This window comes from Bos taurus, chromosome 4 (genome assembly GCF_002263795.3).
Source record: "Bos taurus isolate L1 Dominette 01449 registration number 42190680 breed Hereford chromosome 4, ARS-UCD2.0, whole genome shotgun sequence".
Classification (NCBI taxonomy): Eukaryota; Metazoa; Chordata; class Mammalia; order Artiodactyla; family Bovidae; genus Bos; species Bos taurus.
Window position 1 is genome coordinate 15606291 of NC_037331.1, and position 576716 is coordinate 16183006.

The 576716-nt window shown below is 39.1% G+C and overlaps 5 protein-coding genes, 1 long non-coding RNA gene, 1 other non-coding gene and 2 pseudogenes across 19 annotated transcripts in view; 5 read left to right on the forward strand and 4 right to left on the reverse strand.

Moving 5' to 3' along the window:
* COL28A1 (collagen type XXVIII alpha 1 chain) overlaps positions 1–752 on the reverse strand; it is a 181519-nt gene extending 180767 nt beyond the window's left edge. For both annotated transcript variants that reach the window (XM_024990989.2, XM_024990987.2), the window contains exon 1: positions 610–752. The gene's annotated coding sequence lies outside the window, so the exon portion shown is untranslated. The remainder of the gene's footprint in view (positions 1–609) is intronic.
* A 27921-nt stretch (positions 753–28673) lies between these two features.
* MIOS (meiosis regulator for oocyte development) lies at positions 28674–65773 on the forward strand. Of its 8 annotated transcripts, none has more exons than XM_005205180.5 (12): positions 28674–29369; positions 29861–29952; positions 35414–36755; positions 37073–37171; positions 43928–44182; positions 46307–46476; positions 48877–48942; positions 50718–50876; positions 55432–55584; positions 56992–57196; positions 64299–64428; positions 65539–65773. In XM_005205180.5, exons 3-12 carry the CDS (start codon positions 35462–35464, stop codon positions 65633–65635), a joined length of 2628 nt encoding a protein of 875 aa, XP_005205237.1. In that variant the 5' UTR covers positions 28674–29369; positions 29861–29952; positions 35414–35461; the 3' UTR covers positions 65636–65773. The 8 variants fall into 8 exon arrangements, with proteins under 8 accessions (XP_005205237.1, XP_024846392.1, XP_024846390.1 ...); XM_024990624.2 differs by having other exon boundaries at positions 28674–28984; positions 35411–36755; XM_024990622.2 differs by having other exon boundaries at positions 28674–28984.
* On the reverse strand, positions 63268–64064 carry LOC101904794 (pancreatic progenitor cell differentiation and proliferation factor-like; annotated as a pseudogene).
* An 18961-nt stretch (positions 65774–84734) lies between the features above and the next one.
* Positions 84735–84806, forward strand: TRNAC-GCA (transfer RNA cysteine (anticodon GCA)). The gene has a single exon. It is a non-coding gene; the product is annotated as a tRNA-Cys (tRNA).
* A 1391-nt stretch (positions 84807–86197) lies between these two features.
* RPA3 (replication protein A3) lies at positions 86198–89411 on the reverse strand. Of its 2 annotated transcripts, none has more exons than XM_005205185.4 (4): positions 89293–89411; positions 88089–88139; positions 87172–87280; positions 86198–86580 (listed from the first exon to the last, which is right to left on the reverse strand). In XM_005205185.4, the coding sequence occupies exons 1-4, from the start codon at positions 89389–89391 to the stop codon at positions 86498–86500; spliced, it is 342 nt and encodes a 113-aa protein (XP_005205242.1). In that variant the 5' UTR covers positions 89392–89411; the 3' UTR covers positions 86198–86497.
* UMAD1 (UBAP1-MVB12-associated (UMA) domain containing 1) lies at positions 89390–385269 on the forward strand. Its single transcript, XM_002686687.6, has 6 exons — positions 89390–89524; positions 89659–89790; positions 128619–128718; positions 270318–270391; positions 341507–341721; positions 385104–385269. Exons 1-6 carry the CDS (start codon positions 89390–89392, stop codon positions 385111–385113), a joined length of 666 nt encoding a protein of 221 aa, XP_002686733.3. The 3' UTR covers positions 385114–385269.
* LOC112446487 (uncharacterized) lies at positions 246657–246715 on the reverse strand (annotated as a pseudogene).
* Positions 385270–408910: 23641 nt separating the features above from the next.
* Positions 408911–444901, forward strand: LOC132345170 (uncharacterized). Its single transcript, XR_009494326.1, has 3 exons — positions 408911–412881; positions 441002–441151; positions 443608–444901. It is a non-coding gene; the product is annotated as an uncharacterized lncRNA (long non-coding RNA).
* Positions 444902–445161: 260 nt separating this feature from the next.
* Positions 445162–551926, forward strand: GLCCI1 (glucocorticoid induced 1). Of its 4 annotated transcripts, none has more exons than XM_024990990.2 (8): positions 445162–445687; positions 475115–475266; positions 498384–498470; positions 522681–522797; positions 528510–528662; positions 533058–533268; positions 547777–547897; positions 549066–551926. In XM_024990990.2, the coding sequence occupies exons 1-8, from the start codon at positions 445231–445233 to the stop codon at positions 549409–549411; spliced, it is 1644 nt and encodes a 547-aa protein (XP_024846758.1). In that variant the 5' UTR covers positions 445162–445230; the 3' UTR covers positions 549412–551926. The 4 variants fall into 4 exon arrangements, with proteins under 4 accessions (XP_024846758.1, XP_059741779.1, XP_024846759.1 ...); XM_059885796.1 differs by having other exon boundaries at positions 528510–528620; XM_024990991.2 differs by having other exon boundaries at positions 522684–522797.
* Positions 551927–576716: the final 24790 nt, after the last annotated feature.

The window sequence follows — 576716 nt, forward strand, 5'->3', positions numbered from 1 at the left end:
AATAAAGGAAATATAAACCTCTGTGCTTACTACAGTTTGCATTTCATAAATGCAGAAACAATTGTTACCTTTAATCAATGCCATAGTTTTGGCTTTTTTGTGTGGAATTTATCTGGGGTAAATATCAGGATCAATAAATCCAACAGAACTTATATTTTATGACTTTTTGGAAATAACATTATTTTTCAGCAAAGTTTACTAATTTTATTCACAATGTTTGCATCTCATTTGTTTTGCCATGAAGATAAAGTGATCGGATACTTTATCCAAATCGCTAAACTTACCATATTATAAAGAATTCTGCAGTGACTACTGAGTTATAAAAATGTGTCCAAATTAAGAAAAAGATGTCCCAAAAGATATTAACAGTATAACAATGCTACATAGTAGGCTATAAATTAAAAATAAATTTTAAAATAGCTTTAAAATTAACATTTCTACATTTTAACACTTATTATTTCCCTGATAATATAATTAAAGTAATAACCAAGGATAAAAAAATCTGATAAGTTTTCTTCACATAATAAATACGTAAACCGTTTAGTCTTCCACAGTTCCTAGATGTCTGAACTAGTTTCGAGTGATTAAAACAAAACAGTCATGTCTTACCTTATAAAGTTTATCAAACAGGAATTAAAGACTGGTTAAGCAAGTGCCAACAGCAAGGACCATTGCTGAGGATGGAGCTGACTATTTGATATTGTTCTGTTCTGTGGGAAATAAAAATTGTCTTTCCCTTTAGATCTTTTGTAATTCTCTACTCATGTTTTTTAGACTAAATTAAAGCAAGAGTGGCTAGGCATTTGGCCAGGGTGCAAGATCTGGGTGGGATCAGTGAGTAATTTAAAGGAACAGTGCCTTTCACAATAAGTCTGTGCTTTCCAGCCTGTTTTAAAAATAACTTGGGCAGATTTCCTACAGTTTAGACATTTATTGACAGCCTGCCTTTGTTTGTCAGGCCATGTCCTCTTTCTGGTCCTTTGCCCGGGAGTTGCTCGGTAAGATACTGTTGCTGAAGAGCTCTGTGAAGGAGGATAAATCATACCAGCTTGCGTGTGCATGCTAAGTCGCTTCAGTCGTGTCCGACTCATTGTGACCCCATGGACTGTAGCCCACTGGGCTCCTCTGTCCATGGGATTTCCAGGCAAGAACACTGAAGTGGGTTCCCACTTACTCCTCCAGGGGATCTTCCCAATCCAGGTGTTGAACCTGCATCTCCTGCATTGCAGGGGGATTTTAGTGACTCTAATTATAGAGTTAGGATTCCAACGGAAACAAGGTCTTGTTGATGTTTAGTCATTAAGTTGTTCCAAATCTTTGTGAGCCCATGGACTGTAGCCCACCAGGCTCCTCTGTCCATGGGATTTCCCAGGCAAGAATATTGGAGTGGGTTTCCATTTCTTTGTCCAGGGGATCTTCCCAACCCAGACTCAGATGCAAATCTGGTTTTTCAACAGAGGCAATGGGTTGATAATTATTGAAGATAGGTCATGAGCATATAAACGTTTGTGATTCTAGTCTTTCTACATTTGTGATTTTTGAAAAGTTTCATAATCAAATATAGACTATTGTATAGAATTTAGTCCTGGTTCTGTCTTTCACATGGGGACCTCAGTTTCCCACTTATGAAATGAAGGAGGGAATTTGATTATTTATCAAGATTCTGTCAAACTGTAACTTGACAAGGAAAGTTACAATGGTCAATATTCTGAGGTCTCTGTCTAGGAAAGGTGATCACGGTAGTCATTCCATTCTCTTTTTGTCCTATTTTCTACCTGTGGTTACAGCCCATATTATTAATACATCAATATTTGTCACTGCAAAGCATATTGCCAAGAAGCCACTCGACCCCTACACAATTTATAGCAGGTTTCTCTACAGACTACCTCAAGGATCAGGAAAAGCGAGATGATCAGAGAAAGCAATAGAAGTGTTCATGTTATAATTTAGAATCAGCTTTATTAGGAAGACATTTTAGCATTTATATCTCTGCATATAGTGACAGTAATAACTTCCATTCCATGAACTCTTTACCAGGTGCCAGGCACTGGGCTAAGGGCTTCACACACATTATGGGATTTAACCCTCCAAAAGCAAACCATCTGCTCATTGTAAGGACTGCAGGGGTTAGTGTTTTGCAGATAAAGGATGTTGAGAAAGAGAAGAGCTCACTAACTTGCCCATGGTCATACTAATGCTAGAGAATACCAGAATGGGATCTTAACTCCGATCGCTCTGATCCCTGAGGCTACGTCATTAAGCTTGACATCCATGTGAAATGTGAACATTTTCTTTGCCTCCTCACCACGTAGCAGGTTTTGAGGAACTAAGGAAGTTTTGTGGGACGTTGGTAATAGAAAAAAGGAAATAATAGATGTATCACAGAAGTAACAGTGGAATGACCTAGGAAGCAACCACATATGTATCTCAAATAGCCTGTAGATGTTAGCCGCATGTTTCACTTGTGTGAGATGAGAGTCATGAATCAAGGAAGTGGCAGTTCTTCAGAAGATCAGCTCTTTTTCCTAGGGTAGGTTAACAACTTGCAGAAAAATAATACCTCAAGGCTGCAAACAGGTGACCCCTGAGGTGAAAGATGGGACTAAAGACCTCCTGCTTTAGAACTGTTCTGGTTAAAATAAGTGAGGGGTCAGAACCCTGCCTACTCATTCATCAGGGTACTCATCTGTACCCCAAAGACAGATGTGCTTAGTCATGTCCAGCTCTTTGTGACCCCATGGACTATACCCCACCAGATTCCTTCATCTATGAGGTTCTCCAGGGAAGAATATTAGAGTGGGTAGTCATTCCCTTCTCTAGGGGATCTTCCCAACCCAGGGATCAAACCTGGATCTCCTACATTGCAGGCAAATTCTTTACCACCTGAGCCACCAGGAAAGCCCACCTCAAAGGCAGATAGGGTACCTCAAACCTAATGTTTTCTGCCTTTCACTCCCAAGTGTGGAAATCGCCACTAAGTTGACTGGATAGATGACTCAAAAAAAATCTTCTGTTCATTTATATAAAGCAATGCGATTTGTAGCCAGAGGAACAATGCACAAGGGTATGTTAATAAAACAATCTTAACCCTAAAGGAGGGTCTTGAATTGGTACACACAGACCAAGTAAAGGAGCAGAGATCACGGTGATGACTAGAACAAGGCAACCTGGAGTCCACGCCCTTCTGCAGTTGGTCTGCAGCAGCCTTATACAGAACGATAACACGCTATTTTTGCCATTACCGCTGCAGGTGGCCCAAGTAAACACCCCATAAATACTTGTTTAATGAATGATAATTAGAAGTATTTTTCAAGAGCTCATCAATCACTTGAGAATCATGATACAACAGATTGCTGCTGCCGCTGCTAAGTCACTTCAGTCGTGTCCGACTCTGTGCGACCCCATAGACGGCAGCCCACCAGGCTCCCCCGTCCCTGGGATTCTCCAGGCAAGAACACTGGAGTGGGTTGCCATTTCCTTCTCCAATGCAGGAAAGTGAAAAGTGAAAGTGAAAGTGAAGTCGTGTCCAACTCTTCACGACCCCATGGACTGCAGCCTACCAGGCTCCTCTGCCCATGGGATTCCAGGCAAGAGTACTGGAGTGGGGTGCCCTTGCCTTCTCCGGATACAACAGATTGCTCTCCTTCAAAACACTGCTAGACAGGAAATCCTTTTTTGAAATTTTTTAATTTGTTGAAATATTCAACCATATAGAACCTATGTTGGTTGTGTTTGTTTTGGTACCAATGCCAACATCTCCATTTCAACAGTGATAATGTTTTAGGGTCCAAGGATCATTTAGAAGGACAAAAACCTGAGATGACTTGTGAATATTGGAAGGTGTTATGTGCCTGGGGTTACAGAAACACCAAAAGGGCTAGTAACATATCAGAAGAGACTTGTCTCATAGTTGCATATCTGGACCAAGACCAAGGTATAATTTAGTGTTTCACAACCTTCTAATTTCACCTACCTCCCAGACTGCTCATTCACAATAGAAAAGAACATTTTCAGCTGATAAAGGAGAAACCAGTGTCCTTCTTACCCAGCTTGGAGAAGTTGGTCCTTAGCAGTCTATTTTCTTCAGTATAAAATGTTAATACAGTAGAATATCTAACACTTGTCCCAAAGCTCTGGAGGTTCTGTGATTTGTTATCTTTCTGGACTCCAACTCGATGGACATGAGTTTGAGTAAGCTCCTGGAGTTGCTGATGGACAGGGAAGCCCGGCATGCTGCAGTCCATGAGGTCACAAAGTGTCAGACACAACTGAGCGACTGAACTGAACTGAACTGGAGTCCAAAAGTATAACAGATACTCTCTCATGTCATTCATCATAAATTAGAAAGACACCCAAATGGTATTGGTCTATTTATTAACTAAGGGAAGGATTCAAAGCATTCAGTGACAAGGAAGTGAACATTATCCTTGGTAATGAAGTGTAGGAATTGTGCCATCTCTTACATCTGGAGCAGCATGGCTCCTTAACATCCATCTACATTTTTTTTCTTTTTTAAAAAATTTATTTTTTAATTGGAGGGAAATTGCTTTATGCTGCTGTGTTGGTTTCTGCCGTACAACAACTCGAATCAGCTGTAATTATATATATATCCCCTCCCTCTTGAGCCTTCCTCCCCTCCCCTCATCCCACCCCTCTAGGTCATCACAGAGTGCCAGGCTGGGCTCCCTGTGTTGTATAGCAACTTCCCACTAGCCATCTATTTTGCACATGATAGTGTATATATCAATGCTCTATTGATCCCACCCTATCCTTCCCCTGCTGTGTCCACAATTAAAAATACATATATTTGTTTTTAGTTGGCTGTGTCAGGTCTTAGTTGCCTAAGGGAACTTCTGTTGCAGCTCAGGGCTTCTTTCTAGTTGTTATGCGTGGGCCCCATTGCCCCGAGGCATGTGGGATCTTAGTTCCCCGACCAGGGATGGAACACATATCACTCTCACTGGAAGGTGACTCCTTAACACTGGACCACTAGGGAAGTCCCCATATTTTTTTTGTATTATTTACTCTCTGATCTATATCTATCTATCATCTTGCTTTATTATTTGTCACTTGATCCCCAGCTTGAGTCTCATATACAACAAGAGGGTCCTAGAATCCAGCAGCAGCATAAATCCTCATTGCACCAATCTTATGACTGTGAAAATCTTTCTCTAAAAATTTCCTTCAACATTCATATTTTCTCTTTCTGTACTATTCTTTACTAAGAGCAGATTTCTTATGACAAAACAATCAGGATGCTATCTGGAAATTTTTTACAATTTTCCTTTCTAAGAAATATCTGAAAGTGTACAGGTCTTCCTCTGTCATAGATTTGAATGTCCAAGTTTTAAAAAAATTATTCCCTTCAGTGAATAAAGAAGTCTTAACTTTTTCATGCAGAATCCACCCAAAAAGAGAAATATAGGCTCTACTTACTAAGCTTTGACCAAAGTCTGCTTTTTTAATGGGGAAAGTATTTTCTGTTTTTCACTTGGCTGGTTTTATTTTCAGGTGTTAGAAAGTGTGTTGTATCTTGGTAAATTCTTCCATTTTTCCACTAGATGGTAGTTAGACTTTTCTTGTATTGGGGACAGATAGTAGCATCAAATCTCAGAACCTGAGGGAAACTTTGAAACCACTTTCATTTGATTCTTCCATTTCACAGGTGATAAGGTAGAGGGCAGGTGTTGAGATGTATCCAAAGATCATCCCATGAGATGGTGAGGGAATAAAGTTTAGATCTTTGTACACTAGCCAGGCATCTTTCATTGTCCCTAAATACCCCAGCAGTTCTCTAGGCCTTTGTACGGAGCAGGAGAAAAAGAAGGCTGTTATTTGGCCAACAGTTTATGTTTCATAAATGTGGATATTTCCTTTAGTAAGAACTGGCTCAGGGCAAATTATCATGGACTAAATTCCAGCACATAACAAGTCTCATCTCTCACTGTAAATCTTCATGTCTGGGTCATCAAGGGTAATGAACACTATTTCTGAGGGCTCAGAGTTGAAGAACTTTCTCCTCCTGGTTTGGGCAGGGATGCCAGAGTAGCCTTGGATTGTAACAATGATTTGAGTAAACTGTGGTGCATATTATTGATACCTGATCAAAATAAAGCCAGTAATAGAGATAGATATCATCACTTGTATGAGTAATAAGTTATAGAAACTCAACACCCTTGTGAGTTTTCTAGTCAGTCCACTTTGGGATTTCATAAGAATATTCAACAAAGTTTTTAAAATAAATCAACTAAACTCCTGGAACTAGAGTATCTTGAGAACTTTAAGTAACTTATTTCTCATATTGTGTCAATCCATTACAACTCTGGTTCACACAACAATGTCCCCAGTTGAGGTAGCAGTCATCTTTTTTTTTTTCCCCCGAATTACACCTAAATTATATAGCTCCTTCTATACAATAGTTTGTTTCCTCCTCTGTCCTTTTAAATTTGTACAGGGTAAATTATTCAAAGTTTACAGTGAAAGGGACTTGAGTTTATATTTTACTATTTTGGGTATGAAAAACCTTTCAATATGCTCAGTCGCTCAGTCATGCCCGATGCTGTGTGACCGCATGGACCTAGGCCGTCAGGCCCCTCTGTCCATGGAATTTTCCAGGCAAGACTACTGGAGTGGGTTGCCATTCCCACTCATACTCCGTTCTACTTATACTTCATTCAATACTATACAACCGAAACAAATGTAAAGTACCTAATATAATCATTATTCATTGTTTATATCCAGAACTACAGATTCTGAAATACATATGTATAATTTTATTCAATGTAAGAACTTTTTATTAATTATATATATGAATATAAAATCGGAGAAGGCGATGGCACCCCACTCCAGTACTCTTGCCTAGAAAATCCCATGGACGGAGGAGCCTGATGGGCTGCAGTCCACGGGGTCGCTGAGGGTTGGACACGACTGAGCGACTTCACTTTCACTTTTCACTTTCATGCAGTGGAGAAGGAAATGGCAACCCACTCTGGTGGGCTGCCATCTATGGGGTCGCACAGAGTTGGACACAACTGAAGCGACTTAGTAGCAGCAGCATGAATATAAAATATTCCATTATGCTAATTAACCAAATTAAAAATGCTATATACTAACAGAAATGAGTGAGGACTGACCATGGGTCTTGAAGGACTATTGTTTGAAAAAAGATATTTGGGCACCACCTTGTGGGGCTTTGTAGAAAGACACTTTGAGAGAGTATCTACTATCATTAACAGATTAAAATTCCCAGCTTCCTGGGATGCTAAACAGGTAGAATGCAGGTAGCCGCCTACAGATTTTCTGTGTAGGGTAATAAGAAGATGAATCAAGGGAGTGACAAAATCACTTTATGTATAAATCAAGAAACTAGCATCTGGTGAAATCTGAAATGCATTCATTTAACAAATGTTAACCTAGTTCCTTCTATGTGTGAGGCATTGGGTAGAAAACAAAAAAGACCCAGTCACTTCAGCCTAATGGAAGTGATAGGTAAGTAAAAGGCAGTGGCATGTTTTACCAAAAATATTCTCAAGTAGTCAAATATCCAGCTCTAGCCAACAGTAGCGTGCTGGAGTGTTTGAGAGTAGAGGGCACTGGTGTCTGCAACTTTGAATGCATTTAAAAGAAAAGAGGATAGATAGAGGGATGGATGAATATTGTGATCAAGCAAAGGTGTCAGATACTATAGATCAGATGTGGATTGCGGAATCTAGGTGATGGGTAGTGGGCTTGTTATATAATTCTGTCAACTTCTGAGTATATTTGAAAACTTGTATAATAAAATATTAGATAAAAAGGCACTGACAGTACAGTGTGATAATATCCATAACAGAGACCTGCAAAGAGGGCACCTGGCTCAGATTGTGACGCGGAAGTCAGAAGTGCAGGGAGCAGAGGGTGAGTAGGCTCTGAATAGGTGTTAAGTGTTAGCATCACATTTTTGGAATGTGGGAGTATTCATCACCTCTTGTTTTGTTCCAGTCTAGTGGGGCTTTAGCCAAAACTAGAGATGACAAATCCTATTTTTAACATTCTGTTACATAAACAAATATGTTGTAGGAGCATGGCTAAATCCTTAAATTGAAATAGGGAAATGACAAAAGTTGTGCATGGTAGAAATATCTGAATTTTAAAACTTGTCCTTCAGTATTGTCTCCATAATAATATTTTTAAATTTTAAGTTGAAATGGAAGCATTCATTATGTTTGCTTAATTTTTCATCTTGTATTTGTTGTTTTGATTCAACAAATAATAGGGGGAATAGTGATGACTGTAATGTGTATCCTACGCTCAGGGAATTCACAATAGAATCACATGAGTATACTGTAATATAATCTGCAGTAGCAATATTATAATACATACTTATATATAAGCATGTGCACACACACACACACACACACACACACTCACTCACTCACGTGTGTGTATGTAAAGAGACTGAGGATGTGAGACAAGGCCCAGCTACAAGTGCCAAGGAGTTAGAACAGTAGACATTACTTCACTTGTGGGAGACTTTGAGAAGCTGAGGGATGTATTTTGAGGAATGGAGAGAGTTTAATTTTTCTACGTTTCAGGGAAGGATATTCCAGGGGAAACTGGGAAAAAAGCATGTTTAGGGAAATGGCTGTGTAAAAGTAAATGGGAACAATTCAGTAGGGCTGGAGCTAGAATGCATTAGAGGGTTAAGCTGAAAAGATATGTTGGGCCTGAATGGGGACAACCTCATGTTGATAACTCTTTTTAATATCCCAGAAGCTTTTGTATATGTTACATAGAAAGGAATATTCACCATTTATTAGGAGATCAAACCAGTAGATCCTAAAAGAAATCAGCATTGAATATTCATTGGAAGGACTGATGCTGAAGTTGAAGCTCCAATACTTTGGCCACCTGATGCAAAGAACCTACTTATTAGAAAAGACCCTGCTGCTGGGAAAGATTGAAGATAGGAGGAGAAGGGGGTGACAGAGGATGAGTTGATTGGATGGCATCATGGACCCAATGAACATAAGTTTGAGCAAACTCTGAGAAATGCTGAAGGTCAGGGAAGCCTGGTGTGCTACAGTTGTGAAGAGTCAGACACGACTGAGTGACTGAATAAAACAATTAATTTTAAAATAATATATATCTTATTTTTACAGATAATTCATAAAATATATTAACTTAATAAATTAGATTTCTCCAAATTCATAAACATTATTGTAAACTGAATCCCTTTTTTGCACATTTACATCAGCAGATTCTTTTAAATGATTTTTAAGAGAAGACAAAATATACTCAACATTGCAACAATTACAAAACTGATATAAAATTTACAAAAGGGCTAAAACTTAGGAAGTAAATTTGTTTCCTCATCCTTTCTGTCCTGATTCTAATTCTGATTCTCTTTATGCTTCTGATTTCTTTCCTCTTCCATTTCTTCCTGGGGTAACAATTGTACTCAACTAAGAAAGCCAGGCTTAGCTTTGCAAATATGCCACTGATAGTCCAAATTTTGAACATGAAAATTAAGTCCATTATCCATTTGAAGACTTTTATAGTCATACATTGTACCTTACATCAGAAACAGTTCAAATTATTGACTCAGGCCAATCAGATATGCTTTGATTTTTCAGTGACCTGGTCTTTTCCTCAGAATGACACTGGTCCTGAACTCATTATTTTCAGAGTTAGATATGTGTCTGACTTTCAGTTTTGGTTCTGGACATCTTTTTCTCATTTTACCAAGAGAAACCTACTTTTACAACTGCTTTGTACTTCATTGTATTTAGGTAATTCTAAAATTAATTTGATCCGTTGAAAATACAAATTCTCTTTTTCATCCGCCATGAAGACTTACAATATTGACATCTTAACTCCAGGCTGAGGAGTTTGGATCTTGGTCTGTAGGAAACATGAGTCAATGAAGGGTTCTAACAAGAAAGACACTTGAGATGTCCTTCAGAAAGATCAGAGGTTCAGAGTAAAAGGGTAGGAACAGGGGAGCCAGAAACCAGTTTGGAGACTATTGTTTGGGTGAGCAATAATTAAGACCTAAATAAACTAGGGCAGTAGCTATGGGAGCATAAAAATTAATAGAATTTGAACACCTTCTCTGTTCCAAAAGCACTAATGTGATTTACTCAAATCCTGCCCAATGAGCAGAAGAGATCAGGCAGAGAGATGGCCTGGGATTTGATTGTAATGTTGATGGCTGCCACATTAGCGCTTCAGTGCTCATCAGAAGGGGTGAGCCCAATTTCTTAGTCAATTGGGTGGCTTCTAAACAAATTACCATTGGGTGGCTTCTAAACAACAGAAATTTATTTCTCACAGTTTTGGAGGCTGAAAGTCTGAGATGAAGTGTCAGCACAGTCGGGTTCCAGTGAGGGTCCTCCTCCAGGTTTCAATGCCAACTTCTCATCGTGTCCTCACATGGCAGAAAAAGGGGGAGACAGTTCTCTGGGGCCCCTTTTATAAGGGCACTAATCCCACTCTTGAGGGCTCTACCCTCATGACCTAATTACCTCAGGAAGGCCCCACCTTGTAATATTATCACACTGGGGGTTAGAATTTCAATATATCAATTTGTTGTTGTTATTTAGCCACTAAGTCACGTCCAACTCTTTGCGACCCCATGAACTGTAGTTCCTCTGTCTATGGGATTTCCCAGGCAAGAATACTGGAGTGGATTGCCATTTCCTTCTTCAGGAACCTTCCCTACCGAGGGATTGAACCCACATCTGCATGCAGGCAGAGCCTTTCCCACTGAGCCACCAAGGAAGCCCCATGTCAATTTGGGAGGGAGTACAAAATTCAATCCATAAGACCAGGATACCCACCAATGAAACAGAGACCCTGTGAAGAGACAACTAGAAAAGCAGGAAATGTGAGGATTACCAGTGTTGCAGTTATCATCCTAAAACTACCCCAGTTGATAAAGTGCTCTGCATGCTGCTTGAACTTTATCATTTCTGACTTAATTCTGAGTATTGGATTATGAAGTACCCCTTTGTCATTACTGAATTTAGCATCCTAATCCCTCCAACAATGCTCTTTAAAATAATATTCATTGAGTTTTTTCTCATTAAAAATGTTTTACATTTTTTATTTCAGAAAACACAAAAATATAGTAAAGAGAAGACTGATCACCTTTAAACCTACCACCCAGGGAAATCTACTGTTAAAATGTTGGCACAGCTCCCTCTAGCCTTTAAAATATAAGGTTAGGGTCATTATGTTTATTCCATCTGGTATTGTTTTATTCCTATAACAGTAAACCATGAGTGTATCCTCTATCTTTGCATATTTTTTCCCCATAAAACAGAGGTTAGTAAACTAACCCAGTCTGGAAGATCCCCTGGAGAAAGAAATGGCAACCTATTCCAGTATTCTCATGTGGAGAATCGCGTGGACAGAGGAGCCTGGCGGGCTGTGGTCCATAGGGTCGTAAATGTCGGACACAACTGAAGCGACTGAGCACACACGAACGGGCCAGAGGTTAGAAGCACAGTGGTAGAGCCAGATGGTCTGGGTTCATATCCTAGCCCCACCACTTAAGAGATCTCAGGCAATTTACTGAACTTCTCTGTGCCTCAGTTTTCTCATCTGTAACTTGGGTTGATTTTCAGTCTCATCCTCATGAGACTGCCGTGAATTCTCTGATGCAGCACCCAGAAGTCCGCCTTCAGTAATGAATGACTTGCTCCTTCAGCTGCTGGGTGTGATGCCAGAATCCGGCCCACAGCTCTCAGACTTCCTTGAGGACTGCCTTGCCAAGAAAACTGCCTCATTCAAAGTCATGCTGAAAGGTCTGGATCCCTTCTCCCAACTGGAAACAAGTCTGCAGGGCCAATCCTATTCCAAAGTTTCCCACAGATTGGCTGAGGCCTTCATTGGTATTAAATCACAGCTCAGCTTCTCCCTCTGCCCAACCCTGCATTTTCTTCCTCTCTTTCACAAGTGTTTATCTCAAGAATACTCCCTAGTAAGCTCCTACATCCTAATCTCTATCTTGGAATATGGTTGCCACAGCACCCAACCTGAGACAGAGTGTTAAATGAGCCTGTGTTGTGAAGTTTCTGGTACGTGTGTGCTCAGTCGCTCAGTCATATCTGACTCTTTGCAACCCAATGGACTGTAGCCTGCCAGGCTCCTCTGTTCATGGGGCTTTCCAGGCAAGAATAGTTTAGTGGGTTGTCATTTCCTACTCCAGGGAATGTTCTCGACCCAGGGATTGGAACCTGCATCTCTTGTGTCTCCTGCATTGGCAAGTGGAATCTTTACCACTGCGCCACCTGGGAAGCCCTTCTGACACATAGTATAAGCTACATGATTGTTTGTTATCAAACACATAAATAATCTACTGGGGGACAATAAAATGGAAATAAAAGCTCAAGAAGAAAAAGTAGAATAATATAAAGTTTCCTACAATTAAAGAATAGTTTATTTACTAAATTTTTAAATGAATGATAGAAACTTTCATTAAGGTATTTAAATTTCACTGGATACATTTAAAGTTTGATATAACCATTTTATTTACAACATAAACTTTAAAAATGTATTAAAAATCATACCCTTGACAACTTTGTAAATGTATTATGACAATATTAGATGTAATCCAAAAAAATGGTAAGAGCATTATTTTACGAAATCGATTTAGAAGTGTGCTAGAATATTTCTTAAAAACCACTCTTTTAAGATGTCTCAGATCTTCACATCCTTGACCTTTGTAAAACGATTACCTAAGCCATATTCCATGTTCACAGGGCCTTAATTTTCACTTGGTGCCTAAAGAGTAAAAGCTTCTCCCAGGTATAGACTGATTTTGTGCATGCGGAAATAAGGAGAGTTGGGATTATCCAGTCATAGGCTCCACAGAATATTCCAATAGCTGCTGAATTGCTGCCTAGGGCAGCGGTAAATTAGAAGGAAATTAGCAATCTTCAACTGCTCTCCTTTATTGGTTTAAAACCACAACCAAGGGAGGCGCCAAGATGGAGGAGGAGTAGGATGGGGAGAACACTTTCTCCCCCACAAATTCATCACAAGAGCATTTAAACGTCGAGTAAATTCCACAAAACAACTTCTGAATGCCGGCAGAGGACATCAGGCACCCAGAAAAGCCACCCAAGTCTTCGAAAGGAGGTAGGAAAAAATATTAAAGACAAAAAAAGAGACAAAAGAGGGAGGGATGGAGTTCCGTCCCGGGAAGGGAGTCTTAAAAAGAGAGAAGTTTCCAAACACCAGGAAACCTTCTCACTGCCGAATCTGTGCCGAGCTTTGGAAGCACAGAGGGCAACATAACAGGGAGAAAAAATAAATAAACAATTAAAACTCGCAGATTGCGAGCCCTACAGTAACTCCCCCAGCGGAGAAACAGCGCAGACGCGTGCATCCGCCATTAGCAAGCGGGAGCTGGGCAGGGAGGCGCGGCGCGGGCTGCATCGCTTAGAATAAGAATCTGGCCTGAATACCCTGAGTGCTATCTGAGCGAAATAATTTGGGCTAGCAAACCAGACTGTGGGATATCTACCACGCGAAAAGCCAGCCCTAACCTAAGACACCGCCAGGCCCGTGCACGGAATGAAGGACTGAACAGAGATAGCCGGCTGCAGACCTTCCCCCTCCGGTGACAGGCAGCCAGAGCCGGAAGGGGGCAATCGCAGCCCCAGAGAGACATTATCTATAAAACTGTAAGCAGGCTTCTTTGCTAACTAAAACTTCTTGGGGGTCTGGACGGTCAACATCTGCCTGAGAAGGTGCGCCGGTTTTACACCCAGATAACCGAGTGGCGGGGAGGCGATAAGTCGCAGCATTGGCGCTCGCCAAACACCTCATCACCTGAGCTGCTCGGACCTGGGAAGAGCACAAAACTCAGGCCCAACTGAGTCTGCGCCTCTGAGGACTACCCGAGTGCCTGAACCTGAGCGGCTTGGACCTGGGAGGTGCATGCAACCCAGGGCCGGCCTCGGATTGTTCCCGGCGGAACAACCTAGAGCCCGAGCAGTGTGGGCAGGGAGGCTACACGCGCCGTGAGCCGGGACAGACCCAGTGTGACTGAGGCACTGCGAGCTCACGCCAGTGTTATTTGTTTGCAGCATCCCTCCCTCCCTCCCTCCCCACAGCGCGACTGAACAAGTAAGCCTAAAAAAAAAAAAAAAGTGTCCTCCACCGTCCCCTTTGTGTCAGGGCGGAAACCAGATACTGAAGAGACTAGCAAACAGAAGAAGATATAACAGAGGGAAACGCCTTGGAAGCTACAGGCAATAGATCAAAACCCTGTGGTTACTACGGACTACATAGGAAGGGGCCTATAGATCTTGAGAAATATAAGTCAGACCAAGGAACTAGCCAAAAATGAACTGAACCCACAATACCCACAACAAAACAAAGAAAGTCCTAGATATATTTTTATTATTTTTACGATCATTCTTTCTTTTTTTTTTTAATTAAAAAAAAATTTTTAAGTCCTCTATTGTTCCTTTAATTTTCACTTTTATAACCTATTACTTTGCAAAAAAAAAAGACCCTGTTTTTTTCTTTTTCAGCAAACTTCATATATATATATTTTATAATTTTTTGACCTTTTTTTTTTTTCTTCTTCTTTTCTTTAACATTGTATTTTTGAAATTCCAAACTCTACTCTAGATTTTTAATTTTAGCTTTTTGGTATATGTTATCAATTTTGTACCTATAGTTTTTTTTTTATAATTTCTGTGACTTTTTTTTTCTTCTTCTCTGTTTCTTTCTCTTCTTCTTTTATATAACATTGTATATCTGAAATTCCAAACTCTACTCTAGATTTTTAATTTATGCTTTTTGGTATTTGATATCAATTTTGTACCTGTATTTTCTTTATAATTTTTGTGACATTGTTTGTTTTTGTTTGTTTGTTTTCTCGCTTTATTTTTCTTCTTCTTTTTTTTTTTTTTAACATTGTATTTTTGAAATTCCAAACTCTACTCTAGATTTTTAATTTTTGCTTTTTGGTATTAGTTATCAATTTTGTACCTGTACTTTCTTTATAATTTTCGCGACCTTGTTTGTTTTTGTTTGTTCGTATTTTCTCTCTTTCTTTTCCTTCTTCTTTTCTTTAACATCGTATTTTTGAAATTCCAAACTCTACTCTAGATTTTTAATTTTTGCTTTTATGTATTTGTTACCAATTTTGTACCTTTAAGAACCCAATCTTCAGGACCCATTTTTCACTAGGGAGCGAGATTACTGGCTTGACTGCTCTCTCTCCCTTTGGACTCTCCTTTTTCTCCACCAGGTCGCCTGTGTCTCCTCCCTAACCCCTCTCGACTCTACCCAACTCTGTGAATTTCTGTGTGTTCCAGATGGTGGAGAGCACTTAGGGAACTGATTACTGGCTGGATCTGTCTCCCTCCTTTTCATTCCCCCCTTTTATCCTTCTGGCCACCTCTGTCACCTTCCTCCTTCTCTTCTCTGTATAACTCCGTGAACATCTCTGAGTGGTCCAGTTGTGGAGTGCGCATAAGGAAGTGACTACTGGCTAGCCCACTCTCTCCACTATTGATTTCACCTCATCTCATTTGGGTCACCTCTAACTCCCTCCTCCCTCTTCTCTTCTCCATGTAACGCTGTGAACCTCTCTGAGTGACCCTCACAGTAGAGAGACTTTTCATCTTTAATGTAGATGTTTTTTCAATGGTGCTGTATAGAAGGAGAAGTTTTGAAACTACTGTAAAAACAAGACTGATAACCAGAAGCAGGAGACTTAAGTCCAAACCCTGACTCCAGGGAACTCCTGACTCCAAGGAACATTAATTGACAGGAGCTCATCAAATGCCTCCATACCGACACTGAAACCAAGCACCACACAAGGGCCAATAAGTTCCAGGGCAAGACATACCAAGCAAATTCTCCAGCAACAAAGGAACACAGCCCTGAGCTTCAAGATACAGGCTGCCCAAAGTCACCCCAAAACTATAGACATCTCATAACTCATTACTGGACATTTCATTGCACTCCAGAGAGAAGAAATACAGCTCCACCCACCAGAACACCGACACAAGCTTCCCTAACCAGGAAACCTTGACAAGCCACCTGTACAAACCCACACACAGTGAGGAAACAATAAAGAGAACTCCACAAACTGCCAGAATACAGAAAGGACACCCCAAACTCAGCAATTTAAACAAGATGAAGAGACAGAGGAATACTCAGCAGATAAAGGAACAGGATAAATGCCCACCAAACAAAAGAGGAAGAGATAGGGAATCTACCTGATAAAGAATTCCGAATAATGATAGTGAAATTGATCCAAAATCTTGAAATTAAAATGGAATCACAGATAAATAGCCTGGAGACAAGGATTGAGAAGATGCAAGAAAGGTTTAACAAGGACTTAGAAGAAATAAAAAAGAGTCAATATATAATGAATAATGCAATAAATGAAATTAAAAACACTCTGGAGGCAACAAATAGTAGAATAACAGAGGCAGAAGATAGGATTAGTGAATTAGAAGATAGAATGGTAGAAATAAATGAATCAGAGAGGATAAAAGAAAAACGAATTAAAAGAAATGAGGACAATCTCAGAGACCTCCAGGACAATATTAAATGCTACAACATTTGAATCATAGGGGTTCCAGAAGAAGAAGACAAAAAGAAAGACCATGAGAAAATACTTGAGGAGATAATAGTTGAAAACTTCCCTAAAATGGGGAAGGAAATAATCACCCAAGTCCAAGAAATCCAGAGAGTCCCAAACAGGATAAACCCAAGGCGAAACACCCCAAGACACATATTAATCAAATTAACAAAGATCAAACACAAAGAACAAATATTAAAAGCAGCAAGGGAAAAACAACAAATAACACACAAGGGAATTCCCATAAGGATAACAGCTGATCTTTCAATAGAAACTCTTCAAGCCAGGAGGGAATGGCAAGACATACTTAAAGTGATGAAAGAAAATAACCTACAGCCCAGATTATTGTACCCAGCAAGGATCTCATTCAAGTATGAAGGAGAAAGCAAAAGCTTTTCAGACAAGCAAAAGCTGAGAGAATTCTGCATCACCAAACCAGCTCTCCAACAAATACTAAAGGATATTCTCTAGACAGGAAACACAAAAACGGTGTATAAACTCGAACCCAAAACAATAAAGTAAATGGCAACGGGATCATACTTATCAGTAATTACCTTAAACGTAAATGGGTTGAATGCCCCAACCAAAAGACAAAGACTGGCTGAATGGATACAAAAACAAAACCCCTACATATGTTGTCTACAAGATACCCACCTCAAAACAGGGGACACATACAGACTGAAAGTGAAGGGCTGGAAAAGGATTTTCCATGCAAATAGGGACCAAAAGAAAGCAGGAGTAGCAATACTCATATCAGATAAAATAGACTTTAAAACAAAGGCTGTGAAAAGAGACAAAGAAGGTCACTACATAATGATCAAAGGATCAATCCAAGAAGATATAACAATTATAAATATATATGCACCCAACACGGGAGCACCGCAGTATGTAAAACAAATGCTAACAAGTATGAAAGGAGAAATTAACAATAACACAATAATAGTGGGAGACATTAATACCCCACTCACACCTATGGATAGATCAACTAAACAGAAAATTAACAAGGAAACACAAACTTTAAACGATACAATAGACCAGTTAGACCTAATTGATATCTATAGGACATTTCATCCCAAAACAATGAATTTCACCTTTTTCTCAAGCGCACATGGAACCTTCTCCAGGATAGATCACATCCTGGGCCATAAAGCTAGCCTTGGCAAATTCAAAAAAATAGAAATCATTCCAAGCATCTTTTCTGACCACAATGCAGTAAGATTAGATCTCAATTACAGGAGAAAAACTATTAAAAATTCCAACATATGGAGGCTGAACAACACACTGCTGAATAACCAACAAATCACAGAAGAAATCAAAATTTGCATAGAAACGAATGAAAATGAAAACACAACAACCCAAAACCTGTGGGACACGGTAAAAGCAGTCCTAAGGGGAAAGTTCATAGCAATACAGGCACACCTCAAGAAACAAGAAAAAAGTCAAATAAATAACCTAACTCTACACCTAAAGCAACTAGAAAAGGAAGAAATGAAGAACCCCAGGGTTAGTAGAAGGAAAGAAATCTTAAAAATTAGAGCAGAAATAAATGCAAAAGAAACAAAAGAGACCATAGCAAAAATCAACAAAACCAAAAGCTGGTTCTTTGAAAGGATAAATAAAATTGACAAACCATTAGCCAGACTCATCAAGAAACAAAGGGAGAAAAATCAAATCAAAATTAGAAACGAAAACGGAGAGATCACAACAGAAAACAAAGAAATACAAAGGATCATAAGAGACTACTATCAACAATTATATGCCAATAAAATGGACAACGAGGAAGAAATGGACAAATTCTTAGAAAAGTACAACTTTCCAAAACTCGACCAGGAAGAAATAGAAAATCTTAACAGACCCATCACAAGCACGGAAATTGAAACTGTAATCAAAAAACTTCCAGCAAACAAAAGCCCCGGTCCAGACGGCTTCACAGCTGAATTCTACCAAAAATTTAGAGAAGAGCTAACACCTATCCTGCTCAAACTCTTCCAAAAAATTGCAGAGGAAGGTAAACTTCCAAACTCATTCTATGAGGCCACCATCACCCTAATACTAAAACCTGACAAAGATCCCACAAAAAAAAGAAAACTACAGGCCAATATCACTGATGAACATAGATGCAAAAATCCTTAACAAAATTCTAGCAATCAGAATCCAACAACACATTAAAAAGATCATACACCATGACCAAGTGGGCTTTATCCCAGGGATGCAAGGATTCTTCAATATCCACAAATCAATCAATGTAATACACCACATTAACAAATTGAAAAATAAAAACCATATGATTATCTCAATAGATGCAGAGAAAGCCTTTGACAAAATTCAACATCCATTTATGATAAAAACTCTCCAGAAAGCAGGAATAGAAGGAACATACCTCAACATAATAAAAGCTATATATGACAAACCCACAGCAAACATTATCCTCAATGGTGAAAAATTGAAAGCATTTCCTCTAAAGTCAGGAACAAGACAAGGGTGCCCACTTTCACCGTTACTATTCAACATAGTTTTGGAAGTTTTGGCCACAGCAATCAGAGCAGAAAAAGAAATAAAAGGAATCCAAATTGGAAAAGAAGAAGTAAAACTCTCACTATTTGCAGATGACATGATCCTCTACATAGAAAACCCTAAAGACTCCACCAGAAAATTACTAGAACTAATCAATGACTATAGTAAAGTTGCAGGATATAAAATCAACACACATAAATCCCTTGCATTCCTATACACTGATAATGAGAAAACAGAAAGAGAAATTAAGGAAACAATTCCATTCACCATTGCAACGGAAAGAATAAAATACTTAGGAATATATCTACCTAAAGAAACTAAGGACCTATATATAGAAAACTATAAAACACTGGTGAAAGAAATCAAAGAGGACACTAATAGATGGAGAAATATACCATGTTCATGGATTGGAAGAATCAATATAGTGAAAATGAGTATACAACCCAAAGCAATTTATAGATTCAATGCAATCCCTATCAAGCTACCAACAGTATTCTTCACAGAGCTAGAACAAATAATTTCACAATTTGTATGGAAAAACAAAAAACCTCGAATAGCCAAAGCAATCTTGAGAAAGAAGAATGGAACTGGAGGAATCAACCTACCTGACTTCAGGCTCTACTACAAAGCCACAGTTATCAAGACAGTATGGTACTGGCACAAAGACAGAAATATTGATCAATGGAACAAAACAGAAAGCCCAGAGATAAATCCACGCACATATGGACACCTTATCTTTGACAAAGGAGGCAAGAATATACAATGGATTAAAGACAATCTCTTTAACAAGTGGTGCTGGGAAATCTGGTCAACCACTTGTAAAAGAATGAAACTAGACCACTTTCTAACACCATACACAAAAATAAACTCAAAATGGATTAAAGATCTAAACGTAAGACCAGAAACTATAAAACTCCTAGAGGAGAACATAGGCAAAACACTCTCTGACATACATCACAGCAGGATCCTCTATGACCCACCTCCCAGAATATTGGAAATAAAAGCAAAAATAAACAAATGGGACCTAATTAAACTTAAAAGCTTCTGCACATCAAAGGAAACTATTAGCAAGGTGAAAAGGCAGCCTTCAGAATGGGAGAAAATAATAGCAAATGAAGCAACTGACAAACAACTAATCTCAAAAATATACAAGCAACTCCTACAGCTCAATTCCAGAAAAATAAACGACCCAATCAAAAAATGGGCCAAAGAACTAAATAGACATTTCTCCAAAGAAGACATACAGATGGCTAACAAACACATGAAAAGATGCTCAACATCACTCATTATCAGAGAAATGCAAATCAAAACCACTATGAGGTACCATTTCACACCAGTCAGAATGGCTGCGATCCAAAAGTCTACAAATAATAAATGCTGGAGAGGGTGTGGAGAAAAGGGAACCCTCTTACACTGTTGGTGGGAATACAAACTAGTACAGCCACTATGGAGAACAGTGTGGAGATTCCTTAAAAAACTGGAAATAGAACTGCCTTATGATCCAGCAATCCCACTGCTAGGCATACATCCTGAGGAAACCAGAAGGGAAAGAGACACGTGTACCCCAATGTTCATCGCAGCACTGTCTATAATAGCCAGGATATGGAAGCAACCTAGATGTCCATCAGCAGATGAATGGATAAGAAAGCAGTGGTACATATACACAATGGAGTATTACTCAGCCATTAAAAAGAATACATTTGAATCAGTTCTAATGAGGTGGATGAAACTGGAGCCTATTATACAGAGTGAAGTAAGCCGGAAGGAAAAACATCAATACAGCATACTAACTCATATATATGGAATTTAGAAAGATGGTAACAATAACCCGGTGTACGAGACAGTAAAAGAGACACTGATGTATAGAACAGTCTTATGGACTCTGTGGGAGAGGGAGAGGGTGGGAAGGTTTGGGAGAATGCCACTGAAACATGTAAAATATCATGTAAGAAACGAGTTGCCAGTCCAGGTTCGATGCACGATACTGGATGCTTGGGGCTAGTACACTGGGACGACCCAGAGGGATGGTATGGGGAGGGAGGAGGGAGGAGGGTTCAGGATGGGGAACACATGTATACCTGTGGCGGATTCATTTTGATATTTGGCAAAACTAATACAATTATGTAAAGTTTAAAAATAAAATAAAATTAAAAAAAAAAAAAAACCACAACCAAAAATTCTGTGCTGGATCACCACAACATAAATAAAAGAGCTTAAAAAGAAGAACATCCTGTTAGTGCTGCTGCTGCTGCTAAGTTGCTTCAGTCGTGTCCAACTCTTTGCGACCCCATAGATGACAGCCCACCAGGCTCCCCCATCCCTGGGATTCTCCAGGCAAGAACACTGGAGTGGGTTGCCATTTCCCTCTCCAATGCAGGAAAGTGAAAAGGGAAAGTGAAGTCGCTCAGTCGTGTCCGACTCTTCGCAATCCCATGGACTGCAGCCTACCAGGCTCCTCCATCCATGGGATTTTCCAGGAAGGAGTACTGGATTGGGGTGCCATTGCCTTGTCCGCCTGTTAGGGCTACAGAAGTTTAAATGAACAAAACAAACACTAAGACCAGCAACTCTGGCATCATAAAAATAAATATTTGATGAAGGCAGGTAGCGTAACAGACCAGTCTGTTAAATTCCCTGATACAGTTTCCTCTTGCAACAAATACAGTGCATTCTCGCACTCTGTAAATATATTTGAATACATATTATGTAGTCAGGCACTCTAGGAAATTCAAAGTTCTATACTAAAAGTTTACTTGAGTGCATGCTAAGACACTTTACTTGTGTCTGATTCTCTGTGACCCTATGGACTGTAGCCCACCAGGCTGCTCTGTCTATGGGATTCACCAGGCAAGAATACTGGAGTGGGTTGCCATGCCCGCCTCCAAAAAATGTTCCTGACCCAGGGATGGAACCAACATCCCTTATGTCTCCTGCATTGCAGGTGGGTTTTTTACTTCTAGCGCCATCTACCTACGAGAAAAATACCATTTGCTATTTTCCAGACAGCAGGCAGGGAGAAGAGGACATGGATAGCAGGTAGCTTCTAAGAGACATTCCTCAGTTTTCCTCACAAGAAACACAGTTTAGTGGAGGAGAATCAGTTTTAAGCATAATGAGAAAAGGGTCACATTCGTATAGGGACTTTAGGGAACAAAGAACTGGCAGCAATATGAGAAGAATGCACTTTCACAAAAGCTTGGATGGAAAAAAAGAGAGAAAAAGATATAAGCAGGAGGAGAACGTAGATCAGAGAAAGATACTACTTTAGGAGTTATTCAACAGATTTTACTGAGCGCATGCTCTGTGCTGTGCACTGTTTCAGGTTGTGGAGATTAAGCAGAGAATAAAGTATATAGAACCCCCGTGTGTTACTTAGGGAATAGGATAAGCCGCTGTAACAAACATTTCTGAGCAAACAGTAGTTTTTAATGGAAAATAGTTCATTTTCTCTTGTGTAATGGTCCAGAACTCTGTGGCTGATCCAAGGGAGGAGGGAACCTCAGTTCCGCGAACTGGCCTAGGACAGACTAACGGAGCAGTTTTGCCCTCCTTCATACATGGCTTCCCTTCCTAGTCCATGTTTCTTTTGGCCATTTTCCAGGGAGCAAGAAAGAAGACAAACTAGACAGTAAGAAGCTTCTCTTTTGAGGGACATGATCCAGTTCTACTCACATCTTACTGGTCAGTTTTTTTTTTTTTAACTTTTTATTTTATATTGGAGTACAGTTGATTAACAATGTTATGTTGATTTCAGGTATACAGCAAAGTGATTCAGTTATAGGTATGCATGTAATTGGGCTTCCCTTGTGGCTTAGCCAGTAAAGAATCTGCCTGCAATGTGGGTTTGATCCGTGGGTTGGGGGGAAAGGCTATCCACTCCAGTATTCTGGCCTGGAGAATTCCATGCACTGTATAGTCCATGGGATCACAAAGAGTAGGACACAACTGGGTGACTTTCACTCACATGCATATAATCTGATTTAGGTCATACCTGAATGGTCTAGTGGTTTTCCCTACTTTTTTAAGTCTGAATTTGGCAATAAGGAGTTCATGATCTGAGCCACAGTCAGCTCCCAGTCTTGTTTTTGTGACTATATAGAGCTTCTCCATTTTTGGCTGCAAAGAATGTAATCAATCTGATTTTAGTATTGACCATCTGGTGATGTCCATGTGTAGAGTCTTCTCTTGTATTGTTGGAAGAAGATGTTTGCTATGACCAGTGTGTTCTCTTGGGAAAACTCTATTAGCCTTTGCCCTGCTTCATTCTGTACTCCAAGGCCAAATTTGCCGGTTACTCCAGGTGTTTCTTGACTTCCTACTTTTGCATTCTAGTCCTCTATAATGAAAAGGACATCTGTTTGGGGTGTTAGTTCTAGAAGTTCTTGTAGGTCTTCATAGGAACTGTACAAAGAAGATCCTCATGACCCAGATAACCACAATGGTGTGATCACTCACCTAGAGCCAGACATCCTGGAATGCAAAGTCAAGTGGGCCTTAGGAAGCATCACTATGAACAAAGGTAGTGGAGATGATGGAATCCCAGTTGAGCTATTTCAAATCCTAAAAGATGATTCTGTAAAAGTGCTACACTCCATATGTCAGCAAATTTAGAAAACTCAGAAGTGGCTACAGGACTGGAAAAGGTCAGTTTTCATTCCAATCCCAAAGAAAGACAATACCAAAGAATGTTCAAACTACCACACAATTGCACTCATCTCACACGCTAGTAAAGTAATGCTCAAAATTCTCCAAGCCAGGCTTCAACAGTATGTGAGCTGTGAACTTCCAGATGTTCAAACAGGTTTTAGAAAAGGCAGAGGAACCAGAGATCAAATTGCCAACATCCGCTGGATCATCAAAAAAGTAAGAGAGTTCCAGAAAAACATCTACTTTTGCTTTATTGACTATGCCAAAGGCTTTGACTGTGTGGATCACAACAAACTGTGGAAAATTCTGAAAGAGATGGGAATACCAGACCACCTGACCTGCCTCTTGAGAAACCTGTATGCGGGTCAGAAAGTAACAGTTAGAACTGGACTTGGAACAACAGACTGGTTCCAAATAGGAAAAGGAGTACGTCTAGGCTGTATATCGTCACCTGCTTATTTAACTTATATGCAGAGTACATCATGAGAAATGCTGGGCTGGGAGAAGCGTGAGCTAGAATCAAGATTGCCAGGAGAAATATCAATAACCTCAGATATGCAGATGACACCACCCTTATGGCAGAAAGTGAAGAAGAACTAAAGAGCTTCCTGATGAAAGTGAAAGCAGAGAGTGAAAAAGTTGACTTAAAACTCAACATTCAGAAAACTAAGATCATGGCATCTGATCCCATCACTTCATGGCAAATAGATGGGGACAGTGAGAGACTTTATTTTTGGGGGTCTCCAAAATCACTGCAGGTGGTGACTGCAGCTATGAAATTAAAAGACGCTTACTCCTTGGAAGAAAAGTTATGACCAACCTAGACAGCATATTAAAAAGCAGAGACATTACTTTGCCAACAAAGGTTTGTCTAATCAAAGCTATGGTTTTTCCAGTAGTCATGTATGGATGTGAGAGTTGGACTATAAAGCAAGCTGAGCGCTGAAGAATTGATGCTTTTGAACTGTGGTGTTAGAGAAGACTCTTGCGAATCCCTTGGACCGCAAAGGAGATCCAACCAGTCCATCCTAAAGGATCAGTCCTGGGTGTTCATTGGAAGGACTGATGTTGAAGCTGAAACTCCCAATACTTTGGCTGCCTGATGTGAAGAACTGACTCATTTGAAAAGACCCTGATGCTGGGAAAGATTGAGGGTGGTAGGAGAAGGGGACAACAGAGGATGAGACGACTGGATGGCATCACCGACTCAATGGACACTACTTTGAGTAAGCTCTGGGAGTTGGTGATGGACAGGGAGGCCTGGTATGCTGCTGTTCATGGGATTGCAAAGAGTTGGACACAACTGAGTGAGTGAACTGAACTGATGCATGTAATCTGTTCTTTTTCAAATTCTTTGTTCATTTAGGTTGTTTCATAACATTGAGCAGTGTTCCTGATGCTATACAGTAGGTCATAGTTGGTGGTAGTGGTGGTTGTTCAGTTGATAAGACGTGTCTGACTCTTCTCTATTTTAAATATAGCAGTGTGTACATGTCAATCCTAACCTCCCTCCCTAACTCTCTCTCTCCCCCTTCTCTCCTGGTGACCCTAAGTTCATTCTCTAAGTCTGTGAGTCTTTTTTGATAAAGTCATGCCTAGCCAGTGGTGGTTTAACAGAAGAGAATGTAATGATGTGGAACGTATATTCCAGAAGAGGATGACAGCAACAGTCAAGTAAAGAGCCATTTTTACAGAATTGTTGTTATTGTTGTTTAGTCGCTAAGTCATGTCTGACTCTTTGAGACCCCATGGACTGCAACATGTGAGGCTCCTCTGTCCTCCACTATCTCCCAGAGTTTGCTCATATTCATGTCCATTGAGTTAGTGCTGGGATGGTGAGTTATGGGATGGTGGGCTTGAAAGCCTGAGTGGGCTGAATTCAGGGGAAACAGGAGGATGTGGGCTTTGAGAGTGAGTATGCCTCTTGAGAAACCTGTATGCAGGTCAGGAAGCAACAGTTAGAACTGGACATGGAACAACAGACTGGTTCCAAATAGGAAAAGGAGTACGTCAAGGCTGTATACCATCACCCTGCTTATTTAACTTATACTCAGAGTACATCATGAGAAACGCTGGGCTGGAGGAAGGACAAGCTGGAATCAAGATTGCCGGGAGAAATATCAATAACCTCAGATTTGCAGATGACACCACCCTTATGGGAGAAAGTGAAGAGGAACTCAAAAGCCTCTTGATGAAAGTGAAAGTGGAGAGTGAAAAAGTTGGCTTAAAGCTCAACGTTCAGAAAACAAAGATCATGGCATCTGGTTCCATTACTTCATGGCAAATAGATGGGGAAAAAGTGGAAACAGTGTCAGACTATTTTTGGGGGCTCCAAAATCACTGCAGATGGTGACTGCAGCCATGAAATTAAAAGACGCTTACTTCTTGGAAGGAAAGTTATGACCAACCTAGATAGCATATTGAAAAGCAGAAACATTACTTTGCCAACAAAGGTTTGTCTAGTTAAGGCTATGGTTTTTCCTGTGGTTATGTATGTATGTGAAAGTTGGACTGTGAAGAAAGCTGAACGCCAAAGAATTGATGCTTTTGAACTGTGGTGTTGGAGAAGACTCTTGAAGAGTCCCTTGGACTGCAAGGAGATCCAACCAGTCCATTCTGAAGGAGATCAGCCCTGGGATGTGTTTAGAAGGAATGATGCTAAAGCTGAAACTCCAGTACTTTGGCCACCTCATGTGAAGAGTTGACTCATTGGGAAAGACTGATGCTGGGAGGGATTGGGGGCAGGAGGAGAAGGGGACGACAGAGGATGAGAAGGCTGGATGGCATCACCGACTTGATGGACCTCAGTCTGAGTGAACTCTGGGAGTTGGTGATGGACAGGGAGGCCTGGCCTGCTACGATTCATGCGGTCACATAGAGTTGGACACGACTGAGCGACTAAACTGAACTGATGGTCCTCTCCTTGGAGGAGAAAAGTGGGAGTGACTCAACTGTACGCTGATGGTGAAGAAGCAGTAGAAATGAGGATGTTGAAGACACACGGGGAAGGAGAAAATTGATGTGTAAGGTCCCAGGAGTAACAGCATATAGGGCCCCTCCTTTTCCTGTATGTCAGCTGTAAGGAGGTAAAAATGGGAGTGAATGAAGGCTGTGGGAATTCCTAACAGTTTTAATTTCCTTTCTGAAGTAGGACACAAGGTCTCCTCCTGAGTGTGTGGGGAGATGTTCCCCTCAGCTTTGTGTGGTAGGAGTGAAGAAGGAGGGAACTTATATTGATCTGAGTTTGGGGATTTGGGGCCAGGACCAACACCATTGACAAGAATGGCAAGATAGTGTTTGAAGTGATGAATCCGGTGGTGTCGTGCCTCAGTGCTCAGCATTTTCTTTAGCCTCCACTTCTGCAATGGCAGGAGTTAAAGGGAGCCTCAGACCTCCACAGGCAATACTTGCCGCAGACTCTTCCTCTTACCCAGATTATCTGCCTTGAAGATTATCAGGACTTCACTCTCACTTTTCACTTTCCTGCATTGGAGGAGGAAATGGCAACCCACTAGGGTGTTCTTGCCTGGAGAATTCCAGGGACGGGGGAGCCTCGTGGGCTGACGTCTATGGGGTCACACAGAGTCGGGCGCGACTGAAGTGACTTAGCAGCAAGCTCAGTATGCTGTTTATATCAATCACCACAAGCCCCAAATGACATCCTTTTAACTACGAACAGACAAGCGAAGATGGCGGGACATCTGAAGAAAGCCTCTGTGTCAGCTTTGTAACACCTGTGGCAGCATCATTCATTCAACTATGGGAGCCAGAAACCTAGAACCGTCTCTCTCCCTCACTCCCATAATCATCCCAACCTCTATATATTCCCCAGGCCATACACTTCTCTCCATCACCACCCTCCCTACCACTGGTAGTATGGGTAACCATCATCTCTCATTTGGATACTTACCTTATCCCTTCCCCTTCTCTCCCGTAAAAGTTGACTATACCACTCTCCTCATTAAAAATGTTCAATGACTGTACCAATGCCTTTAGGGAAAACTCCAGCCGGACTCACTAAGCTGGTTTCCCAACGCTAATACATCATTTTAATCTGTCCCCACTTCCCAGTGTTTCCCCACTGCTATGTGCCCTCCTGACCCTGCACTTTCTCTTCCTCTGCTCTAGAAGGCTCTTCTCTTCCAACCCCTCTGCCCTGTTCCCTTTCCTAGCATCTCCTCGTCCTTCTTGTCTCAGCCCAGCAGTCCTCAAGGAAACATTGCTGACACACACCAACACACGTCTTTATTGTTCAGTCCAGTGTCCCCAGCATTACAGCAAGTACACAGTAGGCACTCGGGACGTCTTTGTGGAGTAAATGAGTGAATAAATTGTGAAGCAAGTACCCTGGATTTTCTGCTACATCGATGGCCCGCAAATAAATTAATGGAAATTTAGACTGATTAAATAAGCTAAGGAGAAGGAAACGGCAACCCACTCCAGGGCTCTTGCCTGGAAAATCCCATGGACGGAAGAGACTAGTAGGCTACGTTCCATGGGGTCGCGAAGAGTCGGACACGACTGACCGACTTCACGTTGACTTTTCACTTTCATGCATTGGAGAAGGAAATGGCAACCCACTCCAGTGTTCTTGCCTGGAGAATCCCAGGGACGGGGGAGCCTGGTGGGCTGCTGTCTATGGGGTCGCACAGAGTTGGACACGACTGAAGCGACTTAGCAGCAGCAGCAGCAAATAAGCTAAAACGTCTAAAGCCCTTGAAATCCGAAACAACTTGGCGAAGCGGTATGGATCCAAGTGTCCGGGATCCCGCCCGCGCGCTCAGTGCGCGAGGCCTGCGGAGGTGGACCGCAGCGCTCAGGCAGCAGGCGGGGCCTGCGGATCAACCGGAGCTCCGGAGCAGTGACCACGCCCCGGGGCGGGGCGACTCCCGCGATCGCCGGGGGCGGGGCTCGCAGTTGGGAACTCCCCTTCCGAGGCCGAGGTGCGTCCGTGAGTCCACGAGGCTGGGTGGTCGGGAAGTGGACTCAGGCCGGGTGGCCAGGTTACTGGCCGCGCCGCCGCGGCCGCCATCTTGCCCGTGTGTGGACTCCCCCGGCGGGAGGGGCGGTGACTAGGCCGGAAGCGGCAGTACGACGGGCGCATTGCCTCCCAGGTCGGTGAGTGCGGCCCAGGCCCCGCTCTCGGCTCCGGGAGGCTTTAGTCAAGGGCTCGAGGGCGCTGGGATGATCTCGAGTCGCTCGGGAAAGCCCAGTTGAAAAGCCCAGGCGAGTGCGGACTCGGGGCGGGGGTGCTCCTTCGAGCCGAGACGCGGGGAGTCGCGTTCCGCGCTGCAGGATAACCGCGGCGGGCCCGGCCTCGGAGCTGCAAGCGGCCCGGGGCGCGCGGGTTCCTCCTCCCGGAGCTGGGTCCGCGCTGCAGCCTCCGCGGCGCCGGGTTTATGCGGAACCGCGTCCTCCCCGTGGACGAGAGGCTCAACCAGTGTCTGGAGCTTGGGAGCCCCCAGCAGATTCCTGCCTTACCCGGCTCTGCCTACCAGCCGTGCTCTCCTTGTACTCTATTGAATACTTCAAGGGCCTGTCACCCGGGTGACGCTGTTCGCAGCCTGTACGGAGTCGTGAAAATTCCGTGAGAGGATAAAGCTTCTCACAGGTGCCACGAGCCTTTCTAAATCACTTCGAAAGTGACTGCCTTTGCATTCTTTTTTATAGCTATATTTTAAGGGAAATTTGGGGTTATACAGAACATCTCCTTGAAGATGGTGATAGAAATGTCTTGAAACTGCTGCTGTTATTACTTGTGCTGAGACAAGTAAAAAAGGGAGCAACAACAAGATGTAAAGGGTGGTTGGATACCTTGTACACTTAATATTATATAGGTCTTCACTATCCACTAGCCACACAGGGTTGAGATGTGCTTGAAGTGTAAAATACACTTTGGATTCCCGAATTTGGTACCAGAAGAAAAGTATATGTCTCATTCATAAATGTTACACAGATTGCATGGTGAAAGGATAATATTTTTGATATGTTGCGTTAAATATATTAAATTAGATTTGATTGATTTTATTTTTCAATGTGACTATTGGAAAAGTTTAAGTTAAATGGCTAACACTGTGCTTCTGTTGCACCATGCTATTACAGATGAGCATCTGGTGAGGAACACAGAATCATCAACATGGCTTTCCTTTGCTCAGAAACCATTACTGGGAAGTGAGTCCTTGTTATACTTGAAGGTGAGGATCTAAATGTAAGCTGTAATTATGGCAAGCTCCACCCCTCTGCCCCCAGTGTCTTGGTGTCTCTAGCATTTGAAAGCATTAATTTTCAGGGCTGTTTAAGGGAATCATACTGATATTGACATGTTTTCGATGCAAAGAACTCGTTTAATTTGATTGTCACTACTCTGTGAGATGGAGATAGGAGATGTTCTATCTCTGTTTTATAGTCTTGGCATTTTAAGGTACTTGTTAGGGTCAAGCTACTAAGGGGCTGGAGATGTTCTGCTCTTCACCATATTCCTGGTGGTCTTTGTTCAGGAGCCAGGATCTGTCTGTATTGTATGTTGGATTGAAAAAAAAAAACAATTGGCTCTTCAACAGCAGGGGCTTGAGCTGCATCAGTTCAGTTCAGTTCAGTTCAGTCGCTCAGTCGCATCCGACTCTCCACGACCCCATGAATCGCAGCATGCCAGGCCTCCCTGTCCATCACCAACTCCCAGAGTTCACTCAGACCCAAGTCCATTGAGTCAGTGATGCCATCCAGCCATCTCATCCTTTGTCGTCCCCTTATCCTCCTGCCCCCAATCCCTCCCAGCATCAGAGTCTTTTCCAGTGAGTCAACTCTTCGCATGAGGTGGCCAAAATACTGGAGTTTCAGCTTTAGCATCATTCTTTCCAAAGAAATCCCAGGGCTGATGTCCTTCAAAATGGACTGGTTGGATCTCCTTGCAGTCCAAGGGACTCTAAAGAGTCTTCTCCAAACATAGGTCCACTTATATGTGGGTTTCTTCCAATGGTAAATACCACAGTGCTACAGGGTCCACAGTTGGTTGAATTCGAGGTTGTGGAACCACAGATACAGAGAAAGGACATGTACAGAGGACCAGCTATAAGTTTTATGTGGACTGTGCTGGAGGGTTAGTGACCTAACCACCTAGTTGTTCAAGGGTCAACTATGTTTTTTAAGAGGGTATAGATGTACCTATGTATTCAGGGCCAGTTTCACAGTATGTGACCTATGCAGACATTGTCAGGGCCCATCTTTAGAAGGCCTGGCACTTGGTATGGTGCTCTTCTGTCATGGTCTTGAAATTCTTAACATGTTTGAATAAGCGAGGGGAGAGGGGGTGCCTGCACGTGTAGTTGATCCCTTCTCTGCTCAGTAATCTAGGATAGGAGTAGGGAGGTGTTAGGAAAGAATGAAAACATCTGGTCCTCTCTGTACACCTATGTGAATTAAGCAGGGTTTGCTAGACTCAACTCTCAAATTCTGTATGAATTTTGATTCTGTATGAATTATTATAGTCAGATTTGTGGATGGTAATATAAATATATACATCATATGAGAAGAATTACAGATGATTCTTAATTGTGAGTCATATAAATTAAATAGTTTTTTAAACTATAGTAACGCTTTCTGTTTGTTTTTTTTTTTAAGTTGGATTTTGCCATGTGGCACCACGTTTTCTTACCATAGATCATTTGTGTAAAAAGTACAGCTATAGGATGGAAGCCTATATGATAAATGTGCTTATTTTAGTATTTGTCTTTCAGCGAGAGGAAGATGGGCCAGATCTTAGGATACCTCCAGTTGAGAGGTTTCTTCTGTTTACAAGGGCATGAGTATGAATGAAGCCTTATTTGGCAGTATCTGTTCCTTCTTTGTGATTTCTTAGCTACTTCCTGTTACATAAGGTGCCTTTTCTTCTTCTTAAATTTTTAAATGGTCTGTAAGATTGGACATAACTTCACACAAGAATACAGGCTTTATTATACTAGTGTATTAGTTAGCTTGTGCATGTGTGCGTGTGCATACACGCTAAGTCCCTTCAGTTGTGTCTGACTCTGCAACCCTATGAACCGTAACGTGCCAGACTCCTCTGTCTGTGGGGATTCTCCAGGCAAGACTACTGGAGTGGGTTGTCATGCCCTCCTCCAGGGGATCTTCCCCACCCAGAGATCAAACCCGTGTCTCTTATGTCTCCTGGATTGGCAGTCAGATTCTTTTGTGCCACCCACAAAAAAACATGCCATAGATGGGTTGACTTAAACTATGTAAATTTATTTTCTTATACTTCTGGATGCTATAAGTCTCAAATTTGGGTGCCAGGATGGTCTGATTCTGGTGAAACCTATACTTCCAGACAGCTGCCTTCTCCCCATGTACTCATATGGGGAGAGAGCTTTGGTATCTCTTCATCTTCTTTTAAGGACACCAGTTCTGTCAGATCAGGGCTTCACCTTATCACTTTGTTTAGCCTTAAGCTTAATTTACCTCCTTAAAGACTCTTGTGGAGTTGGGGCTTCAACATAACAAATTTTGGGAGGACACAGTTCAGTCCATAGCAGCCAAGATGGATGCTGCTGCTCCTGAGTCGCTTCAGTCGTGTCCGACCCTGTGGGACCCCATAGACGGCAGCCCACCAGGCTCCCCCATCCCTGGGATTCTCCAGGCAAGAACACTGGAGTGGGTTGCCATTTCCTTCTCCAGTGCATGAAAGTGAAAAGTGAAAGTGAAGTCTCTCAGTCGTGTCTGACCCTCAGCGACCCCGTGGACCTCAGCCTTCCAGGCTCCTCTGTCCATGGGATTTTCCAGGCAGGAGTACTGGAGTGGGGTGCCATTGCCTTCTCCGCCAAGATGGATATCTGGTTGCTAAAATATCTGTCCCTCTTAACTGCTGTGTTCCCAGCATTTAGAACAGTGTCTGGAACATAGGAGAGGCCCAGTAAATATCTATAGAATAAATGAAAGCCAGTGTATTAGAGCAATCTTCTCAGGGCTGCTCACTGTGGGCCCTTACCCAACAGGTGAACCAATTATGACAGTGACCACTTAGTTTTTGGCTGGAGCCAGCGCCTACTAGAAAGGGCAGGGGTGCAAGCGTGGGGAGATTGGTACAACTTGGAGAAAGCAGTGTGAGAAGTGTCAGAGGTAGCATTTAACAAATGCATTTATTTAACAAGTACTTACTAAGTCTCTACTAAGGGCCTCATACTGTGCTGGATACTGGAGGTTCATATAGAGAGCAGAAGATACTTTCCATACTCTCAGGGAGTTTATAATCTAGTAGGAGAGGTAGAAAGTGAAGTCGCTCAGTCGTGTCTGACTCTTCGCGACCCCATGGACTATAGTCCACCACGCTTCTCTGTCCATGGGATTTTCTAGGCAGGAGTACTAGAACGGGTTGCCATTTCCTTCTCCAGAGGATCTTACCGACCCAGGGATCGAACCCAGGTCTCCCTCATTGTAAACAAGACACTTTACTGTCTGAGCCACCAGGGAAGTAACACTAGTAGGAGAGATGGAGAGGGTGATTTAAGAGGGAGGAATATGATTCGATGAGAGTATATATCTAAGTAACCTGCTTTTAGATTCGGGAGGGGATAGAGGGTGGTTGGTTTAAGGCTGAGCAGGTTTTAACTTGGCCAAGAAGGGAGGGGAGACCGCTCAAGGCAGAAGAAACAGTGTTTGCAAAGGTGTGGCAGTGGGGGTGGAGGGTCACGTCCTAGGAAGCTAGAGCTCAGTTAGCAGGGAGGCGAATGGGGTGCATTGAGGCTGGAGCAGTAGGTAGGCCAAAGCATTTAGGGTTTTATAGGTTATATTGAAGAGTTGGAAGTCTGTATGAAGAGCAGTTGGAAACCATGAAAGGGTTTTAAGCAGGAGTTGGATAACCTGGATAAGTTTGTGTTTTATTAAGATCACTTTGATATTGTATAATGATGAATTTCGTAAACGCCAGAGTAGGAAGATGAATAAAAGAATTGCTGAGACAGCACCACAGGCCAGACATGTTGTCTGTTATTTTTTTATGGAGTCAGTATGCAGAGCCCTGAGACTCGGCAGCCTGGGTGGAGGAAAGAAGACAGTGAATAATTCAGTTGAGTTAGAGTCGGGGGAGGCAAACCCGGAGTGGCAGGGAAATGAAGAAGTTGAGGGTGCTAGTAAGAATATAATTGAAGTGATCAATCTTGGGCTTCAGACCTATTAAGGAAGGAAATAAGGCAGTGTTGGAATTCTTAAAGGCTTTTTCCTTTAAGTTTTGTAAGTCTGTTGAAATTCTAGACTGGTAGTTGCTAACTGAAACTTTTGCAAGATCAAAAAGTTAAGTATGTTTGAGCTGAATTTATGTAGAATATCTTTATTAGGAGTCTGTGCCAGGCTCTGCATCTGGTACAGAACATAAATGAATGAACCCTGACTTCGTGCCTTAAGAACTGACAGCATGGCTGTACAGATACCAATCGCCATGAAGATTATGAATATCTTTGTTCATTTTTTAATCCGTACTTACCTCTAGCCAGACTCAGTGAAAAACAGAAGTTTACATTTTTGTAAGCAGCTTGTATTTTTAAACTAACCATTTTTAGCATAACTGTTTCTAGTGCTTATGTGCTGAAACTTCTACTAGAATAGTTAACCTTTTCAAAAATCCTGTTTCAATACCTATTCAAAGGTTATAGAACTGAAAATTGAAAAAGCCTCTATTGCTCATTCAGTTTCCCAATGTGCAGTGTATCCTACTGGTCATAAGCAGGATGATTTCAGGTAACCCAATTGCACTTTTAATAGTTATATATTTATTCAATGTATGTTAGAAAAATATATTTGACATGTCATACACATGATTCATGGACCTTATGATGAAAGCAAAATTGATTTTCAGATTTTAAGAATGAGTCAGTTTAAGGAAAAACATTAAAAAGGGCACAGGTGGTAGATGAATAACAGAAGTTTGGGAAACACTAGTCTTAAACCAATCCTTAAGCTGTATAGATGAGAAAACAAAAGGACCTCCAAACACAAAAGACCTTTTTTGAGCCTATACTGTACTAGCTGTATAGTATATGTCAGAGCTAGGACTAAAACTGAGTACAATCCTGCTTCTTCCCATTGAAATTTGAAGAGACTTGTGGCTTTTACTTCACATCTGCATTGTCCATTATGGTGGCCTCATGTGGATATTTATATTAAAATTAAATAAAATTTAAAATTTGCACTGCCATATTTTCTAGTGCTCAGTAGTCAGTGTGGCTAATAGTTACCATATTGGACAGTTCAGAGACAGAACATTTCTGTCATTGCAGAAGGTTCTTTTGGATAGTGCAACTTTATTACCTAGATACATGATTACTTACTTAGATACAGTAACCCTTTAATGTTTTATCCCCTTCAAAGGGATGATACTTACTAATTTACTCACCACCTGAAGTTATTTCAACCCTGATTGAAGGTACTAAATTGAAGGTACTGTTAATAGTGCAATTAAGATAATTGATCATGGGAAATAAAGCCAGAATGAAGTTCTCAGATTCGTACCAGCTCAACTTAACTGGAAGACGTCCTTCTTGTCCTCTTTTTATTAATAAATACTGTCTTGAATTCAATAGAAATTTCTAATAGAAAATTTCCTGACTTTCTAAATCCAGCTTAGAATTGTATTTCATTAACATTTTAAAACTTTTTATTTTTAAGCAGATTTTCAGTGAATGGACCTAACTGGACTCTCTGAGATCATCAATAAACATGAGCGGTAGCAAACCTGATATATTGTGGGCACCACACCAGGTTGATAGATTTGTTGTATGTGACTCCGAACTTAGTCTTTACCATGTGGAATCTACTGTGAATTCAGAACTCAAAGCTGGATCTCTACGTTTATCTGAAGACTCTGCAGCTACATTACTATCAATAAATTCAGAAACCCCCTATATGAAATGTGTCGCCTGGTATCTCAGCTATGATCCTGAATGTCTCCTAGCAGTTGGACAAGCAAATGGTCGAGTCGTACTGACAAGTCTTGGTCAAGATCATAACTCAAAGTTCAGAGATTTGATAGGAAAAGAATTTGTTCCAAAACACGCACGACAATGCAATACCCTTGCATGGAATCCAGTGGATAATAACTGGCTTGCTGCTGGTCTAGATAAACATAGAGCTGACTTTTCAGTGCTGATTTGGGATATCTGCAGCAAATATACCCCTGATATAGTTCCCATGGAGAAAGTAAGACTCTCAGTAGGTGAAACTGAAACGTCATTATTAGTAACAAAACCACTTTACGAATTAGGACAGAATGATGCTTGTCTCTCTCTTTGTTGGCTTCCACGAGACCAGAAACTTCTGCTTGCTGGTATGCATCGTAACCTGGCCATTTTTGATCTTCGGAATACAAGTCAGAAGATGTTTGTGAATACGAAAGCTGTTCAGGGCGTGACAGTAGACCCATATTTCCATGATCGTGTTGCTTCCTTCTATGAAGGTCAGGTGGCAATATGGGATCTTAGGAAATTTGAGAAGCCAGTTTTGACTTTGACCGAGCAACCAAAGCCCTTAACAAAAGTAGCCTGGTGTCCAACTAGAACTGGTCTGCTTGCCACTTTAACGAGGGATAGTAATATTATTAGATTATATGATATGCAGCACACACCCACTCCCATTGGTGATGAAACTGAACCCACAATCATTGAAAGAAGTGTGCAACCTTGTGACAATTACATTGCTTCCTTTGCTTGGCATCCGACGAGTCAAAATCGAATGATAGTTGTAACTCCTAACCGGACAATGTCTGACTTCACTGTTTTTGAAAGGATCTCTCTTGCCTGGAGCCCGATTACATCTTTGATGTGGGCTTGTGGTCGTCATTTGTATGAATGTGCAGAAGAAGAAAATGATAATTCTTTAGAAAAAGATATAGCAACGAAGATGCGCCTTCGGGCTTTATCAAGGTATGGGCTTGATACAGAGCAGGTGTGGAGAAACCATATTTTAGCTGGAAATGAGGATCCCCAGCTCAAGTCACTCTGGTACACTCTGCACTATATCCTTTGTGTGGTGAGGTCTGTGAGATGAATCAGATAGAAATGTTCTTGAAGTTTGCGGAAAGGTCAGTCTGTAAATATGCTGAATGTTTTGTGTGCAAATACAAGTCACAGAATACTAAAATCACAAAGTAAAATTGTTTAAAACTGTTGAACTTGAGATACTGCCTTGCAGATCGAGTAGGAGGAAGAAAAGTAGATCTCTGTAACAGAGTAGAACTGACGCCTTTTATAAATTGGCTCCAAATGAAAATAAGTTTAGTTTTGAAATACTTTATTATGCTTCATCACTAGTATTTCCTATGCATTTAAATACTTATGAAGCAGTATACGGAAGATATGGACCAGAAATCTCCAGGCAACAAAGGATCATTGGTTTATGCAGGAATTAAATCAATTGTAAAATCATCTTTGGGTAAGAAAGTTGTTTTTATTTTCTGCAATATGTGTTTAATTTTGTTCTCTCTATTTTTTCCCCATATTTAGTTACTTCAGGATACTGTAATATCTGGCCATATTTTTTGACTGCATTGTTTCTGACTGGGTATTTTAGGGAATTGAGTTAAATGCATAATTATTTATATATGTAAAATTCTTTTTGGAGGGAGTCTTGGTTCTTTGAAGGGATAGTTGACTTTTTAAAATCTAGTCATTAATTTATTCACAATTTTTTTTTTGAAGACTCACTTTGAAAGATATTACATTAGAGGATTTATAGGCTCTTCCTGGTGGTTAGTTCAGATTTTATCACAGCATTTGCTTTTTTAAAAAATAAATTAAAAAATTTCTAATTGAAAAAGACCCCTTTTATTTTGCTGCCTAAACCCTCCCACTTAGCTGTCTGATGGCAAGGCCTGTATAACTATGACATGAAGTATGGACTTACCTGAAGTGCCTTACTATTTCAGTCCTTGATGATTGAAAAATGTATGAATTAATGTAGGATTGAAATTAATAGACTATTTAACAGTTTAAAAAAAGGAAACATGACAAGAAAGCCAGGCTTACTGTTTGTTCCCTGACTTCTTTAAACAGTTGTTCCTATTGTCTTTATTGGAATTAAATTGTGAATTATAGTTGTTTTCTCAGCCTAGCATTTGATATCTAGCTTTAGATAGCTGTCAAATTTGGTCTCGTCAGGCTGCTAGAAAAGTAGTTCTTATGATTTAGTCAAAAAATAGGAATAGAAGTAATAAATCCAACTTGGTTTTTTATAGGACTTTCATGAATACTGCACAAAAATATACAAAATAAAATGCTATTTTTTAATGAGTAGTTTGAGCATTTCAACTAAATGCTTATATTATTTTATTTTTTTTAAAGGACTTTTAAATTACTTTGGTTCACATTACTGAAGATTGAGTAGACTGTTTATTTCATCTATTTCATTTTAGTGTTCTGTCAGTAGGTCCGACCCAAAAAAGTAACTTTTATTATAAACAATAAAGTGAAAGAGTTTAATTAGAGACTTCCAATTTTATTAATGTAAGTTAAAGGTCAGTAATACTGTGTTACCTTGATGAAAAGTATTTATAGCTATACAGTAGGTCAGACCACATTGCATTCTCAGTATTGTGAGGTTTATTGTTTTTTGCTGTATTTTGATATATTTCGGGGAAAAGCCAGCCAAGTACGTGTAAAGCACAGGGGAATAATGGAATTTCTTTATAAGTTTTTGGTGCAGTAGAAACAAACTGAGTATCATGAGTTAAGAGTAGTCTTTACCCAAACTGTTTGATTAAGACTACTGTTGGAAAGATTATCTCATTGCTGGACTTTTGGCTTTTTGCTTGGTTTGGATTGGTTTAGATATTTTTGTTTCTGCAACCCCAAAGTAAAAAGTAGAGAAATGACTGTCAAAGATGGCAGTCCTTAGGTTTCAATCTTTTCTTTTTTCCTAATTGTATCTCTAATAATTCAGCACATAGTAAGTCAACATGGTGAGCCATCTTGCCCACAGTAACCTAATGCACAAGTTTATAGAGTGCACAGCTAAATTTTAACTTTGGTGACAAATAACATAGTGAGTGCCTATTATGAATTAGATATCACGCTAGTTGCTTTCTCATTGTTACTTGACTTAATTCTTTCAGCTGTAATATAAGGTAAGTTTATTCATTTGGCCAATATTTATTACTTGCTCACTATATGCCAAGAATCTAGAAACTGGAGACATAACTATCAATAAGATAGCTAAATCTCTTTTGTCATGGAGACTGAATGAGATATGATTCCTGCTCTTGGGAAGATTACAGTCTATAGTTGACCCTTGAACAAGGAGGTTGGAGGGTGGTTAGGGTTTCTGATCCCTCTCCCCCAGTCAAAAATTTGCATACTTATATTTCTTTCTCAAAAACAAAGAAATTGTTAAATGACTCACTCAAGGACAGGAAGCCAGAACAGTTTAGATAGAATTAGGACTCAAAGCCTAGTTCTTTTGATTCCACATATTGTGATCTTTAATCAAACACTAACTTTTCCCCACATTTAGAGATCTGTAAAATGAAAATACAGGTACTATATTTATTGAAAACTCTTGTGTATAAGTGGACCCATGCAGTTCAAACTCATATTGTCCATATAGTTCAGAATATGGACAAGTAAAGTTAGTTACAATACAAGGAAGAACAGACAGTTGTGGATAGAAGAATTCATAATCTGGTTGTAGGGACTAGTGGTGGTTTCTTGCAGGAGGTAAAGGCAAAGACAGGGTTCAAACAGGGCGCAGCAGATTCTGTGAGCCCGGAGGAGAGGGGACGGAACATGTTGAGTGTTGCGGGGACAGCGCGGGAGAGGACGCAAAGAGAGAACGGAGGCAGTGGGGCAGCTCAGGCCTTGGGGGTTAGGGAAATTAACATCCCTGATAAAGGGATGATAAATTTTATATAAATATATTAATTATTTGTTATCATCCCTAACAAAGGGAACCCAAGAAAAGATTTTAGCAGTAACAAGATGAGATATGTGTTTTAGAGCTGTCAGTCTGTGTGTGGAATGGATTGGAGAGGATTAAGATAGATAGCAGGGACCTCAGAAGCCATAATAATCAGGCAAGATATGATGGAATTCTTACCGAAGTTAGTGGCAGAAGAGCTAGAGAAACATGGGTAGATGAGAGAGGGGGACAAATTTAATTGATTGGATGAAGAAGATGGAGAGGAAGGAAAAATGAAAGCATGCTAAGGCAACTGGGATAATGCTAATAGCAGTTAATTAGATAGGAATAGCACAGGAAGAATGTGTTTGAGAGCAAGAAAAGAGTTTATTGGGGGATAAATTTGAGATAGCTAGATAGTGATGTCCAACAGATAAATGTAGGTTGAAAAAAGGAGGTCATCCATTTTAATTAATTCTTCAAAGAAATTTGATTATATGAAGGAGGATAAGAAGATATACAGTGATAGCAGCAGGCGAATTTGGGATCATGGGGAGCTTTTGTGTTTTGTTTTTAGCATGGAATTGATTTAGGCATGTTCAAATGCTGATGAGAAGAAACTCATACAAAGCAATTGGAAGATGCAGAATAAAGAGCATGAAGAGCAAAATTCCTAGGAACGGGAACCAATGCATAGGTCAAAGATTGGCTTTAGACAGGAGAGTGCACACCTACTCCATAGCAGGCAGAGGGAAAGGTATGTACGTGCTCAGGTGCATCCTATTCTTTGTGACCCCTTGGCCTGTAACTCACCAGTCCTTTGCCCATGGAATTCTCCATGCCACTATATTGAAGTGGGTTGCCATTTCCTACTCCAGGGGGTCTCCCCAGCCCAAGGATGAAGCCCACGTCTCTTTCGTCTCCTGCATTGGCAGACGGGTTCTTTACCACTGTGCTACCTCGGGAGCCCAGGTGTTTATGCAGGTTGTTTAATGTTCAGTGATCAGAAGCTGATGTGTTTTCCACCCGATGGCTCCTATTTTCTCAACATAGTAGGCTTGCTTGTTGAGAAGAGCAGGGAGGTTGTGGAAATAGAGGAGAGGAGAGAGTTGTCTTGAGAAATGGGAAGACTGTGGGGCATTGTTGTTTTTCCAGAAGAAAGAATAAAGGACGGTGGAGCGAGGGAATTAAGGGTCCTGGCAAGAGGTTGATCCGTTGTTGGTCCTTGGGGTCTAAGCTGGAGAGGGAGGAAGATGACAGAGCACTGACAAGGAAATACGAGTGGTCCAAGGATGATTGTGAGGTTGGGATTGTGAGCTGGGAGGCTGGAGAGGGGGGGAGATGACAGAGCACTGACAAGTAAATACGAGTGGTCCAAGGATGATTGTGAGGTTGGGGTTGTGAGCTGGGAGGCTGGAGAGGGAGGAAGATGACAGAACACTGACAAGGAAATACGAGTGGTCAAGGGTGATTGTGAGGTTGGGGTTGTGAGCTGGGAGGCTGGAGAGGGGGGGAGATGACAGAACACTGACAAGGAAATACGAGTGGTCAAAGGATGATTGTGAGGTTGGGGTTGTGAGCTGGGAGGCTGTGAGGTTGTGGGTAGAGAGTGGCTCTTTTGGAGAAGGAATCGTGTGGAGTATGTCCATGATGAGAGTGGGTAAAATCTTGGAGGTGTGGACCACTGGAGATAAGGAAGCAAAGAAACAGAGGCGAGTTTACAGGATGGATCACGTGTAGAATTCTGTCAGGAGGAGAACGCGTGCTCTGAGGGAAGGCCTTGTACAACTTCTGGAGCAGGGTAATGGTGTTGTCAGTAGGTATAATTCCTTCCTTTTAAGATGGCAGAAAATTACATAATGTTGGTCAGCTTTCCATCCAACATGATGAAAATATTTTTCATACTTGAAAGGCAAACTGATCTAGAAAGCATACCTATTAAGAGGAATTCCTTGAAGGGGCAGAATATCTGGGATTTAGATTTTTGAGAACAAAATGCTCTTATAAACATTGGATTATTTTATTGCTCTTTTATTATATAAATGTAAAAATGCAAAATTTTATATCTACAAATAGTATTTGATTGCCTGATGTAGTATTTAAGACAAAAATTTTAACATTTTTAATGTTTAAGTGAACCTGGTTCACTTATTTCCCTCACAGCCATCATAAAATGATGATTTTATTATTTATATATGTTATGCTATGCTAAGTCACTTCAGTCGTGTCCGACTCTCCGCGACCCCATAGACGGCAGCCCACCAGGCTCCCCCATCCCTGGGATTCTCCAGGCAAAAACACTGGAGTAGGTTGCCATTTCCTTCTCCAATGCATGAAAGTGAAAAGTGAGTGAAGTCGCTCAGTCGTGCCTGACTCTTAGCGACCCCGTGGACTGCAGCCTACCAGGCTCCTCCGTCCATGGGATTTTCCAGGCAAGAGTACTGGAGTGGGGTGCCTTATATACGGGCAATCTCAAATTTGGGGAATACAATCTTGTCACTTTACCAGGTGATGCTAGTGGTAAAGAACCCATCTGCCGGTACAGGAGACATAAGAGATGCAGGTTCGATCCCTGGATTGGAAAGATCCCCTGGAGGGGAGGGCATGGCAGTCCTCTCCAGTATTCTTGCCTGGAGAATCCCCATGGACTAAGGAACCTGGCGGGCTACAGTCCATAGGGTAGCAAAGAGTCAGATACCACTGAAGCAACTTAATACACATGTGGTGTGTATAAATTGATTTTAATTAATCATAGATTTAAAAATTCATGCATATTAAAATCATGATATGACTATGTACTTAAAAGCCACAATATCACATTACTTACTTGATAACCTTAATTACTTATAGCATAGTTGTTAAGCAGTGGGAATGTCTCTCAGCAGCCAAAATAGTATGACAGAGTATCCATGCATTTACAGAATACTTTTCCACCTCCTAGCAGTGAATTCTTTGGATTCATACATGTTGGTCTCTATTCCATGACACTGTTTCTGGAAAATAAAAAACTCTTAAGAAGCGAGAGTATTATTAAACTGAGGGGAGTTGTCTGAAAAGTAAATTGGTTTTTGTTCACCTGTTTAAAGTTGTATTTTTTAATCAGTAGATGATATCATCAGCACTGAATCCAACACTTACACAGGAGATATGAAAGTAAATACCTTATAATACATCTGCAGCTTGTTTTACCTGAAATGCAGTGACTACATACTGTCCAAACAATTTAAATTTGTTGTTCTGAAAAAAGTCTTCTTTAATTTTTAACATGTTTTATTAACCTTATTGAATTATTCAGAGTTTTCTCAGAATTCTTAAAATTTCACTTCTGCAAACTATAAGAGACTTTGTCTTCACCAGCTTCCCTCGTGGTTGCAAGTACAGCAGCACACTTCTTTCTGATGGACAGATATTCTCTTAAAACCTTTTCTCAGAAGTCTCTAACTCCTTGATCTGAATTGGCAAATTTCCAGTAGGAGAAGGCGATGGCACCCCACTCCAGTACTCTTGCCTGGAAAATCCCATGGACGGAGGAGCCTGGTGGGCTGCAGTCCGTGGGGTCGAAAAGAGTCGGACACGACTGAGCGACTTCACTTTCACTTTCCACTTTCATGCATTGGAGAAGGAAATGGCAACCCACTCCATCGTTCTTGCCTGGAGAATCCCAGGGACGGGGGAGGCTGGTGGGCTGCCGTCCATGGGGTCGCACAGAGTCGGACACGACTGAAGCGACTTAGCAGTACTTTCAAAGTACTTTGATGTTTTTATCTCGCTTTTTCCTATGGATGTGTATATTCATGGAGCGACAGAAGGAGGGGGAGAGTCTGAGTGTTGGTTCTCGGCCACTGAGAATACCTTTCAAATAAAAGACAAGATGCCTGCCCTTTTGGAACTTACGTTCTAGTAGGAGAAATGCTAAGGCTGAAAAATAAATATGAGAGCGTATGTTAGTGTAAAGGAAGTGGAGGGACCACTGGTCAGTTAGATAATAACAAGTGGCACCCCGCTTTAGATGAGGTGACCAGGGAGGCTTCTCTGAAACAGTGACTCAGCGTGGCCCTCAGAGCGTTGACTCTTACTCCTGTAGCTCTCTCTGGTAGCTCAGGAAGCTATTGTACTTAGCAACGTGTAAAGTATGTTTTGTTTGTGGCATGCTTTATCTTTATGCTGTCTGTCATAATATTGTGGCTGAGAAGTTGAATGTTTAAAATCTAATGTTGAAATACTTCTGTGTAAAACTGACTTCTTTGCCAAATATGTTTAAAAGATAAACATTATAAAGGTGTTTCTTTTTTTTAGGAATGGTGGAAAGCAGCAGACATAATTGGAGTGGGCTGGATAAGCAAAGTGATATTCAGAATTTAAATGAAGAGAGAATCCTAGCTTTACAGCTTTGTGGGTGGATAAAGAAAGGGACGGATGTGGATGTGGGCCCATTTTTGAACTCCCTTGTACAAGAAGGCGAATGGGAGAGAGCAGCTGCTGTGGCATTGTTCAACCTGGATATTCGGCGCGCCATCCAGATCCTGAATGAAGGAGCATCTTCAGGAAAAGGTATAGGGTTATATACTAAGATACATGCCATTCACTGAATCTGTGAAAGAAAAAATGCTGATGATTTTTAAAACTCTAATCAATATTTTTGGTAAATTTTTTTGAAAGAGAAATTAGCACAGAACTGTATCTATAAAAGTAAATGTTAGCCCATCACTTTGATTACAAAGAAAATGTCTTAATTGTCTTTGTAATATTACAAAGAATACACAAATGTTATTTCAGTGTTTTTTCTTTAAAGATAATAAGTTGGCCAGAAAGTTCATAGATAGAAACAGCATAACCATACAATGTTCACATATATTTTGACCAACCCAGTAGTTCACATACATTTAAAGATATTTTTTCTTTGAGACTAGAACTACTTTAGTTTGCAAGCATTTTTATGGCAAACATTTAAGTGCATTTTAGTTTATACTTTACTCTTTGTTATGGTTTTTGGTTGACTTTTAGGAAACTGAATGACACTTTTAGTTAGACTAATATAGATTCTTATAAAAATCATACTTTGATCTGCAAAAGTGTTTCTGCTTGGGTCTGCTTATTTGAACATCATAGCCATTTAATATATTTTTTTAAAAGAAGAAACAAAAGTGTGATAAAATTTTCACTCTGACATTTTCTGAGAGAAAAGTCAGAGAAATGAATCTTAATCCAAGAATTCAGTTGTCTTTCTTATTGGGACTATTTCATTTCAATACACCAATTTTTAATACACCTTGCCAAATTGTGTATGAGTATTCAGAATATTTGGTGGTCCATTTAAAAACTATTACAGTTCTGTTTTACCATAGGAAAAACACTTGAAATTAGCTATAATATGTTAATTTTGCATATAGTCTAAAAGTTGAAAAAGCTAATGTTTTGCCCAGATTGGCCTCTTTTCCTTCACTTTTACTCTGACATAAATCTGCCCTGTTGGAGAGTGCAGTAGAAGATATGTGGTAATGGAAGAAAGAATTGATATTTAAACCCATTTCTAATTATAATTTTACTATGACCTGAGAGCATGATAATTTTTGTCATCTGTACCTGGAAAATTTGGTGTTAAACACCTATCTTAACAGTAGAGGAAAAGTATCTTCAGTGATTTGAATAACCTTGTTGAGGACTGGAGAAAAAATTTCACTGAATCAAATAGTCCTTTCCATTTGGAGATGGATTGTTCTAACCAGAATTCAAAGAGGATACTCCTTTGTTGTGCTGATGGTAGTACAGGAAGCAGGCACAAGATAACTTGGGGAAAATGTTTCTAGAAATGAGGAGCAGGCTATTAAGAACAAACAGTGGAAAATGTTGTTTTATTTGGAAAAGAAGTAAATGATTAGAATTAAGAAACATAATAAAGTTGCTATAATAAACATAGAAAACGCTTAAGAGTAAAAGTTAATAGTGAATTTAATTTTCTCTTTTGAAGCTAAACTTATGTTAGATGGCTAGGCAGCCATAGGACTGACTGCCAGCCTAGCCGCTCATCAGCAGCCCATATGAACTACTGAGAACAATGTTTAAATTGGTAACAAATACTTTGTTGCGAGTATGTCTAAATACAATTCTGTGGTCATTCTGGTAGTTAATTTTGCCAGAGAAAAATTAAAAGTATAATACTATAATAAGAATGCTGAAATACTGACTTTTAGTACTTTGCTGATAAAACACACACATAAGCATGGGTATTATATATGCAGAAATAGGAAAACAAGATGATTTTGCAAATTGTAGTGCTGAGATACAATAATACCTACTGTCAACACTTTGAAACATCTCTACGTAAATGACCTTGTTGATGAAGTTGGCAGTGTGTTGCTACTTTTTTGCATTTAGGTCCTTAAGCAGTAACATGCTGTATAGGAATCTGCCTGGAATGAGAATTCAAGAATTAAAAGATACGCTTGTCCTGCCCAAGGTTTGCAATATGGGTAGAAATTTTATAATAGTGGAAGATTTTCCTTGTGATTCTTGCCAGATTAACGAGCGTGTGTCAGAACCCTTATTCTAATGGGTTTATTTTCCCGAGGGCTAAAAGTCACCCTCTGATCTTTATTTGTTTTATGATTGAAGAACTCGAAGAAGGAACATTAAGCTTGTGATTACTTTGATCAGCTAGTTCTTTTTAATACACAGGTGATCTGAATCTTAATGTGGTAGCAATGGCTTTATCGGGTTATACGGATGAGAAGAACTCCCTTTGGAGGGAAATGTGCAGCACTTTACGATTACAGTTAAACAACCCATATCTGTGCATCATGTTTGCATTTCTGACAAGTGAAGCAGGATCTTACGACGGAGTATTGGTAAGCTAAGCTGATTTCTGTTTCGTGAGACTCTTCTTTTAAGATAGGAGTTTTTAATACAACTTTGTTAAAATTTGCAAATGTCACTTGCATAAAGTAACATTCTATTTTGATGCATTTATATTATTTAAAGCAAGGTATCTTAAAAATTTGGAGTTCGTTGATAGCAAACTGAACTTGATTTTTTTAGTGGTTTTAATAATAAAATTTAGAGACATAGAAGGATTAAGATTTTATACTTTAGCTGAGGAACTGAGCTCTGGCACTCTACAACTCCAGTTACATATATTTTATATTGAAATATAATCTTTTAAATGTGCATATACTGTTTTTTCTTTTTTTTTTTCTTTTTTTAGTTAAGTGAATCAGTGCACAATCACTGATGATCAGGATGTCCAAGTATCTTGTCTGAGTGTTTGTCCTTTGCAGACATGCAGACGTGTTCCAGTTTGGAAGATAAATGATCACACTACTTATAGTGGACTATTTTATTTTTATTTTTTCACTATTTGGTCTTTTCACTGCTATTTTTTCTTTCCTCTCTCTCCTGCTTTAACCCTTATGACCACATCACTAAATAGGTGCTTTATCACAAAGTGGGAGAAGAAAGAAAGGAGTGAGTGGTGTTCATCAGTTTTATTATTGGGTTTTAAGCTTCACCTTGTCACCACAGCTTTATTGGCGTTTGTTGGGCTTCTTTCTAGCACTGAGAAGAGCTGCCAAATGTGAAACGTATTTCTATTTTTTTTTTTTTTTTTGCCATTGTAGCACTTTTAAAAATACACATTGATAATTGATTTAAATGTCAAGTCATAAGAATTTCTAAAACCATGTATTTTATTGAGATATCTTAATGAATATGTTAATAAATGTTGTTGGTGTTCCTTTCGACAATTATTTAGTTTATGTGTTTTGTTTACTTTTAGCAAATTACTATTGAACTTTTTTAACTACTTCATATTAATATCCAAGAGCACGTTGGGGTTTTTTTGCCTTGTTTTTACTATTTACTACTCTTTTTGTTAAATAGAAGACTTTAAACGTTGCATCTTGAGAAAATAAAATACTTTTAGGAAGTAGTAGAAGATAATGAAGACTAGAAAAAGAAGTGGATTGTTTAGAGTTTAAATTGATAGAGAAATATATTGTCTAATTATTAAACTTCTGTGTTTCCAATTAAGTGATTTATTAAAAATACCCTCTTTTCTTACACCTAAATAAGGGATATCATATCTTGAGTAGAAAGTTTATATTTCCAAACTGTGTCAAGAGTGTACCTAATTAAACTTTATATGTAAGTAATAATTATCATTGTTCTTTTTTAAAAAAATTATAAGTTACAGTAATCTCGTGAATGGTTTTGAATTGGGAAATCAGAAGATATAGGCCTGAGTCCTTGCTCTCAGTTACCTAAGCTAGTCAGTTAACTTTTCGAGGTTTTAGTTTTTTCATCTGTAAAATGGGACACATAATATTTATAACTCTCTCCAGATCAAAAATAGTAACACATGCAACATAGTTCAAGAGTTAAATCTAGTTTATACCAAATATTTGTCTGTCTAGTTTGTCTCCTCTTTAGGGCAGAACCATATTTTATAATTGAGAAAATACAACCAAGGTATCAACTGAAATGAACCTATGTTTAAAGGAGGAAAACCGTACTTCATGGACTGACTTCAATAGAAACAGGATCTTTTATCCACCCTTAAACTGTATTTTTACTTATCACAGAACTAATTGTACCTTCTACATTTATGGTAAACACTTTTCAAAATAGTATTTTACAATATTGATAAGTATACAAAAACTTAAGAATGTATTGTAACGCCTCTTATTTTGCTACAAGCCACCTACCTATATGACAGTATTTTACTATAGCCACAAAAGTGTGTCTGTTTACTTAGAGTATGTTTTAAAACTTTGAGTTGAGAAACATGTATTGATATTTCTAAATCCTGTGTTAGTATATTTACTGATAAGTCACAGATTTCCTAAACTTGGTGATTAACTTAGAAGCCAAGGAAAGGTTTCCTCAGTTTCTCCTGAATAAATTTCAATGATGAAAGGATTATTGGCATCTTAAATTTGATAAACTGTACACCATTGTTTTTGTTTTATGTTAAAGTTATATAAGACTGAACTAGTTTCAGTTTTTTTTAAGTAAATTGGTCAGTTTAGGAGGTACATCTTTACTTTGTATGAATAACCTTAGCACTGAGTTTTCTGAGCATTACATTAAGAAAGGCATCTTAGGCAGTTCATGGCTCTGCCAGTATACACACAGTAACTTATTAATACATTTGAAAATCAAGTTGTATATTAGGTACAAAATATCTAGTCTGCAAAAATTTAAAACTCACAACACCTGAAAGTAACTCCTTGCTTCTTCTCTTTTTTCAGTATGAAAACAAGGTTGCTGTACGTGACAGAGTGGCATTTGCTTGTAAATTCCTTAGTGATAGTCAGGTAACAACTAATTTAATTTGATATTTAAATTGATTACCACTTACTGTCAGTGGATTAAAAACTAATCTTTATGTGTAAATATGTGTCTATGAGGTTTATATAAAAATTCTTCTAAAAAGTGAGGTAATTTCTTTTAGATTGAGACATAAACATGTATCATATCTAAATGTATTTATTTAAGAATGCTTACTTAATAAGAATCTACTGTTCAGCACAGGAAACTATACTTAATGTCTTGTAATATCTGTAAGGGAAAATAATCTGAAAAAGAATGTTGTCTATATGTATATATATTTTATGTACAGCAAAGTGATTCATATATGTAGATATACAACAGCAAAGTGATTCATGACTGAAACTAAAACCAGTATAAACCAACTATACTTCAATTAAAAAAAAGGAGTCTGAGTTAATAGTTTGTTTCTGCCGTGATGAGTCAAAGTAGTCAGTAGGTAAAGCTGTTAAACTTTTTAGTTTAACATCTCTTAGTAATGCTACATTAAAGAATTTCTTCATTTCTAATACAATAAACAGTAGTATGTGAGGGTTTGGCAACCCACTCCAGTATTCTTGCCTGAAAAACCCGTGGACAGAGCAGCCTGGCGGGCCAAAGTCCATGTGGTTGCAGAGTCAGACAGGACTTAGCAGCTAATACTTTCAAATGAATATACTATGTAGATAGTGAGAGAGAAATGTACATAACTAGCTAGTAATACAGTGTGCTAAGTACAATAGTGAGACAGTGCTAGGGGAACATAAAGCAGTCTTGGCTAGAGTTTGGGGCAGGGTGAAGTCATGGGGTTGCAAAGAGTTCGACACAACTAAGAGACTGAGCATGCATGCAGCACAAAGTCAGGGAAGACCTTATAAGAACTGTTTTTGTTTGTTTGTTTGTTTAGGATAAGATAAAGGACTCATGAGCTTTATTGGATCAAAATCCCAAAAGAGATTTTCAAGGTTTTTTTTTTTTGCTTTAATTTTATTGCAGTACAGTTGTTTTACAGTGTTCTGTTAACTTCTGCTGTGCAGCAAAGTGACTCAGTTATGCTTATATACATTCTTTTTCATATTCTTTCCCATTATAGTTTATCACAGGATATTGAATATAGTTTTCTGCGGTATACAATAGGACCTTCTTGTTTATCCATCCTACATATAAGAAATGTTTGTTGTTGATCATCTTGAAGTTCTCTTCCAGTTCGGATTCCATGACTGTTACATCCTTATAGCCATCAAGAATTTTGCATAATAATGACTATTGTTGCTCAGATGCTCAGTCATTTCCAACGCTTAGCAACCCCATGGACTGCAGCCCGCCAGGCTCCTCTGTCCATGGGGTTCTCCTGGCAAGAGTACTGGAGTGAGGTGCCATTTCCTCCTCCAGGGGATCTTCTTGACCCAGTGATCCAACCCGAGTCTTCTTTCTGTATTGGCAGGCAGATTCTTTACCACTGGTGCCACCTGGGAAGCTCAATAATAAGGACAGTTTTCTTTAAATTTAAAACAGTAAATTGTCTGTGGATCTTTTATAGAACAATTAACAGAACATAGTAAATACCTTTCCTTTTTAAAAAAATATTTTAAATGATCATGGATGCTGTATTGTAATTATAATAGATGCACACTTAGAGATCACATATCTAGGTTTTTACAAGGGCTTTTGTTTTAAAATGTTTTCCATTAAGAGTAAAATTGTTCCAAATGTAGAATTTATGAAGCAGAAAATACCAATAGTGAAGTGGATTGCTTTAGAAAAATCACTTTGAATTTTCCAGTTAAATAGGTACATCGAAAAGTTGACCAATGAAATGAAAGAGGCTGGAAATTTGGAGGGAATACTGCTTACAGGCCTCACTAAAGATGGAGTGGACTTAATGGAGAGTTATGTCGACAGAACTGGAGACGTCCAAACAGCAAGTTACTGCATGCTACAGGTTAGTGCGGTGTGGCGGCGGCAGTTTATTAAGGAGGAAAAAATGGCTTAGCTTTCTCTTTTCTTCCCTTACGGAGCGGATATGCTCATTTGCTTACTTAGGATCTTTAGGAGACATTTAACTTTAATCACTTGATCTACAAAAGACTTCTGCCTTATTTTATTGTCCCTAAGCCCTGGCGTGCTGCAATTCATGGGGTCGCAGAGAGTCAGACACTGAGCGACTGAGCTGAACTGAACTGAACTGAAGCCTCCTGCATTGGGTTAGCCAGTTTTCCTTACCCTTTGGGAAGTGTCGGTCTTAAGTTTATGCAGAGTTCAAATGAAGCAGAAAAACCTCTCTGATTTTTCTGATTGTTGACAGAACAACACTGTCTACAAAGAGATTGCCTTTCCCTGATCTGAATTGCAGTACCTCTTTCTTGAAGTACAGAAGGCAACTTACACTCAGCTCTCAGCTCTCATTATTCCCTTTTATTCTCTCATTTCCTCATTTACTAAATGAGCATGACTCGGAGTAACCATTCATCTGTTTTTCTCTCAGTTTTTACTGCCCACTGATTAAAAATGGATTCCTGGCGAAGATTCCCTATAACTTTGCTTTTGTTGGAAAACTGGTGACATTTTAGAGCATTTTCCTGAGATTTCCTTAGCTCTCCAGCAGATCTTACCCTTTCCTGGTGTTCTCTTTCCTGTTCTTGTCCTTTTATGCAGTATAGTAGCATGCTGCATACTGAGTAAACAAAGTAAAATGCCTCCTCCCCCGACCCTCCCTTCTTAGGAACAAAAGTAAATACTGGCCCACAAACCACAAAGTAAACTTACCATAAGGTGTCAGGCTACTGTCCTTCTATAGCATAAGGTGTCGTTGTTTTGTTACCAGAATGAGTTTACATCTATTAAATCATGGTATAGATATATGGCTTGAAATACAAGTGGTTGGTAATCTCTTAACAAGGTTTATAAAATATATTTAAAATGCAGTGTATAATTGGGTCTTGCTTTTAAAAAATCTAGTCTGATAATCAGCTGCCTTTTAATTGAGACGTTTCCTCCATTTATATTTATATGGTCAAGATTTAGTACCATCTTGCTGTTTGTTTTCTGTTTTGTTTTTGTGTTCCTTTCCTGCCTTCTTTTGGGCTAATTGAGTATTTTAGTATTTTACTTTATTTCACATGTTGACTTTTTAGTTATATTCCTTTTCATTTTCTTCTTCTTTTAAGTAGTTGCTCCAGGTCTAACAATATGCATCCTTAACTCATCAGTCAACAATTTAACTCCTCATAGTTTACAATTTGGAGAAGGCAATGGTGCCCCACTCCAGTACTCTTGCCTGGAAAATCCCATGGATAGAGGAGCCTGGTAGGCTGCAGTCCGTGGGGTCGCTAAGAGTCGGGTCACTAAGAGTCGGACACGACTGAGTGACTTCACTTTCACTTTTCACTTTCCTGCATTGGAGAAGGAAATGGCAACCCACTCCAGTGTTCTTGTCTGGAGAATCCCAGGGACGGGGGGGCCTGGTGGGCTGCCGTCTATGGGGTCGCACAGAGTCGGACACGACTGAAGCGACTTGGCAGCAGCAGCAGTTTACATTTCACACGTGGTACATCATGCTTCCTACTTCACCCTTTCTCCTCACACCTGACATTTTCTGCTTTTTGCTTCGTATTTCATGTTTCAAAAATGTTATCACAGTGTAATTCCATTTACAAATCTCCCTCCTTTTTCTATTGTCGTGTATTTTGTTTCTACATACATTATAAACTCCAACTTATAGTTTAGTATTTTTGCTCTTAATAGTTGGTTGTCTTTTATGTAAATTATATGAAGAATGAAAATACGGGCTTTTATATTTGTTTATTGGCCATGGTTTTTTTGCTGTCCTTACATTAGACTCAGATTTCATCTCTTGTCATTTCCCTTTGGCCTTTGTCTTTAGCATTTCTTATAGTTCAGAGTTGCTGGTGACAGATTCTCATAGCTTAATTTTAATTGAAAATATCTGTTTTATTCATTTTCTTTCAACACTTTAAAGATGTGGTTTCACAGTCTTCTGGCCTCCATTTTTTCTGATGAGAAATCAGGTATTATTGTCTTTGTTTCTCCTGGGCTGCTTTCAGAATTTTCTTTTTGATTCTTAGCAGTTTAAACCTTGAGCCTAGTTGTGGTTCTCTCATCCTGCCTGTGATTCACTCAGGCGTTTGGATCTGCAAGTCAGTGTTTTTCATCAGAGTTAGGAAGTTTTCAGGCATTATTTCTTTTAAGTATTTCTTTTTTTACCTCAGTCTTATTCTCTCCCCTTTCTTGGACTATTACTGCACATGTATTAAACCTTTTTTGATTTTGTCCAGTGGGCATCTGAAGCTGTGTTCATTTTCCTTTCATTTGTCCCGCTTCATCAAACTGGATAAATACTATTGATGTGTTAATCAGCTATTCTTTCACCTTCTATCTGATATTAGTTTTTCCAGGGAATACTTAATTTCAGTTATTGTACTTTTTAGTTCTAGAGTCTCAATTTTTTGTTGTTGTTGTTTACATTTTTCAGCTCAGTTCCCTGTCCGTTTATAATTAAAACCCTATTCTAAGTCTGAATACATGTCTAATAGTTGCATTGAGGTCTTTGCTTACTCTAACATAAGGGCTGTTTAAGGTTTAGTTCTATTAACTTTCTTTTTCCTTTACTTTGAACCATGATTTACCTGTTTCTAATATGTCTAGTGTTTTTTTATTGTTCAGTACTGGACATTGCTTGCAGTCCATTATAGAAATCTGGTTTCTTTCCTGCTGAAGTACATTGGTTAATGCTTTTGGAAGTTTGGTTACTTAGTGATCACTTTGGTCTTAAATTTTACTACTATGGGAAGCCCATAATATTTCCCAAGTCCTTCTGATTTGATCAGACCTAACCTCTGACCTGTTTTCTCTGCACACATTTTCAGAATTTGATTTTAACTTTTATTGAAATGGTTCTAGAGAAGACTTACTAAATATGAATTGACCAGATTCTTTCTTAGTTTATCCTTAGTCCCACAGAAGGGAAGAGTGGGATAGGAAAATTTCTGATTTTTCTGTGAGTCTTCTTTTTAAATCAGGGATTTAGTTCTGGTTGCTGCTGCTAAGTCGCTTCAGTCGTGTCTGACTCTGTGAGACCCCATATAACGGCAGCCCACCAGGCTCCCCCGTCCCTGGGATTCTCTAGGCAAGAATACTGGAGTGGCTTGCCATTTCCTTCTCCAATGCATGAAAGTGAAAAGTCAAAGTGAAGTTGCTCACTCATGTCCGACTCTCAGCAACCTCATGGACTGCAGCCCACCAGGCTCCTCCGACCATGGGATTTTCCAGGCAAGAGTACTGGAGTGGGGTGCCATTGCCTTCTCTGTTAGTTCTGGCTGGTTGGTCATAATTAGGAGTACAGTAGATGTTTACTTTTTTAAAAAGTGAAATTGTCAGCTATTTTTCTTGTGTTCTTTTAGCTAAATTTAACTCTGGTAATTGAAATTAATACTTAATTACTAGGTGAGAGATGTGCTTCTTCTGTCTTGATGAGTTGTCTAAAGGTAGATTGTCTTTATTAGCTGTTACAGGTTTCTTTTTTCCATAAGATGAATGCGAACTGCTCTCTGACATTTCATTTTCTCTGTGGCCCCAAAACTGGAAAACCTTGGCTTCAGATTAATGCCCATTGGATCATTGAGGATAGAGGCTTTTTCTGCTTTGTTCATGTGAAGATAAGGATGGTATCCTGAACAGAGCTAAAAGCAATATATGAAAACTCAAAGCAAGCGTAGGTGAAATGTGGAATGTCACAGCTGCCAGAGAAAATACAGCTTTCAGAAAAGTCTGGCAGGAAATTGAAGTTGTTAATGAGAAGGAATCTAAAGTAAATTTAAGGGAAAGAAAGTATTCCTTTTCACCATGGCTTAGGGGTCAAAGAACTAAGCATTTTTTGTTCAGTTTTGGGTTCTTTCTTGCCTTTTTTTTTTTTTTTTTTTTTACTTTTAAGGAAATAAATACATGTTTTAGTTGAAGGCCAGGCAGAGAATAAGCAGTTTTAATTTTCAGATAGATAGGTATACTAAAATGGCAGCTGAATTCACAGTGCAGTGCTAGATTGGAAGCACCAAGCTCAGTATTATTTTAAAGGTGATTGAGCAGTTTTGGTGTGTATTTGGAATGAGTAAATATATTTTGTCAACCTAGAAGTTTTAATTGTTGGGAGAAAAAAATATTTGCATCATTTTTTGATTTTACTGCATTCAACCAGGGAGGTGAATTGATTGCTCTTAGGTCTTTAAACTTAAGTAAGAGAGAATTACACTTCCCTGGCCAGGCATAATAGTACACAGTGCATATGTATGTCATTGGTAGAAGCCAGTTTAAATTAATGGAGCTTCCATCAACTGTTTTATCTGTATCCTCATTAGGAGCCGGCTTTTGGCAAAAAGGTGGCCTGTTCCTTCGCTTGTGACTCACACTCACATGTTGCCTAGAATCTTCAGGCTTAGCCAGGAAAATTTTAAAAACTGAAATAATTCATGTTTTCTTTTTAGGGTTCTCCTTTAGATGTTCTTAAAGATGAAAGAGTTCAGTACTGGATTGAGAATTATAGAAATTTGTTAGATGCCTGGAGGTTTTGGCACAAACGAGCTGAATTTGATATTCACAGGAGTAAGTTGGATCCCAGTTCTAAGCCTTTAGCACAGGTAAGTGTACTGTTTTGGAGAGAGTCAAATTGTAACATGTACCTAATAGCCCAGCCAAAAAAAAGAAGTGTTTACAGCATGTTATATAGGGTAAACTGAGGATTCAATTTAATAAATTGCTATTAATAAACTCGTTCTTTGCTCATGTTGACTTCCCACTGATGTCTTAGACTATACTTTGTCTTTAGTTTTCGTGTTTTTTTGGTCCTACACTTTCTCACAGTCCTCTCAGTGTCTTGCACTTTAATCTAACACAGAACAAACCACAGCAGACCTAGAGGATCTTAGGCAAACCTAACTCAGTCCTAAGAGTGTCTGAGTGAGGCTTTCTAGTCTATTCCAAGACCTTTCAAATTTTAACTACTGTATGTTCTTACACTTTGCACTTGGGTATTGTGGTTTTCTGCACTATTATATGTAATAAGGCAGGATTTGTTTAATGGTACATACATACATATCTATATGTCTAATTACACATAGAAATTTATTTTTTCAAGCAGTAGTTTAAAAAACATGAAATAAGCACTATTTAAAATAAACAAGAATTTACTGTATAGCACACTGTCTTGTTATAACCTAAAAGACTCTTGAAAAGACTCTAAAACTGAATTAACTTTGCTGTGCACTTAAAATTATACAGTATTGTAGAACAACTGTACTTTGACTTAAACAAAGCAGCATGAGATCAATTATTACATAAAGCACTTGACATGAGATCACTGTATCTGATTCCAAGCATTAAATCTCATTAACAGTCAGGTATATCCTCGATGTGAGCACTGGATGGTGCTATTTTCCTGTTTTAGAAAATTGACAAATTTCTGTTTGTATTAAAACAACCTGAATATTAGTAAAATAGTGTTACATGATATTTGTTACTACTCTGTATCATAAGTGTTTGAGAGTCTAGGAGTTTAATATAAAGGTAAAGTGAATAGTTTATATTGCTATTATTTCTAAGTTTTAGCTATTTACTGTTATAGGCTCCCTAACTCCTTTTTATCTTAGGAAATGAGTATTTTCTTTACAAGAAAATTTTGTTCAGAATATTGTATCTTTGAAATTTGTATCAAAAGTCATATTAGGATATTTTGTAATGTCCCCACGTGAACTCTTATTTAGTCTTTGTTATTCCTAAAATTTGGAATCTAATGCTTTTGAGTTTTTCTGTACCTGTCAGTGATGTTAGGAAGAATATAACTAAACAAAGTAACAAGAAGAAGTATTCAAATAAAGTAACTGCTAAGTAGAAGTCTTAGAACTAACCAGCTTAGCAGATAACTTACAGTATACAATACAATTTTGAAAATTATTGAAAAATAATTTGTTAGGATCAAACTTTAGTTATTTTAAATTCTATTCATGAAGTTTGCATTTTATTTATTTCTCCTTTCATTTGTTTTCTAGGTGTTTGTGAGTTGCAATTTTTGTGGAAAGTCTATCTCCTACAGCTGTTCCACTGTTCCCCATCAGGGCCGAGGTTTCAGTCAGTATGGTGTCAGTGGCTCACCAACGAAATCTAAAGTCACAAGTTGCCCTGGCTGTCGAAAACCCCTTCCTCGCTGTGCACTTTGCCTCATTAATATGGGAACACCTGTTTCTAGTTGTCCTGGTATGACATAATTCTATATAATAATTCAGTATACTTTTTTGAGCTGAAATTGTTTCTACGTAATTGATTTAATAATGTTGTAAATAAAAGACATACCACCTTGGTTTTATATTATTTCTAAGAGCAAGCCACTTTGCTGGCTTGGCAGTTTTTGTGTTCTATAATTTATAAAATCTATACATTAAAAGTATAATCTCTATCCACAGTATCTCTAATCTTACATGCTTACCAGTTTAAAGTTTGTAAGAAGAGCTTAAATATTAAATAATCACATACTGTTTTCTTACCACTTTTTCTAAGACGAGCTCCCTCAGATTTTATGTTTAAAAGTCCTGTGGCCTCATCTAGTAACAGACATCTTGTGCACATCAAGAACTTTTGATCATCTCAGACCACTTTGACATTTTCTCTTACTTCATCTTCAAAATCTGCCTGTGAAAATATATAGGGAAAGTATTAACCTAGCGGTCAGAGTCCTGTCCTTCTAAGTTTTGGTGTTGTTTCTGCTATGTCTGTCAGCTGTCTTGTAAATATATGTACTTTTTTAATGGTTAAAAATATTAGAATTATTGTATACTGCTTAACGTAAACATATAGAGAAAATTTTTGAGAACAGTAGATATATAATCGAATATAAATCGAATATAAATATACCTAGTGGCTGGAGATATTTCAGCTATTTATATAAGTTGAAAATCATACTAAAGCAAAAATTTTAATTAGAAACACTTGAATATCTGGCATAATGGTAAATGAATAAGGAATGAAGAACTGCATCTGATACCAGAATGCCTGTTTTAGTTCTGGCTCTGTGATGTTTAGTCTGTGAGATTGAAAGTCACTTTGACCCACTTACATACGGAGTGTTGGACTGGGAGATCCTCCTAGTTGTGAAATTTTATAATTCTCTTCTGTAGCTTATTCTTCTAAGTAGACTGTTTTATTGTTACCTTAACATCTGAAAGAGATTTGCTAGTATCATTAAGTTACTATTTTTCAAAATAGATCCTTTTTTTAAAACATGAATTTCTTTTATCTGTTTTACTTATTTTTAGCAGTGTTGCTGCTCATGGGCTTTCTCTGGATGCAGTAAGCAGGTGCTACTCCAGTTGCGGTGCCGGGCTTCTCACTGTGGTGAGAGCACAGGCCCCAGGACGTGTGGCTTAGCAGTTGTGGCGCATGGACTTAGTGGCCCTGTGGCACGTGGAATCTTAGCTCCTGGAGCCAGGGATTGAACTCATGTCCCTTGCGTTGGCAGGTCAATTCTTAACCACTGGGCCCCCTGCCCCCCCCCTTTTTTTTTTTAACAAATGTAGTATGTAATGTTTTAAATGCACATTAGTCTTGACTTGTTTTAATCAAGGACTTTCACTTTTTACACTGCATGTTGATCAATTTTTTTATGGCCTTGAAAGAAAGCATTAGTCCCTCAGTTGTGTTCAGCTCTTTATGATTGCATGGACTGTAGCCCACCAGGTTCCTCTGTCCATAGAATTCTCCAGGCAAGAGTACTGGAGTGAGCTGCCATCCTTCTCCATCTTCCCGACCCAGGGATTGCACCCAAGTCTCTCCCATTACAGACCATTTCTTTACCATCTGAGCCACCAGGGAAGGCATTGCTACTAATAAATAGATAATAACAATTTGAAATAAAAATCTACTACAATGAAAGAACAAGGAAGCAAAATATGGTGTCTAGTAAGTTCTATGTGAACTTAAATACTTAGAAATAATTGAACTTAATATGTCTTTTGGACCGTAAGTCTCAGCAAACTGTACTGGCTAGAGTGCTATTGCTTTTTGCTAGATACTAGCTTTTCAGATTTTTCTATTTTTGAAATAGGTAAGAAAAGATAAAAACAGTTTTCTAGAATTTGAAGAAAATTAAACCATAAAGCATTTTAAGCTCCGTTATAGAGGCTATTGGAAAAGGCAATGGCACCCCACTCCAGTACTCTTGCCTGGAAAATCCCATGGACAGAGGAGCCTGGTGGGCTGAAGTCCATGGGGTCGCCAAGAGTCGGACACGACTGAGCGAATTCACTTTCACTTTTCACTTTCATGCATTGGAGAAGGAAATGGCAACCCACTCCAGTGTTCTTACCTAGAGAATCCCAGGGACAGGGGAGCCTGGTGGGCTGCCGTCTATGGGGCCGCACAGAGTCGGACGCGACTGAAGTGACTTAGCAGCAGCAGCAGCAGCATAGAGGCTATTAATTTAATGAAAATTCAATACCCAGGTTTATCAAGTCTTAAAACTTTCTCATATTTGCTTCAGTTTTTTTTTAATTTGCTGTAGAAATAATTTCTTTATATAAATTTGAATATTTGTTTAATGCACTAAGTTAAGTTAAGGCTGATTGCTAGGATGACTCAAAGATCCTCGTAGAGCTTATGGTGTATAAATGTATAAATGAGCATGGATAGCTAACATAAAATAAATTATATGTTCTAGAAAATAAATACTAGTTCAGAATCTTTGGGGCTTCTCAGCTGGTGCCGGTGGTAAAGAATCCACCTGCCAGTGCAGGAGATGTAAGAGATGCAGATTCAAACCCTGAGTCAGGAAGATCCCCTGGGATAGGAAGTGGTAATCCACTCCAGTATTCTTGCCTGGAGAATTCCATGGACAGGAGGAACCTGGCAGGCTACAGTCCATGGGCTTGTAAAAAGCTGGACACGACTGAGCAACTGAGCATGCCTGTCCACAGGTCCTTTTATCTGTCATTCCCAAATCTCTGTAAGATTTGAAAAGCCAAAGTTTAGGTTTGTTTGGGGTGTTTTTTGTTTTTTGTTTTTTTTTTGAATTTTCAAAATCTCATTTGGCAAAAGAAAAAAATCTGTTCAGAATTGACATGAGGTTATTAAAGTTTTTATTTCTCTTTGTGAACATTCGTATATTTCGTCGCAGAAATACTGATGTGTTTAATTACAGGATGCTGCCTCAGGGTTTTCTGGGGGGTGTAATTTAATATTTGCTCATTATTTTTCTAACATCCCTAAATATTTCAAATTCTGAAATACACTTGGCTCTCTAAGGTGAATAAAGGGTATTTTTTATGTTTTCTAAAGAAAATATTAGGAATTTTGAAAGAAGATAACATTGGTTCTATCTGAAAAACTCTCCCCCTCCCCCCCAAAAAAATAAAGATGCCATTTAAGCTAGTCCTTTAAAGTTTGATAGAGTTAAATATGTGAAGATTTTGGAGAAGCCTGCCCAGGTTGTAGACAGAGTACAAAGTATGTACTGGAGTAAAGAGATTGGTAAAGATGGTAATTACTGCGAGTCTGTGGAGACCACTGAGTAGATGAGTGTGACAGGGTCTGGGAAACAGTGTAGGGAAGTCAGGGGAGCCTGGCTCTGATCTTTAAAGGCAGATTGGACTGAGTTAATTACGGAGTAGTAAGCGTTTTCTTAAGCAGAAGACTCTTGAATTCTGAAGTAAAATAGGACCTAATAGAAATCAAATACTGGCTCATGGCAGTGTAAAGATTCAGGTGTCCACACCTCCTTGTAGCTCTGTCTGCAGTTAGAGATGGCATCCGTCCATCATGCTTTGTGATGCAACTGCCCAGAGTTTCCATAAGTTTATTTAACTGAGGGTTGCAAAGTTTTACACGGAGTTGTGCTTTCAAAGTTGGACTTCTTTTGAAGTGTCTCATTGAATTTATAAGTATACATATTTAGTTATGCTTACAAATTATGAACTAATATTTAGCATTAAAAATTATAAACATTATCTATTTAACAGTGTTTTAGTGCCTGTTTTTTCTAAGTACTAGAAATGTTACAGTAAACAAAACAGACAAAAATCCCTGCCCTTGTAGAGCTTAACTTTTCGGTGTGATACATTTGTAAAAGTTAGATTATATATTAGTTTATTCTTCTTCTTACTATCATCATTATTGTTATTGTTATTCTAGTTAGTGCCTAAGTGAAACTCTGGTTTCCCCTTACCTATTCTGTGGCACTTACCTTCATGATTTAATATAAATCTTTTAAATTTAAAAGCTGTTTGAGGGACTTTCCTGGCAATTGAGTGGTTAAGACTCTGCTTCCACTGCAAGGGGTGCAGGCTCCATCCCTGGTGGGGACGTAAGATCGTGCATGCTGTTTGGCATGACCAAATATATACAATTTAAAAATAATTATTTTTAAAAATTGAAAAAATAAAATAAAAGCTGTTTGATCTTTAAAAGCCTTCTCGCAGGGCAGTGAGGTAGTGCTGTTATTTTAAGCTTTATCAGAAGCCAAGACTTAATCTGTCCTGGATTCAGTCTGTTTTCTCTATGGATTAGAAGTTACAAAAACAAAGAGGAAATCACCAGTGAGAACTATACACAAAAGTATAAAATGCTTTATCCTTAAAGGTCTATATTTTCTTTCTCCCCTCTTCTCCTTCCTTTCATTATTAATCGTTTTTGTTAAGCTTTTAGGAAGAATTTCAGTGTGTATATATCTTAAATCCTTGAACCACCATTATATCCTTTCATTTTCATACCATTACAAAAAGAAATAAGTATATTAAAAAATTGTTTGCAAGACTGTCCTAGCAGTAGTATGATCAGCAATGACCCAGGTGAACTTCTGAATATAGCATTATGTCTTAATAGGTACACAGTTGCTTATTTAAGCTTAATATTTTTACTTTTCTATCCTTTTCTCTATATATGGTCATAAAATATTTTGATTTGCTGTTTTAGAACGAAATGAAACATATTAAGGTGGCCAAAATTAAGGGAATGAGGATTTTTCAAGCATTGCAAGTTACATAAATGTGTGTGTGTGAATGTAAATGAATAACATTTTTCTTCCATTTCTTGTGGACTCTAGTACAGATGTATACAAATGTACTCATCACGTACTGTGATAAATCAGTCGTCAGTGAGTCTCCCACCCTGCTTAAGATAATACTGTCTGTACCAGTGCCTTGGGTCATTTCTGCCTGCCTCTTCACACCTCTGTGGGCTCCTCTTCAAAGGTCACTACTGTCCTAAATCATCTATTAATTTCGTCTCTTGCTTGTCTGTGTAGTTTTATCACACATTTACTTTTGTCTGTGTTTTAAACTCTATAAATGAATCAAATGGCATATATCCTTTGACTTGCCGTTTTTATTCGAGTTTGCTTGTTTTTTAGTTTCAGCTGTGCTGATGAATGTAGTTGTGATTTATTCATTTTTATTACTACTTACCATTTATGACTGTAACACAAATTCTTCCATTGGACATTTGTTTCTTTCCAGATTTTTACTATTATGAACATTCCTGCATATTTCTCCTTTCACTATGCACAGAAGTTTCTTTAGTTCATTTTCATGGAAGCCAAGGGATTCCCTCGTGACTCAGTGTAAGGAATCTGCCTGCAAATCAGGAGACGTGGGTTCAGTTCCTGGACTGGGAAGATCCCCTGGAGAAGGAAATGGCAACTCATCCCAGTATTCTTGCCTAGAGAATATATGGGTAGAGGAGCCTGGCAGACTACAGTCCATGGAGTCTTAAGAGTTGGACACGACACAGTGACTAAATCACCAGAGAGTTGCTGAGTCATATTGTTTGCTAATGTTTTATTTAGGATTTTATGTCTGTTCAGGAGGGAGATTGGCCTATAATCTTCTTTTTTATGTTACCTTTGTCTGGTTTTGTTAGCAAAGTTATACCTGCCTTATGAAAGGCATTGGGGAATTTCCACTCTTTTCCTATACTTTGGAAAGGTGTGTGTGCGTGCTAAGTCACTCCAGTTGTGTCTGACTCTGTGCGGCCCTGTGGACTGTACCCTGCCAGTTTCCTCTGTCCATGGGATTCTCCAGGCCCTGAAGTGGGTTACCATTTCGTCTTCCAGGGGTTCTTCCCAACCCAGGGATCAAACCCACGTCTCTCATGTCTCCTGCACTGGCAGGTGGGTTCTTTACCACTAGTGCCAATTGGGAAGCCCTGAAGTTTGTGTAGATGAAAATTACCTGTTCCTTCAGTGTTTGGTAGAACTCACCTGTAAACCAAACTTGGTGTGTTCTTTATGAGAAGATTTTTAAACTACTGATTATTTCTCTAAAATTGTTAATTCAGATTACTTCTTTTTTTTTTTTTTGCTCACTCCTGGAGTTTATTGTCCACTTGGGCAAGGCACAGGGTCATGGGGTGTGAGGAAGGAGCGTTTGTGTGGCTCGGATAGCAGAGAGTGGGATTCTCTCAACTTCCTTTTTGGTGTTTTGCTGTTTTGATATTAAAAAGTGAACTGCTTCCCTTGACTGTAGCCTGCTTGGTCTTGGGGAGAGGAAGGGAAGGGAGGGTACAGGGCAGGGGGAGGAAGAGGGCTCTGATGAGCCTAGCGCCTTGAAAGGAAGCCTGGCAGCTGGTGGTGGTCACTCAGGACGGGGGCCTGCAGTTGGTTTTGCCAGGCTGGCCGCTGGGCTGCTGCTTCCCCACAGCTTCCCGAGCCAGGTCACATGTGATCGTGCTGGTGGAGGCCTGGGCAGACTCCCGAGTGCTCTGGGGACTCCAGCACTGTGACCATGAACGGGAGAGTGGACTTCCCGAAGAAGAAGCTAGCCCACCAGTGTCCCGGGTCTGCTTTGGGGAGACCCGGGTGGTGGGGGATGACTTCCCCAGGGTACTCAGCACTTCCGCAGGAGCTGTTACTGGAAGTGGAGCCCAGGCGGCGCCGGTAGTAGTCGTGGGTGGCCACGAGCGAGCCGCTGGAGGGGATGGCTGCCATGCTCTTGCTTGCGGGCTAGTAGAAACCTCAGCGGCGACCCCTCCAGGGCCTCGGCGTGAGATCACGGACGGTGGGCACGGGGGCGCTAGGCCACAGACCCCATCTGCATAAGAAAAAGCGGGAGGCCACTCCACAAACTAGACGCGAGGGCCCGGATTACTTCTTAGTAGGTTTGATAATGTCTGTTTTTCCACTTATTATTGACTATTAAAAATACAAGAAATTCTGGTTATTATTTTTCAATCTAAACTACATTCTAACATTAAAACTGCTATTTCAATATGATGTGTGATTTGTATTTTGACATAAATTCAGATTTACCTTTTAAGAAATTTTGAATCAAGTATTATGCTATAGTTAATGAAGATCATTGTTTTTAACCCATAGGAGGATCCAAATCAGATGAAAAAGTAGACTTGAGCAAGGACAAAAAATTAGCTCAGTTTAACAACTGGTTTACATGGTGTCACAATTGCAGGCACGGTGGACATGCCGGACACATGCTTAGTTGGTTCAGGTAATCGGTACATTCCTTCTTTAGTAGGCTTGGGGTTACAGGAGGTAAAGCAGAGGGCCTTTTAAACACTTCAGGTTTATACAGCCAGAGGATGGATGGATTTGTTTTTTACTGTCACTTAAGTTAACACAGATGGCGCAGACATTTGTATCACTGGTTTGTATAATCTTAAACTATAAAATTAAATTTAAGAAACTTTAATAAATGTACGAATTAAATGTATGAAAAGCATTATTTAACTTTATTTGGGGAGAGGATATATTTACAGTTTTTTACAACTGACTGAATATCCCATCATATATAATGTCTAGTATGTATGTGAGTTAAATGATAGAATACTTGTCGAACTCCTGTAATAGTTATCTTTTATATAAGCTTGTTATGTAGAAAATAAACATTTCATACAAAGGAGACTCAAGATTATATTTAACGCTTACTTTGAGGGCTTCCCTTATAGCTCAGTTGGTAAAGAATCCGCCTGCAATGCAGGAGATCCAGGTTCAATTCGTGGGTCGGGAAGACCCCCTGGAGAAGGGATAGGCTGCCCACTCCAGTATTCTTGGGCTTCCCTTGTGGCTCAGCTGGTAAAGAATCCGACTGCAATGTGGGAGACCTGGGTTTAGATCCCTGGGTTAGGACGATCCCCAGAAGAAGGGAAAGGCTGCCCAGTCCAGTATTCTGGCCTGGAGAATTCCATGGACTGTATGGGGGTCCAAAGTCCGTGGGGGTCACAAAGAGTCGGACACACCTGAGCGACCTTCATTCTCACTTTGAGTGGTATCGGTGGCCCTGTCCACTTCGTTGCTATAACGTTTGCACCCAGTTTGTCACATGGGCTTAAATCTAAACTCTGAGCACAGACTGTTATGGTCATAACTGTAAATGGGATATATTTAGAAAGTAAAGCTGTTCATTTTTCAGTAACTTTTCCCCCATGTTCAGCTTGGTGCTTATTTCTAGTTTAATGCTTTTGGTCTTCAGGTTTTAATTCCTGTATCTTTCCAAATGCCATTTTGAAAAATTGCATTATAGATATGAATAGGCTATAAGATAAATGTGTGTACGTATGTGTAGTTTAGATTTTTAACTGTGACTTGACTTGTGTTTCAGGGATCACGCCGAGTGTCCCGTGTCTGCATGCACGTGTAAATGTATGCAGTTGGACACAACAGGGAATCTGGTTCCCGCAGAGACTGTCCAGCCATAAAATGCTGTCACCTAAAGAGGAACCTTCAAGTGCAGAGCTTCCTAATAGATGTCCTTCGTAGCTCAGAAACATACCTCAGAACAAGTCACTCATGACTTTCCTGTAATGGGAAAATAAATCATTCTATCAAATCAGCAATTTGATGTTTGAGTGATTTTGATGTACTTCACAGAGACAAATGCTGCTGAAATGAACATCAGGGTGTGAGCATGAATTCTGTTGAGTAGGTTGAAGATGTTCATTTTAGAAAGAACTTCCTCGGGTTTTGTTGAAATTATGAATGTTCTACAAGCAGTTTCTGGAATCACTAAGAACAGACCTTGAACCCATACCTGTTATGTTGAAATTGGATATCTTTCAGTAAAATCTTCACACTTTTGAAATAGAATAATATGAATAATTTAGTGGTTCAGACAGTAGTTTAAGCTCAACCATGCTTAGTTTCCTTTCAGATAATATTGTGGGTTTTTACTTTTAGAATTAGAAAGACCCCCCACACACACACCCTACACTGGAGAATTATTTCTCAATGTATGATTGATACATATTTTTTAAGGAGTCTTTTCTCTCATACACTTTCATTTTAAGATAAATCTTTTGGCACTGACATTTACTGTCTTCCTAAGAAAGGTCAAAACTGAGAAAGTATCGTATGACTTTTTCTCATATGAGGAGAAAAATATGCACCATTTTAAGGAAAAGTGTATAAAATTTTCCATTTCCACCTTTTGCTTTCCCAGTGTCCTGATACATCTTCTAAGGTTTCTTTCCCTGTTAATTTATCAACTTATGCTCATGATCTGGAAGCATTGTGCAGAATGCAGAGTTTGTACAAGGTTTTATGTGACCAACCATTCAGCATAATCTATATGTCCCTACTGTGAGAGCCCCTCTTGTAGAATATTCTGTTTTTTCAAAGGTAGATGGAGAAGTTGAGGAAAACAGAGTCACTTTGGAGACAATTTCATCTTTTTACATTTCTAAAAGTAAGTATATCTGGGCCAAAACAGGGACTTCATTTTAAAATTTTATTTTTTCCCTTTTCACAGCTAGATAGTTAAAAGAGAAATACAAAGATTTATAGCATCATCTGACATATGCGGAGGACTGAATTTCATAGTTGAAATTGTACTTTTAGAAAAACAAAAAGTAAGCCTGAAACTTAGATTTTGAAGAAGAAATATCTTTAAGAATTTTAGAAGCTTTTATGTTAGCAATTTTACCTGGTAAAACTAAGATCTATTAGATTAATTTGAGATAAGACCTCTAAGTCCTGAACAAAGGCAGATTCAATTTATTTTTTGTTTTGAGGTCTTTTTACAAAAGGTCCTTTTCTAGGAAAAAATTGCGTATCTACAGTAAACATCTCATCAAGATGATGATCTTTTGTTTAAATCAAAGAACTGGAAATTTGTGTGTGTGTGTGTGTGTGTGTGTGTATATATATTTGGTTTTTTTAAACAAAGATTGTTACTAAGGGGACTTTTTCTAATCTAAGCAAGTCTTCCTGATTTCACTTTATTAAAATATTACCTTTACCCTTAAAGTTGCTTCAGTTGAAGTGTTTCTTTCAGATTTACTCTGTAGTATGAAAAATTGGCTTTAATGTCAAACTGTCATATACGTTTTTATTTCTCCTTAGCTAAAGTAAGGTAAATTTTTTGAGTTGATGTTAGGATGGGGTTATATCTAAAATATGTGTAATTTTTGGAAATACAATATAAGACATAAAGTCTGTTATATAATATGCTTGTTTATAACCAAAGGGTGACATTTTTACAAATAATTGTTTTAACCTATGTGTCAATCTCCTAATATTTTCTGTGATCTCAAATATTCCTGTAAGATGTTTATTATGCTTATTTTGCATCTCATTGTATGTAGACCATGAAAACAGGTTAATTTTTCATTTTTATTAGTAGTTCACTAATATTTGGGTTTAGAAAATGCAAGATTTTACGTAAACATGTTAAATAGAGGTGTTTAATAAAGATGTTTTTATTATTAAAAAAATTGAACTCAATACATCTAATCTAGAAATTGTGTATGACCACTCTGCAAATAATACAGTAAGATAATATCTGTTATTTTGGTGGCAAATTTGATGCTTAATATTAGAAGTAACTTTTTGTCAACTCTGTTTTTCAGCTTTCCAGAATGATGATGATTCTTTAAAATGGTACATTTTAAAAGTATCTTTGCATTGTCAGTGCTACGCAGTAAGTATTAGAGTTAGGAACAGTGTAGTTCTGCGCTTAATTGCATGGCTGAATGTAATTTCAGTCACTTATTTGCAGATATTCCAAGTATGGGCTTTGAAATTTAAATTATAATCCTAGCCCGTGTCTTAGCTAAGTGACCTAACCTTTTTGAGCTTCAATTTCCTAATACATTCCTCCTTCATAGGGTAATTGGGAGTGTTAGGTTATGAAATAAACATGGAGTGTTATATCTTTGTCACAGAATGCTCTGTAAAAGTAGTGCTTAACAGTCATTGTTACCTAATCTTTATTGGTTACAGTGGCAACCCACTCCAGTACTCTTGCTTGGAGAATCCTATGGGCGGAGGAGCCTGGTAGGCTGCAGTCCATGGGGTTGTGAAGAGTTGGACACGACTGAGCGACTGAGCGATTTCAGTTTTCACTTTCGTGCATTGGAGAAGGAAATGGCAACCCACTCCAGTGTTCTTGCCTGGAGAATCCCAGGGACAGGGGAGCCTGGTGGGCTGCTATCTATGGGGTCGCACAGAGTCAGACACGACTGAAGCAATTTAGCAGCAGCAGCAGCAGCAGCAGCATGTGTCAGTACATTTTAATTAAATGTGGTATACTTTAAACAAAGAATCTACATTCCTCTCAGTAGTGAAAATTTCCCAAGGGCTTGTTTTTCCAATTCTGAATCAATACAAATCTTTCTTTTGAGATAGAACTTCACTACTTTTGTTTATCTTGTATTTTGAATATTACTTCTTCCCTATATGAAGAAGTCCTCTGAATAACCACCTAGGATTTTAGTGTGATAGAAGAGGGAACCCAGGGATGAAAATTAAGATTTGGGTCAATCTACACAGCTAACTGCTAACTCTTGAAAACTTGAGGTTGTTTTCATATCTATGTTCAACTCTTAAATCCTGGCCTTCATAGGAGAAAATATCCAGGATTTTCTCAGTATGATCCTTTCTTTCCTGCCATTCTTTTATACTTGATGTTCATTTAAGTTAACATTTTGGGGTAGTGGTGGTAATAAGGAAGTACACTGTGAAGTCTGTTTTCCCTTGGGATAGCTATAATTAAAACGTGGGCACTGAGCAGTTGTACATGTCTAACATCTGTTGAGATAGAGGCATCCGAGAGAAGGGGAAGGCTTGTTGGATGTTGGTTCAACATCCCTGTATGAGGGCCTGTGACCACAGGGCCGTGGCAGAGGTGGGGCTAACTCTCCTAGCCACTCCTTTTCCATTACATCATCTGCATATTTTGCCCTCTTCCCCCACAATTGTGTAGGTTACTTTGCTGATTATAAAAAAGCATTTTATGAAAATATTAATCTTTATAAAATACTGATTTTTTTCTAGAGTATATAGACATAAGGAAAGTTTCCCAAATATTTTTAAAAGCTAGCATAATCCAGGTATCAAATGAATATAAATTGCTAAAACAACTGATTTCACTTAGGAATATTTACGATAAATTCGTAAATAAAGTGAATATCTGCTTCCCTGGTAGCTCAGTCATAAAGAACCTGCTTACTAATGCAGGAGATGTGGGTTTGATCCCTGGGTTGGGAAGATCCCCTGGAGAAAGAAATGGCAACCCACTCCAGTATTCTTGCCTGGGAAATCTCCTGGACAGAGAAGCCTGGCGGCCTGCCGTCCATGGAGTCACTAAAGAGTTGGACAGAACTCAGTGACAAAGCTAACAACCACCAAGTGAATATCTAATCCCACAGTATATTACTGAGAATAGTAGTTACTATTGGTGCTTTTTATATGCCGGGTACCATGCACATGTCGTGTTTTAGGCCTCACGGTAGCCCTGTGAGGCAGATTCACTGTTACTGTCCCCATTCTACACATGAGGTGGTTAAGGGGTAGGGACGCTGGGTCACGTGTCCTGGGTTACACAGCTAATTATAGCAGAGCCAAGACTTAGACACCAGTAGTCTGACTTCCCAGTCTGCACTGCTCATGTTTTATGCTTCTCTGTCCTACTTTATGGGCTGTGTGTCAGAAGATAATCCACCACGACAAAGGAGGGTTTACTATATTTAGTATTTATACACCCAAAGAGAAAAACAAACAAACATGTCAGTGGCTTTTGGATACAAAAAGCAGTTGGTAAAATCTAAAAATTGGTTCCCGATCTGTACTTTCATTTTGTTTTTAATCATGAAAAGGAAATATTTCTCCTCCATTTTTCCCTGTCCAATTTTATTGTCTGTCTCAAATAGCCAATATCAACATAGTGAGGAAATCCTAAACTCCTTCCCATTATAGACTAGCATAAACCAAGTATTATGTGGTTCCCACAGGTTCTGCACGCAGCAGTGCAGAAGAGGAGAGTGGGTGAAGGCACAGCTTCTTTTCCAAGTCCTTAAGGTTTGGTGAGCAGAAATACCAGAAACTGAGAAGGCAAGCGAACTGGCAAGCTGCAACATGCATACGAATGAGACCCTTAATTCACAATGTTTTCAAGTCCATAAGGAAAAGACACAAGTGGTTAATATTTAATCAAGGATTTGTACAGTCAAAATGGCCAATAAATATTAAGATGGTAATAAAGTAATGATAATTAAAATGACAAAAGGATACTGTTCACTTGCCAGTATGGATTAGAATAATATGCGTTTCCATGTGTTTTCATACGGGAAAGGGACATTCTCAGATAACTTGTAAGAGTATATTATTAGTACAAGTTTTCCTAAGGACAATGAGTAATATATATCAAAAGTCTTAAAAAGCTTCATACCCTTTGACAGATGGATTTGGGAGTATTTTCTGGGAGATTAATTGGATAAGTGCACAAAAGTATATGTTTTTATGAATGATCACATTGTTTATAATAAATTGGAAATCTATGTGTTCAATAATAAGAGTAAAGAAATTGTCACATACATATAAGCTATTGTTTGTGAGGGATACTCACAAACTATTCAAATAGTTTGGGTGTTTTTATTGACAAAGTGACATATTTATAAGTGGAGGGAAAGGCAAGTTACAGGATAGTCTGTATGGAATATATTTGCATGGAACACTGTAGGAGAGTATTTACAAAATTCTAACACTGGTCATCTTTCAAGAGTAGGATTTTAAGTGGCGTTTTTCTTACCTGCATCTTCGAGTTTTTCTGCAATAAGGATGAATAAATAAATAAATATGTATATCACAACACCTTTTGTGTAATCAGTCGCTCAGTCGTGTCTGACTCTTTGCCATCTCATGAATGCAGCCCCCCAGGCTCCTCTGTCCATAGAATTTTCCAAGCAAGAATACTGGAGTGGGTTACCCTTTCCTGCACCAGGGCATCTTTGGGAAGATGGAGCCAGGGATCAAGCCTACATCTCTTGCATCTCCTGCCTTGGCAGGCCAGTTCTTTACCACTAGTGCCACCTGGGGAACCCCATCACACACACCTTACTGGCTTTTATAAAAATTACCCATGACCTGGTGTCTTGTTTTTACCATAATAAACAAATTATTATCTGAGGTGAAGACACTTGCTATAAGGTATTATGAAAAAATCAAAACATTTAATTGTTTAGAAAACATTTTTCTAGATTTCATATTCTACAGTAATATATAGGAATAATAAACAGATGCACTTCTTTCTCTTAATCGTCTCTTTCATCATATTTGGAAAAAGTGCATTTAGTTCTCCATTTAACACAGTGGAAAATGGGTCCATAAGGTAATTCTGACTTTCCTGAGGTAGTTTGGTTCAGTCGCTCAGGTCTGACTCTTTGCGACCCTATGCAATGCAGCACGCCAGGCCTCCCTGTCTGTCACCAACTCCCACAGTCCACCCAAACTCGTCCATTGAGTCAGTATTGAGTCAGTGATGCCATCCAACCATCTCATCCTCTGTCGTCCCCTTCTCCTGCCCTCAATCTTTCCCAGCATCAGGGTCTTTTCAAATGAGTCAGCTCTTCGCATCAGGTGGCCAAAGTATTGGAGTTTCAGCTTCAACATCAGTCCTTCCCATGAACACCCAGGACTGATTTCCTTCAGGATGGACTGGTTGGACCTCCTTGCTGTCCAAGGGGCTCTCAAGAATCTTCTCCAACACCATAGTTCTAAAGCATCAATTCTTCTGTGTTCATCTTTTTTTATAGTCCAACTCTCACATCCATACATGACCACAGGAAAAACCATTGCCTTGACTAGACAGACCTTTGTTGACAAAGTAATGTCTCTGCTTTTTAATATGCTGTCTAGGTTGGTCATAACTTTCCTTCCAAGGAGTAAGTGTCTTAATTTCATGGCTGCAGTCACCATCTGCAGTGATTTTGGAGCCCCCCAAAATAAAAGTTAGCCACTGTTGCCGCTGTTTCCCCATCTATTTGCCATGAAGTGATGGGACCAGATGCCATGATCTTCGTTTTCTGAATGTTGAGCTTTAAGCCAACTTTTTCACTCTCCTCTTTCACTTTCATCAGGAGGCTCTTTAGTTCTTCACTTTCTGCCATATGGGTGGTGTCATCTGCATATCTGAGGTTATTGATATTTCTCCTGGCAATCTTGATTCCAGCTTGTGCTTCATCCAGCCCAGCGTTTCTCATGATGTACTCTGCATATAAATAAGCAGGGTGATAGTATACAGCCTGGACATACTCCTTTCCCTATTTGGAACCCGTCTGTTGTTCCATGTCCAGTTCTAACTGTTGCTAAGGTAGTGCTATATCATTAATGACTTTATTTCAATCTTCTCTCTCCTAGATGTTCCTCATGATATTTCCTGACTCCTGTATTTTGGCTCTGGGCCTGTGGCTGTACATCTGTCTTTTGTATTTAGAAATCAGATAATTATTGTCCAATCCAGGCTAGAGTGCATTTTACTCAACTCATTTCCAGTAATTTAAGAAGATACTGATATTTAAGTGCTGAATTCTGGACATTCCTGCATGTCTATGCTTCCAGCAAACAACCAGGCACTAGCATGCTTACATGTGCTGGACACTCAAAGGTTATGATTTCAAAGGGTTGATGGCACCACCGTTGCCTTGGAGGAGCTGTCTAATGGATGAGGTAGACATGAGCATTGTTTTCAGCAGACTCAAATTCACTCAGATTAATATTTGTAATTGCTAGAAAGAGTATCATAATAGCATCTTGTCTCTCTCGGTAGGCCAAAATACATGTCAGTTTATTTAATTTTCTAATTTTGGACTTTCAAACTTATTTTCTAATTAGAAATAATTTGAGGAAGTAGAGGTCCATTACATTTTTCAAAAATGCAATTTTCTTGCTGATCTATTAATAGTATAGTATTTTTAAATGTTTTACTAAGAAGGTAATTTTAGGATTAAAGGATAATTTATGTAATGTCAAATAGCAGTAATAATAGTAATTCAGTGAATACAGTTCTTTCATCATTCAATTTGTGAAAAGCATGTTGCCATAACTTAATTTCATGACTGGAAATTGATATAGGAATCTAGTTAGGCTTTTAAAATATAAAGTCATAAAGACAAGAGTAGTCTAAAGAGCATTTGAAGGGAGTAATGTATCATAAATTTGAAAGAGGTATTTTCACAGAAAAGCATGCAAATTGTTAGTCTTACGTCTTTTTGCATGAGTAATATTACCTCTACTTATATTTATATATATATATATGTATGTACACACACACACACATACACACACATATACATACATGGGAGAGAGGGTAAGTGGGAGTATGTGGGGATGTGTTTGCAAGAAAGTCTGGAGCTTGAGATGGCAAATGTCAAAATTCATGTTTGTTCACATTTTATTACATTGCAGCCAGATACTTGGTTGATGACAGTTTAAGAAGTTGCCACTACCAAACGTGGTAGGTAAAACTAAGTATCCTTCTTAGTATTAAGTAATTTGATAGCTGATTATTTTATAGTAAAAATTTGTTGCAGAGTTCCTGTGCTACACATGTTAGTTATATCAAAGGAAAAGTACTTTCCTCATCAATTTTGGAATTTGTATTATTCATTAAGCACGTATACTTAATATTTGTACAATATGAGCGTGTAGCTTTATGGCACATAAATGTCCCCCAAGTATGATGAAGATGTTTAATTTGTGGAGCAAAATATTCAGCAACTTGATAAGTGTGGGGAAGTTAGTATGTTTTCTCATCTTAAATATTCTGATCTTACCTTCTTCAAAAATGGAATGCAAGGTCAGTTGTGACTCTTAGGACAAATGCACCGTTTTTAAAAGATAGATAAATTTCTGAAATACATGGAATTCTTTTTGAAAAAGTGTATATAATTCTCCCAGTGAATTTTAAGATGCTGCTGGCTTCCAGAAGAGAATTTCTTAAGTCTGGGAACATTATTTTCCACTGGAAGCATAACACATAAACTATAGATAAGCTGGGGCAGGTTCTGAAGGTCATTTCTTTTGGTAACATTGTTCACCTAATTTGGTGAACATACAGTGTTTTTAAGTCTATTTCATTGAATTCTGTTTACCTGTGTCTTCAGAAAATAGTTGCATGAATTATAGAATACATCTGTTCCTTCTAGAGATCTGAGGAGCTTAAAATGTGTTTTACCCTTACTGCTGATAAAACATATACTGTGCAGATAAATGAACCAAGAAGTTATTAATACCTTTTCTGCTTTGCCTCTTTTATTTCTCAGTTCTTTTAGAGTTCACTCCCAATATTCAGGATTCTACAGATTTCTAAATAACCTTTCCAGTATCTTACATTAAAGTTTGAGGAGTATATATTTTCTCAAACAGAGATGTCTGAGCAGAGTGAGAATGAATTCTCATAGAACAAAACTTGCCAAGCATATGTGATGGAACTGTAGGGAAAAAGAGCCTAACTCTAATTTTCAGTAAAGCTTAAAATAGCTACACTGTTATTATGTATGAGGCCTGACAATTGACATTTCTCATTTTGGCAGCATTCACCTACAGCCCCCTGTCAGGAAATGAATGTGTTCATCTCCAGGGTAAATGATTAATGAGCTGTCTATCATTTCCACTCCTTTGTACCAAGTGGTAGAGGCTTCCCTTGATCATATTGCAGCCATCAGCGTCATTACTGAAATGGACTGTGCCTTGAGAGGGTTATACTAGACTAATAGATTAGCATTTAAATAAAGAATTAACTTATGGCATTAAAAATTAAAAAAATTATCCCTTCAGAGTCACTCTGTCACACCTGATAAGGTTGTTCTGTTTTGTTTTTGCTGATCAGCCACCGTCGTAAAACCTTAGATTGAGCAAAGAAGGACGGAAAAAGGCATAGAGGTCAAGTTGTTCTTGTTTTGAGTACATTGCAGTAAGATTTCCACACTTTTCACTCTTTATTAATCATTGTCATGTTGTATGAAATACATTTATGAAATTATGCAACTTGCATGCAATGATGAACAGTAAACTTGGCAAAGTATTGTGTTTAGAGAAAAAGTGAAAGGGTAAAGACATGTTGAAAGGCCAGAATTAGTCCAGAAAAGAAAAAAGTTGGAGGATCGAGATTGACAAATGATACTCAGATACAGTGAAGTGAAACTTTTCTAATTTTTGAGCAAGCAGATGTGAGAATGAGGAGATAAGAGCATCGTAATTCAGGTGTCTTGATGATGTCTTCATTTCTAAAACAGATGGCAGAGCATGAGGGTCTGTAGAGGCCTAGAAAAAAAGTGACAGCTTATAGTTTTGGTAAAGCGATATACCCAAAGCAAACAGCTGAAACTCAGAACTTCTAGTTTGGCATCTCCATCCACTCCTGGAATAACTGCCTGAGAGCTCTCAGTATTACTGAATTTAAACTTCCCCCTCAGCTGCTTTTGTCTTACAGCATATGACTCTCTTCATTCCCCTATATTTTCCCACTGTTTCCTGTCTTTGCTCTCTTCTGATTTTCATGAGACCAACTGTTTAATCTACTTCTGGATTAAGACAACTTCTTGAAATTATATTGGTTACCCAATCAAAGTGCACGTCATTTTCTTTACAGCTGAAACGGGTTGTACAATGAAATGTAGCCATCCCTGGTTTTTCTCAGTCCGTCTGCTTTCAGCCTACACTGATTAAGATTCTAGTAGTTTGGCTGTGGGCGATGGTGTTGTGCGTTTTCATCTTTTTTCTGGTCTGTGTGTATTTTAAGAAGCTGGAAAAGGCAGCTTTGAGTACTGCTAAGTAGAGGACAGTTTTACCTAACAAGAGATTGATATAAATGAGACTTGTATTTTGGAAAGTGGGCAGAATATGGTTACAGTAAGAGGAAACAGTTTTGTGATATGAAAAAACATGGGAACATGAATTATGCAAGTGGACCAATAGCAAAACTTCCTTTATATGTTAAAATTCACCATTGACAAGTGACTCTCAGTTACCAGGAGATGAACAGATTAGGCTCAGGTGTGCTCCAGCTGGAGCTGGGTGCGTGACCACACCCTTCTTTACCCTGACACAAGTTGCTTATCAATTACCCTCTTTTTCTCAGCAACTTTTTCTGCTTTGTTTTGGAGGCATCAACTACCAACTGGTCATTCACTGGTTTGCCATTTTTAGCTCCAAAATTTGGTATGCTCTGACCAATTTTTATTCAAATGTGTGAGTTAAGACTAACAATTCATGATTTTAAATATTTCCTGAGTCATTTTTGTCTGTGTACTGAGTCCAGCTAAGTAGAAATTACCTATTTCCAGGTTGTAGTATTATATATAGTATATATAATTGTAGCATATTATTACAGTTATATGTACAATATACTAATGTAATACATTGTAAATAAATACTATTGTATAAATGTTATACAGTGTTTGTTATAAAATATTATTTTACAATGTGTATTTTAATATGTTTAATATATTCAATAAAACTCTTATTTGCATGCCTGCATGCTTATGAATGGAAATGAATAAATTTGTTTCCTAGGAACAAGTTTCCATAGCTCATAAACACTTAAGTATTTCTCATCAGTGCTCTAGAAGTTTTTCCCTAAACAAAGCAGTCTTTGTCTTTTTCATGACATAGTTTTTCTGTTTTAGCATACATCAGTTTTGAAGTCTGTAATCTGCATTATATATAGCCTGCAGGTTGTGAGTGAGGTAGCCACTTTCTCCTTTACTGGAAAGGGGAATGTTTTCCTGTGCCACCATGTAATTTGCTTTGCAACAATTATTGCTGTTTGTAACCAGATCTTCTGATCACAAGACACATGTAGCTGAATTTAGAATCTGAAGAGAACACAGAAGGCAGCATGACTGCTTCTAAATGTCATTGATTTAATGATTTTAACTCATAAAAAATTTTAAAGTTCAAATGCATGAATCCAAATTATTCATTTCTGAAATGTACTTTAAATAAATTCGGCAGTGTTCTGTTGTTGCAAATGGTTGTCTATGCATGAGTTTATTTTCCCAAGTCTCTGCAGTTTCCTAACGTTTCCAGTGAGACAGTTTATCAGACTACTTATCTCTAGATTCTGTTTTTAAAATTATAGAAGCCAAATGTCATGGATTCCAGACTTTGTAAGGAGTCCACACCTAGAAGCATGCCATGCTTTATAATCCTTTCTAGCCCTTCGATTAAGGAATCACAGAGGTAAATGTAACTGGTTCTTTTACCAATTATTGAAGATGAAGTTTACAAATGTTTCCTTGTCTACCCCTTTTTTGGTCTGTTTTTTTCTTTAAGCGCTGAAAGAATCAAACAGGGAAACATTATTTTTGTTTAAGCTATCTTAGGTATAGTTTTTGAGTTCAAATGTACCGGCAATTGTATTTTCCCTGTTTTTTTTTTTTTGCTTAAACTATGTTCTTACATTTGTACCTCAAATAGGTTTATGTTATAAAATAGAAGGAAGAAAGCAACACAGAGCGTATTTTATTCATCTTGAAATGATATTTTAACGTTTTATCTACAAAGGATAAAGTAGGATATTAATGCCATTTTTAGCAGGTTAATATTCCTGTGACAAATGATGGTAATCAATTGACTGTCCCGTTCTACCTCCACTGAAATTTACATTTAGGAAAGTCACATTGTATGAGTTCATGATGAGAAAGGGAAAGAATAGAAGGCTTTGCAGTTGTCTTAAATTCTTTTTTTGGAAACAAGTGGGGTAAAAATATATACATATCATATCTCATCTTGAGTCGTTTTCATGGCTTAATTATACCACTGAGAGTGAAGGAAATTGCCCAGTGGGTCAGTTCCACTAGGTCACTGAGTTCTAAAAGAAAGAGAAGTCAACAAGTTCCCCTGGTTTGGAGGCCTTGATTCTAATTCCTAGGTCCTCCCTTGATCCATAATATGTTCATATGGAAAACAGTTAATAATTTCTGAGGAGATTTCAAGATGAGGCAGCTCCTAGACCACTGTCTGCCTTTCGTAAATGGTCAAATACATGACTGACTAAGGCTTACCATCTCTGAGCCAAATTAAAAGAACAATTGGCTCACTAGGACCCTGATCACATAAAAGATGAATCTCTTTAAAGAAATGTATTTTCTCATCAGGTCTAATGTTTTCGTAACACTTAAGCTTCCTCAAAAGCTAAAGAAAAATATTAAAATATTTAAGTGAAACGTGATAGTATTTTTGATTTTCTATAGAGTTATGCTAAATTCATTTAATGCAGTTTGGCTTTAAATAATCATTGTATATTAAGTGAATTAATGAAAATAAATGTTAAGATCTAAATAATATTAATTTCCAAAATGAATATCTAAGGTAAAAATAATGTTAAATTATCTAGCTTTTTAACTAGCGTTTATTCAGTAGAAGAATTTCTCCTTACTGATTATCCCTCAAGATTCAGGGTGACAAGATACCAAGATCTTTCACTGAAACTATTTTTTAAAACCTATAATTATAAAATTTATAATTATAAATTTTATTGCCTCAATATAACATTTTCTGGTGAGAGAGTCTTCTTACCAGCCAAGATAATTGCCTTATTTTCCTGGGGAATATTTTAACGTTGTGTGAAAAGTGAATAGTCTTTTTAAAAGGGGACTACTTAAGTCAGAGTGTCATCAGTGGCATTTCCCAAAACTTTTTCCACTGCTTACTTATTTTCCTTCCAGCTTATGATACTTGGGCTTCCCTGGTGGCTCAGACAGTAAAGAATCTGCCCACAATATAGGAGACCTGGGTTCAATCCCTGGATTGGGAAGATTTCCTGGAGGAGGGCATGGCAACCCACTCCAGTATTCTTGCCTGGAGACTCCCCATAGACAGAGGAGCCTGGTGGGCTACAGTCCATGGAATCGCAGGGAGTTGGATACGACTGAGCGACTAAGCACAGCACAGCACTCAAGAGTTTGAGAACTGGCTCAAAGCCTTCTCAATTTTGCATCTTAAATTCTGTTTTATATAGAGTCCACAGGGATTGTTGTTCTTTACTCACCCACCTACAGAAACAATCTGGTTTAAAGAATAATTTTTCATATGTGAAAGCACTGCGTACGTGTGTGCTGTCGCCTCAGTCATGTCTGACTTTTTGCAACCTGACCCCGTGGGCTATAACCCACCAGGCTCCTCTGTCCATAGGAATCTCCAGGCAAGAACACTGGAGTAGGTTGTGATGCCCTCCTCCAGGAGATCTTCCAGGCTCAGGGATCGAACCCATGTCTCTTATGTCTCCTGCATTGGCAGGCGGGTGCTTCAGTCCAAATCTTAACCGTGAGGAAATACTAGAACATAAGACCTGCTTCTGACACTTGGTAATAAGTAAAGAAGAAACAATGGCACGCTAATAACAAATTTAATCCTTTCCCCCAAGATGAATGTATTACACCATAAATTGTTCATAGCCTACACCTCTGGTCTTAATTAGCCATCTCAAAACCCTATACTGTAGGTCAACTGAGGTCATAAATAACATAAGAGGATTAACTTAAACCAACATCACAATTAGAAAGTAACTCAAAACATATGCTTTATTAAATACTCTAGATTTAGCATCTTTTTATGAGTGAGAACCTGTGGTACTAGGATTCTTAATTTTCTTTCTTTCATGGAATTGATCAGAATCAAATTCCATGTGAATTAATTAAGAGAGGAAACCAAATTGGAGTTTCACTAAATAGAAAATACAGAATTTGATTGTTCTTAATCATAGTAGATTTCTTTAAAACCTTAGGCCAGTTAAATATTAAATAGTTCTGAGTTGAGACATCTTTGGAAATTATGCTAAACTGCCATGGATTGAAATTTCAGAAGGCAAGGACTTTGTATCTCTAGGAATTAGCCCAAGACTAAAATAATTGTTGAGTGACTTAAATGAATATTAAGTTAATACCTTAAAAGACAACTCAAAATTCTTTAAAGTCAGTAATACTAGTTTATCACTCAAAGTGCTTAACTCACCCAGTGAAGAGATGTTTTCAGAGTTGTTTTAATTTTGTCTTTGTCAGGTGAAAATAAAAAAATCATCTGAAAAACATCTGTAAGATTATGACTGACGACAACCTTTTTATAGCTCATTATTCCTCATGGTAGATTCTGGGTGATATTCCTTTTAGGGAAAAGTTTGGTTGTCATGATGAATTTAAGTTATCAAAATTCTGTGGCCTATTTCCTACTCTTCCTGGCTTCTCAGGAACACTTGGACCTAAGTTTAAAGTCTAATTTTATTTCCTGTTGAGTGTTCTTATAGTTGTTACCTCCTTTTATTGATATGTTTTCCCTTTTTATTTTTGTAGCCTCGTCCTTTTTAGAAATGTGTGATATATGTTAGTAATATCAGTCTTTTATTCTCAGTCCTCATCTTCAGTTCTTTGAGTTTTCAGCATCATTGACTTCTCTTTGAAACTCTTCCCTAGCAGTTCATGATATTCCTTAAGTGGATAAATACTTAGCAAGCGCTTACTAGGTGTCAGGCACTATTGGGGTCCTTCTCCTGATTCACACTGCTGTTCCATAAATGTACGTTCCCCCAGGTTTTGTCACGGATTCTGTGGTTTTCTTCCTCAGGATGCTGTCCCTGATTTAGGAACACATTCCCCTACTTGAAAGTGCTGGGGCCAGATGTGCTTCAGGATTCAGAGCTTTTTTATTTTAGAAAAGTCAGAGAGGGTATATTTACTATATGTTATGAAACATCCTTCCCAGAGCGGCAGTACTCTCTAATCAAACATGGTAATACTTGTGCAGTGAAGCTTAGGAATATTTCCAGGAAGTCAGATAAAGACCACGAAGTAGCCTCACTACAGTTCTTACCAGGTTTTATTGCCAAATGCATTTAGCCCCCAATTTGGGAAAAGTGGGTTTTGAACTGTCAAGAAATTTTGAAATTGCAGATAAGGCATTGGTAGATCTTCTTAAACTCTAAATATTAGGCAGGTTGCAACTCAAATCTCTGTCTGGTCCTACTTTTCCAAATATCTTGTGGACATCTTCACACAAGGGCCTGTTAAATACTTAAATTTGTATTGAAGTGAAAATATTGCCTCCTCACCTGTTGATCTCATCCTGGGTTCTTACCTTGTTTGACTCCTGGCATCATCACTCACTGAGTCCTGTGGAATCCATTATAATATATCCTCAACTCTTGGCCTGCTGTCCCTTGTCACTTCACTGAATTATGGTTCAGGCCTTCATTGCCTCCCTTCTCAGCTTTGTGGCTTCTCAAACCAGGGTGCATGGACTAATTTATTTATACACTAGATAGCGTCACCAACTCAATGGACATGAATTTGAGCAAAGTCCAGGTGATAGTGGAGGACAGAGGATCCTGGTGTCCTGTAGTCCATGTGGTCGCAGAGAGTCAGACATGACTTAGTGACTGCTGCTGCTGCTAAGTCACTTCACTCTCGTCCGACTCTGTGCAACCCCATAGACGTCGGCCCACCAGGCTCCATCGTCCCTGGGATTCTCCAGGCAAGAACACTGGAGTGGGTTGCCATTTCCTTCTCCAATGCATGAAAGTGAAAAAGTGAAAGTGAAGTCGCTCAGTCGTGTCAGACTCTTAGCGACCCCATGGACTGCAGCCTACCAGGCTCCTCCGTCCATGGGATTTTGCAGGCAAGAGTACTGGAGTGGGGTGTCATTGCCTTCTCTGGACTTAGTGACTGAATAACAACAAATGTTAGACATTGGGAAATACAGACAAGACAGGTTTTTAAACTACAAGTTCATCTGTAAGAGCCTGTTGGTGGGGAAGGCTAGTAGAATGTGTGTGTTTGTTGCTCAGTTGTATCTGATTCTGCAACTAGTAAAGGACTGACTTACTAAATTAAGAAACACTTGGCACATGGGTATTTTTCATCCATTAAAAAGGATGAGATAGCTCAATATCTCAATTTCCAAGACTTATTAAAGGAAAAATGCATGTTGTAGGGCAGGATATTGAGGTCCTATAGATAGTTTATGTAGAGGAAATTCTGGAAAGCAGCCCACCAATCCATAGTAGCAGCATCTTTGGGGAGACAGTGGGAAATTTACTTTCTGATTTTTATAGTGTTACAAATATAATAAAACTACATATTTATATATAATTTCTTAATCCAAAAAAGAAAAGGTTATGAGCAAGTTAAGTGTGATGAGAGGACTATAACATAATGTAACTAACTCTGCTTGCTCATGTTTGGGAAAGCTTAGAGAATGTTTTCCTTTGGGCATAGGAACAGACATCCCAATCAGAGCCAAGAGCGAACTCAACAACATCTGGATCTTAAAGGGTCTAGTGTGTTCTGGCAACAGCAGAGCAGTGCTGGGGGTTTGCTTCAGGGGAGAGCAGGATTTGAGTCTGAGGTGAGATGTGGGAAGGTCTGGACGACTAATTAGAGCTGTGGACTTGACTAGTAACTGGGGAGCCTCTGGAAGTTGTTGATTTTGTATTAAGTGCATTTTTTATTTTGGAGTAAGTTTAGATTTATAGAAAAGTTACAAAGAAAGAGTTCCTCCCCTCACCCCGGGAGTCTCCTTTTATGTTACCTTATAGTTTCCTGGTACATTCGTCAAAACTAAGAAACCAGTACTGGCCCATCACTTTTGCTCCAGGTTTTATTCAGATTTCACCCGTTTGCCCATCAACATGCGTCTGTTCCAGGAGTCAGTCTGTGATCCCACATCGCATTTAGTCATGTCTCCTTCGTGCTCTGTGACATTCCTTCCTCATTACTTTGACAGTTTTGAGGGGAACCGATCAGTCTGTAGAATGTCCTTCAATTTGAGTATGTTTGATATTCACTCATGGTCAGACTGGCATAACCCATTTTTGAAAAAATAGCACAAAGGTGAATTGCCTTTCTTACCCCATTATTCATGGGCACATGGTTATCCACATGTCATCACTGGTGATGTTAACCTTGTTCACTTCGTTAAAGTCATATTGGCCAGGTTTCTCCCCTGTTAAGCTTCCCAGGAAGTTTTCCCCTTTTCACACTTATCTGGTTTTTAAACTTTGTAGTATGTTGATTATAATTGATGTCTGCTGCTAGCTAAGTCACTTCAGTCATGTCCGACTCTGTGTGACCCCATAGATGGCAGCCCACCAGGCCCCCCCGTCCCTGGGATTCTCCAGGCAAGAACACTGGAGTGGCTTGCCATTTCCTTCTCCAATGCATGAAAGTGAAAAGTCAAAGTGAAGTCGCTCAGTCGTGTCCGACTCTTCGCAACCCCGTGGACTGCAGCCCACCAGGCTCCTCCGTCCATGGGATTTTCCTTTTTTTTTGTCCATGGGATTTTCCAGGCAAGAGTACTGGAGTGGGGTGCCATTGCCTTCTCCGATAATTGATGTCTAATGCAACTCAAAGCAGTAAGGCCAGTCATATATTTAGGGCTGTTGGGATAGCTCAAAGTGAGAAATGACAGCTATCTGAACTTACAGTGGCAGTGACAGTGAAAAGGAGGAGAGGCATTCAAGCTTTTCTGGCCAACAGAGTGGCTTATGGTAGCTTTGAAAGAAACAAGACAAGTCAAGATCAGTTCACACCCATTAGGATAACTCTGAACAAGAAGATATTAAGTGTTGAGGATGTGGAGAAATCGGAATCCTCAAACACTGATGCTGGGAATGTAAAATGGTATAGCCACTTTGGAATAGTCTGGCAGTTCCTAAGAAAGTTAAACATACTTACCATTTGATACAGCAATTCCTCTCGTAAGTATACAAAGAGAAATAAAAACACAGGTGTATACTGAAATTAATGTTCATAGTTCATGAATGAGGTTATTAATGTTCATACATGAATATTCATAGTTCATTACAGCTAAATGGTGGAAAACATCCAAATGTAGAGCAGCTGATGAATGGATGAAAAAAATATGGTATATCCATACAGTGGAGTATTTTTTGTCCATAAAAAGGGATGAAGCACAGATGAACCTTGAAAACATTATGGTAAATAAGTCAGTGACAAAAGGTCATATATGATTTCATTTATATGAAATATCCCAGACGGGTAAATCTACAGAGACAGAAAAGTCGACTGGTTCCTTCTTAAGGGCAAGGTGGTGGTGTAGAGATTGGGCCAGGACAGGTAAGTCATGATGAAAACGTTCTAAAATTGACTGTAGTCATGGATGTACCACTCTGTGTACTAAAAGCCACTGAACTGTACACTTGAAATGGTGAATCATATCTAAAAAATTATTACTAAATGTCAGGCAACACACGGCAGGGGAGCTGCATCTGTTCAAACGACACTCTTTCAAGCCAAAGTTCATAGGTAACACAGGGGCTAGAGAAATGGCACCATAAATCAGTATAAAGGATTCACTTGTCAGAAGTACCCTCGTCATTTAGTCCAGTTTACTAAACATAGTTGTTCAGGGGTTTCAAACAGGACACCTTTAACGTTTAGTGTTTTCCGAGGTTAACACAATTGCGGGCTGACCCCTTCTCTGGCATTGAAGACAACACTGTGTTATTGAGATTGGCTGATGTCCCTCCTACACCTGAATTTCAATTACAGTTGTCTTTATGTAGGGACTTCCCTGGTGGCTCAGATGGTAAAGCGTCTGCCTGCAATGCGGGAGACCCAGGTTCAATCCCTGGGTTGGGAAGATCTCCTGGAAATGGCAACCCACTACAGTACTCTTGCCTGGAAAATCCCATGGACAGAGGAGTCTGGTAGGCTATAGTCCATGGGGTCAGAGTATATGTGTGCTCAGTTGTGTCTGACTCTTTGCAACCCCATGGACTATAGCCTGCCAGGCTCCACTTGTCCATGGGATCTTCCTGGTAAGAATATTGGAGTGCAAATGCCATCTCCTGTTCCAAGGGACCTCAAAGGATCTTCCTGACCCAGGGATCAAACCTGCCTCTCCTGCACTGGCAGATTCTTTACCACTGGCGCTGCCTGGGAAGACCAAAATCGTCTTTCCTTACTGTGATAAAATGCTTTACCATGAGTAGCTCCGTTGCTTAAGTAATTTGTAGGATATCTGGGGATGAAATTGAAGATGTTACCAACTTCAATATTCTTGGCATGATCTACCACCTGAATGGATTTAGAATTTATTTCCTCACTGAAGAAAATGGGTCAAGCCATAAAACCTGTGGCTGCACAGGTCACCAATTACTGTTGTACACTTGCAACATGTCACCCGGGTTGGTGGTATAAGTACAAGAATACAGAAATTTCAAATTGATTTGGACTGTTGTTATTAATAAAATCCTGAGAAAGAGATGCTATGATGGTTACTTTTTATGTGTCAGTTACGACTGGGCTAAGGGATACCCAGATAGCTGGTAAAACATTATTTCTGAGTATATCTGTGAGGGTGCTTCTGGAACAGATTAGCATCTAAATCAGTAGATTGAGTAAAGATGGCCCTTACTGAAGTAGGTGGGCATCATTCAATCCGTTTATAGAGTTAAAATACAACAAAAAGGCAGAGGAAGGGCACATTTGCTCTCTCCTTAAGCTGGAATGTTCATCTTCAACTGCCCTCTGACACTGGAGCTCCCGGTTTTTGGGCCTTTAGACTCTTGCACTTACAGCAGCGTCCTCCCTGTTCTCAGGTCTTCAAATGTGGGCTGCGAGTGACACCATCCACTTCCCTTATTCTCAGGCTTTTGGACTCACACTGTGTACCACTGACTTTCTTGGTTCTCTAAATTGCAGATCGGGTGACTTCTCCACCTCCATAACCATGTAAACCAACTTGTGTAACAATTCATTTACATATACATATCCACATATATCCTATTGGTTCTGATTCTGTAGAAGGCCCTAATACAAGTATTCAAAAATTACAGATGTTGGATTCTGTTTGCTTTTAATATCATTGTTTTTTCACAGTGTCAAGGAAGTGATTAACATGGTAATCATGGTTCATGATGTAGCAGTACATTCTTAACCAGGGTTTCATTTGGGAAATGTTAAGTCCTGACCTGACAGGTATTAAATTCCAAGTTTGTGCTTGAACAGGTGACTGAAAGAAGAACGATATGACCAACAGCACAAAAGTTTTTATTAATAAAGCAGAAAATATAAGTTCAACCAAATGTTTTTTTTTTCTTGCATTTAATCTGACCATATGCCAGAGAAATTATTCTTTATGAGAACTTAGGTGAGAACTGTCAATAAGCCAGTTCTGTCAAAAATGGCACACTGGAATATCTAATAAAGTTAGGTAAATGAAATTAAGAAGAGAACAAATTAAATATTAAAAATCACAGGAATTGCTCCTTCAAATATCAGGGGCCTCCTTTGTCTTCAGTGTAGCTCACGGGCAATCATCAAAATAGTTCAACCATACTGCACGACTCCCAAAGGAAAAAACTGAGGGAACTCATGGGTAATCTTCACAGCCTCATTGTAAAGTCCAAGATCTGAAAGAAATAGGTTAGCAAACATTTAATCTACAGTGGAAAGTTGTAACATCAATTATCATTTAAAGAATTCTACCTGTTTCTTTTTTCTCTCCCTTTTAGAGGAGAGAACTTATTTTCACAATCCATTTGCTAAAACTGTGATATGGGTCATACTTATTTAAGTATGGTTCCAAAAAATAAAAGTCATGCAGTAGAACTTCCATGATTTCCAAAATTCATGGAGTGTAACTTCCATTTTGACTCCCATCGTACAGGCACCATTCTTGCCTGGTTGTGATTTAGGTGTTGTGCATTATTTGATGCCTTTATATATTAAAATCAAATAAAAAAACTATTAACAGTATTTTTGTTTTGTTTACTTTGTTTTAAAAAATTCTCTTTCCACAAATATTAATCTTCATTGTGTTTCTTATATACAAAAGCATTATTTAGAAGTAGGCCAAAATGTCCTAGCATTTTCCTTTGGGATCAAAAAGTGATACAGAAATTCAAAGTGTAGCAGGACTGAAACTCGAGACCAAGACATAGCAAGTTAAAAATAAAGTTGTTTTCCTCCTAATTACATGAATTACAGAATGTTTTATTTACCAAAAGGATGATTATCTTCTTTAAACTGGACATAAGATGCACACATAATGGTTGCCTTGGCCGTTACTCTTCCAACTACTTCCACGATTCCAGAGATTTCTTCATCAAGCTAATACAAAGAACAGAATACCAACTTGGTGTTATCACATTTTCAGCTGATAATTAACTTGGAAAATTGTTCTAGATTTTACTAATCTTTCATGTAACAAAATCATTTTAAGATTTATCAATGCAAAAATGGAATTGTAACTTGTTAAAAATGTTGGAGTACTTAATCACTGTCAGCATGTCACCAGTCCAGTAACCTTTAGTAGTGGCTTCAGGTCTAAAGCTACAGTTAAATGTTTAAGTTGAAGACAAAAATCATTTAAAGATACTGAGACTGTCCAGTATTTGCACAAGGAGTAATTTGTTTAAAAGGACTTATTGAAAGGAACTTTCTATTATCTATATTTGTACAGTGAGTTCTGTATGCATTAACCAAACAGTACACACATCTGTCTTCATAAAAGACGAAGAAAGTGTACCATAAACATAAACCGTAAAAGCAAGTGACAACCGAAAATAAATGTAAATAAAAATAGAAAATTGAATTTAAAAAATGTGAAACTACGGAGGAAGGGAAAAGTGATTTAAAAAATAATTTTTTTCTTAAGTGATTTTCTGGTCTTTCATAAGGAATGAGAGTTGTCAGCATTTATTTAAAAATAACAGAGCCCCAAAAATCATTGGTTAGAAAAGTAAAGGGAAATGTAAAAGCAGGACACAAATTTTCTTTGAGAGAAGTTTGATGAGCTGGTCCTTTATATGTCCACTCCAAGAATAAGAAACATCAGCAACAAACCAAATGAAGAATTAATTATAATATACATAGAATTAATACTTAAACATACAGGCTCCATCAACTCAATAGTTACATTTTTTCCTTCACCATCTGAAAGAATAAACATTTTCCCAGTGGGATGAATCTGAAAAAGAAACACATAATTTTTTTTAAAAGTCCATATAAACTGTTTAAAATCCCCTTAAAAAGACTAGAAGTTTGACAAAAGATGAGCAGATTGACCCACACTTAATTAGTGCACACAAAGCCATTTTTTTGAGCAGTTTAACTAGTTCACATTGTCTTGTGTTACTATACCTGATCAAACGATGCCTAAATTCGAATTTTAGATAAACCATTACCTTTTTAGTGCAAATGTGTCCTGTTAGTTTTATTTGCTAAATCTGGCAACCCAGATTTAGATCTAAGAACAAATTAGAAGTAAGAACAAATTAAGGAGGGTTCATATTATCTAAAAGTGAGATCTACTGGCATCCATGATTTAAACAGTATATATCCCACAGATGGTATGTTTTAAAAAATTAGACATGAGGAAGTAAAGAGAAACTGGTTATTAGAACATCTGGGTTCTACTCCCGCGAGACAGCTGCAAAGAATGCAGTCAGATCTGGTTTGAATGCCAGCTTTGCTACTTGCTGTGGCCTTAAGCACTTTTTAACCAGATGCCACTCCTACCCAATTTCCGTAACTGTGAAGTCCAAATATACCTATTGCAAGAAGATAATGTGACTGAAATAAACTAATAAGTAAACTTTCATATAAAAGTTTTTTCTCGGTTCCCTGATCTGAGCCTTTGGCCTTGTTTCTCACCAGTAGGATGAGGGGCTGCGCTCTTAACACTTGGGTAAGATAACAAACTGGCACTGGATCAGTAAAATACAATCAAGCAATGTTTCACAGAAAAGCGACTTCAACGATAAAACGAGGTTTGATAAAAGAGGAAACAGCAGAAAAGAAGGAAACAAGAAAACTGGATTAACTGTCAAGGCCGGCTAATAGAAAACAGATGGAGTTTTGTCTATAATTTCAAGTAAAAAACGAGGGCCGGACACTAGAACGGAGCGCGTTGGAAAGATTCGCGATTCCGTGCGCTAAGAGCTAAACATTGGGCTGCAGTGGTCAAAAAGTGTGCAAACAGTTGCGCTGCGAGAAATAAAGCAATTCGGGGCGCAGTGATGCTTTCTCTCTTCCACCCTCCGTTACCTACCCTGGGGCCGCCAGCCCGACGGCCACGGGGCCCCTCCACCCAAAAAGCCCAGGGCGGTGAGCGCGCGCACCTTCTCCAGCCTCCCTACGAAGCAGACCGGCTGGTCGATGAACTGAGCTAGCATGCTGGCGTTGATGCGCGCCTTGGGCGACTCCATCACGTCCACCATGATTGCAACGCAAGGCAGGCAGCCGGCGGGAAACAAGCCGACCACTGAGACTGTGCTCCCAGCTGACGTCTACGGGGCGGATTCCCCCGGATCCAATCGGCGGAGACCAGCATTCTCTCTCCGCCAATCAAACGTGCCGATATCTCCATAGCACTCGCGCAGTCCGGGACAGCGTGGAAGGCAAGGATGCGTCCGGAAGTGGGGACCGGCTGCTTAGTGACGCGCGGCGTCCCGGAAGTTACCCGGTCCTCTGCGAGGCGCGCGTAGGGGCAGGGCTTGGATGGGGCGGGGCTGAGGCTCCCTCCTTCTGAGACCTCGGTCCTTGCTGCGGCTGAACCCCGGAAGCAAGGTGGCGGGCTCCGGTGCCGGTACGACGGGGGACTGCGGCGCGAGCATAAGGTATCTCTTCTCGCGGGAGTCGCCGCATCCTCCCGGTTGCCATTTCTCCCCACGGACGTTTGCGGGAGAGGCGGGAATCGGTGCCTGTTTCGGAGCTGCGCCACTAGCTGTCTGTGTTTCCCCAGTTCTCCTGCAAGGGAACTCGGAGTTCATGCTGAAATCTAGGGAGCTGGTCTCATTTTGACCCTCTCTCTCCTAGAGCTAGGAAGTGGGGTCCCCAGTGATCTTCATCGCCTTCGGGAAGCTCCTGCAGCTCGGTGGCCGAGGGTCGTTGATTTTCTGCCCTAGCTGCGTCACTTTCCAACGTCAGTTTCACCACCTGTGAGAGGAGGGGCCGCGACCCTTTCTGGTCCCGACATTCTGGCCCCACTGGAGGTGCGGGTTTTCTCACGTCACCTCCGTGTCAGGAGCGAATTGAAGCGTTTGGGAGTGGGTGAGGGAACGGTCACTGGACTGAGAGAGGAGATGGATTCAAATGACTCTTAGATCCTTAGCAGGTGCGCTTCTTCCCGAGACACGATTTCCCTCTCCGCAGAATGAGGTTAGGTAACGTTCATTGCAAAGTCCCAGCTGATTTAAGTTTTGTCCATATAATTCACGGACTCTCTCTTCTGAATTCCCAGTAATTTTCCCTATTGCTTTTCACACCTCGGGATTCTGGAGGGGAGATCGCATGTGAAAGACAACCTGTTTGCAGGAGATTTGGAGCGGGGGGTGGATTCTTGAATCTGTTGTTGGCTTATATCGCTGTTGATTTTCGGGCCTTTATCCTACGGGATTTGGTACCTGCCTTGCTAGGGATATTCCAGAATGAGTGCTCATAAAAATACCTGCCAAGGATGCTCCAGAAGTTGGAGAAGTGTTTTTTGTTTTTTTTTTAATTGGGATGTTATTATTTTTTAGGAAACCGAATCCATGAATTAGCCTAAAACCATTAGGATCCCTATCTAGGGTCTCGGGTTTAGTCCCACAGTTGCCTTAAGCTAAGAAGATCCTGTTTGAGATGCCACTCAGCACTTTTAAGATGGAAATCTGATATCTTAATTAAAGGATAGTTCGCCTCTCTATTTAGCAACTTAGTATTTATGTACATATTCTTACCTTTTAATGTTGCTGTTACTAAGACAAGTTTAAAGGATTTCATTAGCAGAAATAGGGTGCATGTCAGTGGGTATATAAGAAAGTGGTTGCAAGTCAGTAGAGTCTGTGCAAAGCTTTCACATCTTTTGCACTTCAGTGATGTTTGGAAACCAAGTTGATTGCGTTATACAGGGAGGAGTACACATGAATGTCTTTAATAGCAATTTTTTTTTTTTTTTTAAAGAGCAGCCCCTAAAGTGCCAGATCTCAATAGCACTTTTATAGCAATGAAAAAAACCACTTTTACCTACCAAGAGCATTTTTTTTTTAAATATGGAGATGAGCAAGAAGATATTTTCAAATAGCTTCTTGGATATTTTTTTGTTCACTTAAAATTTATTGTGTAATGTCTCATGCACAGAGACGAGTATATCCAACTGATATGTATAGTTTCCAGAGAAATGAAATGAACCCAGTTGGACCTCTCATTTAGCTAAAGAAATGGAACTTTACCAGTTAGGGGTTGTCATTTCCTCAGTTGAAGTCCTTCTCTCACCCAGCTAGAAATAAACACTATCTTGAAATTTGTGTTAAGCACCCTTTTTTCTATGTAGTTTTATCATATATGTAGCTGTTTCTAAACAGTGTGGTACCAATTTATCCTCCTGTCAGGAGTGTAGGAGAATTCCAGTTGATCCACATCACCTCATAGGCCAGAGTAGATGTTGGGAAATCAGCCACATAGTCCCCATTCCAAATCCCAAGAAGTGGACGCACAAAGGGTCTATCTTCATGAACTCAGCTCCCTTTAAAGAGCCTTCCTGGAAGTCCTTCACAACTTGACTTTCTACTTACTAGGTTAGGGACTTTTCCTTCTATTCCTAGTTTGATAAAAGCTTTAATTGAGTGGTTATGAAATTTGATCAAATGAATTTTTTTGCATTGAGATGATTGAATATATTTTCAATGTTGAATAACATTCTCATTCCTGGAAGAAATACAACTTGGTTATGATACATTATCTTTTATTCTGTATTCTTGGGTTTGATTTGCTATTGTTTTGTTTAAAATGATTTTTGTATTCATGTTCATGAATGAGATTGGCGTGTAGTTTTTCTTTCTCGTGTAGTCTTTGCGAGATTTTGGTATTATTTAATATTAGCATTACAGTAGTCTCATGAAATGGAGAAGGCAATGGCAACCCACTTCAGTACTCTTGCCTGGAAAATCCCGTGGACGGAGGAGCCAGGTAGGCTGCAGTCCATGGGGTTGCTAAGAGTCAGGCACGACTGAGCGATTTCACTTTCACTTTTCACTTTCATGCATTGGAGAAGGAAATGGCTACCCGATCCAGTATTCTTGGCCTGGAGAATTCCAGGGACGGGGAGCCTGGTGGGCTGCCGTCTGTGGGGTTGCACAGAGTCGGACACAACTGAAGTGACTTAGCAGCAGCAGCAGCAGCAGTCTCATGAAATAAGTTGTGGAATGTTTTCTGTATTCTCTAGGGTTTTATGCAAAACTGGAGACACCTGTTTTTTGATGTTAGGCAGAACTCACCTGTAAAACATTCTAGGTTTGGTATAGTTATCTTCTATTGTTGCTTAGTTCTTATGTCTGACTCTTTTGTGATCCCATGGGCTATAGCCCACCAGGCTTCTCTGTCTATGGGGTTTTCTAGGCAAGAATCCTGGAGTGGGTTGCCATTTCCCCTCCAGGGAATCTTCTGACCCAGGGATCTAACCCACGTTATCTTAACGTGGATTCTTTATCATTGAGTCACCAGGGATACCCATAATTAACTGTACCTGCTGCCTTGGGCATAGCCCACAAATGTTCCTAAGTAGATTTCAATAAGTTCTAAGTATTTTCTAGTGTCTTACATACTCTCTGATTCAAGGGCTGTTTTTGTTTCCAAATATATAGATTTTGGGCTTCCTTGGTGGCTCAGTGGTAAAGAATCTGCTTCCAATGAGGGAGACTTCAATTCTATCCCTAGGTGGGGAAGGTTCCCTGAAGGAGGAAATGGCAGCCCACTCCAGTATGCGTGCCTGAAGAATCCCATGGACAGAGGAGCCTGGTGGGCTACAGGCCATAGGGTCTCAAAGAGTTCGACACAACTGAACAGCTGAACACACACATAAAAGTTTTACTTATTAAGGTCGTTTTGTTCTTAATTTATAGTGTAAATTGCATTATCCTCAAATGGTATGGTCTGATACTGTGAAAGTATGAGGCTTGCTTTAAGACTTATGAAGTATATGGACAGCTTTTTGCAAATGATTCATGTATTCTTGGGAAAAATTTGTGTTTTCCAGTTACTGGATCAAGCTTGTTAATTGCAGTGTTCAGCTGTTTCTACTTTTGTTTGATTAATGTCTCAATTATAGAGATAATTGCAGATGGTAGCATTGGCAATTTCTGCTTGAACTTCTGACAACTTGTGTTATATATTTTTGAAGATGTGCTTTTCAGTACACACAGATGAAGATTATGAAGGAAAATGGTGCAGTGAAGTAGTGACTATTTCCAATCATGCTTTTTGCCTTAAAGTTAATTTTGTTGCTAATACTGTTGATACACCGGCTTTCTTTTGGTTAAATTTTCTTTGTTGTCTATTTTTCTGTCCTATACTTCACCTAAGGGAGGCAAGACTTTTGAGCTTTAGCGTTCATTTCCTCATCTCTTTGGTGGCTTATTGGAGTGCTGACCTGGTAAGTCTTAGCTCAAAGAGGGAGCAGGTTGATAGCACATTACTGACAAGGGGATTTTGTAGAAACTAATGTCTGTGGCTGGCAATTTATGTAAGTAAATATTGAAACATCTCCAGTCAATAATATTCAGGTAACAAAAGACATATTAATGTCTCTGGTCAATAAGTTGATGCCAGCCTGTGAATTCCAGCAGTTCCTCCCTAACAGTGTGCTTCATTAACCAGTAGGCTTCCATTCGGACAGAATTTCCCAAATGTGTGGAGGTTGGATTCTTTTTATTTTTTTCAAATTGTAGTTGTATACTTGATTTGCAGTATTGTTAGTTTCAGATGTACAAAGTGACTCGGTTTTACATTCTTTTCAGACTCTTTTCCGTTGTAAGTTATTGCAAGATATTAAATACAGTTCCCTCTGTGCGTGTGTGTGCTTAGTCACTCAGTTGTGTCCGACTCTTTGCAACCCCATGGATAGTAGCCTGCCAGGCTCCTCTGTCCGTCGGGCTTCTCCAGGCAAGAATACTGGAGTGGGTTGCCATGCCCTCTTCCAGGGGATCTTCCCAACCCAGGGATCAAACCCAGGTCTCCTGCACTGCGGGCGAATTCTCTACTGTCTGAACCACCAGAGAAGCCCATAGTTCCCTGTGCTGTACAGTAAATCTCTGTTGCGTCTGTTAATCCCATATTTCTAATTTATCCGGACTCACTCCCTTCTCCCCTTTGTTAACCATAAGTTCATTTTCTATGCCTGTGAGTCTGTTTCTGTTTTGTATATATAATTTTGGATTATTTTTTAGATTGCACGTGAGTGATGTCAAATAGTATTTGTCTTTCTCTGTCTGACTTCGCTGAGTGTAATGTTCTTTAGGTCCATCTCTGTTGCTTCTAGTGGCAATGTTTCGTTCTTTTTTCGTGACCGAGTAATAGTCGACTGTGTGTACATGTGCATACGCACACCACCTCTTTGTAAGCCGGTCATCTGTTGATGGGCCCTAGGGTTGTTTCCATGCCTTTCCTATGGTAAATAGTGGTGCTGTGATCATTGCTGGGCATGTATCTTTTCAAATTAAAGTTTTCATCTTTTCTGGATATATGCTCAGGAGTGGGATCGCTGGGTCATATGGTAATTTTAATTTGGTTTTTAAGGACCCTCTGTACTGTTTTTCATAGTGGCTGCACCAGTTTACGTTCCAGCAACTGTGTTCTCCACACCCTCCCCAGCATTTTAGTTTTCTGTAGATTTTTTGATGACGGCCATTCTGACTGGTGTGAGGTGATACCTCCTTACGGTTTTGAATTGCATTTATCTAAACATTAGCTGTGTTGAGCATCTTTTCATGTGTCTTTTGGCCATCTGTATGTCTTCTTTAGAAAAATATATATTTAGGTCTTCTGTTCATTTATTGATTGAGATATTTGTCTTTTCAATATGAGTTTTATGACCTGTTTGTGTATTTTGGATATTGACTCCTTATTTGTCAAATTGTTTGTGAATATCTTCTCCCATTCCATATGTTGTATTTTTGTTTATGGTTTCCTTTGCTGTGCAAAAGTTCTTAAGTTTGATTAGGCCCCATTTGTTTATTTTTGCTTTTATTTCTTATGCCTTGGAAAACTGATCTAAGAAAATATTGGTACAATTTATATAAGAGAATGTTTCACCTATGTTCTGTTCTAGGAGTTTTATGGTATCATGTCTTATATTAAGGTCTTTAAACCATTTTGAGTTTATTTTTGTATATGGTGTGAGGGATTATTCTGATTTCATTGACTTGTATGTAACTTTCCCAACACCATTTGTTGAAGAGAATCTCTTTTCTTCATGGTATATTCTTGCCTCCTTTGTTGAAGATGAATTGATTGTAGATGTGGGTTTATTTCTGGGCGCTCTATTCTGTTCCAGTGATCTACATGTCTGTTTTTGTGCTGTTTTGATTACTGTAGCTTTGTAGTATAATGCAAAGTCTAGAAAGGTTATGTTGGAGAAGGCAATGGCAGCCCACTCCAGTACTCTTGCCTGGAAAATCCTATGGACGGAGGAGCCTGGTGGGCTGCAGACACGACTGAGCGTCTTCACTTTCATGCATTGGAGAAGGAAATGGCAACCTACTCCAGTGTTCTTGCCTGGAGAATCCCAGGGACGGGGGAGCCTGATGGGCTGCCGTCTATGGGGTCGCATACAGTTGGGCATGACTGAGCGACTTCACTTTGACTTTTCACTTTCATGCATTGGAGAAGGAAATGGCAACCCACTCCAGTGTTCTTGCCTGGAGAATCCCAGGGAAAGGGGGGCCTGGTGGCTGCTGTCTATGGGGTCGCACAGAGTCGGACACGACTGAAGCGACTTAGCAGCAGCAGAAAGGTTGTGTGGAAGCTGGATTCTTTTTTTCTGAGAACACTAGTGTTTGGTGGATCGCAGGTTCTTTGCCACTTTGTTTGTTTTGGTTTTTCCCATATACCTTGTTTGATAAATTTATGCTCTGTGACCTTGTGGTATTGTGTCAGTGTTGGCCTGATAACTTTCAACTTTTCCGTGCTCTCTTGTTTTACGTGTATCTTTTGTAAATAGTGCATATAGCTTGAGGTTTAGTTTTTATACCTTTTGTCCATTTGCATTGATTGTTGTCACTGATGTTTTTGGATTCACTTTGGCAGTCATTTTGCACTTCTTGTGTGTTCTGCTTTTTGTTGTTGTTTTCTCCTCTCTTCTTTAGATTTGACTTTTTAAATTTTTTCTGTAATTCTGTTTTATTCTTCTGTATTATATATTCTGTTATATATTCTTTAAAAAAAACTTTGTTTGTGATCACCCTTTAATGAGCACATTAAAGCCTAAAGTTACTTTTCTCTGTGTCAAGATGAGAACCTGTAACTCCACGGCCCTTTTTTCAATTGTATGCTGTTGTCTACAGTTTTAATTCTACTTTGATTAGGTGTTATTATATGGTTGCTTAATGGTAAAGAATCTGCCTGCAGTGCAAGAGATGCAGGTTCAGTCCCTGTGTTGAAAAGATCCCCTGGAGAAGGAAATGGCAACCCACTCCAGTATTCTTGCCTGGGAAATCCCATGGACAGAGGAGCCTGGTGGGCTACAGTCTATGGGGTCACAAAGAGTCAGACACGACTGAACAACTAAGCATGAACACATTATCTTATGCAGTTAATATTTGTTTGGAATTGTTCATATGTATCATTTTCTTTTTAGTTTTTAAGACAAAGAATCTGTCTTTACTTTTTATTTTTACATCTCACCTCTTTTTCTGTTGTTTCCCCCTGCCTTTTTCTGAGGTACCTTCTTTGTAAGTTTCTTCAATGGGAATCATTGGTAGTATGTACAACAGTTTGTGTTTCTCTGAATATGTTGATTTCATCTTTGTTTTCAAAAGGCAGGCTTATTATCTATATAGAATTCTAAGTGGACAATTAATTTCTCTTAAGGCTGCTGCTGCTGCTAAGTCGCTTCAGTCGTGTCCGACTCTCTGCGACCCCATAGACGGCAGCCCACCAGGCTCCTCCGCCCCTGGGATTCTCCAGGCAAGAACACTGGAGTGGGTTGCCATTTCCTTCTCCAGTGCATGAAAGTGAAAAGTGAAAGTGAAGTCACTCAGTCGTGTCTGACTCTTAGCGACCCCATGGACTGCAGCGCACCAGGCTCCTCCGTCCATGGGACTTGCCAGGCAAGAGTACTGGAGTGGGGTGCCATTGCCTTCTCCATCTCTTAAGGCTACTCTGGTACTATTTTACTCTTAATTTGCTTTTCATTTAAATTGTGATTTTGTTATAAGCTTTCATGTCTGTATCTGCTTGATCTTCAGTTTGTTTGTAATGTGTACGGAAAAGAGTTGTTTTAGTTTTGTGGTGAATATGTTGTGCTTTGTGAATCTGATAATCTTGTCTTGATCAGCACTGGGACATTTTCAACCATTATATTTTTGAATATTGTTTCTCTCCTATTCTCTAACTCCTTCTGGAATTCCAGTTAGAAGTAAGAAGTAAGGGTGTGCTTTTTACCTTTGATTTATGATTCAGTGGTTTTGATTCTTTGTGCTGAATTCTGGATAATTTTTTTAGATCTTCCAGTTTACTAATTCTTTATGCAGTTGTGACTCATCTGCTATAATTTCAATACTAGTTTTTTTCTGGAAGTTCTGTTTGGTTCTTTATACACATCTTAGTTGTTATTTGATGCTCTTTTGTCATAGTTTCAGGTCTCCCTTTATTTCTTCATATTTCACAGAGTGTAAGGTGAGTCTGTTTAGAGCCTGGTTTTGATACGCACAGTCTTTATGGGTCTGATTCTGTAGAGGTTTTTGATTCTGTTTGAGTCTTCCTTACTGTGGCTTGTATCTTTATTTGTACAGTATTTTTTTTATTATGAATTCATGTTTCTTGGAACTTTTTTGTTGACTTTTTTGAGGTTTAGTTTGAAGGTGTTGTCCTCCAGAGAGAGAGATTTGTGTTTCCTCCTTCCAAGGTTGTTGGCTCCCAGACTTTGTCCTTGTTCCCTGTGGTGGCAGTGGTGGTTTAGTCGCTAAGTCATGTCCAGCTTTTGCGACTCCATGCACTATAGCCCTCCAGGCTCCTCTGTCCACGGGATTCTCCCTGTGGGACCTGGATAACTAAAACCCAGGCTTTTAGCCACTAGCAATCAGTAATGCCTGCAACGAAAATGTTAACTATAGTCCTTGCATATAACCTTGTGGATTTATAGATTCTTGTGTTTTCTGGCTTCTATAGATTTTCTTTATTCTTTTTGGGGGTTAGCCATACATTAAAAATAGATATTTATATTTAAAACATTACCACAAGGGCCCTTTTAGAGAGCCACTGTGGGGATTCTGTTAGTTGTTAGGGATGACAAAGTGTCAGTGAAAGTGTAGCAGTGCGCCAAGGGGCGGCAAGAATTCAGGATGAAGGTCTGGGGTTGGTTTTTCTCCCTCGGTCTTGTCTTGTCGTTGCAGAGAATTGAAACGACAGACTACTCATTGCTCAAACAGGCATGGTTTATTAAGCAGGCAGCAGCAGTATTTTCTTGAGCTTTTTGTCTTGTAACAGAGACTTGGAAGGGCAGACTACCTACAGCTCAGTCAGAGCTCTCACATCTCTAGATGTGAGAGGGGCCAACTCCCATAGGAGTGAGTGTTCTCCACTCCTTTTGGCTTCCCTTTTTATATCTTTTGTCTTTGACCCTTTATAGTCCCTGGAGCCTGATTGGTTTTGCTGGTGCAAAGTAGGGCTTTTACCCCCACCAAGTAGGGTGAATGCTGAAGGCCAGTCAGGGAAGGGGCCGTGTTTGGGTGTTTTCTCCCCAGGGTTTCTCGCTCCAGTCTGAGGCTTCCCCTTTTTGTGGGCTTTTCCCTTTCTCTGACCCTTTTGGGGGCTTTTTCTAGTCACTGTTTTTCTTTAACCACCATTTTGGACTCCTCCTTCCTTACTCTTAACTACCTGACAAAGGTAAGTAGACACAAGAACTTGGAATGTCCTCCTTATATGCCATGCGGAGGAGTTGAGCTTAGTAGTGAGGCTGGTGGATCAAGGGAGTGAAGTTTGACGTTTTAGGTTGAGTATTCTGGGTTCATGATGATGAATGGCTTGAAATATAGTAATCAAGGTGCTTTTGGTACAAGTAATATGACCTCTTTAAATCAGCTTAAACTTTTTTTTTTGATTAATTGTGGTAAAATGTACGTAACAAAATGTTACATTTTAACCATTTTTTAATTGGATGGCTCAGTGGCATTCGGTATATTCACATCGTGTGCAGCCATTGCTGTCATCCAGCTCCTGAACTTTGTCGTCATCGCAGACTGAAATTCCGTGCCCATTTTACCGTTGACTACTCTAGGTACCTCCTGTAAGTAGAATGACACAGTACTTGTCCTTCCTGTCTGGCTTATTTCATTTGACGTCTTCAAGGTTCTTCTATATTGTAGCAGGTATCAGAGTTTCGTTCCTTTTCATGCTGAATTATAGTCCATTGTGTGTAGTGAATACTACATTTTGTTTACCCTTTCTTCTTTTGGGGTACATTTATCAAAAGGAAACTGATTAGAACTTTTTTGGGTTAGCTTGACTGGCCTAAAATTATTAGCCTCACAAAGGACTGGAACCATGAATAGGAAAGCTTTTAGAATCCAGGATGTCTTCTTTCTCTTTTTTAAAAAATTTAATCAATTTACTGACTTGTGGCTGTGCTAGGTCTTGTTGCTGCACACAGACTTTCTCTCGTTGCGACGAGCTGGTGCTGCTCTCTACTTGCGGTGTGCCGGCTGCTCACTGGGGTGGCATGGAGCAGTGGCTGCAGGGCGCACAGGCTTCAGTAGTGTGGCATGAGGGCTCAGTCTCCCTGTGCCATGTGGGATCCCCCTGGATCAGGGATTGAACCCACGTGGCCTGTATTGGCAGGTTGATTCTTAACCGCTGGACAACCAGAGAAGTCCAGGGCCAACTGATTATCTCTCAATTCCACATTGAGTCTTGCTTGCCCAACTGTGTGACATGAAGCTGGATTCTGCAAACCATTTTCCTTTGGAATATTAGGCATTCCCAGCAGAGGGCCCTGAAGGAACACTGCAAAGCTGTTGAGTCGGGAAGACCCCTCCCTCCCAGGCTCCAGCCCCCATTACGACCTTTGGCAGGAGCCCAGCTGCCGGTTCAGAGGTCAGGTTGTGACCCTGAGGCCTCGCCCTGCCCTCGGCCCAGCTCCAGCCTGCTCTCTGCTGAGTTCCTCCGCTGCTCCTGATACAGTTTCTGTCCCTCCAAGGAGGTCTGAATCCCCACAGTCTTCATCTTGTGGAGTGGTGTGCTTAACTACCTTACGGTCCACTCTTCTTCAGCCTAGAGATAGTGGCTAACTTTTTTTTGGGGCGGGGGGCTGGAGTTTGCACTGCTGTTTTTCTTTGAAATCTTATTCCTTATGAGTATTTACTTCCTGCTGCTGCTAAGTCACTTCAGTCGTGTTCGACTCTGTGCGACCCCACAGACGGCAGCCCACCAGGCTTCCCGTCCCTGGGATTCTCCAGGCAAGAACACTGGAGTGGGTTGCCATGTCCTTCTCCAGTGCATGAAAGTGAAAAGTGAAAGTGAAGTCGCTCAGTCATGTCCAACCCTCAGCGACCCCATGGACTGCAGCCTTCCAGGCTCCTCCATCCATGGGATTTTCCAGGCAAGAGTACTGACTGGAGTGGGGTGCCATTGCCTTCCAGTTAACAATTCATTGTATTAACATTTTCCCTGCTCAAACAACTGGTGTGATTTCTATTTCCTGACTGGACCCTGACTGATATACATATATGATCATTTTGCAAAAATTTATCAAGCTTTATACTTAAAGATTGTGCACTTCACATATCTTATTTTTGGTGTACAATTATCTGAATTGGTAAATACACTGATACATAAGAATAAATGTTCAATGTGAATTATTAAAAGGCCATGAACATATTACCTCTCAGTTGCTGTTATAGATTGTTTCTTGCTAATTTTAAACTAGAGACTATATTTAAAGAGTGCACATCTTGTAAACTTTTAAAATATTCAGCAGTGGTCCATGAATGCTGTTAATTTGTGGAATAAACAAAAATAAGCAACCCCCCTGCCCCTTTACAAATCTTACACGCTTGTGGAGGTAGTATCATAGAAAGGCTAAGTAGCATCTGTTATACACTTTGAAGACTCTAAACATCTCAAAGCAGGTTTATTTCCCGTCTACCCCAAGATGGCACTTGCCTCATACAGGTGCTCAGCAAACATCTAATGAGGTAGGACACTTCATTGACAGACAGTAACTTTGGCAGGCTGCTGTTCAGTGGCCAAGTCGTGGCTGACTGTTATGCTCCCGGGGTCTCCTGCCTTGCAGCTGAATTCTTTACCAGCTGAGCTGTGTGTGCTGGGAATGACTCAGGCTTGAACACTGAAGCAATACAGCACAGAGTGGAGGATACAGACCTGGATTAAATCTTGATACTTGATACCTAAGTGACTTTTGGAAAAATTATTCATCCGTTTCAGAGCTGCAGTTTCTGTAAACATGGGAGATAAAAACATGGACATAAACATGGGAGATAAAAAAGCTTCATGTGGTTATTTTAAGCATTAAGTAAGATTTGCATACGTAAAGCCCTGAGCACAGTGTCTTGTTACACTAAGTATTTAAATAACAGATTGTGACTTAAGTGTTAATAACGTGACCAAATTGTCCTAAAGTATTTGTTGGACATCTTAATGGTGATGAAAAGTAAGATAATGAAGGGGGATGAAAACCCCAGGGTGCTTCCCCAAAGGAGGGAAGTATGCAGGCTTGTCTGAGAGCTGAGATCATGAACCATCTGGGTGATGGTATGTTTTGCCCAGCTCCGCTCAGCAGCCTGGATGGAGGAGACTGTATCCTCCTAGAACAGTTTGAGGGTTGCCAAGATACTGTCTGTACTGTTCAAGAGCTTCAAGAGAATTTTCATCAGAGAGATACTCTTCCTCTTGATCCTTGGGTCTGTATTTTCCCTTCCTTCTGTTGATTTCATTGAAGTGGGTGAGTGCGGCTTCTTCCGTCTTCCTCACTGAACTTTCTATTGCAGGCAGCTTCTTGTTTCTGTGTCTAGTCCTGGAAGATATATGGTTGCCTGTGTTCCTTGGCTTGTTCTGTTCCCAGGGGCTAACAGGCACTCATTGTGTGGCTCTGCCAGGCTGAGATGGATATTTCCATGGCGCAGACTGTCCAGGTCTCTGAATGAGTTAGAGAATTAGGAGCAGTTTGCCTGGAGAATCTCCGTGGACAGAGGAGCCCGGCTGGCTACAGCCCAGAGGGTCCCAGAGAGTCATACATGACTGAAGTGACTTAGCATGCACACACGTAATTCTTCAGCCATGAAATAGTATCTGTTACTTTCCTGCGTTCTGCTCATGGAGCTTTTTCTCTCTGGGACCCTGTTTTACAGAGTCGTCCTTGGGCAGTTATGAACCATTGCCCTCCTTAATTTTCCCTCTTGCCTGCCCAGGCCAATAATTACTATCTTGGAATGAGGTAGATCTCCCAGGAGAGGGGGAAGGTTAAGAAAGGGAATCCAACTTTGCCAAACTTTGGAAGGAGTTCCCATGCAGTGACCTGTCTGGCAGCCTGTCTTTTTCTGGTAGGTAGAGCTCCTGTGTTTCAGAACTAAGTTCAGGCGATGGGGATGTGGTTCACTCTCCTCCTGCCATTTGCTTGTGTCTTCACTTACTCACTCATCCTTGGATAACATTTCGGAAGATGAAGCACAAGACAGGAAGTATGGTAATGAACTCTTGGGTCAGTTGAGCTTCTTGGTTGTGCAGTTGATGCACCTTTGACTCAGACTATGGCATATGGTGAGTAGACTTTGGCATATGTTTGATAGAGTTATTGCCAGATTTTGTCTTGTGTTTCTTTCTGTGCATTTTGATGAAACATTGAGGGGAGGTAAAACAGTCAGCTTTCTTATGTACTCAGGAGTGTGAGGCAAGCCTTCAGACAGATAGCAGTGTTTGACTAGACTGTTAGCAACCTGTCAGCCACTTGCTTGGCTGGTGCTGGTTTTAACAGGGCTCGGCAGCATGCTTTGTGCCCGCTGGTCCTGGGAGAGGTGGTAGGGAGGCAGCCCAGAGGCAGCATGTATATGGGTAGTTCCTTGAATTTGGAGAAAGTGCCTTGTTTGGTTTGATTTTCTAGGGCCCACCAGTGGGCTTCCCTGGTGGCTCAGACGGTAAGGAATTCGCCTGCAATGTAGGAGACCTGGGTTTGATCCCTGGGTTGGGAAGATCCCCTGGAGAAGGAAACGGCACCCCAGTCCAGTATTCTTGCTGCGATGATCTCATGGACAGAGGAGCCTGGCGGGCTGCAGTCCATGGGGTCGCAAAGAGTCGGACACGACTGAGCGACTGTGCTTTGACAGCAGTGTGCCTGGCCAGTATCTGGCCTTCAGCACTTGTTGGTGAACGAAAAGTGAGCAAATGAACAAACGACTGAATTTTAGAAGTTTGTTTTTGTTTAGGGAGGAAGTACTTTTGATAATGCAGTTAGATTGTATTGGAAGTCAAATAATGTAGATATAATGGGCAAGAATGCTCAAACTACCGCACAATTGCACTCATCTCACACGCTAGTAAAGTAATGCTCAAAATTCTCCAAGCCAGGCTTCAGCAATATGTGAACCGTGAACTTCCTGATGTTCAAGATGGTTTTAGAAAAGGCAGAGGAACCAGAGATCAAATTGCCAACATCCGCTGGATCATGGAAAAAGCAAGAGAGTTCCAGGAAAACATCTATTTCTGCTTTATGGACTATGCCAAAGCCTTTGACTGTGTGGATCACAATAAACTGTGGAAAATTCTTCAAGAGATGGGAATACCAGACCACCTGATCTGCTTCTTGAGAAATTTGTATGCAGGTCAGGAAGCAACAGTTAGAACTGGATATGGAACAACAGACTGGTTCCAAATAGGAAAAGGAGTTCGTCAAGGCTGTGTATTGTCACCCTGCTTATTTAACTTATATGCAGAGTACATCATGAGAAATGCTGAACTGGAAGAAACACAAGCTGGAATCAAGATTGCCAGGAGAAATATCAATAACCTCAGATATGCAGATGACACCACCCTCATGGCAGAAAGTGAAGAGGAATTCAAAAGCCTCTTGATGAAAGTGAAAGTGGAGAGTGAAAAAGTTGGCTTAAAGCTCAACATTCAGAAAACGAAGATCATGGCATCCGGTCCCATCACTTCATGGGAAATAGATGGGGAAACAGTGGAAACAGTGTCAGACTTTATTTTTCCGGGCTCCAAAATCACTACAGATGGTGACTGCAGCCATGAAATTAAAAGATGCTTACTCCTTGGAAGGAAAGTTATGACCAACCTAGATAGCATATTCAAAAGCAGAGACATTACTTTGCCAACAAAGGTTCGTCTAGTCAAGGCTACGGTTTTTCCAGTGGTCATGTATGGATGTGAGAGTTGGACTGTGAAGAAGGCTGAGCGCTGAAGAATTGATGCTTTTGAACTGTGGTGTTGGAGAAGACTCTTGAGAGTCCCTTGGACTGCAAGGAGATCCAACCAGTCCATTCTGAAGGAGATCAGCCCTGGGAGTTCTTTGAAAGGAATGATGCTAAAGCTGAAACTCCAGTACTTTGGCCACTTCATTCGGAGAGTTGACTCATTGGAAAAGACTCTGATGCTGGGAGGGATTGGGGGCAGGAGAAGAAGGGGATGACAGAGGATGAGATGGCTGGATGGCATCACTGACTCGATGGACGTGAGTCTGAGTGAACTCCGGGAGTTGGTGATGGACAGGGAGGCCTGGCATGCTGCGATTCATGGGGTCGCAAAGAGTCGGACACGACTGAGTGACTGATCTGATCTGATCTGATCTGAATGGGCAGTTGAATTTTTGGAAGTTGTATATAATGATTCCTGTTGTGTGGTAGATGTAAGCAAATAGAAACATAAAGACCCACACTGAATAATGTTTTATTTATTTCATTCATTCTCAGTTTCTCTACGCTATAGAGTTGTAAAGAGGGGTGACCTCACATTGGTCTACTTTATTCTCCCTTAGGACATTATTAAATAAATCACCTATTTAAATCAATCACCAAAATACTTGTTTCATGTGAAGAGATGCTTTTGTTAGAGTTGTTGTGGGGTCTTTTCCAGGTTGTGCTTTAATTTTAGAGTTGTACCATCAAATGCAGTGGTTAGCAATTCGTGTTTTCTTAATAGGTGTCAGTGTTATTTAATCTAAAATCAGAAATTTTTGTGTTAGTTATGTAGAATTATGCTTGTAACTTTTATAAAACATAAAAATACATTATTGTATAATTAACTTATAAGAATCAATATAACACTGAAGCTTCAATTACATTCTTGGTCAATGACTGAGACCAAAATGATACAAATTATGAGTGCAGTTTGTTATAAGGCTCTCAAAGGCAGCAACTTTATCTTCTAAATTTATGTGTCTCTTCACACTATTTAGCATCCTTCCTTAGGAAAAGAAAGATACGGTTTTTACATGTCATGCATTAAGAAGAGGAAAGTTTTGTTTGTTTTAATAGCACCTCTTGAAATTAAGGTATCTTATGGCTAGAATGCATCACATGCTAAGTGATCACACCCAATTGTCTGGTCTAAAATACTAACGGTGAAGAGATTGAGAAATTGTGGTCTAATGTAATCTAATGTAATGGGTGATTTCCTCCCCCCTAAATTAGTAGAATCAGTGATGGCTTTTTTTTTTAAAGTGCTATCCTGTTTTTCATTTTATCAGTAAGAGACAGTAGAGGGAAAAAGCAATCAGTCTTTATCATTGTCAGGTTGCTGACTTAAAAAAACGCACTATGTGATTTGCAAGTTAAGGTTTATTTGCGACAAAATGAGGACTAGAAGCCAGGAGATGGCATTTCAGATACTCTTGAGAAGCTGCTCCAAAGAGGCAGGGGAGGACCAGTGTATATGTGATCTTGGTGAAAGGGGAGTGTGTGCAATCAAGCATGTATTTTTGCAGGTTTCTGTAAGTCATGAGCGGGTAGTGGTCACCACGGAGGAATTTAGTGCTTTTCTAGATGTGAGGAGATGCAAGAATTGGGCTCGTAAAATCAGCTCCTAAGAATATTTAACTCTCAGAAGACTTGTTCTGCCAGTGTTTCCAGAGCACAGAGTGCCTCATTTCTGCTCTGTACCCTGAACGCCTTTCAGGGAATGTTAAAGGTCAGCAAGTGCAGCAGCACGTGATTTAACCCTTGTGGAGGTCGATGGCAAGTGCCCGTTTGTAGTTGACAAAGCTACCGTTCTTGATTCTGAAAATCAAGTATGAATTCTGAAAATCAAGTAAGAATAATGAATTGAAATGAAAACAAAACCCGTCACACCCCCACATCAACAGCAGCAGCAAAACTAGACAAAACGTCTCTAATTCTGATAGAGACTTCGGTGGGTGATGTTTACAGAGCAGTGTCGTGCTGTGCTTAGTCATTCAGTCGTATCTGACTCTTTGCGACCCCATGGACTGTAGCCCACCAGGCCCCTCTGTCCATGGGATTCTCCAGGCAAAAATACTGGAGTGGGGTTATCATGACCTCCTCCAGGGGATCTTCCCGACCCAGGAATCGAACCAGGGTCTCCTGCATTGCAGGCAGATTCCAGTGTTCATAGGAGCACTATTTATAGTAGTTAAGACATAGAAGCAACCTAAATGAATGGATAAAGAAAATGTGGTATATGTGTACAATGGAGTATTCAGCCATAAAAAAAAAAGTAAAATAATGCCATTTGCAGCATCATAGAAAGAAAGTGAAAGTAAAGTCGCTCAGTCGTGTCTGACTCTTTGCAGCCCCGTGGACTGTAGCCCACCAGGCTTCTCTGTCCATGGGATTTTCCAGGCAAGAATACTGGAGTGGGGTGCCATTTCCTTCTCCAGGGGATCTTCCTGACCCAGGGATCGAACCCGGGTCTCCCGCATTGTAGGCATACGCTTTACCGTCTGAGCCACCAGGGAAGTCTCTGCAGCATTATCAGATCAGATCAGTCGCTCAGTCGTGTCCGACTCCTTGTGACCCCATGAATCGCAGCACGCCAGGCCTCCCTGTCCATCACCAACTCCCGGAGTTCACTCAGACTCACGTCCATCGAGTCCGTGATGCCATCCAGCCATCTCATCCTCTGTCATCCCCTTCTTCTCCTGCCCCCAATCCCTCCCAGCATCAGAGTCTTTTCCAATGAGTCAACTCTTTGCATGAGGTGGCCAAAGTACTGGAGTTTCAGCTTTAGCATCATTCCTTCCAAAGAAATCCTAGGGCCGATCTCCTTCAGAATGGACTGGTTGGATCTCCTTGCAGTCCAAGGGACTCTCAAGAGTCTTCTCCAACACCACAGTTCAAAAGCATCAATTCTTCAGCGCTCAGCCTTCTTCACAGTCCAACTCTCACATCCATACATGACCACAGGAAAAACCATAGCCTTGACTAGACGAACCTTTGTTGGCAAAGTAATGTCTCTGCTTTTGAATATGCTGTCTAGGTTGGTCATAACTTTCCTTCCAAGGAGTAAGCGTCTTTTAATTTCATGGCTGCAGTCACCATCTGCAGTGATTTTGGAGCCCCCAAAAATAAAGTCTGACACTGTTTCCACTGTTTCCCCATCTATTTCCCATGAAGTGATGGGACCGGATGCCATGATCTTCATTTTTTGAATGTTGAGCTTTAAGCCCAGCATCATGGATGGACCTAAATATTGTCATACCTTTACATGAAATAAACTAGAGAAAGACAAATATCATATGATGTCACTTATTTATGAAATCTAAGAAGATGATACAAGTGAACTTATTTACAAAACAGAAAGACTCACAGACACAGGAAAGAATCATGGTTAGCACAGGGGAAGGGAGGGACTTCCCTGGTGGTACAGTGGATAAGAATCCACCTGTCAGTGGAGGGGACATGGGTTCAGTCCCCGGGTTTGAAGATTTCACATGCCGCGGAACAACAAAGCCCATATGCCACAGCTACTGAGTTGGTGCACCTCAGGCCTGTGTGCCTAGAGCTGTACGTCTAGAGCCTGAGCTCTCGTTGCAGAGAAGCCACTGCAGTGAGAAGTATTTGTTAAAAATACTTTTAAGTGAAAAGTATTAAGTTTTAATTAAAATAAGTATTAATTATTCACTATTGTTAATTTAATATTAAATAATATCAAATGTTATTAAATTTATATTTAATTATTTAATATTAAATATTTAATAAGTATTAAATATTAATTAAAAGTTAAAAGAGGGAAGATGAGGGATAAATTAGGAGTATGAAATTAATATACACACTATTGTATGTAAAATAAATAAGGACCAATATATAGCACAGTTAGTCTCTCAGTCGTGCCCGACTCTTTGCAATCCATGGACTGGAGCCCAGCCAGCTCCTCTGTCCATGGGATTTTCCAGGCAAGGATACTGGAGTGGTTTACCATTTCCTTCTCCAGGGGATCTTCCTGACCCAGGGATTGGACCCGGGTCTTCTGCACTGTAGGCAGATTCTGTACTGACTGAGCTACTAGGGAAGCCCTGGTATATATAGCACAGGGAGTTATATTCACTATCTTGTAGTGGAAAAGATTCTGAAAAATTCTAACATAAATCAAATATACTTCAATTAAAAATTGAAAAAGGTTTTTATTTGATTTCATATATTTGGCTTGGGAAAAAAGCAAATACTATAAAAGAATCATAACATAAATATAAACTGGTCGTGCTTCCTCGTAACAACAGCTATTACGTTTGGTGTATATTTTTCCGTATTTCTTTCCTAAAAATGTACAAAATTTATGTACACATATACAATAGAAAATAATTTTATAATAAAAGTCTGCTAGTTTCAATTTGAAAAACCAAATTAGAAAAAGTACTAGAAAGGATGAAATAGTAGAAAACAGATACTTCAGCTAAAAGGTTGTCTCTCCAAGAGGCCTGAGTGACAGAGCAGCAGTTCTGAGTCCAAGGCCCATGGTCACAAAGGGAGGGACCTTCAGACAGAGGCAGCCTTCAGTTCAGTTCAGTCGCTCAGTCATGTCTGACTCTTTGCGACCCCATGAATCGCAGGATGCCAGGACTCTCTGTCCATCACCAACTCCCGGAGTTTACCCAAACCCATGTCCGTCGAGTCGGTGATGCCATCCAACCATCTCATCCTCTGTCGTCCCCTTTTCCTCCTGCCCCCAATCCCTCCCAGCATCAGGGACTTTTCAAATGAGTCAGCTCTTCGCATCAGGTGGCCAAAGTATTGGAGTTTCAGCTTCAGCATCAGTCCTTCCAATGAACACCCAGGACTGATCTCCTTTAGGATGGACTCATTGGATCTCCTTGCAGTCCAAGGGACTCTCAAGAGTCTTCTCCAGCACCACAGTTCAAAAGCATCCATTCTTCGGTGCTCAGCTTTCTTCATAGTCCAGCTCTCACATCCATACATGAACACTGGAAAAACCATAGCCTTGGCTAGACAGACCTTTGTTGACAAAGTATTGACAAAGTAATGTCTCTGCTTTTCAATATGCTGTCTAGGTTGGTCATAACTTTCCTTCCAAGGAGTAAGTGTCTTTTAATTTCATGGCTGCAGTCACCATTTGCAGTGATTTTGGAGCCCAGGAAAATAAAGTCAGCCTTTGTTTCCACTGTTTCCCCATCTATTGCTCAGCTTTCTTAATAGTCCAACTCTCACATCCATGCAACCATACACCTTCAGTTTATATTCCCCAGAGGTTAGATGCATTGGGATCATCTCGTGTGGTGAGCACAAGGAGTCACTGGGGAGATGGCATAATGTAATTTCAGCCTGTTCCTAATTTTTTTGGTGGTGGTTATTTTATTTTTTGCCTTGGCTGTAACTGCAGATGCAGATCTGCTTCCAGGCTTTCCCAGCTCAAAGCCTTCCAGAGCTCTTCCCTGAATAATCCTTCAAGCCTTGTTTTGGTGACGGGCTCCTCCTTGTGGCTCCCCGGGCATCTCCCCACTCCCTGGAGGTGCTATCTTTAGACCAGGCTTGCACTTTCCTTCCCTCCTGTCTCAGACCGGGCTGGTTTCACCCTTGGTTATCTGCCTGGCATTTGAATTCCCCCCCCTGGATTGTACTGAAGAGGCCAGTTGTTTCTGCAGTTTTGAAATGTGTAACAATAAAGTCAAGTTAATATCTTAGTCCTGGTATGGCAGCTAGTATTATGTGTTGGAAAATGATGAAGAAATGGTAGTATCCACATCCATTTGCTGATAATTAAAGGGGTGCATTTTATAGTATAGTTTGAGATCTTAGAAATCATGATCTCAATCCCTGAACTTTTGTTTTCCATTTGAAATTCCACTGATGTTTGTGATTTCAGCTACCACTTACATGCCAACAGCTCCCTAATTCCAACTTAGAGCTGCTGCTGCTGCTGCTAAGTCGCTTCAGTCCTGTCTGACTCTGTGCGACCCCAGAGACGGCAGCCCACCAGACTCCCCCGTCCCTGGGGTTCTCCAAGCAAGAACACTGGATTGGGTTGCCATTTCCTTCTCCAATGCATGAAGGTGAAAAGTGGAAGTGAAGTTGCTCAGTCGTGTCTGACTCTTCGAGACCCCATGGACCGCAGCCCACCAGGCTCCTCCGTCCATGGGATTTTCCAGGCAGGAGTACTGGAGTGGGGTGCCAATGCCTTCTCTGTTCATTGGAGCACTGGGTCCTATTTTCCAGCTGCATTTTACATATTTCCGTGTGGACCAGTCCTTGCTTCCCTATATCTAAACTTGTCTGAAATGGAGTTCATCATTTTTTTCTTAACCGTCCTTTTCCTACTTTCTTTTTCTTATTCTTAATGTCACTTTCTTTGCTCCCTCAGGCTTGAAGCTTCCATCATCTTTTATTGATTCCTTTCCATCAGTATTTGTAGAGTTGAGTGACTAAATCCTATTTCACAATGCTATGCATCCCTTCTGTTTCATGTTTTGGTATTTTGGCTATGTGGCATGTGGGGTCTTAGCTCCCTGAACAGTGTTGAAGTTGAATTCTCAACCACCTGACCACCAGGGAAGCCCCTCTGCTTTGCTTCTGGAGTCTTCTGTTTACCTCTGTGCTTCCAGTGAGCTGAGGTCCTCTGCTGCCCTTCAGCACGCTGTGCTCTTTGTACCTGCTGAGCTTCTAACAGGAGAGCCCTCCCTTTTCTTCCTGGTTTACATCCGTGCCCATCAAATGAAGTTAAACTCAAGGCTACCTGTTGGTCACATGTAACAGGGCTTTTCTCATTGAGCCTTCTGGAATGTTTTGGACTGTTTAACACTTTTGGGGGCAATATACTCTTTTATGATTAAACTGTCCAAAGCATGGACTTTTGTCTTTTTTGGTCTCTCTTGGAATAAATTAGGAAACTTGTTATTTAGATTTTATTACTTTTGTGTAACCATGCAGTTCAGAACTCGTCATACAGAAGAGGAAGATTAAACATGGTTCAGGATTTTAGTTTTTCAGCAGTATAAAATTTCCTGGATTGATTTATGTCAGTCCTACATATACATCTTAGTATATTTACATTATCTTAATGTATTTACATTATCAAGAAGTCTGTTGAAACAAGATGATCAGATTGTGAAAATCAGGTTACCTTTAGTCCTTTTGTCCTGGGTAATATTATTTAAAAAGTAAATCTTAGAATAATAGGAAAAATAAATACATTACTTGTGCTATCCACTTTCCCTTCAGAGCAGTAAAATCTGCCCTGCTTAGCGATCAGAGTAGCCTTCTATATGCAGTCTGTGTATCATTAGAAGTGAAGATGCTGTCCTTTCATTTCTCAGTTTTATGTGAGTGCATAGAGAAAGGAGCATCTTGCTTTGCATATGAAGGCTGCAACTGTAACAGCACAAAGTGATGTAAGAGATTTGAGACAACGAATAACTGTTAACTACAGCGTTTATGGGCTTCCTTGGTGGCTCAGATGGCAAAGAATTTGCCTGCAATGCGGGAGACCTGGGTTTGATCCCTGGGTTGGGAAGATCCTGGAGGAGGGCATGGCAACCCACTCCAGTATTCTTGCCTGGAGACTCCCATGGACAGAGGTGCCTGGCGGGCTACAGTCCATGGGGTCTCAAAGACTGGGCAGGACTGAGAGACTCTGCACAGCACACTGCATTTATATGCACCTAGAGTATCATGCTAATAATGAATTTAAACAGCGCTTTATTGGGGTATTATCAATACAGGATGAAGTGCACACGTTGAAAGTGTACAGTTTGATCAGTTTTGGCATGTTTATGTCTCCTGAGACCGTCGCTCCAGTTGAGGTAATGAATATATCTGTCCCCCTCAAAAGTTTCCTCGTGATCGTGGTAGTTCCTCCCTCCCACTCTCCCTCCCTGTACCTCCCATTCCCTAGGCAGGCCCTCATCTGCTTTCTGTCACTTTATGTAGTTTGCATTTTCTACAAGTTTTTTGTGGTCTGGCTTCTTTCACTCAGCCTGTTTTTTTTTTTTTTCCCCTCCCAAGATTCATGCATGTTGTAGCGTATCTTAGCCCTTCATGCCTTTTTATCGCTCAATAGTATTATGGGTATGCTCCTGCTACTGCTGCTGCTAAGTCGCTTCAGTCATGTCTGGCTCTGCGACTCCATAGATAGCAGCCTACCAGGCTCCTCCGTCCATGGGATTTTCCAGGCAAGAGTACTGGAGTGGGGTGCCATTGCCTTCTCCGATGGGTATGCTACAATTTGTTTATTCTTTCATTTATTGTTGAACATGTGGGTTGTTTCCAGTTTGGAGCTGTTACCTAAAAAGCTGTATAAAGTTTGCGTATAAATACGGACATACGCTGTTGTTTTTCTTAGGTAAATACTTAAAGGAGACAGTCTGGGTCATATGGTAGGTGTATTTTTACTTTGTCTTAAGAAATGGCCACACCGTTATCCAGAGTGGTTGTACCACAGCATCCAAGAGTTCCAGTTGCTCCATGTTTTTGTCAACAGTTGGCATGGCATGCCTTTTACATGGATATATGGTGTTAACCCATTGAGATTTTAATTTGCATTTGCCTGTTGACTAATGGTGTTGAGTATCATTTAATGTGGTTCTTTGCCATCACGTATCATCTTTGGGAAAATGCCTCTTTGCAGCTTTTGCTCAGTTTTTATTGAATTTTTTTCTCATGATTGAATTTTAAGAATTTTTTGTATGTTCTAAATGCGCGTCCTATTTCAGATCTGTGATTTGCAAGGATTTTCTCCCAACCTGTGTCTTGGGCAGTGAACACTTCATCCCCTTCTGTGTGGAGGCAGCCCCAGGACCCCAGCGTCTGGGGATTAGGAGGCCTTCTGGGCTGGGTCCCAGCTCAGCCAACCCGTACTGTTGCTGCCGGGGATAATGGCTTTTTAAGAATAAATTTTGATATTTCTCCCATCTGTAAGTGTAAAATTTGCTTACTGTTTACAATTTCTACAATGCTGAAATCATATCTAAGGAAATGAGGCTGGAACATGCTGGAACAAGCAGAAGAAGGCCACTGTCAAAGCCATGTATGTCAGAAGCATGCATGCTTGGGGCTTCCCATCTGCTTGGCCGGGGGCACCAGGGCTGCTATAGGCCTTCTGCACTTTAGGGGTGGAGCTCCTAAATCCCTCTTAGTTTTGCTCAGGATTGCCTTCAAAATCGGGTAGGTTCAGGTTGCTGTTTGTCCCCTTACATATAAGTTGAGTGCTGCATTTTTTGGGGAAGGCAGTGGCACCCCACTTCAGTACTCTTGCCTGGAAAACCCCATGGATGGAGGAGCCTGGTAGGCTGTGGTCCATGGGGTTGCTAAGGGTTGAACACGACTGAGCGACTTCACTTTCACTTTTCACTTTCATGCATTGGAGAAGGAAATGGCAACCCACTCCAGTGTTCTTGCCTACAGAATCCCGGGGGTGGGGGAGCCTGGTGGGCTGCCGTCTATGGGGTCTCGCAGAGTCGGACACGACTGAAGCGACTTAGCAGCAGCAGCAGCAGCTGCATTTTTAGTGCCCGGTTAGTATCTGGCCTAGGCACTTACTTTATATTTTATGACTATTTCTTAAGTGAAAGTCTCAAACATGGATGTTGTGGAATTAGCAGGTGTCTTCAGAACACAGAGCTGAGCATGCTTTGGAAAAGTAGGGATTTAGAAAGATAATCATGAAACTGATCAAACGTATTTTGACTAATACTAGGAAATACTCGATTGAAGTCCAACACGAATGCTTTGTTAAGGGCTCCTTGTCTTCGGTGCTTTGTTGATGAAAAACGTTCAGTTGTGGTGCCCAAGAGACTTGGTTTAAAATTCTAGCTCTGCTGTGTACTAGCCATATACACTTGCATCCATATGTAACCAACTTCAATTCTTCCATTTACATGATGTGCATAATTATTTGTACATGGTGGGATGATGGTAAGATTATAGGAGATAGTCTTTAAGGCATTTTGGTACTGTGCTTGACACACTGTAGAAGCCTGGCAGATGTTACCGGGGTTTTAGTTACTCCCTTCCCCTTGCCCAGTTTCTGGTCTTAGGTGGGGTCAGAAAATCTGGCTGCTGGAGTGGTGACCTAGCTATGTAACTTTCCTGCTGTGAGACTAGCTCGTGGAGGGAAGATGGCAGAATGGTACTGCCAGCTCTGCTAGGATAAATTTTTATACCACTTTGTATTTTTAATGACACAAAAAATACCATGGGATAAAGGTAATTTGTTGTAGATTTTAGTGTCTCAGGACATAGCCTTTTCATGCACAGAGTGATTACTGTAAAGCTATATAGTTAGACTGAATTAGGTGCCTAGTGGAATGAATGAATCACTAATGTCAGCAGCGTTGATGGTACAAGGGAATCCCAAGAGTTGGATTGTGAAATTGGCACCATGTTCCCATGGAAAAACATCTTAAAGGAGTTAAGACAGTGGTCAGGTAGGCAGAATAGCAGGGGTGAGGGTGATGGGTACTTTTGTAGCAGTTTTAGAGCAATTTCCAGTGGCTGTTGGCAGCAGACTGTCTTTGCTGCCCTGCTGAGCCCTTTTGTGCTGTCTCTACTACCCTTTTCCTATTCCTGAGCTGTTTCTTCCATACTTGGATAGTTGTTGACTTCTTGGAAGCTATGTTCTCTCTCCTCTGAAATGTTTGGGATTTTCTAGTGTTCTAGAGTGGCAAACTGTAATAGTATCCATTGCCACAGAAGTCGTACTGTTGACAGCCTGCGGCAGCCTGTTTAAGCCTGTGTATTGTTTTAACTTTTTTTATAGGTTATGGAGAGCTTAACTGCTTCACTTAATTATTTGAATTATAAGTTCTGTACAAAATACTTGAATTTAAAAAGATTCTTACACTACTGCTGAGTTTGCTCTGAGATTTATAACAATGTTTCTAAACTTTGGGGGCTTGAGTATGACTCATGAGAAGTGCTTTTCTGATTTTTATGTTTGTTCCATCTCTGTCTTATGGCCAGACATGAAAATGTATTGAAGTTTGAGTCCTTCTCTTAAAGGCTTTTCCTTTGTTTGTTAGAACAGAAACCACTTTCCTTTTTTTGTCTAGCTCTAAAGTTTACTTATTTTGTTCCCTACCTTCTTTTTTTAAAAAATTAATTTATTTTTCTATTAAAGGATAATTGCTTTACAGAATTTTGCTGTTTTCTGTCAAACCTCAACATGAACCAGCCATAGGTATACATATAACCCCTCCCTTTTGAAACTCCCTCACATCTTCCTCCCCATCTCATCCCGCTAGGTTGATACAGAGCCCCTGTTTGAGTTTGCTGAGCCATACAGCAAATTCCGGTTGGCTGTCTATTTTCACATATGGTAATGTAAGTTTCCATGTTACTCTTTCCATACATCTCACCTTCTCCTCCCCTCTCCCCATGTCCATAAGTCTTTTATCTATGTCTTTTTCTTCATTCAGTTCAGTTCAGTTGCTCAGTCATGTCTGACTCCTTGCAACCCCATGAATTGCAGCACACCAGGCCTCCCTGTCCATCACCAAATCCCGGAGTTCACTCAGACTCATGTCCATTAAGTTGGTGATGCCGTCTAACCATCTCATCCTCTGTCGTCCCCTTTTCCTCCCGCATTCAATCTTTCCCAGCATCAGGGTCTTTTCAAATGAGTCAGTTCTTCACATCAGGTGGCCAAAGTATTGGAGTTTCAGCTTCAACATCCGTCCTTCCAGTGAACACTCAGGACTGATCTCCTTTAGGATGGACTCGTTGGATCTCCTTGCAGTTCAAGGGACTCTCAGAAGTCTTCTCCAACACTCCAGTTCAAAAGCATCAATTCTTCGGCTCTCAGCTTTCTTCACAGTCCAACTCTCACATCCATACATGACTACTGGAAAAACCATAGCCTTGACTAGACAGACCTTTGTTGGCAAAGTGACGTCTCTGCTTTTCAACATGCTGTCTAGGTTGGTCATAACTTTCCTTCCAAGGAGTAAGTGTCTTTTAATTTCATGGCTGCAATCACCATCTACAGTGATTTTGGAACCCCCCAAAATAAAGTCAGCCACTGTTTCCACCGTTTCCCCATCTGTTTGCCATGAAGTGATGGGACCAGATGCCATGATCTTCGTTTTCTGAATGTTGAGCTTTAAGCCAACTTTTTCACTCTCCTCTTTCACTTTCATCAAAAGGCTCTTAGTTCTTCACTTTCTGCCATAAGGGTGGTGTCATCTGTATATCTGAGGTTATTGATATTTCTCCTGACAATCTTGATTCCAGCTTGTGCTTCCTCCAGCCCAGCGTTTCTCATGATGTACTCTGCATATAAGTTAAATAAACAGGGTGACAATATACAGCCTTGATGTACTCCTTTTCCTATTTGGAACCAGTCTGTTGTTCCATGTCCAGTTCTAACTGTTACTTCCTGACCTGCATATAGGTTTCTGGAGAGGCAGGTCAGGTGGCCTGGTATGCCCATCTCTTTCAGAATTTTCTACAATTTATTGTGATCTACACCGTCAAAGACTTTGGTGTAGTCTATAAAGCAGAAATAGATGATTTTCTGGAACTCTCTTGCTTTTTCCATGATCCAGCAGATGTTGGCAATTTGATCTCTGGTTCCTCTGCCTTTTCTAAAACCAGCTTGACCATCAGGAAGTTCACGGTTCACATATTGCTGAAGCCTGGCTTGGAGAATTTTGAGCATGACTTTACTAGCGTGTGAGATGAGTGCAATTGTGTGGTAGTTTGAGCATTCTTTGGCGTTGCCTTTCTTTGGGATTGGAATGAAAACTGACCTTTTCCAGTCCTGTGGCCACTGCTGAGTTTTCCATATTTGCTGGCATATTGAGTGCAGCACTTTCACAGCATCATCTTTGAGGATTTGAAATAGCTCAACTGGAATTCCATCACCTCTACTAGCTTTGTTCGTAGTGATACTTCCTAAGGCCCACTTGACTTCATATTCCAGGATGTCTGGCTCTAGGTGAGTGATCATACCATCGTGATTATCTGGGTCATGAAGATCTTTTTTGTATAGTTCTTCTGTGTATTCCTTCCACCTCTTCTTAATATCTTCTGCTTCTGTTAGGTGCATACCATTTCTGTCCTTTATCGAGCTGGTCTTTGCATGAAATGTTCCCTTGGTGTCTCTAATTTTCTTTAAGAGATCTCTAGTCTTTCTTGTTCTATTGTTTTCTTCTATTTGCATTGATCGCTGAGGAAGGCTTTCTTATCTCTCCTTGCTATTCTTTGGAACTCTGCATTCAATGGGTATATCTTTCCTTTTCTCCTTTGCTTTTTTCTTCTCTTCTTTTCACAGCTATTTGTCAGGCCTCCTCAGACAGCCATTTTGCTTTTTTGCATTTCTTTTTCTTGGAAATGGTCTTGATTCCTATCTCCTATACGATATCACAACCTCTGTCCATAGTTCATCAGGCACTCTATCAGATCTAGTCCCTTAAATCTATTTCTCACTTCAACTGTATAATTATAAGGGATTTGATTTAGGTCATACCTGAATGGTCTAGACTTTCTTCAATTTCAGTCTGAATTTGGCAATAAGGAGTTCATGATCTGAGCCACAGTCAGCTCCTGGTCTTATTTTTGCTGTCTGTATAGAGTTTCTCCATCTTTGGCTGCAAAGAATATAATCAATCTGATTTCAGTATTGACCATCTAGTGATGTCCATGTGTAGAGTCTTCTCTTGCGTTGTTGGAAGAGGGTGTTTGCTATGACCAGTGTGTTCTCTTGGCAAAACTCTATTAGCCTTTGCCCTGCTTCATTCTGTACTCCAAGGCCAAATTTGCCTGTTATTCCAGGTGTTTCTTGACTTCCTACTTTTGTATTCCAGTCCCCTATAATGAAAAGCACATCATTTTTGCATGTTAGTTCTAAGAGGTCTTGTAGGTCTTCGTAGAACTGTTCAACTTCAACTTCTTCAGCATTATTGGTTGGGGCATAGACTTGGATTACCATGATATTGAATGGTTTGCCTTGGAAACAAACAGAGATCATTCTGTCGTTTTTGAGATTGCATCCAAGTATTGCATTTCGGACTTCATTGCTGCCCTGTAAGTATATTTTTTAGTACCATTTTTCTAGATTCTGTATATATGCATTAGAATATAATATTTATCTTTCTCTTTCTGACTTACGTCACTCTGTGTAATAGGCTCTAGGTTTATCCACCTCATTAGAACTGACTCAAATGCATCCCTTTTATGGCTGAGTAATATTCCACTGTGTACCACAACTTCTTTATCCACTCATCTATTGATGGACATCTATGTTGCTTCCTTGTTCTAGCTATTGTAAACAATGTTGCAAAGAACAATGGGATACATGTATCTTTTTCAATTTTGATTTCCTCAGGGTATATGCCTAGGAGTGGGATTGCTGGGTCATATTTCATGTGAAGAGTTGACTCATTGCAAAAGACTCTGATGCTGGGAGGGATTGGGGGGAGGAGGAGAACGGGAGGACAGAGGATGAGATGGCTGGATAGCAACACTGATTCGATGGATGTGAGTTTGAGTGAACTCTGGGAGTTGGTGATGGACAGGGAGGCCTGGCGTGCTGCAATTCATGGGGTCTCAAAGAGTCGAACACGACTGAGCGGCTGAACTGAACTGAACTGATGGTGGTTTTATTCTCAGTTTTTGAAGGAGTCTTCATACCATCTTCCATAGTGGCTGTATCAATTTACACTCCCACCAACAGTGCAAGAGGGTTCCCTTTTCTCCACACCCTCTCCAGCATTTATTGTTTGTAGACTTTTTGATGATGGCCATCTTGACTGGTGTGAGGTGATATCCCATTGTGGTTTTGATTTGCATTTCTCTAATAATGAGCAATGTTGAACATCTTTTCATGTGTTTGTTAGCCATCTGTATGTCTTCTTTGGATAAATGTCTAGATCTTTTCCCCACTATTTGATTGGGCTGTTTGTTTTTTTGGCATTGAGTTGTATGAGTTGCTTGTATATTTTGGAAATTAATCCTTTGTCAGTTGTTCCATTTGCTATTATTTTCTCCCATTCTGAGGGTTGTCTTTTCACCTTGCTTATAGTTTCCTTTGCTGTGCAAAAGCTTTTAAGTTTAATCAGGTCCTACTTGTTTACTTTTGTTCTTATTTCCATTTCTCTAGGAGGTGGGTCATAGAGGATCTTGCTTTGATTTATGTCTTCGAATGTTCTGTCTCAAGTGTTCTGTTCCTCTAAAAATTGTATAGTTTCTGGTCTTACATTTAGGTCTTTAATCCATGTTGAGTTTATCTTTGTGTATGGTGTTAGGAAGTGTTCTACTTTCCTTCTTTTACATGTAGCTGTCCAGTTTTCCCAGCACCATTTATTGAAGAGGCTATCTTTGCCCCATTGTATATTCTTGCCTCCTTTGTCAAAAATAAGGTGCCCATAGGTACATGGCTTTATTTCTGGGCTTTCTATCTCATTCCATTGGTCTATATTTCAGTTTTTGTGCCAGTACCATACTGTCTTGATGACTGTAGTTTTGTAGTATAATCTGAAGTCAGGAAGGTTGATTCCTTCAGTTCCATTCTTCTTTCTCAAGACTGCTTTGGCTGTTGGGGATCTTTTGTGTTTCTATATGAATTGTGAAACTTTTTGTTCTAGTTCTGTGAAAAATGCCATTGGTAATTTGATAGGGATTACATTGAATCTGTGGATGGCATTTGGTAGTATAGTCATTTTCACGATATTGATTCTTCCTAGCCAGGAACATGGACTATCTCTCCATCTACTTATATCATCTTTGATTTCTTTCATTAGTGTCTTACATTTTTCTGTGTACAGTTCTTTTGTCTCTTTAGGTAAGTTTATTCCTAGATATTTAATTCTTTTTGTTCGAATGGTGAATGGGATTGATTCCTTAATTTGTCTTTCTGGTTTTTCATTGTTAGTATATAGAAATGCAACTGATTTCTGTGTATTGATATGTATCCTGAAACTTTGCTAAATTCAGTGATTAGCTCTAGTGATTTTCTGATACTATCTTTAGGGTTTTCTACGTACAGTATCATGTCATCTGCAAACAGTGAGAGCTTTATTTACTTCTTCTTTTTTGATCTGGGTTACTTTTCTTTCTTTTTCTTTTCTGATTGTTATAGCTTGGATTTCCAGAACTATGTTGAATAATAGTGGTGAAAGTGGGCACCCTTGTCTTGTTCCTGATCTTAGAGGGAATGCTTTCAGTTTTTCACCATCAAGAAAAATGTTTGCTGTAGGCTTATCATATGTGGCCTTTGCTATGTTGAGGTAGGTTCCTTCTATGCCCATTTTTGGAAGAGTTTTAATCATTAATGGGGGCTGAATTTTGTCAAAGGCTTTTTCTGCATCTCTTGAGATGATCATATGGTTTTTATCTTTCGATTTGTTAATATGGTGTGTCACAGTGATTGATTTGCATATTTTGAAGAATCCTTGCACCCCTGGAATAAACCCAATTTGATCATGGTGTATGTGCTTTTTGATGTGTTGCTGAATTCTGTTTGCTAAAATCAGAAAACACTTTTTGAAGCACCTCTCTCTGTGTCCACAAAGCTCCTTGTTCTAGAACTCTAACAGCATGTGGCAGTGAACTGAACAAGGGACATTGCCACATTGACCTCCAAAGGGGTAGAAAACTGCAGTCCTGATATGTCTCCTGATAGAAGGTCGAGAGCCTGATGGTTCCACGGTTCTCATCTGTGGTCACTGTGTACTCAGGTCTCTCTCCCTACTGTAGGCAAAACAACTCACCCCTTCCCGAGGAGGTGCTTTAACCTTTTGTCCCAGTCATTCATGGCAACATGCTCTAAGGTCAGTATGTCTTCATCAGGTTCAGATGTGGCGCTCTTGGTGTGGCAACTTCGTGAACTAAAGAGACCCGCGGTCTCTCCTTCTGCCCCGTCCTGTAACTGGGAGAGGTAATGCCCAAACTGCTCTCACCCAGAAAGGAGGGGGTGGGGGATTGACGGCAGGCGCAGAGGAGGGCAGTTCTGGCATCACACTGAGCAGGCATCTTGGGGGAGCCCCCGCCTTGGGTTGGAGAATGTTAACTAATTATGCCTAGATTTGGCTTCCCGGGAGGCCACCCCACCTCCCCAGCAGTCTCCAGCCCCATTGGCTCTACCCTCTTGGAGTTCCTTCCTTTTCCAGTAACTTCCTTGGCTACCAGTGAAGTAAGCACTGGAGAGTAGACCCTCCTTGGCGGATTAGCACTTTGCTCTGGTAGCTTTCTGTCTGCAGCGTTGTTGTAAATATCCAGTAGTCATAGTCCTTTAATCCAGACTGGTAGTCACTATGGCAGCACAGCTCTCCAAAATTTTATTGGTTACTTATCTATTTGATTGTAGTGAGCTTCAAGTATCTGTAGCTAGATCTACAATTTTGGCTAACTGTCTACAATGCGGGAGACCAGGGTTCGAGCCCTGGGTTGGGAAGATTCCCTGAAGAAGGAAATGGCAATCCACTCCAGTACTATTGCCTGGAACATCCCATGGACAGAGGAGCCTGGTAGACTACAGTCTGTGGGGTCACAAAGAGTCAGACATGACTGAGCGACTTCACTTATAACTATAGTTATATAACTGTAACTGTAACTCTTAGATCCGCTGCATTTCTCATCTTTCACCCTTAAATGTGCCCCCCTTTATTTATCCAGTGGTATCTTTTCTCTGTAAGGCTCCAGTTGGACACTATCCTGCTTCGTCTCTATGCCTTCACCCTTCGTGTCCTAAGTGAAGGGCTTCCCTGGTGGCTCAGTGGTAAAGAATCAGCCCGCCAATTCAGGAGACTTGGGTTCGACCCATGCATTGGGAAGATCTCTTGGAGAAGGGCATGGTAACCCACTCCAGTATTCCTGCCTGGAGAAGCCCATGGACAGAGGAGCCTGGTGGGCTACAGTCCATGGGGTCTTAGAGTCAGACACAACCAAGCAACTAACACACACGCACACATTTTCATGCCAGCTGAGGCTTTAGTATCAGGTTGATGATTATATCCTTGACTTGTCCCTTACCAAGACTGAGAAGACATACAGATGGCTAACAAACACATGAAAAGATGCTCAACATCACTCATTATCAGAGAAATGCAAATCAAGACCACTATGAGGTACCATTTCACACCAGTCAGAATGGCTGCGATCCAAAAGTCTACAAATAATAAATGTTGGAGAGGGTGTGGAGGAAAGGGAACCCTCTTACACTGTTGGTGGGAATGCAAACTAGTACAGCCACTATGGAGAACAGTGTGGAGATTCCTTAAAAAACTGGAAATAGAACTGCCTTACGATCTAGCAATCCCACTGCTGGGCATACACACTGAGGAAACCAGAAGGGAAAGAGACACGTGTACCCCAATGTTCATCGCAGCACTGTTTATAATAGCCAGGACATGGAAACAACCTAGATGTCCATCAGCAGATGAATGGATAAGAAAGCAGTGGTACATATACACAATGGAGTATTACTCAGCCATTAAAAAGAATACATTTGAATCAGTTCTAATGAGGTGGATGAAACTGGAGCCTATTATACAGAGTGAAGTAAGCCAGAAGGAAAAACACCAATACAGTATACTAATGCATATATATGGAATTTAGAAAGATGATAACAATAACCCTGTGTACGAGACAGCAAAAGTGACGCTGATGTATGGAACAGTCTTATGGACTCTGTGGGAGAGGGAGAGGGTGGGAAGATTTGGGAGAATGGCATTGAAACATGTAAAATATCATGTATGAAACGAGATGCCAGTCCAGGTTCAATGCACAATACTGGATGCTTGGGGCTAGTGCACTGGGACGACCCAGAGGGATGGTATGGGGAGGGAGGAGGGAGGAGGGTTCAGGATGGGGAGCACATGTATACCTGTGATGGATTCATTTTGATATTTGGCAAAACTAATACAACTATGTAAAGTTTAAAAAAAAAAAAAAAAGACTGAGATTTAGTTATCTGCTCTTCCTTCAGAGGCGTTCTCTGTTTTAGTTTTAGCTGTTCGGGTTGAGAACTTAGTTGCTTCTTCCAACCTTTTAAGTCTTTGAATGAACTTTATTTTCTTACATTCCTGCCTGTAAGCCAACCAGTTCTTTTCTGATATCATTTCTTTCTTGGATCAGTTTCTTTTTTTTCTTATTTAGTTTTTTTTTTTTTTTTTTTAATCTCATTCCTTGTCTTTTCATCTTTTCCTGTTGCTTTTCCATTTAATCTTTTTTTTTTTTTCCGTTTAATCTTGTTTTTTCTTTTTGCCAGATTTAAAGGCCTTGTCTTGAGGATGCCAAACTTTTTCCAGACTTCTCTTATCGCTCCATCATTATATCCAGTAAGCTCTGTCTTTGCAGATTTCATAGGCTCTTCCTTTTCCTTAACTGAAATATTTTCTTTTTCACACAGCTTGTGTTTTTCTTCTCCTTTTTTTTTTTTTTTTTAATTTTAGAAAGTGAAACCTGCCAGATATGTTTCCAACAAACTGACTCGTTTACCATCTACTCTGATCTACAACTCAGGGCAGGTTGACCTACACAAGTACCCGAACAAATCACAGTTTCTAGAAGGCTTTTGATCAGATAAAATCTTGACTTACCCTCCCTGCTTGATGTTCTGGTTTTGTTGTTCAGTCAGTCTTTGTGACCCCATGGACTGCAGCATGCCAGGCTTCCCTGTTCTTCACTGTCTCCCTGAGTTTGCTCAAACTCATGTCCTTTGAGTCTATGATATCAATCAACCATCTCATCCTCTGTCATCCCCTTCTCCTCCTGCCTTCAATCTTTCCCAGCATCGGGGTCTTTTCCAGTGAGTCAGTTCTTCGAATCAGGTGGTCTAAGTATTGGAGTTTCAGCTTCCGCATAGTCCTTCTAATGAATATTCAGGACTGATTTCCTTTAGGATGGACTGGTTGGATCTCCTTGCAGTCCAAGGGGCTCTCAAGAGTCTTCTCCAACACCATAGTTCAAAAGTAACAATTCTTCAGCACTCAGGCTTCTTTATAGTCCAAGTCTCATATCCATACATGACTACTGGAAAAACCATAGCTTTTACAAGATAGACCTTTGTCAGCAAAGTAATGTCTCTGCTTTTTAATATATTTTCCAGGTTGGTCATAGCTTTTCTTCCAGTGAGCAGGTGTCTTTTAATTTCATGGCTGCAGTTACCATCTGCAGTGATTTTGGAGCCCGAGAAAATAAAGTCTGTCACTGTTTCCCCATCTATTTATGATGAAGTGATGGGGTCAGATACCATGATCTTCATTTTTTGAATGTTGAATTTTAAGCCAGCTTTTTCACTTTCCTCTTTCACCTTCATTGAAAGGCCCTTTAGTTCTTTGCTTTCTGCCATAAGGGTGATGTCATCTGTATATGTGAAGTGATTGATATTTCTCCCAGCAATCTTTATTCTAGCTTGTGCTTCATCCAGCCTGGCATTTCTCATGATGTACCCTGCATATAAGTTAATAAGCAGAGTGACAGTATATAGCCTCGATGTAATCTTTTCGCAATTTTGAACCAGTCCATTGTTCCATGTCGGCTTCTAACATTGCTTCTTGTCCTGCATACAGGTTTCTTAGGAGGCAGATAAGGTGTTCTGGTATTCCCATCTCTTGAAGAATTTTCCAAAGCTTGTTGTGATCCACACAGTCAAAGGCTTTAGCGTAATCAATGAAGCAGAAGTAGATGTCTCTCTGGATTTCCCGTGCTTTTTCTATAATCCAGAGGATATTGGCAATTTAATCACTGGTTCCTCTGCCTTTTCTAAATCCAGCTTGTACATCTGGAGGTTCTCAGTTCATGTACTGTTGAAGACTAGCTTGGAGTATTTTGAGCATGGTCTTGCTAGCATGTGAAATGAGTACATTTGTGCAGCAGTTTGAACATTCTTTGGCATTGCCCTTCTTTGAGATTGGAATGCAGACTGACCTTTTCCAGTCCTGTGGCCTAGTTTTCCAAATTTGCTGGCATATTGAGTGCAGTACTTTCACAGCATCATCTTTGAGGATTTGAAATAGTTCAACTGGAATTCCATCACCTCCACTAGCTTTGTTCACAGTGATGCGTCCTAAGGCCCACAAGACTTTGCACTCTTGGATGCCTGGCTCTAGGTGAGTGAGCACACCATCATGGTTATCCAGGTCATTAAGATTTTTTTTGTATAGTTCATCTGTGTATTCTTGCCACTTCTTAATATCTTCTTCTGTTAGGTGCATTCTGTCCTTTTTTGTGCCCATCTTTGGATGAAATGTTCCCTGGGTATCTCTTTCTTGAAGAGCTCTCTGTTCTTTCCCATTGTTTTCCTCTATTGTTTTCATTATATAGTTTTCCTCTATTTCTTTGCATTGTTCACTTAGGAAGGCTTTCTTATCTCTCCTTGCGATTCTTTGGAACTCTGCATTCAATGCGTATATCTTTCCTTTTCTCCTTTGCTTTTTTCTTCTCTTCTTTTCACAGCTATTTGTAAGGCCTCCTCAGACAGCCATTTTGCTTTTTTGCATTGCTTTTGTGGGCGAGGTTTTGTTCATTGTCTCCTGCAGTGTTACGAACCTCGTGTAGTTCTTCAGGCACTCTATCAGATCTAATCCCTTCAATCTATTTGTCACTTCCACTCTATAATCATGAGATTTGATTTAGGTCATACTTAAATGACCTAGTGGTTTTCCCTACTTTTTTCAATTTAGGTCTGAATTTGGCAATAAGGAGCTCATGATCTGAGCCGTAGTCAGCTCCTGGTCTTGTCTTTGCTGTTTGTATACAGCCTCTCCATCTTTGGCTGCAAAGAATATAATCAATCTGATTTCAGTATTGACCATCGGTGATGTTCATGTATAGAGTCATCTCTTGTGTTATTGGAAGAGAGTGTTTGCTATGACCAGTTCATTCTCTTGGCAAAACTCTGTTAGCCTTTGCCCTGCTTCATTTTGTACTCCAAGCCACACTTGCCTGTTACAACAGGCAAGTTTGGCCTCGGATATTCTGATATGGGCAGAATATATGAAACTGAAATGTGGGGCACTTGATGCCACGAGGAATTCTGCTTTGCTGTCTCTTGTATCGCTTTGCTAATAGGGACTGTCCTCAGAATGGTACGTGTTCTCCCCAGTTCCCTTTAGCTTCTTTCCCAGTTGTTTTCTAGGAGTTGTTGCCCTGCCCAAATATATAAAGCTGAATGTACAAAGTTCAGTTCAGTTCAGTTGTTCAGTCGTGTCCGACTCTTTGCGACCCCATGAACTGCAGCACACCAGGCCTCCCTGTCCATCACCAACTCCTGGAGTCCATCCAAACCCATGTCCATCGAGTCGGTGATGCCATCCAGCCATCTCAAACTCTGTCGTCCCCTTCTACCTTCAGTCTTTCCCAGCATCAGGGTCTTTTCAAATGAGTTAGCTCTTCACATCAGGTGGCCAAAGTATTGGACTTTCAGCTTCAACATCAGTCTTTCCAAAGAACACCCAGCACTGATCTCCTTCAGAATGGACTGGTTGGATCTCCTTGCAGTCCAAGGGACCCTCAAGAATCTTCTCCAACACCACAGTTCAAAAGCATCAATTCTTCGGCTCTCAGCTTTCTTCACAGTCCAACTCTCACATCCATACATGACCACTGGAAAAACCATAGCCTTGACTAGATGGACCTTTGTTGGCAAAGTAATGTCTCTGCTTTTTAATATGCTGTCTAGGTTGGTCATAACTTTCCTTCCAAGTAATAAGCATCTTTTAATTTCATGGCTGCAGTCACCATCTGCAGTGATTTTGGAGCCCAGAAAAATAAAGTCAACCACTGTTTCCACTGTTTCGCCATCTATTTGCCATGAAGTGATGGGACTGGATGCCATGATCTTAGTTTTCTGAATGCTGAGCTTTAAGTCAACTTTTTCACTCTCCTCTTTCACTTTCATCAAGAGGCTCTTATTTCTTCACTTTCTGCCATAAGGGTGGTGTCATCTGCATATCTGAGGTTATTGACATTTCTCCCGGCAATCTTGATTCCAGCTTGTGCTTCTTCCAGCCCAGCGTTTCTCATGATGTACTCTGCATATAAGTTCAATAAGCAGGGTGACAGTATACAGCCTTGACGTACTCCTTTTCCTGTTTGGAACCAGTCTGTTGTTCCGTGTCCAGTTCTAAGTGTTGCTTCCTGACCTGCGTACAGGTTTCTCAAGAGACAGGTCAGGTGGTTTGGTATGCCTGTCTCTTTCAGAATTTTCCACAGTTTATTGTGATCCACACAGTCAAAGGCTTTGGCATATAAAGGAGAAATTGATGTTTTTCTGGAACTCTCTTGCTTTTTTGATGATCCAGTGGATGTTGGCAATTTGATCTCTGGTTCCTCTGCCTTTTCTAAAACCAGCTTGAACATCTGGAAGTTCACGGTTCACGTATTGCTGAAGCCTGGCTTGGAGAATTTTGAGCATTACTTTACTAGCGTGTGAGATGAGTGCAGTTGTGCGGTAGTTTGAGCATTCTTTGGCATTGCCTTTCTTCGGGATTGGAATGTACAAAGATGTAAGGACAAAGAGGCGAGAGGCTGTGTGTGTGTGGAGGGGGCAGTGCACAGTAATCTCACCAATATAGATATTTGCCTGATAGGGCTTTAAATCTGGCTGCAGTTTTACCATGAATACAGCCCTGAGTGTCTGAATCAGATAACCAGCTCTGGAGGGTGTGTGTAGTGCCTTCTTTTCTTTTCTCAGGTGGCTTCAGTTTCATGCGGCATGATAAAAAATCTGGAGAGGTGGTTTTTTTTTTTTTTCCTTTCCTCAGTCCAGTGTCCAGTTAATGGTTCCTGGGATCCTTTCAGATTTGGTGTTATCTGTTGATTTTAGTTTTACTTGTAGTGATTTCTTGGATTATTTCCTACACGTTCAGAAGTCGAGAGCGGTTGCAGGATTCAAGGCACACAGGGTGTCAAACTGGAAGTCCATCTCCTGATATTCTGGTTTTGCTTTCTGATACTTCTGTTACCTAGAGAGGGCTCGTGTTCTTAAGTTTGGGGATAGAATTCCTAAAAGTCCTTATTGTGATCTCTTTACATTTGGCTTTTTAGTAAGAAGGGTGAAAGTTTCATCTGAATTTGACATAATACCATGTTTGCTTCTGTTTCAGGTAGCAGCAGAAGCAGCAATGTTTCACTTCTTCAGGAAGCCTCTGGAATCTAAGAAGCCGTCAGTGCCCGAGACAGAGGCAGATGGCTTTGTCCTTTTAGGTGAGCGTTTTTCGGGCTTAGTTGTCGTTGTTTAGTGTCTCAGTGGTGTCTGACTCCTTGCGACCCCGTGGACCGTAGCCCACCAGGCTCCTCTGTCCATGGGATTCTTCAGGCAAGAACACTGGAGTGGGTTCCCATTCCCTTCTCCAGGGGATCTTCCCAATCCAGGGATTGAAGCCACATTATTAGATTAATGATTTTTGTTTTAAAAGACTACTTGAAAAGTTGTATGATTGATTTAAAAATATTTTTCTACTAATTCCAGAATTAGTTGATGTATATGAAATGTATAAAAATATGGATCATTAATCACTTGAAATATTATTGTCAAGTCTGACTTTTCTTGTATATCAGTTTGAATGTGTCCTTTGGGTTCAATTTATAAAATCATCCCATTTTTTCTATCCTGTAAGTGAGTCAACCTTTTTAATTATGAAAAGCCAGAAGTCTTGAAGAATTCTTGATAAATTCAGATTGTGTTTGAAGAAACAGGGCTTAGTGCTGCTTATAAATCAGCTTCTGAAATTAAATTAGGCATCTAGTACATAGTTGCTGAATGAGGTACATTTATTTTTTTATTTAAGTAGAGTTGATTTACAATATTACATTAATTTTCACGGGTACAACATAGTGATTGAATATTTTCACAGATTAAGTGCCAGTAAAAATTATTATAAGAACTGTTATAACGTAATGGCTATAATTGTGCTGTATAGTACATCCTTGTTGCTTATCTTTTTTTATATATAGTAGCCTGTATCTCTTAATCCCATACCCCTAACTTGCCCTTCCCTCTCCCTTTTGGTCACCACTAGTTTGTTTTCTGTATCTGTGAGTTTGTCTCTATTTTGCATATGCTTCACTTGTATTATTTTTGTGATTCCACATGTAAGTGATGTCGTACAGTATTTGTCTTTCTTTGATTTATTTCACTAAACATAATGCTCTCTGGGTCCATCCATGTTGTTGACAATAGCAGAATTTCATTCTTTTTTATGGCTTTTTATTCTTTTTTTCTGTGTGTGTGTGCACGTGCACATTGCACTTTCTTAGTCCAGTCGTGTGTTGATAAGTACTTGGGTTTTCTCTTGTCTTGGCTATTTTAGATGGTGCTCCTGTGAGCTTAGGGTACATGTATTTTTTTGAGTTAGTGTTTTCATTTTTTCCAGCTATACACCCAGGAGTGGGATTGCTGGATCATATGGCAGCTCATTTTTAGTGTTTTAAGGAACCTCCATTCTGTTTTGCATGGTGGCTACACCAGTTTACATTCCCATCAAGAGTTTTGAAGTACACTTTAAAATCTAAATATGTTAAATAGTGTCTCCTGAATCTTAAACTAGTTTATTTTCTATTATAAAATTAATCCCTGCTAGTTGTTAAGATTTTAGTGGCTTTAAAAAATACTCCTTTCAACCAGATATTACGCTCTTCCCAAGGGGAGTTCGGAAACATGACGTTTCCGTCGTGTCATTTTCCAGTCCCAAAGAAGGGATTGGCAGTCTTTCGCTGGTTCTTCCCAGCAGCTGTCTTCTCATAGGCCGTTGAGGAGCAACTAAAACCCAGTGTCCCCTGGGGACACCCGTCCTCTTCCACCTGGATTTCCTTCTGCCAGAGTCAGCTCCTTATCTGAGGATTTGCATGAACTTATAGCATGTTTGCTCTTGACAGTATTTCTCAGGGTCTCCATTTGTAGATTCTGGTTCTCTACCTTTTCTCTCTATATCTTGGCCTAGTCACTCCGAGGTCCCTTGGCATTGGCAGAGGCTCTGTGTGTCTTGACAAGTGGAAGACGGCTTTTTGGGTTTGCAGGTTATGTTGAACTTTTAGATTAGGCCTTCTAAGAGCCAGGCTCACACCATACCTCTGACCCCACACATTCAGAATGGGTGGCTGGATCTCTGCCTTTTCAGCACTTCTCTTCAGAACCTGGTTTCTTGCAGTAAGGACACGGGAGTTTTACCCCTCTGGCCCTCTTCCATTTCTTGGCCTTAATCTCTGGGAGACCAGAGGAGAGTTTTCCTTATAGTTAAATGCTACCATAAAATATGCTGTCTTTTCCACAGTCATGTTCTGGTAGGCCTGTGGGTTTCCTGGATCTGCTTCCTGGGACCTGGAACAGGGGCCGTAGGTGAGAGTGGTGAGAGCTGTTTTCTCTCTGACCAGATCCGCTGCGTCTGAGGCAAAGTAGTGGGGCATAGTCTGACTAGGGTTGCTGGTTTTTCTGGGGAGCCTCCTGACAGGGATGAAGTGGGGTGCCACCAACCCGGCTGCTTCCCTGGCCCTTCTTACAGTGTCAGGAAATTGTGCTTTGGCTTCCAAGACAGATCATCCCCCACTTCTGTTTCCAGTGCTGCCAGTGTTGCTTCCCTCTGACCTGCCGAATTAGCCCAACTAACGGAAAAAACTTCAGGGGTGCCTCTAGTCTCCTGTGATGTTTCTGCCTCTTCTGGAGTTTCACAAAAAGTTCTTTCAGGAATTTGCTCTAGCAATGCCTGGTTCTCCAAACTCTGCTCTGTATTTCTTGTTTTAGAATACCTCTGTAGCCTGGAGAAAGGCATGCAACCCACTCCAGTATTCTTGCCTGGAGAAGCCCCATGGACAGAGGAGCCGGGTGGGCTGCAGTCCATGGGGTCCCATGGAGTGACGCAACTGAAGTGACTTAGCACACAGCTTTAATGCACATGCAGAGAGCTGTGTTTTCCTGTTGTCTCATGATGAGAAATAGTGCACTGACGTGTCTGCGAGCACACAGCTTCTGTAGCTGTACTTGAAGAACTCTTGATCCGTCTTGGCTTCTTCTGTGGCCTGCCACTTGCAACATCACAGAGACAAGTTTTAACCACAGCTGAAAAAGCTGCTGCGGCTGCTGTTTCTAAAATCTCCTCCGGTGTCTGGAGATACACTTCAAGCTTGTAGCTTGAAGATATTTCACTGCCTGTCTTAGCCCAGCAGGGGTTTCTGCCCCCAACTGGTGAAGCTTCTGTTGTGGACTCTACCTTTCTAAGAAAGAGTAGTTTAAGTAGTGGTCCTTACCTGAGGCTCAGAAGACAGAAATGCCAAGAGTTGCTACTTCTTGAGGGAATCTCCAGCTATTACTTCCTCTAGTATGGTTTCACAGACCAGCTGCTCCGTCTGATACCTCTCAGCTCTAACGGTGCCGTTTCCCGTAAGCTGACACGCTGTGTGTTGAGAGCGTTTTTGCAGGGCCATCTTGGCCTGAGTGGGATTTAGCTCCTGCACCACGTGTGCTGTGGTTGAGCAGTCACAGTGAGGCATCATCCTGCCCCAGGCTCAGGACTGTAATTTAATTTCAGGTGCGGCTGGTCCCACACCCTTGTTCAAATGATCCAAGCAAGAGCAGACCCCCACATGTTGACTGAGGCCTCCTGGTCCTTCAGCTGCCGTGTCTACTGATGCTTATCTCGGTTTAGTGCCATTTTTTCCCCCAGGTGTAAAGCTCCAACCCCTCCACCATTTTCCATGAAAAATCCTTGGGTTACTATGGTTATGTGATTTTTTTTCCTCCTAGAATCTTCCAGAAAGTTTTTTTTTTGTTTGTTTTGTTTTTATCTCCTGCTTTCAGGAAGAAAAGGAGAGGACAGAGTGCCCTTCTTGCACCTGGTGTTTTTTCAAGTTTAGCTCAGAATAATCTTTATGCCAAAGTGGCATATTTTGGGTTGGTATATCTGCCACCCTTCACCATTTGGGGAAGTTACAAAACCTCCCAGGTATCATTTAGCTTATTTAGAAAATGAGCATGGTAACAATAGGGTTATTCAGGAGATTAAATGAGTTAATGTGTGTAATATGCTTAGGAGAACACTTTGAGTGAGGTGGTCATGTTATCTCCATATACGGTGTGTGCTAAATTGCTTCAGTCATGTCCAGCTCTTTGTGACCCCATGGACTGGCCTGCCGGGCTCTCTGTCCATGAGATTTCCCAGGTGAGAATATTGGAGTGGGTTGCTATACCTTCTCTGGTGGCTCAAACCCAGGGATGAAACCCATATCTTTTATGTCTCCTGCATTCGCAGGGTGGTTCTTTACCACTAGCTCCCTGGGAAGCCCCCATATACAGAAGAGGACTTGAAAAAGTTCGCCAGCTTACATGGGCCAGATCTGGAATCAGCCCAGGCCTTCTAACTTCAGAGCCTGTCCTCTTAACCACTAAGCTATCCCTCTTTTTTTTTTTTTTTTTTTTTTAAGTCACATTATCATTTTAAATTTTGAGACAGTAGTGACACTTTAAGCTCTTTTTAAAAATTTAAATTGTGTTCAATAATTTTCAAATATTCCTTAAGTAACTTTATTATTGAATGGGATTAAAATATAGTGCAAAGGAGAACAGGATTAAATGCCAGAGAAGTATAAATATATCATGTCTGTCAGTTTAACTTTCCCTGAGTTCCCTAGACAATTAATTTTTAAAAGACTAAGTGCTATGCTTTCTTGTTTTCTTTTTTTAATAAAAGAGGGTTGGTTGTGTTATACATAAATTTGGCTTTAATTTTGGCTGCCTCAGACGTTCCACTATTTAATATTTTTAGATACTTAAAAATATTACAATAAACTATAATCTCCTTAATGAAGTTGCCATTGGAAGACAGAGTCAGCCCTCTATTTCCACAAAGTTCCACATCTATGAATTCAACCCACTGCAGATTGAAAATATTGGGGAAAAAAAAAAAATCCAGAGTGGTCCAGCAAAGTAAAACTTAAATTTGCCGCGTGTCTAGCAACGGTTCCCATGCCGTTTATATTGTATCAGGTGTGATGCGTAATTTAAAGTATACAGGAGGGTATGCATAGGTTATATGCGAATACTGCACTGTTTATTTAAGGAACTTGGTGAGCCACTGCAGATTTTAATAAGGGTGCTGCAGAAACCTAGGGACAACTCTACACTGTTGAGTTAGTGAAATATCCTTCTGCCGTTAAAGCCTTAACTGAAAATTGACCAATAAAACTCAGGATAGGTTATTTGGGAATATAGTAAATTACCTTAAAACATAGGATGGTAATCTGTTTTTAGAAACTGGTCTAAGTTCTTTTTATCATATGGTTCTACATTAACTTATATAATATCTACTTTTACTCTCAGAGCATGCTCTGTGTATGTGTAAAAAAATTTGAAAAGATATCACACAGGTCAGATGATAGCTATGAACGACTTTTATCAACATGACTCCGTCCTTTGGCATATGTGCTTTGGTTATCATGTGTCCACTCATCTTGCTTGGTCCTTTTGTGCAGTAGATAGATTGCAGGAAAATAATTGTCTGTACGTGTTTCTGTGTGTTTGTTAACTTATAAATGATACACCTAAGTGAAGGCTTAGATTATATCTATACCAACAACTTCTTCAGTTCATTTCAGTCGCTCAGTTGTGTCCGACTCTTTGCGACCCCGTGTACCGCAGCACGCCAGACCTCCCTGTCCATCACCAACTCCCAGAGTTCACCCAAACCCATGTCCATTGAGTCAGTGATGCCATCCAACAGTCTCGTCCTCTGCCATCCCCTCTCCTCCTGCCTTCAATCTTTCTCAGCATTAGGGTCTTTTCAAATGAATCAGTTCTTCGCATCAAGTGGCCAGAGTATTGGAGTTTCAGCTTTAACATCAGTCCTTCCAATGAACACCCAAGACTGATCTCCTTTAGGATGGACTGGTTGGATCTCCTTGCAGTCAGAGGGACTCTCAAGAGTCTTCTCCACCACCACCAGTTCAAAAGCATCGATTCTTCAGTGCTCAGCTTTCTTTATAGTGCAACTGTCATATCCATACATGACCACTGGAAAAACCATGGCTTTGACTAGACAGACCTTTCTCGGCAAACTGATATCTCTGCTTTTTAATATGCTGTCTAGGTTGGTCACAGTTTTTCTTTGAAGGAGCAAGCATCTTTTAATTTCATGGCTGCAGTAACCATCTGCAGTGATTTTGGAACCCAAGAAAATAAAGTCTGTCACTGCTTCCATTGTTTCCCCATCTATTTGCCATGAAGTGATGGGACCAGATGCCATGATCTTAGTTTTCTGAATGTTGAGCTTTAAGCCACCTTTTCATTCTCCACTTTCACTTTCATCAAGCGGCTCTTTGTTTTTCTTCGCTTTCAAGGTGGTATCATCTGAGTATCTGAGGTTATTGATATTTCTCTCAGCAATCTTGATCCCAGCTTGTGCTTCATCCAGCCCAGCATTTCACATGATGTACTCTGCATATATGTTAAATAAACAGGGTGACAATATACAACCTTGACATGCTCCTTTCCCAGTTTGGAATCAGTCTGTTGTTCCATGTCTCTAACTCTTGCCTCTTGATCTGAATACAGATTTCTCAACAACTTCTTATCAGTATGGATTCTGTAGAATTTGTTAAGACTGTTATCTTACTTGGCCTTTATAACGTATTTCTAAAAAGGTTAGAGGTTAGAGTAAATTATGTTGTTAAGGGTATAAGTTACCTGTATTTCCCTCCTTGACAATACCTTTTCCCCTAGACATGCCTTCCAACTTAACACAAATAGGTTTGAGGTCACGATTATTAGATGATGTTGCTGAAGTCGACACCCATGACTTGAAACTCAGGGTCTAAGCAGACCCTAGGCTCTTTTATTGATAATAGGGATATATGGGCTGCTTGTACAGAATTAGCTCACTTTTGGACAGAAAGCTTTTTCCATTAGGGTTTCCAAAGCATTTAGCCTTTGTAAAATGTCGAGTGTGCTAAATAATAGTAAGGAAATTAAAAACAAAAAGGCCTGGTGGGAAAACATCCTTTCGCTTTAACTAGTTCCTATTCTCATAAGGAGGTAATAACTATTCGTTCATTCAGTAATGAAATCGAAGTAATCCTCTAGGGTACTCATTTTACACAAAAACAAATTGCAGTTTTCTTTTGTATCACTGGGTGGCGGTTTTTCTTAGTCTTACACTACTGTTTAAAACCCCAGCAAGCCTGGTACTATTTGTAATTACCAGGGTTTTCTTCTGTTATGACATGTTTAATTGTGCTTTCAAGACATTATCTTTAGGTTGATTACAAATTTACTACTGTAGTATGCAACCTCTTATTTTAAATTAAGGAAAAGAGTATGTGTTGCCTAGATGTTGGCATAAAATCCTTCCAAAACTAGGACAAAGGCATCAATTAGCTTATTATATTATAGAAAAAAAGAAAAATAATAGCAACCAAGAAAAGTCACAGAAAATAAAGTGGAAAGGATTACTGTATATTCACCAACATTGGTGACCAAATAGTGAGTATAACTTTGGAGCAGGCAAATGAAATTGGGCAAACACCATTAAAGAGATTAAAGGAATTGGGTTACAGTAAAACTAAAGTTCATCGTGTTTTTCAGAATATGCAGGTGCTTCTTAAAACTATAGCCTAAGAACTTCTAGCTCCCATTAAGCTAATTATTTTGTAAAACTGATTGAATTTAGAATCAGTTTAGTAATTCACCACAGCTTGAATTTCATCTTTTAAATACTGACACTGAAGTATGTACTTGAGTCTCACCTCTGTTTGCCAGTTTAAATGGTAAATCAGGTTTTGGGAAATAGTGCGTTTAAAGTTTTAAGACTGTCTCCTACTGAATTCCCCATGGTGGGAATCATTGAAATCATGTATACACACTAAAGTTGAACTGTCACATTTTTATGTGGAACTTTTTAGGTAGTGTCTTCGTCTCTGTACTGTGGCCTTTATTTAAAAGTGAAAATCTAGTGGTGTATAATAAAAATTTACATTCCAGAGAATAAGGGACAGTAAGTCACTCTGATTCTGTGTAGGACTGAAGGCTGTAATGAAAACAGCAGTGACAGAAACTAAACAGATTTTCACCATGTGTTTCCCCATCCTTACAAGAGAAGCATAACATCTTCAAAAGAAAGTGTTTATGGGTTAAAAAAGCAGCCGACCCTATTAATATCCCTATTAATATCTTACCCATGTATTGTGCTATTCAGAAAAAGTCAAATTGCAGTGAATTTACTTGGCAGTCTTTCTGTTTTTTTCTCTTGACCTTTCAATTTTAAAGGAAGTATGCCAGGATTTTCAACTGAACTCATAGCACAGTTGTTTATTTTCCCATTGAGAAATGGTGAGTCGTGTGTATAATGGATAAAAATGAACAGAATTTGCACATTCGTTGCTTCCTAATTCTGGTTCATCTCGTGGCTTTCAGAGGTGAAACGGTTGAGGCCAGACTGTGGGATGTACCACTCTGCCTTGTCTCCTGAAGGGGCAGGATGAGAGGGGGCTTCACGGGGCGGGGCAGAGATGTCCACGAGCTGAGAGGCAGCACAGGCCCCTCCGTGGCACACAGTCAATTGTGAGTTGTGAGAAACGGGCTCAGAAGACTCAGCCGACTCAAACGCGAGTTAGGGATCCGTCTCCCTTACTCAGTGAGTCTAACCTTCTTTTGAATTAGGGGGCAGTTTGCAAAAGTGCTGGTGCTGGGGCTTCATCCCTCCATTCTGATTAGACACACGTGGGGTTTGGCCCAGACACTGACTTTTTTCCCAGAGTTTCCCCAGATAGTTCTTATGAGCATACAAGGCTGAGAACTGCTGCAGTTCACTCTTTATAATTTAGTTATGGACACCATCAAATCATGTGTTAAAACACTTTGACAAAGACCTCATAAAAATACAAAAGTTATAGTTTCTCTTCCACTGCAGTTGAGCCATAAACAAAAAAAATAAAACGACAAAATTTCTAGGTAGAACATCTTTTCAAACATTAAATAAATAGCAGAAAGATTCAGATTTCTAAGGAATGAAATTGGTTTCTTAAATATATTTAGAAACTTAAAACATCTTTTTTTAATCAATAAAGCAGTTGAGAAGCATTTTGTCAACTTAATTATACAAATACTTATTCCAACTGGCTTGTAACTCTTTCTGTCTTTGACCATAGCTTATCTAATCTAGAGTAACTTTAGGTAAATTTATTTGACAAATTAACATCTATGAACTCTTCAGAGCCACTCTGATGTATTTTTTCTTTGAACTGAAGCCATCAGGCAGTCAGATTTTTAGTCCACTCGTTGGTGTAGTTGACCAGTTTACTATGGTACTGTTTCCTGGAGGACACTTTTTCAGCACAACTTCAGTAGGCAAAAAAATGTATGTGTGCTCACCATAGACCGTAAATGGGTTTCCTCTAGCATTTACTCAGAGGCTTTCATAGTGTTATATCTTCCACATCTGAGACCACTTTAACTGAAAGATTATGATGAATAGCTTTGATAGTTTCATTTAAAGTTTATTCTTATTTCATTCTGTTAAGGAAATAATAGGGATGAGAATCTAAGTAGAATGTACACTTATGAGCATTGCAGTTTGTACTAGTAATTTAGACAGGTTTGGAAGACCTAAATATTGTCTTGCTAGTAATTTTAATAATGCCACAATATTGTTTTATATTTAAGTGGTTGTCTTATTCAGTATCTGTTTTTTCCCATTGTATGCAGCCAAAGCATATTATGAAAGGAAGAGTTCTTATTGAGGTCACACATTAATCTTTCCAAATGTGAATTTCTGAGAATGTGTCTTCTTTCGTTATTATCATGATAGAATTATGGTGGTACCTCAAAATAGCATTCTCTAGTAAACTAAGCCAGAAGAAAAGCTTTTTTAAACTGTTGTTTTTGTTTTTCATATTTAGTACATAAATTTAGAGCTTAGCCATTGGTTAATAACACTATATTACATTATATATTGTTATTCAGTCACTGAATTGGGTTCTTTCAAGAACATACTTCACTTTGATTCTCCCAGGAGCCTGGGAGATCTGATAAAGGTACTAAAACTCATACTACAAGAAAAACATCTTAAATTAGTGTAAGATGGACTTTTCTTGTTGTGGTAGTCATCAGGTGAACATTCTTGAGCATTTTTCTGTCCTGGACACTCTGCTCCTTGTTTAAAAAAGAATGCAGATTTATGGGCTTGACCCATAACTACTAAAACAGAATCTTTGTAAATATAGCCTAAGAATCAGCATTTAAAAAAAAAAGCATTGCAAGTGATTTTTATTCAGGCAAATATTGAGAATCACTGGAATAATTCTTTTATAATGTATGGTAGGAGAGAACATTTTCAGGTGGTGAGAAAGGCTGTAAAGTATGTGCATTCAGAAGAATCTGGAACATATTCAGGGCCAGTAAGCAATTCTTCAGGAGAGAGGGTATGTCAGGGCCACTGGTGAGGAACGAGTCTAGAACTGGGATTTGCAATGGGCCTGTGTGCCATTCTGGGATATTAGAATTCTCTCCTGTTGTCAGTAATGAACTATCAGATATCTGACCATTTTAAAACGGTGAAGTATTGTTTGGGTTTTTATTTTATTGGAAATTTGTTAATTATTAATTAATAATTAAATTAATGAAATTTATATAATTATAAATTATAAATATAATTAAATTAATAATTAAATTTCCAATTTAAATTGTTAATTAAAAAAAATGGAGCTAATTTAATAATTTCATCCCATTGAGAATTGTTTTTTAATGGAAAGCATGATCACCTCTTGAATGCATTGCTGAGACGGTGCACACACACTCATGCCAGGTGGACAGAATGTGACAAGGAGACAATCAGCCAATGAACTGCCTGGGGCCGCCAGGCTGCAAGTCACTCTCTCAGACACTTCCAATTCCACCTTCTCCACATCTGTTAGTTTCGACATAGTGTAGGAGTAGATAGGAATAGAAGCTACTAGTTTTCCTTCTATATCTGCTTCTCTCTACTTCTTTGCTAGAGGTATTTTATCCAGCCATGTGGCCATTTTGTGGTTGGGTGTGGAATTTTGATGAAATTCCTGGCCCACGTGATATAAGAAGGAACGTCGTACTGCAGGTTTTATGGAACCTTTTAAACGCACAGCTGGTGTGTACCTTCCACCTCTCTCCTGCCCCTAACTTTTCTCACGCTGGAGCACGGATATGATGGTTTGATGGTGCACAAGCTGCCATCTTGGATCATGAAGACTAGAGTGCATTGTGAGGATAAATGAAGAATAAGTGGGGAAGAGCCTGGGTCCTTAAAAAGACTGTGGAGTTGCCGCAACAGCCCCATAATGCTTGCCTTTGAACTGCTTTTATGCGAGACAGGGATAAACTTCTGTGTGAGCCACTATTTTATTTTGTCATCTGCAGATGATCAAACCCAGGTACTGAACTGGAAACCATAATATTCAGATTCCAAGTTCCATCATTTTCTTGCTGTGGATCAAGCAGGCTCCTTAGCCTTTCAGCCTCATTTTCCTTCCGTATAAAAAGTTAATAGCATTATGGCTTCCTCACGACGTTGTTAGAGAAGAGGAATGAGAGGGGACTTCACACCGATTTCTTCACTTACAGAAGTGAGAATAAGAAGTTCACTTGCTAATCCTGATGAGCTCGGCAGCATGCTAGGGAGAATGATTCTGAGCCAGCCTCTTAGGGCTCAGCTGGAGAGAATGCAGTGATCATTACTACTGTAGATTGTAGGCAAGGGAATGGTAAGCACCCTATGACCCATAGGTCTTTCTTCCACTCACCCTGGAAGGCCATTGCATGCTTCTGCAATGAGTCCAGCAAATAGTCCATTCATATCCGTTAAATGCTGAAATGTTTATAAAGTGTGCATTAACTAGTGGAACGTTATTAAAGAATTGAGAAATGTTGCTACACTCTGGTTATCAGAAAGTTAGAAACTGATTCATTCTCTGCTATCAGTATTTCCATCAAAAATGGCATATACTTTTATGGCCATGCATATGTGTGTGTGTATGATATTTTTAATGAGAAGTATTAAGAATACTAAAGCTTTATATGGTAGTATTAATGACTTAAAAGCATCATTGTCCTGAGATTTTTTTCAGTATTCAAAGTCAAATAGCTCAGCCCTAAACTTATGAAATGACTTATTTTTGTTTCTGGCATCTATTATTTCCTGATGCACAAGCTGAAAATATGCTTGGCAGCGCCAGAGGAAAACTGTAACCCTTAAAATAGTTTGATGGATTGCTTAAAGGAATTGATAACTGTGGTAACCAGTGATTGCCCTTGTTGTTATCACTGTGTTAGGGGGTCTTAGCCATGATGAGTTTGAGTGGAGTGCTCTGGAAGCCTCCTGAAATTACAAGCAAAATACTGTGTTTGCATTTTTGGGTGAGAAGGGTCTCTGAATTTTATCAGATTGTCAAAGATCTGTGACCCTAAAAAGGTTAAATAGTGACTTTTCTATCTATGGCTAGGTATACCAGTCTTTACTAGCCACTTGGGCTGTGGTATGTTAGGGATTTTTTTCATGACAGAGACAGATTACATCCTATTGGCTGCTTTTACTAATTTGGGTTCACAAAATAGAATGATTTTTGAGCAGCTAAATAAAAATTAGGGAATAATTACTACTAGTAAGATATATAGCAGATAAGAGATGTCTGTAAGGAGGTTACAGTCTATATCACAAGAGGTGCAAAAATGAAAGTCAAGAAACATTACAAAACAGTAACATCAAACACTTAAGAAACTGATAGAATGACTTATATCATGGTGGTCTCAGTGCGTTAATTTGACATTGCTTCTCTGTCTTATGCTGTCAGTTACACTCAGTATGAGTATATTTACTTTTCCAGGGATGCCTTCAGGACATGGTGCTGTGATTAGGTTTTTCTCGTTCAAAGAACTAAAAAAATAGGCAAATGATAATGGATATGTATAGATCCCAAACTGTGGTTGGGGAATGTTTTTACTTGTTATCTTAAACGTATAATTAGTAGCTAGTAATGACAGTTTGCTCTTGGTTTACCTCCACGTGGACCTCTCACGATTTGAACCAGGATGTTTTTCTGCTGCCAGGCTCAGGGCCCAGTGTTCCCTTTGTGCAGATGCCCGGCCTGGTCCGCTTTGTCCGTATCCTGTTACAGTCAGATCCCACATGAAACCTTGCCTTTCGGTCTCTAGAGAGCTCTGCCTTTGATCTCATGGTGTACATTTTCTCCCATCACTTATTTGCTTCTTAATCACATAGCAGCTCCTATATCGTTGTTTTGTAATGTTATTTAAACTTTTTAATGTTTTGCCACTTAGATGGTAGCCATACAGATCCCTTGTCTGCTGTGTATCTTACATAACAGTCAGCATGAGGATTTCCATAAAATATATCCTCCATCCATAAATTGTTAACAGGTTTGGAAAGTGTTAGTTGCTCAGTCATGTCTGATTCTTTGGGACCCCATGGACTGTAGCCCACCAGGCTCCTCTGTCCATGGGATTCTCCAGGCAAGAGTACTGGAGTGGGTTGCTGTTCCCTTCTCCAGGGGATCTTCCCAACCCAGTTATCACACCCGGGTCTCCTGTATTGCAGGCGGATTCTTTACTGTCTGAGCCACCAAGGAAACCCCAAAACAGGTTTTGGAATAACTTCTAAATCACTTGGTATTTGGTTAGAAAACTTGGTAATGACTTCTATTAAGGTGTTTTTCCAGTGAAAATATACCTTTGTTTGGCTTCTGTCACCCATCTCCTGGACTTAAATTTTACAAATTTTAGTTATTATTGCAAAAGAAATTAAGTATTCAGAGCAGTTTCGCCTGCCCCAAATCCATGCCCCCTTCTTCCACACCTCAAAGGATGCTCTTTCCTCTGTGTGGCCATGTGTTTCAAGAGAGACTGGCCTTCCTTCCACCCATGGGAGGGCAGTTCCAATTTGTCTCTGCCAGTCAGGGTGGTCCAGTCCACCTTGCCAACTTGGGCACCTGTGACCGTTTTCACTAGTTGGACCTGAAGGGCTCATAGGTAGACCCTGCAGAGACAGCCACCCCTCCCCTGGCAGCTGTTTTATCTCGATGAAATGCCTGATGCGTTTATATCCATTGTTGCTATCTTTGCTGAGGAGAGGTAGCCTGAGACAGAGGGAACGTGTTGAAGATGGCAGAATAAAATGTGGAAGCCACCTGCTCTGTGATGACACTGCTCAACTAATCTGTTTACTGATGAGCTTCCCTGTGCTCAGATGGTAAAGAATCTGCTGGCAGTGCAGAGACCCAGGTGCAATCCCTGGGTTGGGAAGATCCCCTGGGGAAGGGAATGGCAACCCACTCCAGTATTCTTCCTGGAGAATCCCGCACGCAGAGGAGCCTGGGGGGCTACAGTTCATGGAGTTGCAGAGTCAGACGTGACTGAGGAACTGACACTTTCACACTTTCACCTGGTCCCTGATGACACTGCTGTTTACTAGCTTGGGAGTTGTCAACCTCTGGGTTTCTTGTTAGGTGGGATAATAAGTTCCTTGGTTAAAGTTTAAGCCACTTTGGGATTGACTTCTGTTACTTGCAGCTGAAATGTCTGGACTGATGTTGAAAGATGTGCGTGCAGTGATGCATCCTCCTGGCTCAGTCTCTGTTGGCAGAGCCCCTCTTAGTGTTTGCTGTCCAGACGTTGTGGACTACATGTCAGGTTATTCAGTTGATTTATATATAGGCAAGGTTTATATCTATGTCCTGCAGGACTCAACTGTTAACAGACCAGTGTGTGAAAATAATCTTGAGCTACATTTCAAGTGAAAGGACTAGACTGCCAGTTCAGTTCAGTCGCTCAGTCATGTCCGACTCCTTGCGACCCCATGAACCGCAGCACGCCAGGCCGCCCTGTCCATCACCAACTCCCGGACTCCACCCAAACCCATGTCCATTGAGTTGGTGATGCCATCCAACCATCTTATCCTCTGTCATCCCCATTCTCCTCCTGCCCTCAATCTTTCCCAGCATCAGGGTCTTTTCAAATGAGTCAGCTCTTCGCATCAGGTGGCCAAAGTACTGGAGTTTCAGCTTCAACATCAGTCCTTCCAATGAACACCCAGGACCGATCTCCTTTAGGATGGACTGGTTGGATCTCCTTGCAGTCCAAGGGACTCTCAAGAGTCTTCTCCAACACCACAGTTCAAAAGCATCAATTCTTCTGCACTCAGCTTTCTTTATAGTCCAACTCTCACATTCATACATGACCACAGGAAAAACCATAGCCTTGACTAGACGGACCTTTGTTAACAAAGTAATGTCTTTGCTTTTGAATATGCTATCTAGGTTGGTCATAACTTTCCTTCCAAGGAGTAAGCGTGTTTTAATTTCATGGCTGCAGTCACCATCTGCAGTGATTTTGGAACCCCCCAAAATAAAGTCTGACAGTGTTTCCACTGTTTCCCCATCTATTTCCCATGAAGTGATGGGACCGGATGCCAGAGTTATATGTAAATATTTCAAAAGGTCTGCATCAGAAGGATCTGTATCTCGATTTTGCTAGTGACAAGGGAGGCCAGGCCTCTGCTACACAGCAACTGGTGAACGATCATGTTAGTTGTTGGGAGATCAGGAAAGGAGTTCAACACACTAACATCGTCACTTGTTAATATACATAGGCAATCTACTGTGTCTTAGTTATATTTTAAGAAATTGGTTGGTAGGCCTAGATTGGTGTGCAACACGTTGTAATTTGTCCCATCTAAAGTAATGAGGAATAGGTTCCCTGGTGCATTTTCCTACGTGTCCAGTTTTCAGGAATGAATTATTGATATTACTTAGGCAATTCCTTTCTAATATGAACCAGCTATTTTATTAAGTCAGCAGTCCTTCTAATGATAATATGGTCTTAAACTTAATATAAACTTAAGCAACTCACCTCTAGGACTCATATAGCTTTGTGTGTTACAGATTTAGAATGTACTGTTTTCAAAAATCCTAAAGGCATTAAGTGAAGTCATAATTCTCTTTTTAAACTTGGAAAATTGGGAGAAAAATTGAAATGTATATGTTTCCTTTGGTCATCCCCAATAATTCTAAAGTCATTTTTTAAAGCTTAAAAACGAATATATATTATATTTTTACTTGAATTGCACATTAATTATGTTCAGTACATCAGATTTTTAAGAAGAGTTTTTAAAGGCAGTGGTAAAACTTTCATTAATCTTATTTTTGAATGTTTACATTTTGAAATTATAAATTGAGCTATGGTTTATAATTTATAACATTCTGCTATTAAAGAGTGGGAGTGAGGCAGCATATAATTTTTAGTGCTGGAAGGAGATCTTAAAGATAGTTTTATGTAGCCTCATATGTAAGTATTTTTGAGTGAGAGTTGTATATCAGAATACTTTGAGATACATACATTCTTTTTTTTTGGTTTGGGGGAGATAGAAAGGTAAATAGTATATAGAAGCTCCCTTATAGAAAATACCAAATTATGATAGGAACCGATTATCGTAAAAGCATTCCCTTCACGGTGAGATATAAATGCCTTTCTAGCCTCTGGGCATCTTTTTATTGCTAAAGTTGGGTTAAATTTACCACCACAAAAATTCAGTTATGATTTCTACCTCTTAGGAAAATAAGCGAATGCATCCAAATATATTTTAATGTGCTCGGTTCAGATAAACGTTTCCATTCCCTGAGGGAGAGCAGTTTCAGCTCCTTTTATGTCTCCACCATTACAGGACTTGAAGCATGTGGCGCGAGTGTGTTGTTACTTCTCAAGCTGCATTCCCTGTGCACCTTCCTAGAGCTGGGCAGAGGTGCTGCACCCCCCAACACTGGATAAGAGTGTTCTCTTCACAGTTAGTGGGAAAAAGGAAGCGGATGGAATTGCAGTTTTTTCATTCTGAAATTTTTCTTAAATTCAAGAGAGAGCCAACATTAAGGTGGGCAGGTAACACGTATGAAGAAGGCGCAAAGGGTTATTAAAGGAAGAACTTGCCAACAGAAAATCAGATTTACTTCTGTAGCTGTTTTATTCTTTGAACATTTGTAGTCATAGTCATGGTTTTATATTTTATTTTATAGCCTAAAATAAATTGAACATTGTGTGTGTGCTAAGTCGCTTCAGTCACGTCCAACTCTGTGCGACCCCATGGACTGTAGCTCTGCAGGCTGCTTTGTCCATGGGATTCTCCAGGCAAGAATACTGGAGGGGGTTGCCATGCCCTCTTCCAGGGGATCTTCCCGACCCAGGATCGGACCCGTGTCTCTTACGTCTCCTGCATTGGCAGGCGGGTACTTTACCAGCATCACCTAATGGCAATTTAAACTTAGACTAATTAAGTGTAATGTTTTGTCTAAAATTATAGTTTATGTGGTAGAATATGAAATACCAATATTTCATCGTGTTGTGCAAAGAGTTCCAGAAATTTCATGGCCTTCGCTGTGGAAAAGATTTCCAAGGAGAAGGCGACTCTGCTGCTGATTGTCTTCCTCATCACATGCGACTCAGACCACTTTACTGGAGCACGGATTCTTCACGTGGTGAATGAGCAAGTCAACTAGACTTTTATCTCTGAAGTGGTGGTTTGTTTTTAATAGCTTAACAGTTTAGTGATACCTTCTGGGTTCTCTGTATTTAAGGCAACTGACAGATCCTTCAAGTTCTTCTCATCTCTGTTGGAGTAAATTGTTGGTACTGAAGTGTTTTCTGATACTTCGAGTTCTCTCTCAGGAGGGTAAGAAATCAGTCCGCCAGCTGCCAATAAAAAGTCAGTGTGAAGTTTTTTTAGTTGAAATTTTATGTAGCTAATAGCCCCAATTTAGCCTGACTCATCTTTTATGAAAATAGTCCTGAAAACAGAAGGAATGTCTTATAACCACACCAGGATGCAAAGGTGACAGCTTAATGCCAGAATCTGGGGTGCAGTTAGACTGAGAAGAAGCTAGCCAATCTCCTACACGTGGCACAGGGTGTTGAGTCCTACATCCTAAGTACATAGAGCTTGGCGGTCATCCTACTCGATCCCTGGGATTCTGTTCTGTGAAGGAAGCAAGGACTTTGTTCCTTTTCTGCACATCCCTCCTACACAACACTATCTTTCTTCATTCCAGAAAACAGCTGGTCAGCAAGCAGAAGAGGCACTGTGATGATGGAGACCTACCAGGGGGTAGAGTTTGCACCAGTAGAACAATGGAGGCAAGAATAGAGATAAAATTTTTATTTTTATTCTTTTAATGTCCTTATAAGGACCAAGAGGTAGCAATTGGAGGAAAAGGACATTCCAAGAGAGAAGAGTTACACTGAGAGGAAGCCTAGGAAAAAGATGCAAATAGATTGTGTGTTCTGGCCTGCCTCCAGCTGGTGGGAATTTATCTTTGAACAATCTTTATGAAAGACAGATTGGCGATGTGTATCAGACACTTCCCAGGTGGTTCAGTGGTAAAGAATCCCCTGCCAATGCAGGAGACCTAGGTTCAATCCCTGGGTTAGGAAGATCCCCTGGAGAAGGAAATGGCAACCCACTCCAGTATTCTCACCTGGAAAATCCCATGGACAGAGGACCCAGCAGGCTACAGTCCGTGAAGTTGCAAAGAGTCGAACATGACTTAGCAATTGAACAGCAGCATCGGCAGTATCCGAAGCTTTAAAGAAGTAGATTCTCTTTGCTTTATGCTGTGTTATACTAAGTCGCTTCAGTAGTGTCCGACTCCTCGTGACCCATGGACTGCAGCCCGCCAGGATCCTCTATCCATGGGGATTCTCCAGGCAAGAATACTGGAGTGAGTCTCCATTTTCTTTTCCAATTTGTCATCAAAATGTAAACAAATGCAGTTTATACAATGGTATGTTTAGCATAAACCTTTTTGTTATATAATTACATATTTTGTGCAATTAAAAATTCTTTGGAAAGAAAAACGTTTATCTGTGGGCTTTATGATTACAGGTGATTTAATTTTTTCTTCCTTTTGACTGTTTATCTTTGCATATTTTGGTTACTTTATTGCAACAAACATATTACTTGTATAAGCCCCAAAGTCAAAGAGAGCCCCAAAGATGTATGTCCCTGAATCCTGGATTCTTTCATGAAAACTGAAGTTCTCCAAAAAGCAGAAGTGCCTTTTCCTCTTACTACTGTAATTTCATTGTGCCTCTTGTTTCCAGTTAACCAAACATCGGTCGAGTAAATACAAATACTGTTAGTTTCTGTTAACATATTTAAATAAATAATTATAAATATTATTTTAACAGACTTTAGGCCAGAGTATATCATCATCTTAGTTTTTATTTTTCAGTAACTTAATAATTTATTGCATTTCTTAGAGGAAACAGCATATAGGGATAAGATAGTCACCCACTTCTTTGAATTTCTCTCACCTCTGTTCCTGGATGTAGATAATCCTTTTATTCCCTAAACACCTTTATGCAACCAGAACTTGCAGTGTATCAAGAGACATCCTTTAAACTTTGAAGTCAATTTTAAGGTGGAATTTCACTGTACTTTATAAATAACTTATGTAAACTATGTAATTTTTAGTGGATGTCGTAAACTTGGACCTTGTTTAATTTTGTATAGTCTGCTTCTTGGCAGTTTTTCAAAAAATTGAAGTATAGTTGATTTACAATGTTGTGTTAATTTCTGCTCTCCAACATACTGGTTCAGTTATACACATACATATTCTTTTTCTAAAATATTCTTTTCCATTATGGTATATCACAGGATGTTGAATACAGTTCTCTGTGTTGTACGGTAGGACCTTGCTGTTTATCCATTCCATATATAAAAGCTTACATCTGCTAACCCCAGCCTCCCACGCCATCTTCCTCCCAGCCTCTTCTGCCTTGGCAACCACAGGTCTGTTTTGTGAGTCTGTTTTCTGTTTTGTAGATGGACTCATTTGTACCATATTTTAGATTCCACGTATAAGCAATGTCATATGGTATTTGTCTTTCTCTTTCTGACTTATCCATGTTGCTGCAGATGGCATTATTTCATTCTGGTTTTTTTTTTTTGGCTGAGTAGTATTCCGTTGTATATATGTACCACATCTTCTTTATCCATTCATGTATTGATGGACTTTCAGATTGTTTCCATGTCTTGACTATTGTGAATAGTTTTGCTGTGACTATAGAGGTGCATGTGTCTTTTTGAATTAGGATTTTGTCTGGTTATATGCCCAGGAGTGGGTTGCCAGATCATAATTCTGATTCATAATTGTAATTCTATTTTTATTTTTCTGTACTTGGAAATCGTCATAATATTAATGTGAAGTTTTATATTTATCTTATGTTATTTTGCATAATATATCTCTGAAATTTGAAGTTTAGACTTTTAAACTCTAATCGTACCACGAATATATATTTAATAATTTTTCTTTACAGTGGGTTGTTGTATTGATTGTTTAGTTAATAATTGCATGACTGATGTTAAAAAGGTTTTTCTCTCTGAAGAATAAGATCTTTTTTTTGTTTGTTTTATTTTTTATTTATTTATTTTATTTTATTTTTAAACTTTACATAATTGTATTAGTTTTGCCAAATATCAAAATGAATCCGCCACAGGTATACATGTGTTCCCCATCCTGAACCCTCCTCCCTCCTCCCTCCCCATACCATCCCTCTGGGTCGTCCCAGTGCACTAGCCCCAAGCATCCAGTATCGTGCATCGAACCTGGACTGGCAACTCGTTTCTTACATGATATTTTACATGTTTCAATGCCATTCTCCCAAATCTTCCCACCCTCTCCCTCTCCCACAGAGTCCATAAGACTGTTCTATACATCAGTGTCTCTTTTGCTGTCTCGTATACCGGGTTATTGTTACCATCTTTCTAAATTCCATATATATGCGTTAGTATACTGTATTTTAATTGTCATTATTTTCAGGTGATTTGGAATGTCTTGTTAATGATTCACTGAAAGAAACTGGATTTTTAAAAATTTCAATTGCGTCATTAGGCACTTGGATCAAATATATAAGAACCTTTCATTTTAAAAAATCTTATCTTTTTTCCATACTTATAGAGGAGCACTATTAAGTAGTTGGAGGTTTGCCTCTGAGTCATATTTCAACATCCTGAAGAAGGATTTAAGCATATTTTCCAAGTAGAGAAGTCCCCCTTGCCTCTCACCTGGTAATCATACAATAGTTTATTTACTAGTCTTCAACATTTTCTTCACCACAGTTTATCTCAGGCAGAATTTTCAAACCTCACTAATTTAGGATTTTATTTGTAACAAAGAATGGTTATGTTCTATTAGATGAGAAAGGGTGTGAAAAGAGAAGAAAGTCTGCTAACTTTTGTCCCTTCATCTTTTTCTAGACATAGAAAATGGATTTTTACTCTGATTTTGCCCACTTAGTTTTGGTTACATGCTTCTCAACCATGTCCCTTCCTTGTTACTTTTAGGCATAGAACTTCCTAAAGGTTTAGTCTCAGAGCAAGAACACTCATGCTTTTCATGTTCTCTGGCGTTAGCGGCTGTCCCATTGAATTTCTGGCAGTGGAATTTTTACAGACAGAATCTGACCCCTTGCTCCATGGCCCTGAATAAAGAAGCCTTGCTTCTGGGCATGTGTCCCTAAGCAAGGCCCTTCCCCTCTCCTTCTGAGTAGACCTTGCATACTGTGTATGTGTATATTGTATATCTGTGTATATTGGGATTATCATTCAAGTCTCCTCTAGGTTCTTTATTTTCTCCACATCTGTCTTCTCACATGATCATAAATGATATCTGTAAATTAAGCGGCATCATTCACATTTCATTTTATGCACTCACAGTTGGATTTAGTAAGGCAAGAGTGTGAAGGAGTGAGGTAGACTGTCCATCTTTATTAGTACCAGGCTCTTTTAATACTTGTGGCGGATTCATTTTGATATTTGGCAAAACTAATACAATTATGTAAAGTTTAAAAATAAAATAAAATTAGGAAAAAAAAAAAATAAACACAGTTTATCTCCGTGGGTTTCTGACAACACTGTTACCACTATGATCTGTTTTCTGCTTGAGCTCTTATGAAACTCACTCTGTTCAAGTCAACATTGATTAGAAGAGTTGGGTATGTTGGGTACACTTGGGTATGTTAAACAAACGTGGTTTGATTTGTGAGGTACATAAAATAAAGATAATTTGGGAAAACAATGTGGAATCTTAGATGTGTCTTAGTATAAGATTTTAATTTTCCAGGAAAGAAAAACTTATTAAAAGACATGAGTTTAGCCACTAGAAGTGGCCACGAGGTCTGATTTGGAAATAGAATAACTTGTGGTATGAATTTGGAAGTTAAATTATGGAAATTCAGATCTCAGTTGATCGTGGGGAAGCATATTTTCCCCAGCCATTAACCAGTGTCAACTGCTTGAAATTTATCGATCTCAAGGCTCTTCCTTATTTGTTGCCAGTAACTCTCCCTCATACTGAACAAGTGACTCACCAGCTCAAGCTAAATGAAACACTGTAAAGATTTTCTCCCTCTCAAACCGCTCAAAGTTGCCTTTGAATAGTGGGCAGTGGTCCTTGCCAACTGGCTTACCTTTAATAACTCCATGGCTAGGGCCCTGTCAGCCCAGACTCAGATGTAGACACTCCCTTTTTTTCTTTTTTCTTTTTTAAAGACTGCCCTTTTCAGACATTCCATCTGAAATCTGTTAAGAACAACATAAGACTCGTCACAGATTTATTGATTTTTCCTGGGCATTGGACTATGGGAAGCAGAATCATCTATGACCTAAGCTTTGCAAGCTCAGTAAACACTCTCCCCCTATTCCAAGTTCTGTAGAACTTCAGTCTTGGTATGTGTTCCAAGCGGAGTCAGTAGGAATGGTTGGTGGTAGATCAAATAATGTTCAGCAAGGGTGAATTAGATTGTTTTGCTTTTCTTCTTATTTTTTAAAATTATTTTTTTCACCCATTGAAATCTTGATGAACACATTCCTCTTCTCCATGAAGTACATTCTTGACCCTTTGCTGGGCTATAAAGAGAGTAACATCTTCTACAACAATGCTGATGGTATAGGGTTTATATATTTTTTTTTTCTTTTTTTTTTTTTTGGACAGGTCTCTCACTGTATAGTACTTCTGCTATCTAATTTTTGTCCAATAGAACTGCTTAGTGTTTATTGCTTTAACATCAGAGTCATCAAGTTTTCCAGGCAGTTTACAATATTTAACTTGCTTATCTCTGAAAGACTTAAGAAGCAAATAACTTATCCATTTCATCTTGAGGCATTTAAAGTTATCTGCTTAAAACAGATATTTTATGGGTAACTTTTAGAGATTTAAAAAAGTTTTAAAAACAAATAATGGAAAATTCAATTTGAAAATGTATTGTGGCCTCTCTGTGTGGCAGTTCTGCTCATACTTTTTTTTTCCAGAAGTACCCCAGTGACAGAGGGGAATGAATGTATGCCCTCTAAAGCCTCTGGGGGGAGGCATGTGACTTTAGGGAATTTTTTTCCTTCTGAGCTAGTGTTATCTCAAACTCATGTGAATATTGCCCTCAGTGCAAAATATGGCGATGGTTATTTTAACATAAAATGCTTTAAAACTGTGTAGCATCGAGCAGTGACTTAGATGCTAGGGGATTTGCTGTGTTTCTCCTTTGTCATCGTGTGTCTTCCTGGGGACACTCATCTCCCACTTTGAGAAGTATAAATCAGAGTTCCTCAGTTGCTTGAGTGACTCAGTTTAAAGAGACCAGAAGTGTTTGGAAGGAAAATTTTGGTATTTCTCCAGGCCATGTCATAAGAGGTTGTAAAATGGCGTTTGCTTTGGGGAGTCGCTTGGAGTGGATTCCTTATCAGTCTGACCCTCTGTTCATTTGACTGTCAGAGCATATAAGTCTTCTTTTAATTAAAAGTAGAGAATTTCTGCACTACAGATTCTAGCCAGGAAGTGTGTTATGTGGATCTTCTTTGTTGTCAAGTTCTTATCAAACTTCAGTAACAAGCAGTCTTAATAGTGGATTGCCTGAAAGAGAAATAATTTTTCCATTACTCAAAATAAGTCGTACCCTTTTTTGGCTATGAACTGTGTGAGAATCGGAGGAAAAATGCCCATGTACCCATGGGCTCAATATTTCACGTACAGTTTCAGGAGAGTCATAGAATCCTGGTAAACCATTCATAGATTTCTAGTACGTTACTCATTTATTCAATAAATTCACTAAACACTGAGTGCCTACTCAAACACTTATGCCCAAGGGCTAGACCCCATGCTGGTAGGCATGAAGAAAACCAGTTATCTCTATTTCTGAAGAGATTTTATTTATTATGAGTTATGTACACTTTATCAGGTCTTTTGGTGAAATTAATGAATTTAAAGATAGGTCAGATCTATTTCTGTGAAAAGGTTGAAAAATACAACAATTTTCATTTTTTAAGCAACTACAAAGACTTCTTCAGTGTATTTTTACAAGTATTATGTGAGTGCATTTCCCCCTCCCCCTCTGCTATCAATTTCAACCCAATTTGTAGAAGTTTTAGTGAGAAATGGCTGTAAGTCTACTTGCAATGTGTTTAGAACTTAGCCTTTTCCTTTGAAATCACTTCTTGAACCAGACCCACCTGACTTACAAAGTGTTTGAGATGGAACCATTGCAGATTTCATTCTGTCCAAATATTTTTCCTGTTTTGTGGCATATCATATAACCAGGATCCTGTCTGGGCAGTTCAGTCCACTCTTTTGACTATCAAATAGCCTAGTTTTCTGGGTGAGCGCTGCGGCGTTAGCATTTCCAGTTCTTTTTTGCAGTGACCCCTTTCACCCTCCTTCTCTAGCCCTCTGTTATATTGGCTCTCCTCTTCCTCTGTGGTTATTCAATGGTAAGGGGAGTGGGAATCTTGTCTTAAAATCAACTCATCTCAAAGTGATTTGGAGCTGAAAAGTAGCCCTTGGTTTTTCCTGTAGCAAAGTAATGCTGGCTTCTGTGCATACTGGTTCTCCCAACCCTAAGGGGCACTGGCTCCATCGATTTACAAGAGCATCAGCCTTTCTTAGAAAGGTTTTGTGTTTTTCCTTCTTATCAGACTGATTTTTTTTAAAGGTAATAGAATGAGTTTTTAGGTCTCTTTAGATTCTTTTTCCAAGTGATGATTTAAAAGTTAAAGCTGTTTATGCTCTACCCATTTGTAAAGTTGGGCCTCAAGTCAAAATGTTGGTTTCCTTAGAATTCTACAGGAATTTATGAATTGGACAGATCTGTTTTATTTTTACTTCCATAAAAATAGGGAAATCATTAAACTGTTTAAAAATAGTGGCACCAGGCTGAACTAAACAGGAGCACTGGAAAGTTTCACTTTAGAAACTCTGTGAATCCCTAGGGTGGTCAGTGGATATGATGTTCCCATCTGTAAGGTCATCTTGGAAATAGATTCAATTCTAAGTTTAGGATCAGAAAGACTACTTCCTTCCTCTAGGCTCTTCACATTTAGCCCAGAAGATGTATTGAATGAGGGCAGATCTGTTTTTCAATTCCACCACTTCTTGGGAACCGTAACTTGTGAGTCACTATGACCTTCGTGTTCATATGCGTGCGTGCTCAGTTGTGTCTGACTCTGCAAAGCAATGAACTGTAGCCCGCAAGGCTCCTCTCTCCATAAGGCTGATTCATGTTGTTGTAATGGCAGAAGGTAACACAATATTGTAAAGCAATTATCTTTCAATTAAAAGAAAGAAAGAAGGGGAAAAATAGAACACTGGAGTGGGTTGCCATTTCCTCCTCTAGGGGATCTTCCCTATCCAGGGTTCGAACCCGTGTCTCCTGCATCTCCTACATTGGCAGGTTGATTCTTTGGTACTGAGCCACTTGGGAATCCAGAGCTCATGTAATACCTTACAAGTATTATTAGGTGTTCAATACATATTTTGAGTTGAGTTAAGGGGAGTGGATGAATTTGCATGGCAAAACTTCTAAACTGAGCTTTGGTATAAATAAAATGATTTACATAAGTGGAAATCAGTCTTTTGTTTGCTTCTAGTCAGATTACATCTAGAAAACTATATTTAAAGGTAGGAAAAGTTCTAAATATTAGTAAAGTATTTTTTTCTCAAAGTGATGCTTTACCCACTTAATAAGCCATTTAAATATTTGGAAGGTGCTCACTCAGTTAACTAACTCATTCTTTGGTGGGGGGCAAACCCCCAAATTCAAAAGTTTATACTAAGAAAAAAATCATATAATTCACACTTGGATGTCTACAGAGATTTGGTTAAAATTTGTGTTGTTGGTGTTCAGTTGGTGAGTTGTGTCCAACTCAACCCCATGAACTGCAACAAGCCAGGCTTCCCCGTCCATTACTATCTCAAACTCGCCCATCGAATCAGTGATCCACTCAGCCATCTCATCCTCTGTCATCCTCTTCTCCTTCTGCCCTCGGTCTTTCTCAGCATCAAGGTCTTTTCCATTGAGTTGGCTCTTCACATCAGATGGCCAAAGTATTGGAGCTTCAGCTTCAGCATCAGTCCTTCCATTGAATATTCAGAGTTGATTTCCTTTAGGATTGACTGATTTGATCTCCTTGCAGTCCATGGGACTCTCAAGAGTCTTCTTCAGCACCACAGTTCAGAAGTATCACTTGTGTATCAGGCATTTAATTTCTGTATTCTTACAGAGAAGGCAATGGCACCCCACTCCAGTACTCTTGTCTGGAAAATCCCATGGGTGGAAGAGCCTAGTAGGCTGCAGTCCATGGGGTCGCTAAGAGTCAGACACGACTGAGCGACTTCCTTTTCACTTTTCACTTTCATGCATTGGAGAAGGAAATGGCAACCCACTCCAGTGTTCTTGCCTGGAGAATCCCAGTGACAGGGGAGCCTGGTAGGCTGCCGTCTGTGGGGTCGCACAGAGTCGGACACGACTGAGGCGATGCAGCAGCAGCAGCAGGACTCAGGGACCCCCAAACTTGTGAAAATGAAGTTGTGGCCAGCAACTTAAAACCTTCAGAGGAAACTTAGGTTGGGGAACTTAAGTTGGAGGTGTATCTGTGTCAGTTTTTACATTTTCCAAATGAAAAGAGTAAAGCATGCCTACAGCAATCTACATGATGTTTTACACACCTTGAATTAGGGATACTGCTCGATTTTTTAGACACTTTACTGCTCGATTCCATGTACCATCCCTTGTTTGCCAAGGACTTCCCTAGATCTCTTGCTGTGTCCCATGATTGTGAATTTGTGTTGCTTTGCTGAAGATAAAATATTTATAAAAGAAGCATTTTTCTGAGCCTCCCCTCCATTGAAATGCTCTTGTCTTCCTGCTTTTCTGGTTCACAGTTGGGCTTTGTGTCCTGCCTTCCGGTTCCTGGCTTAGAGAAGCGTCATTCAGAGGCTGATTAGGGGGATTAATGGACCGTGACTGTGTTTACCTGTACTTACCTCCCTGTCTGCCTATCAGCCCCCCTTGGTTGTATCTAGGATACAGCTGTTGATGTCCCCAGGATTGATAGCCCCAGGATTACTTCACCACAGACCCTTTTACCCACGTGTCTGCTCCCTCACTCTCTGAAGATGCCTGGATGTACTTCCTGTCTGCCATCTCCCTTTATCTTCAGATTACCACTGTAACCATGTCTGCTATTTCTTTGCCCTCCACTCTGCTTCCCTTTTCTATTTCTGATCTCTCTTCTTTTATGAATTTCTCCAACAAGAGAAGGTCATGATTTGTAAAACAGAGAAGTGAAATTCACACTGAAGTTCAGGCAGAAAAGTTGTATAAGAAGTAGATTTACACACAGTTGGGTTTTATGGAAGGGATCTCAAACGAAAGAAGTAATTAATATAGAGATGTTTAGTCATCTCTTTTCATTATTTTTGTGATTGAAAGCTATATTTTATGTGAGTACTAAGTTGCTTCAGTCATGTCCAACTCTTTGCAACACCATGGACTATAGCCCTCCAGGCTCCTCTGTCCGTGGGATTCTCCGGTCAAGAATACTGGAGTGGGTTGCCATTTCTTCCTCCAGGTGATCTTCCCCCCCAGGGATTAATTTTACAGGATAAATGATTTCATACTTTGGCTTTAAAAATATGGCATTTGATAATGTAAGTATAGTAATAGACTGTTTCACATTTTACAAGTCAAAATTTCTATTAACTAGCTCTTTCACAACTTCGTAATATAATTCATATTCTTTTTCAGGGCCCGGTGTTCCTGTGCTTCCCAAACTGACTTTTAAAGAAAGATAGAAAATAGTTCAGACAGCTTTAATGTTATATATATTTTATTAGAGTTTATTTTTAAAATGTGGTATTTTATTTATGAAGTAAGATAGAATTCTGGTCTGAGTTTCAGCCACTCTCAAATGGCTCTTATATAAAACTCGAGTATTCTTCTCTAATATTATACTTGAAACAGCTATTCCCATTTTAATTCCTAGTCCCTATATTTTTCCTGATGCTTTTATATATATATATGTGTGTGTGTGTGTGTGTGTGTGTGTGTGTGTGTGTGTGTATGTATAAATATATAACACAACCCTCAAGGATGAAGATGGAAATGTTTCTTAATGTATTAAACAAATGTTTTCCAGTTCCTAGGTAAAGAATCCTCCTGCCACTGCAGGAGATGTAAGAGATGTGGGTTCAACCCCTGGGTAGGGAAGATCCCCTAGGGGAGGGAATGACACCTCACTCCAGTATTCTTGCCTGGAAAATTTCATAGGCAGAGGAGCCTGGCGGTCTGCAGTCCACGGGGCTGCAAAGAGTCAGACACAACTGGGCACGTAAATTCTTTGAAGCGACTTTTAAGACGCTGAATCTTATTTTCCCACTCATATCTATTGTAATCTCTGAAATGCACCCCCATGAGTAAAATTTGGTGCATAGTAAAGCTACTAGATTATTCCTCTGACGTGACTGTGAGTATCTTGTTGGCTCTTTTCTAAAAACTGCTGAGATACAAGCCAGCTAGTTTGTGTATTGATGAACAGTTGCTGTGTCCACCTGTTCAACTGCACTGTCATAGCTGCAGGGGAAGAGCACTTGATTTTTGCTTACATCATTCTTCAGTCCTGTTGCGATGTAAATTTATTGTGTTCTTTGAAGCCATGAGACCGGCCGCAGCAGAATTTCAGGAGAATGCCATCGGCCACTCTTCTAGTAGCACCGCACTGAATTTACTGCCTGCTTTTAAAATTCTTGCTTGCCAGACTTTCACTGTAATTTATTTTATTTGCCAAAAATAATTCCTTTTACCTACTAAAATGGTGATGAAACTCTCCTCGATGTTTGTAACCCTTTTTGCTAAGATTTTGAAAATATGCTAAAATTGAGGCTTCATCAATGAAAGTCAATGAAATAAGACTTACATCAGTGCCTCAAATTAATTGAATTTGTCTGTTTTCAGGTTGCTGTTTAAATGATCCTTTATCAAAATTTAGAATAGTAAGTCAACACTCCAATTTATTGTACCTTTAGAGTTTTTAACTTTTTAATGTGAAATACCATTGTATTAATACTCTAATTTTTCTTTTAATAAATAAAAAGAAAAATAAACTTTGTCCATTATATGGATATAAAACACACATGGCAGAAACATTAAAAAACCTCTTTCCTAACCTGTATTGAATCCCAGAGGTCCTGATTCAGGTTTAAACTACCTCAGGAGACAAGTGCATACCACCCCAAGGGCTGTCATCAATTTGTCAACTGTCCAACCAGTTCAGAGGTTGAGCTTGAAGCCCTAGGAAGTGTTTTCACTTCTAGTTGTTTCTTTGGCCAGTAAGGTGTTTTAATTATGAAACAGACATACTTTAGAGTGGCAGGCCTCAAAGAGATACTTTCACGGGATCCATGAAGTGTTCCCTTTTCCAGCTATATATGTGCGATCTTGCTTTTTTTTTTTCTTATTCTTCAGTGAAGCCATATATCACAGCAGCCTAAAGGCAGAAACAGATAGGTGAACCCAGATACCCATTCTTAAGCCAAAAACTGAAGGATATTTGTAAAAATACAAGACGCTGCCTCTCTTTTTACTACATTTTTGTGTTTTTCATATAGCTATTTTTCATTAAAGCATGTTATTTAGGTTAACATGTAAAATACAATTTTCCATGAATTAATAAATGAAAAATTTCTCAATTTATGCTAAAACCTCAAGAGATATGTGCTGCCATGCTGTTATTCAGTTGTGTCCGACTCTCGGTGACGGTAGCCTGCCAGGCTCCTCTGTCCATGGGATTTCCCAGGCAAGAGTACTGGAGTGGTTGCAATTTTCTCCTCCAGGGGGTCTTCCCATCCCAGAGATCTAACTCACATTTTCTGCATCTCCTGGGTTGACAGGCAGATTCTATACCAGGAGCCACTCAGGAAGCTCCTCGAGAGATATAAGTGACGTAAATAAAAATCCTTTGAGGGCTTCAATTTTTAAGATTAAAGAGGTCTTGGGGTCACCAAGTTTAAGACTTGCTGCCTTAGAGACTTGCTTCTGTACCAAAATATTGTTTAACTTAGAGTTCTTAATCATAAAAGAGTCATGAATTAAAAAAAGAATTTTGGGGGTAGAAGTGAAAACGGCAGGGAAGATGGGAAGATCCTAAACAGTACTCTTTACTGAATGGAAAGAGCTTCTAAATGAACTCAGCACATGGGTGCCTGTCCCAGAGAGAAACGACACCCCAGGAACCAGGGCGCTGCTTGACATCCTTAAAATAGAAGATGGCGGACATTCCTTCATACGTGTCTATTCTTTTGAATTGAACAGAGCTCCTATTCTCACACGTTGTAAACCAGTTTTTGTTTTTTAAAGCCTTTTATGCAATGGTGGTAGAAGAGATCTCAGCTTAAATCAGCTCTTACCTAACTGCATAGAATTGGAACTGAGCTTATAAACTTCTGAGATGATTGTAATGAAGTTTGGATAACTGATGCACAGCAGTTTAGTTTTTGTTATTGAGATTGTGTTTGGGGTTATAACTGGCTTATAAAAACTAGAATTCTCACAGTTTTTAATCATAATAACCACTTACATTATTTGAGTGTTTTGAAGTACATATATCCCAATGAATGAAATGAGTCAGAAGTAATTTTAAATGGTCTTGGAAAGTACTCACTCAAGTCATGATGTACACATAATAAAATTAGGTAGGATTCAGTAAATATAATGGAATTGGGTCACATGCTCTGTGTAACCTACACCCAGCCTTCCTATTCATTGTGTTGTCACAGAGTACATATACATATCTTATTTAATCATCTGGCTCTAAGTGCTAATTTACTTAATTCTTTATTTTGATAGTTGAATATTTCTATTATAAGGTAATGAATTATAATTCAGGCTGAAATTTTGCAATTATTTAAAAACAGAAAAGTGTATGTGATCTACAGCCTTGTATTAGAACTCTTTATTAGAACTCATGGTTTGTATTTTTGCATGGAGGAAAATGTGGATGAAATCACTGTTTCCTAGAAGAAGCTGTGAAAGTCCTCAAAGTTATCATGGAGTCTGGTTGTTGACAAGACACGAGGTGACGCTCAGTGGTATTTGTGTATGTTGGGTCATTTGGCGAAGAAAAATAGTAGAGGTTAGTGAAAATATGTGAATTTTGCTCAAGCAGCGCAAAATGGATAATCATCTTTTGAGAAGAAAAAAATTTTAGAAAGCCTAAAAAAATTAATTCTTGGTGTAGGGTTGAAAAAAGTCTAGAAGAGGAGTAGACAGCGAGTGTTACCACAGGAGTCTGTGTTTGTTGGACTGAGGCTGTGTGATTGGAGGAGGGCAGGGCAAGGTGAGGAAATAACCACAATGATTCTAACAAGAAAAATGGGAACTAATATAACAGTGCTCAGTTCAGTTCAGTTGCTCAATCGTGTCCAACTCTTTGCAACCCCATGAGTCACAGCACGCCAGGCCTCCCTGTCCATCACCAACTCCCAGAGTTCACTCAAACTCATGTCCGTCAAGTCGGTGATGCCATCCAGCCATCTCATCCTCTGTCGTCCCCTTCACCTCCTGCCCCCAATCCCTCCCAGCATCAGAGTCTTTTGCAATGAGTCAAAACTCTTTGCATGAGGTGGCCAAAGTACTGGAGTTTCAGCTTCAGCATCATTCCTTCCAAAGAACACCCAGGACTGATCTCCTTTAGGATGGACTGGTTGTATCTCCTTGCAGTCCAAGGGACTCTCAAGAATCTTCTCCAATACCACAGTTCAAAAGCATCAATTCTTTGGTGCTCAGCTTTCTTCACAGTCCAACTCTCACATCCATACATGACCACTGGAAAAACCATAGCCTTGACTAGACGGACCATTGTTGGCAAAGTAATATCTCTGCTTTTGAATATGCTATCTAGGTTGGTCATAACTTTCCTTCCAAGGAGAAAGCGTCTTTTAATTTAATGGCTGCAGTCACCATCAGCAATGATTTTGGAGCCCCCCAAAATAGAGTCTGACACTGTTTCCCCATCTATTTTCCATGAAGTGATGGGACCAGATGCCATGATCTTAGTTTTCTGAATGTTGAGCTTTAAGCCAACTTCTTCACTCTCCTCTTTCACTTTCATCAAAAGGCTTTTAGTTCCTCTTCACTTTCTGCCATAAGGGTGGTGTCATCTGCATATCTGAGGTTATTGATATTTCTCCCGGCAATCTTGATTCCAGCTTGTGCTTCTTCCAGCCTAGCATTTCTCATGATGTACTCGGCATATAATTTAAATAAGCAGGGTGACAATATACAGCCTTGATGTACTCCTTTTCCTATTTGGAACCAGTCTGTTGTTCCATGTCCATTCTAACTGTTGCTTCGTGACCTGCATATAGGTTTCTCAAGAGGCAGGTCAGGTGTTGTGGTATTCCCATCTCTTTCAGAATTTTCCACAGTTTATTGTGAACAGTACTAACAGCATATGTAATATTTTTGGTCTTTTTTCGCTCTTTCCGAAGCTTCATTTGAATATTCCCCAATGGCTCAGCAGGTAAAGAATCCATCTGCAGTGCGGGAGACACAGGAGACACTGGTTTGATCCCTGCGTCAGGAAGATCCCCTGGAGTAGGAAATGGCAACCCACTCCAGTATTCTTGCCTGAAAAAATCCAAAGGCAGAGGAACCTGGTGGGCTATGGTCCAAAGAGTCTCAAAGAGTCAGGCATGACTGAGCATGAAGGCTCATTTATATTATGACTAAAAACTTCAGATACTATTGTCTTTTTAGAGCTGGGGAAAATGAAGTACACTATTACTTAAGTAATCCATTCAAAGATGCACCCCAGTAAGTAGGAAAAATATTAGTGTTGAAAGTTAATATTAACTTATTTAATCCTCACAGCAGCTCCAAGAACTTAGCACTGTTATCCCCAGCTCACAGATGGGGAGGCTAATTGTGAGAGAAGTTGGATAACTTGTCGAAGATTGCACAGTTAATAAGTGCCAGAGCTGGGATTTTAAACTCAAATGGAGTCTGTGCTCTTAACCAGTATGTTATACTTTCTATCGGTTGTTTCTGCTATTTTTGGATAGACCATCTTCACTTGGATTTTAAAAATAATCCAATATAGGAAAACATTTGCAGTGATGCCTAAGATCCTAATAGTGACCTGGAAGGGTAATGGTAATTTTTTTTTTTAACTTTTTATTTTATATCGGAGTATAACTGATTAACAATGTTGTGATAATTTCAGATGAACAATGAAGGGACTCAGCCATACACAAACATGTATCCGTTCTCCCCCAAGACTCCCCTCCCATCCAGGCTGCCACATGACATTGAGCAGTTTCATGTGCTGTGTGGTAGGTCCTTGCTGGTTATCCAGTTTAAATATAGCAGTGTGTACAGGACAATCCCAAACTCCCTAACTATTCCTTACCACCACCCATGAATCTTTCTTAACACCAGGTTTACAGTCTTGTCCCATTCTTATCAAAAAACATCTGAAGTCAGTCCCTAGAAGCAGTACACGAGTGTGTCAGGGCCCTCACTAATTAATGTTGAGGAGTTATTTTCTCATTATAAACACATAACGATTGTACTAGCATTATTTGGATAGTAGAATTACTTATATGTTGAGATAAATAGGCAAGAATCAGTTTCTGTGGTTGTGAGTACTGCCTGGCATGTGCAGCGAAAATTGTATCCATCAAGGTAGTAAGCTCGTTGACATGTCTAAAATATTAAGGAATGAGTTTTACCATTAGTTTATTGTAACTTAGAAGACTTATGGTAATGTCCTTTGGGTATCAAATTACATTTGTAAATGTGGCACTTTTACTTGCCTTGAATGGCTTCCTGGGAAGCTGGAAGCCTTGTGTTCCATTTCTAGCACCATCATCAATGTTACCTTCAGTAAATCACTTGAACCTGTTAAACGTATGTTCCATTTGGCAGTGAGAATGCCATATGCTCTCATATTGCCTCAGTGTAATTTTGCAAAAGTGAAACTGATTTTAAAATATGAATATGTAAAGTGATTTCATCATCTATTAAGTAGTATGCATTGTATGCTTCATAAATCTAACAATTTAAAAATGGATGATTATTTTATAATTTTTTTTAAAAAAGACCTCTTTAGTTTTGTATGATCCATAATCTAGCTTAATTTTACCCTCTATTCTTAGGGTTAATATTTAGTGCTTTATAAAAGCCCGTTAATGTATCTTTGGACATTTAAATTCTTTTTCTGTTCCGAAATGTCATTAACTTGAAATATAAAGATGCTTTCTAAGGAAACTAGGTTGCCCAGCCAGATCTTATAATGTAGTGATTTTGTGATGTGAACTGTAAAACCCAAACATTGAGGCTGCCTTCCACAATGCCTTGTTGCCCAGACAGTGATGTCATGTTGTAAGCATGTTTAGTTTGCAAAGGTCCTGCTTTTCATCCTTTAGTTGTCACTTTTTTAAAAAATGCAGCTCCTCCTGAATTACAAAGGTGCTGAAAGTAATTTGCTTCATTAAGGTCTGTTGCTGACACTGTTGTATTTCATTCCTCATTCTTCTCTTTAGCCCCCTTCATTAAGACCTTATTCAAATTTGGATCATGGTTCTACTGCGACATCCATGCCATTATCATCTAAATAGCACTTACATATTCCAAAACAACAGCGTCTCCTTAGCTGTCTGTAACTTAACATTTTACATAGATTCAAGTGGGAATGAAGAATAAAATGAATCTTTTCTTTGTGGTTTAAAACCCTCCCTTTCATTCTTGATTTACTAGTTAATGTTGGATAAGCTACTTGTAGACGAAAGAAGACAAAGTTATTGACTGCTCAGCTTTAGTTTTGTAGAGGTATATATATTATGAGTTGTTTATGTATTAAATAGTTAACCAGGTGACAGTGACCCTGATTTAATCACCCGTGTACTTGTTAGACAGCATTTACCATTTTGGATAGAATGGGACCAGGTTTAACACTTTATTAAGAAATTAATAGCATCTTTTACAAAAGCATCAGTGCTTTATAACTTGAAACATTTAAAGGAAACCTTTTAAAATGAGTCAGTATATTTGTCCTCTGTTAGAGTAGAATTCAAAATTGAAGCAAATTCTGTTAATTAAACACTAATGTACTTTTCTAACTACCCTGTTTTGGCCACCTTAAAATTACATTTTATAATCAGTATTAACTAAGCTGGTTTGACTGAAATGAGCCACTGTGGTTTCTAGAGACAAAGTGTTTGAACAGATATAGTGGACATAAATATTAGAACTTTTTTGCCAATAATTTATAAGTCAAAGGAAAAACAGTACAGAATAGCAAATATACATGTGTGTATTGTGTCTGTATAAATACAGGCGGCTGTGTTGTATGGATTTATTTTAAGAATTGCTCATCAACAAAAACTGTGTGTGTGTGTGTGTGTGTGTGTGTGTGTTTGTGTAGGGAATGAAAAGGGAGAGGAGGGGAAGGGAAGGGAGGAGAAAGAGTCCTAACCATCAGAAATGCTAATTATTCAATACCTAGTCTTTTGATGCCTTGCATAATAATTTCTTACATATTTTCAAATTTCTTGTCACCGTTAAGGAATTTTATTTCCTCTTCGTCTGAAAGGAACTTTCGTCTCTTTTTCTATCTGTATCCTCAAATTATCTGAATTACGTACATATATATGGAGAAGACAATGGCACCCCACTCCAGTACTCTTGCCTGGAAAATCCCATGGACAGAGGAGCCTGGTGGGCTGCAGTCCATGGGGTTGCTAAGAGTTGGACACGACTGAGCGACTTCACTTTGACTTTTTACTTTCATGCACTGGAGAAGGAAATGGCAACCCACTCCAGTGTTCTTGCCTGGAGAATCCCAGGGACCGGGGAGCCTGGTGGGCTGCCGTCTATGGGGTCTCACAGAGTCGGACAGGACTGAAGTGACTTAGCAGCATATATATATACATACAGACATGCATATATATGTCTACACACAGACACCTGTGTGTGTGAATAGTTATATAATGTGCGCGGTTATATCCAATATCGATTTAAGTGAGATGCTAGATCAGTTTGGAACATGTGAACATTAGAAACTTGCTCAGTTGTGGATCTTCACCAGAAAGAGTCAAGAAGTCTCACTGTCTCCTAGCTCAGTATTTTTGTGAGGATGAGTCCAGAGGATAAACTGCACAGGTCAGATGTTGGTGATCATTTCAGGGACTGCCAACTCGGAGGACAGAATACTGTAAAACAAAGCAGAAGAAACTAGAGAAAGTGAACCACTGGGAGGCTTGCAGTTGAAAGGAAAGTCAGGCTTTGACCCTATGGGGATAAGCGAGGCTTGTGGGATGAGTGGGATTTGCTCAGAAGCCATCTGTTCCTTAACAAGGGTCTGTTTGATATGTCCTGATATTACATTTTGTAATGTTTTGTGACCAGCTGGGTGCTTAGGTCATAAAAGTGACGTGTCTTACCGAATGTTGTTTTTGCCCTTCCTGTGCTGCTGTCTTAGCCCCTTTGGGCTGCTTAACAAAAATACCATAAATTAGGTGGTCCATTTTGAGTAATTTTTAAAATGATTTATTTATGTCTCTGCTGGGTCTTCATTGCTGCACGGGCTTTTGTCCAGTAGCGGCGAGCAGGGGCTACTCTCCAGTTGCGCATGGCCTTCGCATTGCTGTGGCTTCTCTTGTTACTGAGCACAGTCTCTGGGCTCACAGGCTTCAGTGGTTGCAGCACGTGGGTTCAGCAGTTGCAGCTCCTAGGTTTCAGAGCCCAGGTTCAATAGCTGTGGCACACGGGCTTAGTTGCTCCAAGGCATGTGGGATATTTCTGGACCGTATCTCCTGCATTGGCAGGTGGATTCTTCACCACTGAGCCACAAGGGAAGCCCCATTTTGAGTAAGTTTTATGCAAAGTGTTAGGTCAAGGTTATTATTTTTTCTTTTTCTGCCTTTAAGTGTCCAATAACAGTATTGCTTCTAATGATAAAATAAAACATAGAAACAGCTCCAGATATTCATCATGATGTAAACTGTGGTATATTTACAAAATGGAATGCCAAATAAAAACGAAGAACTAAAGGTATGCGCAGCAATATCCCAGATACACAGTGTTGAATGAAAAAGTCAAATTGTAGAATATTTGTATGTATGTTGTGATTGTCATTTCGTATATACATGATTCTAAAGTGTATTAAGCTAAAATGACTATAATAATACACTAAAAAAGAGATGGGAAACATGGAATTTAGGGAGTGGAATTCACCTTTGAGGAGGGAGTAAGGAAGTGTGAGATCAAGGGACTTCAAGGTTAACCATAAATTCTATCTCTTAGATTGAGTGGTGGGAACAGAGGTGTTCACTGCATAGTCATCCTGAAAATGTTTTCAAAGACTGCATTTTCTGTTTTGTTGCTAATATAAAAACAATGTAGTTGATTTTTGTAGCAGCCATCTTTACAGAGTTTTTATTGCTAATCATTCACCTTTAGATTCTTAAGTTGGTTGCTGACTTTTGGTTCATCAATTTTTAAACTGCTTAATATTCTAATATATTTATTAAAATTTCTGTATTTCCTATTTGCTGCTAATTATCACTTTCCAGTTTTTAATTTGTGTTATTTCCATTAGCTTGTGGTTTAAAATTTTTCAATTTGTAATCGTTTGTTGAGTTATTTAAAAATATCTTAAGATTTCCGAGTATAGGAAATATTTTGATTTGGTTATCTTTTTGGTGAAGATTTTTAATTTAATACATTGTGATCAGAGAGTATGGCCCAAATGATAATCTTTACATTTGTTGAGTGTGATTCACAGCCTCAGTTCAGTTCAGTCATTCAGTCCTGTCTGACTCTTTGCGACCCCATGAACTGCAGCACGCCAGGCCTCCCTGTCCATCACCAACAACTGGAGTTTACTCAAACTCATGTCCATTGAGTCAGTGATGCCATCCAACCATCTTATCCTCTGTCGTCCCCTTCTCCTCCCACCTTCAATCTTTCCCAGCATCAAGGTCTTTTCAAATGAGTCAGCTCTTTGCATCAGGTGGCCAAAGTATTGGAGTTTTCAGCTTCAACATCAGTCCTTCCAATGAACACTCAGAACTGATGTCCTTTAGAATGGACTGGTTGGATCTCCTTGCAGTCCAAGGGACTCTCAAGAGTCTTCTCCAACTCCACAGTTCAAAAGCATCAATTCTTCAGTGCTCAGCTTTTTTTATAGTCCAACTCTCACATCTATACGTGACTACTGGAAAAACCATAGCTTTGACTAGATGGACCTAGTACATAACATTTATGGAATATTTGTAGGTGAGAGATAATTTTTAAGTTTTTTGAAAATAAATTCTGTTTTGTTAGATTTCTACACTCCGCTTGCATTCATTGTACTTTACAAATGGACAGTTGTTAGGAAAATCTGCTGTTTTCAGATTCACTATTGTATTCACTGTTCAATTCACAATAGATTCTCTATTGTATTCACTATTACAAAAGTGAATATTTTACTGAACCCACATTTATGTTACAAAAGTTATGTTTTCATCATTTCAAGCTTTGTAAGTCCTGGCCACATTTTTTGTCTTGGATACTTCCATTTCAAGATCAAAATTATCAGTTTTTAACACAAGGATACAGTAGTTGTTTTGTGTTGTTTTAGTTTCATAATCTTCTGTTAACATTTTTGTGACCTTTCTCAAATATTTTGTATGAAAACTTTTATTGTTATGAGTACTATTAATTTTGATGTGTTTGGTTTTCATTTCTTTCAGACACTTGAGCATTACCTTGTGTTTATTTAATTGGTTTTTAGATGACTCCATTGCTGGTTGTTCACCATGTAGCTTAATATAGGTTTGCCCAGAATTAGCAGTGAGAGCATGTTATGTATAACATGGAAGACAAAGGGTCACAAAATGTAAAATTGTTGTAAAATTTTCATGTTAGGACAGAATAAGAGACAACTTAGTATTTAAGTTAAATTGGAAACATTAGCATTTACTAATTTTTTTAGATGTTAGTAGTTGATAATAAAGGAGAATCATGTTTCAATTTAAGAATGGGAAATGCTTGGCTTAAAATGATTGAGAATATTTCATAAGAGTGTTTTAGTCTTTAATGTCGGAGAAGGCAATGGCACCCCACTCCAGTACTCTTGCCTGGAAAATCCCATGGATGGAGGAGTCTGATAGGCTGCAGTCCATGGGGCGCTAAGAGTCGGACACGACTGAGTGACTTAACTTTCACTTATCACTTTCATGCATTGGAGAAGGAAATGGCAACCCACTCCAGTGTTCTTGCCTGGAGAATCCCAGGGACGGGGGAGCCTGGTGGGCTACCGTCTCTGGGGTCTCACAGAGTCGGACATGACTGAAGCGACTTAGCAGCAGCAGCAGCAGCAGTCTTTAATATATTACTGTGTCTAGAAAATATCTAATTTAGATTCCTAGTATTTAATGTTTTCTAGATTGGCTTAAAACTCCTTTTTTCACGGAGGAATTTATAGAAGTGAATATTTTACTGAACCCGCATTTATTGAAATACTACTTAGAATACTTTTCAGAAAGTTATCATTGGTCATTAAGAATTTGGGAAAATCCTGGGAATAGAAATTATGAGACCTTTAATGAAAAAGGTTTACATTAGAATTAATATGTATTAGTAAGAATGCCTAATACGTTTGATGCTTTAAGGATTTCAGAGCACAGTGACCTATTTGGTATTGTTCTGTCTTCAGAACAGCCTTATACAGTTGTGGGTTGGCTACTTGAGTGAAGCCTGGAGTTAAATATGCCTGTTCTATAAATGCTGCTAGAAATTCCACTCAGGGATTCTTAACTTTATTGTTTAAATTCTTTCCATCTTCATTGTTGATTCATTGAAGTAACACGTTAGATGAAACCTGTTGTCGTCGTTAAAGAAAAAGCAGTAATCCAATTAAACTGGAATTTTTTTTTTAACCTGTTTATGTTAGCATTTCCAGGTTCTCCTATTCTGCTTACAGTTTTGTGGGTGGTCAGCATTAGTTATTTTAGTTTAAACTGATAGTGTTCAGATTGTCAGTTTTAATTATTAATGAAACAATATTATCTGTATCCAGATGGAAAAAATTGCATTCATAACTTATTTGAAAAATGAGTTTTGTTTCACTATGTAAAAATTATATTTAAAAATTCCGTTGTTGACTCTTTTTATCATACACAGATTCAGTCCCTAATTTAGGATTTTTAGACTTTACAATGCTGTGGAAATGATAGGCAGTCAGTAGAAACAGAACTTCAGATTTTGAATTTTTGCCTTTTCTTGGGCTAAGAGCTGCAACATGATACTCTTCCTTGATCCTGGGCGACTGTGAGCCGTTCAGCTTCCAGTCAGCAGTGTGATCGTGAGGTGAACAACCACGCACAACCATCCTGTGTTCATACAGCCAGTCTGCTTCTCACTTCCAGTTTAGTATTTAATAAATTATATGGGAAATTCAGTACTTTATTATAAAGCAGGCTTTGTGTTATGTGATTTTGCCCAACTATTGGCTAAATGTGTACTGAGCACATTTAAGGTAGGCTGGGCTAAGATGTGATGTTCAGTAGGTTAGATGTATTATAAATGCATTTCTGACTTAATGATATTCTCAATTTGCAAGGGGTTTGTTGGTCCATAACCCCATCATAAGTCAAAAAAGATCAGTAGTTGGCAGATTTCTTTGGAAACCTTTATTTCAAAAAATTGTGATACAAGTATATCTTTGAAATAAGAATTGGAAATACAGGATTGGTTCTTGACAAAGATTTGTAAACTCAGAAATGATTTTTCATTTCTCCTTCATCACTCCTTCAGAGTGGTGTCCTGTCCAAATGTCACCCTCTTTGCTGCTAAATATGTGTGTTTGTTACTACAGTTGCACAATTGAATTAAAAATGTGAGTATAAAAAAGGAGTAATTGTTTCTACAAAAACACTGCTAAATATTTGAAAATAATCATTATAGTTTAATTGCTAAAATAAAAAAAAGAAACTGTCAACTTAGGTGTGGCCGAGTTAATAGAGTCTAGGAATCTACATCAGACTGATTTGCAAATGTCTCTTAAGTTCTCATCTGCTTAAAAACAATTGGATACTGTGTGTAGTGAATTGTATGATGGGCTTACTAAGGAAGTCTCAGAACTCAAATGTGTGCTGCTAAGTCGCTTCAGTCATCTCCCACTCTGTGCGACCCCAGAGACAGCAGCCCACCGGGCTCCCCCGTCCCTGGGATACTCCAGGCAAGAACACTGGAGTGGGTTGCCAGTCTTGTGCAAAAAAAGGCCTTGGCTTCCAATCTTCTCCTGTGCGAAAGTTAAGTCAACTACCAGATGCATGAGGGGAAAAGTCAGTTGTTGGGGTATTGGGCACTTGCATGGAGAAATTTTCTTCTAATCAACCTGTTGTGCAAAACCTTACAAATGATTTTCGTTCTTATTGATAAGGACAGTTTTATTGCAGGCTCATTGTACCAGATAGTTGAAAGCGTTCTCAAAAATGATATAAAAAAGCGGAGCATGCAGCAATAGAGAAAAAAAAATTGAAAGGGAATTACAGTTGCTGTAGGCAGCAGAATTAACAACCTAAAGCTTCTTTTTATAGGCAAATTCACAAATGCTAAAACTTTAGAAAAATATACATTATACTTTTTTTTTTTAGTTTTTCAGCCAGATGGATTCTAAATTAGTTATAGAATTTTCCCCATTAATATGTACCGTTGGCATAGAAACACTTGTAAATAAACTTACCTGAAATGACACATTAAGTTACTTCTCATCCCTGTCCTGGGGAGGACCTTAGAGAAAGTGACCTAAAAGCCATAGTTTTGCCATTGAATGTAATGTTCTTGCTCTGACCTTTGAGTCAGATTTTTGGATTGTTTAAAGAGTATATATGGTAAAAAGAATTTTGAGAAAAGTATAAGACAGAGTAAGCAGTCATATAAAATAGGTGACATCAGACATTTGAGAAATAGTGTAGTGATAGAGGGCGAAATTTCCATTTAAGCATTTCCAGAACCTTGGTGAAAACTGTAACCTCATAATATCCTGAATTACAAGGAGATTCCGAAGGACATAGTTTGTTGTTGTTGTATGTATGTTTTTAATTATCTCAAATTGAAGACTTTTGTCAATTGGTAAAAGACTGATTGTCCAATAGAGTTTTTTTAGATAAAATTGTGGATGATGCAGAAACCATACAGGTTGTGACAGAAAAGAATGGATTCAATATGATGAGGAGGAGGATATATGAGCAATCCAGAGCCAAAAATTACTCATATCGTAGAGAGACCCTAGACACAGCTCTGTGTTGTATTGAACAACAGCATTCAATATTAATATATAGGAAGGATCAGTGCCAGGAAAATTGTATTTCTTCTAAAGAAATTCAAACTATCCACTTTATTAAATGGGCATTATTTATTTATTTTAAAGTAAAATGTAATATCTAAAGTGTGCTTTTTTTTAAATGATTTCCTATTTATCTAGATTTTTATTAAATGAAATAGTTCCAATCACTGGATAAGATGGCCTCTGCTGTATTAAATTCATTTATTTTTCCCACTCTAGGATATAGACAATATGACGTGTTTGTAAAATAATTTATATTTTGAACAAATAAAATGTTAAATAACATTTATATATTAATTTGTAATTGTATGGATCAGGAACTGTGATCTAGATGAGAGGGTGAATTAAAAATTTGACCTCAGGATTTTGTTTAAATTCCACCACTTCTGTGTATGCATAAATTTATAACTGGTCATAAATAATTATCAGATTAGCATTTTGTCATTCATATGAAAGTCTGTTTAGGAAAACTGTTTTAATTAAACTTGTTTAATGGTTTAATTTTAGAAAATTAAACAGGAACTAAAAGGTTCTATTTCGCATAGTTGTATAGCTTTTAGTCTTTGGGGAAATCCAGTTTTTAGAATTAACACTGTTTCATTACTTAAGCAGTGTGTTGACTAACCTGTTGCAGTAGAACATTTATTAATAACTTCATATTTTTGCGTAATTATAAATTTTAGATCAAATAATGAAGTAAAACTGGCATCATTCATTTGGGGAAGAGAAATATTTGGAACTTGCGTGATTTTTCCAAATAATGTGTCCATTCTAACTTAATTGTATTATCTTTATCCCTGATAGTATTTTGTTGTTTTAGTTGCTAGGTCTTGTCTGACTCTCTTGCCATCCCTTGGACTATAGCCTGCCAGGCTCCTCTGTCCATGGATTCTCCAGGCAAGAATATTAGAGTGAGTTGCCATTTCCTTCTCCAGGGGAATCTTCCTGACCCAGGGATTGAACCTGGGTCTCCTGCATTGGCAGGCGGGTTCTTTACTACTGAGCCACCTGGAAAGTCCCCTAATGGATTTTGAAGTACATTGATACAAATTTCTTACACTTAAATAATCATAAAACTATTTTAATTTTTTATAATGTCATATGTGGTATGGTACACATGGTGTGCACATAATTTGTTTATTCTTGTTTAGCACTTCCTTCACAGTGCTAGTGTGAAATGAATGAATTACTAAGAAACAGGAAAGTAGAGATGAATAGTCTGAAATTTAAAATGTATACCTTCAAAGTCATACTTTTAAGTTATCTTGATAAAAAAAACTATATGCATCCAGCAAGGTGAAATGGATGTCTAGGAAATTAAGACTGTTTGGAAATAGGTGTTTTATTCCTCATCATTATTGTTCACTTTCCAGAAATATCCTCTTGGTGCCTCTTATCTGATTATCTTCTGTGGATCTAATGATTCTAGTATTTTATTAATATTTGGTTTGAAGGTTCCAGTTGACCTCATTTCTTTGTATAGATATTCTTTATTCTTTAATTTTTTTAATTGAAGTGTAGTTGATTTACAGCCTGTCAGTTTCTGGTATACAGCAAGGTGATTCAGTTATACATGCATTTATATATATGTGTGTATATATATACTTTTTCAGATTCTTTTTCCATTTAGATTATTATATTCATTAGAAAATACTGAGTACAGTTCTCTGCTCTATAGAGTAGGTCCTTGTTTATCTGTTTTATGTATGTAGTAGTGTGTAAATGTTATTCCCAAATTTCTAATTTATTTATATTGTGTCTAGATATCATTCTTGACACAAGGCCTTTATTACTTATAATAACAAGCAGCAAAAAGACCTGCCTGAAATAGGCAGAAGCTTGTTCATCTCTGTCTTTCAGTATGATTCTCAGAAGCAGTACCAGCATAAGCTTTATTTAGCTTATAGATAATTTTAACTCTCTTTAAGTCATGACTCAGTAGGTTGATGAAGCTGAGAAATCTGTTTTTCCCCTAAATCTTGTAGGGTGTCTTTGATTATCAGTCAAGTATACAAACCACTGATTAAGATGAACTTCCGTAGGATTTGCTACTATGTTCGTTCTAAGCAGAGAGAAAGTGGAAAGAACTTTTTAACGTCAAAGAGTGTCTTTGGAGATAACATAACTTTTATTAAAACAAATGTTTTTTAAGAAGAGTTTTTCCTGCCTTTTTGCTAGCAAGATTCAGTAATGGCTTAGCTAAAAACACCTTTGGGATGGATTCAGAGGATCCAAAAGACACGGTGATGCAATGTGATTAGCAAGCTGGAGGGGAGGGTCACACATGTGTGATTTTGAAGTCTCTTCTGTTTGAAACCAATTTTCAGAGTCTTGAATTTGATCCAGTAGATAGTATGTATACTACAAATGGAAAGATTAAACTGGAGCAACATAATTAGGGTAAACCATTGCATCTGCACTTGTATCGCAGCAACTGAATTTGAAACCAGCTGCAAAATGGTGACTAATCTCTCTGGCAAGCCCACATGAGAGTGTAGTACAATGAACCAGCTTTAGCCTCCCAAGCACATGTGCCTTCAGCGCGCCTCCAGCAGGTGATGGTGGTGACGCAATCTGATTATACTTTTGAATGTATTCTAACCACAGTCAACAGTTGAGTCTCACAAGGGATTTCACAAAAGACTTCAAATCAACTCTAGGGTTTTTTCAGATAGTTTCAACTATAGAAGGGTGTAGGAGCTAATATATATATATATATAAATGTTTTTCCTTTAGTGACTATAGTACCTTATAATGCCTTATTATCTTCAAGTTGAAAGGTTTTGGTTAATTTTTACATATGCAATGAAGATGAGAAAAATAATGTGGAAAGAAGAAAGTACTTGAACTTGGAGCTCCTTTTCAGAATTGTTCATGACAACTTATACTGATCAATTAAAATAATTAAGCTGTCTAGACTGTTTGATTCTGTGCAAACAGGAGATGGTGAGTCAGTGGGCTAGTAAGTGCTGTAGTGCTGCACTAACCTCTCCGGATTCAGGGATCCGCCTCCCAAGCGTCCTAGTGTGTCCTGGTGAGGTGACATTTAACAGTGTCTTGCATACGAAAGGTGTTTAATAAATACTCAGTTTGACTTGGACCTGAGCCTTTATTTTTCATCTTTGAATGGAGAAACAGTTTCTTCCTCCAGTGTACCACAGAGGGACATGGCGAGGATGAAATAGATAGAGCCATCTGTTTGAGAATATATGTCATCTTTGGGGAAAAAGTGCCGCAGGACCTAAAATACAGTCAGACATACCATTTCAAATGAGTAGTTCAGAAGTAGGATGCTTAGAAAGTGCTTGTTAATCTTAAATTTAATGCAAACATAGGATCTCTAATGGCTTGCAATAAAGGACAGGAACTCACCCCTGAGAATAAAGGGGGAAAGGGGGTGTGAAAGCCCTGCCTGGTAGTACTCAAGCTTGGTGTTCATCAGTTAGCTTGGACGCTTGTCACCAGCACATATGCCTGAGTCTCATCCCCACCAGTTCTCATTTTGTTGGTTTGGAGTGAGGTCCAGGCACCTGGGGTTTTATTCATCTCCCTCCCTAACCCTCTCACCCAGTGGTTTTTACACACACCAACATTTGAGAAATCCTGCCCCGGACTATAGTAGTATTCTGACATGACTGAGCGACAAAGCACGCACGCGCGCGCGCACACACACACACACACACACACACACACCCCAATTATAAGCAGACCGCTAGAATGCAGACTGCTAAGCTTCCTAACTTGCGAACAAAAGAAAACTCTTCATTGTCATCAGGAGAAATAGACTGTTCTCATGGTAATTGTTAAAAGGTTTTTTTAAAAAATATAATGTTTGTTGTGTTCAGTTGTGATTTTGTAGAAGCTGCTAATATTTTTCATGTATTTATTTAAACTTTTGATATAAATAAAGGAAATATTACCAAAGGACTAAAAGCCTTCACTAAAGTAAATTGGGTGGATTGGGTGCAGGTATGCTGCCTTCTAGTAATCTCCATTTGCAGAAAAGTGGCATTTAAACTCTCAAAGAACTAATGGTTAGCACATGTTGTGGCTTGACTGTGTCCCCCAGAAAGATACGACCTAACGTCTGGTATCTCTGAATGTGATCTGATTTGAAAATCGAGTCTTTGCAGATGTACTCAAGCTATCAAATTAAGATGAGCTCATACTCATTAGAGTGAGCCTTCCTCCAGTGACTGGTGTCCTTTAAAAAAAAAAAAAAAAAAGGGAAATCTGAACACAGAGACACATACAGAGAGAAAAACATCATGTGATGATGAAGGCAGAGATTGGAGCAATGCAGGAACCCCAAGGATTGCCAGCAACCACTCTAAGCTGGGAAGAAGAAAGACAGGGTCATTCCCTAGAGACTCCAGAGAGAGCAGGGCCCTGCTGACACTTGATTTCAGACTTCAAACTTCTAGAATTGTTAGAGAAGTGTGTGTGTGTGCATGCTCAGTCATGGCCAACTCTTTGCAACCCAATGGACTATAGCCCACTAGGCTCCTCTGTCCATGAAATTCTCCAGGCAAGAATACTGGAGTGGGTTGCCACATCCTTCTCCAGGGGATCTTCCTGACCCAGCAATCACACCCATATCTTCTGCACTGGCAGGCGGATTCTTATTAGAGAATAAATTTCCATTATTTTAACCCACTAACTTTGTGGCACTTTTTTAATGGCAGCTCTAGGAAACTAAGATAGCACATGGATAGCTCTTCTCTTATTTAGATTTTTGATCAAAAGTAGATAGAAGAAAAATGTGAAAGTTCTTTTCTCACATATTCTGTGTGTATATAGAGGTTCATGTGCTTTGAACCTGCCCTTGTGGCAAGCTGGGATTCGGTTTGCAAGGTCAAGGAGACAGTCTAGTAGTGTTACCAGATAATAACCACTCTGCTTGTGCAGGACTGTGAGCCAGAGGGGTTCCTGTTGTTAGAACCCAGCTTTTCCTTAAAAAGATGCTCATGTATTTGAACGTGTGTGTGTGCACGCGCAAAGTTGCTTCAGTTGTGCCAGACTCTTTGCGACCGTAGCCCTCCAGGCTCCTCTGTCCAAGGGATTCTCAAGACAACAATACTGGAGTGGGTTGCCATGACCTCTTCCAGGGGATCTTCCTGACCCAGGGGTCAAGGTTGCATCTCTTATGTCTCCTGCATTGGCAGATGGGTTCTTTACCATTAGCACCACCTGGGAAACCCCATGTATTTAAGTACTAAATGTCGATGTAGGAATTTTTTCCCAGAGGATAAGGAAGACTTTTATCATTAGCAAGAACTGGTCTCCCCTGGAATGAAATCCCCTTCCACTTCAGGGAAGATCTCTGCAGAGTGAGTGAATCAGCCTTTGGTGCTGCTGCTTCCTCCTCTCTCTGATCTTCTGTGACTGCCCACTGGAATTTTGGCTACTGTCCTTACTGTAATTGTTATCGAGCTTTCCGTTGAAATCTGTTCTCTTCTGTCGACCCAGTGTCCAGCTTTCAGGGCCTTTATTCTATTGTAAAATGTCAGGGTGAAGAGCACCAGCTCGAAGCCAGTCAAACTGATACATAGTCACATCTGTGTGCACATCTGAAGTTGCTTTTTTTGAAGAATAATTTGGCCTGAACTGAAGGTATCCACAGGGATTGAGGGCAGGAGGAGAAGGGGACCACAGAGGATGAGATGGCTGGATGGCATCACTGACTTGATGGACGTGAGTCTGAGTGAACTCCGGGAGTTGGTGATGGACAGGGACGCCTGGAGTGCTGCAATTCATGGGGTCGCAAAGAGTCGGACACGACTGAACGACTGAACTGAACTGAACCCCTAAGGTCAGCTCTACATGCAGATAGAGTACCTCTGCCTAAGAATATTTTGGCTCTGGTACTTCTCTGGTGGGGACAGAAGGTAAGTCATTTAATCTCTTTGAGGGTTGATCTCCTTATTTATAAAACTGAGGTGATAAAACCTATCTTTGAGGTTGACACATGGATGAAATGAGTAGCCATATATGGCATATAGGAAGTCCTTGAAAAATGATATTTCTGGCTGTATAAGAATAGTAGCAAAATCCCATCGACCTTTTCACTATGTTCATTTACGTATTCATTCATATATTTATTCACTTACTAATTAGACAGACAGCATCCACAGTGGGCTTACTATATGCCAGGCACTTTGCTAGGCATTTGGGAATAAATGGTGATTATGATAGAAAACAGGCTGTGCCCTCACAGAAGGGACAGTCCAGTTGGAGAGAGAAACGTTAACTGTATGATCAGCTGATTAAGTGTAAAACTATAGCATCAGTAATACTATAACAGATGACCAAGTGAGGAAGTTTGAGGAAGTCTTCCCTCAAAGAAGGTGAAAACTTGTACAGGTCAACTGGTTGGGGAGGGTTCCAGACTGTGTTGTTGTTCAGTCACTCTTTGCAACCCCGTGGATGCAGCACGCCGGGCTTCCCTGTCCTTCACCAACTCCCAGAGTTTGCTCAAAGTCATGTCCATCAAGTCGCTGATGCCATTCAACCATCTTGTCCTCTTTTGTCCCCTTCTCCTCCTGCCTGCAGTCTTTCCCAGCATCAGGGTCTTTTCCAGTGAGTTGGCTCATTGCATCTAGTTTGGCCAAAGTATTAGAGCTTCAGCATTAGTCCTTCCAATGAATATAAACCGTTGATTTCCTTTAGGATTGACTGATTTGATCTCCTTACAATCCAAAGGACTCTCAAGAGTCTTCTCCAACACCACAGTTCAAAAGCATCAATTCTTCGGCGCTCAGCCTTTGTTATGGTCCAACTCTTACATCCATACATGACAACTGGAAAAACCATAGCTTTGACCAGATGGACCTTTGTTGCAAAGTAGTGTCTCTGCTTTTTAATATGCTGTCTAGATTCGTCATAGCTCTTCTTCCAAGGAGCAAGCTCTTTTAATTTCATGGCTGCAGTCACTGTCTACAGTGATTTTTGATGCCCAAGAAAATAAAGTCTTTGACTGTTTCTATTGTTTTCCCATCTATATGCCATTAAGTGATGGGAGTGGATGCCATGATCTTTGTTTTTTGAATGCTGAGTTTTAAGCCAGCTTTTTCACTCTCCTCTTTCACCTTCATCAAGAGGCTCTTTAGTTCCTCTTGGCTTTCTGCCATAAGGGTGGTATCATCTGCAGTATCATCTGCATACTGATATTTCTCCCAGTAATCTTGATTCCAGCTTGTGCTTCATCCAGCCCAGCATTTTGCATGATGTACTCTGCATAGAAGTTAAATGAATAGGGTGACAACATACAGCCTTGACGTACTCCTTTCCCAGTTTTGAACTAGTTTGTTGTTCCATGTTCAGTTCTAATTGTTGCTTCTTGACCTGTGTACAATTTTGTTAAGAGGCAGGTAAGGTGGTCTGGCATTCCTGTCTCTAGGGTTCAGGATGGGGAACACATGTATACCTGTGGCAGATTCATTTTGATATATGGCAAAACCAATACAATATTGTAAAGTTAAATAAAATAAAATAAAAAAAAAAGAATTTTCCATAGTTTGTTGTGATTCACACAGTCAAAGGCTTTAGCATAATCAATGGAGCAGGAGTAGATGTTTTTCTGGAATTCCCTTGCTTTTTCTGTAATCCAACAGATGTTGGCAATTTGATCTCTGTTTCCTCTGCCTTCTCTAAATCCAGGTTGTACATCTGAAAGTTCTTGGTTCACATACTTTTGAAGCTTAGCTTGGAGGATTTTGAGCATGATCTTGCTAGCATGTGAAATGAGTGCAATTGTGCGGTAGTTTGAACATTCTTTGACATTGCCCTTTTTTGGGATTGGGATGAAAACTAACCTTTTCCAGTCCTGTGGCCACTGCTGAGTTTTCCAAATTTGCTGGCATATTGAGTGCAGCACTTTCACAGCATCATCTTTTAGGATTTGAAATAGCTCAGCTGGAATTCCATCACCTCCACTAGTTTTGTTTGTAGTGAAGCTTCCTAAGGCCCACTTGACTTCACACTCCAGAATGTCTGGTTCTAGGTGAGTGATCACACCATCGTGGTTATCTGGGTCATTAGATCTTTTTTGAATAGTTCCCCTGTGTTTTCTTGCCACCTCTTAATATCTTCTGCTTCTGTTAGGTCCATACCATTTCTGTCCTTCATTGAGCCCATCTTTGCATGAAATGTTCCCTAGATATCTCTCATTTTCTTGAAGAGATCTCTAGTCTTTTCAATTGTACTGTTTTCCTCTATTTCTTTGCATTGTTCCCTTAGGAAGACTTTCTTATCTCTCCTTGGTATTTGGAGCTCTGCATTCAGATGGGTCTATCTTTCCTTTTCTCCTTTTCCTTAGCTTCTCTTCTTCTCTTGGCTATTTGTAAGGCCTCCTCAGACAACCATTTTGCTATGTTGAATTTCTTTTTCTGTGGGATGGTTCTAGACTGAGGGAACAGCAAATCAAAATATCCCTTTGGTGGGAGGGTGTGTAACACTTTTGGTGAATCAAAAGACACCCTTAGGCTGATGTGCAGAGAGCCAGGAGGGAGTAGGGAACTTGACGAGGATGGAGAGTTAGGCAGACCCAGCCCACGCTGGACCTTGTGGGCCTTGATGATGTCTTTATCTCAAAAGCAGAGGGAGGCATTGATGAACAATAAGCTTTGAATGTCGTGAACAAATATGGATATGAAAAGATGCTCCTCGGTTTTCTTCCTTTCACTGGGATGATTCTGCCCTCTCAGATGGAACCTGATTGTTCTTGGTGTGTGCACTTAGGACTTGGCTTCTGTGATCAGAGTTGTCATTCTGCAGCTGCCATTCAGTCTGTTTCTCTTCTACCTCATCAATAAAGGCACCATCCTCCACTCGCTCCAGACTGTGCTCCACATTGACAGGGCCCTTGGATTTGGCTTTTCTCCCTTCCCAGCTCTGTAGACAGCTTAGGTAAGTCTAACGGTCATGGTGAGGCCCCAGCTAACACCCTCACCTCAGTCCCTTGTTCTCCAAGACTTTGTACGCTGATGACCTTCCTTTTGGCAACCCACTCCAGTACTCTTGCCTGGAAAATCCCATGGACGGAGGGGCCTGGTGGGCTGCAGTCCATGGGGTCACTAGGAGTCGGACACGACTGAGCGACTTCACTTTCACTTTTCACTTTCTTGCATTGGAGAAGGAAATGGCAACCCACTCCAGTGTTCTTGCCTGGAGAATCCCAGGGACGGGGGAGCCTGGTGAGCTGCTGTCTATGGGGTCCACAGAGTCGGATACAACTGAAGCAACTTAGCAGCAGCAGCAGTAGCAGACCTTCCTTTTCTACTCCAGCAGTTCTCTGTTGTGGCTTTGCTCTCGATTATAGGATCACTCAGACTGATGCATCCTCAGAAATCTTAAATCTTAAACCCAGGAATTCTCTTCTTTGATGTCGTGTTGTCCCTGTTTCACGCCACTGTTCCTGCTTGCTCATCTAACTGGTTCAAAGCTCTGTTTCAATGACTTCCTGACTTCTTATCTAGCTTGAACCCTGTGGTCAATCACTGCAGTCTTGTGAGATTAAGTCTCCCAATTATTTTGATCTCTGTCTGTTTTCAGCTCTGGATAAAGTCAACCTTTCCCCTTATCTGCCCCCACTCTCAGGCTACTAAGAGTACTGGAAGAAAATTCTAGCTATGTGTAGGGGAACTATAATGCATTGTTGCTTTCTAATCATCTGAAATGTCATCTCTCTTTTTCGGTCCTTTCTCATCAGCGTTGTGTTAACAGAGTGTATGTCAACCTTGTCTATATGCTGGAGTTACCTGAAGGTGTTCTTAAATGTACCACTGCCTTGCTACTACTAAGTCACTTCAGTCGTGTCCAACTCTGTGCGACCCCATGGACTGCAGCCTACCAGGCTCCTCCGTCCATGGGATTTTCCAGGCAAGAGTACTGGAGTGGGGTGCCATTGCCTTCGGTTCCACCCATAAACAGTGGGGTTTTTTTGAAGATGAATGTTGTTTTTTATTAGAATATAGTTGATTTACCATGTTAATTTCAGATGTGCACCAAAGTGAATCAGTTATACATACACATATATCTACTCTTTTTTAGATTCTTTTCCCACGTAGGTCATTGCAGAGTCTTGATAGAGTTCCCTGTGTTACACAGCAGGTGCTTACTAGTCATCTGTTCTGTATATAGTCATGTGTATATGTCAGTCTCAGTCTCCCAGTTTATCCCTCCTCCATTTTCCTCTGATAACTGTAAGTTTATTTTCTACATTTGTGGCTCTGTTTCTGTTTTGTAGATAAGCTTATTTGTATCATTTTTAATTAGATTCTACATATAAGTGATATCGTATAGTATCCGTCTTTGTCTGACCTACTTCTCTGAGTATGATCATCTCTAGCTCCATCCATGTTGCTGCAGATGGCATTCTTTTACATGGCTGAGGAATATTCCATTGTGTATATATATGTACCACAACGTCTTTATCCATTCACCTGTCAGTGGACATTTAGGTTGCCTCCCTGTCTTGGCTATTGTAAAGAATGCTGCAGTGAACTTTGGCATGCATGTTAGTATTCTCTGGGTATATGCCCAGGATTGGGATTACTCGGCCATATGGTCTCCAGCAACAGAAGTCCAGGACCAGATGATTTCACAGTGAATTGAATCAAATATTTAGAGAAGAGTTAACACTTCTCCTTCTGAAACTCTTCTAAAAAACTGCAGAGGAGGGAACGCTCCAACTCTCATTCTACCTCGAAAGGTTCTGATGTGATTGTCCTAGAGTACACTTCACTTGGTGAGACACTTCCCAGGTGATTCCAGTGTTCAGCCAAGGTTAGAACCACCGAGCTAATGTGCCCACAGAGACTGACGGACTCACCTCTTCTTGAGCTTTCTTTTAGCCCTCTTGCCTTTAAGCAGACGATCTTGTCTCATCCCAACTTCCTTTCCTTTCTCTACCTTTAGACCTAGTTGTTTTTAATGGCAACCATACTCAGCTAGTTCATTCCTGTTATAGAGAAAAAAATTGCCTACGTTGTCATATTTGACCTCTGTACTGGATGTCAGTCCTTTTCCTCCTCCTCCAGTCCTGATCAGAGCTGAGTGACCTGTTCTGAATGATTGGGCTTAAAATGTAGACATGTGCTATCATCCTCAGTTCAGTTCAGTCTCTCAGTTGTGTCCGAGTCTTTGTGACCTGTGGACTGCAGGACACCAGGCTTTCCTGTCCATCACCAACTCCTGGAGCTTGCTCAAACTCATGTCCATCGAGTCGATGATGCCATCCAACCATCTCATCCTCTGTTGTCCCCTTCTCCTGCCTTCAGTCTTTCCCAGCATCAAGGTCTTTTCCCATGAGTCAGTTCTTCTCATCAGGTGGCCAAAGTATTGGAGCTTCAGCATCAGTCCTTCCAGTGAATATTCAGGACTGATTTCCTTTATAATTGAATGGTTTGATCTCCTTTCATTTCAAGGGACTCTCAAGTGTTTTCTCCAGCACCACAATGCAAAAGCATCAATTCTTCAGCTCTCAACTTTCCTTATGGCCCAACTCTCATATCCATACATGACTATTAAAAAAACCATAGCTTTAACTAGGCAGACCTTTGTTGGCAATGTAATGTCTCTGCTTTTTAATGTGCTGTCTAGGTTGACCATAGCTTTTCTTCCAAGGGGCAAGCATGTCTTAATTTCATGGGTGTAGTCACCATCTGCACTGATTTTGGAGCCCAAGAAAGTAAAGTCTGTCACTGTTTCTATTGTTTCCCCACCTATTTGCCATGAAGTGATGGGACCTCTATCATCCTGTCAAGCATGAATTTTCTCTTGAAAACAAAACTGGGTGAGAAAGCAATCAGTTCCAAGCTTAAGAAATACTAAGCATATAAGTGAAAGGTGATGCTTTTCAGAGCAAATGATGAAATATACTGAGAAGTGCTACCTGAAAGGTGGTTGGGACCAGACGAGGGGCAGCAGTGGGGAGGGCGTTGGGGTCTCTGAATATTTTACTAAAGTTGTTGAACTTTGATTTTCAAATACTTAGAAAGTCTTTTCTTCCTGTGTGCACAGAGTGAAATTATCAAATACATGTTTTTGTTTGTTTTTAATTTATTTGGATGCCCCAGGTCTTAGTTGTAGCATGTGGGGTCTAGTTCTCTGACCAGGGATCCAACCCTGGCCCCCTGCATTGGAAGTGTGGAGTCTTAGCCCCCGGACTACCAGGGAAGTCCCAAATATGTTTTAAGGACAGCGTTATGGTCACTGTATAGGACATGGTCTGTAGAGGAAATAGATTCAAGACACAAAGGATTTTTGGGAGCCATTTGCAATGATCTAGTCAGGCAGTGATGAATCGGGATGAGCCTAGGAAAAACAATGGTGAAGGGAGAAGAAACTGCTTCTAGAGATACTGATAGAGGTGGAACCAAGAGGATCATGTCATTTCACATTTTAGAGTATTATGTCAAGACCCATAGGTACTGTGTTTAATTTGGTCATAGTAATTGAACCCAGTATTCTGCTCAATTGCCTGTTTATAAGCTACTTGTTTTAGTCCATGCTAACACTATGACAAAATTATCATCACCCTGTGTGGCTTATAGCAACTGGCCCAATATGAAAAAGACTTCTCAGGAAAAAATTTTTAAAGAATATTTATCTTCTATGGAATGGCGTGTTAGACCAAGTTTAAAGTATACTATTTGATTAGTGATTCAGAATATTTCTTAATGGTCTGTTAGAATGTATGAAAGAAGCCTTAGGGATAAATATATAACCAGAAGTGTGGTAGAAGGATTTGAACTGTGGATACAAATTGGATTTGTCTGACTCTTCAACCCCATGGACTGTAGCCCACCAGGCTCCTCTGTCCTTGGGATTCTTCAGGCAAGAATACTAGAGTGGGTTGCTGTTTTCTTCTCCAATGGATCTTCCCAACCCAGGGATTAAACCCAGGTCTCCTGCACTGCAGGCAATCTCCTTACCGACCGAGCCACCAGGGAAGCCCCAAATTAACATTGGTATAAAACTAGTAACTAAACCACAGACTTTATCTGGATTTTACCAGTTTGTCCCCTAATGTCCTTTTTCTGTTCCAGGATCAAATCCAGGTTCCTACGTTGCATCCAGCCATATTCTAACATGTTAACCAGTCTCTCTCTTGCATTGATTTTTCTCCTTTCACAATGCATTAGGAAATGGTTTGCTTATAAAACTGCATCTTTATAAATAGTACACTTTTACAGATATGGTCTAGGTCAATTGGAGAACCAATGATCTCTAAAATATACTTTAGCTCTTTAGGATGCTGTAAAACATTTTCTAATGAGTTGCTGTTAGTCTTCTGACATGGGAAAAATAATAAAATTTCTAATAGAAATGTATAACATCATAGCCATATTGGGTATTTAAAAAAAATTTCCACATTAACATTAAACCTTTATCTTTGTTGTATTTGTATTTGTAGCAGAAAAAAAATAAAAATTACTTAAATCAGTGTGAATAAGACTTTAACTCTGCTGTTTAAATTTATAGACTTCAACATAGCCACCATTTTTTGGTGATCAACCTTCAGTCTGATTTTCCACCTCATTGAAAACATTCTCCAGCTGCTGCTGAGTGATTTCATAAATTGCACTCATGATCCTGGCTTGAAGTTCCTTTAAAGAATGTGGTCCGGATGAATACACAGCAGTTTTAACACAGCCCCATAAAATATAGTTCAGTGGGATAGGTCATGCTGAAAGTTGCACAAGGATTTCATAAACACCCTGAGTAGACGATCACTAAAACTCTGAATGTGTTATATGGAAAAACCTCATAAAGGGTGGCAGTGTTCCAGATGTAGATTAAGTTGGTCATCTATGAAACAGTTCCTACTACTGATGGTTCTTACAGAACCACCTGCCAGTTCTTTCATATTAAATTGTGTGAAATAACACATTCTGTAAACCGATGAACTGCTTATTTATTTAATAAATCCATCAATGAAAGAAACCTCTGTCGTTAGAAATGGAGTTATTTATTAGACCCAAAAGGTCTTAAGCCAGAAATGTCAGGCATTTGGTGGGGGGAGACAAAGAATGTTGCAATCCGGCATTGTTTTTTAACAAACAGCAGCAAGTAGCACACCATGCCCAGTTGGTATGTTTGTCCTTCATCCGGCAGGAAACTCCAGTCCCCGGGTAATCAGCCCAGTGCCAAGTTAAACCTCAGAAAGAACATCGTTGGTCTTGGTGTTGAGTTTTGAAGACATTTCTAAGCCATATGTAGGCTGACATTTTGGTTGCTTCACTGATGCATTTTCTTTGCTGATTTTATTTACTGGTTTAGTGAGGACATCTTTCCCCCAGTCATGACAATTGCTATTCTGGAAAACAGAGCATACCAATATAAACTTCATATTCGTCACTTAGAGTTGTGGTTAGTAATAGACGTTGCTCATGTTTTGAGATTAAGGTGGTCACACGAAATAGATGCTACACAGAAAACAGAGCAATGTGTGGTAATTGTGCATACGTAGGCTGGATTGTCACTACCCACTGTGCAAAGTTAATCCCAGTGCAGTTTTTACTACCAGCCATTCATGTCAGTTGAAGTCAGATATTCTGCTGTAACACCTTCATAGTTTTCAGCTCTGTCTCTGAACCTTTCTTAAAAATCTTTATAAAAACATATGAATTGTTTATACTTATGTATTTTATGTGCTTAATATATTTCATTTGTGTGAGTAGCTTGAAACTATCTTGAATTCAGATATAACAGACCAAGGCAGATTTCCCACTGTTTGATAAAAATAGAAATTTCCATCATCCATAATATGAAAATCTCTCTTTAGAGAAGAAAATGTGAGTGTAATTTCTGGTTCTTTTAGATAATTCTGAGCTTTTCATTTCCTTGCATTTTCTAAGAGTTATAATTGCCTTTTTCTTTCTTTCTTTTTTGCTGTGTTAATAGTTAAGATTTTGCCGTTTCTGCTTTAATTCCAAAGGATAGGGTTGTTCTTCTCTACCTTAAAAAAACCCTTTTGATCCACATTGTTATTATCAACGTTACTATAAAGTTACTGTAGAACCGTTGGCTTAACTTACAGCATTCTTTTCGAGGGGCTTCCCAGGTGGCGCAGTGGTAAAGAATCCGCCTGCCAGCGCAGGAGACATGAGTTCAGTCCCTGGTCGGGAAGATCCCCTGGAGGAGGGCATGGCACCCTACTCCAGTACTGCCTGAAAAATCCCATGGACACAGTAGCCTGGTGGGCTATAGTCCATGGGGTCGAAAAGAGTCAGACATGACTGAGCACAGCGTTCCTTTTGAGATACTGTCTCTTGCTCTGTAATCCTAGGGAACCTCTGTTGTTAGCTCGGGGAGTCTCTGAGGCGAGTCTGTGTTTGTGAGATCTGGGGAAGGTGGGGTCAAATTGAACCATTAGATTTACCCTAGTGTGGGTGTGAGCCTCCTCTCAGTTCCAAGAAATTCTTAAGATTTTTTTTTTTTAATTTTAACTTAAGGCCTTTAGAGGTGAACCTTTAAGAAGTTCATGAAAATAGGAAGATTATGCTTTGAAAATTACCTTCCCTATTCAACTAAGCTACATTTTGGTGCTTTTACTTTCCAGAGTTAAATCTCTCTCCTAATTGGCTTTCATCTAAGTAAATTCAAAAGATTTGTTATTCTTCATTATATGTAAACATATATAAACATTACTGTATATTTGAAGTTTCAGCATAAATACTCAAAAGCATGAGGAATATGGTTAAATTGAAGCTCTTCACCACAGCACTGGGGCTTCCAGGTATCACTCGTGGTAAAAAAAAAAAAAAAAAACCTGCCTCCCAGTACAGGAGATGTAAGAGACACAGGTTCAATCCTTGGGTCAGGAAGATCCCCTGGAGAAGGAAATGGCAGCCCATTCTAGTGTTCTTGCCTGGAGAATCCCATGGACAGAGGAGCCTGGTGGGCTACATTCATGGGGTCACCCAGAGTTGGACGAGACTGAAGCAACTTAGCAGGCACCACAGCATGCTGTGCTAGGCTAACTAAATGTCTAGCCTTAAAGGATTTAATGATTGTTATTTTTCCATTCTCCCTCATTAAAAACACAAGAGTTACCTATTACTTCCATAAATTTCAGGCTTTTTAGTTCTTCCATTAATCCTTATGATATGGGGCTTCCCAGTCAGAGAAGGAAATGGCAACCCACTCCAGTATTCTTGCCTAGAGAATCCTGTGGACGAAGGAGCCTGGTGGGCTGCTGTCCATATGGTCACACAGAGTCTGACATGACTGAAGCGACTCAGCATGCATGCATGTATTGGAGAAGGAAGTGGCAACCCACTCCAGTATTCTTGCCTGGAGAATCCCAGGGACAGAAGGGCCTAGTGGGCTGCCATCTATGGGGTCACACAGAGTTGGACATGACTGAAGTGACTTAGCAGCAGCAGCAGGTAGCTCAGTGGTAAAAGAATCTACCTGCCAGTCTAGGAGACACGAGTTCAATCCCTGGGTCCCCTGGAGAAGAAAATGCAACCCATCCCAATATTCTTGCCTGGAGAATTCCACGGACAGAGGAGCCTAGTGGATTACAGTCCATGAGGTCACAAAGAGTCAGACATGACGTGAGCAACTGAGCATGCACACACACACACACACACACACCTTATGATAAATCTTTTGGTTATTAAAGCAAAATAGGCCAGTTTATTTTTTCATCCAAAAAGCAATAGTTTTAATCCCAAATGCATTAACTAAAAACTCTTTGCAATCTCCCACAGTGTTTAGGAGATAGCTAAGACCTAAGAGTCTGCTGTCAAATGCTCTACCCCAAGCTGTCCCCCTAGACCTAAGACTCTTTCAAAAAGTGTTTGAATTCAGTTTGAATTGTGTTACATAGTAAATATAAGATTATGAAATGTTGTACTTATATTCATAAAAGTATGCTTAATGAGTATGTTGTGAATAGGGTGGTGTTATTTTTGTAGTTTCTTTCGTAGAACACTTGGGTTTCATAAGACCAATAATGTAAAAAAAATTTCCAGGAACACATCAAATAAATTACAGTTTGATAGACAGTGATTTGTCCGTGAAGAGGGATTGTACCTTAAATGAATCTCGTTGCAAGGTCAGTCACAGAGGAGAGTTGATATTGGGTGGTTGGTAGCATACCACTGTTGGGCACAGATGTTATAGCTGGAAATAACCTATCAAGGCATCAGATTGGAAGGAAAGAACAGTATAAGGTAAAGGTGGTTTTTCAAGGGACAATGTATTTGTACCTATTGTACCTTAAAATATATCATAAAAATATATAATCTGTACTGAAGGCTAAAGATTTCAATAAAATTTTAGTCCAAGTCCACTTTGTTGTTCACATTTCTTAGAGAACAAGTAGGGAAGATCTTGCAGATATGAATCTCCAGAGTTGAATCCAATATGAATCATATATGAATGTCTTCAGAATTAATTCTTACAAAGTCAGTTTTGGTTGTGTTGACCCCAGAAGTCTTGCTCCTAGTCTCCCTAAAGCCTCGTCTCACTCGGTTTAGGACGACGTGGTAATGCCCATGAATTAGCTCCCATGGAATTTTTGTCCTAGGAGTTGTGTTCCTGAAAGTTTGTGCTGGTCATTAGGAGTAACTCTCTCATTATCTTTCCATGATTGGAGAATTGCTTTCTCAGATAAAACCTTTGTATCTCCTGGGGAAGGCGAAGCTGTGATCCATATTACCAAGTGCTCTGTCCCTGAGTGAGAGAGGATTGTCTTCTGAGTATTGCGTCCCAGTGTCTTCAGTGCCTTCTCTTGGGCTGAAGGTTCTTCTGATTGCAGTTGGAGTTTTCAGTGTTGTAGTAGTTCAGGCTGCACTTAAGTCCTGATATCAGTTAGTCATTTCTCTTTAGTTCCAGGTGAATCCGGCTCACTCTGAGGTGAAAAATTTGGTCTTTGAAGCCATGTCTTCTGGTTCCATCTTCTTTCTGAGATCAGTCGCTTTGGAATTTTGTAGTTCAGTTTTAGTATTTCTACATTTCTTCCTCGTAAGTTCCAACTGTTGTGCTAAACCATGGGTCTCTAGCTTATAGCTCCAGTTTTCCCACCTCCCAGTTTGATGGAGGTGGATTTAAATGGTTCTTCATTTGCTGAGTTTCTAAATATCCTTGGATGGAGGAGTTCTGCTTATTTACATGGCATATGTTCACTCAGTACTTCCAAACATCTGTTTGTCTTTATTCCATTGTGCTTTTCAAATTATGTTATTGATGTGCATGATAGTTCTTGTTTACTTGTTTTCATTTCACAGAACATGTTTTTCTTCATCTAATCTGGTTCCTGTCAATGTCTCTTCCAAATATTCTTCTTTTTTTTTTTTTTTTTTTGAAGAGTTCTTCCTCAGAATCGAAAATTCTTAATGTCTTCATGTAGGGTGACAGGGCAAAACAGGAAGCAGTAAACTCATCCCTCATTGTGTTAAGGTGGGAGTCACTGCATCTCTGAGCTTTCCCACAATTCAAAAGGCAAAGTCATCCTCCACCAGTGCACCCAGGACTGTTGGACCCTGGCTTCCAGTGGCCGCCCACAGCACTGGTAACTTCCCATTCCCTAACTGAAATCAGCTAGGGTGGCTGGAGATGATCAGGTTTCTAGTTTCCCAGCAGACCCCACTACTCATCCAGCCATGGTAGCTGCCTCGTTCCCAAGGGCGTTCCTTACTGTGGGCTGTGTCCTGCCCCCGCCCTCTAGCTTCTATAAAGCAGAATCCTATCATTTTTGGAGAAAAAGGAGTTAAGTTTACAAAATGTGTATGTGTACTGTTGTTGTTCAGTCACTAAGTTGTGCTGACTCTTTGCAACCCCATGGACTTTAGCATGCCAGGCTTCCCTGTCCTTCACTGTCTCCCTGAGTTTGCTCAAACTCATGTCCATTGAGTCATTGATGCCATCCAACCATCTCATCCTCTGTCGTCCCCTTCTCCTCTTGCCTTCAATCTTTCCCAGCATCAGGGTCTTTTCTAATGAGTCGGCTCTTTCCATCAGATGGCCAAAGTATTGGAGCTTCAGCATCGGTCCTTCCAATGAATATTCGGGGTTGATGTCCTTTAGGATTGACTGGTTTGATCTGTTTGCTGTCCAAGGAACTCTATTGAAATATATATATAATTTTTATATGTTCCCCTGGGGGAACCCCTTTCTTTAGTGAGTCAAACATCTGAAGTCACATCTCAGCTGTTTGCCCACTGCGACAGTGGTGAGATAATGAACCTCTCTGGGCTTCAGTTTCCTCGGCTGTGAAAGGAGGATGATGACGTGGTCTCAGAAGGGCTGCTGAGATATTTAGACCCAATAACTTAATGTAAAGTACTCAGCCCAGCACTGGGCACAGAATGGGTGTTCACTGAGTCAAAATTTCTGCTTCTCTCCAGCCAAAGGCCAAGGTTTCTGCCCAAGCCCACCACCAGTTCTTGAACTTGGCCTTTGTTTTGTCCATGACTTAATCTCCAGAGCAAATAATGTTCAAGTCATGCTGTTGGCTCAAAAGCCTGGAGCAAACAACCACCACTCCGGTACAGATGAAAAACAAAATCAGCAGGAAATACTCAGTATTATTTGATTTCTCCTGTGAGAGTTTTATTTATTTTTTTGATGACACACCAATGGTTGTACCTTTATTTGAATGTATACACTCAGATCTATTAAGTTTTCATTAGCCTAAATTTTCATCTGTCAGAAAATAATTGCTTTTGTTCTGTGGACTTGTAAGTTTTTGCTGAATTGGTCTCTTTAAAGCTGGTCATTGTCTCCTTCTATATAGTAACTTTAGAACGAGGAGTGTGGACAGGGAGCATCATTTGATAGTAGCCAGATTTTAAGATAAAATGTAGAAACATACATTAAGATTAGTACATTTGCTTTTTTAAAACTAATCCTGAATATTTTCTTTGTATTGAAATGAGATCTGTTTCTGTGGTTCATGCCTTTTTTGCATGCGCTCAGTAAACATCTACGAGTTTGACTTACAGAACTCATCTTGGGGTTCAATCCAGGCTTTCCTTACTGAATGGTCCTTCATGCTCGGTAGAGACCTAACCTGAGTAATCCTTTTGGCTAATTGAATAATTTCCTGCAGTTCTCTGTGGTGAATTGTGGTTGGGAGAGTCGAGTGAAAACAGTCTACCCTAATGACCAGGATCTCGACCTCTGGAGCTCATTAGACCTGAGTCCAGATCTAGTTCACATAACATTAATTAGTTGTTAATCTAAGCAAGTCTGGAGAAGGAAATAGCAACCCACTCCAGTACTCTTGCCTGGAAAATCCCATGGACAGAGGAGCCTGATAGGCTACAGTCCATGGGGTTGCAAAGAGTCGGACGCGACTGAGCGACTTCACTTTCTAAGCAAGTCACTTACTGTCATTATACCTCAGTTTTCCTATCTGTCAAGTGAAATAGTAATGTGTAGTTCATCAGATTGTCGTAAAGATTGAATGAGATAATATATGTCAAAAACAGACTAGCACTTGCATATACTGAGTCTTTAAGGAACTTATGTGATGGAAAATCCAGTGTTAATAAAAGTTTGTCTTAATTTGTCACTTTAAAACACAGAGACAGTGTTAACCCAGGTTTTTCTTGTTATCAATTGGGATAATGGATTCTAAAGCCAAACTAATAGAAAAAATGTATTTGAAACATACAAGATTATAGTTATCTGAATTGCTAAAAGGCTCTATAGAATGTTGAATAGTAGTTAGCTATTGAAATGATCAATCTGGTTTCTTGAAGATGTTTAACATCTGAGCAAGGCCAAGTATAAGCACTGGAAGAATTTAATACACTTTTTGAAACTTTTCCAGTATGGGATCTGACTTGCTGAATTTGAAACAAACAAAACAGAAGCTTGTTCTCCTTGTGCCCTTAGTGCCAAAAAATAAACCATTGCTGTATTCATCAAGCCATAAAGTTTAAATCATCTCTGTTTGAGTTGGACACCCCAGGGTAGTATTTGACGCTAACCACTGATTCAAGCAGGACCTGGTGATATCTAATGGACTGTTGTTCAAGGTCAATCGACACTGGGTTGTTGCATCAATATTAAAGTATTACACAATGATATGGATATATAAAAACTTCCATTAAGCATTGAATATAAATGAACTGTTTGTCCTTGTAACCAAATATGCTATGGTTTATGGTTATGTAACCAAATGCTCTGCATCAAGAAAATTTCCTTGCTTTAGCAATAAATTGTCCTTTTTCTGAGTGACTCTTAGAGCTGTAGCTACTCAGCAACAAAGCACATAGGCATTTCTTTATGTGTTTTTCCTGCTTTCCTATTTTTCTGCAGGTCAGAACCACTGGCTCTTAATCTACTCTGGGATGTACTAATGCCTAACAATGACACTGTCTTTACCCTTGATGTAAAGTGCTGGTGTTTTTCGTACACCTGCTGTGGGCAGTTGCCCTGATATGACGCATTTGGAATTAGCTGGTAGCTGCCAGAGGTCAAGCTGTTGGCTTCAGGGTCGACAATCCCAGGTGAGATAGAGGACAGAGAAAGCAATTAAAAAGGAGGAGAGAGGTTACAAAAAATAAAATCTTGTTGTTTGGATTCCTAAAATAACTGGCAGAACTTTTAGGGAAAAGGGTAAGAAATTATTTTTACTTCTAAGCACCATTATTCAGGCACGATATCTGAGCAAATCATAAACTTTTAAAATAAATAAAATATTGTTTATTACATAGGTATTAAGGCATACCTAAAGTTATTACATAGTTAATAGGAATACCTATGTAATAACTTATAGTAATAGCATAGATTAATGTGTTTTTAAAGTATAAAGTTAGTGTGGTTTGTTAAAATATCAAACTTCTAATTTTACAGACCACAGGTGAGACCCTGTAAATACTTAGTAATGAATTGCTGTCTCAGCAGGCATGTAAGGTTTAAATCATATAGTCAGTTTGTATCTCATGATCATTGCCTTGCCTGGTCCCTATGACATTCACCATATTGTCAGTCAGCTGCTGTACCCTCAAGTGAGATGTGACATTTGTCCTCATTCTTAATACCTGCCCTTTCCTATCGTGCTCAAAAAAATGAGACAGTTCTTTGTAGCAAGCATCAGTAGCTCAACAAATACTTCTTTAAAGTAGCGGATTATTTACTCTTAGGCTGTATGGTTTGACCTTGGTACCTTTGCTATCTAAAAACAGTCAGAAATATTGTCAAAACTTAGAGTCTTCAACATCAGTTTTGTCAAATAAGCAGATTGGTATTCCTCATGACATAGCGAGTCAAGCAGTACCTTTAGGAAACCTGGATATTTACAGTAGGATTAAAAAACACTTAGTTTTTCTTAAAATTTATGCATAACAAAGGAAAACTGTCATTCTTTATGAATCAAGATATGTCTATATATTCAGAGAAGTTATAGGACTTTTAAAATTGCCACTCTGGATTGATGATGAATTCATGAAGAGTAGAAGAAATGATCCGGCTTGCCATTGATTGACTGAAGAAACTTAGTTAAGATGTTCGTATTCTATATATTTGTCTCTACAAAGGGAAGCAGAGAAGGTTAGCCAGCACTTGCCCCAAGAGAAATCTGAGTAAACTTCATAGTTCCTGGGTCAATGGGAAAAATAGTCTGGCAGCTTAAATAAGTCGGGACTGTTTAGCATCTCATTATTATACAGTGAACCCCCTCTTTTGCTTAAAAAAAAAGCCCTTGGTTGCCAAAAATTCTTGAAACCTAGAATTGCTCCTACTTTCAAGGCAGAAGGCAGATTTGAAGTTCTGAGCAGGAGGCTAAAACTTTCATTTGAAAACTGGTCAGCAGTCCCTTCTTAACAGGAAGCAAAGAATTCTGGTGTTTGGTCCAAACCTATATTTTTTTGCATTCACCTCAAAGGATGTTTTGTGTGAGTTTATGACTGTTGTTTGTAATAACAACCTCTAACAGTTCAAGATTACTTTTAAGTCCACAAAATGTATAAAAATTACCCAAATCCTCCTTCAAACTATTATAAATTTAGTTTTATACCACTTCTTACAAGATTGATGGTTTCTCGCCACAGCTTAGAATAATACTTTGTCTGAAATTATTTCAGAATTTAAGTTGGTATTTTCCTTGTAAAGATCTTAAATTCTAGAATTTTGAAATTTGGTGACCGAGTTCAAGTAGGACATACCTTTCATAACAGCTCGTAACATTATATACTCTTATAAGCTGCCTTTTGCATTTCCCTTCCCATCCTCAAGTGTCCTAACAGTTTTTACAGTTGACGGTATATTAGCAACCAACAGATTTCTTAATCATTTTAGTATCTTTGAATCTTATCCAGCGTCCATTTGTGTTTTGACATGTAGCTGTCAGAATTAAAGACAGTTTGAGAGTAGAAGTCAAAAGTATTGCTCAGTTAATATCGAAATGAATAAGTCATTGTTTCTCCAAATCGTTTAAACACTGACTTTTGGGCAGGATTTCTTTTTTGCACTCCATTCATTTGATGGAAACGTTAATTAACCTAATAGTACAGCAACGTTCCCCGGTGCCACTGTGAGTCCCTGAGCAGCGGTGCACATTACATTAACTTCTTCAGGTTATAAAGCCTCTATTTTGCACCGTGAAGTGGTAATTTCAGGGAAAAGCGCTTAATGAAGTTTCCCCAGGTGTTGAACTTAGTAGGAGAACTTTGAATTCCTTTTAAGTGCAAGGACAAATAAAGTAGGAGGTTTTCCTTTTTTTTTTGAAAAGATTTTTTAATGCAGTGAATTAAAACACAATTAGAATATACTTCAATTAAACAAAACACATTAGGATGACAGTTCAGATTCTCTGTGCCTGTGGAGATCGTGCTAACTTGAATAAATGTGAAACTATTGGCTTGCTAAAAAACAGTTTTGGATTTTTCAGTTAATTATCTTTGATATAAGGACTGAGTAAAACATGCATCTCTTCTTCTGAAAGCGAGACTACTAAGTATAAGGCATTAAAATCAACTTGTTAAAAATTCAACACCTTTGTGAAATGACAAAGTTATTTTTTTCTACTCCTAAAGAAAATATTTTCTTTTTATTGTAACACAGTTAACCACTTAATAATACAGTTTTATTGTAGAAATCTTTCTTACCGCCTTCCTTTTAAAACTTTTAGTGATATCTGTAAAGCAGTTATCCTTCAATTAAAGAAGTAAATAAACTTAAAATTAAAAAAAAGCAAAACTTAGTGATAAAATGCTGCTGGTAAACCATTATGGACATGAGCCACATGACCTGGTACATGATAATAGATGCTCAGCAAAATTCTATTGCTGTGTTGAACATCTACATGGTAGGGCTTCTTTCTATGTAACATGTACTTTTTTGTACTCAAATCTCAACTTTTTCTTTTTTTTTTCCTTTTACTATCTTTTAATTATTATATAGGCCCTACTTCTCTTTAATTATTTTTCTAGAACTATTTTTATTAGATTTAATTCAAGTGTTTTCTGGGCTCCAGAATCACTGCAGATGGTGACTGCAGCCATGAAATTAGAAGACTCTTACTCCTTGGAAGGAAAGTTATGACCAACCTAGATAGCATATTCAAAAGCAGAGACATTACTTTGCCAACAAAGGTGTGTCTAGTCAAAGCTATGGTTTTTTCAGTAGTCATGTATGGATGTGAGAGTTGGACTATAAAGAAAGGTGAGCACCGAAGAATTGATGCTTTTGAACTGTGGTGTTGGAGAAGACTCTTGAGTGTCCCTTGGACTGCAAGGAGATACAACCAGTCCATCCTAAAGGAGATCGGTCCTGGGTGTTCATTGAAAGGACTGATATCGAAGCTGAAACTCCAATACTTTGGCCGCCTGATGCTAAGGGCTGACTCATTTGAAAAGACTCTGATGCTGGGAAAGATTGAAGGAGGGAGAAGGGGACGACAGAGGATGAGATGTTGGATGGCATAACCGACTCAATGGACATGGGTTTGAGTGAACTCCGGGAGTTGGTGATGGACAGGGAGGCCTGGCGAGCTGCAGTCCATGGGGTCACATAGAGTCGACATGACTGACCGACTGAACTGCACTGGGAAAATGGTGATGAATTGTATATGGGTACCAGGAGGTTCCTAGAATTAAACCAGTGTCTGATGACATGAGCCTCAGGGTAGAGCATACAGAAGTCTAGAGAAAGGAGCAGGTTTGGGGTAAAGATCAAGAAATCAGCTTTTGGACAAAGTAGCTTTTAGATAGTGGTGGAGGTTTGGGTTTATAGTTTAAATCTGGGGATTATTGGGGTTTGGATGGTATTTACATCTTTGTGAATGAATGTGATCACCTACAGAGGAAATGTTGAGGAAACAGAACCCAGGACCTGACTCGAGCGAGCTCTAATAATTCCCACTTGACTATAATAGAGGACACTCACAGAAGGGACCAAGAAAGAAGACCCAGTGTTAAGAGAAGATATTGAGGAGAATAGGTGTTGTGAAAGCAAAAAATGTTTCAGTAAGAATTAGGCCCATTCTTGTATAGTTGGGGTATACACTTGTGCATGTGTGCCTGCTAATTTGCTTCAGTCATGTCCGACCCTTTGTGACTCCATGGACTGTAGCCCCAGCAGGCTCCTCTGTCCATGGGATTCTCCAGGCAAGAGTACTGGAGTGGATTCCCATTTCCTTCTCCAGGGCATCTTCCTGACCCAGGGGTTGAATCCATGTCTCTTGCATCTCCTGCATTGACAGGTGGGTTCTTTACCACTAGAGCCACCTGGGAAGCCCCATTATATATGAATATACATATATATTTTTCCCCTAGAAAATGCCGCCTTAATATATTGTATCTAAAAAATCTCACTGTAACTTAAAAATGAAATTAACCAATGAGATGACCTTTTGGAGTCAATTTTTTAAACAGACACCTAATAAAAGACCTGTTCAAATATGTGTACAGAATACACACAGAATGGGAAATATATAACATGCAGAATCCAAGTAGAAATTATTTTTATAAAATTGGCATCCTGTTTTCCATGTGTTATTATTAAGTTGCCTCTGCTGCTTGGATTAGTAGGATGTTAAGAAATATGAATATTAAGGTTGAGTTTATGTATACTTGTGACTGATTCATGTTGGTTGATATATGGCAAAAACCATCACAATACTGTTAAGTAATTATCCTCCAATTAAAATAATTAATTTTAAAAAGGTTGAGTTTGATTTAGTTTTGTTGATTTCTTTGTTCTGATGTGTCAAACTTGAAACAGTAGGATTGCTGTGCCTAAGTGTGATTTCCCCTTCCTGCTGCTGCTGCTGCTAAGTCGCATCAGTCATGTCCAACTCTGTGCGACCCCATGGACTGTAGCCTACCAGGCTCCTCCATCCATGGGATTTTCCGGGCAACAGTACTGGAGTGGGGTGCCATTGCCTTCTCCCTTCCTCTTCCTAGCTGGGTAAATATAGATGAGCCTATTAGACTTCAGGAAAATGTGTGGTATTCCCTGAGCCTGTTTGCAGTTGTAATAGCTGATGCTACTGAATTATCTTAGTAAATGATAGAGTGTTTACCAGTGGAAGAAAGAATGGTGTAATGGAAAGAGCATGGACTTGGATTCAGTCCCAGTTCTATTTCTTACTCCTGCACAATTGTTCAGGCTGCTTAATCTCTTCTTCCTTAGATTTCCCATGTTTGAAATGGCTGTACATAATGAATACCTACTGCACAGATTTTTTGTTAAGATTAAATGAAATGATGTAAAATGGTATGTAAAATGATTAAGAAAATATCTTTTAGAGAGTGTGCACTTAATACATGTATTTTTTAAAAGTTTACTAAAAATGTTATTTATAGAGTCTCCTGGCCTTACCAGTCTTTTTTTTTCTCATCTGAAAAAGACTAGCATTTCTTTTTCATCACAGAAAATGAGATTTTAAAAAATCATATATAATATTCTTTAAATGTTCATAAACATGAAAAAAAATTTATTAATCAAGGCATAATTTATATCAGTATTTTTACTCTGTTTCTCAAGATGCTTTTTGTAAGTCGCAACTTCTTAGAAGGATTAATTGATTAATTCTTTTAATAAATGAGCCTAACATTAGGGACCCAAATTTTTAGGTAAAATGGTTTTCAAGATGGTCATGTGAAAAGAATGTAGATATGAGTGATCACAAATTTGAAATTCTGTATTCATTTATCCAAGATAAGCTTGATTGGTGACAAAGTTACTGTTGTTTGGTGCTTTAATTTTTCCAGCTCTGATATTGATGCTTTATTTTGTTTAAAACGATATGGTGGTAGAATATTTACTCTTCTTTCTGTCATCATAGGCTTATTTTGAAACTAAACCCATCAAAGTACTCTACATTCAAATTCAATCATGTTAAAACAGTAATTCTCAGTGTATTGGAAAAGACTTACAGAGAAATATTTATTGTAAAGGACTTCCCTGATAGCTCAGTTGGTAAAGAATCTGGTTGCAATGCAGGCAACCCTGGTTCGATTCCTGGATCAGGAAGATCCCCTAGAGAAGGGATAGGCTACCCACTCCAGTATTCTTGGGCTTCCCTGGTGGCTCAGCTGGTAAAGAATCCACCTGCAGTGCAGGAGACCTGGGTTCGATCCCTGGAGAAAGGAAAGGCTACCCACTCCAGTATTCTGTCCTGGAGAATTCCATGAACTGTATGTATAGTCTATGGGGCCGCAAAGAGTCGGACGTGACTTTCACTTCACTTTCACATGACTTTTACAGTGGATGCATTAGGCTACTTTTGCTTGGTCTGTCTGTATGTATGTGTATGTGTTGATACATACCTGTTGAGATCTGAAAGAGGTGCTTAAGTATTACCTTTACTCACATCAATGTGCATTTCTGTTTATCTATAATAGAATTGATTAGGAGCAACTTAATCAGATTTCGCTGGTGAGTCAAAATGAGATATATACAAGTTCACTTACTTACAAATAAGTTGCTCTAAAATCCAAGTAGGAGGATAAATGTAGTGTGAAATGATACACAAAATCCAGCACAACATAATTAGCAAAGGATAGTTAGTAGAAATACCTGTCTTTTAAAACCTGAAGTGTAATAGTCAGTTATTCCCCCATAACAGAAAATAGTAAGGCAGTTAGCAAGCATCATCTGTCAAAAAGTGTTAAAGGTTTAAGAACCACAAATAAAAAGTTCATAAATTATAAAATTGAAAAGAATGCATTTGATTTTTATGTCTTTTACAATTTTTTAATGTTACACTGATTGATTTATTTCAATAAAATCACCAATATCATGTTAGTAGTTTCCCTCTCTCTATATATGGGCTGATAAAATATTTTAGATGTGGGATTTTCCTACTTTGGACAAAGTGATTATACTGAAGAAAGAAGCTACTCATAATTAAAACTGGAGAAAGTTATTTTTTTCCATTCTGCAGTGTTTTCTTAAAATTATTGTGGTAAAATATATATGACATAAAATTTTCCATTTTAGCCATTTAAAATATACAATTTAGTGTTATTAATTACGTTTATAGTGTGAAACCAATACCACTGTTTCCAAAACTCTTTCATCACCTGAAACAGAAACTATATTTTTTGAATAAAATCTTTATTGAGATATAATTCACATACTATAATATTAACTTACTTAAAGTGTCCAGTTCAATGGCTTTTAATATAGTCACAGAGTTAGCAGTTGTTGTGTAGTTATACAATCAATTCTAGAAAATGTTCATCACTCTAAAAAGAAACTCTATACCCAGTAGCAGTTACTTTTCATTTCCCCCATACTTTCTGTCCCTATAGATTTCTATTTTGTGGACATTTCATATAAATGAAGTCGTGCAGTCTATTTGGTCTCTTCTGACTGGCTTCTTTTACCGTGGTTGTTTCCTTTGCTTTTACTTTTCAAGGTTCATCCACGTTGGGACGTGTATTGTTATTCCATTCTTTTTTATTACTGAATGATATTCTATCTTAATGACTATACCATATTTTGTCCATTCATTCATCAGTTGATAGACATTTGAGTTATTTCTACTTTTTGGCTAATATTAATACTGCTGCTATGAATATTTGTGTACAGGTTTTGGAGTAGATATGTCTTCATTTCTCTTGGGTATATACCCAGCAGTGGATTTGCTGGATCATATGGTAACTCTGTGTTTAACCATTTGAAAAAACTCCAGACCGTTTTTTTGTTTTTTTTTCTTTTACTGTTTTCAGACTTCCTTGATGGCTCAGGCGTCTGCCTACAATGCCACAGACCCAGGTTCAGTCCCTAGGTTGGGAAGATCTCCTGGAGAAGGAAATGGGAACCCACTCCAGTATTCTTGCCTGTAAAATCCCATGGATGGAGGAGCCTGGTAGCCTACAGTCCATGGGGTTGCAGAGTCAGACACGACTGAGTGACTTCACTCACTCACTGAGGCTGTTTTGCAAAGGGACTGGCTCATTTTACAATTCTAACTGCAATGTACAGGTTCCGATTTCTCAGTTATCCTCGTCAGTATTAATTGTTAATATCTATCCTTTTGATCGTACTTACCCTAGTGGATAGGAAGTCATAGCTCATTTTGGCTTGATTTGCACTTACCTGATGGCTAATGATGTTGAGCATTTTTTTCATGTGCTTATTAACCATTTGTTTATTCTTTTCATTGGACCAATGATTATTCAGATATTTTCCTTGTTTTTAACGTAGGTATTTATCTTTTTATTATTGAGTTATGAGTTCTTTATATATTCTAGATACAAGTCTCTCAGATATATGATTTGCAGTTATTTTTTCCCATTCTGTAGCTTGCCTTTCATAAGTCTTTCTTTTGAGAGTCTGTTGCTTCTTCAGTTCAGTTCAATTGCTCAGTTGTGTCCGACTCTTTGCAACCCCATGGATTGCAGCACGCCAGGCTTCCCTGTCCATCACCAACTCCCGGAGCTTACTCAGACTCATGTCTGTTGCTTCTTTCTGATTTCCAATTACATTGTGATGTTATTTTGAGAAATTCTGGTCTCCTTATGGGATGTCCATGTCAGTGACAAGCCAAGAAAGGTTATACTTTCATCACTCTGTGCCAAATGGACTAGGAAAGTCCATTTCCTAGTCCTACAGTCTGTGCCATAGCATTCAGGAAGCGTTTATTTTGGATCCTGCTGTTGTCCTGGACACCGGAACCAACCTCTGGGAGGCATAAGGTGGAACTCAGTCTCAGTAAGCGTACAGTCTAGTGGACAGGTAGGGAAAAGTTACATTGTCAGGAAGAGCACTGTATCTTCCCAAAGCAAGCAGAGTTTATTTTATTAGATTTATGATATAAACTTGCAAGTAAAGGAAGCAGACTTGAACATCTCTGAGTCTGTTTGACTTCATGACGTGTAAAAACTAGTCTGGTGCAGTGATTTCTAACAAATACTCTGTGTCCCTGCACTTTCCATCGCCCCTCATCAGAGAGCTCTTTTTCAGTCTCTTTGAGCCCCGGAATCTGGTCATGTTGGATCAGTATTGTCATTTCCCAGACCATTTCTTTTCTCCTCTTATTCAAGTCTTACCTTAAATCCAGGGCCTACCTCAAAGCCTTCATGACTGGGTACCTTCATGACTGGTACCTTTATGATAACTGATGCTCTTTTCCTTCTTAGATTAGGGCATCACTCATAGCTCAGTTGGTAAAGAATCTGCCTGCAATGCAGGAGACCCCAGTTTGATTCCTGGGTCGGGAAAATCTGCTGGAGAAGGGATAGGCTATAATACTTTTGCACTTTAGTTGTATCTTAACTAATGGTCTCATATTTGAATGCTTAGTTGCCCTTATAGCTTGAGTGTACCATAGAGTTCAGACCATTTATTTCTTTGGGACACTACTTGTCGAATCAAATGGAAGAAACATGATAAAAGCAAGGGTTTCTGTTCTGGCTTTGTAAAACTCATTTGGAAAAGTGGTATGGGAGGGGCGGTGGAACATAACTCTGGGCAAAATCAGATGGCAATGGGTTAGCAGACGCAGGAGTTGACATGGTTAATTAAACAAGCTCTTATGTTGAGTTGAAGGCAAGAAATATACACAGTCAGTTTATATTTGAGGCTATTTAGCATGTTTCTTTTTTCTACCCCAGAGTTTTCATGGGATATGCAGTTTTAGTAGGTTAACATGGAACTCTCATACATTTAAAGTTTCCCATTTCACACATGTTGTCTAAATATGTGCACATAGTCTTTGCTTTTGCTACTGGTCTAATAAAAGCCTCTTGTGAATGCTTATCACCTTGTAAAGTAGTTAGCAGAGCTACAGTGAAATTTGCCTGCAAGTGAAAAGGCCTTGACTTCCCTAGAGGGAGAATAAAAAACATATGAGACAAACAGCAGCAACTGAAATTATCTGGTGTAGAAAGTGGCAGAATGCCAACCAAATGCTCTGTCCCTAAAAATGTTTTAAGCCTTTATCTCAACTCCCTAAAAAGACCACCTTGTTTAAAGAACTTCAAACACAAACTTGGAAATCTCTCGTTATTTTGGTACAATTTACACTAACAATCCCCCTTTTTATTGTTATCTTCAGGGATTAAGGTCCTGTAGATTTAAAAGAATGCTTTAAGATGTTTATATTCCTTTTTAAAAATGGAGCCTGTTTATGTATGTTGTGTGTGTATAAATTGTTACTGGAAGTTATTACCATGTTTTTGATACTTCATATATCTAATTAGAAATGGCTTTGTTGATTGTTCAGTAGGCAAAGTGGCCTTCAAGTGCGCGGTGAGAAAATGAGATACCTTCATTAGCCCCTAGGCCATGAGGACTTTTTCCCTAAATAATAGAGATGCAAGAGGTTGATAAATTCTACTGTTGTTTTGGCACTGCTGTGGGAGGATATTACGTAGTGATGTTTTGATGTCTGTCCCTGGGTAGAGGACAACTCTAGCCTTGTTTTGCTCAGAATTGTTGGTAGTTTTTTTTTTTTTGAAGTTACCTTTCAGAAAAGTCACTCACCCTTTTTCCTTTATAATTTTTAAAATTCTTTAAAAACGTCCTAGTCCTAGAGAGCCCAATTACAGTTAAATGTTTCATTTCATTAATAATCACTTTTATTTTTGCTACTATTATTAATACTGCTGCATTTGTTGAGCACTTTGTCTTAGAGAGCATTCATGCCTGCTACTTTATTCAGTCCTTTCAGAAACCTCTAGAACAAGGCAGAACAGATGGTTTTATCCCGGTTTGTAGATGAGGAAAGCTGAGGCTCAAAAATACCCAGTGAGTTGGGAAGGTCACCAGGTAATGGAGAATGTTTTCTTTTGTTTTTCCACTGCTTTGCTGTGCTACTCAGAGATCTTCAAATCTGGGGTTACTGTGATAGTTAACAATTATGAAATACATTTTTGCCCAGAAATTAAAAAATAAAAAAATCTTTTAACCAATTGAAACTGCCAGAAAGTCTGCGAGAGCAGTAACTCAGAGCAGAGATGGAGGGGTTTGGTCCTTTCCTCTGAAACACAGAGCCCTACTCGGCCAAGGTTTTGAGAAATGAGAAAACCTTCATTGCTGTTTGCTGAGTTTCTCTTTGTAACTATTTTTCTCTATAACTGAAAATTTGGCTGTGATTATTTTCAGTTTAACCAGTAATTTCCCTTGAAGGAAAAGGATAGTTTGCCTGAATTCTTGGTAGAAAGTATAGGAATTAAATCTGCACCATTAAATTATTAGAAAATGTGCTGTTTCTGGGTCAAAAAATAGGGGAACAAAGTATAATCTTCTTCTGGGGCATTATATGTTTTCTTATATGCATTGTTTTATTTTATATATAAAATTAATATTTTATTTATTGTTAATGTTTATCTTTTAATATGAAATTGTCTGTCATGAGGTGAAACCAAACTCTGTTCCATGTATTAGGGCATAATATAAATTTAGTACCTATTCATAAAATAAAGATTTATAGAAATATTATGGAGCTAATTATGGGATTTTGAAATTGCTGATGCTACAGAACTAGATGACCAATCCCAGAATTAGAATATGAATTAATCACTCAATCTTCTTGTTAGAGAGACTATAATTTTTTTTTTTTAACAAGCAAGTGAGATAGGACTTATCTTTGCCTTGGATTTACATTTATAGCAAAGTAATCAGCGTTGATTACAGCTTCCCAGGTGGCACTAGAACCCACCTGCCAATGCAGGAGACATAAGAGGCTCTGGTTCCATCCCTGGGTGGGGAAGATCCCCTGGAGGAGGGCATGGCAACCCGCTCCAGTATTCTTGTCTGGAAAATCCCATGGACAGAAGAGCCAGGTGGGCTGCAGTCCGTAGGGTCTCAAAGAGTCGGACACGACTGAAGCAACTTAGCACGCACACACAATCAGCATTGTGCTGTGGTGTGTATTAATAACACAGTCGTCATGCTGTGCACCTGTTTACCAAGGTTTGTGAAATATATTTTACATTTTCAAAACTGTTTAAATGCTGCATATCATGTTGCTCTTCTGAAAATAGTAGTACATTTTAATATATAAGTTTTAAGTTTTTTTTCCTGTTATTTTCAAGATGAAAAATGTAGGGGAAAGAATATAACACTTAGTACAGTAATACTTTGGAATTAAACTCTGTCAGCCTAGAACCAGGCGTGGTCATCAATGAGTCTAACACCCAGCTTCCATACACTCCAGATATCCCTTTGCATCCCATTTTTAAAACAAATCTTTAAAATGTATTTCTTTATTTTTGGTGATGCTGGGCCTTCATTGCTGCGCGCGGGTTTTCTCTAGTTGCAGCGTGCAGGGGCTACTCTTGGTTGCGGTGCACAGACTTCTCGCTGCTGTGGCTCCTCTTGTTGTAGAGCTCGGACTCTAGGGCCCATTGGTTCAGTAGTTGTGGCCCAGGGCTTAGTTGCCCCACGGCACGTGGGATGTCCCGGGGCCAGGGATGGAACCCACACCCTCTGCCTTGGCAGGCGGATCCTTAACCACTGGACCACCAGGGAAGGCCCTGCACCCCGTTCTATTGCTGTGCTTAAAAAGCCCCATCATGCAAGATTTTCCTCTACCCTGGGCTCCTCTTCCCTTAATTCATCGTGATTGCATTCATTTTACGTTAACTTTTTTCTTTTGTTTTTCAAAAATTGCCCTTGCCAGTGCTTCTAAAAGTTCTAGCCTATAGCCTTTCCACTCTTGGTGTTGGTGTTTTATAACGGATTTGAAGCAGAATTTTGTGGGAGTCCAAGGAAAATATTTATCAGTTACTTTTTCTGAAATTAACATGCATGCTGTAACAATTCCACAATAAATGCAGTGAGATTTAATGTGTTAAATTAATTTAAATTATTCTGACATTCTTTTTTCCTTGAAGGATTCTTTTCTGAGTTTTTATAATCTCACTTAAATGAGCATACAAGGCAATTTAATTAGTTTCCAGCGGTGCACGCACTAACAGCCAACATTCCAAGTTAAAGCTATGTGTCTTCTTTGGGTTTGAACTGTTTCCATCTAATGCAAGGGAAAATATTTGAGGGACATTAGTTAATTCATTTTCCAGAAATGGGAGTGGGTTAAGTATTTTTTTCATAACTTACAGAATATTTAGCAATCTGAGCCTTTAGTATTTAATTTTATAACATTCTCAGTACTGGCGGCAAAGACTTCCTCCAGAAATAGTGAGAAATTATGTGAACTCCCTTCTTGGTATGTTTAGGAGGGCAAGTCATAAATCTTTAGCCTCGTATTTTTCTAAAATAAAACCAGGCATTGATATTTGCTCTGATCTAATATGCAGATATAATGAAAAGATTCAGAGTGGCATATATTAAGATTTTGAAAGTTCTCACAAAAGGTGGCATAAACTGAAACTGCTATTATGAAGAAATCTAAGATACAATTATTCTTTTCGGTGATAGTTTATCTAAGTTCTATAAAAACTTTAATAACATTAAGTGCTAATGAAAGGACCTTGTGTGTCACATTTGCATTCATAAATACCCATGAAGGATCTCTTTCACCCATGTTATTCAATCTTAGTCCAGGACAAGGTCAGACATTGATTATGTTTGACAGTTTTAACAAAAGTGAATAGGGAAGATAGATTTTCTTAATTATATTGCTAGAATGGTGAGGGGCAATGATCTTTAATACATAGTATAATATAGAAAGAGGTATGTTAATGGAACAGCATAATGGTTGGTTGCAATAGTAATAATAACCTATTTATTGAGCATCTGCTAGATGGCTGGACTACATAATAGCTCTTTATGTATGTTTTATATAATGTGATTTTAGCATATATCTTAAGTTCAGACAGCATTATACCCATTGCCTAAATACAGAAAACGAAGTTCTAAGAAATTAAATGATGTACTTACAGCTTCCCTGGTGATTCAGATGGTAAAATATCTGCCTGTAATGCAGGAGACTCGGGTTCGATCCCTGGATTGGGACGATCCCCTGGAGAAGGGAATGGCTTCTCACTCCAGTATTCTTGCCTGGAGAATCTCCATGGACAGAGGAACCTAGCGGGCTATAGTCCATGGGATTCAGACATGACTGAGTGACTTAACACTTTATTTTCCACCTTCCTAGCTAGAGGCCATTTCATATACCTCAGACTCTGTTAGCCCAAGCTGCTTATCCATGTTTGATTACCTTGTGATCAGGGATAGATAAAGGACTGATAGTGTACAAGTTGTTTATTTGGCTCAGAATTGTGTTTGTTTTCTTTTGGGTTAACTGTCTTTGGCAGTTTGAAGTTTACAACATGATGGAAGATAGTAAAACTCCACTCAGACTAGTATGAATATCTTGATTTTAGCTTCTCTGATCACTCCCATTTCATATTACACATGGGTTCATATTTTTCTTATATTTAACAAACATGTATACAGCCCTAGTGTGTATCACGTGCTGCTCTCAGTATTTATAGCTACAAATTTTCATTTAATGTTCACAGCATCTCTCTCTCATTTTATCCCTGTTTTAGAGATAAGATAATTGAGGCACAGGGAAGTTGAATGACTTGCTCAAAACTACGGGTAGAAAGTGGCTAAGCTGGGTTTTGAGCACATTCAGTTTGGCAATGAGTTTGTGCTCTTAAGTATTTATATTTTTCAGATTTGACAGAATTTTATGAAAGCAGCAGCTGAAACCTGTTGCTGGACTTCCAAGAGTGAGAGTAAATTTAGATAATAAATAGTGTCAATAAAGTATTTAAGAAATAATGACCCCCAATAAGATCTTGGGCTTCCCTGGTGGCCCAGACAGTAAAGAATCTGCCTGCAATGTGGGAGACCCGGGTTCCATCCTTGAGTTGGGAATATCCCCTGGAGAAGGAAATGGCAACCCACTCCAGTATTCTCGCCTGGAGAATCCCATGGACAGAGGAGCCTGTCGGGCTACAGTCCACAGAGTCACAAAGAGTCAGACACGACTGAGTGACTAACATAACATAATGAGACCTTGGGACTTTTTATTAAAAATAAAAGATGAGTCATAAAGAGAAACTGAAAACAGTTTCTTTTGTGTTAAAAGCCAGCTGTGATTCCTACTTTATAGATATGTTCAAGGGACTTCCTGGGAGGTGCAGTGGTCAAGGATCCGCCTGCTAGTGCAGGAGACAGAAGAGACGTGGGTTCGATCCCTAGGTTGGAAAGATACCCTGGAGAAAGGGAAAGGCTACCCATTCCAGTATTCTTGCCTGGAGAATCACATGGACAGGGGAGCCTGGCGAGCTACAGCCTGTGGGGTCACAGAGTCAGACACGACTGAACGCGCGTGTCCACACACGATGTTGTGCAGGCTTCGCCCTGTGCGTGTAGCTGAGCAGTGTGACTATAGCGCCATCATTACTCTGGCCTTCGTTGAACCACCAGTTTCATTACTTCCAGTAATGAAGTATTGATCTCTGTGATGACTCTTGCCCACCCTAACTGTAATGTGTCATGGCTTTAGCCCATATAATGGAGTTTGTTTTTGTTTTTATTTCATTGACCTATGGGGCAAATGAGATTTTCAGAGTTGTTATGTTAAAACAGGGCTTTAGAGAACCCTTTAGCATCTGTCCAAACAATGGATTGGGGAAACTGAAACTGAAGAAGCTTCTTAAAAATAGAAATTTTTGGTCGTTTAAGATTTCAGCTTGTATGACCTCAACTTTGGCAAAAACTGAGATGAAGTGATTGTAGCTGTGTCAGGTGGGGAAGAAGGTTAGAATGTGCTGTCTGACCTCCTAGAAGTGTACTTCAGCCTGAAATAGAATATTCGCTCTGAAGGTGGAGGGACAGGTGGGGAGAAACACCTAACTCCTTAAGCTAAGGACCTTTGGCTTGAGCTGGATCTTCTGACTCCTCTGTTTACCTGTAATCAGAGGACGTTTACAGGAGCTAAATTGACGGGGGTTTAGGTTTCAGGGCCCCTTCCTTGCACAGACCCCGCTCCAAGGCCCTGGGAAGATCCCTAGCTTTGTGTTCACAGGGCCACATGGTTTTGCAAGATTTGAAGAATTTTAAGATATTTAAACCACAATTAGTTAAGACTGCTGTCTCTTTTCTGCCCTGACCCTCCTTCCATCACATTTCCTCACATGTTAGATTGCTCTGGACTAATGACAGGCATTTTTTTGAGGACCTGGCTTAGAGGAAAGTTGAGCTGGGAATATAGAGCTTTAAGTACAGTTTGAAAGATGTTTCAAGAGCGTTTCAGTAAGACAACTGAGAAGTTAGATTCCCAAAGTAAACATATATGGAGGGTTACTTCTTTTCTCACCACTACAACCTTTTTTTTTTTTTTTTATTAAAGAACTGAGTAAATTCAAATAATGGAGCATAAAACTAAAGAAACAAAAATAAATGATGAAAAACTATTCTGATGACACAAAGTATATTGTAAAAATAAATTTCAGATTATCCTCAAAGCTGTAATTCATTTGAGAAGAGCAGAATTTCAAATATAATAAATAGGCATGATGATTGTTTGAAAATCCAGTTAATGAAAAGCGATGAATGATAGAGATACGTTGGGAAAAGAGTTATGTTTCTTGCTGGTTTGACCACAGTATAGTAATATGGAGAAAGAACAAAAAAACTTATTAATATGATGCTGCAATGAGCTTTATAGTTAAAAAATGCCCGCAGTTTAAAAGGTATTTGGGGTTAGTCATCACATAAGAAACTGGAAAGCCCTGACATTTTGCAGCTGACATATGAAAGAAAGTCTACAGAAGGTTTTCCAAACTCAGCAATGATCCTAAAAATTGACTTAACATGAGTTGTGAAGTTAAATGAACCTTTCCTAGACATATATTTCTAAACAACTATGTTGCTATACCATAATTAGAAGAAACATTAGCTCATTCTTTAATTTTATATGTATATATGGAAAATTATAAAATTGTCATTTGCCACAATGTGGTGGTCAAAAATTTTAGGGAAAGAATTATAGAATTTTGCTAGGTGATTAATTAATAAAGATAGGATGATATTCTGGATTCTATCATGTTTGTGGTATTTTCAGGTATTTATAAAATTTGTGAATTTGGTCATTTCTAAATGCATTTTCACTTTTTTATATGATTTTGTATTTCATAATGTTGTATTTGACTTCTTTCAGAGGGATTTAAAAGCTGTATAAGCTTCAGATAGATCCCTTACAGGTTGGATCTGCCCCTGTCCATAGTTAATACTTCTTAATTTGAAAAAAAAATGTTTATTTGGCATATATATTCCAGAAGGCATCACATGAGAGGGAGAAAGCCCTTCCCTTGCCCTCAGTTCTAAGTTCCAGAACTTTCCTGTGTGTTTCCTATAGTTCTTTAGATCAGTTTTGTCCAGTAAGGTACTTGATAGCCACACGGGGCTGTGGAGTCCTTGAAGCTTTTGACTATGTGGATCACAACAAACTGGAAAATTCCTCAAGAGATGGGAATACCAGAGCACCTTACCTGCCTCTTGAGAAATCTATATGCAGGTCAAGGAGCAACAGTTAGAACCAAACATGGAACAACAGTCTGGTTCCAAATAGGAAAAGGAGTACGTCAAGGCTGTATATTGGCACCCTGCTTATTTAACTTATATGCAGAGTACATCATGAGAAACCCTGGGCTGGAAGAAGCACAAGCTGGAATCCCAAGATTGCCGGGAGAAATATCAATAATCTCACATATGCAGATGACACCACCCTTATGGCAGAAAGTGAAGAGGAACTAAAAAGCCTCTTGATGAAAGTGAAAGAAGAGAGTGAAAAAGTTGGCTTAAAGCTCAACATTCAGAAAACTAAGATCATGGCATCTGGTCCCATCACTTCATGGGAAATAGATGGGAAACAGTGGAAACAGTGTCAGACTTTATTTTCTGGGCTCCAAAATCACTGCAGATGGTGACTGCAGCCATGAAATTAAAAGACACTTACTCCTTGGAGTAAGTAATGACCAACCTAGATAGCATATTGAAAAGCAGAGACATTACTTTGCCAACAAAGGTCCGTCTAGTCAAGGCTATGGTTTTTCCAGTGGTCATGTATGGATGTGAGAGTTGGACTATGAAGAAAGCTGATGCTTTTGAACTGTGGTGTTGGAGAAGACTCTTGAGAATCCCTTGGACTGCAAGGAGATCCAACCAGTCTATTCTAAAGGAGATCAGTCCTGGGTGTTCTTTGGGAGGAATGATGCTAAAGCTGAAACTCCAGTACTTTGGCCACCTCATGCAAAGAGTTGACTCATTGGAAAAGACTCTGATGCTGGGAGGGATGGGGGGCAGGAGGAGAAGGGGCCAACAGAGGATGAAATGGCTAGATGGCATCACGGACTCGATGGACATAAGTTTGAGTGAACTCTGGGAGTTGGTGATGGACAGGGAGGCCTGGTGTGCTTCGATTCATGGGGTCGCAAAGAGTCGGACACAACTGAGCAACTGAACTGAGAGCTCCCACAAAAAAAGAAAAAAAAACGCACTAGTTCTGATAGCTGTGGACATTGGAGGCAAGAACACACAGGAGTAGGACCAGATTAGAATCTGAGCTGCCCCCACAGCAGATCCAGAGATCAGCCAAGGGTAGAAGGGCATCCTAGGGAGGTGAGGTGGACTGTGACTCCCAGCAAGGGAAAGGACTTGAACAGCAGTGACTCAAGAAAAACATTATTATTCTTATGTTTTGACTTACTCTATTGATTCTTTTGGATTTTTTTTTCTTTCTTATTTTTCCTTTTTTTACCCCCTCTGTTGTAGTTGTCAATTTTATTGGCACTATGAAATCTAATTAAGCTTTTTAGCTTTTTTTTTTTTCTCATTTACATTTTTTATTGTTATAAACCTTGGCCTCTTTGTTGGCTTTTGCAGTTCTGTGGAGTTTTCTTTTTTTTTTCTCTCTCTCTCTTTTTTTTATTTTTAATTTTTAAACCTATTTTTTCTACATTTGTTCCCTTGTTTGCTTTTCCAACTGTTCTTTTCCCCTTGTGGTTAACCTTTAATGTATATAAATCTTCTTTATCTACTTCTGTTTAACTTTGTATGTCTATTCTTTCTTTGCTTTCCTCTCAACATATTTCTTAGTTTTATTTTCATTGCTTTATCTCCCAGTTAGCACCTTGCTTCAGTTTTGTTTTCCAGTTTGTGCTTTAGTTAGTTTTGTTCTTAACTGGGACCCCTATTATTCGAAAGTTGGTGCGTTTGATATTGTCCCAGAGGTCTCTGAGACTGTCCTCAGTTCTTTTAACTCTTTTTACTTTATTCTGCTCTTCAGGAGTTATTTCCACCATTTTATCTTCCAGCTCACTAATTCATTCTTCTGCTTCAGATATTCTGCTATTGATTCCTTCCAGAGTATTTTTTAATTTCAGTAATTGTGTTGTTTGTCTATGTGTGTTTAATCTTTAATACGTCTAGGTCTTTGTTAATTGATTCTTGCATGTTCTCCATTTTGTTTTCAAGGTTTTCATCGTCTTTACTATCATTATTCTTCTTTTTCAGGTAGTTTGCCTATTTCCTCTTCATTTATTTGGACTTCTGTGTTTCTAATTTGTTCCTTCATTTGTGTAGTATTTCTGTGCTTTTTCATAATATATATATGGGGTTTTTTTTTTTTTTTTAAACTTATTGTGTTTGAGGCCTCCTTTTCCCAGGCTTCAAGGTTGAATTCTTTCTTCCTTTTGGTTTCTCCCCTACTAAGACTGGTCCAGTGGTTTGTGTACGTTTCGTAAAAGGCAAGATCTGTGCTGAGGTTTTTTTTTTTTTTCCTGCTTGTTTTTCCTCTGATGGGCAAGGCTGAGTGAGGTGGGAATCCTGCCTGCTGATGATTGGGTTTGTATTTTTGTTTCGTTTGTTGTTGAGATGAGGTGTACTGCACAGGGTGCTACTGGTGGTTGGGTGATGCCGGGTCTTGTGTTCAAGTGGTTTCCTTACTGTGAACTATTTGATACTCTGCAGGGTTAGTTCTCTGGTAGTCGAGTGTCTTGGAGTCAGTGCTCCCACTCCAAAGGCTCAGGGCTTGATCTCTGGTCAGGAACAAAGATTCCACAAGTGGTTTGTTATGGCATTAAGTGAGATTAAAACAAATACCCAAAAACGAAAAACCAACAATGAACCCTAGACAATTGGTGTTACTAAATCAGGCAAATAATAATTAAAATAATGGAATATACACACATACATATACATCCATAAGCAAAGTCAAAACACTCCAACTAAAATAAAGTACAGTAGATTGACCTGGCAAAAAAAGGAAATCAAAAATAACATTTACCAGTTAAGAACAAAACTAACTAAAGCACAAACTGGAAAACAAAACTACCGCAAGGTGCCAAGTGGGGAATAAAGCAATGAAAACAAAACTAACAAATATGTTGAGAGGAAAGGAAACAAAGAAAAGAAAGAATAGATATGCAAATTTAATAGAGATAGATGAAGAAGATTTATATACATCAAAGGTTAACTGCAAGGGGAAAATAACAGTAGGGAAGGCAAACAAAGGAATAAATGTAGAAAAAATATAATAAGTTTTTAAAAATTAAAAAAAATTATAGAAAATAAACAATAGTAAAGATTAATAAAACTAAAAGCTGGTTCTTTGAGAAGATCAACAAAATTGACAAACCCTTGGCCAGATTCATCAAGGAAAAACGAGAGAAGAATCAAATAAACAAAATTAGAAATGAAAAAAGAGAGGTTACAACAGACAATGCAGAAATACAAAGGATTATAAGAGACTATTATAAACAACTATATGGCAATAAAGTGGATAACCTGGAAGAAATGGTCAGATTCTTAGAAAGGTTCACTCTTCCAAGACTGAACCAGGAAGAAATAGAAATTATGAACAACCCAATTACAAGCACTGACATTGAAGCTGTGATGAAAAATCTCCCAAAAACAAAAGCCCAGGACCAGATGGCTTCACCAGAGAATTCTATCAAACATTTAGAGAAGAGCTAATGCCTATCCTTCTAAAACTCTTTCAAAAAATTGCAGAGGAAGGAACACTTCCAAACTCATTCTTTGAGGCCACCATCACCCTGATACCAAAACCAGACAAAGACAACACACAGAAAGAAAACTACAAGCCAATATCACTAATGAACATAGAAGAAAAAATCCTCAACAAAATTTTAGCAAACAATTTAGCAACACATCAAAAACCTCATACACCATGATCAAGTTGGGTTTATTCCAGGGATGCAAGGATTCTTTAATATATACAAATCAATCAACGTAAACCATATGATTATCTCAATAGATGCAGAAAAAGCCTTTGACAAAATTCAGCACCCATGTATGATTAAAACTCTTCCAAAAATGGGCATAGAAGGAACCTACCTCAAAATAGTAAAGGCCATATATGATAAGCCTACAGCAAACATTATTCTTAATGGTGAAAACCTGAAAACATTCCCTCTAAGATCAGGAGCAAGACAAGGGTTCCCACTTTCCCCACTGTTATTCAACATAGTTCTGGAAGTTCTAGCTACATCAATCAGAAAAGAAGAAAAAAATAAAAGGAATCCAGGTTGGAAAATAAATAGAGTTCTCACTGTTTTCAAATGACGTGATTCTGTACATAGAAAACCCTAAAGATTGTATCAGAAAGTTACCAGAGCTAGTCAGTGAATTTAGCAAAGTTGCAGAATACAAAATCAATACACAGAAATCACTTGCATTTCTATATACTAACAATGAAAAAATCAGAAAGAGAAATTAAGGAATCAATCCCATTCACCATTGCAACAAAAAGAATTAAATATCTAAGAATACACTTACCTAAAGAGACAAAAGAACTGTACACAGAAAATTATAAGACACTAATGAAAGAAATCAAAGATGACATAAACAGATGGAGAGAGATTCCATGTTCCTGGGTAGGAAGAATCCATATTGTGAAAATGATTATACTACCAAATATAATCTACAGATTCAATATGATCCCTATCAAATTACCAATGACATTTTTCACAGAGCTAGAACAAAAAATTTCACAATTCATATGGAAACACAAAAGACCCCGAATAGCCAAAGCAGTCTTGAGAAAGAAGAATGGAGCTGGAGGAATCAACCTTCTTGACTTCAGATTATAGTACAAAGCTACAGTCATCAAGACAGTATGGTGCTGGCACAAAAACAGAAATATAGACCAATGGAACAAGATAGAAAGTCTTGTTAGAAATAAAGATAGAAAGATAGAAATAAACCCATGCACCTATGGGTACCTTATGTTTGACAAATAAGGCAAGAATATACAAAGAGGCAAAGATAGCCTCTTCAATAAATGGTGCTGGGAAAACTGGATACCTACATGTAAAAGAATGAAATTAGAACACTTCCTAACACCGTACACAAAGATAAACTCAAAATGGATTAAAGACCTAAATGTAAGTCTAGAAACTATGAAACTCTTAGAGTAAAACATAGGCAGAGCACTCGATTACATAAAGCAAGATCCTCTATGACCCACCTCCTACAGTAATGGAAATAAAACCAACAGTAAACAAGTAGGACCTGATTAAACTTAAAAGCTTTTGCATAGCAAAGGAAACTATAAGCAAGGTGAAAAGACAACCCTCAGAATGGGAGAAAATAATAGCAAATGGAACAATTGACAAAGGATTAATTTCCAAAATATACAAGCAGCTCATACAACTCAAGGCCAGAAAAACAGCTGTATCAAAAAGTGGGAAAGAGACCTAGACAGACATTTTCCCAAATAAGACATACAGCTGGCTAAGAAACACATGAAAAGCTGCTCAACATCGCTCATTATTAGGGAAATGCAAATCAAAACTACAATGAGATATCACCTCCCATCAGTCAGAATGGCCATCATCAAAAAGTCTACAAACAATAAATGCTAGAGAGGGTGTGGAGAAAAGGGAACACTCTTGCACTGTTGTTGGGAATGTAAATTGATACAGCCACTATGGGAGATGGTATGGAGATTCCTTAAAAAGCAAGAAATAAAACCACCATATGACTCAGCAATCCCACTCCTGGGCATATACCCTGAGGAAACCAAAATTGAAAGAGACACATGTATCCCATTGTTCATTGCAGCACTATTTACAATAGGTAGAACATGGAAGCAACCTAGATGTACATCAACAGATGAATGGATAAAGAAGTTGTGGTACATATACACAATGGAATATGACTCAGCCATAAAAAGGAACGCCTTTGAGTCAGTTCTAATGAGGTGGATGGACCTAGAACCTATTATACAGAGTGACGTAAGTCAGAAAGAGAAAGCCAAATACCATATTCTAACGCATATATACGGAATCTAGAAAAATGCGGCTGAAGAATTTACTTACAGGACAGCAGTGGAGAAGCAGACATAGAGAATAGACTTATGGACATGGGGAGAGGGGAGGAGAGGGTGAGATGTATGAAGAGAGTAACATGGAAACTTACATTACCACATGTAAAATAGATAGGCAATGGGAATTTCCTGTATGGCTAAGAAACTCAAACCGGGGCTCAGTATCAACTGCGAGGGGTGGGATGGGGAGCGAGATGGGAGGGAAGTTCAAAAAGGTGGGGGATATGTGTATACCTATGGCTAATTCAGGTTGAGGTTTGACAGAAAACAACAAAATTCTGTAAAGCAATTATCCTTCAATAGAAAAATAAATTAAAAAGATAATTCCATCAGAAATATCACTAGTAAAGTAAAAAGCTCTCTATTTACAAATCGGAGTTTCTCACTTATCTGAGCACCACCATCTCCTTTTAAAGCAAAGAAATCCTGTGTTGCTGCACCAGTAGTACTCGCTAAAGTAAAAGAAACCTTGTTAGACCAAGTAAAAATTATTGCAGGCTCGCTGTAATCAAGAGCACATTTTAAGGAGTTTGAAAGAGGAAGTGGTGCAATGGAAGATAGCTGACGTACACCGTGTCTTCAGACTTGGGTGCTTCTTTATTGCTAGATTAAATTTCAGAATTTAGAGTCTAAATTTTCCCTTTCACATCTGGTGGCACTTTTTTTCAATCAGTGTGCAAAAAGAGAAAAATCTGTCTGCCTTGTCTCCATGCCTGTCACTACAGTCCAGCCTGTGTCAGGCTTTAAGGAAAAGCCTTTTGCCTTGGCAAGGATACACCAAAATGGTTTCCAAGCTTATGAAAAAGTAAAGGAAGAGTTTTGCAGTAAAATGTAAGATTTTTTTTTAAGGTGGAGTGGTACAGTGTGAAGCTTTTTTTTTTGTTTTAATTAAAGAATGAAATGTGAAAACTTGTTAGTTCTGTGTGTACATAATGTTAGTCTTCTAGTGCCATTAGTATTATATGAGGCTCCCGTGCTTGGTTTAAACTTTACATTTAAGAGTGCAAAATTTTGGAGGATTTGTGATTATGGACAGCTGAAGAGATTAGAAAGCATGGTATGGTGATGGCTGTAAATCCATGGACTGGCACACATTTATCACTGATAAACCTTTTGGATGGGCACAGTGAGTGAACAGGAGGACCATGTTGCTCTCAGTAAGTGGTGTTTGTTAGAGCATTGTATCCAGGCCATGGGACTGAAGAAATCAGGGGCAAAATAAGCAAAAAGAAAAGAATCTGAAGAGCTGGCTGAGGAGCTTTAATAAATTCTAAAACCGAGGATGCCCTGAAGTAAGTCACTAAAGGGAGAAGATGATTACTGAGAAATAGAACAATGGCCTTTTGTGCCCGAGACTAGGGAAGTGACCACCCCGATTTGGTGGTGTTGGACTTCTCTGTGGTGGATGGCCTAAAAATGAGCTTCTCAGAGAAGTTGAGAATTACAGTGAAAATGGATCTGAAGTGAGTATTATTTGAGACTGTTGATGAAGAAAGTGACAGAAGATCTGACTTTTCCTGGCTTACATGAAAAGGGACATTTATCGGCTCTTCTGTGCAGATGGTGATGAGTTAGGCTGACCTTAGGCATGCCCTGATTCAGGTTCTAAAGAGGGCCCAGGATCTTGGTCTTTGCATGTCCCCCTTGTGTGTGAAAGTGTGAGTCACTCAGTTATGTGCGACTCTTTGCAACCGCATGGACTATAGCCTGCCAGGCTCCTCTGTCCATGGAATTCTCAGACAAGAATACTGGAGTGGATAGCCATTTCCTTCTCCAGGGGATCTTCCTGACCCAGAGCCTGGCCTTGTGGCTGGCTGTCCCTCCTCTATGGACACGATGTCCCCAGCAGTCTGATGCCTGTTCTCTGACATGTGTTTTATCTCCATCCTAGGGGTTGCCTTCCCTCTCTTCAGGGTGTCTTTTAATAAACTAATTGTCCACATTAATGTTGAATTGATCAATCTTTTCCCCTTTTGCTTAACACTTTCTGCATCTGTGCAAGTAATCTTTGCCTCCTTTAAGATCAAAATAGCATTCTCTTGTGTTCTCTTTTAGTCACTGTTGTTTTACCAATCATGATAATACAGAGCAATAGTCTGCTCAGAATGTTTTTAAAATTTCTGGATGATTCTCTGGTGTGGCCAGGGTTTAGGATCACTGGCTTGAATGATGCTAAGAGTCTTCCCAAAACTCCTGGATGCAGCCACAGCATGGCGTCCCTGCTCACCCAGAGGAGATGACCAGTTTGAGGGAGCACCCATGTTGATCTATTTTGTGGCAACCTAAATATGCATAAAATCTTTTTGTTTTTAACAAATAGGATTTTGCCTTTCTCTGAGAGGTGAGTTGCTACTTTTGTTAAGAGGTGGGCGATGTGAATGTGTCCATGGTTAGCAAGTGAAGGACAGTCAGTGATCTCTTCAGGGTGCCATCTTGGATTCTGAGACCTTGAGACACTTCAGGGCTCCTTGAGCCTTTGATTTGGACATCCTTGCACATAAGGAGGTATCCAAGATGTGGGAAAACAGTTATTTCAGATGCTGCTCCGTAGTCACTTTTTAGAATGTTTCCATCTAATTCTTTCCCCCAAAGAAAAATCCCCCTTGGAGTTGTTTCTGGTATTATTTGTATTCGTTTCTAAACCTTGACAGCCGTGTGGACATAGAACAGGTGCTTTTGTCAGAGTGAGCTCTAAAGTTCTTTGCAGTGTGCTAGAAGGGGAAATACTTACACATTACCAAAGCAAACTGCTTTAAAGGAATTAAACGTGATTTGGAGCCAGATGTAACTTAGGTAACATATTTTGGAAGATGCTTTAATTTACAGATGCTTTGTGCTCAGTAGCTCAGTCGTGTCTGACTCTTTGCCACCCCATGGACTGTAGCCTTCCAGGCTCTCCTGTCCATGGAACTTTCCAGGCAAGAATACTGGAGTGGGTTGCCATTTCCTACTCTAGTTTATTTTACAGATATTTGGTAATTATAATTTCTGATTGACAGAAAGGCAGCAACACACTGATTACATGTCTGGCTCTGGCTAGAATCCTCCCTCCACCACTTGCTAAAGTCCTTTAACCTTTTTGAAATGAAGATGACAATCATCCTTACCTCATAGGCATTGTGTGGGCTAAACAGAAAATGTAGACAATGCAGATAACTCTGAAAGCTGTCAATGCCTGGGGTGTCGTACGTGCTTGCTAAATCGCCATTATTCCCTTGGTTCTGCCTCCGTCACTCTTCCAAAGACTGCAGCAGTCTGTGTTATGTTTTATCCTCTTTGCTCATGGCCCCTCACAGTGGGAGGATGGTGGTCACTTTACAACATGCAAAAGTTGAGGCAAGGATCTGGAGTGTGATTGATGTACAAAAAAATTTTTTTAAGTATGTTTGAGTAGTTGGATTTTTGTTGTGGTGGTTTTAGTTACCTTATTTTGAGAACCAGAGATGACTTCTCTTCGTTGGTCTCACATAGCTTATGTCAGTGGTCCTGAGCTCCTCAACATCTGCCTGGTTTTTATATCTCTGTGTTTGTGCGTATTTTTGATAGTGAATATCTCAAATGACAAAAGTGTAAGAGATGTCCTAATGCATCTTTTCTTATCTTGAAATTTTATTATGTTAAATTAACCAAACGTCCGTCTAGTCAAAGCTATGGTTCTACCAGTAGTCGTGTATGGATGTGAGAGTTGGATGATAAAGGAAACTGAGCACCGAAGAATTGATGCTTTTGAACTCTGGTGTTGGAGAAGACTCTTGAGAGTCCAAGGGAGAGCCAACCAGTCCATCCTAAAGGAGATCAGTCCTGAATATTCATTGGAAGGACTGATGCTGAAGCAGAAACCCCAATACTTTGGTCACCTGATGCGAAGAACTGACTCATTTGAAAAGACCCTGATGATGGGAACGATTGAGGGCAGGAGGAGAAGGGGACAACAGAGGATGAGATGGCTGGATGGCATCACCAACTTGACGGACATGAGTTTGAGTAAGCTCTGAAAGTTGATGATGGACAGAGTAGCCTGGCATGCTGTAGTCCATGGGGTCACAAAGAGTTGGACACGACTGAGCGACTGAACTGAACTGCACTAAAGCTTCATGAAAATTATGAAGCATAATATGAGCATCCATGGGTCTGCCACCAGCTTTTAGAGGCAAAACATAATGGATGGCTCCCGTGGAAGTTGCCTGGGTACCGTGCAACCCCCATAGAAGTCACCACTCAGTCCCCTGTCTTATACTTCTACCCATATGCTATGAAATTCCAAATTATATGTTGTATTGCTGTGCTTGTTTTGAAAGTTTATAGAAGTACTGTCATTTTATTTGTATTCTGCTGCAATTCACTTTTTCTAGTCAGTGTTGTATTTGTCCGATTCATCCTTGTTGATATTTATTTGATCCATTCCTTTTAACCACTGTATAGTATTTCTTTGCTTGAAGATACCATAATTTATTTACCCCTTCTCCTCTCAGCAGGCGTTTACAGCCTGTCTCACAGACAGTGCTGCCATCAACATTTTTGTACAGGTTTTGCTTCACAGAACTTTGTACCTTTAGTTTTGTTTATTTTTATACAAGAGATGAATTCTTTTTAGCCACTTTTTTGGGTCTCAGTTTTTTCATTGTAAAGATAGTAAGATTGAACTACAGACACTAACTTATGGTTTGACTTACGATTTTTCAACTTCACAACGGTGAAATATGTATTCAAAGGAACAATACTTTGAATATTGAATTTTGAACTTTTCCTGGGCTAGCAATATGCAGTATGATCATTAGGGTAAACATCTGATCCACTGAGAACCATTCTGTTTTTAACTTTCAGTACAGTCTTCAGTAAATGACAGAAAATATCCAACACTTTATTATCAAATAGAATTTGTGTTAGAGAATTTTGCCCAACTGTAGGCAAAATAAGCGTTCTGAGCACATTTAAGTTGGGCTAGGCTGAGTTATGATGTTCAGTAGGTTAAGTGTATTAAATGCATTTATGACTTAGGATAGTTTCTAATTAACCCCATTGTAAGTCGAGGAAGACTTATCTTTTATATCTTTTCTGGCTCAAAATTTCATTTTTATATAGGTTGTGTGACCTGGTAGTATGAATATTGGATTTTGTTCTCAGGATAATGTCACAGTTCCAGTAGTGTATCTCTTCAAGTCATTCTGTAAGCTGTGGATTTTACTTTCCCATTTTCAACATTTTTGAGGACAAAAATACATGCGATATTAGAAATGTTCATTAAGTATAATGGCAGAAAACACTAAACTTGTTCCCCCCGATTTCGCTTGTCTTTCCTAGAATTTATAGTGACTGCATGTGCTTGCTCAGTCGCTCAGTCCTGTCTGACTCTGTCACCCCACGGACTGTAGCCCGCCAGGCTCTTCTGTCCATGAGATTCTCCAGGCAAGACTACTGGAGTGGGTTGCCATTTCCTCCTCCAGAGGATCTTCCCAACCCAGGGATCGAATCCATGTCTCCTGCACTGCAGGCAGATTCTTTACCACTGCACCACCCGAGAAGTCCATAATTAGAATAGGCATAGTTATATACCTGTGTGAAGTAGGCTGTCTACTGCTCGATCAGCCTCTTCTGGCCTCAGTCTAGATATAAAACTCTGTTTCTCCACTTATTTTACAAAGAGTTCCAGTCACATTGAGCATTTTGTGTCTATTGTTTAAGTTTGGTTGAAATTTATAGGGTCACAGCATTTTCTTGCTCCCTTTGGCTTTCTCTCTCTTTTTCGTCTTACTTAAATGAAAGCCTAATGTAAGATAATTAGTAGGAAAAGCACTGTAATGAAGAAAAAAGCACCAGAGAATCTGAAACAGTGAGAGAGTAAGCATGACTGAAAGACCTGGAATGGATTCTTAGAAGGAAGAGGGATTCAAGCTGGGCTTTAAAGAGTGAAGACCTTAAAGGTCTGTGACAAGGAGGAGGAATGAGAACCTTCTGGATTAGCCCAGTTAGTGATCACCGATTACCAACACCGAAGCCTCTAACGTGACCACATGGAACAGAAGAACCACTCAGCTCTGCCCAGATTTCTGGCCCTCAAGTACGTGAGGTGTGAAAAGTGAAAGTCGCTCAATCATGTCCAACTCCTGGGACCCCATGGATTATACAGTTCATGGAATTCCCAGGCCAGAGCACTGGATGAATAGCCTTTCCCTTCGGGGGATCTTCCCAACCCAGTGATCAAACCCAGCTCTGAGACCCACATTGCAGTCAGATTCTTTACCTGCTGAGTCAGAGGTGTGAAAACAAATAGTCATTTTTCAGCTCCTAAGTTTGGGATATACCAAACACTTGTTATACACCAGTGAATAAGAGAAAAGCAACCAAAGCCAAGAAGGGGGAATCCTTTTTTCAGATGCTTGCTGAAGACAATACTTAGTTATGCAAAACCTCTCCCACAAGTATAATGCTTAGTGTAATTTAGAACTTCTAGCAGGAGGACTCTCAGAGAAGGCAGTGGCATCCCACTCCAGTACTCTTGCCTGGCAAATCCCATGGGTTGGAGGAGCATGGTAGGCTGCAGTCCATGGGGTCGCTAAGAGTCGGACACAACTGAGTGACTTCACTTTCACTTTTCACTTTCATGCATTGGAGAAGGAAATGGCCACCCACTCCAGTGTTCTTGCCTGGAGAATCTCAGGGACGGGGGAGGCTGGTGGGCTTTCGTCTATGGGGTCGCACAGAGTCGGACACGACTGAAGCGACTTAGCAGCAGCAGCAGCAGCAGCAGCAGCAGCAGCAGGAGGAGTGAGTTTGGAGAGAATTCCAGGCAGAAGTGAGCTAAGATATCAGGGAAGGGAAGGGAGGACGGGATATATGTAAAGCACAGCACTGGGAGTGGAGGACCTCTTGTGGATTAGGGGAAGAGTAGAAAGGAAGGTTAGGGTGTGGTCACGAAGGGCTTTGAATATGAGGTTGAAAAGACTGTATGACATAGAGCCCCTGAAGAATTTTTGGAAAGAGAAGTTGTATTAGTAGGACTCTACTTCTGGACTCAAATGTGGAGAAATTAGGGGATCCGTTGGGAAGCTATTGTAGCAAGATGTTATGTGAGTCTGGTTTGTGAAGACTGGGAAGTAGATGAAAGACATTTTGGGCTTTCATTAACCCACTCAGTGCATTCTGGGAATTTAAAAGTTGGTCCTTCTTTAAGACCTTTTATTTCCATCTCGTAGAAAATTGTTGTAATATGTTTATTTAGTTGGAATAAGACACTTGACTGCCACCTACTGGGAATTGAAGTCTGCACGTCCCCAGTGTGAATGCTCCTCCCCCTAGCTGTGACACTCTTGTGCAGTACACAGCCTGTACAACCATGCCTACGACCACAGTCATGAGCAGTCGGACTTGGTAAGTTATTACCTTATTTTTCAGAAGGAAAAGGAAAAAAATCAACTCTGGATGGTAGGGAAGTTGGTAATACAATTAATAGAACCGAAACTTACTCTTAGCAAATATGTTCACAGAGCAAAATTATTCTAAACATAAATAATTCAAGATGTTGATAATTTTGTTCATTGATCTCAGTACTTTGCATTTATTCAGTAAGAATTTTATTATCTTCTAGAGTCTCAGCTTTCCAACCTTTTGTGACATCTGAGAATATTGACAAATTCGTCTTTCTTTTTGGGTTCCAGTCTGTCTTACCTTTTGGGTTCCGTAAGTCCCTATCTCCTATATCTTTCCCTTCTTCCCTGATGAATGATTTTTCTCAAATTTCCTTTGTGCCAAGTGGCTTCAGTCATGTCTGACTCTTTGCAATTCGATGGACTATAGTCCGCCAAGCCCCTCTGTCCATGGGATTCTCCAGGCAAGAATCCTGGAGTGGGTTGCCGTGCCTTCCTCCAGGGGATCTTCCCAACCCAGGAATTGAACCTGAGTCTCTTGCATCTTCTGCATTGGCAGGAGGGTTCTTTACCGCCAGCACCACCTTGGAAGCCCTCAGTCTCCTTTGCACGCCCTGTTTTCTCAGGCTTACATTCTTGTACCTTTGTGTACAGTGGGTGCACACTCTTTCTTGAATTACATGGTCTTGGAATTTCAGTTTCAGGCTGACCAGGGGACTGAGTCATAGGCACCAGGGACTAAGGGTGTGCCAGAATTCGGAATGTAGAAACCAATCCTAAATATACTTCCTTGTCTTAGGATCCATTTTCTATACAATGGGTCACTCTTTGTTGGGGAATCCCTGTGCTGTTGATCTGTTCATCATTGTTTAGCACTGGCATACCAGGAGAACAAATTATTTATACTGGCTGTCTCATAAGGGTGTGTCTAACTCAGACTATGCTTTCAAATAAAATAAGCTTTCCCGGCTTTTAGCTAGGGAAGGATGAAAAGTTAAACATGAGTTGAGATTTTTTTTTAAGTACAGAAGTAAAATACTAAGTAAGATCACATTTAAATATTTTCATTTGCAATTACTTGCTAACATTCTTACCACCACCGCCATCCCCTCTTGCCACCCATTCACCTGGGTTTCTTTTGCTTTCATTTTGCACGGGACGTGTGTATCAAGGAAAACCCAAGAACTTTGCTTTTTTCTGGTACAACCTCACACACATTTATTGTGGAGCTGCTTTGTGCAAAGTGCTATGGGCGACCTCACGGAAGATACAGAGGTTTCAGGTTGCTTCTGGCCTTCAGGAGAGCTTGGCTTAATGGGCGAAGGAGACGCATGTGTTACTGCTCCAGGGCAGGTGATGACAAGGGTCATAATGTAGTGCAGACAGAGCCAGGATTCCCTGTGTAAACATCGCTCTAAGTCCGAGCCACATACACAGACTTGCCATATTTCTTTTCTAAACTGCACATTTAACTCTTCACTTTCCTGGGTTGGATTGGAATGTGTTTCTTGGAAGATTCTGGAGTCAAAACTGCACTATGATAATTAGGCTAACTGAAAATGCATTGGAGTAAAACAGGAGTTCTATGTTTATGTAAGCCTAGCATTTAGGAAATAAATATCCTGAAATTCACTAGCCAAGTTATATTTTAAAATATGTTTTGAACCCAAGGAAGAAGTTATAAAACAGCATAGTAGGAGAGAATAAATAAAACTGTCATAAATATAATGAGGTAGTATTTCAAATATTGAATGGATCATTATTATTTAATTAAGGTGTCGTTTATTAAAACTGAGGACATTTTTGTAATTTTTAGGGAACCAAAGACATTTGGATTTTTTAAATGTAAATACATTTAAGATTTGAAATTTAAACAAATGTTCCTTTTACCTCTTAAATAATTGTTGCTTCAATCTCAAAAAAAAATGGGTGAAATTGAACCACATATACATAATGTACAAAAATAAATGAGACTAAAAATCATTTTAACTTTTGTATAATTGGTCATAAAATAAAGTATATGACTTGTGTAAAAGTAAGCAATTTAGGTTTACTGATTTAATAACATGCTGCTGCTGCTGCTGCTGCTAAGTCGCTTCAGTCGTATCCTACTCTGTGCGACCCCATAGACGGCAACCCACCAGGCTCCTCCGTCGCCGGGATTCTCCAGGCAAGAACACTGGAGTGAAAAAAAAGAAAAAAAAAAAAACACTGGAGTGGGTTGCCATTTCCTTCTCCAATGCATGAAAGTGAGAAGTGAAAGTGAAGTCGCTCAGTTGTGTCCGACTCTTAGCGACCCCATGGACTGTAACTTACCAGGCTCCTCTGTCCATGGGATTTTCCAGGCAAGAGTACTGGAGTGGGGTGCCATTGCCTTCTCCTTAATAACATGATGACTTACAACTTTTACCTAAATTCATTGTTCTTAAAAATATGCTTTCTTATGGAGGCATATTGCCTAATTTTCCTGTGCATTTTCATTAAAAATATAAAATCATAAATGAATAATATGTCAATCAAATTTACATATGATAGTAAATTGGGAAGCATCTCAAATAGCGAAATAATAGGAGTAGCACCAAGATACCTGAAAAGGTTTGGAAATATCACAGGAAATAGTGAGATTCAGCCTAAGAAAATGCAAGCTAGTACATCTAAGAGCAGATCATCTGAAATAGACATTCACTGGGAGAAAATGCTTAGTAGTGCTGAGAAGCAGCCTAGGTGAGAGACGACAAAGCGGGCGTGAGGTTGCAGTGGGTGTGGCAGGCACAGAGAGCCATTGCCATTTGGAATCATTTTGCAGACTCATTACAAGGAAGCGGAAAGCTCCCACCAACCACAGTACAACCCATGAACAGCCAAGCCAGTAGCTCCCAGTATTTCAAATAATTTGGAAAATAAAAACTGTAGTGCTTAGGATAGGGAAGAATTTGCTTAGTAAATATGACTTTTTAAAATGCCTTCTCTTTGGTCAAGTAATAAAACAATATGAAGTGAGAGAATGGATATAAGCACCTTGCTGGAAGACAGACGTGGCTGGATTAGACTGAGCCCATGGACATCTGGAAATAACGTGAACACTTTTATGGGCACTTCTCAGCATCTTAAAAGATGCACCTGAAGACAGTGGTGGGGGCTGGATCACTTGAGGTGAGTTTGGAGTTCATGAAGAACTCCATTAAGGAACAGTTCCAGGACTGACTGGAAGCAGTGTGTTTTAACAATACAATCGTATTTCTACAGTTGTCTCTACTGGTCAGATAACTCTGCCTCACTGTTTACAATCTGTGGTTCAATGTTTATGCTTTAGGACCATTCAGATGTTCTTGCCAGGGTACCCTGTCCTTTCTCTTAGCACCCTTTTTGATCCTGGTTTTGAATTTCTTTGATTGGGTACCTTTATCGCTCCCATTTTGAAAGCACTTCCTTCCCCAAATATACCTGCTGTCCTGTCATAGCACTGACCATATGTGTGTTTCAGCCACCACTGTCTACCACCAATGGCACCTCTTTGCTCTCATTCTTACCATCATTAATAAGGACACATCGAATCAGATGTTGTCTTGGCTTGTCACACTTCAATTATTGAAGCCCTGTTCCTAGTCTTCCCTTCCCAAATCCTGCAGCTACACTGCTTTCCACGTAGGCTGGGGAGGACAGCATCTCAGTGATCAAAATGCTCGAACTCTTTCTAACCCTCACTCGCATCCTGTCTCTCCCCACTTTACTCTTTATGTATCTGTTCCTTTTCCTCCGATAACCAAATTCTTACTCTGGCTTTGAGATCTTTCTCTAAAAAGATTCCTTTTGTTTATAACATGATATACCAATGCTTAATAATAATGATAATATATACATGATACTTAATAAATGATATTTAATAAAATTTCACCATTACCTCAAAAACTATTGGTGACTTATAAAAAAACCTTTTAAGTTTCTATATTTTCTTACTTCAGAACTTATGAAAAGGGAATTAATCATATTTAGTCAACTTAAAAATTTTTGTAGCTTAGTACTAAAGCCCTAAAAGTTGCCTTTCAAAATGGCAAGTTGTTCAGTCATTGAATCTGTTAACTTTCATCAAACCATCAGTCACGTCTTGAGTCCCATCTCTGTGTCAGGATTGACCTAGGCATGCACAGAGAATGATGACTGATCTGTGCTCTTTGGTCTTAAAAGGCTCACACTCTCGTTATGGGCAGTCATTTTGGTTGGTTGAGGAACCAACCTCAGTTGATTGGTTTAATTCATATATTTAATACATATGAATTATCTGAGGATACAATATGGGAAGCAGGATACATAAGATCCCTGCCTGCATGGGTTTCAGTCAGCTAGGGAGGCAGACCATCAAAAAGTTAAATACAATGGGAGGTCGAGAGGCGCTGTATGCGCAGGCATGCTTAACATAACAGGTGTTTGAGGAGGACTAGAAGGGTAGTCGGGGGTGACTCTGGGGAAGAATATTGCAGAGCACAGGGGCTTGTAGACTTGGAAGAGGGGTGATGTGAATTTACCCTAGATGGAGCTGGGAACCGGTGAGCCTGACTGTTAGAGGAGAGAAGAGGGCCAGTAGCTAGAGGAAAACCTGAGACTCTTACAGGATTATCTAATAAGCACACAGGTCCAGCTGAATGTGTAGAAATAAGATGGCCTATCCAAGATTTTAGAAATAATTATCTTCCTTCTATGTTAAATGCCTAGTTAGGGTAGTATGTGGTGTGTGTGTGTGAGTAAGTGGTAGAACAGTTCTCCTCAATTACACGTTACTTTAATAGTGGAATAATAATTTTAATCAGAATTAGCCCTCTGATCATTTGTTCAGTGTAGAATCTTATGTTGCAGTTTTCTCATTGTAATAAAACTTTGATTACACCAGCTCATCAGGTTATAATAGTGCATCCTTGCCCGTAAGCAGCAAAATTTACTTCTCTATTTATTCTTCCAGAATACATATGTAGTTAAATACAATTTAATTTTTTTTTTTTTTGCTACAAGTTATAGCTTATCACAGGCAAACCCAATGATATACTACTTGTTACTTATATCTGCAGGCCAACAATTTATGATAGGAAGTAAAACTTTTGCTGTTTAACATTAATCTGATTAATAAACTGATATTGCCTCAGGTCTCAAACTCTGTCTGAATAAAATAGGTCCTCATGCCATTTAAAAATAGAGTACCAGCTGCAAGTCCAGAAAACACTTGCTGTTGATCACATAGTAAAAGAACCACCAAAGCCTTATAATTTATAGATTCATAACCACTTCTTGTTGAATTTATTCTTCTAAATGGTGCAGGTGCTGCTTTGGTTTAAAACACACAAACCTCTTTAGGCAAACTATGGGTACTCTGAGGTGCTTAATTTTTTCCCTTATGTTGTGAACTGGTTAGTGGTGAGGATAAGCTCAGCACTTCATTTAAAGCTCAAAGATGTGATTGTTTTAAGGCTTACCTAATACTCCCTTTTTTCATGATTTAAATATGGATGTAATTCCCTACAGATGTATAATTGAGTGTTTACTTAAGATTTGGACAGTTCATTTTTACTTTTATTCTTTTAATTGTAGTTGATTTACAGTGTTGTTAATTTCTGCTGTATAGCAGAGTGATTCAGTTATATATATATATCTATATATACATGTTTTATATTCTTTTCTATTATGGTTTATCATAGGATGTTGAGTTTAGGTCTCTGTGCTGTACAGTAGGACCTTGCTGTGTATCCATTCTGTAAATAATAGCGTACATCTGCTAGCCTCAAGCTCCCGCTCCATCCCTCGCCTAACTCCTTCCCCCTGACAGACACCAGCCTGCTCTCGATGCCCATTTCTCTGTTTCTGATTCACGGATAGGTTCATTTCTGTCATATTTGAGATTCCACGTGTAAGTGGTATCATGTGGTGTTTGTCTCTCTCTGATTTAATTCACCTAGTATGATATTCTCTAGATGAATCCATGTTGCTGTAAATGGTATTGCTTCATTCTTTTTTATGGTTTAGTAGTATTCCACTGCCTGTTCATACCCATCATGGGTTCTCAAGGCAAGATTGTGTGTAGATACACCACATTTTCTTTATCCTTTCACCTTTGGGGGGCGTTCAGATTGTTTCCATGTCTTGGCTGTTGTGATAGTGCTGCCATGAGGTGCGTGTCGCTCCTTGAATTGGTTTTATCTGCATACACGCCCAGGAAAATGGTTGGGTCATTTGGTAATTCTGTTTTTGGTTTTCTGAGGAATCTCCGTACTGTTTTCCATAGTGACTGTACCAACACCAACAATGTAGGAGGGTTCTGTTTTCCACATCCTCTCCAGCTTTTATTCATAGTTTGTAATGATAGCCATTCTTGAACAGTTCATGTTTAACCATATGCATTTATTCACACCTCTGGTCCAATGGAAACTAAGCAGCTGTTTCAAGTTCTGTCTTTTAAAACCCTTTCACCTTAAAGAGATGGCATGAACACGTTGCTTTAGATAGCTGTTAACTATTCATGGTGAATAGTGAACATTTCAAGAAATTAAGCTCTCAACCAAAATTAAGACTAAACAGTTTCCACTGCTAAGCATGTTTATTCAAGTTTTAACTCCAGAGTATTAGTGACTGAAATTATTTCATTAACGAAGCAGTAATTTCACACTGTTTAGTAAGACAATAAACATTTTTCCAGGAGTTCATCGGTGTTAGGCGAATATGAATCCTACAGTAAAGTACTCAGCTCCAAGTCATCATAATAAAAATACCCACCCCCTCACACACACACACACACACACACACACACACACACACACACTGATAATACCAGTTGATATTTAGGTACCAAGTGCTATTTTAAGAATTTTACATAAATTTACTAGTATAACCCTCAAAATAATTATTTGAGGTAGATACCATTACTATAATCTCTGTATGGCATCTGCAGAAGCTCAGAGTGGAGTAACTTGGCCAGGGTTACAAAACTAGCTAGAAGCAAGGCCTAGATGGAATCCCAGGTAGTCTGGCGCTCAGCCTCTATGCTCTGCTGCAGCTTGTACTTAAATATATGCTTCCTTATGACCCTTCTTGCCTGCTTTTGTGTTCCAGTGATCTGCTTTCTCTGAAATATGTAAATATGAATTTGTGTAGCACACACAGTGTACTCTGAGTATGAAAGTGAGCATTCTGTATTATTTTTTTCCTCATACTTATCACCATCCTATCTTGAAATCATTTTGTTTTTCATTTATTGTGAGTTCAGCAGATGGTAATCTGGAAGTTCATTTGTTTTTGTCCTTAATTGAGTTTGCTTGCTGATCTCTTGATTAATTCATATATTTATTTTCCTGATGCCTAGTACCCTGACTGTGCTGTGTGCTAGGTCGCTTCAGTTGTGTCCGACTCTTTGCGACCCCCTGGACTGTAGCCCACCAGGCTTTTCTGTCCACGGGATTCTCCAGGCAAGAATACTGGAGTGGGTTGCCATGCCCCATTCCAGAGGATCTTCCCCACCCAGGGGTCGAATGCACATCTCTTATGTCTCCTGCGTTGGCAGGCAGGTTCATTTCCTCTGGCACCACCTGGGAAGCCCAGTTCCCTGACAGATTTATCAAATTTAAAATGAAAGTTTAGTCAAATTCATTGCATACAAAATTCTGGAAAACGATGGAAACAGAAAAGCAGATTGGGTTTTCCCTTGAAGAGGAAGAGCGCAAGTTTGGAGAGAAATTTCCTCTTCTCTTACCGCAGTATTTTGAGTTGCTTTGCCCCCGGTGGGTTTTGGCTGGAGTGGGTATTCCTGCCGTTCTAACTGCCCACCCTGTTCTCTTCCCCACCTGCGATGTTTGCTTCCTCACCCAGCCTCTCCTGCCCATCCTCGTATGTCTGCTGGCGGCGGCCTCTCTGACAAGGCTGTGCTCTCTCGATCTGGAGGAGTTGTCTTCTTCAGTGTGCTGCCTTCATTTTCTTTGCTCATTTGTTTATTAATTAAATAAACAAATCCTCCTTGAGGACAACGGTTTTTTTTGGATTGTTCTTTCTCTCTTCACTGCTGGCTTCTCAGCGCCATCGTGCCGGTGTTTATTAGGTGTTTGATACGCGTTGAATGGGCTTCCCTGGTGACTCAGCTGGTAAAGAATCCTCCTGCAATTGTGGGAGACCTGGGTTCCATCCCTGGGTTGGGAAGATCCCCTGGAGAAGGGAAAGACTACCCACTCCAGTATCCTGGCCTGGAGAATTCCATGGACTGTGTAGTCAACGGGGTCACAAAGAGTTGGACACGACTGAGGGACTTTGGCTTCACTTCACTTCATGCATTGAATGGATGCATACCTCTATTATAGCACTCACTGTATTGTATTTGATTGTTTTATACATTTTTCTCCTTCAACTGACTGTAAGCTTCACATTTTATATTTTCCTCTATGTTTACATTGCAAAATAGGTAGTCAGTAAATGTTTATCGAATGAATGAATGAATAAATGATTAATATCTTTACATCTCTGTGGTACTGGGTGGAGATGATTAAAGAGGGACAAGGATGGGTACTGACTGAAAGGACCGGCGCATTAAGAAATTTTTGACTCGGAATTAAGAAAGGAGGCACAGAAACACCAAGAACAGATGTCCCCTTTTATTCTTCTGTCCAGAAGTTCAGTTTCTTCATGTCTGTCATTTGCATATTTGGACGTATCAGTCAAAATGAATTCCCAGATACTCATTTGTCTTTCAGGGTAAAATGGTAAGGAAAATAGTTCTAGAGATAGGAATGAAAACTCCATAAATCTACTCTGTCAGTTAGGGGGACTTAAGTGGCATTACCTTCCACAGAAATCTCAAAAAAAAATGTGCCGTCCATTGTCATTTTTTTTTTTAAGACATAGAGAACTTTATTATTTATTTATTGTATTTAAACAATACTAAAATTGTTTATTGTATTTATTATGTATTATATTTAAGCCTTAAATTTAAAATTCGATGAGTTATAGAAACATGGACCTGAGGAATAATATCTAAGTTTATTACACCTTTGGGGTGGGGTACCTAATGACAAGGAACCCATTTTCCCCTTCTCTTTACATGCCTTAGAAACCCTGCCTCCCTCCACATTGTATGATGCTTTCAGCCGACCAAGCGCTTGTAGAGTGCTCACTGAGTGCCGAGCTGACTTGCTTGATGGCCTGCTGCCCTTGGCCATTCAGATTTATTTTGGAGTGTTCCTTTCTTGTTCCATAAAGAGTAGAGGGAGGTGAAGGAGGGTAGAGGGAAACGCATCTACACAGAGGAAGCACAGGTTCTAAGACAGAGTTCTGACAGCAGGGCATGTTCTAGAAATGGCAGCGTTTGTTCATTATGATGGAACAAGGTTCCAGGAGAGGAAGACGAATGAGATGGCATCAGCCCAGGGGGAACTGAGCTGAATGGATGCGAGCAGATGCTGAGAGCTGATGGTGATTTAAAACCCGTCAGTGCCATAACCCCACTCTTCCCCTTCTCCTGCCCATCACCTTTGCACCAGGCATTCTTCTTCTTGGTTTCCTTTCACCAGTTCAGATTTATGATCGCCAGTCTTAGATCACCACACTCTTTTCTAATTTTTTCCAATCTATTCCTAATCAACTGCATTTTCCATTATCCATAGTGACTGTTTTAAACTAGAACAGCTTTTCTCAGGAACTCACCTCTCATGACTGTCTCATTTTGAAGTAAAGGTCTTCCTCCCTTGTCATTTTCCCAAATAAGTAAATAGCTGGCATCTACCCCCTCAGCTTGCCTCCCCTCCACACCCAGACTTACCTCCATCCCCAGCCATCCTTATAATCTTTCTTCCTGTGTATCTCCTCCAGGGTTCTCGAGCTTACCTTGGACTCTGGGACCTTGCTCTATTTATCATCTACTTTTTCATTTCTTCCTCAATAGAGGCTCTTACTTTTCAGCTAATATGCACCCTCAGATCTCTTGTGTGCTAAAAACTTCATTCTTTGCTTTCTTTTTTGTTTGTTTGTTCCTTAAGATGTCCCTCATTTCTCCTTATTTAAGCAAGGAAGATGGTCAGAGTATTTTTAGAAAGACTACACTGGCTGTGGTGTGGAGGAGGAAGAGGAAGTCAAGGAGGACAGGAGTTTGAAGGAAGGATCAGTTGGGAGTGTGTTGAGCTGAAGTCGTGGCCATGGAGAGGAGCAGACAAGTTTGAGAGGTGTAGAGGAGGTAGAATGGACCAGACTTGAAATTGAATGGATATGAGATTTGAGGGAGAAGAGGAAATCCATAATGATTCTCGTGGATTGAGGGAGTAAATGCAGGAGGAGGAGCAAGTGTCAGGGAAAAAGTGATGAGCTCCATACTGGAAGTGTTGAAGTGAACTGCTCTTGGGGCATTCAGTCGGGAGAAGTCAAATAAGTAGTTGGAAGCATGGGCTCTAGCTCAAGAAAAACATTCTTTAGAAATAATGTTGTTAATCAAAGACACTTTGGTGTGCTTCACATTATATTTTTGGTGTATCCTGGGAATAAGATCCCCAAGAATGGAATGGGAAGAGAAGTACCTTGGGGAATAACAGAAGAGTTAGAATAGAGAACCTGTGAAGGAAACTGAGAGCAAATGGCCAGAGAGAAAACAGGCATGGGTGAGGGGGTGTGTGTATGTGTATGGGGGTGTGTGTATGTGTATGCGTGTGTGTGCATGCAATTTTTGTTACTTTTTTTTTTTTGTAACCTCCAAGAAGACAAGGATGTTTGTATTACCAGCTTCTAGAAAAACCTGGCAAAAGTATGTAGACCGTTGAGTCTAAGACATGCTGTTATTGACAGGGCTCACTGAAAACAATCATCTCTTGGTGGAACTTCCTTTGCCACCAAAGGAAGTGGTGGATTTGGAAGGAACAGATTTGGAAGGAACAGATTTGTAAAGCAGACAGTTTGGAAAGGCAAAGCGTTGATAGGAGGCATGTGGAAAGGTTGGGTGACTAGCATGGTTAGGAGATCCAGTCATTGCCGCAGCCCAGGGTGTTACTTTCAGTAGAAACCATTTGTCAGTGGAGGTGCTATTGATTGCTGTCTTGTGTTAGGAATCACTGATAACATCATGCCGGCAGCTTTGCCACCAAAGTGGAAGGTCGGGAATCTAAGCATTTTCTTGTTTTATCTCTGTTCACATGTAAGTTCCATTGCAGCACTCTGGTCATGACTCAGAATTTCAAGCTGTCTAAACTAGTTCATGGGCTTCCCCGGTGTCTCAGCAGTAAAGAATTTGCTTGTAATGCAGGTGATGTGGGTTCAGTCCCTGGGTTGGGAAGATCCCCTGGAAGAGGGCCTGACAACCCATTCCAGTATTCTTGCCTGGAGAATCTCATGCACCGAGGAGCCTGCATGCACAGAGGCAGCTACAGTCCATGGAGTCCCAAAGAGGTGGACACGACTGAGCTACTGAGCCTGCACATGGAAACTATATATACTTTTGTTTCCATGGAAAATCTTCATGGGAACAGGAGTCGAAATTTACAGCAATTAATTTGTCCAAAGTTACTAACAAGTTAGCTTGGCCTAACACTAGCCCTGGCTCCCTTAGGGTCTCCATGAGGGTGGGGGAGGAGGTGGACATTCCCCTGAGAGCCATCCAGCAGGGGCCTTTGGAGATGTGCAAAGACAGTTCATATTTATGAATTATATTTATTCCCATCCTTAACAAACAGCTGTCTATTTTTGTGTATGTTTTTGAATATGCATTAGGTATTAGTCCAGTGCTCCCTGTTTGTAAATAAATTATATTTTTATATGCAGGGGAGGCATGTGCAAACATTTTTTAATTGATTAAGTGCTTGTTTGAGAATATACTTTGGAGACCTCAAGTTGAAAGCATAGATAACTGGGCATCGTGAATAAACTAGGAACATTTAGGGGTTTCTTATCACAATTTGTTAAGGACTCTAGCTGTGATCTAGAGTCACAAATGCAGATGTGTGACTCGACCTTCCTTCCACTGTTTGGATTTTAACTGAGCGCATGAAAACGCAAGCTCAAAACCGTTGGTTGCACGTTGCGTGAGCACATTGCTGCTTTCTCAGGAGCTGCCCACTGCCCTTCCACATACAGTGTGTTCTTTACAGTCCCCCTTTAGTCACAGGCAGTTGAAGCTGTTAAATAGTATCTCTCTTTAAAAGGTAGGCTGATGGCGTTTCTATCTTCTGGTACATCTGGTAAGTTAATCTATACAGTCTCCGTGAGTATCCTGCCGGGACCTGTTTTTACATGCATACAGGGACGTTTCTGTAGAAATCAAAGGCCATGAATCAGAAGAACACAACTCTTGTTTCCAGCGTAGTAGAGGCTTACAAAAATTGGCTTTGAAAAATTGAAAGTAGGGTGGTTTGTTTTTATTGTGGAACCGATCAGGAAGAACAATTTACAGTCATCGCCATTCTTCACAGCTGAATGGAGGAGAGGTGCCTGCCTCGTGAAACGCAGCAGCTGCACCCGTTTTCTGCGGGCTCACAAAAACATTTGCTTTTTAATCAAGAACTTTGGATGGTGGGGTACAGTTTGTTTTCATGATGGAAGTGGTCAGTTGTGCCGTACCAGACAGCTGTAGTGTAATTAAGAAAAACTGTGTGAAAATGGATTAAATATAACAGAAGAAGCCTTTTTTTTTTTTTTTAAGGGGGGGGCGGTTTCACCTTAAGTTTATTCATTTTTTTCTTCAGTGTTTAAAAGCTGAAATGTCCCTGTACTGCTCTGTAAGATTTTGCTGTTTCACAATATCATTTAGCTCTTGGAAATATAAGGCATTCTACTATAAAGTAGTTGTTTTTGTAACAGATACAAGCTAAAAGGTATGGGTTTTAGGATGATTTAGCTCATCAAAGATTTGCTTTTCAAATAATGTTTAATAAGAGATTGCACAGTTTTATTTATGTCAACCCTAATGCATTAAAAGAGTTAGTAATTTACTTTTGTAGGAAAAAGTTAAGGCCATTTCAAAACTCATTTTATATACAAGTTGCAACATAAGGAGGATAATCTGTTTTTTAAGACCAGAAACTACGAGAGGTGAAAATTACATTTTTCTTGATAAATTTTTTAATGAACTAGTCATTATAGTGATGAAATAATGTGGCAACATGTTGACTTGTTATAGTTAAATGTGGAACATTAGACTGTCAGTTAGCTTTGAAAAGCATACACTTATTTTATACAGCAGACTCTGAAATAAGAATAGAAAAGCCTTAATTTGCGTCACAGTAGCAAAATAACTGTTGCAAGGTCAGAGGGAGATGAATTAAAAAAAAAAAAAACAACAGAAGCAATTGTGTTCACAAATAACCGAGATTGTACTAGACACTCATCCATTTCTAAGTTTTTATGCTAATTGCCCAAATACTAAAACAGAATTTTCACCCTAGACAAAACAAGGGTGCCAGGATCACGTTTTGCTCTAAGAGTTTATCCTGTACTGATGATTTTCTAGTGGAGACTCTTGGGCTTTATTTCCAGTCGAAGGTTGGCAAGGAGTTACTACACTAAAGCCTGTTTCCGGTTTTACATCTGTCATCTTGGGGATTAATTTGGGAGGAGGACTCTACACTGGATGTTTTCAAGAAGAAACCCCACTGTCATTCCCCCCACTCTCTGGTGACTGCTCTCTCCTGATTCCTTGTGTCTTTCCTCCCCAGAGGCCCTAAGAAAACACTGAGAACCAGGCTTGAGTTCATTCTAAATATTATCAAACCATGACTGCAGCTGGGAGTTGGTGGTTCTGTTTGCACCCTGAACCCTCGTGTGCACCAAACTCTTCTGGCGGCTCCTGCCTCTGATGAACCTGAGAGAAGCCGAGTTGGGGAAAGTCAATGCAAAGGGGCGAAGGGTGGGCTGGAAAGGTAGACTAACTATCAAGGAGTGTCTGGGGCCAGGTTTTAAGACAAGAATGATGATAAAGAGCATCGGAGAAAAGAGAGCAGCATGGTGCAGAGAGGGAATTACTGGAAATTCTAATCTTTTCTAATCTCTTTTAATTACTGGAATTAAAAGATCTGAATTCAAGTTCTGGCTAGCCAAGTATTTTGGGAAAGTTGTTCTCCCAGCTTCTATTTCTTCATGTGTAAAGTGGAACTGGGACACCTGTTCCATGTGCCCAACAGGTTGTGAATCTTAGAGGGAAAAAAACAAACAAACAAAAACCCAGAGTGAGAATTTTGTTTCCTGGGTGTAATTGTGGAATCACTTGACCCAGACCCTTTTGTGTCATTTTTTTTTCTTTTTTGGAGATCTTGGCAGTCAAGAAATGGGAATGCAGCAAGGATTAAATCTTACTACAAACGTGGGTCCTTTCTCTGTGAGTGTTCTCAGAGCTCCTGGATGATCCCATTACTTCTCTCTGATTCTTGATGGATCAGTACCCCCTGCAACACCAGTTCCAAACCCTTTCACCTTCTCAAGACCCAGCCTCTGTCCCTCCTTTCTCAGTCTCAGTAGATAAACTCCTCCCCTACTTTGCCAGAAGGGCTTTCCTGGTGGCTCAGACTGGTAAAGAATCTGCCTGCAATGCAGGAGACCCAGGTTCAATCCCTGGGTGGGGAAGATCCCCTGGAAAAGGGAATGGTACCCATTGCAGTAATTCTTGCCTGGAGAACTCCATGGACAGAGGAGCCTGGTGGGCAAAGTCCATGCGATGGCAAAGAGTTGAAGACTGAGTAACTAACACTATCCGGTCTTTCTCCATGGCCAGGAAACTCTTTGAGTTCAGTGTCCTGTGGTTTTGTTGTTGTTGTTGTTCATTCCTAAAATTTTTAAGAGTGATTTGAGCCCTTTCCCTCTTCACTATCCATACCTTCTTTTGATCTATTTCAAATATGACTTCTATTTCATTGTATTGAAACTCCTGTCTTGAAGGCCACCACTGATGTCATTGTCAAATCCAGTGACCATTGCTCTGTATTTGTTGGTTTCTGGGCAAAGTTGCACATAGATGTTGACAGCCTTAACTCTCCTTTAATTGCAGCCCTCTTCCTCTTTGGCTTTGTGTGTCAGTACCTTGCTCCTTCTCTTCCAGCTGTCACTGACTGCTTTCCTTTTGCTTCCACCCCTAAGAATAGATATTCCCTAGGATTCCGTACCAAGCTCACAATGTACAAAAATTAATTCAAGTTGGGTGATAGGCCTAAATATGAAATGCAAATCTATAAAACTGATTAATTAAAAGATAGGGGAAAAGTCTTTGTGACCTTGGATGAAGATTTCTTACATATAAAAAGCATGCTCCATGAAGGAAAAAATTGATAAATTATATTTCATCAAAATTATATATTCTGTTTTTAGAAAGGTATTGTTAAGATTAGAAAAGCCTCAGATTAGGAGGGAATATTTATACAACTTATCTGATAAAGAACTTGTATCTGAAATATAAAGAACTCCAAGTTTAATAGTAAGAAACAGCCTCGTTTTAAGCAGTGGGCAAAAGATTTGAATAGACACTTCATTAAAGAGGATATAAGGATGACAAGCACATGAAAAGATGCTCAGTATCATTAGTTAATAGGGAAATGGAAAATAAAACCACAATGAGCTACTACTGTACCCATCAGAAAGGCTAAAATTATGATGCCAGAGGTGGCAAGGGTGTGGAAGAATTGGAATTGCTTGTATTGGTAGTGAGGATGGGAAATGGTACAGCCATTCTGTCAGTTTCTTAAAAAGTTAATCATCCATCTACTACATGACCCAGTCATTGGACTAGGTATTCTACCCAAGAGAAATGAAAGGGGGTGCTGTTTGTTTCCATTTATATAAAAATCTAGAAACTGAAACCTGTGGTGATGGAAAGCAAAATCGTTGTCTGGGGATGGGAGTGTGGTGGAGGAGGAATGGATTACAGAGGGGCACGAGGAAATGTGAGGTGGAGGATGTGTTCATGGTGCTGAGTGTGATGCTGCTTTAACAAATGCATACATATGTCAGAACTCAGACCTGGCGCTTAAAAATGTGAGTTTGTAATACATTACTTACATCACAATAAAACATTTAATAGAACCTCATATTAAAAAGGATGAATATTACAGCATGTAAATTATCCCTCAGTGTCCCTGACTTAAAAAAGAAAAAAAAAAAACATATGGAAAATGAAACATGGGGATTAAAGCTGCAAAATACTTTTAAAAGCTAATCTTGAAAGGTTGCATGCTGTATGATTCCATGTAGATAATATCCTTAAATGACAAAGTTACAGAGATGGAAGACAGATTAGTGCTTGCCAGGGTTTAGGGTTGGAAAGCACGGGGGAAGATAGGTGAAAGTTACGCAGGAATTTTCAGTGCTATTTCTGCTACTATATAATACATAATTAATGAATCTATAGTTATCAGAAAATTAGAGAGTTTCTTTAAAAAAGTCTTTTGGATATTATTGTGTTCCCTAACATGAAACAAAAATAACATGCTAAAAGTGATCAAGTTTTTAGATCTTACTAATGGTTACCATGCAAACACTAGAAACTGTGCTTTTATGGAAATGATGGCAGCTTAACATTGCATCATTGCAGATAGAAGACATAGCAAGAATCACTTTCAATTTCTGGTTCCATATCTGAATATTCAATGCCTTAATCTTCTTTCTCAGAGATTCTTATTTCTATTTCTCTGATTGGATAATAGATACAGATGGTTCAAACATACATAAAAAGGGATACACTGAGAAGTCTTCTCCAAATCTGTCTCCCATCCACACAGCTCATGCTCCCCCCAAATTAAACAACTGTATACTATTAATTTCTTGCATATTCTTTCAGAATTTCCTTTTGTCTATACAAGTAAATGTAAGTATATCTTTTTTTAACCTTTCTCCCTGCTGTTACATAGAAGGTAGTTTACTCAGTGTTTTGCACCATACATGTTTTTGCTTAACAGCCATGTCTTTGGAAAGTTTCCATTTGGTACGTATCTTCTTAATTCTTCTTCTTTTGACAGCTGCATAATATTCCACTACATGGCCATGCTGCACTTTATGTACTGATCCTCTACCTGTTGACATGTTGACATTTAGATTATTCCCAGACGTCCACTTCTGTAAACAATATTATAGTGAATACCTTACATGTATGTCATTAACCTCTTGAACAAATATATGCGAATATATGAAATTTCCAGTATTGACTTCTTAACCTGGAAAAATAAACTTAAGTGGTTTAACCTAAAATCTGCCGAATACACTCTTAGGTGTGTAATTATTTGAGATGAAGTGTCTCGTGTCCTTTTGATTTTTGGATCCACTGCCAGATATACATGATTATTGGATGCTTAAAAAAGGGAGTGGAGAACCTTCACTTAAATGTCATTCAGTATACCGAAGGGAAAAACTTCTCTAAGGTTTTTGCAGTAACTTCATTAAGTAACATGTCTAACCCTGATCCAGCTGTGTCAGGCTTCTTTGCCTCTAAATGAAAGCCTTTGCTCTCTCCTTATTAATGGCCTAAGAACAGAGCTCTGAAACCCTTTTTCTTTCCCTAAGGGGCATTGCAAAAAATACCTTTTCATCCGCTATCAGTGTTAGTTAGCCTCCAGTGTGCTTTGTAATTATTGCAGCTTAAGTTTCATGACATTAGGTTTTGACATCATGTTCTCTGAAAAAAGGTGGTTTTCTTTGTTCACATGGCAAGTATGTCCTTCTACACAGCGAGTCAGCCAGTTGGGTCTTGGATTCTCTAACACTGTGAGTGTTTGTGTGTGAGCAGGAGATGGTGGTGGTGTGGTTTAGTCACTGAGTCGTGTCCGACTCTTTGCAACCCCGTGGACTGTAGCCCTCCAGGCTTCTCTGTCTGTGGAATTCCCCAGGCAAGAATACTGGAGTGGGTTGCCATTTCCTTCTCCAGGGGATCTTTCTGACCCACATCTCCTGCATTGGCAGGCTGATTCTTTACCTACTGGGCCACCAGGGAAGCCCGGGAGCAGGAGATAGTAAATGTGGCAAAATTTAGCACTGGTGAAAACAGATGAAGGTGAATAATCAAAGATGTTCATTGTACTGTTCTTTCAGAATTTCTGAAGATTTAATATTTTTCAAAATAGAAAAGTTGGGAGCAAGCATATTCTTTGCCGAGATTGTGTGCTGTGAATCAGGAGAGACTGCTTCATTACCTGTTACATTCTGTTTTTTGTTTTGCTGTTTCTAGATCTGAAGACGTCTTAGAAACTCCACCCCTAGACTTAAAAAATAGTGATGTTAGCAGTTTATAGTTATTGAGGGTTTCCTCTGTGTCACATGTTGGGTTCAGCATTTTATGTGGACGAGCACGTGTAAGCCTCTTATCCATCTATTATTATCCTCTTCATTTTTCATATCAGGCCACTCAGGGCCTGTACGATTAAATCACTTGCCACCAGTCACACAGCTAGCCTGTGATAGAAACGCTCCTTGCAACCAGACTGGCTATCATTATACTTGACCTGGACCCCGCTTGACCCAGTCGCTCTTTATTTTGGCCTGAAGTATTTTGAAGTGAGAGATAGGTTGTCCTCTGGCTCAAACTCTTACAGTTGACTGATCCAGATAGCATGATAATCTGAAGGCCTCTTGAAAAACTACAAATGGGGAAACATGGAGAGGGAAATTGAGCTCTTTCTTGACACAGTAATTTGCAAAGCTCTATGAAAAAGGAGAGCTTTGTGTACATATTAGCAGTCAAAACCTTCCCACTCCTTTTCTGGGTTTGCCTCTTCTGTGTACACTTACCAGTCTTCTGAGGGACATTACTGCTTGTGTTCTGTATGTTTTCTGTCCCTTTCCCTCTACTGACTCTTTTTCCATCAGAGATCAAACAGGTTTAGGCTTTTCCTGTCTTGACACCATTCATTCCCCTTTACTCCACATACACCCTGCCCACCACCATATCTTCACCCTAAGCTTTCCTAACACATGACTCTTATAAGACACCATAGGGAGATGTCTTTTCCTGTCTCTTACTAGCTCCTCAAATCCTCCCCAGCCCCCCATCTTACACCAACCTGTTTTCCTTCTAGCAGTTGTTCTTTGCTATTCTTTTATTCCCAAAACCAAGACTCTATTTTATATACAGTATTGTACCCTGATTTTTCCTCTTTAATAGACTTTTTCTCATGTCATTAATTTTGAAGAGTTTCTTATTGATGAATAACTTACAGAAACATATACAAATGATGAGTTCAGTGACTTCATAAAATGTTGTTAGCATCCACATCAAGAAATAGAAATGATAAAGTCCTAGAATCTCCCCCCTCCCAACTAACTCCTTTCAGCCACTTCACCCTACTCCCCCAAATTATCTTGACATATAACAGCACAGATTGTTTCGTGTGTATGAAATGTGTGTCAATGAATTATATGGTGTGTACATTTTGTGTCTTGCTCCTTCACTAAAAATTATTATGTTTGTGAATTCATCCATATTACATGCAGTTGTAGCTCATTATTCTTGTTATGAAATTTTCTATTGTGTGAATATACATTAATAAGTTTTAAAACAATGTTTGGAGTTATATATCATTCCATTGTATGAATATTATTTATTCTATTATTTTGGCTAGTTTTTCACTATTAGAAATGTCTATAATGAATATTTTTGTATAAATAACTTATAAATAACTGTTTATACAAAATATTTTTATATAAATAACCATTCCTTAGAATAAATTCTACAAGTGCATTTGCTATCTAAAAGAATGTAAACTCTTTAAATGTTCTTGATACCTTTTGCCAAATAGCTTTCAAGAAAAATTTTACTGGTTTCCTTTCATACTAACACAGTATTGACAGATAGGTATTCAATAAAATTTTGTTGACCTGAACTAAATTCACTGAATTCTTTTATATCCCAGGATCTATTTCTGAGTTTTCTTTGTCATTGATTGGTCTTTACAGTTCAATGTTGTTTTAATTAATTTAGATTTTAACAATTTAACAGTGTATAGGGCACAAATCCTCCTCCCCTTCTTATTTTTTTTCCCCCAGAAATTATCTGATTTTTCTTCTTTAATGTTTACTGGTTCAAACTTTAAAATACATTGCCGAATTCAGTAGATATTTCATGGAATTACCTCATTGGTATTTCTATACACTTATCTGGGAAGAACTGACACATTTATGTGTATATAGTCTACCTAGGAATGATTCTTTATTTATTCAAGTATTTTTATTTTTATTTTATTTTTTTAATTTAATTTTATTTTTTAACTTTACAATATTGTATTGGTTTTGCCATATATCGAAATGAATCCACCACAGGTATACATGTGTTCCCCATCCTGAACCCTCCTCCCTCCTCCCTCCCCATACCATCCCTCTGGGTCGTCCCAGTGCACCAGCCCCAAGCATCCAGTATCCTGCATCAAACCTGGACTGGCGACTCGTTTCATATATGATATTATATATATTTCAATGCCATTCTCCCAAATCATCCCACCCTCTCCCTCTCCCACATAGTCCAAAAGACTGTTCAATACATCAGTGTCTCTTTTGCTGTCTCGTATACAGGGTTATTGTTACCATCTTTCTAAATTCCATATATATGTGTTAGTATACTGTATTGGTGTTTTTCTTTCTGGCTTACTTGACTCTGTAAGTAGGCTCCAGTTTCATCCACCTCATTAGAACTGATTCAAATGTATTCTTTTTAATGGCTGAGTAATACTCCATTGTGTATATGTACCACAGCTTTCTTATCGATTCATCTGCTGATGGACATCTAGGTTGCTTCTATGTCCTGGCTATTATAAACAGTGCTGCAGTGAACATTGGGGTACACGTGTCTGTTTCCCTTCTGGTTTCCTCAGTGTGTATGCCCAGCAGTGGGATTGCTGGGTCATAAGGCAGTTCTATTTCCAGTTTTTTAAGGAATCTCCACACTGTTCTCCATAGTGGCTGTACTAGTTTGCATTCCCACCAACAGTGTAAGAGGGTTCCCTTTTCTCCACATCCTCTCCAGCATTTATTATTTGTAGACTTTTGGATCGCAGCCATTCTGACTGGCATGAAATGGTACCTCATAGTGGTTTTGATTTGCATTTCTCTGATAATGAGTGATGTTGAGCATCTTTTCATGTGTTTGTTAGCCATCTGTATGTCTTCTTTGGAGAAATGTCTATTTAGTTCTTTGGCCCTTTTTTTTTTTCTTCTTTTTTTTGGCCCATTTTTTGATTGGGTCATTTATTTTTCTGGAATAGAGCTGCAGGAGTTGCTTGTATATTTTTGAGATTAGTTGTTTGTCAGTTGCTTCATTTGCTATTATTTTCTCCCATTCTGAAGGCTGTCTTTTCACCTTGCTTATAGTTTCCTTTGGTCCCATTTATTTATTTTTGCTTTTATTTCCCGTATTCTGGGAGGTGGGTCATAGAGGATCCTGCTGTGATGTATGTCAGAGAGTGTTTTGCCTATGTTCTTCTCTAGGAGTTTTATAGTTTCTGGTCTTACGTTGAGATCTTTAATCCATTTTGAGTTTATTTTTGTGTATGGTGTTAGAAAGCGTTCTAGTTTCGTTCTTTTACAAGTGGTTGACCAGTTTTCCCAGCACCACTTGTTAAAGAGATTGTCTTTAATCCACTGTATATTCTTGCCTCCTTTGTCAAAGATAAGGTGTCCATATGTGTGTGGATTTATCTCTGGGCTTTCTATTTTGTTCCATTGATCTATATTTCTGTCTTTGTGCCAGTACCATACTGTCTTGATGACTGTGGCTTTGTAGTAGAGCCTGAAGTCAGGCAGGTTGATTCCTCCAGTTCCATTCTTCTTTCTCAAGATCGCTTTGGCTATTCGAGGTTTTTTGTATTTCCATACAAATTGTGAAAGTATTTGTTCTAGCTCTATGAAGAATACCATTGGTAGCTTGATAGGGATTGCATTGAATCTATAAATTGCTTTGGGTAGTATACTCATTTTCACTATATTGATTCTTCCAATCCATAAACATGGTATATTTCTCCATCTATTAGTGTCCTCTTTGATTTCTTTCACCAGTGTTTTATAGTTTTCTATATAGAGGTCTTTAGTTTCTTTAGGTAGATATATTCCTAAGTATTTTATTATTTTCGTTGCAATGGTGAATGGAATTGTTTCCTTAATTTCTCTATTTTCTCATTATTAGTGTATAGAAATGCAAGGGATTTCTGTGTGTTGATTTTATATCCTGCAACTTTACTATATTCATTGATTAGTTCTAGTAATTTTCTGGTGGAGTCTTTAGGGTTTTCTATGTAGAAGATCATGTCATCTGCAAACAGCGAGAGTTTTACTTCTTTTCCAATTTGGATTCCTTTTATTTCTTTTTTTGCTCTGATTGCTGTGGCCAAAACTTCCAAAACTATGTTGAATAGTAATGGTGAAAGTGGGCACCCTTGTCTTGTTCCTGACTTTAGGGGAAATACTTTCAATTTTTCACCATTGAGGATAATGTTTGCTGTGGGTTTGTCATATATAGCTTTTATTATGTTGAGGTATGTTCCTTCTATTCCTGCTTTCTGGAGAGTTTTTATCATAAATGGATGTTGAATTTTATCAAAGGCTTTCTCTGCATCTATTGAGATAATCGTATGGCTTTTATTTTTCAATTTGTTAATGTGGTGTATTACATTGATTGATTTGCGGATATTGAAAAATCCTTGCATCCCTGGGATAAAGCCCACTTGGTCATGGTGTATGATCCTTTTAATGTGTTGTTGGATTCTGATTGCTAGGATTTTGTTAGGGATTTTGCATCTATGTTCATCAGTGATATTGCCCTGTAGTTTTCCTTTTTTGTGGCATATTTGTCAGGTTTTGGTACTAGGGTGATGGTGGCCTCATAGAATGAGTTTGGAAGTTTACCTTCCTCTGCAATTTTCTGGAAGAGTTTGAGCAGGATAGGTGTTAGCTCTTCTCTAAATTTTTGGTAGAATTCAGCTGTGAAGCCGTCTGGACCTGGGCTTTTGTTCGCTGGAAGATTTCTGATTACAGTTTCAATTTCTGTGCTTGTGATGGGTCTGTTAAGATTTTCTATTTCTTCCTGGTCCAGTTTTGGAAAGTTGTACTTTTCTAAGAATTTGTCCATTTCTTCCTCGTTGTCCATTTTATTGGCATATAATTGCTGATAGTAGTCTCTTATGATCCTTTGTATTTCTGTGTTGTCGGTTGTGATCTCTCCATTTTCATTTCTAATTTTATTGATTTGCTTTTTCTCCCTTTGTTTCTTGATGAGTCTGGCTAATGGTTTGTCAATTTTATTTATCCTTTGAAAGAACCAGCTTTTGACTTTGTTGATTTTTGCTATGGTCTCTTTTGTTTCTTTTGCATTTATTTCTGCCCTAATATTTAAGATTTCTTTCCTTCTACTAACCCTGGGGTTCTTCATTTCTTCCTTTTCTAGTTGTTTTAGGTGTAGAGTTAGGATATTTATTTGACTTTTTTCTTGTTTCTTGAGGTATGCCTGTATTGCTATGAACTTTCCCATGCTAATCTTCTCTGTATCATTCTAATTTTAGTATATGTGCTGCTGAAGCGAGCACATTCAAGTATTTTTATTAAATGTCACTCAGTAAAATTTATAGGTTTATTCTTACAGGATCTCTTAAGTTACTTTCAAATATTTTATATTTTGTGACTTTCTGGGATTAAATAATTTTGAAAGTTATTCAGTTTATATATTCATTTTGTGTTCTTCCTCTTTACTGAGCTCTTATTAATACTAACAGTTTTTGTTTGAGTTTAGGACCATAAATGCTTTGGGGGTTGGGGCTATTTGATTTCTAAATTCAGAAAAGGAGAAGTTGATACCTGGAATAAAGAAATAGAAACAGTAATCTGGAAAACTATTTTTAAAATAGAATTGTAGAACTCTGGTCATTTGGAAAACTCCCATTTTTTTTCATGCATTGAGGTATTGTCTTTGTCAAATTCAAACTATTATCTCAAGCTTACATTTTTGAATGAAGAAGCAGATTACAAAGTTAAACATAAAATTAATGAAAAAAATTTTAAACATGAAAATCTCTCATTTAGGCACATTACTTGTATGAGGAAAACCACATCATTTACCATTTGTGTTACTCTGAATTTATTTATTTCCATTCTTTCATTTAAAAAATTTCCCCTTATCTGTTGTTTGTTTTGCTTCTCTGTTTCTTTTTAGATATATAGTAGTTTGGGAAGAAGGGAAGAAATCTTTTTTAACACTAATGGAAAATAAACTAGGGTGTAAACAAGGGAAAAAGGAAAATTTTCAGTTTTGCTTTCAGATTTTTTCCTGTGTACCTTTCTCATGTATTTTTCCTATGTATTTTTCTCAATACCTTTCTGTTCTTCTGGATGATTCTCACGATCCTCTGTCTCCTTATACCATTTATCTATCTGAAACCTTTAAGATGTGTCCATGTGTGATACACATATTTATGTCCCAGGCTGTCTTTTATATCACTTCCTTCTCAGAGGTAAGACAGTATGTCTGGGCTTCCATTGTAGCTCAGGTAGTAAAGGCTCTGCTTGCAATGCAAGAGACCTGGGTTTGATCCCCTGAATCAGGAAGATCCCCTGAATACTGGATCTTACGTATCACTTCCTCCTCAGAGGTGAGACAGTATGTCTAGGTCATGTATATAGAAGCTATTGCATATACAATGGAAATAGAAATTTCTCAGTTGAATAGTTTACTTTGAATTTTTTAAACCTTTTTATTTGTTTTATTTTCTTTTTTTATTAATTTAAACTGTAGGGTTTTTGTTTACTCTTACGAATAGTTGAAACTTGAGCCACACTGTAATCAGAAAATAACACATTAATCCTAGTTAATCCACATTATTGTCCTTCTGTGCCGTATCAGCAACAATCGCAGAATGTCTGGCATATAATCTCTTGTGTGGACACAGACTCACAGGCAAAGCCTAATCTAGAAATGAAGTGTCCTCTTTTGAGACGGTAGTTTTGCTGATATGTAGGAAGAGCCAATGTAGAGTCTCATTTCAGCCTTGTAAGAGAGAAGCTGGTTAGTATCTTATTTATTTATTTATTTATTTATTTTTTTTTTATTCTTCCAATTTTATTTTATTTTTAAACTTTACATAATTGTATTAGTTTTGCCAAATATCAAAATGAATCCACCACAGGTATACATGTGTTCCCCATCCCGAACCCTCCTCCCTCCTCCCTCCCCATACCATCCCTCTGGGCCGTCCCAGTGCACCAGCCCCAAGCATCCAGCATCGTGCATCGAACCTGGACTGGCAACTCGTTTCCTACATGATATTTTACATGTTTCATTGCCATTCTCCCAAATCTTCCCACCCTCTCCCTCTCCCACAGAGTCCATAAGACTGTTCTATACATCAGTGTCTCTTTTGCTGTCTCGTACACCGGGTTATTGTTACCATCTTTCTAAATTCCATATATATGCGTTAGTATACTGTATTTATGTTTTTCCTTCTGGCTTACTTCACTCTGTATAATAGGCTCCAGTTTCATCCACCTCATTAAGATGAAACTAGGTCAGGTCAGTTACAGATAGTTATAATGCACTCTAAGTGGCCTGTAAGCCAAGGCTGGTGTTATTATTGAAAGACATACTTCCTTTGTCAAAAAAAATTCACCCTCTCAGTATGACAGTAGAATTGGAACCTTAAGAAGTAAGAATCCCGACCTTTTATAAAAAGAAATGATCTTTTTAAAAAGGCAGATTTCTGTTGGGGGTGTTTCTGTGGGTGTTTTTTAAGCATTGGGGCTGGGAGGTGAGAATAGAGTGGACGATAAGGACATCATGTTCCTGGTCTCACTTGTAAAATGGAATTGAAGGCAGAGGTGGAGGGCAGTAGCCAGGACAGTCTCAAAGGTTGCTTTCGTGTCTTAACTACCAGATCTTAGTTTGAAAGATGAACTCTTGTAAATTGTAGAAGTAAAGTGATGTGCTTTCATTAGACACATGTAAAACTGGTTCTCAGTCCTGAAGGAGAAAATAGAAATGAGACATCAGAACCAGAAGCAGTCACACCAAACATCTGCTTAAAAACCGGTAACAAAAGTGCTCCAACGGGCAGCGTCCTGCGGTTCTCACCTTGTTGTGCACAGTGGGATAACTCGGTCAGGACTTCTGGTTAAGCGGGATGAAGCCAGAAATAGACACCGTACTCTGTTCTCATTCAGTACATTCACAAAAAGGGGGCTAAACAAAGAAGAAATTGAAGATGATAAATGGATCTTATTTGCCTGTGAGAGTATGCCATTCTAAAGGTGGATATTGTTCATGGAGAGAATTCAGAATTAACTCTCTCTAATTCTGTGTGAAGGGGCGTGGGTCTTGAGTAGGAATATGGGTCTGGAGTAGGGTTGTGGGTCTTGAACCCAGAGTTTAGTTTGAATACTGGTCCCACCACTTAGGCATTTTGTGATGCTCAGAACTTTGAAATATCTTTTTCATTATTTTTTTCACCTGTTAAATAAGCAAAATTATTCCTTCTTCTTATAGCTGTTGCGAAGAAGTTTGCCTCTCAATTCATGAAACTGTCACAGCTTTATTGAAAAGTAGGAAAATCATTTTTGCTTAAAATCTTTTGAGGAAAAGTTCTGTATAAGAAAATAAATGAGATTAGCCTGGTGACACATTATTGTATTCTCTGAGTGTATTTTAAAATTTGTTCCTGCTCCTCCTTCTTAGAAAGATACCTTATTTATCTAAACTGTGTTAAGAGTTTTTGTTGTTACGTAAAAACATCCCTGGGTAACTGCGCATACTGCATTCACTCACTTGTGAGTAAAAATGGTGAAAAGGATAAAGGATTAGTTAGTTCTCTTTTGGTTGATGATTTAAAGGGACCATTGAAATCTCTACCACTGTCTCTGTCTTTATCTTTAAATCATATCTCTGTACTCTAAGCTTCCTAACTATTCCTCTCTTTTCTGTTTATTTTGAAATAATTTTAAATTTACAGAAAGTTTGCAAAAATATACAGAGATCTCTTTGTTTTACCACTTGATAGTAAATTAGCAATATTATGTATCATTACTTCCAAACACTTGAGTGTGCAAGGATATATCCTACATCAGTGATCAAAATCAGAAAACTAACCATCAAAGCCATAGATGCTTCATTTCTGTTTTGTCCAAATGATGTACTTTATAACAAGAGGATCCAGTTCAGTATCGCATGTTACATTTAGTTGTCTTGTCTCTTTAATTCCCTTCAGTCTGGAATAGTCCTTAGTCTTTCCTTGACTTTAAATAGCTAGACACTTTTGAAGATTACAGGCCAATTATTTTGTAAAATATCCCTCAGTTTGAGTTTGTGTGATGGGGCTTCTCTGGTGGCTCGGGCAATAAAGAATTCGCCTGCCATGCAGAAGACCTGAGTTTGATCCCCAGGTCAGGAAGATTCCCTTGGAGGAGGGCATATCAACCTACTCCAGTATTCTTGTCTAAAGAATGCCATGGACAGAGGAGCCTGGTGGGCTACAGTCCATGGGGTCTGAAAGTGTCAGACATGGATTGGCGACTAACACTTGGGTGTGGGTGATGTGTCCTCAAAATTAGATTTGGATTATGCTTTTTTCTCAGGAGTATCACAGAAATGATGTGTTCTTACTGTTCTTACATATTGGGTAGGACACAGTTCTCCTTTGCTACATTTTTGTTGTTGTTCAGTCACTCAGTTGTGTCAAACTCTTTGTGACCACTCCATGTGACCACATGGACTGTAGCCTGCCAGGCTCCTCTGTCCATGGGATTTCCCAGGCAAGAATACTGGAGTTGCCATTTCCTTCTCCAGGGAACCCACATCTCCTGCATTGGCAGGTGGACTTTTTAGCTCTGAGCCACCAGAGAAGCCCTAGGGCCATTAATCATCATTTCTTAAGACTGTATCTACCAGATTTCTCTGCCATAAACTGCTCATTCTCCCTTTAAAATCAGTATTTGGGAATCGAATCCACCTGTGATGCGGGAGACTGGGCTCGATCCCTGGGTTGGGAAGATGCCCTGGAGGAGGTCATGGCACCCCACTCCAGTATTCTTGCCTGGAGAATCTCCATGGACAGAGGAGCCTGGCGGGCTACAGTCCATGGAGTTGCAAAGATTCAGGCATGACTAAGCATAGCACGGCATTTTGAGATTATGTAATATACTTTTCCTTATCAACCACCCAAACTTAGATAGCTTTAGCATCTATCTGTGTTTTTTGGCTGAATTATTAGGATAGTAGTTGCCAAATGGTGATTTTTCTAATTCCTTCACTCCTTCTCCATTCATCAGTTGGCATTCCAGTACAAAGCAAAGCATCCTCCTCTCTTTATGTATTCATTCTTTTTTTATATATTAGTGTGAGTTCATGGATTTTGTAAATGATTTTATTATTTACGGATATTTTAATGGATTATAATCTATTAGTGTCACTTATTTTGCTGCTTGAAATGTCCTAGTTTTGGCCCGTGGGAGCCCCTACAGATTGTCCTCCTCATTCTTTGAGTGCTTTATGTCACAGTGAGGTGGTCTAGGCCTATCTTCAACACCCTGAACGAGGCCATGCTGCCACGGCCTCCCCTATATCCTCCTTTCCTCACTTGCTCTGTATCTTCTTGCCGCCTCTTCCTTTCTGGGACTCAGTTACTTCGGAAGACAGAGAAAAAGGAAGAAAGACCCAGGTAGTTAGTAAGCTAGATGACTGACTTAAAAATCTGCCCTTAGAAATTTGGGAATAAAAAGACAAGCTCACCCATCTTGTAAGGAAACAGATATTTGGATAGCCATAAGTGATGGCTAAGCCCCAAATAATGTATTTATTTTGATTTTAGAATGTGTCTTAGTCCATTGCACCTGCTATGACAAATTATCAGAGACTCACTAGCTAACGAATGTGCGTACGTGCTGACACTTGAGTTGTGTCTGACTCTTTGTGACCCCATGGACTGTAGCCCGCCAGGCTCCTCTGTCCATGGCATTCTCCAGGCAAGAGTACTGGAGTGAGCTGCCATCTTCCCGACCCAGGAATCTAACTGGGGTGTCCTGCATTGCAGGCAGATTCTTTTCCAACAGAGCCACAGTGTTGTTCTCTTCTACTGGTATTTGAATATGAGTGAGTCTGGTTATGGTTTTGAGAACTCATGGCCTAAATCTAAGTGCTCCAGCTCTTTATCCCACTCCTACATACTGTCTCCCAGTCTGAGAAACAACATCTTATGCACGCTATTTGCTGTCATCTTAGACTCAGTCTTAACAACAACAACAAAATATTCTCTATGCACTTCTTGGTTGGTAGGTGCATGGTCTACAGATCAGTCAGCACTGTGCAGAGAGTCAGCGTTTAGCATTTTTCCCTTAGTAAGCTGCGTGGGGAGAGTCACCTGATCTTTCCTTAGATAGAGGCTCTCTGTCTGTTGCCGCCGGGCTCGGTTGCAGGGGCCTGGCCCTCAGTAGGTTGATGTGCTTTCTTTCACGGTGAAGAGGGGGAATCTGGGAGCTGCAGGAGGAAGGTTTGCTTCATGAGGTCTGAAGGTGGTTAAAGCGATAAGTGGAGAGGAGGATAAATTTGATTGAGACAGGTTGATTTGAATGAAGCAACTATTCTTAGAAAACTCACCATAATGGAACTGGTTGCTTAATATGTACATCTTTTCTATCCTCATCCTTTAAGCCTTAGGAAAAATGTTATAGATGTTCTAATTAGGCTTGGAAGGAAAGTTATGACCAACCTAGATAGCATATTCAAAAGCAGAGACATTACTTTGCCAACAAAGGTCCATCTAGTCAAGGCTATGTTTTTTCCAGTGGTCATGTATGGATGTGAGAGTTGGACTGTGAAGAAAGCTGAGTGCTGAAGAATTGATGCTTTTGAACTGTGGTGTTGGAGAAGATTCTTGAGAGTCCCTTGGACTGCAAGGAGATCCAACTAGTCCATTCTGAAGGAGATCAGCCCTGGGATTTCTTTGGAAGGAATGATGCTAAAGCTGAAACTCCAGTACTTTGGCCACCTCATGTGAAGAGTTGACTCATTGGAAAAGACTCTGATGCTGGGAGGGATTGGGGGCAGGAGGAGAAGGGGACGACAGAGGATGAGATGGCTGGATGGCATCACTGACTCGATGGACATGAGTCTGAGTGAACTCCGGGAGATGGTGATGGACAGGTAGGCCTGGCGTGCTGCTATTCATGGGGTCACAGAGAGTCAGACACAACTGAGCGACTGAACTGAACTGAACTGAATTAGGCACATGTCTAGATGAATTCTAATTTCACTGAGCCAGTCCCTAGGAGACTACTGAATTTATTTGAAATTGCTGTGTCATGAAGTATATAATAGGGATTTAAGCAACAAATTCTAATTTCAAAAATATCGAATTCATGAGGCGGAGCAATACTGTGGAATTCAGTGGTAATAAATTAGTAATTTTAAGTACATAAGCATTATACAGTTTTCATAACTTTAAGTGATAAGAGAGAAATTTTTGAAAAAAATCACAAATGTTAGTACATATTTCTAATGTTTCTATGTTTTTTAAAGGAGGCATTTAAAATTTGCCAAATACATGTTAGTAGTAAACTTAGAAATGCAGCATTAAATTCAATAAAATAAATAAAAATACTTTGTCAGAATTCCTTTGGAATCTTAGCCATGTCTTCTGTTTCATGCAGTTACCTCAAACTCACTGTAACGACAGAGAACCCAGTGAGATCTCTTCTCTGATTTCAGAGTCACTGTTGCCTCTTTGGCATTTTTCATCTACCCTTAACAACCTTCTGGGAAGTGTTTCTAAGTATCTTACAGCTGGTCTACCCTGACCTTCCTTATTGCTGAAATCCTGTCCAAACTTGATGACAGACCTGTGATTATTGATCTCTCCCAAAGCCTTTTTGTCCAGACTCTGCCCTCCACTCACTTCTAAGTGCCCTTAATAAACGTATTTCCTTTTACCAGTCAGAGTGCCTCCTCTTTAGCTTTCTTTGTTTATCCCATCATTTCATCAGGAACTCATGTTTCTGAGACTGTGTGTGACCCTCCTCATGACAAGGCTGTAATATATCAAACAGTTATTTCATCAGGGTCTACCCGGTGTATTCTGGGTGCCGTCTACTGTAGTAGGTTCTGGAAATACTGTGGTGAAGAAACACACCCTTGTCCTGGTGGAGCTGACAGACTAGTGGGAACAAAAGCTATTAAACGAGTGAGTGCAATTCACTGAATGATTGTGAACGTGGAGCGCACTTTGGAGGATGGGCATGAATGGGAGCGTGTGATGGGGGCGTGGGCTCTCCTGGGTCTGGAGGGCTGAGATGTGAGGAGGGAGTACATGTCAGCTGGTGGGGTCTAGGTTGAGGAGCACTGCAGGCCAAGAGTGCTCCTCCGTCTATCATCACTTTTCACCTTGTCATCAAGTAAATTCTCATACTTCAACCATGTGACTCACTCCTTCTAACCAGGGGACTTCTTCCTTAATGCGTTATCTGCCCTTTCGGCTTTCTGATTTGTGTGCTCTGTCTGTCTTGGAGCTCCGGAGGTCAGTGTCCCCTCGTTGTTAGTTGAGGACCTACCAGTAGTGGGCTCCCCAAGTCTGATTTGTCCACTGACTCCTACCCTCTTAGTCTCTTCTTCTTTTTCTTCCCTTAATCTCTCATATTTGGAGAGATTTCTGTGGGAAAGAAATTCAAGCCACTAGTTGGGGACGTTACAATTAATTTATTGATAGTGATCTCTTCCAGCAAACCTTGATTTCATTGTCAGCCACCTCCTCTCCCCATCCTAGTGACATTAAGGCTTAGGGGCTTGAAAACTCTCTCTTCCTAAGAGGACGTTTAGGTGTTTTGTATTAGATAATTAAAAGGTAGGAATATTAGCTCTGAAATTCTACATGATCTATAAAAGTGTGCTTTATTTATCTAGTACTTTATATTGTAGATTCCTTGGTTATGACCAGCAATTGAGATGTTTTTAAAGTATAGCATGTTGATACTCAGTATTACTAACACTGTTGTTACCTTGTTACCTGGTAACGTTTATACAAACAAGTATGTGGATGTACATCTACAAAAACATCATAACAACATTACTGTACTAGTACCGAGTGGCCAAAATGTGTTCTGATGTTATTATTAATTAATGCAATGCATTGTAACTCTGCAGTTGGGCAAACTATGTCTTTTTTTTTATTAAACTTTTTATTTTGTATTATAGTATGGCTAGTTAACAATTTTGTGACAGTTTCAGGTGGAAAGTAAAGGGACTGGATCATACATATACACATGTCCGTCCTCCTCCAAACTCCTCACCCATTCAGGCTGCCATATAACACTGAGCAACAGTACTGAGCAGCTGTGCTGTACAGCAGGTCCCTGTTGGTTATCTACTTTAGTTTTTAATTAAATTTATTTATTTTTAATGGAAGGATAATTACTTCACAGTATTGTGTTGGTTTCTGCCGAACATCAACATGAATCAGTCATATTCTTATGTCCCCTCCCTCTGGGACCTCCCTCCCCATTCCGCCCCTCTACGTGTTACTGAGCCCTGTTTGAGTTCCTTGAGTTATACAGCAGATGCCCATTGGCTGTCCATTTTACATAATGTATGTTTCCATGTTATTCTCCATATATCCCACCCTCTCCTTCCTCCCCCCACGTCCATAAGTCTGTTCTCTGTCTCCCTTGCTGCTAAGTTGCTTCAGTTGTGTCCGACTCTGTGCGACCCCATAGACAGCAGCCCACCAGGCTCCCCCGTCCCTGGGATTCTCCAGGCAAGAACACTGGAGTGGGTTGCCATTTCCTTCTATGCTGTCTCCCTTGCTGCCCTGCAAATAGGTTCATCAGTACTGTCTTCCTACATTCCATATGTATACCTTAGTACATGACTAACTCACTTCACTCTGTATAATAGCTCTAGGTTCATCCACCTCATTAGTACTGACTCAAACGCATTCCTTTTTATGGCTGAGTATTATTCCATTGTGTGCGTGTGCACAACTTCTTTATCCATTCATCTTTATCCATTCATCTGTCTGTGGACATCTCAGTTGCTTCCATGTCCTTGCTATTGTAAATAGTTCTGCAATGAACACTGGGGTACATATGTCTTTTTCAATTTTGGTTTCCTCAACATATGCATTGGAGAAGGAAATGGCAACCTATGTTCTGCCTATGTTTTCCTCTCAGAGTTTTATAGTTTCAGGTCTTACATTTAGCTCTTTAATCCATTTGAGTTTATCTTTGTGTGGGGAGTTGGGAAGTGTTCTAATTTCTTTCTTTTACACATAGCTGTCCAGTTTTCTCAGCAGCACTTACTAAAGAGACTACACTATACCATTGTATATTCTTGCCTCCTTTGTCAAATATAAGGTACTGATAGGTGCATGGGTATATCTCTGGGCTTTCTGTCTTGTTCCATTGGTCTATATTTCTGTTTTTGTGCCAGTACTGTCTTGATGACTGTAGCTTTGCAGTGTAGTCCGAAGTCAGAAAGATTGATTCCTCCATTTTCATCCTTCTTCCTCATGATTGTTTTGGCTGTTTGGGATCTTTTGTGTTTCCATATGAATTGTGAGGTTTTTTTGTTCTAATTCTGTGAAAAATGCCATTGGTAGTTTGGTAGGGGTCACACTGAATCTGTAGATTACATTTGGTAGTATCGTCATTTTCACAATATTGATTCTTCCCACCCAGGAACATGGGATACCTCTCCATCTGTCTCTGTTGTCTTCGATTTCTTTCATTGGTGTCTTATAGTTTTCTCTGTACAGCTCTTTTGTCTCCTTAGGTAGGTTTATTCCTAGGTATTTTACTCTTTTGTTGCAATGGTAAATGGGATTGATTCCTTAATTTCTCTTTCTGATATTTCATTGTTGGTGTATAGGAATGCAAGTGATTTCTGTGTATTGATTTTGTATCCTGCAATTTTGCTAAATTCACTGATTAGCTCTAGCAACTTTCTGATAGTGTTTTTTAGGTTTTCTATGTATAGTATCATGTTGGCTGCAAACAGTAAGAGTTTTACTTCTTCTTTTCTCATCTGGATTCCTTTTATTTCTTTTTCTTCTCTGATTGGGCAAACTATTTCTTATAGCTTGGCCCTTTAATTGAGTCATAAACAATCCTGTAACAGAAAGAAAACACACATTTTGCTTCACTTGATTTTTTTCCTTTTTTTCTTTATATATATATTTAAATAACAGCATGAACATAGAATAAATACCAATTATAGCATTTGTATGTAAACACTTATTGTGCTATGCTTAGTTGCTCAGTCGTGTCTGACTCCTTGGGACCCCGTGGACTGTAGCCTGCCAGGCTCCTCTGTCCATGGGGATTCTCCAGGCAAGAATAGTGGAGTGGGTTGCCATGCCCTCGGGATCTTCCCAACCCAGGGATCGAATCCGGGTCTCCTGTATTGCAGGTGGATTCTTTGCCATCTGAGCCACCAGGAAAGCACTTATTAGGACAAAGCTAAAATAAGTTGTAAAGTACAGTATTGATCAGTGGTAGACTTACCTTTAACTTCTACCATGTTATTCTAAATAGACAATAACACATCTTAAATTTTTATATTTAATTGTAGTAAAGTACCTGTAAGTTTTACCATCCTAACCAGTTTTACATGTACAGTTCCCTTAAGTACATTCACAAATTTGTAAATCAGTCTCTAGAACTCTTATATTGCAAAATTCAAGCTCTCTACCTACCAATCAAACAACAGCTTTCCGTTTCCTCCTTCCTCCAGCCCCTGGCAACCACCGTTCTGCTTTCTATCTCTATGAATTTGACCATTCTAGGCATCACATATAGGAGTAATCATACAGCATGTATCTTTTCATGACTGACGTTTTACTTGGCACGACGTCTTCCGGATTTATCCGTGTCATAGCATATGTCAGAATTTTCTTCCTTGAATGGCTGAATAATACTCCCTTGTATGTATATACCATACTTTGTTTATCCATTCATCTGTTGATGGATAGTTGGGTTTCTTCAGCTTTTTGACTCTTGTGAATCATGCTGCTGTGAACATGGACATGCAAATATTTCTTCAAGACCTTCCCTGCTTTTAGTTCTTTTGGGAATGTTTTGGGCTGTGACTTAGAGCTATGCACAGAGCTATGTACATACTCTCTAAACATTTAAACAATATGGGTGGGAAGGAGAAATGAAGGCGTGGACAGTCACTCCCAAAATCAGGCAGATGATACTCTGTCAGCGTCTCAGAGTATTGTTTGTGAGTCAGCTCTAGTAGAGTCTCCTAGAATGCTAGCTAAAAATTTAGACTCTTTGGCTGTTCACTGAACTGAGCAAGTCTGCATCTCGCATGAGACTCGGGAATTTGTACCCCGGTGATTGTCACACACTGTGATGTGAGATGCAATGCCCCACCGGGGCATGTGGGAGATGTCGAGCATTTGAAGGTCCTGCTCTCTGCTGCTCTTAGCCCCTGCTTTCCCTTAGGGCACGTTTGTCCCAGGCTCACCCATGATACACTCTCTTTTCCATCCTGTCTGTATGTTATAGTCCAATTAGAAGTTCCATAAGTAGAAGAGGATGCCCAGGCCCGAGTTTACAATCCTAAACTTTGATCACCTCCCAGGTGGGCTCCTCCTTCCTCAGAAGGCTAATTGGTGATTCACTGTGGCTCTTTACCTGCTTCTAGTTAGTAGACGGGTGTACCGGTTAGGACTTTCTCCCTCAGACCTTGTGGTGTTGAATTTTACCTGAGTTCCTAAAGGGGCCAATGGCACCCCACTCCAGTACTCTTGCCTGGAAAATCCCGCCGATGGAGGAGCCTGGTAGGCTGTAGTCCATGGGGTTGCCAAGAGTCAGACACGACTGAGCGACTTCACTTTCACTTTTCACTTTCTTGCATTGGAGGAGGAAATGGCAACCCACTCCAATGTTCTTGCCTGGAGAGTCCCATGGACAGAGGAGCCTGGTGGGCTGCCGTCTATGGGGTCACACAGAGTCGGACACTACTGAAGCAACTTAGCAGTAGCAGCAAAGGGGCCAAACCACTTGTCTTATATGAGCATTTTTTTTTTAATGTATTTATTTTTAATTGAAGGATAATTGCTTTACAATACGTTGTTGGTTTCTGGCATACATTAGGATGAATCAGCCATGGCTATACATATGTCCCCTCCCTCTTTATATGAACATTAAAATTATTTTTAATTTCTTGGCTGTGCTGAATCTTCATTGCTGTGCAAGCTTTTCTCTAGTTGTGGTGAGCGGGGGCTACTCTCTAGCTGTGGGTTTCTCGTTGCAGTGGCTTTTCCTATTGCAGAGCTTGGGCTCTAGGCACATAGGCTTCCTGTAGTTGCAGCTCTCAGACTCTGGAGCACAGGCTAAGTAGTTGGGGCACACGGGCTTAGTTGCTCCGTGTTACATGGGATCTTCCCTGACCAGGGATCAAACCCATATCTCCTGCAGTGGCAGGCTGATGCTTTACCACTAAGCCACCAGGGGAGCCCCCATATGAACATTTTAAACGTGACATGCGGTGATCCTCAGGACAGCAGTGTCACATGCTCATATTGTATAATCACATGAGAAGTGTGACGTCTTCAATAAAGCAGGCCCAGCTTCTTTTGCATTTTGTAATCAAACTCCCGTTCTTCATCTGGGATAACGTCACACCACCTCATCGTATTCGTCACACGTGGCTTTGCTTCTAAGTTGTGATCTGTGGTTTGCAAGTGATTCATTTTTAATATCAACTTTTCTTGAAATAATTTTGGTATATTTTCAGAAATACTCTCTTCTTTTAAAAGTAATGATGCTGACAAAATATATACTTTATTTTTAGTGAAAGAAGCTGAGGGAGAAAGAAAGCCCTAATATGAAGCTTGCTCTGGTTATGACTGGCCACTTTTCCCACAGTGTGCCTTGAATGAAATTTCTATTCCTTAATTGATTTGATATTCCCATAATTTTCAGTTTGGGGCTAATTTCTACAACCAGTTTTTGTGATTACATTTTGTTGGCTGAAAAATCTCCTCTTGGATGCAAACAGATCGAAGGCAGGAGGAGAAGGGGACAACAGAGCATGAGATGATTGGATGGCATCACCGACTCAATGGACATGAGTTTGAGTAAACTCCGGTAGTTGGTGATGGACTGGGAGGCCTAGCGTGCTGCAGTCATGGGGTTGCAAAGAGTCAGACACGACTAAGCGACTGAACTGAGGATGTAAATGCTCTGAGGGCAGGGATGGTATCGCTGTAGTTCACATGGTACCCAGAGTGATATGTGGCACATAATAGATTGTTGTTGTGTTCAGTCACTAAGTCATGTCCAACTCTTTGCCATGGACTGTAGCCTGCCAGACTCCTCTGTCCTCCACTCTGCTGGAGTTTGCTCAGATTCATGTCCACTGAGTCAGTGATGCTATCTAACATAATAGATATTCAGCAAATATTTATTGAATGAATGAAACAACATGAAGCTGATTGTAGTATGTTTCATGTACTGCTTTTATTGTTTCTGCTGGAAATTTTCTTTGCACTCTTCTCTTATACTACTTACAGGGAGACCTGGATTAGATCCCTGGGTTGGGAAGATCTCCTGGAGAACGATATGGCAACCCACTCCAGTAATCTTGCCTGGAAAATCCCATGAATGGATGACTCTGGTAGGCTACAGTCCATTGGATTGCAAAGAGTTGCACACGACTGAGCAGCTTTACTTCTTACACTACAACTCTTTGGTCCCTATCAGAACTCGGTTTCAAGACACTGACGGCTTACTTACCTAATACCTCTGATTGGACCAATGGATGCTGTAGGTGGAAACACACATTTGATCTCATGGTATCCCTTATTTCTATGTGGAAAACTGACTGAGCAGAACTTCTGATCCAAGCCAGTAACTCTACAAGTTTATTCTGTTGGTTGGAAAGGAGACCAGACGTTGAGCGTGAGTGACTTGGTGCCAGTGATCTCTGCCTCGGTTGCATTATTGGTAATGGATCAGTGCCATCATTTTTCCCCAACAGCAGGCAGCACATTTGAGTCTTTGTTTCAGGATACCAGATAAACTGGTAGAGTGAGCCTGTTTTGTTTTGTTTTGTTTTCTGTTAATAGATTTCTGTTTCAAGCCCTACACGTTGACAATCCTCCTTATATCAGTCCTGTTTGTTTGCAGCAGGCCCTGTAGACCTGTTGTCAGCGGCCTGCTCAGGGCTAACCTTTGTGTAGCAGGTTCTTTCAGCAGCATTTTGGGATTCAGGGTCAGGAATGATGAGCCGCCCAACATACTCTTGCAGGGTATAAATTTACTCTGATTTAGGAAAGCTATATAAAAAAAAAAAAAAACCCCACCTTTGAAGGCATATTTGTATAGCGTGATACAATATTCTACAAATGTACAAGTACAAAATTACTTTGGCCTTTTGAGTGTCTAGTCTTCCAGTCTAAAAAAATGCCTGGGCTTATGTGTTTAACATGGTGTTAAATACTTAATTGATGTTTTGGGTTGCTTGAAATCTTCCAGAGAAATTTTTACCTATAGCTACATAGTAACAAGACTCAGAACTAAAGAAATCTGGAATCGCAGGTCGAATTAATTAAGAGCAGGCCAGGAGGACTGATCGAGTCTGACTTCTGTTGGATTTTTGGGTATGCTTACTTCCTTGAATAGATGTCCTTAAGTGTCCGGCGTGACCCTCAGCTTGCAGTGCAGTAAGCAAAATTTTAGCTGTATGATTTTAATAGCAGTCATAAATTAAAATCTGTTATGTTGCCTAAAAGTTGTATGAAATATGTGTTAAAATTAAGATTCACACTGTGTGTGTGAGTGCATGCTCCATTGCTTAGTTGCGTCTGACCCTTTGTGACCCCATGGACTGTAGCCTGCCTGGTTCCTCTGTCCATGGAATTTGCCAGACAGTCGTATTGGAGCGGGTTGCCATTTCCTTCTCTGGGGGATCTTCCTAACCCAGGGATCGTACCCCAGTCTCCTGCATTAGCAGGTGGATTCTTTACCACCCAGAGTCACACTAATATCTTATAAAATGCATTGCGTGTTCTTCTGAACCCTTAATTTTAATTTTTATCCATATTTTAACAGTCATTTATAATTCTTTTCAGGGGCTCTTTGTGTGTGCGTAGGATTATCTTTGAACTATCCCCCTCTCACATACAGTTGAATGAACAGTGTTAACTTCATTTATCAGAACGACGCCAGTGTGTTAGTTGTAAGCATCCTTAGCTAATTTGGGTGTCATAATCTTGGTATGCTCATTTAATGTGTTCTTGGTACCATTTTCATTTGCTTTTCTTTAATTCCTCGCTGGCTTGAACCTTTCCCTCCGTGTGTTTGCTGACTGCGGTCCTCTCCCCATGGCTTAGGTGTTCTTATTCTTGGCTTCTCGTGGGGTCACTGTTGTCGTCAAGAGTCCTGGCCTGACAGCAGCAGGCTCCTGGGCAAGGCACAGCTTTGGCAATTAGTCCTTCTGCTTTCTCTCTGTCCTTCCTTTCTTCATTATAGTGGAAACAGGGAGTGTGTGGACAATATTCTCAAAAGTGGAAAAGAAGACAGAACAGAACTGGAGGAGACTTAAATATAATGTGTATGAAACGGAGTTGGATAACTTGTCTTGAGGAGTAATGAGAAGCTGCGTGGTGTTACGTGAGGACTTGGCACTGTCAGCAGACTTGGATTCCACCACCAGGTCTGCCGTCCTTAAATGGATATTACAAAGGGACCTCACCACACTGCATGGGGCACTAAATGCGTTTACAGGAGAGCGGTTCTTTGACCTCTGCTGTGCTGAAGATCATGGCAACAGCTATTCACCACATTTGTCTTTGCCCCAGCTGCTCTCCCTTCTTCCTCTCTGCCATTAGTGTTTAGCATGTTTTCTCATTTAATCTGTGTGTGCACATGCAGTCACTCAGTTGTGTCTGACTCTTTGCAGCCCCATGGACTGTAGCCTGCCAGGCTCTCTTGTCTATGAAATTCTCCAAGCAATAATACTGGAGTGGGTTACCATGCCCTCCTCCAGGAGACCTTCCCCACTCAGGGATCAAAACCTTGCATCTCCTGAATTGGTGGACAGATTCTTTACCACTGCTGCTGCTAAGTCACTTCAGTTGTGTCCGACCCTGTGCGACCCCATATATGGCAGCCCACCAGGCTCCCCCGTCCCTGGGATTCTCCAGGCAAGAACACTGGAGTGGGTTGCCATTTCCTTCTCCAATGCATGCAAGTGAAAAGTGAAAGGGAAGTCGCTCAGTTGTGTCTGACTCTTGGCGACCCCATGGACTGCAGCCCACCAGGCTCCTCTGTCCATGGGATTTTCCAGGCAAGAGTACTGGAGTGGGGTGCCATCGCCTTCTCCACTAATGCCACCATAATAGCCTTATTATGTGTCATGATTCCCATTTTTCAGATGAAGAAATTGAGGCTCTGAGAAATTCAGTAATGTGCCCAAGGTCGTGGATTTGGCAAAGGCATTGGGTTGAGTTCTGTCAGTTTCAAAGCCATTCGGTTGCCACCGTGCCAGGCCTCCTTGGGTAATGAGTGTGTGACTGAGGAATGAAAAGGAGTTAATGGAGAGGCCATTCCACTGTTCTTTCCACTACTTCACTCTGTGAATGACTAATAAGCAAATACTCCCACAGGGTATTTGCATTTTAAAGGAGGAGCTCATTAACCCTAATGAATCTCTAATTGGTAGAATTGTGAGGGGGATGTTTCTGAGCACTGGGACTTTCTCCTGTGTCTTCAAGGTGTCTGGCTATCCTTTTCTCCTCGGTAGACGATCAGCTATTCTGGAATCAGAATCATGCAGTAGAATGCAGTCACAATCTGCTAGTCTGCCCCAAATGCAACTGAATGAATTAACAGGGAGTTGTAAAAAGAATCATCTAAAGGAAAAGAAGTGTGAGTTAACATTGTATAAAATGAATGCTCAGGAACTAAATAACAAATTTGACAATGTGGAGGATTTTAAAAGTCAGTAAAAAATATTTCATATTCATTTTCACTTCAGAAATGTTATAGTAGCATTTTCTGTAGTGTGACACTCTGCAAGATTTTAATAGAGTGAATAAAGCGGTTTTCTAGTCAAAAACATGGTGAAAATTTCTTTTTAGTTTCTTTACTGAATTTTTCAGAGCCTTTACTATGTCAGAGTACGTTGAAAATCAACCAGAAGGGAATGCATTCGGTAGGTTTTTCCTCATACTTTTGATCAGAGAGCTATTTTTTCCATGGGAACCCCTTGAAACTAGTGTTTTGAAGACTGCATTCTCAGATATGAAGCTCTAGATAATTCCTCTCTAATAAAAGGAAAGAAAGAAAACACGTTTCTGTGTTCACAGTTGTTCATCTGTAGGCAGGCTCCAGTGCTTTCCACACCAGGCCATCCCCTGTCCTGTTGGATTCTAGGGTGTTCCAGTAATAACACCCTCCTTACCCAGATAAGATCTGGACAGTTTAGTTAAAAAAATAAAGACAGATGAAGAACAGATTCTCATTTTTATTGCCTATCGAGCTGGTGTTGAAGAACGTGGCTTCTGTCAAGAAGCAAATGGGTTTCCTGTTCTGAACCCCATTAGGTTGACCTCCACCCTGTTAAGAGTGTGCTGGGCTGGGGCAGCCCTGCTCCAGTAGGAGGGCCCCTGGGCAGGGTCAGAGCAGAGGGGAATGAGCAGCAGCAGGAGAGCCGGGAGGGGAGTAGAACAAGAAGAACCCCGTTAGCTTTGCCCTCCCACATCACCAGCCCAGTGACAAGAATGGAGGGAGAGACTGGGGGGAGGTTAGTAACTAGGGTTTCCTCCACATTGAAGGAGGCCTAAAGAGTGAGAGTACTCCCGACTCACCCACCACCCCCTCCCCAGAAGAGATCTCCTCTGGGGGACTCAGAGAGGCATTCAGGTTTCCCTGGCATCACTGGCAGCGTCTCCTCTTTCCTTTTCCCTTGTGCCTGGTGCTCATTCTTCATCACATCTCTCCTTTCCCTCCACCCAGGTCACCCAGTAGAATGAGATCATGAAGACATGCTCATCACCAGCCCTTTCTCATCTCCTTATATAGCATAATTCAGCTTTTTTTCCTAGAAGAGGTAGGCTCTAAAATAGAGATCTGAAAACTGCAGCCTGACTCAACCCACTTTTGTAAGTAAAATTTCATTGAAACACAGCTCCACTCAGCAGTTTATATATCTGTGGCTGTTCCCAGCTACAATGGTAGACTGGAGAAGTTTTGACAGAGAAGCCTAAAATATTTCCTGTCTAGCCTCACTAGACTAAAATACACATGAAATTTCACTTCAGTCCTTTAAGTTCTGAAAGAGCTTCGTTAATATGCATGAAGCCTTTCTCCTTTAAATTGCCCAGGCTCCTCTGTCCATGGAATTATCCAGACAAGAATACTGGAGTGGGTAGCCATTCTCTTCTCCAAGGGCATCTTCCTGACTCAGGGATCAAACCTGGGTCTCTTGCATTGTAGGTGGATGCTTAAACGTCTGAGCCATCAGTGAAGCCCACACAGTAAAGTCGGGGAGGAGGGAAATTGGGATAAGAATCAATTGTGGTATTATAAATAAGACTTTATGAAATGTTAATACTATGAGTTTTTTTCTTTTTTTAATTGAAGTATAGTTGCTTTACGGTATTGTGCCTGTCTCTGCTGTACAGAAAAGTGACTCAGTTATATACATATACACATTCTGTTTCAATATTCATTTCCATTATGGCTTATCCCAGGAGATTGGATACAGTTCCCTGTGCTATACAGTAGGACCTTGGCATTTATCCATTCTCCATGTAATAGTTTGAGTCTGTTTTTGTTGTCTTTTTCCTTTTAAATAGCTGAGTTGCAAATGAAAGTTTTGAATCTATGGGTGCATGCTCACTCAGTCAGTCATGTCTGACTCTGCCATCCTAGGAACCCGCTAGGCTCCTTTCTCTGTCCATGGTATTTTCCAGGCAAGAATACTGGAGTGGGTTGCTGTTTCCTTTTCCAAGGGAACTTCCTGATCCAGGGATCAAACCTGCATCTCCTACATTGGCATATAGATTCTTTACCATTGAGCCACCTGGGAAGTCCTATTGAATCTATACAGCACATAAATTAGAACTAACTCATGTCTGAAAACTGAAGCATCATTTCACATTCATCACATGCATTTTTATTTTTATTCTTGAAGTGTTTTACATTCATATGGGTTATTACAAGTTAGAGAAACTAATTGAATTTTTACTGTGATAAAATAATTCTTCAGTGAGAGGAAAATGGTTCTGTTTCACTGTGACCTGTTCTTGTCTGTTTGCTGTTTGTATAGTTTTCATTTTGTGCCTTTGTTTGTAGAGAATAACCTTGCAGGTCGCATTTTTCCCGATAATCAGTTATTGTCTTGAGTCATCGCCAAATATGGCATTTCAGGAAATGGTGATGGTACAGTTGCTTCCAGGCAGATGTGTTGTGTGGTGTCAAGAGCACTGGCTGACAGCCTTTCTGGTTATTCAGGCAGCAGGGAGGTTGGGACTTGCCTGCTGGCCCAGTGGTTAAGAATCCACCCCACAGTGCAGGGAACGTGGGTTCAGTCCCGGACTCCGGGAGCTGAGATTCCACGTACCCCAGACTAAGCCCACGCACCACAACCAGTGAGCCTACACTCTGCAACAAGAGAAGCCACTGCAAAGAGAAGCCCACGCAGCACGACTGGAGAGTAGCCCCTGCCCGCCACAGCTAGAGAAGAGCCCCACACTGCGATGAAGACCCAGAGCAGCCAAAACTACACACATACATACATAAAAAGTTTGGTACAGATACTTGTCTTGAAATCAGAAATTGGCAAAGGAAGCATAGACTTGAATGATTTCACCCAAGTACAGTGTTTGTATGGCTAGGGGATGGCCCTATAATCATTTTAAAAGATTAAAAAAAAAACCTTAGAGTAAATGCCGTTTCATATTGGATGACACATACTTTCTTCTAAACCTCAGGCATGTGAGTTATTAAACACCTGACTTAGTGTACAGGGACTTGCATGACCTTGGCTGCGTATGCTGCTGGGGTCTCAGTGGTCTCATTCCCTTTACCCAAGCAAACTAAACAACTTGTGGATTGGTTTTGCCATCCATGAACTGGGGGTTGATTTGCTCATCCCTAACTTTCAGAGAGAAGGTGGATTTCTGAGAATAAGACTCTTCCCGATGTGCAAATAAATGGTCAGTTTAGATAGTAACTTTTAAAAAATCAGTCAAAATTAGTAATAAAAGTAAGTTGACATAATTTTTCACTTAATGACTATTAACTTTATTATCCTATAGATGTAGTTTAAGTTCCTAATGCTTTTGTTTCAACATGATTTTTAAAAAATCATTAACTTATTAAAATCTAACAAGTTATGCCCCAATTACCAACCACTGGTAACAATATATCAGAATGGTATTTAATAAATTTGCTTTTTAAGTTTCACAAATATGTTTTAGAGGAAAAAGACTAATTATATGCTCAAATAAAGCTTTTATTACATACTAGTTAGTATTGTCATGGGCTTCCCAGGTGGCTTAGTGGTAAAAAATCTGCCTGTCAATGAAGGAGATGTGGGTTTGATCCCTGAGTCAGGAGAATTTCCTGGAGGAGGAAACGGAAACCCAGTCTGGTATTCACAAACAGAGGAGCCTGGCGGGCTATATAATCCATGGGGTTGCAGAGTTGGACCTGACTGTGTGACTAAGCACACATGCACAGTATTATCACAGTTTTATAGGCTAGAAACTATAGACAGAAGTTCACTAATTTACTCAGCTAGTATTCATGAAACACCTACCATATGCTGGGCTCTGACCAACAGTATGAATGCCATACTTAGCTGAGAAAACAGCTTGTAGGCTGGAATATGCATGACGTGCTTGGATTTTAAACATTTAGTGGTTTACTTTATCTTGTGTCAATAAACTACCAACTTAATTCTTGCTTAATAGTTTTAGAATTTAACAGAATTTTATTTAATTCTTTAAAATTTTACAGGGCTCTTTCTTGATTATAGCCATTGGTAAACTTTTGTGTTCCACTGTGGAAAAATTAAACCCAGCCCAGACTTAGATACTTCGTTGCCTCCAGTGAAGACTGTGACCTTCCCCGCATTAACAAATTCCTAACCTTTAGTGTCAGCCAAGTCATCGTGTGTGGATTTTGTAATCTTCCCTCTTGTGGACATTCCTGGGCTGGCCTAACTTTATGGGAAGAACAGATTGCTAGATTAACTTCTCATTGTGCTTTTAACAAGTAGATTAATGGTTTCTTTACCTACCGTGTGTTAATCACAGATGATTAGTGTTAGTCAATAAATTAACATAGACTATTAATACATTAAATTATGCAAGTACTGACCTAACTGTATTTCTGTCTGTCCTGTGTCCTTAGAGGCAGCCTAGTCACCAGCTTGGTTTAGTAATATAACCCACCCAGGCACCACCTTTAGGAATTAGGCTATTAACTGAACGCTCATTTATGAATTTGTTCATTGTTCTTTCCTGTTGTAAAAATGTTTGACATATGGTTAATTATTACATACAAACATACATACTCTGAGGCAGATCTACAGAGACACAAATAAACACTTATAAAGAGTAAAACTTCTTAAAAGACACATTTAGAGGACAGTTACTCATGTTAGAAAGATGTCTAATGTTTGAAAGTAATTTGCTTTATCTATTTAAGTTACAGGAGAAGGCAATGGCACCCCACTCCAGTACTCTTGCCTGGAAAATCCCATGGACGGAGGAGCCTGGTAGGCTGCAGTCCATGGGGTTGCTAGAGTTGGACACCACTGAGCGACTTCCCTTTCACTTTTCACTTTCATGCATTGGAGAAGGAAATGGCAACCCACTCCAGTGTTCTTGCCTGGAGAATCCCAGGGATGGGGGAGCCTGGTGGGCTGCCGTCTATGGTGTCGCACAGAGTTGGACATGACTGAAGTGACTTAGCAGCAGTAGCAGCATTTAAGTTATAAGGTTTCCTAGTTTATTTGAAATATAACTTTATTTACAAAATATAAATACACTTGATTTTTCCAAAGTAAACCTGTATAAAGCAGGATACATTTCTGGTTCAAATTGTATGTCTCTGTATTTATGATTTTTGTGACCTCTATAAAATTACTATTCTTAAATATTAACTGTTTACTCCGCAGTGTGAACATACAACAGCAGAAGATACTTCATTTTGTTTTGGTACATCAAACAAAATTTTATTTAAATCTCATTTTCTGTGTTATTTGAAAATTTTTCATTCTGTATTTAATTATAATAAAGATGTCCCGTGTTCTTCTATTAAAATTAGTCCTTCAGTGAAAATCCTGAGTTTTCAGTGAAAATTTTCAGTAAAAACTTATAGGTAAAAATACCCGTTTACCTATAATTTCTTTATTTTAAATTTCTTTTTAATTGGAGGAGTATCGTGTTGATGTCTGCTGTACAACACGATGAACCAGCCGTAAGTGTACGTACACCCGCTTCCTCCCAGGCCTCCCTCCACCCCGTCCCAGCCCTCTAGGTCAGCACAGAGCAGCAGGTTGGGCTGCCTGTGTTACACGTGGTGTCATATATACCTCAGTGCTCCTCCCTCAGTTCATGCCCGCTCTGCTGCTCCCGCTGTGCCCACAAGCCCGTTCTCTATGTCTGTGGCTCTATTCCTGCCCCGCAAATAGGTTCATCTGTACCATTTTCCTAGATTCCATATGTATGTGTTAATATACAGTATTTGTTTTTCTCTTTCTGACTTCCTATAACAGGCCTTTTTGTGGGTGAGTAATATTCCATTGTGTGCATATCCCACAGCTTCTTTATCCGTTCATCTGTTGATGGACAGCTGGGTTGCGTCCACGTCCTGGCTGTTGTAAATAGTGGTGCAGTGAATGTTGGGGTACACGTGTCTTTTTGAGTCACGGTTTTCTCAGGGTATATGCCCAGTAGTGGCGTTGCTGGGTCATGTGATGGTTTTATTCCTAGTACTGTTTAAGGAACCTCTATACTCTTCTCCACAGTAGCTGCCCCAATTTACATTCCACCGCAGTGCAAGAGGGTTCCTTTTTCTCCACACCCTCTCCAGTGTTCATTGTTTAGTAACAGAAGATATTTCAAATAAGTAGTAGACAGTTTGGCCTCAATGGCATGATAAAGTTTTGTTTTTTTTTTGTTTGTCTAATAGGAGATACAGCGCATGAACAGAGAGTGGCAGCAAGAGGCAAAACCTCAGACGTAGAAGACAACCAGCCTTTGGAGGTAAGCGAAGCTCAGTGAGCCCTTTTGGGGTAAATCCAAACAAGTCACTGTGATAATAGAGTCCTCTGAGGATAAACAGTCACTTCATTCTGGCCATGCAGACAGGTGCCGACGTACCAGGAGAACAGGTGAGCTGCCAGAAATCAAGGCAGGTTGGGCGGCAGTGACTTCCCAAGTACTAAGCTTTTCCTAGTGCTGGAAGTGGAAACTTCCTGTTGGAAACAGAGGCATAGAACACCGAAGTTAAAACATTTGAATTATTTTTGTTGAGTGATTATTTTCTAATATGTTTGAGTAAATGGGTAATATATGAACCTATAGAGAAAGGTTTGAGAGTAACTTCTTCAGAACTGCCTTACATTAGCATTTCCACCACCACAGTGCACGCCTTGACATTGTTCAGTAAAAACGACTAGAGTTTTTATTCTTTTTCCACGTAAGAAAGTTATTTGCTTCTGAGTACTTGAGAGTGTAGTTCACTTCCTTTCATGGTCTGTGTGGAAACATGCTGACCTTATTGAATCACTGAAAGAATCATTTTTAAGACTGGGAGAATGGTAACTATTGGAGTGGAAGAGATATCCATGGATTTTGAAACGTTCTGCGTGGTGACACACCTCTACTTTTTGTAGAGAGGGTGTTGCATATAACGGGAGTGAGGTCCGGGCACCTGGCCTCTTTGATTCATCACTGTATCCACAAAGCCAGGCACAGAAAAGGAGGTCAAAAGTATTTGTCAAATGAATGAATACAATCATGAGTTATAAGTAGAGCGCAATATTCATCTTAAAGGTTTTGGGGTTTAGATTTTCCACAGTGAGTAAATATTTTATAATCAAGAGAGAAACTTAAAAGCAGTTACTTGGGAAGTAAAATTGATGTAGAAAAAGAAAAGAGCCACATTTCCAATAAAACTGGCATTTGTTTTTTTCTATTAATGCATGCAAGTGGTATTCATTAAGCAATGACTGTGTTCAGTGCAGTGTGCAAGCGGCTGAGTATATAGTGGTGGAAAAAAAAGATACAAGGACAAAGAAAAATCTGCAGTATATGTGTTGCAGCATCTTGATCTCTTTACTCAGATATTTAGTGAATACTGAACATAAGTAACATCTTCTTTTTAATTGGGGGTTAATCGAGTTAGTTTCTGTTGTACAGTGAAGTGAATCAGTTATGTGTATACATATATCCCCTCCCTTTCAGATCTCCCTTCTACCTTAGGTAGTAGCATCTTTGATAGGAAATAAAGGTTGATGTATTTGAGCTTTAGGAAAGAACCACCAAAATGGTTTAGAAATCATCCATGATTACTTCAGTTTTACTGCTTAGGTATGTATGTGATTCAGCGGAAATGTCTGCCGAACTCAATTATTTTTAAAAGTCAATTTATTGATAGGAAGAATTCCAAGATTAATTTTGAAGGAAAGAAGCTTTTGAGAATAGATCCTCTGAGATTTGAAACTAGCTCATTGGAACTACTTCACTTACAAGTTTCTAAACAGTTCGGCCTTTACTTGAGCAAAGAAGAACTATTGATCCTTGGCCCTGCCACCCCGAGGCTTCTCTCTGCTGAAGTTTTCCCCATCAGTGTTAAATAGCATCACCCTCTGAAGAGTGGTTTAGAATCATACCCCTGGGGTACCCCTGGCTCCTTTATTTCCCTCACTCTACATGCATTTCCACCAGTTAAGTCCTGTTTCCTCCCCTTCCGCATACATCCAGACTCTAGCCACTTCTCAGTGTGGGCACTGCTAGAATCCTAAGCCACCAATTTCACCTGGACTCTCTGCCTCCATTCTTCCCCCTTAAGTCTGTTCTCTTCACAGCAGACAGAAATTGGATCAGATCACATCACTCCTTGACTTCAAGCCCACTGACCACCCACTGTGTGGACTCAGTTGCTCAGTTGTATCCAACTCTTTGCTACCCCTTGGACTGTAGCCCACAGGTGCCTCTGTCCATGGGGTTCTCCAGGCAAGAATACTGGAGTGGGCTGCCCTTTCCTACTCCAGAGGATTTTCCCAACCCAGGGATCAAACCCACATCTCTTGCATCTCTGAATTCACAGGTAGATTCTTTACCACTGGTGCCACCTGGAAAGCCCTAGGAGTTATCATAAATCTATTAATTTAGATTATTTTTGACATTGAATACATTAGCAGGATGAAGTATTATGATTTCAGTTGGGTTTTTGAAAGATATACATCTGATTAAAATGTAACTATTATAGCTAGCAAGAAAGATTCTCATTATTTTCCTTTTTAATGGCTATACAACAAATGTTGAAATATTGTTTATAATGAAAACATATTTGATCAGTTTGTATAGGTTCCCTAGAGCTTAAAAATAACACTCTTAGTTACCAAAATATACGTTGTTTTCCTAAGAACCCTTTGGAGAAGGTAGATTTTAGTGCCCCCAGATGAATTTTTCAGTGAATTCAAATAAACATGTAGATTGACTACTATTTTCAAGGAATTTGGTTGGACCTGGGGCAAAGAGGATATAAAGCTATGTAAGACTTCATGATTCTTACTTACATTCTCAATCTATTCATGAACATCACACAACTTCACAAGTCATTATAATAAAAGGTGGAATAAACACATTTCTTAAACTCCATAACTACAAAGATAACTGAGATTTCAGTGGAGGAAGAAACATCATTAGTGAGAATCAAGAAAGGCTTCAGTATTAGGTGAGCTTTGAACTATGAAAAAAATTTTTTTTTACAATTTATGCAATTTTATATATTAATACAAATTCCTGTGAAATGAAATTCCTCATTAACATTTTAGACATACAGAAGCAAATCATGGATTGAAACTACTTTCCACACATGGATTTCAATGACAGATTAAAAAAAAAAAAAAAAAACGAATGGAACTTGGCCTATGCTATACTGTAGTTTTAATGGCAGTTACAATATTTTGTTAAGTAGTCTGTGTTATTTTCCCTTACACTTTATAGCCCAAGTATACTTCAAAAACTGTGTTGCCTCTCCAAGTACAGCTTTCCCACAGACATCATGGAAATTCTAGATGAAATATATTTGAAAAAAGGAGATCTGGTTTGGGCATCAAATAAGCTACATTTTACGGAGTTGGAGTAGGACTTATTTTAATGCACAGAAGATTCTATGAAAAGCAGCATGTTTATTTGTATTAAATAATATGTGGGATTTTTACTTCATGAAACTGAAAATAATGCAGCATTCATTCCAGGAAATCATACTTTCTCGAGTATGTTTGTCTCTTCTTTACCCCGCCTCTGTCAGTATTTTAGGTTTCTCTTACTGATGACTTTATTTACTACTGTTTGTGCTTTGGCTTTCCCCGAATATAATCCTAAAGTATCGTTCCCTAAAACAGGGTAACTTAAGGAGGCAGTGAACTACCTAGTTGTCAAATGTGGTTCCCCAGGTTGCGCTTTTGCCTGCGTGTTAATCCCCGTTAGTAACTCTTCACAGAATTCACATGTTTCTCGTGTGTAGCATATAAGCTCCTGTAAACCTGTATTTGAGCTGATTAAAATCAAGTCATTAGACTGTAGTACTTGAGGAAAAAGTGATAATTTGGAACTAATTATCCAGTTGGAAGTTTATCTGCCTCCTTCTGCTCCTTCTCTTTTTTGTAGCTGCCTCTCTGGGTAAATTTTGGTGGTGAGTTGTAATGACATTACAACAACTTCCTGTTTTTTGCTGCTGTAGGAGCCAGGGTATTTACAGCTCAGGGGGATAAACCCACAGATTAATGGGGGAACTGGTTTTGAATTTTTGTCATGATTCACCTCTGCAAGGAATTAACAATATAAGTAAGTAATTAGTCATTCTTTTCTAATCTTGAGTTGTGGAAAGTGTTTCATATTGTGAAAACTAGAACGATATTACTGATTTACTGCTGATTGTTTTTTGGTCTATAGGTATATTCTGAGAGCTGTGAATATAGAAATATCAGTTTTTTAAATAGAATTGCATCAATTTTGGTGACTATTAATTTTAAACAGTTTTAGCAGATACTTTTAGATTGCATTTGTTGAACTTAAATTTATTTGTACTACAAAAATAATTTTTTACTTTGCTTTTCTTATCCTCTTTATTTTATTGAAGTACATTTGACATACAATAGTATATTAGTTTCATGTGTACGACATAGTGCTTCAACATTTGTACACATTGCAAAATGATCAGCTCAATAAGTCCAGTTACCATCTGCCACTATACAAAGTTAGTCCAATATTATTGCCTGTACTCCCCATGCTATACCTTACATCCTCATGACTTATAACTGAAAGTCTGTATTTCTATAACTGCAATTTGCATTTCGTTTTGGTCTCCAAGACTGAGGAATATGTTTATTTATTTAGTTCACCAACCTAAAGATAACAAAATGCAAAACAAGCCAATAAAAAAGTCCCCACAAAACCACAGTTCCGTTCGTGTGTTTGTCTTGAGTGACAACTAATTCACATATGCATATGGAGACACATATAAAATAATAACTAACAGATGGTATAGCTGCAAAGTAGGATTTATAAAGATTATTATCAGCTGGTGGTACTGAGACACTGTGGTTATACTGACAGAAGACACAAAAATTGCTTATCATAATAAACTGTGACACTAATATTCCCCCAACTTCTGTTAACCAAAGTAGCTTACCGCATATTTAATACAGATTTTTTAATGAAGACCTAAAATAATCGTACAGCCAGTTTGTACTAGGGAATTTAATAGATAGCAGTTGTAAAAACAGTAAGATTAGTAAGAACAACAACAAAACATTTGCTAAGATCGTTAAGTGCATAATAGTAGAATCCCCGGAGAGTGAGGTAAGGATTTGGGGGACTCTGTTTGTTCATGTCATTTGAAGTACACATCTCAGTCTAGTGCAGTGGGCACAGTTTTTGTATTTTCTTACTTGCATTTTTCTGGATTGTTGAGTTACATGTGAAATTCATAGTTCAGTAATTTAGGGAACAAAAGTTGATCTTTTGAAAAAGGCATAGAATGGACATGTATTAATGAAATGTTCACTCTTTTTTTAAAGTGTTTGTATATTTTGCTTTATGTCTTTTGACAAAGCTATAGGCCTTCAGATTCTGTAGGGATGAATTTTCTTGTTCTTTTTTTTTTTTAGATAGTCATTAAAATGAATGAAAATATCCTTGAAGTTTGTAAATTCCGTATGATGTAGACTTTGGTTACCATTCCTTAAAAAGGGGTATAAGATTATCTTATTAAAGACTGAATTCTGTGTAGAAAAAAATTAAGACTGGGTACTACAGAAAAAAGGAAACTTGAGTGATTCTCAGGAATAGCAAATATTCATCCCCTGGTTATCACGATTTTGGTTTTAAGATTTTTTAAGTATAACATTGATACATGTTAATAAGTTCATAAATTTACATTATGGGGGTTATAATGATGATTATGAAACTATTCTCACAAGATATTCATAATCCAAATACAGGTACAATGGAAATCGCTATTGAAGGCAGTTTAAATTGTTACACCCATTTTTGAAAGCATTTTGGCAATAAGTATCAAGAACCATAAAGACATTAACATACTTTGACAGTAATTCCACTTTTAGGATTCTAAGAAAATACTCTTAAATCCACAAGAGGTTGTGTGTGCAGAAAGATGGCAGTCCACTTAATGGAATATTTTTTAGTGTTCAATAAAATATAAAGACTCTTGGTTTCATAATTTCAGTTAGAAAATTTGAGGTGCAAAATTATATTTTAAACTGTGCAGAAAAAGGTTATGTAATGCATAAAAACATTAAGAGTAATTGCCTTGGGAATGTTAGATAAATCGGAGAAGGCAATGGCACTCCACTCTAGTACTCTTGCCTGGAAAATCCCATGGATGGAGAAGCCTGGTGGGCTGCAGTCCATGGGATCGCTAAGAATCGGACACGACTGAGAGACTTCACTTTCACTTTTCACTTTCCTGCATTGGAGAAGGAAATGGCAACCCACTCCAGTGTTCTTGCCTGGAGAATCCCAGGGACGGTGGAGCCTTGTGGGCTGCCGTCTATGGGGTTGCACAGAGTCGGACACGACTGAAGCGACTTAGCAGCAGCAGCAGCAGGTTTGATGATGAGGATTTTGCCTAACAGAAGAACTTTTTTGGATGGCAGCTGAGGCTACGGAGCAGTCTACTGAGGATGATCTTTGGGAAATATGTAGGCACTTTCCTACCTTGGCTTATTTATGATCTCTTAGTTGATCACAGAGCATTACATCTGATCGCGGTTTGTCAAAACACCTGTCCTCTCACCTAGGGGTCTTTCCAGCAAGGAGAAGAGTGAGTGACTGAAAGGTTATTTTTCACCTATCATTGGTAATCACAGGGCCCAGACTTTTCTCGCTGATCTACTTGACTGTCTATTTCGTTGTATTGGTTATAAAGTCATATTCCTCCCTCTTAGAGATTGTGGGTTACTGGCCTGAACACGTATTTACCTACAGACCTTGTTTTTTCCTCTGTATCTATGAATCTGAGACTCTTGGTTTGAAGATATTAATTTCTCCTTTTATAACAGTTTCTGGGAATATAATTTTATCCAGGATGAGTGAAAGGATCTTTGTGTTTTGTTTTCCTTATATAGAACTATTTCAAATTTTTGATTTACTGAGAAATGAAGCACAGTTGGATTACTGCAGTGCTTATGTCATTTAAATGGTAAATTTAATTCTTTGATGTGTTTATCCTCCTATGCAAGATACCTTTTGGGAAAAGATTTTGTAGCGCGCATCTCTCCAATCTTTGTTTTCACTTGAATTAGTGGGCCATATAATACAGTAGAAAGTACATTTTTTACTGAATTCCTCTGCTCACCAAGTGTTTGATCTTGGACAAGTTGCTAAGCTTCTCTTCAACTTCAATTCTTAGTCAATGAAGTCGAGGGATTAGATGCAGTGTCTGAGATCTTTTCCTCCCCACAAGTCCTGGCTCTTTACCTCTTTGGAAAGTGAACTGGAATTTTGCCACCAAATGCCAACCTTTATACTGCTTCTTTGATTGGAGGGTGGAGGAAGGGGGATGGCGGGAAACCTGCTGCATAATGAAGATTTTAGGTATTGATTAATCAGGCTTTTGTGCTGACTAGGAAGGAATTACCCTTGCAGGTAAATTGTCAGACTGCTAAAACCATTTCCAAGATCCTCGTTCTTGCTTGCAGAGTGTGTTTGGGAAAATGATAAATTTGGCCACTGGTAAAGAACAATTAAAATACCTCATGATTATGTCTTTAAAACTATAAACTTTGTACTTTTATATTTGCCAGATTAGCTTGGGTTGTTGATTGCTCGAAACACTGGCAAGATGAATTAGCTTGAGGCGTGCTCCTCAGAGTTTGTGAAGATCTTTTCCATCACTTCAGACTTGTTTGTTTTTGTTACTACGTCTCAGTCCTAGTTCAGTTTTGCTGGAAAAAATTGGAACAGAGAGGTCATAATTCTGATACTTTCTGGCTTCCGTTGGGTTAACAAGCACTGAAACATTATGTTCATTCATCCTGGCCAGAAAAGGCCAAACTGTGTGAGGTGTGTGAGAGGTGCCCCGCTTCCATCCAAAATGCACATATGGTGTGGGCAAGCCGGCAGTGGGACTTTGACGCAGTGTCTCAGCTCATGTACGCAGTCTGTTGCTCAGCACCGGTTACTCCTTGCCAGAAACCTGCTAACCTGCTGCTTTTGTAGCTCCACTTGATGAAGCTAAGGTAAGCTTAAAGTGACCACAATGCTATTTGTTCAACTTGAGCAGTCTTAGTTTGTTAAACGTTATGTAACTGTAACCGCCTGCCTCCTCTGTTGATTCTTCACAATTGATTGCAATTAGAACCAAAGAACCGGAACCTGTAATTGCATTGCACAGAGCTACATCAGATCCAATATGTGTCTTTATTGAGTATGTTTCGAAGGAGGAACTGAAATGTGGAAATGCTGGCTTTTTGCTGAGAAAACCAGATTTGCTATCTCCAGTTGAGGAATTATTTTCAAAACCAGAGAGGCTATTCTGTGTATCTGTTGGTAGTCATTTGGTTGTCATCTTTCCAGTTTTCACTTTTGTAGTTTTAAAACACCACAGAATCAGCAGGGTGGGAGGTCCATGTTGGGAGAACAACTGTTCCCTATTTCCCAGAGCCATCTTTTTTTCTAATCCCCTGTTTTTTTAATTAGTAACAAATGGTCCTTATTTTTTCTCCTTTGGCTCCGGTTACAGTCGTACCTGGTCACTCTATAGGGAGTTCAGATTAAAGCACAGCCCTATTTATGTTGTCTGCACACACAACTAGAGATTCTTTTTCAGAAGGATAAATTTCACCTGACTCTATGCAGTGGAAAACTGGCCTGCAGGTATGTACTTGGCCTAATTGGCATTTTCTGAATATTCCACTTTGTACCTTACTGAGGATTCTTGTGAATATGCTTATGAGAGTGCACCAACATGAATACATAGGGGAAAAAATCACACCTTAGCTAAGCTCAGCTAAGTTTACATAGATTTTACATTTTTTCCCCAGACCTAACAGGCCCCATTTCTTACTGTATATCAGGTTTTTAAAAAAATGAACTCCTGTGTTCATCCTGTCTTGTTAAATAACTGGTATTAATTTCTACCTGTTCAAGGACTGTTTAATATCCACTTTTGGAATGTCATATTGTTAGGTACCTGCCTTTCACACATTACCTTTTAAATTAGTTAAGAAATCATTATGGGTTTGAATTCCTAAATTTTCTCTAATACTAGTTATGTAATAGAAAGTGTGTGGACTAGAGCCTCCTAATGTAAAAGCAAAAGGCCATAATTTTTTTGTGGGGAAATGCAACCCAAATTTTCTGTGCCTTTTTGTGCCTTTTTGTCCTTGGAGAAGGAGAAAAGATTGGCATATAAGTCCTATACCTAAGAGCCCAGTGCCAGTGGACTGAGTACAATTTACATAATAATAAAATGCCCCTGAACACTTTCTCAGAACTTCTGAACTGAAAAGAATCAGTAAACTGTTGCATAATCCTACTTCTTAAGTTGGTTTCGGTTGGAGAATAATTTGAAGAACATGCTGTCTCTTTGTTCACGTAGATATTCCGGGATTTATTACTAGATCAAGCTGGCCCATTGGAGAGCTGTGTATTCCTATCTCATTGCTTCAGTGCAGCACAGATTGCCTTCCCCGAGCTGTTTTTCAGCTTGATTGAATAACTCTGTGAGAAACTGTTGTGTGGAATACACTGTGACATTTATCATGGAGGAATTACTGAGACATTGTCTGCTCTCTTCTATAGTTGCCCCTGTGTGAAGTCCCACTCAGATCTTCTGATTTCTTACTGCTTTTATGCTAACAGAAAATATTTTGTTTCTCCTGAGGTGGTAATACTCTTTCTCATGGCCACTGTGAATTTGGTACCTAGTCACTTTTTTTTTCCATTGTGCTTTGGCAGGAGGTAGCTCAGACCTAAATTTGTAGCTCAGTTTTAGTAATTATTTAGAACTGTATAGAATATACATCAGCTTTCTTTATTTTCTTCTTATCTCATGCTCCTGTATTTTTCCTGGTTATGATTTTTAAATTTATTGTGAGTCTTCTATTGGCTGCTTCAAGTTCATTGTAAAGAGGAAAGAGTTAACATATGCATTTATCTGTATATTTATGTATTAGTTATATAAACAAGTATATATTTAAATTGTGCTTTTTAATAGGTTATAAGAGATACAAGTTACAAGATATATATATGTGTGTATATGTATGTGTGTATATATATATATATATAAAATATATGTGGCCCCATGGACTGTAGCCTGCCAGCCTCCTCTGTCCATGCAATTTTCCAGGCAAGAATACTGGAGAGGGTTTCCATTCCCTTCTCCAGGGGATCTTCCAGACCCAGGGATCGAACCTGGGTCCCCCATATTGCAGGCAGATTCTTTACCGTCTGAGACACCAGGGAAGTGCAAGATACATACACAATTCCCAATTTTAATTCTCTCACTCTTCTTTTAAAAAATTACATGTGACGAAAGCATGAGCTTTTTTAACTTGAGAATGTTTGTGACACTGGGCACCTTGCTTTCTCTCTGCCATGCCTCAGGCTCATATGCTGATTTCCAGTTTAACATGATTTCTTCAGGTCCTTATTGACTGGAGATGATCAGCTCTGTCCAGCTGCAGTCAGGCCGTGTGCCTTAGACACACGCTACCCTCAGCCTTGCGCGTTTACCACTCCGAGGTCTCCTACTTCACACACTGGTTTTTCATGCTCTAGATATGCTCTAGGTGGTTTCCCTGTGGAATCTGAGGTATCAGGAGGAGGACCTAGAGAGACACTGTCTTGGGAGCCATGGTTCATAGAAGCCCTGCAGTAGCATCAGTAGCTGCCAGGGTGTGAACTTCATCCTCAGACAGACAAGGAGCTCCAATCCTGGCTCTCCACGTATCACTATGGTACCTCTGATAAAGTACCTAGGCTTTCAGAACTTTAAGTGCCTTGCTGTAACATGATGATGCTATTTACTTTGCAGCGTGTCTGTATACACAGTATCTGACATACCAGATACTCAATAAGAGTTTCTTTTTAAATTGGAAGAAAATCATGGTTGATGATTCCCACTCACACCCAAGTGGGATTGAAGGGATTGAATCGGTTAGGAATTGGGCTCAGAAAAGAGTCACAGAGACATGGAAGGTAGTGGCTTCAATTTAGGACTTTTTTTTTCTCATGTGATGAGAAGACTGGTGGAAGGTGGTGGGAGCATTGTTTCAGGAGCTCGAGTATGGCCAGGCTGATGTCTTATGAGTCTTGGTCTTTTCCTCATAGTTGCAACATAGCTACTGCAACTCCAGCCATCACACCTCACTTCCAGGAAGCTGGGATAAGGAAGATAGCTGAGGGAGAATAAGAATACCTATGTCCAGAAACTTTCCAAATAGTCTCTAACAGAGTTTTGCTGGCTCTGTTGTGTCACACACTAGGCTATCGCTGGTGGCAGGGGACCCTGGGGGGTGTTTTTTGTTTAGTACCCTCAGCAAAATCAGGGTCCAGTAATAAGAAAGGGAAGATGAATACTGGATAGGCTGCAGGCAGTCTTTGATACAGATACCATCCTGCTTCGATTTTAGAAGCTTCATTTTCCCAACAATAGACGTGGAGAAATAGAGGGAAACACCCATTGGTGATAATAGGATCTGTTTGGAGGCAGAAAGACTTTGAGTAGTCAAAGAGGGGTGGAAAAATAAGGATTTACTTATTATTTTTTGAACCTATAGTAAGTTAGTGGTACTGGTAGGAGATTTACATATATCACCTCATTAACTTTAACCAGTGAGATAGACTGTACTATCTAGATTTTATAGATCAAGTAACCAAGGCTCGAGAACATCAATTTCCCAAAGTCATGCCACCAGTAACAGTAATGGAGCTGGAATTCAGACTTGCACCTGAGTGACCACGAAACCTTTGCCGTGCACTGTATTGCTTTCCTGTGTAACTCGGGAGAAACTGTTATTGCACGTTGCTCTTATTTTCTGTAGTGCCTTATACTCCTGGGGCCCATAGTAACTATATTTTGACCTAATCATTTGTGAACAGAATTAAAATGAGCACCATAAAAAGGATCTCTGCTGAAGGTTGTCCAGACCAGGCGGGGAGGAACAGGCGGTGGCGCTTCCCTCTCAGAGGGGCTGGTGGCCATCTCTGGATTTCTGCCTCTGGAGTCAGGAGCACATTCTTCAGGACAGAGAATGAGGCAGAGCAGCAGTGACCAATATCAAGAGGTCAGAATCCAAATTTAAAAGCTGACAGAAGGCTTGGCTTGAAGACGGATACCTTCTCAAGTCAGAAGCCAGGGTATCATCTTTGCTTTCTTCCCTCTTACCCATGCTCAACCCAGCTGATCACCAGGTCACTGTGTTTTTGCCTCACTTATCTGTCCTGTCCTCTCTCTCCCCACTCCACCCGCAGCAGTCCTGTGAGCGGTCCACTCATGTGGACTATTGCAGTTTCTGAAAGAGCCTTCTATGCCCTAGTCTTACGTTCATTCAGCCCATTCACCACAGATCTGAGCATGTACTTGCCTTATTTGATCACATCTGGGGCTCTTCGCTTCTTGCAGGATAAAATCCAGTAACTTTTGTCTGGTGTGCATGTCTCTCCATGATCTGGCCCTGCCACGTGTGTAAACCTCCAGGTCTGTCCTGTGTCACTACACAGAGTTTCTGACCATGCTGTGAACATCTTCCTTTCTCCTGGAGTTTATATGTGCAATTCTCTTTTTTCCTGGAGTGCTTTCTTTCCATTTTTAAAAAATCGTTTCAACTTTTTATTTTGGATTATAGCTGATTAACAGTGCTGTGATAGTTTTGGGTGGACAGCAGCGGGACTCTGGAATGCTTTCTTTATCCCTTCCCGCTTTTGAACAGTTTGAGTGTTGCCATTCACCCTTCAAACGCCTGCTCAAATATTTGGCCTCTTGGGTGCCAACTTCGTCTCCCTTTCAGTCACCAACTCGTGTCTGATTCTTCACAACCCCATAGAGTGCAGCATGCAAGCCTCCATGTCCCGCACTATCTCCCAGAGTTTGCCCAAGTTCACGTGCATTGCATTGGTGATGCATCCAGCCATCCCATCCTCTGTCACCCTCTTCTTCTTAGGCAGCATAAAGACCTCTCTTCTGCTCCCTCAGCACCGTCCATGCCAGTGTTCTGGCTCCCTGTATCGTGACCAGAAGCGTCTTGACTGGGGGATCCTGGCTGATTCTGTATTGCATTCTCTGTGCCTGGCATTGTGCATGGCATGTGTCAGGGCATCGTGCACGGCATGTGTCAGGTACTCAGTAAACGTATAATGTTAGTTGCTTGCAGGAATGAGTGCTTGGATTAGACCAAAGGCAGAATATCTTGTTCACCTTATTACCTGAGGACTGGAACAGCCTAACTTTGGACAAAGTCCTTATTTTTTCAATGCTGGACTAATGGGAGTATATATGTAAAAGTATTCCATCTCTCCAAACTGTATTATTTACATCAGGTTCTGCCATAGTTTCTGTTCCTTTTTCAGGTTGTCTTAATCAGTCCCATTAGGCCAGCTCAGCAGTGCTTCTGATTCCCAGATCCTGAAGAGGATCTTAGTTCTGTTATGTTTTAATGTCTTTCCCCAAAACTCAGTTGTGTTTGGGATGTTTCTCCTTTGTATTGGCTGTTTCAGCATCCATTCCTGACTGAAGGCACATTTTAAATGGTACTTTTAAAATGATTTTTAAAAAATTTTAAAATAGTGACTCTTTTTTTTTTTTAAATTTTATAGTGACTCTTAAGTGGTTTTTGGTATGTATGTTGCCTTCTTTAGCCATTTAAAATAGTACAGGACCTTCTTGCACAAGAATTAAGAAGTTGGCAAAATGAGTAAGTGATAAGCATCTGAAATTTTTCTTCAAACCATGAGTATTATTGCTAGTCCTTAAAATTTTAATTCCCAGTTTGTAATATTATATATCAAATACTGTTAACATTCAAAAATTCCTTACATTGTGCTATATCTGACAAGTTGCAAATAGTAACTGAAAGAATCTGAGATTGTTAAAAGCTGCGATCTTCTCTGTCTTATTTATTATTGCTGTTGTTATTCAGTCACTCAGTCGTGTCCAACTCTTTGCAACCCCATGGACTGCAGCACACCAGACTTCCCTGTCCTTTACTGTCTCCCAGGGTTTGCTCAAACTCATGTCCTTGAGTCGGTGATGCCATCCAATCATCTCATCCTCTGTCATCCCCTTTTTCTTCCTGCCTTCAATCTTTCCCAGCATCAGAGTCTTTTCCAGTGAGTTGGCTTTTTGCATCAGGTGGCCGAAGAATTGGAGCTTCACCTTCAGCATCGGTCCCTCCAATGCATATTCAGGGTTGATTTCCTTTAGGATTGACTGGTTTGATTTCCTTGCAGTCCAAGGGACTCTCAAGAGTCTTCTCCAGCACCGCAGTTTGAAAGCATTAATTCTTTGGCACTCAGTCTTCTTTATGGTCCAGCTTTCATATCCATATGTGGGACTACTGGAAAAACCATAGCTTTGACTAGACAGACCTTTGTCGGCAAAGGATGTCTACTTTTTAATATGCTTCCTATTTTTGTCATAGCTTTTCTTCCAAGGAGCAAGTGTCTTTTAATTGCATGGCTGAAGTCACCATTCTCAGTGATTTTGGAGCCCAAAAGAAGAAAACCTGTCACTGTTTGCACTTCTTCCCCATCTACTTGCCATGAAGTGATGGGATCAGATGCCATGATCTTAGTTTTTTGAATGATGAATTTTAAACCAGCTTTTCACTCTTCTCTTTAACCCTCATCAAGAAGCTCTAGTTCTTCTTCGTGTTAGAGTAGTATCATCGCATATCTGAGGTTGTTATTTCCTCAGGCAATCTTGATTCCAGCTTGTGAGTCATCCAGACCAGCATTTCACATGATGTATATGAGTTAAATAAGTAGGGTGACAATATACAGCCTTGACATACATACTCCTTTCCCAATTTTGAACCCAGTCCGTTGTTCTCTAATGCCTAAAAACAATACTTACAAATAATAAGTGTCAAATAAATAGTTGTGGAAGGAAGGAAATTAGCAGTGGCAGTAGCATTTCAATTAACCAGTGCCTGGGAAGCCTGCACTGGGGTGAATGTCCAAGTCCAAAGTCAGTGAAAGAGAATTTCCACATTTGCACACCAGACCAATGAAGACCTTCCAAACTCACACTTGTGCAAAAGGGCCATTGAATCAAACAGAAAGAGGTGCACCATTGGTAATTGGATAAATCTCCAAGGGTGTCACTTATTGTTTTAAAGTTCTGCCTCATGCCTATTGACATTGAGACCCAAAATCAGATTCTTGGTTTCAACTTCAATAGTTGTGGTTTTGCTGTGAGAGAAAAATGGACTCAGCTTCTGGTATAACATTCTTTAGTCCTCAAAAGATCCTGTGAGTAACTTCATTTTTATCATTGTCTAACTAAAACCTGGTTATCCTGGTTAATAGATAATTCCCTGGTTTCTTATCCAAGTTCATTTTGAACTATTTATTTGTTTAAATATTTCTTAAACATTTATTTGGAGCAAGACGCTGTTAAACATGTCTAAAAATGTTGGAGATATTATTTTGTGGAAGATTTGTGGTTAAAAAAAATTTGTGTTACACACCTAAAAGCTCATCATTGCAAGATTATGCAAGATGGTAGGCCATAGTTGAACTCCAGGATTAGAAGCTATAATTCTGTCTCTCAGAGGCAGTCTTCCCTCAAGCAAATTTCAGGGCATCATAGAGCTAACTATCAAATAACCAAATGAATCAGTTAGCCATACTACTTATGGCTTTCCTTAATCAAGTTAAGTATTAAGGAGTTTTATTAATAAAGAAAGAGCTATAGGAGAATGTGAAATCTGAAGAAGATATGAGAAATATAGGCTAAATTATGGATGAACTGTGGGTAAGAGCAACATATGAGAAGGCTTAGTTTTTCTGACATATCTTACCTAATCGCACTGTAAGTGACTAAGAGGAATATTTTGGTTCTATCTCCGGAATATTTGGAGTTGGTTATAACATATATAATTCCAGTAACTTTCTGGTTTCTAATACATTGCCTATAACTATTAGTCAAGTCAAAACCCAATCTTAAAATTTCCTAACAGTAAATGTGAAAGAAGACAGAATCCAGCAACACATCAAAAAGCTCAGACACCATGATTAAGTTGGGTTTATTACAGGGATACAAGGATTCTTCAGTATACGGAAATCAATCAGTGTGATACACATTAACAAATTGAAAGATAAAAACCATATGATCATCTCAATAGATGCAGAAAAAGCCTTTGACAAAATTCAGCACCTATTTATGATTAAAACTCTTCAAAAAATGGACATAGAAGGAATCTACCTCAACATAGCAAAGGCCGTATATGATAAGCCTACAGCAAACATCTTTCTGAATGGTAAAAAGCTGAAAGCATTCCCCTTAAGATCAGGAAAAAGACAAGGGTGTCCACTTTTGCTACTGTTATTAAACAGAGTTCTGGAAGTCCTAGCCACAGCAGTCAGAGAAGAAAAAGAAAGAAAAGGAATCCAGATCAGGAAAGAAGAAGTAATGCTCTCACTGTTTGCAGATGACATGATACCATACATAGAAAACCCTAAAGATAGTATTAGAAAATTACTAGAGTTAATCAGCGAATTTAACAAAGTTGTAGGATATAAAATCAATACACAGAAATCACTTGCTTTTATATATACTAACAATGAAAAATAAGGAGCAATTAAGGAATCAATACCATTCACCATTACAACAAAAAGATTTAAATATCTAGGAATATGCTTGCCTAAGGAGGCAAAAGAACTGTACACAGAAAATTATAAGACACTAGTGAAAGAAATCAAAGATGACATAAACAAATGGAGAGATATTCCATGTTCCTGGGTAGGGCGAATCAATACTGTGAAAATGACTATACTACCAAATGCCATCTACAAATTCAATGTGATCCCTATCAAATTACCAATGACATTTTTCACAGAGCTAGAACAAAAAATTTCACAATTCATGTGGAAACACAAAAGACCCCGAATAGTCAGAGCAGTCTTGAGAAAGAAGAATGGAGCTGGAGGAATCAAGCTTCCTGACTTCAGGTTATACTACAAAACTACAGTCATCAAGACAGTATGGTACTGGCACAAAAACAGAAATATCGACCAATGGAACAAGATAGAAAGCCCAGAAATAAACCCATACACCTATGGGCACCTTATTTTTGACAGAGGAGTCAAGAATATATAATGGGGCAAAGACAGCCTCTTCAATAAATGGTGCTGGGAAAAACTGGACAGCTTCATGTAAAAGAATGAAATTAGAACACTTCCTAACACCATACACAAAGATAAACTCAAAATGGATTAAAGACCTAAATGCAAGACCAGAAACTATAAAATTCTTAGAGGAAAACACAGGCAGAACACTCGATGACATAAATCAAAGCAAGATCCCCTATGACCCACCTCCTAGAGTAACAGAAATAAAAACAAAAGTAAAGAAGTGTACCTGATTAAACTTAAAAGCTTTTGCACAGCAAAGGAAACTGTGAGTACAGTGATAAGACAACCCTCAGAATGGGAGAAAATAATAGCAAGTGAAACAACTGACAAAGGATTAATTTTTACAAAATATACAAGCAGCTCATAAAATTCAACACCAGAAAAACAAACAACCCAATCAAAAAGTGGGCAAAAGACCTAAACAGACATTTCTCCAAAGAAAACATACAGATGGCTAACAAACACATGACAAGATGCTCCACATTGCTCATTAGTAGAGAAATGTATATCAAAACCACAATGAGCTATCACCTCACACCAGTCAGAATGGCCCTCATCAAAAAGTCTACAAACGGTAAATGCCGGAGAGGGTATGGAGAAAAGGGAACACTTTTGCACTGTTAGTGGGAATGTAAATTGATGTGGCCACTATGGAGAACGGTATGGAGAGTCCTTAAAAACCTAGGAATAAAACCACCATATGACCCAGCAACCCCACTCCTAGGCATATACCCTGAGGAAACCAAAATTGAAAGAGACACATGTATCCCATTGTTCATTGCAGCACTATTTATAATAGTTAGAACATGGAAGCAACCTCAATGTCTATCAACAGGTAAGTCTATCAACAGATAAGTCTATCAACAGATGAATGGATAAAGAAGTTGTGGTATATATACACAATGAAATATTTATTACTCAGCCATAAAAAGGAACACATATGAGTCAGTTTTAATGAGGTGGATGAACCCTGAATCTGTTGTACAGAGTGAAGTGAGTCAGAAAGAGAAAGATAAATACAGTATTCTAACACATATATATATGGAATCTGGTAAAATGGTACTGAAGAATTTACTTACAGGGCAGCAGTGGAGAACCAGAGAATAGACTTATGGACATGGGGAGAGGGGAGGAGAGGTAAGATGTATGGAAAGAGTAATATGTAAAATAGATAGCCAACGGGAATTTGCTGTATGGCTCAGGAAACTCAGGGGCTCTGTATCAACCTAGAGGGTTGTATGGCTTAAGAAACTCAAACAGGAGCTCTGTATCAAGCTAGAGGGAGATGGGAGAGAGTTTGAAAAGGGACGGGATACATGTATACCTATGGCTGATTCATGTTGAGGTTTGACAGAAAACAGCAAAATTCTGTAAAGCAATTATCCTTCAGTAAAAAGTAAATCAGTTTAAAAAAGTGAAAGAAGAAAAGTATAAACTGTCATTCATTGTTTAAAAAAAAAGATATTAATTATGTTACATCTTGAATATTCATTTTTGAGGACTAAATACTGGTACCTCTCTGTCGCTTATTTTTCTACTAACGATCAACCCTGACTCAGCTCTTGAAAATGGCTTGCTGAGTTTCAGTTTTGCATGCAAGCCCTTAAGCGGTCCTTTGTAGTTTCACAAGAACTGAAATGCTTGTTAGTCTGCAATTTAGTGGATTTTAGTACTTATTTGTTTTCAGTTTTTCTTTTCTTGATTTTTTGGAACTCTTTTCATGAGGAAACTCCATGGTTCTTAACAATTAGTCATAAACCAGTTAGGAATTATATAATTTACCTTTTTGGAGCACTATTCAAGCGGCAAATGTAAAGATGGCAAAATCTCACTTCATCTTTGGTGATGTGGCTGATCCTCAGAGAAAAACCAGACTCCTCAAGTTTGTGGCAGAAATAGAAATGTGGCCAGAGAAAGCGAGTAGTTTAAGAAATACTTGTTTTTAATAAAAATTAAGCATAGCCTCTTAGACTACAATCCCTGTTTCTAGTGGTATAGCTTTTTTGTGTTTTTACTGTGTTCATTAACACAAAGGATAAGTAAGCTCACTAGTAGCTAGAGATTTGACTTGCAGGAAAACATTAGGTAGTAATTAAGAACACGGCCTTTCCCCCCCCAAAGTTGTGAAATTTTAACTGCGCTGCCATACGTGGTCTCTACTTAGCACATGTAGCTGTTGAGCACTTGAAATGTGACTCGTAGTCTGAGATGCGCTGTAAGTGTAAAATACAGACTGGGTTTCAGAAACATGATATGAAGGAAAGATTGTTAAATATTTCAATGATATTTTATGTGGATTTCATGTTCCCATGATAACATTCTGGATATATTGCATTGGGGGGGAAAAGTATTAAAAGGAATTTCACCTGTTTCTTTTAACTTTCTTACTGTGGCTACTAGAAAAGTTTAGAATACAAATGTGGTTTGCTTTATAGTTTTACTGGACACTGCCAGTCTAATAGGCTAAAAAAGTCTTAGTCTGTGTAGTAAATATTAATTATTAGTATGTTTAGCTCAGTTTTCAACCTCTTGAATAGTCAGTGCTTTTGGAAGTCTGGGAACCCTGATCATTTCGTTTGCTTTTTTCAAGGGCTGCACATTGAAGCCACTGTTCTTTGCAGTTGCCAACCCTGGTTCAGTTGACTGATACCAATTGGTAGATAGTTCTAGAAGGAATAAGTGCTGCTTTGTGTCCAAATGAATGAACTGCACCTACTGTTTCTCTGCTTTACACCTTTTCCCCTGGTGACTTTTACATGATTTTTCCTAACGGACTGATATTTATAGTAACATAGATCTAAATTCATGCAGGTTTTCAAAGACCCAGTTCATATTATCACCTTATACCGTAATTTACTATATGTCATAAATCATCACACCTCATCATCTTATTTACAGCCTTTGAATAATATTGTCACTTATTATCATGTTATTATTGATCAAAAATATTGATAAAACAGATGAGATTTTGTGATCACTCTTTTGTAAGAAACCAGTTGAAGCAGAACCTACATGTTGCAGGATCTGGGAAGCAAACATTTATGAATAATCAGCCTTTTTCCTTTGTGCAAAAAAAAAAATCATAAAAAATCTGTATGCATTTTATTTTAAATTCTCTAATTTATGAACTGTTTGATACTAACCTAAAGTGTTTGGGAGCATTGAGATTAGTAGAGTGAAGTCACATTATGTTAGGCAGGAAGCGGCAGTTGGATAGATGTTGATAATAATAAAACCTGTAAAGGTCATTCTGTGAAAATAAATGTAATACTTAAATTACTCAGTCATTTACTTTCTCTCAAAAAGTAATAAGTTAATCTTGTTCCCCCAAAAAACCTCTGAGACTGGTAGTTTCTTTTCAATTCCTTTCATCTTAGGCCATCTTTTGTATATCATGCAAAAGGCCATACAATTAGCATGAAATGAGAGAGTGCTTTTTAAATTTGATGAATAAGGGCTCTTTTTTCCTCCAGCTGTTCTGCATGCAAGGTGGCGGTCTGTATCTCACCAGCAGACAGACTATTTGGTATCTACTCTATAAGTAGCTCCCAGTTTTTATATCTGTGCCTTAATGAGGAAGGAGGTCTGGAAGTAATAAAAGTGAGCTTAGAGTGCATCGGAAAAAAAAAAGAAAAACCACAATGCCTGAGTGCAGTGCTCCAAGATTCCCAGTTTGGGCATTTAGGGCTTCTCTACCTTGCCCTGGATTCCAAAGATGGCCCTGTCACTCTCTTTTTCTGGCAGTCAATTGAGGACATATTAGTAAGACCTCCCTGAACATGAAAAACTTTTTCGGGGGTGGATCTCTTTTCTGTCATTTATCATGAAAGTATGCTTTGTTAACATACTTTTTTTTTCCCCTCAATGTTATCTCTTGAAAAGTTTTTATGCCTCTGTATTCTTGTGGGTTTGCTTTTTAGACACACTTGTCTTTGAAGTTGTAATATTTATGTCGGTGAATATTACTTATTCTCTCTTTAAAAATGGTAATGTACTATTTCATTAGTTAGAAGTCCTCCTCCTTTGCTGTTTTAAACAACCAAGATGAGATTGCCAGTATTGTTGGTAAGGTGTTTGTAAGTTGTTGGCCATTCATGCTCACGTTTTTATATTGTTGTGTTTCAGAATTCCCTTACATATAGCTATTCCTATTGCATAAAAGAACCAGAATGCCACAACTAAGATGCATAGACCATAACTGAGCCATCTTTCTCCCCTTAAAGTACTACCATAACCAGAACTGCAAATAACAATACTGAATGCTGAGATAAATTTGAATTTCAGATAAACAACAGAATTTTCAGTATAAGTTTGTCCTATGTATTTCCCTGGGGGCTCAGACTGTATAAAGAATCCACCTGCAGTGCAGGAGACCCAGGTTCAGTCTCTGGGTCGGAAAGATCCTCTGGGAAAGGGAATTGTGCTATGTAATATTTGTATCATACTTAGACTTTTTAAAAAATCACCTATATTTACTCTGGCAACCATAACCAGAGGGTGAAAAGAAGAGCAGTTCTTAATTTTCAAATGAATAGCTAATCTACCAATGCTATTTACTAGCTATGGAATTTTGATATAAATAAAGTACTCCCATAGAAAGGGGAGGTTATCGGCAGCCTTGTGTAGTAAACGTGAGCTTGCTTTTGGGACCCTTTCCCATTAGGTCCTGTATCTCTCATTTTTTGTACCCGCCCCCACCCCCCCACAATGCCTGTCCATGTCTTTGGTGTGCAACTGCAGTCAGAGGATGAGGATGGCTCCAGGGGCCAGGAGAGGGAAGAAGAGATGTAGTAGCCGGATGTTGGTCCTTTCTTGACTGGTCTCCCTATAGGAAAATTCACCTATCTTGTGTTCCATCCCCTCAGGGCCTACCAAATCATGAAAGTTAATTCATAAATTAATTCACAATGAGATATTCAGTTATATTGATAACCCAAAGTGTAACTCTTCTCCGACAATATTTTCATTTTAACAGATGCTTTCAACTCCTAACACCAAAGAATGAATAACACTGACATGATATACTTTATTGGAAATCTGTACTTTATAGTACCAAGGAAAAGGTGTTTTTGAGAAAGCAGGAGAACTTTTAATCACCCGTCAGATAGTATAGGGACTTCCCTGGTGACTCAGTGGTAAAAGAGTCCACCTGCAAGGCAGGAGACACGGGTTTGATCCGTGGGTCGGGAAGATCTCCTGGAGAAGGACATGCCATCCCACTCCAGTATTCTTGCCTGGAAAATCCCATGGATAGAGGAGAGGAGCTGGCAGGTTACAAACTGTGAGGTCACAAGAGTTGGACACAGCTTAGCGACTAAACCACCCACCCACCACGAGATAGTATTACCCAGGGCTGTCTGTAATGATTCTACATATGCATGAATCAGAAATTGCATTTGATTGCCAGCAAAGGAGACTCTGTGGCTTAAACAAATTAGGTGTATATTTTTCTTCATCGGAGAATGTCCTAAATTAGGCAATTGAGAGCCAGTATAACAACTACACCACACTGTCAGTCTCCTAGACTCTCTTTCTACTCTACCACCTTTAGTATGTGGCTTCCATAACCCAGGTTGCCTCTTGATTATAGTATGGCCATGCATCTCCAGCCACAGAAGGAGGGGATTGAAGCAAATGCAAGCTCCTTTTAAATGGCTTTTCCAAAAGCCTCATCCAACAGCCATCTCATTGACCATCTCTACCAGCAGGAATGGTGGGGAAATGTTGGGAGCTAGGCACATTGCCATGATATATTATCTGTAACTAAGGAAGAAAGATATGTAACTAGTAATCTTACACTGGTCCAGATTAGGGCAAATAATCTGTTAGGTTTTGCCTTTAAGGGATCATTCAGATAGGTACATAGAACTAAAAATTGGTTTATTTTAGTTAATATTATAATAGAATTGCCTTTGAAGTACAGTTACTTAAATATAAACATAAGGAATTATAAGACTATTCAGGAAGTATTTATCAGCATGCCCCCTGTTTACTCAGTGCTACAGAGATGAATGAATTCTTTTTGCTCACAAGTCGTTTATCAGTCTAATAGTCTAGGACACAGACACGTGAAAATTTAAATAATGCTGTATTAGAGCATATGATTATGTACTAATCATATGGTAAAGATGAAATCATATAATAGAGACTAAATTCTAGAGACGTTCACATTTCAGAGAGTCGTGACCATGGCTGCAGGGACCAAGGAGGACCTTCTGCAAAAAGTGGGAGATGAACAGAATGGGACAGGCCAACAAGAATGGTGGAGACAGCACCTGCCCACCCCCAACCTGTACCACCTGTTGTTTTTAGGGCACTTACATTAATATATTTTATATAGTTATTAAAATATTTTTAGTATTTTAAATTGATGCAAGTTTTAACTCAATATATATATGTATTTAAAGAGAAAATTTCATGCTAGTATCATAAATGTCAAACCAGCTTTCCTTGCCAACTAAAAGGTAATGTAAGGAAAGGGTGATACTAAAATTTTAAAATCCATAATGAAGTAGAAAAGTCCAAATCAGATTAAGTTTTTCAGAGGGAAAATGCAATGTTCTGTGATCAGAACTTGATATATGTGTGGACTGAAGTTTTTCCTGCTTGCTCACAGTAACACTAAAAACCAGATTTAGCAACTAAAAGCCAATTATCTTACTGGATGTAGAACCTCCAGTCTGTCTGAAACACCAAATCCATTGAGCCAAATATCCCTTCACTGCTCACTGATCGCAAAACATTAATATCACCATTTTCTTAAGTTATCTTTTAGCTGACAAGGAAAGTTGGTTTTACATTTATGATACTGGTGTGAAATTTTCTCTTCAAATATATGTATCGAGTTAAAAACATAGGTCAATTTTTAAACTATAAATTAGTATTTAAATTAAAAATATTTAAATAAGTATATAAGATACATAGAACTAGTTTTGAAGCAAAATGGTATAGATGACTTTTCTGACAAACGTTCGTTTCAGGAAGCTGTGTGACCATTTCTGCTGTTGTCCTCTTCTTTTGAATGTGTCAGATTATTGAATAATGTTCTGAAAGTGGTGGAATAAAAAAAGTGTTTCTTTGGCATCCACCACTGCCATCTTTTTGGGAAACTACTTTTGAAAACCCTTTATCAAATTCAAAATATTTTCACTGAATTCTACACTAGAATTTTTAACCTAGTGTTTTAAGAAGCGTAGGGGGTTTTGATAGTTGCTGTTTGATTAAACGGATGGATGAGATTAGAAGACTGCTGCCTGTGGCTCTGGTGGTCTAGATTCACATTCAGTCCTAATGGTAAAAGCTTTTATTTCTTGGCTCTTCTCCTATGCTTAGGTGCTGTGCTAAGCAGTATATATCATTTAATTCTCCCTGTTTTTACAGTTGAGAAAACTGACACTTAAAGTGAAATGTCTTGTGCGGGTCACTTAGCTGATATGTGGCTCCAACTTGAATAAAGATTGACTCAGTTCAAACACTTAGGCACCGAGTCACTGTCAGTAAGTCACAGTTGGGGCTGCAGCTCTGCCTGAGCCGTCCCAGAGCCCCTGGTTCTGAGCTCGAGGCAGCCAGCACTCCCCAGGGACTCCACTCATGCTGACCTGTGTGTACACACATGCTCGCACAGGTGGGAGCTGAGGGGCTGCCCCTGAAGGCTTAGATCCAGAAAAGAAAGGAGATGGCCCTTGACTTGCCCTGCCCTTTGCTCTGCCTGTCTTCTTGCCCATGAAGCCCCCCTGAACCCGAAGCCCAGCCTTCTAGGCGCCCTCCTCCTCAGCACTTGCACAGCCAGTGGTACAAATCCTCATTCCTCAGGAATCACTGACTGTATCAGGGGAAATTATGACTAGAAGTCCATTGGTCCATATCATCCAGGCCTTTGGATGTCAAATTTGAAACCTTGACCTCAATTTTGTATGTGACTAGGATGTCACTGACAATAATGATATCTTTAAATTAGGGTAGATAAAAATCAGTGGTTTCTCTTCAGAACACAAAGATGGAACATTGTTACAAGGGGAGAAATTTCTAATTATATAACATTGACTATATAGTCATGTCATTTCCTAAGGAAACATTTTAAGTGCATTGTAATGTATCCCAAACATTTTCTTGTTTTTTTCTATCAATAGCAGTTCTCAGCGCTAGTGCTAATGAGGATTTATCTCTGGATATAGTGGCTAGCAATTTTTTATAACAAGTGTGGTGATCAGTGTAAGTTATTTGGGAAATGGATTTTTCCTGGTGAAATGTTTAAGTTGTCATTTAATAAGCAGCAGCAGCCATGGGGTCGATTGACATTTATGAAAAATATTTATGGTATGTTAACTCTGTTGATACTTGTGCTAATATGACATTAGAGCAAACATGCAGTATGAGCCTCTGGTATGCCTAACATACCATTTAACAGGCAGTCTAACACTAACAGCAATACTTCTCCCCATGTTTGGGGGATTTATATTTGACTTAAATTTTTGTTTAATTTTTAAATTTATTCATTTAATCAGTAATTTTTAAGCATCTATTTTTGTCAGGGTTTTACATTATCTTTGGCAATGTGGGAGGGAGATATAAAGACCTTAGTGGTACAGATCCTTTGAATATCTGGGAAAGAAAAAACTAAAGCTTGTTTTCCTTTTTATAAATGTGAATGAACAGAGCAAAGAGAATGCAGAAACCTGAGCTAGAGACATAATCTTACTCTCATATCCGGAGTCTGGCTGAAAAATAATACGTTTCATTTTTATTTAAAAAAAGATACATTTTGTGTTGTGATATTACTTTAAAAAACAATATTTTATTCTTTTCATTGATGAAAAATATTTGTGATACAGTATTTACTGATGAAAAATATTTAGGCTCCCCAGGTGGTGCCGCGGTAAAGAACCCACCTGCCGATGCAGGACATGCAAGAGATGAGGGTTCGATCCCTGGTTTGGGAAGATCCCCTGGAGGAGGAAATGGCACCCCACTCCAGTACTCTTGCCTAGGAAATCCCATGGATGGAGGAGCCTGGTAGGCTGCAGTCCATGGGGTCGCTACAAGTCGGACACGACTGAGCGACTTCACTTTCACTTTTCACTTTCACACAATGGAGAAGGCAATGGCAACCCACTCCAGTGTTCTTGCCTGGAGAATCCCAGGGACGGCAGAGCCTGGTGGGCTGCCGTCTATGGGGTCGCACAGAGTCGGACGCAACTCAAGTGACTTAGCAGCAGCAGCCATGGGGTCGCAAAGAGTCGGACACATTGAGCAACTGAGTGTGCACACATGCAACACACGATTGACATTTATGAAAAATATTTATGGTATGTTAACCCTGTTGGTACTTGTGCTAATATGACATTAGAGCAAACATGCAGTTTGAGCCTCTGGTTGCCCTTGGTCAGATGTGCAGCACATCCTTTTCCTCACGTTTAATTCTTCACTAGGTGCTGTCAGAGACTCTCTTGTTTGTCCTCTCTTTTACGTCTCCTATGCCAAGATCAGAGATCACACCCTCCTCATCCCTCAGCCGATGTATTACAAAGCCTCCTGACAGATCTTTCTGCCTCTTGATTTTCACCTTCCTGGTCTGTTCCTTACACAGTGTCAGAGCTTTACATTTAAAAAAAAAAAAAGGGAAAGAAAGAAAAACTTGAATCCTCATCCCCCGTGCTATATTATTTATAAAAATAACTATAAATTATAAATCAGTCCTTAAAATATATGTTTTGTGGCTGTTAAAAAATGAATCCTCATCTCTCTAATTCTTAAAGAAGATATTATTAATGATACACAAATACTAATGATACACATTTTTAAGGAAATTTATTTGTACTCAGATCAGATCAGATCAGTCTCTCAGTCGTGTCCGACTCTTTGCCACCCCATGAATCGCAGCATGCCAGGCCTCCCTGTCCATCACCAACTCCCAGAGTTCACTCAGACTCACGTCCATCGAGTCAGTGATGCTATCCAGCCATCTCATCCTCTGTCGTCCCCTTCTCCTCCTGCCCCCAATCCCTCCCACCATCAGAGTCTTTTCCAGTGAGTCAACTCTTCACTTGAGGTGGCCAGAGTCCTGGAGTTTCAGCTTTAGCATCATTCCTTCCAAAGAAATCCCAGGGCTGATCTCCTTCAGAATGGACTGGTTGGATCTCCTTGCAGTCCAAGGGACTCTCAAGAGTCTTCTCCAACACCACAGTTCAAAAGCATCAATTCTTTGGTGCTCAGCCTTCTTCACAGTCCAACTCTCACATCCATACATGACCACTGGAAAAACCATAGCCTTAACTAGACGAACCTTTGTTGGCAAAGTAACGTCTCTGCTTTTGAATATGCTATCTAGGTTGGTCATAACTTTCCTTCCAAGGAGTAAGCGTCTTTTAATTTCATGGCTGCAGTCACCATCTGTAGTGATTTTGGAGCCCAGAAAAATAAAGTCTGACACTGTTTCCCCATCTATTTCCCATGAAGTGATGGGACCGGATGCCATGATCTTTGTTTTCTGAATGTTGAGCTTTAAGCCAACTTTTTCACTCTCCTCTTTCACTTTCATCAAGAGGCTTTTGAGTTCCTCTTCACTTTCTGCCATAAGGGTGGTGTCATCTGCATATCTGAGGTTATTGATATTTCTCCCGGCAATCTTGATTCCAGCTTGTGTTTCTTCCAGTCCAGTGTTTCTCATGATGTACTCTGCATATAAGTTAAATAAACAGGGTGACAATATACAGCCTTGACGAACTCCTTTTCCTATTTGTACTCAGGCTGGTATAAATTGAATGCTCCTAAGTAGTTATTTGATGTAAATTCACAACAGTTAGAATTAAAGTAATGTTAATTTTACTCTGTTTTAGTCCCTCACCCTATGTATTTATTAGGTCCAGCGTGTCCTCATCTCACAGCTACTACAACCAGAACATTCTAAATACCCATCCCTTGTGGGAACTTATTCCTCTTACGTAGCTTTGAATGTATCATTCATTAGGGACGCATCATATGATTATCTGGACTCTGTTTTGATTATCTGAAATATATGATTATAAAACCAAAAAGTTCTCCTTGTTGGCTCCATTCTAGATGCTCTCTATTTTCCTTTGGATAAAAAAGAAGTCAAAGTAGAGTTTAAATCAAAGACCTGTTTCACTATTCTGAAATGTGGTTACTTGGTTTTGCCTTTGGTTTCAGGCTCATTTTTGCTAATTTATGTGAACCATGGAACCTCCCTGGTGACCAAGGTCAGTGTTCAGAGCCAGAGACTGAGAATTCCAATTCCCTTTGTGTCTGTTTGACAATTACCTAACTTTCCTGTATTTCCTCCTTGACACCGTTGGGATAATTGCCTTTCGTACTTCATAAGAGTATTGAGACATTAATTAATGTTTGTAAAGTGTTTTCAGGATCAGGATGAAAGGTATCAATTTGTAAGCATGTGATATTATTATAATTATTAGTAGTAATGGGGATGGTTGTTTAATGCAAATTTTCATCCGAGTGTAGGGTCATATTTTCAAAGGATGATCTCTTTCTTTGTGGCCAGATGTGGATACAATTAACCCTTCACCCTTTATTTTGAAGATACAATTAGCAAATTGTGTGTGCAATTAGACTTGTAGGCAGTTTTTGCCAGAACAACTAATTACGGCCTTGGTAAAAGTCCTTTTGGAAACGCAGGCCCTTTGAATCTCGACTGTCCCTATCTGTGTAATAAGCAATTTGTGCTAAGCATATTTTGGGGCCATGAAGGCTCCTGAATATTGAAGAATTGCTTTTGCGGTTGCTAGAGAAAGATTTTATGTTCTTGAAGCCGTACCTTTGTCTTTTGCCATCAAGCCTAAAAAGCCTTTCACATAGTTCAGGTTTCAAAGGTTTTATTGATTTTTCTTAATCTTGTCATTCAGCTGAAAGATTTTCCACAGACTACATTTTATGACGCAGCTTTTTTTGGGGGGGCGGGGAGGTTAATTTTTTTTTTTTTTTTTCTGCCTTGAAAACTCTATTTCCTTTCTGTCTTTAATCCAGACAAATCATCTCATACTGTCCCTACTCAATAAAGAGTGAGTCAGGAACAGATTAGCACTCATCCGCTCTTCCCAGATATGGCCTCGTGACAGCATTTTACAGGGGACTTTTAATCACTGCAATGTAAATTCTATTTATACAGGAGAGTAGAAAGACTACTCAAAGAGACCAAGGAGATACTCTTATATCTGTTTGTCTCCACTGATCCCCTGTTACTAAGTGAGAGGGGAGTGTTCACAGCTTTTAATGGTAAGTTTAAAAACAGCCTTTAAAAAGATATCTACTCTTTAACACTTCTTGTCACTGATTATCCTTGAACTCAACTTTATGTAAGGCAGGATCCTACCACCATGGGCGATTCAGAGATAAGCAAGACACTTGCTATCTTCTAGGAGCTTAGAATTATGTGTTGAAGATACGAAAGGTGCTCAGAAAGGTGCTCAGGTCGGCAGACTGCAGTCAGCACTGTACAGGGTTTGGGGATGGAGTTGCGGGGGAGGTGGTGATCACACGGATCAGGCCAGGGGCATCAGCACGTGCTTCTTAGGAGCCATATTTGGGCTGGGACTTGAAGGACAGGTCAACTTTTGATAGACAAGAAGGGAAGTTTGATAGACGAGAGGGGAAGTTTTTGTATGAACAGAGACTGGTTGTTGTTGTGTAGTGGCTCTCCTGCGACCCCATGGAGTGTAGCCTGCTTGCCTCCTCTCTCCATAGGACTTTCCAGGCAAGAATATTAGAGCGGGTTGCTGTTTCCTCCACAGGGGATCTTCCCGACCCAGGGATCAAACCCACATCTCCTGCATCAGCAGGCAGGTTTGTTTGTTTGTTTACTGCTGAGCCATCTGGGAAGCCCAGCACCAAGCTGGTAAAATGGAGCCAGGTTCAGGGAAGAGTGGTTGATTTTGCTATAGCTATAGTGATCTTGTAAGGGAAATAGTACGATATGAAATTGGAAAGACAGCTGGAGCCATATTGTGGAGGGCCCTGAAAGGTAGGTACAAAAAGTGACATATAATTCAGCTATCCACATGAAGCCGTTGCATGGTCTTGATAGTGAACTTACTAGAGCCATGGTTTAAAATTAAGCCAGTCCCAGCGTGCTAGACAAAGCACAGCTGGGACAGACTAAAGGAGAGGAGATGCATTCAGAGGTGTCGCCAACATTAAGACCAGAGTCGTCTCTGGAGGGTTAGCACTGGGACTGAAAGAGAGAGTTATTATATACATGAGGCATGAGTTAGTATTTCTTGATCTTGGCAGCTGTCCTGACACAGAGTTGAAACACAGGAAGGAGCTAGGTCAAGATGACTGGGAAGAAAGAAGGAAGTAGCTTTCATTGAAACAGTGATGTCAGGAGTGGGGGAGATTGAAGAGAACTCACTCTTGGGAATTATCACAGGATGGCATGTTTATACAATAGACAAAGATAGCAGGACAGAAGAAGATTAATTCTAGATATCCAGTGTAATGTTTCCACTAAGACGAGTGGAAAATAATTATATTTTATCTCAACAACAGAATCAACTTGTATTGCTGAGGCAACCTATGAACACGGCCAATGAGAGAATATAAACAGAAAGCTTGAAGAAATTAAACAAGTACATTTCTTGGAGCCTATTAACCTTTATCCTACGAAAAACGAATTGGAAAGCTATACATACATGATAAATGTCCAAAACATAGCTCTGTGTGTATGCTCAAAGAATATCTTGAGTCGCTGAAAGCAGCTTGGACATTGGTGGTTAGTTATTCAAGTTTCTGTTTGAAACACTTGGAACGAAGAAGCCAGAGCAAAATAGTGTTCTCATATCTAATCTTTGAAAAGTCTGTGCTCCATCTTATTCTGTCAAACACTGTTTTTAAGGAGGTCCTGTGGACCATTTATCTTACTATCAGCCTCAAGAATATGGAGATTTACCCAAATACCCCTAACATTCCTGGATAACCTGATACGATTCTGTCATCCATAAATTTCCTATCCTTTTTCAGTCCTTTAACATTTTCAAGCTTCACCATGTCATTGAACAAGAAATCTCATAATTCAGGAAACTAATTATTATGAGAAATACCAATTATTTTGAGAAAAAGTCTTCTCAACCTTCATTTGTAAAATGAAAAAGTCTATAATCCGTATGGTAGATGCTCTGTGCACATAATTTTGGTTGCCTTTTTTCTCTAGTGCTGAGGCATTGTGGAAAGACTGTGAGCTTTGGAGTAATACTAGTCACCGTTTCCATAACTAATGCAAATGATGACACTTTATCCTTCCATCTGTTCAGACTAAATCTTTGGAGTTACGTTGACTCCTCTTATCGCTCGTGCCTACGTCTAACCCACCAGCAAATTCTGCTGAGTTTACCTTCAGTTCCATCCAGAATCTATACTTCCCTTCCCTGCCACCTCTGGCCAGGCAACCGCCATCTGCTATCTAGATTACTACTGTAGCTTCTTCATTCTCTCTTCCATCCTCGGCGCCCTGTTCTCAGCTACCCAAAGGACATAGTCATTCTTTTCAAGCATAAGGCAGATAACTTTCAATTACAAGCCCAAGTCTTTGACCATAAACTTAAGGCCCCACGCAGTCTGGTCTCCCAGTCGCTGCTCTCCCACTCTGAGTCCTTTTTCAGGCTACTCCAGCCTCATTGCCTTGGGTCTCCATGCTTTTGCATTGGCTGTTCTGGCCTGGAACACACTCCCTCATCTTGTGAGTGTTTGTTCAGTTAACATCTTCTCAGGAAAGCCTTTCCTGACTGTTTAAAATTATAACTCCCCAGATCTCTCCATCCCTCCTTTCTGCTTTATTTTTCTCATGTTAGCTATCACCATCTACTATTAGATGATCTGTTTCACATGATTGTATTCTATGTCCCTCCCAGTGCTTATTTTTGCCTGGCATAGTGGAGGGACTCAGGAGGTACTTACTATTTTTTTTCTCAGGATTTCTAAAAGTTACTTTTTATTCTTGGCTATGCTAGGCCTTCGTTGCTGCATGTGGGTCTTCTCGAGTTGCAGTGAGCAGGTGCTACTCTTCATCGTGCTGTGCAGGCTTCTCGTCACGCTGGTGGTGGTTTAGTCACTAAGTCGTGTCCGACTCTTGTGACCCCATGGACAATAGCCCGCCAGGCTCCTCTGTCCATGGGATTCTCCAGGCAAGAATACTGGAGTGGGTCACCATTTCCTTCTCCATGGAGGTACTTGTTGAATGGATGAAAACAGCCATACTTTTAGGCACTAATTATTATATGAAGTTATACCTCACACACATTTGCTCAATAAATGTTACCTTCACTCTTTCCCTTTGATTTCTCAAGGCATAGTATATGGAATTGCACACAACATTCTGAAAAAATTTAACATAGTTTTTATGCAGAAAAGTCATTACTTGTGACTATAGAACTGTACTGCACTCATGGCTTTAGAACGCCTTTTTCAGTTTTTTTTCTCCACGCATTAAGGCTTATGAGATCTCCCTGCACTTATCTGTTTGAGATCATATTACTTAGAAAGTATTAGTTAATACGACATTTACAAAAATGATAGACCAGTTGCAGAAATGGTTTCCATACACTTAGACTTCAGTTTTTTTCCGTCTAGAAAAATTTACATTTATTATAAATTTTTATTTCAATCCCATGAATTATTTTTCTAACAGCTTTTGGGTAAGAAAAGCTTGTCAAAAACATTCCGCATGGAATCTAGCAAGTACTTTAGTAATGATTATTTTCTAATTTAAATAGTGTATGTATCCTTGTTGTTTAGTCACTAAGTCGTTTGCGACCCCATGTACTATATATAACCCCTAGGTTCCTCTGTCCATGAGATTTCCCAGGCAAGGATCCTGGAGTGGGTTGCCAGTTCCTCCTCTAGGGGATCTTCCCGACCCAGGGATTGAACCCATGTCTCTTGCATTGGCAAGTAGATTGTTTACCACTGCGTTATTAGGGAAGTTCATACGTATACTTAGAAAACTATTTATGTGCATGTAAAATACACACACACGTATACATTCATAGGGTCAATTATTCAGATAGACTCTATTTTTATGTTTTATCTACCTAATCTGTCAAAGACTATTAGACTATTAGAGTGTATTTGTGACTGTTAGTCGCTCATAATCATTATAATTCTATCATTTTCTGTCTGAATCTCTATGTTTTTATTTTGCTTTGTATGTATGTAAATCTTAGAATTTGATATATCAAGGTTTTAGGACTTAAATTCCATTATTGATTTTGTCTTTCATTAACAACAAAAATATATTCTCTCTCTCTCTCTCTCTATACACACACAGACACACACACACAGACACACACACACACACACACACACACACACACACACACATATATATGAGAGAATCTTTCTTATTTTTCATTCAACAACATATTTACAGTTGAATGAAAGATTCTTTGAATTCTACAGTGCTTTACAATTTTCAAAAGTTTTACACACATATTGTATAATCCCATAATAACCCTTTTCTCCCTACAATATATTTCTTCTACTTATTTTAAAAGTATTTTGCTATTCCTTTTTACATGACATTTTAATTGTAACCTCTATTTTCTTTTTCTTTGACTTTTTATATTTAACTTTCTGTGTGATGTCTAGTCATTCACTCATTCACTGATTGATTCAACGCAGATTTATGGAGCGCCCTAACAATATAGGCATGAACATGACAGCCATGGTCCTTTCTTATGCAACTTATATTCTAGTGCAGAGAACTGGGCAATAAACAAGTAAAATAATTCTAATAATAGTAAGCGCTGTGAAGAAAATAAAATAGAATTTTGTGCTAGCATGATAGGCAGCATGACAAAGTACAAGTCTTATATTTTGGTTAATGGAGGGGAATATTTGTCCTTCAATAAAGAGATGTAAAACTCATTTATCAAAATAGCTGATATGTCTGATCTTAAAATACATTAGATTTTATTTTAGGCTTCCTGGAGTTTCTTGTCTCCTTTTAGTTTATATTCTTTTCATTCCTGTGGATAATATCTTGGCTTTGTTTTTTTCTCTAATGATGTAGAAGATGTTATTGTTCTTACTTACGTAAGTGGTTATTTTCATAGACCCTTAAAACATTCTCTAAATTTTGCCTGTCATATCCAAGAATTGTCCCTTTTCCCCTTTGCAACATGTAAAATGTGATCTTTCACACTCTTACTTAATAGTCTTTATTAATATAATCTTAAGGGTTCAGTTCAGTCACTCAGTTGTGTTCGACTCTTCGAGACCCCATGGACTGCAGCACGCCAGGCTTCTCTGTCCATCACCAGCTCTCAGAGTCTGCTCAAACTCATGTCCATTGAGTCAGTGATACCATCCACCCTCATCCTCTGTCGTCCCCTTAATCTTAAGGGTTAAATTCTATTAATTGTATTAAAGAACTATTCTCTATGTGGTTTCATATCTATAGCAATGACAGTGACATGTCCATATTTAATGGCTTCTCATGCTTACCATCAATCTTTATACAAAATTTTATCTTCCTAAATTTCTTAAATATGATGTTAAACATCTTTAGAAAATTGCTTTAAGAATGGTTTGAATATAGGTTTAAGCTGTTGCATATTTAATACTGTTTTTCTGTTTTTATACATGAACAGTACTTTTACTGACTTAAATTCTTTTGTCACAATCTTGGATTTGCTCAAGATTGTGTATATCACTCCACTGTCTTCTGCATAGGTAAATTTTTTCTGTTTCATCTTTCAGTTAAATATTTTCCTTATCTTTGAAATTTAAACATTTATCATATATAGTATAATATCTGGAGAAGGAAATGGCAACTCACTCCAGTATTCTTGCCTAGAGTATCTTGTGGACAGAGGAGCCTGGTGGGCTGCTCTCCATAGGGTCACACAGAGTCGGACACAACTGAAACGACTTAGCATGCATGCATGCATTGGAGAAGGAAATGGCAACCCACTCCAGTGTTCTTGCCTGGAGAATCCCAGGGACGGGGGAGCCTGGTGGGCTGCCGTCTATGGGGTCGCACAGAGTCGGACACGACTGAAGCAGCTTAGCAACAGCAGCATAATATCTGGGTCTCAAGCATTTCTTTTTCAAAAATATCCTTTAGTATAGTAGTTTAGATCTCAGTTCTCTTCTCTTTTTACTCTTTGTCATTTGGTCTCTCTTTAAATTTTGTCATTACATTTTTCAGTTACTTGGTAATAAAAGATTCAAAGAAACCCAAAGTCTAGAACTTCGGGCAACTTAAGCTGAGTTATTAGTGTCCTCAGGCTCAGGCAGAAGCAAACACAAATCCTTTCTGGAGGAATCCCCTTTCATCAAGCCAAAAGAGTCTCGCAGATAGAGTTCCGAGGAATATTAGTTCTTCAGTCAGAAATCATAAAATACACAAGGAAACAAGGCTGAATGAATGGGAGTTAACAAAAAATAGAAGAATCAGATATCTAGAGATTTCAGATACTGGTATATCTCATAATGTAAAATAATTATGTTTATGTATTTAAAGAGTAAGGAACAGGCTTGAAAATATAAGGATCAAGAGACTTTTTTAAAAGATCACCATATTTGGAAAAGAACACAATAAGTCATTAGAAATTAAAAATAGTCGTGCAACGCACAGGTTGACATTTAGCGTACTATACATAAATGAAGAGAGATCTCATGGGTTAAAAGACATCCAGAGGAGTTACTCATAATGCACCACAGAGAGATACAGAAATATAAAATTGTTGCATGGAAGGTGCTAATATTATGTAGAAAGTGAAAGTGTTAGTCACTCAGTTGCATCTGATTCTTTGTGGCCCCATGGGTGGTAGCCTGCCAGGCCCTTCTGTCCATGGGGTTATCCAGGCAAGAATACTGGAGTGGGTTGCCATACCCTCCTCCAGGTGATCTTCCTAACCCAGGGATTGAACCTGGGTCTTCTGCATTGCAGGGGGATTCTTTACTATCTGAGTCACCTGGGAAGCCCATATAGAGGGCTGTAATTAAATACTAAAACATAATATATACTAATATATAGTGTGTGTGTGTATATATATATATATATAAGCCAACAATATAAATATTATAATAATTATAAGTAATTATTATAACATATACTATGTTAGTATATAATACATAATGTTATACTATAATGAAGTGAGGAGGTGTAACATGCATCTTAACTGGAATTCCAGAAGCAGAAGAGTCAGAATCAGAGAATGGAGCAGAGTCAGAATTTGAAAAGATAAGGGCTAATAACTCTCCAAAACTGGTGAAAGACATCAATCTTCAGATTTAACAAGCCTCCCAAAATTCCAAAAAGAATGAATAGAAATAAATGCACATTAGACATATCATAGTGAACCTACACAACACCAAAGACAAATAAGATAGCTTAAAAGATCAACTCAAAGGAAAGTAGACTTAAAACTGACTTGCCGGTAACAACCGTGGAGCCAGAAGGCTGTGAAATAATATCTTCAAAGTGAGGAGACAATATAATTGCCAACCTAGAATTCCATATTCAGCAAAATTTTAAGAATAAGTGTAGATAAAGTTCTTTCCAGATAGATAGAACCTGGGAGAAGTATGTACCAAGAGACCATCTCTAAAAGAAATTCTAATTGATGTACATTAGGCAAAGGGAAAATGATCCCAGATGGAAGACCTTAGTTGCAGAAAGGAATGATAAACTAAGAAAGTTCACATGAGAGTAAATCTAAGCTAAAATTGATTTATAACACCAAAATAGTAATGGCTTATAGCAAATAACTTAGGAAGGAAGTAGCTGAAATTAAAGTATTCTAAGGTCCTTGATTTATGTAGGAGGATGGTAAAATTACTGACATTCTTTGTTCAGTGCATGTTAACATTTCTAGGGTAATCACTAAAAAGATATGGTGTAATTTCTAAATATAGTGGAGATTTTAAAAGGAATAAAAACATTCAGTCAACCCATGAGAAAGTAAAAGAGGAGAAAGAACACACATATGACAGTAGAATAAATGCAGATTAGTCATTAAATATGTGTAAGTTAACAAAACCTTACTGTTAAAAATTGGTATGGCCATTATGGAAAACTTTATAGAGTTTTTTTTTTTTTTTTTTTTAATTAAAAATAGAACTACCATATGATCCAGCAATCCCACTTCTGGGTATATACTGGAAGGAAATGAAATCTTACCATATAATCCAGCAATCCCACTTCTGGGTATATACCGGAAGGAAGTGAAATCTTACCATATGATCCAGCAATCCCACTTGTGGGTATATACCGGAAGGAAGTGAAATCAATCTCTTGAAGACACGTTTGCACCCCTCTGTTTGTTGTGGCATTGTTTACAACGGCCAAGGTATGGAAACAAGCCAAGTGTCTACTGATGGAGGAATGGATACAGAAAACACGACTTTTATAAATATAAATACACACGTGCCGTTGAGCCTTGAACAGCTGACCCACTGCAAAGTCAAGCATCTGCTTGTAACCTATAGTGGGTCCTCGTGTGCATGATTCACCCAGCCTCGGATCTTGCAGTACTATAGTATTTACTGCTGAAAAAAATCTATATGGACCCATGCAGTTCAAACCCATCTTGCTCAAGGGTCAACAGTATGTATGATGTATGATTACTCGACCGTAAAAAAGAAGGCAAACCTGCCACTGGCAACAACGTGGCTGAAACTTGAGGACATTTATAGTAAGTAAAGTAGGTCAGAGAAGAACATACTATGATCTCTCATATATGTGGAATCTAAAAAATTCTTTTTAAAAAATGAACTGAAATAGAGTAGATTGGTGGTTGCCAAGGGAGTAGGGGAAGTGGGGAGATGTTATCCAGAGGTACAGTCTTCTAGTTAGAAGATGAATAGGTTTGGGGGCTCTCAACTATAGTGTGGTGACTAAAGGGTACTATATTGCATACCTGAACATTACCAGGAGAGTAGATCTTAAATATGCTCAGCACACACACCCACATCCCCCACCCTATACACACACATAGTAATAATGTGACGTGATTAAGGTGTAAGTAACCTCATTCATGGCAAATAGGTGGGGAAACAGTGGAAACAGTGGCTGACTTTATTTTGAGGGACTCCAAAATCACTGCAGATGGTGATTGCAGCCATGAAATTAAAAGACACTTACTCCTTAGAAGGAAAGTTATGACCAACCTAGATAGCATATTCAAAAGCAGAGACATTCCTTTGCCAACAAAGGTCCATCTAGTCAAGGCTATGGTTTTTCCAGTTATCATGTATGGATGTGAGAGTTGGACTATAAAGAAAGCTGAGCGCTGAAGAATTGATGCTTTTGAACTGTGGTGTTGGAGAAGACTCTTGAGAGTCCCTTGGACTGCAAGGAGATCCAACCAGTCCATCCTAAGGAGATCAGTCCTGGGTGTTCATTGGAAGGACTGATGTTGAAGCTGAAACTCCAGTACTTTGGCCACCTGATGCAAAGAGCTGACTTATTTGAAAAGACCCTGATGCTGGGAAAGATTGAGGGCGGGAGGAGAAGGGGATGACAGAGGATGAGATGGTTGGATGGCATTACTGACTCAATGGACATGAGTTTGAATGAACTCCGGGAGTTGGTGATGGACAGGGAGGCCTGGCGTGCTATGGTTCATGGTGTCGCAAAGAGTCTGACGCAACTGAGCGACTGAAGTGAACCTCATTCTGATAATCATTTCACAATATATATCAAATAATCACAAAAGCTGGAAAAATAAGAATAGCCTTTACTTCCTGGTGAGGGAGGGGAAAGAATGGGGGTGGGCAGGAGAGACACAGTAGGTTTCAGCGTTTCTAGTAATTGTCTGTTCCTTAAACTAAGGGTAAAATACAAATCCTCTGTGCCTAACACATACTTTTAATGTATTATCTCCTAATTGTTTAAGAAATGAAATAAAATACACAGGAATATGGGGGAAGGAAGTGTGCAAACAGCAAGGATGGAGACTTCTTCCAGGCATTCTACCACACAGGAGAACAGAGCAATGGAACGATAGGAGAGAAATGAATAAAAATTAAAAAAAAAAGAAAAGTAGCAGATGTTATACTACGTTGGAGGCTAATACGAGTGATCTGGAAAAGAGGTGAAATATCAAAATAAGAAAGGGGGGGTAATTTCAGGAACCAACTCCTTGAGATATGACGTGGTATACAGATGGTTTGGTCTTCGGGACAGCTTATCCAGTTTAATGGGGAGTGGGGGAAACTATATAGTGTCCTTAAAAGTAGGTTGGTAAATTTGTTGGTGGGAAACAAAGATGACCTCTAGAGATTTTTGGTCACAAATTTGAAATAACACTAGTCAGCATGATTCTGTACTTTCCTTCAACCCGCATCCAGGTAACAACTCAAGTGCATGCAGGTTTGCGGTTGGCATAGAATTGGGTTTCACTGGGCTCGAAGCTTTACTGAATGAAGACACCACATAGACCAAACAAGGTGCTGGAGCTGAAGGTGTGCGCAGTGAAATAATTACAGTGATAAAGCAGAGTCCAGGCTGGGGAGAGAAGGAAAAGACATCTTGGACAATGAGAAAGTGGCTTGGCCATCTTCGTGGGTCACTGAATTGCCAGAGTACAGCTTCTAGAGTGTGTGAAGCAGATTGGCAGGAGGTAGGCGTGAATGTGTGTGATTCATGAAATAAAGTTCTGGAATTAGTATTTTCATTATTAACCTCAGGGTCTAAGATGACCATGGACGTGTACCTGGCTGTTGTGGTTGAACAGAAAGGATTTCGGAGGTCATGGAATGGAAAGGATGGAGTATTGGCTGGGTTGTGGACTCATGGTTTTCGGTCCTGGCTGCACATAATCTGAGGAGCTTTCAAAGAATATCAGTCAATGCCCAGACCCTTCCCCAGATGAATTAAATCAGCATCTTTATGTATAGTTTCTTGGGAACTGAACTGCCATTTCCTAAGAGCTCCTCATGATTATAATGGGCATTCAGGGTTGAGAACCACGAGTATGAATGTTGGCCAAGAATGATCGTAAGAGAAGTGGTAGGGGAAAGTATTGTGAGCAGGGGAAGGAACGAAGGATGATTCCAAGGGTAAGAATCTCCCTGAAAGGCATTGAGCTCAAGTCATTTCCTGTAGTGTGTGCACTCAATAAGTGGGATCTGCTGGTATTTTGTTGTTGTTATTACCACAATCCTCATCATTATTGACAGTGGCAACAGCAATAGTATCATCCAGGGAAAAGAGTCCAGATCTTAAAAGTCTCAAAGGGTCCCTCCAAAGCTTAAAGCCCACTTATGTTTAGATGATCATCAAGAATTCCTAACAGAGTTTGGAAGGAGAACCTTGGAGGCTGGCAGTATTGTTAATTGACCTTCCAGAGTAATACTAAAGCAAGAAGGCGCTCCATCCCGTCATTGCTGACTTGGCAGTCCGCAGGCATCCACAGCCAGCTGGTCCGGAGTTGGATGCAGCCTCCTGCCCCGGGAACCAAACAGTTGCCTAGTAGACCTTCTTTTCTCTTGTCAAACCTAAAGGCTGAGACAGCTGAGTACTGACAGGGACCTATAAGCCTTAGCTGTGTTTCAGCGCTCCTGTCACAGAGCACAGAGTGGGAGAGGAGACAGGCATTAAACATCTAACACTAATATTTTATATTTCCAGATTGCTTTCTGGGCATCTTTTGCAATCTTGTCCCTTCCGCCTCAAAGAAAGAGTGTTTCCAGTCAGGCTGAGCAGTACTGTTCAAAGCTCGTGTGTACTCGCAGGTATTTTAGTGCCTCTTCAAGATGTAGTCTCGGTAAAGAAGGCAAAGAATTCTACTAGGTACAAACGAACAATGTGATAGAAATAATCTTATTTTTGTGGTTTTGCACATGAAAGCATGTTTTCATGTAGATTCACTGGCTCATCGGGAAAGCTGGCATGCAAACACGTTAGAAAAGATAATGTCAGAGAAAGGATTGGGAAATACTCCCAACTGGAACATTCCAGATTCGTTCTATTCTAGTTTGAGGAAGAATAAGATACATCTGTCCCTTTATACCCAACCAGATTTTAGTTTGCTATAAAAAGACATAACCTCTTATGTTTTATTCCCAATCCTCTCTGTCCTCCATGATAGCTCTGATCAGCTTGTGTTATAAATGAATAAAAGAGCTAATTAAAAAACCCATCACTAGATACAGGAAGACATTCACTTTTCTCTCTGGCCCTGTATAAAGCAAAAATAATGATGACATGGCTGGATAATGATACTTTTCAGTAAAGAATGTCATTTCTGTACAGTGTCTCTATTCCGTGTGTTAGGTAGGCAAAAGTAGTTAAACTAGGTACTTCCTTGGCAGTCCAGTGGTTAAGACTTCACCTCCCAGTGCAGGGGCGTGGGTTCAGTCCCTGGTCGGGGGCCAAGATCCCACATGCCTCACCGCCAAAAAACCAAAGAAGCGATGCTGCAGCAAATTCAATAAAAACTTTAAAAATGGTCCACATTTTTTAACAAAGTCAGTGAACTAAAGTTTGTTTTATAAATCAGTCATCTTTTAAATATTTCAGCTGTGTTTCTGTCCGACTCTCGCACCTGAAATTCCCAACTATTCATTTACTGACCGTGTGACACTGACTTAGCTCTGTGAGCGCCATTTCTTCCTCTGCAAAAACAAGGGTAACTCTCTGGCTTCTCCACAGGGGTGCTGTTGAAAGCAAACGAGGGTATGAATGTGGAATACTTTGTACATTAGAAATTGCTACATATACTGGTTTTTGTCATCATTGTCATTCAGTTTTCGTTGTTGTCATTGCTGTATTTCTGATCTAAAAGATGGACCTTAAGTTACTTTGATAAGCATGACCAAGACCTAAACAGGTTTAAAACCTGACTTGGCATCACCATTATGAGCATAAGAACTTAGAGCATTTCAAAGTTTTTATTGTAAGCCATCAGAAATTTAGAATGCTTTCTTAAGGCCTAAAAGAAAAGTAGTTTTATGTTTTCTGATGACCTGTGGACATTTTCCTGACGGTGCTGAGTAAATTATAGCAAAGCAAATCAAACTGCCTTTTGATATTTTGGACTCCTATTGCATTAACATTTTATTGAGATCAAAGTTCACTCTCTGAAGAAAATAATATTACCCTAGAGGAGAAAATAAAGAGTACATCTCTAACTTGATACATATTCTTCAGAAATCTTGGTCACTGGAGTGTCATTGTCATTTCTTTTAGATTCCTTGAGAAAATTTTTGTTTTCCCCATTCAACAAATATTTCCTAAGCACCTGTCCCATGCCAGGCATGCTTCTCAGGGTTGGAGACAGAGTACAGTTATGAAGAGATAGACATGGTCCATTTCCTCCCAGAGCCTAGGGTATGAAGGCAGTTACAGAAAGCCTTGTACAGTCTGTTCTGTGACAGTGAAGGCAGGGCGGGGGTGTGTGGGGCGGGGGGTGCCATGAGCCGTCTCTACCAACTGGAGAATCTCACCATTTCTTAAATATGATTCTGTGTAAGATGACCCATCCCATACTGCCAGCCCTCCAAACAGCAGTCCTGATGCACAGATTTAAAAATCTGTTTAGTGAACTTACTTTGCAGAAATGAAAGTCTCCTTTCCACTTTAAGAAAGAAAAACACAAGATGCTGTATTAAGCCCCCTGCTTTTAAAGCTCTGAGTACTTGACTGAGAAGTCTGTCAAAGGTCAGTGGCTTTGGCATGGAGGTGTCCCTGTCGCAGCTCACAGTTAGTCTGTTCTTGAGATCACTGCCAAGATGAGCCTCTTTCTGGGCCCAGTCAATTGTTCCTTGGGTGCTTCTAGAACTAACTAAAATGATTGCTTAAAAACTGGCAGAGTCTTCTGTGAGGAATGGTAAACCTTATTTTAAAATGAAAGTTTCTCAAAACATAGAGGACTTTCTTCTGATTGCTTCTAGAACTTTGTGTACACCCCAGTTTCATTTAGCCAGTCTCTGCATGGATCGGCAATGAAGAGTCCTTCTCTTATTCTTATAGAATAAATGAAAAGAGAATCAAGCAAACTGCCTATAATTGTGGTGTTTACTATTATCCAACTTTTTATTGTGCTGTATATTTGCTGCTACTGCTAAGTCACTTCAGTCATGTCCGACTCTGTGTGACGCCATAGACAGCAGCCCACCAGGCTCCTCTGTCCCTGGGATTCTCCAGGCAAGAACACTGGAGTGGGGTGCCATTTCCTTCTCCAATGCATGAAAGTGAAAAGTGAAAGTGAAGTCGCTCAGTCGTGCCCGACTCTTAGCGACCCCATGGACTGCAGCCTACCAGGCTCCTCCATCCATGGGATTTTCCAGGCAAGAGTACTGGAGTGGGGTGCCATTGCCTTCTCCAGCTGTATATTTGAGTTGAGTTTAAACCTGTTCATAAACATGACACTCGTAGGCTGGAGATAACCTTAAGAGCCTATGGGAGGAAGATTTAATACATCTTGTTTGCTATATTTTCTGCAGTGGGGATTTCTTACCACCTGTGATTCTCGGATAAAAATCTTTTCTATCTAGGAAAGAAGTTCTAGATTTGGAGCCAGACTGAGCTAGGTTACCATCCCACTTATGTAATCTCCCCAAATTCTTCGTGTCTCCAGTCTCAAGAATTAACAGGGAGTCTCTTCCTCCCTCACACATAATGTCACACATAATGAACATAAGTTCAGCACTGAGGTTTGCTTACAAGAATAAACTGAGATACTAATTCTTGGTTTATGATCAAGCCATACTTTCCTCCTTGCTAGTGAGAGGGAGTAAACATGTTCCTGTAATGCGTGAATCCTTGTCCTAAATTCATAGCTTCCAGGCACTTGACTGAATAAAAATGTGTGGCTGAAGTTGATTGGTAACCACCCTGTCCTTCTCCTCCTCCTCTTCACAGGAGGCTGGCACGGCCTTTTCACGTGTTTATTGTGCGGTCATCTGCAGCTGTGATTTCTGTAGCATCTCCATGTGAATCTCAAAGTGGGAACTGGTTGATGAGAGGACACAGATTATCCAGGTTTTTGCCTTCAACAAGCTCTGTGCCACAGTCTTCCCATTTCTCCTCTCAAGGTGCAGCTCGAGGTTTAAATTTCATGTTATTTAGCACCCACTTGTTTTCAAGTGGCTTGCCTAACTATGCTTCTATCAATAACTTTTCATGTGTCTTGTTAATACATCTTCTTAGAGGAGCCTGGGGAAATTTTACACTGCTGGTGTTAATTCTTCACCGACGTCACTCCGTCACAGCTGTCATTAACTGATGCACAGGCTTAAATGGCAGCCTTTCTTTGGGCATGATTCTGTCTAGCACATGACTATCTAGATTTTCTTTCGGTCTTTATCCTGTTTCAGTTTGAACTGTAAGTTCCCATTAAAGTTAGACTATAAGAGTACAACGCTAAGTTGTAAGTAGGTAAAATTTTTCTTAGGTATCTACCCTCCGCCGGCTTCTGATTCTTACTCCCCCAGAGTCCTGTTAGATGCTAATGATCCAGCTGATAGGAAAAACTCACAGCCACATCAAGTAGTAAGGACCCTTTAATGTGCTGTTTACAGCCCATCTGCTTCTAAAAAGATTTTTCAATTGTACGACATAAAAACTTAATTTGTCAATTTGTTATCCTTCTGTGATTTATATTTTAAAAACACTGAAAAGCACAGATGATTTCTGTTTACCCCAAAGCAGTGCCCACCTGAGGCAGCTTTTCCAGCCTCTGTAGTTGAGGACGGTGCTGCTGTTCAGCCACACTGTGTGGACAGCTAGTTTCATTAAGCCTAATTTCTGCTGCTGTGCCTTCCTTTTAATAATAGAATACTCCTGAAACATTGCACATTAATTATTGGAGAATGAACTTGTGTAACTGCCTCTACACACATGTGGCTTTGGGGCACGTTAAATGTGCATTGTACTGAATCTGAGTTGTGTGCTCTAAGAGTAAAATACATACCAGATTCAGTAAAATACATACTAGGCTTAGTCTGGAAAGAAGAATTGTAATTTATTATATTGTTTTTCTGAACTGATGTTTTAGATATAAGGGGTTAAACAAAAATATGTTGTTAAAACTACTTATTTGGATGAGATGGTTGGATAGAATCACCGATTCAATGGACATGACCTTGGATAAACTCTGGGAGATAGCGAGGGACAGGCAGACCTGGCTTGCTTGCAATCCACGGGGTTGCCAAAGAGTTGGACACAATTTAGTGACTGAGCAGCAACAACAACAAAATTATTTATACCTTTTCCTGTTTTTTTTCTTTTACTGTGGCAAGTGGAAAATTTTAAATTACATAGGTGGTTCTTATTAATTTCTATTTAATAGGACTGGTCTATAAAAATCCTGTAGTCCCGCCCCTTCATTTTAGAGATAAGAAAGCCAAGCAGAATTCAGAGAAGTTAAATGACTTGCTTTATTTAAGTCACAAAGCATCTTAGTATAGTAGTAAAGCTTGTGACTAGAAATTCCTCTCACATCTTCAGGCCAGCGTCCTTTTCAGTGATCTCAGCGCTTTGCGACTCTGATACTTTTTATATAGGAGGAAGTGTCTACCTTTCAGAATTTTTCACTGAACCCTTTAGTTAGAGCAAAGGTTTTTTCATTTTTCCCTATAATGCAAGTAAAAAAGTCTTTTAGTTTTTTTAATGAATTTGTTCAGTTATTAGCTTTTCTTAAGATGGAGGTAGTTTTGCCTATGAAAATCTTACAAACAGAACACGTTAGGCATTGGAAATGTTATTTTAAAAGAGCCAGTAAATACCATATTAGAATTTTCAATCTCATTGCACTTCTGTAATATAGATACATCATAAATTGCACATTTTTATTGGGTATGCTCTAGTCACACTATCATGTAAGCATATTCCTGGGAAATGATGCTAGTAAGAGTGAGGCCTCCAAGCTATATATTTCATTGGTAAATTGCAAGGCAACTAGTTATTTTCTCTTGCTAAGCTTTAGTACTCTCTGTGTTAGTATTGTGAGAATAGCCTTTATCTGAGCTAAAGAATTGCTCATGGGTAGGAAAGTCATCCAGAGTTCAGTTTTGAAGAGCAGTGTAGAGTGGTGTTCTGTGGTGTGTGAACTGTGGCCTCGGACCCATTATTTACTGTCTCCGTGCCTCACTTTCCTTGTCTCTACGTTAGGGACACTGCTGCTCATCCACAGGGTGGCCGCGCAGGTTTGGATGACACGCGCGCACGGCAGAGCGTCCCATAATGTCTCATACTCTCAGTTTTTCTTTAGTACAAAGAGAAGATAGAAGAGCACGTGTTCGTTATCTTTAAAATATTTTTAGCTTCTTCCTCCTCTTTCCCATTGAAGTAAGCGTTCTTGGTCAAACCTGCTTATCAAGGACATCTTCTTTTTCACAGAAAGATTTTTAATTGTTATTTCTGACAGATATCACACTCCATACAATGCTTACAGCTGGAAATACTCCCATTGAAAATACAATAGGCACAGAATATCACAGTTAGAATATAAAATATAATGAGATGAGCCTTATTAAAATGCTTACCTAATAGTAACACACACACACACACACACACACACATTTTTATTTGACTGTGTCTGGGACACACACACATTTTTATTTGACTGTGTCTGGCACACACACACACACACACACACACACACACACACACACACACACACACTTTTTTATTTGACTGTGTCTGGGTCTTAGTGTGTAGGATGCAGGATCTAGTTCCCTGACCAGGGATAGAACCCGGGTGCCCTGCACTGGGAATGCAGAGTCTTAGCCCCTAGGCCACCAGGGAAATTTTTTAAAAAATAGTAATATTTTTCCAACTTCATCAAAATAATGAAATACATAGGAATAAATTTAACCAAGGAGGTAAAAGACTTGTACACTGAAAAGTATAAGATGTTGAAGACACAAATAAATGGAAAGGTATTCTGTGTTCATGGATTGCAATAATTAACTTTTTCCAAAGCAGTCTATAAATTCAGTACAGCCCCTGCCAAAATTCCAATGGCATTTTCCACAGACAGAGAAGAAAAAAAAATCCTAAAAATTGTATGAAATCACAAGACCCTGAATAATTAAGGCAACCTTGAGAAAGAAGAACAAAGCTGGAGGCATCATGCCCCCTGATTTCAAACTAATTTAAAAATCTGTAGTAATTGTTCTTGCCTTGAGAATCCCAGGGACCGGGGAGCCTGGTGGGCTGCCGTCTATGGGGTCGCACAGAGTCGGACACGACTGAAGTGACTTAGCAGCAGCAGCAGCAGTAATCAAAAGAGTATGATATTGGCATAAAAACAGACATGTAGATCAATGGAAGAGAATAGAGAGCTCAGACATGAACCCATACACTTATGCCAGTTAACTTTCAACAAGGAGGCAAGAATATCCTATAGGGTAAGGACAGTCTTTTCAATAAATAGTATTGGGGAAACTAGACAGCCACATGCAAAAGAATGAAACTGGACCACCGTCTTGCACAATACGTAAGAATTAACCCAAAATGTATTAAAAACTTGAACCTCAAGCTAGAAACCATAAAACTCTAGAAGAAGACATAGATGATAAGCTCATGGCCATGGGTCACGGTGATGATTTTAGGATTTGACACCAAAAAGCAAAGGCAACAGAAGCAAAAATAAATATGTGGGACCAAACTAAAATGCTCCTGAACAGCAAATGAAATCTTCAACAAAATTAAAAAGTAGCACACAGGGTCAGAGAAAATGTTTGCAAACCTTTTATCTGATAGAGGGCTAATATCCTAATAGCCAAAGTATACGAAGAACTTATGCAACTAAATGGCACAAAAACAGTCTGATTAAAAAATGGGCAGAAACCTGAATAGACTTTCTTCCAGAGAAGACATACAGATGGCCAACAGATATATTAAAATCTGCTTAACATTACTTATCATCAGTTCAGTTTAGTCGCTTAGTCGTGTCCGACTCTTTGCGACCCCATGAATCGCAGCACTCCAGGCCTCCCTGTCCATCACCAGCTCCCAGAGTTCACTCAGACTCACATCCATCGAGTCAGTGATGCCATCCAGCCATCTCATCCTCTCTCGTCCCCTTCACCTCCTGCCCCCAATCCCTCCCAGCATCAGAGTCTTTTCCAGTGAGTCAACTCTCTCATAAGGTGGCCAAAGTACTGGAGTTTCAGCTTTAGCATCATTCCTTCCAAAGAAATCCCAGGGCTGATCTCCTTCAGAATGGACTGGTTGGATCTCCTTGCAGTCCAAGGGACTCTCAAGAGTCTTCTCCAACACCACACTTCAAAAGCATCAATTCTTCAGCACTCAGCTTTCTTCACAGTCCAACTCTCACATCCATACATGACCACAGGAAAAACCATAGCCTTGACTAGATGGACTTTTGTTGGCAAAGTAATGTCTCTGCTTTTGAATATGCTATCTAGGTTGGTCATAACTTTCCTTCCAAGGAGTAAGTGTCTTTTAATTTCATGGCTGCAATCACCATCTGCAGTGATTTTGGAGCCCAGAAAATAAAGTCTGACACTGCTTCCACTGTTTCCCCATCTATTTCCCATGAAGTGATGGGACCAGATGCCATGATCTTTGTTTTCTGAATGTTGAGCTTTAAGCCAACTTTTTCTCTCTCCTCTTTCACTTTCAAGAGGCTTTTTAGTTCCTCTTCACTTTCTGCCATAAGGGTGGTGTCATCTGCATATGTGAGGTTATTTGATATTTCTCCCAGCAATCTTGATTCCAGCTTGTGCTTCTTCCAGCCCAGCGTTTCTCATGATGTACTCTGCATATAAGTTAAATAAGCAGGGTGACAATGTACAGCCTTGATGTACTCCTTTTCCTATTTGGAACCAGTCTGTTGTTCCATGTCCAGTTTTAATTGTTGCTTCCTGATCTACATATAGGTTTCTCAAGAGGCAGGTCAGGTGGTCTGGTATTCCCATCTCTTTCAGAATTTTCCACAGTTTATTGTGATCCACACAGTCAAAGGCTTTGGCATAGTCAGTAAAGCAGAAATAGATGTTTTTTTGGAACTCTCTTGCTTTTTCCGTGATCCAGCGGATGTTGGCAATTTGATCTCTGGTTCCTCTGCCTTTTCTAAAACCAGCTTGAACATCTGGAAGTTCACGGTTCACATATTGCTGAAGCCTGGCTTGGAGAATTTTGAACATTACCTTACTAGCATGTGAGATGAGTGCAATTGTGCGGTAGTTTGAGCATTCTTTGGCATTGCCTTTCTTTGGGATGAGTTATCATCAGCAAAATGCAAATCAAAATCACAATCAGATTTCACCTAAAACCCGAAGAATGGCTATTATCAAAAAGACAAGAGATAACAAGTTTCAGTAAGAATATGGAGAAAAGGAAACCCTTGTGCCCTGTTGGTGGGAATGTAAGTTGGTGTACCCACTATGGAAAAGTCTAGAGGTTCCTCAAAAAACTAAAAATAGAACTACCATGTGACCCAGCAATTCTACTTTTGGTTATTTATCTAAAGGAAATGAAAACACTAGCTCAGAAGGTTTTATGTGCCCCCATGTTTATTGTGGGACTATTTTTAACAGCCACAAATGGAAGCACCTGAGTGTCCGTCAGTGAATGGATGGGTAGAGCCAAAGTGAGACATATATGTATCTATATATATAGATGTGTGTGTGTATAATATGTATGTACTCATGTATATATAAAGTGTTACTTGCAACAACATGGATGAACCTTGAGGGTGTTACGCTAAGGGGATAAGTCGGGCAGAGAAAGACAAATACCATATGATTTCACTTACATGTGGCGTCTAAAACAAAAACAGACTGGGGGTTGCCAGAGGTGTGGGGGTTGCCACAAATAGGAGAAATGAGTGCAGCTGGTATCAAAAGATACAACCTTTGTGTTATAAAACAAGTAAGTCCTGGGGAGCTAATGTACAGGATGGAGAATATAGTTAATAATGCTCTATTTGTATATATGAAAGTTGCTAAGCAAGTAGATCTTATCATAAGAAAAAGTTATTTTTGCAACTCTGTCGTAATAGATGTTAACTAGACTTATTGTGGTGACCATTTTGCAGTACATACAAATATTTCTTATATACTTGAAACTAATACAATATTATATGTCAATTATATCTCAGTTTTTAAAAAGGCACTAGACATGCCAATATCCTTCTCTTACTGGTCACTACTTATTTGTCTACTGACCTATTCCCAAAAAAAACACTCATCCAAATAGTAGGGTTTTTTAAAACTGACTTTTCAAAATCATGGTGGAATTTTTATCATCTTTGTTTATGTTTTAGTAACCACACCAGACACTATCGTAACATCGAAGTAGATTTTAAAATTTGATACGTATTGAGTTAGAATATTGGAACAAATAATATTCAATATTAATTGTTCCCAAATTTCAAATATTTTAACATTGAAGTTTGGCAATTGAATCATATAAGTTTAAAGGTTTTTCACTTAAAATTATTTCATCGTACGTGTAGTCAGCACTTGTTATCTTATCTTCTTGTTATCTTCTTCGTGCCCACTGCCCCATGCCATTTCTTTTCATTGCCGGCTGTTCCTTCCTTGCAACCAGTACTTCCACAGTTGTGTTTCTTGCATTTTGCCCAAATTCCCCTCTGCACTGTAATCCTCACCAAAGTAGCACCACAGCTGTTTATCCCCCACTTTATCCGTTGCCCAGTCTTGTGCCGGACACACTATAGGGACCCAAATACTTTTTTTAAATAGATGAATGCAATTGATTTTCTGATTCCTAATCCATTTCTTTCCTCTGTATTATATTACCTTTGTCATTTTTATAATTAGGATGTGCATTTTTAATGGAAAAAGTGCAGGTCATTATTTATACTCTTTTGGCCAAGTTCCTTAAAGCTATTTGGTTTCTTTACATGTAGTTACAAAATTCTTAAACTGTTTTTAGTTGGTAATCATCTTTTGATGCTTTGACTATTCGAGCCAAGATGAATTAAGCCAATTAGAAATTTTTTTTTAACATATTACTAAATGAGGAAAAGAATTCTGAAACATTTCAGGTACCATTCAAAGCTGTTTGAAATCAATGATGTCCGATCTGGCATATAGATTATTTTTAACATTTTTTAATATGATTATAAATTGATGCCTCTTGCAACTTGACAAGTCTCGGTGTCATTTATTTCTCCACAGTGACTTTAACTGAGTTTAACAGAATCTGTTATGCTACTAAATGTATCAAAATAAACCTCATGCTAAATCTGTGTTTTAGTTTGCCATCTCAAGATAGAGTGACAAGTAATTAATGTTTTCAAAAAGAGAATGCGTTTTGGCGATTTTTAATGCATCCCAGTGAGTTTGGTAATTGGGTTGAATGTGTGCTTTGACTCCGGGAAGTCTCTAATCCTAACGTCAGCAGTTGGTCTGGTGTCTAAAATGTTCACAGTTTTGTTAAAATTATACTTAGTACCAAATGCAGTCCTTTCACCAAGAAAGGCAGAGTCAAGTGACACTTCTGGTGGTCTCAACAATGACAATAGATAATATGCTGAATAAAAGTTACTATTAGTGAAATGCTTGCTAGAAGTTATTTGAGCATTGTTACAGGAAAGGAAGGGGAGAAATTGGTGAAATCTTGACAGGAATGCTGCCTTGATCCATACCACTTGAGTTTGGAAGCAAGGAAATAATTATAAAAAATTATTACTGGCTCTTTTATTATCCAGTCATCAAACCTAACCAAAAAAAAAAGAAAACTAGAAAATGAAGACTACCTGATTACTCAGCTCAGCAACGTTTGTTCTTTCAGTATGTCTGCTGAATTGCGTGTCTGCTACATACCACATGTGCAGTTTACTACAGGGGACCCTCCTCACAGAGTTTGAATTTTAGCAGGAGATAAAGACTGAAAACTAAGTCTAAAATAAAAGCAGACAAACATATAAAATTATATCAAGTTGTGGTAAGTTTAGTGAAGGAAATAACCCATGGAATGAGATGGAGAGCAAGTAAATTTACTTGGGAGGATATACTTTAAGATGGGGTGAACAGAGCAAATCTCTCTGAGGAAATGGTATTTAAGATGAGACATTGAATTGAAGCAGAGTGTTAGAACTGAGAAGCAAAGGAAGTTGAAATATGATACCTTTTCACATTCGGATTGGGAAAGATTAAAAAACCTGAAAATCACCAAGTTTTGGTGGTGATGTGAGAAAAAAGAAGCCCTCAGAGCCAGTATAAGTAGAGACAAGTACTCTAGAGAGCAATTTGGCATTATCTCTCAAATGTGAAGACAATTTTGTATATATACTCCAATAATATATCCTCCTATACTAAGATGTCATATGAAATTTTCTATCACAACTTGAACAGTTTCAAAAGATGGAGTTTCCCACATATTGTAAATATTGACATTTAAACATAAAACTATGACATCATTCTTTCATATTTATCCAATGAAATTGAAATCCCATAGCAGTTTCACACACGACATTATCTGTCTAAAAAAATACATGAACAGGCTCTTTACCAATCAGAAATTTTGCATCATTCCTTTTTCTACTTGAACTCAGATTTCTATCCATGAAGATCTTTTATTGATCACTGTACCACATTTCTTGGCAACAAAAAATTACTATGAATTAAATATATATATATGCATGTGTGTGTGTGTGTGTGTGTGTGTGTGTGTGTGTATACACACACACACACACACACACACTATGACCACAGGCCAAGTGTTAGAAATTTCTTCTGAATTATTTATTTGTAGTAGATAATCAACCAAAACAATATATTACACATTTTTATAATTACTTTAAATTTTTGTAGAAGGGTATCTCTTAATAGAAGAGCTTAATTTTTCCTACAATAAATTCATGTGTCTGAGGACGATTATTACTACAATAAAGCTAACAGTAAAATGAAGAGAAGGAATTGGGCCACGGTAATTACAGTGGAGGGGAAGAGCTTATAAAGGTATGTGTTTTTTACATGCATTAGTATAGTACAATCTACAGTGTTCCTCTGAAGTTTATCTAAATATTATATACTATGTAGATGAAATTTAAAAATCATAGATTTATGATTTAAAAATCATCATAGATTTATGATTTTCAAAAATATGTTGGCAAAAGGATGAAAATGTTTCTTCTGCGAGTCTGATTGAGTGTTTAAGAAAATAAAAAACACTATGATCAATACAGCGTCCTTTTGCTTGCAGATGTAGCTTTGACCTATTGGAAGTAAAGGTGGACTTTCACTATTAATCTCCTTTCTGTCTCAATGGACCTGCCTCTCCTGAATATTTCATACAAGTAGAATTACACGCAGGCTTCCCTGATAGCTCCAGTTGGTAAAGAATCCGCCTACAACGCAGGAGACCTGGGTTTGGTTCCTGGGTCGGGAAGATCTGCTGGGGAAGAGATAGGCTACTCACTCCAGTATTCTTGGGCTTCCCTTGTGGCTCAGCTGGTAAAGAATCTGCCTACAGTGTGGAAGACCTGGGTTCAATTCCTGGGTTGGGAAGATCCCCTGAAGAAGGGAAAGGTTACCCACTCCAGTATTCCGGCCTGGAGAATTCCATGGACTGTATAGTCCATGGGGTCACAAAGAGTCGGACACGACTGAGCAACTTGCACTTCACTTTGTGACTTACTTTTTTCACTTGGCATAATGTTTTCAAACATCATCCATTTGAAACATGTATCAGTACTTCATTTCTTTTTATAGTTTTAATTGTTGAATAATATTTCATAATGTGATTATACCACCTTTTGTTTATCCATTCATCAGTTGGCTTGTTTCTACCTTCTGGCTATTGTGAATAACCCTACTATGCAAATACAGAAGTATTTTTTTGAATACTTGTTTTTACTTTTCTTAAATATATATCTAGGAGTGGAATTGCTGGCACTATGATAATTCTCTGTCTAAATGTCTGGGAAACTGCCAAGCTGTTTTCCAGAGTGTTTGCACCATTTGATCTTACCACCAGCCATGTGTGATGGTTCCAGTTTCTCTGCATCTTAGCCAGCAGTTGTTGTCTGACTTTTTGATTTTAGCCATCCTAATGGGTGTGTAGTCTCTCACTGTAGGTATCTTAAGGGTTTTTTTTTTTTTTCTTTTTCTTTTTGCAATTCCTTCACAGCTAATGATGTCAAGCATCTTTCCAGTGTGTATTGGCCATTTATCTTCTTTGAAGAAATGTCTATTCAAATCCTTCTCCTGTTTTTCATATAGGTTATCTTTATTACTGAGTTATAAGAGTGTATATATTCTAGATTCATAGCCCTTATCAGATATGATTTGCAAATATTTTCTCCCATTCTGCAGGTTGCCTTTTTACTTTCATGATAGTATCCTTTGAAGCATAGTGTCCTTTTAATCAATTTTTGTTTAGGTTTTAGTTCAAAGCCGTTAAATAAATAGGAAGTAAAAATGCACTTGTGAGCCTTTTTAAAATCAGCTATACACTTTGAGCTTGAAAGCATCACTTTTATTGTGCTACTTTGGGCATAAATAGTGATGATGTACTTCCCTTTTTTTTCTACATTTAAGAGTCCACCCAGAAGCTTGCAACTATATTGAGTTCCGGAAATGTTCTCATTCTCTTGTCTTGCCAGTGATATAATCCTCTTAGCATAGTTGGTTCAGGAATAATGTTAAGTAGACCCAGATCTACTTAACATTTGGTTTGGGCCTGTTAAAGGCAACATATCTTCTTTGTTTCCTAAAAATAAACTGCAACCCAGGTTCCAGCTACTTGGCACCTTTTTGCCATTGCTCACCAAGTGCCATGAGCTGGGAAACGTGAGCAGCTGAATGCAGTCATTTGTCCATGTCCCTGGAAAATTGACCACAGAGGGTGTGTTTCAGGAAGAGTCCTCTTCATTGAACAAAAGACAATATGTGGTTATTTTAAGTTCTTAAATTTAACTGGAATATATTTGATTAAGGTAAAAAGGTTATTTTCAAAATATATCACTGAGGCTTCACAACGGTGCTTTTACAGATTAAAATAGTCTAAAGAGTCTATAATTTTAGAGTTTCTAATTCACATAGAATTAGCAATATCCAGCAGGATATAAAAATGAGTCATAATAAACATCCAAAGTTTTTTCTTTTTTTTTTGTTAAGTTGGTATCTTACCATTCCTTGTGCTTTGGTTTTGAGGAAAAAAGAAAGTATGATTATTAGAAAAGTATCCTACAGCCCTTTCTCAGGGAGAAGATGCTCTTTTGGTCATTAGAAGAAATTACACCACATTTTAAAAGGCATGAAGTGAAGTTTCCTTAGACTGGGTTGTATTTGCAAGGCAGAATAGTGTAGCAGCTAAAAGTCTACTTCCAGAGTTAGACCAAATTCTCTGTGTTTTAGTGTATTCCACCTTTTAAATGGAAACATTGAGATAATACAGGTAAAAAAAATCTTAGAACAGTGACTCGCGAATAAACGCTCATGAAATGTGAACCATCTCTGGGAGCGTACACTATCAGAACACTAGGACCGAACCAAAATGAAGTTAATACAATTAGAATCACTAGTAACTAGTATAATTTACTTTTCAGTATTTATCAGAACTCATAATCTAAACCCTTATTTCCATCCTCATTGGTAGGCCATAAATTATCTAGTTTCTTCAGAGACTTCACATCAGCCCACCTGCAAAGAAAGCACAGGAGGGAAACACGGAGCTCTGGTGAACTCTGAGTGTAGAATCTGTACATTTAAGAACACGAAATTACAGGTGTTCATTTCCAGGCCAGTTTGGCGCTGAAGCCATAGCACTTATTTCTAGAAGGCCAAAGGAAAATTTGTATTGTGTTCTGAAAATGGACTCTCACTTTCACCTCTGATGACCAGTCATTCTCACTTCCAGTGAATTACCTTCTTTCATGCACATACAACTTTCTTATCCCTCTTCTATCAGATTTTCCCACTTCAGGAAAAACTCTACCTCATCACCTTACTATTTAGGAGAGTAAAACAAAAAATCTTAATGACCATAGCACTCCAAATTTCCTAGAGATATTTCTCATTAAAATACTCCACTACAAATCTAGGTTAGCAATCTTGAGAGTGCTCTGAAGTACCTTCCAGATTCCTACCAAAGTTCAGTTCATACAACTTAATTTGCCTTTTTCAAGTACTCACATTTAAGATAACTTTAATATATTTTATCTAATTTGTTTAGTCACTCAGTCATGTCTGACTCTGTGATCCCATGGACCATAGCTTGCCAGGCTCCTCTGTCCATGGGATTTCCCAGGCAAGAACACTTGAGTGGGTTTCCATTTCTTTCTCCAGGGGATCTTCCCAACCCAGGGATCAAACCCATGTCTCCTACATTAGTAGGTATATTCTTTACCACTGAGCCACCTGGGAAGCCTTTTAACTATTAATAATTTATTATTATTCTAATGATAATACTAATACTATAATAATTTTCCTACATCTATTTGTAATTATAAGATTTCCTCTCTATTATGGACTCACTGGCCTGAGAAAATATAGTCTGCTTTCTTAATATAAGGTGAATTATGAGAAGATTAGTACTTGCCTGTATTTTTCTTACTTGACTCCTCAATGTTTCTCATTATCAAGAGCAGGATGAAATTAAGTATTCTTCCATGGTAGAAATCCTTTTCATAACCACTGGAGTTCTGAGTTTCTTCTCAAGATACTGTCGATACTTTCTACAGTTATCATTTGTATTGATTTAAGTGGTGTTTCCCTAAGAACGTTTACTAATACAGAAGAGTTAGGGTCTAAGTCTACTTGGAATCATGGCAGTCCAGAGCTGGATCATCCGGTCCAATTACCTCTTATTTCAGAGGAGTTGACTGAAACACAGAGAGGCCAAATGATTTACAGAAGGTCACATCGTCTAGGTAGAGGCAAGAGTCCCTGGGACTTGATCTAGTGCTGTTGCTACTCAGTCTTGCAGATTAATTTTCAACTTGATGTATCAGAAACAGTGTATAGTCTGACAAGTACCTTCTTTTTCCTTAAAAACTTAGAAATCCTAAAAAAGGATGGCTCAAGGAATTGATTATACATTAATCAACTTTTATGTCAATCTTGAAAGCATCTTTCAACTACAGTGTATTGTTCTTTGAGAAATTCCAAGATGACTTGGATAAAGTTTGTTACTCTGCTGAGGCATTTAAACTATATTTAAATTTATTAAGCTATATGAATTTTAGATTTTCCTCTGATGAATTTTTGGATACAACTGTGGCTTTTCATTTTTAATCATTTCTTAGCATTACTCACTCTCAAGTTTGTTGAGCAAACTTTTCCCAAGAGCAGGTAATGACATCTTGCACCCTTACAAAAATACACAAAAGAATTACTGCGTAGAGTTCCAGCGTGGGTGGAAGGTCTTTGAGAAATTACGGAGCTGTGTCAAACAGGATTGAAATAACATCGGTTATACTCAGATGTTAATTCATAAAGTATTAAATTGACAAGGCTCTTTTTGATTATGATTTTTAATGCCAAGCAAAGTGTATAATAGTAAAGCATACAAATTTATTATACCTAAATAGATTTATAATTCAAAATAAGCGGGAACCAGAGTTTGTTTCCCTTAGTTCAAGTTCTTTCTAACTCTACATACCTAAATAGTATTTGTATATTCATTGACTCCTGACAATCTTTTTAGCATTAATTTGTAGATTTCCACTAGTTGATTTTACTATAGCTTAAAATATTGTGCTGCAATACACTGCAATAGGTAGAAACAACCCAGATGTGTATCAGTGGATGAATGGATAAACAAAATATGATATATACATACAACAGAGTAATAGCTGTAAAAAATTCTGATACATGACGCAACATATATGCATATGGCCTCTGAAAACATTACATTGAGTGAAATAAGCCAAACGCTGAAGGACAAACACTATATGATTCCATTTATATGAGATACTTGGAACAGGCAAGTTGATGGAATATGATATGATAGATAGAAGTTACCAGGGGCTGGAGAAGCGAGGAATGGAGAGTTCCTTAATGGGTACAGAGTTTTTATTTGTGATGACAAGAAAAGTTCCAGAGATGGATAATGGTGTTAATTGCATGACGTGCCTATATTTAATGCCACTGAATTATACACTTATAAATGATTAGGGTCATAAACATTGTGCTGTGTATATTTTACCACAGTAAAAAATATTATCCTGAGTTTGCCATGAAGTGAAACAACAGCACGCTATTTGGGGCTCTGAGTGTGCACCGAGAAGGGACCCAGCCTCCTGCCACTCCTAAGAGCCTCTTCATTCTCACACTGGGGTAGAGAAAACGCAGCTGTGTTTACTTTTCCAACCCCATCTTCTGTTTTGAAATACAACCTTTTTGCAAATGAGAGCCAAAGTCAAGTGACACAGCTTTCTGCTCCCCTCTTCAGTTTTCCAAACACTGTTTACTGTTGACCTAGTGAAGTTGTGGTTAGGTGCAGCACACCCAGGTAACACTATCACTCCCGTGCCCTCTGATGGAATTTAACTAGCCTACTTTCATGATTTCTGTGCTCAGCTTGGTATGATGTGTTTCTGTCTCACTTGCATCTTTATGTGAAAGCATACAATTGTGTATTCACCAACTATAGTATTTTCAAGTGTGTGGACCATTCCACACATCAATTTGCAAGGAAACTAAGGCTTTTCTTAACCAGTATTTTCCTATTTCTCAAAAAATTGTTTGTTTCCTGAGATTAGAAAGATAAATATGCACTATGAACATGAGCTTCTACTGATAATTGTTTTTGAATTCTGGCTATGGAGATAACAATTTGAAGTGCATCCTAAAAATTATGTATTTATGTTTTTACATAATAATGGTAGAACAATGACAGAATACAAATTTTGCAATTAAAAGAGCTGCAAAACAGATTAGCTGTCTTCAAACAACAACTTTAACATGAATTGATTAAAATCTAAATGTCTGTTCTTAAAAATGTATATTATCTTAGGTTTATGAATTTACTAAATGTTCATTTCATCAAAGCACATTCCAAAAAAGCCAGCATATAGCTATTATTTAATATTTTTAGATTTACTTTTTTGGGGGTATTTTCTACTAGTATCTTATGGTATTATTTCCATTCAATCAGTATCACATAAAACATTTGTTATATCTAATTATAAACATCTAATGATATACATTTAAACATCTAGTCATATAAAAACAGATATATTCTCTTATCAGCTTTAAAAATAGAAGAGTATTTCATTTGCTTTCTGATTGTATATGCAGACGGTTGAAGTACTTTATTGTTTTACAAAATGAAAAAAATCATTAGGATGAAATTAATATTCATTGTGCTGAGGAAATGTGCAAGATCAGGTTTCATTGTGTTCCTTTGAAATTGACTAGAAAAAATATGATCTTGTTGCACTGCATTCTGAAGAAGTTGAATAGATATTTAAAATAAATAAAGTATGTAAATGGGAAGTGGACTCCACTGTGACTAACGAGGGATATCAGATTCTTCAGAACTGTGGTGTACACAGCAAGCTTGAAGAATCCACACACAAAAGCCTAAGCTATTGTGTAACCTTGGTGGTGATCAGATGCTATAGTTTACTAAGCAATTACATATTTCATCCAGCTTGGTAGGTTTAACCTGGTAATAAGATGCTTAGTTGAACCGTTAGTTTAAACTCTGTTTTCTTTAGTCACTCAGTCTGTATTTTAGGAACTTCGTCCTCTACCCCAGATAATACTTGTCTGTAGAGAAACTGTTAAATTTAAGTTCTTTTAAGAAATAAAACACCCAGACAGGTAAGCTTTAAAATTGTTTCTCTTGATGATGGCCTTTATGTTAGAGAGGGAGCATGGGGTTCTAAGTCAGGAGACCCCGCGTACAAGTCTTTGCCGGAACGTAGTGTGTGACCTTGGATAATCACTACCCTTTGAGCCTCAGAAGATGAGAATAAGAACAGCAGCTTCCCTATCAGATTTAGTGTGTTGTGAGGTTCAAATGCAGTAACGTATGTGAGACAACTTCAAAAGCCTTGTAAAGCATGAAACAAATAGTAGTTGCATTTTCCCAAGATTCTGATCAGAACTTTTCAGATCTCCCAGATTTAACTGAATTGTGAAACTGAAAAAACCAAACCAATAAGTTGTTTCAGAGAGCACTATAGGACACGTTTTAAAAACCATGACTTTGTTATGTTTTAGATTTCCCGATCATGTGGTGTCTGTACGATTTTGCTATATTTGTTTTGATTTTTTGGTGTTTAAGATGCTTCTCCGTTGTTTTGGTTTTTTTTTTTTAATAAATGGAATTGCTTTGGAAAGTAGAAATTGGTGGGGTTCTAATCTCCTAAAAAAGGGCACCCCTTTTCCTCACCTGCATCTTGAGCCAATGGAGAAGTTAAGACCGAAGAGCCCACAAACAGAGGAACAGAAATGGTGCTCACCTTTTAGACCGATAGAGCCTCGGTTGGAGGTGACTCAGAGTAGCAGCTAAAACGGACTTCCTCGTTCCAATAAACTTTCCCCACTGGTCTGGACATGGGTTAAGTCAGCACAGCACACACTCCTACCCTGGTTCCTTGTCTCCTCTATTTCAAAGAGTCAGAAGGAGAAAGACTCCCCAGGCCTCAGGATCTTGGGCAGTTCAGGTGCCCCCATCTAGAAACATGGACCCTTGGCCATCTTTCACCAACGAGGTAACTCATTCTCCCTCCTTTGGGAGGAGTAGGGGGTGGGCAGAAGGCCAGGGTGCTTAAAGAAAAATCCCTCTTTATGGAAGTCAAAGAAGAAAGGGGCTTTTCTCTTGAACAGAGGTGAACAGAAACTAAATAAATGGCATTTATACTTATCCATCCCCTCTCTTACCCACTTCTTCAGCTCTTATCTCTGAGGCTCTCCTTCTCCTCCAGTGATTCCCTAGTCCTGCCACCCTATTGCTGGTCCTGTACCCCGTACCCCTACCCCCAAGCACAGGTTTCCCTGCAGCCCCGTCAGACTGGACCGCATAGCTGTGGACAAATCCTGACTCCCAGACAAGGCAGGCTGATGCTGCAGACTGACTGTGTGCCCCCAGCCCCCAGATTCTCATGTTGAAACTGCTCTCCAGTGTGAGAGTATGTGGAGGTAGGGCCTTTGGAGGTGATTAGGTCATGAGGGTAAAGACTTCATGGACGAGATTAGGGCCCTTACAAAAGAGGCCCCAGGGAGCTCCCTGCCCCTTCTGCCATGTGATGTTACAGTGAAAAGAGGGCAGTCTGTGAGCCAGAAAGCAGGCCTTCCCACACACTGATTCTGCCAGCACCTTGATCTTGGACTTCTCAGCCTCCAGAACCATGTGAAGTAAACTTCTGTTGTTTATAAGCTACCTCGTCTAAGCAGCCTGAACAGACTAAGACAATTGATTAAGGGGAGTCTGGAGTAGCTGAGGTTAGCTTCTGTCGCTCTTTCAGTGAAAGAAAGGTAGGTAGGTAGGTCTCTGGTAAAAATATTTCCCAAACGGTTTCCTCTCTAAAGTTTGCGGCAGCGCCTCACTGAACATCCTTTGGGAGACGTATCTGTGAAGTTGTTTACTTGGCAAGGCAAGAACAACCCATCTCTTTCTTCAGGAAATAGATGTAGCTGGGGTCTCAAGTGAATTTAAAGTTCTACTTGATATGTGATACATGTCAGTGATAATATGGAAAAGAGTGGGTCAAGTCTTGTTAGGAAAAAACAAACAAATGCAAAAATCCACAATCAACATAATATGAAGAAATTTAAATTATTTAGTCACTCATTTGGACTTCTTGGTAGCCCAGTGGTAAAGAATCTGCCTGCCAATGTAGGACATGTGGGTTTGATCCCTGGGTCGGGAAGATCTCCTGGAGAAGAAAATGGCAACCCACTCCAGTATTCTTGCCTGGAGAATCCCGTGGACAGAGGAGCCTGGCGGGCTACAGTCCATGGGTCCGCAAAAAGTCAGACACAACTGAGCCACTGCACAGAAACAAACACGATCACCTCTCATGAGCCAGTCACTGCTCGCATTCAAGGAAACGGAGAGGAATCTACTGTCCCTGGCTTTGAGCTTTCCAGTTTTTCAAGGGTATGTAGACTGTTAAGGGAATGCATGGCCAGGGGCGTGGCTGAGGTTTGAGGACTTTTAGGTGGGGCAGTCTTCCTGAAAGAGTCCTGATGTGCAGCATGCAGGGCAAGCTGAAATAGGCAAGGTGAAGGGAGTGGAAAAACAGAGCAAGATGTAGGCAAAAATCATTGAAAAGAAGAAGACAAGACTCAGAGCTAAAAAGAGCCCAGCCTGTTCAGATAATAACAGTGGAGTAAAGATGGAGTAAAGAGTTTAGAGGATGGTAATAAAAGAAAGCGAGGGATGATCGAGGCCAGCTTATGCCGAATGTGCTATGGTAAGGCGTTTGTGCTTTTTTCTGAAGACGTGGAGGCATTGTAAGCGAGGACGAGCATGTGTCTTAGCCATCACCAGGGATGGGGAGAATGTGTAATCGTATAGAGGGAGTAACGCCAGCTCAGGAAACCCTGGTGACATTCACGCCAGGAGACCTTGGTGGCCTGCACTGAGAGGACGACAGTGGACCTGAAGAGCCATGGATGGACTCAGGGACGCATCAAAGACATTAAAGTCAGTAGGATTCAGTCATTTACTGGATGGAGGGAGTGAGGAGGAGAGAGAAGTCAAAGGTAACTCAGGTTTCTGAGTCAGGCAAGCGTGTTGGCACCCATCACCGATAAAGAACATATCCCGAGAGCATTAGGTTTGCAGTAGACTTGGGAGGAAGCTGAAAGCCAGGTTTAGAACACACGGAGTTATGTTCCCTATTGAGTGTCCGAAAGAATGATGTACAATAGGGTTTGCACATATGGGTTAGGAAGTCTCGATAGAAATCTGGGTTTGAGATTGGGGTGTGTGTGTACATGTGCACGCGTCTGCATATTCACTTTGGGTGGAGGAGTAGGGCGGTAGGCACCTTAGGTATGGATAAGTTCCTCCAGGGAAGTGTGTTGAGGCTAAGAACAAAGGAACAGAAATGAGGCCCTGGAAAATATCACTTCAGAAACAGGCAAAAAAACCAGACAGAAGGCAAACCTAACGAGTGTTACAGAAGCCAAGAAATAAAAACTCAGAGTCACCAGCCTTAAGTGCAACAAAGAGGTTCTGGAAGTTTTAGCACGTCAAGTCATCTTCTGAACGTAGTGAAAGAATGATGATATGAGTGACCTTGGAGAAATCAGTGGCAGTAGAGGGCAGAGAGAGAGGCAGATGGCAGTGGGTGAGGAGTGAGGCAGATAGCGAGTGTCAGCAGTGGTGTCAGCCGGGCTGGGAGACAAAGTAGAGAGATAGTGGCGGTGGGGAGGGGAGCGGAGGAGGTCAGTGGGTGAGGAGCCAGGGGCCCTAGAGACGCGGGGAGAATTTTCTGTAAATGGAGAACTGACTGTATGAAAGATGAGCAATTCGAGGCCACCTTCTGATGGAGGAAGAGTGGGGACAGAATGGCTGTGCAGCACCAGGAAAGGGTCTGCTTTGGGCGGGAGGAAGGCAGCTTGCCCACTATGGCAGGAGGAGGGCACAGGTGGGTACGAGGGCGGGTGAGGCTTGTGAACGTAGCAGGTAGGGGAGATCCTCAGGGGATGGTTCCTGTTTTCTCTATGATAAGGAGGAGGCTAGCCACCTGCTCACAGCAGGGAGGAAGGTGATGATGTTGGGCCAGAGAAGAGAAAGGGTGAAATCCACGCTGTCAAGGCGTGGGGAAAACGTCCTGGGAAAATAGGAGATGTCTGGCAGCTTAAGATTAACGATCACAATTTTTTTTTAATAAACTGTTTAAATGTCTTTTTTAAAAGAATCACTGAAACAGCCCTTTATATTTTCAAAACCAGTATAAAACAGGATCCCCTACTGCACACACCATTTCTTGCTGGTTCATTTCCTAAAATGCTCCTCTTTCCTCTTTCCACTTCTCCCCCACTCCAGTTGGCTGGTACTAAAGATTTTCCGGCTCTAGTCAAGCCACTTTTCCAAGAATACATGGACCAGATTACAGAGGCAAGCGCCAGCCAGCTTGCTTCCCCTTCTTCACTTACTTGTGTACATTCAGCTGGAGTTCTGAAAAGAGGAAGTCAGGAGAACTTTTTTCTCTTTTAAAGAAAGATGGGAGAAGCAGGAAGCACAGGCAGGTGGAAACACTGAGGGAAAAAAAGAAAGAAAAAGGGAGCAAATACGGAAACAAGAGTATCAAACCAAAATGTAACCTGAAATGGTGTCCTAGGTCAGAGAGAAGAGCCAACAAAGAAAATGCCTGCTTTCTAACCCAGCGTCTTAGTTTGCTACTAAAATGCTTAGTATCCTTGATCTGGGAGCCCAAGTCACGTGGAACGCAGCCACCTCCTTGCCTTTAGCTCTCTTCTGCCTCATTTATTTGCATCAGCAATGAAGTATTCTGGGCTTTTGTTTGTTTCTTTGGACCAACCCCTTAATTTAAAAATCAAGTCGAGGGAATCAGAAACAAGGGGGCCAGATTCCGCTCCATTCACAGTATTTAACGGGTGCTCCTTACGTGCAGGTACAACTGTTCTGGGTAGTGGGGATTTGCAGAAAAATAGGAAGTAGTCTCTACATTTGCAGTATAATTTCTCCCAGTTGAAAGGAGACCACTGCTTAGGACTCAGGTAGGTAGAAGAGCCCAATCCTCTGGCTTTGATCAGCTAGCCAGACAGTTACTAGCAAGTAGCTTCTTAGAAGAAAGTTTGGGTCCTGCGTGCCCTGTGCCCTGCTTGTATCACCTCTTTCTAACCTCTCGTCCCCTGATACTTCTGACTCAGATTTGCCCCCCGCCGCCCCCCAATCAAGACACCGATGTGATGCAAGCAGATACCAGCTGAAGCCAAAATAGAAAGGATGGTTATCTGGGGAGATAAAGTGACAGGAGTACCGTGTTCCCTGTTCAGGCTGTTGTTCACAGGAATATGTCTTTTATTTATAAACATAAAATTAAAGGCATAGACAGCCAGAGCTTGCTATTACCTCTTCTTCCTCTAACTCTTTTCCTAGAAATACACTTGATATAGCTACCTTCTTTGTATGTAAATTGAATGTGTTAGATGAATGTTTTATACCTGGTTTCATGTTCTTTTAATAGGTTCTATTACTGTTGGGGTTAAGGCTGCTTTCTAAATTTTAATGCTTCAGTATTTTGCTTTTATAGGATACTATTTTATCTGTACTTATCTGAGGCACAGGTTACTGAAAAAGGCAGGAGGTTTTAAAAGATGCCAAATATAGCTGCTGTTCATATTAATAAACTTATTTATACCTAAGTCGGGTATGGCTAAGCAGATGAAGTCTCCAAATTGTCAGTGGGTTTGCAAAGTCGGCAACCCTTAATAGATTTCCTGGTGGTTAGTGGGGCCTCTGTGCCAGGAAAAATGTAGTAGTAGTCTGCTCTTAAACCTGCGTTTTCTTGCTTCCACACACCCAAGAATGAAGTTCAGAAGGATGCCACTAACCTTCTGATGCTCTGGAGAGGTGACTTCATTTTTCTGAGCCTTGACTAAAAAGTGTTATGTGCCTCGTATTCTCAGAGTGTGTTTTTCCTTAAGCGCTGAGAAGATTTTACAGATTGAGCCTCATGAATTTTTACAGCCCGTCTGCAAGAAAGGGAGGAAGAGAGCCTATAAAGCACTCTGAATCATTCGAGACAAAGATAAGAGGATGTAAGGAACCCAAGATACACTTGGCTAGCTCATTTTTAACAGGTTAACTGATGAGCAAGAAGTAATTTTTATACAGACATGAAAACACCTGGTTATTTGTAAATGATGTAGATAAGGAAATTTATTTTCTCCCTGAGATTAAAAACTGATTGTGACATGGTATACTCTCACTTACCCTTGTCAGGGCAAACTTAATTTGAAAAAGCAGTATGAACGCTACATTATAGGAAGGACCTTATATTCAAGAGTATCATCATATCAGTAATTCTGTGAGCAAGATTAGTCACAAAAATAATGACTATGCTTTATGAGCATAATATTTGAAGTAATTTTTTAAAAATTCGGCTATAAACCGCAAGGTTAATTGATTCTTTTCTTCCCACTCTATTGTGGTTGACATACTCATTCTTCCCTTTAAAGACCCATTTTATTATGCAAATGGAAAAAAACTGAAAGACTCTGTGTGGGAGAGAGAAGGCTGCTTTCTGCAGGGGGACTCATGCACCTGTTTCGGCCTTCAGCCCCCACCGCTGCTGCCATTGGCTGCCAAGTCCGGGACTTGGTGATCAGGGCTAGTAGGTGTGGGGTCCTTGAATTTTGACTCCCATTCCCTTTGTGACTTTCTCTTATTTCGCTGTCTAATTTCTCCCCTTCCAACTCTCAGCATGCCAGCAGCAGCTGCATCGTGGCACTTGCCCTGCTGCCAAGAGGGCAGGCAGCCTCCTTGGAGACTGTACTGTGCGTTCTAGCCAACTGTTAAGAGCGAGATGCTGGAGTCAAGACATACAGACCGCTGATACTCAGATCCTTCTAGGGGGCATTTAATGGAACACTGTGTGCATGGTATTTTTTTAATTTAAATTTTGGAAACTTTTTATTATGCAAAGCCTTCAAACATATACCGAGGGAGAAAGAACACTGTAGTACATGCCCACGTACCTTTCTGTCCCTCCTCTTCCCCCGTCATCAACACACAGACCGTCCTGTTTCACTGACCATGCTGCTTTCCCCATGGTTTATCCAGGCTACCGGGAGATTTTCTTCCAGGGATAAATTTTTCTTAAATTATGCTTCTTTTCCATCCTTCTTCAATCTAAGATCTGTCCCCTCGATGATTTTCTCAATCCTTTCTTCCCAAAGGTAAGAGATATTAGAGTCTATTTTTTTTCCTTCTAAATTAAGCCAAGATACTACTAAGCCAAGTAACTATCATGTTTTCCCCTAAATTTTTGAGGCTTTGTTCATTCAGTTAGCCAGTCTACCAAAGCATGGCTGAAGTGTGCTTAGAATATAGAGTTTTTCAGTGTAACTGAATTTGAAACTCGTCTCACATCCAAGTATTAACCAGGCCCGCCCCTGCTTAGCCTCCAAGATCAGATGAGATTGGGCACCGAGTTCAGGGTGATATGGGTGGTAATAGGACACGCCCTACAGAGCTGTTGTAAGACTTGGAGAGTTAATATACCTAAGTGTTTAATACGTGCTAGTTGCTATCACCGTCACCACCGCCATCGTTTTTTGCCCCTCACCGTTCATTTGACAGAACGGAGAACTGAGGCCCAGGTGGATGAAGCAGCCTCCTTCCTTCAGGTCAGATGGCAGTTTTATCAGAAGAATTTGAACAAGAAGCCACATGTCTCAGTTCCTTTATTATGCTCTGTCCTCAAGGAATTATGCTCTGACAGCAAGAATGATTTGTAAAGGAAAGGGAAGAGGATTAATAGCAGCATGAACAAAGGAATAAATGTCGCTGCCAGAGGTAAACCTTAGAAGCTCATATGTTTAGAAAGCAGAGAGTGCTCTGGGTAACATGCCTCCTTTTTTAGTGGGAAGGTGAGATTATAGGAATGCTTTTGTTTAAGAAAGGAGATGATTTGGCTAATGAAACTGTAGAACACGTTTGGTACTCAAGGGAGGAAGAGAGGAAAGCTCGAGTATGGGATGTGATCAGCAGACCTAGGGAACATTTGCCTGTGAGAGTAAGAGAGAAGACAAGCTCTGAGAGGAGAGAGGAAGGCAAGATTGTTTGAACCATCAATGAATGTCAAAAACAAAAGGACTGGATGGATCCTGGTCTTCACCTAAAGCCAAAAGGGGTCTGACGTTTCTAAAGTTTTTATTTATCACTGATTTTAGCATGTGCTCAGGATTATTCTACTTACTTATGATTATTCATACAATTTTCATAACGACTGTATGGAATAGGCACTAATATTGGTTTCCTAATAGCTAAGGAAAAAGACACAGAAAGTTAAATAACTTGTCCCAGGCCATTTGTATATTTTTAAGGAGGATTTGTACCCAACCCAAATAGTCGGACTCTAGAATCTGTGTTCTTAAACACTCTGCCATGCTGCTCCATGGTAACCACAGCCCTGGTGTTTGCATAATATTGAGAAAACCAGTGTATAGTGATGCCCTTTAAAGAGGCTAGAATCCTGGCATTGTTGCTCACCAACGCCTGTACTCTTGGCTGATGCAAGGACACGTAATACTTAAGTCCCAGTTAGGTTTCAGGAGGCGGTCTCTGCTCGGTCAGTGCATACGTGGACCTGTCTAATAAGATTCATCACTGGGTGACGTCATGTTTGTTCTAGTTGCCATCCTACGAAAGTACTCTGGTGGTTTATTTTCACGTGAAGCTGTAAAACAACCCTGATAGCGATGTCTTTGGTACCTTCATTCATTCATTCACTGCCCAAGTACTTCTTGAGAGCCTCTGTTCTGGATGTTGGGGGGATGCCAGTGAAGAGAGCAGTTCCTTCTCTACAGAGTCTCCACGGAGTTTCCTTTTCTTAGGGGCCTCTTCTCTTCAGCATATAAACTACCATTATTGCTCCCAACTTCCAGAACAGAAAGAAAAATCAGGAGAAAGTTGTCTTGACCCTACTTTCCTTTCCAGCTACTGGCCATGTCTCTTTTTCCATTTGCAGCATAATATTTAGAAAGTAGCCTATTCTTGTATTGGTCTTCACTTTCTCTCCTGCTACTGTCTCCTAAATACATACCAAGCTGCCTTTCTCCACCAGATCACACCAGCTCCAGGCTTGACTCACGCCCCCCTGCCTTCTAACCACACCACTTAAATGTCTGTCCACTTTGCTTCACCCTTGACTCCACTTCTCTCTCACAGTCCACCATCTATTCCATCAGCACATCCTCCTGACTTTAGCCTTTAGGTCTCTCCAAAACCACTTTCTCTCGCTTTTACTATCACAGCCCTAATCTACATCACTATCATCTCTCTTTCCCAGCTGGTCTTCCTACTTCCTTCCCCAACCCCTATACCCCTCACTGCCTGCTATCAACATGGCAACAAAACAGTTCTTTTAAGATGCCAGAGTATCTCTTCTTAAAAAAGTATTATAATCCCACATATAGTGTATAGTGAAGTCGCTGAGTCATGTCTGACTCTTTGCAACCCCGTGGCCTGTAGCCTACCAGGCTTCTCCATCCATGGGATTCTCCAGGCAAGAATACTGGAGTGGGTTCTTTCTCCAGGGGATCTTCCTTACCCAGGGATCGAACCCCAGTCTCCCTCATTGGAGGCAGACGCTTTAACCTCTGAGCCACCAGGGAAGCCCATACAACAATATAAATGAATCTCATAATACAACACTGGATAAAAAAAAGCCACAAACAGAGAGAGTTTATACTGTATGGTTACCTTCATTTAAAACGTAAAAAATAGGTGAACAGTCTATACAGTAAGAAGTCGGGATGGTGATTGAGGGGGTAGGCAGTTGACTGTGAATGAAAGAGAACGCCACGAGGGCCATTTCTATTTATCTGGGTTCTAGTATTTCGCTGGTTAAAATGTACCAGCTATACACTTAAGATGTACTCCTTTCTGTAGTTTGCACTTCCATAAAAAGTTTTATAAAATTGTTATTTCTTACACAGAAAATCATTTGTTTCTAGACTTAAGAAAGAGGAATTTATCAGCATTTATAGCCATTATAGTATAAGGCCTCCTCAGGCAAAAGTCTTGACCACTCTCTTTTATTCACCAAATATTTACTGAGCACTAGACACTGAATCTGGCATTTGGGATACAGTGGTGAACATTAAAGGAAAAAACTGCTTACGCTTCTGAGGGATGATAATCAGAATAAAGTACAGAATATATCACCAGGTGCCAAGAGGGCAGAAGCAGGAGAGGCGGGCGGAGAATGCTGGAGGGGATGAGGTGCGGGCTCATGGGACAGCCAGGAAAGGCCTCATTGAGAAGGTGACGTTTGGCCCCGCACTGGGAAGGATTGGAGGGAAGGAGCCCCATGTGTATCCGGGAGAAGGGTCTGCAGGGTCCAGCCTGAGGCAGAAATGGGCTGACTGTGCAAGAGCCATGGCAAGAATAGAGGGACTAGAGGAGTCCGAACAAGGACAGACCAGCCAGGCTAGTGTCAGGGACATGCCTGTGGCCAGATCACCGTGGGCCTTGTAAAGGCTCAGGAGTTTGATTCTGCATGAGACCTTGCGAAATGGGGAGTAAATTTTTGCCTGACCTGGTTTGGTTAGGGGTCAGCTGCTTGTAGTGGGAGGCTCTTCATTCTCATTGCTGTCATCTACTTCTGTTCCTCGTCCATGCTGCTACTGGTGAACGGGTGCCAGCTCACTGCACCAGCCCAGGGCTTGCGCCGAGTGCTGCTGTGAACTCGTGCTGCAGGTCTTTTGGTAAACTTCTGTAAGAGACACCAATTTTAAATAAATCAAACAAAATATATCAATTCTTCTTCTTATTCTCATAATAACATAGCATTTTAGTTCCATCATAGGCAGCTTATCAGTCACTGGTTCGGTGCATGTTAGAAGTCAGTTCCCAAGTACACATGAGGGTAAAGCAGGAACGTATGAAAGGCAGAGAATACAGAGATGGGTACAATGGATTGTGTGCCCCCAAGGACCCTAGATTCTCTTTGCTAGTTGCATTTTATTGTGCTTATGTCTTAACCCCAAAGACACGTAAAGGAAACACCAAATACTATCCCGGGCAAGCTGCCCTGTAACCGTGCTGAAGCAGGCAAGGTCACTTTGGCTGTGTTGATAGAAGATTTCAGAAAGAAGCTGGAGATCCTGTGGAGCCTGAAAGTTGACGTCAGACTTGGAAAAGCAGCGAGAGAGACTTTGTGGACGTGATCTGGGCTAGGGAAACAGCAAGAGTGCGCGTCTGTATCTGAGGGGCTTGTGGGTGGTTCATCTGAGTAAGGCTGGGCTTCGGATTCATTTTAACACCTAGGAGATATATAGATGGATGTGTTTCTCAAGTAAGTAAATAGCGGCGTTCTAATCTGAGAATGGGCTTCCCTGGTGGCTCAGTGGTAAAGAACCTGCCTGCCAATGTAGGAGAGCTATAGGAAACGGGGCTTCAATCCCTGGGTTGGGAAGATCCTAGCGAGAAGGAAATGGCAACCCACTGCAGTACTCTTGCCTGGAGAATCCCATGGACAGAGGAGCCTGACAGGCTGTAGTCCATAGGGTCGCAAAGAGGTAGACAGGACTGAGCAAGTAAACAATGGCAGCCTGGGACTATTTATATCCTCTGCATTTCTCAATCACCTTGAGATGTTAATGCCACGTTTTGCTATGTTAATGCCATAGAACCTCAAAGTCTGTAAGATCAAAATGACTTACATATATATGTATTTTTAGACTGGCAAAGAAAACTCATCCAGTGTGACTGTGGCAGGGCCTGAGACGGAAACTAAGGCAGGCCAGACCCTGGAGAACAGCTCACTAATGGCCGAGCTCCTGAGCGACGTGCCCTTCACCTTGGCCCCACACGTGCTGGCCGTGCAGGGCACCATCAGTGACCTTCCCGACCACTTACTCTCCTATGATGTCAGCGAAAACTTATCAAGGTTTTGGTATGATTTCACTCTTGAAAACTCAGTACTCTATGGTTCATAATCGTTATGTCTGTGTGCACCTTAACAAGCTTTGAAACAAAAGTTTGACGATTTTATTTAACTTGTCTGATATTTTTTGTAAAGGCCCTTAAAGGTCCTCAGAAAGCAAGGATCATGAAGCAGATAATAATATATTCATTGCTCTATTTTTTTAGAATAAAGCATATTTGTATAAAAATTAAACTTAAGATCTACTTCCTTTTCCCCTAGTAATAAATACAAAGATTAATTTATCAAGGTTTTTTGAAAGATTTTGTCAACCAGTCTCTCAAAATATAGCACCTCACATGTATCTTAGAAAAACTGTGAAAAAGAACTGAGGCTTTTTTTTTTTTTTTTTGGCACAACTCTGAAATCTCTACTTAGAGTGTGACTTCTCTGGTTTGGAGGAAAACTTAATGTTATCCTCTTTCTCCTTCCACTGTGTTTATGAATGAATTCAGACAAAAAAAAAAAATTGCTAGTTAGCTTAATGTCTTCAGTCTTAATTTAGACATTGATGTGGAAATTTACAACTTTTCCTAGAAAGCAATAGTAGTTTGCTGAGACAAGAATGCTGTATGAAGAATGCTCTGGATACTGTTTCTTTTGAATGACAGATTCTCCTTAAGCCCATGGCAGTCTTCACCTCGATGGAGACCCAGGTTCCTGTCTTTATTTTTTGCTACTTCATGGTTTGCTCTCTCACCAGCTTTACAAGAATATTCTCTGCTTCTGGCTCAGTTGGCATTTTCCCTCCTTACCTCCTGTATTTCTGGTTTATGAAGAGACCCGCATTCCTTTCCAACCTCTCTGCCTCCCAGAGAAAAGGAGCTTGTGATGATATGTATTATTGCTGATAAAGCCCTTATTTAGACATCTCTTGCCCACAACACAGTTCTGACTGACATAGAAAACTGCCATTGGTCCATAAACTATAAAGGGAAGAGATGTGAGGGTATTTTCTATGCCAGAGAAAATTTAAGTTACATTTGTTCTGATTAGTGGCAATACAATTTATTGATTCTGTGCCAAATCTTATATTTTTCATGAAGATAGAGTGCCATAGCAAAACTAAACACTGTGCATAATAATACATGAATTAAGTTTTAATGTGGCATGCATGTTTGTTTAATAAATGTGGCATGGTCTTGATAAACTGTTACATGATTTAAGAGTTAAATGTACATTTATATTGACAAAAATATGCTTTATTTACAAATGATGATACCATATGAGGTGAATGATTAAATCAGATCTTTACATAGTTTTCATAAAACATCAGTCTAGGAAATCTAATTTATTACTAAGACAAATGTGAACATTTTATAGCAGTTTTTGTGAAAACATTTTTTTCAATTATTCATGTAAATATACCTTAACACCAAATGTAAGCAAGTCATCAGTTTGATATGTGTTAAGTTTTGTCTGAAGTACTTATACATTTCATTTATATGTATGTCTACCATGTTTAATCTTATAAGTATTTTAATTTGTCTATAAAAGATAAATAAACATGACTTTTAAAAAACTGATACTTTTTTTTTTTTTTTTACTATTTTCAGATCCAGAAATAATGGTTTTCTTTTTGTTATTCGTATCTGAGTGCAAATTACTGATTCTTTGAGAGGCCAAGATTTAAGTACACAGTTTTTGTAGTGCAGAGAAAAATGAAATTTCCTCTGATATACAGGTAAAAGACTTGTCCTAGATCCTTAAGACTACAGAGATTTGGGAGAAATCACATGGACAGCTCAAGGTAGATCTCCATCATCACAAAATTCAGTAAAGGCCAGTGTTACTGTCCTGTTTTTAACAAAACATTGTAAACATGGCCATTTTAATTTTCTTACTCTCTGTATAAATCAACTATCCAACTTCATTTTACCCAAGAGAAACTTGAAGCCTAGAAAGGTGAAGTGATTTAAGTCACCTCATTAGTGATAAATATTTACTTGAATAGTGTTAATAGTTTTGATATGAATTATAACAAAGTTTGTATGCTCTGGTATATTTGAGGCAGCCAGAGGTTGTAATGATTTATACTTAAACAGGCTGTGAGATTTTGGAGTTAGTCCCCTAATTTCTAGAGTCCTTAGTTCTTTCTCCTGTTATAAATAATAATGGTATGCACTTTACAGGGTTGTGGTAGGGTTTTAGGTGGGGTATGTTAAATGCCTAACAACAGAAAGCTTGAACACGACATAGGAGTTCTGGAAACAGAGCTCTTATAATTCTTATTACTAACCACACACACTCAGCAGTCTGATAAAATGCAAAATACATACTAACTGACCTGCTTAAAGTATAATATAGAAATAGCTACCTACATTTATTGTAGAGCCTTCCCACCCCATTATTTTTTTCTATTAAATACCTCACTAAGGAAAACATTGCTAAAATAGGTTGGCTGACTCTTCTGTAATTCCTTAGTTACGACTTCCACAGGGAACATTTTCTTTATTCCTCTCTTTATCAAGCATCATGGCCCCTTTTCTCAATATAAGTAATCATTATAAAATACTGTTGATACAGAATGTACAAGCAATTTTACTGAATTTTTAACCCTAAAATATATTCAGGAAGTTTCATATTTCTTTTTCAGCTTCTTTACTGACATTTGCATTCTTTAGAGAGGTGATTCTGACCAATTAATTAATGTGGTTAAATTGTGATTGAACTTTTAAAACTGTACCATTAAATGTTAACAAGAGAGCATTTTTTTGTTAACATTTCTAGAAACACAAATAGTTTTTTACGTAAACATTCATGGATACTACTTTTTTTCTCTTTATCAAAGTAAAATGATAAATTGAGAACAGTATAAATGGAAAACTAATTCAAAAAGATACATGTACCCCAATGTTCATAGCAGCACCATTTACAACAGCCAGAGCATGGAAGCAAGCTAAATGTCCATCAACAGAGGAACTGCTAAGGTTGTGTGTGTGTGGGTCTGGGTGTGTGGTGTGTAATGGAATATCACTCAGCTGTTTCAAAAAGAATGAACTAATGCCATTGTAGTACATGGATGGACCTAGAGATTAGCATATTAAGTGAAGACAGAGAAAGACAAACGTGTGCTATCACTTACATGTAGAATCTAAAGACAAATGTACACATCAACTGACCTACGAAACAGAAAGAGAGTTGCATATGTTGACAACAAATTTACAGTTACCAGGAGGGAATGGGAGAGGGATAAGTGGGAAACCGGGGTCCGCATGCACACACCACTATGTATAAGACAGATAATAAGGACCTACTGTACAGCACAGGGAATCTACTCAATATTCTGTAATCCAGATGGGAAAAGAATTTGAAATGAATAGATACATGTGTAACTGAATCACTTTGCTATATACCTGAAACTAACACAACATTGTTAATCAACTGTTCTCCAATATAAAATGAAAATTAAAAATAATTAAAAAATACTACATTGCTAAAAAAAATGCTAACCATCCCAAAAAACAAAAACAAAAAATACTCCCTTATAACATCTTATAATAGTAACTATTTGACTGATGCAATTTCAGTCTTTCAAAGTCAGGAGAAAAGAATAGAAAGAAAACAGAATGAAATGCCTTCTAAAACTCCTAGAGACCTGATTTATTTTCATTCTAAAGTACAGAATGGAGTAGCAAAGAAATAATCTCATTCATGTTCTAAAACTGGCATAAGGAGCCTACCCTCTTACCTCTGATGATAAGAACTGACAAATGAACAGCATAGTCTAACAATATGTTACCTTCAGAGGTGAATACGTTTTCATAATAATGTCATTAATAACATTCGCATGCAGTGTATTGGATACATGGTTGAATGATGTTACACCTGTAGAGCTGCTGAGAAATACGGGATTGTGGATTTATCTTTTGAGTATCTGTGTCATGTTACTAAGGGCACGACCTAAATATTACTGGAAAACCTAAAATTCTCAGAATAGGTTTGACGCCATTTACACATTGGTCTGAAACACAGAAAACCCGTATGTGTCAGGAAGATGACTCTTTATGCCATATAGTTCAGTGGCACCCCATACAGGTGGGGTGAAAAAGAGAAAATGATGTAATGATTGATGCATTGGAACTCTGCTACTAGCCATGCTAGTCAATGTAGTCACGTGTTAATCATTTTTAAAGAAATGTTTTATTTACAGATTCATTAAAAAGCTACATAAATAATGCAGAATTCTTATATCCCTCTTATCCGGGTTTCACTATTTTGAACATCTTACATTAGTATGATACATTTGCTATAACTAAATTATTGAGATATTACTATTAACTAAAGTCCACACTCTACTCAGACTTGATTTCTTCTAATGTTTTTTTGCCCTTCCAGCATTCTATCCAGTGTAACCCATTACATTAATTATCATGTCTCCTTAGCCTCCTTTAGGCTGTGACAGCTTCTCAGACATTTCTTGTTTACAGTGGCCATGACAGTTCTGTGGAGTACTGGTCAGGTGTTTTGTGGAATGTGCCTCAATGGGGATTTAATCTAATATTTTCAAATGGTGAGACTGTGGTTATGGGCTTTGGGAGGAAGACTGCAAAGGTGAAGTGCCCTTTGATGAGATCATGTCATATCAAGGATGCATACGCTCCACATGACAGCCTGATGTTAACCATTATCATCTGGCCCAGGTGTGTGCGCCAGTTTTCTCCACTGCAAAGTAACTCTCTCCCTATTCTTTTCACACTCTACTCTTTGGAGTTAAATCACAAAGCACAGCCCACACTCACGGGACAGGGAAGTAAGCTTCACCTCCTTGTGGGGTGAGTAACCACATAAGTTATTTGGAGTTCTTGCTTATGAGATAAATGTCTCTTCTCTCCTATTTATTTCTCCATCACTTTGTTTTTATGTTGGAACTCAAGAGTATTCAATCCCTTTCCCCCCCAAATACAAATCAGTGGTGACCAAGAGACATGTTTACATTTTTATAAAAGTTAATAAAGATAAGTTGGAACATTTTTCATGGTGCTGATGAATACTATTTGACGTTGGGTGTGATAATATGTTCTATAATTTCCCCAGACTTCATCTTCCTATAAATATCAGATGTGTTTCTCCTGCACTTGCCATGACTCCATGTTCACCCTCGACATTCCCTGAAGGCTGTAAGTGTTGCCTTGTGAGTGGAGCCCTCTAAGATACTTGGCTTTTCCCCACCTCATTCCCATGACGATTGCATCTTACACATAATGACCTTCTTCCGCAAGTGATGTGGAGGCAAGGTTATAGTGTAACCATTTTCCTCTTTATAGAGCCAAGAGAATTCATGAGCTCTTCTCTATAGTAGATACCATTTTTTGTCTGTTTGTTTTAGTCACAGCAAAGACAAGTTATAGCTCCTTAAGTTTCTAAAGAAATGGTTCATTTTCAACCTTTGGGAAGTAATTTTAAGAAACAGTATAAGGAAACTCAGTCTTTTATGAGAGGGAGGAGGTGCCCAAGAAACTCTTATTTTTACTTCTGCTTAATCAAAACACTGTGTGCTAAAACAAGGTTAATCTCATCCAATTTCTCCGAGGAAAAATATCAATCAAAGCAAAAGAGCGTCTTATTTGTCCTTGGAAGAAAGCTGAATATAGTTCCTTGTCAAGAATTTGCTCAGTCCCAATTTTCACCCCCACAAAGGAAATAAATTCCTTATAATCAAAGGTAAGGCCAAGGATAATTGCATCCAGAACAACCCATCAGCACGTTAACTCTGACCCAGGCCCACAGACAGCTTGTTAGTTACCACCCAGGCCAGAGAGAGAGACAGACAATAGACCATTTCAGAGGTCAGTTAAGGAGACGGCCTCCCACTTAGGACTGCTGCCAGGGACCTACAATCCAGTGTCTGACATCTGGGTTCTGCAGCTGCCAAGCCTGCCCTTGTGTGGCCACAGGTGTTGGCTATAACTCTCAGACACATGGAAGAAGTAGTGGAGTAATGTCAGCTTCACTATGCACATGTATGTTTGTAAGTGTGTGTGTTCATTTTGCTTTCCAAAAGGCACATGATTTTTTTTTGTTTGTTTCAAAATTAATGTATTTCTGCATTATGGCAAGGAAGAGTTGGGAAACTAACAAAGAAGAAGCTTTTGTGCAAGAACAAGGGCGAAACAAAGCCGAGTTCTTACACCTACAGGTTAGGCCATACACACACAGGCTGTGTGTGGCATTGCTGGCTTAGTCTTTTGAATAGGTCTTCTCTGGAGCCAAAAAAAACCAGAAATGGATGCAGAAACACCAACAGGCAAACACAGAACCTAAATATTTATTTTCTTCCTATATCCCCTGCCATCCTTGTTCTGGATCTTCATGAGAATTTGTACTCATCAATGTGTTTTTGAATCTGGGACAGACTGTATCTAGGTTTAATTTCACACAGCATGAACTGTACCCATCACTTAATACACTTAAAGCTGTAAAACTAAGTTCTCCTCTTCCCCTTGTTCCTGTTTCTGAGGCAAATCTAGAAGTTTCTGTCTTAGGTATTTGAGGTCCTAACCCTAAAGATTGCACTCATCTCACACACTAGTAAAGTAATGCTCAAAATTCTCCAAGCCAGGCTTCAGCAATACATGAACTGTGAATTTCCAGATGTTCAAGCTGGTTTTAGAAACGGCAGAGGAACCAGAGATCAAATTGCCAACATCCATTGGCTCATCGAAAAAGCAAGAGAGTTCCAGAAAAACATCTATTTCTGCTTTATGGACTATACCAAAGCCTTTGTGTGGATCACAATAAACTGTGGAAAATTCTGAACGAAACAGGCATACCAAACCACCTGACCTGTCTCTTGAGAAACCTGTACGCAGGTCAGGAAGCAACAGTTAGAACTGGACATGGAACAACAGACTGGTTCCAAATAGGAAAAGGAATACGTCAAGGCTGTATATTGTCACCCTGCTTATTGAACTTATATGCAGAGTACATCATGAGAAACGCTGGGCTGGAAGAAGCACAAGTTGGAATCAAGATTGCTGGGAGAAATATCAATAACCTCAGATATGCAGATGACACCACCCTTATGGCAGAAAGTGAAGACAAACTAAAGAGCCTCTTGATGAAAGTGAAAGAGGAGAGTGAAAAAGTTGGCTTAAAGCTCAACATTCAGAAAACGAAGATCATGGCATCTGGTCCCGTCACTTCATGGGAAATAGATGGGGAAACAGTGGAAACAGTGTCAGACTTTATTTTTCTGGGTTCCAAAATCACTACAGATGGTGACTGCAGCCATGAAATTAAAAGATGCTTACTCCTTGGAAGGAAAGTTATGACCAACCTAGATAGCATATTCAAAAGCAGAGACCTTACTTTGCCAACAAAGGTCCGTCTAGTCAAGGCTATGGTTTTTCCAGTGGTCATGTATGGATGTGAGAGTTGGACTGTGAAGAAAGCTGAGCACAGAAGAATTGATGCTTTTGAACTGTGGTGTTGGAGAAGACTCTTGAGAGTCCCTTGGACTGCAAGGAGATTCAACCAGTCCATTCTAAAGGAGATCAGTCTTGGGTGTTAATTGGAAGGAATGATGCTGAAGCTGAAACTCCAGTACTTTGGCCACCTCGTGCAAAGAGTTGACTCACTGGAAAAGACTTTGATGCTGGGAGGGGTTGGGGGCAGGAGGAGAAGGGGACGACAGAGGATGAGATGGCTGGATGGCATCACCAACTTGATGGACGTGAGTTTGAGTGAACTCCGGGAGTTAGTGATGGACAGGGAGGCCTGGCGTGCTGCAATTCATGGGGTCGCAAAGAGTCAGACACGACTGAGCAACTAAACTGAACTGAACCCTGAAGATTTGGGCAGTGGTAGAAATGGATAATTAAGAGAAGGGAACTAAACTGGTAAGAACTATGAAGAGCTAATAGTCAAGAGCATTTATAACTGTATTTCCATAATTAAACATACACTTTCCCCTTGGTTTGCCTGCTTCGGAGCTTGTATTTAGACACTGAATTTAATGGAGGAGGAATGAATCTTCAGATTTCATCTTACTGAGTCTTTTCTAAAGAGAAATGCTTGTATGCTAAGGCCAGGGGTTCTCCATCTTTTAAGACCAATGTGCCCTACAGTGTTTTCCATACTGTCTTCTAAGTATTTCACCAGCCACGAAAATGTTTAACAGGTTTTATTGTGTATTTTGTATTCCAAAAACAGCAGGTCAGTTGAATATGCTTTTTCCAAGCACAGCCACCACCCCCATTTTCCTTAAGAACCTATGCGCTCTTCTTGATGCTCCTTCAGTCTATGCTTAGCACATAAACACATCCTCGATCAGCATTTGTTGAATGGTTGAGTCAACCAGTATAATAAATCACCACATTATCTGTACGGGAGACTTCCCAAAAGCAAAGGAATAGAATTTCAAAACTTTTGTCATTTTTCAGGCCCCAGTAAGTTCCCCAAATTATCATGCTGTGTTTACACAGCTGAAAGTAATGCTTAGTTTACCAAGCGTCTACAAATTGTGCCTTTTGTCTGTTTCGGGTACTCTCCGTGTTTTCCTGGTTGTGTTTTCCTCTGCCCATAATAACTGTGTATGTCCTCTTGATGAGTGAGGCCTGATTCTAGACAACACAGTGTATTTTGGTGCTGTGGATTCGCACTGGAGGTTTTGTCTGGCAGCCTACTCTCCCTTGTGTGCTTTTGGTTATGTTTGTGTGTGTTCATGACACAGAGTTTATTAATCCTGTCTGACCTGTTCTTCAGAATGGTTTCCTTTTTCATATGTTTTCCATTGAGCACACTTGGATATTTTAAACGACCAGCTTTTAGGGGAAAACAGTTTTCTAGAAACAGTAGTACACGTTCTTTTGGGACTCGTCAGTGTCTGTCTCACATTTCCTACTCAGCCAGCTCTTCCCTCTTCCTATAAACATGTTCAGATCTCTCCCCTCCACCTCCAGCTATAAACTCCTTTTCCTTCTCTTTAGTGTCCAGCTTCTTGAGAGAGTAGTTTGTGCCTCCACTTCTTTCTAGTCTTTCACTGACCCTCTGATTAATCTGATTTCCTATCCCTGTTTAGAACTTCCAGAGAGCTGATTCATACAAGAGCCACCTCCAACCTGCCAAAGGCCTTACCTCAATTCCCTAGTGGCAATTTATCACTGTTGATTAATTCCAGGTTCCTGAAACCAACCCTGCCTTTCCAGCCTCACCTAATGCTATTCTCACTCAGGGCCTCTGCGTTCTTGCCCTGGTAAGCGATGCCCTGTCCCCAAGCATGCCCTACCTTCTCTCACCATCCTTGCATTTCCTTCTTTTTCGCTTGTACCGCCCTGACCTTCCTTCTTCTTCTTGTTTTGTTGTTTGTTTTCCAGTCAAAAACATCTCTTCGGGGATGCTTTATGGAATATAGAGGATATGAAATTTAGGATCACAAGATCAAGCAGTTTCAATCCTCTCAAAAGTCAGCCCAACCCTCAATGCTCTGCAGATGTAAAACCACTGGTGAGACTCACTGAAAGCACTTTGTCACAGAGGAGGCTTTTTGTGAACATTCACAAGAGTATCTGTTAAGTGCCAGACCACATCACATTACACTCATGCAGCAACAATGCATTCGTACCTTTTTCATTAGTCACTAGTGGTCAGCTTCAGAAAACACCAGAAAGAAGCACAAGAGGGCTCACAAAATGGGTTAAAAAAAGAACCTGTCCTTGAAAAGCACACTGAAATGGAGGACCAGAAGACATTTTTTAAAGTATGCACCCTGCAGAAAGTATTCATTCCATGATCTCAAGTGACCCAACCTGTGATAAATGTTGTTACAAGGTTTCACTCAAGTAGCACCTCCTCTGGGAGCCTTTCCTTATTCTTCCTAAGTGGGACTGGATTTCCTGACACGGTCCTGCCGTGGGTCGTATACACAGTATACGCTCCTGTGTGCGCTTCTTTCAAGGCCCTTGACCCACAGTATTGTAATTGTTTCCTCACTTGTCCACTGCACAGCTCTGTGAGTGGACCCTAACATACATGTGCTACCATGGTTACCATGCTGCTGCCATAGTGTGCGTGCTCAGAACAAGTTGGCTGAATGGACACATGATGGAATCACCATTAATCCAAGGAAATGTATGATATTTTTCATCTACGGTAGAATTTGCCTTTGAGTGTCTTTTTGGAAGCCTTTAAGCATCCTTCTAGATGTTTGTACTAGAACATGCTAAATTTATTAATGGCCCTAAATTTATCTTGTATCCTACATAATTTAGCTCTTAAATTTTTTGAAAGTAGAAATCTACCTTTGGTTTGGTTAGCTGTATCAGGAGTACTAATACTTCTTAGTATTGGATACAAAAGGTAATAAATACCAAAAGAATTTTTTGTGTTTATTATCACCTTTTTCAGACAGTGTTAAGTCTTTAGATTAAATCTGGGGAGTTTAAGTGACTGTAAATCCATCTGTCATAACTTGGGTTTTATATTTCAGTTTTCCTTAATGTACACAGAGCTGGAACTTTCTTCTGTCTTCTATTAAATCAACATTGATTACTGCTAATTAAATTACATGGCTCTTCTTAAATCATAGATCTGTGTAGATTTAAACATGCACCATAAAAATTGAATGCCTGCTTTTTTAATGGGTTGTGGCATTTTGTTTTTATGTAACCTAACCTCACTGACTTTGGAATATTTAGACTTTGGAAATATTAACCCTTCCACATTCTGGAAGGACAAGCTCATTTTACTTTTGAGGAGAAACAAATAATTATCTGAGGAAAGATCATCATGTTGATTTTTCATGTAATCAAAGCAGATTCTAAAATATTCTTTAACTGGTCCATTCACTTGGTAGCCAGTTTACTGCATAAATTCACCTTAATTTCTATAATGCATTATAATGACTATACATTATTAATCAATTACATCTCTAACCAGTTTGGTCACCACATTAATTATTACAATCTCTAAAGTTCCTCATTTTTATGGATACTCCCTTCTCCCTAGATGCAAAGATAAAGACATACATCATTTTCAACAGATGGAGAAAATAACAGTAGCCAATCTCTTAAAACTTACATTTAGTTTATAAAAAGCAAAAGGCAAAAATCCCTGTTATGTTGGTTAACACAATTCTATGTTTCTGTTGTCTAAATAACAACTTGCAAATACTTTAACATCAAGAAGTAATAAAATCTTCCATTAGACAAGCTTTTGGGCAAAAATAGTCTCCCAAATTCAATCTGAAACAAAGTCCTTAATCTTTATTACCTTCCTATTCTTGACTAAAACATTGTGTTAAATGAATATCAAGGGTCAACAGTTTCTTTTTTCCCTCTAATTGAAAGACTATCTCCCGAAACTCTCTCTGCTCATCTGAGGTTTACCACCATAGTCATTTTATGTGACTTTAAGTTTCTATGCTTAGCAATGTACACCTATTGGAGAGTGACTGTAGGAATAAAACCCTCATTAAGCAAAGCACTAGTCTCCTGGGTGTAGGTTATTTCCATTTGGGTTTTCGAGTGTTCATGGAGATACACTGGAGGCACAATTTATTTTTTCACGTAGATTGTGATAAGAGCCTCATTTCCCAGGGCAGCCTCTCCACCCTACAGGTTGGAGATTGCTGGGCTTGCTGCCTTTGTTGTGGATCTGATGCCAGATCCCTCAGCCCAGGCCTGCTTTGTCACACTTGTTAGGTACCAAGTGCAAGAAGTGTACCCAGCACTTGACAGAACAAAAGACAGAAGAGGCTGGAAGGCTACCGCTTTCATTCCAGAATGTGGCATAGCTGACAGCAATCGCAGTATCTCCTCAAGAGCCAGTGACAGCTTAGGTCATCAGCAAATGCCGGGTAGGTAAGCCAATTTAAATGAAACTCCTGGAAAGACGGGACTGGGAGGGTGTGTGGGAGTTATTTAGAGGAACCCAGGAAAATTTGGTGGGAGCTATTTTTTTTTTTAATATTTTTCCCTTTGCCTAGAGTGTGTAAGATGAAACACAACAAGATATGAGAGAAGTAGGCAGGGGAGGGGGTAGTGGAGCGGAATGAGTGTCCCGCACGCAGAGAGGAAGCTGTGTTCTCTCGTGCTGTGTTTAGTCGCTCAGTTTTGACTCTTTGCGATTCTACAGATTGTATCCCACCAGGCTCCTCTGTCCATGGGGGTTCTCCAGGCAAGAGTACCGGAGTGGGTTGCCATGCCCTCCTCCAGGGGATCTTCCCAACTCAGGGATCAAACCCACGTCTCCTGTGTCTTCGGCATTGCAGGCAGATTCTTTACTGTCTGAGCCACCGGGGAGGCCCCTGGATCTCGTGAGGGACCTAACAGTTACCAGTTTCTTACTGCCGCTGTCCTCCTGGGCCCCACTGTCCCACTGAGCCTCATTTCCTGTGCGGTCCAACCAGGCCGACCTCCCTCCTCACTGCCTGTTCAGCCCCACCTCCTTTCCAGTGCCCTGTCGGTCCTCTATCGATGCTGTTCCCTTTCCATCTTCTCCTCTGCCTGTAAGCATGCCACCCACTGATAATGCCGTTTGCAGCAACATGGGTGGGCCTAGAGAGCATCATAGTGAGTGAAGGCTAGACAGAGGAGCAGTATCATGACATCCCTGATACTCGGAATCTAAAAAGAAACGATACTAATGAACTTACTTACAAAGCAGAAACAGACTCACACACATAGACAACAAACTCATGGTTCCGGTTGGGGAAGATGAGAGGAAGAGATAGTTAGGGAGTTTGGGATGTCCTGCTATCTTTAAAATGGATAACTAATAAGGACCTATTGTACAGCACAGGGAACTCTGCTCAGTATTATGTGGCAGCCTGAATGGGAGGGGAGAATGCATCCATGTATATGTATGGCCGATTCCCTTTGCTGTTGACCTGAAACTATCACAACTCTGTTCATCAGCTATATGCCAATATAAAATAAAAAATTAAAATAAGAAAAAAAAAACAACTACTCAGTGCAGCTCAGTTTCTAGCCCCCTCCTGAAAGTTCTCTATGCATGGAGTTCACATACATCTCAGAACCTCAATGGCATTCTGATTTTCTATTTCTTCCACTTGCTTTCTGATGATATTGTGGGGGTTAATCTTGACTCTCTTAAATACATTGTAAATTACACCAGGGCTGATAATCACTTTATAGGACACATTACACACAGTAGGAGCTCCTTGAATGCCTCACTCCCAACATTCCAGTAGTTCATCTTAAGTGTCAACCATCCACACTCACCCAAAAGGTCTGCTCTGCCCAAGTAAGATCTGCTATCACCACCATCATCAGATTTATTGTCATTTCTTCCTCCGCACTTTTTCCTCCTCCTCGTTTTCATGTGCTCCTCAGTATAAGCCCCCTCCCAACCCCAGATCCTCTTCCCAAACTATATCTCCCACCAGCTAAAACATTGGCCTGCTCTGCACACATCTCTACTCCCTACCTATCCATGTTACTTGGAGACAGAAATTTGTTTTTCTCACTTAAGAAATAGCACTCTCCCTGGTACCACCCATGACAGTAACTATATGGAGTTTTTGTTTTGTACCTTCTCAAATGAGACATTAGGTGCAAAGGATGCAAGTCAACAATATTTATAAAATCCATTAAAAAATGTATTTAGCAGGATGAGGACTTCATAAGGCAGGTGTCTATTTCATTGATAACTCCGGAGAAATAACACATTCCAGTCCTAGAGATGTTTTTGAAGCTCATGATTGAGTGTAGAACTATTCTATCATTACCAGAAATGTTCATTAAGCACCTCGTTTTCTCCTTTGTATTTTTAAATAAATCAATTATGCGTCACTTCAGCTTAGGTTTGAAGCATAGAATTTCTCCTGTAACAGATGCTCAGTAAATTCTGAATGGACAAATATATGACTGCAGCCATGAAATTAAAAGAGGCTTGCTCCTTGGAAGAAAAGCTATGACAAACCTAGCCAGCATATTAAAAAGCAGAGACATTACTTTGCCAAAAAGGTCTGTATAGTCAAAGCTGTTTTTTCCAGTTAGCACTGGATGGATGTGAGAGTTGGACTATAAGTAAAGTTGAACACCAAAGAACCGATGCTTTTGAATTGTGGTGTTGGAGAAGACTCTTGAGAGTCCCTTGGACTGCAAGGAGATCAAACCAGTTAATCCTAAAGGAAATCAATCCTGAATATTCATTGGAAGGATTGATGCTGAAACTCCAATACTTTGGCCACCTGATGCAAAGAGATGACTCATTAGAAAAGACCCTGATGCTGGGAAAGATTGAAGACAGGAGGAAAAGGGGACAACAGAGGATGAGATGGTTGAATGGCATCACTGACTCAATGCACATGAGTTTGAGCAAGCTCCAGGAGATGGTGGACAGTGAAGCCTGGTGTGCTGCAGTCTATTGGGTTGCAAAGAGTTGGACATGACTGATCGACTGAATAACAGCAACAATGGAAGGATGAATGGATCAATGAAAGTGGGTTGTTGTCCATCACACCTGCACATGGTCACAGATCCATGAGAGTATCATTTGCTTTGAATTGTACAGTAGGTTCTGATCATTGTTTTATGCCAGTGCACATACATACTTGTCCATTCCTCCTTGGGAAAAAGACAGTTGACAGGGTGGATGTAACCTGATGGTGTATGGTAATAGCAGATATAATTTTAGCTTACATTTGCTAAGTTCTTCTTAGGTATAAAGCACTGTTCTAAGTGCTTTAGGTATATTACTTTATTGAATCTTTTAAAACCTTATCATTGCCAAAAGATGGAAACAACTTAGGCTCCTATAAACAGGTGGATGGATGAACAAAATGATGAAAACATTAGAATATCATTCAGCCATGAAAAGGAACGAAGTGCTGATATCTGCTACAACATGAATGAACGTTGTAAACCTTATCTGAGGTGAAATGAGCCTTGTGGAACAATATTGCACTATTACACTTATATGAACTGTCTAGAATAGATTCATTCATAAAAACAGTAAGTGGCTTCGAGGTTAGCAGTGATTTGAGGCTGGGGAGAAGGTGGCTGGCAGTTCTTGCTTAGTGAGCAGAGTTTTTGTCTGGGGTGTTGATCAAAACTGTAACTAGATGTGGTGACAGTTGCACAACATGGTGAATGTAACTGATGCCACTCCATTGTACACTTAAGATGGTTAAAACAACATATTTTATTATATATTTTACCTCAATAAAAGTTAGTGGGCAAAACCTTGTTATTAAAGTTTGTTGCTCAGTCATGTCTGACTCTTTGTGACCCCATGGACTGTAGCCCACCAGGCTCCTCTTTCCATAGGATTCTCCAGGCAAGAATACTGGAGTGGGGTGCCATTCCCTTCTCCAGGGGATCTTCCCAACCCAGGGATCATACCCGGGTCTTCTGCATTGCAGGCAAATTCTTTACTGTCTGAGCCATAAGGAAAGCCCCTCAATAAAAATTAGTGGAAAAAATCCTATTATTAGCCTCATTTTAAATCTGAATATAACAGGAATGTTTAAACAAATGTGAGTGATATATTCTGACAAAACAAGAAGTACAGGAGGAGATACAGCATTGGTTCACGGCCTCAATGATAGCGAGGCCATCCCCTCTTTGAGTCTCTTGCCTTTTCCTGATGATAGCAAGAAAATGGCTACAACTCTACATATTGCTTCTGTGTTTGAGGTAGGAAGTGGATAAGAAGGGGATGACACCTGTCTAATCTTTTTCTTGTATCAGGAAAAAAACAGAAGTTTTTCTTATACCTCTAATACATTTCCACTGTACCTGACTAAGCAGAACTGTGCCCCCAGGCTGTCCTTAGATGCAAGGCCAGGAAGCCTGGCTAAATAAGTGATTAGGGTTTCCAGCCTCTTCTGCTGGGCTTCCCAGATGGCTCAGTGGTAAAGAACTGGCCTGCCAAAGCAGAAGATGTGGGTTCGATCCCTGAGTCAGAAAGATCCCCTGGAGGAGGAAATGGCAACCCAGCCCAGTATTCTTGCCTGGGCAGTCCCATGAACAGAGGAGCCCCGAGGGCTATATAGTACCTGGGGGTCACAAAGACTCAGACACAACAGAGCATGCGGGCCTCCTCCAGGAGGCAACAAGGAGATGGATTGGCAATGTCTGTTAAGGAAAGAACACCATCTGGCACAATGACAAAAATGAGCACCAGAGAGGTTAAGGCAGAGTTTCGTCTGCTGGAAAAAAACCTGACCGTTGACATTTTGGACGGGATAGTTCTCCGTTGTGAGGGGCTGGTATGTACTTGATGAGATGCTAAGCCCCATCCCTTGCCTCTACCCATCAGATAACAGTGGTCTTCCACCCTGCACCCCGCCCCCAGTTGTGATGATCAAAAATATCTCCAGGCATTGTCCCTAATTGAGGACCACTGGGTTAGATGATTGGCCAGAATCTCATTGCTGGGACCTCCCTAGTGGCCCGTGGCTAAGACTCTGCCCTTCTAATGTAGGAGGCCTGAGTTTTTTCCTTGATCAGGGAATTAGATCCTACATGCCGCAACTAAGGCCCACCACAGCCAAATAAATTAATTAATTAATTAAAAAAAATATGAAGTCTCGTTGCTGAGAAGTGGTGGAGCTGAGATTTCAATCCAGACACCTGAATTTATATTCCTCTTGGCCACCATCTGAACAGCCTGTGCCATTGAACAAATGGCCTTATAGTTAACAGGAGCTATAGATCAAGTGGACTAACTTGCTGTACACTGAGTTAATGAGACACCCATGAAATGCTTTGCCAACCATCCACATGCATTTCCTGAGTGCTTGTTATTTAGACATAATCCCTTGCAGTTTGGAAGTCATAGCACGTATTTATGATGGAGAAAGGTTCAAGTAGCTTTATAACCCAAACATTTTCAACAGTGCAAAAATGTCTTAGATATTAAAACTCAGCCCTACCCAACAGATCTTATCCAAGTATTTAATTTCTCTATAAAGGAGTATTTAAATTATTTTCTTCTTGTTGAGGGAGCAATAATGAAAAAAAAAAAAAAAAGGTTGAGAAACACTGCTGTAGCCTAAGGAACTAGGTGGAGCAAGCAGTTTTTTCCTGAAAAGGTGAGAAATATTATTACCTAAAATGAGATAAGAAAAGGAAATGGCAACCCACTCCAGTATTCTTGTCTATGGAGAATCCCATAGACAGAGGAGCCTGGCGGGCTACAGTCCATGGGGTCAAGAGAGTCGGAAAATGAGATAACATAGGATCTCTAGAATGTGAACGGTGAGTGAATTTTAGGAGTCCTGCTGGCTGTTTTCATTAGATTCATCCCTTTATTGGTGCAGTCAGTAGTCCCAGTTAATTCAGTTTCATGTCTCTCTATTCATGAATGTGATACATTTTTATCTTTCTCCCTTTTTTTATCACATTAGTTTCGATGGAACATGCCTCCCAACAAGTGAATTTCCTCCCTTTTCTTCAGTCTCCATTATTCAGAGAGGCATCTGTTTTCTTTAAGAAATAAAAGTGTCTAGAAATACACTCAGAGTATTAAAAACGTGTCTGCATCATCAGCTGATTACTCACATCATAGAATAGCTAGTAAATATAGTGAGGAAGACACGTTTACGAACCATGAAATTTAGTAGCTCTAGCTTTAATTCCTTGATGTTGGACAAGTTACATGACCTCATTGAACCTCCGTTTTCTTATCTTTGAAATGGGCATGATGTTTGAGATAGTGTTGAGATAAGAATTAAAGGAGCTATTATATGTCAACTGCTTAGCAGAGAGCCTAGCCAGTAGTGAATGGCAAACATGTGGCAACTACTGGCAATAGTGTGTGTAAATAATATTGAGTAAAGCAATTTTTTCTGATAGAAAAAATAGATGGTAGTATGAGAATGGACTGATTCAGATCAAAGTGACCTAAGAGATTCCTCATCACTCAGTGGTTGGCTCAGGAGAGTCGGCCAGGATTGAGTCTACTTGTTCTGAACTTAGTCATGGTTCCTGCTGAGCATAAAGACAAGCTGCCTAATGTTCACGCAGGAGAAGGGCCACACTGGACCCTGTCTCCCTGTACACCTCCCTCGAGCTGATGCTGTCCACCACTCTCAGCAAGTCACTTAACATCTGTTTATCAGTATCCTCCTTTAACGATTAGGAGGAAGGTACCTGCCCTTCTTTCCTCATAAGATGGTGGAGAGTAAATGAACTCATTCATGCATATCTATTCCCTGAAAGATAGCATAAGGCACAGTCCCTGTTCACAGAGTTTGCATTTGTTGTCTTATTTCTTTAAAACCCCTTTGCTTATATTTACAATAGTCGGACATGAAAGCAACCTAGATGTCCATCAACAGATGAATGGATAAAGAAGTTGTGATATGTATAAACAATGGAATTTTAGCCATAAAAAGGAACACACTTGAGTCAGGTCATGTATGGATGTGAGAGTTGGACTGTGAAGAAGGCTGAGCGCCAAAGAGTTGATGCTTTTGAACTGTGGTGTTGGAGAAGACTCTTGAGAGTCCCTTGGACTACAAGGAGATCCAACCAGTCCATTCTGAAGGAGATCAGCCCTGGGATTTCTTTGGAAGGAATGATGCCAAAGCTGAAACTCCAGTACTTTGGCCACCTCATGCGAAGAGGTGACTCATTGGAAAAGACTCTGATGCTGGGAGGGATTGGGGGCAAGAGGAGAAGGGGATGACAGAGGATGAGATGGCTGGATGGCATCACTGACTCGATGGATGTGAGTCTCAGTGAACTCTGGGAGTTGGTGATAGACAGGGAGGCGTGCTGCGATTCACGGGGTCGCAAAGAGTCGGATACGACTGAGTGACTGATCTGATCTGATCTGAGTCAGTTCTAGTGAGGTGGATGAGCCTAGAGCCTGTTATACAGAGTGAAGTAAGTTGAAAGAGAAAAACAAATATCGTATATTAAAGCATATATATGGAATCTAGAAAAGTGGACTGATGAATCTGTTTTCAGGGAATGAATGGAAACAGATGTAGAGAATGGACTTGTAGATACAGCGAGAGGAGAGGGGCAAATTGAGCATTGACATATATTTACTACCATGTGCAAAACAGCTAGCTAGTAGGAGGCTGCTATATAACACAAGGAACCCAGCCTGGTGCTGTGTGACAACCTAGAGGGGCAGGATGGGGGGAGCCCAAGAGGGAGGGATATATACATATATACACACACACACACACACATATATATATATATAGTTATGATTCTCCAGGGTATTGTATGGCAGAAACCAATATAACAGTGTAAAGCCTTCAAATAAAATTATCCTTCAAATAAAATAAATATCCTTATTATCCTTCAAATAAAATAAAAATAAACCCTTAATGTTTAACACATAGGAAAACATAAAAAAAAACAATCATTTATTTGTTGTTTTGTTATTCTCTAAAACATTATCAATTTAAAATGCACCTTGGCAGTATTATGCTGACTGATGACCTGAAGGAAATGGGTGCTTACTGTTACCTGGGTGTCTGAAGTAGGTGGTTTGTATGTAGAACTCGCTAATGCTCCTGGGTTCATAATTCAGTTGTCTATTGACTTTGGATAATAAAGTGTTCAGAGGATAGATGCTTTTTATAATGGGGCAGGTAGAGGTGGAAATAGGATGACTTGGGAAAGTAGCTATTGCTTCTATCTTTTAAATTTCTTCTCTGAAAATAAGTTCACTATTTAGTCAGGATGTCTTCTTAGGGTTACTAAAGCTATAGACGGTGTTGGGAGAGAGATTCTGTGCAATTCTTTCTAAACCCTATATTTCTGACATTTCTTTCAAGTTGTTAAAATATATGTGAGATATTAAAGTGAAGAAGATACATGAAATAATCCACAGCTTTATTTTATGTTTGTGACCCCATCTGGCTATAAAGCAAATGGCTCACAGATTACAGCAGTCACTTTTTACCCTGACCACACTAGTTTAGAATCACTATAACTACTACTAACCACTCTATTTGCTAGAAAGGCACATATTCTAGACTAAATTTTGGCTTAGGGAACTGCTATTAATTCCATCACATGAATCATAGGATAATCTTATAATATGTTCATAGCTGAACACTGGATTTATCTTCTTTGGCACTATACTAGATTCCTTCAAGAAATTCTCTGGCCTAGAGATTACTGTTATTAATTGTCCCAGCATCTGACTTGAAATCATTGCTGGTCTCAACTACTGGGCTTAGAATTCTTACTGCCTTTTAGCCATCATCTCAAAAACATAATTGAATGTATGTATTCCTCTCTTCTGAAACACTTTCCTTCAAATCAACCTAATTCACCTCTTCTCTCATTTCCTCCTGCCAGACGTCCTAGAGTGTGAAGTTAAGTGGGTCTTAGAAAGCATCACGATCAACAAAGGTAGTGGACATGATGAAATTCCAGTTGAGCTATTTCAAATCCTAAAAGATGGTGCTGTGAAATTGCTGCACTCAACATGCCAGCAAATTTGGAAAACTCAGCAGTGCCCACAGGACTGGAAAAGGTCAGTTTGCCTTCCAATCCCAAAGAAAGGCAATGCCAAAGAATGCTCAAACTACCATACAATTGTACTCATTTCACATGCTAGTTGGAGAAGGAAATGGCAACCCACTCCAGTATTCTTGCCTGGAAAACCCCATGTATGGAGGAACCTGGTAGGCTACAGTCCATGGGGTCGCAGAGAGTCAGACATGACTGAGCGACTTCACTTTCACATGATAGTAAGGCTATGCTCAAAAACCTTCAAGCTAGGCTTCAAGAGTACATGAACCGAGAACTTCCAGATGTACAAGCGAGATTTAGAAAAGGCAAAGGAACCAGAGATCAAATTGCCAACATCTGCTGGATCATTAAAAAAAACAAGGGAATTCAAAAACACCTCTATTTCTGCATTATTAACTATGCTAAGTCTTTGATTAGGTGGATCACAACAAACTGTGGAAAATTCTTAGAGATGGGAATACCAGACCACCTTACCTGTCTTCTGAGAAACCTGTAAGCAGGACAAGAAGCAACAGTTAGACCTGGACATGGAACAACAGACTGGTTCAAAATCAGGAAAGGAGTACATCAAGGCTGTATATTGTCACTGTGCTTATTTAACTTATATGCAGAGTACATCATGTGAAATGCTGGGCTGGAAGACTCACAAGCTTGAATCAAGATTGCTGGGAGAAATATCAACAACCTCAGATATGCAGATGACACTCTTCTTATGGCAGAAGGCGAAGAGGAACTAAAGAGCCTCTTGATGAAAGTTAAAAAGGAGAGTGAAAAGGCTGGCTTAAAACTCAATATTTCAAAAACAAAGATCATGGCATCTGGGCCCATCACTTCATGGCAAATAAATGGGGGGAAAAGTGGAAACAGTGACATTTTATTTTCTTGGGCTCCAAAATAACTGTAGATGGTGACTGCAGCCACGAAATTAAAATAGACACTTGCTCCTTGGAATAATTGCCATGACAAACCTAGACTGTGTATTAAAAAGTAGATACATCACTTTGCTGACAAAGGTCCACATAGTCAAAGCTATGGTTTTTCCAGTAGTCATGTGCAGATGTGAGAGTTGGACCATTAAAAAGGCTGAGTGCTGAAGAATTGATGCTTTCAAACTGTGGTGTTGGAGAAGACTCTTGAGAGTCCTTGAGCAGCAAGGAGATCAAACAAGTCAATCCTAAAGGAAATCAACCCTGACTATTCATTCAAAGATCTGATGGTGAAGCTGAAACTCTAATACTTTGGCCACCTGATGCGAAGAGCCAACTCACTGGAAAAGACCCTGATGCTGGTAAAACTTGAGGACAAGAGGAGAAGGGGACAACAGAGGATGAGATGGTTGGATGGCATCATCAGCTCAATGGACATGAGTTCGAGCAAACTCTGGGAGATAGAGAAGGACAGGGAAGCCTAGTATGCTGCAGTTCATGGGGCTTCAAAGAGTTGGACATGACTTAGTGACTGAATAACTCTTTTCTTCATAGTATTAATTTTATCACATAAGCTTTTTTTTTTTTTTTAACTGCCAGAGTGGAATATCTGACTATAAAGTTGAAAGCACAAAAGTCAGGAAATGCTAGGTGAAAACTCTCCCAACAACAATAAATCCTTCTTATGGCCCTTTCTGCATCCTCCAGTATCCATTTAATAGCGCAACTAGTCATCCTACATCCTTTATGGGAAAACATTAATTTTTGGCTCCCTGGTTTTTGCCTGATTGTGTTCAAGCAATTCTTTTACTTTAGAACTTCTGATTCTTTTTTTTTTTTTCTTTCTACCTTCTCTCCTTTATTCTAAGTCTCAGTGGAGTTGGGAATTATTTATATTGAAGAAGAAAAATATAGGGCCCCACACGAAAATTTCATAAAATGTGAGGTGGATTTCTTTAGACCCGGATGAAATGCTTTGTCTAGATTTATTCATCCCCTTTGGTTTCTGGGATGCGGTAAGGAATCTTGGCCTTTGAGATGGAACAGAATGAATAGAGATGCTCAGGAAATATCTCCTAAGTAAATGTAATAATAAATGCTCCTCAAACTGTTCACTTTATTCCCATGTCTTATATCATTTGACATACCATGAAGTTTGAGTTCTGCCTGGTGGATGCCCATGCTGGGTGGTATGATTCTGGTTAGGACTTCTTATGGCATGTTTGAACCTAGCCAAAGAACAATTATTATTTTCTCCTATAAAATAAAACCTTATTGTATCATAGAAATACAAACATAAAGGAGCACTCTTTAATTAAAAGCCATATAATAAAACATACACTACATTTTAAGTATACTTTTTATAAAGCTGCTGCTGCTAAGTTGCTTCAGTCATGTCCAACTCTGTGCGACCCCATAGACAGAAGCCCACCAGGCTCCCCCATCCCTGGGATTCTCCAGGCAAGAACACTGGAGTGGGTTGCCATTTCCTTCTCCAATTCATGAAAGTGAAGAGAGAAAGTGAAGACGCTCAGTCATGTCTGACTCTTAGTGACCCCATGGACTGCAGCCTACCAGGCTCCTCCGTCCATGGGATTTTCCAGGCAAGAGTACTGGAGTGGGGTGCCATTGCCTTCTCTGACCTAACTCTAGGCTAACTCATAAATGGGAAAATAACTTGAATAGATACTTGTATATGTAAGACTAAATCACTTTGCTGTACACCTGAAACACAACATTGTTAAGTATGCTGCTGCTGCTAAGTTGCTTCAGTCGTGTCCGACTCTGTGCGACCCCATAGACAGAAGCCCACCAGGCTCCCCCGTCCCTGGGATTCTCCAGGCAAGAACACTGGAGTGGGGTGCCATTTCCTTCTCCAATGCATGAAAGTGAAAAGTGAAAGCGAAGTCGCTCAGTTGTGTCCGACTCCTAGCGACCCCATGGACTGCAGCCTACCAGGCTCCTCTGTCCATGGGATTTTCCAGGCAAGAGTACTGGAGTGGGGTGCCATTGCATATACTCCAATATAAAATTAAAAAAAAAGTTGAAATATTATTTTCCACCCTTTACTGTCATAGTGCGTCTTATCTAGTTACTGAATAATTTATTTAATTACTTAATAATTATGTATTAATAATAACTTATTAAACTGAGCTTAAACACAGCTGCTTGTAAGGATATTAAAAGCCCATTTCTAGTAAGCCCTTCCTAAGGAAGTGATGGCAAAATTCTCCCCAAACGTGCCTAAAGCTTGGAAAATCATCTAAAAGTTTAGTGCTGAGGAAGTGACACTAAATGTCTGGAAGCTCGGAATGTGTTCTCGAGAGGCTGCCCATGTGCAGTTGGCCAAGGGGACCTAGACAGGTATGAAGCTCCTCCAACCACTGGGAATTGGAGGTCTTGATGGGATGGGTGGGGGGTGGCGGTGGTAAGAAGAGGAAGTAGAAACGGGCTGATTTCATGCTCCTCTGACTTGCCTCTTGTCCCCTAGGCACAGCCCAGACATGCTCTGGCAGGAGTAGGAGCAGCTGGATAGACGAAGAAAGGCCTTTTGTCCCTCCATTCCCTCACAGACCAGAGATGGGGTGACAGATGTAAAATAGGACTTCAGGCAGGTCCAGAGTGACCTTGATATTCTGAGCTTATTCTTGATTAGCAAGATTTAGGTTTTAGTTGTTTGGGATTTTTTTAGACCAGCGGTCCCCAACCTTTTGGGCACCATGAACTGATTTCTTGGGAGACATTTTTTGCATGGACCGGGAGTGGGGGTGGGGAATGGTTTTGGAATGATTCAAGTACATTCCACTTATTGTGCACTTTATTTCTGATCTAACGCCAATGCTGATTTGACAGGACTTATGGGTCTGCCACCTGGAGGCCGGAGACCTCGGCTATAGACAGAAGTGGGTGGAATTTCATTTTTGGATATTTTAAGCAGAGCTTCACCCCCTCATTCCAATAAAACAAATTTCATTTTAATACATAACACTAAATGTTTTTGTTTCAATTTTTTTCCTCCTTGGAGAACAAGCATCACAGAATATCTACACAAAATCACAGGAAATAATAAAAGGTCTCAAAATCTTACTTTTTATGTGCTGCTAGAAACAATCATGTGACTTTTTTCTTTACTTAATCATTCTGAGGGGGCAAAAAAGGTGCTGGGGATGATGTGGAAAACTTCAGCATTAAAAATAATATCCTAAGTAATCCAAAAGGGAAATTAATTTCGCTTTGAAGGTGTTCATGCACACAAACACTGAAATAATGAGTAAACTGGCTCTCCTGAGAAAATGCCAACTGTCACCTGCTTCCCACTGGGCTCCAGGGGTAACCAGCTTCTCTCACTGCCCTAACTTCTGACTCCAGAGATTGAACATCTCTTCAGGCAATCAGAAATGATTGTGTTATGCTGCTGCTAAGTCGCTTCAGTCGTGTCCGACTCTATGTGACCCCATAGAGGACAGCCCACCAGGCTCCGCCGTCCCTGGGATTCTCCAGGCAAGAACACTGGAGTGGGTTGCCATTTCCTTCTCCAACTTGTGTTACGAGACACCAACTACTCCCATTGTTAAGACAGAACTGGCTGATTTCCTTAACAAGTGAAACTATCATTGCTATTAAAAATACTGTAACTTACTAGGCAACTTATAATGCACAGGATGTTTAAGTTGATGGGATCTCATTTTTAAACCCTCTGGGCACAGTGAATTGGTTGGAGTACTCATTCACACCCACATACAGGGACCACTCCCCTGGGAGAGGGGAGGGCTTGGTTAGATATTTCAGGTAAAAATAAATCAGTAATTTCACGCTTAAACTTTAGAGCAGATTTGAAAGGTATTGTTGTTATTTAGTCGCTCAGTCCTGTCCCACTGTTTTGTGACCCCATGCACAGCAGCCCACGAGACTCCTCTGTCCATGGGATTTCCCAGGCAAGAGTACTGGAGTGGGTTGCCATTTCCTTCTCCAGGGGATCCTCCTGACCCAGAGTCTCCTGCATTGTAGGCATTCTTTACCACTGAGCCACCGTGGAAGCCTGTATTTGAAAGTATGTGTAATATAAATGGACTTCCCAGGTGGCGCTAGTGGTAAAGAACACGCCTGCCAATCCAAGAGACAGACACAGGTTTGAGCCCTGAGTGGGGAAGATCCCCTGGTGTAGGAAAAAAACGTATCTCCTATGAAGTTCCATGCTATTATATAAGGTAGAAGTTGAAAAGAAGAAACAAAAGCCCTGAAAAATTCACTAAATTAATCATCATTTACAGATTATTAATCAATGAATAATCATTAGAAGCAGAGGTGTTAACAGAGTAAATCCTGTGAGTTACCATCACAAGGGAAATAGTTTTTATATTTTGTATATTTATTTATATCCATACAAAATTACGTATCTGTATGAGATGATGACTGTTCTCTACACTTATTGTGGTCATCATTTCATCACGTACATGTAAGTCCATTCATTATGCTCTACACCTTATACAGTGCTGGAGGTCAATTAAATCTCAAACTGGAAGAAAAAAAAAACTAGAAGTTGACTCTGGAGACGCCAATTACAGACTTGGTTTGTTGAAACCACCTTCTTCTGTGTCCCCTTCCCTCCAAATTGACTTCTCTTAGTGTCTCCCACCATTCAAGGGCTGATACAGGCTCTGCCACTCCAAGCTCCACCCCTCAATTCTCACCCATTGAATAAACATCTTCATCTGTTAGTGTTTTTCAAGAGTAATAGCAGATGTGCACTGTGCTGGGAACAACCTTAGCAGCACAGATTTTAAAAGGCTACAGTCCCACCCCCAAAGAAAATGCCTCGGCCTAACTGTGTTCAGACTATTGACTAAAACAATACCTGGTTTTGACAAGTAGAGCTTCATGCCTGAGGGTGTTGTTGGTTTGTTTGGGTTCTTTTTGGGTAGGGAGGCGGGGGATGGAGAATTAAAACTTGAATGGGAAAGTCCAAAGGCCGGGAGCGGGGTGGGGGGTGGGTACTTGTAGGTACATTATCAACAAGGACAGAAAAAATAATTCACTATCAACAAGGACAGAAAAAATAATTCACTTAAATACCTCTGGGGCAGGGAGGTGGGGGGAATCTCTGAAAACTTTTGAAAAGGGATAAGTAATATGGCCAAGTCACCTGAAAAGCACTTTAAAAAATATTCTCTCTCCATACTTAATCCTCAAAATATCTAAGATGAAGTTTAGGATATTAAGTCATTATTATTTTAACTTTAAAAATACTTCTAAACAAAATTAGTAAAATAGAAACTGGATGGAATTTAAAAAATCCCAAGGTCACTTGTGGCAGCTATTCATAACTTTGTTGGAATGCTGGTAGATCAGAGGGTGTATTTCTAATCCTTTCCTCCCAGGTTCTCTGATAGCAGACTGCCCTAAATTGAAAGGTCTGCTTCACTGATTGCCTCCAGTTTTCACCCTTGCTCTCCCTGGGCTGGGAGAGGGATTCTTAATCATTATTAATTTTGTGCTATGCTAGCAACTGTTTATGTTGACAGATTTCCTGAGGACAGATGATGAGTCCACAAGGAATCCCACATTTTTTTCTTCATTGGTGTATCCATATAATTTATAATTTCACCCTATGAATTAGTGGAAAGATTATTTCAAAAAACTACTTGAGACATAGCATAATGTGGATTAACATGATTAATCCAAGTCATTCTCATCACCCAGCAATTGTTTGCTTTTGTGTATAAGTAAAAACAAATGTTCTGTGTGTACAATTATTTTGATCTTAAAGGCCATGCTTATTACAGAGAGACAAGATTGGGATTCTGTAGTTTCCTTTTGGGTCTCCAAGGTGTTTCCCTTATAGTCATGCCTCTATAGAGATGAAATTGTATTTATAATAGTTTCTATTTAGGCTTGATTTATATATTTGTGAGATTAAACATGGACATGTATATCTAGACTTGGTTATGCACAGACATAAAAAAATAAAATCATAGACCAGGTTATAATATAAACACTTACAAGTGGAATTTAATTAAACATGTCTTCTAAAATCAGGTCTAAAGAGTAATAGGAGTTATTGAAAAGTCTACTGGATTGGACATAAAATAGTTTCTAGTCCCCCTTTATCATGAATTGGGTAAGTCACTTACCCTTTTAGAACCCCAATTCCCTTATTTGTAAATTGAAAATTTAAAAATAATTATAGATATACCACCCTTTAAATCATAATAGGGAACCTTATGCTGGAAAAACCAAGACACAATGATCAGCACACGAGTTTTATTTATTGAACTTAGATTCAGAATAAAACTGCCACTTCCAGCATCAATGGCAGACAAGCTATTGTCTAGTTGGTGGAAACCAACTAGATCCTAAATAAAACATTTTGGTTCATTGCTGTACTCCCTAGAAGTAGGTAAAATAATCTCCAAGGCCAGTCCTCCTCTCTCCCACATTCCAAATGAACAAAGCTGAGTGAAAAGTGGAGCTTGGAGCAGTGAACAGATAAATACGCTGAACAAAAAGCAAAGGAGAGAAAGTGGGTTATTCTGAGAGAAAATGCCAGTTATTTATATTTATATTGCAGTTTTGACACTAAATCTAGAGTTAACAGCAAAGAAAGGGCACTGAACCTGAGACTCTGCATTAGTCCAGGACTCTCCAGGAGAGCTTAAATGGCCCCAGATTGCTTCCCAGTCCCAGCAGAAACAAACCAGATTTCCTTAGGAATACATCCTACAGAATAACCCATCAGATTCCCACAATTTATAAGTGGGCAAATATTGGTTCACAGCTAAGGCCACCAAGCACATGAGGAAGTAAGCCATCTATGTTACAGCTGTCAGATACAGAATAGCTGCTTATGAAGTACTTAAAGAAATAAAGCATAGAATCAGAAGAATGAACAAGCAGCAGAAAACTATCAGGAATGATCAGGCAGTTCTGAAAAATAACTAAACGGAGTATTTAAACAAAAATATGTAAATGGTAAAAGAACAAACAAAATGTTTTAAAGAGCAAATTAGTCACATTTGAAAGAATTAGTCAACTTGAAGGAAGAAGTTAATAATTTAATCAAAATGTAATTCAGAAAGAAAAAGGACTGGAAAATAAGAGAATAATTTAAAATACTGAGGATAAAATGAGTTAAACATATGTCAAGTAAGATTCATGAAAAGAGAGAATAAAGCTAATCAAGGAGTCATAATAGCTAAGAAGTTTCCAGAAATGCTGAAAGCTATTAATCTACCTTTTTGGAAAGCATAGTTTCTCAAGCAGGAGAAACAACAAGAAAATCAATGCCTAGATGTCACCTCTTAGTGACTCTGTAGAGCAACAAAGACAAACTTTTTTAAAGTGGCCAAAGTAAAAGATACCACAAAGAAATGATTATTTTATAGACAGCAGACTGTTCCACTATAATTACAGGAAACAGAGGCAATAGAATCGTATATATATTTATATTTATATATATATACACACACACACATATATATTCAGTTTTGAGAGGAAATAGGTATTATCAAATCTTAGAGCGAAACAAAGACATTTTTTAGATAGCCAAAAAGCACATGAAAAGATGCTCAACATCACTAATTATTAGAGAAATGCAAATTACAACTACAATGAGGTATCACCTCACACTAGTCAGAATGGCCATCGTCAAAAAATCTACAAACAATAAATGCTGGAGAGGGTGTGAAGAAAAGGGAACCCTCTTACACTGTTGGTGGGAATGTAATTTGGTACAACTATGGAGAACAGTAAAAATTTCCTTAAGAAAGAAAAAAAGAATTACCATGTGATCCAGCAATCTCACTCTTGGGCATATATCCAGTTCAGTTCAGTTCAGTCACTCAGTCGTGTCCAACTCTTTGCGACCCCATGAACCACAGCACGCCAGAGAGAAGTATAATTCAAAAAGATACATGCACCCAGCATGCATTGCAGCATTGTTTACAACAGCCAGGAAATAGAAGCAACCTAAATATCCACTGACAGAAGAATGAATAGAGAAGATGTAGTACATATATCAGAGAAGGCGATGGCACCCCACTCCAGTATTCTTGCCTGGAAACTCCCATGGACGGAGGAGCCTGGTGGGCTGCAGTCCATGGGGTCGCTGAGGGTCTGACACGACTGAGTGACTTCACTTTCACTTTTCACTTTCATGCATTGGAGAAGGAAATGGCAACCCACTCCAGTGTTCTTGCCTGGAGAATCCCAGGGACGGGGGAGCCTGGTGGGCTGCCGTCTATGGGGTCACACAGAGTCGGACACGACTGAAGCGACTTAGCAGTAGTACATATATACAATGGAATATTATGCAGCCATTAAAAAAGAATGAAATAATGCCGTGTGCACCAACATGGATGGATCTAGAGATTGTCATACTGAGTGAAGTCAGACAGAGAAAGACAAATACATGATATTGCTTATATGTGGAATCTTTTAAAATGGGACAAATGAACTTATTTAGGGTCAGAGATATAGAGAACAATCTTATGATTGTCAGTAGAGAAAGATGGAGGAGGGATAACTTGGAAGACTGGGATTGACGTATACATACTACTATATAAAATAGATAACTAATAAAGACCTGCTATGAAGCACAGGAAACTCTACTCAGGACTCTATAATGACCTATATGGGAAAAGAATCTAAAAAAGAGTGGACATATGTACATGCATAACTGATTCACTTTGCTGTACAGCAGAAACTAGCACAACTTTGTAAATCAACTATACTCTGATAAAATTTTTGAAAAAGAAATCACAATGAAGTTTTTAATTATATGCTAAATTATAATGAAAATTAACATGTCAAGACTATTTTTGAGTGATATCTGTCAGCCATAATGCTTACAGTAGGAAAATCTGAAAGTGAACCAAGCATCCATCTTAAGTATTTAGTAAGAAACAAAAAATAAACAAAGAGAACAAAAGAAACAATGAAAATAAGAGAATTCCATGAAATTGAAAACAAAAGTACAATAGAAACATCGATAAAGTTAAAATTTAACTTTTTGAAAAGACTAATGAAAGAGACAATCCTTTTGCAAGACCAATTAAGAAAAAAGAGAATACAAAATGACTAAAAGGGGAATGTAAATATAGAGTGCAGAAAGAAAATACCCTGAGTGATTTTATGCCAATAATTTAAAAACCTAGATAAAACAATTCTTAGAAAAACATAACTTAAAGACTGACTTAAGAATTACAAAACTTGAATAGTCCTAAAACTATTAAAGCAATTGAATCAATAATTTAAAATATTCCTACAAGGAAAGACCAGCTCCAGGAAATTTTATAGGATTAAGGAAATCACTAAACATTCAACAGCTAATTTCTATCTTTTATGGGTTTACTCAGCAAATAGAAAAATAAGAACTGCTCTGTAAATCATTCTGCATAATCTGGGTACCCAAAATAGATAAGTACAATCTGAGAATAGAAATTATAGACCAATCTCACTCAACAAGCTAAACAAAATATTAAATCCACTATTTTCTTTTTTTTTTTTTTAGTTTATTTATCATGACTTAGTTGGGTTTATCCCAGAAATGCTAGAGTAGTTTAACATTAGAAAATCTAGAATTGTGACCTACCATAATAGATTAAAAAGAAAAACCAATATATAATCTCAATAGAACGCTCCCCTCCAAAAATTGGATAAAGTTAAGCTTTGATTCAGCATAAAAAGTCTTTGCAGACTTTGAGTGGAAGAGAATTTTATTTACTTTACTTGAATGAAGATATCTACTAAAGCTTCAGTAAACATCATTCTTAATGATGGTAAGTTAGAAGCATCCCATTTAAAATCAGAAAAAGGACGTTTGCTTCCTATCATGTTTTGATCATCACTGAAGCTGGAGGCTCTAGCCAGACAATAAGAAAAGCAAATAAAGACGTCAAAGACTAGAAAGGAACAAACCCAACATTAGTTGCAGTTACTATGATTACATATACAGAAAACCACAAACAATCTAAAAACAACATATTAGCAATAACAGAAGAGTTCAGCAACGTTACTTTCCTACTGTGTACAGCTCTAAGACCAACACGCAAAAATTCACTGCCTTTCCAAACAGTGGCCATCAACATTTTAAAATGTAATAATTAAAAGATACAATTTATAATTCCAGAAAAAACATAAGGTATCTGGGAATAAATCTAACAAAAGGCATACAAGGTTTACCTAGAGAAAATAATAAAACTTGAAAGTCATTAGGGACCTAAATAAATGAAAAGATGTACCACATTATGGATAGCAATACTTAATATTTTAAAGATGGATATTCTCTCAAATTGGCCTACAGTCTTAAAATCTCAGAAGAATTTTTCATGCAATGGGCAAGCTAATTCTAAAATGTAAAAGGAAAGACAGAAACCTAAGAAAAACTGAATCTCCTAAAAAATTTGAGTGTAACAATTTGTACCAGGTACGAAGATCTTCTATAAAGCTGTAATAATTAAGACAGTGTGATTTTGGCAGAGAGTTAGAAAAGTCGACACAAGGAGAGTGACAGAGTGAAATAGAGAGTAACCCCAAAATACATGGAAACTTTATATGTAATACAGATGGTATAACACATAAATGGTGATGAGACAGGGTATGGAAAAAAAAGGAAGGAAGAGATTGGGAATGATTGCTAATGGGCATAAAGTTTTTTGGGGAAGTGATGACTCTAAAATTAGAAAATGATGATGGTTGTACAAGTCTGTATATATACTGCCAGTTATTGAACTATAAACTTTAAATGGGTGAACTTTATGGTGTGTAAATTGTCAATAATGCAATTAAAGAGCGCTCTATAGTAACACAAAGTTACAGAGATGAATCTTTAGAAATATTAAGTGAAATTTTAAAAGGCATAGTGAAATGATACATTATTTATGCGTGCATGCTAAGTCGCTTCCAAGTCTTTATGACCCTGCGGCCTGAAGCCCGCCAGGCTCCTCTGTCCATGGGATTCTCCAGGCAAGAATACTGGAGTGGGTTGCCATTTCCTTCTCTAGGGGATCTCCCAACTCAGGGATCAAACTCGAGTCTCTTACATTTCCTGCATTGGCAGGCAGGTTCTTTACCACTAGGGCCACCTGGGAAGCCCTTATTACTTATGGATATGCACATATATGATAAAACTATTTGGAATATTGCAAAGGCAGGATAAACATACAGGAAAGTTGCTCCCTCAGGGGGAAGAGAAGGAAATGGAACAGAGGAGGAATCCATAGGCAGATGCATATTGGTGATTGTTTTGGTTCTTGACTGATTATTTAAAAGTTTTTCATTTTGATTATCTATAATTTACATATTTTATATTTACTCTTTGAATCTAATGTTCTACTTATAATAAAACTTAAAAATCTTTAAAATGATAATACAGGTATTGGAGAAGGAAATGGCAACCAAATCCAGTGTTCTTGCCTGGTGAATTCCATGAACAGAGGAGCCTGAAGGGCTACAGTGCACGGGGTCGCAAAGAGTCAGACGTGACTGAGTGACTAAATTTCAAATTTTATTTTCCCACCCCACTCTCAAAACCACAGAAAGTGCAGCAGTGTCTATAAAACTCTGAGGAAATGAATGCATGACTTGAAAGTTTTAAACCCAATCAAGTTACCCCCTAAAATAAATGCAAACAGATAATAAAGTGAAAGAACATAAAGAAATAAAAATCCATGAGCTTTCCTTGGAATAAAAATTTAAAACTATTGTATGATATGTAACCTGAAACACAACATTGAAAATCAATGATACTCCAATTAAAGAAAATACATATTGTATGGCAAACTCAAGGCAACCAAGTAGATGAATCAAAGTAAAGAGTGCAGAAATAGAAAAGCCAGGCCATGAAAAGATCTGGTGTTGAGCACTAAATTATTTAAAAGAGGATCAAGAATAAACAACTGTTTGATGGTTTCAGAACAGGAGATGAGTGTTATAAACCCAAGCACTGTACAGAATAGTAAAACTAATCAAAAGTAAGGTTAGAAGGAGTGAGGTGAGAGAAAGCAAACTAGTGTCTCTCTCTTCAAATTTCGTAAGAAAGTCAACAGATAGGATGCAAAACAAGCATAATTTTAAAACTATATTGACTCTACCTCAGTACTGATCACTGAGTAACTAGTGACTTTTGGGAGGGGCGTGTCTTTGATATAATGAAGCTTCTGTGCACTGTAAGATGTTTGGCATCTCTGCAGCCCAGTCACTAAACGCCAGTTATTGTGACCACCAAAAACATGTCCTTGCATTTCTAAAAGTATCCTAAGAACTTGGCACTGCATTAGATTGAGAAACACTACTCTCACCTCTTATAGGTTTTTTTATAGCACTTTTTCTTCAAATTTAGAGCAATGTTGGAGATTTAAGGTCTCCTTACTGAAAAATCACAGAAGGGATTCTTTACATCAAATCATTCAATTTCACATTGTTATCCCTTTCTTCTACTGAATTAAAATAAAAGTCAACTTAATACAGAATAAGCCCTCTTACAAATATAATCATTTGTAAGTTTAAAAAAAACTTGCTGAAACACAGAATATGAAAAAATAAACCTAGTTTTCATATTTAATATTTCTGAGTGTGATAAAAAATGGATAATATCAAGTTTAATGTACTATGCATTTTTAAGTGTACAATTCTATGACACAAACATATTCATATCATTGTACAACTATCACACTCTTTATCTTTGGAACTATTTTATCTTCCCTAAATGCATATTTTAATATATTTATATAACATATATAGCCATTTGCCAATCTTTTGATTTGGGGCCAAGATCTTTTCTTTGAGTGCAGTTGCCTGACCGGAATTCCCCCTGGCCATCTTTTTTGCATGAACTACACTAATAACAAACTCTCCAGGATTTTCAGTTTCGATTTCTTTAAAATGAAACAAGAACCGAAAAACATTGGGAGAGAACCTGAGTGCTGCATCCTCCCCTCTGAGATCCTCTGCTACCTCCCAATAGTTTACCAGCTAAACTTAAAGCAAGTTATGAATAACCCTACATTTACCTAGTCTTCCGGATGCTCAGTCTAGTCTTTATGAAACAATGATTCATTCTTTTTTGCATTGGTATTTTTATCATTTTTTTTCATAAAATTCAATGAAGTTATATGATTTTAAAGGTTTGGGTTCAAATACAGTTGACTCTTGGAAAGTATCCAGTTGAACTAATGAGTAGGGGAAGTTAGAGAGCTGTCTGTTTACCATAAGCATTTTAAGAAATGTTCATCGCAGCACTGTTTACAATAGCCAGGACATGGAAGCAACCTAGATGCCCATCAGCAGATGAATGGATAAGAAAGCTGTGGTACATATACACAATGGAGTATTACTCAGCCATTAAAAAGAATACATTTGATTCAGTTCTAATGAGGTGGATGAAACTGGAACCTATTATACAGAGTGAAGTAAGCCAGAAAGAAAAACACCAATACAGTATACTAACACATATATATGGAATTTAGAAAGATGGTAACAATAACCTTGTGTATGAGACAGCAAAAGAGACACTGATGTATAGATCAGTCTTATGGACTCTGTGGGAGAGGGAGAGAGTGGGGAGATTTGGGAGAATGGCATTGAAACATGTATAACATCATGTATGAAACAAGTCACCAGTCCAGGTTCGATGCACGATACTGGACGCTTGGGGCTGGTGCACTGGGATGACCCAGAGGGAGGGTATAGGGAGGGAGGAGGGTTCAGGATAGGGAGCACGGGTCTACCTGTGGCAGATTCATTTTGATATTTGGCAAAACTAATACAATATTGTAAAGTTTAAAAATAAAATAAAATTTAAAAAAAAGAAATGATCTAACAGGAAGTTTAAATAATTTTAATAATAAAAATGAATCTATTACAAATAGTATGTGTACCTGTGGTGGTTAATGTGTGTCAACTTGACTGGGTCACAGGATGTCCAGACTTTTGATCAAACATTATTCTGGGTATGTCTGTGAAGGTATTACTGAATGTAATTAACCTTTCAATGGTAAGACTGAGCAAAGCAGCCTGCCCTTCCTAATGTGGGTGGGCCTCATCCAATAAATTGAAAATATGAACAGCACGAAAAGATTGAATAAGGAGGTGCTCTGGAACATCGTTTTTGGTTTTTTCTCTAGTCTTTGGACTTGAACTGAAACATCAGGTTGTCCTGGGGCTTCAGCTTATTGCTTTCAGAGTGAGACTACACACTGGTTACCCTAAGTCTCTAGCTGGCTAAATGCAAATCTTAGGACTTCTTAGCCTCCAAAATCAAGTGAGCCATAGACAAACTAAACTTTAAAGTAAAGACAATTACGAGAGACAGAGAAGGACACTACGTAATGATCAAGGATTCGATCCAAGAATATAAAAATTGTAAATATTTATGCACCCAACATAAGAGCACCTCAATATATTATGCAAATGCTAATAGCCATAAAAGGGGAAATTGACAGTAACACAATAATAGTGAGGTACCTGAACACTACTTACACACTTATGGGTGATCCCATGCATAGACCATCCAGGCAGAAAATTAATAAGGAAACACAAACTTTAAATTACACATTATACCAGATAGACTTAGTGGGTATTTATAGGACATTCCAGCCAAAAAAAAAAGCAAAAAACAGAATACACTTTCTTCAAGCGTACACAGAACATTCTCCAGGATAGATAACATCTAAATTTAAGGAAATTGAAATCATATCAAGCATATTTTCTGACCAAAATGCTATGAGATTAGAAATCAATTACAGGAAAAAACTGTATTTAAAAAAAAAAAAAGGCAAACACATGGAGGCTAAACAATATTGCTACTAAAAAACAGAGTCACCAAAGAAATCAAAAAGGAAATTTTAAAAAATACTTAGAACAAATGATAATGAAAACAAAACCTGTGGGATGCAGCAAAAGCAGTTCTGAGAGGTAAGTTCAGAGCAATAAAATCCTACTTTAAGAAACAAGAAAATTCTCAAATGAACAAGCTAACCTTTACACAGAAAGTAACTCGACAAAGAAGAGTAAACAAAGCCAAAGTTACTAGAAGGAAGGAAATAAAGATCAGGGCAGAAATAAATGAAATAGAAACAAGAGAAAAATACCAAAGATCAATGAAACTAAAAGCTGGTTCTTTGAGAAGATAAACAAAGTGATTAAACATTTACCTAGACTCATCAAGGAAAAAAGGAGAGAACTCAGATCAATAAAATTAGAAATGAAAAAGAAGTTACAACTGACCCCACAGTAAGACAAAAGATCCTAAGATACTACTATAAGCCACTGCATGCCAATAACATGGATAAATTGTAAGAAACGGATAAACTCTTAGAAAAATAAAACTTTCCAATACTGAACCAGGAAGAAAGAGAAAATCTGAACAGATAAATCACAAGCAATAAAATTGAAACTGTGATTAAAAATCTTCCAACAAACAAAAGTCCAGAACCAGATGACTTCTGACCATTCCATCAAACGACCAGGCAAATTCTATCAAACATTTAGAGAAGATATAACACCTATCCTTCTCAAATTTTTTCAAGAAGTTGCAAAGGGAGTAACAGTCTCATACTCATTCTACAATGCCTACATCACCCTGATACCAAAATTAGACAAAGATATCACAGAAAAAGGAAATTATAGACCAGTATCACTGATGAACATAGATGCAGAAATTCTCAACAAAATACTATCAAACAGAATCCAACAACACATTAAATACACCACGATCAAGTGGGATTTATCTCAGTGATGCAAGGATTCTTCAATATATGCAAATCAATGTGATACACCATATTAACAAATTGAAGAATAAAAACCATCAACCTTCTCAATAGATGCAAAAATGCTTTTGAAAAATTCAGCACCCATTCAATATAAAAATTCTCTACAAAGTGAGCATAGAGCGAAACGACTGCCACATGACAGACCATAGCAAACATCAGTCTCAATGGTGAAAAACTGAAAGCATTTCCTCTAAGATCAGGAACAAGACAAGGGTGTATCTACTCTCACCTGTATTTTCACCATAGTTTTGGAAGTACCGGCCATGGCAATCAGAGAAGAAAAAGAAATAAAAGGAATCCAACTTGGAAAAGAAGTAAAACTGTCACTGTTTTCAGATGACATGATATTACACATAGAAAATCCTAAAGAGGCCACCAGAAAACTCCTAGAGCTAACAAATGAATTTAGTAAAGTTGCAGGATACAAAATTAATACTCTGAAATCTCTTGCATTCCTATACACTAACAACAGAAGATCAGAAAGAGATACTAAGGAAACAATCCCATTTACCATTGGGATTGTTTATAACAAAAGTAATAAAATGCCTAGGAGTAAACCTACCTAAGGAGGACTATGCCAAAGCCTTTGACTGTGTGGATTACAACAAACTGTGGAAAATTCTGAAAGAGATGGGAATACCAGACCACCTTACCTGCTTCCTGACAAACGTATATGCAGATCAAGAAGCAACAGTTAGAACTGGACATGGAACAACACACTGCTTCCAAATTGGAAAAGGAGTACATCAAGTCTGTATATTTTCACCCTCTTATTTAACTTATATGCAGAGTACATCATGCGAAATCCTGGGCTGGAAGAAGCACAAGCTGGAATCAAGATTACCAGAAGAAATATCAATAACTTTGGATACACAGATGATACCACCCTTATGGCAGAAAGCAAAGAAGAACTAAAGAGCCTCTCAATGAAAGTGAAAGAGGAGGGTGAAAAGTTGTCTTAAAGCTCAACATTCAGAAAACGAAGATCATGGCATCCGGTCCCATCAATTCATGGCAAATAGATGGGGAAACAATGGAACAGTGAGAGACTTTATTTTTCTGGGCTCCAAAATCACTGCATATGGTGACTGCAGCCATGAAATTAAAAGACACTTGCTCTTTGGAAGAAAAGCTATGACCAACCTAGACAGCATATTAAAAAGCAGAGACATTACTTTGCCAACAAAGGTCCATCTCGTCAAGGCTATGGCTTACGCAGTCGCTATGTATGGTTGTGAGAGTTGGGTCATAAAGAAGGCTGAGTGCCAAAGAATTGATGCTTTTGAACTGTGGTGTTGGAGAAGACTCTTGAGAGTCCCTTGGACTGCAAGGAGATCCAACCAGTCCATCCTAAAGGAAATCAGTCCTGAATATTCATTGGAAGGACTGATGCTGAAGCTGAAACTCCAATACTTGGGCCACCTGATGTGAAGAACTGACTCTTTGGAAAAGACCCTGATGCTGGGAAAGATTGAAGGCAGGAGGAGAAGGTGACAACAGAGGGTAAGATGGTTAGATGGCATCACAGACTCAATGGACATGAGTTTGAGCAAGCTCCAAGAATTAGTGATGGACAGGGAAGCCTAGCGTGCTGCAGTCCATGGGGTGCAAAGAGTCAGACACGACTGAGTGACTGAATTGCACTGAACTGAACTGAAGGAGCAAAAAAATCTGTATGCAGAAAACTATAAGATACTGATGAAAGAAATCAAGGATGACACAAATAGATAAAGAGATATATCAGTACCATGTTCATATCAGTACCACATTCTTGTATTGGAAGAATCAATATTGTAAAAATGACTATACTAACCCAAAGCAATCTACAGATTCAATGCAATCCCTATCAAATCACCAATGGCATTTTTCACAGAATTAGGATAAAAAATTTAAGAGATTCAATAAGTGGTACTGGGAAAACTGGACATATAAAAGGATGAAATTAGAACACTGTCTAACATTATACAGAAAAATAAACTCAAAATGGATTAAAGACCTAACTGTAAGGCCAGACATTATAAAATTCAAAGAGGAAAATTCACAGGCAGAAAACTCTTTGATATAAATAACGGCAAGATATTTTTTAACCCAATTCCTGGAGAAATGAAAATAAAACAAAAATAAACAAATTGAACTATTTATGTTTAAAAGCTTTTTCACAACAAAGGAAACCATAAAGATGAAACCATAAAGATGAAAGGACAGCCCTCAGAATGGGAGATAATATTTGCAAAGAAAAGCGACTGACAAGGGATTAATCTCCAAAATATATAAATAGCTCATGGAGCTCAATATCAAGAAAACAAACAATCCAATCAAAAAATGGGCAGAAGACCTAGACATTTCTTCAAAGAAGACATACAGATGGCCAAAAAAAAACACATGAAAAGATGCTCGATATCACTAATTGTTAGGGAAACGCAAACCAAAGCTACATGAGGTATTACGTCACACCAGTCAGAATGACCATTATCAAAAAATGAACAAGTAAATGCTGGAGACGGTGTGGAGGAAAAAAAGAACCCTCTGACACTGTTGGTGGGAATGTACGTTGATAAAGTCTCTATAGAGAACAGTAAGGAAGTTCCATAAAAAACTAAAAATAGAACTACCATATGACCTAACAATCCACTCCTGGGCATATATCCAAAGAAAACCATAATTCAAAAAGATACACGCACCCCAGTGTTCACTGGAGCATTGTTTACAATAACCATGATATGGAAACAATCTAAGTGTCCATTGATAGATAACTAGATAAAGAAGACGTGGTACATATACACTGGAATGGAATATTACTCAGTCATAAAAAGGAATGAAATTGTGCCATTTGCAGAGATGTGGATGGACCTTGAGACTGTCAAACAGAGTGAAGTAAGTCAAAGAGAAACACAAATATTGTATATTAACACATATTTGTGGAATCTAGAAAAATGGTATAGAGGATCTTATTTATAAAGCAGAAATGGAGATACAGATGTAGAGAACAAAGGAGGAAGGGGGCTATGGGATGAATTTGGAGATTGGAATTGATGTATATACCCTACTGATATTGTTAATATATATAAAATAGATACCTAACGAGAACTTACTGTATAGCACAGGGAACTCTACTCAGTGCTCAGTGGTGACCTAAATGGGAAGGAAATCCACAAAAGGGGGGATATATGTAAACATACAGCTGATTCACTTTGTTGTACAGCAAAAACTAACACAACATTGTAAAGCAGCTGAACTCCAATAAAAATTAATAAAAAATCAAGCAAGCCAATTCTTTAAATAAATAATTATTATTTATTTCTTATGCAATATATGCACATATCCTATTGGTTCTGCTGCTCTGGAGAATCTTGACTAATAGAATACCTGACAAGTAAATGCAATGTGAAACTTGGAACAGAAAGAAGAGATTAGTGGGAAAACTGCAAAATTCAAACAAAGTGGTGGATGAAACTGGAACCTATTATACAGAGTGAAGTAAGCCAGAAAGAAAAACACCAATACAGTATACTAACGCATATATATGGAATTTAGAAAGATGGTAACAATAACCCTGTGTACGAGACAGCAAAAGAGACACCGATGTATAGATCAGTCTTATGGGCTCTGTGGGAGAGGGAGAGGGTGGGGAGCTTTGGGAGAATGGCATTGAAACATGTGTAATATCATGTATGAGACGAGTCGCCAGTCCAGGTTCGATGCACGATGCTGGATGCTTGGGGCTAGTGCACTGGGACGGCCCAGAGGGAGGGTATGGGGAGGGAGGAGGGTTCAGGATGGGGAGCACGGGTATACCTGTGGCGGATTCATTTCGATGTTGGGCAAAACTAATACAATATTGTAAAGTTTAAAAATAAAATAAAATTTAAAAAAATTCAAACAAAGACTTGAATTTAGGTAATCATAATGTATCAATGTTGATTTTTAAATGTGTTAAATGTACCACGGTAATGGAATATGTTAAAAGGAGAGGAAGCTGGTAATACTCTGTAGTATGCTTATAATGTTTCTGTAAATCTAAAATTATACCAAAATAAAAACTTGGTTTCAAATGATAACAGGTATTGTGTGATCCCTCTTTCTCAAACCATATCTAATTACCTGTCATTGTATTTATATTTGTTCACCAAATTTAGTAATCTTTACTTTGGGAAATTATTTACCTCTTCCTTTGTACCTTTCTGTATTTCTTGAATTTTTTAAAACAATAATAGACATTATTCTATAAAATAATAAAGTCATTCTTTAGAACATCTGAGTCTGTTTGACAAGGGGACGTTTAGAAATTATCCAAAGCTAAAAGCACTATGATGTTTGATTTGATGTTAGTTTCTAATAACATGCTTTCATCTGTAACACTCTCCTTGTGAACCTAAAGGCGACTTTAAGATGAGGCTCTAAGGTTATTAACACTATGCCACAGAACTAGAAGAATGACCAGGTAACGATGGAGTAAGAGCATATTGTTATTGACATACATAACTTAACGTTCTTCATGTCTGTGTTACTTTTGCTTTTTTGCCAGCTGTAAGCATCATAAAGGACGAGAAGGGAAGGCTCTTGGTAGCAGTTTTGCAGTTCTGATCAGTGGACCAGTGAGGCATCAAGAATTGCTAGAGATCCGTATCTCCAAGTCACAGCAGAACTTGCCATTGAGTCATGGGAGGGATTAGAAGGACAGCTTCCTCAAAGCCCTAACACAAAGAAAATTGTTTGATGCTCATTCTTTTCATCCTCGTATTTATCCTCTTTCATCTTTGTTCTCTTCACCTTGTCTCTCCTCTCCTGCCATCCTGCTTCTTCTCTCACTTTGACCATTAGGTACTTGTAAATTCTCGGGGGAGCTGCTTCTTTTCATTTTCACTCTAAGACCATGACCTCTTCACAGACAGGAATAGTTATCTTCTTCATTCCCATGTCCCCATCACCTAGCATAGTCCTCACCCATCAATCATGGGCTGGGTTGTTGAATGGGTGACTTTGAGACTGGAAGGGATGGTGATGTCTATGAGCTCAGCCTCAGCTGCAAATGGAACCTCTGGGATTTTCTAGTTCTTACTCATCCAAGTTCTATCTCTCTTCTTACCCATTGTTTTTCTTTCCCAGACTTTTTCTTCCTGTAATTTATTTGTATGTATGCTTATTCACTCAGTCATATCCAACTCTTAGTGACCCCATGGACTGTAGCCTGCCAGGCTCCTCTGTCCATGGGATTCTCCAGGCAAGAAGACTGGAGTGGGTTGCCATTTCCTTCTCCAGGGGATCTTCCTGACCTGGGATCAAACCTGCGTATCTTGTGTCTCCTGCATTGCAGGCAAATTCTTTACCCACTGAGCCATGGGGGAAGCCTGTAATATACGCTAGCCTTATTGTCCTTATTCTGCACTTTTTGAGTGTGCCTACTCTAGGGTCTTTCTGCTGTTTGCATGAGGTCAAGTCTTCCCTTTAACTTTTGTTTCTAGAAAGTTATCATCTATGCCGGTAGTTCTTAAACTTGATTGGGCATCAGAATCACTTAGAGGGTCTGTTAAAATACAGACTCCTGGGCCCCAACCTCAGTAGGTCTGGGGGAGGGCTGGAGGATTTGCATTCCTAAGTCCCTAGTAAGGCTGCTGCTGGTCCAGAGACCATGCTTAGGGAATCACTGATCTATGTGCTACAGAAGTACTAGCCAGTAAGTTATCTAATCTCCCCTGCCAGGGAGAAAAAAGAAACAGAGTTTTCATTGTCTAGAACTTAACTATGAAATAAAAGTAATGGGAAGAATATGCATGTTTTGTTTTAAGCTCAAGGTATATAAAGGTTTTTTTTTTTCCCTTATAATCGTCATTCTTTAATTCAAACCATTCCATAGACCATAAGTAAAGTTAAAACTGCTACCAGAGAAAAGACTATTGATATTTCTATCAGAGTATATAAAAAGGTTAATTATGGTGTGCACATCTTTAAAGATCTCCTTGCTGTGTGAGCCATCTCCAGAAATACTTGCCATAGAACTGAAATAGAAATGATTATATGAGTAAATTATCACCCACACTCCTTGCATGCATCATTTCATACCACAAGCCTTTTCTCTTTTCAAGGAATAATGGTTTTACATTTTACTTTGTGATGGCACTCTAATTGCTAAATATAATAGGGCATTATGCTACAAAGTTAAAAGATTTCAAGTGAAAAGATAAGTCAAATATAGTCATCTCATCCAGCCAATGATTTCTTAAAGTGTGCTTCTCTTTTTTTCTCAGCTGTCCCTGAATTCTGATCTCTCCTGGGATGACTGAAACCAAACACCATGGCAGAAAAAAAGCTTAAAAGGGATGCTAGAATTCAACTAGTCCAGGCATCTGTGACTCTGACCCGCTGCCCAAATCTGGCCCACCATTTTTGTAAATAAAATTTTATTGGCGAGTAGGCATGCCTGTTTGTTTACGTATTTGGATGACTGCTTCCACTCTTCAGTGATGGAGTTAAGTGGTTGCAACACAGACCATGTGATTCAAGGGCCAAAACATTTACTATTTCACCCTTTACCAAAAAGGTTTGCTGACCCCTGCTCTAGTCCAGCCTACTGATTTGGTAGGTGAGATAACTCATCCTGAGAGAGAAAGTGGTAGCTCAATGTAATACATTCAAAGAGACACAGGACTGTAGAATGCCAGGCGTCATCCTCAACAATTCCTATAAGAGCTTTGTCCCCAGAGAGTCATCGCAGTCCTGCATATATTAAGTAGAGAAGGGGACACTGGGGTAAGTTTGCATCTCATTACAATTTTTAAAGAGCCCTGTATATGACAAACCCAAAAAGAACAGTGTGACAGATGTGTGCTTTGATGTTAGTCCAGGATGTATAATGGCATCATTTTTTTTTTTCACACATGCACAAAACACATTAACTGCCTAACATTTAGGGCCCATTTCAATAATGAGAAAGTCTTTCTCATTGATGGGAGAATCGTGAGGATCATCTTGCCTTCCATAAAATGTACGAACATTCTGTCATGTAATATTCTCGAGTATCCAGAGCTTTCAGGAGAATGTGCCTGACGGTGTGAATTCTCTCCTCAAGGTATTAGACTCACAAATTTGACAAAACCATATGGCTGTGTGTATATGTGAATTTACAGAAGTGTTTTTATGGAGTTCATATATCTGTGTCTAAAATGATACCATGTTGCCAGGTGCCAGTGGTCCCCAAATTCTTTTATTTGTATGTTAAGAAAATGTCTATTCTATTGTTGCTGTTGTTCAGTTGCTCAGTCATGCCCAACTCTTTGCCACCCCATGGACTGCAACATGCCAGGCCTCCCTGTCCTTCACTATCTCCCAGAGCTTGCTCAAACTCATGCCCATTGAGTCAAGGGTGCCTTCTAACCATTTCATCCTCTGTTGTCCCCTTCTCCTCTTGTCCTCAATCTTTCCCAGCATCAAGGTCTTTTCCAATGAATCGGCTCTTCGCATCAGGGGGCCAAAGTACTGGAGCTTCAGTTTCAGCATCAGTCCTTCCAATGAATATTCAGGGTTAATTTCCTTTAGGATTGATTGGTTGGATCTCCTTGTTGTCCAAGGGACCCTCAACAGTCTTCTCCAACACCACAGTTCAAAAGCATCAGCTCTTTGGCTCTCAGCCTTCTTTATGATCCAACTCTCATATCCATACATGACTACTGGAAAAACCATAGCTTTGACTATTTATATTCTGTAAATGAACCCAAATTCTATGGTTTCAGGTAAATGCACAGAGTTGTACAATGAATTTAAGAGGAATGTTTTCACTAAAAGAACCATGATGTCACTTGTTCATTCATCGGTGCTTTATTGGGTGTCTCTTCTGTGTCAGGAACTCATGTGCTGAGATGATACACAGAGAGAGTAAGAGGACCTCACTGATAGGAGAAGCAGTCCTCTAAAGACATGTGGTACAAAATCCCCGAATGCTCTGCCATGAAGAGAGTGATGGAAGAGACAGAGCAGAGTCCTGAAGGTGAACAGGGGCTTGCCATGCAGCTCTGCCACAGCCTTTGACACAATTTCAATGTTACCTCTCTTGGGAGCCTTTCTTGACTCCCCAGTCTCATTTAGACATCCTTTTTAGTGTTGCATAGCCTATCACAGGACTTTTCTCACTGCCTAGGGCTTCCCAGGCGGTGCTAGTGGTAAAGAACCCACTTGCCAGTGCAGGAGACAGAAGAAACTCGGGTTTGATCCCTGGGTCAGCAAGATCCCCTGGAGGAGGGCATGGCGACCCACTCCAGTATTCTTGCCTGGAGAATCACCATGGAGAGAGGAGCCTGGTGGGATACAAACATACATAGGGTTGCAAAGAGTCTGACAGCACTGAAGTGACTGAACACACACGCATGCACGTGCACACACACAGAGCCTTCAGTAGGTATTCAGTAAACATGCATGGTGAGTGAGTGAATGAATGGATGAGCAAATGAGGGAAATAACATAATGAACAGACAAAAGGCAGAAGTGTGAACCACCATGGCCTGTACAGGGAACTGCTTATATGGCTAGGAGATGGGGCATGGGGAATAGGGGACAGGCCCACTGGGAGAAAAGTCTAGAGAGGTAGAGGAGGGGAAGAATGTGGTGGACCATAGGCCACTCTAGGAGCTGGCACTGCATTAAGTATATCAGCAAGTCCTTGTTGGCCCCTACTATGTGCCAATCCTGTGTTAGGCTCTGGGGGTATAAGATCTGGCCTCTGCCCTTATGGAGTTTATTGCTTCACTGAAGCATATTAATCATGGTTACACATGGGCTCTGGATACAGACTGCTTAGGTTTCAGTTTTAATTTATCCTTCACAAGCTATGTGGCCTTCAGCTTCTTTACTTATAAAGCTAGGGTAATAATAGAACCTACCTCATAGTTGTTGTAAAGATTAAAATGAAACAGTATATATAAAGATGCCTCACACATAGGAAGTACTTAATAAATATTAGGCACTCTTATTGGGAAAACAGACATTGAACAAAGAATTTAAAGTGTGTTGAAACCATAACTCAAATAGATACATGCACGCCAATGCTCATTTCAGCACTGTTTACAATAGCCAGGACATGAAAGCAACCCAAATGTCCATCAATAGATGCATGGATAAAGAAGATGCAGTACCTATATATGAGGGAATATTAGCCATAAGGAAAGAACAAAATAATGTCATTTGCAGCAACATGGATGAACTTAGAGATTATCATAAGTGAAGTAAGTCAGACAAAGACACATATCATATGATAGCACTCATATGTGGAAACTACTTTTTTAAAAATGATATAAGTGATCTTATTTACAAAACCTGAAACAGACTCACAGATTCAAAAACAAACTTATGGTTACCAAAGGGGAAACATGGGCAGGGGATAAATTAAGAGCTTGGGATTAATATACACTCACACCATATATATAAAATAGATAACCAACAAGGACCTTCTGTATAGCACAGGGAACTCTACTCAATATTCTGTAGTAGCCTATATGGGAAAAGAATCTGAAAAAGAATGAATATATGTATAACTGAATTACTAAGCTGTACACCTGAAACTAACACAATATTGTAAATCAACTATATACCAATAACATTAAAAAAAATAAAGTATGTTGGAGAGCTACAGAAGGTGCGGCTCAGACTGCAATGAGAATGTGATGGTGGTGGATGGTGACAGGCACAGGAGCAGCCGACACAATCTGGAGGTTCGGGGGAGTGGGTAGAAAGATGTTCTAAGATAAATGCCTTGTGAAAGGGGAGGATTCTTGCCAGAGTGATTTAAGATGCACACCGTTCTGGCTACAGCTAACGTACTGAGAGGGAAGAGGGCCAGGACAGGAATCGAGCTGGAGAAGCAGGCAGAGGCCAGTATGGTGGGCTTTAGGAGTCGTGGTAGCATTGGGGGCTTCATCCCAAGTTAATGGGAATCACTAAAAGGATGAAGCATGAGGGCAGCAAGACCAGAACTGTGTTTTTAAAAGATGTAGAGAAGTGGACATATTCAAGAAAGTAAAGGAATTGAATGAATTGGTGACTGACTGGATATAAGATGTGAGGGGAAAAAGGTATAACACATCTCCCAGATTTCTGGATTGAGCTGTTGAAGGGATATGTACTCTTTACTTAGCTAGGAACATGAAAGAAAAAGCAGACTCATCATTTAAAATTCTCCTAGATCCTAAACACACTCATTTCTGGTGTGAAAGTGAAAGTGTGTTAGTTGTGTCTGACTCTTTGTGACCCCATGAGCTCCTCTGTCCAAGGAATTCTCCAGGCAAGAATACTGGAGCAGGTTGCCATTTCCTTCTCCAGGAAATCCTGGCCCAGGGATCAAGGCCAGGTCTCCCGCATTATGGGCAGATTCTTTACCAACTGAGCCACCATCACATGCCAAATTCCACATTAAATTCATCTCATAAAAATTTTCCCTTTGAAGTTAGTACTAGTTAAATTTTTTTTTTTTTTTTTGTATTTAAGCCAATCAACTTTTCTGTAGATCACAAACATTGTACAGGTTCTTGAAAACCCAGAGGACCATTATCAATGATGACCACATTCACAAGCTATGGTGGGTTATGGAGTGAGTGAGTGATGAAGTGAGGACACTCTGAATGGATTTCCTTTTTACAGGCAGAACTAGGAAAGAAACGAAAGAGCAGGCGAGAGGCAAACAAGGGTATAAAGTCCAGGGAGAGTATGATTTATTGAAGATTAGAGCTTTTCTGCTCAACATCACTTACTATCAGAGAAATGCAAATCAAGACTGCAACAGGGTATCACATCACCCCAATCCAAAAAGCATCATCAAAAAGCCTACCAATAGTGAATGCTGGAGATTGAGGTGGAGGAAAAGGAACCTTCCTTTACTGTTGGTGGAAATGTAAATTAGTACAACCACTATGGAGAACAGTATGGAGGGTCCTTATAAAACTAAAAATAGAACTACCATTTGATCCAGTAATACCACTCCTGGGTATATTTCCAGAGAAACCATAGTTTGAAAAGATACATGCACCGCAATGTTCATTATAGCATTGTTTACAACGGTCAGATTATGGAAGCAAACTCAGTGTCCATCGGCATAAAAATGCATAAAGAAGATATGATACATATATACAATCAAGTATTGCTGCTGCTACTGCTAAGTTGCTTCAGTCATGTCCGACTCTGTGCGACCCCATAGATGGCAGCCCATCAGGCTCCCCCGTCCCTGGGATTCTCCAGGCAAGAACACTGGAGTGGGTTGCCATTTCCTTCTCCAATGCACGAAAGTGAAAAGTGAAAGTGAAGTCGCTCAGTCGTGTCTGACTCTAGCGACCCCATGGACCGCAGCCAGGCTTCTCCATCCTTGGGATTTTCCAGGCAAAAGTACCGGAGTGGGGTGCCATTGCCTTCTCCAACAATCAAGTATTACTCAGCCATAAAAAAGAACAAAATAGTGCCATTTGCAGCAACATGGATGGATCTAGAGATTACCATGCTAAGTGAAGGAAGTCTGAAAGAGAAACACAAATTTATCACATGATTTCACTTAGATGTGGGATCTAATTTTTAAAATGATATAAATGATCTTATTTACAAAACAGGAAGAGACTCACAGGTTTTGAAAACACAAATTTATGGCTACCAGAGGAGAAACACTGAGGGGAGGGATAAATCAGGAGTTTGGGATTAATATACACACACTGCTGTATATAAAATGGATAACCAACAATGACCTACTGTGTAGCACAAGGGACTTTATTCTATATTCTGTAATAACCTATGTGAGTAAAGAATCGGAAAATGAATATATGTATAACTGAGCCACTTTGTTATACATCTGAAACTAACACAATATTATAAATCAACTCTACTCCAGCAAAAAATTTTTAAATTAGAGATTTCTACAGAGTTTGGAAGAGAAGAGTAGCCAAAGAAAAATTAATGACACAGGAGAGACTATGAATATTTGATCAAAATGCTACTTGAGGAGAGAGCAGATAGGAAGTGATCCAGAACTTAAGTAGATTTACCTTCTTCAAAATTCCTCTTTCTCTGAATTCAGATGGAAAGAGAAGAGGACAAGTAAGTGGAGAGACATTCATACCCTAGAGCTATTATTAATAACGTTAAAATCAAAAAAGTACCTCCAACACTCCCACTCAGTGTAGTTCTTCTTAACACCAGAGAATACAGTAGTGCCACAGGGAGGTTACAGCAGTTAGCAGCTCTAATTCATAAATAACCCCAAAGCTCTCTGTAGGAGTGCTGTGTGGGTGCCTGTTTGGGTTTGTCTCTGATTCTTTTAAGAGCAGGGAAGAGGCCAGTACTGTCTGGGAGTAAAATGCCCACCCACTTGTGTCTAGCCAATTGATCTATCAAAGGTACTATCTGATAGATGAGTTGATACACACAAAGAAAGCAAGAGATATACGGACAGTGCATTACGTCTTTGGGACCACTGGGGCAACATCAGTAAGTCACTGCTACAGTACTAAATGGTTCCCTGAATGGCCTCAAAGAGTAAATGCACCCTCCAAAGAGTGTCAGATGGTGCCCATGGTCATTTGCCCTCTGAGACTCAAGAGTGATTACAAGTACTTTTCAAAGAGTTGGGTCACTGGCTCAGTTCCCACTTTGCAGATAAGGAAACTGAAGTTTATTCTAGGCCACTTGGCCCGTTAATGACAGAGCTTAGATTAGATATTAGCCAGCTAAGTGGTTAACCAATAATTAGCATTGCTTTTCCAGTGATCATCACAGTAAATGTTTGTCACTCAAAGTGTAATTGTTCACAGTGAAATACTCCATACATTTTCCCCATAGAGTGGACAAATGAATCCAATAAGTTGAAATTGAATGGTCTTTTAAAAAAAAAAAAAAACAATAACATTATTTTAGTTGTGGGGTTTTGTTGTTGATAGATGGTTTCAGTTGTAGAAGTTTGAATGAAAACTCAAGTTAATGTAGGAGGTAAGAATTGTTTTCATGAGAGATGTTGAGGGTAGTTTCCAAATATTGAGTGCGTTTTTCAGGCTTGCTGCTGCTGCTGCTAAGTCGCTTCAGTCTTATGGACTGACTAAACTGGATCATCTTTGAAGGTGTAGCTCAGAGCTGAAAGGGGCTTTGAGATCCTCAACTCAATAATGCTTTTTACAAATGAAAAAATTGGTCCCAGAGTTGGCCTTGAGCCTTGAGGTTACAAACTAAGACAGCCAGGTTACCTGAAGGCAACAAGGAAACCAGTCCATCCTAAAGGAAATCAACCCTGAATATTCACTGGAAGGACTGATGCTGAAGCTCCCAATACTTCGGCCACCTGATAAGGAGAGCTGATTCACTGGAAAAGACCCTGATGCTGGGAATGATTTGAGGGCAGGAAGAAAAGGGGGTGACAGAGGATGAGATGGCTGGATGGCTTCATTGACTCAGTGGACAGGAGTTTGAGCAAACTCCGGTAGATAGTGAAGGACAGGGAAGCCTGATGTGCTGCAGTCCATGGGGTCACAAAGTCAGACAGAACTTAGTGACTGAACAACAGCAAAGAAGAGGGCCCTCCCAGAACTGTAGGTTTAGAGGCACTTCCAGAGAGGTAGATAAAGAGTATTACACATGGTCCTTATTATAACTCAGGCTTATTATTAAAAAGGCTATCAAATCTTTGCAAAATATACATTCAGTTACAAGGCCTTCTCCTCTTTCAAAGGAAACAACAACAAAAAAAGCAAGAAAAATTAGTTACCAAACGATAAGCATGTAAAATTTAGGTCAAGAAAGTTCTGTCCCAGGGCTTATCCACCTCTATACTTCAAAGCTTACTGCCATGGCCAAGGGCTTCTAAAATTTTGTGACCAGATGCCAAGTTGTGAATTTTCTAGAAAGACAAAAATAAAGGGCTGCTCTGTGAATACAGTTGAACCTTGATTATTTCTGATGCTTCTTAGTATAGTATTATGAATGTGCTGTTCTAAAACTTACATAGAAGAGCAGTGGGGTGTGTAAATTTTGCTAAAATGGTAGCTTTTTTTGGTCAGTGGACCAAGAATGAGGGAAGCCCAGGGTTCTGGAATCACATGGAATGGGACATTGGGGGTTTTTTTGGTCTTGTCTTAGTGATTAGAGTTAGGACATACATGCCAAAATAACCCATTTTAGTCAAAAAGAGGACTTCCCTGTTGACATCTTGGCTGAGTTCACTGAGTTATGCAAACACAAAGAAAGCAGACTTGAATGTAGGCAGAAGGGTGGCTCACACAGGAAATTCAGCTTTCTTCCCTAAATAAGAGATGCATGTGATTATTAACTAAAATAAATACAAGGGTCAAATAATTATTGATATAATTGCATCAATCTCTGGGGATTTAGGACCTCTCTAATCCCTATAAAAGAATAGCTATTAGTGAATTCATTCATTAAGAATAATCCCTTGCATCATGTACATTACATATCATACATTACAGAGTGCATTCACCTCTTAAGACTTTGTTTGATGTTCATAACAAATATGACCTGGCCAGGGCAAGTGTTATTATCCCCACTTAACAGATGAGCAAGTTGAAGCTGCACATGGTCCAGAACTCTTTCCATAGACCACACCGTCTCTCAAGTCCTGTTAGCAGTCTGTTTCTGATGAATAATAACTTCTTTGCTCAAGTAACAGCTGAGCCTTCAAGCACTACTCTCATTTAATCTATGTGTTGGCCAAAGATGTGCCCACTCTGCCCTGGAAATATAAGTAGTGTGCTGATATGTCTTTATTATATTCATCAATATGTCTTTATGAAATTCACCAATGTGTCTTTATGAAATTCAGGCAGGTTATCTTTTTCTAGCAATAAATGTTGAAATATAGCAGCAATATTAACAAGAGCCAGGACATGGAAACAACCTAAATGTCCATTTGCAGACAAAGGGATAATGAAGATGTGACATACACATATATAGCAGAATACTACTCAACCACAAAAAAGAATGAAATAATGCTATTTGCAGCAACATGGACAGGCCTAAAAATTATTATACTAAGTGAAGTAAGTCAGAAAGAGAAAGACAAAAACCATATAATATCACTTTTATGTGGAATTTAAATAACAAAAATGAACTGACTACAAAACAGAAACAACTCACCTAGGAAATAGACTTCTGGTTGCCATGGGGGAGAGTGTATGGGAGAGGGATGGGAAGTTTGAGACTAGCAGATAAAGCTATCATATACAGAATGGATAAAAACAAGGTCTGTTTAGCACAGGGAATTATATTCAGTATCCTGTAATAGAGCATAATGGAAAAGAATAATTTGAAAAGAATGTATATATGCATATAACTGGATCACTTTGCTATATAGCAGCAATTAACACAACACAGTAAATCAACTAAAATAAATTTTAAAAAATAGGAAAGAAAAGACTAAAAAAATTAAGGAAAGTGCATATTAAATATGTTTTCAGTTGATGGAAGGAATGTAAAAAACATTCGAATTAATGACTTTGTTAATGGCTCTTCTCACTTTTCTGGATGCTGTTATCAATGCTAGTGAGTTTTGGACTTTGGCCGTAACATTTCTCCCTTTCTCCAAAAGCCATTTTCATTCAGACTCCAGGTAAGGTTACCTAAGCTACACTTGCCAGCTTGGTGGAAGGTCTGAATGCCTCCAGACTAGTGCTCCCTAAGAATCTGTAAAATATTCTTTGCATGCCAGCTGTTCTGATCCTTTGATCCCTCAATTTGCATATGGTACATTACTCAGTGAGAGAGTTTTCTTTCTGTTTGACCAAATGCAGGTGCACAATCATTCCATGAGAGTTCTCATAATCGGCCATGTAAATTACCTCTCAGATCCAAGGTCTAAAAACATTAGTTTCTCATAATGACAATGAAAACCCACAATATTTGTACTCTATCATTTTCAGTCTTCTTTCTGCACATAGCAACCTTGCCAATGGCATCAGTCATTGTGGGAAGGGTGTTTTAGCTGGTACAGGTTTGTGGATTGTTTTTCCAAAACAATAAATAAGTGGTGAGATATATTGGTTCACTTTGTTTTCTGAGAAAGCCCACCATTTTTTTTTCTTTTTTATTTACTTAAAAAAATCTTCCCAGGTACTTAAGAATTCTTGGACTCTATCTTCTCAAATATTACTTTTTTCTTCTGCAGCCATTTTCTATAAAAATGTACTCATCTCATACTAAGAATACCAAACTGAAATACTCAGGTGGAAAAGGGTATTTTTTCTTCTTTCTCAGTTACACTTATGTGCACAGATGCTAACTGGACTACAGTAAAGGGATTATGAACATTTAGACATTATAGAAAACCTGGGCCTATTAAAACATGGAGTGTCTTTAGCCTTAATTTTATAACCAGAAGTCAAAAGGATATATGAAAGATCAAATAATTATCTTATTGCAAATCAGACCCCAGAAATAATAGTTTATCCTATAACTCTTTATAAAATGTTAAAAATTATATCACATCTAAGGAAAAATGTATGATTTTTCATGCAAACTGAAAATTTCATTAATAATTCAGATTTACTCATCAAATATAAGATGGCTTTAAACGTACTGATTCTCAATAAAAATAAAGTGAATTTTTATTGATATGAATTTTTATTTTACTAGGGGTTTCCCTGGTGGCTCAGATGGTAAAGAATCTGCCTGCAATGCAGGAGCCCTGGGTGTGATGCCTGGGTTGGGAAGATCTCCTGGAGAAGGGAATGGCCACCCACTCCATATTCTTGCCTGGGAAATCCCAAGGATTGAGGAGCTTGGTGGGCTGCAATTCATGGGGGCCCCAAGGGTCAGACTTGACTGAGTAACTAACAGTATCACTTTCAAAATTTATAAAAGTATTAAATAAATGTATAAAAGAGGAACACAAACATTCTCTCTAAATGATTTATTGCATTCTTAAGCATTGTTCAAAGCTTGGGCTGATACCATGAAAGACAAGTAAAAATTCTTTCTCTGCTTTTTCTTTAACTTAGTTTCCAAGCCAAATTTTATAATCACGTTTAGGGTCACCAAACTCTGAATGTTTATATTTTATAGAAAGGAAAAGGAGTATTAGACTTGTCCTTTATATAGCAAATAAGGCATAGTAGAACCTTAAGTTGATTGCAATAGTAATTAGATCAGAAGGAAATGCCTCCTTTTGTATTATACAGTATTCTGTGGGTTAAACTCAGACTCAACTTCTCACATCCCACTCAACTAACTGAGCAGATGTCTTCTCTGGACATCATCTGGTAGCCTGTGTTGATAGAGGAGGGAGCCCGAGACACATGAATTCGGACACCAACTTCAGCTCAGAAAGGCTCAACAGAGTTCTAGTTCCAATAGGCTTTGCAGAAAAAAAAAATGTGCCATAAACATGAGCAGTTTGCCCAAATTCATCTTAAATATGCCTTCTGGTCGGCTATCTTTACTTTCTATGGATTATCAGGCCACTGGGAGAAAGAAAAGGATTTTTGCAAAGTATTTGTCCTTCCAGGAGGCTGCATTCTGGGTATGAAAATGTGTATGAAACTCCAATAGCCTTTTTCCTGAGAGTCTGCCAGTCATCCGCCCTCACTCACCCTTGCCCAGAGCTCAAGTCCCAGGCTCCTTTTACACTTGGGGTTGTTCCTTACCCACTTTAGATTGTGCCAACTTGCTTTCTTCAGCACATTGTTGGTGCTAAACAAATGGTGTGATTTGTAGTAATACTGGTGATGCTAATGAATCTTAAAACATCCAATTCCAGTGAACTATCTGTGATGTGAAGGCTGTAGAACACACGGTTGACTAACAGTGATAAGGACTGAAAACGAGGTGATAAATTACTATGCAGGTTGCTGATGACCTATGATTGTCTCAGAAGGAGGGCATCAGCCCTATTCCATTTAAACAAATATACATGTAACATTATAGACATACAGGGTTGTACCTGTGCAGTTTTTTTTTTTTTTTTTTTTCCAGTAACCTGGTCCATAAAACACAGGGACTCCAAACAACCTGGACAAACACTCTTGAGGTCGAGGACCATGAGAGGTAAGAATTAGGTCTGTGTTTGTCTTTTCTTAAATATTACATTGTTCCTGGAACTGTAAGCATAACTTTAGAGACTCCACCAACAAACACAAAACTACCTAGTTATGAGCCTGTGTTTACACAGTCCGGATCAAAAGCATAGACCTTCATTCGAGTTCATTTGCTGTCAGAAATGTTCTGATTCCTCTTTTGAAAAGTCGTGATAATTCATAATTTGATGCCATTCACTCTCAAGGTTAATTTAAATTTATAAATTTTATAAATGGCCTCATATATATTATATATACATATTTTACCAGCTATATATATATGTATTTTTTTTTCACGTTGCCAGTACTTTTTTTCCTTCTGAGTAGCATTGTTCTTCTCTAAGGAACTGATTGTGTGGCAGATCTCGGATCATTGCAGGGAGCACAGATGAAAAGCCTGTTATTCCAAAGGATTAAATTACAATTCTTAGTGAACCATTGCCAGGCTATTTTTTTCAAACCCAGGGAGGATTGGAAATAGGAAATGTTATGCCTTGAAAAGGGGTGGATACCACTGAGTGTCTGAGAAAGAATACCCATCCTGGTAGGTGTTATTGAATTCTCTTCAAGTACAATCATGAAGCAAATAAAAGATGATAAAAAAAAAAAAACCTATAAAATATCCAAATAACGAGGAATAACAACTGAGTTTGTAAGCAGTAACGATATCATGGGATGAATTTTTATTGAATTGTAAAGACAGACAAGGAAAAGAATCTAACAGATGCATAGTCACATGAATATACAAAACTGATTCAGATCGCAACCTCATTTCAGCATCTTCAAGGCCTAAGAAATATGGGGGCAGGGGACCTAATATTTGCAAATCAGCGATAGCTTGCATGTGAGCTCTCTTGGGAAGGATTATAAAATGTAGTGGGGAAACAAAATGAAAGAGTCTCTACACCAAAGTTACCTGGAGCAGGATAAGTAATCCTCCCCCCAAAGTCCGACCTGCTAAAACCAGGATAAATCAGTTCTTTTTTGAAATTCCAAACACCAGGGAAGTATCACACCAGGTGGGAGAGAGTAGGATAAATAAATTTGGGAAAGCAAACACCATAGAGAAAAGATGTTTTGAAATTCAGTTCAATTGAACTGAAATTCAAGTCGGACATATGCTAATACATTTGGAGGAAGATAAAGACTTAGGTGTCCAAAGGCATGGAGAGCCTGAAGGAGAAAAGAAACTGACAATTTAGACCAGAGGGAGTCTACAGGATACGCTGTGGTTTCTGCTAGTTTATCACTGTACAGATCAGGAACAAACTCCCCATGAAGTGCTGTAATGAAAAGTTCAAAAATACACACTGAGAGTTTCCCATATCTCAGGCACATGTCAAGTGTGACGGTAGGTGTTTGGGGTAAAAAAATGGATGAGAAACAGTCTGCTCATTAAGAGTTCACCATAGAGAAGTGGGAGACATAAACAGATAATCCCAGTAAAAGGAAATGGAGCACATGCTACAAGCATGAGTAGTGTAAAGGAAGCGGAAGAGGGACAATTTGCTTTGCCTGGAGAAATCAGAAATGTTTTGTGTGCGCTCAGTCACTAGTCAAGTCTGACTCTTTGTGACCCCATGCACTGTAGCCCACCAGGATCCTCTGCCATTGGAATTTTCCAGGCAAGAATACTGGAGTGGGTTGCCATTCCTACTCCAGGGGATCTTCCCGACCCAGGGTTCAAACCCACATCTCCTGAAACTCCTGCATTTGCAGGCAGATTCTTTACCACTGAGCCACTTGGGAAGCCTCAAGAAATGCTTTGGAAAGGGATAATGTTTGGATTGGAACTTGAAGAATGACTAAGCGTTCTCTGGGCACAAAGAAATCAGATGCAAAGAATAAGGTGCATCTAGTGTGATGCGTTCGGGGCCTGTGAGGTTGGAGAATGGTGGGGTCAGACAGTGAGGGGCCTCCTGTACTATGCTGAGGGGTTTGGTCTCAACCAGGTAAGGGAAAGATAGCATTACTAGCTTTGAACCAGGGGGATGACCGGATCTAATTGTGTCTCAGAACAAAAGTTCTAGCTGTGAGAGGTAGGGTAAAGCTCAAGCCTTGAGGTCATCGCAGTAGAAGAGCAAGGAGATGAGAGGATGAATTTCATAGACATTTTGGAGATGGTATGAATAGACTTTCATGAGGTATTAAATGTTAGGGATAAGGAAGAGGGAAAGTTGAAGGGGCCTCAGCTCCTAAAATGGTGATGCCATTGACTGAGATAGAAAATACTGGAAAAAGAATACAGCATTTATGCCTGTAGCAGGTGAGGCCAGAAAATCTGTTGTTAAAATCCTCCTTGTAGAGTGGAGACATCTCCAACTTAGAGAAGGTCAGCCAGAAGTGTCCTCACACGCCCCACCCTTCTATGTCCTTGAGGTGACTCTCAGTCGTGTCCAGCTCTTTGCGACCCCATGGACTATAGCCCGTCAGGCTCCTCTTTCTATGGGATTCTCCAGGCAAGAATAGTGGAGTGGGTTGCCATGCCCTCCTCCAGGGTATCTTCCCAACTCAGGGATCGAAACCGGGTCTCCTGTATTGCAGGCGGATTCTTTACTGTCTGAGCCACCAGGGAAGCGCTGAGGAGACTCAAGGGGTCAGCGAACATTCCATTGGAATTTTACTTAATTTTTAACCTCTATAAAACAATATTTTGAAAAATAGGCGCATTCAAGTGTCACATACAAAATGGTAACCCAATAGAGGCCAGCAACATGCTTCACGGCCTCCTCAGGTTAAATCTCTTGGTGCAGCCCCCAGGACAAATGAAGCTCCTCCTTGTCACAGAAATGGAATGATGACCTGAGATCACCAGGTAACTTGTGTAAGAACTCTATTTCCCACAGTTTAGCATTGTGATCAAGAAGAATCTTGATAATACACAAGAAGAAATCACAGAAATAAGTTTGTTGCTGAAGCTCATGTAAGATGATAATTTTTACTAATCCCCTAATTTTAATGTTAGGTATTATCAAAACAGTCTTGTTTTTTCAGTGAATTTGAAAAAATGTGATAAATTTGAACTAATATATGTTTACTAAAAATATTCTTCCTATTTTATATATTTGTGTGACTCTTCGTAATATTTTGTCTGAAAAGAGGGTTCTACTTCTAGAATAGTCTTTTAAAAAACTGAACGTAAAGTGCTTCTTTTCTACTTTTCTAAACTACTTTTTCTAGGGACTTTTATTTCTGAGAGCATTAAGCAAGTCTTCAATTTACTGGACTCATTTAAAATTCTAACCCCCCCCCTTTTTCTCTCCTCACACACATCCGTATTTTTCTCTCTGTTCCCCGCTTTGCTCTCTGAGCTTCGTACTTGTGTAAGACAATAACAGAAACAATCTGATTTGGCAGGATAATAATCAACAAAAATGTGTCTCTTCTGTTTTTCATTTTGCTTGATTGCAACATCAAAATGCAAGAATGGGTGAATTATTTTGAAGTCTGGGCTTTGCAAACACCTGTTTACAGATGTGAGTGTGTGAATTTTCCTACCAAACAATGACAGTAGCTTACTCTGTCATTTTCACACTTTAATTGCAAAAAACAAAAAAAAAGGTGGCCTGGACATATCCTGGCAAAATATATTCAAAGGTTATGGCAACAGCTGATATTTTCATGGAAGAATAAAAACGTACATTAGAACTTATAGCTTTGGTAGCAAAGGGCAAAGGCGAGGGGATAAATTAGTTTCAGATTAACAGATATACACTACTATATATAAAACAGATAAGCAACAAGGGCCTAGTGTATAGAACTAGGAACAAATTCAATATCTTGTAATAAACTAGAGTGGAAAATTCTGAAAAAGAATGTGTGTGTGTGTGTGTGTATCTGAAGCACTTTGCTGTATACCTGAACGTTGAAAATCAAATATATTTCATAAAAAAATTTTTTAATTAAAAAAAATATATGTTAGGACAATTTACACTTATTTTATTCCTCTATACAATCTTATATAAGCAATCATCAACTCCTCTGTCCTAAGTAACTTTTTAATGTGTTATGTGAATCCATCATCAGCTTCTTGATTGGGTCTCAAGCACTAATCAGGTCCCTCACAAGTACATCGGATTCTTAGACATCATTCATCCATCATGAAGAGTAAGTAGGATCATAATGACTAATCACATTAGCATAATTTAAAAATGCAAAGCATGAGTAGCTTTTCCCCCTCAAGATTTGTAGTAAAAACATACACACAATAAGACTGCAATGATTCATTACACCATTGGCTTGTTTATATTATAACATATTTATGTGCCCAGCAAAATGAAACCATAAAACCACCATTAACAAGCAGAGGAAAGAGATTCTTTTTCTAACTGAATTACATGAATTCAGGATGAACACACAAAAAAATTATTTCAAAGAAGGGTAACTGCTGTCTTCTGGTGTCCTCTAAGACATTACAAAATCCAGTCTCACTAAAGATCTTTTTAGTAACCTATATTTTGTACTTCCCACTAAGAACCACTTTCTTCCCATAAAGCCAAACAGTGAGTTCCAGGTGAAGTCACTGCCTATCACAGAAGCACTAAGGAAAATTTTCACTAAGGGAAAATTCATTCTTAGGAAAAACAAACAAAACCCTTTACTACTGGGGGAAGATAGTCCACTTACAAATAGTATATCAACACCCCAATGGATATAAGTTCCCTGACTCCCTCTCAGGACTTTGAGCGTCTGCTTTGGGCTGAACTGGCCTGCTAAATGTTTGCCAGGCACTAAGCAGGTTGTCTTAGATGCAACTATGAAAAATGACAGACGGTTCTTGCCTTCTACAAGCTTACCATCTAGTGAGGAAAGCAGAAAGGGAAATAGGCATTTAAATGATAGTATTTAGGGTTCTGATCTGGAGGGATTAGCAGGCAAAACGTCCTGAAGAGGAGGGTATAATGACAGTGTTGATTCCTGGAAGTCAAGCGGGAGTTCAGGGGAAAGGACAGCAGGGTGCAAAGTCTTCCAAGCAAAGGGTACCCTGGAATATTTAAGGAACTGAGAAGCTTGTGATCAAATGATACTTGAATATTTGCGGCTGCATACAGCTAAACCACAGATTTCAAGGGAGAAAGGGGCAAGAGACAAAGCTAGAAGAGATTCAGGGGACCAGATTTATCAGCTTCACGAATATACAAGGGCAAGGGGTCTACCAGAGCATAAGCCACACATGGCATCTGCCCTCAGGAGCTGATACTTTAGTAGGGGAAACAGACTTTTACAAATCCACATAATATCAAATTGTGATCGACGCAATGAAGAAAACAAACGGGTGCAACCGTAAGAGAAAGAGCCTACTTAACGTGGTTTCAGAGGGGATGTCTCTGAGGAGGTGAGGTTTGAAGGGAAAAGGGGTCAGATCATGAAGGGCCTGGTGAACTTTATTAGGGAGTTGGGGTTTTATCTTTATGGTTATCCATGAGTTTGAGTAAACTCCAGGAGATAGGGAAGGACAGGGAAGCCTGGTGTGCTGCAGTCCATGGAGTTGCAAAGAGTCGGACATGAGCTAGTAACAGAGCAAAAGCAATCCATGTTTAAAGGTTTTAAGTAGAGGAGAGATGCAATCAACTTGTATTTTAGACAAATCATTCTGGCTGCTGTGCAGAGTCTTGAGGAGGCAGGAGGAGAAGGTAGGGATCTCAGGTAGATGGCTTTTCCAATGAACTGGGTGAGAGATGATTTCCTAGTCCTAGAATATTTTAGTGACAGTGTATTAGGTAAGGGTAATATTAAAATCTTTAATAATCAGTTTTGCATGAGCATTAATTCATCAGGATGGATGGTAGCTTTAGCCTTGAGCAGTGTCTACAGAATTGATGTTTTCAAACTGTGGTGCTGGAGAAGACTCTTGAGAGTCGTTTCATCAGCAAGGAAATCAAACCAGTAAATCCTAAGGAAATCAATCCTGAATATTCATTGGAAGGAATGATGCCAAAGCTCCAATACTTTGCCCACCTGATGGGAAGAGCTGACTCCTTGGAAAAGACCCTGATGCTGGGAAAGATTTAAGGCAGGAGGAGAAAGGGGATGACAGAGGATGAGATGATTGGATGGCATCACCAGTTCAATGGACATGAGTTTGAGAAAACCATGGGAGATAATGAAGAACAGGGAAGACTGGCATGCTGCAGTTCACGGGGTCACAAAGAGTTGGACACGACTGAGTGACTAATCAAAAACAAGGGTCTGCAGACATCTCTCTGCCAGGCCAGGCTGGATAGACAGCTGGCACCCAGAGGTGAGGCCAACACAAATGGAGCTTAGACTAGCAGCTCTTTGCAGCCAGTATGGAAGAATTGATATTTCAATATTTCAGCAACAGATACAGCTGTATCTGTTGCCTGGGAATTAGGTATGGAGAGCCAGGAAAGATCCAGGAGATGGTTAGGAAAGAGAAGGCTTACATTTGGGTAACGCATGAGGTGAGCAAAAGGGAGGGGTTATTGATGAGGCTCTGGTTTCTGTTGGGCAACCAGGTAAATTCATTTATTTATTCAGTCATATTTATTCATTACTTTATGTTTTAGATACCTGAGAGACTTGAAATGTCAAGTCAGCAACTAGATATGTGAGGCAGGAAAGGGTAGGTGGGGGAAAGATCTGGGCCGAAGACATAAAGGTGGGAGTTTTCAGCAAGTCATTTAAAGCTAAAGAGTGGATGAGGTCCCCAAAGGAGAGAAGAACAGAACCCAAGATGGAACCCTGAGTAACTTCACCATGTAGAGATTGTCAAGAGAAGACTGATGGCAGAAAGAGTGGCTACTGCTATACAAGGAAAACCCATCCAGTGAGGTTTCAGAAGCTAAGAGTGGGGAGTGTTTCCAGGAGCAAGGAGTGGCTGGCTATGTTGTAAGCTGTGGCGAGAGTGAGTAAGAAAGAGAGCACTGGAGTCTCTGAGGTATTTAGCAACCCGGAGATTGCTGGTGACTCTGATAAGAGCAATTTCAGAGGGCGGTGAGCACAGAGGTCAGATTGTCTGGCACTGGGGGTAAATGAGAGGTCGGGATGTAGAGGTGGTAAGTACAAGACAATTTCTTGCAGTGACGTGGGATTTTGATTTTTTTTTTTTTTTAGGGAAGAGGCTTGAGGAAGTTTAATTGCTACTAGGAGAAGCAGTAAGGTATTTTGATAGATTCTAGGGGTCAGCAAACTAGAGCTCCTGCCTGTTTTTGTAAATAAAATTGTATTGGAACCCAGCCACTGCCATCCACTTATGTATTATCTATAACTGTTTTTACACCACAAGAGCTTACTTAGCTTAGTAGTTGTAACAGAGACCCTATGACACAAAGCCAAAAATATCTACTCTCTGCCCCGCTTAGAGAAAAATTTGTAAGCCCTTGGATTAAAGTATTACATGCCCATTTAATTTCCACAGAAATACATATAAATACGTACCATATATAAATGCATACATAATGACAAACTAACAATTTCCCAAGTCAAAAGTACTATGGAAACTCTCCCTCATTCGTTTACAATTTCTCAATTAAAAAAAAAAGGGCTTAGCTACTGCTCTTCTGCTCATACTATATGTCTATTGTTCATGATATAAACACAGTTTATTCACTATGGCAAAACCAGTGCCTGGTGCTAAGCCTGACACGTGATAGGTGCCCAGTAAATTCTGATGCCCAATAAACACCCATATGTTTCTGCTGAAACACAGAAGAGAAGGTGTTGTACTAGGGTGCTGCACCAGGGAGCTGCCTGGAGCAAGAGGTCTTTTTAGATTTGGGTCAATAGCAGAGGATGGCCAGGGTAGATGAACTTACTGGGAACCATCTCCGTGAGGTTTATGGAGGCTAGGTTAGAGCACATTCTTCTAGAATGAGTCGGGGGAGTGAGGGAAAAATGGCTTGTGGGCATCTGGCTAAAGCTGAAGAGGATCCTTGATGTGAAAACAAGGTCACAGAGTGGCAGTTTGTAGTTGGCAGCAGGAAAGGGCAGTCTGCACAGCTCTATGTTTGTTGTGATGAAACAGAGCAGAGATGAGCTGGATTCATGTACAGCTCAAGCCAGCTTCTTCCTTAGGAGCTTCTGTTGCTCTGTTCAAAAGTAGGTTAAAGCAACAAGTCAAAAAATGGAAATTTCCACAAATATTTTGTTTAACTGAAAACAAGTGTGTATCAGTTGACCAATCTTTTGACATAAGGGCAAGGTCTTTGAGTGCAGAGCATTACTCTTGAATAAAGCACACCCATAACATATTAAGGCTTCCCTGGTAGCTCAGTTGGTGTAGAATCTGCCTGCATTGCAGGAGACCCCAGTTCGATTCCTGGGTCAAGAAGATCCCCTGGAGAAGGGATAGGCTACCCACTCCAGTTTTCTTGGGCTTCCCTGGTGACTCAGATGGTAAAGAATCTGCCTGCAGTGTGGGACACCTGGGTTCAATCCCTGGGTTGGGAAGATCCCGTGGAGGAGAGCACAGCAACCCACTCCAGTATTCTCGCCTGGAGAATCACCATGGACAGAGAAGCCTGGTGGGCTACAGTCCATGGGGTAGCAAAGAGTTGGACATGACTGAGAGACTAAGTACAGCACATAACACATTAACTGAGATTTAAAATATGGGTGTCTTTCAAAGAGAGTGAAAACTTGCAGAGAAAGGGGAATGGACCTGAGTGCAGAATTCTTCTAGCGTTTTTCCCACAGTCTATTGCAGCTACATCACTCAGACTTTATGAAGCTTTTGACTTATGCATAGAAACAACTCGTTTTGTCTTTGTATTCCATCTATTTATGTAATACTTAATGAAATCACATCATTAAAATAACAAAATGCAACTGTCATAAACAGATGTGGGAAACAACTGCTTCTCAGGGAGCATACAATTCATATGAGAGGCTAACCTACTTTGTTCTGTGTGTGTGAATACTGGAGGATAGAGGCAGTGGGCAGTGATTCTGGTGAATCCAGGAAAGGGAGTTAAGTGAAGACTGTTTCTCTGTGAGGGAAGTAGAAGCCCGTAATGGGGCCCCAGCTGGTGCTTCCTGAGTCACTGACAAGCTGCCAGCCTGGCTGGGTCCCCTGAATATTGACTTGGGGCGGTTGTCCCAAGTCATCACACCCTAGGGACTGTGCAGTATTGTGCATTGGAAAGCATGCCGTGCACACTTGCTTTAGCTTCTTCTAAAATGTAGTATGTGGAATAACAGCTGACTCCTCTTCACAATGAAACTACTAGAGAATTACAACTGCCAAGAAACCAGCCTTATATATCACCTAGCCGATTTAGCTTTGCAAGGCACAGTTAACATTTTCAAACTGCTGAATTTAGACAGAGACAGTACCATCTCAGTAAGCATATTCTGGCAGCAAGTCACCTGGTCACTAATAAAGAATACCCAAAAGAGCAGGCAAAGATCACTGGACAATATACAAGTCGGTAATCAAAGCAGTGGTTAATATGTTTCCACGAACTGAGACTGGGGAGCCCACCTTTTGCAGCAAATGCCTAGTTAGTGTTCTAATTTATTTTATGCTAAGATTGGGTTAATAAAAAATGATTCTATTCTCTGCTGTCAATACTTTGGAAAATTATTTCCAATAGTTTGGAAATGAGGGAAATAAGATTTCCCTGTAAGAGTTAACTGCAAAATCAAGAATGTCATTGATTAAATATAGATACACCATCTCTCAAGAGACAGAGTACTTCTGATACGAAACCTTTTATAATACACAATGTTCTATATCAAGACATTAATCAATAGTAGAACTCGGAGGGGCTGAAAAGGGTCCAATATTAAGACTCAGAAAGGTTACATGCTATGTTCAAGGTCCCAAAGTCAATGATGAGTTAATCTAGCCTATGACCTAGGTCTCCCAGGTCCTCATGTTTTTGTTATTATAGCACCCTACTTCTTACTGGAATTTTCTGAGTAGCTGGGATCACTTCATCCTTAGACATCTGGTTACTACAGCTGAAGAACAAACTATCCTACAACTCAATGATAAAATACTATTTGTAAACCACCAATGGTAAAACACCCATTTATAGGGCTTCCTCGGAGAAGGCAATGGCAACCCACTCTAGGACTCTTGCCTGGAAAATCCCATGGATGGAGGAGCCTGGTGGGCTGTGGTCCATGGGGTCACTGAGGGTTGGACACGACTGAGCGACTTCACTTTCACTTTCCACTTTCATGCATTGGAGAAGGAAATGGCAACCCACTCCAGTGTTCTTGCCTGGAGAATCCCAGGGATGGGGGAGCGTGGTGGGCCGCCATCTATGGGGTCGCACAGAGTCGGACATGACTGAGGCAACTTAGCAGCAGCAGCAGCATAGGGCTTACTGGGTCTGTGGGTCACAATTCAGGCAGGAGACCCTGGGGATGACTAGGGGCTGGGATCTCCTGAAGTCATTCCCTCACATGGCTGCTGACGGATGGTGGCTATTGCTGGGACCTCAATACCTAAGAGCAGCCCCTCCTGCGCTACAGGAGTAGCCTGAGCTTCTTCCTAGCATGGTGACTGGCTTTCAAGGGTGAGCATCACAAGAGAGTCAGGCAGAGGCCGTACTGCCATTTATGACCCAGCTGGGAAGGTCCACAACATAACACCCAGCAGGACATCCACCTCTCCTCTTTTCGTTGAGGCAGGCATCAAGTTCTACCCTGCTTCAAGGGGAAGGAGATGGATCTTCACCCCTTGTTGGGAGCTGGCAAGGTCCTGGAACAGCAATGTGGGGCCAGAAATATTGCTGTGGCCACTTTTGGAAATTACCATCTTCTGCAACTAGAATTAAAGACCTTCTTTACAAGGAAAAAAAAAAAAAAGAGGGAGAAAAGAAGCAGCCGAAACAACTAACAAATCACACCTGAAGGCTGAGTGTGCCTGCTCCCATTTCTCTCCCTCTGGGGAATCTGCAAACTGTGCTTACTGCAAAGTGAACTGGAATAAAGCATTTTAACTCTACATGATTGAAGCTTTTATTGAATATTTCATTTAACTGTCTAGTTTGGTGTGTTGGAAAGTATGTTTATAGGATATATCCTTAGCATAAAAGCCTTCACAATGAGGGAGAAGGGAAAAACAATTTTAATTGAAGAAATTATTTTTTAAAAATAGATCATGGACTAGACTGAAAAGAAAACATCAATAAATCTCCTAAAGCACAAAGTGCACAGACATGCTCTGACCACAGAACAATAAAACTATAAATTAGGAACATTTAAGGAGAAATTTCCCACCCACTTGGAAATTCAAACATACCCTTCTATATATCTCTTGGGCATAAAGGAGGAAATATGTTTGCAATCACGGAATATTTAGAAAATAAAAAAACGAAAACATGCAAATCAAAACTCATGAAATATGACTAAAGCTATATTTAAGAGACACGTAAATCAGTGAGGAATGAGAAGCGACAAGGCAAGCAGCACCAGCAATGGTTGCCGCTTTCTATTCTAGGAGCTTTACATGTGAGGATTAAATGAGTCAACACGGCAACCTACGGGCAGGCACTATTATTTTCATTCTCAGTTTACAGAGAAGCAAATTGAGACACAGGAAGGATGAGTGATTTGAGCAAGATCACCCAACTAGTCCCTATTTTTCCAGGCACTGGGGTAACACAGTGACCTAGAAGGTAAAGGCCACGCTGTCTTAAAGTTGTGAGCTCCTCGTGAGGACTGCACCAATGCCTTCCTGGCTGGGAGGAGCAGAAGTGCCTCTTTGCTGCTGGGTGGTGGCAAAAGCCACGAACCTCCACTGCTGCTGCTGCTGCTGCTGCTAAGTAGCTTCTGTCATGTCCGACCCTCTGCGACCCCATAGACGGCAGCCCACCAGGCTCCCCCGTCCCTGGGATTCTCCAGGCAAGAACACTGGAGTGGGTTGCCATTGCCTTCTCCAGTGCATGAAAGTGAAAAGTGAAAGTGAAGTCGCTCAGTCGTGTCCGACTCTTAGCAACCCCATGGACTGCAGCCCACCAGGCTCCTCCGTCCATGGGATTTTCCAGGCTAGGCCTTCTCTAACAGCACCCCATCTGGGATAGGGAGGGATGCCTTGTTGCTACCAAGAGGGTCTGGAAGTCCAGGCTCCCTGTGTGGTCTCTACTGGTACTGTGGGGAGGGAAGGGAGGACAGCAAGTGTCATCCCTGCCTGGTGGGGAGGAAAATTCCAGCTCCCTACGTATCCCTCTCTGTCACCACCTTGGCAGGTATGTGGGGGTGCCTTGGTACAGCCTAGCGGAGGCTGAAGTCGAGGCTTCCCCCTAAGACTTTGCTGGCATGGGTGGGAATGGGTCAGTGGTTTTCTGTGGTTTTGGCTAGAGGAGAGCTGTTTGTGCATGCATACTCAGCCATGTCCAACTCTTTGCCATCCCATGAACTGTAGCCCCAGAGAAGGCAATGGCACCCCACTCCAGTACTCTTGCTGGGAAGGTCCCATGGATGGAGGAGCCTGGTGGGCTGCAGTCCACAGGATTGCTAGGAGTCAGACACGACTGAGAGACTTCACTTTCACTTTTCACTTTCATGCTTTGGAGAAGGAAATGCAACCCACTCCAGTGCTCTTGCCTGGATAATCCCAGGGATGGGAGAGCCATGTGGGCTGCCATCTATGGGGTTGCACAGAGTCAGACACGACTGAAGCGACTTAGCAGCAGCAGCACTGTAGCCCACCAGGCTTCTCTGTCCATGGGCTTCTCCAAGCAAGAATACTGGAGTGAGTTGCCATGCCCTCCAGGGGATCTTTCCTGACCCAAGGATCGAACCCACATCTCCTGTATCTCTGGCACTGGCAGGAGGATTCTTTACCACTGAGCCACTTGGGAAGCCAGAACTGTTTAGATAATTCTAAAAGTTTTCCATTTCACTAGGATGACCCATTCCTGGTCCTCTGTCTAGGCAAAGCAGGCTTTGGTTAAGGGTTTTTGTTTTGTTTTGTTTTTGTCTGTTCCTGTTGGTATTTCTGGGTTGCCAGCTTCTTCAGCTCCAAGTCTGGGATTTTTTGAGGCAAACAAACAACCAACATAGGAACTAACCATATGTCATTCTCCAGGTCTCAAAGCCCCTAGCTGATCTGCCTTCTTCTCTCTACCTCTCAGCCTTCTTATGTTTCTTTTATACATAATGTCCAAGGGTTTTTAGTTTTACTTAGCTGGAAGAATATGGGAAAGTACATCAACTTCATCTTCCGAGAAGAAGTTGTCTCTTATTTCAAGAAAAATATAATCTGACAGATGTGTTCATTCTCAGGGTAGGAACAGAGTCAGAATGACGAGAGAATCACAATGACGAGAGAATCACTCACTGGTAGTGATGGGAGGAGGGAGAAGAAAGGGTGCGATCCTGTGCACAGGTTGGCCTTAGATATGACAATGGATAGTTCATCTGAAGTCACAAGAGGGAAAGCTGAGAATCTATGACAAATGCAGGGAGGTTGGTGGTGGGTGGACAAGGATGCACTTCAGTGTTAGACTCCATTGTCTCAGTGGAATAAGGGAGAAAGGGAAGACTTGGGGTTTGCAGAGAGAAGCTGCTTTCAAAAATGGTAGAGAGAACTGATTAGAGAAATACAGGATTGCTAAGCATCCTGAAACTACATGAACTTTGAAGGAAACTAGTTGGCATAGTTGCTTGCTTTCCTCCAGAACCAGGTACAAAGTTGGCAGATAAGCAGGGGTTTAATCAATAACTGTGTAGTGTCAGATGATAGGAGGGGAAAAAACAAAAGGACATGAGAGTGTGTCTAAGGGAGCGATTATGATGATGGAACACAAACTCAGGACCACAGCATGGCACAGCTCCAGAAGGTACTGTTTACATTGTATTCTGCAATACAGGGATCCTGCATAGATTCTAACATGGATGAGGGAGAACCTAGGTAAATGGACAGTAAATATTTGGGAGGGTGAATGAACTGGGAGCCCTAATAGAGTTAAAGAATCGTTAAGGTGAGACTGGTAAATGAGAGGCATCCGAAGACAGGAGATGATGGCCACAGAGAAGATATCAGAAACTGAGATTTAGGAGGTGAAACAGGTATCAGAAATGAAAAGATCTAGAATATGAGAGGTTATAGCTGAAATGAGGTGGAGGATGCTTAACAACCTGGATGCCCTTAACAAACTTCCCATTGAGAATAACTAAAAACAATGAATAAAATATACAATTATATTTTAAAATGCATCAATGACCTGCTAATAATGTAAGGCCAAAATGAACTCAAAGTGAGGTCCCAGTGGGATGACCCAGGCACTGATACTGGCCTTAGGACTGAGGGCTTTTGACAAATCAGAGGATCTTCAGTTCCAGTGTTCACAGCCTTTAGAGATATGGATGATATTTGACAAAGCAAAAGAGGGCAGTCTCAAAGACAATCCTACATAAAGCTCAAAAGGGTATACTAGAAATAAAACTGTTCCCAAAGCAGACAACAAGGATATCTACTTATCTTAAAATTTGGCACTGGTAAAGGGGAAAAAAAAATCTTTCCTGAAAGTTTCTAAGTACAAGGTAGCCCTCAGGTGTGAGTTTTCTTACTGGACTAGCTCTACCTCAGTAGTCTTCAAAACTTCAAGCTGAGAATTCAGTTTAAAATGGTCCTCTTTCAGCAGTAGCCATGGGCATCTGCCAGAAACACACACAGATCCTTTTTAAATGAACTCCTTTTAATCTTGACTTCAAATAATTCCCATATAAATATGTGTCCACAATTAAAAAAAGAAAGGCATGATGAGTGAGCTCCAACAAAACAACAAAAAACTCACATCACCTATGCAAATGTTAGGTATTGGAAATATCAGATAGTATAAAATATATGTACACTTTATAAAGATTGGAGAGGCAGACAGTAGGGAGTCGTCATTTGCAGGAGATAAGATTTTTACATAGAAAGTATAACAGAATCTATATATCAAATAGAATTAAGATTTTTAAAGTAAAATTGATGCTTATAAGATCAATATTTTAAAAATGCATTTCTGTATACCAGCAACAAATAATCAGAACATGTAATTAAAAGATGCTGCTTACAGTAGTATCAAAAATATTAATGACCTAGGAAGAAACTTAACAAAATCCAAGTAAGGCCTGTATACATAAAATCATAAAAAGATTGAGTGAAATTAAAGGAAACGTAAATAAGTGGAAAGAGATACTATGTTCATGGATAGGAAGATTCAATATTATAAAGTTGTCATTGCTTTTCAGATTGATCCACAGATTTATTTTATTATATTTAAAATCCCAACAAAGTATTTATTTTGACTGGTGGGCATTGAGGGATGGATAGTGGATTTTGGTAAGTTGATTCTCAAGTATGTCACAGCTGACACTGAAAATCAGTTGAGAAAGTATAAGCTTTATTTTTTATTTATTTTTTAAATTTTATTTTATTTTTAAACTTTACATAATTGTATTAGTTTTGCCAAATATCAAAATGAATCCGCCACAGGTATACATGTGTTCCCCATCCTGAAAAGTGATGCTGAGAAAACTGGTTATTCATATAGAAAAAAATTAATCTGAACTCTTACTAACACCACACACCAAAAATCAGTTCTATGTGTATAAAATACTCAAAATTTGGTATAGCTTTAAACATTTTTGAAAGTAATAGAAGAAAATGATCATTTCAATTAAAGGAACATAAGATTCTCTATGTCTTCGCTGGTGGCCCAGTTGGTAAAGAGTCTGCCTACAATGCAGGAAACCCAGGTTCAATTTCTGGGTCAGGAAGATCCCCTGGAGAAGGAAATGGCAACCCATTCCAGCATTCTTGCCTGGGAAATCCCATGGACAGAGGAGCATGGCAGGCTACAGACAATGGGGTTCACAAAGAGTCAGATACCACTAAGCAACTAAACCTACCTACCAGACAGAAAAGCACAGACAGTAGAGGAAATTATTATTAAAGTCAACTACATTAAAACTTCTTTAACTTATACATTATGAACTTTCTTCTGTTCATCCAGAGAAACCATAACAGGAATGAGAAGATGAGCTACACGCTGAGAGAGGGCATTGCATGTGACAAAGGGTTAGTATCCAGACCATACAAAAACTACAACCATTAAGGAAAAAATACAACCTAATTTATTTTAAATGGGAAAACAATTTGAATGGGCACATCATTGAAGGGAGAACATAAATGGTAAATTAACATATGAAAATATGTTTAACTTCATTTTTAATCAGTGAAATCTGATCAGATTGACAAAAATTTATAATTGTGAAATACCAAGAATTACAAATGTGGAGTCACTGAATTCTTATACTGCTTGGTGGGAGAGTAAATTTATTTCAACCATTTTGGAAAACAATTTGCATTATCTATTAGGTTGAAGGCACTGCATGCTTTTGACCTAGCAATTCTATTCTCTGATGTTTGGTCTTGTACACACAGCATGGGAGATAAGTACAAGATGTTCACAGTAGCATATTTGTAAGAGCAAAAACTAGAAATAACCAAAGCATCCACCAACAGTAGAATGGATTAAAAATTATGGTACATTCATATAATTGAATACTATAGAGCAAAAAACATGAGTAAACTGTCGTTATTTGCAATGACATGGATGAATTTCAGGAATATGTTATTATGTGGAAAAAGCATGTCCCGGAAAGACCCATATGGTAACATTCCAATTATATGAGGTTCAAAGCATGCAAATTCAGACACACACACATACACACATATGTATACGGAATGATTAGGAAGGAAGGATGAGATTGGAGTGGGACACAAAGGGGGTTAAATGCTCTATGTCTTAAACAGGACACTGGATACATAAGTGATCAGTGTAGTGTTACTTTTTTTAATCATTAAACATTTTATAAATATTATTTTGTACATATTCAATACTTAATAAAATGTCAAGGCTTTTTTGGAATTGAGGAGGTAAAAAGAGGTTTATCACAGAATGATTTCATGCTGGAAAGTTAGAAACAACTAAGATCCCCAATAAAGGTCTGATTAAATAAATTAAGGTACATATATAACACAGAGCAGAATCTAGTCATGAAGGATTATGAATCAGAAGTGCATATAGTGACATGAAAAGCTGTATAGTAGGTAAAAGAAGTTACAGAATAATACAGTATCTCATTTGCATAAGAAGCATAAAAATACACATACATAAGACTATTAAGTGTTCAGTTAGTGCACCAAAAAGTTAACTGTGCTGGGATCTGGATGTTGGCTATTAGAATTACATTTAGTGCTTTTCCTTTTGATTTCCTCTCATTTTTCTCTACCAGAAACATTATTACTCTTATACTAAAAGAAGTCAGAGAAAGAGTAACAAAAAATATCTGAGAAAGATTAGAAAGAAGAACGTAAACATAAAATATTTGGAAATGACCTTCACAAAATATTCATGTTATTTGAAGAAAATTACAACACTATTCTTAGAGGTAAAAAAAAATGATATTTGAAGATAAATGGATCCATCTGTCTATCATCCATCAAGTCTCTGGCTAAAAGGCAATATCATGAAGATTTAACTTTTCAATTTAATTTACAGGATTAAAATAATCCCCAAAAAAGTCCCAGTGAAGTAATTTTTCTAATTGATAAAACAGTTCTAAAGTTATCTGGAAGAATAAATGAGACAACAGAATAATAAAAGAAAGAAAGAAATATTGACAACAGAATTCTGAAAATTAAAAATTAAGAGGTTAGATGTGTTCTAATGGATAAATTTTTAAATGAATGATCGGAACTTGCCTGGTGGTCCAGAGGCTGAGTCTGTGCTCCCAGCGCAGGGGGCCCTGGTTCAGTCCTTGGTCAGGGAACTCGACTCCCTCCCCCCGCACCATGCCACAACTAAGAGTTCTCATGCCATGACTAAAAGGTCTAGCATGCTGCAGCTGAGACTCAGCACGGCCAAATAAATAAAGAAATACTTTAAAAACTATTTAAGAAATAAGTAAAATTAATGATCAAGCAACAACTACTGAACCACTATGATACAAATAGGAAGCTCTTTAATAGCTAGTACAAAGTGCTCAAACATCATTTTATATTTTTAGAAACAGTGAATGTTGGAGGAAATAATGGTCATAGAGAAAGCAGAAGATAAATAATGTTGGAATAATGGCTCCAAAATCACAGCAGATGGTGACTGTACCATGAAATTAAAAGACGCTTGCTCCTTGGAAGAAAAGCTATGACCAACCTAGACAGCATATTAAAAAGCAGAGACATTACTTTGCCAACAAAGGTCCATTCAGTCAAAGCTATGGTTTTTATAGTCGTCATGTATGGATGTGAGAGTTGGACTATAAACAAAGCTGAACAGCAAAGAATTGATGCTTTTGAACTGTGGTGTTGGAGAAGACTCTTGAGAGTCCCTTGGACAGCAAGGAGATCCAACAAGTCCATCCTAAAGGAAAGAAATCCTGAATATTCATTGGAAAGACTGATGCTGAAGCTGAAACTCCAATACTTGGGCCATCTGATACAAAGAACTGACTCATTGGAAACTACCCTCATTCTGGGAAAGATTGAAGGCCGGAGGAGAAGGGGATGACAGAGGATGAGATGGTTGGATGGCATCACTGACTTGATGGACATGAGTTTGAGCAAGCTCCAGGAGTTGGTGATAGACAGGGGAGCCGGCGTGCTGCAGTCCACGCGGTTGCAGAGTCAGATACAACTGAGTGACTGAACTGAACTTAATAGCTAAGGAAGGATAGTTAGTTTTTTACCTTAAAATATATTCTGAAACAAATTTGACTGTATTTATCTAAATTATAGATGAATTAATGTGAAAAATTTAAATCATTATACAGAGGAAACAGAAAATATGCAACATATTCACGATGGTATTAATATGTCACTAAATCCAATAACTTTGCAGTACCAACTGATAGTCTTGACTACCAACCTTCTTTTTCTTCCCTTTGCTTCCTTTGACTTCTACAATATACAATGCCCTGATTTTTCACCCCACTTTGGTTGCTACTTCTCCAGTTCCTTTGTAAGATTATCCTCCTCCAAAAGCCATTATACTTTTGAGTTCCTCAGAGCCCATTCTTTCTCTACACTGTCTCCCAAGGTATTCACATCTATACCCACAGCTCCAATTACCACCTCTACTCAAGCGACTCAAATTTAACTCTAGCGCAGCCATTTCTTTCCTACTAGTATAGGTCAAGATCGCTGAAAGATACAGGTGGTGCAACAAAATGTACCATAATTAAGGAGACTGTAGTCACAAGATCATTTGCAGAGGGCTTAGGGAAAACAATAGAGAATCTATGCTCCAGCATCTCAGGGAAATTTTCCTGCCTAGAATTTAAGTAGGAGATGGAAGTGATTAATGGATTACAAAGGAAAAAAACAGGAAGACATGGGAGGAAGAAGAGCAGGAGAAGCAGGAGGCAAAGGAGGCGGGTTTGAAGGAGTCAAGGTGGAAAGAGAAGGAGATGGGAAAGGGGAAGAGATGATGCAGGATGTAGACGATACAAACACTCAGCCTTCACTCTTCTTCCTAATCTGCCTATACCTCCCCTTGACTGAATGCAACTAGAAGCCAGAGCACATGGGGGCCATGTGATGGAGATACATGGAATCTTGACACCTCCCACACAGGTCAGAGTCTCTGGACATGCATCAGAGTAGAGATGGGTGGAGACTGGCTCTAGATGGGGAGGCAGAAGAGATCTATTCACCTCCTACTTGGCTTCTTCTCTAGGACATGCAGGGGTATTTAAAATTCAACACGTCCAAGATTAAACTCATGAACTGCCCACTCCACAAGCTCTCAAGAACAAAACTAATAAAAAACAAACTGACCCTCTTTCAGTGCTTTCTGTGTCATCAAAGGGTATCAAGGTCAGGGCTGTATCTCATAACAGTGTAGGAATGGGTTGGATTGGGGCAAGAATAGGTGCAGATAGATCACTGAGGAGGCTATTCCATTAGTCCAGGCAGAAGTGATGCTAGATGAACCAGAGAACTTTTGGAAATGATGAACATAAGTGGGTAGGTTGAAGTAGATAGATTGAAGAGATGTTTAGAAATAAAATTTTTAGGACTTGTTATTAGAATGGATGTTGGAGGTAAAAGTAATGCGGTTCTCAAAGATGACACCTTCAGTGACATCCCATGGATCTTATGAAGGAGACACAACTCCTTGACATGGACTCTTGCCCCTTCGTGGTCATCGTCCGCCACCCCCCACCCTTCAACCTTCCACCTTCATCTTGCACCAGGCTCTTCTCAGGATGTGGACTCTGTTTACACTCTTTCAGTCCTTCCGGTTTCCTGCGCTTGCCCCTGAGCTGGACCTTTGCACCTGCTCTTTCCACTGCCTGTAATGCTCTTACCCAACTACCTAATTCCTCTTTATCATTCTGAGCTCAGTCACCACTTCCCCAGGAAAGCTGCCCCGACTTCCCTAACTCTAGTCCTCTTTTGAAAGCTCTCCTACACTGTGTCCTTCCCGTCATAGGACTTATCCATTAATACTTACATGCATTTATGTGGCTTTTCAGTTAATTTCTAATATACACCAATGCCCCACCAGGATATGAACTCCAGGAGGACAGGGACTGTGTCTTTCTTGATTCACAATAATCTTATTGTCTCTAATAATGCCTGGCACCTTATAGTTCACACACACAGACACATATACACACTCTTTAATGAATGAATGAATAAAAGTAAATGCAATGGAATATATCATTAAAAAAACCACTGATGGATTTAATAGATTTAGATTACATTCTTACCTATATTAAACAAAAGTAAAGAATAAATTATAAGTGATAAATTTGGAGATATATTCACAATGTAAAGAAAGGCAAGAAGACTATATTCTCAGTAGAGTCCTTGCCACATCAGCAATACAGATGCTAAGAACACCCAACAAGAATTGACAAAATGAAATAAAAAAACAGCAACAACAACTACAAAAGCCCATAGAACAAAAAGGGTTATGATAAACTTTCACTGAAGAAATTGAAACTCCAAATAAAAGTGACCTAAAAAATAAGGAAATACTATCTCGTGGAACCAAAAGGAGAGGATGGCTTCTTTTGGGATCATAAGATGGTACCCAACAGTCACTGGGGGGCGGGGGGGCACCATGTTCTCTTGTTCACATTCATCAGAAGAGAAATGGAGTCTCTTCGCTACCAATACAATATAAGCACTTCTCCTTAGCGTCACTGAGTCAGTTTCGGACCAGGCTCGGTCAATTCTGCTATCAGAGGAATGCCATATTCTGACTTTGAACCATTCGCTAGCAAGAGAGATTGGATTTGCACGTTTGGTTTGTGTTAATTGAGACCCATTCCTGGCACTGGGGTCAATTCCAGAAACCACAATGTTGCTGAGGAATCAAATACAAAGTTCACTGATACTGGCCAACCATGGGGGGAAACAGTCAACCTTAGGAGTGAAGCAGATACAAGAAAACAAGGACAGCAGTGAGGTGTCATTGTTCAACTTGCAAACTTCAAGTCTGCTTGAACTGTACAAAATTATCATTCATTTAAAACAGCTTATAAATTGATTGAATCTTTCTGGAGGGCAACTTGGCAATATATGAAAAACCTTGAAAACACTTATGACAGATTTTGGAAAGCATGCATGTGTGTAGAAATAAGACAGAAACACACAAAAATGTTCTTGTGGTTGTTACTGGCTGGCAAGTTTATGGGTAATTTTTATTTTCTTTTAAATATTTTCCAAATATTCTTTAACAAGCCTAATTTTGTTTATTCAAACACAAAGAACATGAAGGAACCTGTTATTTCAGAACATGGACCACTTTCAGTCAGAAATATCCTCTGAAAGCTTAAGCAGTGGGAAAAGCAGTGGCAAGGTTTCATTGTTCTCTGAAGGGGATGAAAAGAAAACAACAATCTATCTGAATCAAAGATTCCAGGTTGCAGAATCCAGTGGGGGAAGAAAAAGAAACAAGTCATAAAATCCTGCAGAAAGATATGTAGCTATCTACACAACATTTAGCACAAGGTTTATTCTAATCCATGCTCTAGTTCAGCTCCAGAGGCGCCTGGCTAGAGGCCTTAGTGCGCAAACAGTCAGAGTCACATGACCAGACTGAGCTGGGTCTACCGTCACTTTTGCTGAGAAGAACAGGCAGGCCAGTTTTAAAAACATGAGCACAGGAAAACATCTGAACTCACTTTTAAGTGAAGAGTCTGAACACCTGGGATTAAGAAATGTGTGTTACTGAACTGGGACTTCCAACAGATCTTTAACCATGAGTATCAGTGACAATGTCCTTTCTCCAGATTTAATTTGATCATTTTCCCTATTTTTTCTCAGACCACCCGTTTGATTCTCCACCTTTCTGAGTAACCTTAGACAAGTCATTTAACCTCTGCTGTAGCCTTTCAGAGAGAGGCTCTGTCATGGACTTCCCTCTATCTCAACATCTCCAGGGTTTCCTTGAAATGAAAGACCAGGAAAATCTATAAATTTAGCATAGCCTTCAGGAGAAGGAAAGGGCAGCCCACTCCAGTACTCTTGCCTGGAAAATCCCATGGACAGAGGAGCGTGGTAGGCTACAGTCCATGGGGTCGCAAAGAGTAGGACACGACTGAGTGACTTCACTTTCAGGCTAATACCACTGTATTTTTACACCGTCCTTGTTTTAAGGGCTTACAAACAGACCTTTCACCTAGATAAGAAGGGAGTTTTTGCCAGCATCAGATACTATCCCATCAGTCTCCCAGCAGTTACAGCAATCCAGCAGCTCAGCCTGTGCCTACATGGGCCGTGAACGTACAAGTGAGGACAGCAGAGAGGCAGGAAATGGGGTTAGGTTGATTTCCATCTATTAGCAGCGGCTTAAACTGGCGTGCTGGGCAGCTCCGTCTCCCATTGGCCACAGCTGCTACGAACAGCAGGATGAGGCTTGACCTATATCTGTCGGGTGGAAGGCAAACCCTGAATTTGTTTGTAGCAAACTTCAGTGTTCCAGAACGCCAAGTTTCCCTTGTGCTTGACCACATACAATATTTTTATCAGGAACCGTGATATCCTCCACCTGCGGGGAGCTTAACATCTGTGGGTTCCCCCCTCCACGTCGATTCTTTTGCTTTCTTTCTCACTGCCTCTCCCCCTCCTGTTGCCCTGTGACCACTTTTGTCCCCCTGCATCTGTGTCATTCTCTGGCGGGGAGAGGTTGTGATGATCACAGCTGTGCTCCTTCTAGCAATCACGGTCACACGGGCCCTTCTCTGCCTGCCCCAGTTTCCATGTGACCAAGTGTGCCCATCCCTGGCACTGGCAGTTGCTACCCAGGTTAGCACAGCCTCATGCCTGCATGTGCCCTTCTGGGCCATCGAGAGTTTCAGAATGTGTCAGTCGCTAATACCACTGCCGCTGTAGACAGAAATACAGAAGCCTGTCCAAAACATGGGTCCTAAACTTCCTACGCAGTAAATGTTTAATAGTTTTTGAAGGCCAGATAATTTCAAGATAGCATGCAAGTGTTTGGACATTGGTTTCCCCAAGTTAGAGAATAAGCTACTTGAACTTGCACTGAGGCAGTCACCATGCAAACATGGCAAAGCCCCTTTCCTTTGTCTTGGGTCTCAGTCAATATGGATGTTGCTTTGAGTCTCAGTCAGGATGTGTGGTATTTATTTACACTGACATCACAATGAGAAACTTAACTGACTCAGTTCTGCCGTCACACTACAGCCTCAGTGCAGTTAGACTTCTATTTATAATGCAGAAACGGCTCTCCATTACCTATTCTCGTTTCTTCACTGGGGCCGTGTAGGAACAGAAAAGCAGCCCAGATGATGGAAAATTATTCCAGCAACTCAGGTCCCCATGTACACAAGCCACATCACTGTAATTTGAGATGGGAAAGACCTATTAAGTCATCCCACTGATTCTCTGAGGGCGTGTGGTGGTTTTTTCCCTCTCCAATATGCTGATCTACTTTTTAGTGCCTTTTCCAATTGTAAATGTCACAAGTGATGGGGCTTCCGTGCCTTCCTGGGGGACAGCGCAGCTCAGTCAATAATAGGTCTCTCCATTAGGGCATGAGACCTGCTCAGCCACGTAAATCATCTTTGTTTTGACTTTCATTTCCACCCCTCCTCCTGCCGTCCCCTTGGATCACACTAAATTATTCCTCTCCGTCCCTGCTATTTACACTCTTCAAGTTCTTATGGCCAATGAGCCAGTCCCTCTTAGTGAGAGCCAGTGGTCATGCTGGGAGACTTATCTCTTTCATCTTCCCTCTGAAGGCAGTCCCTTCAGGCTGATCAATCAAGTTTGTTGCTCTTAGATGAATGCCAATTGGTTTCTCAATAATTTGCCACATTTCTTTGTCACCCTGGCTGCTCAGGAAAATCCCCTTTGTTTGTCTCTGTTGTTGCCAAGAAGATGATGGAAGTAGAATCTCTGCTTACAGCAAACAGAGTGGACCTCTTCAGCCACCAGGCATCCTCCTGCCCCCAGGACACTGGCGTCACCCAGGCCCTGATCTTTCACTCTCTTACTTGGGTGTGGAGCTACTGTGTTAATAGGACTTCGGTGTGTTTGTAGAGACAGGAAGAGGTAATATGTATTTCATCCAACCAGCTTTCCTTGTGGCATATTTAGTTAATGCCCATTAACTGTTTAAATCATAGTTTGCTGCCCATCTCAATCCTCAGTTGGAAAAGCTTCCTTGAACTCCCTCAAGGGAAAGCTAGCCTCCTATTTTCCATTAATGCTCCCACGTTTCCTGATTACTAAAGAGGACGACATAGCCACACTGGACACCTTGGCCAGAGGGGGAGTTCCCCTGCTATGAGAGGGACAGACCTTGAACAAACTGAATGTCACTGCCAACCAGGAAATTTGGGGAGTGGATTTTGCAGTGCTAGGGTCAACAGTGTTCCAACCTGTCCCCTAATTCCCCTGAGTGCTAAAGTACCACATTTAATAAGGTCTTTCCTAATGTGTTCAATGTTCATATGTCTGCAACAACAATAACTAGCTCAATACTTTATGATCTGTTTTCATCCAGTTACTACTACTTAAGAGTCACTAGAGGAGGAAATGGCACCACACTCCATTATTTTTGCCTGGAGAATCCCATGAACAGAGGAGCCTGGTGGGTTAAAGTCCACGGGGTCAAAGAGAGTTGGACATGAATGAGCGAGCATGCACACACATAACAGTCGCAACCACCTTGTAAGAAAGAAATTATCTTCTTTATTTTACCGGGGAGGAAACTGAGGCTTAGAGAAGTTCCATTGCCCAATTTCACAAATACTCAGTTAATTCTCCTTGCCATTCCCTTTTGTTCTTCTCCTGAAATCATTGGAAAATATGCTCCATGAGCAATATGTGAAAAGGCAGGCACTAACTGCATACAGGTTCCTAAAGTCACTGAGGCTCTGGTCATTGCATAATATTTCTCTGTGCTCTTAGTTGGCAAAAACAGAGTGACTAGACGTCATTCACAGTTCAATAGGAGTCCTATGGTTTATCTGCAATATAATTCAGTTGTTATTTGATGACAGAGTATATTAAAATTTATAACACAGAGGCTGCTATCTCCTTCTAAACAACAATGTAATATTATTAGGAATGAGCTAAAAGTGAGCTTATCTCTTCAAATACCAGTTCAGACCCTGAGGGGATCTGTTTTTCCTGCAAAGTTGATAAAATTATATACACCTAAGATAAAAGAACAACTATATATGTCAATACATGTTTATTGCATGATTTGAAGAAACAAAGGACCTGAATAATACTGACTTTTTTGAGTAATTTAGAAAGCAGAAATATAATTTTCTACCAAATAGATGGTAAAGGAGGCACAGTATCCTAAAATTGTGCTAACAGCTAGGCAAAAGAGGGTATTGACTGCATCATTAATTTTCAGATAGTGCTTATCAATATTTTTAATTTGGCAAAAATGGGATTACAGTAGGAGAAAGACCCATGCTGAAAGGGTTTTATGCCATAAGGGATTGAAGCAACATCCAAACTGCCAGAAATTTGAACAAAATCCACATCAAGAAATGTATGCTGTTAAGTAAACTGCTTCTTTCTGTAGCCTGGCCAGAGAAAGCAAATTGCATGTGCACATATAAACTGTCAACACACAGAAACATGCAAAAATCTGTCTCTATCAAAATGGAAGGCAAAATTATTCCTTCTCTATCAGTGTTAAGATAGAAGGCAGAATTATTCTTTCTGCGTCAGCTCCGGGGCCCTCCCTGTCTCATGCGTAACTAACTCTAAATTGTACTTTGTGGCTAGACTGATGGTCTGTAACTTTGTTGCAAGACATTACAAAGTCAGTGTTCCCTTGAAGATGCCCCCACAATGATTCCAGCTGTGTTTCTTCATACCCAGTACTTAATGGTAAAAAAGAAAACCCTTATTGCTTTTTAAAAAAAAGTACTACAAATGCAATACATGTTTACTATGCTGCTGCTGCTGCTGCTAAGTTGCTTCAGTCGTGTCCAACTCTGTGTGACCCCATAGACGGCAGCCCACCAGGCTTCCCCATCCCTGGGATTCTCCAGGTAAGAACACTGGAGTGGGTTGCCATGTCCTTCTCCAATGCAAAGTGAAAAGTCAAAGTGAAGTCGCTCAGTTGTGTCTGACTCTTAGCGACCCCATGGACTGCAGCCTACCAGGCTCCTCCGTCCATGGGATTTTCTAGGCAAAACTACTCGAGTGGGGTGCCATTGCCTTCTCCGACATGTTTAAAAATACAATGAGAAAAAAAATAAAATAAAAACGATAGTTTTTATTTAGAAGTAACCAATTCTGACACACCCTCCTACTGCCTTATCTACATAGCTATATATAATATGTGTATATATTCATCTTTATTAAAACAGTGAGTTATTTGTTTTAATCTTCAATAATACTTCTTTGTTCCTTTAACTTAAGATCTCTGAAGCTCTTACGGGAAAACTGATGCTGTTTTAAACTGATCTAAATAGGGTGAAAAATGCTTTAATTAAAAGTTTTTAGTAATATATCTGGAGAAGGCAATGGCACCCCACTCCAGTACTTTTGCTTGGAAAATCCCATGGACGGAGGAACCTGGTAGGCTGCAGTCCATGGGGTCGCTAAGAGTCAGACACGACTGAGCGACTTCACTTTGACTTTTCACTTTCATGTATTGGAGAAGGAAATGGCAACCCACTCCAGTATTCTTGCCTAGAGAATCCCAAGGATGGGGGAGCCTGGTGGGCTGCCGTCTATGGGGTCACAACAGAGTCAGACACGACTGAAGGGACTTAGCAGTAGCAGCAGCAGCAGTAATATATCTACCTCATAGGACTCCCATGAGATTTGAAATCTTTTAAAAGTACAAGACACCTTCTACAGCCAAACTTTGGATAAATACCTAGAAAATACATAACACCTATTATTCCGCTCAGTATGAGTCTATTTGAACTTTTCCATGGATTTCAGTGTGTATCAGTGACCTGCAACACAATGCAGAGGGACTGGCATTGCCTAAACCCAGCTTTGGGAATTAAGGGAAGTGGGGCAGGAGTTTGATATCAGACCTAAAGGACTGATGTCAGTATCAGGCTTGTTTCTCTGCCCACCTACCTCCCCGACCATGCACATCGTCTTTGCTCCCAAGAACAGAGCTTCTCAGGAGTATTTTTTAAAACATCTTTCAGGTTATTCTTAAGTCTCAAATATTGAAATATCTATGAAGTCCTTGGAACCCTAGACAGAGTTTTGACTTTTTACACTGTATTGAATATTGGATTCCATCAGATTGAAGACACTATTAAGTTGTACCATTATTTTAAAGTGATGCTAAGAAAAAAGATGCTGCCAATTACATTATGACATGCCATTAATTTCACATTTGATGCAATTTTAGAGACGTTGCTTAGAAGAAAAGCTCTGATAAACCTAGGCAGTGTATTAAAAAGCAGAGACATCACTTTGCCTGCAAAAGAGTATAGTCGAAGCTATATTTTTATCAGTAGTCATGTACAGATATGAGAATTGGTCCATAAAGAAGGCAGAGCACCAAAGAATTGATGCTTTTGAATTGGAGTGCTGGAGAAGACTCTTGAGAGGCCCTTGGACTGCAAGGAGATCAAACCGGTCAATCCTAAAGGAACTCAACCCTGAATATTCATTGGAAGAACTGATGCTGAAGCTCCAATACTTTGGCCACATGATATGAAAAGCCAATTCATTGGAAAAGACTCTGATCCTGGGCAAGATGGAAGGCAAAAGGAGAAGAGGGTGGCAGAGGATGAGATGGTTAGACAACATCACTGACTCAATGGACATGAATCTGACAAAACTCCAGGAGACAGTGGAGGACAGGGAAGCCTGGCGTGCTACAGTCCATGGGGTCACAAGGAATGGGGCACGGCTTAGTAGTTGAACAACAATAACACACACTGCATAAAGAATGTCCAGTCACATACCATGAACAGACTTTTAGTGCCTACTGCATATTAGGTTATGTACAGAACATTTAAAATTAGAATAGATATCTTTGGCATTTCATTTGTTTATTTTTTTGGATTGAAATCAAAGCAAAATGTTCATATTTTAACGTTTATGTTTCCATGGAGAATACTCATTTTTCCAGACCTAACTTTATGGTCTCAGAGTGGGAGCAGAGGCCATCCATATGGTCTTGAGTCTCTTTATCTCTTTGTAATGTATCCTCAGAGACAACAAAACTTTAACTTAGACCTCTTTTCAGTTCAAGAAGCATGTCTGGGTTCTTTCAGCTTCAAGATTCCAGCTAGTCACTTAATTCAGTTTTTAAAAAATTCATCAGGTTTGGAAAATGCAGATTTATTCCAATCTATATTTATCATATCCTCTGTTTGGCCAGTTTAATTACCAGATTTAATACTTAGAGAGAGTGAAACTCAGGCCACTTAACTGTTTTGTCCCTCAGCATTCAGGGAGGTTCTTTTTTGTCTAGGTAAGTCTGTCCAACACAAAGTACAGTCTTGTTCAGGCTCTTTTAATCTTACAGATCCAAATATGTTCTTTTAGTTGCCTAAGATATCTCTTCTCTTGAGCGTCCCTGGTGGGTCAGTTGGTAAAGAAATCTCCTGCAATGCAGGAGACCTGGATTTCATTCCTGGAAGATCCCCTAGAGAAGGAAATGCCAACCTATTCCAGTATTCTTGCCTGGGAAATCCCATGGACAGAGGAGATTGGCAGGCTACAGTCCATGGGGTCACAAGAATCGGACACAACTGAGCGACTAAACCACCAAAGCTTCTGTAATCCAAGTCCATATTTCCATCTTCTTTTAAATCATTCTGCCCCATGTTGGCAGCTGCTTTCTAGTATCCAAATCTAGAATCATGTGGTTTCCCCTTAGGGAGAGAAAGAGGCATTCCCTATTTATACAGAAGAGTAATTTGCTACCTGGGATATAAACACAGAGCCACTAGCCCGTCAAATGCGAATCTGCTGAGACAGTAAGGGAACAACTTTGTATTGCTCCCAGCCTTTCCTCTTTGAGTTTTACCCTTTCTCCTTTTCTTGCTTTAAAATGATTATATTTAAAGCACAAGATAGAAATAGAAACACTAAAAATATTTAAAATGTGAAATTTTGATGGAGTTTTAAAAAAGCATATTTTAAGGAAATATACATACGGGTGATCTTTGGTGGAATAAGTTTACCAGCTGTGTACTGAAGGGTAATGGTGTATTTGAGCCCACTCTCTCCCATTAGGCTGCTCCCTGGGGCCACAAATAAACCCGTTAGCTAGAAAACAAGCTGGAGGAGGCTGAGCAAAGATTTATATCACCTAGGGCAAACTTTTTCCTGAAAAGGCAGAAAAATCCCCAATAACTGTGAGGAAGGTGGACTCCAGAAGGCATTAATTAGCAACGGTCCTGAAGGGAAACCTCCAAGGGAATTCAGAGAAGATAGAGACTAAAGGCTGAGACAGGAAGGGGCGGGACTGATATGTGAGGCACAGGCCATAATTGCTTTTTGGAAGTGGCTGAATTGGGCAAAGACATCCTTATTCTTCAATGAACAGAAACATTTTTCTCCAGGTCATCTGGATTCTTTGCTCCCCCTAAATAAATACTTCTGGATCCAATCAGAGTGGGAGACAAACAAATCTAGTTGTTTAAAAATCCCACTCATATTGCTGAGCTGCTTTCTTATTGATTATAATTGTATCTTTCACTTATAACCTCAGTAAGTAACTGAGGTTCTAATTGTTGGTCTTGAAATGTGATGCCAGACCCAGGCCGTATTCCTTGAGATCACTGGGTTAATGTTCCTTCGTTTAGAAATGTAACTCCTAAAACGGTTTCCCTCAAAAATTGTGGGATGTTTAACCATTCCAATTTTATCTAACACAGATGATTAAAATACATTTAAACAAGTGTTTGTGTGTCTGCTACAGACTGAATGTTTGTGTCCTGGCAAAACTCATATGTTGAAATCTTAACCCCCAGTGTGTGACAGTATTAGGGGGTAAGTTTTTTTTGCAGGGGGTGGTTAGGTCCTTAGGTCCTCTCAGGAATGGCCCTAGGGCTCTTACAAAAGGGACCCCAGAGAGCTTTCTGGGCCCTTTCACACTGTGAGGACACAGTGAGAAGATGACTCTCTATAAACTGGGAAGCAGGGCCTCACCAAGACGCCGCATCTGCTGGCACCTAGATCCTGAACTTCCCTGCCTCCGGAACTGTGAGAAATAATGTTTGGTGTTTGACCCACCCAGTCTATGGTATTCTTGTTACAGCAGTCTGAAGGAAGATAGCTTCCAAGTGGGATGATGATATCTTCAAAAAAGAATTTTAGACGTCTCTTTGTTTGTGTTATATAATAAAGGGCTGATCTAAATTCAAAACTGGTTTTAATCACAAATAAAAACTGTAAATGCAGGTTCAAATAACAGTGTAGCTATCAAGTGCTGATGTTTTCTTTGCATTTCAAATATTTCTGGAAATATAAACATAATCAGTATGATTAAAGAAAAATGAAATTATCTCATGGCTTCATTTCCTGTTTTCATTACTCATTAAAACTTTGATAAGTGTGGTGAATAAAATGTACTACATAATTACAGTGTGCCAGAGATTCCTTTGGACACAACCTACATTAATTGTAAGGTGTTTTTAAATGAAATATGTGTGCCAGGTAATGGATATGGACTTCTAAGATCAACAGTCATCTTCCTTTGTGAATTCTTCAGTTCCTTAGCTTATCAGTAGAACACAATAAGCAAGATAGCCAGCTTTTACTGAGTGCTTACTATGTGCCAGGCACTGTGCTAGGAGCTTTAGAAGTATCATCTACTGAACTCTTTTGAGAACTCTGTGAGCTAGGTTCACACCTATTTTACACACACGGTACCATAAGCTTAACTGTACGTTTTCTCTGTGCCATGTTAGTTTTAGGCAGGGAACTAAACTCTGGAAGTTCCATGTAATAATTTTAGCATAATAAGAAATTACTTGAAGGATCAATTTTATTTGCAGTGATGAGAACACAGTGTGCTGCCACCAATGGGCTTGATGCTATGTAATAAATATCCCTTATCATTTGCATAATTCCTGATATATTGTTTTATTTCTAAATGTTAAGATGTTTGCAGAAAGTCATGTTTGTGTGTGGGAGGCTGTGCACAGGCACATGTGTGGTGGTAAAGCATTCTTTCTAATAATATGTGTAAAACCTATTTTTTTCTACATATAGAGGAATGTCAAGCCACCCAGATATGAAAATAAAAGCCATCAGTTATGCCAGTGCCCTCAGGGAACCATTGTTAACATTTTGGTGTATATTCTCCAAGTTGCTTTTATCCATGTGTATGTATATAAAAATATATTCAAATTTAACTGGAAACATACTTTATAGCTTGGTTTGATTTTACTGATTTTTAAAAATTCATTTGATAATAGTATATCAAAATGCTTTCTTACAATCATTAAAGTTTCCTACGTAATTTGAAACACAGAATCCCATTGCATGGTTATACTTTAATAACTAGACCAAGCCCTTATCGTTGAACATAAGTACAGGTGGGAAAACTTTAAATATAAATTCCTAAAGTCTTCCCCACATTATAGGTCTTAGATCTTTCATGATTATAAAAGCATTGAACCAAATTTCTATAGATCTTAATTTTAATCTAAAACTACAGGGTTAAAGGCAACTTCAGAGGAATTTAGTCAATTTTCCTACTTCTACATAGGAATATATCACTGTCTCAGATATATCTTTCTAGAAACTATCTTGAATTTAATGAGGGAAGTATAATATTATGGAGACTTGGTGTCAGGAGCACAGGCTTTGACCCTGGACCAAATACTAAATAAAGGACTCTGACCTTTGACTTGGACTTTATTACTCTCATTTACTTTGTTTCTATGAAGATTCCATTGCAGGGTTTTTGAAAGATTCCATAAGATAATGTATATAGATTGTCCTGCACAGTATAGATGCTGAACATATGCTAGAACATTTTATTTACCCTGCATTTCTCAAATCTGTAAGATGTCCTTGCATTTTTCTACAATTCAAGTAAACACAAAGCAATATTTCTGAAGATCATTACTAAGTCCTCGAAACTGGTTTGATGTTTTCTAGAGTCTGCTTTCATAATTCTTAAACATTCAGACCTTCCGAAATTGCAAGACACCAAACAGTGTCAGACTTTATTTTTCTGGGCTCCAAAATCACTACAGATGGTGACTGCAGCCATGAAATTAGAAGACGCTTACTCCTTGGAAGGAAAGTTATGACCAACCTAGACAGCATATTCAAAAGCAGAGACATTACTTTGCCAACAAAGGTCCGTCTAGTCAAGGCTATGGTTTTTCCTGTGGTCATGTATGGATGTGAGAGTTGGACTGTGAAGAAGGCTGAGCACCGAAGAATTGATGCTTTTGAACTGTGGTGTTGGAGAAGACTCTTGAGAGTCCCTTGGACTGCAAGGAGATCCAACTAGTCCCTTCTGAAAGAGATCAGCCTTGGGATTTCTTTGGAAGGAATGATGCTGAAGCTGAAACTCCAGTACTTTGGCCACCTCATGCGAAGAGTTGACTCATTAGAAAAGACTCTGATGCTAGGAGGGATTGGGGGCAGGAGGAGAAGGGGACGACAGAGGATGAGATGGCTGGATGGCATCACTGACTCAATGGACGTGAGTCTGAGTGAACTCCGGGAGTTGGTGATGGACAGGGAGGCCTGGGGTGCTGCAATTCATGGGGTCGCAAAGTGTCGGACACAACTGAGCGACTGAACTGAACTAAACTGAAGTTATACAGGAGATATTGCCACTGGTCTGGTCAGTGACACTGATGGTGGGAAATTTCACCATTCTTTATATATTGTCTCGCTGCCATTATAGAAAGAACTCACTGAATTCTTAAGAGATTCTGATGTTATTCACTTGGGTTCCATTTATAGGCCAGCATGACAAGGATAACTGCTTTCCTGTGTTGTACTTATTTCTTGATACTGATTCTTCCTCTTGCTTAGAAGCAGTTCCTTGTTTCAAGTTAGTTTCATTCATTTGGGTCTGTTTTCCAATGTCAGACTATTTGGTTTTAATTGTATGGTCATGTTATCTGCACATGTACTATAATCTATTCTTAAATTGCTGATTGCATTTAGGGCAAATGAGTTAATCTGCACCCTCACAGTTCAACAAGAAGCCATTTATCCATCTATGCAGTGGAGTAGGGACACAGAAATAAAGCCTGCCTCTTTTGGAAGCAGTTTTCTTCTTAATGCGAGTCCAGTAGCTGAGAGTTTCTCTAGCCTTACATGTTTGAGTAGATTTTGGTATGTCATCTGTGTGGATTAGGTGTCTGTAGGCTTTGGCTGTGAAAGCTGTAATTACCAATGTTTGAAAGACATCTGTGAGGGTGAGGATACAGAGAAGATAAGCCAAAAGTAAGATATATAATTACCACACCCTGTCTTCCTATCAGGAACTCGGGGTGTTTAAAGCAAATTAGGACCTTGTAGACAGCCCTTCTCCTATCAGGGTGCATCATCAGGTTGCTTGGCAATTAGGTAATCAATCTCTTAGGCAGGAAGTGTCCGCTCTCACATACACGATCAGCTGATAGGTCCTTCAAAGACCAGGGGTGGAAAAGATCCATGCTTCTCTGTTATTTACTCAACATATCCCTGACTCTCTTTCTATACAGGCAGTTTTTATTCAGAGGAAAGAACACTGGGCCTGCAGTCAGGAGAGCTGATTTCTAGTTCTGAATCTCTCATGAGCTGTGACCCCAGCCAAGGCTTCAAGCCTCAATTTCCCCATTTGTAAAATGGAAGTCATATAACTACTTCACACAAGGATTGCATATAAAAAGGTCCTACTTACGAAAGGTCTTTAAAAATACTATGAAATTTCTAGAAAAGAAAAAACCATGGAGAATCACACCATTTCTTTGGAATGCTGAATATTTGTTTTGGTTTTCATCTCTAGCTGAATACTGAACATATATATTTTTGATATTTATGAGTTTGTTGAATGCCCAGCTCCACTATGAATAGCTATGACTGGGAAATATTGAGAGAAATTACAAGATGTCTTATTATTGATAATTAAAACAAAGGAACTAATTCTTTCAAAGGTAAGGGTAGCTTAGATCTGACTCACAGTTCTCTACTCAGACTGGTTTTTCTTAGATTTTCTTCAAGGAAAACTCCTTAAAAGTTTTGCAAGAATAAGTGAGGTGAGATTGGCCCTTGAGTAAGGAAAGGGGGCAGCTAAAGCCTAAAGCCTCTTTCTCAGCAACAAATTTAAGTGCCTTGTTTATTTTCATGTGATTAAGTGACATTTGTATAAATACCTTATTGAGTAATGGTGCTGTGGCAAAACTGAAGTTTATGTAGGACACTGCTCCACCCAAGGCGAGCGATTAGAGCAGGTATGTAACCTAAGTCCCCGTCGGCTTCTCCATTGAACCCTGAGTAAGCAGTACTAGGAGGGAAGACCAGTGTGGGCCACGTGGCATGGCTGAGGTGGGAATACAGGGCAGGAGAAGCCTCTCTGAATGAATGAAGGAAGTGTGAGGGGTGACAGGGAGACTAACAGCTGAAAATTGATTCTGACTATTGATGGCAGTCTATCGAGTTAATGCAAATTAAGGTGGCATGAGATTTGTTTTTTAAAAAGCCTTTTCCCCATGCAGTGTAATAATAACCATCTTATTTTAAATGTAGCCAAGAAGGGCTGTGTTTGCTCATATGATCCAGTTTCCACACTTCCCACACCTGGGGAAGTATCAGCTAATATTGATTTAGCACTAATTTATACCTGATGGTCAGAGTCAACTAGGAGAGAGGAAAACTGGTACAAATTAGTGAGGCCCTGTGGTCCCTGAAAGTGGTCTGGGGCTCGAATGTTGTATATCAATACAAATCACCCTTTCTGGGAGGGAATGGAAAAAATATTTTAAGCAGATCTGAATCTGCTCTTAATGGCTCTACTGCTGTCGGGCTAAAGATCTCCTTTAAGAATGCTAGGAATGGGTAAGATCAAGTTACATTCTTAGATTTTTATTATGTTTAGCTTATTAATTTGGGAGCTAAGCAAACTAGAAGCAGAACAGGCTTTAAAATACCTGACTTGTTACTGTATTATGAGTAATCACTGTTAGCTGGTTTATTCCATTTACCTTTTCCTCAGTGAAATTCTATAATAATAGAATAATAATAAAGAAATACCCATAAACTACTCTTATATTTAAATACTGCTGTAGCTTATTCAGAACCATAGAATTAGATACCTATCCTTTGAAAACTGTTTTATTTGAGTAATTTCCATAAATTGATGTCAGTTATCTATTTTTGTTTGAATTATATTTTGCTAAACACTAATATTTAGGGCCTGTGATTAAATTTGGGGAACTTTTATTCATTTCTAATCAACAGTTCCCCAAATTTGCCTAATCATATACATCACTCAGGGAACTTGTAAAAAACTATCCACCTCTACCCCTCCTGCTCCCAGACCTGCCAAATTTAGACTCTACAGGGAACAAGGCTGAAATCTGTTTTTCAGGAAGGTCCCAAGAATGCCTCATGAGCTATATGTTTGAAAAATAGCTGTGCCCTTGTTGTATTCCTGATGATGTTAGAACTCTTCAGACCCCAATATTCCCTTTTGCCTACCCCACTCCTCAGTGACTGTAGGCTTTTTTCTGTTCTACCCCACCTAAGAGATAAGGCACGTCCCCACCAACCGCTGTGGCCCTCGGCAGTGAGTCCCCACTGCAGTGGTGGTAGACAGCATCAACCATCTTGGGGAGGGAGGTGATGGAGCAAAGGGATAGAAGTGTAGTCTGGAAAAGTCTTCCCAGAGACTCCCCTTGACAAGCAGTTGTAGAAGACATTGGTACCTCCTCGAATGGCCATGTTCAACCTCCTTTTTGCTAAATAAAATTTTTCTTTCCCTTCACTCTCTTATCGTCCCTTCATCCTGTAATGGAAGGGAAAACACTATTCTATTTTTGTCAGACTTGTGCTGTTGATCAAATCCTCTACTGCCTCATAGAAACTAAATCTCTTAATCTTCCTCATTCAAACTTTTTCTCTTTTGGCTTCCATTAGCCCATCAATAGATGTTTCTTCCCTATTCTTTTTAAACTAAAGCTTTTTATACTTGTTTGGACTCCACTGAACCTCAAGATCTCATTTTACTTCATACCTTATGTTTATTGTCAAATTTCTCAGAAAGAGAACTCTATATTAGTTGCATTCATTTTCTCACCATTCTCATCAACCCAACTGTACCCTGGCTCCTGCAGAGCCACATTTTATGGACACTGCTGGTGTGAAGATTACCAGTGATGAGATCCAATGATTTTCCTTAGCCCCTAACATTCTTCTCCATCTAACAGCTTTTGACATTGCTGATCACCGCATCCTTCAAAAAAACACTAATCAACTAGTGATCATGGAATTGTAAGGACAGAATCTTATTCAAATAATTGAAACAATAAGGGGAAGGGTAATTTAAGACCACAGAAACTCTTACAGAAAGTGTAATATCACTGCACCAAGCTTAGAATTAGGAACCAGAAACCTATCATGCATGCTAAGTCGCTTCAGTCATGTCTGACTCTTTGTGACTCCATGGACTATATGTAGCCCTCCTACAGTCTACATGGATGTAAACCCATGGACTATAGGCTCCTCTGTCCATGGGATTCTCCAGGCAAGAACACTGGAGTGGACTGCCATGTCCTCCTCCAGGGAACCTATCAGTAAGCAATAAAGTTTTAACAAATTCTTGGGCACCTGCTGTATTCTAGGCACTGTGTCAAGTGACCAAGTAGTGAATAGAAGAGACAAGGTCTCTGCCTTTAGACACTTTACAATCTAGTGGAGAAGGCAATGGCAACCCACTCCAGTACTCTTGCCTGGAAAATCCCATGGACGGAGGAGCCTGGTAGGCTGCAGTCCATGGGGTTGCTAAGAGTCAGACATGATTGAGTGACTTCACTCTCACTTTTCACTTTCATGCCTTGGAGAAGGAAATGGAAACCCACTCCAGTGTTCTTGCCTGGAGAATCCCAGGGACAGGGGAGCCTGGTGGGCTGCCGTCTATGGGGTCGCATAGAGTCAGACACAACTGAAGTGACTTAGCAGCAGCAGCAGGGAAGGCTTATATCAACAGGTAAACAAATATGTATTTACACTGTGTAATGAGCTCTACAGATGAAACAAACTGACCTTGTGATACATTATTATAGGTTATTACTCGTACTCCTCAGAAAGGACACTCTAAAGACATGGCAGTTAAACAGATCTGAAGACTGTGAGGGAGCCAGTCAGGGAAGCTGAGAAGCCGGATTATGGAAGGAGTGTTTTAGGCTGAGGATACACGTGTGAAGGTCCTGCAGGGGTGTTTCAGGGGAAATGAAAGAAGGCCACTGTGGCTGGAATCTGAAGGGTGGGGGGAGAATAGAGCAAGGTGAGGTTGGAGAAGGAAGCAGACCTTTAAAGCTATTTAAAGGAATTTGGATCTCAGTGCAAAGTAATTGGAAGACATCAAACAGATTTAAGTAGGGAATAAGAGGGTCCAGTGTAGTTCCAAGTTTACCCTGACTAATTAGCAGAAAACAGATGAAAGGTGGCAAGGCAGAAGGTAGACCAGTTGGCAGCTACAACAATAACTCAGGCAAGAAATGATGGCAGTTTGGATTAAGGTGGTAGCAGAGGAGATGGATAGACCTGGATGGATTAGGTGTCTGTTCATGAGGAACAAATAAAAGGACCAGCTGATGGGTTAGAGTTGGGGAAGGAGAGTGGAAAAAAACAAAATCAAGAATGTTGCCTGGGTAGTCTTGCTTAGAGTAACTGAGTGGATGGTGATACCATGTACTGAAGTGGAGAAAAAATGAAGATAGGGAGGGGAGGAAAGGGATACAGAAATTTAGAGTTTTAGTTCTATTTCAGATACATTAATTTCATATATTCATGGAGACTTGACATGTCATATAGGCAAATGAGTACCTGGAAACAGAATTTGGAGGAAGTGTCTATACTGTGGAGATAAATTTGGGAGTTTGTTACCATTTTATAGCATTTAAAGCTATGGGAAGGACATAGATTACCAAGGAGGTGAGTTCATAGAGAAGAAAGCAGAGAATGGATCCCAGTTTCTAGAGGCCACTAGAGGAGGAAATCTTCCCTGGTGCCTCAGAGGTTAAAGCATCTGCCTGCAATGTGGGAGACCTGGGTTCAATCCCTGGGTTGGGAAGATTCCCTGGAGAAGGAAATGGCAACCCACTCCAGTATTCTTGCCTGAAGAATCCCATGGACAGAGGAGCCTGGTGCGCTATAGTCCACGGGCTCGCAAAGAGTCGGACACGACAGAGCGACTTCACACACACACACAGAGGAGGAAAAATCCCTGAAGGTCACTAACAGCAGTGGTTAGAGAAGTAGGAGACAGATCAGCCGACAGAAGCAATTTTTTAAAAAAGAAGTTGAACCTGACCAACAGTGTTGAAAACTGCTAAAAGTTGGAGTAGGAGGCTAAGGTTCAAGGAACACCCACTGGGCCTGGCATTAAGGAGGCTGCTGACAACACTGATTAGCAGTTTCCACTGGCATGGCCTGAGTGAAAGTCTGAGTCGAGTAGATTTAAGAGCAAATCTGAGTTAACTTGCCGACATCTTTCTCAAGAACAGTTATTGTGAAGGAATCAGAGAATTAGTACTATAGATGGAGAGGGACAGCATAAGAATCTTTTTTTTTTTTTAATGTTGGGATAGAGCATATTCATACATAGTGGATGGTGTGAAATGGCAACCCACTCCAATATTCTTGCCTGGAAAATTTCATGGACAGAGCAGCCTCGCGGGCTGTAGTCATGAGGTTGCAAAGAGCTGGACACAACTGAGCACAGATGCATACATGTTCAGGATAATCAAGAATCTGATGATTTACAAGAGGAAGGGGAATTACTGAAGAAACGAAGCCCCTAAGAAGGAAAGAGGGGAAGGGATTTAAATCACAAGTAGAGGAATGGGTTTTGATAGGAGAGGAGAAAATACCACTTTTAACAGAAAGGAAGGTCTGGTCCAAGTGCCAAAGGATTTGTAGATTTGATGGTAGGAGTATACTGGAATTGTATTAGGGGTAGGCAGGTGTGGGGATGGTTTTAGAACATTGAACAAGTCATTATGGGAAAATAAACATACTCTCAGTCTCTCTCTCTCAGGTCACCTGTTCTCATTTCTATTTTCTGCAAGTCACTTCATTCTTTTCTTTCAGAAGTCAGGTTTCTTCCGCTTCTCCATTTCTGTGAAAGAAGATGGCCACCCCATGCACAAGTCTCTGTGATCACCCAGTTCATGCCCTTAATAGGATCACTCAGTTCATGCCCTTAATAGAATAACACTGTATTTCTTAATTCCAAATTTCCAGGGGAGAAAATTTGATTGGTCCAGGTTTGGTCAGTTATCGAACTCAGGTCAAGCCAGCCATGGTCAGAAGAACAAGGTCACTGTGTACAAACACAGCTGTCAGGCCTAAGCCCTCTCTGTGTTGGGGGAGGACTAATTCTTAGAGAAGGGGTTGTGAGCTCCCAGATCCCCAGAGGCATCTACCAAACATCCTCCGAGACCCCAAACTCTAATTAAGAAGTGCTTCCTAGTTTTGCTGTCTTTGGTTTGTTTGTTTACATATCCTCCTCCACTAATGCATAATTTCCCCACATTTTGTCCTTAATCCTCTTTTTCTTTACTGCTATACTTTGTTCCCTTGCCAACTTCATTTGTGTCCATGGCTTCAACTACAAAATGTGCATGGATAACCTCTCCCAGACCCCAAACCAAACCTCTGTTCTTCTCAACTATCATTTAAAAACTGTCTTTAAGAACTCTAAAATATTCTACCCCCCACCCCTTGTATCGATATGAGATGATGAATGTTAGCTAAACTAGTTATTGTAATCACTTCATAACATAGGCAAGTCAAGTCTTGATGCCATAACCCTTAAACTTATACAGTGCTGTATGTCAATTATATCTCAATAATACAAAGGAAAAAACTGTCTCCCCATGAATGTCCTCTGGTTCCCTTATTTGTAACTGAACTCATTATTTTTTCCCAACCCTACTCCTTCCCTTGGCTCCCTGTTCCTATTAAAGCCACAACTATCCTCTTAGGCATCCAAGCCTGAAACTTCAGGGCTGTCTGACCTCCTACTTTCAAGGTCCATCAGCTGAGAAGGAGTATCACTTGCACCTTTTCCCCCTCTGCATGTCCCCTCTCACTCCCCTAACTCTTGTTACCTAAACTTCCACAGACTCTTCTCAAAGTCTACTATCATCTTTCAGTTTGCAGTCTCCATCCAAATTGTAGACTCTTTTTGCATTAATCTTCATAAAGCCCAGCCTCTTTCATGTCCTCCCCCCCCCAATTTAAGAATCTTCAACAGCTCCTCTTGCAAACTCAATAAAGTGCAACCTCCATGACATGTCATCAACAGACCAAGCCTTATCTTCAATCAGTCGAGGCAGGCTGCTCGATCATCTCCTAACACATCCTCTGTTTTCCTGGTGACAAGACTTCTTCACACTCTTTCCTGAAGCCGTTCCTCAAAAGTGATCTTTCCCTCCCATTACTTCTATTTGCTTTATCTGCATAGCTCCTATGGAAGCCATGCTAGTTTAGACATGGTTTCTCCTTTATTTGTAGAAATATCTTTTTGCCTCTGCTGCTGCTGCTGCTGCTGCTGCTAAGTCGCTTCAGTCGTGTCCGACCCTATGCGACCCCATAGACGGAAGCCCACCAGGCTCCCCCATCCCTGGGATTCTCCAGGCAAGAACACTGGAGTGGGTTGCCATTTCCTTCTCCAATGCATGAAAGTGAGAAGTGAAAGTGAAGCCGCCCAGTCGTGTCCGACTCTTAGCAACCCCATGGCCTGCAGCCCACCAGGCCCCTCCATCCATGGGATTTTCCAGGCAAGAGTACTGGAGTGGGGTGCCATTGCCTTCTCCATTTTGCCTCTGATGGATTTCAATTTACCAAAGTGTGAGAACAGGTGCAGCCCTTACAGAGTATACAACAGTGTCTTACTTTGAAGGTATTTAAAACAACAGTGTCTTACTTTGAAGGTATTTAATAAGTAACTTGATGAGGAGTTACTAAGGCCTGATGCTAGTAGTATTGCTATTAAATCCTCATACAGGCTTATTAAATATATTAATATGAACCTTTTCAATAGGATATTGGGGAGGCCACTGGAACTTATGCATTACAAACATTTAATAATTAAAAAAATTTCTCTGCTGATGAATTGATGGCCCTTTAACAACAGTCATTCAACACACTTATGTGGTAAAAAGTAAGCTTCAGCCACATAGGAGGAAATTAATCAATGACAAATTTTAATTACTCTAAACTCTTATTGAAAAAATAGTACTGTGATAATCAAGTACAGTCTTTTCATAGGATCACAATTGCTCTCATATATTGTTGACACTGTGTTTGGAACTAAAACAAATGAAATGTCACAGCAAAGAGAGAATATTTCCAGTTTCCTGGTCCCAAAGTCTATTTAGCCTCTGAATGTGCTGGGTTTGTAGAATATAATCTCTTAGTTAAATGATAAAATCCTACTTACATATACCAGCTTAGGGGATGTGCGCCTGGCATCATAGTTGGGGACAGGAATTGCTTTGAAGATGAAAGCTGAAAAACTGGTGGTCCTCCTCACTATTTTCTATCCAGGTAATAATAGTTGCATCCTTTACTCTTTTGATATTTACCAGTTAAAAAAGAAAATATCCCTGACTTTTATTGCTTCTTCTGAACTTTTAAAATCCAAAGCATAAGGGAAAATCCCTTGACATTAGTCTTAGCAAGGATTTTATGGATATGACACCCAAAGCACCACAACAAAAACAGAATAAACCAGTGAAACTACATCAAACTAGAAGGCGTTCTACACAGCACAAGACACAATCAACAAAATGAAAAGTCAACCTAGATCACGGGAGAAATATTTGCAAATAACATATTTCAATGGGAGTTAATACCGCAAATATACAAGCAACTCATATGAAAGCAAAGAAAGAAAGAAAAACACAACGAACAATCCACTTAAAAATGGGCAAAGGATCTGGGCAGAGATTTTTTTCTGAAGAAGATATTCAAATGGTCAACAGGTACATGAAAAGGTGTTCAACATCACTAATCAGAGAAATGCAAATTACAACCACACTGAGCTACCTCCTCACTGTTAAAGTGGGTATTATGAAAAAGACAAGAAATAATAAGTACTGCTGCTGCTGCTGCTAAGTCGCTTCAGTCGTGTCCGACTCTGTGCGACCCCATAGACGGCAGCCCACCAGGCTCCCCTGTCCCTGGGATTCTCTAGGCAAGAACACTGGAGTGGGTTGCCATTTCCTTCTCCAATGCATGAAAGCGAGAAGTAAAAGTGAAGTCGCTCAGTCGTGTCCGACTCTTAGCGACCCCATGGACTGCAGCCCACCAGGCTCCTCCATCCATGGGATTTTCCAGGCAAGAGTACTGGAGTGGGGTGCCACTGCCTTCTCCGAATAAGTACTGTGGAGGATATAAAGACTTAGGAACCCTTGTGCACTGTTGGTGGGACTGTAAATTGATGCAGCCACTACTTAAAACATTACAAGTTACTAAAAAACTTAAAAATAGAACTACCATATGATCCAGCAATCCTACTTCTGGGTACATAGCTGAAGGAAATGAAATCAATCTCTCCAAGAGATATGTGCACTTCCATGTTTGCACTATTTACAGCAGCCAAGATATGAAAACAACCTCAGTGTCCATTAATGAATGAACGGATAACAAATGTGACATATATACACAAAGGAGTATTATTCAGTCATAAAAAGAATGAAATTCTGCCATTTGTGTCCACACAGATGAACCTTGAAGGCGTTACAAGAGAAGTAAGTCAGATGGAGAAAGACAAACACTATATGATCTCACTTATATGTGGAATCTAGAAAAAAAAATCCAAACTTGTATAAATAGAGAACAGGAACAGGGGCTGGAGGGCAATGGGTGAAGATGGTCAAAGGTACAAACTTCTAGGTATAAGATGAATACATTCTGGGGATATAATGTGAGGTATAGAGGTTATTTTTTAACAATACTAAATTGAATATTTAAAAGTTGCTAAGAGAATAGATTTTAAAAGTTCTCATCATAAAAAATTTTGTAACTATGTGAGGTGATGGATGTGTTAACTAACCTTATGATGTTATTTTCCACTAAGTAGCAAATCATTACATACCTTAAACTTACACAATGTTTTATGTCAATTACTTTTGCTGCTGCTACTGCTAAGTCGCTTCAGTCGTGTCCGACTCTGTGAGACCCCAGAGATGGCAGCCCACCAGGATCCCCTGCCCCTGGAATTGTCCAGGCAAGAACACTGGAGTGGGTTGCCATTTCCTTCTCCTTATGTCAATTACATCTCAATAAAGCTGGGGCTGGGGGGAAGAAACAAAGTAAGATGATTATTATTTTCATGAAATGTTCCTTTCTGCTTAAATATATGTATTTTTCGGTTCCCTCACACAGGCCTCTTGAGAATAACTGCTCCCAATAGAGAGATAGAACTAATTACATATCAGCAGATGTCATTCTCTAACTGATGCTCCTCAACTGGCCTCTGTCAATTTCAGTTGGTTATTTTTTTCTACAGATTTCAACTGCCTTTTCTCCATTATCAATTTCATTCTCCACTTTCAACATCAGATGAGCCTACAAGAGCCACGAGGACTAGTATTTTTTACTCTGCCTTTATAACGATCACAATACAAGATACGCTTTCCTTTTGAATGCTGGCCCCAATGTGAGTATCTGTATAGTTTACAGAAGCCACATGGAACATTTTTCTACCTTGTGGCTATGCCTCTACAACAGTGATACACATACACTTGTTATTGTCAATTTTGTTTTCTGATGGAAGGTGCAATTTAGTCTTTGGAACAAGCACTGATTAAAATTTGCTACCCTTTTAAAAACATTGAGCAAATATTGTCTACCGGGTACCAAGCACTACTATGGAGATTCAGCAATAATAAAACTGATAAAAAGTCTTGCCTTCATGGTATATTCTGCACGGACAGAATAAAAAATAATTACAATATACAATGTGTGGATGGTAATCTGGGAAAGAAAAGTATGACAGAGAGTAGGGACCATCTCGGGGTGCTTGCAATTTTCAAAAGAGTTTTCAGAAAAGCTTTCATTGTGAAGGGGATAACATCTGAGTAGAGACCTGGGGGAACTGAGGGAGCAAGCCATGTGGGTAACTGGGGCAAGAACTCCTCAGGCAGAGAGAGCACCTAATGCAAAGGCGCACGTAGGCTGTCACAAGCAGTAAGGAGTTTTACTGTAAGCATCTGCCAGGGACAAATATTCAGGCAAGGCTCTTTTTGTTGTTGCTATAAAGAATCCACCTACAAGAGAGTTTAATCAGCTTAAGCTGAACATCAGTGCAGATCTGTTTAGTGTTTTCTCTCAGCCATGACCTCATTTCTAACGCTGACAGCTTGGACTGCCTCTTACATTTGGTTGGGCCTTGGATGCACAGCCTGGCAAACGTGGACGAAACTAGAAGAGGGGGGTTCTGGTAGCTCTGTAGGCCCGATGGTTATCTCGTTCTCTTTTCACACGGGACTGCATATTAATCAGACACAGCCAATGATTCCAAGTTTTAATGTAACCTAATGGGTATTGCAGCCCATTACCATATATGAATCAAGAAGTAAGTGTAACAGAGTTCTACCTCAGATAAGCTAATGGTGAGACCTGTTCCACGAATAACTAAGACACAGGTTACTGAGGACAAAGATGTTTCCTCTGCCACCTGATTGTGCTTTCAGTGGTGTCTCCTTCCAGGCAGGACAACACAAAAAAAGAGGTTATCATCAATATTAACATTTACAGAATTTACAGGGATTGTTACACTTATATTCAACAAACAGAGATAATCCATACTGGGTGTATGATTCCATACCTAGCACAGTCTGATAACAACAATGCTCTTCTAGCCTAGAAATTCACACTTCCTTCTAAGGGGTTTCCAATTTACTGGGGAGTATGTTTTCCTAAAACTTAAATTTATACCCTTGGAGCCCACTCCCATCCTCACTAAGAAGAAAATGCTATTAAGACCTCAACATGTGGACATTTGAAAGCAGATGCTGGGTTTAGTTTATTTTAGCCCAGCTTTCATTTGTTTAGAGACTCGATTCTTAACACATAGAGATCCATATTTATTTCATGAGAACAAAGGTTTAAGAGATGACCAAGCTATCTTTAGTAAAGAGGTGACTGAACATCTAAATAGGTCATGATGACTTGATGACTTACCAGCAACTAAAAATAGTATTTTAAGATCATACTAGTTCTCTTTGTGTGTCATTTAGATTTGTTTTGGATATTTAACTTGGTATGATAGTTTTGAACAAATACAGAAAGCCTTTAAAAGGTATGTTGTTTTAGATCCAAATCAAGTATTGATTGGAAAAGACCCTGATGCTGGGAAAGGTTGAGGGCATAAGGAGAAGGGGATGACAGAGGATGAGATGGTTGGATGGCATCACTGACTCTATGGCCACGAGTTTGAGTAAGCTCTGGGAGTTGGTGATGGACAGGGAAGCCTGGCGTGCCGCAGTCCATGGGGTTGCAAAGAGTTGGACACGACTGAGAGACTGAACTGAACTGAAGTATTGATCGTTATGGCTGTGGCTTGGTATAAATTTAGAATTATTGTAATCTAAAGCATTGAGTTTGTTTCCAGAGATAACATTTCTATAATGAAACCATGCTGTAATCAAATCAACAACTTGGACATTTTCCAGCAATTTTTAAAAAACTTTATTCATTTTAATCTGTCAATTTTTGTTCTTGATATTCCAAAAAAGTCATCAGAAAGAAGCCATTTATCATTCTTTTTCCTCATGAAGGAATTCAATTTCCTAATGAATGAGGAAATCTTTTATTTTAGATGGAAAAAAATACTACAATAGGTCAATTATACCAAATTTTAAAGAGTAAAAATTTTACTGTATTCATAATTAATATATTATTCTGGAAAGCAAACATATATGAACACAGTGGTGATAATAATAGTATCTACGTTGTGGATTATAGAAGGATTGAAGGCGTTAACACATACAACAGTCTTAGAACAATGACCGACACATGAAATGTTCAATAACTGTTCACTATTATTCTAGTATGTGATAAAGTGAGGAACTATCAGCAGTCTTAATGGGTGCAATTCTTGCATTTTTACAGAAACCGGGTATACTTTCTTTTCTGAGGACACAAGGAAGCTGAGAAGGATGGCCCCTCTAAGTGAAACTGATCTCTGCATTTAGTGCCGAAAATCAGAGGAAGCGTGTCACTGTGGGCAGACACCAAGAGTAGATCAATCTGACCCCCCAGTTATGCTTTTCTTATCTCATGGAAACTAAGGGAGGTTATCTGATTAGACCCATCAATCAATTGTTCCTTAAGGTTTAAGCAGGAACAATTTAGGGGTAAACTTAGGTTCCTGGTAGTCATCTAAAATCTTTGTATCCCTTCAGTTTCACTGCAGAATAAAAACGAAATTTACCACAGTGTATTGTTACATCAAGTCTGGTACTTACTTCTCCCAAGAGGCCATCTGCTTCTGGGAAAGACAACAGCGTACCCTCCATTAATGTATTTAACTGATGGTGTAATGATGTACAACTCCTTGTTGACTCTTGCAATTCCAAGTTATTATCTTGGAACAGAAGATTTGACTCTTTTCACTCCATAGGTTAACTGTAAAAGTATCCACTCAGTGTTTAATCCAACTCCCATACATTGCTTCTGATGCCCTGAAGTTCTTTCGATTAGTCTGCTCGCTGCAAAACCTCAGATTACTAAAGTCAGAGAGAAAGGGATGGATTCTAAAACATCCCACTATCAGAACAGGTGTACTTGTAAAGTCAAATTTGCCTGATGTATCCTCTGTCTCATATTGTACAATCGGCCCTGGAGGGTGGAGCCCTCGTAACCTGCTTCCTCGGGTGTACGCGTGTCTGTGGGTGTTGGGGCAGGACACGTACGGACCCACTCTCCCAAAGCAGCCCAATCAAAGTCCCCCTCTCACCTCAAAGGCTGTCAACTCTCACGCCCCTCCTTGCGCGCACAGCCCCCTCCTCCCTCTTCCACCCCTTCATATCCCGCCTCCAGAGTAGGACACCCACTTTCATTGGCAGATACTCCTCTCACTCCTATCCTGAAACCAATCACTACAGCGTTGGTGGAGAAGGACGGAGCCAATGGGAATGCTCGTTGCGGCAGCTGCCGGTCCCGAGCGCCGGGAGGCGGTGCCGGGGGCGGGGTACGGCTTAGGGGTTAGTTGCCTTTTGGAGTGAGGAGAGGGCAGAAGCGGCGGCGGCGGAGGCGTTTGCGGTGGCGCGGCTCCGCGGAGAGCCGGGCACCTCGAGGCCCTTTTCCCCCTACCCTGGTCCCCAGAAGCAGGGGTCCAAGCCCTCTTTGCAGCTACCGGCCTCTCCCGCGCGTGCAGCCCCGCGAGTCGGCGTGATCCGGCCGGTTGCCCCTCTCCCCTGTCAGCGCGATGCCCGGGGCGGCGGCGGCGGCTTCGGGCTCCTTGCGGCCCCGGCCGTGACCGCCACAGCGAGCCCGGCCGGGCGGTTGGGGCCGTTGGACGTTTGTTTTCGCAGCTTTCCCCTCCCCCTTCGCCGAGGCGGCGGGGGTGCGCGTTGGGAAGGGGGAGCCGGGAGACTCCTCCCCCTCCCCGATACCCCCGCCCCTCCCCCTTACACACTCGCACGCACTATCGCGCCGGCTCCCACACGCTCGCGCGCCTCCCGCTCCGCGCCTCGGTGTCGGCCGGCGTCGTCCCGGGCCCGCGGAGCCACCATGTCCACTGCCGCCTCCTCTTCCAGTTCCTCTCAGACCCCTCATCCCCCGCCGCAGAGGATGCGGCGCAGCGCCGCGGGTTCCCCGCCCGCCGCCCCCGCCGCCGGCAGCGGGAACGGTGCAGGCGGCGGCGGCGGCGGCGGTGTGGGCTGCGCCCCAGCTGCGGGAGCCGGCCGGCTGCTGCAGCCCATCCGCGCCACGGTGCCCTACCAACTCCTGCGGGGCAGCCAGCACAGTCCCACGCGCCCGCCCGCCGCCGCTGCCGCCGCCTCGCTGGGCAGCCTCCCGGGGCCCGGCGCGGCCCGCGGCCCCAGCCCGCCCAGCCCGACGCCGCCGCCAGCCGCGGCCCCAACCGAGCAGGCGCCGCGGGCCAAGGGCCGCCCGAGACGGTCCCCCGAGAGCCACCGGAGGAGCAACTCACCTGAGCGACGGAGCCCCGGCTCGCCCGTCTGCAGAGGTAGCGAGCCCAACCCTTCCGTCCTCCCTGGCTACGTCTCCCTTCCCCGACGGTGCCCTCCGTGGAAACTTCAGCCTCTCCGGGCTTCTCTTTGCTAGTGCATTATCGAAGGTGTGAAAGTGGCTTTGGGAACCTCACCCCTCTGCGGTCGCTGCGGGGCTCGGAGGAGCGGACTGCAGAGCAACTTTTATTTGACCCTTCTGCCTCCCCTTCAGCTTTTATCTACCATCACACGCCTGCATCGAAAGGTTTTTCAGTTTAAGAGCTGATTAGCTCACTCCTGTGTTTGCTGTTTGTAGTGGGGGAAGGAGGAGCTGGGTGAAACACTTTAAAAAAACACGCACACCAACTCCGGCAGCAGATAAGGTGGTGGTTGTAATCTCTACAGCCTCTTTGTGCTTTCCTACAAAGTTCCCATAATGTGTCTATGCCTACCGGGGTAATTTTTTTCTTTTTTGGAGGGGTGGAGGCACTAGTTATGATGTAAGGATATCCTGTTGGGTGTGTAGAGGGGACAGTTTTGGATGTGCAATTGAAGTGTATAGTGTTTGGTGTTTTTTTTTTTTTTGGTCTCCTTTTCTCTACTTTATATAGTCATATGCATCTGGGCGGTACTGCACTGAAAACAGTTTATGCCCAACTCAAGACTTGCATGGTAAATTTCTGAGGACCTATTTGTGGAGTGTGCTTACTTTTTTTCTTCCATTTGTAAGTACACTTAACAGTTCAGTTCAGCTATTAAAGGATCTCGAGTTTCTTTTCTGTTAGTTGTCAAAGGCAATGGAGACCTGGTGGATGCTGTCGGCTTCCCTTAATGTTTTGTGTTCTGGTGTGGTTTGGTTTATCTCTAGGGACATAGTGCATGATCTAGTTGAGTCCTGGGGGAGAAGAGGGAGATAAGCCAAAACAGGGATGTAAAGCTCATAAGGAAGAGAGGAGTAGTAGCTCATGTGATTAGATACCGGGTTAGGGTTACAGATGCTGCTGCTTCTGCATTGTGGAGAGACCCTATCATACCGGTAACAGAGTGGAAAAATCTCTGCTTGGGAGGAAAACATTGTGGAGCTCTGTATGGTGTTTTATATGGTATGTGGAATTTTTTTCATGGTGTTTTCTCGATGAGGGTCTTAGACTTGGAGAAAGTGATTGTGTTAGTAAGATAGACTGCAGTTTGGGTGTTTTTGTTTTAGTGTTTCGGACCTGTAATTTGCATGTTGCTAAGGCCCTTGTTTTCAGACCACTTGATGGTGAAGGCAGGGTAGGATGTAGTGCAGTGGTATGTGTACAGGAGCACCAAGAAACACATCCTGTAATCTGTATGCACCAGAAGGAATTTGCTCCCCTACTCCTCCCCCAGGTCAAGCCAGCTGCAGAAACTGACATCCTCCAGCAAATCCTGAATGAATGAATGAAAACAACGTGATCGCCCTAATAATGACCACAACTGAACACACATCTTTGGCTGTATTTTACAGAAAAGGCCACCATTTTCTAACAGATTAATGCCATATGCGACTCCCTTGCTCATTTTCTAGAACTGTATGAAAGGAAAGGTAACAGAAAGAAAAGACAGCAGCAGTTACGTACATTTTTGAGTGATTTAGCTTCAACAGTACGTCCATTGGGTTTTGGGACTTTCTTTTAAGGACTAATATGAGAGCCATAAAATAAGCACTGCAGAAAGATTCTGTCCAGAGGGTTTTGTGGGCATAGTAAGAGTAGTTTGAGCAATTGCTGCAACAGTATGATGGCCATCTACTACCTCCTCCCCTTTTGCTGATAACCACTAACATCTTACAATAGATTGTAGTACAACTTGCTTTTTCTGCATCTTTCAAAAGTCTTAATTGATTAGGAATTACAAGGTCCATCATCAAGTAGTTTTAATAAAATTTGTGACCAGACTTAAACTGTCCTCTTTGTTGTAGTACGGCACATCTGAGTTTAATGCAATTTTAACACAATCATGATGAAAACACTTCTCTGAGTCTGGTTGTGCAGGAGACAGATTTGCATCATCAGAGAGCTTGTACAGGGACTAGAGGAGGCCTTTCTGTTGGTTTTAACATCAAGTGGTTTGTCAGTTTCTTACATTGAAGTGATTTTGAATGTAGGCTCTTCTGCCCCCAGTTCCCTGATGATATTACGTTTATGTCACTTCTCCACATCCCGCCTTACTCCTCTCTACTCAAGTTAAAACTATAGAGCTAATCTTTTCTGTTTACTTTGCTATTTAAAATTCATACTATGAACAGTTGAACAATTTTTTCAAACGATTATCTACTCAGTTTCTTTTGAATTCTGCAAGGTTCTGACTTCAGTGGATTTTAGCCTCCACAGGTCAAGGCTCCTCCCGCTGCTGCTGCTGCTGCAGACACTGACATCACTATACTGCATGAATGAAAAACAACACCGTGCTCCATTGCTTGCTTTCCACCTCCTTCCTTTTCTGCACACTCCTGTGTGCGTGTGTGTATTTAAGACGGTATTATGCTGCATTTAAAACTACATTTAAAAATGTTAAATTAGGTAGCTAGTGGCTCAGGGTAGGCATTTAGTATAGAGGCATATTGTTTACAAAAAGCTTCAAGTGCTATGAGCATTTAGACTAGAGGTGACATAACAGCATTCGGTATTTTTTTATCTGCACTGGTAGCTATGGAAGAAAATACAGAAGCTGTAAACAGTTTTCTTTGTAGTTGTTTTACCAAGAAGTTATGAAACAACATGATTTCTAAACATGTTAGATCATTATTATCTCCCTCTGAAACATTCTTAATATGCATTTATAGGGTTAAGTCTAGAGTAATAAATGATAATCAGATTATTTCACAAGGCTGAGAAAAGGCTGAATTATGTAAATAGGTACAGTTTTAATATGATATAATTTATAAAATTTAGCAAGAAGATGTTAATTTTCTTTATTTTGTAGGATAGTTTTAGATAATTTAAATGGCTGTCATAATAGAAGATACATAAATCTCCAAACACCTTACTTTCTACAAATATCACCAAGTTTTATAAATTGAAACTATCTTGTTTATGCATATGGATCATATTTTTGTTTGCATTTTTAAAAATTTTAGTTTGCATTTTTAAAACTTCAAAGCTTGTTATTTATATTCATTTCTTTACTTCTGCCATTAGCAAAATGTCACCCTCCCCCTTGTTTAGTTCTGAAGGGTCTTGAAGTGGTGAATGACAAGCTACTGAATGCATCCTCAGGCTCCCTGTGATGTGTTTGTAATAGATGTAAAATCATAAAGTATTATGCAAATAGTTATTTTTTGTAATGGTAATATGTAAGTCTACCTTCGAGATAAATAGAACAACTCAAATGAGAATGTAACAGGATGTTAGTGTTAAAATTAATGATCTTAGAAATCATGTGTAACAGTGAAAAGAAAATAGAATAAATTTGCTTCATTCTGAAAACGTCATAAAGCAAAACCTATGGGCTCAAAAACAGAACAAATACAGTTTTACTGTTCAAGACAGTAAGTAGCAGTTGCACGTCCTTTTGTGGTTTTTTGTAAGGACTGAGCATTGAGATGAATTATAAATTCTAAAAGATATAAAGACAATTGCGTTAGAGCACTCTGGATGTAGAATACTACTTATTTTTAAGGGTACCAAACCTAATAACAAAAACATGAAGAGCTTATAATTTTATATATTTCCTGCTATGGAAAACAGCATGTGTTAATTCCTGATTTAACATAATAGATTTATTTAGGCCTAGTAGTCTAACAGATTATTAACTCTAGAGTGAAATTTGATAAGAATTTTTCATGAATGCTTGAGAGCTTTATTGTTTTATACATTAAGAAGTTATTCTATTTAAAAGAAAATACAAAGCCAACTAACATATAATCCTGAATGACTGCCTTCAGAGTGTGTGTGTGTGTGTGTGTGTGTGTGTGTTTAATCAGTCAATTTGCTTTCAGTTTATCTTTTCATTAAATTTCCCCTGTTGAGTCATTTTTAGTGCTGTGCTCAATTTGTAGAATTCCAGCATTTTTAATTACATTTTCCCCCCATTTTAAAGATATTCAGACATTCTCTTATTATAAAGTTACTTCTCAGGCTAATATTTTTGAAAATTATGGTCCCCCACTCCTGTGCCCCCCACTTTTAAAATTAGTTTTCCTAGAGTGCTTAGATCCTTGTTTCAAAGCTTTCTTATACTAGACTGAAAAATATACTGACAGTTAAAGCTTTGACTTTTTTCCCTAAAGAGATAGCTTTCAAATACTGATTTTGGGGAAAGATTTTTAGCTTTTGAGAACTACACTAAGTATCAGCAGCATTCATTAATTTTTCCCATTAATTATGGTACATAAAACTTCTACATCAGTGGGTCAATAGCAAAATGGATCTGAGTGAATTTATAGAAGTTTTATATTCTTAAACTTTTTCATGCTCAAAGATTACATTCCTCTCAAATAACTATTATTCTAAGCATATTGAATATTGTATACACCTAGTGTTACAAAAGCACCTTGATCAGTTTAACTGTATGTAAAGTTGTGTGTACATATATTTAGCTAAAAATTACTTCATTATTTACTTTTTACAGAGGACATTTCATTCACCACAGTGTATGTTTCCTCAAGGATTTAATGCAAATTAGGATTTATATATTGGGGAAATGTTGAAGGGTAATGGTATCCTTGTGATTTTTATTTGTGCTAATGCAGACTAAATGTGAAGAAGAAAATAAAGGAGTAATTGGGCTACATGGCAGTGAATAACAATGGAAATAAATGGCAATGTTCAACGAATGGCTAGTAGGAGAGGATTTTTCTTAAATCTGAAATTTAAAACATTGCTAAAAGCCCATTTTATCAAAGCTTTCACATGTAGCTAATAATCTGCCAAGACGTATCTACTGATGACTTTGTTATTCTTAATTTTAGTTTAGTCTTTTCTCCAGAGTTTAAATCCCCTGATAGGATTTTCCTTAGCACCTGTCTGGGGTTTGTGCCTGCTGCTGCTGTTTTTTGTCTTCAATATATAATTTTGTTCTCTTATTAAATGTCTAAGAGACCAAATCACTGTGCTGTTTCTGTCCTGTGTTCTTTTTTAACAAGAAGTTGAGGTTATCTCATAATTGTCGCTAACTGGGTTTGCTTAAAGCAAGTGGAAGACAGAGAGCACACTATCATCCGTGATGTAAAAAACTTGAGAAACTGATGGAAGAGCCAGAAGCCATCTTGCTTTCCCTTTCTACCCCTCATCTGAGTCCCTGGAACTGACTATGACTTCATCACTCATCCAGCTTATTCTAGAAGAACAAGATTTGTGTTTATTCTGCAAAAAAATATATATATACACATATATGTGTGTACATAAAATATATATATGTGATACACACATATAATGGCTTTATAGTAATTCTGAAGAAAAGAGGATTATTCTTAATTATGAACAAATTGTGGGAAAAAGTATTTCATTTTTGTAGGAGCAAGCATGGCAGATACCTTTAAGCTGTGATGTTTACCGCAGGTAAATGTTACTGTGGCAGCTGGCTGGACGAGGCAAGTTCATGGATACCTCAATCTTGCAGGCTTAGTTGCTCAGTCATGTCTGGCTCCTCGCAACCCTATGGATTGTGGCCTCCCGGCTCCTCTGTCCATGGGATTCCCCAGGCAAGAATACTGGAGAGGATTGCCATTTCCTCCCTCCAGGGGATCTTCTCAACCCGGGGATTGAACCCATGTCTCTGGCATCTCCTGCACTGCAGGCAGATTCTTTGCCACTGAGATACTTGGGAAGCCCCAGATACCTCAATAACCTCTCCAATATTATGTTGTATCTCTAAAGATGTAGGTAGAAAGGAAGAAAACATGTGAGTGCTTAAGGCAATATATACTTTCATTCATCAAGAAAGTGGATTTGAAATCTAATTTTTGATTCTAGATGCGGTGTTCACTCTACAGGATTATCCTGTTGTTCCTAATTGAAAGAAGACTTTGATACTGGTCATCAGCTGTGACTTCTGAGCTGTAAAAATTACTAATGAATAGGTTTTCTGTTGCTTCCACAGCACTATTACACTGTGCTGGAGTATGTTTTGACATTTTCAGAATGTCTAAAAATGTAAGACCTAGGTTAGTGAATGTAACTGAAATAGAATATGGTTGGATTGGTCATATCTCTTTGTCACATAAAAGCCTGAGAATGTGTGTGTGAGTAGGAGTGTGTGTGTGTGTGTGAGAGAGAGAGAGAGAGAGAGAGAGAGAGAGAGCGAGAGAGAGAGAGAGAGAGAGAGAGAGAAAGAGAGAGACAGAAGTCAGGTATAAGTGACTGTGTGAGAAATCCTGGTTCCTGAAGGGTCAAGGATATGAAATTGGCTGTATCTGGCCTTGTGTACTTCTAGAATCTGTACTGTTTCTGAATTGTATTATAGTGAGAAGTACTTTTCCCCATGATTATTAAAAGTTAGTTATATGTGGTGATAAACTGGTAAATATTTCAGGAATCACTAAGCAGAGATTCTGGTCTCAGGTGATAGTCCCAGCAACTGGTGCTGGCTTAATTCAGCCCCTCACCCCTAAGAAGCTAATAGTTATCCTGCAATTTGTGGGTTTGAACTCTGAATGTTTGTAACTTAATGAAATGCCACTATGGTGTACTTTAATGATGGCTCACCAAAAATAAGGACGAGTTAAACTTGTGAGACTCATTATTGTGTGGGAAGACTGGTGTCCAAAATTGTCTTCCAAGATATTAGAATTAAGAAACTCACTAAACTTCTGGGTGTGTTTGATAACAAGAATGCAAAAACTGCTACAGATTTCTGCCTAGTGTCACTAAAGATCAAGTGTCTATCTCCTGTTGACAGTAATAGCCCCTTATTTAGCCAGTATGGTCACAGGTAAAACTTCACATAGCTAGCTTTTAGATGACTAAAATATTAACTATTTGGTGAAACAAAGGCTTTCTAAAATCATTATACAATTGTTTTTTTAAGCAGAACAAACAAAACCTCAATGAACTCTTTGTGGCTTAATTAGTTTTGTTAATACCTATGATATATCTTAAAATGATTGCTATAGATACTATTGAATATAAGATTGAATGAGCATGGCCTATTGCTGATCATATAAATTTGCTTTGGGAAGGGTCTTTTTTTCTGATAAATGTGGAATTAAACAGTGTGTGGCCCTATTTATTCCTTAATAGAATAACCTGGCTTTTTTCTCTTATCAAGTTAAAAACCAAAAAATTATTTTCCAAATGGTTCCATAAAAGAACCTTAGAAACAAAAAGGTATGCTGAAAAATAACTAGATTTGAAGTCAAGAGACTTGAGTTATTTATCCACTTGTAACGTTTGACTTACACTATGTCCCTAAATCTTCATCTTATTTTCTCTCTCTTTAAAATGAGTGGGCTTTTTAAGAGTTTAGTTGGGTAAGGAAAAGAGTCTACTATGGAAAGGAAAAGTAAAAGTAAGTTTATTAAACTAGATGATTCTTTTGAATTTTTAAAACTAGTTTTACTGAGGTGTAGCTGACAAAGTTGTATATATTGTAAGGTATACAGTGTGATGATTTGGTATACATTTACAAAGTGAAGTGATTACCATAATCAAGATAACTGCATATCTATCACCTCACAGAGCACCTTTTTTTTTTTTTTTTTTGATGTGTGATGAGAACACTTAAGATCTACTCTTAGCAAATTCCAAGTATACAATACAGTATTACTGACTACAGTCAACAGCTGTACATTAGTTTCCCAGAACTAACCTGTCTTACAACTTTAAGTTTGTACCCTTCCAGCAACTTTCCCCACCTGCCAGGCCATGGCAACCATCATTCTACTCTCTCCTGTGGATTACTTTTTAAGATTACACACATAAGTGAGATCACAATTGTTTTTTTCCCCGTGTATTTGTTTTTTTGTGTCTGGCTTATTTCACTTAGAAAAATATCCTCCAGGTTCATTTATGTTGTTGCCAATGGCAGGATTTCCTTTTTAAAAGACTGTGTAATATTCCGTGTGTGTGTGTGTGTACACATACATATATGTATGTATTTTCTTTGTCCATTCCGCCATGAGTGAACACAGAGGTTCTCCGTATCTTAGTTATTGTGGATAATGCCGCATTGAATATGGGAGTGCAGGTATCTTTTCAGGATCCTGGTGTTATTTCCTATAAGCATATACTCAGAGTGAGGTTGCTAGATTATATGTTTTTAAGTGTTTGAGGAACCTTCATGCTGTTTCCCAGTCCCACCAGTTTACTGTCTCGCCAGTGGTGTACGAGGGTTCTGTTTTCTCCACATCCTCACCAACGTGTGTTATTCTCTTGTCTTTTTGATAGTAGCCATTCTACCCAGTGTGAGATGGTATGTCATTGTGGTTTTAATTTGCGTTTCTCTGGTTAGTGCTGTTTGAGCACCTTTTCATGTGCCCTCATTAGCTGTTTATATGTCATCTTTGGAAAATGTCCACTTAGCTCCTTTGTCTATTATTTAATAAGCTTATTTGTGTTTTCTGCTATTGAGTTACATGAATTCCATATATATATTTTGGGTATAGCAAATGTATATATCCAAAATAGTAGGCCCTTATCAGATGTATGGTTTGCAGGTATTTTCTTCTGTGCCATAACTTGTCTTTTCGTTTTGTTAATTGTTTCCTTCGCTGCGCAGAAGCTTTATAGTTGCTTGTTTATTTTTGCTTCTGTTGCTTGTGCTTTTGGTATTATATCCAAAATGGCATTGCCAAGACTGAGCTTTTTCCCTACATTTTCTTCTAGGAGTTTGACGGTTCCAGGTCTTATATTTAAGTCTTTAATCCATTTCAAGTTAATTTTGTGCATGGTATAAGATGGGGTTCAGTTTCACTCTTCTGCACATAGATATCCAGCTTTCCTAGCACCATGTATAGAGAGACTATCCTTTTCTCATTGTATATTCTTGGTACCTCTGTCAAAGATCAGTTGACCATATATCTGTGGATTTTTATATCTGGGCCCTCTGTGCCATTGGTCTGATGTGTAGAGCCAGCTCATTGGAAAAGACCCTGATGCTGAGAAAGGTTGAGGGCATAGGAGAAGAGGGTGACAAAGGATGAGATGGTTGGATGGCATCACTGACCCAATGGACATGAGTTTGAGCAAACCCTGGGAGATAGTGAAGGACAGGGAAGCCTGGTGTACTGCAGTCCATGCAGTCCAGTCGGACACAACTTAATGACTGAACAACAACAAATATGCGTGGATTTATTTATCTGGGCCCTCTGACCCATTGGTTTATGTGTCTGTTTCTATGCCAGTACCATACTGTCTCCACTGCTATAGCACTGTATACACTAGATGATTCTTCGTACGGTTAGTTATGTGTTGAGCAACTAGTCTTAACCAGAACTCAGTGTAGAATACTTTTATAATACTTTTACAATCTCTCTTCACAGATAACTTTTATAATCTCACTTCTCTCTTGAGAGGTTAAGTAATTTGCTCAGGGTCAGGTGGCATGCACAGAAGGCCCACAGGGCCATGTAACTCTCTAAGTCCTGACTTCAGGTTAGCTGGAAGTTGCTTTTGGAACCCAGTTAATTATGGGACAGGAAAACACGCACAATGGGTAATCCCATTGCTTATGTAGTTAAGACACAAAAAGGCCAAAAATAGAGTTGGCAGGGGGTTGGGTGAAGAGAAAGCTAAATGGGACTAAACTCTAGGGTCCACAGAACTTAAAATAGCTGCAGGTATTCCCAGTGATTCGGGCCTCAGATATGTCTATAAGAATGCCATAGCACTTCAGAACTTCATTATGTCATTAGTGGGCCTTTCCCTCGGTCCTTAAAATACACTTTGTTAAGACAGAATTTAGATTTCGTGTGAAATCTCAAAATCTGGGCAGAATGAGTCTTTTGTATTTTCATATTTGATAATGTAACCTTTGCATTTGTAATAAAGCATCATAAGGTTCCATTCAAGCATAACACTGATTTTAACCTCCACCGTTCTGTGACAGCTCAGCAGCATTCAAAATAGTATCTTTTTATATTTCATTCTCATGGCAAAGTAAGGTGTGCTGTCTTCTCCGTTTATGCCTGCTTGGGCTCTTTTCCTTTTTCTAGGTTTGCTGATGTGATCTAGAGAGATATTTCAGTCTCCATTTTAACAACTGCTTTCAGGATGCTGTGACATCCTTCAGTGCCCCTTGTGCTTACTGCACGCTCTCTTTGATAGTGTGGAATATGGATCCTTTCATAAGTAACATGAGACATGGCATTTCTATTGTTGTTCTGATACTGAAAGTGTTTTATAGAGTCTATGTGATAAAGTTTCTCATGACATTTCTTCTGTAATTAGTTTCCTAGTTAAATACATCACTTTATAAGTTGGATTAGTGAAGTAATCTTTGTATCATAGAAAATAATAAAAAAACTTACAGAGCTCAGTTGCTTAGTTACCTTTAAAAACTGTTTGCTGTGTGCATGTAACCTGTGAAATGATCTTTCCATAAATGTGTACAAAAGATCATGGTAAAATACTGATTTTTCTCTATATTAGCTGGTAATCTATAAACAAATTATATTTATGATAGTTTTGAGTTTTCTGACAGTGTCATTTTCTTTCTACTGAAGGGTTTTTGAAGGTACTCTGAAAAGAATCAACTGTCCTTTTCCTGTTTGAAGTCAGGTGGTTTCATTTAAGTGTCTAATACTTACTAAGCAGGGATTAGCAAATACTGCTAAATGCAGTTTCATTAGTGTTGTAAAATTAGGAAGATTGTGCTCAGAAATAATGTTTTGGGGAAAAGCTAAAATACGCAGCAATATTTTGATCAGAGAGCTTAAAATAAACCTTATTTTAAAATTCTGGTCATTCTTTACATATCTAAGTGACCCATTATTGAAAAACACCTGGCCAGTTGATCGCATTTGTTCACTCTTTGTCTTTTTGGTTAAAATACAAAAAGGATGAGTACAGCTTTAATTTCAGTGATAACTGTTCATTTAAGAAATTTTTATTTTCAGGTATTGCAGTAGCTGTTGATAGTATGTTGATGGGTAAAACTAGTGGATTTTCTCTCTCTTTCACACAATGAATATTTATTGAGTCTCTACTATGTCTGAAGAGCTGTTTAACCCTTAAAGAATACATATTCTAGGTGCAGTTGGGGTGTTCACATTTATATTTCTCAACAAACTCAGGTTATTTAAAATCTTCCAAGAATATGACCCACTGTTTTCTCTGAGCTTTGAACTTCACATATGAATTATTATGTTCCTATGCTTCTCTTTCAAGATTAGGTTGAGCTTTTTGGTATTCTTTTTTGAATACTGAATACTTACTTATATGTGTTTTTCCCTTACTAGATGAAACTTAGGAGAGCATCATCTTGTGGCTTCTCTAATATATCTAGGTCTAAGCTGTATTGCTGCCTATGCTATGCTAAGTCACTTCATTCGTGTCTGACTCTGTACGACCCCATAGACGGCAGCCACCAGGCTCCCCCGTCCCTGGGATTCTCCAGGCAAGAACACTGGAGTGGTTTGCCGTCTCCTTCTCCAGTGCATGAAAGTGAAAAGTGAAAGCGAAGTCGCTCAGTCGTGTCCGACTCTTAGCGACCCCATGGATTGCAGCCTACCAGGCTCCTCCATCCATGGGGATTTTTCCAGGCAAAAGTACTGGAGTGGGGTGCCATTGCGTTCTCCGGTATTGCTGCCTAGACATATTAAAATATTCTGCTAAAGTTTGGCCTAGCCTTGTGGAATTAACATGAAATCAGCTTCTGAAGCTGTTCTACTTGGAGAAACTTAAAAAACCATCATGCCAAAAACTGTGGACATACTCAATTAAAAATTTAAATGTTTTCAGATCTGTCATAAAGATCATGATTATTCTAAGCTCCAAGTAGGAGAATGTGAATTACATATTAATTTGTGCTTTATTATAATGTAAAAATTTTAAAGTAAAGAGCAGATTTTGGGGTGGTTATTTGCTTAAGAGAATATCCAATTTATGTGCAAGTAAAATTATTCAATTTACCAAAGTGTTATTTATACAAACTTTTTAGGAAGTCTGTTACACAAGATTGAGGTTCATCTGCGGTTGTAAAAATATATTACTGAATAGTGTAATTTCTCATTGCTACATAAAATGTCCTACTGACATTTAGCAGAATTAATATCCTAAGAAGTTATAAATGAACATGAATAGATCTCTTCCATTCCCTTTCTAGTGTGAGTATTAAAATTATAAGAGATTTTGTATTCAGATAACCCCTAAAAGGGAAAGAATTCATATGCACTAATGATTCTATTTCTCACATTTTTCTGTGGAAAGGTATGCTTTTAAATTCAATAAATATTCCAGGTTTTTTTACCGGATTATTTTGTCCTTATAAAAAAAGTTATTATTTGAGTTATAATTTCCTACCAAACCTTTCCTAACCAGTTTCATGGAGGAAATATTTCTTCCTTCATGAAAAACTTTCACCAAACCTTCTACTGTTACTAATGTCAAGAGGACAAGGCAATAAGTCAGCGTAATTAGACTAGAAATATGATTAACACTGTGGATTATGATCTTTATAATTGTATATTCCTATAGTCTGACTTTAACTTAAAGTTTCTGTATATACTTAAGGATTAAGAAATTAATTGCTCACCTATATATACACTATAAGCTAACAAGCACCTACTGTATAGCAAAGGGAACACTACTCAGTACTATGTAATGGCCTATATGGGGAAAGAATCTAAAAGAGTGGGTATATGTATACCAGATTCATTTTGCTGTGCACCTGAAGCTAACAAAACACTGTAAATCAACCTCACCCCAATAGAAATTTAAAGATAAACAAACATTCACAGGAAGTTGAAAAGACAGTACAGAGAAGTCCCATGTATGCTCCATCAACTTCTCCTTTAATGAGTATATCTTACAAAATTAAAGTATGGCATTAAACCAGGATTTTTGTATTGGTGTGCCTGACGCTATACGTGTGTATCAGTCTTATCGCGTGTGCAGCAGATCTGCGTAACCACCAGCGTAATCAAGATGCAGAGCTGCCCTATCACAGACAGCGGAGGCCACGCGGACCCCCTCTCATGCTGCCCCACAGTCACACCACTCCCCCCACCACCGCCCGCCATCCTGACTCCCGGCAGTCACCAGGCTGTTCTCAGTCTGTATAAGTTTGTCATTTTGAGAACGTTAGATAAAAGGAATCATACACTATGTGGCCTTTTGAGCGTGACTCTTTTTCACTCAACATAATGCCACCAACATATATCAAAGTTGTTGAGAGTACCGATAGTCTGTTCCCCTTTATTGCCAAGCAAAATTCCAAGATCCACGGATGTACCACAGTTTCTTTAACCCACCACTTATTGGAGTACATTGTGGTTAAGTTTGGGGCTATTACAAATAAAAATCTGTTTTATAAAATGTTACAAAAATTTGTGTACAGATTTTTTTTAAAAAAAGAAATTAATTGGTCACCTAATCTGATTACCTGAAGTCTGCACAGTATCCATTAGTGTGGTGTGTGTGTATACAAGAGAGAGAATGCTGCAAAGTTCACATTCCTTTCTCAACAGTCACTGGATAGTCACTGGCTCTTGACACTTTTGCTATGTAGAGTAGAAATTCATGGTCATCTTCTCATAATGCTGTAAGTAATTTTAATATACTAAATGGTAGTGACTTATACTAAGTATTAGTTACTTAGAGCTCTATGTTACTTGCCCCATGTAAGGAAACCAGTGCACATCTAACTAGATGAGAATTCTGAACATCTTCCTTGTGGTTATAGAGAAATTTACTATTTCTAACACAATTATATTTCCTTCTAGAGGCATGTCTTAAAAGCTGAATTCTTTGTAGTATTTACTTCAGGACTCTGGTAAAAATGAGTTTGTTGGATGGGTTTTTAGATACAGATTGATTGGTTTAAATATAAATTCCCCTTTCTGAGTCAACTAACATAATTTGGAATGACAATTCAGTTATCTGTAGTTTAATTTTCTTAACAAGTGTATGATAATTTACTCTGCTGGAATTGGCTTTGTGATTTTTGAGCAGAAGATTATGTTGGTATTTAAATTCAAAGTTGAAACAGGCATTGAAAGGTGTAGTTATTGCATTTCCACTGATTGGAATGGGTATTCTTAAAGGTGATAACTGTATATAGCAAATTAAAACAGACATGATGCTGACATCCTGCAAGTTGACATATCCAAATATTTTAAAATATCATTATAATTGTCCTTGGATGTTTTGCTCATGCTCTTTACCTCCTTGCTGATTTTGTTACCATCTATATATAAAGTTTTCCCTTAAAGTATACTCCACCTATGTTTCACACAGTAGAATATATCATATGCTTTGAAAAGGTGGCCTAGTGTATTTTTCTGTGCTGACAGAAAAGCAATGATTTATTACTACATTTTACTCTGTGTAATTTCAAATTTAGGTAATGTGCTTTAATTATTCCCATGTGATAAGATAGTATTAGAAATATTATCACTGTGTGTGTGTTAGTTGCTCAGTCGTGTCCGACTCTTTGCCATCCCATGGACTGTAGCCCACCAGGCTCCTCTGTCCATGGAAATTCTCCAGACAAGAACACTGGAGTAGATAGCCATTTCCTTCTCCAGGGGATCTTCCTGACACAAGGATCAAACCTGGCTCTCCTGCATTGCAGGTAGACTCCTTACTTTCTGAGCCACCAATTTAAACTCAGAGATTTGGTACAGAAACAGAGCTGAATAGTTTCTTGTATTTGCTTCCTGGCAGTGTGAAACACGGCAGCCTTGGTTAAGACTTTCCGACCCAGAGCATCATTGGATTGGGTTCTTAACTTCCTTATAGCATAATTATTAACTTTTCCTCTTCCCTCATTTATCCCATTCTGTGTCTTATCCCATCTCCCATCTCCATAGAATTATGTCCTGAATCTGGGAGCTTCTTTCCGTCACCTCATGGCTTCATTACTGCTTATTGCTTTGCTAGAACTGCCGCCTCTCTAGTGGTTCCCCTGCCATTAGTTCCCCATCTCTAATTTACCCACTGGCATTGTTATAAACACAGTCTTTCTTTAAAAAAAAAAAATTCTGAAGTTCACAATCCTTGCCTTGACATAAATGACTCATGTTAGCATCCACAGTTGTGTACCTCAAGTACTTTGTAAACTGAACTCACTTTGTACTGAAAATGCTGTTATCTTTCAGTAGCTCCATACTTCTTTCCTTGTCAGGGTAAGGATTCCTTGTCAGGGTAAGGTAATCTATTGATTACTGTAAAAAAAATTAATTATTCTATTTGTGGTAATGATTATAATAATTCAGTGAGACATACTCTAAAATTTGGCTATCAAACTATCTACGAGGGTAATTCAGACAAACTGCCTTTCTATTGTAGAGACTTCTAAGTATTCACCAAATCCTGTTTTGTCTCCCTCTTGGCCCATATCTAGACTATTTTTCCTACTCCTTGCAATTAGATAAAGCTTTGTGATACACAACAACACTTTCATCTGTGTTCAGTGAAAAAGCACTAGTTTGATCCTCCTCATTCTTTCTCTTCCCTTATCTGCCAGCTGGATGCAAAGAATTTAGGAGAGGAGTCTAACCAAGGCCCTGGGGGAATGATGGAGCCATGAAATGAAGGAAGTCAGAATCCATGAATGATTATATGGAAGGCCATCTGTCAGCCAGGAAGATACATTGAGTTTTTATTGTGCTAAGCCACAAATTTAAAAAAATGGTAGCTGCTAGCATTAGCAACTTTGCTGCACTTCACAGTTCAAAGAAATGTGGTCTGCCAACTGCTTCTCCTGGAGCTGGTGAATTTTACTTTGGGAGTGTCACTGTTCCCTCCCGTGACCCAGCACATAGGCACATGTGGTTCATGGTAGTCAGTGCCTCAGTCAGTATGCAGGAGACCCTACGTGAAGTTCACACACCAAGCTTGTGTGATCTGGGTGGAATGGATTTATTTTTATATAATTTGTTATTTTATTTTTATTAACTGAAGACCTTGTAACCATTTTTGAAAAAGTTTGGAGATATTTTAAGCATTGATAGCCTTGTGGAAATCAGTCCATGGTCTCGCAGAGTGCCTGTGAGGGCACTAAGTTTAGTGATCTTGTTATTTTATATGACTGTTACTTTTCTTGGGCATGCAGAAAATGGAAGAGTTCTTTATTATATGAATCTAATGACCTGCTTGTGAAATACCTAAGCATGGAGATCATAGCCTTTTATGTACATGTTGAAAACAGGATGATAATAGGATCTGAATTCAAGTTCCTTTTGTCGCCGTCTTGCACCCTATTCACAATGATTTTAGATGAGCTCCACATACAGAATGTTAAAAAAAAAAAAAAGAGGAGCCATTCTGTTGAGGCCCTGCCAAAAAGTGTCCTTTGGTAATGAGTTCCATCTTAGTTTTGGGGTAATTTATTACGTTAAGAATAAGGAAAGAATGTATAACTGAAATAAATCCACAGGTTTAACAAAACTTGAGAAGTTGTGCCAGTTGTTAGAGAAACAAAGAAAAAAGAGACAGCCTTAATTTTTAGGAAAGGAGCCCACCCTCTGGCAAATATGTTTATGTTTTAAGTATAAACTAAACAGATTAGTGAATTGTGTTAGGTTTTACTTTCTTATTTCATTCTTAAGTGAAAGTAAAATAGCTAAAATATAATATGGGGGAAGAGAGAGGGATAAATGATTGATTTGACGTATTCATGAAAAATGGTTTTATTTGTAATGTTTGAACATATATTGTTCAGTACTTGTCCTGCCTCAAACACTACACAGGAGATACTTAAGAGGTGAAGGAGGAAAGAATGGAGGAAAAGGGCAAAAATCCAGTTGACTCATCTCCTTTGTATAATTGGCAAAAATGTGGTTTTGTTTTCTTCCCTTGTTGAGATGAATCTTTTTAGTACATCTTAAAGTGTTGCTCAGGTTTTTATGACAAATGCCCTAGCTATTGTAGGTATGATTGACTCATGCTATACCCAAAAAGTCTAGTCTGATATTTGTGCCCTCATTTCTTGGGCTCTTGAACAATGTTCTTTTTATCATTTAAGGGAAAAAATTAACTTAGATGCTAATAACAAACTCTGAAGCTTTGTGACTTCAGTCCATTTGTTGCTCCCGGGCAGTGCCATTTTGGATTAAGTACAGTTCAATCACTAATATCAATAGACTGTTTTTGACTAAGATTATAATTACCAGTTTGGGTCTATTCTGGAGGAATAAAACATGATGCTCTTCTAAAATACTTTCGACACTTTTCCCTGCACTTAGTCATGCCACTCGTAGTTTTATTCTGTTTTTTCTGAAGTTGCTCCCAGTCCTTGGCAACGTTTCCTGGCAACCTTCTATGCATAATATTTGTAGAATTGTTGAGGTGGAAGGTGTTCTGTGTATGCAAACACAGAACTAGTTTTTACCATGTTCTGTTTTACTCCATGGTTTCTACAAAGGTATCATTTATATAAGGCCTTTTCCTTCAGGATGTTTCCTGCAGCTTTTGGCCATTTCCAGCTTTAATGAAGCATCCAATTTTGGATAAACTACTGCTTCATACTACATATTTGGTTCTTTGATGTCAATATTTATGAAAGTAAATGCTAGAATAAACATCTGTGTTTCCTTATTTCTGAAGCCTTCGTTCTGTTGAGCCTACTGATTCTGGGTTTCATCTACAGAAGTGTAGTTAGTTCTGTATTCACCATGGCTGGATTTGGGAACACAGGGAAAAATACAATTTTTGAAGGGAAAAATACAACTAGTAGGGTAGATTTAATTAGATTCTTTTTCATGAAGCAAATCAGTGGCATCCAGATGTATTGCAGTACAGCCTTCTGTTTATAATTTGCCTACCATCAGCAAATTAAGTTGACTAGCAGTCAGATCTTAATGAAACTAAACAGTTTTCTTTTCCTAAGCCTTTCTCCTTAATCTTTTCTATGTTTAACCATGGAGTTAACTATTTACCCTCTTATTATGCTATTATGAGCTATTATCATGCTATTATGAGCTAATCTGTAGTTTTTATTACCTAAACAAAATGTTTCAAACTTAAGACTTAAATGCTTGAATCTTACTTTCATTTATAAATTGTATGTTGTTAAAATATATTTGGATTTAGAATTCTGCAAATTTTCAGTGTAGATTTAAGAAGAGATATTTACTTACCTAGAAGACTGTTGTGCTTTCTGTGCCATATTTAGTCATTATTCTTTATTCAAATAAGAGATGAGAAAGATGATCATTTGCAGGTTCTTTTTCAGAATCAGAGGAACTATAGGAGTCATACAGATTTCTAGATACCTTGTTTTTCATGGTATAACTTGATTGTTCTTTTGTAATAGTGGTAAGATCCTGATTCCATAATGTTAATAGTCAATTCTTTTCTTGGCCTTGAAAATTATTTTAGGACTTTTTGTTCTTTATTAACTTGTCCCATAGATAGTAGGATGATGTGGAAAGAGGCTGCTTGCTTTTGTTCCTTCGAAAAGCAGGTCCTTCTAGATTTAGCCCCTTGCGAGGTGAAGGTCCTCTTCAGACTTTCCATCTTGTTTTTTCCAAATGCTTCTCTCTCCAAGCACCTCAGCCCATTATTCTACTTTTCCCCATAAAAGGAATTCCTGTTCCTTGATCCATTCCTGGTTCTTGCTACAGGCTTCTGTAGGGTGTATTTTCAAACTTGACTCTGTAACTGCCACCTCTAGAGGAAGGGGATGGGCAAAAATTCTAATAATGGAGTGACTACGGATGCTCCATTTCAGTTCGTTCTTCAGTAGATTGAGCAGGAGCTCATTTCTTTACTAGGTTACCTAGGAAGAAAGTATACCTCTCTGGGGCTAGTATTAATTTTTCTGAGTCAACGCAATAAATATTGGAGGAATATTAAAATTTTTAATATAAATATGGCTATATAAAATTTTTAATTTGGTTATCACATGTTCTGGAAATTCTTAAGTCTTAAATTCAGATGTGCTGAGAGAATAACCATATGAATTTGCAATCCTTCTCTGGTTATTTCTTTCATGTACTGATGAAAGACTTGCCTTAGAGATACTGAGCATTCTGCTGTTTTCTCCTTTGAAAATTACTGCATGAATGGCTCACACATTCCAGCAGTCTTCATGTTAATTCCTTTCCAAGCTGTTGGTTGTATGAAGCTTATTCTCTGGTAGATTCTTCAGGAAAGACTCATGGGAACAATATTCCTTGAGTTCTACATATATTATGTAGCAAGAACTGAGTTTTTTTAATCTATGGCTTGTTATACTTGAAGGTCACTAGCTTCATTAAAGTGTGTTTGATATGGACTGTATTGGCTGTATCATTTTTCTCAGATCCATGTATGGTCTTTCAGTATGTAGTTTGAAGTTATCTTTTATTCTAGGAGAGTTTTCTTAAATTGTAGTTTTTAGTATGTTTTGTTTTGTTGCCTTGGTCTTCTTCAAGGACTCCTCCTAAACATGTTGGACAGTTTTGCTTATGTTACGTAATAACTATTGTCTCTTAAAGTTTTTTTAATTCTAAAATTTAAATTTTCTTTTTTTAAATTCTAAAATTTGTGTTATGTTCTATTTCTACCTTAGGCAATGCATTAACCCACTCTGTTTCTTGTAACTTAAAGTTTTCATTCCTAGAATAAGTTTTTCTTTTATTTCTAAATCTTTCCTGAGTTTGATCACCTCTCTTTTCATATCTTCCTTGACTGCAAACACATCATTTCTGAATGTTTCTAATTTTGAGGTTTTTCATTGCTTCTCACATTTAATTAAAGTAGATTTTTAGCATGTTTTGAACTATGAGATCACAGCTTTCCCTACTTTCAATCAGGGGGTTTCATCAGTTAACATTGGATGTCATACTGTGGTAAAGATACAGCCCATTTGGTAGCCTTTATTGTACTGTAATCTTTTTTGTTAGTTTGTTTTTTATTTTTAATTGGGGTATAATAGTGGATCTGCCTTATTTGGTTAAAAATTTTCTAAGCTCTACCATGGCTTTAACTGAAAGTTAGGTGCTTTGAAACAAAACTTTATGAAGCATTTCATCTTCCGGTTAAGGAATATCTGCTTTCCTCTCATTATATTAATTTCCATCTTTGATCATCTTATATTATCTTATAGTTGCTAATACTTTGTGATTGTCTCTTTAAAATTTGAACCCATTAGTCACGTGAGATTTTGGATATTTGGAATCTCTATTAATTGAATTCATTGGAAGTTCATAAAGTTTATGGAATGTTCTTCTGCTAATTATGACTTTGCTGAGGTTCCCTAAAGAAATACCATTTTGCCACCAGAAAAAAAATGAACTTAAAAATCTTTAGCATCTCAGCTGCTATACCCGTAATTCTTTGTAGATGTATTCTAAATGTCAGAACTCCATCGTAATTTGTTGTGTATTTCTTCCAGTGCTTGTCACCTGCCTTCATGACCATCTTGGTGAAGTTTTCTTTACAGCCTTAATACAAAAAGACACTCTCTTGAATTTTCTTTGAAAATAGGCTGAAGGCCTTCCTCCAAATGTCTTATCTCAACTTATGTATCATTTGACACAAATTTGAGTGAGCTGTAACCTGGAGAATCATTCCTAAATGGCTGCTTGACTCCATTCTCCTGTTTGTTTTTCTTGACAGACCTCAGGTTACAGGTGTCAGGCCTCATTGGGTCAGACGCATGTTTGTTTCTCTTGTCAGCTTCTTGACTGGTTCCTTTCCAGATTTCTGCAGGGCAGCCAGATGGTCATTTCAGCATATTTTCTAGATTGCTTCTGTGGCAGGATTCCAGGTCTGGTTGATTAGTGTTTCAGAAACTACTCACACTGAGAGGGCTTTAGTTTTTGCCCTTTAGTTTTAGTTCAGATAGCACATTCAGATCTGGTGTCCTTCCTGTCTGTTATCGGAAGTTCATTTGATTTTGATGATTTTATATGGCCCATGTATTTGGCTTACTTTCCATCTTCTTATATGTTATGCAAGAAGGCCATTTGTGAAGTGCCTAGACAGTGCCGATTTTAGAAAGCTGAATCTAACAATAATTCTGCTAGATGATCAGTATTAATATGCATTAGATTGGCTAGAGAGGTATACCAATCTCCTCTTTTCTACATTTTTTATTCTTATATAATTCTTTAAATTGCTCTTTTTTTGGGGGGTAGTGGGATTTATTTTGGAAATTGCTCTCTGTAACTGTGAGGTAAGGAGGAAAATTACTCACAATGTTGGTAGTGATGTTTAAGAAAAAACTGTTCATGACACTTTTTATTTTTTTTTTCATGACACTTTTTAAAGAATAGTAAAGCAGACTACTTTCAAGGAGACTATTGGGATAGGTGTAGGCACCACTGCAATGCAGAGAGAATAACCAGAAGTAAATACAGAGAAATTGGGCTCAAACTCAAAATACAGGTAGAAAAAGTGAGGCTGTATATCTGGCTAAGAAGAAGGATGGGGGTGAATAGATGAAAAATTACTAAGAGGAAAAGTGAAGTGAAGTCGCTCAGTCGTGTCCGACTCTTTGCGACCCCATGGACTGTAGCCCACCAGGCTTCTCAGTCCATGGGATTTTCCAGGCAAGAGTACTGGAGTGGTTTGGAAGGAAACATCCAAATAAGGGGGATCTTGGCTAAACAGATCTGAAAAGGATTACTGAAGACAGGCCAGGGCAGCAAGATACTACATGGGAGCTGGTGGAAATGAGGAGCCTGATCACGTATCGAGGGTGATCAATGTTGAGGGTGGGGGATTCTGGTTAAACTGACATCGTAGGATACTTGCTAAAGTAGGACAATTCAGAGCTAAATACAGAAGCCTACAATTAGGGCCTAACTGGGAAGAGTTTAGAGGAGCTGGATAAAGTATGGTCAAAGAGACACTTTTTGACAGTGTTAATAAATTTAAAACTATAACTTTCAAGGAAGGAGCTGTCATTGTAGAAATACTGAAGCAAATCTCTATTAACAGAATAGACCTGTAGTAGTTCATGCTTAAGCTCAGTGAACCAATAGAAGGAATATTCCCTACCTGCATCTACTTTTGGTTATTCTTGATCACTAGGATCTGTATCATTTCAGATTATTTTGAAGTTGAAGAAAAAACAATGTCTTATATTCAGGCTCTGCTTCATGATTTTGTTATTTTGATTTCAGTGATGAGGACTGAAATTATAATATGAAGAAGCTAATTTAGACATCATAAAAACTCACTGCTTTTCTGTTAAAAGATAAAGCTTTTAAATAAACTAGCTATAAAATATTGCCATATTTTGAGAGTTAAGCTTAAATTCTTTATTCAGGTTAATGATTAAAATCTAAATTTTGTTTATATATTTTATTTAATTTTTCCTTAGCACTTTATAGAAAGGAACCTACTTAGTTTATTTTTTCAGAATTTCTTGTATTTTTTGGGGAAGTGAATTTTATTGTAGTTAACTTTTATTTCTATGCAAAATACCCTGTTTGGGTGGGAGGCAGTCTTTCCAAAGAAGCTGTATTGCTTTTTGTCAGTTATCTCATCTTTCTAGTGTTCCTAAGCATTCTGCCTGGAGTGCTCTGTGTTTAGATTTGAAGGTTCTTATTTTCATGACTGGCACTCAGTTTAGAAAGTGACCTTTTGAAGGAGATGACTAAAAGTTTAAATGTACTAGATTCTAAAAGGTAAGCTGCTAGGTGCAGATTTTAAAGAATTGGTTGACTATTTTTACAGCAGGATATTTTCTTGGATTTATATTCAGACTTTCAGTGCCTGTAAATGGAGTAGATTTATAGTCAACAAAAATTTTTTTTTTTTTGAGCAGCTGCAACTCTAAAGGATCTAGTCCCAATCCTTTAGACATAAGTTCCTAAGTTTTTAGTAGCATTAGATCACATGCTTATTAAAAATTCAGAATTTTCTGGTCTCACTAGCAGAGAGTCTCACATTGTTGACAACAAATTGGGCCTGGTATGAGCATTCCTAGCAAATGTCCAACACTCTGAGAAACTCTACTTCAGGACCTCCATGGTTCCCAAGCCTGAGGATGCTTTTGAATCAATCTGGTTTGGTTTAAAAAATATGTTAATACCTGGTCCATCTGATTACTACATTCGACTATCTGGGACTATGGTCCAGTAACCTGCATTTTTAACAAGCTGCCTGGTGATGCTTAGACAGAAAGCCACATCTCAGGCTCCCATCTTTGAGATCTGTTGCTTAGTTTCACCTGTGCCTGAGGGCTTTGTACCTTTATGTTCTAGGGATCTCCCAAGATCTAATTTCTAGAAAGCTCTTGCTGTTACTTCTCAGACATGCCCAGATGTTGCATGGGGCATAACTAAAATTGCCTTACATTTTTCTATTCAATACTAGGTGATTTAAGGCTTGTGTGTGTGTGTACGCGCATGCGCACACACACACACACTATGGGATTTAATGGCTCCTTCTTTTTGAATATAACTGTTAAAGGATAAAAAGGTTTTACACACTTGTGTTTTGATACTATTGACTAACATTGTTAATGTGGTATATATGTGTAAAACTAGTAATTTAATATGAGTTCTGTGTAGAAAGATCTGGAAAAATTGGTACTTGTTACTCAGTTATCTTAAGCATTCTGCTGAATTGTATGACTTGAGGATTCTTTACAGTTGTAATCAATGTTGGGTTTTGAATAAAGAAAGAAGCAGTTCATTCTTGGTGGTGGTGTTACAATATCAAAGTTTCACAGAGTTATAGTCCTTACACAGCAGTTGAAGGAACAGTAGGTCTTTTTCAGAAGGTTTAAATAAGTGGTCACTGAAATGCTTTCTTTAAGTTTAGATGTGTTTTGCTTGTAACATCAGTGTTAATAGAAAGCTTGGCTTATAATCTATTGAGAGCTAAACACAGAGAATCAACAATTTTTACTTTTTATTTACTTATGCAGACTGAACCTATGAAAACGTTAAAGTATGTTAAAGTTTTAAGAAAAGAATGTGAGCATTTTTTATTATGTGTATTAGTGTACATTCTGTATGGCTACATTATGGCACTCAAAAATATTGCATCCTTTTTATCACCTGGTGAGGTTGGTTTAGAATGTGTGGTGGCTTGTTTCATGTTACTCTGTAGCTAAAGTTCTTAAAGTTTCTAACAACAATTTTTTTTTAATTTGTAGAAATTGCACTTAACTTCGTTAATTTTCTACTTCAGATTAGTTTCTTAATACATCAGATTTCCAAACCCACTAGTCAGTCAATCTTCAGGTATTGCCTCTAAATAAAAAATTGTTGGGAACTAACTAATTAATCTAAAATCATATTACAGTTCTCTGGCAGTTAGACTTTAAGTGTCTTTTGCCTGTTTAGAACAATGCCTTGTATGCTATTTGGATTCAGAGTTTCTAATACAGCTTCTTGCATTTAAACCTATTATACTACGATCAAGTCGCCTTAAATTTCCAATTGGCTGTTAGAAAGCAATAATTCTTTTGTACAATCCTCAGCAGGTATCCCAGAGGAACCCCAGGCCTACACTGCTCCATCCTCAGGGAAGATAAGAGGAGAGGGATAGTACAGCCTGTGTGTGTGTGTGTGTTGTGTATGTTAGTCACTCCGTCTGTCCAGCTCTGCAACACATCAGGCTCTTCTGTCCGTGGGATTCTCCAGGCAAGAGTACTGAAGTGGGTTGCCATTCCCTTCACTAGGGGATCTTCCCAACCCAGGGATTGAACCCAGGTCTCCTGCACTGCAGGCAGATTCTTTACTGTCTGAGTCACCAGGGATACCTAATATAACCTGTAGATGGATTATAATGAGGACATCATTTTACAGAATGCTGCATGAGTAGTCATCTTCTGGTCCTAATATGATGGTACTGGAAACAGATGTGATTTTTTTCCAACCATCGTATTTTATTGCTGAATTTACTTACTCTGCATTTTACCCTCAAATATTTAAGTAGGAGATGTTAGCAACAGGACTACAAGTGGCATGTTAAGAGTCTTTTTTTTTTGATTTATTTTTTAACTTTACAATATTGTATCCTACTACTTGACAGCTGCCTTTGATGTGGTTAGGGCACACCACTCTAGCTGTCTGTTACCTGTTTTTTGCCTTGTGTGCCTTCTTGTCCTTCACTGGTGTGCATGTGCCATAAAATACTACTTTATATTATAGCTTAATTCTACATATTATATCTCCCTCAACCAGAATGTAAATTCCTTGAGGAGAATATAAAATTTATTTTGTCATTCTCCTTGGTACGTCAAACAGTACTTTCCATGTAGTAGACATTCATCAAGTTTTAATCAGTGGTGGTAATTACCTGGTTTCACCACATATGAAGTTACTATTTTTCTGATGCCCGTTTAGCTTAAGTAATGATAGTAAGTATTTATTTTTTTTCATACTTTAGAATATTTATTTTAGCAATTTTATTATTAATTTTAATTAAATTTTATTATTTAAGTGCTTGTAAATTTAAAGATTAAATATACTAATGTATGTTTCTAGTGGATAGGTGTCCTCTTGTTTGATTTACTTGAGTTGAGGTAATTTTGTAATAATTAGTTGAGAAATGTTGTGATCACCCAGTTCAAAACTAAATACATAATTCTAATCACAGCTGTAATCATGAAATAAACAATTTATTATGTTGCCTATATAAATGGATAGACCGCCCTTATCCACAGGGGACACATATCAGGACCTCTGTTGAGCCTAAACCTGCAGATACTATTATATCCTGTATATCCTGTATTTTTCCTGTATGTGTGTAAAGCTTATAAGTTAGGCACAGTTAAGAGATTAACAAAAACAATAATAAAATAAAAGTTGTAAGAATATACTGTTATGGGGACTTCCCTATTGGGCCAATGCAAGGGGCCTGGGTTCGATCCCTGGTCAGGAGACTAGATCCCACATGCTGCAACCAAATATCCTGCCATGCCACAGCAAATACCAAACATCCCACGTGCCACAGCTAAGACCCAGTGAAGCCAGATTAAACATTTTTTTAAATATATTGTAATAAAAGTTATGTGAGCATGGGCTCTCTCTCAAAATACCTCATACAAATATAATGCCTAATGCCTTTTCCATCTTAACTAAGTATTTATCACACACTGTGGCTCTTTTGCAGTTTGAGGTGCAACAGCAGAAGAAACTAAATTTATTTTTCATTCTTCACAATTTCACAGATAAAAGATTTGTTCTTACCATAGATCTTAGTAACCTGAGCATTTAATATTTTTTTCCTTCCTTTATTAAGCTGAGAACTGTCACATTTTCACTTCAAGGGAGCGCTTTACAGTATCTGTTCGGCATAGCGGGTTGCCAGCATCACTACTCTTGTGCTTTGAGCCATTATTAAGTGAAATAGTTGTTACTTACAAACACTGTGATACCAAGACAGTCAGTTGAATAACTGAGAAGGCTAGCATGTGGCTTAAAGTTGGGACACAAGTTCTTCATATATAGTGGCTTTCCATTTTCTGGTTGTAGCTGACCTTTATGTAGGCCTTTTTTATTGCTAAAAATGGTTCTTTTTCAAGGGATAATCTGTTTTTGTCCTTGTTTCTTCTTGGTGGAGAGAACGTAATTTAAAAATTTTTTAAATAAATTATTATAAATCAGATTATGAGAGGTGTTAACTTTCTCTGCTTCCTAAAGTTGCTAAAATTTGTACGTATTGCTTTTATAACCACATTTTTTAAAAAGAATTAATAGAAATAGCTCCTGGTAGTTGAACTAAAAACTGTCTGCATGTCTTCTGAATTGCTTATGGTAGGGGGCGAGATAAGGAGGAGAAAAAGAAATAAAAAGTAAGTCATAGAAAACAAATAGCAAGGAAGCATTCTAAGAGAAAGAAAAAGTTCCATGAAAGAGTTACAGATTTAATCAGACTTGTTATAACAATAAATAATAAATATAAGTGGGATGAACATATGTTTTTCAGGAAGAAGACTTACTATAAAGTTTTTTCAAAAGCCTAATTATATACAGTATACAAGAGTGTTACCTAAATAGCACGATTGAAAGAAATGGAAAGTAAAAGAACAGGCATACCAGATACAGTATAATAGAAAGAAAGCATAGAGGGGGGATAAAATTAAATTTGATAGAGTTTAAAAGTAAAAATAAATGGAACAGACTATAATGGTAAAGCATATGTCTTAATAATAATGTCATGGATCAATATGTAACCAAATTATACAGAACTAAATTTCTATAAAATTTTTTTTTTTCTGGCCACTCAGCACAGCTTGTGGGATCTTAGTTCCCCAACCACCAGGATTGAACCCATGCCCCTGCAGTGGAAGTGCAAGAGTCCTAACCACTGCACCACCAGGGAAGCCCCCAGAACTAAATTTAAATGATAAAAATTATAAGAGATAAAGAGAATTTTCATATCTCAATAGTAGTTTAGAAGTTTTGGAGTAGTTCTCTAAATATGTGACAGATCATGGTTCTATTTTATTACTATATTCTGTATTTTTATTTCAGTTAGTATATAAGAAAAAGAACTGTATGCTGAAAACAGAAAATACATGCTCTCCATGACTGATGAAATATTTATAAAGATTGACTGTGATTTTTGGTCACAAATAAAATTTCAGGTGATTCCAAACAGTAGAAATAGATTATCCTAGACTTTGCTTATCATAAAATAAAATGAGAGCTAAGTAATAAAGATAGGTAGGAAACCTGGTAATTTCCAGATCTTCTCTAACACTCTTGGTTCAAAGAAGAAATCAGAACTGCAGTTGTAAGATTCAGTTTGGCTCTCCAGCCCTCTGTGTCCAACGAGGTGGACCCCAGGGAGGTGGAAGACCAACTGTAAGAGACTTGAGCTTTCTCAGATTCTGGTATTCATGAGAGTCCTAGACTCAACGGACATGAGTTTGAGCAAGCTCTAAGAGAAGGTGAAGGATAGGGAAGCGTGCTGCAGTCCATGCCGTGGCAGAGAGTTGGACGTGACTGAGTGTGAGTCATGGGGTCGCAAAGAGTTGGACACGACTGAGCGACTGAACTGAACTGATCTGACTGAACGAAGAGCCAGTCCCCTACAGAACTGAGGATGACTGTGTGTGAATAATGTGACAGTTCACAGTATGCTGCATTTCCTTTTGTCTTCTGATTTTTAAAAAAAGGAAAACAATTTTGTGTTTTGTTTTCAGAAGAATAAAGGACAATATTCAGTAACAAATGTTTCTTGACCCTCTGTAATGTGCAAGGCATTTTCTTTGATGTGAAATATAACTGAATAAGACTAAGCCTTGGATACTTGTAATCCACTGGATTTTATTATAGTATGCACATTTGAGATGCATACATGAAAAATCTTTTATATTTTCATTGTAAAGAAACTATAGAGTTCAGTATGATCATCTCTGTTTGCATCAGAGGTAAAACAGATCATTATAGTAGATTGACTGAACGGTGTAGAATGTCCGGAGATCTTGGTTCCTTTTTACCTCTGTCACTTATTAGCAGTTCTGTTTCATTGGACAATTTAATTTTATCCCTCTGGGCTTCAAATTCTTCATCCATTAAGGAGGAAACAATTAAAATAAGATTCTGTATACATGATTTTTTGTGCACGTGGAGCCTTGAATAAATTCATTTCTAAGTATTGAGTATCAACTCCTTTTCAATCTGTAGGGACCAAACTTACCCTCTGGTCAGGAAGGAAGGACAAATTTAGGGCTTTATGCAAGCAGAGGAGAGTGTGTATATCTTTAAGAAGGACAGAGATGAAGAAAAGAAGGGCATTGGGAAAGGTTTCACAGAGGCAGTGTGACACCTGAGCTGGTCTTGAAGATAAGTTTTTGCCAAGTGTACAGAGAAGGGGAATATTTTAGATGCAGGAGATGATAGAAAAAGTATAGAGGCAGAGAAGCGAGTACTTCACACTTGGGAAATTGGAGTTTATTAGTAGTTGTTATGGTTCTTAGTAGTTAGCAGAGGTTTATGGAGGAGTGGTGGTAGCAAGACATTACGTATTGAGGTATATGGGAGCTGAACTGTGAAAAATAATGGACTTTAAGTGAAAGACTGAATAAACCATGGCAGTTTTTTTAGCAGTGGAGGGAGGTGGCCCTGTAAGATAAAGTTAGTGTGGATTCAGAGATAGCAGTTAGGAAACTGGCAGTTTAGTTGAGACATGATGAAGTCGTAATTAAAATAATGGCAGTGGAGATGATATAGAGGGTTAAGAATAGGTCTCTAAAATGAATGAGCTTTGTAGGGTGTGACAGTATATGCAAAATTTAATACGTGAATGTATTTCCCTTTGGTCTATAAATTTCATCAGCTCATACAGGATGGCTTTTAGGGTAAATATACATTGTGGGGACAATTGGCAGGATGGTATTTTACAAACTATGAAGTTTAAATAATTTTAAGTTTCACTTTATTCTTATGACTAATGTCTTTTTTCCTTCACTTTTTATAGTGGACAGGCCCAAATCTCAGCAAGTTCGAACCTCTAGCACAATAAGGCGAACCTCTTCCCTGGATACCATAACAGGACCTTATCTCACAGGACAGTGGCCACGGGATCCTCATGTTCATTACCCTTCATGCATGAAAGATAAAGCTACTCAGGTAAAATAAGCAAATCAGTTTCATTACCCTATAGTTCTTCTATTTTGATCACAGTAAAAATGTAGTTTAATCAAATTTTCCCAATTATTAAATATATCAAAGAAAATGATATCTTTAATAAACTTTAAACTAAAAACTTTTATCACCTGGGTTTTTGAATTATTTAGTATTTAATAAGTAACACATCAGTCTGTATTAGTGATTTTTGAGGCTTACAGTTTTAAGAATTAACTTTCCTACAGAAATTAATATAATGACTAGTAACTATATTAGAAAATACAGGCATATCTCATATTATTATGCTTCTCAGATACTGCCTTTTTTAATACAAATTCAGTGTTTTCGGCAGTCTTCAACCGAGCAAGTCTGTCAGCATCAGTTTTTCCAACAGCATTTGCTCACTTCATGTCTCTCTGTCAGATTCTGTCAATTCTTTCAACATTTCAATTTTTTTTTATTATTATATGTATTATGGTGATCCATCACCAGTGATCTTTATTGATACTGTTGTAAAAGGATTATGACTTGCTGAAGGTTCAGATGATGGTTAGCATTTTTTAGCAATGAAGTGTTTTTAATTACAGTATGTACATTGTTTTTTTAAGATGTAATCCTGTTGAACATTTAATAGATGATAGTAATAGAATAACCATAATTTTTGTATGCACTTGAAAACCAAAAATTTTGTGTGACTTGCTTTATTGTGGTGATCTGGAACTGAACCTGCAGTATCTCAAAGGTATGCTGGCATAAGTAATTTTTGAAGAAAACCTTGTGCAGTTATTGGAAATAATTTATAAAACATTAATACATGGCTAAGGAAGTTTATGTTAAAGGATTTTTTTCCTGTTTAAAACCAAAACTGAAATCCTCGAGAAAGAAGTAGAAAATTTTCTGTTTGTCACACTTTCCCTATTTGTGGAAGATTTCCGAAGCTTTTGATTTGAAAAGTTTTCCTTCCATGGCAGGAAAATATCTGAAAACATCCTAATATATGGTTTCTGAATTCCTGACCATATCTGTATAGCATTAGTCATCAGCATTATGAAGAAGTACTAAGAGTATGAGAGATGGCTGTTGGCCTTAAGGAACTTACAGCATAGTTGGGAAGATAAGATTTAAATGCAAGAAAATTGGTAATAGAAGACAGAGTATAATTAGGTATTAGCTGAATGGAGCATTTAAATGTAAGGGAATTCAGAGGAATGGGAACATTTCTGGCCTTGTGGATGAGGGAAAAAAAGGATTAGAGTTTCATGTCTGAAGAATGAGGGAAAGGGGAATTTTGGACATGATTTATGATCTATGGAAATCTTCTCCAGTTTTGTAATTTTCTCAGGCAAGCTTGAAACCATGGAATTAGCTTTTTTATCATCCATCCTATCAGTTTTGTCTGTGTAATATTTTATGTCTCCCATACCAAGTCTTTTGCTTTCCACTCTTTATGAGGAAAAAGAGCAGTTTGATACAGTAGGCCCTGGGATGTGGGCCTGGACCCTTAGACATGGTCATGGATAATTCAAAACTATCTTTCTGGAGGAGCTGGACTCAGAAGTGTGATAGAGTATAGGCATAGACTATAAAAAGAAAGAAGGTCAAGAGATCAAGGACTCAGTTTTTAGAAATGCACAAAAGGGAAGGATAAAAAATTAATGTATTCACCTGGTAGCAATGAGAAGAAAGTTAACATTTACTGACTATTTACCATGTACTTTGTGTTTTTATATCTGTGTGTCATTCTCATTTAATTCATTTATAAGGACATTATAAAATTACACAATGGAAAAGCAGAAATTCAGGGAAGTTAAGTGACTTACTCAGTATCATAAAGCTAGAAAGTGCTGGAGCCAGGTTTCTAATACAGGTTAATTTGTCAGCTGATCTAAACTTCAATTTTCTAGGGGTTTTAGGATAAATGGAATAGTGTGTGTGTGTGTATCACCTAGTAGAGTAATTGACACTATACCTAAAAATGGTAGGTATTCTTTTTATATTAAAAAGAAATCCTATCTTTTGTTGAATATATATGCTTGATGCTGACAGTCTCCAAAAACATTATCTTACTCATTCTTCACCAAAATTCTGAGAAAGAAGAGGAAACAGAAAAAAAGCAAAAGCTTAGAGAAAACTAAAATAGTGTAGCCTTACACACCAAAGGGAAACTTGTTTTAAAAAAGAAAAGATTATTAACAGTATTAGGTACTGTCCTGAGGTCATAGAACATAAGCACTAGATATAGGGATTAGGGGCATACATATTGTCTTGGAGAGTGAAATACTGATAATATGCTAAGAGGGGAGGATACTTGGGAGTTAAGAAGAGAGTGATATGGAGATAACAGAAAAAGGAGCTGGGTAGGTTTCTTAACCATATCTGTTTCTTTACCTGTGCAGTGGGATGAATGAAACCTAACTCGTGATAATGTTGGATGACTAAATAGGATAATATTTGAAAGTGAATGGGCTTCCCTGGTGGCTCAGTGGTAAAGAATCTGCCTACAATGCAGGAGACTTGGGTTCGATCCCTGGGTCAGGGAGATCCCCTAGAGAAGTGACTGGCTACCCACTCCAGTATTCTTGCCTGGAGAATTCCATGGACAGAGTAGCCTGGTAGGCTACAGTCCATGGGGCTGCAAAGAGTAGGACACAACTGAGTGACTAACTACTTGAAAGTGAATATGCAATACACAGGTTATTAGCAGTAGATACAGACAGGCCCATTTGGAACATTTGCAGAGTCTGGAGCAAATACAAAATGTACACCTACATACCATATACATACTAAATTAAATTAACAAACTGGTACATAAAATCTGTTCTATCCATTCATTCTTGATATATAAACCTTCTTATAGACCTTGAGGTTCATGTTTGAATGAAGTCTTGGATTTTTCAGAGTTGAATGCCAGAATGTGTCTGCCTGATGCTGAGCCCACCCTACCCTCTGAGCCTGAACCCTTCCTGTCACTCACACCATTCTATACTCTGAGGGATGGCTTTATGCGTATGTGTCAACCCCCTAGTCTTCGCCTTCATGCTCCATATATACTTTCTCAGGGAGTGAGACCAGGAGTAGGTCTTTGTAGACCCTGGAAATCAGATCTGGCGTGGTTTGAACAACGAACTCATGAGTCTAGGTTACCCAGAGCAAAGTTGATGGCAGAGATGTGGACTCATGATGTGTATGCCCTTCTGGCCCCAGGGTCTCTTCACCCTTTGGGAAGAGGCATGGCTGGAAGAGCGCCACAGCAGTTCCCCCAAAAGCTTGAGGTCCAAGGTAGGGCCTTCTGTCGCCTGGGTCTTCCTATAGATTGTCTATTTGAGAAGCCAGACGTTGATAGGAAGGCAAAATACAGGCCTCGTACTGAGGCTTAGAGAAGTTTAGTAACTTGTTATATAGCTAATAAATATGAAGAGATTTGAATCCAGATTTGGCTGATTCCAAAGGTTGTATGTTTTCTCCAGTTCCTCACTGCCTTCCATAGTAATCACTCAAGTGTGCAGTGCTTGCCTCACATGTGTAAGAAATGGTCTTGCCCTGAGCATTTTTAGTTTAATTGAAGATATAAGAGATGAACATAGGAGATGGTTATTATTAATTCTTTAACTCTTGGGGAAGGAAGAAGATTGTTTTTATTTATTTAGTGGAAATTAGTAAAGAGAAAGTGGTGCAGTCTGTTTGCTACAGATATTAAATACCTAGGCTGTCTGACTTTAGTGGAGGGAATCTCAAGTATTTCCCACCTTTCATTTTTCCATATTTCAGCTACCTTAATAATTTGATGGTTAGAAATAGAATTCTTATTGTTTAATATATTTGCACATTGGGCCCTTTTAAAAGAAGTTGCATAGTATGAAAAAGACTATGGACTTTAGAGACAAATCTTGTGTTCAAATCAAGGCCCAAAGTGAGAGAACTTTCTGGGATAGTAGAATTGTTGTATATCTTGACAGAGGTTTGGTTACAAGGGTGGATATATTATATTTATTAGAACTTATACAAGCATACACTTTGTGCATTCTAACATACAACTTAACTTTAATATATAGAATATAAATATTGACATCTAAAAGATGTTTAGGTATCCCTCGTTCTTGGATTGGAAGAATTAATATTGTTAAAATGGCCATACTACCCAAAGCAATCTACAGATTTAATGTGATCCATTTCAAATTACCCATGACATTTTTCACAGAACTATAATGAATAATACCGAAATTTATGAGACCACAAAGGACTTAGAATTGCCAAAGCAATCCTGAAGAAAAAGAATAAAGCTGTATGCATAACCTCCCAGATTTCAGGCAATACTGCAATGCTGTAGGAATAAAAAAAAGTGTGGTATTGGCCCCCAAACAGGTATATGTATCAATGGAACAGAATAGAGAGCCCAGAAATAAACCCACAAACCTACAGTCAATTAATCTTTGACACAAGAGGCAAGAATATTCAGTGGAGAAAAGACAGTCTCTTTAGCAAGTGGTTGTGGGAAAGCTGGCCAGCCACATATAAATCAATGAAGTTGGAACACACCTTCACAACATACACAGAAATAAACTCAAAATGGCTTAAAGACTTAAATAAAGATGTGATGCCGTAAAACTCCTAGGAGAGGGACTTCCCTGGTGGTCCAGTGACTAAGAATCCACCTTGCAATTCAGGGGATGTGGAGGCTCCTTCCCTAATGAAGTAATCAAGATCCCACATACCACTGGGCAACTTAGCCTGCGTACCACAACCAGAGAAAGCCCGTGTGCTGCAACAAAGAGCCAGCAGGGCCAAAAAAGAAAAAAAGAGTAAAACTCTCAGAAGAGAATATAGGCAAACATTCTGTGACATAAATTGTTCCGTATTCTGTGACATAGATCATACTACCAGTGTTTTCTTAGGTCAGTCTCTCTCAAGGCAAAAGAATTAAAAGCAGAAGTAAACAAATGGGAGCTAATCAAACTTAAAGGTTTTGCACAGCAAAGGAAACCATAAAGAAAATGAAAAGACAACCTATGGAATGGGATAAAATATTTGCAAATGATGCAACTGACACAGATGGGCTTAATTTCCAAAATACACAAACAGTTCTGACAGCTTAATATCAAAAACCAACTCAGTCAAAAAATGGGCAGGACAGCTAACTAGACATTTCTCCAAAGAAGACATACAGATGGCCAACAGGCACATGAAAAGATGCTCATCATTGCTAATTATTAGAGAATTGCAAATCAAAATGATGATGAGTTATCACTTCACACCAGTCAGAAAAGCTGTCATCAAAAAGTCTATAAATAATAAATCTTGGAGAGGGTGTGGAGAAAAGGAAACCCTCCTACACTGTTAATGGGAATGTAAATTAGTACAGCCACTATGAAAAACAGTATGGAGGTTCCTTAAAAAACTAAAAATAGAGCTACCATATGAGCCCACAATCCTAATCCTGGGCATATATCCAGAAAAGACAAAAACTCTTAAATCAAAAAGATACATGCACCCAATGTTCATAGCAGCACTATTTACAAGAGCCAAAACATGGAGCAACCTGTGGCCATCAACACATGAAGAAGATGTGCTGTCTGTTATATAATGGAATATTACTTAGCCATAAAGGAGAATTAAACATTGTCATTTGTAGCAGTATGGATATACATAGAAATTATCATACTAAGTAAAGTGAGTCTGATAAAAGACAAATATTATGATATCACTTACGTAGACTCTAAAAAAATGATACGAATGAATTTATAAAACAGAAATTGACTCAAAGACATAGAAAACAAACTAGTGATTACAAAAGAGGAAAGGGGGAGAGAGAGAAATGAGGACTTTGGGATTAACAGATACAAACTACTATGTATAACATAGATAAACACGGTCTTACTGTATACCACAGGGAACTATATTCAATATCTGTAGTAACCTATAAGGGAAAAGCATTGGAAAAAGAACACGTATGTATGTATGTGTGTATGGATCACTTTGCTGCACATGTGAAACTAATGCCATATTATAAATCAAACTATACTTCAATTAAAAAAAATGTAAGACCTGTTTTTCAAAAGCATCATTTGGCATTTTTTTCCTCTGTGTATTAGGTTCAAGCAACTAGTTGAAGAAAGTAAAAGACCCAATAATTGATGATATTCAACAAAGTTAAAAAAAAAAGATTAAGGACTTGAATATAAGATCTGAAGTCATTGAAATCCTAAAAGAAAACGTAGGTGGTAAGCTCCTTGACATGAGTCTTGGTGATGATTTTTTTGGATTTAAAACTTAAAATGAAGACAATAAAAGAAAAAATAAACAAGCAGAACAACATCAAACTAAAAAGCTTCTGCACATCACAGGAGGCCATAGACAAAATATAAGGTGGCCTACTAAATGGGAAGCCTGGTCACAAAGAGCTGGACACAATTTAGCAACTGAACAACTAAATGGGAAAAAATATTTGCAAATTATATATCCTATAAAGGGTTTATATCCAAGATATATAAAGAACTCAGACAGCTCAATAGCAAAACAATCTAAAAAAACAGGCAGAAGACCTGAATAGACATTCTTTCAAAGACGTACAGATGGCTACCAGACAAAGAAAAGATGCTCAATGTCACTAATCATCAGGGAAATGCAAATCAAATACATGATGAACTATCACCTCATACTTCAAGAAAATCTGTTATCAGAAACACAAGAGATAACAAGTGTTGGTGAGAATGTAGAGAAAAGGGAATTCTTGTCCTGTTTGTAGGAATGTAAATTGGTGCAGTTACTACAGAAAACAGCATAGCGTTTCCTCAAAAAATTTAAAAATAGAACTACTATATGATTTAGCAGTTCAATTTCTGGGCATTTATCCAAAAGAAATGAAAACATTAGCTTGAAAAAAGCATAGGCACCCTCATGTTCATTATGGAATTACTTAACCAAGATAGGGATGCAGTCTAACTGTCCGTTGATAGATGAATGGATCAAGAAAATGAATAGATAAAAAATACTATTATTCAGCCATAAAAAAGAAGGAAATCTTGCCATTTGTGACACCATGGATGGACCCTGAGGGTGTTATACTAAGTGAAATAAGTCAGATAAAGACAAATACTTTATCTTATCACTCATACATGGAATCAAAAACAAAAATCTACTGTCTCCTAGATACAGAGAACAGATTGGTAGTTGCTAGGGTGGAGGGAGTTAGGGGTAGTTAAAATGGGTGAAGGGAGTCAGAAAGCACAAACTTCTAGTACTAAAGTCATGGGGATATAATTCACAGTATGGTATGTATACTTGACAATACTTCATTGTATATTTGAAAGTTGCTAAGAAAGAAAATCTTAAAAGGTCTCATCACAAGGAAAAAGCTTTCTGTAACTATGTATGGTGGCAGATTTCACTATTGTGGTGACCATTCAGCAATATATACAAATATTGAATTATATTGTATACCCAAAACATAATGTCATATGTCAGTTATACCTCAATTTAAAAAAAAGCTAGCGCACTCACTTTGACAAGACTGACATCAAACATACATGCATATGTTACTAATTGTTTTCTTTAAATCAAGAATGATTCATTAGGTGTGAAATGCCATTTCATCTTTGAAATGAAGGTTGTTTTAACTCATAACCTATAATTTGGTGAGTTAATTGATCATAGTTACACTTCTGAAATGAATACTATTCATTTATGGAGTTGTTTAAAATATACAGTAGCAACTGAAGTGTTTAACTATATTTGTTTCAATATTGAGAAATGAGGCCTGAAACTTTTTCTTTCTATAGTGTAATCCTTAGATTTCTGTGTTACATTTGCTTCATAAAAAAGATTTTGCGAGATTTCCTTTCTGTTCTGGCATGGTGTAAATTTCATCTCTGTTATCTGTTGCTTGAATCTGAAAGAATTTCCCCTGTGAAGCAGACTAGTATGCGTTTGGATTATAGCTCTTTAGTAAATCTCAGTTTATTCCATGGCTGTTAGTTTCTTTTGATTTCTGTCTCTTTTGTTCAGTTTTTTCATTTGTTTTCCTAGAATATAATCTAGTTGATCCAAATTTTCAAGTGTATTTTCATAGTTTCACAAAGTACTTTTCTATAATTCTTTCAACTTTTTGTTTATCTGCAGTTATTTCTCTGTTCTCATTTTTAATATTGTATATATTTGTGTTCGAGTAATTCAATTTACTAGGTTATATATTAAATTTTTTAAGGTGTTGAATTTATTTTCCTGTTTTTCTTTTTTTGCGTTCCTTGCCCTCTGACTTTGATTTGTTTTTGCCTTTCTTCTACCTTCCTGGCATATGCAGTGTTCTTTTTCTGGATTCTGAAGATTAATGCTTAATTTTTTTATTCATGATACTTACTGTTTAGTAATATAAATGTTTTATGCATTTTATGCCAAGATTTACCTTCTGAGCTCAACTTTGGCTCGTATGTTTCCATTATTTGTATTTTCAAGAGATTATGCAATTTCAGTTTTGATATCCTGTTTAAAATATGAGAGTTTTTGTTTGCTTTGTTTTAAACTTCTAAATGGTCAAAGTTTCTTTTCCTAATAAAAATTCAATTTCTAGTTTTATTGCATTATAGTATAGACGAATAGGTTTTTGGAAACTTCACTGATTTTCCATGTGGCTTAATATATGATTTATTTTTTCTTACTTCTCTGTATTTGAAAATGAGGATACAGTCTTTTAGATAAAGAATTCATGACATATTGGCATGCGTGCTAAGTTGCTTCAGTTATGTCCGACTCTTTGCAGCCCTATGGACTATAGCCTGTTAGGCTCCTCTGTCCATGGGATTGTCCAGGCAAGAATACTAAAGTGGGTTGCCATGCACTCCACCAGGAGATCTTCCTGACCCAGGGATTGAACCCATGACCCTCTCATCACCTGCATTGGCAGGAGAGCTCTTTAGCACCTAGTGCCACCTGGGAATCCCTCATTACATATTAATTCAACCATATTAATTATATTACTCAATTTCCATATAGCCCCCTTTATGTCTGTCTGTTCTATCATGAGCTGGATGTTGTTAAAATTTTGTTGATTTCTGTTTCCAGTGGTCATTGCCTTAAAGATGATAATACAGATGTTTTAAAGATGTATATCTGTTATGTCTTTCTTATGGTTGATATTGTTTATTGTTACTGAATATTCAATGTCTTGATTAATATTTTTCCCTGAATATAACCTTTTTATGATATAAATTAACATTGTAAACTCATTTTCATTGGCCAGGAGCTGTGGTTTGGGAACCTGATAGCTTGGGTTTTTGTTGTTGTTAAAACTTAGAGTTGGAATTGTCTTTTTTGTGTATTTTTTAATTTTATTTTTAATTGGAGGATAACTGCTTTACAATTGAAAATTTTACAAAAATACGAAAAAGAAAGGTAAGAGGGCGACAGAGGATAAGATGGTTGGCTGACGTCACTGATTCAATGGACATGAACGTGGGCCATCTCCAGGAGATGGAGTAGGAGGCCTGGCATCCTCGGTCCGTGGGGTCATAGAGAGTTAGACGTGGCGTGGCAGCTGAACAGTAGCAGCAGTTGCTTTACAACGTTGTGTTGGTGTCTGCCGTACATCAGCGTGAACCAGCCACAGGTATACATGTGGTTCCTCCCTCTTGAACCTCTGCCCCACCACATCCCACCACATCCCACCCATCTAGGCTGTCACAGAGTACTGTGACTAAGTACTATGACTTGATTTTGAATCTTGGCTCTAGCATTTTAGCTTTGTAATTTTGGGCAGATCACCACTTTGCCTGTTTCCTCGTTTATTAATGGAGTATTCTACCTCACAGGATTGTTGTAAGGGTTAATTTGGGTCAATGAATTTAAATGCTAAGTATAATGACTGGTGTATTAAGTGTCAATAAGTTAGTGTTGTTCAGTTGCTAAGTCATATCCAACTCTTTGCAGCCGCATGAACTTCAGGACACCAGGCTTCCCTGTCCTTCACTATCTCCCGGGGTTCACTCAGACTCATGTCCATTGAGACAGTGATACCATCCAACCATCTTATCCTCTGCTCCTCTTGTCCTCAATCCTTCCCAGCATCAGGATCTTTTCCAGTGAGTCTGCTCTTGGTGTCAGGTGGCCAAAGTATTGGAGCTTCAGCTTTAGTCCTTCCCATGAGTATTCGGGGTTGATATCTTTTAGGATTGACTAGTTTGATCTCCTTGCAGTCCAGGGGACTCTCAAGAGTCTTCTTTTCCAACACTACAATTTGAAAGCATCAATTCTTTGGTGCTCAGCCTTCTTTATATTATAGTCCAACTCTCACATCCATACATGACTACTATAAAAACCATAGCTTTGACTACATGCACCCTTGTCAGCAAAGTGATGTCTCTCCTTTTTAATATGCTGTCTAGGTTTGTCATAGCTTTGCTTCCAAGAAGCAAACGTCTTTTAATTTTGTGACTGCAGTCAATGTCTGCATTGATTTTGGAGCCCAAGAAAATAAAATCTGTCACTGTTTCTACTTTTTCACCATCTATTTGCCATCAAGTGATGGGACCAGATACCATGGTTTTCGTTTCACTCTCCTCTTTCAGCATCATCAAAAGGCTCTTTAGTTCCTCTTGGCTTTCTGCCATTAGAGGGGTATTGTCTGCATATCTGAGGTTGTTGATATTTCTCCCGGCAATCTGGATTCCGGCTTGTGAGTCATCCAGCCTGCATTTCACATTACTTACATTTACTAGCAGAGGGAAAAAATAGGTGGATGTTTGGATATTGGCCGTGGCACTCTTATTTCACAACTGGAAAGGGGAACTTCCAATAGCAATTTCTTCCTCCTTTTTTCCCTCCTGTTTTCCATGGTTTTTCTTTCAGTGTTTTTGTCATTTGTCTTTCTGGTCTGATAAATCTTGCTTATTGCTGGAAATAATTAGCTTTGAGCTATTTATATATATTTTGTGAGTCATCTGCCATATATCTATTTGTTAGGGAAGAATGACGTGGTAAGCCTGACTTTTTTTTTTTAGCCTGATGGTTTTTAAATGTCTGATGGCCAGTTGAGGTGAGAGCAGCTTTTCCTTCTCTTCTTTGAATGCTGGTCTAGCCCCCTTATTCGTCTTCTCTGCAAAGTTGGGATGAGAGGAAGATTTCAGAACTTCCCATTTATCTCTTGTATTCTTTGAAGGGTAAGAAATGGAATGGTTAGATTTTTAAATGAAATTCTGCATACTTCTTTCTTTTCTCCAGATTGATGTTTTTCTTTGATATTTTATTGTTTTTTATTAATTTTCAAATTTCACAGTGTGAAACATTTAAACATGTCCAAAACGTATGTAAGATAAACTTTTACTTTATTTTTCTTCATTTCATTAAGTTTGAGTGTATGGAGTTTCATGGTCTTATGCTAGCGTCTTTCACTAAAAGTCCTTTTTATACTTATTTTTAAGAAACAGATCTGGAGTAGGTACTAACTGTTGACTTGAGCCAACGTATGATAAAGTCAACAAGTCAACTAAAATATATTAATTCTTTGCTGTTGAAAATACACATTTAAAACACTCTATCCTTTTCTTCCCTTTATGAAAGGAGTTTGGGTGGAGAGGACTTTAATCAAAGGAGTAGGTGATACATCTCAAATAGTAAATAGATATAAAAGAGAACTTTCAGTTTTACCACTCTGATCAGAAGCTCATTTCCTGACCAAAAGTCATACTTTGTACAGCTCTTTGGGTTTCCTGTGCCCTTGTTGAAGAGCTCGCTGTTGAAGTTTGTTTAAGAAGTGGTAGTTGTTGGAACAATTTTGGACAGGGGAAGCTTTTCTTGAAATGGAAGCAAGTCTAAAGATCTTGGCCTCTTAGATTGCATTCCAGGGACCTGAATTGTTAAGTTTTATGAAGCTGGTCCCCAACTGGCACTTGAGTAAGTTTATAAAGATTCTATCTTGTTCAGGATCTCCATTACTTTTTCTTTCAGCCATTAGGTAATTAAAAGATGATTTTTCTAATCCTAGAGTTGAACTGTCCACATGATAGGAGTCATGTTCCTAGTTGAGGGAGTAATATTTTTGGTTGCCAAAGGAATATACTCATATGTATTGATGAAAAATTTAAATACATAGCTAAAATACAGTATTTACTATTTTATTGAACAATATTTACTATTTTACTCATCAATTTCAAATACTACCACTAAAATTAACAGAAAACTCAAAGTTCTCCTTATTAATTTTTAAGAATGTATCCATTTAAATCAAAAGTAGAAGGTAAATAGCAAAGAGCTTCTCCATACTCCTGTTGCCCATGTACCAGTTTCTTCCCATTACCAGAAATGTTTAACAGTTAACAAATCAACTGCTTTCCCTTTATCTCTCCCCTTACCTTTACCCCTAAACTAGCTCTAGGTAGAGTTGTGAAATAGGTCGTATTTATTTGAAACAACCTTCTTAGCCTGTCTTCTTGTCCTTTGTTGTCTGGTACATTGTTTCTCAACTTTTTATATCCTAAAATCCATCAATTCTCTATCAAAAATCCTATGATATTAGAAAGACATTTAAGAATGTCTTAAATGTTAAGAGTTAAGAATTTAAGAACTGGGTCATAGTTAAGGGTGTATGTAGTATGGGAAAGCAGTATGCCTTTCAGGTTGTTAATAACTTGGCATACATTTTTGAATAAATGATTGGCATAAAATACATCATGTTTCCTGTAGGAAACATTAGTGTAAACCAAGTGAAAATAAGTTTTTATGCTGTTGAGATTCTTAAAGCTTTTGGGGGTAACACTAGTTGGTGAAGCACAGTAAGTGGGACATAGCAGATGTTAATCAATGTTACCTGCCTTTGTACTGGAATCTATAGTATTTCATTCTTTAAATATAATAATACTGAATTGAGTGGACAGTATTACTAGTGTCAATAATTGATTGTGCAGTTACGAACATTAAGCCTGGATTGGTCAGAAATGGCGTAGAAATGGTGCAACTAACTCCAGGGCATGCTCAGACTCACAAACTCAGTAAGCAGTTCGTGGTAGGTCAGGATTCATTCAGTCAGAAGTAGCTTTTGTTTTCTCTTGTGCAGTCTTACAAGTAAGAAATGGTATTTCAGATTTATAGGTCCAGGTATGGGAGAGTAGACTTTTATTGCTACAGAAACTCCTGCTTCCTTTCTCATTACTAATGTATTCCGTTGATGATATTCATGTCATCATCGGTTGAGCACTATTAGCTTTTATGACTTCAGAATGGTATGGAAATATTTTTGGCAGGTATCTAGTCAGTATTAGTATTTCTGATATATCTTGTCAGTCACCTGTGTTGCTGATTTTCTGTCAAGTATAAGAGATTAAAAAACATTAAAAGATACTAAAAAGCAATAAAAGTTATTTATCTCTTGGATAATACTGAGGCACTTATAGTCAAGTATGTTTGTCAAATATATATATTTTTAAGTGTTTGGAAATACTACTTTTAAAAAAGTAAAATTGCTCTTGTTATTTACAAGTGGAATTAGTTTTTTGAAACTCAGCAACCAAAGCAAATTGCAACTGAAAAAATTGCAACAGTAAAGAATGAATGTTTTAGTAATGCTCTCTAAAAACTGAGAATTAGTTGGCTTTAAATTTATCCACAATAATAGTAATAAAACTTGTCACAATGTGTATTATTAAGTATAAATACCAAATAATAAGTTAAAATATTCTTTATAATTTTAATTCCTCATATGACTGTCTCCTTTTGGTTAAAACAGAAACCGGTTGTTTATCAAGAGTCTATTTAGTAACTGTTTCTGTAAGAAGTCAGAGATTAGCATTTTTGATATATAGTTTACTTTGTTACATTATTTCCTTTGTTAAATGTTCTTGCAATGATTTGAGAAATGTTCTTGCAATGATTTGAGAAACCTGACTGGATAGAATACTAATGTATTCCTCCTACCCTTTTCTATGACATTACTAGTGCCTCAGTGTGATTTGAAACTTGGCAAGAAGAGTATGATAGAAAATACTAATTATTTTTGAGAAAATACAAGCAATGCTTGGGACTTTCAGGTTTAGCAATACAGGGCTTTTTTAAAATTGAAAAATGAGATTGATTTATAATTTCCTCTTTTACATAATTATTTTTAATAACATTTTATTGAAGTATAATTTATATACCATACAGTTCATCTATTTAGAGTGTACAATATATGGTTCTTAATATATTCAGAGTTGTGCAAACGTTGCCATAATCAATTTTAGAACATTCCATCCAGTGAGAAAAAACACTGTGCCCATTAGCAGTGCCTCACTGTCTGGCCCCAGCCTTCCTTCCCTTAGCCACACACAGCACCGAGTCGTCTCCTTCCTCCCTGTGTGTGTGTGCGTGTTCTGAACATTGCATATCAGTGCATGCATGCATGCTCTGTTGCTTCAGTCAGTAGCCTCATACAATTTGTAGCCTTTGGTTTCTGGCGTTTTTTATTTAGTATAGTATTTTTAAGTTTCATCCATGCAGTAGCACAGTTATCAGCACTTCATTCCTTTGTTTTGCCAAATAATGTTCATGGAATGGACATGCTACAGTTTATTTGTACATTCTTGAGTTGGTGAACTGCTTCGAACATTTGCATACAAGATTTTATGTTTACATATGTTTTCATTTCTCTAGGAATTGCTGGAGCATATGGAAGCTCTATGTTAAACTTTTTCAGGAAAACATTTTTATAGATATTTTTTTCCTCCATATAATTAAAGTATAACATGAAAGACATCCAAACTGAATTACAATTTCCTGTCAATATTCTCATCAATAACTTTCCACTAATATTTCTGGGTGTTGGACATTTCACTTATCTTCAGTTTTCAGTTACTCTAAACACCTAAATATTTTGGCTTTTCTAAAGTCTCCCAACTCCATTCCCACAGCCAGTGATAAACTATGTACTGGCACTTGCAGTTGTGAGAGAACCCCAACCTATTAGTCAGAGGGACCTCTGTGTGGTGAAAAATATTTTATGGTGATGTATACTAACATCTTTACTTAACATGTAATGTGTCTTCCAAGATAGATTTGAGGTTTGCATCTAAAGTTAGAATTTCTATAAATTCTGTGTTTGACTGTCTCAGAATATACATCCACACTTACAAATTCTATAACACAGCTCTCTTATTTTTTTTAAATCCTACTTCTAATTTTGAAACAGTAGTCACTGCAGAAGATTTGGAAAATACCCAAAATCTCAAAATAAGCTACTTATAATTCTACTATCCAGATAGCTGTTTCTAACATTTTGATGTATACGCTCTTATATTTTGATTATTTACATTTAGAAAAAAATTTAAATTGCAGACCATTTAAACAATAGAGTTCAAAAAATAGAGAGTTCAGATGATATTGCAGGTAGTGTTTTATAACCTATTTAATAAATCATAACATTTTATGTCATTAAGTATTATTTTAAGTCTCTTTTTTAAAATCTTGATTTTTCTCAGTTGAAAAAAGGAATTTATAATTATCTAGAATTCTTACATATTTATATTTCGAAATATCTCTTTAAAGTCTTTTTCTCTTTGTGTGTATTTGGTTACTAAAGTGGGATTACAGTCTGTATAGTGTGTTTTCTTGTATTGTAAGACTGTTCCACAATTTTTCTTTTCTCTGTTTGTAGACATTTATTTCCACTGCTTCTCTTGGTGTGCATTTCAGATTAGTTTTTAGAGGTACATTTACTATGAATATTCTTAAGATTTTGGGCACATTTATGATTGCTTTTATTCAAATTAACATTTCTTACAGATCAGGCAAATACTTTTATCATGTATAACATAGGTGTAATAGTTGATTTCTATGGTATTTCCTGTTTTTAAAAATTGCAATCCAGAGATACACCACCAACACCTCCATCATCTTAAGAACTTGAAACAGAAATATAACTTAACTCTTCTGAATAAGTTCCCTGGCTAATAATCTAGAAAATCACAAACCATTACTACACAGGCTTTTATTCAGGTGTGTGTGGAACACTTTTAAGCCTAAATATACATGGATTTTATACATTTTTGTAATCTAACAGAATGAGCACATAACTTAGTATGTAGCTGGAGCATGATGAAAAAATCTGAGTGTGTAACTGCTCTCACTGAATTCCTAAAGCTCTTGTTTTTAGCCAGACTCTTCCTTTTGTACACTTCTTAACTAGTGAAGAGACTATTTATGTTTATATTTGGTTATAAAACTATATAAACTTATATACAGTTACTGGGAAAGTGAACCATAATATTATAGTCACAGTCTTTTTGTGCTGTATTTTTTAATGCTTCATCAGGATAGTCTTTTCAAAGTTTTTAAAAAGTTAAAAAAATTTATTAGTCAAAAGAAAACCAAATCTCTCAAAGACATATTTATGAAGAATGAGAGGTTTGTCATTTTCTATTTTAAAAACTTTTCTGTACCTTAAAATCAGATTATAATCTTAATTATTAATTTAATATCATTGATTTTTCAAGTAATTCCATTTCTTTTCTTGTCAGGTTTATTAGTACCATAATGTTAAGTATCTATTTAAGTAAAGTAAAAACAATTAGCAGTTAGTAATCATATTTCTGTAATACACTATAAACTATAGTAAATTTTTAAGACTAAATTTAAACCACACAAAAAATACAGATTTTAAAGTTTTACATAGGACTTAAAGTAAGTTTTAAGTAAGATTAAGAGAATTTTCTGAAGTGATTCGCTTTTTCTTTCTTTTTTTTTGGTGAGATTTTTGGAACTGACTCTAGGCTCTTGCATATTGAAAAAGAATATTTTCACATGTGTATACCTGTGGCGGATTCATTTTGATATTTGGCAAAACTAATACAATTATGTAAAGTTTAAAAATAAAATAAAATAAAACAAAAACAAAAAAGTGAAAAAAAAAAAGAAAAAGAATATTTTGCTAGGAGTTAGTTTGATCCGTTTTGAAGTTGAGAAAGCAGGAAAGCATATTCACCCTTGATAGTCTGTGAATACAGATATGAATAGCAAAAGTACCCATTGTTCATATCTAATAAAAGACCCTTATCCAAAATATGCAAACACCTTTTAAAACTCAACAAGAAGAAAACAAACTAGCTGATTAAAAAATGGGCCAAGACCTTAACAGACAGGTCACTAAGGAAGATGTGCACACCGTGAACAAGCATATGAAAAGGTGTTCCACAGTATAGGTTATTAGGGAAATGCCAGTTGAAATGAGGTACTCCACACTGATATCTACTAGAATGGTCAAAACCCAGTACTAACAGCACCAGATGCTGAGCAGAATGCAGAGCAACAGGAACTGTCATATGTTGTTGGTGGAAATAAAAGAAGTGGTACATCCACTTTGGAAGATGTTTGGCAGTATCTTACAAAACTAAATATACTCTTAGCTTTATAGGCCAGCATTCATGTTCCTTGGTATTTACCCAAAGAAGTTGAAAACTTAGAAAAACCTGCATACAGATGTTTACAGCAGCTTTATTCATAATTGCCAAACTTGGAAGCAACCAAAATATCCTTCAGTAGGTGAATGAATGAATGAACTAGATCCCACATGCCACAACTAAGAGTTCGCATGCCGCAATTAAATACCCCACGTGCTGCAATGAAGATCGAAGATCCTGCGTGTTGTAACTAAGACCTGACGCAGCCAAGAAATATTTTTTTAAAACAGCATGGAGGAACCTTTAATGTATATTACTAAGTGAAAGAAGCAACTCTGAAAAGGCAACCTACTATATGATTCTAACTACCTGACATTCTGGAAAAGGCAAAACAGTGGAAAGAGTAAAAAGATCGATGGTTGTCAGGGGTTTGGAGATGGGGAGGAATTAATAGAGCACAGAGGATTTTTAGGGCAGTGAAAATAACTCTGTATGTATGGAGAAGGCAATGGCACCCCACTCCAGTACTCTTGCCTGGAAAATCCCATGGATGGAAGAGCCTGGTGGGCTACAGTTCCTGGGGTCACAAAGAGTAGGACGCGACTGAGTGACTTCACTTTCACTTTTCACTTTCATGCATTGGAGAAGGAAATGGCAGCTCACTCCAGTGTTCTTACCTGGAGAATCCCAGGGACAGGGGAGCCTGGTGGGCTGCCATCTATGGGGTTGCACAGAGTCGGACACGACTGACGCGACTTAGCAGCAGCAGTAGCAGCAGCAGCATGGTACTATAATGATGGATACGTGTCATTATATATTTTTCCAAACCCATAGAACACACATCACCAAGAGTGAACTCTAAATGTAAACTATGGACTCTGGGTAATAATGATGTGTCAGTGTGGGTTCATCAGTTATAACAAATGTCCCACTCTGTAGGGATAGCTGTGCATTTGTGGAGGTGAAGGGTACATAGAAAATCTCTGTAATGTCTCTCAGTCTGTCTGTTAGCCTAAAACTGGTCTTTAAAAATAGTCTTAAATACAAATGTGTAGTCCTGTGCAGTAGGATTATTTTTTGTTTATTTCACTCAGAGAAGCAGCATTCATCACACAGGAAACCAAGATAGTAGACTGGCTAAGGGGGTCCTTAAAGCTTCATGGGCTGGACTTTGTGTGATTCTGAGAGGTAAAATTTTAAAATGGCCTCTTCCACCTATAGGTATCCTTTTGATGTAGAGGGGATTTTTTTTTTTTTTTTTGCCAACCAAGGTTCATTTTCTCTCCCCAAGTAGTTTAAGTGGAGGCAGCTAGAAAGGAAGAATCCTCATAAGTATGTGGGCTGAAAAGCAAGCTGTTATATATAATACCACTCATTGAGGATTATGTTTCTTTTGTTTCTTTCCAGGTTGCCTGGAAATGTTAGTAAGTGTAAAATAAGTGTTCTAGGATCATATAAGTAAGAGAGAGTATGTGAAAATGAAAGTTATTCAGTTGTGTCTGACTCTTTGTGACCCCATGGATATACAGTCCATGGAATTCTCCAGACCAGAATACTGAAGTGGGTAGCCATTCCCTTCTCCAAGGGATCTTCCCAACCTAGGGATTGAACCCAGGTCTCCCACATTGCAGGCAGAATCTTTACCAGCTGAGCCACCAGGGAAGCCCAACTGGGGTGGGTAGCCTATCCCTTTTCCAGTGGATCTTCCCAAACCAGGAATCAAACCCAGGGGTCTCCTGCATCGCAGGCGGATTCTTTACCAGCTGAGCTACAAAGGAAGCCCGTAAGAGAGAGTAAGTAAAGCAGGTTAAAAAAAAAAGTTATTTGTGTATGTGTGTTTGTGTATTTGAGTTTTGAAATGCTAATTGCATTGTTACACTGAATAGACAGATATAGTATATAATATTTCCCAAATTTGTTTGACCATGGGATTCTTCTTTCATAAGTTTTTTACTAAAATCCAGGACATAAGTAGGACAGTTCATAAAATTCTACTCTAGATTAATGGACGGAATAACAGGCCAGTTGGAAAAGAATCTCTTGCTGGCATGAAAGCAAATACCTTTTGCTACTTTGTGTTGTTTTCCTAATTCAAATGGTAAAATACTTCTCATGTACTCAGTCTTAACAAATTAGATACAAATTAACTCATCCTCTGTGGCTTCAGAAGCATAATTATAGATTAGAAGACCAAGTGGCCATCTTTGGTTTTGGTTTGATTTGAATAACTTGTTAAAAATCAATGATTTTTAAAACACTGCACTCAACAGAACTTTCTGCAGTGGTAGAAATGTGCTATATCTGTGCTGTTCTGTATGGCAGTCAGTAGCTACATGTGGTTATTAAGCATGTAAAATGTGCTAGTGAGGCCAAGGAACTGAATTTTCTGTTTTATTTTTGTTAATTTAAATTATTACATGTGGCTAGTAGCTTCTGTTTTGGACAGTGCAGTCTTTAGAATATATTTGTATATATGTGCAATTAAAATGAAATAATTCTTTTTTGGAAAAGCTGAAACTGATGAATATACTTAAATAATTTATATTCATGTCATTTTATAGCCACATGATTGAAAGAATTCTCCCAGTGGTTTTGTACTTAAAAAAATTATGTAATTTACTAGATAGATTTCAGGACCATAAATTTTTTTTTTTCATAAATATTTTTTTACAGTTATTTTTTATGTATTTCTTTTGTATAAGCAGTACTACATTCCAAATGATCAAAAGGGTTTCACATTCAGTTGAAGAAAAGAATGACAATAGGAAGGAAGAAGGTACCCTCAGATGAGACCCCAGATTTAGTTTCATTTGCCATTGGTGTGCTGGCCAGAACTGAGGCATCTGCAGAATTTTTCCAGTTATTGATTTATCTCTAAGTTGGAGATACAGTTTATATAAATATCCTTTGAAAAAATTAGAGCTTACAAAATGAAAATAGTGTTATAAATGTTATTGTTAAATAATTATGGAACATATCAGAAATTTGACTCATTTTCTGCAAATATACTTTTGAGTTTTAAACATTGATCCTTAGTCATTTGATATCATCTGATTTTGGGTTAGAATAATGCCTGTGTTTGGTAGAAAGGCAAAAGTATTAAGGCATGTAGATTCTCAAAAGAAAAGTTTGACTAAAACTATCATAATTGAATAATTTTAGAATAAATTGTTAAAGATATAACTACTTAGGGATTAATTTCAGAGTAGTTTTTCTTATCTAACACTGAGATTAGGAAATTTTAATAACCAGTTATTTGCAAGCAGCTTATTTAATATATTAATAATACCGCTTTGCACATGCCAGCTGAATAAAATATTTTACTCAATAATATGACTAAATAGTTTCACTTTAGTATTGAACTCTTAAAGCAGTTTATATGTATTTTTATTCAACTAGCATTCAGTTGTTACTGGTTTTATTTTGGAGTATCATTACTTTTTTTTTTTTTGGAGTATCATTACTTTTAAGAGCTGGTAATTATTTAAAAAGTTGTCCACAAGCATTTTGAATTGTATAGAACTGATGGCTTCCTCATAAGAAGTTGTGCATTATGTAGAGTCACAGATGTAGCCTCAATATAAATCATGAATTTTAGGTACATAATAAAAAATAATTTTAAAGCTATATATATTTATATTTATGTGTGATAATCAATGCCCTTTGTCTGTCTTAAAATAGTGGTTTTAATGTTCCCTAAGTTGCAAAAATCTTCTCATATATTAAAGATGATAGTTTTACTATTTTTCATTTTTAATACAACCAGTAAACGACCTTACTATGTGGCAATTAATCTTTTATGGTATATTTGGATGAAGTGTGTATTATGGATTAAATCACTCAAAATGTTGTTTTAGGTAAAAGCAATTCTGTTTACTGACATGTAGCTCAGTTTCTGTTTGTTTTTTAAGACGCACTGCTTTAAATTGTAGTCAGTTTACAAAGGATTAATTTCCAGAGTAAACAAGCAGCTCATACAGCTCAATACCAGAAAAACAAACAACCCAATCAAAAAGTGGGAAAAAGACCTAAACAGACATTTTTCCAAAGAAGACATACAGGTGGCTAACAAACACATGAAAAGATGCTCAACATCTCTCATTATTAGAGAAATGCAAATCAAAACCACAATGAGATATCACCTCACACCAGTCAGGATGGCCATCATCAAAAAGTCTACAAACAATAAATGTTGAAGAAGATGTGGAGAAAAGGGAACCCTCTTGCACTGGTGGTGGGAATTTAAATTGATACAGCCACTATGGAAGACTTAAAAAACTAGGAGATTGCTTTAAAAGCTAGGAATAAAAGCACCATATGACCCAGCAATCCCACTCCTAGGCATATACCCTGAGGAAACCAAAATTGAAAAAGACACATATACCCCAATGTTCACTGCAGCACTATTTACAATAACTGGAACATGGAAGCAACCTAGGTGTCCACCAACAGATGAATAGATAGAGAGCTGTGGTACATATACACATGGAATATTACTCAGCCATAAAAAGGAGCACATCTGAGTCCGTTCTAATGAGGTGGATGAACCTAGAGCCTATATAACAGAGTGTAGTAAGTCAGAAGGAGAAAGATACATATCATATACTAATGCATATATATGGAATCTAGAAAGATGGTACCAAAGGATTTATTTACAGGGCAGCAGTGCAGAAGCAGACATAGAGAACAGACTTATGGACACAGGGGTTGGGGAGGAGGGAAAAGGCGAAATGTATGGAGAGAGTAACATGGAAACTTACATTTTGATATGTAAAATGGATAGCCAACGGGAATTTGCTGTATGACTCGGGGAACTCAAACAGGGGCTGTGGTAACAACAACCTAGAGGGGTGGGATGGGGAGGGAGGTGGTAGGGAGGCGACATATGTATGCCTATGGCTGATTCATGTTGATACGTGGCAGAAAATAACAAAATTCTGTAAAGCAATTATTCTTAGCAAAAACAAGAGCAAATATTATAGTCAATTTAGCCTAATCTTTTCCTCTTTTTATAACAACATATTTTTATATAAACATGCTTGATGTTTTTCAAAAACAGTACTACCTATCAATAGATATTTGACATAGAGGTAATCTGTAAGCCCACTGCTTCTAAACACATTCTGTTGATTTTACTTCTATTTTATGTAATAAAAATACCATTTCATAATTAGCTTGCCTTTTCTCTTTAAAAAAAAATACCAATATGCATATTTCACAGTTCTCTTTGAATTTGATAACTTTAAGTTATTGCTGCTGCTGCTGCTAAGTCGCTTCAGTCATGTCCGACTCTGTGCGACCCCATAGATGGCAGCCCACGAGGCTTCCATCCCTGGGATTCTCCAGGCAAGAACACTGGAGTGGGTTGCCATTTCCTTCTCCAGTGCATGAAAGTGAAAAGTGAAAGTGAAGTCACTCAGTCGTGTCCGACTCTTAGCGACCCCGTGGACTGCAGCCTACCAGGCTCCTCCGTCCATGGGATTTTCCAGGCAAGAGTACTGGAGTGGGTTGCCAGTGCCTTCTCCGTTAAGTTATTAATGTTGATGTAAAAAGCCAAATGTTTTGAGTAACACTACTCAGAGACATCTTAGATTGACTGTATCTAAGTTAGAATAATAAACATTTCACAGGGTCATGAAAATCCTAGCTTTTAAGGTTTTTAGTATTTAGTATAACCCCATAATTGATATGTGCTAATATGTTTGAGTTGCTATGAGATTAAGGAGTAGAGACAAAATTCCTCATTTTTTATTTGTTTCTTTTTTAAAGACACCTAGTTGTTGGGCAGAAGAAGGTGCAGAAAAGAGATCACATCAGCGTTCTGCATCATGGGGGAGTGCTGATCAACTGAAAGAGGTAAGTTACTTCTGTTTCCAGTCTGTAACATGCTCTGGTCCTAGCAAATTCTTAACTATTTCCTGAATGTAATGATACTTCCTGTATTTGTGATAAACTTACCTCTTTCAGAGTTTTAAGGGTTGCTTTCCACTTTTTGGTGAATAATTCTGAGTTTACATCATTTGTGCCCTTCATATTTTTATGAATATTTCTTATGTACTCACTGAGATTTTTTTGCCTTTCCAGAATGAAGTCTGATTTTATGTAATTTTATCTTGTTCATTTTAGTTATTTTTTCCCCCATTTCAGCGTTCTTGTTCTTGAATCACAGCAACTAGAACTATAGATCACAGTTTTTACAAAGGTACGATAAAGTTAGAGACACTTAAAGTTGAAAGATCATCTAGTCCATCTCCTATATAAATACTTGTATACTTATAGTTGATTCACACTGTTGTACTCCAGAGACCAACACAACATTATAAAGCAATTATCCTCCAATCAAAAATAAAAAAGAACAAAGCACTCCTTAGAAAATGTTCATCTGGTCTATTATAGTCATTCTCAGTGAAAAAGCTCATCACTTTGCAAGGGAACCAAACCAGTTCAGTTGTTGCAGCTTAAGTTGTTAACTAGTTTATTTTGTATATTGAACTTAAAATTATACCCCTAAGTTTTGACTCTGCCCTCTGCATCAATATTGAAAAAGTATAATTTAAATATTTGAAAGGCTTGCAGTATGTCATTTTCCTCCAGGATAAACATTGACATTTCTCTCAAGTACATTTCATATGATGGTTTCCATACCTCTTAGTATCATTTTCTTATACTTTAGGTATCAGTATTTCTCATGTACTGTGGTATCTGGACTGAACAGATATAATAGTCTATTCGCATAGTCTGTTGCCTATAACTGTGTTACATTTTTAGTTGCTTCATTACATTATTGATGTAGAGAAATCCTCAGCTCCTATCCATGCCACATACAAACACACATGCACAAAATCAATTTTTACCAACAGCAACAAAAAAGGAAGCTAACTCCAGTATATCTAGTTTAAGATAGGCATTGACTATATATATACATGCATAGACTATTGAGTGATATTGAATAAAAAGTAAATTTGCTCTTTTATCTCACAGGTAAATATAATCTTAAAGCTATAGCCAGGATTTGGTGTAGTTGAACTTTGGACTACAGCAGTTCATGATATACCCTATTAAAAAGGAATGGCTGACATGACGGAGTGAGAGATTTAATTACTCTCCTCACAAAAGAATAATAAAGCTGGACAAAATAATCAAAACAAATTCAGCACTCTGGAAATCAATCAAATTAAGAAACCTTATTCATGGAAAGTACTGAACTCCTCAGGGTAAGAATAACACAAGTTTGTGGTGTTCTTACTTGGTGCTGCGCTTCTTTCCCTATTCCTCATCTCCAACTTTGCAGATGTGGTATTTCAGCCAGGACGGGGCAGGCCTTGAAAACCAGAAGCTTTGCTGCCCCTGCTGGAGAGAGAACCTTGCTAAGGGAGTATTACAGAGTAAAATAATGTTCTTAGTTGCAAAGTAGGAAGGACCTATGGCTCTGCTGATCTGAGATTGTGGGGTGATTTCTGGCAAGCCCAGACTCACAGAGTGGCAGGATTTTATAGAGAGTTCTAGGAAGTCAGACAGTCTTGGAGGCTTGATAAGTTCACCCCATATCCCAGGTTGACTGGAGGCTGTAGAATAGTGTAGCAGAATATCAAATGGGCCCAAGTCACCCACTTCTCAGTGGGTAGTATAGCTTAAGAATAAGCGGAAATGAGACCAAACAGGCCCAGTGGTAATAAAATCTGAGGCCAGCTTGTAAAAGGCCCAAGTTTTGAATGCACTCCTCATTCCACACACAAACCTCATTCAGATATACACACATCCTGAGAGTGGAAGCTTTATTGGACTGAGATGTTTGAGTAAAATGTCTGAATAGTGTTTGCTAAACAGTAAGGTGACACTGGTGGAGAAGGCAATGGCACCCACTCCAGTACTCTTGCCTGGAGAATCCCATGGATGGAGGAGCCTGGTGGGCTGCAGTCCATGGGGTCGCTAAGAGTCGGACACGACTGAGCGACTTCACTTTCACTTTTCACTTTAATGCATTGGAGAAGGAAATGGCAACCCACTCCAGTGTTCTTGCCTGGAGAATCCCAGGGACGGCAGAGCCTGGTGGGCTGCCGTCTATGGGGTTGCACAGAGTCGGACATGACTGAAGCGACTTAGCAGCAGCAAAGAGTCAGACACGACTGAAGTGACTTAGCAGCAGCAGCAGCAGCAAGGTGACACTGGAGACCACTTAAAAAGGTATGAAAAAGCCAGTCTTAGAAAAATGAAGGGACAGGAGAAATGGAGGAGAGATGTCAGTGGCCACATATTGTGGGGAAAACAGACTTTTAGTCTATCAACTGCTCTCAAACAAAATCAGAATCTAGTTGCTCCAATATATTATCTAAAATGTCCACATTCAACAAAAAATTTAGACATATGAAAGAGACAAGAGAGGATTACCCATACTTGAGGAACTATGCCTGAAGAACTACGGACGGAGGTTTGTAACATTATACAGGAGGTGGTGATCAAAACCATCCCTAAGAAGAAGAAATGCAAAAAAGGCAAAATGTCTCAGAAGGCCTTACAGATAGCTGAGAAAAAAAAAAAGAAGCAAAAGGCAAAGGAGGAAAGGAAAGATATATCCATCTGGATACAGAGTTCCGAAGAACAGCAAGGAGAGATAAGCAAGCCTTCCTCAGTGATCAATAGAGGAAAACAATAGAATGGGAAAGACTACAGATCTCTCCAAGAAAATTAGAGATACCAAGGGAACATTACATGCAAAGATGGGCACAATGAAGGACAGAAATGGTATGGACCTAACAGAAGCAGAAGATACTAAGAAGAGGTGGCAAGAATATGCAGAAGAACTATACAAAAAAGATCTTAAACCCAGATAACCACAGTGGTGTGATCACTCACCTAGAGCCAGACATCCTGGAATGTGAAGTCAAGTGGGCCTCCCTTAGGAAGCATCAATATGAACAAAGCTAATGGACATGATGGAATTCCAGCTGAGCTATTTCAAATCCTAAAAGATAATGCTGAGAAAGTACTGCACTCAATATGCCAGCAAATTTGGAAAACTCAACAGTGGCCACAGAACTGGAAAAGATCAGTTTTCATTCCAATTCCAGAGAAAAGCAATGCCAAAGAATGTTCAAACTACCACACAATTGCACTCATCTCACACGCTAGCAAGGTAATGATCAAAATTCTCCACGCTAGGCTTCAACAGTACATGAACCAAGAACTTCCAGATGTTCAAGCTGGATTCAGAAAAGGCAAAGAAACCATAGATCAAACTGCCAACATCCGTTGGATTATTGAAAAAGCAAGAGAATTACAGAAAAACATCTGCTTCATTGACTATGCTAAAGCCTCTGACTGTGTGGATCACAACAAACTGTGGAAAATTCTTCAAGAGATGGGAATACCAGACCACCTAACCTGCCTTCTGAGAAATCTGTATGCAGGTCAAGAAGCAACAGTTAGAACCTGACATGGAACAATGGACTGGTTCCAAATTGGGAAAGGAGTACATCAAGGCTGTATATTGTCACCTTGCTATTTAACTTATATGCAGAGTATATCATGCAAAATGCTGGACTGGGTGAAACACAAGCTGGAATCAAGACTGCAGGGAGAAATATCAATAACCTCAGGTATGCAGATACCACCACCCTTATGGCAGAAAGTGAATAGGAACTAAAGAGCTTGATGAAAGTGAAAGAGGAGAGTGGAAAAAGCTGGCTTAAAACTCAACGTTCAAAAAACAGCGATCGTGGCATCCGGTCCCATCACTTCATGGAAAATAGATGGGGAAACAGTGGAAATAGTGACAGACTTTATTTTCTTGAGTTCCAGAGTCACTGAAGGATGGTGACTGAAGCAGTGAAATTAAAAGACGCTTGCTCCTTGGAAGAAAAGCTATGACAAACCTAGACATCATATTAAAAAACAGAGACCTTACTTTGCCGTCAAAGGTCCATATAGTCAAAACTATAGTTTTTCCATGAGTCATGTATGGATGTGAGAGCTGGACTATAGAGAAAGCTGAGGGCCACAGAATTGATACTTTGAAGTGTGGTGTTGGAGAAGACTCTTGAGAGTCCCTTGGACTGCAAGGAGATCAAACCAGTCAATCCTAAAGGAAATCAATTGTGAGTACGCATTGGAAGGACTGATGCTGAAGCTGAAGCTCCAATAATTTGGCCACCTGATGTGAAGAGCTGACTCACTGGAAAAGACCCTGATGCTGGGAAAGATTGAAGGCAGGAGGAAAAGGGGACGACGGAGGGTGATATGGTTGGATGGCATCACCGACTCAATGGACATGAGTTTGCACAACCTCTGGGAGTTGGTCATAGACAGGGAAGCCTGGCATGCTGCAGTCCATGGAGTCGCAAAGAGTCAGACATGAGTAAGTGACTGAACTAAAATGATTCTTGAGGGATAAAAAACAGTCAGTAGAAACTGTATCTAAGTGTCTCCATATGTTGGATTTAGCAGACTGAAACATCAAAGCCCCTATTATAAGTACGTTCAAAGAACTAAAGAAAACCATGTTTAAAGCATTAAAGGGAAGTAGGACATCTATGACTCAATGAATAAAGAATATCCACAAAGATGCAATTATTAGGAAAAAATATACAAAACTCTATAGAGCTAAAATGTGTAGTAACTAAAATTAAAAATTCACTAGATGAACTTGGTAGAAAATTTGAGATGGCAGAAGAATCAGTGAGTTTCAGTACAGGTCAATAGAATACTCTCAAAGAGCAGAGAAAAAGATGGAAGAAAAGTCAGAAGAGCCTCAAAGGGAAACATTCCTGTGGGGAAACATTAAGTTCATATGTATACACAAAATGGAGATGGAGGAGAGGAGAGGGGAGAGGAGATAAGTTTGAAGAAATAATGACAGAAAACTTTGCAGATTTGATGAAAAACAATCTATGAATTCAAGAAGCTCAACAAACCCCAAGTACAAAAACAAAAAACTACACATAGACACATCATAGTTAAACTGCTGAAAGCCAGAGGAAAAGAGAAAATCTTGAAACTGGAAGAAAAAAATGACACGTTACAGTAGGGGACCAATAATACCATAATGGCTGATTTTTTTTATCAGAATTGTGATAAATACGGTTTCTAGTGAAACCGTAAAGCGGGACATATTCAAAGTGCTAAAAGAAAAAATATCAACCAAGTATTCTATATTCAGAAAACCTTTAAAGGTGAAATAAAGTATTCTGAGATAAAGATTCACAGAATTTCCTGCTACTAGGCTGTCTTACTCTTCATACAGTTCATGGGGTTCTCAAGGCAAGAATACTGAAGTGGTTTGCCATTCCCTTCTCCAGTGGACCACATTCTGTCAGACCTCTTCACCATGACCCGCCCGTCTTGGGTGGGGTCGCAAAGAGTCGGACTGAGCGACTGAACTGAACTGAGGCTGTCTTACAAGAAATACTGAAGGTACTGACTCTAGCTTAATTCAAATTGATAGGAAAATTTGAAGAGTGTTGGGTATGGCAAATATGTGAGTAAATATAAAACAACCTGTAGATACATTTTTCTCATTTTTCTACCTATTTACAACACAAGATTACATGAAACAATAATTATAATACTATTATGCTGGGTGTATAACATATACATTAAATATAACAGTAATAACACAAAAGAGGACAAGGGAAAAGACATATTTTAGAATATAGATTCCCATTTACTGGAATTAAATATTATTTTGAAGTAGACTATAATAAATTATCTGGTCCCATCACTTCATGGGAAATAGATGGGGAAACAGTGGAAACAGGGTCAGACTTTATTTTTCTGGGTTCCAAAATCACTACAGATGGTGACTGCAGCCATGAAATTAAAAGATGCTTACTCCTTGGAAGGAAAGTTATGACCAACCTAGATAGCATATTCAAAAGCAGAGACATTACTTTGCCAGCAAAGGTTTGTCTAGTCAAGGCTATGGTTTTTCCTGTGGTCATGTACGGCTGTGAGAGTTGGACTGTGAAGAAGGCTGAGCGCCAAAGAATTGATGCTTTTGAACTGTGGTGTTGGAGAAGACTCTTGAGAATCCCTTGGACTGCAAGGAGATCCAACCAGTCCATTCTGAAGGAGATCAGCCCTGGGATTTCTTTGGAAGGAATGATGCTAAAGCTGAAACTCCAGTACTTTGGCCACCTCATGCGAAGAGTTGACTCATTAGAAAAGACTCTGATGCTGGGAGGGATTGGGGGCAAGAGGAGAAAGGAACGACAGAGGATGAAATGGCTGGATGGCATAACTGACTTGATGGACGTGAGTCTGAGTGAACTCTGGGAGTTGGTGATGGACAGGGAGGCCTGGCGTGCTGCGATTTCATGGGGTCGCAAAGAGTCAGACACGACTGAGCGACTGATCTGATCTGATAATAAATTAAAATTCTTGTTATAATCCTTAGAGCAGTTCCTGACAAAATAACGCTATATAAGAATAGGAAATATCAAAAGTAGAATGCTGATGCTGCTGCTAAGTCGCTTCAGTCGTGTCCGACTCTGTGTGACCCCATAGACAGCAGCCCACCAGGTTCCACCGTCCCTGGGATTCTCCAGGCAAGAACACTGGAGTGGGTTGCCATTTCCTTCTCCAATGCATGAAAGTGAAAAGTGAAAGTGAAACCGCTCAGTCATGTCCAACTCTTTGCGACCCCATGGACTGCAGCCCACCAGGCTCCTCCATCCATGGGATTTTCCAGGGAAGAGTACTGGAATGGGTTGCCATTGCCTTCTCCCCAAAAGTAGAATAAAACGATACAATAAAAAATATCACAAAAGAAAGCACCTAGAGGAGGAAGAGACAAGTAAAAAAGATGTGACACAAGTAGAAAAATAGCAAAATGACAGGAATAAATCCAGTTATTTAATTACATTCAGTGAATGGAGTGAACATTCTGTTTAAAAGGCAGAGATTGTCAAATTGCATAAAAAAGCAACACTCACCTATATCTTGTCTATAAGAAACACACCTTATATTCAAAGATATGAATAGGTAGGTTGAAAATAAAAAGATGGGGAAAGCTACACAGTGAAAAGAGTAATGATGCTTTCTTATCAGATGAAATAGACTTAGACAAAAAATATTACTGAAGACAGAGACATCTCATAATTGTTTATACATCTAACAACAGTCTCAACATGCATGAAGCACAACTATGGAAGAAGAAATCATTTTGCTTAACAATGTTTGATAGAACTGGGTAGAAAACCAGCAAGGAGATAGAAGAGTTTAAACAGGATAATCAGTCAACTTGACCTAACATACATAGAAAACTGCCCATTGACTGTAGAATACACATTTTTTTCAAATTGAAGCATTTTCTGGGTTAGACCATAAATTGGGCCATAAAACAAGACTCAATAGGTTGTGAAAGACTCAAATCATGTAACAGAAAATAATCTTGTAACAAACCCAAATATTTGTCTTTTAAAGAACATTTACCTAATACCAAAAAGGAAATTTTAAATATTTGAATAAATGAAAGCAAAAAAGACAGCTTAGAATTTGTGTTTACAGATAAAGCAGTACTTCAAGGAAAAGTTATATGTAAGTGCACATATAAGACAAAGAAAATTCTCAAATCAGTACCTAAGCTTCCATCTTAAGAAACTAGACAAAGAAGAGAAAATCATACCGAAAGCAAGCAAAGGAAATGATAAAGAATATAGCAAAAACTAATGAAACAGAAAAATAAGAGAAAAGTCAATGAAATTAAAAGTTGTTTTTTTGGAAAGATGAATAAACCATTAGTTAGATTGACCAAGAAAGAAAATATACAAATTACCAAAATGAATAGTGAAAGAGGGGCCGTTACTACCAACCTTTTAGAACGTAAAGGTTTTATAAAGGAATCTTATAATCAAATGTGTGTCATCATTTATTAATAGAACATAAGATGAAATGGATAAAATTCTAGCAAGATAAGAATTACTAGAAAGAAACAAATTACCAAAACTGATTTAAGAACAAATAGAAAAATATGAGTATAAATTGTAGCAATAAAGAAATTAAGTAAGGAATTAAAAATGTTCTGCAAAAAAAATCCCAAGGTTTGATATGGTGAATTCTATCAAATATTCAAAGAAGAAACAATCCTTCAAAAGCTCTTTCAGAAAATAAAAGAGAAGGGAGCACTCCCCAATGTATTTTATCAGTCTAGAGTTATGTGATGTTGGCAGGCAAAGATACCTCAAGAAAAGAACATTTCAGATCAGTTTCTCTCTTGAACATAGATGTAGACATCCTTAACAAAATATTAGCAAACCAAATCTAGCAACTTATAAAAAGGATTATACACAAAGAGCGAGTGAGATTGGTTCTAGAAATGCAAAGTTGTTTTAAGATCCAAAATTCAATTAATGTAAATACACTATATTAATAAACTAAAGAACAGGACCACATAATTATCTCAGTAGAGTCAGAGAAAGCATTTGCCAAGCTCCAGTATCTATTCATGATTAAAAAAAAAAAATCTCTAAATAAACCAGGAATAAAAGAGAATTTTCTCTGCCCGATAAAGACCGTTTCTGAAAAACCTACAGACATCATCATATTCAATGGTGAAAGCCAGAATGCTTTCCTCCTAAGATAAGGTAGTGATGTCTACAGTCACCTTGTCACCACTTCTCTTAGTATGGTACAGGAAGTTCTAGTCAGGCAGAAAAAATGAATAAGACATTTGGGAATGGCAAAACCGTCTTTATTCACAGATATATGATCCTATATATAGAAATTCCTAGAGAACATACAAATATATAAATTACTAGAACTAATACAAGTTCAGCAGGAAAAAAAACATCAACATACAGAAATCAAGTGTTTGTCTAGGTATCAGATGTGAACAATCCCCAAATCAGAAAATAATTTATTATAGTTGAATCAAAAATATTAAAATATTTAAGAAGAAGTATAATAGAAGCAGTTAAAAATTTGTATACTGAAAACAAAACTGCTGGATAAAGTTTTTAAAAATTGAAATAACTAGAAGACTGTTCATGGATTGGAAAACTCAATATTATCATTAAGATGGTAATTCTCCTCATATTGATTTAGTGTAACCCCTGTTTTTTCGTAGGGTTTTTGTTTTTGGTAAAAATTGACAAGATGATCCTAAAATGTATGTGGAAATGAAAAGGACCTAGAATGGCAAAAGTAATTTTGAAAACAAGGAAAATTTTGGAGAACTACTTCTTATATAATTTCACTACTTCTTATAAATTTATATTAATGAATTTGGCAAAATACTAGCATAAAGAAAAAATATAGATGATTCAAAATGGTGAACCCAAGGATAAATCCTTGTATTTTATGGTCAGTTTTTAGCAGAGCTGCCAACACAACTCAGTTGAAAAGGACAGTGTTTCTAACAACTGGTACTAGAATAATTACATATCCATAGCAGGCCCACTTCTGGGCATACATCTGGAGAACAACATGAGCTGATAGGATACATGTACCCCAGCGTTCACTGAAGAGCTGTTTATGATAGCACACGGAATCAACCTAAATGTCCATTGACAGAAGAATAGATAAAGATGTGGTATATGTGTGCACACACACATGCACACACACACAATGGAATATTCCTCAGCCATTTACAAGAATGAAATAGTACCACTGGCAGCAACATGGATGGACTTAGAGACTGTCATACTGAGTGAAGGAACTCAGAGGAATATTGTATGATATGGCTCATATATAGAATCTAAAAAGAAATGATACAGATGAACTTACTTACAAAACAGAAAAAGATTCACAGACTTAAAGAATGAACTTATGATTGCAGGAGGGAAGGATAGGGGAAGGGATAGTTAGGGAGTTTGGGATGGACATGTACACACTATTACATTTTAAATGGATAGCCAACAGGGGCCTACTGTATGGCACATGGAACTCTGCTCAGTGCTGTGTGGCAGCCTGGATGGGAAGGGAGACTGGGAGAGAATGGACCCATGAGTCCATTTGCTGAGTCCCTTTTCTGTTCACTTGAAACTATCACAAAATTGTTTGTTATACAAACAATACAAAATTAAAAGTTAAAAGAAACTTAGATCCTTGACACTCACCATAGAGGGAAATGAACTCAAAATGGATCATAGTCCTGAATATAAGCTCTAAAATTTTAGATCTTCTAGAAGACCTTGGATTAGGTAAGACATTCTTAGATACAGTACCAGTAGTAAGGCCATAAAAGAAAAAAAATTGAACTTCATTTAAATGAACATTTACACTACATGACTAAAAGGATGAAAAGACAAAACCAGACAGAAATATCTGATATAGGACTTACATCCAAAATATATAAAGAACTCTTAAAAATCAATAAGAAGACAGCCCATTAAAAAAAGGGTAAGATACTTTGATAGAAATTTCTCATCAAAGATGTATGGATGGTAAATTACCACATGAAAAGGTAGTCAACATCATTTGACATTAGGCAAGCGTAGATTTAAACCTCAGGATACAACTACACACTACTACAGTGACTGTAATTTAAATGACAGATAACACCAAGTGATGGCAAGAATGAAGAGCATCCGGGACCGTCAACATTGTTCGGAAAATAAAATGTTACACCCAACTTTGAAAAACAGTTTTGACAGTTTCCTTAAAAGATAATCAGAGATACTTCCCTGGTGGTCCAGTGGTTAAGAATCTGCCCGCCAGTATAGGGGACACAGGTTCAATCCCTGATCCAAAGAGATCTCACATTCAGCAAGTAAGCCTGTGTGCCACACTGTTGAGCCTGTGCTCTGGAGCCCATGAGCCACAATCCCTGAGCCTGCGTGCTGCACCTACTGAAGAGGCTCCTGCACCTGGAACCTGTGCCCACAACGAGAGGCGCCTCCGCAAGGAGAAGCTGTGCACCGAGGCAGACAGTGGCCGCCCCGCGCTGCAGCTGGGGAAAAGCCTGCACAGCAGCAAGAATCCGTGTAGCCAAAAATGAATGAATAAAAACTTCATCAGAAATTTAGCATATAGCCCAGCAATTCTATTTCTGGGACTCTATAAGAGTCTTGAAAACACCTCTAAAAAAAAAAATAATAAAAATAGCCATTGTTTGGTAAATGGATAAAGAAAATGTCATATATTCATGCAATACCAGACTGTTCAGCAATAAAAAGGAACACTGTGATGAATTCTGATACATGCTACAGTGGGAATGAACTTCAAAAACGTTTTACTAAGTCAAGAGTCAGCACATTTTGTTTTTCTATGAAAAGCCAGATAGTAACTATTTTATGGTGTGTGGGTCACAGAGCCTCTGCTGCAGCTGCTCAGCTCCACTGCTGTAGGTGAAAGCTGCCATAGACAGTATGGAGTGTGATTATGTTCCAATAAATTGTATTTACGAAAACATGTGGCATCCTAGATTTGGCCTGCAGACTGTAGCTTGCCACTCCCTGCTAAGTGAAAGAAGCCAGATGAATAAGATTACATATTATATGGTTTCATTTATATTGAAATGCCAGAAAGGGCAAATCTATAGAGGAAATAAAGCCCATTAGCGGTTGCATGTGGCTGGGGCTAGGGTGGAGGCAGTGGTGATTGGCTGTAAATAGACTCAAAGCAAATATGGGGGGTGATGAAAAAGTCCTAAAAATTGATTCGTGATTACTTTGTGCAACTCTACAAAGTGATTACAACTTATTTAATTTTACCCTTACAATGGATGAAGTTAAGGCAATGTAAATTACACTTCAGTAAAGATTAAAAAAAAAAAGAGGAATAGACATAAAAGACTAGTAGGCTTTGCATGGTATATTCATGGTAGATTTTATATAACTGAGCCTGGAAAATGAGTATATGGGTAAAGACTACATAAAATATTAATACTTATAAAAGATGACAAAACTGGAATCTGAGGAAATTACGAAAGCCAAAACTATTAATGTTATTGAAACAGTAATATTTTTAAAATTATATGCTACTAAAATTTGTTGTTTTTTTTTTTAAAATAACTTTGACCTGCTTCCTTGTCCTGGTATCAAATTCAGCTGTATCACATCCATTCTTCCTGAGTCAGAGATATGCTCCCCACCTCAGATAGTCTGCATCTGGATTTCTGACTTCAACGTCAGTGAAAGCACCTGTATAGTCTACTTCTGCTTTGCTCCAAGCTTATAAGACTACAATGTGAAAAATGTTCAAAGAAATACCTAAATATATTTTAGCTACATTTAAGACAAGAGAACCCCCTACAGACCATGAATAGAAGGGAAATCCTTAATGATGAGTAGATGCTGATGTTATCTGACTCATAGAAATCTGGATCGTGTTGGCCAGATTTCTCTGAGTTGAGCCAAATTTAAGAAATTGTAGATTACTACACATTTTAAGGAGATGGGAATACCAGACCATTTTACCTGTCTCTTGAGAAACCTGTATGCGGGTCAAGAAGCAACAGTTAGAACCCTGGATGGAACAACTGATTGGTTCAAGATTGAGAAAGGAGTTTGGCAGGGCTGTCCGCTGTCACCCTGTTTGTTTAATCTGTATGCTGAGCACGTCATGAACAAAATGCCGAGCTGGATGAGTTACAAGCTGCAGTCAAGATAGGTGGGAGAAACATAAACAACCTCAGACGTATGGATGACACCACCTTAATGGCCGAAAGCAAAGAAGAACTAAAGAGCCTCTTGATAAGGGTGAAGGAAGAGAGTGAAAGAGCTGGCTTAAAACTAAATATTAAAAAAAAACTAATATCATGACTTCCAGCCCTATTACTTCATGGCAAATAGAGGGGGAAAAGGTGGAAGTAGTGACAGACTTCCTCTTCTTGGGCTCAAAAATCACTGCAGATGGTGACTGCAGCTATGAAATTAGAAGACATTCGCTTCTTGGCAGGAAAGCATGACAAACCTAGACTATGTGTTTAAAAGCAGAGACATTATTCTGCCGACAAAGGTCTTTGGTCTTCCCAGTGGTCACATATGGTTGTGACAGCTGGAAGGAGCACCGAAGAATTGATGCCTTCAAACGATGGTGCTGGAGAAGACTCCTGAGTGTTGCTAGGACAGCAAGGAGATCAAAGCAGTCAATCTTAAGGGAAATCAACCCTGAGTACTTGTTGGAAGGACTGATGCTGAAGCTGAAACTCTAGTATTTTGGTCATCTGATGCAAACTGTTGACTCATTGGAAAAGTCCCTGATGCTGGAAAAGATTGAGGGCAGGAGAATAGGGTAGGCATCAGAGGATGAAATGGCTGGATGGCATCACTGATGCAATGAACATGAATTTGGGCAAACTTCAGGAGATTGTGAGGGACAGGGAGGCCTGGCGTGCTGTAGTCCATAGGGTCACAAAGAGTCAGACACGACTGGGCAACTGAACAACACCACCTTTTTAGAGGGTAAAATGTGTCTTGCAAATGGGAGATTGAAACTGGGCTATATGCTTAAAGCAGGGAACTAGGACCATGTGTCTAAACAGTAAAACTAGATCTGAAGTAACTTCACCTGACACTGTTGGTGTTGTATAAAAAGAACATCTGTAAAAAAATTGAAATAGTAACCATATGCTGTGCGTGGGTATGGTGTCTGGAATAGAGCTGTACTCACATGGGGGCACAGCCCCAGTCTTCCTGATTTAAGGCTTGCTCTGAAGCTATGCACCTTTGAAACACCATAGTCTTGAGCAACCATGAAATAATATGGCAATAAAGCAGATTTTTTATCAGTTGAACTGTGAGCAAGACAGAGAGTAAAGAGTTTATAAAGGATAAAACTCCCACATACAGAGAACTTGCAAGTAAGTGTTTTAGGGTATGTAAGGAAATGTATTGCTATAAGAGAGAGTGGATACATTAAATGGGGTATATCTGGGAAAATAACACAATCCCCAAAAAGAACTTAGGATATTTAAGAATTTCAAATGAAACAGTAACTCGCAATGAGAAGAGAAGTAAGAATAGGCAGAATGATAAAGGGTCCTTTCCAAGGCATATTGGTGAAACTGAGAAGTTGGTGAAACTGAAAGTAAACTCTTCAGTGGATTAAGTTGACATAGCAGAATTGAGAATTAGTGAATCAAAAGTCTCAAATGAGAAAGTCTGGATGAGCAAATCATCTAGAATATAAAATAAAAAGACAGAAATTGACAGTTTGAATGTCTATCATTAAAAAATCTACGAACAGTAAATGCTGGAGAGGGTATGGAGGAAAGGAAATGCTCCTGTGTGTGATGTTGGTGGGAATGTGAATTGGTACAGCCACTATGGAAAACAGTATGGAGGTTCCGTAAAAAACTAAAAATAGAGCTACCATATGACTCAACAACCCCACTCCTGGGCATATATCCAGAAAAAAACAAAAACTCTAATCCAAAAAGATACATGCACCCATATGTTCATAGCAGCACTAGATAAAGCTTTACTCAGCCATAAAAAGAATGAATTAATGCCATTTACAGCAACATGGATGGACCTAAAGATTATCATACTAAGTGAAGTAAGTCAGAAAGACCATATGATGTCACTCACACACTGTGAAGTCGCTCAGTCATGTCCGACTCTTTGCAAGCCCATGGACTGTAGCCTACCAGGCTTCTCCGTCCATGGGATTTTTCAGGCAAGAGTACTGGAGTGGGTTGCCATTTCCTTCTCCAAGGGATCTTCCCGACCCAGGGACTGAACCCAGGTCTCCTGCATTGTAGGCAGACGCTTTACCCTCTGAGCCACCAGGGAAATAAGATACAAATGAACTTATTTACAAAACAGAAGCAAACTCACAGACATGGAAAACAAACTTACGGTTACCAAAGGAGAAAGAGACTAGGTGGGGGAGATAAATTAGGAGTTTAGGATTAGCAGGTACAAGTGATTATATACGAAGTAGATACCAACAAGGACCTACTGTATAGCACAGCACGCTATATTCAATATCCTGTAGTAGACCATAATGGAAAAACAATGAAAAAGAATAGATAGATCTACAGCTTAACACTTTGTTATATACCAGAAACTACTACAACATTGTAAATCAATTATACTTCAATAAAAAATAATTTTTAGAAAGATAGAGGTTAAAAATATGAAAGAGAAGTTAAGAAACATGGAAAACAGACTGAGTAAGGAGTTTCCAAAGGTAAGAATAGTAGGTATCAGGGAAGAGATATTCCTTAAAGTTTGACAATATGCTGGATTTGGAGAGTGACGTGGGTCTTTAGATTGAAAAAGCCCACCAATTCCTTGGAGGATAAACAAAACAAAAATTTCCACTTCTAGGTCTGGTGAGTTGTAGATCAAGCACACACACACATACTCATTCTTGCAATTAGAAAAAAGCAGATTACCTATGAAAAAACCGGGAACCAGATTATCAGCTCATATATCAGGACCTGTAACTGACAGCCGGGTACAATGTAGTGATGGGTTGTGCCGCGCGGCCTGTAGAGTTGATTTACAGTGTTGTGTTGGTTTCTACCACGCCGCAAGGTGAATGTCATGCACATACATACGTCTACTCATTTCCAGATTCTCTGCCCATATCGTTCTTTACAGAATATTGAGAAGACTCCCTGGGCTACTGGGTACGTCCTTGTTAGTTATCTATTTTATATAGTAATGTGTCTATGTCAATCCCAGTCTTCCAATTTATCCCCCTCACCCCACTTTCTCCCCTGGTAACTGTGTTTGTTTTCTACATCTGTGACTATTTCTATTTTTATGGTACTTGATTTGTATACATTTAATAGAGGTAAAAGAGAAAAAAGGAAAAATTTAAAGATATTTTTTAGTATACATTATCAGCCTATAGTGGCAATGCATTTGTTCATGGATTAGCATCAAATGCATAAGACTGTATGCTCAAAATTGTGTAAAAGCATGTAGAATTTCAAAAGAAACAGTAGGTTAAAATCTACTTTTTAAAGAGCTTAATTACATATTAGGAAAGGAAACGAAGGCTTTATGGGATAATAAAAGGACTTTATATTAACTCTCACTGTCCTTTATTTGGTGAGAGAAGTTCAGTGCAAAACTAGAAGCTCTTACACTCCTGTGATTCCTTTAAGTGAGCATGCATTCCAGTCTCTTGGAAAGCTCCTCCTTATTTCACGGTTGTGGTCGCTCCTCTTCTAGCTAGGACATACTACCCCTGAGTGGCTTCCTGGGGGAAGGGAACCTGAGCTCCGTTTGTCTTTTTTGCTTACCTTTGTCCTAACTCCATAGCTACTGCGTCTGAGCCTCTGGAGTTGGAGCTTAAGGGAGAGGTGGAGTGGTAGTGTTGTATTAGTTGCTCAGTCGTGTCTGACTCTGTGACACCATGAACTGTAGGTCTCCAGCCTCCTCTATCCATGGGATTCTCCAGGCAAGAATATTGGAGTGGGTAGCCATGCCCTCCTCCAGGGGATCTTCCTGACCCAGGGATCAAACCCATGTCTCCTGCACTGCAGGCAGATTCTTAGCATCTGAACCACCAGGGAAGGCCTATGGGGAGATAAGGGGAACAGAAATGTTCCTACTTGCTCGTACTGTTATAAGGTACCTTTCTATTGCCTGGTCTTGACAGATTTTTGAAACTGACTTTCTTTTGAAATTTCTTGGGTTCTTTGGACATCTCTTGTTGCTGAATCTCTTTCCTATGATTCTAGCTTACTTTCTCCTAAGACTCTAGAATTCTAGAAATAATGTTCAGTTTCTCCAGTGTTGAGCTCTGTTTACCCTTTGGGGTAGCCCTCCTAGGTAGAACCTAAGCCAGCCCTCCATTGGGACTCTCACTTTCAGATTTCCCAGATGGTTACTGAGAAACTCGCACGTTTAAAAAATCTGATTAATAGCCGGGAGTTGAGGCTGACTCTGATGCAACAGTAAATCTCCATCATCCTAGCTCAGCATTATCGGTATCAGGAGTGGGAGTCAGATTCCAGTCTGTCGTGTCCTTTTATCTGTGAGGAACATCAGTCTTTCCAAGATGTTCCATTAAAACTCCTTTCTCTTCATTTGAGGCAGAAGAGGAAATACACTGGTTCACATCTTGGATTTTATTTTTTCTATTGATAGCCTAATAAGTTAACCTTTTACTAGTTCATGGACACTAGCAGAAGCCATGAGGCTCATGGTTTAGAGATAATGGACTTTATTATTCACAGCATAGCAAGTAACAAGACTATTGAGTTTGCATTAGTTCCTGTAAACCCCAGTGGGGTGATGGAGAGGGTCTGAGTGGATGCCTGCACAAATAATAGATCACATTACAGGAGAGAAACAGAACTTGGAGAATCCACTGTTTTTATATTAATAGTAAGGAGTAAGTAAACCTATCTTTATCCCAGAGGGTGACATTCCCAGAGTATAAATAATATTACTATATTCGTTGTTTTGACTCTTTTACATTGTTTCTGACTTTGATAAAGATAAGTTTAAAAAGTGAGTATTTTTAAGTTCTTCAGTGGATATAAGAAAAAAATCATAGGTTGCTTCTTTATCTCATCAATAACTCTCTTACTGCTTGGGATAGTTTTTCTCTAAGTGAAATGATTAGGGACATTTCTTGTTTCTGATCAAATAGTGATTAACAGATATTGTTGGGGTCTTTCTTTTTTCAGTAAGAAAAATAAAAGTTTCCTCATACTCATTACTAAGAGTATAACTGCCCTAATGTTCTGTTAACTTTTGCTATTTAAAAAGAATTGTTTTATCATACCATACTAGAGGAAAATAATTGCAGTAATATTTTCTCTGGACCTAAAAGACAACATTCTGAAGAATTTCTATTATGTGGTAAAACCTTAAAAGCACAAATACTCATCCAGTAAGTAAATTCTGAGTTCAAATTATATTGAATTGTAAAGATGTCATATTTTCATTATTTAAAATTGGACCAATAAGAATGGTGTTTAGGGTCATCAAACTGCTTATTGAAAAAGAACTGTATCAGTAAGTTAGTATGTAGTCAGTTAATTGCTACATCAAATTTTTGTTGCTACATCAAATTTTTGTTCATCTTTACTGCAATTTCACATCTTGCAATATCTCTAGCATTAAGAAAGGAAGTTACTTTGCGAAGTGGTTGCAATTATGAGCCAATACATAGCGAGGTATTAGTGGTTATTTGTGAACACTAATGTAGTACTACTTTCAGCAGCACTGGTAGCTAATAGAGGTTAGGAACTAAAGGCTAAAGGACTGGGTCTGCCGTTTATTAGTTGTGTTACCTTGGGAAAGATACTTTACTTTTTAAAGTGCTTCCTCATCTGTAGAGCGGTTACAGTATATCTGTGCAATCTAGTTGTTTTATGAACTTTTTTCTCAATGGTATTATTGTCAGCATTCCTCTATTGGCAGATATACCTTATTGGTAAATAAATTTCTGTATCAAAAACTAAAGTGTCCCAAAGCTAGCTATATCTGTGGAGATAAATCTGTGTTTGGAAATATCTATTTCTTTGTTCTGGGGTGGGGGTTTCTGTGAGTCTGCACGTGGGCAGCATGTGTACCAGTGATGTGTGTGCAGGTGACAGCCCCTATTCATATGCGTGTGCTTACACATCTGTGTATTCTTTATAGATGCAGTTTGTACACACATATGCCTCTGTGTGTGCATTTGGGTATCAGAGGACTGAATAGCCCTGTCCCACTGTCGTCCACCGGGCTCCTCTGTCCATGGAATTCTCCGGGCAAGAATACTGGAGTGGGCTGTCATTCCCTTCTCCCTTCCAGACTGTCTTCCTGACCCAGGGATCCAACCTGGGTCTCCTGCATTACAGGCAGATTCTTTACCATCTGAGCTACCAGGGAAGCCCCAGTTATTTCATTAGCATTTGTCTTTTGGAAAATGAAAGAAAAAAGGAAAACAGCATGATTTGCTCATATTTATGTTAAGTAAAAGTTTTAAATTTTATGTTAGTGTTACAGTAGGTACTGTTGCATTTTAAATTCCTTTGAACACTGTCAAAGGATATAGTATGTAAACTGTTTTCATACTGCAGAACCTTTCTTTTGAGACACTGATCTTTGTAAGCACTCAAGTTTGTCATGTATTCTCTTTTTTCGTATAAAAGGGAATAACAGCTTGAGATTTACAACTTCTCAAGCTATATATTCAGGAAATTTTGTTGGATTAATATCGTTAGTAATTGTTTTTGGTCTTTTAACAGCTCAGCTGTTGTCATTTGTATGTTTTCCTATCTGTCTTACTTTTTGTAAGATTCTTTCTCTCCTTGTGAGTTATTAATTTGATTCTTCAGGCAATATAGAATAGTGATTAAAAGAGCAAACTCTGGAATTCCACTTCCCTAAGTTCATGTACTTGTTTCACCACTTAATTGAATGGCTTTCAACAAACTAACCTTCCCACCCCTCAGTTTCCTCACCTGTAAAGTGAGGATAATAATAGCATTTATCTCATATGTTTTTATTGAGAAATGAATGAGAACAAAATAGAAAAGATTTCATTTTATAATATAAATACGAGTGGCAAAGTGCCGTTTTCCTGGTGTTAATCTAGCTCTCATCTCATTTTTTCCTTTGGATCTTGCTTCCGTTCCTACTGCATCTACTTAGTCTGGTTAAGATTTCTCAATTCCCTGCCTACTATAGAATAGAATTCATTCTGAGAAATATCACCCTCCGTCCCTTCCTTTTCAGTACCTGAGGCAAAAATAATTGACTAGTATTTTGAGGCTTAGAGTTTAGGGTTTTTTTTTGTGTGTTTTTTTTTTAATGTGTTAACAATATGGGAGAACTATCAGGACAAAAATTACAAATAAACAAGGGTGATATGACCAGGTTTCCAAAAATGTACAGTAAAATATGTTCCCAGTTCTTAGATTTTAAGTGGGACCAGTCTCTGATTTTTCTTTATCTAATTCCACAAATATTTTAGTCATTTCTTAGTGAATATTTATGATACTTCTTCTCCCTACAATTATTATTTCTTCTTTGTGACCTTGGGGTTTATTCTCTAACTTTTTAAAATGTCAGAGTACATGTGCTTAAGATCCCTTTCATGTTTAGAGAATGCTCCTCTCTCCTTCCCTCTTAATTTTTTTTAAGTTTTATTGAGATATAATTGACATATAACATCATACAAGTTTACGGGATATGCAGCATAACAATTTGATATATGTATATATTGTAAAGTGTACCACAAGAAGGTTAGTAAACACATCTGTCACCTCATAATTTTATAATTTTTGTATGTGTAGATAGGAACTTTTCAGATCTATTCTCATAGAAACTGTCAAATATACAATAGAGTGTTATTAACTACAGTCACTATGCTATCCATTACACTCCAAAATTTACTTATCTTATAACTGGATGCTTGTATACTTCGACCGTTCTCACCCATTTTCTGCCCCTGGCAACCAGGAAGCTGTTCTCTGAGTTGTTTTTTTTGTTGTTGTTGTTTATTTTCAGAGTGAGCTCATACAGTATTTAACTTTCTTTGTCTGACTTATTTCACTTAGTATAATCCCCTCAAGGTCCATTCTTAATTTTTTCTTAAGCATTGCTAATGAATATTTAGAAACACAAGTAAGATTCATCTATAGTTTAAGAAATCCAGTTAGTATAACTCAGGGTTCCCTTTATAAAGGAAGGTTGTATGCGAGTTTCACTGTAGTAACCAGGGTGAATCGGAGAAGGCAGTGGCACCCCACTCCAGTACTCTTGCCTGGAAAATCCCATGGACGGAGGAGCCTGGAAGGCTGCAGTCTGTGGGGTCAATGAGGGTCAGACATGACTTCACTTTCACTTTCACTTTTCACTTTCATGCATTGGAGAAGGAAATGGCAACCCACTCCAGTGTTCTTGCCTGGAGAATCCCAGGGACGGGGGAGCCTGGTGGGCTGCTGTCTCTGGGGTTGCACAGAGTTGGACACGACTGAAGCGACTTAGCAGCAGCAACCAGGGTGAATAGACTCACTGAAGTGAGAACCAAGAGCTTTGTGCAATACATTGGAACGTGAGATTGACTAGAGAGGGTGCCTTAGGCAGGAGGGTGTGTATGACTAGATCGGAAATTACAACTTCCTCAGCCCCTTCCTGGGGCTTCCCTGGTAGCTCAGATGGTAAAGAATCTGCCTGCAGTGCAGGAGACTTGGGTTCAATCCCTGGGTCGGGACGATCCCCTGGAGAAGGGAATGGCAGCCCACTACAGTATTTGTGCCTGGAGAATTCCATGGACAGAAGAGCCTGGCGGGCTACAGTCTATGGGGTCGCAAATAATCGGACACAACTGAGTAACTAACACACACATTGGCGCCTTCCTCCCAGAGATTCCTTTGTGTCTACTAGTACTGAGGTTAGGGAGAAGAGATGGTTTTGGATAACCATGGGCTCTTGAGCATCCAAGGGAGAAGAGAAGGAGAATTCTAAGTGAAAGTATGGAAGGCAAGAATATTTGCAGTTGTTATATACATAAGCCACTCTTCTGAATGTCGTGTAAGGAAACACGGGAGTCTCTTATATTCTGAAGCAAAGGAAGATTTATTATACCCTGCTTTCATTCTACATGGTTCCTGAGTAAGAGTTGTAATGTTTTGATTATATATCTAGTAAGATGGGCTTTCCTTTTACTCTAATCTCTAATTTGTAAACAAAAGCATAACTATGTTATAATCCAGAGATAAACAGTATTATGTGGAAACTATAAGGTTGCATAGTCTAAGTTGGTATTCCAAGCAAAGTAGGGTGTGTATCATTATGTTAAAGAGTGGTATGTTAAAGAAAAAAGCTTCTGGTTTATTATGATATCTCAAAGCCCTTTAAAAACAGAGTGATTAGGATTGATCAGTTTTCAGATTATTTTTATTTATTTTTTTAAAGATTATTTTAAAAATGAAAAAGTACACACTTCTTTGATTAATCTGTAAGCATTATGGGCTCTTTTCTACAAGCTCTTTAAAAAGCCAGTTTTGAAACACCACTGCTGCTAAGTCACTTTAGTCGTGTCCGACTCTGTGCGACCCCATAGACAGCAGCCCACCAGGCGCCCCCGTCCCTGGGATTCTCCGGGCAGAAACACTGGAGTGGGTAGCCATTTCCTTCTCCAGTGCATGAAAGTGAAAAGTGAAAGTGAAGTCGCTCAGTCATGTCTGACTCTTCATGACCCCATGAACCGCATCCTACCAGGCTCCTCCGTCCATGGGATTTTCCAGGCAAGAGTACATTGCCTTCTCCGTGAAACACCACTAAAACATCATTAATACTCAGAAAACACTTAATTTTATACCCCTGTCCTAATGAAATAACTTGTACAATTTGAAATTCTATTTATCTTTTATCATAGTCTGGCTTGATTTATAATGATTACCAACTAATTTTGATTCCTTTTCTCATGAAAATTAATATTCTCTAGAAGAAAATGATGTCATTTCAACAGAGAGCAAGGAACACAAATATTAACACAGATAATCTTATTTGTATACCTTTGTAAGGAAATCGTATGTGATGTCCTTAAAGCTACAAAGAGTTTCAAAACACTAGGGGAGACTAAGGATCTTACTTAAAATGAAAAATACAGATTTTCTTTTAGGTTCTCTATTTTCTTCCATGCTGCTTCTCTTCTGTTTGCCACAGGTAAAAATAAATTTTCCCAGCAACCCATATGCTTTTCCCCTTAAACATTTATAGGCTTTAATAGCAACTGTCTATTTTGCTTTTTATTGCCATGGTTATTCAAGGTAAGCATTTTGCTAACATCTCTTAGAGAAAATCAATATATTTTACAGACTTTACTTTGTACTGGCACTTTGCCTTGTAAGTAACATAAAATTGGGCTCATTGTAGGTGTTCAAGGAGTACCTACTAATTGATTCATGTCATCATCTGCAAGGAAAATATTAAGTAACTTGCCCCAAATTGCTAATGATTCCCTTTGAAAATGCTCAAGTTTTCCTCCTGGTCTGGCACAGTTTAAGACGATTGTATAGCACCTAAAATATATTAATAGTTTGATGAATTCCAAGCCATATTATAGAAATGACTTTTCTTTTAAGCCTTGGAGTATTACTGTTCCATTTAGGAAAATACCTAAGTTATATTTGTTTTTAAATGTATGTCACTATAGCCAAGTGTCTGTCAGTGAATAAGTGGATAAAGATGTGGCATATATATTCAGCAATGAGGAAGAAGGAAATCCTGCCTTTGTAAACAATATAGATGAACCTTGAGGGCATTATGCTAAGTGAAGTAAATCAGTTAGAGAAAGACAAATATGGTATGGTATCACTTCTTTGTGATACCAGAGAAGAAAAGCCAAACTCAAAGAAACTGAGGGTTGATTGGTGGTTGCTAGCGACTGAAGGGGAAAGGAAATGGGGAGTAGCCACAGGGTGCACACTTTCAGTTACAAGATGGATGAGTTCTGGGGACCTAAAGTATAGAATTTTGATTACAGTTAGTAATAGTGTTATTACTTCAAAGCTGCTAAGAGAATAAATCTCAAATTATGTAATGGGGTAGAGCTATTATGCTATAGTAGCATCATTCTGCAATATACAATAGCATGAAATCAACATGTTGTACACCTTAACTTACACAATGTTACATGTCACTTATATCTCAAAAAAGCTGGAAAATAAAAATTTTGTGACTAAAAGTAATACATAGTAAGATGTTAAATTCAAGTAACTAATGCTAAATGCCATAAGGATTTACACCATGGGATTTTGTTTTTTTTTTTAATGTTCAGAAATTAGTATACCAGATCAATTTTGTTTGTATAAGATGGGAACTTAGAAACTAATGTGATCCCTATATATTAAGAGATTGGGTTTGACTTTAATCAGTAGGCATATGAAATACTAGTTTTACACCTTAGAAAAAATGCTTAGAAGGGAAGATGTCTCTGGTGTTACAAAGGTAAAATATGAAATAATCTGGGGAAATTTAGTCAATGTATTTACCAACAACACTATTTAAATTGTATAAGTGAAGCATTTGTAGCACATATTCTTATTTTCAGTGGTTTCAACTATCAAAAATTGGAGAATAAATCATTGTAATGAAATATCTCTTCTTGAGATCTTTGATAAAATTTTTATTTTTTAATATCCAAACTTAAAAAAATAAATGCTTAAAGCTTGGTATTCACTTTTGTTCTCTTCTTCCTTCTCTTTCCCTCTCCCCAAAGCAGATTGCCAAACTGAGGCAGCAACTACAACGTAGTAAGCAGAGCAGTCGGCACAGTAAGGAGAAAGATCGGCAGTCACCTCTCCATGGCAACCACATAGCCATCAGTCACACTCAGGTAGGCTAACAACTCGCTATCCAGATTGGAATAATTCCTTTCAAAGGGTTCATTGTAAGGAAGAATCCATCCTTTTAGGATTAAAAAAAAATTAATGTACATCTCTAACTTGATTAAATTACAGTGTTTTTTTATAAAAAAATGTTTGTTTTTGTTTTAGCCATATGTATAATCTTTTAATAATAGACATAACAGAGTGTAATGGTTTCAAGGATGATTTATACTGTCCTGGACTGAAATCCTAGCTCATTCACTGACTAAGCAACTCTGGGCATTTTCTTATTTAATCTTCTAATAGTACCTTAACCCATCTATCTCTGTGTCGCTTTGTATATTTTACCCCACTTTACTTATGAAGAAATTGAGAATTAGTGTTTTTGTCCCCCCATCCTGCCAAACTTGTACTGGTAGATCCTATGGAACAAAATTTAGGAAATGATATTCTAAATTGACTTACAAATACTAATGTAAATTTTAGTAAATCAAATATAGTAATATAGCAGAAGCAACCCAAGTTGCATATCAAAAAATTTTTTAATTAGGGGTTTTTCACAAATGTAAGGATGATTCAGCATTAGGAAATGCATTGTTAGTTCATTGCATTAGAAAGTCAAAGCAGATGCTGCATAACACTTGATAAAAACTCAGTATCCATATGTGATAAGAACTTATTTTAAAATAGAATACTTCCTAATGTAACTACCTGCAAATGTGGTGAGATCCTAACAGTAAAGTACTGAAAGTATTTCTGTTAAAAATAAAAGTTAAGTCATAAATGTCTGTAATTATTGATGTTATTTGCTAGTAGTTTAGAGGTTCTAGACAGAGCAGTAAGAAAAAGGAATGTTATCACTATTTGTGATATTGTTGTATATTTAGAAAATTAAAGTGAATTTGTTAAAACTATTAAAACTAACGATAAGATGAAATGGAAAATGGCAATACCAAGTATTGATGAGGATGTGAAACAATCATGACAACTACACATTGCTGGTGGGAACACAAAATGGTACAGCTACTTTGGAAAGAAGTTTGGCATTTTCTGAAGAAGTTAACGTACACTGACCATACAGCTCAGGAATTCTACTCTTTGGTATCTGTTCATGAGAAATAAAACATAATGTCTACACAGAGACATCTATATCAATGTTCATGGCAGCAGCATTTATAAAACTCAAAATATGGAAAGCAGCAAATATCCCTGAATTGGTGAATAGATAAACAGCACTTCATACATCCATACAGTGTAATACTATTCAGCAGTTTTAAAAAGAAGGAACTGATGGTATTTATGACAACTTGGCTGAATCTCAAAACATCATGCCAGTTAAAGAAGTCAGAAGCAAAAGGCTACATTACCTTACATCTTCAAAAAGGCAAAATGTTGCCTTTTTGAAAAGTATTAGAAAAGCTGACTGTAGAAAAGCCCTAGAGACATTTTTTTGGATGACAGAAGTTTCTAAAATGTGATTATACTGATAACTGGATGACTGTATATATTTACAAAGCTCAAAGAATTGCATACTTAAAATGGGAGCATTTTATTGTACGCCAGTTACACTTCATCAGAGCTGTAAAACGAACATTGCAGACATTTCAAGAGAAAATTCACATATACCTTCCTTTTTTTCTTCTTAATCTGATAGAATTAACATACCATTCATTCTTACTTGTTTATTTCAAGCACCTTTCCTGTATATCTATTGACTTACTGATTAACAAGAAAAGATTTATACACTTGTTCCCAATTTACATTGATTTTTTTGGCATTGTGGTTATGTCTAAAAATAATTATCTTGCTATACATACTGAAATACTTACAGATGAAATATGAAGTCTAGAATGTGTGTTAATACTCCAAGAAAAAAACCAAGTAGATGTTTAGATGAAGTAAGATTAGAGAATGTTAAGTTTTGGAGCTGGATTATGTACACCTATTCTGTTAATTATGATTATAATTTTTCACAATAAAAAGATTGAGAACTTAATAAATGGATAAGATATAAATACATAAAAATCTATTATTTTCTCCTACACTAGTAAAGGTAAAATATTGTTCCTTCTACTTACAACATTCCTGACACCAAACGCGTGGGGTTTTTTTCATACCAACTAATGAATTCTCCGACTCTCCAGACACCAACCAGGCATCCTACAATTCAGTTACAACACTGACTACCTGCAGTTAGCACCAACCCCACAGATTAAGAACTCCACCCCATGAAACTGCTCCTCGTAAGATGCCAGTTGAAAGTTCCAGGTTGTCATCTGTACTTTTGACCTACCAGTAATAAAGGGATTCTGACAACCCTGTCTTCAGGTTCAGTAACTTGCTGTAAGGAGTCAAAATACTCAGAGAAATACATTTACCTGTTTGTTACAAAGGATATAACGGGTCCATACAGATGAGCAAATTTGGAAAACTCAGCAGTGGCCACAGGACTGGAACAGGGCAATGCCAAAGAATAAACTTCCACACACTTGGACTCATCTCGCATGCTAGCAAAGTAATGCTCAAAATTCTCCAAGCTAGGCTTCAACAGTATGTGAACCAAGAAAGCCCACATATTCAAGCTGGATTTAGAAAAGGCAGAGGAACCAGAGATCAAATTGCCAACAGGCATTGGATCACAGAAAAAGCAAGAGAATTCCAGAAAAACATCTACTTCTGCTTCATTGATTACGCTAAAGCCTTTGACTCTGTGGATCACAACAAACTGTGGAAAATTCTGCAAGAGAGGGAATATCAGACCTTAGGAGGCAGGTCTGATACCTGTCTGTGGTCACCTTACATGCTTCCTGCGGAACCTGTATGCATGTCAGGAAGCAGCAGTTAGAACTGGACATGGACCAATGGACTGGTTCAACATTGGGAAAGGAGAATGACAAGGCTGTATATTGTCACCTGCTTATTTAACTTATATGCAGAGTACATCATGCAAAATGCTGGGATGGATGAAACACAAGCTGGAATCAAGATTGCAAGGGGAAATATCAATAACCTCAGATATGCAGATGACACCACCCTTATGGCAGAAAGTGAAGAGAACTAAAGAGCCTCTTGATGAAAGTGAAAGAAGAGAGTGAAAAAGCTGGCTTAAAAATCAACATTCAAAAAAGAAAGATCATGGCATCTGGTCCGATCACTTCATGGCAAATAGAAGGGGAAAAAATGGAAATAGTGACAAAGTTTATTTTCTTGGGTTCCAAAATCACTGCAGATAAGGACTGCAGCCATGAAATTAAAAGATGCTTGCTCCTTGGAAGAAAAGCTATGAAATACCTAGATAGCATATTAAAGAGCAGAAGCATTACTTTGCCAACAAAGGTCCATCTAGTCAAAGCTATGGTTTTTCCAGTAGTCGTGTACGGATGTGAGAGTTGGACCATAAAGGAGGCTGAGTGCCAAAGAATTGATGCTTTTGACTGCATCAAATTGGACTGCAAAGAGATCAAACCAGTCAATCCTAAAGGAAGTCAATCCTCAATATTCATTGGAAGGATTGATGCTGAAGCTCCAATACTTTGGCCCATAATGCGAAGAGCCAACTCATTAGAAAAGACCCTGATGCTGGGAAAGACTGAAGGCAGGAGGAGAAGGGGACAAAGGACAAGACTGTTGGATGACATCACTGACTCAATGGACATGAGTTTGAGCAAGCTCCAGCAGATGGTGAAGGACAGGGGAGCCTGCTGTGCTGCAGTCCACGCGGTTGCAAAGAGTCAGACATGACTGAGTGACTGAACAACAAAATGAACAGCAGGATGAGGAGGTTCACAGGGCAAAGTCTGGCGGTAACTCACATGTAAGAATTTCTGCTGACATGGAGTTGGTGTGCACTGCCCTTGTGGTACATGGATATATGTTCACCAACCTGGAAACTCTGACCCACAGTGCTGGCATTTTTGGAGGCTTCATCACACAGGCATGCTCCCTCTCCTCTCACCAGAGGTGGGACTGGAAGTTCCAAGCTTCCAGGCATGGGTTCTTTTTAGTGACCAGCACCCCATTCTGAACCTATTCAGGAACCCACTAAGAGTCACCTCATTACAACGAAAGACTCTTGGTCCTATCACTTAGGAAATTCCAAGGGGTTTAGGAGCTATCTGTCAGGATTGGTGTCAGAAACCAAATATCTGAACACAAGATGCTCCTAATGCCCCCATCCCTCAGGAAATTACAAGAATTCAGGAACTTTGTGTCAGGAACCAAGGGCGGAAACCAAATACATATTTCTTATTATGTTACAACTAGAAATAGCATGTTAGTATATATCTGGTGAAAAATATAAAATGCCCAGAATTAAACTTAAAAGAAATATGCAAACTTTAAGACCTTATTGAGGATATGAAATATAAAATAGAGATAAATGGGAAGTCATTCATACATGGGAGGACTCAGTATTTTTCAAATAGTCATTTGCCCAAAATTAATGTATGAATTGAGTTCCAATGGAAATGTAAAAGGAATTTTTTTATTACTTTAAAAGTTATTTTCAATGTTAATGTGGAAAAGTAATGTCAGTTAAAAAGAAAATTTGAAAAGGCTTTCCCTACTGGATACCAGAATGCAAAATGTAATTGTTGTAAAATTATAGCAGTTAAAGTGGATCTCTGAATAGAGATTGTCAGATAACACGTTAAGGAAATCAAATGTAGAATCCAAAGAGAAATGTTGGGGCAGTTTTATTACCATGTGGGAAAAAATACTACTTCATAACATGTAGAAAAATAAATCAAGATAGGTTAAATATTTAAATATGAAAAACCATGAAAGTACTGGAAGAAAGATATTTCATACTAAAGTAAACAGCAAATGGATGACAAAGAGTTACAACTTCAATATGAAAAAAGCTCATATGTTAATATAAGACAAAGGACATTTGCAGGCAGCAATTCACAAATGGCAGGAGCATAGCATGTGTGGGAAATATTCATTTAATCAGTGCCTAGCTGTCTACTTCATTGTGAATCATATGTATCAACTTTAACCATTCAGATTAAGGTACAGACCATATTATTTTTCTTTTTTCCTTGTTCATGTTTATGTTTTTAATTTCCTTTGTGTTAAGTTCCTTGAGAATCAACAGGCTTGACTTCCACTTTATGGTACCTCCCACAGGACAGCTATGAGGGGTATTAATTTTTACAAGTCCTCCAAAGGACTTTTGAAAACAGCCTTAAAGCTGTTAAGTGAGTGTTGTAGAACTTATCATGATATTGTTGCCATACTACTTAGTAATCCAAAAGATTTTCTTAAATTGTGGATAAAGTATAAATGAAAAATACTAGATGGGGATTGTCACAGTGTGGGGAACAAATCGTTTAAACACGCACACACGTAAGCATAGAGCAGAGCTGAAGAGTCACATGGTATACTCAGTTTACATGATTTCAACTGTGCTTTTTCAGTAAAAACAGAAAAATGAATGAAAAAACAGTACAGAGGATTCTGTCTGATATTCTGCTGAAAAAATGTATACAGTTTACAATTATAGCTTTACACTTCCATAAAGGGTTATTTTGACTCTGTAATTTTTACCTTCTTACTCTGGAACCTAAATTGCTGTATGTGTACCTGAATTTATATTGTTATCTGAAATGTCAAAATAACTGCTCACTGAGTTTCTGTTTTAAGATTTACCTTGCTTTTTAGTTCATAATTTCTTCATCCATAAATAATTCGATGCCACCTTACCTTGTATTTTGTAGGCTACCGGATCAAGATCAGTCCCTATGCCGCTGTCAAATATATCTGTGCCAAAATCATCTGTTTCACGTGTGCCCTGCAATGTAGAAGGAATAAGTCCCGAATTAGAAAAGGTATTCATTAAAGAAAATAATGGGAAGGAGGATGTGTCCAAGGTAAGGGTATATGGGATATTTGAATCCCTTTTTTCTTTAATACTGTGAACTATCTCAGTCTTTTTTGTTACAGCTTTATTAGATATAATTCACATACCGTACAGTTTACCCATTAAAAGTGTACAGTGGTTTTTGCATGTTCACAGTTACGCAGTCAATACCACAATCAACTTTACAGCTTTTTCATCACCCCCAAAAGAAACTCCGTACTTCTCAGCAGTCATCTCTTCCTTTTCCTCCAGTGAGACAACCACGAACGTACTTGGTCTGTGAGTTGGCCTGTTCTAGATATTTCATGTAAAGGTAGTCATGCAATACAGGGCCCTTGTATCAGGCCTTTTTCACTCAGACTAATGTTTTTAAGGCTGAACTAAGGTTCATTTATAGTGTAGCATGTATCTGTACTTTTATTCCTTTTTACTGCCAAATAATATTCGCTCATACAGATTTTATTATCCAGTCATTAATTGATGAACATTTGTATTATTTCTACTTTCTGTCTGTTAAAAATAATGCTGCTGTGAAAAAACCTTCATATACAAGTTTTTGGGTGAACGTGATATTTTCATGTCTCTTGAGTACATACCTAGAAGTGGAATTGCTAGTATGGTGACTCTTTGATTAATCTTTTGAGAAACTGCCAGATTGTTTTCCAAAGTTGCCACTCTGTTTCATTTTACATCCCCACCAGCAGTGTATGAAAGTTCCGATTTCTCCATCTAAAGCAACACTTATAATTACCTTTTTTATTATAGCCATTCTGATGGGTGTGAAGTGGTACCTCATTATGGTGTTGACCACTGTATATCTTCTTTGGAAAACTCTCTATTTAGATCATTTGCCCCATGTCAAAATTAGGTTGTCTTTTTACTATTGAAATGTAAAAAGTCTAAAGTTCTTACTTTCTAGATAAGAAGTCCTTATTAGAGGATTTGAAAATACCTCCCATTCTGTGGGTTGTCTTTTTCACTGTTCATATCTAAGAAAATATTGCCTAATCTAAGGTCACAATGATTTAGTCTTGTGTTTTCCTCTTAGGCTTTTATGGTGTTAGTTTTCACATATATTTAAGTCTTGCATCCATTTGAATTAATCAAAAATACTTTATAAACTATCTCTGTCCCAGAATAGAAATCTGGACACTCCTGCACATGAACCTATATTTGACCACATTTTAAAGGTATATTCAACAAAAGAAAACATCAAGTAGCTTTTGGCTTAATTATCTCTCTGATGGTTTTTTAGAACTAAAATATGATTTATGTCAAATGTGTATCTGATTCCTTCAAATAATATGTAGGTTTTAAACACTGATTTAGAGTTCATCTCAAAATTCACATAATTTTATATTTATAAAATTGATTGAAAAAACCTTTTTCCAACTTTCAATATTGCTTAGCAAATATGAGCACTAATCATAATTTATTGTATATTCTTCCAGATATGTGCCTGTATGCCAATATATGTTGAATCATTATATGAATGTACCATAATTTAAAAGTCCCCTACTGGTGGACATTTAGACTGTTGTCAATTTTTGTTGTCATAAGCAGTGCTTTAGAAAACACGGTGTGCTCTTGGCAGACAATTTCCAGGCAGTGAAATTGCTAGGTCAGAGCATTTGCACATTTTAAATTTTGATTAATATTGCTAAAATTACCATCCCAAAAGGTTGTGCCATTTTACTCTCCCTAAGAGTTAAATTTTTACGTTATATTCATTAGGCCAGAAAGGAACCCTTTAGAAATTGTGCTCTTAGCTTAGCTGTGCATACCATTAAAATGTTTCCTTTATACATTATGTGACATTCAAGAACAGTAATGTAAGGAAGTAAAATTGGTCTAATTTTTTCAGGATGAGATAATCAGTCACATTTGCTAATTCTTTAAGAACTGCTAAGCAAAACGATATTAGAAAATTAAATATACTCATGTAATTCTGATTTTAAATAAGTCATATTCTAATTTCACAGTAGATATTTCAGAATTACTTTGGGGTAACCTACATAGTAATAACTAAAATATTAAGAATTTTTAGATTTATGATTAAGCATGCCTCAAAGTTTTAATAAATCAAAATGTTATCATTTTGGCAGATGAGCCTGCCAGTAGCTTCCTAAGTATATAAATGTTCTCCGGTTTAGTTCAGTTCAGTCGCTCAGTCATGTCCGACTCTTTGCAACCCCATGAATCGCAGCACGCCAGGCCTCCCTGTCCATCACCAACTCCCAGAGTTCACTCAGACTCACGTCCATCGAGTCAGTGATGCCATCCAGACCTCTCATCCTCTGTCATCCCCTTCTCCTCCTGCCCCCAATCCCTCCCAGCATCAGAGTCTTTTCTAATGAGTCAGCTCTTCGCATGAGGTGGCCAGAGTCCTGGAGTTTCAGCTTTAGCATTATTCCTTCCAAAGAAATCCCAGGGCTGATCTCCTTCAGAATGGACTGGTTGGATCTCCCTACAGTCCAAGGGACTCTCAAGAGTCTTCTCCAACACCACAGTTCAAAAGCATCAGTTCTTTGGCGCTCAGCTTTCTTCACAGTCCAACTCTCACATCCATACGTGACCACAGGAAGAACCATAGCCTTGACTAGACGGACCTTTGTTCTAAGCCTTTATAATTTCCATCATTATTTTGTGTAAATATGTAAACCTCTAAAATCTGTCTTGTTATTCTAATTCTCTGAACCCTCTCCCCAACAAAACAGAAGTTGGTTAAGGAAATTGGTATATATATTATCCAGTTACAGATTCAGAAGTGGGACTACAGAAAAATTGTGTTTATCAAATAGGACATGAATAAAAGATAACTCAGGTTCTTAAACTTTTTAAATTACAAATTGATAATTATTATTTTACTGATTACCAATATTGACATTTTATTAAAGTAAGATTTTTGTCGACTTAAACATACAAGTTTTAAGAAAGATCTCTGTCATAAAGGCCTCATGTATTTTCCAAAATGATCTTTCCTGATGGATTGTTCTGAGAAACTCCCACATCTATCATATAATCTTGTCAAAAAAAACAAAAACAAAAACCCTGCACCAGTGATTTCTTAGAATTTAGGGCAGAGTTGTAATTAAAATCTAAATTTAGTTAAGTAAAAGAAAATAATGTAATAAAATAATTATTTTCTTAGCATTTGACCAAGTAAATTAATATATCTTTGGGAATATTTCTTTCCTAAGTTGGAAAATTTTACTTTTGTTATTTGTTACAAAATGAATTAATGTTCCATAAGTGACTATATTCTTTATAGTAGCATGGTCATTGTCAGGTTGTAAAGATGGTATAGTTTTGGTTTAGCAACTTTGCATAGATAAATGAAGTTTTCATTTTAGGTTTTGGCCTTTACTTGTTACAGAAAAAACTGATACTCTTTGAGTCTCATGTTGTACCTTAATTCATTTTCCATCTGACAAATGTTCCTAAATCTAAAATCTCTGAAATGTTTCTAAAATCTCTGAAATGACAAACCTCAGGATTGATAGCCTGTAAATAGTGAAAATAAGTTGTAAATAAACTAAGCATATACTGGTTCTTTTTCCCCAGCATTTCATCCTTGTCTATATAATAACAAAAATACTGTAAATGGTTAATATATACATTGTATTTGTTGACCTCACTTTGTTAGCTTGCTGATGAGTAAGATACATCTTTACAGCAGAAGCAGAGTAGAAAGAGTCAGAAGCTCTGATGCCATTTAAATGATCATGTCAGCAGGAGCTCTATAAGTTCTTTATTGGTGAAGATCCTGTACTGATGAGGTCTAGGGTCTTCTTAGGTTGAAAATACATGATTCATATATGAGTCTACAATTATAATTTCATTTCTGTTTATTTTTGTCACTCAGAACAATGCATTAGAACTAGGCAAAATCCATTAGTAGTCCTACTCAGTTGGATACCAAATTAGTAGAATTGTTCAGTTATATTAATATCCTCCATTCAGTTCTACTAGAATAAATCTGTTTATTAGACACTTTGGGTAAGCTGCAAAACCTGTTCCTGGCTTGTAAAAGGAAAAAAAGAAAGAATGAAAAATGGAAATCCATACCTGTGAATATGAGATTTCTCTTTTCTTATTAGCAAGTCAAAGTGGTTTCTGGAGCAGTTTGACTAATTTCTTTGGATAAATGTTTATTGAGTGTCTGCTGTCTGCCAGGCACAGTTAGGATCCAGTGTTAAAAGACGCCCCTGTCCTAGAGGAGTATTCCTGGGAGGTATAGGTAACTGGCAGAAATGATGACCTAAGATAGGTATCTTTATTCTCTGAAGAATCAGCTATGCTGGCAATAATAGTGAAAAGTAAAATCAAAAGAAACAGCATGTGCTTTCTGTACGATGAAGTGTATGAACCGTCACTGACTGTGTGACGGTTGCTGCTCTTCCAGCCTTTGGACATCCCCGATGGTCGGAGAGCCCCCCTCCCTGCTCACTACCGGAGCAGCAGCACTCGAAGCATCGACACACAGACGCCCTCTGTGCAGGAGCGCAGCAGCAGCTGCAGCAGTCACTCACCCTGTGTCTCTCCCTTCTGTCCCCCGGAATCCCAGGACGGCAGCCCCTGCTCAACAGAAGATTTACTCTATGATCGTGATAAAGGTGAGGATGGGATCATCCACTTAGGTAGCGGGTGTGTTACAGGGCCTTGCTCATTATACTTCCTTTGTCTTAGACCATTACATCACCTTTTTTCTTTTGTTGAATGGTGGGACTGTAAAGGATCGGTGGATCTAGGTTTGTTTGTTCATTGGTTTCACGTACCCCCTTCTTTGTGACTTTCGCAAACATCTTCCATAAATGTGTCAGAGGAGCACAGCGCGTGGTTCTAACAGTTAATGAAAGCTATAAAATGAGTGTGGACAGCTTCACATAATACAACACACAGTTTTTTCCTCGGTATTGTCCAGAGTTAAGGATGGTTATGGTAGACTTTAGGGTTCTCGTGCCTGAGGTTAGATTTCCTAATAAGATTAATTTGAAAGGAAATAATTTCTAAAAATTCTGTTGGAAAATGAGGATATTTTTAACCAAGTAAGATAAAGTTTAACAAGTACCTGTAGCACATCACAGATTATATTATGGTATATAGATGAATTATTAACACCAATAAGAGTGCAGAACCCATGGGGCTTATTGCCTGTCAGGCCCTTACCACCCATGTCCTCCTGTCCTCAGTCAGGCCCTCACCGCCTGTGTCCTCCTGTCCTCAGTCAGGCCCTTACCGCCTGTGTCCTCCTGTCAGGCCCTCACCACCCGTGTCCTCCTGTCCTCCTGTCAGGCCCTCACTGCCCGTGTCCTCCTGTCAGGCCCTCACCGCCTGTGTCCTCCTGTCCTCAGTCAGGCCCTTACCGCCTGTGTCCTCCTGTCAGGCCCTCACCACCCGTGTCCTCCTGTCCTCCTGTCAGGCCCTCACTGCCCGTGTCCTCCTGTCAGGCTCTCAGCGCCCGTGTCCTCCTGTCCTCAGTCAGGCCCTCAGCGCCCGTGTCCTCCTGTCCTCAGTCAGGCCCTCAGCGCCCGTGTCCTCCTGTCCTCAGTCAGGCCCTCAGCGCCCGTGTCCTCCTGTCCTCAGTCAGGCCCTCAGCGCCCGTGTCCTCCTGTCAGGCCCTCACTGCCCGTGTCCTCCTGTCCTCCTGTCAGGCCCTCACTGCCCGTGTCCTCCTGTCCTCAGTCAGGCCCTCAGCGCCCGTGTCCTCCTGTCCTCAGTCAGGCCCTCAGCGCCCGTGTCCTCCTGTCAGGCCCTCACTGCCCGTGTCCTCCTGTCCTCCTGTCAGGCCCTCACTGCCCGTGTCCTCCTGTCCTCGTGTCAGGCACTTAACTGCCAGTGTTCACTCTCTTTTTTCAATTTCTGGACCCTGAGTCACAGACGGTCCCAAAGACTGCCCAACCGCCACCTTCCTAGCTACTTACAAAGGAATACTGCACTTCCTCTGTAACACATTTACTGCTTGTCACCACAGAAAAACAGATCATAGGCAACAAAATTTTAAAAACATGAAAAAAATAAAGTTTACTAAATCTTACAGGATTTTATGGGCCTTGTCCTGGCTTGACCCCCAGTCCCCTCATTTTGTTTTGAGATATTAATGCATTTAAAGTGCCCAAATATTAAGTGCTAAGCCCCCTGAAGTTTTACACGTTTGCACTCATGCAGCTACCTCTTGGGATCAAGATACAGAACATATTTTGCATCCCAGAAGGCTCCTTAGCTCCCTTTCCAAAAAGAATCCTTCTGCTCTCCGCCTGGAAGTAACCACTGTTCTCTTCTCCATCACTGTAGCCTAATTTTTCCCCATTACTGGATTTCACAGAAATGAAATGATGCAGTCTGTGTTCTTTTGGTCTGGCTTATTTCAGTCATCATTATACCTGACTCTCTGCTTAGATTTTAGAGGGAAGCTCCCTTGGACTTCGTCGTCTGCTTTTATTTCTGTGGGTGGATATCAGTGCTTCTCCATTTTCATTTCACCCTTGCCTTACTGGAAACCTTGGAGTTCTCTTCCTCCATTAAGAATGTATTGAAAGCAGAACCTTAGTTAGGCATCTCTCTGCTTCAACTGGAATGTCTGTTTCAAAGAATGTCAGACTAGGGAACTTCCAATACACTAAGGCGTCCTACCACAGCAGACACTTGAATCAATTCCTCACATTTTTAATATGGATGTTTCATAATAAACAAGAAGACACCTTGCTTGTAGTAGCAGGGTTTGTTTTGAAGGTTAATAGTCATATCTTGTTTTAGGATGCACAGGTGATAAATGGTAAAGCAAATATTGTTTGATTGATTCCAAAACCTGTATTTTTTGTTATACCAGTAAAAAGGATAACTGCAGATCACTTTTGCTACTTATTAGCACTTGTAGTTGGGTTAAAAGGAAAAGTAAAAATAACAGTGATATAAGGCTAGGCAGTAAATTCTGGAGTTTTGTTTTCTTCTAAGTATAATCCTATGGGTAATTGAGATGCTGAACCTAAAGGGAGATGTATTAGGAAATTGATAGGTGAGTTCCATTTTGGTTTGCTGTTTGTGAGCTTGCCTTCCCGGCCTCTATGGGAGTGTATCCGATGAGGCAGTCTCACAGCCACTTAGAACCACATTCTCTTTATTTATCTGTTCATGGACACATAGGTTGTCCCCATGATTTGGATATTGTGAATAACACCACAGTGAGCATAAAAACACACATATCTCTCTGAAATAGTATAATAATCTGAATTCTGACGATTTTTTAGGGAAGTTAGACTTTTTCCTAAGACTTTGCCTTTGGTCGTATATAGTTTTTCTATACCCTTTTATTCTTTTTACCAGATACCTGCCTGTTAATGTTCTGTTCCTCTTGTGTTTTTTTGTTTCTTTTTTAAATGTAAAATGAGAACATTGGTTCAGATCATCTCTAAGGCCAACAGTTTTTAAAAAAAATTATTTTCTTAGTAAAACAGGGTGATAATACTTGTTTTATACTTCATACCACTGTTGGGGTTAAATGAGATATTGGAACAAAGTGCTTAGCACAACTCCTGGTATGTAGTAAACATTGAATAAATAGTGTTGGGTGTGACTAATAGTCATTTTTTAAAAAATTTCTTTAGAAACTAAGGAGATTGCAGAATCATTTAAGACACATTTCCATTTTCTACAAAACTACCTCAGTTTAGAAATTTAAGACCTCATGACATAAGTTTCTTAATATACTTACCAATGTAGCTTTGAGGCATTACTTTGTAATTAAGATCAAGTTTATAGTACTGTTTTCTGGAAAACTGTGTGACCTATTACAATGTTCAGTTTCTAGTTCTCAAATCAACTACCTTCTTTGTGAAGGAAAATTAAAAAGCATCTCTCTTACATACATATGTATACGTGTCTGTATCATACATACACATGTATTTTAGGATTGGGAGTGGAGGTTTATGTATTTCAGCTGAGTTTATGCTTCTGGTTTATTCAAGATACGTTTCTTAGGCATCTACTGTATGTCAGGCACTGTACTGCACAGTGGGAAATAGAGAAGAGGAAGATGTGATACCTATTTTTAAGAGCTTTATACACTAATAAGGATTAATAGTAATGTTAAAAAATAATACACTATTACACAAGTGTATTCAGAATACTAAAGGGACAAAGGAGAGGGAGTTGTCAGTTTTGCAGTTTCTGAAACTTACATATTTAAGTCATTCAAACTATAGAATAATCTAACTCATTGCTTCCCTATGAACAGCCCAATGTTTTTTACAATACTAATTCTAGCTTATAATTTTCACTTTTCCACAGTAAAGCTTAAATTGATCTTTTGTTTTATATTTATTTCCTATAAAGAAAAAAGGGAAGCTATAGATTTCTAAGAGGTTTGGATTGATTTGGAGCACCTACCTTTTCTGAAGTTGCTGTTGTGGAATAGCTAGGTTAGACATCCAGAATTGGCATGCTCCCAGGGGAGAGGGATAGGCATGTGAGTTTATTGCTCTAATGAGAGATGGGCTGGTGTGATTATTTTTCTAGTGTTCATCTGCTATATACTTATCCTTTTCCTGACTTTGTTATTTCTGCTTATCCCTAACATCTGTTTTTCTCCATGACACATGTATACTTTGAGACCTATAAAATAATTTTAGTTGATTAGCATGTTGGTTTTTCTTTGGTTCTTTCAATTGCAGTGCCAGGACAAAAACACTCTATTAAGAAAAGTCTAGCCTTTAAGAGACTATTTTCAGGTTTTATTTTTTTGAGTTGGGTGGTTTTTGGACAGATTTTTCCAGTGACTTAAAGGGTGAAGGCAGCCAGCTATCATGTGTAAAGTTGCTTGGCTAACTAACCAAGTAACAGCCACAGGTCTACACAATGATTTCTGTGGAGAATTCAGGGATCCAGAATAAGAGTTCTCATCTTCACATCTCCAGAATATATCCTATGGTTAGTTAGCCTAAATTCTACCTTATCACACCCAAAATGCAAGGGAGAAAAACAGTCATTTATATAATGTAAATCGCAGTGTCAAATATTATTTCTTTGAGCAGCTCTGCCAGCTTTCCTTATTGGTACCAAGTCACAAAATCTAGACTAAAGTCTGCCACTTACAGTTGATCTTTGGCACAGTTCACTTAGGCAGTTGTTATAAAATTCTGCAGTTTTGCAAGATATTGTGGAAACATTGATTATTCTAATCATGAAGTCAACTGAACCATTCTACTCAGGCCAGCCACTAAGAGCTGTATTCCAAGATTCCATAAATTGGCTACTTGGAACTTAAACTGGGTTTCCCAACAGGAACAATGTATATCATGTGGATGGAGTTTCCAGGGCCAGTGCACATCAGTCTGTTTAACTCGTACCATGATTTAACTCATTAATATTTCTGAACTGTAGGTATTAGGACTGAGAAGTCCATAGTTGCAGGAAAGAAAGAAACAGTTTTATCTTTTCAGGGTCTAGGGCTGACCCTAGCCAGACTTTTGAAAAAGACTCTCTTTGATGTCTGAGTCCTTTCTATATACATTTTAAACTCTATTTGCAGTCATCTTGAGGGCTCTGTTTCTTAGCACTCTTTGGCGTTTGCCCTTAACATACTTTAACCCTCCATCTTCTAGGCAGCCTCATCGGCCAAAATTCGGTGGCACTTTTCTTTGTGGTTTATATTGTGAAAATAGATACGTTAGATACACTTGTTTTAGCTACCACACCTTGAAAATCACTTCGTTTGAGCCTTGATCTGTTTCTCGATCAAAAGGTTGTCCCCACATGATTCTAGGTGCTTATTATCCTAGAAGAACCTCTCCGTGGTAAAATTACAAAGAGTGTAGAACTCTTACCCCCAAAAAGGAGTTATTCTATAGGTTAAAAACTTTTGGAGAATTATGTCCCTAAGTTCATCTTCTCTGTTTTGCTTTTTCAAGATTGCATCTGAAATTATATATATTCACATTATCTGATGTGTTTAATCATCCAGTAAATGCCTTTCCCCACTCTTTCTGGAAGGTTTGCTGCTGCTGCTCAGTCACTTCAGTCGTGTCCGACTCTGTGTGACCCCAGAGATGGCAGCCCACCAGGCTCCCCCGTCCCTGGGATTCTTGGCAATTGCTGTGCTAACTTTCTGTGGATGAGTTACTATTCTTAATTCAAAATTATTAGTAAGTATACAACTCACGGAGAAGGCAATGGCACCCCACTCCAGTACTCTTGCTTGGAAAATCCCATGGACGGAGGAGCCTGGTAGGCTGCAGTCCATGGGGTCGAAGAGAGTCGTACATGACTTCGCGACTTCACTTCCACTTTTCACTTTCATGCATTGGAGAAGGAAATGGCAACCCACTCCAGTGTTCTTGCCTGGAGAATCCCAGGGACGGGGGAGCCTGGTGGGCTGCCGACTATGGGGTCGCACAGAGTCGGACACGACTGAAGCGACTTAGCAGCAGCAGCAGCATACAACTCACTTCTAGCATTTACAACCTAGAGTCTAAAACAAAAGCAAACCAAAATTTATTTATATGCCTGTATATATAATTTTGATATATATAATTTCCATCCCTGGGTTGGGAAGTTCCCCTGGAGAAGGGACTAGCAGTGCATTCCAGTATTTTTGCCTGGAGAATCCCATGGACAGAGGAGCCTGGTGGGCTACAGTCCATGGGGTTGCAAAAGACTCGGACACTAGTGAGCATGGATGCATATATAAATTTCACTTAATCTCCAGTTATCTATTTACTATGATATAAGCTCCATCAAGAGCAGGTAACTTTAATTTGCTCATTATTTATCCTCAACAACTACAGTGGTGCCTATCATTAGTATAGAGTAATGATTAGTGGAGATTTTTTGAGTATTCTTTTTTTTTTTTTTGCCTATTATACAGAGTGAAGCAAGCCAGAAAGAAAAACACCAATACAGTATACTAATGCATATATATGGAATTTAGAAAGATGGTAACAATAACCCTGTATATGAGTATTCTTTCATGGTATGTCCATTTTTAAAGAATATATTGTTAAAAACAATAGAATCCTTTTAAGTTATTTAATTATATATGTTAGGTTTTTGAATCTTTGGGAAGAGTAGGATAATCCTCCCTGCTACCCAAAAAAAAAAAGACAGTAAAGAGTAACCACTCTAAGGTTACGCTAACAGTGATGACAGGTCTTTGGTGAGAAAGAAACCATAAAGTTCAGATTTCCTATTGAAATTACAGAAAATAAAGTAACTTTGCTAAAATCTATCTCATCTTATACTCTGATCATGACTAGGGAAAAAACAGGGTATCAAGTAGACTAGAGAAAAGGAGAATCTGTTGAATTTTTTCTTTCTGTTATCTGTTACGTTCCTCTAAGAAGAAATAGGAAGCATTGAAGCCGTACTTTGCACTGTGCCTTTGTAATAGAAGGCAGACCCAGTAGAGCTGTTGCCTAAGCTCTAAGACCTTAAGTAGAAGCCTAGAATGTTAGATTGGAACCTGATCATCTAGTCTCATGAGGACACTACAGTTGAGATAGATCAAAACAGTGATGCAGATAGCATGACGATCATGGACTCTGACTCTGCTGCAGCCACTGAATCTCTGCTCTCCCACTGACTAGTTGTGTATCTCTGGGCAAGTCACTCAGGTTCTCTGTATCTTGGTTTTCTGGAAAATGATGGTACTGCCTCATAGGATTGTTATGATGATTAAATGTGCTCAGGTGCCTTTACCTTTTTTATCTCCTGTAATATTACCACAATCCTGTGAGTAGGGACAGTGTCATTATTTTAAGAATGGGGAGCCTAAGGCATAGAAAAGTGAAGTTAACTTTCCTAAAGTCTATGGAGTCCAGAGGCCAGCAGAAATCTTTTGTAGGAACTTCACACTACTTGTTGCCGCCTTTGCAAGAGGAATGGCCATTTCACAGTCATTCAGCTGTGAAAGAGCCTGTTGTGTGGAGAACAGTACAAAATCGTATGGCTGGAGCACAGGAATAAGTGGTAGGGAGGAGAAAGCAGTAAGAGTGGAGATGTAGGTAGGAAGGCCACTATTTCATAAGGGCCTTGTAGCCTTGCTGAAATAAACAGACAACTAAGTGAAGAACTTTTGCCAGCTAAAGGACATGACCAGCTCTAAGGATAAAGCTATAGAAGCGGAGAGAGACTTTAAGAGGAGGAGATAAGACGCTATTTTAATAGTCTAGTCCTGAATCTCCAAACTTGGCTTATTACACACTTTTTTCAGCAGTTATTAATCTATACCTGTAATGTGAATGTATATATTTCTGAGTTACCTAAGTACATAGTTAAATTCATATACAAAATATGTATTGGTAAAGTTTTCTTATTTTTAGGGATAAAAAGTAAATGCGTATAAACGTTCTCCAGATTTCCTCCTGCATGTCAGCAGATTGTTTAGTGCACTCTAGTTGGGAAACCACAAGTGTTGGGCAAAGATGAGGAGGGATAGCACAGGCAGAGGAATCGGAAGAAATAGACTGAAGAAGAGTCAGCAGCATTTGGTGGTTGATTAGATGGACAAGGTGAGGGATTAGAAAAATGAGGATAAAGGCAGAGTTCTACCAAGGTTCTAGCTTGGAACATGGGAAAACAGTTACCACTGTGAATAAGGCAGTGAATGTCAGAGAAGGAACAGGCTTTCAGGTGACTATTATATAAGTTTAACATTACATTTGGTTATCTGCTTAGAGATGTTATAATGCCATTTCCCTTTAAGCAAGAATGAGGAGAGAGGAGAAATACTGAATTTTTACATAGTATTTTGTTTTGCCTTCAGTTTCACTCTGTAAATATATAAGTGCACATTTAAAATTATATTGAAACTTTTTCCTTCTGTAGGACACTTTTGGAGCACTTTAATATGAAACACTGTGTTTTAGATTTTTGAAAACTGATGTCCCTGGAAATTTGTTCATCTAAAAAGCTCAAGAATGTGAAAACTAAGGTTCTAGCAGAAGAACTCTCCTAAGATCCTTAATTATTTTTCCAGATATAAAATATTCTGGGTAATCTGAAATTTATTTTCAGTTTAGTTTTACCATTGTGATTAATAAGAGGCATGATTTTAGTTTATAAATCGGTTTGAAGACTGTCTTCAATAGGGTGATTTGCTTTCATTTTTAACTGCCATGTCGGATAGATTCAGAGTGACTTGTTCACATTCGTGTACAAGTCTGAGTGACCAGTTAGTATGTTGGTGACGCCAAGTCACATTTGAAGACAATACTGAGCGGTGTTGTGCTACTTATCAGGATTATGTTTGCAAAAGCAGCTCTTGTGTATTGTGAGTACACAGGAACAAAGGAGCAACTCGAGTTTGTTTGCTTCATTTGTAAACTATCAACTCAGTGAATGCAGAGTAAAATGTAAAACACGGGCCTAACATTGGGAATGTAAGTGAAGTCCCAGTTAATTCAAAACAGTCTTATCTGAGAACAAAGTTCAAAAATACAAGTGACAAGGGTTGTAATGTTCATTTTTTTTCATTTTTTTAAACTTTACAAAATTGTATTAGTTTTGCCAAATATCAAAATGAATCCGCCACAGATAAACATTTTTTCCTCCTTACCTTTTGCTATATGCTGATCCAAGAAAGATCTTAACTGTCTATAGCTGTGTTGCTTTTTCTTTTTTAATTGTGTAACCTTCTCATAAGGGCTTCCCTGGTGGCTCAGTGGTAAAGAATCCACCTGCCAATGCAGGAGACATGGGTTCAATCCCTGGGTTGGGAAGATCCCCTGGAGAAGGAAGTGGGAACCCACACCAGTATTCTTGCCTGGGAAATCCCATGGACAGAGGAGCCATGGGGTTGCAACAGAGTCAGACCCAACTTAGCGATTCAACAACAACAAACCTTCACATAAAAGGTTGACTTTGAAATTACGGAGAAATCTTAGAAACTATTTGTAAAAGTCAGATGTTCTCCTTGCTCTTTCACAGTTTGATCTTGGAGTTCACTGAAAACGAAGGTGTTCAATACAATAGGTAATGCCAACTAGTGCCAAAAGTGTGTCATCAAGGCATGCTTGTACACTTGTTTCTGTTGATTCCATTAGGCCATCAAATCACACTACTGCTGATGGTTTCATTTCCTAATGCACAATAAGTAATTTTTAAAATTGAAGCATAGTAACTGTATACTGTTATATATTATAGGTATATACTATTGACAATTACTACAGGTTCTGTTTACAGTTATTGTAAATAGTGACTACACCCCCATTGTACAGTATATCCTTGTAGCTTATTTTATACCTAATAGTTTGTGCCTCTCATTTCCCTACCCCTGTGTTGCCCCTCCCTATTTCCCTTTCTCCACGGGTAACTGCTAGTTGTTCTCCATATCTATAAATCTGCTTCTTTTTTGTTAAATTCACAACTTTGTTGTATTTTTTAGATTCCACATCTAAGTGATGTCCTACAGAATTTGTCTTTCTCTGACTTATTCCACTTAACATACTGTCCTCCAAGTCAAGTCCGTCCACGTTGCTGCACACAGCATTATTCCGTTCTTTTTTATGGCTGAGTAATATTCCATCGTATATATGTACCACATCTTCTGTAAAAGAAGTCATTTTCATACTAGAATTAAAATAACAATTATATTCTACTGGCTCTTGCTGCACATATAATAAATATTTTCTTTGTAGAGGAATCTATAGAATCTGTATACTTTAGGCCTTGTTGTTAAATTTCAGAATGATAAATCTCTGTATGCTAAAAGATGCTATCTTTTATATAACGTAATAAAGTTAGTGTGCAGCTCTATTAAAAAGGACATTTCTGTTACTCTCTTCTGCCAACAGAATGGAATAGGCATTTAATTTCTGAATGGTTCACCTTTGTTTAATTTGTAAATTGGTAACGATGTTTTCTTTCTACTGTTGTAGCAATATTTGTTGAGAGCTTGCTGTGTTTCAGGGACACAGGTTTTTTCCACAGCCGTCATATCAGTAGTTATTCCTATTTTATATATCAAAGCACAGAGGATGACACTGTTCCTCAGCCATGCGGTTGGGCCTGGAGAGAATCAGGTGGCCTGACTCCAAACCAGTGTTTTAACCTTTTCATAACTGGTCCTCGAAGTTGGCTATACTTCAAAAGCATTTGGGAGCTTTACCAGAAAAAATGGGGGGTGGGGACAGCACATGCCTGGGAAAGGGGCCCCAGACTAATTAAATCAGAACCTCTATAGGGATGAGGTTTCAACACTGGCATTTATTAGTATTTTTAAAACATCTTCTGATGAGTCTAATGTGAAACCAGGGTTGAGAACCATTGCCCTATAATTATACTGTTTATATTAGAATTAATTTTACTTAATTTGATAAAGTAATCTGATAGTAGCAGATAAAGCACATGTAAAGACTTAGGGCTAGAGTAGAACCACGGCAAAGGTTTTACATACCTTCCTACATAAATGAAGCAACTTTATATCTACAATCTTTAATACTAGAATTGTGGGCCATACAACTTAACACACCAAAAGTAATGAGGCTGTATATAAAGCAGAAATTCAGAAAACTACAAAAACACAAAGTTTAATGAGTTTTGTTTCTATATGGAATTTCAGACTTCAATAATATCTTTAATTTTTCCAAGCTTTAGTTCCCAATTATCATGTGTTTAAAAATACTACTTATATTTTAATTGTAAGTATGGTACATGCTTAAGTATAATCTTTTATAATGAAATAGTCAATAAAATGTTTCCAGATCTGGGTGATTCTATTATAAATATAGATGAAACTATTGTGAATGCAGACAGATATATAAATAATCATATTCATCACATTTAACGTCATAATTCATATGGCTTATGAAGTTATAAGAACATAAGGTATCATTTAACTTAATAACATGTCTAGTTACTGTCTTAACATGGGATAACAGAATGAGAAAATGTATCATGCCTGTGAACAAAAGGGATTGACTACAGATAACCACAAAACTTCATCCCGAATCTCCTGAGCAGGCATGCTCACCTCACGTTTAGTTACTGAAATGTGGCTCAAACTCAACACAGGCATCTACATGCAGAAGTTAGACAACCAGGTCTAGAATGGGTATAATGAGTTGTTCATGGGAGTTGTTTTTAAAGCATGCCATTTATAAAGCAAAAAAAATATTTTGGTACACCTCCCCTCTTTTGTATGTTAGAACCTGTTTTTAAGAACATTTTTATAGTGGAGTATAGTTGATTAACAATGTTGTGATAGGTTCAGGTGTACAGCAGAGTGATTCACTTATGCATACACCTGTATCTATCCTTTTTCAAATTCCTTTCCCATTTAGATTCTTACATAATACTGAGCATAGTCCCTGTGCTAGACAGTAGGTCTTCGTTGGTTGAAAGTGTTAGTTGCTTAGTCATGTCCGACCCTGTGACCTCTATGGACTGTAGCCCGCCAGGCTCCTATGTCCATGGAATTCTCCAGGCAAGACTACTGGAGTGGGTTGCCATTCCCTTCTCCAAGGGGTCTTCCTAACCCAGGGATCAAACCTGGGTCTCCTGCATTGCAGGTGGATTATTTACTGTCTGAACCACCAGGGAAGCCCTCTTCTTTGTTGGTTATCCATCTTAAATGTAGCAGTGTGCACATGTCAGTCCCAAACTCCCTAACTATCCCTCCCCCAAATCAGAATTTTAGTTAGGAATGGCAATTCCTGTAGTTACATAGAAACTTAGAGAGAGGCAGCTTGTTGAAGGTTATAGAACTATGCAGCTAGTCACAGAGCTAAAACCACAGAAAGGTATCTCTATTCCTTTTTCCTGTTTATACTCTATCAGATTGCATATTTACCTTAGGGAGGAAAAAAACAGATTTAAGAAATCTGTTTATGGCACCAATATTTTTTCTTTCAAGCTTTGTCTTTCCAGCACCAAACGTTAGATGTAATACACAAGCACACATACATGTGTGTGTGTGTGTCTGCATTTGTGCATGTGGATTTTCTACAAATAGTTTTTATTGAAAAGGCAAGGTAATATAATAGCACTGAATACCATCTTTCTGGGACAACAGTATACTGTGTTTCTTTAAACATTAATCACCCTCCCCCTCTCCCAAAAAAGAATTTTCAAGCAGGTAAAACTCTGTAGAAATATAAGCCTCTGATACTAGAAAAATGTTAAGAAGAAAAACCATTTACTCTGTAATTCACTATAGATTGTTAATAGGAAGATAGTTTTGCAGATTATCCAGCTTCCAGCTCAGCAGCTAGCTTTCCATTCTGGGAAGGTCCCTTGAAACCATCAACGAGGTTATGAGAGAAATCATGTAGTAGGTCTGGTGATGTGGCCAGAAATAAGAGACAAAAGACTGTGGCCAGGATGACTTTCCCTACATGATAATAGGGTGGATGCCTGACTGCTGACATGGCCACACCTCTGCTGATGGCAGAAAAGGCTAGTCGAGCCCATGGTTTTGAGCCTATCCTGCAGGCAGTGGGGCATGTTGCCACCAGTACCCTCCCAGGGGCACCACATGCCACAGCTACTTTTTCCATGTAGGTCCTTGGCAAGGCTGGTCATTTGGACAGTAAAGCAAGGTCAACCTGTAATCTTGGTATCACAGTGAATTCAAGGTCTCATGGTAGACCATGAGGTAGACCAGTTGTTTTGTCTAGCCTAGCTCAAGTAACAGGGAGCCCAGATTCTAGTCAGGTTTATGATGTTTTGCATCTCCCTAAGAGAAAAAATATTCCTTGTCTTCCCTTCCCATTTGTTCAAACAGTTTAAAAAGAAAAAAAAAAAAAAAAAATCCTGAATCTAAGAAAATCCTCAAGTCTGAAGAAACCCAGCTTAATTCCAAAACTTCATTTCTTCCAAGAGACTATACATAATCTGTATGGACATGTGTAACAGTAGTGATGGAGAGACTGTGTGGTTCTCTTAGGTTTCCCAGTAACGTGGCCTTGTTCTTTTGCAGGCAACAATTTCCCAGCCAGAGATACTGCCATATACAACCACAAGCACACATCTGCACTCCCACGACTTACATAGATGCTCTTTGAATTATTCACCAAATACACTATAAGTGTGCCTCAAGGGTCTACTTTTTAAGCATGTACTATACTTCATAAATGATGATTTAAAAAAAAAAAAAAAAAACCTGTTACTCAGATTATGAATGTTGGACTGTGCACGGAATCTTAAACTGCAGCAACTTATCAAAATTGTGACACCTGTAATTATGGTACTAATGCCGTCTTTCAAAATATGTATGAAAATAATACATCCTCAGTAGGTCATGTGCTTAGTATTTTAGCCTTGAGGATTGGTTTTGCTTTAAGTCAGAATTTGTTTAAATAGGACTACTGTATTTATGCAGGTATGTTACTGGCTTTACAACTTGGCATCTTAAAAAGATAATGACACATTTTGGTGGATTTGAATTTCCAAAAGCCTTTGCCAGGTAGGAAAGGAAGAAATTGCATATAGGTTTTACGGCTTTTCATGAATAGACCGTTTCTTTTTGGTCAAAAATACGAAGATGCTTTTAGATTCCTCATGCTTCCAGCAGCAAAAAATACAAATAGTGCTCAAAAAGTTCTTTTATGTAGACATTTACAAAGCAGAGTTCTGAGCATTACCTTTTTCATTGTGGGCCAAGGGAAAGTCTGTTGTCTTATAAGCCTGTTTTTCCTGCACACATGTCATTCATAGTACTTAGTAACATTTCTGCTAACAGCTTTCGTAATGAAGATTATACCACAAATTAATATATTCAATTAAATCAGCTGAAAAGTGAGAAAATACAGAGAACCCTGTATCCTAATCTCTTATAATGCTTCTGCATGGCTTATACATATTACCCCATCTGTTTACCTTTTTGAAATACATAATGATGTGTTTATTTTCAGGATTACAGCTCTGCTTTGCTCAAAATGCCGTTTTCTGGACCAAACTATCAGCTTTTTTGTGTTCTGTGGTATGGCAGACTTCTGTTGCATTGAAGCTTTTATTTATAAGAAATGTACAACACAAGGATGTTAGAAATAGCTTTGCAATAAAGGAAGCTCTGTGGTGGAAGCCAAGGGGCAACAGTGGATAAATTGTGCAAAAGGCTGCTTGTTTGGAAATCACATTTAATTTAAAAGAACTTTCAATCACTAGTTAATGTAACTGCTTTAAATTTACAGACAGTGGGAGTAGCTCACCGCTACCCAAGTATGCTTCATCTCCCAAACCAAACAACAGCTACATGTTCAAACGGGAGCCCCCAGAGGGATGTGAGCGAGTGAAGGTCTTTGAGGAAATGGCGTAAGTAATGTCTTTTCTATCAGCTGGGATCTGCAAAGCTGTAAAGCTTTTTACTGAGACCAGTTGATTACAGATGAATCAACTACTCCGTCCAGCTGATAATGTGTTTCAGAAGCAAATTATGAAAAGAGAATTCAATAGGCCAAAGAGATCTGACTTAAGGAGAATTAAGAGTCTGTGTGCTGGAAATACACTAACACAGAGAAACTTGGAAATTCATCCCTACTACCTACAAGATCAATTTTGAATCTTTAAGAATTTTCCTTTCATAAGCTCTATTAATTTAGATGGTTAAAGAAAACAGCCAGCCATAGCAGCACAGTGAATACCCACATGTGTGTAGCCTTCACGACAGTGACCCCACCAGCCGGAGGGACTGTCTCCTTCCCTGTAGACACATCTAGCATGTGTCATTGCATTCAGACTTCCTGGTCACAGATTGTTTTTAAATTCTTTTTGAAAGTTCAGTGTGTATAAAATAGAAATATTCAAGGGAAAAGAGATTCATGTTGTAAATACTTGGCAGAACAGCTCAAAATAAAAAGAGTGTGCAGCTCTTGGGTCGCTCATCCCCCTGTCCCGGTGCAGGCTTGCCCGGTGGAGGCTGCTGCACTCCTGTAACCTCAGAGGGGACAGAGACCGGTCTTGGAGGAGGTGGCGGTGTAGTTCCCAGGAATGGGGGGAGATGAAGGGCTTGTGGACGCTGCTCTGTTGGCCTGACTAGCTGGCTCTACAAGAAGCTACTGAAACTTTTTCTTATTTTTCCTGATCTGTATTCGTAGAAGTACGTATAGAGATACAGAAAAAGGAGGAAGTACTTAAAACCAAATATCCAATGGGGTAATCCCTCTCCCATGTACTTAACAGAAGAGGTCATTTTAGCATTGCATAATCCACATTTCTAAATAAATGAAAGCAGACTAATCTCAGAAACTTTTTCGTCTGCCCAATCCTTTTGAAAATCCTTTTGTTTTCAATATCACCTCAGTGCTGTGTACGTCAGTAGTATGCCAGCTGACTTGTGCTATGGAAGATGTTTATCCCTCTGTGTACACTGAATCCATTCCCTGCCATTCACATTTTAGCCGTTTTAGAGAACTCCAGTTAATTTGAAAAATGCTTGACTTTTTTAATGATTGTAAAACCTAATTTTGTTTTACGGTTTTAGGTCTCGTCAGCCTATCTCAGCCCCTCTCTTTTCATGTCCTGACAAAAACAAGGTTAATTTCATCCCAACCGGATCAGCTTTCTGTCCTGTAAAACTCCTAGGCCCTCTTCTCCCTGCCTCCGACCTGATGCTCAAGAACTCTCCTAACTCGGGCCAGAGCTCGGCTCTGGCCACCCTTACCGTCGAGCAGCTCTCCTCCCGGGTTTCCTTTACATCCCTTTCCGATGACACCAGCATAGCGGGCTCCGCTGAGGCCTCTGTCCAACAGCCATCCCAGCAGCAGCAGTTCCTGCAGGAGCTGCCGGGTGAGGACCACATGTCCGCTCACAACTACGTGGTCATCTAAGGTGAAGGGGGAGCTGGCCTCCACCCTGTGTCCCACGCACTAGAACTAGAGCTCAGACACCTATCTGCATGGAGTGACCGACTTTCTGACAGCACCACCACCACCAACAGAATACTGAATCAGAATCAAGTATCTCAACACTTATCTTGGCAGGGACGGAACTCCTATTCAGCAGTTTTTGTGGAAAGCAGTAATGCTTGCAAAATGTGTGTATCATTCAGCATTCTAAGTGGAGACTATGCATTTCATAGTATGTTTGACAGATTAGTACTGTGTCCTGTGTTTTGTCCCAAAATCTTCAGTATAAATAAGCTCTATATCAGAAAGTTGCCTGTCTAAATAGAAAATGTCTTGCTGTGTTTTGTCCTATGGAAAAATACTGTACTTCAGGATTATGTTTACAATTGATCCAGGTGTTTGTTTCTAACTTCTGTAATACATACAATGCAAAAAATAAATAAATGGCCACAACAGTTGCACAGGGCCCACCCTATGGCCTAGCTTCAGGTACTTCAGTCGAAGTCTAAACTCAGGTAACTTGGAATGTATATCATATTGGGATATTACCTATTTCACAGCTAAAAAGCTAAAGAGGGAACAGCACTCTTTGCCTTTGCTTCTTTTATGCATTTCCCTTTCCTCATTACATTCCACATTCTTAGAATAAGTGCATTCAACCCTAGGAGAACAGAAATCCTGGACATGGGTGAACGCGAGGAGAACCAGCAAATCCGTGGTGTCTGACATCACTTTTGTCACGCGGTTACAAGTGAAACAACTGTTGCATTCACTGTTTCAACATGTGTACATGTGGCTTTTTTTTTTTTTTAAAACAAGTTCAGGTGTTGCTCAGTTAAGACTGATACAATGTTGCAAGTAAAGTATCAGGTACTAGGCTGTACAAACATTCCCCCAGTGTGTGTGTGGATGTTAAGGACGAGAATGTCTAGGTGTCATTTTCCCAGAGGATGGCTGAGGTGTTTGTTTATGTTGGCCATCAGGGTCATGAAATGCTACTGATCTATCGAAAGGCATAGTCACGTTTCGTTTCTTTTTTGGAAAGTCTTGAATCTGCAGGTTAAGAAATGACACCCTTTGGTTATTTTCCTCAAGCAGTTCAGGTGCATGAGTTGTTTTAATGTAGAGAGAGCATATGTGAGTCTCAGAATTCAAAATAGGTTATTTGGTGACTTGCAAGTGCAAGCAGTGTGGAGCGGTTTCATTTAAGCCTCTCACAATAATACCTTGAATACGTCTGTTCATATTTTGGAAGCATGGGGTAGACCATAAACCCAAGTAAAGAGCCTTGAACCTGCAGACTTGACCTAACTTCTTGAAGTGTGAAGAGAGCCCTAGATGTTCCTGATTGGTCAGCGAAAGAGCCCAACTTCTGACATTGTTTTCTGCAGCACAAAGAGTGTGTTCAAAAGCGGAGAGAAGTTTCTGTGTTTTTATTCCTTCAGTTCCATAAAACAGTTGTTTGATCTGCACCTACAGTGTACGGCACAATTTTCTGAAGAATTAGGGGAACAAGGTGCCTACAGTTACAGGAGCGTTTCAGTTCCTTTCAGTCATTCCTGGGTTTTCCTTTGTTTTATTTTCTAAGGAGGTTGAAGAAGGAAGATGTGATAAAGAAGAAAGCAACACCATTGAATTTTTTTTTTTTTTTAAGAAATGATATATATATGTGTGTGTATATGTTTGTGTATGTGTTCAGTGTATTATTTTGTCATGATCCCAATTATCTTCTTTCCACCAAAGTTTGCAGTAATATTCTCTCCTGAAGGTGCATTCTGGCTCCTTTAAATTAGTCAGTGTTATATTGTAGGAGACTGTCATGGGAAAGGACTCAGTTTACTTCACCATTTTCACAGGGGAACCTTTTAAAACAATCTATTCAGCAGAAGACACCTTTAACCCTAATAATCTCAGGCCTTGATGAAAATACTATATTTTGTAGATTATGGTTAAAGGGAGAAAATTATTAGTTCTGTAAGATAAATATGAGCTCCATTAACTTCTGATATCTGGTTTAGCATTACATAATGTGTTGATCTTATACTCTGCTTTTGTCCAAATAAGATGCAATAGTATCAATATCAATTTCTGAACGATGGACTGAATATGCTTTTTTTGGTAATGAAATCTGATGTACGATATTTATAGTGACGTGCTTTTATTTTCTCATGAGAAAACTAAATATTGTGTTGTACATTTGTTCTTAGCATATATTAAAGTTTTGAACCAAATGTGTTAAAGCTTATGCTTTGCCATGTAAATTTCCCAGAAGTTGTTGAGCTCAAATGTATCCTACATCCAGCTGTAGAAATTTGTCAGAGATTGTTTAAATTTTGTATATAGTTGTACTGTTTAATTCTACACTGCGCTGAACAGTATTCGAGTTACCATACAATATGGCTTTACACAAGGAAATGTGTGGCTTTTGTTTTGTATTTTTTCAGTATAGAAGTTCCTGTGTCTTCTTATTTAAATAAAGTTATTAGTAAAACTGGAATAGTTCACTATGTTTTTGGAAAGACTGGGCTTTTAGCGTCTTACCTGACAAGGATGAATTCAGCTCTCGGGTTGGAGGTACACTGACTGGATTAGATTTCCACAGCCTGGTTTCCTCTTGACATTTAATTTACACACTTTCCATCACAAGCTAAGAAACGTGATGTCTGAAGTTCCATCCAAGTCTTTTTTCTGTTCCCAGCAATGAGCACCTTAAAAAGAGAAGACACTGTCCTCATGTTATCATTTTATGCCTAAGAATTATTTACGAAAATAAGTTTGTTTAATGAAATCGCCACAAAGGAAGTTGCAGCACTCTTTTTATTTACAGAGCAAAAGAGTGTTGATGTTTCCCCAGTTACCTAAATATGGTCATCGTAGGCCACATGGTGGCTTGAAAGCAAAAACTACCTGCTTTGAGAAATAATTTGCCAGCAGCATAGTCTTCATTTCCAAAGCACCTCTCACTAAACAGATTTAAGTTGAACCTAAAATGATTATGTTTGGGGCTTTAAAAAAATAAATATAATTTTTTAAGAGTGAGTTTGATCAATTGTCTTCTTCAGGACTATATATGATTTAGGCAGGAAATTATCTACTGTATACAAGTTAAAAATTCCACTGCAAATGAATGTGGAGAAAAAGTGGAATTTTAGCCCCATATCTGCTTGATCATATAGGCTTAATATTAAATGGCCCTGAGACAAGTTAGTATTTGCAAAATCAAACCTAAGGAACAAGGAAGGAGAAATTCTAAGAATTTTGTTTTATGTTTAACCCTATGTTACTAGAAATAAAGGTTATGTATGAATATCACAAAATAAATGTTTACCACCACCCACGGTGTGAGGTAAGCTCTAGCTCTGAAGTCTGGTTATCCCCGACTTACTCCCTATAAGCAGCTTCTATCTCCTACCCCATCTTTGGACTCCACAAGTCTGTCTTCTCTGGTAAAGTCACTTTGGTGAACTTAGGGCTCCTTAGAACTACAGGAATTCTGTGAAGGTAGATCCCATAATTCACACCTTGAGTCAAAAGCTGAATGCTGTAGTCTAGCCCCACAGTTCCAGATAGCTAGCAAGCATCTCCTATTGGACTTCTTGCCTCATTTCAACTTCAGTGATTAAATGGAATGAAGACACTCTTGTTCCTGTCACACCAAGTTAGCCCTTCTCCTTCACACTTACGTTCCTTCTGTTTTCCAGAAAACAAGGACTAGAATACTATTTTCTGACATTTTCTTCACCTAAATCAAAATTGCCTGTCTTCCTACTATCTCACCACTAAACTATCAAGCTGCTAGAGCTGTGATGGCAGTAGATACAGCCATGCCATGTGGATGAATTTCTTTTGAAATAGGATTCAAATGGCAAGAAAAATAAGTTTGCTGGACTTCCAAAAATCTGTAGACTAGGGGTCAACCAACCATAGCCCATGGACCAAATCTTCCCCAGTGCCTATTTTTATAAATGTCTACATTTATACTGTCTGGTGGCTCAGATGGTAAGGAATCTGCCTGTAATGCAGGAGACCCAGGTCTGATCCTGGGAAGTTGGAAAGATCCCCTGGAGAAGGAAATGGCAGCCCACTCCAGTATTCTTGCCTGGAGAATCCCCATAGAAGAGCCAGGCAAGCTACTGTCGATGGGGTTGCAAAGAGTCAGACATGACTGAGTGACTTAACACATACATACATACTGGAACAAAGCCATGCTTGGTTCCTTATGTACTGCCTTTGGCTACTTTGCTGTACAATGTCAGAATTACGTAGCTACCACAGAGACAGTGTGGCTCACAGTGTCTAAAATATTTACCATTTAGTCCTTCAGATATGCAGATCACACCACCCTTATGGCAGAAAGCAAAGAGGAACTAAAGAGCCTTTTGATGAAGGTGAAAGAACTGAGAATGAAAAAGTTGGCTTAAAACTCAACATTCAAAAAAATGAAAACCATGGTATCCAGTACCATCACTTCATGGCAAATAGATAGGGAAACAATGGAAACAGTGACAGGCTTTATTTTCTTGGGCTCCAAAAGCACTGCAGATGGTGACTGCAGTCATGAAATTAAAAGATGCTTGTTCCTTGGAAGAAGGCTATTACAAACCTAGACAGTGTATTAAAAAGCAGAGACATCACTTTGCCAACAAAGGTTTGTATAGTCAAAGCTATCATATTTCCAGTAGTCATGTATGGATGTGAGAGTTGGACCATAAAGAAGGCTGAGCACTGAAGAATAGATGCTTTTGAACTATGGTGTTGGAGAAGACTCTTGAGAGTCCCTTGGACTGCAAGGAGATCCAACCAGTCCATCCTAAAGGAGATCAGTCCTGGGTGTTCATTGGAAGGACTGATGTTGAAGTTGAACCTCCAATACTTTGGCCACCTGATGTGAAGAACTGACTCATTTGAAATGACCCTGATGCTGAGAAAGATTGAGGGCAGGAGAAGAAGGAGACGACAGAGGATGAGATGGTTGGATGGCATCCCCAGCTCGATGGACATGAGTTTGGGCAAGCTCCAGGAGACAGTGAAGGACAGGGAAGCCTGGTGTGCTGCAGTTTGACACAAAGAGTCAAACATGACTGAGTGACTGAACAACAACCACCCTTATAGAAAAAACATTTATTGACCTCTGCTATAGACCAAAGAATAAGCTAGATTAGGTAACGTGTCATAAATGTGGCTGTTTCAAAAATATGTCCACAGTCTCTTCAGCTAGTAGTTTTGGTAAAGCCATGTGCAAATCAATGAAGTCAGAATATTCCCTCACATCATATACAAAAATACATTCACAATAGCTTAAAGACTTAAATATAAGACATGACACCATGAACTCCTACAAGAGAATGTGGGCAAAACATTCTCTTGACATAAATCATAACTGTTTTCTTAGATTAGTCTCCTGAGGAAATAGAAATAAAACCAAAAACAAACAGATGGGACTTAAACTTATAAGATTTTGTGCAGAATATAAGCTTTTGCACAGAAAAAAGAAGAAAAGACAACCTATGGACTGGGAGAAAATATTTGCAAACAATGAGACCAACAGGGCTTAATTTCTAAAATATACAAACGCTCAAAACAGCTCAATAACAAAACAACCCAATCAAAAAATGGGCAGAAGACCTAGATGTTTCTCCAAAGAAGACAAACAGATGGCTAATGGGCATACCAAAAGATGCTCAAATTTGCTAATTAGAAAAATGTAATTTAAAACCACAATGAGGTGTCACCTCATACCAATCAGAATGGCCATCATCAAAAAGTCTACAAATAATAAATGCTGGAGAGGGTATGGAGAAAAGGGAATGCTCTTACACTGTAGGTGGGAGTGTAAATTTGTCCAAACACTGTGGAGAACAGTATACAGGTTGCTTAAAAAAACTAAAAATAGAGCTAACATATGAGCCAGCAGTCCTACTCTGGGGCACATATCCAGTAAAGACAAAAACTCTTAATTCAAAAAGATACATGTATCTAATGTTCATAGTAGCACTATTTACAACAGCCAGGACATGGAAGCAATCTAAGTGCCCATCAGCAGATGGATGGATACAATTTTCTTTAAAAAGAAAAAAAAAACAGACTCACAGACATAGAAAACTTATGATTACCAAAGGGGAAAGAGATAGAAGGGATAAATGAGGACCTTGAGATTAATAGATACACACTATGATGTATAAAGGCTTCCCTGGTGGCTCAGACGGTAAAGCGTCTGCTTGCAGTGCTGGAGACCCGGGTTTGATCCCTGGGTTGGGAAAATACCCTGGAGGAGGAAATGGCAACCCACTCCAGTACTCTTGCCTGGAGAATTCCATGGACTGAGGAGCCTGGTAGGCTACAGTCCCTGGGATCGCAGAGAGTCGGACACGACTGAGCAACTTCACTTTCACTCTGTATAAAACAGATAAGCAATGTCTTACTGTACAGCACAGGGAACGGTAATATCTTTTAATAAACTATAATGGAAAAGAATTATACATATACACACACTTTGCTGTACACCAGAAATTTGTACAACAGTGTAAATCAAATTTTTTATATTACTCCCTTCCAGAGGTAGAGTTTAATTTTCCTCCCCTTAAGTGTGGGCTGGACTTGCCTAAGAATAGAAAACAGCAGAAGTAACAGGTTGTCATTTTCAAGCTTAGGTTACAGAAAGACAACCATGTAGTCCAATCTGTGGTTTTTCCAGCAATCAAGAATGAATGTGAGAGTTGGACCATAAAAAAGACTGAGCGCCAAAGAATTGATGCTTTTAAACTGTGGTGCTGGAGAAGACTCTTGAGAGTCCCTTGGACAGCAGGGAGATCAAACCAGTCAATCCTAAAGGAAATCAGCCCTGAATATTCAGTGGAAGGACTGAAGGTGAAGCTCCAATACTTTGACCACCTGATGCAAAGAGCCGACTCATTAGAGAAGACCCTGATGCTGGGAAAGATTAAGGGCAAAAGGAGAAGGGTGCAGCAGAGGATGAGATGGTTGGATGGCTTCACTGAGTCAATGGACATGAGTTTGAGCAAAGTCTGAGAGTTGGTGAAAGGGAAGCTGGACATGCTGCAATCCATGGGGTCACAGAGTCAGACGCAAGTCAGCGACTGAACAACAGCATAGACAGGCTGCTGTCTTGCACATGCACTCCTGGATCACTTGCTATGGGGAAAGCTACACCCCTGAGGATACGCAGGGAGTCTCTGGAGACACCCACACAGCGAGCAGCAGAGGAACAGGCCTGCAAGTAGCCATGCGAGTGAGCTTGGAAACAACTCTTCCAGCCCCGGTCAAGCTTGAGCGCTTGCAGCCCCAGGCCACAGCTTGACTGTTGACTCCTACGAGAGACCTCAAGCCAGGCCGGCTGAATCACTCCTGGGCTCCTGACCCTCAGAAAGCGTGTGAGAGGATGTTTGCTGTTTCAAGGTACTAAGATTGGAGGTAATTTGTCATATCGGGCTAGAGACTAATATACAATACAGCAGCTGCCCTCCAGCCTCCCTTGCAGCCCCATGGAATGCAACCTCCCAGGCCCCTCAGTCCATGGGATTCTCCAGGCCAGAATCCTGGAATGGGTTGCCGTGCCCTCCTCCAGGGGATCTTCCCGACCCAGGGATTGAACCTGCATCTCCTATGTTGGCAGGCAGATCCTTTACCACTAGCATCATCACTGCCACCAATATCACCTAGAGTCTCACTGTATCATTCCATCCTCTGGGTCCAGAAAACGATGCTTGCCTTTTTGGAATGGACACTTCCTGAATGAAGGCCCTTTGGACTAAGTTCAAGACAAAGCTTTCTCATATATAATTTTGTCATTTGAACAACTCACATGATAGTAAATCTACTATTAATAGATTGTGATGGAAAGTTGTCTAACACTAAACCATCATACCTAAGACAACCCAGTGGAGGGAAAAATTAAATCCTTGCAGGAAAGGATTCCTTGTGGGAAGGGAGGCAAAGAGAGGAGGATAGATGATCAGTGGAAAAGAAAAGCAGAATCTCTAAAAATAACGGGAAATATTTTCATCTCAAATGTCTTTTTTTTTTTTTTTTTCCCTTTAGTGAACAGGAGGCTGGTGATCCATTGATTCTAATGGTCTATTCCATTCCAGAGGCATCTGCATTGCTCAGGAGAGGAAAGTGTTTTCAAAGGTTCCAGATCAGTTGGGTGATGACCCCCTCCCATTCAAAAGAGTCATTTTCTTAAAAATGACTAAGAATTTGAATAATTAGATCATTTTCCCTCCAAAAGATTTTCCAATGATAAGAAATGGGTCGCATTTCACACTACAGATTCTACTCAGATCTTGGCATAAATTTTAAGCATGACTTTGATGACATCCCTTAAGCCACACCTGGGTGTGGGCTTGCAGGCAGTGGATGTTATTTCAAACCACTGTGGGGAAGCAGATTGGATCAAAGGTGGATGGAGGGCTTCACAAGGACCTCCAGACGGAGCAAAGCGTCCATGAGGGAAAAGGCAAACCATTTCTCAGGTTTTCCATTCCGCTTTGTAAAGGAAAGGGTTATACTCAAGGGAAAGAACTTAACAAAGGCCACTGCTCGTGTGTTACAGTCGACAGCCTGCCATTTCTCCAACAGACTGAAATCAAGGCAAGCTGGGTAATGCAGCTTGCTCTCCATTCATCTGCCCGTTTGATTTCAAACAAACCCCTGGGGTGGTCTGCCCTGCTTCCCTTCCCAACTGACCACCCTGGGAGCTTTGTATGAAGAACCCATTTCGTTTTGAATTCCTGACCCTTTCTCCTGGTCACTCTGCTAAATTCAAGTCCCGCAGGAAGACAACAAAGAGTTGGGAGGAGGAGACCAAAGATGGTTAAACCAGGGGAACAGGATCTGCGGGTGGTGCAAGAAGAGGGCTGAGGTGAGCGTTCGCAATATTCATAAGCCCTTTTGAAAGACTTGATTTCTGCTTACAATGAGCACGTATTCCTTTAGTAATGTGTTCTAAAAGAAGAAAAGGAACATGGTCTTCATTTCTGCAGAACCCTTGGCAATCTTCTTCCTTCTGCTCGCGACCCCCTTCTTACTATCCATTCATCAGACCTGCAGCACACAGGGCTGACCTGGGTGTGATTGAACTGAACTGCTTCACACACTCCTGATATAAAGACAGGGTGGAGTTCAAGGGAGTGATCAATGTGAAAATAAAGGTTTAGCCTCACTAATGATCAAAGCAATGAAAACGGAATCAATTTGTTTCCTTTAAACTGGCGAAGATTAACAGGAATGATAATATTCAGTGTTTAATGGGAGTAGCACTCAGTTGATAAAGAATCTGCCTTCAATGCAGGAGACCCTGCTTCAATTCCTGGGTTGGGAAGATCCGCTGGAGAAGGGACAGGCTACCCACTCCAGTATTCTTGGGCTTCCCTTATGGCTCAGCTGATAAAGAATCTGCCTGCAATGCGGGAGACCTGGGTTCAATCCCCGGGCTGGGAAGATCCCCTGGAGAAGGGAACAGCTACCCACTGCAGTATTCCATGGGGTCGCAAAGAGTCAGACACGACTGAGCGACTTTCACTTTCACAATGGGGTAGCAGGGATATGGTCATCTTCATATATACCATTAGAAGAATAAATTGGTCCACCTTTCTGAAGAAGAGCATGGCAGGATTTACACAAAACAGTGTGACCCATAGCTTTATAAAAATATATATGTGAATTTTAAAAAAGACATGAAGAAGGGACAAAAATTAACAGTGATTGTGTCTGGGTTGTAGATAATCTCTCTTTAACATTTGTGTTTCTGTTTTTCTACATTTTCTTTAGCAGCAACTGTTAGCCCTAGAACCTGGGAGAAAATGCGTGTTAATTTCTAAATATCAAGAGAAGGGGGAAAAAATATTGAGTAGAGGAAGGAAATGGTAGAAAAGATTTAGTTTTAACAGAAATGAGCCACAGATCTCTTAAAGTCAAGGTGGCTTGAGAGAAGGTTTGGTACAGTGAATTTTGGCTCAGTGGAAGAATCCAAATATGACAGAGTTTCAAGCCTTTTCCTCTTAGGGAGAAAAAAAAATGGCCCCCAACAGCTTCATAACCAGGTAAAGAGGATTAAATTATATAAGTGGGGGTGGGGGGGATAAATTGGGAGCTTGGGATTGACATTACACACTCCTTCCCAGGTGGTAAAGAGCCCTGAAAATGCAGGAGACATGGGTTGGATCCCTGGGTCGGGAAGATCCCCTGAAGGAGCACATGGCAACCCATCCCGGTATTCTCACCTGGAGAATCCCACGGGCAGAGGAGCCTGGCAGACCACAGTCCCTAGGTGCAAAGAGCTGGACATGACTGAAGCAACCCAGCAAGCACACACACATACTCACATATACAAAGTAGATAATCAACAAGGACCTACTGTACAGCACAGGGAACCACAGTCAATATTCCATAATAACCTAAATGGGAAAAGAATCAGAATAGGTAATATGTGTATAGATAATTGAATCACCTCCCTATATACCTGAAACTAACACAACATTGTAAATCAATTATACTCCAAAATAAAACAAAACATTTAAAAAACAATTTAAGCCTGGACTGGAACTGGAGGTACATTTCACTTGCAGGAGGCTGCATCTTAAGTTCTGAGGACAGAGCATCACCCGGAGCATGGAGCACACTAACTGCTGTCCGCTCAGCTGAGATGGATTTGTGATGTGGGCACCCAGGGGCTCCACAGTCCATTCCATTGTTTAAACTTCTTGAACTACTTCATCAAGAAAAACTGAAAAGAACTCCCTGCCCCAAGCAAACTACAGAAACCTGAAAGTGGCCAAGAGATGGTTCCCAAATATGATTCCTGTTTATTAGCACACTCTTTCTGGAGGGTTGTTCAGTCTAGCTTTATAGAGATTGCACAAAGTGGGTACATGTGAGATGGAGGCCAACCAGGATTTGAACTGGAGGAGACTGGGACTCAAAGCACTAAACAAGTTGCGGTGAAGTCCTTGGCCTGAGAATCACCAGTGTAGGAGGACTTGGTCCCTCCTGTTAGTCTTTGCATCTGTAGCTGGCATAAGCCAATGGTGTGGACAGTAACTTGGGACATTTCCTTATTTCTACTTTTTGGCCAGTTCCTGCCCCTTATTCTCCAGACTGAGTCTTCACACTTTGTCATTTGTAGTTTTCGTCAGCTGGCCGGCTACATGGTAGAAAACCATGTCTCTCCCACATTCTGGGACCCAGAAGCAGAGTGGCATAAGGGGATGTGGGCCAGGTTTGGCATCAGACAAGAGTGAGTGGTGACCCTGTGACCCTGAGAGTCTTGGTTTGCAAAACAGAGATAAAATTCTCAATATGCTTGGGCTGCTGTAACAGAAGACCCCAGGATAGGTGGATTAAATAACATTTACTTCTCATGTTCGTGGAGACTGGAAGTCCTGGATCAAGGCCCAGCAGAGTTCAGTTTCTAGTAAAGACTCTTCCTGGTTTGCAGATGGCTACTTTGTCCTCACTGAGCCTTTCCTCTGCACCGCTGTCTCTTCTCAGGATGCTAATCCTATCAGGTCAGGGCCCCATCCTTCCTTATGATCCCATTTTACCCTAATTACTTCCCAAGGTCATATTTGCAGTTTAGTCACACTAGGGCTTTAGGACTTCAAAACATGAATCTTTGGGGAGACACAATTTACAGCAAGCAAACACCTACTTGCCATTAGGAAAATGAAAATCAGAACCATAAGATACCATTTGAAACCTGCTAGGAAGGCTATACCCCAAAAGACAAATAATTACAAATGTTGCGGATGATGGGGAGAAATTGGAACTGTCATACACTATTGGTGGGAGCGTAACATGATGCAGCCACTTTGGAAAACAGTCTAACAGTTCCTCAGATGGTTAAGTATAGAGTTGCCATATGACCCAGCAGTTCTACTGCTAGGTATACACCCAAGACAAACATAAACGTTTACACAAAAACTTGCACAGAAGTGTTCATAGCAGCATTATTCATAATAGACATAAAGTGAAAACAATTCAAACATCCATCAGTTGATGACTAGGTAAATAAAATGAGTCATATCCCTACAACTACTAGTTCAGCAATAAAAAGGAATGAAGTACTGGTATATGATACAACATGGATGAACTTTTAAAATGTTATGCAAAGTAAAAGTGTAACCAAGCGGGAGCCTATGGGGACTTCCTCGGGCAGACTAAATGATGGGCATTTGCTCTTCAAATCTTCTGTCACTTTGGTTAAAGTGAAAAGTATTGTTTCACAGTGATCTATGCTCTTATTCATCCAAATATTCTGAACAATTTTTGGTATTTTTGACAAGCTCCCCAAATATCAAATTTTAATTAAAGTTCTTTTGATCTCCAGCTAATTTTGGAATACTTCAGAGAGCCCCTAAAGCATCTGAGAGAGAAATATTAAACTAACTAGCATTGTTTTGTATGTTAAATTGCAGGAGGCACTATCACAGCAGTGATCAACCTTCTTAGGTTATACTGTATGGATGTCATTAATAAAAGTGTTCTAGAAATTATATGAAATTCCAAAAATTTAAATATGCTTTGATATGATGTTGTTAGTCATAATTCTAGTTATTACCTCAAAATGCATGTCTCAGCAACTGGGTTAAGTCCCAAAGTCCTTTTGCATGGCAGTCAGATCTTTCACCGTAACTTTTTTTAGATGCCTTTTAATTTTCTCACAGGTTTTACTGTATGCATATATTATGAAGCCCCTGAATATTTCTGATGTTACATCTACTGCTTACAACATTGTTTATATTGGCTCTTTCTGGGTTTCACTAAATAGTCAAGTAAAGATGGATAATCCACAACTTTAACCCTCTTTGCTGATAAGACTGGCTATTTCAGTAATATACAAGGTAAATCACAGGAGAACCTTCAGAAGACATTTTTGGAAGAGTCTTCTTTTTGCTTAGAGGAATATGATACTGCAGTGGTTACGAGCATGAACTCTGAATCCAGCCTGCTTTGGTTCAAATGCCAGTTGTGCCCCTTCCTATCTTAGCAACCTTGACCAGGTTACCTAACCTCTCTGTGTCTCAGTGTCCTCATCAGCAAAATGGGAATAGTAATAATAGGACCTAGTGTTGTTGGAGGAACAGTTCCTAGTACTTCATAAAGATCAGAGAGAGTACAAAGATGTTGTCTGTACTATATTTTGCCTGCAGTTTAGGGTATGTTTTAAAAATAATTCTATAACTTAATTAGAGTCACATTAAGTCCAAACTCCATGCTCATCCTGGTTTCATCCTTCCCTCTCTGCCCAATCCTATATGTTGGCCAATCCTATATGTTCCTCAGCCAAAAGCCCCTCTATCAGCCACACTGTTTACCTCCCTCTTCATCAAACAAGGGATGGAGACTAACTTTTATTCATACCCGATCTCTTTGTCTTCTGACTTCACCTTACCAAATTCCTTGTTTTCAATTTTTTTCTTTGCTTAATTTACTTGTGATTCCATTGTTTGTTATCCTTGTGACTCTAACCCTAACCTGTTCCATTTTCTCATTTCTGAGATGGAAAGAATCCTTTGCCTACCTCTGGGGGTTATTGTTGGGATCAAGACAGTGTGTGCATATGCTGTGTGTGTATGTCTGGTGTATGTCTGTACTTTGGGGGTTGTTGTTGGGATTGAGACAGAAAGTATATGCATATGCTTTGTATGCATATGCACGTATGATGTATGTATATACTTTCAAAGACCAAAAGCACTGGGCAAATGTCGAGTCTCATTACAGCCTCCTGTGTCTGTCAGTGGCAGCTCTTTGCCCTGCTCACCACCTACTAAGTTCTCAGCAAACAGAGATTTGGTGCTTCTCTGTCCTTCCCTGGAGAGTCTGGCTCCTGCTCCCTGATCTCCATTTAGAAAGACTGCTTGGCCTCACCATGAAAGTGAATAAAACAAGAACTGTTACAAGAGCTGGCATACTTTCAATTATTCAGTCAACGTTCTTTTTCAGTGAAATGGCAGAAAATCTTGGACATAAGACCATACCAGCACTACTAAGCCACAACATGAGGAAATTATGCTCTTTCGTTGTATATCCATAAACATGGAAGGATTTTTTTTTCAGAACCACATGATGAAAATGATTATAATTTCTGCAGAGCAGAATGTAATCAAACTGACAGAATGCTTTTTTTTTCTTTTTGTTACTCCAAACAGTGCTTGATTTTGTTGTGTTTATGATCAATGGTGCTGTTGTTTAGTTGCTAAGTCATGTTCCGCTCTTTCTCAACCCCATGGACTGTAGCCTGCCAGGCTCCTCTGCCCGCAGGGTTTCCCATGGGCCAGAATACTGGAGTGGGTTGCCATTTCCTTCTCCAGGGCACCTTCCCAACCCAGGGGTTGAACCTGTGCGTCCTGTATTGGAAGGCTGATTCTTTACCTCTGAGCCATAACCGTGACTTCTGAACTCCTTTGTCATTCACAGACAGTTGTTCACTTGGGTGCTTTTGCAGAAATGCTTCATCCTCAAGAAGATTCATAGAAAGGACTTTTTGAAAAGCATAGGTTTCTGATAACTAAGATCATACTGCTGAGTTGGGTAAAAAATTAATTTTAATGGAAACTTTGATGGTTCATAAAACTGTTAACAGAAAGGATTAGTTATATAGTACTGAATGACCTGATAAATGTGATCAAAATTTTATGATTTTTGTCTGAAATATTATTGACTTTTTAAAAATTTATTTTTTTATTGAAGGATAATTACTTTACAGTATTTTGTTGTTTTCTGTCAAACCTCAACATGTATCAGCCATTCAGTTCAGTTCAGTCACTCAGTCGTGTCCGACTCTGTGCGACCCCATGAATCACAGCACGCTAGGCCTCCCTGTCCATCACCAACTCCCGGAGTTCACTCAGACTCACATCCATCGAGTCAGTGATGCCATCCAGCCCTCTCATCCTCTGTCGTCCCCTTCTCCTCCTGCCCCCAATCCCTCCCAGCATCAGAGTCTTTTCCAATGAGTCAACTCTTCGCATGAGGTGGCCAAAGTACTGGAGTTTCAGCTTTAGCATCATTCCTTCCAGAGAAATCCCAGGGCTGATCTTCAGAATGGACTGGTTGGATCTCCTTGCAGTCCAAGGGACTCTCAAGTCTTCTCCAACACCACAGTTCAAAAGCATCAATTCTTCTGCGCTCAGCCTTCTTCACAATCCAACTCTCACATCCATACATGACCACAGGAAAAACCATAGCCTTGACTAGACGAACCTTTGTTGGCAAAGTAATGTCTCTGCTTTTGAATCAGCCATAGGTATACATATATCCCCTCCCTTTTGAAACTCCCTCCCATCTCCCTCCCCATCCCACCCCTCTAGCTTGATACAGAGCCCCTGTTTGAGTTTCCTGAGCCACAAAGCAAATTCCCATTGGCTATCTATTTTACAGATTGTAATGTAAGTTTCCCTGTTACTCTCTCCATACATCTCACCCTCTCCTCCCCTCTTGCCACGTCCCTAAGTCTATTCTCTATGTCTGTTTCTTCATTGCAGCCCTGTAAATAAATTCTTCAGTACCGTTTTTCTAGATTCCATATATATGCATTAAATATGACATTTATCTTTCTCTTTCTGACTTACTTCACTCTGTATAATAGGCTCTAGGTTCATCCACCTCATTAGAACTGACTCAAATGCATTCCTCTTTATGGCTGAGAAATATTCCATTGTGTATATGTACCAAACTTCTTTATCCATTCATCTGTCAATGGACATCTAGGTAGCTTCCATGTCCTAGCTATTGTAAACAGTGCTGCAATGAACATTGGGATACATGTGTCTTTTTCAATTTTGGTTTCCTCAGGGTATATGCCTAGGAGTGGGATTGCTGGGTCATATGGTGCTTTTATTCCTAGTTTTTTAAGGAATCTCCATACCGTCTTCCATAGTGTCTGTATCAATTTACATTCCCACTAACAGTGCAAGAGCGTTCCCTTTTCTCTACATCCTCTCCAGCATTTACTATTTATAGATTTTTTGATCATGGCCATTCTGACCGGTGTGAGGTGATAGCTCACTGCGGTTTTGATTTGCATTTCTCTAATAATGAGTGATGTTGAGCATCTTTTCATGTTTTTGTCAGCCACCTGTATGTCTTCTTTGAAGAAATATCTGTTTAGGGCTTTGCCCCACTTTCTGATTGGGTTGTTTGTTTTTCTAGCATTGAGTTGTATGAGCTGCTTGTATATTTTGGAAATTAATCCTTTGTCAGTTATTTCATTTGCTATTATTTTTTCCCATTCTGAGGGTTGTCTTTTCACCTTGCTTATAGTTTCTTTTGCTGTGCAAAAGCTCCTTAAGTTTAATAGGGTCCCACTTCTTTATTTTTGGTTTTATTTCCATTACTCTAGGAGGTGGGTTATAGAGGATCTTGCTTTATGTCATCGAGTGTTCTGCCTATGTTTTCCTCTAAGAGTTTTATAGTTTCTGGTCTTACATTTAGGTCTTTTATCCATTTTGAGTTTATTTTTGTGTACAGTGTTAGTAAGTGTTCTAATCTCATCCTTTTACATGTAGCTGTCCAGTTTTCCCAGCACCATTTATTGAAGAGGCTGTCTTTGCCCCATTGTATATTCTTGGCTCCTTTGTCAAAAATGTGGTGCCCATAGGTGCATGGGTTTATTTCTGGGCTTTCTATCTTGTTCTATTGGTCTGTATTTCTGTTTTTGTGCCAGTACCAAATTTTCTTGATGACTGTAATTTTGTAGTATAATCTGAAGTCAGGAAGGTTGATTCCTCCAGCTCCATTCTTCTTTCTCAAGACTGCTTTGGCTATTCGGGGTCTTTTGTGTTTCTATATGAATTGTGAAATTTTTTGTTCTAGTTCTGTGAAAAATGTCATTGGTAATTTGATAGGGATCACATTGAATCTGTAGATGGCATTTGGTAGTACCGTCATTGATTTTCCATACCCAGGAACATGGAATCTCTCTCTTGTCTTTTGTCTCCTTAGGTAAGTTTATTCCTAGATATTTAATTCTTTTTGTTGCAATGGTGAATGGGATTGATTCCTTAATTTGTCCTACTGATTTTTCATTGCTAGTATATAGAAATGTAAATGATTTCTGTGTATTGATTTTATATCCTGAAACTTTGCTAAATTCACTGATTAGCTTTAGTAATTTTCTGATACTATCTTTAGGCTTATCTATACAGTATCATGTCATCTGCAAACAGTGAGAGCTTTTCTTCTTTTCTGATCTGGATTCCTTTTATTTCCTTTTCTTCTCTGATTGCTGTAGCTAGAATTTCCAGAACTATGTTGAATAACAGTGGTGAAAGTGGGCACCCTTGTCTTGTTCCTGATCTTAGGGGGAATGCTTTCATTTTTTCTCCATTGAGAATAATGTTTGCTATAGGCTTATCATATATGGCCTTTACTATGTTGAGGTAGGTTCCTTCTATGCATATTTTTTGGAGTTTTAGTCATAAATGGGTGCTGAATTTTGTCAAAAGCTTTTTCTACATCTACTGAGATTATATATGGTTTTTATCTTTCAATTTGTTAATATGGTATATCACATTGATTGACTTGTTTATATTGAAGAAGCCTTGCATCCCTGGAATAAACTCAATTTAATAAACCCATTTAATTCATTTACATTTAAAGTAATTATTGATATACATGTTCCTATCACCATTTTCTTAATTGTTTGGGGTTGACCTTGTAGATCTTTTTTCTTCTCTTGTATTTCTTGACTATATAAGTCCCTTTAACATTTGTTGTAAAACTGCTTTGATGGTACTGAATTCTCTTAACTTTTGCTTGTCTTTTTCAGGCAAGTTTTTTATTTCTCCATCAATTTAGAATGAGATCCTGGCTGAGTATGGTAATCTTGTAGATTTTTCCCTTTCAGTACTTTAAATATATCCTGCCATTCCCTTCTGGTCTGCAGTTTCTGCTGAAGGATAAGCTATTAAGCATATGGGGTTTCCCTTGTGTGTTACTCGTTGCTTTTCCCTTGCTGCTTTTAATATTCTTTCTTTGTGTTTAGTCTTAGTTTGATGAGTATGTGTCTTGGCATGTTTCTCTTTGAGTTTATCCTGTGTGGGACTCTCTGTGCCTCTTGGACTTGACTGACTTATTTACTTTTCCATGTTGGGTAAGTTTTCAACTATAATCTCTTCAAAAATTTTCTCATACTCTTTTTCTCTTCTTCTTCTGGGACCCCTATAATTCAAATATTAATGCATTTGATATTGCCCCAGAGGTCTCTTGACTATCCTTAGTTCTTTTCATTCTTTTTACTTTGTTCTGATCTTCAGAAGTTATTTCCACTATTTTATCTTCCAGCTCACTGATTCACTCTTCTGCTTCAGACATTGTGCTATTGATTCCTTCTAGAGTATTTTTAATTTCAGTAATTGTATTGTTTGTATGTTTATTCTTTAATTCTTCTAGGTCTTTGTTAATTGATTCCTGCCTTTTCCCCATTTTGTTTTCAAGGTTTTTGGTAATCTTTACTATCATTATTCTGAATTCTTTTTCAGGTGGTTTGCCTATTTCCTCTTCATTTATTTGGACTTCTGTGTTTCTAGTTTGTCCCTTTATTTGTGTAGTATCTCTCTGCCTTTTATCTTTTTTTTTTAACGTATTGTGTTTGAGGTCTCCTTTTCCCAGGCTTCAGGGTTGAATTCTTTATTCCTTTTGGTTTCTGCCCTCTAAGACTGGTCCAGTGGTTTGTGTAAGCTTTGTGTAGGTTGGGATTTGTGCTGAGTTTTTTGTTTGTTTGTTTTTCCTCTGATGGGCAAGGGTGAGTGAGGTGGTAATGCTGTCTGCTGATGACTGAGTCTGTATATTTGTTTTGTTTGTTATTTAGATGAGGCGTCCTGCACGGGGCACCGTGGCTGGGTGATGCCGGGTCTTGTATTCAAGTGGTTTCCTTTGTGCAAGTTCTCACTATTTGATACTCCCTAGGCTTAGTTCTCCTTAAAGAAGGCAATGGCACCCCACTCCAGTACTCTTGCCTGGAAAATACCATGGATGGAGGAGCCTGGTAGGCTTCAGTCCATGGGGTCGCTACCAGTCGGACGCAACTGAGCGACTTCACTTTCACGCAATGGAGAAGGAAATGGCAACCCACTCCAGTGTTCTTGCCTGGAGAATCCCAGGGATGGCAGAGCCTGATGGGCTGCTGTCTATGGGGTCGCACAGAGTTGGACACGACTGAAGCGACTTAGCGGCAGCAGCAGGGTTAGTTCTCCAGAGAAGGCAATGGCAACCCACTCCAGTACTCTTGCCTGGAAAATCCCATGGACGGAGGAGCCTGGTAGGCTGCAGTCCATGGGTTCACTAGGAGTCGGGTACAACTGAGCGACTTCATTTTCACTTTTCACTTTCCTGCATGGGGAAGGAAATGGCAACCCACTCCAGTGTTCTTGCCTGGAGAATCCCAGGGATGGAGGAGCCTGGTGGGCTTCTGTCTATGGGGTCGCACAGAATTGGACACGACTGAAGCGACTTAGCAGCAGCAGCAGCAGGGTTAGTTCTCTGGTAGTCTAGAGTCTTGGAGTCAATGCTCCCACTCCAAAGGCTCAGGGCTTGATCTCTGGTCAGGAATGAAGATTCCACAAGTGGTTTTTTATGGCATTAAGTGAGATTAAAACAAATACCCAAAACCAAGAAACCAAACAGGAACCCCAGACAAATGGCAGTTACAAAATCAGGCAAATAATAATTAAAATATTGGAACATACACATATACCCCCATAAGCAAAGTCAAAACAGTCCAACAAAAATAAAGTACAATAGATTGACCTCTCAAATAAAGGAAACCAAAATTATATCTACCAGCTGAAAACAAAACAAACTAAAGCACAAACTGGAAAAAAAAAAAAATGAAAGCAAGGTGCCAGTTGGGGAATAAAGCAATGAAAATAAAACAAATATGTTAAGAGGAAAGGAAAGAAAGAAAGAATAGACATGCAAAGTTAAATAGAGGTAGATAAAGAAGATTTATATACATTAAAGGTTAACTGCAAGGGGAAAAGAACAGTAGGAAAAGCAAACAAAGGAATAAATGTAGAAAAAATAATAATAGGTTTAAAAAGTTAAAAATTATAAAAAGAGAGAAGAAAAAAAAAAAAAAGGAAAACTCCAGAGAACTGGAAAAGCCCTGTGTAGAGGCCGAGGTTTATAACAATAGTAAAAAATGTGACTGAGGAAAAAAAATAAAGCTTAATTAGATTTCATAGTGCCAATAAAATTGACAACTACAATGAGAAGCAGAGGGGAAGGGATTAAAAAAAAGAGAAAAGAATCTACAGAACAAGCCAAAACATAAGAATAATAAATGAAAGCCCAGAGATAAATCCACACACCTATGGACACCTTATCTTTGACAAAGGAGGCAAGAATATACAATGGAAAAAAGACCATCTGTTTAACAAGTGGTGCTGGGAAAACTGGTCAACCACTTGTAAAAGAATGAAACTAGAACACTTTCTAACACCATATACAAAAATAAACTCAAAATGGATTAAAGATCTCAACGTAAGACCAGAAATTATAAAACTCCTAGAGGAGAACATAGGCAAAACACTCTCTGACATACATCACAGCAGGATCCTCTATGACCCACCTCCCAGAATATTGGAAATAAAAGCAAAAATAAACAATTGGGACCTAATTAAAACCTTTTGCACAACGAAGGAAACTATAAGCAAGGTGAAAAGACAGCCTTCAGAATGGGAGAAAATAATAGCAAATGAAGCAACTGACAAAGATCTAATCTCAAAAATATACAAGCAATTCCTGCAGGTCAATTTCAGAAAAATAAACAATCCAATCAAAAAATGGGCCAAAGAACTACAGACATTTCTCCAAAGAAGACATACATATGGCTAACAAACACATGAAAAGATGCTCAACATCACTCATTATCAGAGAAATGCAAATCAAAACCACTATGAGGTACCATTTCACGCCAGTCAGAATGGCTGCGATCCAAAAGTCTACATATAATAAATGCTGGAGAGGGTGTGGAGAAAAGGGAACCCTCTTACACTGTTGGTGGGAATGCAAACTAGTACAGCCACTATGGAGAACAGTGTGGAGATTCCTTAAAAAACTGGAAATAGAACTGCCTTATGATCCAGCAATCCCACTGCTGGGCATACACACTGAGGAAACCAGAAGGGAAAGAGACACGTGTACCCCAATGTTCATCACAGCACTGTTTATAATAGCCAGGACATGGAAGCAACCTAGATGTCCATTGGCAGATGAATGGATAAGAAAGCAGTGGTACATATACACAATGGAGTATTACTCAGCCATTAAAAAGAATACATTTGAATCAGTTCTAATGAGGTGGATGAAACTGGAGCCTATTATACAGAGTGAAGTAAGTCAGAATGAAAAACACCAATACAGTATACTAACACATATATGTGGAGTTTAGAAAGATGGTAACGATGACCCTATATGTGAGACAGCAAAAGAGACACAGATGTATAGAACAGTCTTTTGGACTCTGTGGGAGAAGGTAAGGGTGGGATGATTTGAGAGAATAGCATTGAAACATGTATATTATCGTATGTGAAACAGATCACCAATCCAGGTTTGATGCATGAAACAGGGTGCTCAGGGCTGGTGCACTGGGATAATCCAGAGGGATCGGATGGGGAGGGAGGTGGGAGGGGGTTCAGGATGGGGAACACATGCATACCTATGGCTGATTCACATCAATGTATGGCAAAACCCACTACAATATTGTACAGTAATTAGCCTCCAATTAAAATAAATAAATTAATAATAATAATAAATGTTTTTCTTGAGTCACTGCTGTCAGAGTCCTTTCCCTCGCTGGGAGTCACAGTCCACCTCACCTCCCTAGGATGCCCTCAAACACTGTGCTGAGCTCTGGACCTGCCGTGGGTGCAGCTCAGATTCTGATCTGCTCCTACTCCTGTGTGTTCTTGCCTCCAATGTCCACAGCTATCAGAACTAGTGAGCTTTCTTTTGTGGGGGCTCTCAGTGTCCTATTATATATTCCTTAGACATGGAGTCTCCGAGTTGATTGTGTGGATTTAACCTGTAGCTTATACATTTGGTGGGAGGGTTTTGGGTCTTCTTCCTTAGCCACACTGCCCCTGGGTTTCAATTGTGGTTTTATTTCCACCTCTGCACGTGGGTTGTCCACTGGGGTTTGCTCCTGAGGCTGCCCTGGAGGACTTGGGTTTGCCCCTGTGAGGGCCAGGTGTGGAGGTGATGCAGCTGCTTGGGTCACAGGGGTTCTGGCAGCACCAGGTACTCAGGGGAGTTGGCAGCTAGGGCAGCAGGAAATACACAGTGGTCTAGAAGGGTATGGCGGAGAAGGCAATGGCACCCCACTCCAGTACTCTTGCCTGGAAAATCCCATGGACAGAGGGGCCTGGTGGGCTGCAGTCCATGGGGTCGCTATGAGTCGGATACGACTGAGTGACTTCCCTTTCACTTTTCACTTTCATGCATTGGAGAAGGAAATGGCAACCCACTCCAGTGTTCTTGCCTGGAGAGTCCCAGGGACGGGGGAGCCTGGTGGGCTTCCGTCTATGGGGTTGCACAGAGTCGGACACGACTGAAGTGACTTAGCAGCAGCAGCAGAAGGGTATGGCAACCAGTATTGGCCAATACGCTCCAGTCTTCTTGCCTGGAGAACCCCCCTGACAGATAAGCCTGGCAGGCCACAGTCTACAGGGTTGCAAAGAGTTGGACACGACTGAAGCGACCCTGCATGCATAGACAGAAGACATTTCTTTTTTGCCTGTGGCAGCTCTGCCCCCATGAGTGTTGAGCGTGAAGGTGGTGCAGCTGCTTGGCTTGCGGGGACCCTGGTGGCGCCAAGTTTGCAGGGACGTGGACTGCCTCCGCTGCAGAAGTTATGGTCCCATCAGAGTCTTTTTTCCAGCCTCTTGTAGCTGGTGATCAGAAGTCCTCTTTGATCGTCTTTCTCCCTAGCTTTGCCTGTTCAGGCACTTAGAGGGCTCCCTTGACTGGGTCCTTCTCTGCTGTCAGACACATAGAGGGGCCCCCCTGGCTGGGGTCCTACTCTGTAGTTCAGTGCACTCGGTGGGTCAGTCTTTCTATTGTTCAGCTGCCAATGAGAGACAGAGGCTATGATGCGTGACTCAGCAGTATCGCCTTGCTTCCAAGTCTGCCCAGCTTTTCTCCATGGGCATTTCCCCCCATGATCTCCTCCCTCACATCCCCTTGATCCGTCTCTACGCAGACAGTAGCAGCCCTCACCCTGGGATTGCTCCCATCCCTAAACTCCAGCTACCAGCTGCAGTACCTTCCAGGGCACCTGTGTCCCTGTCTGGGGGTACATATGGCTGCGGCAAGGACTGATTCTCATTCCATTTAGGCTGCCACAGATCAGCTGTTTCACTCTCAGCCTTAAATGTTTCTCCTCTGACTCAGATAATTGCCCGATATGGGGACTGGACCCCTGCTTCAGTTCCCCCACCCCTGAGGGCAGGTCCAGTCTTACTCACACTCCTGTTTTTCCCACTAGTTCCTTCATGCTGCTGAGTTTTGTGTAGCTCACAAAAACTTTATATATTTATATTATAAATATATAACTTTATTTAATATATATTATATATAAAAATTATATATTATAGATTTCATATATTTATAATATAAATATATGTATATATTTCATATTTATTTATAATATAAATAATATATGTATATATTTAATATTTATAACTTTATAAGATTATATAACTTTGTATATTCTTTTGCACTGGTCTCCTTTCTGCTCTCAGCTGGTGTTCTGCATGCACTTCTGTGTCTGAAGGTGTATTCCTGATGTATCCATGGAGAGAGATGTACTCCATGTCAACCTACTCCTCCGCCATCTTGTTCAAAATCTGTTACTGACTTTTAATCTGTTTTCCAGATATAAGAAACTCTTTCCCCTTAACCTAATTATAATTTATAACAGCTTGGGAAATTACACTTTTGTAAGTGAAATCCAAACACTTCTCTTCTCCCTCTACCTGATCCTTCCAGGAACTGGAAACTCTTAGGTTTTCTGTAGATTTATCAGATGAATAAGAAAGGTCACCTCCTGACTGGTACAAGAACATCAAGATATCTGGGGGACTTCAAGAAGAGGAGAAATCACCCAAATATATAGATTACAGGCACAATCTGATGACAAGCCAATGGTATAGCTTTCCTGGCCTTTAGTTCATGAGGTTCTTTATGAAGAGTTCCAGAATAACCAATTTAAAAGAGCCTATGTGATCAATCAACCATAATCAGACTTATTTTGTCAACAAATTAGTTTTAATTTGGCTATATTTGGTAAAAAAGAAAAAAAAATGAGGGCAATTTTAGAAAGAAAAAGATGTTTCAACGGATATTAAATTCTAGTTTTGTTGATTCAAGTCAGTATTTACTGCTTAAGACTCACTTCCCAAGTAGCTCCTTGTTACTACGTTACTTTACTGTAAAGTTTGAGTCATTAAGAGGATATTCTAAGCCTTTTTTCTGAAGTCAAACAGTACTCTAAGTCTGGATGAAGGTAAAACGCCCCATGACCTGCAACCAGGTGATTATACTTACTAGAAAAGGCATCATTTAAACAACTCTTATCAGGTGTTCTTAAATACCTCATGCACAATGCAACTGAAGGGACTTAACTCTTAATTCATATTTATCACTTAAGAAAGACCTCTGAATTGGACTGGTCTATAGAAAGGTCTGTTGATCCCAAGTGATATCCGCAAGAGGACAAAAAAGGGATGACAGCCATGGCAGACAGCGAACCCAAGAATCCAAACCAGATCAGTAAGATCTATCACACCAATTCAACTGAACTTTTCCCAAAACTTTGTCTCCCTATCAACACTGAAAGTTATTGTTTTATTTCTAACCACACTGTTGCCACCAGGGTTTAGGATGGAAAGAAAATTCTCTAATGAAGTTGTCACAGGGTATTATTACGCAGGACATGTACCACTCCTTGCTCCAGGCCTGTGGCTTGAAATGCATGTATGGTGTTTGTATGAAAATTCAGTGTAACTGATAATGTGTATAACCTGCAAAGTGCTTCCCCATCCGCATGCCTCTGTGCTTATTTATTTTGTCTCATTATTTTCCCCCAACTTGGATAAGCAGGCAAATTACACACTTACACACACTTACACACACACACACTCTCTCTCTCTCTCTCTGTAGCCCTAGCACTGAGGTGCGTCACTGACCCAGGGCAGGCAGCTACCATTATGGCAACAAGGGACAATTACTTTGATTATTCATGCATTCTATCTAAGTGGGAAATGTGCTGGAAATTTTCACATATTGAGGTCTGGGAAAGTCATTCGGGCTTATAACATGACTTAAATTGAACTTTAGGCTAACCAGAACAGCCCATTTGTGGCCTATTAAACATACACTGTACATCTGTTTTAACCACTGAAAAATACGTTAAAAAAAATAGAATAACTGTTGTTCAGTTCAGTTGCTCAGTCGTGTCTGAGTCTTTGTGACTCCAGGGACTGCAGCACGCCAGGCCTCATTGTTCAGGAATCCAAAATACAGCCAGGTAGACACTGTGGATGTGGTTTCAGACACAGTTCTATATTACTGAGCACTCAAGTTTTCTAAATAGTATCCGACTCAAGGACACAACCAGATGTTCTCAAAAGATTATCTACTAGCAGCCGCCAACTGCATCCTTATGGTCTCAAGGTCTCCTCTTGGAGCTAGGAAACCTTGCTCTTACTTACTTTAAGAATACAGTGGCAAACAAGGTGGCTCAAGCCACAGCCTCCTAGGTAGGCACTGGATTCTTTAGCCAGGACACTATTGGATAATAAAATTGCTTTAAATAATATTTTGGCAAAAAGGGAGATGTGTGTAGTGACCAACAACTGTTATGTATAATTTGTATCCCTGGCCTGGAGAGCTGTATGTCAATCAATGAAGTAAAAATGGTCTCTCACCCTATACACAAAAATAAACTCAAAATGGCTAAATGACTTAAATCTAAGACGTGACACCATAAAACTCCTGTAAGAGAACATAGCAAGACATTCTCTAACATATAACACAGCAATATTTTCTTAGGTCAGTCTCCCAAGGCATTAGAAATAAAGGCAAAAATAAACAAACGAGACTTCAACTTAGAAGCTTTGCACAGGATAAACAAAACCAAATGAAAAGACAACTTATGGAATGGGAGAAAACATTTGCAAATGATGTGACCAACAAGGGCTTAATTTCCAAAATATATGAACATGTATATACTTCAATAACAAAAAAAAACCCCAAAAAACAACCCAATCAACAAATGAGCAGAAGATCTAAATAGACATTTTACCATAGAAGATATACAGATGGCCACCAGGCACATGAAAAGATCCTCCACATGGCTAATTATTAGAGAAATAGAAATCAAAAGTATAATGAGGGATTACCTCAGACCAGTCAGAATGGCCATCATCAAAAAGTCTACAAACGAGAAATGCTAAAGAGGGTGTGGAGAAGAGAGAATCCTTGCGCACTGTTGGTGGGAATGTAAACTGGTACAACCTCTATGGAGAACAGTATGGAGGTTGCTTAAAAAACTAAAAATAGAGCTCCCATATGAGCCAGCAATCCCACTCCTGAACACACATTCAGAAAAGACAAAAATTCGAATTCAAAAAGATACATGTACCCCAATGTTCACAGCAGCACAATTTATAGTAGCTAAGACAAAGAACCGTGATGACAGCCTAAGTGTCCATCAACAGATGAATGGATAAAGATGTGGCATGTGTATACACACACAAATACAATGGAATATTACTCAGCCATAAGAAGAATGAAATAATGTCATTTGAGGCAACGTGGATGGACGTAGAAATTATCATACTAAGTCAAACAAAGACAAATATCATATGCTATCGCTTACATGTGGAATCTAAAAAAAAAAAGATACAAGTCAACTTATTCACAAAACAGAAACAGACTCAAAGACATAGAAAACAAACTTGTGGTTATCAAAGGGGAAAGAGGGAGCAGAGACAAATCAGGTGTTTAGGATTAGCAAATACAAACTGCTATATATTAAACAACAAAGGCCTACTGTGTAGTGCAGGGAACTATATTCAATATCTTGTAATAAATTATAATGGAAAAGAATTAAAAAAAAAAACCATATGTGAAAGTCGCTCAGTCATGTCTGACTCTTTGTGACCCCATGGACTATACAGTCCATGGAATTCTCCAGGTCCAGAATACTGGAGTGGGTAGCCTTTCCCTTCTCCGGGGAATCTTCCCAACCCAGGGATTGAACC

Excerpts from the sequence above, each read along its gene's own strand:
- RPA3 (XM_005205185.4), bottom strand. The coding sequence starts at position 89,391 with ATGGTGGACGTGATGGAGTCGCCCAAGGCGCGCATCAACGCCAGCATG. Across the intron at positions 88,140-89,292 it reads TCGTAGGGAGGCTGGAGAAG|ATTCATCCCACTGGGAAAAT; the intron begins GTGCGCGCGCTC and ends TTTCTTTTTCAG. Across the intron at positions 87,281-88,088 it reads CAGATGGTGAAGGAAAAAAT|CTTGATGAAGAAATCTCTGG; the intron begins GTAACTATTGAG and ends TCTTTGTATTAG.
- MIOS (XM_005205180.5), top strand. The coding sequence starts at position 35,462 with ATGAGCGGTAGCAAACCTGATATATTGTGGGCACCACACCAGGTTGAT. Across the intron at positions 36,756-37,072 it reads ACTCTGGTACACTCTGCACT|TTATGAAGCAGTATACGGAA; the intron begins ATATCCTTTGTG and ends GCATTTAAATAC. Across the intron at positions 37,172-43,927 it reads AATTGTAAAATCATCTTTGG|GAATGGTGGAAAGCAGCAGA; the intron begins GTAAGAAAGTTG and ends TCTTTTTTTTAG.
- UMAD1 (XM_002686687.6), top strand. The coding sequence starts at position 89,390 with ATGATTGCAACGCAAGGCAGGCAGCCGGCGGGAAACAAGCCGACCACT. Across the intron at positions 89,791-128,618 it reads GACTGCGGCGCGAGCATAAG|GTAGCAGCAGAAGCAGCAAT; the intron begins GTATCTCTTCTC and ends CTTCTGTTTCAG. Across the intron at positions 128,719-270,317 it reads AGATGGCTTTGTCCTTTTAG|GAGATACAGCGCATGAACAG; the intron begins GTGAGCGTTTTT and ends TTTGTCTAATAG.
- GLCCI1 (XM_024990990.2), top strand. The coding sequence starts at position 445,231 with ATGTCCACTGCCGCCTCCTCTTCCAGTTCCTCTCAGACCCCTCATCCC. Across the intron at positions 522,798-528,509 it reads TAGCCATCAGTCACACTCAG|GCTACCGGATCAAGATCAGT; the intron begins GTAGGCTAACAA and ends TGTATTTTGTAG. Across the intron at positions 547,898-549,065 it reads AAGGTCTTTGAGGAAATGGC|GTCTCGTCAGCCTATCTCAG; the intron begins GTAAGTAATGTC and ends TTACGGTTTTAG.